Here is a 470,000-nt window from a genome sequence, read left to right as displayed (position 1 = left end):
GCCTTAGTTCATACCATACCCCCATCATGGCACTACAATTCTAGCATTAAGCGTCAATGGTAGTCACTAACACATGCTCACTGGCTCCGTAAGCAAACAGGGTGAGATGACATTTAAGCCGTTTCCTCCCCACCTTTCTTTGGTTGCTCAGGCGGCCTCAGGCCACATTCCCACGAGTTGTTAACTTTAAACCTGAGGGCCCCTTTAAATACTACACCCCGACGTCCTTGAGCAGGGCCCACCCAGCTGGCGCCACGCACCCTCACACCAAACGGCATTCTGGCTAACAACCAGGCAAGAGGTGTACTAGCTTAGATAATATCAATAAAAAAGGGTAGCCTAGCAAATGTGTAATAGATGCCATTAGACTTTCTTGTTAGTCTTATATGTGTTGTACAATGTGAAAACATTACACTTGATGTACAGTTGACTTATACTCTGCATACCCGCAAAAATAAAGAATTTATAAATGCACTATATTATAATAAAAAAAAAAAAAAAAAAAAAAAAAAAAAAAACATAACATACAGGGATATAATTTCTAATTAATGGGGTAATAGCTGCTTGATCCAAGAAGACATCTGACTGCTATTTTGGGGTAAAGACTAGGTTTTCTTTGCCTTCTTTTGGATCAACAGCAAATAAATATGTGAGGAAGGCTGAACTTGATGGACGCAAGTCTCTTTTCAGCTATGTAACCTAGACCAATAAATATGGCTAGGAAACAGATTTATCTAGTAGTGCTGCTTCTAATTATTCTAGCTCCCACTGTGTGTACTTCTACAAGAAGAACCTCAGGATAGGTTGATTAAGATGCGAACATCTCAAAAATATGTGAGATCAAGTAAGTGCTTGTGACAAGAGTTGTGGATTGAATGAGGTTTAGGTAAACCATGACCAGGGCCAGTGCAAGGATTTTTGCTGCCTTAGGCAAAAAAGATTTTTCCGCCCCCTTCGCTCCACCCATGATCAGACATCAAAATACCCAACCCATGTGATCTGTCCATGTCATTACATCACAAATAATTGCCAGGAATTCAAAGTGAATTTCGTATTTAGGTAAAAAAAAAAAAAGCTAAACAGCAAACATGGCTGAATTGGAGATATTTTCTTTCCAATTTGGTTATTTTGGCCTTAAATTAGAAATTCACTCGAAATCCATTTTGAATTCTCAGCAATTCCCACTTGATTCTATGCAGGGGCAGAAACATAGTATTTGGAATACAGGTTTAGATTCCTAACACTATAGTGTTTGTTTAAAAGTATTGTTTTTTTTTTTTTTGGGGGGGGGGGGGGGTTACGTAGAACTGTCCTTTGTGAACAAATGCAATCACTGACACACACATGCATACACACTCACATTCAATGGTCCACACACTCAGAATCAGTGATTCATCCACACATAAATTCACTGACCCATGCGGACTGACACCCACAATGACACATGCGGACTGACACCCACACTGATCCATACATACCCACACATACACTGAACCATGCAGACACATACACACTGATCCATGCATACACACACTGAACCCTACACACACACACACTGACCCATGTAGACACACACATTCTCTAAAATTCTAAAATACACACTTACCTTCATTGCATATATCATTTAGCAGCCTGGCATCCCATTACTCCCTTCATCAGCCTCAATTCCTGCTCCCACACACTTAACCCCACGTACAGGGCAGGGGGCGGGAGCGAGTGAAAAATGGACTCAGTGCCGGACTTACTTCGACACTCTCTGCCACCCTGCCCCACTTCCTTCATTAATCCCTCCCACTAACATGTCATCATGCACATGGGAGCGGGAGCGCCCAGCGAGTTCCCTAATGAAATGGGGATCAAGCCAGGCGACGGTGTAAGGTGGCCGCTGGGTCAGAATGGCATTTTTATTTCTGACCATGTTGCCAGCGGCACGGCACCCCCATGGGTCTGGCGCCCTAGGCAACCGCCTAGGTGGCCTAATGGAAGCGCCGGCCCTGGCCATGGCAGCCTGAAGAGACCTGAGTATGGTTTAATGTGTAATGAGGGGTTCTAGGTTCTCAGGAGTACAGAGTGAGGGTCATACAGGAACGAATTGTATGGGCCTAACAAGGTCGAGAGGAAGAGGTAACCGTAGTATAATTGGTTGTGTTTGTATGTATTTGCCCAAATGAGGACCGAATTGTGTTGTATTGGATTGCCCAAGGAGGGCCTTATGTTATGTATGGAGTGAAGGCCTAGTGAGGGCCGTGTGTAGAGGTATTTGCAGTGGGAGATGGAGAGTGCTAAATGTAAATCATGCGTCGTATGTATTTGCCCGAATGAGGGTCTGACATCGTGTCATAGTGGATTGCCCACGGAGGATCATATTTAATGTATAGAGTGAAGGCCTGGTGAGGGCCATGTGTAGAGGTATTTGCAGTGGAAGGTGGAGAGTGCAAAATGTATATTATATGTCATAAGTAATTGCCCAAACGAGGGACCAAAACTATATTGCTGTGGATTTCCTGTAGAGTGCCTTATGTAACGTATGGAATGAAGGCCTAGTGAGTGACATGTGTAGGATGAGTTGCAGAAGAAGGCCAAGAGTGCCTTATGTGAGCTGCCGGGTGGATAACAGGCTGTAGGAGATTTATAGATGTCATGAAAAATGTAGGTTAATCGAACCAAGGTTGTAGTATGGACTTGGAATAGCGTATGGACAGTAGTGATGCCCCGGTGTTCGATATGGTGCATAGTAATCTTAGAGGCAATTGTTGTGAATAGTTTTTTGGCCACGTCAAGTGTAGTGGAGGGCCGTCTACATTCAGATAATGAGTAGTATGATCGACTTGATAGATTTTTTTTGTCTTGCATGGCCAGAGTGCTTGTGGAGGGTGTAGAGGTGAATATCATTGCCTAGTTCCAAGATGTTCTCACATATCATGATGACTAAATTATGAGTAAATGTGACGTATTTATGCTGCCTCTGATGTTGTGCTATGTAGAGGCAGCATAAATAATATGGGTAAGAGTACACGTACTGGAAGAGGGATTCTGTTTGCTTTGGCAGTTTGGCTGAGTAACGTGACCATGTGTTGTACTTGAACATAGTGTGATAAGCCCCTATATAACCCACCCTACCCATATGGAGTACCTGATGATGGGGCTGAATTAGGTTGTAGCGGTAAGCCCACCGAGGCCCGTATGAAGGATATGTTGTGAAGATCTAGAGAGAAGAAGGCTGAGAAAGCCCAGTGCTAGTGTTTTAAAGGCGGATAACCCCTCTCACAACTACAGGCTCTGCCTTTATATATATATAGGCCGTTTGGCCAGTAATTGTGGGAGGGGCTTAAGTTAACTCAATCCCCTATATAAGGTACACCTCTAACCTGACTCCTTACCGATCATGGTCAGCTTCTGAATGCACTTCCGGTTCATCCAGTCGCCATTTTGCAATACCTGTGCTGCTTCCCACGTGGTCTTCCACACTGAGCTGTGTCCATGAATTATGCCGCAGGTTTTTCCACCTGACTGTAACGGATCACCTGGCACCCCGACTTGGTACCTCCGTTAATGGATGCTCCTAGTGCTTCCTGAGGGCGCCAAGCACTCTGGCAGACACCATAATCACCAAATCCCAGAAACCTTTAAATTCTCCCAAGCGTATGAATGCTGTAGACCATTGAATAGGAACCATACGAATAGGCTTGTACCCCTAGCAGTCAACTGGAACAGCATACAATAAATCCTTCCCCCAATAATGAGACGACACATCACTTTGAGGTTAAAACAGGAACTCTGGACTGGCTCATCCAGCCTGGCTTTTATTTCCAACTCACACATACAGGCCACACCCAGGGGGAGGCATAAAAGAACCAATGACATAGATGTTACCTCCCACACATCCCCTCCCCTTAGTGTGACACATAATCCCATTATGCATACAGTGTAAAATATACTTTTACACAACTTTCATAACTTTAAAACCATACATCACATTCACATAAAAATACATATCCACAATCAATCCATTCAGGGGAACAACATATTAAAAAATGGCATGAATCCGACCAGGGGTTCAAAAGTTACTAAAAGTATCTTTTGTTCCTTTCTGGCTGGCAGAAAAACATCCCCACAATGCACCCTGGTTTCCTCCCTTCTGCCCTGGAGTTAATTGGAGAAGTAATCCAATTACCCAGGACTAAAGGCAGACTCCATTAACCACATGGTTGCAAAACAACATAAAACACTTTAAAATACATAAAGTCACATTTACACATAACACACAGACATTTCACCTATCCCCAGATAGCTGGGATCTGCACGCACAAAACTACCAAATAGCGCGCAGATCCTACTCACACAGTACAATTGCCATGGAGCTAAAGTCTTTCCCATAGTCTTTCATTATATGAATAGGCTCCATGGTATGGCTATCTGGGGTATCACATTCCCATAAAGTCTGGTCCATAGTCCAAAGGCAAGAGGCGGGCAATCAGCCCCCTCCAAGGACACGTGGCGAGGTCGGTTTCGCCACACTTCTCCCCTTTACCCCCCAGACTAACAGGGTACTTGACCTCCTGCCGGTCAGTGCCCTTGTTAGTCCAGCAGCCCACCCACAAGACAGAAACAGCAGAGCAGCCCACCCACAATAAACAGTTACTACACCTGGGTGAGGGAGAATCTTGTCCAGGTTCAGGTGCCTCACCACGGCTGTGTGGGGGACTGGTAGGCTGCCTTGGTAGGTTGCTGAGGGGGCAGAGACCAGCGGTACTCTGTCCTGTTGCCAGCACTACCACGGGAGTAGTCTGGTTGGAGCCTGGTTGCTGGAGACCGACTGTCTCCCCTTTAAATACACCGCTCTGCTGCTGGAGACCGACTGTCTCCCCTTGAGTTACACCGCTCTGCTGCTGGAGACCGACTGTCTCCCCTTGAGTTACACAGCTCTGCTGCTGGAGACCGACTGTCTCCCCTTTAGTTACACAGCTCTGCTGCTGGAGACCGACTGTCTCCCCTTGAGTTAAACAACTCTGCTGCTGGAGACCGACTGTCTCCCCTTGAGTTACACAACTCTGCTGCTGGAGACCGACTGTCTCCCCTTTAGTTACACAGCTCTGCTGCTGGAGACAGACTGTCTCCCCTTTGGCTAAACAGCCCTGTTGTGGGGGGGCGGGACCGACCGTCCCTACCCCCTGTGCTGGAAGTGCAGAGACCACGGTCCCATCTGCACAGGTGTGGGGCTTACAGTCTCCCCCTGGTACATTAAGCTGCCGCTGGGGAGAGGTGGTAACCAGCTCCTCTCCCATTAGAACACTCTGCCGCTGGGGAATGGAGACTGGGCTCTCTATTCCCTGCTGGATACTCTGCCGCTGGGGAATGGAGACCGGGCTCCCAATTCCCAACAAATCACACTGCCGCTGGGGAGGGAGGACGGCTCCTTCAGCTCCCTGTAACTTGGGCGCAGGGACCACGGTCCCATCTGCGCTGGTGTGGGGCTTACGGTCTCCCCTTGGTGGGTTAGGCTGCCGCTGGAGAGAGGGTGTAACAAGCTCCTCTCTCTGAACTGTAACCTGCCGCTGGGGATCTGGGCCGACTGCCCAGCATCCCTGTAGGGCCGGTAGAGAGACCGCAGTCCCATCTCCACCTGCCATCTGTGGGTCTTCCCAGGACCAATCCGTGAGGCCCCTCAAAATTTGTGAGTAAGGGCCACCTGCTTCCCCACCTGACAACTCTGGCTGCTTCTGGGGATCTGGGCCGGCTGCCCAGCATCCCAGTGGGCCCGGTGGAGAGACCTTGGTCCCATCTCTACCTGCCTGTTGTGGTTCCTCACAGGACAAGTCTATGAGGACCCCCACTTCGGGTTCCTCCCGCCGCCTCAGGGAAAGACGGCTAACCTCCTTGGATGCAGCCTCTACTCGGCTGCTGTAACGCTCCTGCTGCTGAGCATACTTCCTCTCTTTCGCCAGCCGGAACTCTCGGTCCAGCCTTGTGTTTCGCTCGGCCATGACCTGGTTCCAGATCACCCGGCGTGTCTCCATGGGTATATCATCCCCATACTCGGCCACTCGCTGCCTCACCTCGGCCAGCCAATCATCTCCAGAGCCAGAACCTTCCATACTTGTCTGCTCCCAGGGGCGCTGCACGACTGCTAGCGTTGCCCTCAATTTGTAATCCAAACGAACTGTGTCTCCGAGCTGCTTTACCTCGCACTAGGACGCCATCCCACCGCTTGCCACCAATGTAACGGATCACCTGGCACCCCGACTTGGTACCTCCGTTAATGGATGCTCCTAGTGCTTCCTGAGGGCGCCAAGCACTCTGGCAGACACCATAATCACCAAATCCCAGAAACCTTTAAATTCTCCCAAGCGTATGAATGCTGTAGACCATTGAATAGGAACCATACGAATAGGCTTGTACCCCTAGCAGTCAACTGGAACAGCATACAATAAATCCTTCCCCCAATAATGAGACGACACATCACTTTGAGGTTAAAACAGGAACTCTGGACTGGCTCATCCAGCCTGGCTTTTATTTCCAACTCACACATACAGGCCACACCCAGGGGGAGGCATAAAAGAACCAATGACATAGATGTTACCTCCCACACATCCCCTCCCCTTAGTGTGACACATAATCCCATTATGCATACAGTGTAAAATATACTTTTACACAACTTTCATAACTTTAAAACCATACATCACATTCACATAAAAATACATATCCACAATCAATCCATTCAGGGGAACAACATATTAAAAAATGGCATGAATCCGACCAGGGGTTCAAAAGTTACTAAAAGTATCTTTTGTTCCTTTCTGGCTGGCAGAAAAACATCCCCACAATGCACCCTGGTTTCCTCCCTTCTGCCCTGGAGTTAATTGGAGAAGTAATCCAATTACCCAGGACTAAAGGCAGACTCCATTAACCACATGGTTGCAAAACAACATAAAACACTTTAAAATACATAAAGTCACATTTACACATAACACACAGACATTTCACCTATCCCCAGATAGCTGGGATCTGCACGCACAAAACTACCAAATAGCGCGCAGATCCTACTCACACAGTACAATTGCCATGGAGCTAAAGTCTTTCCCATAGTCTTTCATTATATGAATAGGCTCCATGGTATGGCTATCTGGGGTATCACATTCCCATAAAGTCTGGTCCATAGTCCAAAGGCAAGAGGCGGGCAATCAGCCCCCTCCAAGGACACGTGGCGAGGTCGGTTTCGCCACACTGACCAACTTCTTGCTTCTTTTCATCGCCGCAGAAAACGTCCTAGTGACTCACAAACCGTAAGTTGACCTACCTGTTACGCCAGGCAACAGTCCCACGGCATCAATCACGGGCCGGGTCCACAATTTATGGTCACTTTGTTTTCTGCTATCAAATCGTCTTTTATGAACAACTGTCCGTACAGCTTGCTGGTTGTATGCTTAATGATCTTAAAAATAAAAATAGCAAGAAGAAAAATTCAAATTGCTGTAACTAGGAGATCGTTACTAACACTTGCAATATTAGAGTGAGTATAATAGAAACCCCAATGCTTAAACAAAAAAGTTTGCAGGAATGGTAAATCTGCTAAACAATGTATCACAGAACCTGAATAACAATTTCCACAATAACAATATCAACTTCAGTATTCCAAAAACGGATATTTAAATTATATATAGATCAGCAAATGGAGAGGAAAAAGATAACATCAGTCCTTAGTCTGAGTATATAAGCAGCATCAAACGGAGCAGTTCCAAAGAGTCTTTTAAACGGTATGCTCCTATCTGTAAACGACTGAAATCCCTACTATAGAAGCAGCAGGAAAAACTAGCCGATGGGAGCAGAGAATGCTCTAGTAACACACTGTAAAAATCTATTACTAGTATGGTACATATAAAATATATATAATCCACTATGTGAAAAGTAGTATTGTAGAAATGTGTAATTTAACCTTTCTACATATAGGTCCAATTTGTAACTGGCAATGCTTTCTGTCCAACATCCACCGTTGGTCTTTATAGTATAAAGTGCAGAGGCATATCGATATTCATAAAAAAAGAGAATTTTATTGTGAAATATGTATAATAAAATCAATCAGTAAAAGAATCAATAAAAAAATCATTCACCAGAGACACAAAAGTGTGGGAACCTTTGTTCGGAGTTTCACCCTCAGCTGCCTGGATACTCTGCTGTTGCTGACTTACAGGAGCCAGCTTGAAATCAGCTGCAGAGTCCTGTGTGTTGAGTGACTGAAGGGGAGATTCGCCGCGTGCATTCTGCTTTGCGTTCCAATGTGTATCGATGTGTCGGTAGGATGCAGCCTTACGCGTTTCGTGACGATCTGTCACTTCATCAGGAGGAGTGCATCATACAGCGAAAGCTAGCTATTTATACCTTATAGGCATACAATTAATATTAACCCTTTAGGTGTTCAATTTGCATTAACCCTATGCTTGTTTAATGTTTATTTATGTGGTATAGTCATAATATAGGTTAACCCCTTAAGGACACATGACATGTGTGACATGTCATGATTCCCTTTTATTCCAGAAGTTTGGTCCTTAAGGGGTTAAATGTCTGCAGATAAATTTAATAAGAATGATCAAATATGTTAGAGTTACATCTAAAACTAACTGTGACAATAATAAAAGATATATATATCAATGAAGAAATGTGCTTATATATCAATAAAAAAAAAATTTCTTTAACCCCTTAAGGACTTAGGACGGTTCAGGACCGTCATCGGCATTTTTGCGTTGCCGACCGATGACGGTCCTGAAACGTCCGAACTTTAAGATGTACTTACCCGATCGCCGTCGTTCCCCCGGCGGCGATCGGCGGTGCTCCCGGTGTGGAGAGACTGCCTGCAGCCCAGACAGTCTCCCCATGGCGGATTAGGACCCCTGGGGCCATGTGATCGCTCAACAGGGCGACCACATGGTCACAATAGGTGTCCATGTGTCTGCCTGCAGGGGGACTGTCTGTGCTGACAGGCAGTCTCCCTGCAACTGTAAAATCATAAAAATAAAATAAAATTTATGTTAATAAAAAATAATAATAATTATATATGTGTATATATATGATATATAGACATATGTTATATGTCTATATATCATATATATAATGTCATGCTAAGTGTATTTTTATATTAATATGTACATATATTAATATAAAAATACACTTATAATTAAATTACACACGTATATATTATATATAATTTATATAATAACTATATATATTGTATATATATATATATATATATTATTATAAAATACAAATAATAAGTAAATTAAATTAAATTAATTTTTTTTTAAAATAATACAACATTTAAAAAAATATATATATCTATATGAAATTTTATTCTAACTGTATTTTGATATTAAAATATATACATTTATATCAAAATACACTTAGAATGAAATTGCATATATATCTATGTATATATAAATAAATAAAAATAATACGAAATATACATAAATAATTATATAAATATACCCGTAGACTTCAAATATATAAATGTGCATATATATTTAAATTCTACGTGCATATTTATGTAATATTTTTACATAATTAAATAATTTTATTAATTGCAATTTGAGGGACCTGCCTGCCAACCCAGGCCGAAATTGCAGAGAATGTAATTTGCTAGCACTGTATTTTACCCTGTAACTTTCTATGACACCCTAAAACCTGTACATGGGGGGTACCGTTTTACTCGGGAGACTTTGCTGAACACAAATATTAGTGATTCCAAACAGTAAAACCTATCACAGCGATGATATTGTCAGTGAAAGTGACTTTTTTCAAATTTTTCACACACAAACAGCACTTTTACTGATGATATAATTGTTGTGATACGTTTTCCTGTTTTGAAACACTAATATTTGTGTTCAGCAAAGTATCCCGAGTTTAACAGTACCCCCCATGTACAGATTTTATAGCGTTTTTGAAAGTTACAGGGTCAAATATATGGGTCAAATATTTTTACATTGAAAATGGCCAGGTTGGTTATGTTGCCTTTGAGAGCGTATGGTAGCCCAGGAATGAGAATTACGCCCATGATGGCATACCATTTGCAAAAGAAGACAACAAAAGGTATTGCAAATGGGGTATGTCCAGTCTTTTTTAGTAGCCACTTAGTCACAAACACTGGCCAAAATTAGCGTTCAATTTAGTTTTTTACTTTTTCACACACAAACAAATATGAATGCTAACTTTGGCCAGTGTTTGCGACTAGGTGGCTACTAAAAAAGACTAGACATACCCCATATTGAATACCCTGGATTGTCTACTTTAAAAAATATATGTACATGTGGGGTGTTATTCAGAGAATTTTGACAGATAATAGTGTTACAATGTCACTATTGATAAATTTGAAAAAATTTATGTTTTGAAACCACAATATCCTACTTGTACCTATAGCCCTATAACTTGCAACAACAAAAAAAGCAAAAAAGCATGTAAACACTGGATATTTTAAAACTCAGGACAAAATTTCGAATCTATTTAGCAGTTTTTTTTTATTTGCTTTTGTAGATGAGTAAAAGATTTTTCAAGTAAAAGTAAAAAAACATGTATTTTTTTCATCATTTTTTTTTATTTTTTTTTTAAATTAAATTACATGAGATTATATAAATAATGATATGTAAAGAAAGCCTTTTTTTGTCCTGAAAAAAACAACATATTATTATTATTATTATTATAGCCATTTATATAGCGCCAACAGATTCCGTAGCGCTTTACAATATTTTGAGAGGGGGGATGTAATAATAAATAAGACAATTACAAGAAAACTTACAGGAACAATAGGTTGAAGAGGACCCTGCTCAAATGAGCTTACAGTCTATAGGAGGTGGGGTATTAGAAACATTATGATAGGAAATATCAAGTAGGAGTGAAGCAGAGCTGGAGGAGAGAGCAAAGCACTATCCCATAGGAGAGAGCAAGAGACAGGTATGTAAGGGAGAGATTACTCTGGGAGGCCATACGCTTTCCTGAAGAGATGGGCTTTAAGGCCCTTCTTAAATGATTGAAGACTAGGGGAGAGTCTGATGGCAGTAGGCAAGTTATTCCATAGGAGAGGAGCCGCCCGTGAGAAGTCCTGCAAGCGCGAGTTGGCCGTACGGGTGCGAGCAGCGGTCAGGAGGTGGTCGCGGGCAGAGCGGAGGGTACGAGGAGGGGCATACTTCTGGATCAGTGAAGAGATATAAGAGGGGCTGGAATTGTTCAGTGCTTTAAATGTATGGGTTAGCACTTTGAATTGACTCCTATAGGATACAGGGAGCCAATGTAAGGACTGGCAGAGGGGCGAGGTGTGAGAGGACCGACTGGATAGGAAAATCATTCTAGCTGCAGCATTCATTACAGACTGTAGCGGGGCAGTATGGCTTTTGGGGAGACCAATCAGGAGAGGGTTACAGTAGTCCATGCGGGAAATTACTAGAGCATGAACAAGCTCCTTGGTAGCATCTTGCGTAAGAAAGGGGCGGATGCGGGCTATGTTTTTGAGTTGGAACCTACAGGACTTGGCAACAAACTGGATGTGAGACTCAAAGGTGAGACCAGAGTCAAGTATGACGCCAAGACAGCGCGCTTATAGGGATGGACTTATGTGGATATCACTGACTTGAAGGGAGAGTGAGAGAGGAGGATCAGTATTAGGAGGAGGAAAGACAAGGAGTTCAGTTTTAGAGAGGTTAAGTTTGAGAAAGCGTGACGACATCCAGTCAGAGATGGAAGAGAGGCAAGCAGTGACACGTTGCAGGACGGCCGGGGAGAGGTCCGGTGAGGAGAGGTATATCTGAGTGTCATCAGCGTACAGGTGGTATTTGAATCCAAAAGAGGCAATAAGTTTTCCAAGAGAGGCAGTATAAAGAGAAAATAGAAGGGGACCCAGGACAGAGCCTTGGGGAACTCCAACCGAGACAGGGCGAGGGGAGGAGGTATCCTTGGAAAAGGAGACACTAAATGAGCGTTGGGAGAGATAGGAGGAAAACCAAGAGAGGACAGAGTCACAGAGACCGAGTTATTGAAGAGTTTCAAGGAGGAGAGCATGATCAACTGTGTCAAAGGCAGCAGAGAGGTCAAGGAGAATTAATATGGAGTAGTGACCTTTGGATTTAGCGGAGATTAGGTCATTAGTCACTTTGATAAGAGCGGTCTCAGTAGAGTGGAGAGGGCGGAAGCCAGACTGAAGAGGGTCAAGGAGAGAGTTGGAATTAAGGAAGTGAGACACACGGGTAAAGACAAGTCTTTCCAAAAGCTTTGATGAGTAAGGGAGCAGGGATATAGGACAATAGAGGGGGAGGACGGGTCAAGAGATGTTTTTTTCAGGATAGGTATTACAGTGGCATGTCTAAGGTCAGCAGGAACAGTGCCAGAAGAGAGAGAGCAGTTAAAGATGTGTGTTAGGATAGGCACAAGACAAGGGGAGAGAGATCTGATGAGGTGAGATGGGACAGGATCAAGTGGGCAAGTGGTGGGGCGAGAGGAATGGAGAAGTGCAGCCACCTCTTGTTCAGTAGCTGGGGAGAAAGTCTGAAGGGTAGGGAAAGCATGATTTATGTGTGGTTGAGAAAGAGAACGGCAAGTAGGGGAGAATTGTTTCCTTAGCTGTTCAATCTGGTCAGTAAAGTAATATGCAAAACATATAATTTGTATAGGAACAGTAAATGAGAGAGCGGAGAATTACAGCTAAACACAAACACCACAAAAGTGTAAAAACAGGCCTGGTCGCAAATGTAGAGAACAGAGAAAGTAATGAGGAGAGCTCCTCGCGCAACCGGGATACTTCTCCTCACCACTGCTACCCCCAGATGAATATCAAGTAATAGTAGCTTAAAAACTGACAACCTTTATTGAAACCAAAAATAATAGTTTAAACCTCCCACACACACACACTTTCACCCTAAATAGTGAAGATTAAAACATAAAGACTAGAGACTACAGATCTAGCTGGTAGAGTATTCAGGCATATTCCTTGTATAGACAAGTATATAACAATAAATATGGCTAGGAAACAGATTTATCTAGTAGTGCTGCTTCTAATTATTCTAGCTCCCACTGTGTGTACTTCTACAAGAAGAACCTCAGGATAGGTTGATTAAGATGCGAACATCTCAAAAATATGTGAGATCAAGTAAGTGCTTGTGACAAGAGTTGTGGATTGAATGAGGTTTAGGTAAACCATGACCAGGGCCAGTGCAAGGATTTTTGCTGCCTTAGGCAAAAAAGATTTTTCCGCCCCCTTCGCTCCACCCATGATCAGACATCAAAATACCCAACCCATGTGATCTGTCCATGTCATTACATCACAAATAATTGCCAGGAATTCAAAGTGAATTTCGTATTTAGGTAAAAAAAAAAAAAGCTAAACAGCAAACATGGCTGAATTGGAGATATTTTCTTTCCAATTTGGTTATTTTGGCCTTAAATTAGAAATTCACTCGAAATCCATTTTGAATTCTCAGCAATTCCCACTTGATTCTATGCAGGGGCAGAAACATAGTATTTGGAATACAGGTTTAGATTCCTAACACTATAGTGTTTGTTTAAAAGTATTGTTTTTTTTTTTTTTGGGGGGGGGGGGGGGGTTACGTAGAACTGTCCTTTGTGAACAAATGCAATCACTGACACACACATGCATACACACTCACATTCAATGGTCCACACACTCAGAATCAGTGATTCATCCACACATAAATTCACTGACCCATGCGGACTGACACCCACAATGACACATGCGGACTGACACCCACACTGATCCATACATACCCACACATACACTGAACCATGCAGACACATACACACTGATCCATGCATACACACACTGAACCCTACACACACACACACTGACCCATGTAGACACACACATTCTCTAAAATTCTAAAATACACACTTACCTTCATTGCATATATCATTTAGCAGCCTGGCATCCCATTACTCCCTTCATCAGCCTCAATTCCTGCTCCCACACACTTAACCCCACGTACAGGGCAGGGGGCGGGAGCGAGTGAAAAATGGACTCAGTGCCGGACTTACTTCGACACTCTCTGCCACCCTGCCCCACTTCCTTCATTAATCCCTCCCACTAACATGTCATCATGCACATGGGAGCGGGAGCGCCCAGCGAGTTCCCTAATGAAATGGGGATCAAGCCAGGCGACGGTGTAAGGTGGCCGCTGGGTCAGAATGGCATTTTTATTTCTGACCATGTTGCCAGCGGCACGGCACCCCCATGGGTCTGGCGCCCTAGGCAACCGCCTAGGTGGCCTAATGGAAGCGCCGGCCCTGGCCATGGCAGCCTGAAGAGACCTGAGTATGGTTTAATGTGTAATGAGGGGTTCTAGGTTCTCAGGAGTACAGAGTGAGGGTCATACAGGAACGAATTGTATGGGCCTAACAAGGTCGAGAGGAAGAGGTAACCGTAGTATAATTGGTTGTGTTTGTATGTATTTGCCCAAATGAGGACCGAATTGTGTTGTATTGGATTGCCCAAGGAGGGCCTTATGTTATGTATGGAGTGAAGGCCTAGTGAGGGCCGTGTGTAGAGGTATTTGCAGTGGGAGATGGAGAGTGCTAAATGTAAATCATGCGTCGTATGTATTTGCCCGAATGAGGGTCTGACATCGTGTCATAGTGGATTGCCCACGGAGGATCATATTTAATGTATAGAGTGAAGGCCTGGTGAGGGCCATGTGTAGAGGTATTTGCAGTGGAAGGTGGAGAGTGCAAAATGTATATTATATGTCATAAGTAATTGCCCAAACGAGGGACCAAAAATATATTGCTGTGGATTTCCTGTAGAGTGCCTTATGTAACGTATGGAATGAAGGCCTAGTGAGTGACATGTGTAGGATGAGTTGCAGAAGAAGGCCAAGAGTGCCTTATGTGAGCTGCCGGGTGGATAACAGGCTGTAGGAGATTTATAGATGTCATGAAAAATGTAGGTTAATCGAACCAAGGTTGTAGTATGGACTTGGAATAGCGTATGGACAGTAGTGATGCCCCGGTGTTCGATATGGTGCATAGTAATCTTAGAGGCAATTGTTGTGAATAGTTTTTTGGCCACGTCAAGTGTAGTGGAGGGCCGTCTACATTCAGATAATGAGTAGTATGATCGACTTGATAGATTTTTTTTGTCTTGCATGGCCAGAGTGCTTGTGGAGGGTGTAGAGGTGAATATCATTGCCTAGTTCCAAGATGTTCTCACATATCATGATGACTAAATTATGAGTAAATGTGACGTATTTATGCTGCCTCTGATGTTGTGCTATGTAGAGGCAGCATAAATAATATGGGTAAGAGTACACGTACTGGAAGAGGGATTCTGTTTGCTTTGGCAGTTTGGCTGAGTAACGTGACCATGTGTTGTACTTGAACATAGTGTGATAAGCCCCTATATAACCCACCCTACCCATATGGAGTACCTGATGATGGGGCTGAATTAGGTTGTAGCGGTAAGCCCACCGAGGCCCGTATGAAGGATATGTTGTGAAGATCTAGAGAGAAGAAGGCTGAGAAAGCCCAGTGCTAGTGTTTTAAAGGCGGATAACCCCTCTCACAACTACAGGCTCTGCCTTTATATATATATAGGCCGTTTGGCCAGTAATTGTGGGAGGGGCTTAAGTTAACTCAATCCCCTATATAAGGTACACCTCTAACCTGACTCCTTACCGATCATGGTCAGCTTCTGAATGCACTTCCGGTTCATCCAGTTGCCATTTTGCAATACCTGTGCTGCTTCCCACGTGGTCTTCCACACTGAGCTGTGTCCATGAATTATGCCGCAGGTTTTTCCACCTGACCAACTTCTTGCTTCTTTTCATCGCCGCAGAAAACGTCCTAGTGACTCACAAACCGTAAGTTGACCTACCTGTTACGCCAGGCAACAGTCCCACGGCATCAATCACGGGCCGGGTCCACAATTTATGGTCACTTTGTTTTCTGCTATCAAATCGTCTTTTATGAACAACCGTCCGTACAGCTTGCTGGTTGTATGCTTAATGATCATGCATTCTATGTATCTTAAAAATAAAAATAGCAAGAAGAAAAATTCAAATTGCTGTAACTAGGAGATCGTTACTAACACTTGCAATATTAGAGTGAGTATAATAGAAACCCCAATGCTTAAACAAAAAAGTTTGCAGGAATGGTAAATCTGCTAAACAATGTATCACAGAACCTGAATAACAATTTCCACAATAACAATATCAACTTCAGTATTCCAAAAACGGATATTTAAATTATATATAGATCAGCAAATGGAGAGGAAAAAGATAACATCAGTCCTTAGTCTGAGTATATAAGCAGCATCAAACGGAGCAGTTCCAAAGAGTCTTTTAAACGGTATGCTCCTATCTGTAAACGACTGAAATCCCTACTATAGAAGCAGCAGGAAAAACTAGCCGATGGGAGCAGAGAATGCTCTAGTAACACACTGTAAAAATCTATTACTAGTATGGTACATATAAAATATATATAATCCACTATGTGAAAAGTAGTATTGTAGAAATGTGTAATTTAACCTTTCTACATATAGGTCCAATTTGTAACTGGCAATGCTTTCTGTCCAACATCCAGCGTTGGTCTTTATAGTATAAAGTGCAGAGGCATATCGATATTCATAAAAAAAGAGAATTTTATTGTGAAATATGTATAATAAAATCAATCAGTAAAAGAATCAATAAAAAAATCATTCACCAGAGACACAAAAGTGTGGGAACCTTTGTTCGGAGTTTCACCCTCAGCTGCCTGGATACTCTGCTGTTGCTGACTTACAGGAGCCAGCTTGAAATCAGCTGCAGAGTCCTGTGTGTTGAGTGACTGAAGGGGAGATTCGCCGCGTGCATTCTGCTTTGCGTTCCAATGTGTATCGATGTGTCGGTAGGATGCAGCCTTACGCGTTTCGTGACGATCTGTCACTTCATCAGGAGGAGTGCATCATACAGCGAAAGCTAGCTATTTATACCTTATAGGCATACAATTAATATTAACCCTTTAGGTGTTCAATTTGCATTAACCCTATGCTTGTTTAATGTTTATTTATGTGGTATAGTCATAATATAGGTTAACCCCTTAAGGACACATGACATGTGTGACATGTCATGATTCCCTTTTATTCCAGAAGTTTGGTCCTTAAGGGGTTAAATGTCTGCAGATAAATTTAATAAGAATGATCAAATATGTTAGAGTTACATCTAAAACTAACTGTGACAATAATAAAAGATATATATATCAATGAAGAAATGTGCTTATATATCAATAAAAAAAAAAATTCTTTAACCCCTTAAGGACTTAGGACGGTTCAGGACCGTCATCGGCATTTTTGCGTTGCCGACCGATGACGGTCCTGAAACGTCCGAACTTTAAGATGTACTTACCCGATCGCCGTCGTTCCCCCGGCGGCGATCGGCGGTGCTCCCGGTGTGGAGAGACTGCCTGCAGCCCAGACAGTCTCCCCATGGCGGATTAGGACCCCTGGGGCCATGTGATCGCTCAACAGGGCGACCACATGGTCACAATAGGTGTCCATGTGTCTGCCTGCAGGGGGACTGTCTGTGCTGACAGGCAGTCTCCCTGCAACTGTAAAATCATAAAAATAAAATAAAATTTATGTTAATAAAAAATAATAATTATATATGTGTATATATATGATATATAGACATATGTTATATGTCTATATATCATATATATAATGTCATGCTAAGTGTATTTTTATATTAATATGTACATATATTAATATAAAATACACTTATAATTAAATTACACACGTATATATTATATATAATTTATATAATAACTATATATATTGTATATATATATATATATATTATTATAAAATACAAATAATAAGTAAATTAAATTAAATTAAATTAATTTTTTTTTAAAATAATACAACATTTAAAAAAATATATATATCTATATGAAATTTTATTCTAACTGTATTTTGATATTAAAATATATACATTTATATCAAAATACACTTAGAATGAAATTGCATATATATCTATGTATATATAAATAAATAAAAATAATACGAAATATACATAAATAATTATATAAATATACCCGTAGACTTCAAATATATAAATGTGCATATATATTTAAATTCTACGTGCATATTTATGTAATATTTTTACATAATTAAATAATTTTATTAATTGCAATTTGAGGGACCTGCCTGCCAACCCAGGCCGAAATTGCAGAGAATGTAATTTGCTAGCACTGTATTTTACCCTGTAACTTTCTATGACACCCTAAAACCTGTACATGGGGGGTACCGTTTTACTCGGGAGACTTTGCTGAACACAAATATTAGTGATTCCAAACAGTAAAACCTATCACAGCGATGATATTGTCAGTGAAAGTGACTTTTTTCAAATTTTTCACACACAAACAGCACTTTTACTGATGATATAATTGTTGTGATACGTTTTCCTGTTTTGAAACACTAATATTTGTGTTCAGCAAAGTATCCCGAGTTTAACAGTACCCCCCATGTACAGATTTTATAGCGTTTTTGAAAGTTACAGGGTCAAATATATGGGTCAAATATTTTTACATTGAAAATGGCCAGGTTGGTTATGTTGCCTTTGAGAGCGTATGGTAGCCCAGGAATGAGAATTACGCCCATGATGGCATACCATTTGCAAAAGAAGACAACAAAAGGTATTGCAAATGGGGTATGTCCAGTCTTTTTTAGTAGCCACTTAGTCACAAACACTGGCCAAAATTAGCGTTCAATTTAGTTTTTTACTTTTTCACACACAAACAAATATGAATGCTAACTTTGGCCAGTGTTTGCGACTAGGTGGCTACTAAAAAAGACTAGACATACCCCATATTGAATACCCTGGATTGTCTACTTTAAAAAATATATGTACATGTGGGGTGTTATTCAGAGAATTTTGACAGATAATAGTGTTACAATGTCACTATTGATAAATTTGAAAAAATTTATGTTTTGAAACCACAATATCCTACTTGTACCTATAGCCCTATAACTTGCAACAACAAAAAAAGCAAAAAAGCATGTAAACACTGGATATTTTAAAACTCAGGACAAAATTTCGAATCTATTTAGCAGTTTTTTTTTATTTGCTTTTGTAGATGAGTAAAAGATTTTTCAAGTAAAAGTAAAAAAACATGTATTTTTTTCATCATTTTTTTTTTAAATTAAATTACATGAGATTATATAAATAATGATATGTAAAGAAAGCCTTTTTTTGTCCTGAAAAAAACAACATATTATTATTATTATTATTATAGCCATTTATATAGCGCCAACAGATTCCGTAGCGCTTTACAATATTTTGAGAGGGGGGATGTAATAATAAATAAGACAATTACAAGAAAACTTACAGGAACAATAGGTTGAAGAGGACCCTGCTCAAATGAGCTTACAGTCTATAGGAGGTGGGGTATTAGAAACATTATGATAGGAAATATCAAGTAGGAGTGAAGCAGAGCTGGAGGAGAGAGCAAAGCACTATCCCATAGGAGAGAGCAAGAGACAGGTATGTAAGGGAGAGATTACTCTGGGAGGCCATACGCTTTCCTGAAGAGATGGGCTTTAAGGCCCTTCTTAAATGATTGAAGACTAGGGGAGAGTCTGATGGCAGTAGGCAAGTTATTCCATAGGAGAGGAGCCGCCCGTGAGAAGTCCTGCAAGCGCGAGTTGGCCGTACGGGTGCGAGCAGCGGTCAGGAGGTGGTCGCGGGCAGAGCGGAGGGTACGAGGAGGGGCATACTTCTGGATCAGTGAAGAGATATAAGAGGGGCTGGAATTGTTCAGTGCTTTAAATGTATGGGTTAGCACTTTGAATTGACTCCTATAGGATACAGGGAGCCAATGTAAGGACTGGCAGAGGGGCGAGGTGTGAGAGGACCGACTGGATAGGAAAATCATTCTAGCTGCAGCATTCATTACAGACTGTAGCGGGGCAGTATGGCTTTTGGGGAGACCAATCAGGAGAGGGTTACAGTAGTCCATGCGGGAAATTACTAGAGCATGAACAAGCTCCTTGGTAGCATCTTGCGTAAGAAAGGGGCGGATGCGGGCTATGTTTTTGAGTTGGAACCTACAGGACTTGGCAACAAACTGGATGTGAGACTCAAAGGTGAGACCAGAGTCAAGTATGACGCCAAGACAGCGCGCTTATAGGGATGGACTTATGTGGATATCACTGACTTGAAGGGAGAGTGAGAGAGGAGGATCAGTATTAGGAGGAGGAAAGACAAGGAGTTCAGTTTTAGAGAGGTTAAGTTTGAGAAAGCGTGACGACATCCAGTCAGAGATGGAAGAGAGGCAAGCAGTGACACGTTGCAGGACGGCCGGGGAGAGGTCCGGTGAGGAGAGGTATATCTGAGTGTCATCAGCGTACAGGTGGTATTTGAATCCAAAAGAGGCAATAAGTTTTCCAAGAGAGGCAGTATAAAGAGAAAATAGAAGGGGACCCAGGACAGAGCCTTGGGGAACTCCAACCGAGACAGGGCGAGGGGAGGAGGTATCCTTGGAAAAGGAGACACTAAATGAGCGTTGGGAGAGATAGGAGGAAAACCAAGAGAGGACAGAGTCACAGAGACCGAGTTATTGAAGAGTTTCAAGGAGGAGAGCATGATCAACTGTGTCAAAGGCAGCAGAGAGGTCAAGGAGAATTAATATGGAGTAGTGACCTTTGGATTTAGCGGAGATTAGGTCATTAGTCACTTTGATAAGAGCGGTCTCAGTAGAGTGGAGAGGGCGGAAGCCAGACTGAAGAGGGTCAAGGAGAGAGTTGGAATTAAGGAAGTGAGACACACGGGTAAAGACAAGTCTTTCCAAAAGCTTTGATGAGTAAGGGAGCAGGGATATAGGACGATAGAGGGGGAGGACGGGTCAAGAGATGTTTTTTTCAGGATAGGTATTACAGTGGCATGTCTAAGGTCAGCAGGAACAGTGCCAGAAGAGAGAGAGCAGTTAAAGATGTGTGTTAGGATAGGCACAAGACAAGGGGAGAGAGATCTGATGAGGTGAGATGGGACAGGATCAAGTGGGCAAGTGGTGGGGCGAGAGGAATGGAGAAGTGCAGCCACCTCTTGTTCAGTAGCTGGGGAGAAAGTCTGAAGGGTAGGGAAAGCATGATTTATGTGTGGTTGAGAAAGAGAACGGCAAGTAGGGGAGAATTGTTTCCTTAGCTGTTCAATCTGGTCAGTAAAGTAATATGCAAAACATATAATTTGTATAGGAACAGTAAATGAGAGAGCGGAGAATTACAGCTAAACACAAACACCACAAAAGTGTAAAAACAGGCCTGGTCGCAAATGTAGAGAACAGAGAAAGTAATGAGGAGAGCTCCTCGCGCAACCGGGATACTTCTCCTCACCACTGCTACCCCCAGATGAATATCAAGTAATAGTAGCTTAAAAACTGACAACCTTTATTGAAACCAAAAATAATAGTTTAAACCTCCCACACACACACACTTTCACCCTAAATAGTGAAGATTAAAACATAAAGACTAGAGACTACAGATCTAGCTGGTAGAGTATTCAGGCATATTCCTTGTATAGACAAGTATATAACAATGTATCAGAGCAGTGCAACTATTATATAATTATATGAGACAGCTGAACACATTTGCAAAAAGTATATACCAAGGAAATCCAGCCTGTTAATAGTTAATTACAGTCAAAAGAACAGCAGGAGGCCTTCCCCTAATGAATCAAAAATAGGGAAAAAATAAACCTAAGTAACCTCTTCCAGAAAATCCCTGATTTAAATATCAGCTCCCAACAGTGAAAAAAAAACAAAAACAACTCCTTGTATTTAGTTAGTCTAGCAGAAGTTAAATCGAAAGGCTAGGGAGATAAGAGATAGAGGAAACCAATTTGTTAGAAAAAGTGCTGTCTAGACAGGGTCCAGTGTAGAGAAACTGACTCTGTCACCACACAGACATATATCATAAATCCCTATAGTATACATAGAGACCACAAAATAGATTATCTCACATTAGGGGATATCCTGCAGGCTGTAATCTCAGTCGATAGAAACCATGACCAAAATCATCAAGTCATAACTAGGTAATAGTTAGTATATGCACAAGTCGCCCAACGCGCGTTTCGGCGGTCTAACCGCCTTTCTCAAGGGCAGGCAAATGGCAATGCAGCTCCCTCCCTTCACTCCTTAAATACCATAGATCCCTCCTACCTGTCCACGGGAGGAGGGATTTGATTGCGTCCGCCAGACGGCTGTTCTCAGCCGGACAAGGAATATGTAATCACCGCCCACAAGTGAAGTGCGCATGACCGCATCAAATTGCGAGCGCATGCGCAAACTCGTAGAGTTTAAACTTGAATACAGATCATCATAAAAACAGGAAAAACTTCACTGTATAGATAAATTATTCAAGTAGGCTAGGTGTAGAATAAACCTTCCTGATCAGGTATCCATAGATAGGTATATATATATATATATATATATATATATATATATCATCCCTATTTAAATAGGATAGCTTATACACCTGATTATAAATTTAAAGAAACATAGCTTCATATATATAAGAGAATAGACTTCACTCTATGATTGTATCAAAAATGAGGCTTACATATAAGATCGATTGGAAATAGAATTATTGTATTATAAACAGGTATATATCCCCTATTACAGTGGAATAGCCCATACACATAAACACCTACATCCATAGATATATTGCTAGAGGGAAATATCCCTCATCCATTTAGATGTTAATGTGAAGGGCCAATCTATATAGTCACGTCTACACTGTCTATAGATATCCCTTAGTGGCGTATCTAAGGAGGGGGAGGAAGGGGGGGGGGGGGGGTCTATCAGAGAAAATTATTATAGCAACCAAATCAATAGATTAAAAACAGAGTGGTTTATACATAAAATAAAGGCATGGCTCAAAAAAGGTGGGTCTTAAAGGCAAGACCCTCATATAAACATAACAGAGCAAAATAAAGCAAAATAACCCAACGTAGGTCACTCAAAAGTAGTACGGTCAAATAAATGGGGCAAAAGAAAAGCCCTCATTCAGACCCCGGGGTTGAAGTGTCTTTAATTTGTATATCCATTTCGACTCTCTCTGTCTCAAGACCCTATCAAAGTCTCCACGTCTTTGGTTCCTTTTTTACTAATTCCAAACCACAAAACCTAAGGTTATTGGAGTCACCGTGATGGTGTTCTTTGAGATGTCTTGAGACAGGTGTTTCAAGGCGGTTCCTTGGAGACCTTATTTGTTCCATAATTCTCTCTTTGAAGGCCCTAAATGTCTTGCCCACGTATTTTAATCCACAGGAGCATGACAGCAGGTACACAAGGCCTTTAGTGTTGCAATTAAAGAAGTTCTTTATCTTAATTGAACCTTGTCCTGCACTGTCACTCACAGTTTTAGATCCTCTAGATATATATCTACAGGCTACACATCTTCCACAGCCATATGAACCACAGGGTGGAGTACCCAACCAAGGGGCTCGTGGATGTGGCATGGTGGAAAAGTGACTTGGTACCAGCATGTCTCGAATATTACGCCCCCGTCTGGACGTAATATCAATATGTGAACCTAAGACATTTTTAAGGTCTACATCATCGCAAATGTACAACATCGCAAAAACAGTCCAGTCCTTAAGGGGTTAAAATGCCTCAATGTCTAAAATAACACAATATACTAGAACCATTATATTATATATATATATATATATAATATATATTTTTTTTATATGTACCATACTAGTAATAGATTTTTACAGTGTGTTACTAGAGGATTATCTGCTCCCATTGGCTAGTTTTTCCTGCTGCTTCTATAGTAGGGATTTCAGTCGTTTACAGATAGGAGCATACAGTTTAAAAGACTCTTTGGGACTGCTCCGTTTGATGCTGCTTATTTACACAGACTAAGGACTGATGTTATATTTTTCCTCTCCATTTGCTTATATATATATATATATATATATATATATATATATATATATATATATATATATATATATATATATATATTTGAAATATCTGTTTTTGGAATACTGAAGTTGATATTGTTATTGTTGAAATTGTTATTCAGGTACTGTGATACATTGTTTAGCAGATTTACCATTCCTGCAAACTTTTTTGTTTAAGCATTGGGGTTTCTATTATACTCACTCTAATATTGCAAGTGTTAGTAACTATCTCCTAGTTACAGCAATTTGAATTTTTCTTCTTGCTATTTTTATTTTTCTGTTATCTATTTCAGCCTAAGGTGTGGGTTGTTTTACTGGGATTTGAGGAGTTACACACTAATTTTGAGACCATTATTTACACCTTCCTATCTAACCGAAAGGAATCATCTCCTTTTTGGTAACTTTAATTTTATTCTATGTATCTTGCCCGCATAGCTGTCACATAGTCCCGAACGGGATTCAGCTTATTTTTGTTATGCTATGATCCTCCGTTCGTGCACTCAACCGCATGAACGGAGTTTATGTATTTCTTTGTACCTCACATCACACACTTTGGTACTCACGAACGGGTACATTCGTCTCATTTCCACGCATTCTGCATGTCAGGCATTAGCATACTCGCTTAAACAATCAATCACCGTTCGTGCGGTATACACTGCACGAACGAGATACAACCTCAGGGTTTAAATGCACCATGTTACGATATTCCCTTCCGGGCACAACGAGTCACTGTCCCATTTAAACACATTATGAGTACCCAGTTAAGACCCTCCACGGGTTCCCTATGCATTCCCTGCCTCTGAAAAAACAGGGGAGACATCTATCATAACATACTTTACCTCCCAGACACCAAGTTAATGGCATTGCTACATACAATCATTACGACCAAAGAGACACTGCCACCTACAGGTCACGTTACATAAAGCATAATGGGATTTTTCTTAAAACACTGACCCCTATAGGTCAATAAATAACGATCAATTTTCATGTATCACCCAACAGTTTAAAAAAAAAAAAAAAAAAAAAACACACGTTGCACATATATTACTTTTACAGTAGACCGGTTATTCTCACATAAATACCTATTATAAAATTAAGTTCCATACATAATATATAATACAATGACCATCTACAAAAATATCCCTACCCCATACATATTCACACTCACCTAAACGAACAAACGGGTGCGCATATATTCTGCCTAAAAATATCAGGTATGGCTAACACATATAAATTCAAATACCCAGGACTCATGTTTCATGCCGGCTTACGCCACGGGGCTAAAAAAATGTTCAGATAAACTACTCAGTACAAGCTCAAGGGCATGTGATATTACAACAACACACTACACCAAGACCAACAGAGATCTTACTAACACGGCCACCTACAGGCACACAGTAAATTAATCACTTCCGTAGATATTACAAACATCATCTCCACTAACCTCTACAGGTCAACAAACAAACAACATTAAGTTAAACTTGGATGTATTTTTCTGTATTTTCATACGGTCTCCATCTATTTAGTTCACAGGTACTACTAAAACCTATACGGATTATCAGGTTTCACAAAACCATACTACCAGGTACGTACACCTGCTTACAGTATACCCATACCAGATCTCCCACAGAAAAGACTTAAGTACTGGCAAATCAGGGTCATAGGAGCCAATAGTTTGTTTTTTTCCCCTCTGCACCATGCTGCGGATTAGTGGTCCTGAGAGGCCAACACCCCGCCTCACACTCGAAGGCATACACCCCTCGGGCCACTCATGAGCTAGCCGCCTCGCATGTATCATAGAGAGTGCCTCATCTGTCACTCCCCTTCCCATTTTTCTGGTTACTGTCACCGAGAGGCCAACATCCCGCCACACGTTCAGTGGCCACAAAAAATCCCATTGCGGCAATGTATAGATAGAGCCTCTCAAAGCCACTTGGCAACTAGCAGGGCCTCACCTGTCACCAAAACATTAAGCATAATGGTTTTGCCACAGCATAGCTAGCAAGCCAGTACTAAACCACTCGGTTCAAATAATACATTTTATCTTGTTTTTATTTAAGTATGTCTCAAGACCCTGCTAGGGTCGAGACACCTTCACTGAGGGGAGATGTTGTCAGTCCAGCATCAATCAGATCCTGGACAATCCCACGCATTACCACTGAGCTAAGGAGGCGACAAATCCCCTACCCTGCCACAGCAAGGAAAGCGGAGCTATTCAAACTCCTATGCACAGCAACCGACAACACGTAAACAAGGGAAGGCTCCAGCAACACCAACTCGGGTGACATCCAGACTATGCTGGCCTCACTCATGACCTCCATGGGCAAGGTCAACAACAGACTGGCTAACCTCGAGGCTTTCACCACAGCTCTCACCAATGCTGGCCTTCCCAACACCATACAACCAGCACCTACCGAACCACGGGCTATTGATACAGTTAACTCAGCAGATACTCAGGATGTTGACCCTGCACACACAATCCCAGCCAACATCAAAAGAGACATCCTGGAGGGCAAATATGTCAACCTAGCATCCCTACTAATTTACTCCCAGGATGTTGTAGAAAATAAAACTTACATGTATGACGATGTATCTGTGGTGGTCAGATCTAAAGACGCCAGGTTAAACCGGAAACTGACCATCCCGGAATTTGTGTTAGCATTTGGTATATTTAGAGATGTCATCTGCGAGGTGCACCATAATAGAAGGGAAGAATTTGATCGGTACATGCACAAGCTGCAAGTCTGCCTTTAACGACTACCATAGGTCATTTTCCACCAAAGTATCTGGCGCTCTCTCCCAGTATGCTGTCCGTATCAACTGTAGCAAGCTGGATACGTACATTTTTCTCAGGCAATTCGCAGGTCTAAAAACACTGGCATCCTGTTCATCTACTACCCACACAACTAACTTTTGTTCCAGCACAGCAGATGATCACAATCAGGCACCTAGCACTACTACGCTGGTAGAACTGAGAAGATCTCCAGAGACAAACTGGGCCGTCCATCATTTTCTTTAGCAAATCCCAGATTTGCAATAACTTCAATGCAGGCACATGTATCTTCAGTACATGCAGATTATTGCATATTTGTTCTAAATGTTTCAGGGCACATTCAAACACCATGTGTCCAAATTAAATTTACCCTAAACCGTACATTAATGCATTTTCAACACTACTGACCAATCACCCCTCCAGACATTTGGTACAATTTCTCATTACTGGTTTATCAGAGGGGTTCCATACAGGCATCATTCATATGCCCACAGGCCATCTAGAATGCCCTAATTTACAATCAGCGCAACAGAACACTACAGCCGTAAATACGCTCATAGCCCAAGAATTGGCCGAGGGGTTTTTGTTTGAGCCTTTTAAAATCCCACCATTTACGGCATGGCGCACAAATCCCATCGGGATTGTCACAGGGAAATCTTCCCTTAACCTCTTAAGGACACATGACGTGTTTTATTCCAGAAGTTTGGTCCTTAATTAAACAGAGACTCATCATTAGTGATGTACCGAACTGTCCGCCGGCGAACAGTTCCCGGCGAAATTAGCGTGTTCGCGTTCGCCACGGCGGGCGGACACATGCGCAGTTCGATCCGCCCCCTATTCGTCATCATTGGGCAAACTTTTACCCTGTGCCTCTCGGTCAGCAGACACATTCCAGCCAATCAGCAGCACTCCCTCCCTTCCACACCCTCCAACCTCCCTCCCAGCATCCATTTTCGATTCATTCGGAAGATGCATGCTTAGTGAGAGGAGGGAAAGTTTAGCTGCTGCTGATTAGATAGGGAAATTGATAGCTAGGCTAGGGTATTCAGTGTCCACTACAATCCTGAAGGACTCATCTGATCTCTGCTGTAAGGACAGCACCCCAAAAAGCCCTTTTTAGGGCTATAACATCAGGCTGCTTTTTTTTTTTTTTCCTGTGTAATGTAATTGCAGGTGCCTGCCTGCCAGCTTCTGTGTGAGATTCACATTGGATACTGTGCCTACTTGCCCAGTGCCACCACTCATATCTGTTTTAACAATAGGTTAAGCTTTACATTTAAAATCAATATTTTTTTTTCACTGTAATAGAAGAGCAGTTGCCTGCCTGCCTGCCTGCCTGCCAGCTTCTGTGTGAGGTTCACATTGGATACTGTGCCCACTTGCCCAGTGCCACCACTCATATCTGTTTTAACAATTGGTTAAGCTTTACATTTAAAATAAATATTTTTTTTTCACTGTAATAGAAGAGCAGTTGCCTGCCTGCCAGCTTCTGTGTGAGGTTCACATTGGATACTGTGCCCACTTGCCCAGTGCCACCACTCATATCTGTTTTAACAATTGGTTAAGCTTTAGATTTAAAATAAATATTTTTTTTCACTGTAATAGAAGAGCAGTTGCCTGCCTGCCAGCTTCTGTGTCAGGTTGGATGCCTTGCCCATTTGCACAGTCAGTGCCACCACTCATATCTGTTTTAACAATTGGTTAAGCTTTAGATTTTAAATAAATCATTTTTTTCACTGTAATAGAAGAGCAGTTGCCTGCCTGCCAGCTTCTGTGTGAGGTTCACATTGGATACTGTGCCCACTTGCCCAGTGCCACCACTCATATCTGTTTTAACAATTGGTTAAGCTTTAGATTTAAAATAAATATTTTTTTTCACTGTAATAGAAGAGCAGTTGCCTGCCTGCCAGCTTCTGTGTCAAGTTGGATGCCTTGCCCATTTGCACAGTCAGTGCCACCACTCATATCTGTTTTAACAATAGCTTAAGCTTTAGATTTTAAAGAAATCATTTTTTTTCACTGTAATAGAAGATCAGTTAGTTGTCTGCAAGCGTCTGGGCGTCAGGCCTACTTGAGTGTGTGCTCTGCAGACCTGTGCCAGCGTGCTTTGACAGTTGCCAATCATATCTGGTGTCTCTTTAGCGTGCTTTTACAAAGAAAAAAGGTTTCCAGTGTAAGCTAATAGCAGACAGTCAGTGTCCTTCAAGCGGCTCTGTCGGGCCTTCCTTCAGCGTGTGCCCTGCACAACCCTGCCAGCGTACTTTGACAGTTGCCACTCATATCTGGTGTCTCTATAGCGTGCTTTTACAACCAAAATTTTGTTTCCACTGTAATAGAAGAGCAGTTGGCTGCCTGCCAGCTTCTGTGTGAGGTTCACATTGGATACTGTGCCTACTTGCCCAGTGCCACCACTCATATCTGTTTTAACAATTGGTTAAGCTTTACATTTAAAATAAATATTTTTTTTTCACTGTAATAGAAGAGCAGTTGCCTGCCTGCCAGCTTCTGTGTGAGGTTCACATTGGATACTGTGCCCACTTGCCCAGTGCCACCACTCATATCTGTTTTAACAATTGGTTAAGCTTTAGATTTAAAATAAATAATTTTTTTCACTGTAATAGAAGAGCAGTTGCCTGCCTGCCAGCTTCTGTGTCAGGTTGGATGCCTTGCCCATTTGCACAGTCAGTGCCACCACTCATATCTGTTTTAACAATTGGTTAAGCTTTAGATTTTAAATAAATCATTTTTTTTCACTGTAATAGAAGAGCAGTTGCCTGCCTGCCAGCTTCTGTGTGAGGTTCACATTGGATACTGTGCCCACTTGCCCAGTGCCACCACTCATATCTGTTTTAACAATTGGTTAAGCTTTAGATTTAAAATAAATATTTTTTTTTCACTGTAATAGAAGAGCAGTTGCCTGCCTGCCAGCTTCTGTGTCAGGTTGGATGCCTTGCCCATTTGCACAGTCAGTGCCACCACTCATATCTGTTTTAACAATAGCTTAAGCTTTAGATTTTCAAGAAATCATTTTTTTTCACTGTAATAGAAGATCAGTTAGTTGTCTGCAAGCGTCTGGGCGTCAGGCCTACTTCAGTGTGTGCTCTGCAGACCTGTGCCAGCGTGCTTTGACAGTTGTCAATCATATTTGGTGTCTCTATAGCGTGCTTTTACAAAGAAAAAAGGTTTCCAGTGTAAGCTAATAGCAGACAGTCAGTGTCCTTCAAGCGGCTCTGTCGGGCCTTCCTTCAGCGTGTGCCCTGCACAACCCTGCCAGCGTACTTTGACAGTTGCCACTCATATCTGGTGTCTCTATAGCGTGCTTTTACAACCAAAATTTTGTTTCCACTGTAATAGAAGAGCAGTTGGCTGCCTGCCAGCTTCTGTGTGAGGTTCACATTGGATACTGTGCCTACTTGCCCAGTGCCACCACTCATATCTGTTTTAACAATTGGTTAAGCTTTACATTTAAAATAAATATTTTTTTTTCACTGTAATAGAAGAGCAGTTGCCTGCCTGCCAGCTTCTGTGTGAGGTTCACATTGGATACTGTGCCCACTTGCCCAGTGCCACCACTCATATCTGTTTTAACAATTGGTTAAGCTTTAGATTTAAAATAAATAATTTTTTTCACTGTAATAGAAGAGCAGTTGCCTGCCTGCCAGCTTCTGTGTCAGGTTGGATGCCTTGCCCATTTGCACAGTCAGTGCCACCACTCATATCTGTTTTAACAATTGGTTAAGCTTTAGATTTTAAATAAATCATTTTTTTTCACTGTAATAGAAGAGCAGTTGCCTGCCTGCCAGCTTCTGTGTGAGGTTCACATTGGATACTGTGCCCACTTGCCCAGTGCCACCACTCATATCTGTTTTAACAATTGGTTAAGCTTTAGATTTAAAATAAATATTTTTTTTTCACTGTAATAGAAGAGCAGTTGCCTGCCTGCCAGCTTCTGTGTCAGGTTGGATGCCTTGCCCATTTGCACAGTCAGTGCCACCACTCATATCTGTTTTAACAATAGCTTAAGCTTTAGATTTTCAAGAAATCATTTTTTTTCACTGTAATAGAAGATCAGTTAGTTGTCTGCAAGCGTCTGGGCGTCAGGCCTACTTCAGTGTGTGCTCTGCAGACCTGTGCCAGCGTGCTTTGACAGTTGTCAATCATATTTGGTGTCTCTATAGCGTGCTTTTAAAACCAAAATTTGTTTTTCACTGTTATAGATTGAATAGCAGTTACTTGTCTTCAAGCGGGTGTCTCAGGCCTACAGTGTGTGCTCTGCAGAACTGTTACAGTTCACATTGCCAATCATATCTGGTCTCACAGTAGCTTGCACGCATAGTACCACTAATCCCCCAAAAAATGACAGGCAGAGGCAGGCCACCCCGCAGGGGCCATCGTGGTCGTGGTGCTGTGATTCCCTTTTGCCCTAGAATAATGCCCAGTTTTCAGAAGCCACGTACCCTGAACTTGAAAAGTTCTGAGGACATAGTTGACTGGCTAACACAGGACACCCAATCTTGTACAGCCTCCGCTCGGAACCTTGACGCACCATCCTCCTCCAGCTTAGCTTCAGGCACCTCTCAAGATAGCACTCACCCGCCTGCCGCCACCACCAAAACTAGCACCACAGCCGCTTTACTTGGTAGCAACCATTATTGCTAGAGGATGTAGATAACAGGGATATGTCTCAGGCAGGCAGCATTAAACACATGGAGGTACGGTGTGATGATGATGATGTTGTACCCGCTGCTGCTTCCCTTTCTGAGTTGTCAGATACAAGCGAAGCGGTTGATGATGACGATGCGTCCATGGATGTCACGTGGGTGCCCGCTCGGCAAGAAGAAGAACAGGGCGAAAATTCAGATGGGGAGACAGAGAGGAGGAGGAGACGAGTTGGAAGCAGGGGGGGGTCGTCGCAAGGAGCTAGTGGCACAGTCAGACAGCATGCATCGGCACCCGGGGTCAGCCCGACAGCACGCCAATCAACGCATGCTGTGTCCACCACCAGAATGCCGTCATTGCAGAGCTCAGCAGTGTGGCATTTTTTTTTGTGTCTGCCTCTGACAACAGCGATGCCATTTGCAACCTGTGCCAAAGGAAACTGAGTCGTGGGAGGTCCAACACCCACCTAGGTACAACTGCTTTGCATAGGCACATGATCTCACATCACAAACGCCTATGGGATCAACACATGAGTACAAGCAGCACGCCTACTCTAAGCCGCCATCCTCCTCCTGGTCCAGCATCTTCAGCCACGTCAACCACTGCTGTCCTTCTTGCCCCCTCTCAACCATCCGCAACTCAGTCTCCCGCCTTGAGCAGTTCCTGCTCATCTGCCCACAGTCATGTGTCTGTCAAGGACATGTTTGAGCGTAAGAAGCCAATGTCACCAAGTCACCCCCTTGCCCAGCGTCTGACAGCTGGCTTGTCCGAACTATTAGCCCGCCAGCTTTTACCATACAATCTGGTTGAGTCTGAGGCGTTCAAAAAATTTGTAGCTATTGGGACACCGCAGTGGAAGGTACCCGGCCGGAATTTCTTTTCACAAAAGGCAATCCCCAACTTGTACTCGATTGTGCAAAAGGAAGTCATGGCATGTCTGGCACACAGTGTTGGGGCAAGGGTCCATCTGACCACTGATACCTGGTCTGCAAAGCATGGTCAGGGCAGGTATATCACTGTTACGATTGCCTCCAGTCTAGCAGGAGGTTTGATCGCTTGGATGTCCTGGTTCCCGGCTTGAAGAGTAGAATGGAGCGATACTCGGTAGAGACCTGTAAGTGTAGAATCTCCCCCTAGCTATGGTGCAGCTAGGATACCCTTTCCCCACACAAAACGAGTCGAGGCTGCGAATTGAGGGTCAAAATAAGAACTGAGGACTGGGGTGCCCAGCCTGCTTTTTATTGTAAATACACACAAAGAGGACACTCCCAAGGGGAGGCATAAAATACCCAATCACATATTGGGTTCAACCCACATGTCCCCTCCCCTCAGATAACCAAGTAACGCAATTATATTACACATACTTTTGTCCATATTCTGGATGTACCCTAAAACCAGGGGGTACACCCATACATCCTACATCGCTAGATAGATCTTGTTCTGGAGGCCAACATATCCAAAAACTGGCCCGTTCGGATGAGCGGTTCGGAAGTTAGGGGCTTCTAAAGTTTAGACCGACCGCACGGACTTTTCAGCCGAAAATAGTTCCATACGTTTAGGCCTTGCGGTCGGTCTTCGTTCGGACGGTAAAACTCCACAACCCTTTGTCTTCCGTAGTCATCCCTGGGGTCGCTGTATTCCCCATGTGCAGGGCAAGTGCTTTACGGAACGGTGAATAGTTCGGTACGTCCAACACTGAGTTATGTGATCCTGGAGGTCTCAGCGGTGTTCGCCTGTGTGGGTCTCCGTTTTTGGTTCCAGATGATTATGGGCGACCACCGCTGATTGTAGGTAAGATGGCCGCGAACACGTGCAAAGTCCCGAAATGGCGGCCACCTCTAGGCTTACATAGCGGGTTCGTGCTGGACCATACGAGGACTGTAAATCAGTCAGAACAGTGTCCAAAGTACCAAAAGTATGCGACAGAATAAAGCTTTCATAACAGGGGACAACAGGGATGTAACAATCACCTACACTGCGCATTGGGTAAACCTGCTGACGGCTGACAAGCGTGGCATTGCAGAGGAGTTGGTGACACCTCCACGAATTGCAGGCAGTCCTGCTGCCACCTCCTCTACTCCTCCTACTCCATCCTTTTGCATAACCTCCTCGGCTGAGTCCTCTTGTGCCGCTGCTTCTTGCTCCACATCAACGGCACCCCCCCAGCTCCCCAGGTACTATTCCACATCCCGGATACGGCAGTGTCACGCCGTCTTGGATTTGACTTGCTTGAAAGCAGAGAGTCACACCGGACAAGCACTCCTGTCCGCCCTGAACGCACAGGTGGAAAAGTGGCTGACTCCGCAGCAACTGGATATCGGCAAAATGGTGTGTGACAACGGAAAAAATTTGATAGCGGCATTGAAGTTGGGCAAGTTGACACATGTGCCGTGCATGGCACATGTGTGTAATCTGATCGTACAACGCTTTGTGCATAAGTACACAGGCTTACAGGACGTCCTGAAGCAGGCCAGGAAGGTGTGTGGCCATTTCAGGCGTTCCTACACGGCCATGGCTCACTTTGCCGATATCCAGCGGCGAAACAACATGCCAGTGAGGCGCTTGATTTGCGACAGCCCTACACGTTGGAATTCAACACTCCTAATGTTCGACCGCCTGCTCCAACAAGAAAAAGCTGTTAATGAATATTTGTATGACCGGGGTGCTAGGACAGCCTCTGGGGAGCTGGGAATTTTTTTGCCACGTTACTGGACGCTCATGCGCAATGCCTGTAGGCTCATGCGTCCTTTTGAGGAGGTGACAAACCTAGTCAGTCGCAACGAAGGCACCATCAGCGACATCATACCATTTGTTTTCTTCATGGAGCGTGCCCTGCGAAGAGTGCTGGATCAGGCTGTAGATGAGCGTGAAGAGGAAGAGGAAGAGTTGTGGTCACCATCACCACCAGAAACAGCCTTATCAGCATCGCTTGCTGGACCTGTGGCAACGCTGGAAGAGGATTGTGAGGAAGAGGAGTCAGAGGAGGATTGTAGCTTTGAGGAGGAGGAGGAGGAGCAAGACCAAACACAACAGGCATCCCAGGGTGCTCGTTGTCACCTATCTGGTACCCGTGGTGTTGTACGTGGCTGGGGGGAAGAACATACCTTCAATGACATCAGTGAGGAGGAGGAACGGGAAATGAGTAGCTCGGCATCCAACCTTGTGCAAATGGGGTCTTTCATGCTGTCCTGCCTGTTGAGGGACCCTCGTATAAAAAGGCTGAAGGAGAACGACCTGTACTGGGTGTCCACGCTACTAGACCCCCGGTATAAGCAGAAAGTGGCGGAAATGTTACCGAATTACAACAAGTCGGAAAGGATGCAGCATTTGCTAAATAAATTAAAAAGAATGCTTTACACAGCGTATAAAGGGTGATGTCACAGCACAACGGGAATCTAACAGGGGGAGAGGTGGAAGTCATCCTCCTCCTCCTCCTCCCACGACCACGCCGGCAAGGACAGGACGCTTTAAAGACGTGTTGTTGATGGAGGACATGCGGACCTTTTTAAGTCCTATGCATCGCCACAGCCCTTCGGGATCCACCCTCAGAGAGCGACTCGACCGACAGGTAGCAGACTACCTCGCCTTAACTGCTGATATCGACACTCTGAGGAGCGATGAACCCCTTGACTACTGGGTGTGCAGGCTTGACCTGAGCTATCCCAATTTGCGATAGAACTTCTGGCCTGCCCCGCTTCAAGTGTCCTGTCAGAAAGGACCTTCAGTGTAGCAGGAGGTATTGTCACTGAGAAGAGAAGTCGCCTAGGTCAAAAAAGTCTAGATTACCTCACCTTTATTAAGATGAATGAGGGATGGATCCCGAAGGGACTGACACTGGGCGATACATTCGCTTAAAAAAGGCCTGATGAGATGAGCTGCCTTGGGCTAAAAATGGTCCACACGCTGCTGTATTTTAGCTCTGAATGACGTTTGACTTGCGTGACTTATCCGCCACCAACTAGGGTTCAAGCCGCCATGTTTTAGGGCACTTTCTGCCTGTGAAACAAACATCAATTTTTCTGGCCGCTGCTACAGCAGCGGCTGCAACAATACCAAATTTTTCAGGCATGTGTACATGCCTAATTTTTAGGCCCACTGGTGCAGCACTGTGGCTTCAAAAACCAAACCAAAAATTAAAATACTCCAAGATGGCACCAATATACCAGTGGTCTAAGCATCTTCCCACCTTGGCCTAAAAAGGGGAGGTGATTCAACAATTAAAAATCTCTGCCATTTACACGTCCACTGATAGGAGACGCGGAAGGTATTAAACTGATATGAACAATACTCCACTCCTATCAGTAGGTCCGTCCCACTGTGATTTATGCCCCCCACCCACCGCGCAGGGATGGGGGCCGGGGGGGGAGGACAGTAGGTCACCCCATTGTGATTTATGGCCCCCATCCACCGCGCAGGGGTTGGGGAGGACAGTAGCTCCCCCCAGTGTGTATCATGGGCTTTGAGGACAGGTGTCAATCCATACCTGCCAAGTGACCCTATGTAGGGGGAACAGTCTCTATTCTGCTCTGTGTCAGTGTGTATCATGGTCTCTGTGGACGGGGAACAGTCTCTATTCTGCTCTGTGTCAGTGTGTATCATGGTCTCTGTGGACAGGGAACAGTCCCTATTCTGCTCTGTGTCAGTGTATATCATGGTCTCTGTGGACGGGGAACAGTCTCTATTCTGCTCTGTGTCAGTGTGTATCATGGACTCTGTGGACAGGGAACAGTCCCTATTCTGCTCTGTGTCAGTGTGTATCAGGGGTTTTGAGGACAGGTGTCAATCCATATCTGCCAAGTGACCCTATGTAGTGGTAACAGTCCCTATTCTGCTCTGTGTCAGTGTGTATCAGGGGTTTTGAGGACAGGTGTCAATCCATATCTGCCAAGTGACCCTATGTAGGGGGAACAGTCCCTATTCTGCTCTGTGTCAGTGTGTATCATGGTCTCTGTGGACAGGGAACAGTCCCTATTCTGCTCTGTGTCAGTGTGTATCAGGGGTTTTGAGGACAGGTGTCAATCCATATCTGCCAAGTGACCCTATGTAGGGGTAACAGTCCCTATTCTGCTCTGTGTCAGTGTGTATCATGGTCTCTGTGGACAGGGAACAGTCCCTATTCTGCTCTGTGTCAGTGTGTATCATGGTCTTTGTGGACGGGGAACAGTCTCTATTCTGCTCTGTGTCAGTGTGTATCATGGACTCTGTGGACAGGGAACAGTCCCTATTCTGCTCTGTGTCAGTGTGTATCAGGGGTTTTGAGGACAGGTGTCAATCCATATCTGCCAAGTGACCCTATGTAGGGGTAACAGTCCCTATTCTGCTCTGTGTCAGTGTGTATCATGGTCTCTGTGGACAGGGAACAGTCTCTATTCTGCTCTGTGTCAGTGTGTATCAGGGGTTTTGAGGACAGGTGTCAATCCATATCTGCCAAGTGACCCTATGTAGGGGTAACAGTCCCTATTCTGCTCTGTGTCAGTGTGTATCATGGTCTCTGTGGACAGGGAACAGTCTCTATTCTGCTCTGTGTCAGTGTGTATCAGGGGTTTTGAGGACAGGTGTCAATCCATATCTGCCAAGTGACCCTATGTAGGGGGAACAGTCCCTATTCTGCTCTGTGTCAGTGTGTATCAGGAGTTTTGAGGACAGGTGTCAATCCATATCTGCCAAGTGACCCTATGTAGGGGGAACAGTCTCTATTCTGCTCTGTGTCAGTGTGTATCATGGCTGGGCTTTGAGGACAGGTGTCAATGTTAGGTGATTTCTGCCCTTTATGGATTAAAAGCAGACTCTGCATCAACTGTGCAATTTTCCATGGGAGTTTTGCCATGGATCCCCCTCTGGCATGCCACAGTCCAGGTGTTAGTCCCCTTGAAACAACTTTTCCATCACTATTGTGGCCAGAAGGAGTCCCTGTTGTTTTTAAAATTCGCCTGCCCATTGAAGTCAATGACGGTTCGCAAACATTTGCGGAAGTTCGCGTTCGCCGTTCGCGAACCGAAAATTTTGGGTTCGCGACAACACTACTCATCATATATCTTTCAGCCCCTGATACCTCTACTACCCCAAGTCTCAACTCCCTTATTCCCTCTGAAGATTTTTCCCTGACATATGCCACTATAGATCATGCCATTACAGCCATTACGCAAGCAGACATTACAAATGCCTTCAAATTACTCCCAATCTACCCTACCCTCTGGCACTTACATGGCATCAAATGTGCAAACAACTATTATTTTTTCTCCCGCTTAACCTTTAGGTCAAAAAGTAGGCCAAAAATCTTCGACACATTTGCAGAATCACTTTGCTGGTTGTTACTAAACATTTCAAGATGCCCCATAGTCATTCATTATCTTGACAACTTTCTGCAGATTGAAGAAAACTCCTCTCCACCCAGAAGTCTCAAAGAAGCCATTAAGCTGTTTGACCACTTAGGTGTCCTAGTATCGCCCACAAGAACAGAAGGTCCCGACACCATCATTACATTTTTGGGCATACGACTGGAACAGCATCCATGCAAGTAAGCTTACCACAAGAGAAAGTTACAAACATTCTCAACAGCATAAATCATTAAATCTTACTGGGGACTTGCAACTGCAAGGAACTTCAATCTCTCATATGTTCCTTAAACTTTGCCATGCGCATCATCCCACAAAGGCCGGCTTTCATATCCAGACTTCTTTGTCTTTTCACACAATTCCGACACAACAACCATAGACTGTCCATGGATATGCATGCCACAGCAGACCTACACATGTGGAAGGAATTCTTGACAACCTGTAATGGTAAGAGCTTATTTCTTCCAGGACTGTCTGATAGGTCACCAACCATATGGTCAGACGCAGCGTGACAACATCCTACCTGGAAGAGAGGTGGTGTGTTACAATATATTGTGACAAACTTATTTTCCTGTGTGTGTTTGTCCAGGATCTTTTGGCAACTGCACAGCCCTCTGGGGTAAGAAAACCAGGTCAAGACAACGTCCAGCTTCAAAAAGGCCTCTGGCCTGTTTATTTTCTGTTGTTAAAAAGTAACAGGATACAACAAGCAGCAAACCTTCTTTCTCCTCCAAACACTTCCCTCACTCCACCCTGCTTTAACTGCAGTTATATAGCTGCTCACAGCCTCTACAGGTGAGGCTAATGACCTCGTTAGGCAGTGAGCCAGAAATCCTTAGAAAACCTGGGCTGGACCCATGCACAGCCACTCTGACAGTGGGTGGAGAATTGGCCCACCCTGCTCTTCCGAATACTCCACCCCAGGGACCCAAATAACAACAGAGGGAAAACAAAACGACATTTAAACTTAAAGGACCACTCTAGTGCCAGGAAAGCATACTCGTTTTCCTGGCACTAGAGTGCCCTGAGGGTGCCCCCACCCTCAGGGACCCCCTCCCGCTCGGCTCTGGAAAGGGGAAAGGGGTAAAAACTTACCTTTTTCCAGCGCTGGGCGGGGAGCTCTCCTCCTCCTCTCCGCCTCCGTTCCTCCCCGTCGGCTGAATGCGCACGCGCGGCAAGAGCTGCGCGCGCATTCAGCCGGTCACATAGGAAAGCATTCATAATGCTTTCCTATGGACGCTTGCGTGCTCTCACTGTGATTTTCCTTGTACTTGCGAGCACCATAAGCACTGTACTGGAACACCATAACCTCCATAAACCCAACAAACCGCCGTAGCTTGGTTGGGGTCTCGCTGTCCTCCACCCACCCTGGACCCAAGACCAGGATCCAGCTTCCGGTGGGTAGACCTCTCCTAGTCCAGAGAGCGTAGCAGGAACAGCTCTTATAAGAGCTAGAGATTATACTCAGGGGAGTATTGTGATATAGCAATCCCCAGAGTGAATATAGATCTCCAATCCCCCAAACATGAGCCAAGACTTCATGAAGGGGTAAACAAATCTCATTTAATGGGAGCCACACCTTATATGACAATTCCCATGCAAGGGGTACGCCCATAGACACCTTGTGGAGGACTGATTTGCAACATCACTGACCAATAACAATAAGGTTGCAAGGCACGACACTCCCACACACAGCACACAATCCCTCCCCTCTGCCTGGTAGATAATTGGATCAGTATCTGTACTAATTCTAATCCAATTATCTTCTTTATTTTTTTTTTTTAAAACACCCCAAAAGTACCCTAAAAATACATAAAACCCCACAATGTTACATCCCCTGATAGCCCCCATCTGGGTGACCAACATATCCAAAAATCACCCAGATCAGTTCAGGGGTTCAGGCATTCCCTGGAAGTCATTTATTTGAGCGGCCACAGGCATGGTCCCATAGCCGAAAATAGTTCCATAGAATCGCAGCTAAGTGCTGCTGGAGGACCGACCGGGAACCGCAAAGTTTTCATGCCGAAAATAGTTCCAGGGCATTCGCGGCTAAGTCCCCCTGAAGTCTATTTGCAGTTTTGGTCTATGTGAACAATATGGCTGCCACCTCGTGGACGTCCATAGGAATTGCGGCCACCCAGATGAACGCTTGGTGGAAATTGCAACAATGTATCAATTAAGCTTAACAAGCTCCAGGGTGGTCTCCGGTTCGTGCGGCCGTTCAGGCCCAGATGGATTTACAGCAAAATATTATAAAACATTTGCCACGATACTCACACCTCATTTCCAGAACACATTTAACTCATTACTCAAATCAGATACCCTACCCCCCCAAGCACTTAACGTTACTGTTACAAATCGCTATTTGTAACTGGCCCTTTAAATGGAAAATTGCCCTGCTTCCCTGGATTGTGGAGAAGCCTATTTGCCAGCCTCCTTCCTCATGACTATGGCCCATGGAAGATTGTGCCCCTGAAAACTTATTAACTTTGATTGGGTGTGTATGGCCCTTTAAGAACCGCCTGGGGACATATTGGGACTTTGCTGAACAATACCCCTTTAAGACTATGTCCCCAGACCTGTAAAATAACTTGCCCCTGGCTCTCTCCCACTTGGTTCAGTAAATAGGGCTTACTGAACCAAGTACCACACAGGCGGACCACCCAGAAGTTAAAGTGTGCAGGCAATTTACCTCCCAGGCTGTGAGGTTACTGCAGGTTAATTGCACGTGGCGGTGGCTATCTTTGTTCAGTCGAATGCGGTCAGCGGTGTATGCTAAAGATTCTGTGGAACTGAAATCGGCTACACATTTTACCGAACACCGCTGACCCTTACCTTCTCCTACACTTCGTTTTTCAGCTCCAGAGACTAAGTCCCGTTCGAAATGGGACTTAGTCGTTTTTCCGCATGAAATTGACCGACCGCACAGCCCAAATCTATGGAACTGTTTTGGGCAGGAAATTGTGCTTGCGGTCGGTCATAAAGGGACCTCCAGCTAACTTTTGATCCACTGGAGGGATTTGGCTGATTTTTGGAAGTGTTTATGTTTGAAGTGTGCTGAGTTCAATTTTTATGGAGATTGAATGTATAGTTTTAAAGCTACAGTGTATGTGTGAAAACTGTATTTTTACTGTATGCTATAATTATGTTATATGTTTATCTGAGGGGAGGAGACATGGGGGTGGTACCATGTATGTGATTGGTTAATTTCATCCTCCCCCTGGGAGTGTCCTGTATGTACCTTTTTGTAATAAAAAGCAGGCTGGGTGTCCCAGTCCTCAGTTCTTCTTGACCCTTCAAAACGTAGCCTTGTCTCGTTATTGGAGGGAATTGCTGTATCACACTGGGGATTGCTATGCTCTGCATATTCCCCTGAGCTTTCAATCACTTAGCTCTTTTAAGAGCTTGTTCCGGATACGCTCTCCTGGAGGAGAGGTCTTCCCCACACGGTCCTGAATGCTGGAGGTTCATTCCAGGGTGGAAGGAAGACGGCGCGGCTCCAGTTAAGCTACGGCGGTTGTGGAGCCTGCGGTGGTTGTGGTGTCGTCTGCAGTGCTTGGAGTCCTCTGAGAGCGCTAGGAGCATCCATCAACGGAGGGTACTCGGTCGGAGTACACGGAGCTCCGTTACAGCTACGATTACCCTCCTCCCCAAACCAGGTAAAGACCCGACCCAATGTGGAAGCTACAGACCAATCTCGCTGATAAACGTAGACCTGAAACTTTTCACGGAAATACTGGCAAACAGGCTACGTCCACTGCTCCAAGGGCTAATACGTGCAGACCAATCGGGTTTCATCCCGGGTAGAGAGGCTAAACATAACACAACAAAACTGCTCAGCCTCATACACCAGGCCATATGAATGGGGTGCTCCAGTCTTCTCCTGTCAATTCTCCTGTCAAAAGGCGTTCGACAGGGTGGACTGGAGCTTACTATCATTCACCCTACAACACATGGGCTTTGGCCCTCATTGGCAGAAATGGTTCAATGCAATTTACTCACATCCTACAGCAAATATCCGAGTAAATGGGCAACTCTGCGAGACAGTAACCATAACGAATGGCACCAGGCAGGCCTTTACTGGCCTTTACTCCAGACATATGGCGCTTTGTATTTAGACAAATCCACAACTCATCACGCAACACACTTACACAAGAAGGGAACTACAAAAGGATAGTGCGGTGGCATTACACTCCATCCAAATTAAAATCACTTTTCCCATCACTTCCAAACCATTGCTGGTGCCACAATACAGAAGGAAACTCGGCACACATATGGTGGTCATGCCCAACAATACAAGAGTACTGGAAACGTATACAGTGTCTGATTCAAACAATACTATCCATACATATCCCGCTCACACCTGACACAGTCATCTTCCTCATACCCCCCCAAACATTAACTAAGCCGAAAGCGACTTTACTACTCCACCTGATTTCGGCCGCAAACCAACTCATCCCCGTGTATTGGAAACAACCAAATCCCCCATCAATACGGGAATGGATACAAAGGGTTGAGAATATCAGGGGCCTGGAAGAGACTTGCCACTCAATAACAGACAAATACCATTTATACACCGCCACCTGGGAACCCTGGAGTGCGTACCTCAAAAATCACCCTACGTAACCCACTGGAATCTGACATACAGGAGCAACACTATCACCCCCCCAACGCTATGGTAAATGTTTACAGTGTTGAGCAAATGTAACAGCAGTTCGAGCAATAAGAGGATTGCAGTGGACAATAGCGCTCCTCTCTTTCACGCCAAGGTCTGCAGCCAGTCCACAGAAATATATTTATTTTAAATACGATGTGATAGCTGTGCCATGATATCGTGCATTCATTGCGTACTGCTTTATCTTGTTCGCTTGTTATAATTTTCTTGTCAAAATTCCTGACTTCAAAAATTGTGATGTAATAATGCAACACCTCAATAAAAAAAATAAAAAAATGTGTCTGTAGAGGGGGTCGGCTTCCTTCTTTCTTAAGATCTTTCTTATAGGGGAGCACCCAACCTCATAGTGACTAGTTAGGATTCCATGTGAAGTTTTAAAATTTTTTGTCCATATTGTCCACTGTACTCATACTGTCCACTAACAGTAATTGACTGGTGGCCCCCAACCTTTAAGACCATGTAGATAGTGCTGTTGAAGCGATGCCTGCTTCACAGAGTTCTCACTCTGATGCGCTTGCACTGTGCTTCCCAAGGACATTTGCCTGGTGTCCCCAGATGTGGGGAACTAAAGCAGGGAAAACCATGGTATCAGGAGGGACTGTTGGGAGGGCCGGTATAAATTACACACTTAGAAGAAGCCCTAAAGAATAAGTTCAGGGAATTACAAAACAAACTTAATTATATGACCTCCAAGGTAGCATTTTATGAGATACTACCTGTCCCACATGCTACAGTGGAAAAGCAGACAGAGATTAGGAAGGTCAATGCATGGTTGAAGATTGTACCCAAGTGCAAAGTTGGCCCAGTGCTCTAGAAAACCATAACCCCTTTCCATACACCAATGTTACTATTAAAACTAAAATCAGTTGGTTTACATAAAAAATCTTGTTCTTGGTTAGAACATTGTCTTAAAGATAGAGAGTAGTAAATGATTAATTTTCAAAATTAATGAAAGTGGTAAGTACCTCAGGGTTCTGTCCTAGGTCGACTTCTTTTTTATAACATAATTGTTACATAAAAATGTGCCTTCTTTTGTATCAACGGTATAAAGGAAGAGGTTTTAAAGATTGAACTTGCTGTACTCAGGGCCAGATTAAGAGCCCAGTGGGCCTGGTGCTGACAATTAAGATGGGCCTAATTACAAAATCTTATCGACCAAAAACACTAACACAGTCCTACCTCCCAAGCGTCATGTATCTAATGGAGATGGTGCTGGAGGGAAACTCATAGGATGCAGCTATGAGAAAACATATACCCACGCTTTTATCTTTCAAGTAAATCCATACCCACTAACAGCAGTGTCCAGTAAAGCAGGAAGTCTATGGACAGGGTAAAAGGGTGGGCCACTGACGCAAATCACATAACCAGAACTGCCAAAAAGGGCGAACACACCCAAAAAGGGGGCATGTCTGTGTCCCCATGTCTCCCAGTGTCCCCATGTCACTAGGACACTAGGGGACTTTGAGAGACATTGGGAGACAGGGGGACACTGAGATACTAGAGAACAGTGGGAGACCTGGGGCACTGAGACACTTGGAGACACTGGGAGACATGGGGACACTGGGTGACTTTGAGACACGAGGGGGCACTGGAAGACATGGGGCACTGAGACACTGTGATACATAGGGGACACTGGAGACTTGATAAAGACCTGGGTACAGGTCAAAACATTGCGGTGTCCAATAAACCTGCTTAAATTTATCACAGTGAGTGCCTGAGATTTTTTTTTCTTTTATACTAGGGGATACTGAGACACTTGGGGGCACTGTGAGACATGGAGACACCGGGATGACTAGGGGACTCTGGGAGACTAGGGGACATTGAGAAACTAAGAACATTGAGACATTACAGACACTGAGAAACACCAGGGACACTGGGAGACATGGGTCACAGAGACGCTGTGATACATCAGGGACACTGTGATACATAGGGGACACTGGAGACTTGATAAAGACCTGGGTACAAGTCAAAACATTGTGGTGTCCAATAAACCTGCTTAAATCTATCACAGTGAGTGCCTGAGATTTTTTCTTTTATACTAGGGGACACAGAGACACTGGGAGACATTGGAACACTGACACACTGGGAGACTAGGGAACACTGAGACACTAGGGACACTGGCACACTACGGGCACAGAGACACCAGGGACACTGGGAGACATGGGGACACTGAGATACTAGGGACACTGGCTGGGAGACATGGGTTCACTGAGATACTAGGGACACTAGTTGGGAGACATGGAGACACTGGGAGGGTCCCATGTCTCTCAGGTCATAAAGTCACCCAGTTTCCCCATGTCTCTCAGGGTCCCCATGTCACCCAGTGTCCCCTAGTGTCCCTTAGAATCTGTGTCCCCATGTCTCCCAGTGTCACTGGGAGATACATGGGGACACTGAGAGACTAGGGGACTCTGGGAGACTAGGACACATACACTAGGGTTACAGACACTAGGGACACAGAGACACCAGGGACACTGGGAGATATGGGGACGCTGAGAGACACAAGGGACACTGGGAGACTTGGGGACACTGGCTGTGAGACATGGGGCCACTGAGAGACATGGGGCTACTGGGAGACATGGGGCCACTGTGTCCCTAGTGGCTCAAGATCCCCAGTGTCTCAATGTCTCAGTGTCCCCAAGTCTCTCACTGTCCCTATGTCTCATAGTTTTCCCTAGTGCCTCAGTGTCCCCAGGTCTCCCTGTGCCCCCTAGTGTCTCAGTGTTCCCAAGTGTCCCTATGTCTCCCAGTCCCCAAGTGTCTCAGTGTCCCCATGTGTCTCAGTGTCCCCTAGTGTCTTCCAGTGTTCCCTAGTGTCTTCCAGTGTTCCCTAGTGTCTTCCAGTGTTCCCTAGTGTCTTCCAGTGTTCCCTAGTGTCTGTGTCCCCATGTCTTCCTGCAGCCTTTCCCCCCATCCCTCACTTCTCGGAACTGCTGTCTGGACTCTCTGTGCAGAGCTGCTACCCCGCGGATCAGTGAGTAGAGAGAGGCAGGGAGAAAGATGCTGTAACTTCTTATCCCTGCCTCTCTCCACACACACAGCGACCCCTACTGGCCGGTGCTGGTATTGCAGAATAATCTCTGTTCATACTGAGACTGACATTTGTATTGCTGGTATTACTGCAATACCGGCACCTGCTAGGCAGCCTCAAATACCTGAGAAATACCTGGAAACCCTAAGAGTAGTGTGTAAAAAAAAAAAAAAATGGGCCTGGAGCTGCATCAGCCCCTATGTTAATCCGGCCCTGGCTGTACTTGAGTTAGACCTAGACTTCTACCTAGGTTACCATCAGGGCAGGCGCTACCTGTTAGGCGGACTAGGCAGTCGCCTAGGGTGTCGGCCTCCCTCATGTTCACCCGAGCGCTCGGTAGAGAGCCACAGGCGGCTGCAGCTTTGCCCGGGCTGGTGCGTCCATGAGGGCAGCATGAGAAGAGGGGCTGACAGGAGGGAAGCGCTCAGTGCTCCCTCCTGTCACTCCCTCACTGTAGCGTGGCCGAGCCCTGTATGGTCCGCGGGTACAGGGAGCATCTGGAAACAAAAGCTCCCTGTACCCGCGGACCATACAGAGCTCGGCCACGCTACAACAGAGGTAGGGGGGGGAGAAATTGAGAGGGGGGGAAATAAATTGAGAGGGGGGAAATAAATTGAGAGGGGGGAAAGAAATTGAGAGGGGGAAAGAAATTGAGAGGGGGGAAGAAATTGAGAGGGGGGCAAGAAATTGAGAGGGAGGGGGGAGGAAGAAATTGACATCCATCACACACACACACACACACACACAATGCAGCCCTTACACACAGAAACACACAATGCATTCCTTACACACACTCAATGCACCCCTTACAGATGCACACACTGCATCCCGTACATACACAGAAACACACCTTGCAGCCCTTACACATACAAACACAGATTCACACAATGTATTCCTTACACACATATCAGGACATCCCCTACACACTCCACCCCTGTGAACAAACCCATTGGTGGAACATGAAGGGGGACCCTGGGACCCAGACCTTGAGCTGTGTAAAGGGCCCCAAAAAAATGGAGCTGCTTCCCGTTCTCCCAGAACATTGATTTTTGTGACCACAGTTACAAACAGCTTCCAGAGAGCCTGTTCTACACCAGACCAGTGGAGCCAGACTGCAGCTAGAGCCCATCATCATCCTCATCTGGTTGTAAGTAGGCAATCTAGTATATTATTCGTGGCACTAATCTCTAATTTACTTCACATTAAATAAACACTATAGTCCCAAGAACCACTGAAGCTTAATGTAGTGGTTCTGGTGTCTATAGCCTGTCCCTGCAGGCTTTTTAATGTAAACACGGTGGCACTGCAGCACTGGTGTTAGTTAACATGGCAGATCATATGGGTGGGGCATTGTGATGTCACATGGGGGGGGGGGGGTGGCAAACTTTACTTTTGCCTAGGGAAGCAAAAATCCTTGCACCGGCCCTGGTTACTATGTAACTATGAAAGTATGCTATTTAGTTAGATCTAGAAGGGTGATACTGTCTTCATTTACATGAAGCCTTCATTTAAATCCACTATCATCTGACTTTATACTTTAGTAGAATCATTCCCTCTCTTTGTCAAACATATAGTAAGTAATGTTTTCAGCATGATCCAAATATCCTTCAAATTAGTGTACAAAGTCTACTTCAACTACTTTCAGATCTTCCAATTACAAAGGCAATACTGTCTATGGATGGTATGGTTGATCATGTCTCTATACATATGTACAGTGTAATAGGTTGACCATTTTACTCTGCATTCTAAGAACTACCCTCAGCAGAAAATATCTGCAGATCAAGCTATTTCTTCTTCAGTGACCTGTCTGACATTATTGCATTGGTCAAAGTTTAAATTTGTTAATTTTTTGGCTTTGTGATATTTTGGCTTGTCATCTGTGGGAACTTTCATTGCCTGTCCTAACTCTGAATATTGAGTCTGAACATATGCTGCCAGCCCTGACCTATGGATACTGATTTTGCATATTTTTAGAATACTCTATATTGTTTACAGAGCCTAAACATGAGAAGCCAGAGGGTCTAATTTACATGTTTTTATCTAAATCTGGGTTCCAGCTACAAAAAGGTGCAATCATGCAACACAACCCAAAGAAAATACAGCCCTCCAAAAATAACCCTTTCAGTCCACATTATTATGCTTCACCAATAAAAGCCATGCTGTAATTAACCTTCTGGCTCTGATGCTACTTTTTATAGCTTGAACTATTTTGACAACGGCTTGCTGCATAGACTGTGCTTGTTTGTTGACTTTCAACTTTAAAAGTGGCTAGAGACGGGGGGCGTGGCCTGACGGCTAATGGAGACAGACGCTTGCTAGATCAGCTCCGTGCGGGAGTCCGAAAAACACAGCGATTAGAGAAGCAATTTTCACTTACCCTTCTATACTGACATAGGGGAAGTCACCCAAGACCATGGCACAACGCAACATAAAAAAATCGAAGCTGAAACCGGCAGCATTGCAGATTACAGCGATGCAATCTCCGCCACGCCGTGTGCAAGATGGCGCCGACAGGCCTTCATCGCCAGCTTCCAGCTCCGACAGGAGCGACGTCACCTCTGTATCGACTAAGGTCGTTCCAGCCACGGATGCATCCATCCAAAGAATGCTCAACGACCTAAAGGCATCACTAACTGCTGATTTTGCCAAAATGGCCAAGGAAATCCGGGCAGACCTACATTCACTCGGTGAGAGGACGGATTATTTGGAGAACAAGACGGAAGAAATCATTTCGGCGCACAACAATGTGACCACAGCCTTTGAGACCATGCAAGCGCAAATGTCATCCATCGTGGCTAAATTGGCCGACCATGAGGATAGGGATAGACGGAATAATATCCGAATCCGGGGCATCCCTGACGGCATTAGCCCTAAAGAACTAGGCCCCTATGCCAAACGTCTATTCCTAATACTGGTGCCAGAACTCACAGAAGATGCAACACTGATAGACAGGATTCATAGACTACCAAGGCCCAAACATCTCCAGACTTCCATACCGCGGGACACTGTTGCCAGACTACATTACTACACCACAAAAGAGCAGATAATGCAGGCGTCCAGGCAACAACCAGCACTCCCAGAGGATTTCTGTAAAGTCCAGCTGTTTACCGATCTCTCAGCAACTACACTAACAGCAAGAAAATCATTTAAACGGATAGCTAAAGCCCTGAGAGAAGCCGACCTGCCTTACAAATGGGGTTTCCCGGCAAAGATCATAGTGCGACGCAACGGCACCGAACACCATATGCTCAACCCAGCAGACGGAGAGAAGCTTCTGAACGCCTGGAATATCCCGATGGAGGACATTGTGCCTGGGGATGATGTCAAGAAGCAGGCTATTACCTCACCGACGACACTGGCCCACGAATGGCAATCTGTAGCAGCAGCTAAGTGACTCTAACATGTTGGCCCAATAGGGCCATTTACTCCTAAATTAACAGGACGTGGGGCCTTCCCTGCGTTAATATAGTTCATCCACTTCTGTATTGTTCAATTGTTTAATGTTTAAAGTTTCAGACACAGGTGGTAGGTTATCTCAGTGCCGCTTCTGGCTAAGGCAAAGCTTACCGCACAGCCTTACCAACTAATATGGAGCCCCTGGATAGATAGATGTAATATACTCTCCCCCCAGCTATGCCGTGTGATCTGGCTTACTTCTTTACACCATGAGAAGTTTATAATTATCATGGGCACCAACCCAGGGCTAAAATGGCAAACTTAGGGAGCACAAATGCCACCTACTATGCGCATCCCACCGCGGATTGCGGGCGCCTTCCTCAAAGATCTTTAATGCTCGCCCATCACATTGAAATATTCTGATTTATGGCGTACAGTCCCAAGGACTATTTAAAACCAATATCACACAGCACCTGCTGTTTAAGAATAGACCCGTGTACCTCTGAAAAAGAGAGCACAGCCTTAATGAACAGCATTAATTCCCCTGTTACGGGAACTACCCAGTAAGAAACGAACTTGTCCTTTATGTTCTAAAAGGGGACAAAGGTTATTCTTTGAGATGTATAGGTTGATGTCTAGATTGTGGTTTAGATTTATATTTCATAATTTAATTCTGGGGATCGTAAAGCTATCATTGTACCGAGTGATTATGAGACAAGGTTACGATCAAAATTCAATATGTATTATATGGGAGAGTTCAAATATTGTCTACCACCTACCCCTATGCAAAACACTCACGAACAACCCCTTAAGGGGTCCACAGAAAGACTCCTCCCCCCATGCGAGCTTAATTGCTCACCTGTCTATATGACATCTAGGTCCCACTATGGAGACCATCTTAATGTATATAGTTCTATCCAAGTTACTTCTTCCCCCCCTCCTCTGACTTGTCCCACTTCCCTGATAATATACCGACAACAAGCCAGATTTGTGCACGCTCTGCCAGGCTTGGATACTGGTCTGACACCGTACCAATTGCCTTACCACATTACCCAGACAATACTGGGGATGACCACCAGGCCTAATGAAGAGACCTATCAACTGCTCAAACCCTTGACATGTAAGGGAATCCCGTATATACATAATAATCATATCCACAATTATACACTCCACGAATATGGCTCTTAATGTCTTCTCCTTGAATGCCAAGGGCCTCAATTCCCCTCATAAACGGCGTCTTGCGCTCAAGGAGGCCAAACAACATAGAGCACACATTGCGTTCTATCAAGAGACTCACTTCCAATCAATGCATACACCTACTTTTAAGTCCAAAAATTTTCCGATAGGATACCATAGCACATATAGGAAAAAGAAACGGGGAGTCACGATCCTAATAAGTAGCGAAGTCTCATTCCAATTGATTAAAAAAATCAGCGATAAGAAAGGGAGGTACCTAATTCTGCAATGCATAATTAATAATACTCAATACACACTGGTCAACCTCTATGGTCCACATAACGACCAGCATATTTTCTTAGATTATGTTTTATCTCTTACACATGCTCACAAATATGGCAACATTATCGCTGGTGGTGACACCAACTTTCTTATAGATCCCCTTTTGGATACCACTTCATCCTCACAGGTAGCGCAGGCAACGTCACGCCGGAGACAACGTACCACCACGTTGATAGCAAATACTCTTCTCACTCACGGATTCATCGATGCATGGAGAGCCCTAAACCCTCTTGGAAATGATTACACACACCATTCATTAGTCCACAATACCTATTCAAGAATTGACCGCTTCCTCATCCCAACAACGCAGTTAGCGCAGATCACAAAGGCCACCATAGGTATTACTACCTGGTCTGACCACGCCCCGATCACGATATCATACATGACTCAATACCCAACCTCTGGCAATAGGTCGTGGCGACTCAATGACACGCTCCTTAGGGACCACACGTTTGTTACACAGATCAAAGGGGATTTGGAGACGTATTTCGCCCCTAATGATACGGTAGATATAGAAATAGACACACTTTGGCAAGCTCACAAAGCGGTCCTTCGTGGTCAATTCATTAGACAAGCCAGCTACAACAAACGTCAACGCATGAAAAATTACACAGAGACGATAACCAAGCTGGCGGAACTCACCCGCATAAACAAAACATCACCAACACACTCCATAACAAAACAAATCCTCCACTTACAAGCAAAACTAGGGGATATGGAACTCGCGAAAATGACTTACTTTCTGACTAAAATGAAGCATAAATTCTTTAAAGAAGGCAATAGAACAGGCAAAATTCTAGCGGCCCAACTAAAGGCGCGAACGACACAGTCTAAAATTGCATTTATACATGACCGTGAGGGCCGAAAAATTACCAATCCGCAGGACGTGGTGGAGGAATTTGGCAAATACTATAGTGATTTATACAACTTAGCACACAATAGCGAAACACATTCCCCTAATCAGGCTGATATCGATAAATTCCTCCAGGATATCCATCTCCCTGCCCTATCAACAGAAGATTGTTGCAGGTTGACACAACCGTTTCAGGCTCAAGAAATCCTAGACATAATCAACCAATTGCCGAAACAAAAATCGCCTGGGCCAGACGGATTCACTAATCTCTATTATCACACCTTCAAAAACATTTTAGCGCCATACATGACAAATCTATTTAATAGATGCTTCCAATTGGGATCTATGCCTATGGAGATGCTAAAGGCACACATTTCTACATTACCGAAACCAGGGAAGCCCCCTACACACTGTGCCAATTTCCGACCCATTTCGCTTTTAAATTGCGATACTAAAATTTATGCCAAACTAATAGCAAATAGGATAGCATCGATACTCCCAAAGTTAATACACAACGATCAATCGGGATTTATAAAAGGTAGACAAGGCTCGGACAACACCAGGAAACTTTTGAATATACTCTCCCACATTGAAGAAGCAGGAATGGAAAGTTTATTGTTAGCCTTAGACGCTGAAAAGGCGTTTGATAGACTCCATTGGGTATATATGTCCTCGGTGTTAGCTAAATATAGGTTCCCACCGGAACTAATCCAGGGGATCATGACTCTATATAACAACCCGTCTGCCCAAGTGTCCCAATCCGGCTTTCTCTCCACATCCTTTAGCCTTACCAACGGAACCCGTCAAGGGTGCCCCCTATCTCCCCTTCTTTACATAATCGCTCTGGAACCTTTAGCTATTAAGATTAGAAAAGACCCGACCATCACCGGCATCAAAATCAAGGGTTCTGAATACCGCATGACTATGTTTGCAGATGACATCCTCTTAACCCTGAGTGACCCGGAGTCATCCCTACCTAGGCTTATGACACTATTACACGAATTTGGACGCATCTCCTATTATAAATTGAACACTACCAAAACGCAAGCTTTACCATTACACATACCCATGTCACGCATACAAAACCTCCGTGCCACATTTCGCTTTGACTGGCGGCAGAAATATATCACATATTTGGGAGTTAAACTAGCTCTGCACACACAGTCAATGATATCATTAAATTATAACCCCCTCCAACACACTTGCGTTTCCAGCTTCCAGAAATGGAGACAAGTCAAGCTATCATGGTTAGGCAGGCTACACACTACTAAAATGATATTGCTACCTAAAATCCTGTACATATTCCGCACGTTGCCTCTACAAGTTCCGCCCAGTTACTTCAAGTCACTACAGACTACCTTGAACAGGTTTATTTGGAACGGCAAAAAACCTAGACTACCTCTCTCCCTACTCCAAACCACTCAATCGGGAGGGGGCTTAGGCCTCCCGAAGCTCAGCACGTTTTACGAAGCAGCCATTCTCGAATCAGCAATACGATTACACGCGACTCCACACATGTTCCAATGAGTAGACATGGAGAGAGATCGAGTCTCCACTTCTTCATTGAAAACTGTCTTGTGGACACCGAAGATATATCGAAAAAGAGGGTCATTGTGGTACCCTACCACCTCATTAACGATGAAGATATGGGATAAGTTCCTAACTACCAAAACTGACAAGGGAAAATACAGTGTACATGCCCCTCTGGAAGCAATAGAGGAACTCTCACCATGGCTCTCACTAAAATCCTGGATGGCGCACGGTATCCGACGAGTTGGAGATGTGTGCTCAGGGTCAGGGATTTTAGCTTTCCCGGATCTACAGGAGAAATATAATTTGCCAAACTCCCTTATCTTTCCATACCTACAACTGAAAAGTATTGTACATGACAAGATAAACCTGCAAAAGCAGACATCAAAACCACAAGAACATATGGTGACGTCCCTTATAGAGAGATGTCACTCAGCCCCTACCAAACCCAAATCACTATCCCTCTGTTATAAAACTCTCTTACACACCCCACCCCCGAGGTCCTTTGCTTATGTGACACAATGGGAAAGAGATGGCTTGTCTGGACTCTCAGATGAAGACTGGCTGCGGGCGCTCAACGCGCTCAAAGGCAATACGTCATGCTTCTCCCATGTGGAAGCGCATAGAAAAATGGTCTACAGATGGTACCTTACTCCCCAAAGGTTGCAACAGATATTTCCTAAAGCAGACCCCTCATGTTGGAGATGTGGAGTACACATAGGAACCATGATGCATTTGTGGTGGGATTGTAAAAGGATCAGACCTCTATGGGAACGAGTCCAAGCGATCATAAAAATCATGATACCCAAAACACAACCTCTCACCCCACAGGAAAGTCTCTTGTTACTACTTCCAGCAATATGGAATAAAGCAGCAAAAACGGTGATAACAATTCTTATACTAGCAACGAGGTATCTTCTAGCCAGACATTGGAAATCTACATATTGTCCATCACATAAAGACCTGTCTGACAAAACCTTCCAATTCTACAGATACGAACTGCTCTCCGCAGATTCACATGAGTCCGCCAAAAAAACAGAACAAATATGGTTGCCTTGGCTTACGCTTCTAAACAAAACACTGCCCGATACAAAGTCAGGGGATCAGCCTAGACACCCATGCACGAACGTTACAACATAAGACGCTCACACTCGAACCAAGTCAGATGCACATGGGACAGCACACTAAACACTGTATGCGAATAGCATACCTTTACCATAGAGATAAACTTGAAAATAACTCAGGTACATTATCCAGAATACACACGGGAGTAATACATCATTCCACTAAGCTAGGACATATGAGCCTCAACACTCTACAAGCTATGAGTCCTATGATTATACTTCCTGGGCTTAGTATGGCAGATCATACCTCTACGGCCAAAACCTATATTGATTGTTATATTACGATTCATGGATATGTCTAAAGTACACACCAAACAATGTGTTAGCAAACATATGTGACTGGAGTATAGATATCTTATCCAAGGTCACATGTCAGACTCGTTTATGCCTCCTGAATGCTGTATGGTGCACATGTATAGTGAAAAGGTCATATGAATACATGCCAATATACTATACCATCATGTAACGTTGTAATCCTGCCCTATTGCAATGTATGTGAATAAAGCAGAGAGTCCTAAGACTTTGTTGTCCCCCACCCCTCTTCCTTTCTGTATCCCCATCCCCCCTACTTTCTTTGTTTTTCTGAAAACAATAAAAATTCATAATTCAAAAAAAAAAAGTGGCTAGAGACAGCTCCCTCTCCCCACAGCTATAAAATCGGCTACCATCCGCGTTCCCCACTGTATCCATACCCCAATACCGACCTCTAGGCATACAATACACCCTGCTTAACCCCTCTGATAATGGGTGGCGGGAAGAAAAAGAAGGATCATACCCCACTGGTCGCCTCCTCCACGCGGAGGCCCTCAAACTCCCAACACACGGAGGAAATAGGCTCTGACTCAGAAGGGTCTGACTCCACACCACACCCCACAGCCAACAATCGGGGTTCTCAGGGGCATGCTGCGAGAAGCAACAGCCGACATTAAGACCCATGTGGCCGCAGAAATGAGCAAACAAATCGCGGGCCTCAAAACGAATTTGGATGCACTGGCCTCCCGCATCAATCAGTCAGAGGTCCAGATATCCCAGCTCACCTCTACTTCCACGGCCCAAGCCCAGGACATTGCTTACCTGCATGGATGCAAATCGGTGCAACATGACCACCATGAGAGATGTTATCACCCACCTCCATCACTTCCTTGTCAGAGAGAAGCTGCTGCTAATCGCCAGAGACCGACAGCCTAAATTCAGGGATTCCAACAACAAGGGCTGAAGTATACATGGGGACTGTGAAGAAATGACTCTATTATTCGGTATTTTTTGCATATTTCTTGTGTATTTTCATTCGGCAGATGGGACTGCCGAACAAAGACCACCCCTGGCTCACTTAACTTCAAAGCCGGCATCACTTTCACCCTCTATGTGTGCGGTCAGCGTTCGTACTGCCGAACGCCACGTGGCAGAGAAAACCGCGGCCATCTTTTTTTCGTCAAACAAAGGCAGCGGGACTTGGTCGTCGAGTGTCTGGAACTAAAATCGGACACTCGACTTCACGAACACCGGTCTCAATCATACGAACGCTGGAACTATTGATACCGATTAGCTAGGAGAGCGCTATTCGGTACAAATATGCACACGAATGAGGGGAACAATCGCTGCTAGGAGCCAGGGGAATTGATTCGGTACTTTTATTCGTTTTCTCCCTTTTTCTAAAGTGACCGGCAAAACCACACAAATCTCTGGAACTATTTTGGGCAGCCCACCCACAGTGAACCGGTCACAAAGGACTTCCATGGTTTTTGAGAACCCCTGAACCGATCTGGGTGAAATTTGGATATGTTGGTCACCCAGATCGGGGCTATCAGGGGACATAGGATTTGTGGGGATACCCCAGGTATAAAGGGGTGTTCCAGAAATTGGGGAAAACAGTGAATTTTCAGCCTGGAGATAATTAGGTTGTTACTATATCAGACCTGATTATCTCCAGGACTAGGGGAGGGAACTGCCTGTTTGTGTTGGGTGTGTTTTATATTTTTACTGTCCAGGATTGGATAAATGTTACTCCTCCCTGTGGGATGTCCCCTTGCATGGGGACCTGCATAAAAAGCCATGTATGTGAATAAAAGTTAGTTCTACTTGTATCCTGATCCTGGACTCGGACTGTTATTTGGAATTCGTATGCTGTACCAAGGGAATTATCTTGTGCAGCTGTTATATTTCGTATGGATTTCGTTTCCTGTAACTACCGAACAGAACTCTCACTACCTTAGATTCTGACCTTTCTGGAGGAAACTACCGAACGCGGTTTGGCTAGACTTGGTTTCCTTACAGGGACACCCATTCAAATTGCTCGTGAAGGACGACCAAACACACATGGGACCCTTCTCAGAATCCCTGGGAATCCAACTGCAGAGCTACACTCCCCTCTCTAGAAACTGGGTGAGCGACCCAAACGCCCTGCACACAGTGACTCCCACCTTGAGCCCACACGGACCCACATACAGCTTTACCTACCTCGAGGTACTCTATGCTCTCCCCCGTGGTCACACTCCCAGAGGTGTATCGGGAGGCGATACAGGGGGAATGGTCCCACACCCACCATCCCGTCCCCGGCCTCAGACTCCGCAAAAACCTACCTCACCAGAACGAATAAGGACGAGAACAGGTGTAACCCCCAACCACACCACCCGACTGATACCTGAGAGGACACTACGAACCCATACACCAGTGACACCGCAAGCTACCTTACCTGATCTCTACAGCACTCCCTGGGACTCCTTCCTGACCCACGAAGCACGGCTACTGGCCACTCTGGCGGTGGAGACAGAGGGATCCCCTCTAACCCGCTTGCAGGGAACCGCTTCACCAACTTCTACGCCTCTGTATCAGATCCCGCTTCTCCCTGAAAGACAGAGGGGCCGTGATGCAGAACTCTGAACTGTTAACCGTAACCAGCATAAATTGTAAAGTATAAAGACTCTAAAGTAGTATACAGGGCCATGACACCTCCCCCCAGACAATCAACCCCCTCACAGTACCCCACAATCCTCCGGAGAATACTCACTCCTGACGACCATATTCACCCATAGAGGTTGCCATAGGGACAAACGACCAACAGAGCGGACAGGCCTCTCTCAACTCACAGCAACCTTGACCATCAAAAGACTAATACCAACTGACACCCAACTCACAGACCTACGGCATCCAATATCCTACCTCAGATCCAACAGACGCTCTCCAACTGACCCCGACAACAGTCCAGCCACCCATATCTACCCCCCATCCAGAGAAGTACCCTGCAGGATAGGAGAAAAACTGATGAACTCTTCTAGGGACTCACTAACAGGGGCCTGCTGGCCCCTGACTGGAGACACTTTGGAACATTTTGGCCATTCCGACCATAGACGGGACTCACAGGCCTTCGGGAAACTACGGAAAAGAATTATAAAGTGTAGAGTTGTATATAATGGTTTACTTATTCATATGTTATTGAATGTACCTTCACGTTGATATGTTATGTTACAGATGGCTCCTTCACATACCACTACACCTCCTCTCCAATAATTGGACAGAGGATCCGGTACTCATAGACCTTCACTAACGGAATATACAGTGGGACTACTCACGGCACACGACACACCCAACATTTATTTTAATGGTCCTACATAAGGCTTATGGATACACTTGTTAGTATTTGTAGTGTATTAATTGTATGTATTTTAATTTTGGTCCCTGAGGAAGTTTCCTAAAGTGAATGAAACGCGTAGGACCATTTTTTATTTATTTATTTATATTATATGCCAATAAATTACCGTATTTATCGGCGTATAACACGCACCTCATTTCCCATCCCATAGTGTCCCCCCCCCCTTCCATAGTATTCTCCACTCCATCCCATAGTATTCTCCACCCCCTCCCATAGTGCCCCCCCCCCCATAGCGTCCCCTAGTGCACTTTCCCTCCCCTTGTCCCATAATTACTTACCTGTCTTGAAGCGTGGGCCGGCTTCACAGTGCGCACCGTGGTACTGGAACTTCAATTTCACACTTACTTTCAGTCCCGCCGGAAACCGGAACCTGAAATTGAAGTTCCAGTACCGCGGTGCGCGCTGTGAAGCCGGCCCACACTTCAAGACAGGTAAGTAAATATGGTATATCGGCGTATAATACGCACACATAATTTTCCCCCTATTTTCAGGGAGAAAAAGTGCATGTTATACGCCGATAAATACGGTAACTGCTTTCTACATCCAACCACTGGGAGAGTGTGAACTGCTTGGTCTCCAGATTGGTGTTATTACAACCAGTAGGATATAACCCCCTATTCACAGGGGTGGCAACCTGAAGGCTCATTATATACAACAAATCTGTGAGTGTAACCTTGAACCATTGGGCAATTAATAAGGCTGCAACAATATTACGCTATGTTGTATTTTTTATTTGTGTTTTAGTGATACAAGCTGGATCCCTATTCTATATGTTCTACATAGTATTCTATATATAGTTACCAATTTGGGAGGTAACTTGAGGGAAGCAAGTATCCGAAGTTAAGTTTATTCAATTTTTATTCCACGGGTGATCTGGTGGAAGCTATATTGCATTGTATTGTATCTTCATTTACCTGTCAGAGCACTCTGATTGGATGGCTTAAACCTAATGATTTGAGTGCTCTGAACCTAATTCATGGCTCGGAGGGGTGGTACTTCGCTGGTGGGCCCTGTACATCTGGCATAAAGAACGGTTAACCCTCAAGGCAGGTGTCCACTGTCCTTGCATATCCTTGGCTGCTCTGGCTTAGACCTAGGCAAACCTCCCCTTTTTTTCTTCCTCTCTCCTTTTTTTCCCCCTTCTTTCTCTTTTTACCTTCTCTTTCCCTTACACCACAGTCCCCATCCCCACACTTCCCTTTAGCTCTTGTTTTCTCTAGACCATGATTATGATATGCACAGTACCCTTGACCCTGACGACATCCCATACTGACAGATTTCCAGAGGGGCGATGGTAGTAAAGGGTATTTGAAAGCGGTTCGAGGTCTGGTGTAGCAGGGGGGTGGATGACAACTGTCCAGAGTGACGTACAGACACTTCGGCTTCCACATGTGAAGTAGCTACAGAGGGAGATTTTCTCAGTCAGACTGTAAGCCCTACTGGTATCCACCAGGGCTCGACAAATCCCAGGTGCCAGGATGCCATGGCGACTAGGAATATTTTCCTGGCGTCTGGAATTTGTCAGCCAGTTCCCTCGGAGGCAGCTAGCCGGCTGAGGGAGAATGGAGTCAGGTGGACGTGTAAGCTGGCCAGAATGAAAACGGGTGGCGAAGGAGCATCTTCCTGCTCTTCTTGCTCTGCTCCCTTGAGTGCCCGGCACTGATGCCAGGAGCTGGAATATGATGTCACTCCAGCCCCACCATTACTAAATAGCACAAGGAAGCAGAGAAAGAAGCGCAGAATGATGACAGCACCCACACTGGACCCCAGGGAAAGGATCCACTCCAACTCTCCCATAGCTCTCCTGTGCACGCTGGACTTAAATTAAAACAAATAATTTGTGAGCGAGAGAGAATGTGTGTTTGTGTGTGTGTTTGTCAGTGAGTGTGTGCCTGTCAGTGAGTGTCTGTCTGTGAGTGTGTGTGTGTGTCAGTGTGACCATGCGAAAGGTGTTTTTACTCCACTTTTTTCTCACGCCGTACTGGTCTCGCAGCAGCGGGACCTGCCTCCATGATTGAGATAACAAAGCTTGATGATCCCAGCCACTCCAATACTTCCCCATAGGAAACATTAAGAGGCAACGACGCATGCTCAAAACGCTGTGTCAATTATTATCTTTTCAACTGAAACAATACATCTCTATGAGGAACGTTCAGAGCCTCCATGCATAGCAACAAGACACTGTGCAGAACTGAGATCTGTAGTGACTGCCACTAGAGGTGTTTTAGTGACTGTCTAAGTGACTGTCACTAGAGGTTTCTGAAAAGCAGTGTTTACATTGAAAAACCTGCAGGGAAATGTAGCTGTAGTGGTTCTGGTGTCTATAGTGTTTCTTTACAAAATTTATTTTTGTTGTTTGCAAATAAAGCTTTGTTTTGAATTAGGAATGACAAAACGCAAGAAGGATTTGGATTTGACAACATACTAGGCAACTATGTGCAATCTCAATTAGCAGTTGCTTAGTCCAGCAAGGTATTTTTATGTATAAATAGGAGATGAATTCTCGGGATAAAAACATAATTTTGTCTCTTTATAAATCACTAGTAAGACAATTGCTGTGCTGTTCTACAGAAGGATATTAAGGCAATAGAATATGTGCAGAGGCAAGCAACAAAATAATAAAAGTAATTGAATATTTTAGTAATTTTTTTTAATTTGGAAAAATGTTGCCTTTAGAGGATAGCATTATACAAATATATTCAGAGCCAATAAAAAATTTGTCTGGAAATCTATTCATAAACAGGACATAGGACAAGCGTTTAGACTGAAAGAAAGGAGATTTAGTCTAAGGCATGGGAAAGGGATTTTTGCAGTAAGAACAATAAGTATGTGGAATTTTCTGCCTGAAGATGTAGCTTTATCAGAGTCTAAATAGCAATTGGATGAATTCTTGCAAAAACACAATATTCAAGGATATCACTTTTCATTTGTGGAAGGAATTTATAGCAAAATTTGAAGCACTTTAAACAGGTTTTTTTTTTTGCCTTTCTGGCCAAAATTCTCCAGTTTTTTCTGATAGCTGAAGAGATCAAACTAATGGATTGATGAAACGTGGTGGGAAAAAAACAATCTTTGAACTGTTTTTTGAACTGTCGCTTCCTCCTTAGATGCTCGAGGTTTTTTTAGCTTCCTCTAGAGCTTTGTCTAGGATGGAGCGCTGGTACCCACGTTCCAAAAATGTCTCTGTCATTTCCGACAGTTGTCTCTTTTTAGTATTATCATCAGAATTATTTCTCATCACTCTTAAGTATTGAGCCGTTGGAAGGGATTTTATTAATGCTTGAGGGTGAGCACTATGCGCATGTAGTAGTGTATTACGGTCAGTCGTCTTTGTATACAAGCTATATTCTATTCTGTTTGTACCAACAGATAGTTCGACATCAAGGTATTGAACCCTTTCAGAGCTAATATTAGCCGTCATTCTAATGGGTACTGGTAGCTTGTTAAGTTCTTCCACCATGGTATACGCTTCTGGTACAGTGCCTTTCCATATGATTAAGAGGTCATCTATATAGCGATAATACCCCTGTATTAAATGGCCATATGGTATCAAGATATTCTGTTGTTCATATATGTACATATATGCATTTGCATACATTGGAGCCATAGCTGCCCCCATCGATGTACCAGATACTTGTAAATACCATTGGTTTTCAAAGCGGAAATAATTCCGTTCCAAAGTTAATGCCAAGATTTCCAAGACAAACTCGATAGGTGGCCCTTTATACGCTGTTGAAGCTGTAAGGACCTGGCGCATGGCTTCTACCCCTCATTCGTGTGGAATCACAGTATATAAACTTTTTACGTCCATAGTAAATAATAGAGGTTTGTAATCCAAAAATCTGATGTTGCTTAGAAGCATAGGTGTATCTTTGATGCAGGTTTCTAGTTGTTCTATTGGCTCCTTGAATAAAAAAATCAAGCCATTTGGCTAGAGGTTCGAGGATTCCTTTAATTGCAGACACTATTGGACGTCCTGGAGGTCTTTGGGCATTTTTGTGTATTTTTGGAATGCTGTAGATGATGGGACTACGTGGATTCTTATGGTTTAGGAATTAGAACAATTCAATGTCAATAAACCCTGCTCTTAAACCCGTAGAAAGTGTATCATAAATGATATGTTGTGGAATAATGGTCTAAAAGATGATAGGTACTTGTATCTTGTAATTGGCTCTTCAATTCATTAGCATAGTCAATATAATCCATTATGACTATGCCCCCTCCCTTATCTGCAGAGCGTATAGTTATGAATTGATCCTCAGCCAAATTTCTTATAAGTTGGCGCTGATATTTTGAGACATTCTGCCTTCTACTCATGGGTTTGGACATTGCTGCATGTGCGTCTTTATTGGTCAACGATAGGAAAGTCTTGATCGAATATTTGTTAGTCCATGGATCAAAAGTTGATTTGAGACAAAATTTATCTTTTGTTTCATTATTGGCTGTAGTTATGATGGCGTCGCTTTTGTTGAAGTATTCTTTCAAACGAAGATTCCTACCAAACTTAAACCATTCTACCTCCCACTTGAATTGATTAGCATTAGCTGTGGGGACAAAAGATAGTCCTCGACTTAGTAAATCAGTTTCTTCTTGGATTAACGGCCTGTGGGACAAATTAAATATAGGGATTTACTAAGTCGAGGACTATCTTTTGTCCCCAAGAGAGTGGGGAGGAGGGAGGGAGGGGGTAGAAAGAGAGAGGGGAAGGGGGGGGAGAAAGAGAGTGAGGGGGGAGGAGAAAGCTGCGGGAAGGGAGGGAGGGGAGAGAAAGAGTGGGGAGGGAGGGGGAAGAAAGAGAGTGGGGAAGGAGGGGGAAGAAAGAGAGTGGGGAGGGAGGGGGAAGAAAGAGAGTGGGGAGGGAGGGGGAAGAAAGAGAGTGGGGAGGGAGGGGGAGAAAGAGAGTGGGGAGGGAGGGAGGGGGAGAAAGAGAGTGGGGAGGGAGGGAGGGGGGAGAAAGAGAGTTGGGTGGGGAGGGAGCGGGAGAAAGAGAGTGGGGAGGGAGGGAGGGGGGAGAAAGAGAGTGGAGAGGGAGGGAGGGAGGGAGGGGGGAGAAAGAGAGTGGGGAGGGAGGGAGGGAGGGGGGAGAAAGAGAGTGGGGAGGGAGGGGGGAGAAAGAGAGTGGGGAGAAATAGAGTGGGGAGAAATAGAGTGGGGAGGGAAGGAGGGAGGGGGAGAAAGAGAGTGGGGAGGGAGGGGGGGCGAAAGAGTGATAAGGGAGGGAGGGGGAGAAAGTGAGTGGGGAGGGAGGTGGGAGAAAGAGAGTGGCAAGGGAGGGAGGGGGAGAAAGAGAGTGGCAAGGGAGGGAGGGGGAGAAAGAGAGTGGCAAGGGAGGGAGGGGGAGGGAGGGAGGGAGGGAGGGGGAGAAAGAGAGTGGGGATGGGGAGAAAGAGAGTGGCAAGGGAGGGAGGGGGAGAAAGAGAGTGGCAAGGGAGGGAGGGGGAGAAAGAGTGGGGAGGGGGAGGGAGGGAGGGGGAGAAAGAGAGTGGGGATGGGGGAGAAAGAGAGTGGGGAGGGAGGGAGGGGGGAGAAAGAGAGTGACAAGGGAGGGATGGGGGAAGGAGAGTGACAAGGGAGGGAGGGGAGAAAGAGAGTGACAAGGGAGGGAGGGGGAGAAAGTGAGTGACAAGGGAGGGAGGGGGAGAAAGAGAGTGACAAGGAATGGAGGGGGAGAAAGAGAGTGGGGAGGGAGGGAGGGGGGAGAAAGAGAGTGACAAGGGAGGGGGGAAGAGAGTGACAAGGGAGGGATGGGGGAAAGAGGGACAAGGGAGGGATGGGGGAAAGAGAGTGACAAGGGAGGGATGGGGGGAAAGAGAGTGACATGGGAGGGAGGGGGAAGAGAGTGACAAGGGAGGGAGGGGGGAAAGAGAGTGACAAGGGAGGGAGGGGGGAAGAGAGTGACAAGGGAGGGAGGGGGGAAAGAGAGTGACAAGGGAGGGAGGGGGAGAAAGAGAGTGACAAGGGAGGGAGGGGGAGAAAGAGAGTGACAAGGGAGGGAGGGGGGAGAAAGAGAGTGACAAGGGATAGAGGGGGGGGAAAGAGAGTGACATGGGAGGGGGGGGAGAAAGAGAGTGACAAGGGAGGGAGGGGGGAGAAAGAGATTGACATCCATCACACACACACACACACAATCATGCAACCCTTACACACACAGAAACACACAATGCATTCCTTACACACACTCAATGCACCCCTTACAGACGCGCACACTGCATTCCGTACATACACAGAAACACACCTTGCAGCCCTTACACATACAAACACAGATTCACACAATGCATTCCTTACACACATATCAGGACATCCCCTACACACTCCACCCCCTGTGAACAAACTCATTGGTGGAACATGAAGGTGGACCCTGAGCTGTGTAAAGGGCCGCCAAAAAAGGGAGCTGCTTCCCGTTCTCCCAGAACATTGATTTTTGTGACCACAGTTACAAACAGCCTCCAGAGATCATGTTCTACACCAGACCAGTGGTGCCAGACTGCAGCTAGAGCCCATCATCATCTGGTTGTAAGTAGGCAATCTAGTATATTATTCGTGGCACTAATCTCTAATTTACCTCACATTAAAGAAACACTATAGTCCCCAGAACCACTGCAGCTTAATGTAGTGGTTCTGGTGTCTATAGCCTGTCCCAGCAGGCCTTTTAATGTAAACACTGCGGCACTGCAGCACTGGCGTTAGTTAACATGGCAGATCATATGGGTGGGGCATTGTGATGTCACATGGGGGGAGCGGCAAACTTTACTTTTGCCTAGGGCGGCAAAAATCCTTGCACCGGCCCTGCACGTTATATACTAGTTAACATGCCCATGTGGCTTAGTTTACATAGGGAAGACTGAAACAGCATTATGCAAGAGGATCAGAGGACATCGCTCTAGTATCAGACTGGCATACAGGGACGGGACATCCGATATACCAGTAGCTAAGCATTGTTTGGAGTTGAAACATCCATTAACTACGTTGAAGTTTATAGCTGTTGACCACGTCCCTGCATCAAGAAAAACAGGAGACAGGGGAAAGTTGCTATTGAACAGAAAAACTTTTTGGATCTATGAATTAGATACGGTATCCCCAAAAGGCTTGAATGAGACGATCTCCTTCCACTCTTTTTTGTAGAAGTCCTTTTCATAAGTGAACTTTTATGTTATAATCTTCCTTTAGTTCTTCCTTTGAATAATGTTGCTCACTGTATTTTAATGTACCCAGAAGAGATATGGGTACAGCACTCCAGCTAGGATTTTTTTTTTTTATATATACATTTTTTAATATATACATTCTGTGATATATGATATATTAGTTGTTTATACATCAAAATCATTATAAAGGTATTTGATTAAGATATATAATCTAGCTTGGACTAACACCATAATATATAGGTGTATATAATATAATATATATCTTTGATTTATAATCATGCCCTATTGTGGTTTATGATCATATATCCCAGAGTGTTTGTCTGTTTGTGTATTGGTGTGTATGTATATTGATATCTAGAATATGAGGTTAGTCTTATATGTTTTAACTGGGCTATATAGTAATGGCCCAGATCACTAGTAATGTATTTGACATGATTTTTCAGTGTTATTGCACTTTTTGCACTCATTGCACTTTATAATCAATGTTTCACTCTTTGGCACCTTATTATAGGCACATGTCACTTTCCATTATCTATATATGGATTAATATCTTTTCACTGATGTGTTTCTCCTTTTAGAACTACCACTTTAATTAAGTACTTCATAGCATTCATACCAAATTAGTAGTTTGCAATATTATATTGCTCACTACTTTAGCTCATCACACAGCTTCACATAGTATATCCTAATTTGTTCATTCATTGTTTATATTTAAATCTTCACCCTTTTTCTACCCTATCTCACTTATACTGAATATGTCCGTTCTCTTCTATCTCCATAGCGACGCATTGTGTGTTCGCGTCGCTATGGTAACAAACGGAACGTCATCACACTATGACGTCACTAAAGGGGGCGGAGTTTGTTCGCGCATGCGCACTGAACACGCCAGGACGCCAGTTAGACGGCGGTCTTCACCTGGGGGTAAGCCAATTAATTTAATTTAATAATGTTATGTATAAATCCAATGTATGTTTGTCATTTGTTTTTACTTGATCCTGATGAAAGTTCTCTATGGAGGACTGAAACATTGATCGCTGTTTTTTTAACTACAGCTGATTTTTGGCTTGCACCCGGTCATAAGCGACACTAAAGCGTGAGTGCAGGATGAATTTCTATTTTTTATATATTTATATATATACACAAACACGCAAACACGTATATATTACCTTTATTGTCTTGATGAATGGTGTCCTGAAGAAGAACTGAAACATCAACCTTTTTCTGATGGATTAAGATCAGGTAAGTGAGGGACGAGGGCACAGCCTACAGATTAGGTAAGTGAGGAAATGGGGGGGTAGTATAAGATCAGGTAAGTGAGGCATGGGGGGCAGCATAAAATCAGATAAGTGAGGCGGCGTAGAGATTAGATAAGTAAGGTGTGGTGATTATAGAAAATAATTCAGGACTTCATGTAGGACTTCATGTATGAATGTAGTCCCTATTTTATTTTTATATTTTTAAAGTTCCATCTCTGCTGTATGTCCCATGTAGAAACATTCACTATTATCACATATGCAGTCTATGATGCATTAGAGAAAATGGAAATGGCTACAGTCATGAAAGGGTTAACTAGGTGCACTACGGCTGCCAGCAGTGTGTTCGGGGCAGCACAAAGCATACAAAATACACTGGGTATGGGTAAGGGCAGTTGTCTTGTTGTCCTGCTCCTAGACTGCAGTTGTGATTCACAAGAAGCCTGTAGTCTTTCTAGCAGGTCATATCAAACTTCTCTCTCTTATCCTAGCCTTTAATATCCTTATAACCATACCCTAGCCTTTGAAAAATTTCATATTGAACCTATTGCAGGGACTGAATCCTTGCTGTTGCCAATGAATGAGGGAGGACTCATCAGTCTCTGTGTGTATTCAGCAGTGTGTGTGTATTCAGAAGTCTGTGTACTCGGCAGTGTGTGTGTATTTAGCAGTCTATGTGTGCGTATTCAGCAGTCTGTGTATCAGCAGTCTATGTGTGCATGTATTCAGCAGCCTGTCTATGGGTGGGAAGTAGAAACACAGAGGGAATGGAGAAGAAGACAATGACAAAGAGAGGGGTTGGGGAAGGGGACAATGACACACTGAGGGGCTGGGAACAGTATAGGAACACACAGAGGAGCTGGAGTAGAGGACAATGACACACAGAGGAGCTGGGGATGGGGGCAGGGACACACATAGGGGCTGAGGAAGAGGTCAATGACACACACTAAGGAGCTGGGAAGGGCACAATGACACACACTGAGGGTCTGGGAAGGGGCAGGGACACACAGAGGGGCTGGTGAAGGGGACATGGAAACACAGAGCAGCTGAGGAAGAGGACAATGACATACACAGAGGAGCTGGAGAAGGGAACAGTGACACAGAGATACTGGGAAGAAGATCAAGAGACGCACAGAGGAACTGGGGAAGGGGACAATGACTCACAAACGGGCTGAGGGAAAGTAAAACACACAAAGGGGAAAGTAAGAGACACACAAGGGGGGGGGTGAGACACAAAGTGGGAAAATGGAGGATAAAGTAAACTAAGGGGGCTAGAGACACTATGAGGGGTAAGACATGCAAAAGATGGAACAAGAAGCACAAAACAGGGGTTAAGAGACACACAGGTAAAAAAAAAAATTATAACAGATCCCGAGACGGCCTTTGTTAGAGGGCCCCCCTTCCAGGGCCCTTTATTATTATTATTATGACATTTATAAGGTGCGTGAAGTGTTGTGGTTACAGTCTGGTACTGTGGGCACATTCTGGTGCTGTAGTTAGTGCTGTGAGTGTCTCCAAGTACTGTGGCAACTGCTGTGCATGCTATCTAGTGCTGCGGCGGTTATGCAGTCATTTTTATTTTTATAATTCAGTTCTAGTGCCTTGATCATGTGTGTATGACCAGGGGTGTATTTACCCAGAGGCAAACAAGGCATTGGGCGGCACTTTCTGGGAGGCGGCAAAAAAAGCCGGCCCCAATCGCCCTGGCAAATGCCTTGCCAGCCTCTTGTCCTGGAGGGCCCCCCAGGCTGGCAGCAGTGGAACTTTACGGGCAGGCGGCGAGGGAGGACTGATCCTCCTGTTCAACTCCCTCGCGCACACTGCAGTGATGCCGGAGCCGGAATATGAGGTCACTCCGGCCCCGGTATCACTACGCGGCGCACAAGGGAGCTGAACAGGAGGATCAGTGCTACCTCGCCGACTGCATGACCGGCTGCCCGCCCGGCCAGCAGCCCCGCTGGACCCCAGGGAAAGTGATAATCCACCTCAGCATTACCAAAGGTAGGGAGGCTGGGGGGATTGAATTTAAAAAAAAATAGGATACTGTCATCAATGTCCTGAGCATGTGCAGGAATGCAGGAACTGAAATTGCACTTATTTCCTTTGTCTTGGATGAGCCATGTGGTTTGACCAGATGTACAAGTCTATATTCTGCTCATTGATTGGTTAAAGGTATATGTGGGTGTAGCTATTAATGGGAGGAGTTATAGTGCTATATAAGGAATGTACACCATGTGTTGGTCTCTCAGATATTTTTGGAACAGGAGTTCATCTGAGGCCCGATCGGTATGTTAATAAAGACTTCTTACTTCCTGAAGACCTGCATCCATCTCTCTGTGTTTGGCTTCTGCTAGTTTACTCGGTAACAGGAGTAACCGATGCTTGTATGATTCCCAGTCAAAAGAAAAAAATGATAAACAAACTAATAAAAAACGTGTTCATGAATCCTACACCGATGCTTTGATTTTCCCTGCTACCCGTTTCAACTGTGACTCACTGCAGAGAAAGGGATGTCCCAGAGGATGGGCTAAGGGGAGGGAAGCACAGAAGGGGAGGCCATAGTGCCTCTGCTTGTCTGTCGCCAGCATGCTAAGCAGGACTGGATTTCAGCCGAAATTAATTCACGTATTGTTGTGGCCAGATATGTTCATGCCTACTCCTCTCGCTCCGCAAGAACGACTCCTTCTCTTTATTTTTAAGTATATATGGAATTCTGCTTGGGGAAAGGAGTCGTGCTTCCCAACGACTGATGGAGGCTGTGAATTTGTGTAGTTTTCCTCTATTCTTTAAGCATATTCAGTATTGTCATAAAATAAACATTTGGAGCATTGCAAAATACTGTGGTACCTAGTTGTGAAGAGCAGCTCCTTCCTGACCCCCCAAAAATGTGTATAGGTCTCTTCAAGTTGCATCTGTTTATGTTGAGATTTGAGTTCCGCAATATGATCTGTTAACTCGAGATTTCTTTCCTGCCACTGTTGTCTTTTACGGGAACCCATAGAGATAAGTTGTCCATGTGCGATACCACACTTATGCTTCCTATAAGCAGAGGGAGAACATGTCCAGAGACTTGTTCTCAGATTAGTACTGCTAAAGGTCCTTTGAGACCTATTTGAGACCTCTGGGTCTGCTTGTAAGGCCTCATTTAACCTCTAGATCCAGCCCTGTCTTTTCGACAAAAGTGACGTTATTTAAATTTGGTGTGGGCTTTCGCCAGACCATGTCATTGGGAGGATGCTGGCAGAAATCAAGTCTGTGAGACATTCATGTTAGATGAAAAGGTAATATATTCTTGAGTATGTTTTATGACGTGGTGAGGAATACGTAAAGTCTTTGCTATATGGGTTTATAGCCCTCTAGCAGTCAACCAAATGCAACTTGAGAAGTGCCCTCCTTATCCCGTCTCATATTTCGCTCAGAGAAGGAGTCAAACTCTAAAGGAACATTAAAATCCCCACTCAAGACAAGTCTTGAATTCCAATAATTTCTTTAGTTCCTTTATCAGCCAAACAATATAAAAAAAAATCATGCACACGACTGGCTTTATTAGACGGTTGGCCAATGTGAGCATTTGTTTGATAAAAGGGTAAATCCTAAGTAGTACGTAGTTAGATTCCTATCTGTAGAGGATAGGAGGACTTATGATATCTCACATAGCATGGGGTACCGGCATTGACTTATCTCCTCATCAATATTATATAGAAGGAACCAGTGTGTCCAAAATTATGCCCTCAGATTATCAAGTGTATATATGTTTCAAACAGTATTACTGAACCCGAGTGGATTTCCTTGGTATACTGAATCTACATAGGACCATTTATACAAAAAAAGAATAAAAGAGAAGGTTAGAACAAGCCTCTCTCCCTTGGAATCTAACTAGATAGATTATGGAGAAACTAAAGAAATGATTAACGAGCCATCATGTTACTGAGATTGTTTGGATATCCCCAAACATGCAGTGCAGGAGTGCGAGGAGAATTGAAATAACGTGCCAATAATAAAAAACTGAAGAAAACAACCCAACGTGCATTTCGGTTCAAAAGTATGTGCACCTTCGTCAGGGGAAAAAAAGAGAGAGTTTCTGTTACAATTACTTTTACTGTAGCCATCCACCATCTATCTATTTAGGATACTGCTTAATTTCCAGGGGGGGGAGGCATTCTCACAATGATAAAAGCCAACATAGCAGCATTATTTAGAACAAAACAACAGCAACATTTTGACCCAGCAGAGTCTTTATCAAGCTTTACAAAGACCGTTCTGGGTCGAAACGTTGCTGTTGTTTTGCTCTAAATAAAGCTGCTGCTATGTTGGCTTTTATCCTTGAGTGTCTTGGATCAATGTTTTAGTTCTAAATCGGGAAAGATCTTGAAACATCTTGCGTACCTTCAAAGTCCAAGTGAGTCCCTGGATCTTTCACCATGATCTTCTCCTTTAATAAGAAGGATCTAACGTAGAAGATGGGTTCTCCCTCAACCCTCCTGGGCTCCCTCATGGGCTCTTTCTATAGTAAGATCCATTCTAGGCAAAATAAGCATTGTAGAAGTTCTTCTACTTTTTCCCCTTATGGGGCCTGAGGAATCCTGATTTAATTCCAGCATCCACGGTAATCAATATTTTCCACCTGCCTCCACAGGGCCAACAACATGTTCCCTTGGGGCTTAGTTGTGAGTTCCAACATGGAACTGCTGTGAGAAGGCATCCACAGCCTCTACCAAATGGTCTAGCGTGGACATCATAACCCTCAACTAGGCCACTCCCGTCTGGATAGTGGGCTTGGGGTATTCTACCAGGGCTGTCAAACCAGCCTTTGTAATACTCATGACCTTGAGTTGTTATAGATTATTTTTCTTCTTCAATGGTTCTACAATCTTTGTTTTAATATGTAGGCATCTTGTTGTCATCCAAACATACTTAAGGCTGTCCGGGTTTTCTAGTATGTATATAATATTTTAGAGTTACCTGTGATGAAATCTATAGTTGCAAACGTTTTATTTGTCAGATTTGATTTAAGGAAGTGCATTAATTATGAGTACAGTCTGTATTCCTACAGACGATGTAAATTTTGCATCTGAAAACCTTTTTGAGTTTTGTTGGGAATGATATGCTTAGTAATTAATCTAGTTTTATAAATGTCAGTGTTTATTAATTAGTATTCTAAAAGCTTATTAGCCTGATATTAATGCGCCAGATATGACACAGTGTTGCTATACCCAACAAGTAAACAAATAATAATAAATCTGAATACTGATACATATTACTAGGAATAAATGTAGAATGTAGAACAACCCAACACTAATTGTAACCCTACTCTACTCTTATCCCTAAATCTAACTTTAACTGTATCACAACCTTACTACTTACCCTAAAGAAACCCCTTTACTAAGATAGGTTTCCTAGTTAAAACAACAGATTATGGTCTGTGACCTCCATCTACTGGCTGTTTGTATAATTATATTCAATGCAATTATGAATGAAGCCTGTGATCAGTGCTGGGCAGCTGGCAAAGTCAGAACCAACCACAATTGCCTGAGGGCAGACAGGGAGAGATTAAACCCTGCTCACATTGCGATCTATTCAACAGCATTGAAATGCCTATTTAAAGAGTGTCTTGCAACGCTGAATTTCAGTAGTGCAAACAGCTCAGCAAAAAGGTTAAATGTCGATTTTGAAATTTGTAATTTTTTATAACTTTTTTAGGAATTTAAAATAAATGTATGTAAATGTGAAAGTTTATGTAATTTATATTTATTATTCTTATTATAATAGTAATTCTGGCTTTCTTTCTGATGTGTTCTCTGATATGAACTATGTATATTTGTTTAGGTGATATTCCCTATTTTTCAATGTTTTTTTTACAGTGTATATAGATAAGAAATGTGTTCCTTTGTAAATTGTCTATATATTTTCTCAGGGAGGAGCAATGAACAGGTGTGGAGTTCGAAGACCTATGGCAGAGAAAGATTTGGATACTGCGAACACACAGCAAGCTGGGTGGAAGCCAGAAACTTTTAAAGCAATGTTTGTGAGTCTCTAAGTGCACAAGTGCTCACATTATTTAAACATAAGATTATTAGAAGGGGTGTGAATACATATGTGTTATACAGTATCACACTAATGGGATTTCCCTGTTCTCTCCTTCTCTTCTGTGTATGGTGGTGTTCCTTCCAGAGAGAAGATATTTCTATTAGTGGTGTCTACTCTCTCTTTTTCAGTCTTTAAATTAGCAGGTTGCCTAGGCTCAGGTGCATGTGAGTTGGATACTATAAGGGTGGTTTTGATTATTTTTTGTTTTTCTGAACCATATGTTTTCTGTTATTTAGGTGTAAGAATACGACTTGTAAAAATATTTGTATGATTTATAAGTAGAGCAGCACGTATTGTGTATGGTGCTTTGTTAGTGTTGCAAGCAGCTCACCAAAAAGTCTGGGGCCACTAAAAATGGTCCCAGCTGACAGACGGGAGTCCTAGGTGTTGATTGATATGTGGGACTCTCTAGTGTGGACAGGGATTTAACCCTGTTCACACCAAAACTTCAAGACATGTCAGTGCCAGGAAAACAAACCCATTTCCCTGGCACCAGAGAATCCTAGAGTGTTTCCCCTCTCCCGCCCCCATCCCATGTTGCTGAAGGGGTTAAGACCCCTTCAGCTACTTACCTGAATCCAGCACCAATGTCTCTCGGCACTGGGTCAGGCTCCACCCACTTCAGACGAAGGGGGTGACCTAATGCGCATGTGCGGCACTGACCGCGCATGCGCATTAGACTTCTCAATAGGAAAGCATTGTTCAATGCTTTCCTATGGGAAAAATCTGACGCTGGAGGTCCGTGAGAACGTCCAGCGTCAGATAACAGACCAAAAGTCTGTTACAAATCCGGAAGCCCTCTAGTGGCTGTCTGTAAGACATTGCAGCACTAAGTGCAAAAGGGACACAGCATCAAGACCACTTCAATTAGCTGAAATGGTCTGGGTGCCTACAGTGTCCCTTTTTAAATCTTATATTAGAGGATGCACTGACACTTGCTAAAGTTGTTAAAGTGTTAAAAACTGATTGCACAAGTCTAGTGTTTATATATAACTTCATATGGATCTGCTTATAAGAAACAATGTTGATCTATTGACCAACATTCAAATAGGGGAGCACTTGGGAAATAGTGATCACAATATAGTGTCTTGTGAAATAAACTGGAAAAAAATAAACAAATGCACATAGGGTATACTAAAACATACAATTTTTTAAAGGACAATTTCAATAAGATAAGGGCAGCTTTACAGTATATTGACTGGCATAAACTCTTTAGTGAAAAAAACACTGAGGATGAATAAGATTAAATATATTCAAACAGGGGGCGGAGCCTAGCATCCGAGCTGAGCGGTTGTGCTGAGCCTCGGCTCCCGCTTAACCTGCTACTAACCGGGGTATTCCTGCGACAAACACGGCACAACCGCGCACCGGAGACACACCATAGTAACGGGGACACCCGGGGGAATCGCCAGATACCTATTCCAAGCCTGAACTCCCCGGGAACCGACAAAACGGCATGAGGCCTACCGGAGATCGAGCGGAGGGGAGGCGGCCGCTCCCCACGCTGTCTGACCTGGACTCGGACCTCTCCTCCTACCCCCCCCCCTTTGGGCCGATGGGGGTCATCTCGGCCCGCCCTAAGCGAGAACGATCACAGGCTGAACACACAGGCAGGCGACCCGCAGCACCGGGACAGCCGAGCGCGTGGCCTGCCTAAGATGGCGGAGGCAAGCGCAGCTGAGGAGACGACGGAAAGCCACACGACAGCACCAGACTACACTGCCAGGCTCAACGCAATCTTTGCAGCATTTTGGTCTAAGCTGGAGCACCGGACATGGCAGCCCACTCTACATACACACACGGGTCCTGAGATGCCCAAGCTACATGCCCGCAAGCGGGCTGCTCTCCAGGTAAACAGCACCCTAAGATGGCGCCGCAGCAGAACAGGCCATCGGCCTGTACACCAAAGCAAGACAGGGAAAAGACCACTGCAGCGAGGCCGCAGAATTCCACGAACCCTCCACACACATGTCACTCTGCCTCACTCTTCTTCCGAGCTGGGAGCTCACCAGGAGGTAGCTCTCCACCACCACCCATATACCCAGGGAACCAACCGGGACCCGGCAAAACCCTGGGCCCACGGCCCTGTTGATGGGGCCAATGGACATGTGGTGCGGGCCCCCGCCAAAGCCTCGGGCCGAAGACCAAAGGCATTTGTACTGCTTAGATTCAAGAGGGTAACTGTAACACTGCGGGCCAAGCGACCAGACAGCCGGAACGGGCGAAGGGGAGAAATTGGACGATGTCCCGACCGAACACGAGCGCAACCAAACGACGAGGGGACACCAAGCTTCCACACGCCAGAGGGACCGGCCCAGGTGTTCCGACCAACGCAGGGGGCACATACTCAGCCTCGAAATGGCATCGGCTGACCCAACTGGGACTTGGACTCAATTTCGGGCACAATACTAGCCGTAACCCAGCCCTAAATGACTCATGCATAGAAATGTTACTTATGATAAAAATAAGCCATACAATTGTGCCCTTGGAAATGTATATGTACATGTACTGCATCATATGGGGGATATACCATGCAGTGTCTACGCAGCATTGAACATTAACAGTATTATAAATTGTGTAAAGTATTAAACGTTAAGTCACAGCATAACTACCTATTACGTGAGCCGTACCCCCAATTGCCATGTTAGTATGGAAGATGCCTTTATGTATGTTTTGCAGCAATAGCAGTGGGTCACCCGACACCAAGCTGCGTCCATGCTGATCCAGTGGTTCTACCCACCATCGTGCGGATCTATGCACCCCTTTCCCTAGCTAGACCAATGAATATACGTACTAGACTAACTAAGTATGCCTCTCTTTAACAATGGGAGCGTATGGACCGCTCTTACACGTAGTTTGACTGTTTAACTTTACCGAAAAAACTAAGCAATGTAATCCCACCGATACCATCACCAAACAAGCCAACCCGATATCTCCTATTATGTAACATATTTAGACCGGGACAGCTATCCCTAGGATGAACCTGGTCATATCCCTGTTATTAAGCATGGCACTAATACCCAGCCTGCATACACCCGTGTTTAACTTACGTAAAATTTGAGACTGTTGAATGACTGTCATATGTTTCTTCTTCTGCCTAGCGTTTGTCTCCTTTACTTTAACTCTGTCGATGCTTACATTTGAAGTATGGGCATAAGCGTTATCACACTTTAGAATAACTTTTCATATCCTGATTAGATATGGACACCAAACCTGTATATGAAACCTATCTTCACTATTTTGATTACTTTTGTATATTATCCAAGCTTGTACCACTCTGTTCATTTGAATGTTTCACAAAAAAAAAAAAAACATGGCAATCTTTCTTTGAGGTGCATTGCACTCCATCTGGATGTTACTATCTCGTGTTACCCCACAATGCCTCCTCTTTCTCTTATGTATCCCATGACGTATATGCCATAATAAAAGAAAGATTTACAAAAAAAAAATATATATTCAAACAAATATTACAAAGGTACATTTCTCAATATAAAAATAAAAGAAACAAATTGAAACCAACGTGGCTTAGTGGGAAAGTAAATAAAGAAATAAAAAATGAGAAAATGGCATTTAAACTTTTCAAATAGGACAAATCAGAGGCATAATACAGGGAGTGCAGAATTATTAGGCAAGTTGTATTTTTGAGGATTAATTTTATTATTGAACAACAACCATGTTCTCAATGAACCCAAAAAACTCATTAATATCAAAGCTGAATATTTTTGGAAGTAGTTTTTAGTTTGTTTTTAGTTATAGCTATGTTAGGGGGATATCTGTGTGTGCAGGTGACTATTACTGTGCATAATTATTAGGCAACTTAACAAAAAACAAATATATACCCATTTCAATTATTTATTTTTACCAGTGAAACCAATATAACATCTCAACATTCACAAATATACATTTCTGACATTCAAAAACATAACAAAAACAAATCAGTGACCAATATAGCCACCTTTCTTTGCAAGGACACTCAAAAGCCTGCCATCCATGGATTCTGTCAGTGTTTTGATCTGTTCACCATCAACATTGCGTGCAGCAGCAACCACAGCCTCCCAGACACTGTTCAGAGAGGTGTACTGTTTTCCCTCCTTGTAAATCTCACATTTGATGATGGACCACAGGTTCTCAATGGGGTTCAGATCAGGTGAACAAGGAGCCCATGTCATTAGATTTTCTTCTTTTATACCCTTTCTTGCCAGCCACGCTGTGGAGTAGTTGGACGCGTGTGATGGAGCATTGTCCTGCATGAAAATCATGTTTTTCTTGAAGGATGCAGACTTCTTCCTGTACCACTGCTTGAAGAAGGTGTCTTCCAGAAACTGGCAGTAGGACTGGGAGTTGAGCTTGACTCCATCCTCAACCCGAAAAGGCCCCACAAGCTCATCTTTGATGATACCAGCCCAAACCAGTACTCCACCTCCACCTTGCTGGCGTCTGAGTCGGACTGGAGCTCTCTGCCCTTTACCAATCCAGCCACGGGCCCATCCATCTGGCCCATCAAGACTCACTCTCATTTCATCAGTCCATAAAACCTTAGAAAAATCAGTCTTGAGATATTTCTTGGCCCAGTCTTGACGTTTCAGCTTGTGTGTCTTGTTCAGTGGTGGTCGTCTTTCAGCCTTTCTTACCTTGGCCATGTCTCTGAGTATTGCACACCTTGTGCTTTTGGGCACTCCAGTGATGTTGCAGCTCTGAAATATGGCCAAACTGGTGGCAAGTGGCATCTTGGCAGCTGCACGCTTGACTTTTCTCAGTTCATGGGTAGTTATTTTGCGCCTTGGTTTCTCCACACGCTTCTTGCGACCCTGTTGACTATTTTGAATGAAACGCTTGATTGTTCGATGATCACGCTTCAGAAGCTTTGCAATTTTAAGAGTGCTGCATCCCTCTGCAAGATATCTCACTATTTTTGACTTTTCTGAGCCTGTCAAGTCCTTCTTTTGACCCATTTTGCCAAAGGAAAGGAAGTTGCCTAATAATTATGCACACTTGATATAGGGTGTTGATGTCATTAGACCACACCCCTTCTCATTACAGAAATGCACATCACCTAATATGCTTAATTGGTAGTAGGCTTTCGAGCCTATACAGCTTGGAGTAAGACAACATGCATAAAGAGGATGATGTGGTCAAAATACTAATTTGCCTAATAATTCTGCACTCCCTGTATAAAAGATACAAAGAAGCCAATAATGCATGCAAAAAGGCAATTAGATTCACTAAACTACAAAATGTGTTAGTAATAGCCAACAAGAGCAAAGGCAGCCATAAGCATTTTTAAGTACAGAAATTGTAAAAAAAAAAAAAAATACAAAATGAACTTCTGAGGTTGGGAAAGTAATTGGGGGTTACTAAGGGATGATATTCAGGAATTCATTGAGAAGAACATTGCTATCAGCAAAAATCAGTATGGTTTAGTGAAACTAAAGTCATGTCAAACTAACTTAAATGCATTCCACAAAGAAGTAAGGAGAAGTAAAGATCGGGGTGTTACAGTGGATGTGATCTACTTGGATTCTGCCAAAGAGTTTGATATGGTTTCACACAATAGGTTAGTGTTCAAACTCAAAGAAATTGGTCTAGATGAAAATTCTTGTACAGAGAATTGTCATTAATGGTAAATTTTAAAGCTGATCAAGGTTCTTGTCTGGGACCGCTCCTATTTAACTAATTTATACATGATCTGGAAATATGGAATTTAGATAGATTAATGTAGAAAAATGCTAAATTATGTACTCCAGGGTAAAGAATCACAGGCGCTGCTCCCTGATCCTACTATTTATATTCAAGATTTGGTCTTACCAGTGATTTATAAAGAGGCATTCTCATCCTGATAATTAATGCCTCTTTTTTTTACATGACAATACCTTACAGGCGCTGCTTCCTGATCCTACTATTTACACCCATCGTACCACCAGAAAAGAAGAGACTCTGGTTTTTGGGAAGTTTCAGCAGCCACATACTATAATTATAAGCACTGATATTCCACCTATCCCTCTATACATCTTGAATATGCTTTGCAATTGTGGACATCTATTCTAAAGAAGGATACTATGGCACTAGAAAATGTGGGCTACAAAATTAATAAAAGGAATGGAACATTTTAGTTTTTAAGAAATGTTAACCTGTTTAGTTTAGTTCACAAACAGGACTATACATAGGACACAAGGTCATGTGTTTAGACTGGAAGAAATAAGATTTAGTCTAAGGTTTAGACTTAGTCTAAGAAAGGTTTTATTTTTATTTTTTACAGCAACAACAAAGATGTGGAATTATCTGCTTGAAGAAGTGATTTTATTAGAGTTTAAACAGCAACTGGATGCATACTTGCAAAAACATAATATTTAGGGATATCATTTTTTAATTGTGGGGTATTATCTTCTTGATCCAAGAATAAATCTGACTGCCATTCTGGGGACCGAGAAGGATTTACCCCTCCCCCCCTCCCCTCCCTATTTTGTTGCAAAATTGGAAGTGCTTCAAACTGGGTTTTTTGACTTCTTTTGGATCAACAGCAAAAAACTGATGTGAGAATGGCTGAATTTAATAGACACATGTCTCTTTTTGTCCTATGTAACTGTAATATATTTGATTGTTTTTATTATTTAATTACCAATAGGTTATGGCTATCATTTTAGGATTGATATTTTTTTATTTTTTAATCAAGTGGATAAATCAAATAAATGATTTTTCTTTTTTTTTTCTAATTTTTTTATTGTCAAATTGCATGTGATTACATGCAACATTTTTGGGTGCAACAGTTGTACAAGCAAAAGCATAAAGTATAAGATGAAGGTGTAAACAGTAATATTCGTCAGGACCTTAACAATATACCACGCCCCATTAAGGTTTTGTCATACACATACATCTTCAAGTTTGTGGTACCAACATCAGTCCATCCTTGCAAGCGCGCTGTCTTGGCGTCATACTTGACTCTGGCCTCACCTTTGAGCCTCACATCCAGCATGTTGCCAAATCCTGTAGATTCCATCTTAAAAACATAGCCCGCATCCGCCCCTTTCTTGCACCAGATACTACCAAGGAGCTTGTCCATGCTCTAGTAATTTCCCGCATGGATTATTGTAACCCTCTCCTGATTGGTCTTCCTAAAAGCCGTACTGCACCCCTACAGTCCGTAATGAACGCTGCTGCTAGACTGATTTTCCTCTCTAGTCGTTTCTCTCACACCTCACCCCTCTGCCAGTCCTTACATTGGCTTCCTGTGTGCTATAGGAGTCAATTCAAGGTAATAACTCACACCTATAAAGCACTGAACAATTCTAGCCCCTCTTATATCTCCTCACAGATCCATAGGTATGTCCCTTCTCGGTCTCTCCACTCTGCCCGTGACCACCTCCTGTCCGTTGTCCGCATTCGTACGGCCAACTCGCGCTTGCAGGACTTCTCGCAGGCGGCTCCCTTCCTATGGAATAGCCTGCCTACCGCCATCAGACTCTCCCCTAGTCTTGCATCTTTTAAGAAGTGCCTTAAAACCCATCTCTTTAGGAAAGTTTATGGCCTCCAAGACTAACCCCTACCTCACATACATGTCTCTTGCCCTCTCCTAAAGGGCAGCCCATTTGATTGAAAATTCCTGTCCTAATGTGTTTTACACCCCACCTCCTATAGAATGTAAGCTCGATTGAGCAGGGTCCTCTTCAACCTATTGTTCCTGTAAGTTTATTTGTAATTGTCCTATTTATAGTTAAATCCCCTCTCATTATATTGTAAAGCGCTACGGAATCTGTTGGCGCTATATAAATGGCAATAATAATAATAATAATCATTTGAAAACCTAGTTTGAATTTTTTTTTTGTTTATCATTTATTAAATATTTTATATAATTGCAGAATTGCAATCCATGTGGTAGACTGTTATAGCAGAGCATCAAAACATAGCATTTCTCTTCACGGGTAGGGTGACAGGGATGTTGGTACATGTTTAGGCCTGTGTTGATTAACTGGTTTCAGCTGAAGTAGGGCTAGATGATAGGGGTTGGAAATCGTCCCCTGTACTCAGTGTCTACTATGTAACCAGTATTTTGTTTTTTATTTATTTTTTAATAGAGATAGAGGTTAGGTGTAGGTACTCCGTGACCTCGGAGCTCTTACCTTGGAACAACCAGGCGACTTGTCTAATATCTAGAAGTGAAGTGGAACCTGGGGGTCTAAATGAAAAAAAGGGGGGAGTGGGGAGAGAAGGGGGGAATCTCATGGGTGACCGAGCCTGGAATGCCATTGACAATGCAGGTGACACTATACTTTCGGTGTACGGGAGCTGTGTTGAAGGGGTGGGGCGAGTTATATTTCCTGGGAACATGTTGCAGGGCATTGTCATTTGCCTCAGCTTGGCTGATTTTCAGGAATTTCCACCAGGGTTCCCAGGTGGTCATTTAGGTCTGGTAGTTTTTGGAGAGTGAATTATCCTCCATTATCTTAATGTTCTCGACCCTCTGGATCCAGTCCCTGATGGGCGGGGAGTTAGTTTTTTTCCCAGGGGATTGGGATTAGTCGGTTCGCTGCTGTCAGCAGATGTCTGATTAGGGAATTTGTGGCTTTTGTTTGTTTGCACTGCTAGAATGGTGTGGATAAGTCTCGAAATTCTAGACCAAATTTTTTTCATTTCCGGGCATATCCACCAGATATGTGCTGAGTCTCCGTTAGGTTGGTGTCATCTCCAACTTTGGCTTTGAGAAGTTGGAAACAGTTTCTTAAATTTGGATGGGGTGTAATGCCATCTCACAATCCTCTTGTAATTGCTCTCGTGTGGCCAAGTTAACTGAGGATTTGTGTACCAGTAGAAAGATCTGTCTCCAATTCTTGTCCGTTAAGGACAAGTTGAGACCCTTTGCCCAATTTCAACTGAACAGTGGGGGGGGGGGGGGTTTGGTCACGTGCTTTGCAGTATTTAGTACAAGTGTGTGGGTGGAGCATGTGTGTTCAAATTGTGAGCGGGTGCGGTAGCCTTTTTGGGGGTACTGTCCCGTTTGGAGGAAGTGAGTGTGTTGGTTGTATTGGAATTTTTGTAATTGCGTGTGGGTCCTGTCTGAAAGGAGTACATCTAGTGGTTTAATCCCTTTATCATCTACAAGATTGTTCAGGGCCAAGTAGGGAGTAGTGTGATATTCCTTACAACTAGCTCTGGATTCACCTGGTTTAAAAAGTGGGATGTGTGAAACCGGGTAGAGTGGAGAAGGGTACGGGGATATATCTGCGTGATGCCTCATGTGCGACCATAATCTCAGGGTAGGAGTTATGGTCGGGTGTTGCGAGAATTTAAGAAGTGCTTGCCCTGATTTATGCTAAGGGACCGTGTAAATGGGGACTTGGAAGAATGTGTTCTCTATTGCAACCCATTGCTTACTCATGATAGCATCAGTCCAGTCGTAAATTCTAGTTAGGAGTACCGCTTTGTGATATGTTTCCATGTTTGGTAAACCTAGGCCACCATCGGTCTTTGCAAATAAATGAAAAGTATACCCTTTGCCTCTAGAAAAAAAACACAAATAAAAAGTCAGTAAAATTACTCATGTAATAAATGCAACAGACTAAATAATAAAGTCCAATAATGGTCTGTGCAAGTCCCTTTGTTCCCGGTGTTTTCTTTTATGGTGTTACTCCATGATCAAATAGATATGAAAATGCAAAGAAAAAAAAGGGGTAAATTAGTGATTTACTATTTCACTACAAAAAGGGATCCTTTGTAAAAATAAATTGACTTTATTAGAATCTTAGCTAAAAGCTAAGTATCAATGTAAAAAGCTTCACATAAAATAAAATTGGAATTAAAACAAACTCCAGATATCTTTAAATGAATAATAATAAGGCTTCGTTATGATATGCCTACTAATTAATTCAGAAAGTACTGGGTGCAGACCTTATGCTGTTCTCGGCGTCCCGAAATCAGCAGTTCAGATGTTAGTTTGGTGGTAACAGTGAAGGTGAATGCTCCCCAGGCACTGGCTTTCTGTGATGTGAGTTGTGTCCCTCCAAACGCGTTTCTCCGTTCCAACGGCTTTATCACCATCGGTCTTTGGTCTGGTCAGTAACGCGTAAGACAATCTCGGATGTTTGTGGGACCATATGAATGTAGTGAATAGTTTACCTAGTGTGTCGAAGAATAATTTTGGGAGCATAATAGGAAGGACCTAGAGTAGATATAAGATTCTAGGTAGGATATTCATCTTCAAGATATTTATCCTACAGAACCATCCAAAAAGGGGGATGTGCCAGGAGGTTAGGTCTTTAGAAATCACTTGAATTAGAGGCGGGAAGTTGCATTTGTATATTTGTGACAAAGAGGAAGGAAGTATTACCCCAAAATATTTAATGGATACTTTGGCCCATGCGAAGGAATGAGATGTTATTAGTTGTGTTTTCACTGGGTCTGGGATGTTTAATGGCAGACTGGAGCCGACAGTTGGCCGTTGTTACAGAGTTTTGCAGTCGGTTTGTAGTATAGTGTGCTCATCCATTGGAGCCAGTTTGGACCAAAGCCCATCTGTTCATTAGGGACCAGTCCACCTTGTCAAAAGCCTTTTTGGCATCTATAGATAGTAGTAGGGCTGGTACACAAGTACATTTGGAGAGGTGTAGTTATTTTTTTAGTATTATTCTTGGCTTCTCTACCAGGTATGAACCCTGCCTGAACAGGGTGGACTAGGGAGGAGGGGACGGTGGCGGTTCGCGAGGATTTTAGTGAAAAGTTTAAGGTCTATATTGATGCTCCCATAAAGAGTGGGATCTTTTCCTGGTTTGGGCAGAAGAGTGATTGTAGCATCTAGAGCTTGGGGTTGAAGGGAGGAGGTAGCGAGTAGCGAATTAACGGAGTTAAGAAAGGGTTGTGTGAGCAGAGAGGAAAAACATTTATAATATCTGGCTGTGTAACCGTCAGGGCCTAGGTTCTTTCCCATGGGAAGCAATTTTATTGCTACCTCTAGTTCGTCTTTGGAAATGGGTAGTTCTAGGGAGTGTTGTGTATTGGATGGGATGGTTGATTTAATCCTTTGTATGAGAAAGTCTCTGACTTCGGTTGCTCAGGGTGGGATCTCCCTAAGATTGTATAGTTTGTGATAAAAATCATGAAAAGCCGCATTAATGTCGGAAAAAAATAGATTTGGTGCCCTTGGAGGTTGCTATGGTAGGCATAAATGTGGCCTGTCTCTGTTTCTTTAACACCTGGGCCAGTAGGCGTCCGCATTTCCCTCCTTATTATTATTATGTTATTATTTATATAGCGCCAACAAATTCCGCAGCGCTTTACAGTGAATGAACGAACAGACATGTAGTGTAATATAGACATGCGCATAATATAGATTTTTGGTTCCTTTTGATTTGGCCTCCCATAAGGATGGCCAATTCTGATCTCTTGTCAGTCAATAGTTTATATGTTGCTAAGTCTGAGTCAGATTTGTGTTCGCTTTCCAGTATTCTAATGTCAGCTAGAAGTTAGGTGGTCTGTTTTTCCCTTTTGTGTTTGTGGGCCAATACCAATTGCATGATTGTGCCTCTGACCACGCTTTTGTGCACCTCCCATATTATTGGATAGGGAGAGTCAGGATTTTTGTTTAGTGAGAAGTAGTGATCAAGGGATGTTTTGATTGTTGACATTTAGTAAGGTATCATTCAATTTCCATTGAGCCCTAGAGGGATGGGATTCGGACGGCAAGAGACAGGGGCACATGGTCTGAGCCATAAGAACAGTGAGTGATCAAATTGATGAAGCGGTGGTGTGACGAAGTGCCCTTCGCCACTTGGTCCTGGAGAGGCCTGCTTGCCAGCCTCCTCCCCTGTGACTATGACTCTTTGATGAATTTGGCTTTAAAGCCCCTATTCTACCTTCAGACAGACTATTTATGTAGGTTGCTTTATTTCTATTATGTTTTAGTCACCCTGTACCCATTATAGGTGCAGGGTGTGTGTAATGTAATTGTTTATAGTGTGTGTGTGTGTACTGTGAAATGTATTGCCTGCTCTCCTGTACTGCTGAGGATTGCTACCAACTAGGTGGATTTGGCTATGGAGCTTGTGTAGTGCCCTCTGTTGGTAGCAACAGTAATATGCACTACCTGAATAGCAACACTGGTAATTTGCATATTCGGGTAGATTTGCATATCGCTAATTCTGCATGCAGGAGAGACATTTTGTGTTAATTATGGTCTTCCCCACCCATTTATAAATATGTAATTATGTTATAATAAGTCACTGTATGTTGCCTGCTATGATTTGACTGTTTGTAATTTTATTGAGTTTTCACAGCAATGTTAATGTTATGACCATGTGGGCTAGTCCCAAGTAAAATATTTTTAGACAGTTTTTCTTGATCCCTCAAAACGTAGCCTTGTCTCGTTATTGGAGGGAGCTGTTATAATCACACTGGGGATTGCTATGCTCTGCGTACTCCCCTGAGCTTGAATCACTTAGCTCTTTTAAGAGCTGTTCCTGTTACGCTCTCCATGGAGGAGAGTTCTTCCCCACACAGTCCTGGATGCTGGAGGATCATACAGGGTGGAAGGAAGAGGTCTTTCCCACATGGTCCTGGAGGACAGAAGCCGATCCAGGGTGGAAGGAAGATCCAGGGTGGAAGGAAGACGGCGAAACTCCAGTCAAGCTACGGCGGTTGCGGAGTCTGCGTTGGTTGTGGTGTCCGGTGCGGTGCTTGTGGCCCTCGGCACAAGCTAGGAAGCGTCCATTAACGGAAGGATCCGTTACAGTGGTGGCAGCGGTTGGATGGCTTTCTAGCACGAGGAGCAGCATCCTGGAGACACCGGAATTATTACGGAGAGATATGGAGCCAGCAAATCCCTGGACAGCGCTCGAAGTGGAGGATGAGTTTGACTGGAGGATACAGAGCCTCTTGGCCCCATTGGGTGAGCCAGTATCAGAGGCAACCATGTTGGACTGCAGAGAGGGCACCAGGAAAGAGATGTGGGACGAAGCCCTGGAGGGTATCCAATGTTGGCGAGGTGAGCGTCTCCCCAGCGAGGAGCAGCGACTACAGGCCAGAGTGGCCCTATGGATGCATATGATGGGAGAACAGCCCAGGTGGGAGTTGGTAATGCAGCTTAATTCTCTGGCACGGAGGGAACTAGGGCTCGACGACGCATACCAGGCGCTACATTGGTATGCAGTTCAGTGTGTTCCTGGGATGGCTAAGTGCGACAGACCAGAGGGTGAGGATTACAATGGCCCTGGCCTATTATGGGACGCCTTTGCCGGACCAAGGTTCGGGGACGCTGCAGAGTCACGGCTATGGGACATATATGAATCCAGAGTAACCATACTAGATCTCCCTATGGATGAAGACCTAGAGCCAGACCTGTTTGAATTGGCCATACAGGAATGGAAACTGGAGCAGGATTACCAATACCTACTCAGTTCCAGTCAGTCCCAATATACCTTGGAGGTACCGCCAGGACAGTGCGAGTTCCAGGGAGCCGAAGGTGTCGTCCTCCCTCCCCAGTGGCAGTGCGAGTTACAGGGGGCCGAAGGTGTCGTCCTTCCCCCCAGCAGCAGTGTGTCCTACAGGGAGCAAGCAGAGAAAGTTGGTCTCTCTCCCCAGCAGCAGGACAATGTTACGGGAGTGGAGGCAGTCTGTCTCCCTCTCCAGCGGCAGCATGTGTTTCCGGGAGAGGAGCACAGCCCCCTCTCTCCCCAGCGGCAGCTTACCCTACCAAGGGGAGACACCAATTTTACAGACGGCGCAGATGGGACCGTGGTCTCTGTGCCTGACCCACAGGGATGCTGGACAGCCTGTCCAGATCCCCAGCTACCATCGCAGGAGTATCAGGAGGAGGAGGTAAGCCAATTCTCCCCTCCCCAGCTAACTCCTAACTTGGTCCCAGGGTTAACAGAGGAGATGTTAACCCCCACTGACCCCCACGTTCCCCTGGCTACTGAGCCGGACTATGTCCCAAGCACCCCAGCAGTTGTGGTGTCCGGTGCGGTGCTTGTGGTCCTCGGCACAAGCTAGGAAGCGTCCATTAACGGAAGGATCCGTTACAGGTGGTGTGTGAAAAACATATCTATTCTAGTGTATGAGCCTGTGGAGTGTGAATAGAAGAAGTAATTTTTGGTCGAGTGTGAAGTATTCGCCAGCCGTTGAACAGTTAGGCTGTATCCAGAAGTTTCTGCATCTGCTTGAGCTCTGAGTGATAACGTTAGGATTAGGGTTTTATCTGACATCAGCGCCAGGACAGCGGGATGGTGGGTACCAGGAGTTAGTAGGTAGTGGAGAGAGAGATGCAAGTACAATTCTGTAGGCGTAAAAACACATATGCAACAATAACCGTAACTATATACAATACAATATCAAGCTTTTCTTAGTTGAGCTATGGGGATAGAATTTGTGAACAAAAAGTGCTGGTGTCGATCCCTGAGATTTACCAGAGTCTACAGGGAACAGATTGGTACTTTTCAACACTGCAAATAGTTAGATAAAGGATCAAGTTAATGAGGGTATGGAAACCACTTATCTACTGTGTAACCAGTAGTGTATTCGGGGTGGGTGGATTTGATAGAGTGTTCAGTTCAGTATTGTGACATGAAGGTAAATGTTTTGGATGTACATTGGGTGGTTATGGTTGGGTGTGGGCGTACAGGTGTAAATCCTTAAATTGTGGTTAAAATGCGATTGAAGTATTAGAGTATGATTCTGATGACTCCCAATCTACGATATATACTCCAGATCAACATTTTTTCAATTAAAAATAACCTTATAGTTCTTGTTTGAGAACTGGTAGATTGTGTATAAACGAGGATTGAACCAGGAAGAGAGTATGAGGGATTGAGTCATAGCTTTCCATGGAGCCCTCGTGTGTACCCCAGGGTAAATGTGATCATGGTCTGGTTTGATTGAGAGAACCCTTAGGCATTAGGGGACTAGTTCAGATGTAAAGGGACCCTCAAGGATTTATAGTGTATATGGTAAACCTCCCCAATAACTGTGGGTGCAGACATTTTATATATAACAGCATTATACAACCTCATATTATCTGATCACATTTTAGACAGAGTACAGGAGGCTTCATCCCTGGTCCTTCGCTTTTGGATTAGTTTGCCAAATGTTCATAGGAAATGTCCAGGAGTATGTATTTTGGTACAGAAGGCTTAGTGAATACTGTGTTATCCATGAGATCTCCATTAGCTGGATCAGTCCATTTGTAGAATGATGGTTAGGGTTTGTCTACGCCGGATGCTTCGGAGTAAAGTCGGGGGGAATCTGTAAAATCAGGTTGGAATCGATCGTCAACGTTAAATCTTCTTAATTTCTTCTTGTCTTTAGTAGATTGATATATATATATATACACGTCTTTTGTATATATAGTCTTGGGCCAAATGCTCGCCACAATAATATAGGTCTATATTATTGAAAAGTACTAAAACACAATCTGACCTACGGTTTCTTCAGGTTTATTCTTAGTTACGAATCCATAGTTACATAGCTGAAAAGAGACTTGCATCCATCAAGTTCAGCCTTCCTCACATTTGTTTTTTTGCTGTTGATCCAAAAGAAGGCAAAAAAAAAAAAAAACAGTTTGAAGCACAATTTTGCAACAAGCTAGGAAACAAATTCCTTCTTGACCCCAGAATGGCAGTCAGATTTATCCTTGGATCAAGCAATTATTACCCTACATTGAAATATTATATCCTTGAATATTCTGTTTTTGCAAGTATGCATCCAGTAGCTGTTTGAACATCTGTATGGACGCTGATAAAACCACCTCTACAGGCAGAGAATTCCACATCCTGATTGTTCTTACAGTAAAAAAACCCTTTCCTTTGCCTTAGACAAAATCTTCTTTCTTCCAGTCTAAACGCATGGCCTCGTGTCCAATGTAAAGTCCGGTTTGTGAATAGATTTCCACATAATAAAACAACAAATTATGTTACAGGATAATGGACATTCAACAGCAGATGGTAATTGCTGGACTTCTTTACATCCAGAGAGAGCCAGAGAGAGCCAAGAGCCAAGAGAGAGCCAAGAGAGAGAGACCTCGTGTCTCTTTGTTCAGTTACTATATAGAAGTGCCCATACTGACGTCAGAACATAACTCTTGCCATATAAGGACAAGACCCCCAAATCCACATTCCAGAGCTCTCGGACAAAGAAAGCCTTGTGACTTATACCATCTGTTACTTATGTCAATCCACACATCCATATATAATCAACAGAAACATAGAATATGCAATATTCTAGAGAATAAAAGGGAATCATGACATGTCACACATGTCATGTGTCCTTAAGGGGTTAAACATATAAAAACCACAACCAGTGTAAAAATGACTTGCCTAAGAACCCATCGAAGATTACAGTAAAAAAAAAAGTTCAGAAAAGGATCTGATTTTGTAGCTGGAGCATATTATAACCCCTTATTGAGGACTCTAAGCTGATCTGGAGTTAGAACAATATCCTTTAGATTAAAAATTCCTAATGGTTCTACTGTTTGGTTCTTTTTTCTCCTCTAGACTCCTTGGGTGCTTTGTCACTGAATGGATATCCTTGGAGTAGATTAACGATTTTGGAGTTGCTCATGACTGCCATAATGTTGAGTGGTGTCGGAGGGATCTGTCCGTCGCTTCTTCATGGGTGTCCTTCCCTTCTGGCGTTGTGGAAGCGGTGGAGCATTACTGTTTGGGTCGTTGGAATACCAGTCTGTAACATGGACTTTGTTAAGCTCCAATGCCCTTATGAAGGGTTGGACATCCTAAGGCATTGCAATAATGTGAGTGGAGCCTTTGTGCACCACTATTAAGGCGAAGGGGAAGCCCCAGCAATATTTGATGTTGCGGGCCCTCAGTTGGTCTGTAACTGGCTTTAGGGACCTCTGTGCATGTAAGGTCAGCCACGATAGGTCTGGGTATATCTGGAGCTCATGGCCGTGGAACAACAGTGGAGTAGTCATGGAGCACAGCGCACGTATAACCTCCTCTTTATCCGCAAAGTATTGCATTCTGCAAATAATGTTCCGATGTGCTTCTGCTGTGTTTCTAGGTTTAAGTGAGCAGTGAGCTCTATCAAACAGTAACAGCGTGTCTACAGCCTTGCCCAAAATCAAATGAAATAGCTCTGATAACATACTGGGTATGTCTTACACTGCGGCTTCGTGTAGGCCCCGGAACCTAAGGTTGTTTCGCAGCCCCTATTATCCACATCATCTATGGAACGTTGTAGGTGTGTAAGATATGCAGCTTAGGATTCTACCCTTGAGGTAAGTGTTAGTACTTGCGTTTGGATCGTGTCTCTGTCCTCCTCCAGGTCTTGGACCCGATGACCCACATGGTGGATTTCAGATTCTAGGCCCTCCGGCCTAGTTTGGAATGTAGCATCTTCCCAGCATGTCTGCCAGGTCTTTTCGGGAGGGGAGAGTTTTCAGTATCTCCCTAATGTTGGGCTCTATACAGCCTGATGAACTCTCGGAGGGCACTGGACTAGGTGGCATGGATTCAGGCAGCAAGACCATTGGAGCTTTCAGGTATGCGCTCCACATACTCTTTAAATAACTTTGTGAGGGAGCCAGATTTCCCCACGGGAGTCTTCCCTGAGGTGGAGAGGTCACTTTGGGAGCATTTAGGGTTACCCATAGTAGTGTGGTACCTCTATATTGTGGATTTACCGCCTGATTTGCCCGGAGCTGTTTTAGCACGCGTCCATGCCGGTCAGCAACTGGCCACGCCCCCTCAAATAAATGCTTTATGATATGTTTCCTTTTTATTACATGTAAATCATACATATACATAATACACTATATGTATACATATATATATATATATATATATATATATATACACACATACACTTATGTTTCTTACAAAGCTCTAAATAAAAAATAAATGTTTTATAAACAGTTGCTCTAACAGTTGTTACTGGGAATCTACTGGCTACAATCTGTATTTATTTCAAGTATTTCTTTACTGGATTGGAGCTCTGAGCCAATTCCAGATTAACAGTTTGAAAGATAACCATACCTTGAAATATTTAAAGGAATACTCTAACGTAAGGATTATAAACACTTGTTTCTAAAATTATAATGCTTTTTGATTTATGGGTTACCCTTCAATAAGTTAGATCCTGCCATGCCAGTTATACTCTTGCAGAGATCATCACCGCTGCTCTTACACCGAGATTGTCATTAAAGAGGACCTCAGCCAATCCAATGCTTCCCTGTAGGGAAACATTGGAAGGCTAGTGCTCACATGCAGAAATTAGTGCGCCGCATCAATCAGCATCTCCTTATGATGTGAAGACGCCAAACATTGGTCCAGAAAATAATGCATTACTGTCTCAGGAAGGGCCTCTATTGCCTGTCTAAGTGGCTACCTTGTCTAAGAAAAGTTTTCATTGCTTAAACTGCAGGGGCAGTCTCTTTGCAGCAGAACCACTACATTAAACTGTACACACATATACACAGACACTGACAGACATACACACATACAGACATATTGACACACACAGACAGCCATATTGAAACACACACACACACAAACAGACATACTGAACCACACAGACACTGACAGATTCATACACACACAGACATACTGACACACTGACAGACATACTGGCACACATACACACAGACAGACGTACTGAAACACATATATACACACACACAGACACTGACAGACATACACATATACAGACATAGTATACAAATAAGATAAATTGGCGCAAGATTCAAACTGATAGACAAAAAAAATTATATAATAATAAAATAACATAAGCAGCACCAGCAATGTACCCTGGTAAAATGGTACTACGTTATACAGAAAAGAGAAAAGTGCTAGTGCGCTAAAAAATATGTATAGAGACACCTCTAAAATATTCCAGTGACTCTCCAAATGTAAATAGTGGTTTTAACAGAGACCCAAAGACAAGTATGTGCACCCAACACACTGACACAAATATACTTATAGCCTTATAGCCTGTCAATGTTGGTAGCTGGGTACTGTAATCAGGGAGACAAAAACAGGGAGGGGGGACAATAGGAGGTACTCCTAGTGCAATAAAGTTAAAAATATACACATATATATTAAAATCCCTATAGGTAAAAAACTCACAATTGTGGAGTGGTATAAGCCCCACTCACGGCTATCATGCCCAGGGAAGATCAGCCCCTTGGGTACGTGGGATCCACAGAACAGCTCTTAGTAACCACTGTATTAGACGCAAAAATGTATTGGTATAAAACGAATTCCAAGCAGTAAAACATAAAAATGGGTCAGTCCAACCGCAAGCTCACCACACCAAATAGATCTGTAACAGGGACAGATGATAGAACGTAAGTCTTTACTCCTGTTCCGAGGTGCCTCTCGCCGGTGGATGTTTCCCAGTCACTTCCGTGTGCGTCGACCACGGCATCAACGCGACGTGACCACGGCATCGACGCACACGGAAGTGACTGGGAAACATCCACCGGCGAGAGGCACCTCGGAACAGGAGTAAAGACTTACGTTCTATCATCTGTCCCTGTTACAGATCTATTTGGTGTGGTGAGCTTGCGGTTGGACTGACCCATTTTTATGTTTTACTGCTTGGAATTCGTTTTATACCAATAAATTTTTGCGTCTAATACAGTGGTTACTAAGAGCTGTTCTGTGGATCCCACGTACCCAAGGGGCTGATCCTCCCTGGGCATGATAGCCGTGAGTGGGGCTTATACCACTCCACAATTGTGAGTTTTTTACCTATAGGGATTTTAATATATATGTGTTTTATGTGTATATTTTTAACTTTATTGCACTAGGAGTACCTCCTATTGTCCCCCCTCCCTGTTTTTGTCTCCCTGATTACAGTACCCAGCTACCAACATTGACAGGCTATAAGTATATTTGTGTCAGTGTGTTGGGTGCACATACTTGTCTTTGGGTCTCTGTTAAAACCACTATTTACATTTGGAGAGTCACTGGAATATTTTAGAGGTGTCTCTATACATATTTTTTAGCGCACTAGCACATATACAGACATATTGACACACAGACAGCCAGACATACTGACACACACACTCAGACACTCATGCAAAATTTGATAACCACCCTCCAGTTTCTTATCTTTTCCTGGAGGGTGGCTCACCTGGGATCAAGTGGCTGGGAGTTCAGCTCTCACTCTCTCCCGGCCTGGTCCCCTCTCTCCTGGAACAGCTGGCCCTTCTTCCTCCCGCGCGGCTCCTGTTTCTGTGGGAGGAAGTGACACACGGCTGTCACTTCCTCCCAGCTGGCTGCCGTAAAGCAAGGGACCCGGTCGCGCTGTTAAAGTGCCACAGAGCCCGACCGGGCCCCTGCTGATACAGGCCCACAGGGTGGCCCTAAGTGCATGGGTCACCTGATGGGCCCCATAGTGTGCAGGCAGAGGGAAAACGGGGCAGCTGCCTTGGGCCCCCCAGTAGTGACAGGGCCTGGGGCAGCTGCCCCGTTTGCCCCACGTTAAAGATGGCCCTGGCCACTTTCAGGCACATCTTCTGCTATTTATGACATCCCTGACTTGGCTTGTTCAATGACATTGTGTATTTCTGGCTTCCTTGACCTAGACTATCCCTTGACCATTAGCCTTCTCTAGCATCAGTTGTTTTAAGTGTTCTCCTCTATCAGATTGATTTATATTGCTTTAGACCTGAGGAAGAGAGGTTTTGCTTGAAAGCTTGTCTTTGAAATATTATGTTCTGGTAGACAGCCACTAGAGGAGGACTTAACCCTGCAAGTTAATTATTGCAGTTTATAAAAACTGCAATAATTACATGCTCAGGGTTAAGGGTGATAGGAGTTGGCACCCAGACCACTTCAATGGACTGAAGTGGTTTGGGTGGCCTCAATGTCCCTTTAAACAGATTGAAGTGGAATGATGTCTGCAGTCTGTTTAGCAGAGATTCTCGGTCCCTGGAAGCCTGTAGTTTGGCCTCCAATGGCAGTATAGCAGAGGTGGAGCTATGTTTCCGCCTCGTACCATATCAATTCATACCAGAGATTGGGGTAATGATTGATTGAGAGAAATCATCTGACACTCTTTACCAATCACTGCATGATACTCTGCATCTACCATCTTATCATTCGAGGCACGTCTTTAGGCGACTGAGAACCTCTACTAAATGGTGAGTAAACATTATAGTAGTGATGCGGGGCCTGCCACAGATGTACTCCAGGCACCATAACCACTTCAATCAATAATTACATATATCTGTTAGAGACTGACTATTTTATGTCAAAGTGGCTTTTACATCTATCCACATTAACTGATGACAATCGGTAATAATGGATGGGTTGACATCGCTACTTAATTTTGCACGGGGCACATAAAATAAAAAATGGCATCATAAAAGAGTATATGGAAGTTCCGGTGTACAATTCAAAAAACAAGGACCTTCAGCATGTAGGTTTGGATATGGCAGAAAGGAGTATCCATAAAACTCTTTCCAGTAGAGCTATAATATCCATAAAGTTTTCATTTGTAGACAGTTAGATATGAACATAAATTACACTGTTGCACAAATCAACAGAATCCCTTTAATTGCTTTGTTAAAGGGCAGTCTAAGCACCATAGCTACTGTAATGATTAGGAGCTATGGGCACAATCATACTGTTTGTCAAACTATTTTGGGGAAGTTTGAAAAAAATAAGATACAGGTCCCATAGCTTATTTGACCAAAACCACTACACTGAACTGTGTTTGTTATGGTGCATAGACCATGCCTTTAATGGAAACAGATGCACCTGTAAGGAAACCAAGAGAAGGTTGTGATATCTATTGGCAGGGGTAATCACAGTTTGCCCCTGTCAAGTATTTAAACAGGGGGTGGGCTTACAGCTGCAGAGATATAGCAAATTGCTGCAGATATAAGGAAAGTCATGCATGGAAGAAATGGGAGCAGCCTGCACAATAAAGAATATAGGTTGCTAAGCTCTTTTGAATGTGCACACATATTTCCATTTCATGCACGTTATGTAAACTAAATATAGGTTTTGCCTATAGTTTTTCAATCTCTCCTGGAACTCACATACATTAAATTTCTAATATATACCCAAAATATAGATGTCTTTATCAGGTCCTTTTCTATATACTCAGTGGTGGGATAGTAAGATTTTTTACTTATTGACATGACATATTACATAGCAACAAATGGAAACATATTTTTTCCCCTGTACTCCAGGCCTATTATTATCGTTTGATCATCAATAGAGAACCACTCAGCATCACCTGTCTGGATATACTGGGATTGCCCTGATTCCATGGGATACTGAAATTGCTATTTCTTTGGAAGAAGCGCTGGTTTGGGAATTACATTATAAAAAAAAGAAAACTAGAAGCTATCAGCCCAGTATTAACAGATACGAGGTGAAACCCAAGTTAATTTACATGTTGCCAGTAACAGGGCGGAACCAGAAAATGGGATTAATTTAATAGTATGTTTTTCGGTGCAATCCTTTGAATTACCTTCCTTATTAAAATGGCTGCACACTTAGAGACAGGAAGAAAATAAAAAAACAATATATTTTCCATCACACGAGTTTGGAATATTAACTAGCAAGCGATCTTACCTTTAATCAGCTCAGCAGAACCAGCATTCGAACGTTCAGCTTCCTCACCAGTTATGTTTCATTTTTGTATTTAAAACCCTGCCAACACGTATTAAATGCTTTACACATGGCCATTTAATATTTCCCAGGACATAAGAATCCAACTGTTCTTTCTATTATTTTCGTTTTAAAAAAAATTACCGATCCCCGGATATCCAAATCACTGTGAATTAAATGATCGGAATACAGATTTGGGAAAAAAAATAAGAAGAAAAAAAAGAGGTTGATGCAGCCCTGCCTCCTCTTCATCGACTCCTATTTGAGTGCATCCACTGTACATATGTCTTCACTCCAATAAATAAACATGACTGTTACTTATTTGATTATAAAGGTCTGTCACGCTTATTTATGTTTCCATTTTCACGTTTAGGCGCTAGGTGACAGATTCTTCGGCAGCACCGACAAGAAAGGCTGCACCGATTAAATGAAGCCAAACCGGTAGCACGCCGCAATCAAGCAGTCATTTGTAGGTTGAATGCCAGTAACAGTGGAGATAGGGCTCGATCTCTCATGCTATGTGTGTTTGTAAGGAAAGCGAAAGGGGGAGGGTAGAATAAGCAGAAGCAAGGAATGGTCACAAATGCTTGGAGCCTAGTTCTCTTCATCTTCAAGATATCTTAAAAGCAATCCATGTTTCTGTATTTCACAACAGGCATTACAGCAAGGATTTTTGCACCTGCACCTGCAGTGCATCATGCTATAGATAATGTTTGGCTAGAAGGCATCAATGTTCAATCATTCCTTGGTTAACCTTATGTGTGTGATGTTTTAAAAAAAAAAAAAAATTGAATAAGGGATTATTTTCAGATATCTTATTAAAGCAAACTTCATAACAGGAAGAAAACAATTTTGTCAAGGGAAATAAAATAAAATAAAAGCAGGATGTTAATATCATATCAAATTTCTTGCACACAAGGGGGGTCAGTGTTTTAACAGTGGTAATAATTAATTTTTGCCTTCGCAGTAAAGTTAATTCAAAATTATATTTACTAGCTGGTGTATCTGAGCTGTCAAAGATAAAGCTTAAGACTTGAGCAAAGCTGCTACATAGGAAACCATAGAAACTGCAACAGCATCACACATTTTTAAATGGTGCAACTATTTCTCAACTGTAAAAAGCACATTTTCTGGCAGCTATAGGGCCAGTGCATGGAATATCACCACCCTATTCAAGAATCCAATTAGGCAACCCAATATTCATACCATGTCTCCCTTCGTCTTTTTTTCTGAAATCTTTTTCCTCTCTAATTTCTGTCGCAAACAGACTCTCTTCCTTCTTTTTCCCCTTCTCATTTTCAGAGTCTTTCTATCCATGTCTTACATTGACACTGCCTCTGTCTCCTAGTTCCCACCAGATCTATTGAATCTCTGTCTCTTCTCAGTCTTTGTTCACTAACATATTGTCTCCCAGGCTCTTTCCTACAATTTCTTTGCCACACTCTATCTTCTATCAGTCGTTTTCATACTGATTTACATTTTCCACTGGGAGTGCAATTTGTGTGAATTGAATGTTGAATGTGGGAAGTTCGTATGTTGCTGTGTGTTATGAAGTCAATGTTTGTGTATAATGGTAGTTGCTGTGTTGCATCTGGGGAGGATGTTTGTGTTGTGTGTGTAGGAGATTGTGTGAAATGTGTGGGTAGGGAGGCTGATATTTGTATTGTATGTGGGTTGGCTGGTGGTCTGTACAGTTGCAAGAAAAAGTATGTGAACCCTTTGGAATGATATGGATTTCTGCACAAATTGGTCATAAAATGTGATCTGATCATCATCTAAGCCACAACAATAGACAATCACAGTCTGCTTAAACTAATAACACACAAAGAATGAAATGTTGCCATGTTTTTATTGAACACACCATGTAAACATGCACAGTGCAGGTGGAAAAAGTATGTGAACCCCTAGACTAATTACATCTCCAAGAGCTAATTGGAGTGAGATGTCAGCCAACTGGAGTCCAATCAATGAGATTAGATTGGAGGTGTTGGTTACAGCTGCCCTGCCCTATAAAAAACACATACCAGTTCTGGGTTTTCTTTTCACAAGAAGCATTGCCTGATGTGAATGATGCCTCGCACAAAAGAGCTCTCAGGAGACCTACGATTAAGAATTGTTGACTTGCATAAAGATGGAAAGGGTTATAAAAGTATCTCCAAAAGCCTTGCTGTTCAAGCAGAGTAAGTGTTTAAACATTATATTTGATAAAGTCATTGTGGTGGTAGGTTTAAGTTTATATAGGCCGGATCAACCCCTCCCACAACTCCAGGCTCTGCCTTCCCAGTTGTGGTCGGGGAAATAAGCCGAGTAAGTGTTTAACCATTATATTTGCTAAAGTCGGTTGTGGCGTGCCGAAACCGACGTTCGGGCAGGCCTGTAAATAGAGAGGGCAAAAATAAATTTTTCGATGCCAACTTTAATATGTTTGTAATCGTTTACAATGATCGTGAAGATATGACAGTGCATCATTGTTCAACTAATTCTTTAAATGTTATTCTAAGTTCTTACCCTGTCGGGGTAAGTAACAGTTGTATGCAGACATACCCGTTGTCCCAGTGATTATATGTCCAGGTACATATTGCATAGAGGCTGTTGTTATTGTTATTATTATTATTATTGCCATTTATATAGTGCCAACAGATTCCGTGGCACTTTACAATGGGGGGGGGGGGGGAAATGTATCTCCATTTCTTTTTGAACCATTGGGCCTAATCTCTCATGTAAAGCAATATAGCTCTCCTTAAACGAGTACTTCTTGTCCATGTAGCCTGCTCGTAGTGCTTTGGCAACACAGCTGTCGGTGATTTTATCCCATGAATTCTTCACCCATGTCACGACCTCTAGCAGTTTAGGCTTCACAAAGTTTCCACGCTGATTTCTGACCAATCTATTTTCAGTGTATTCATTGATTTCCGTGCACAAATGGTCCTTGAATGGTTTGTTTATTGCAATATCAAGAGTTTGGAGATAAGCAGTCATTCCTGCGGGAATCATTACTTGATCTATTCTTCTCTCTGCAAGGAAGTTCATCGCTTTTGCGCGGTGAGTACTGGCTGAATCCCAGACTAGCAGACCTCTTTGGCCACCTCTCAGAACAAGTGGCAGCATTAAATCGATCCACTTTCTTATAACTGCTTGTGTGCACCAGGCTTTTTCTGTTTCAAGAACATAAATGCCTGAAACGCATTCAATCTAATCTTTCTTGCCCTTTGCGATAATTAGAGGTGTGGCTTTTGTTCCATCCAGATGAATTGCCAAAACACAAGTAACACGTGCACTTTCATAACCAGTGGAGGGAACGTAGATTGAGGAGACTCCCCTCTGATCAATTGTCGTTTGAGATCCTTGGCCCATATACACTGCAGTTTCATCCATCACAATCATGTTGGAGAGTTGGTATTTAGAAAAGTCTATGCCATCAATAAAGAACTTGAATGCAAGTGCACGTTTAACAACTTCATTATCTTCCAGCTTCAACAGTGTTGTGGATCTTCTTAGAGACAGTTCATATTGCTTAAGGAAGCCATCCAGCCAGTGGTGTAATGCTTTGAAATCTTCTGTGGATATGTCGAATTGTGGTGCCATTTCAAGGGCAAATGCTTGAATATCAGCCCTGCGCACAACCAAAGCCTTTGCTCTCTTGTCAGCAATCCATTCACAGATTACATCTTCCAGCTCAAGATATAATGGCTGGCGACCTGATTCACACTTGCGCTTCTTAGCATTTCCCTCGTCCACCTTTTGACTGAGGTTACCATACTCTGCTCGCCATTTTCAGACCATTCGGAGATCTAACTTCATCTCTTTGCAGAAAGTGGTCAGATTCTTGCCGTGGGAGTCCTCCACGATTCCTTTCTTGTACTCGACAGAGTAGCTCTTTCTCTTTGCACTCATCTTGTCTGGGGATCAAAATACCGCACTGTATTAATACCGTATACAGTACGCATAAAGTGCGCAAAAAGTCTGAAGTCTGGCTGGTTGTTGCTTTAAGAAAAATCCTGTTCCTTTAAAGCATGATTGTAACGGATCGCCTGGCACCCCGACTGGGTACCTCCGTTAAAGGATGCTCCTAGCATTTCCTGAGGACTCCAAGCACTCTGGCAGACACCACAATCACCAAACCGGAGAAGAATCGAGTACTCTCAAGCATATGAATGCTGTAGACAGTTGAATAGGAAAAACCATACGAATAGGTTTACAATCCTAGCAGTCAAACTGGAACAGCATACAATAAATCCTCCCCCAATAATGAGACGACACTTCACTTTGAGGGTTAAGCAGGAACTCTGGACTGGCACATCCAGCCTGGCTTTTATTTCCATCTCACACATATAAGACCGCCCACAGGGGAGGTGTAAAATATCCAATAGCATCACAGGTGCAACCCACACATCCCCTCCCCTTAGTGTGACACATAATCCCATTATTCATACAGTTTTATGAAACATATCACAGGGACCCAAAACATGCAATAACCCCATATAAAGTATATCCTCAGAACCAGGGGATCTGGGTGAACCACATATCCAAAATTCACCCAGATCCATTCAGTAGTTTGGAAGATACAGTTTAATGCAGATTCCGCAGAACATATACAGATTATATAAAAAATAATTACTGTATAATGTGTCCCCTGTTGTATAGTTTAAAACTACTGCACGATGTCGTTGTGTACCAAATACCGGCAAGATGGCACCGTGTAGAAAAGTCACAACAATGTCTCAGTTAAAATGGCCGCCATCCATTGTTCTTACCATGTGCTTCATCCATTGTTCTCACCATGTGCCTCTGATACATGAAATGGTGGCCAGCCAGTAACTCCACAGTATGTCCCCAGATGGTTTTTAAAGGGCCAGCAGCAGCACCATACAAATCCAATATGCCCAAATATTGTACTTGAAGGGCCAAATAACCCAGGGGCCATAGTCAGCAGGTAGGAGGCGGGCAAACAGGCTTCTCCAATGCCCAGTGGCGAGGTTGGTTTCGCCACATTTCTCCCCTTTTCCAAACAGACTAACAGGGTATCTGACCTCCTGCCGGTCAGTGCCCTTGTTAGTCCAGCAGCCCACCCACAAAACAGAAACAGCAGTACAGCCCACCCACAATAAATGGTTACTACACCTGAGTAAGGGAAAAACTTGTCCAGGTGCCTCACCACGGCTGTGTGGGGGACTGGTAGGCTGTTTTGGTGGGTTGCTGAGTGGGCAGAGACCAGCGGTACTCTCCCCTGGTGCCAGCACTACCACGGGAGTAGTCTGGTTGGAGCCTGGTTGCTGAAGACCGACTGTCTCCCCTTTAGATACACAGCTCTGCTGCCGGAGGAGGAGACTGACTGTCTCCCCTTTGGCTAAGCAGTCTTGTTGCTGGGGGACAGGACTGACTGTCCTTACACCCTGTGCTGTAGGTGCAGAGACCACGGTCCCATCTGCACAGTTGTGGGGCTTACAGTCTCCCCCTGGTACACTAAGCTGTCGCTGGGGAGAGGGGGTAACAGGCTCCTCTCCCGATAGAGCACTCTGCCGCTGGGAAATGGAGACTGAGCTCCCAATTCCCTGCTGTATCTGCCGCTGGGGAATGGAGACTGGGCTCCCAATTCCCTGCACATTAATAATCTGCCGCTGGGGAGAGGGGGTAGCAAGCTCCTCTCCCATACATACTTCACACTGCCTTCCCGGCATAACACTCTGCTGCTGGAGGGCAGGAACAACTACCTCTGCCCCCTGTAACTCAGCCTGCCGCTGGGGAGGAAGGACGACACCTTCGGCTCCCTGGAACTCACACTGCTGCTGGGGAGGAAGGACGGTACCTTCGGCTCCCTGGGACTCACGCTGCCACTGGGGAGGAAGGACGGTACCTTCGGCTCCCTGGGACTCACGCTGCCACTGGGGAGGAAGGACGACACCTTCGGCTCCCTGGGATTCACACTGTCGCTGGAGATCTGGGTTGGTTGCCCAGCATCCCTGTAGGGCCGGTAGAGAGACCTCGGTCCCATCTCTACCTGCCATCTGGAGGTCATCACAGGACCAGTCAGTGAGGTCTGGTTATGCTTGTCGGGTAGGTTGGGGCTGCACAAAGCTGAGCAGGTGTTGGTAGTCCTGCTCCAGCTCCCACTCCCTTGTTACCAGGGGGTCATGTCTTTGCTCACCTCGCGTTCGTCAGCCAAGACATACATGCCCATCCGGTAGTCGTAGATGTCTCAAAACCTAGACCCCTCCGTGCTGCCAAGATCAATGTCGTCCTCCAAGGCATCCAATAATAAACCCGGGCCATCATAATCATCCCCCTCCGGTAAGTCGTGCTCGGCCGTCCAGGGGGTAAGTCGAATGGTATGCCACCAGAGGGCCTGGTATGCATTGTCTAGCCAGATCTCTCGCCATACCAGGGTCTCTAGTCTTGTCAACCACTCATCCAGGGGCTGCTCTCCCAAAAGATACATCCGCATCGCCACACGCTTCTGTAGCCGCTGCTCATCACTGGGGAGACTCTCACCTCGCCGCCACTGGGCGTCTTCCAGGGCATCATACCAGAGTTCCTTTCTGTCTGCATCCCTGTAGTCCACGGCCGCCTCCTCCTCCTCATCATGGAACGCTGTCCGAAAACTAGCTGATTCCATCCTGCTGTAGCCAGGGGCGCTGTACGGATACTAGCGTTGCCCTCAATTTGTAATTCCAAACGTTACTAGTGTCTCTGAGCTGCTTCTCCTCGCACTAGGACGCCATCCCACCGCTTGCCACCAATGTAACGGATCGCCTGGCACACTGACTGGGTACCTCCGTTAAAGGATGCTCCTAGCATTTCCTGAGGACTCCAAGCACTCTGGCAGACACCACAATCGCCAAACCGGAGAAGCATATGAGTACTCTCAAGCATATGAATGCTGTAGACAGTTGAATAGGAAAAACCATACGAATAGGTTTACACTCCTAGCAGTCAAACTGGAACAGCATACAATAAATCCTCCCCCAATAATGAGACGACACTTCACTTTGAGGGTTAAGCAGGAACTCTGGACTGGCACATCCAGCCTGGCTTTTATTTCCATCTCACACATATAAGACCGCCCACAGGGGAGGTGTAAAATATCCAATAGCATCACAGGTGCAACCCACACATCCCCTCCCCTTAGTGTGACACATAATCCCATTATTCATACAGTTTTATGAAACATATCACAGGGACCCAAAACATGCAATAACCCCATATAAAGTATATCCTCAGAACCAGGGGATCTGGGTGAACCACATATCCAAAATTCACCCAGATCCATTCAGTAGTTTGGAAGATACAGTTTAATGCAGATTCCGCAGAACATATACAGATTATATAAAAAATAATTACTGTATAATGTGTCCCCTGTTGTATAGTTTAAAACTACTGCACGATGTCGTTGTGTACCAAATACCGGCAAGATGGCACCGTGTAGAAAGGTCACAACAATGTCTGTGAGTTAAAATGGCCGCCATCCATTGTTCTTACCATGTGCTTCATCCATTGTTCTCACCATGTGCCTCTGATACATGAAATGGTGGCCACCCAGTAACTCCACAGTATGTCCCCAGATGGTTTTTAAAGGGCCAGCAGCAGCACCATACAAATCCAATATGCCCAAATATTGTACTTGAAGGGCCAAATAACCCAGGGGCCATAGTCAGCAGGTAGGAGGCGGGCAAACAGGCTTCTCCAATGCCCAGTGGCGAGGTTGGTTTCGCCACAATGATAAACAACACTGTGTCATTTATCCCTCTCTAAAAAAAAACTGTTAAAATCTAAAAATTCTGTGTCCTGTCTTCCCCTCAGGTCTCCCCCAACCACCACCACCACCCCCCCTTATTATGTCGGGAGTCAGGAGTCCGGTTTTTTTTCCCTTTACATTGTCAGTTTTTTTGATAATCAATTCTGGTACTGTAGTTCAGTGCATACATAACGGTAACGGTGTGAGATATTCTGGTGTACCTAATGTGACACACAGAGGAGAGGGAGATAGACTGGCACTCAGCTGCTCAAAAAACTGGAATCAATAGGGATTCATTAAAAACCTATGTGGAAGAAGGGTAAAAACACTCTAAAATTCAGTATAGATAATGAGATTAGGTGTGTGGGTCCAGGAGCTGGCTGGTGACTACTGGCTATACCGTAGTGTATAAATAAAGAGTATAATAATTTGTATATACCAGATGGAGACAGGTTGGTACCGTATATAAGGTGTCTTGTACCTTTAAGTGCTAATAGGACCCTCTTTTTTTTTACCATTTTGAGAAAACCCCAAAGGTGAAACGCGTAAATGGTTTTAATAAGTGTATTTTAATCAATAAAAGTTATTTTTGGTTACCTTTTATACTAGGACCAATTGTATACTTATTTTTATTGTATTTTATACACTTTTTCTACTCCTGGCATTTTTTATATTTTTTATATATTTTTTATATTATCATACTATAGTTTTATTATTACTTTTTATCCTTCTATTTTTTATTTTTTATTCGGAGTGTATCCCGTCAAAAGAAATCCTTAGGTGGGGATAATTCCACCAGCGCTGTGGCAATAGAGCAGTACCTGTCTGCTCTATTCTTGTAAGTATAACTCTTTTAAATATATTACCTTGTTGTTCACACTGAGAGCACTATTTGCTGTTTTATATATATTCCGTGGACATCTACCATCCAATACGGGAAAGGCGGACCTATCTCCCCAGCATTAAAGAACAACGCATATCTGAGTAGGTCCTAGCCTACACTACAGGAATCCCAAGCCGGATAGACGGACCAACCATCTAAGTATATCCGATAGTGGGGATCAAACCACTAAGTGTCTTTTCTCCTAGAGCTGGCTAAAGCTCCAACAAATGTGAGTGAAATACATTTCCTTGGAATATATACCACATCTGGACATACAATATTTCACCATTGGCAGCTTTTTCTTTTCTCTTTTATTTTCACATATATGGACTACCTACCATACGGACGGAGCAACACTTGAGGATTATTACCGTATCATTACACACCAGTGAGACTGTTTCAATTTCATTTATATTTATTTTTCTATACATCCGGATGAACTTTACTTGATTTTATTATTATTGCTTATTTTATCTATATATATTTTTATACACTTTTTACTTATTTTGTTCAAGCGCAGCCCTTGACCCCCATTCTTGCATCCTCTTTTATAACAGGCCTACCACGTCGTCGGTTCCGGCACACCTCAACTGACTTATTCCCCTTTTTACTTCCTATACGGCCTTATTTGCCCCTCACACAAATATATATATATATTTTTTAAATTTTTATTTATGTGATATATATACGTATATATTTATGTATATAGATATGTATATATTATTTTGTTCTATGTGTATTTTGATATAAATATTATATATATGGGGGGCAGAGCTTAAACCTGAAACGGAGCAGTCGCCATTTCTGCAAGCTCACAAAACTCTTGAAAATAAACCGCAAACATCCTGAGAAGGGACTGACCACCAAACTCACCTCGAAAACAGCATCGGGACGGTGGGGCGCACACTTTGATGCCTTTTTTCCACACTCCGTGATCTGGCAAGGTGAAACGAAGGCTTAAGGCCTATCCCTCCGCCACCATCACCGGACTGGAGTATTTCCTCGACGGGATCTACGCCTGAGGTGAGCCTGACCCAGTAGGTGACCTTCTGCCTACCCACAATACTGCCCCAACGAACATGGGGAGGCGCACTCAAAAAACACAGCAGTGCCAGTTGGCGGAGCAAGCCGACATCGGAACCCTACTGCAGAGGCAGGCGCAATCCAAAATGGCCGCGGAGGCCCCACAGGCCCCGACACCATCCCGCTCTTAACCCCAAACGCCTGTACATACAGAGGTGGAGGGAGAGCACGCCCTGACAACAACTCAGGCGCCACCAGATAAAACACTGGCCACTAAACAGGACCTACACAACTGGGTACAAGATATTAAAAAAAACGCTGGCCACGGATGTGGGCATACTTAAAGGGGACTTACAAATTGTGACAGAACGAGTAAGGGGGACAGAGAAGACCATCACGAACATGCAATCTGACATAACGCAAATGAAAAAAGAGATTCAACAAATGCAGACCAACCAGCAGGGCCTCTCCCTACAAATGTCGACCCATGAGGACCATGCCCGTCACAACCACATCAAAATACGCGGGGTGCCCACCGACGTCACATCTGACGAACTGCCTCACTATGTGAGGAGACTCCTTGCCACCATCCTACCGCCTGTAACAGCCAGAAAAACCACCCTTGATGGGATGTACAGACTCCCGCCTTCACCCAACATACCCAACATAAACTCCAGGGACGTCATCCTACGCTGTGCCACCTCACGGGACAAAACCAACATCATGTCGGCAATATGGGGTAAAACTCCCGTGGACTTTGAAAATGCATAGTTACTATTTTTTCAGGACCTGACTAGAGCCACACTCCAATGGCGCCGAACACTGACCCACCTCACAAGCCAATTGCACACCGCAATTGCATCATTGTTCAACTAATTCTTTAAATGTTAGTCTAAGTTCTTACCCTGTTGGGGTAAGTAACAGTTGTATGCAGACATACCCGTTGTCCCAGTGATTATATGTCCAGGTACATATTGCATAGAGGCTGTTGTTATTGTTATTATTATTATTATTGCCATTTATATAGTGCCAACAGATTCCGTGGCACTTTACAATGGGGGGGGGGGGGAATGTATCTCCATTTCTTTTTGAACCATTGGGCCTAATCTCTCATGTAAAGCAATATAGCTCTCCTTAAACGAGTACTTCTTGTCCATGTAGCCTGCTCGTAGTGCTTTGGCAACACAGCTGTCGGTGATTTTATCCCATGAATTCTTCACCCATGTCACGACCTCTAGCAGTTTAGGCTTCACAAAGTTTCCACGCTGATTTCTGACCAATCTATTTTCAGTGTATTCATTGATTTCCGTGCACAAATGGTCCTTGAATGGTTTGTTTATTGCAATATCAAGAGTTTGGAGATAAGCAGTCATTCCTGCGGGAATCATTACTTGATCTATTCTTCTCTCTGCAAGGAAGTTCATCGCTTTTGCGCGGTGAGTACTGGCTGAATCCCAGACTAGCAGACCTCTTTGGCCACCTCTCAGAACAAGTGGCAGCATTAAATCGATCCACTTTCTTATAACTGCTTGTGTGCACCAGGCTTTTTCTGTTTCAAGAACATAAATGCCTGAAACGCATTCAATCTAATCTTTCTTGCCCTTTGCGATAATTAGAGGTGTGGCTTTTGTTCCATCCAGATGAATTGCCAAAACACAAGTAACACGTGCACTTTCATAACCAGTGGAGGGAACGTAGATTGAGGAGACTCCCCTCTGATCAATTGTCGTTTGAGATCCTTGGCCCATATACACTGCAGTTTCATCCATCACAATCATGTTGGAGAGTTGGTATTTAGAAAAGTCTATGCCATCAATAAAGAACTTGAATGCAAGTGCACGTTTAACAACTTCATTATCTTCCAGCTTCAACAGTGTTGTGGATCTTCTTAGAGACAGTTCATATTGCTTAAGGAAGCCATCCAGCCAGTGGTGTAATGCTTTGAAATCTTCTGTGGATATGTCGAATTGTGGTGCCATTTCAAGGGCAAATGCTTGAATATCAGCCCTGCGCACAACCAAAGCCTTTGCTCTCTTGTCAGCAATCCATTCACAGATTACATCTTCCAGCTCAAGATATAATGGCTGGCGACCTGATTCACACTTGCGCTTCTTAGCATTTCCCTCGTCCACCTTTTGACTGAGGTTACCATACTCTGCTCGCCATTTTCAGACCATTCGGAGATCTAACTTCATCTCTTTGCAGAAAGTGGTCAGATTCTTGCCGTGGGAGTCCTCCACGATTCCTTTCTTGTACTCGACAGAGTAGCTCTTTCTCTTTGCACTCATCTTGTCTGGGGATCAAAATACCGCACTGTATTAATACCGTATACAGTACGCATAAAGTGCGCAAAAAGTCTGAAGTCTGGCTGGTTGTTGCTTTAAGAAAAATCCTGTTCCTTTAAAGCATGATTGTAACGGATCGCCTGGCACCCCGACTGGGTACCTCCGTTAAAGGATGCTCCTAGCATTTCCTGAGGACTCCAAGCACTCTGGCAGACACCACAATCACCAAACCGGAGAAGAATCGAGTACTCTCAAGCATATGAATGCTGTAGACAGTTGAATAGGAAAAACCATACGAATAGGTTTACAATCCTAGCAGTCAAACTGGAACAGCATACAATAAATCCTCCCCCAATAATGAGACGACACTTCACTTTGAGGGTTAAGCAGGAACTCTGGACTGGCACATCCAGCCTGGCTTTTATTTCCATCTCACACATATAAGACCGCCCACAGGGGAGGTGTAAAATATCCAATAGCATCACAGGTGCAACCCACACATCCCCTCCCCTTAGTGTGACACATAATCCCATTATTCATACAGTTTTATGAAACATATCACAGGGACCCAAAACATGCAATAACCCCATATAAAGTATATCCTCAGAACCAGGGGATCTGGGTGAACCACATATCCAAAATTCACCCAGATCCATTCAGTAGTTTGGAAGATACAGTTTAATGCAGATTCCGCAGAACATATACAGATTATATAAAAAATAATTACTGTATAATGTGTCCCCTGTTGTATAGTTTAAAACTACTGCACGATGTCGTTGTGTACCAAATACCGGCAAGATGGCACCGTGTAGAAAGGTCACAACAATGTCTGTGAGTTAAAATGGCCGCCATCCATTGTTCTTACCATGTGCTTCATCCATTGTTCTCACCATGTGCCTCTGATACATGAAATGGTGGCCACCCAGTAACTCCACAGTATGTCCCCAGATGGTTTTTAAAGGGCCAGCAGCAGCACCATACAAATCCAATATGCCCAAATATTGTACTTGAAGGGCCAAATAACCCAGGGGCCATAGTCAGCAGGTAGGAGGCGGGCAAACAGGCTTCTCCAATGCCCAGTGGCGAGGTTGGTTTCGCCACAATGATAAACAACACTGTGTCATTTATCCCTCTCTAAAAAAAAACTGTTAAAATCTAAAAATTCTGTGTCCTGTCTTCCCCTCAGGTCTCCCCCAACCACCACCACCACCCCCCTTATTATGTCGGGAGTCAGGAGTCCGGTTTTTTTTCCCTTTACATTGTCAGTTTTTTTGATAATCAATTCTGGTACTGTGGTTCAGTGCATACATAACGGTAACGGTGTGAGATATTCTGGTGTACCTAATGTGACACACAGAGGAGAGGGAGATAGACTGGCACTCAGCTGCTCAAAAAACTGGAATCAATAGGGATTCATTAAAAACCTATGTGGAAGAAGGGTAAAAACACTCTAAAATTCAGTATAGATAATGAGATTAGGTGTGTGGGTCCAGGAGCTGGCTGGTGACTACTGGCTATACCGTAGTGTATAAATAAAGAGTATAATAATTTGTATATACCAGATGGAGACAGGTTGGTACCGTATATAAGGTGTCTTGTACCTTTAAGTGCTAATAGGACCCTCTTTTTTTTTACCATTTTGAGAAAACCCCAAAGGTGAAACGCGTAAATGGTTTTAATAAGTGTATTTTAATCAATAAAAGTTATTTTTGGTTACCTTTTATACTAGGACCAATTGTATACTTATTTTTATTGTATTTTATACACTTTTTCTACTCCTGGCATTTTTTATATTTTTTATATATTTTTTATATTATCATACTATAGTTTTATTATTACTTTTTATCCTTCTATTTTTTATTTTTTATTCGGAGTGTATCCCGTCAAAAGAAATCCTTAGGTGGGGATAATTCCACCAGCGCTGTGGCAATAGAGCAGTACCTGTCTGCTCTATTCTTGTAAGTATAACTCTTTTAAATATATTACCTTGTTGTTCACACTGAGAGCACTATTTGCTGTTTTATATATATTCCGTGGACATCTACCATCCAATACGGGAAAGGCGGACCTATCTCCCCAGCATTAAAGAACAACGCATATCTGAGTAGGTCCTAGCCTACACTACAGGAATCCCAAGCCGGATAGACGGACCAACCATCTAAGTATATCCGATAGTGGGGATCAAACCACTAAGTGTCTTTTCTCCTAGAGCTGGCTAAAGTTCCAACAAATGTGAGTGAAATACATTTCCTTTGAATATATACCACATCTGGACATACAATATTTCACCATTGGCAGCTTTTTCTTTTCTCTTTTATTTTCACATATATGGACTACCTACCATACGGACGGAGCAACACTTGAGGATTATTACCGTATCATTACACACCAGTGAGACTGTTTCAATTTCATTTATATTTATTTTTCTATACATCCGGATGAACTTTACTTGATTTTATTATTATTGCTTATTTTATCTATATATATTTTTATACACTTTTTACTTATTTTGTTCAAGCGCAGCCCTTGACCCCCATTCTTGCATCCTCTTTTATAACAGGCCTACCACGTCGTCGGTTCCGGCACACCTCAACTGACTTATTCCCCTTTTTACTTCCTATACGGCCTTATTTGCCCCTCACACAAATATATATATATATTTTTTAAATTTTTATTTATGTGATATATATACGTATATATTTATGTATATAGATATGTATATATTATTTTGTTCTATGTGTATTTTGATATAAATATTATATATATGGGGGGCAGAGCTTAAACCTGAAACGGAGCAGTCGCCATTTCTGCAAGCTCACAAAACTCTTGAAAATAAACCGCAAACATCCTGAGAAGGGACTGACCACCAAACTCACCTCGAAAACAGCATCGGGACGGTGGGGCGCACACTTTGATGCCTTTTTTCCACACTCCGTGATCTGGCAAGGTGAAACGAAGGCTTAAGGCCTATCCCTCCGCCACCATCACCGGACTGGAGTATTTCCTCGACGGGATCTACGCCTGAGGTGAGCCTGACCCAGTAGGTGACCTTCTGCCTACCCACAATACTGCCCCAACGAACATGGGGAGGCGCACTCAAAAAACACAGCAGTGCCAGTTGGCGGAGCAAGCCGACATCGGAACCCTACTGCAGAGGCAGGCGCAATCCAAAATGGCCGCAGAGGCCCCACAGGCCCCGACACCATCCCGCTCTTAACCCCAAACGCCTGTACATACAGAGGTGGAGGGAGAGCACGCCCTGACAACAACTCAGGCGCCACCAGATAAAACACTGGCCACTAAACAGGACCTACACAACTGGGTACAAGATATAAAAAAAAAACGCTGGCCACGGATGTGGGCATACTTAAAGGGGACTTACAAATTGTGACAGAACGAGTAAGGGGGACAGAGAAGACCATCACGAACATGCAATCTGACATAACGCAAATGAAAAAAGAGATTCAACAAATGCAGACCAACCAGCAGGGCCTCTCCCTACAAATGTCGACCCATGAGGACCATGCCTGTCACAACCACATCAAAATACGCGGGGTGCCCACCGACGTCACATCTGACGAACTGCCTCACTATGTGAGGAGACTCCTTGCCACCATCCTACCGCCTGTAACAGCCAGAAAAACCACCCTTGATGGGATGTACAGACTCCCGCCTTCACCCAACATACCCAACATAAACTCCAGGGACGTCATCCTACGCTGTGCCACCTCACGGGACAAAACCAACATCATGTCGGCAATATGGGGTAAAACTCCCGTGGACTTTGAAAATGCATAGTTACTATTTTTTCAGGACCTGACTAGAGCCACACTCCAATGGCGCCGAACACTGACCCACCTCACAAGCCAATTGCGCACCGCAATTGCATCATTGTTCAACTAATTCTTTAAATGTTATTCTAAGTTCTTACCCTGTCGGGGTAAGTAACAGTTGTATGCAGACATACCCGTTGTCCCAGTGATTATATGTCCAGGTACATATTGCATAGAGGCTGTTGTTATTGTTATTGTTATTATTATTGCCATTTATATAGTGCCAACAGATTCCGTGGCACTTTACAATGGGGGGGGGGGGAATGTATCTCCATTTCTTTTTGAACCATTGGGCCTAATCTCTCATGTAAAGCAATATAGCTCTCCTTAAACGAGTACTTCTTGTCCATGTAGCCTGCTCGTAGTGCTTTGGCAACACAGCTGTCGGTGATTTTATCCCATGAATTCTTCACCCATGTCACGACCTCTAGCAGTTTAGGCTTCACAAAGTTTCCACGCTGATTTCTGACCAATCTATTTTCAGTGTATTCATTGATTTCCGTGCACAAATGGTCCTTGAATGGTTTGTTTATTGCAATATCAAGAGTTTGGAGATAAGCAGTCATTCCTGCGGGAATCATTACTTGATCTATTCTTCTCTCTGCAAGGAAGTTCATCGCTTTTGCGCGGTGAGTACTGGCTGAATCCCAGACTAGCAGACCTCTTTGGCCACCTCTCAGAACAAGTGGCAGCATTAAATCGATCCACTTTCTTATAACTGCTTGTGTGCACCAGGCTTTTTCTGTTTCAAGAACATAAATGCCTGAAACGCATTCAATCTAATCTTTCTTGCCCTTTGCGATAATTAGAGGTGTGGCTTTTGTTCCATCCAGATGAATTGCCAAAACACAAGTAACACGTGCACTTTCATAACCAGTGGAGGGAACGTAGATTGAGGAGACTCCCCTCTGATCAATTGTCGTTTGAGATCCTTGGCCCATATACACTGCAGTTTCATCCATCACAATCATGTTGGAGAGTTGGTATTTAGAAAAGTCTATGCCATCAATAAAGAACTTGAATGCAAGTGCACGTTTAACAACTTCATTATCTTCCAGCTTCAACAGTGTTGTGGATCTTCTTAGAGACAGTTCATATTGCTTAAGGAAGCCATCCAGCCAGTGGTGTAATGCTTTGAAATCTTCTGTGGATATGTCGAATTGTGGTGCCATTTCAAGGGCAAATGCTTGAATATCAGCCCTGCGCACAACCAAAGCCTTTGCTCTCTTGTCAGCAATCCATTCACAGATTACATCTTCCAGCTCAAGATATAATGGCTGGCGACCTGATTCACACTTGCGCTTCTTAGCATTTCCCTCGTCCACCTTTTGACTGAGGTTACCATACTCTGCTCGCCATTTTCAGACCATTCGGAGATCTAACTTCATCTCTTTGCAGAAAGTGGTCAGATTCTTGCCGTGGGAGTCCTCCACGATTCCTTTCTTGTACTCGACAGAGTAGCTCTTTCTCTTTGCACTCATCTTGTCTGGGGATCAAAATACCGCACTGTATTAATACCGTATACAGTACGCATAAAGTGCGCAAAAAGTCTGAAGTCTGGCTGGTTGTTGCTTTAAGAAAAATCCTGTTCCTTTAAAGCATGATTGTAACGGATCGCCTGGCACCCCGACTGGGTACCTCCGTTAAAGGATGCTCCTAGCATTTCCTGAGGACTCCAAGCACTCTGGCAGACACCACAATCACCAAACCGGAGAAGAATCGAGTACTCTCAAGCATATGAATGCTGTAGACAGTTGAATAGGAAAAACCATACGAATAGGTTTACAATCCTAGCAGTCAAACTGGAACAGCATACAATAAATCCTCCCCCAATAATGAGACGACACTTCACTTTGAGGGTTAAGCAGGAACTCTGGACTGGCACATCCAGCCTGGCTTTTATTTCCATCTCACACATATAAGACCGCCCACAGGGGAGGTGTAAAATATCCAATAGCATCACAGGTGCAACCCACACATCCCCTCCCCTTAGTGTGACACATAATCCCATTATTCATACAGTTTTATGAAACATATCACAGGGACCCAAAACATGCAATAACCCCATATAAAGTATATCCTCAGAACCAGGGGATCTGGGTGAACCACATATCCAAAATTCACCCAGATCCATTCAGTAGTTTGGAAGATACAGTTTAATGCAGATTCCGCAGAACATATACAGATTATATAAAAAATAATTACTGTATAATGTGTCCCCTGTTGTATAGTTTAAAACTACTGCACGATGTCGTTGTGTACCAAATACCGGCAAGATGGCACCGTGTAGAAAAGTCACAACAATGTCTCAGTTAAAATGGCCGCCATCCATTGTTCTTACCATGTGCTTCATCCATTGTTCTCACCATGTGCCTCTGATACATGAAATGGTGGCCAGCCAGTAACTCCACAGTATGTCCCCAGATGGTTTTTAAAGGGCCAGCAGCAGCACCATACAAATCCAATATGCCCAAATATTGTACTTGAAGGGCCAAATAACCCAGGGGCCATAGTCAGCAGGTAGGAGGCGGGCAAACAGGCTTCTCCAATGCCCAGTGGCGAGGTTGGTTTCGCCACATTTCTCCCCTTTTCCAAACAGACTAACAGGGTATCTGACCTCCTGCCGGTCAGTGCCCTTGTTAGTCCAGCAGCCCACCCACAAAACAGAAACAGCAGTACAGCCCACCCACAATAAATGGTTACTACACCTGAGTAAGGGAAAAACTTGTCCAGGTGCCTCACCACGGCTGTGTGGGGGACTGGTAGGCTGTTTTGGTGGGTTGCTGAGTGGGCAGAGACCAGCGGTACTCTCCCCTGGTGCCAGCACTACCACGGGAGTAGTCTGGTTGGAGCCTGGTTGCTGAAGACCGACTGTCTCCCCTTTAGATGCACAGCTCTGCTGCCGGAGGAGGAGACTGACTGTCTCCCCTTTGGCTAAGCAGTCTTGTTGCTGGGGGACAGGACTGACTGTCCTTACACCCTGTGCTGTAGGTGCAGAGACCACGGTCCCATCTGCACAGTTGTGGGGCTTACAGTCTCCCCCTGGTACACTAAGCTGTCGCTGGGGAGAGGGGGTAACAGGCTCCTCTCCCGATAGAGCACTCTGCCGCTGGGAAATGGAGACTGAGCTCCCAATTCCCTGCTGTATCTGCCGCTGGGGAATGGAGACTGGGCTCCCAATTCCCTGCACATTAATAATCTGCCGCTGGGGAGAGGGGGTAGCAAGCTCCTCTCCCATACATACTTCACACTGCCTTCCCGGCATAACACTCTGCTGCTGGAGGGCAGGAACAACTACCTCTGCCCCCTGTAACTCAGCCTGCCGCTGGGGAGGAAGGACGACACCTTCGGCTCCCTGGAACTCACACTGCTGCTGGGGAGGAAGGACGGTACCTTCGGCTCCCTGGGACTCACGCTGCCACTGGGGAGGAAGGACGGTACCTTCGGCTCCCTGGGACTCACGCTGCCACTGGGGAGGAAGGACGACACCTTCGGCTCCCTGGGATTCACACTGTCGCTGGAGATCTGGGTTGGTTGCCCAGCATCCCTGTAGGGCCGGTAGAGAGACCTCGGTCCCATCTCTACCTGCCATCTGGAGGTCATCACAGGACCAGTCAGTGAGGTCTGGTTATGCTTGTCGGGTAGGTTGGGGCTGCACAAAGCTGAGCAGGTGTTGGTAGTCCTGCTCCAGCTCCCACTCCCTTGTTACCAGGGGGTCATGTCTTTGCTCACCTCGCGTTCGTCAGCCCAGACATACATGCCCATCCGGTAGTCGTAGATGTCTCAAAACCTAGACCCCTCCATGCTGCCAAGATCAATGTCGTCCTCCAAGGCATCCAATAATAAACCCGGGCCATCATAATCATCCCCCTCCGGTAAGTCGTGCTCGGCCGTCCAGGGGGTAAGTCGAATGGTATGCCACCAGAGGGCCTGGTATGCATTGTCTAGCCAGATCTCTCGCCATACCAGGGTCTCTAGTCTTGTCACCCACTCATCCAGGGGCTGCTCTCCCAAAAGATACATCCGCATCGCCACACGCTTCTGTAGCCGCTGCTCATCACTGGGGAGACTCTCACCTCGCCGCCACTGGGCGTCTTCCAGGGCATCATACCAGAGTTCCTTTCTGTCTGCATCCCTGTAGTCCACGGCCGCCTCCTCCTCCTCATCATGGAACGCTGTCCGAAAACTAGCTGATTCCATCCTGCTGTAGCCAGGGGCGCTGTACGGATACTAGCGTTGCCCTCAATTTGTAATTCCAAACGTTACTAGTGTCTCTGAGCTGCTTCTCCTCGCACTAGGACGCCATCCCACCGCTTGCCACCAATGTAACGGATCGCCTGGCACACTGACTGGGTACCTCCGTTAAAGGATGCTCCTAGCATTTCCTGAGGACTCCAAGCACTCTGGCAGACACCACAATCGCCAAACCGGAGAAGCATATGAGTACTCTCAAGCATATGAATGCTGTAGACAGTTGAATAGGAAAAACCATACGAATAGGTTTACACTCCTAGCAGTCAAACTGGAACAGCATACAATAAATCCTCCCCCAATAATGAGACGACACTTCACTTTGAGGGTTAAGCAGGAACTCTGGACTGGCACATCCAGCCTGGCTTTTATTTCCATCTCACACATATAAGACCGCCCACAGGGGAGGTGTAAAATATCCAATAGCATCACAGGTGCAACCCACACATCCCCTCCCCTTAGTGTGACACATAATCCCATTATTCATACAGTTTTATGAAACATATCACAGGGACCCAAAACATGCAATAACCCCATATAAAGTATATCCTCAGAACCAGGGGATCTGGGTGAACCACATATCCAAAATTCACCCAGATCCATTCAGTAGTTTGGAAGATACAGTTTAATGCAGATTCCGCAGAACATATACAGATTATATAAAAAATAATTACTGTATAATGTGTCCCCTGTTGTATAGTTTAAAACTACTGCACGATGTCGTTGTGTACCAAATACCGGCAAGATGGCACCGTGTAGAAAGGTCACAACAATGTCTGTGAGTTAAAATGGCCGCCATCCATTGTTCTTACCATGTGCTTCATCCATTGTTCTCACCATGTGCCTCTGATACATGAAATGGTGGCCACCCAGTAACTCCACAGTATGTCCCCAGATGGTTTTTAAAGGGCCAGCAGCAGCACCATACAAATCCAATATGCCCAAATATTGTACTTGAAGGGCCAAATAACCCAGGGGCCATAGTCAGCAGGTAGGAGGCGGGCAAACAGGCTTCTCCAATGCCCAGTGGCGAGCTTGGTTTCGCCACAATGATAAACAACACTGTGTCATTTATCCCTCTCTAAAAAAAAACTGTTAAAATCTAAAAATTCTGTGTCCTGTCTTCCCCTCAGGTCTCCCCCAACCACCACCACCACCCCCCCTTATTATGTCGGGAGTCAGGAGTCCGTTTTTTTTTCCCTTTACATTGTCAGTTTTTTTGATAATCAATTCTGGTACTGTAGTTCAGTGCATACATAACGGTAACGGTGTGAGATATTCTGGTGTACCTAATGTGACACACAGAGGAGAGGGAGATAGACTGGCACTCAGCTGCTCAAAAAACTGGAATCAATAGGGATTCATTAAAAACCTATGTGGAAGAAGGGTAAAAACACTCTAAAATTCAGTATAGATAATGAGATTAGGTGTGTGGGTCCAGGAGCTGGCTGGTGACTACTGGCTATACCGTAGTGTATAAATAAAGAGTATAATAATTTGTATATACCAGATGGAGACAGGTTGGTACCGTATATAAGGTGTCTTGTACCTTTAAGTGCTAATAGGACCCTCTTTTTTTTTACCATTTTGAGAAAACCCCAAAGGTGAAACGCGTAAATGGTTTTAATAAGTGTATTTTAATCAATAAAAGTTATTTTTGGTTACCTTTTATACTAGGACCAATTGTATACTTATTTTTATTGTATTTTATACACTTTTTCTACTCCTGGCATTTTTTATATTTTTTATATATTTTTTATATTATCATACTATAGTTTTATTATTACTTTTTATCCTTCTATTTTTTATTTTTTATTCGGAGTGTATCCCGTCAAAAGAAATCCTTAGGTGGGGATAATTCCACCAGCGCTGTGGCAATAGAGCAGTACCTGTCTGCTCTATTCTTGTAAGTATAACTCTTTTAAATATATTACCTTGTTGTTCACACTGAGAGCACTATTTGCTGTTTTATATATATTCCGTGGACATCTACCATCCAATACGGGAAAGGCGGACCTATCTCCCCAGCATTAAAGAACAACGCATATCTGAGTAGGTCCTAGCCTACACTACAGGAATCCCAAGCCGGATAGACGGACCAACCATCTAAGTATATCCGATAGTGGGGATCAAACCACTAAGTGTCTTTTCTCCTAGAGCTGGCTAAAGCTCCAACAAATGTGAGTGAAATACATTTCCTTTGAATATATACCACATCTGGACATACAATATTTCACCATTGGCAGCTTTTTCTTTTCTCTTTTATTTTCACATATATGGACTACCTACCATACGGACGGAGCAACACTTGAGGATTATTACCGTATCATTACACACCAGTGAGACTGTTTCAATTTCATTTATATTTATTTTTCTATACATCCGGATGAACTTTACTTGATTTTATTATTATTGCTTATTTTATCTATATATATTTTTATACACTTTTTACTTATTTTGTTCAAGCGCAGCCCTTGACCCCCATTCTTGCATCCTCTTTTATAACAGGCCTACCACGTCGTCGGTTCCGGCACACCTCAACTGACTTATTCCCCTTTTTACTTCCTATACGGCCTTATTTGCCCCTCACACAAATATATATATATATTTTTTAAATTTTTATTTATGTGATATATATACGTATATATTTATGTATATAGATATGTATATATTATTTTGTTCTATGTGTATTTTGATATAAATATTATATATATGGGGGGCAGAGCTTAAACCTGAAACGGAGCAGTCGCCATTTCTGCAAGCTCACAAAACTCTTGAAAATAAACCGCAAACATCCTGAGAAGGGACTGACCACCAAACTCACCTCGAAAACAGCATCGGGACGGTGGGGCGCACACTTTGATGCCTTTTTTCCACACTCCGTGATCTGGCAAGGTGAAACGAAGGCTTAAGGCCTATCCCTCCGCCACCATCACCGGACTGGAGTATTTCCTCGACGGGATCTACGCCTGAGGTGAGCCTGACCCAGTAGGTGACCTTCTGCCTACCCACAATACTGCCCCAACGAACATGGGGAGGCGCACTCAAAAAACACAGCAGTGCCAGTTGGCGGAGCAAGCCGACATCGGAACCCTACTGCAGAGGCAGGCGCAATCCAAAATGGCCGCGGAGGCCCCACAGGCCCCGACACCATCCCGCTCTTAACCCCAAACGCCTGTACATACAGAGGTGGAGGGAGAGCACGCCCTGACAACAACTCAGGCGCCACCAGATAAAACACTGGCCACTAAACAGGACCTACACAACTGGGTACAAGATATTAAAAAAAACGCTGGCCACGGATGTGGGCATACTTAAAGGGGACTTACAAATTGTGACAGAACGAGTAAGGGGGACAGAGAAGACCATCACGAACATGCAATCTGACATAACGCAAATGAAAAAAGAGATTCAACAAATGCAGACCAACCAGCAGGGCCTCTCCCTACAAATGTCGACCCATGAGGACCATGCCCGTCACAACCACATCAAAATACGCGGGGTGCCCACCGACGTCACATCTGACGAACTGCCTCACTATGTGAGGAGACTCCTTGCCACCATCCTACCGCCTGTAACAGCCAGAAAAACCACCCTTGATGGGATGTACAGACTCCCGCCTTCACCCAACATACCCAACATAAACTCCAGGGACGTCATCCTACGCTGTGCCACCTCACGGGACAAAACCAACATCATGTCGGCAATATGGGGTAAAACTCCCGTGGACTTTGAAAATGCATAGTTACTATTTTTTCAGGACCTGACTAGAGCCACACTCCAATGGCGCCGAACACTGACCCACCTCACAAGCCAATTGCGCACCGCTGGGGTTCAGTACCGATGGGGCACACCCAGATTCCTCTTGATCACCCACAATGGGACAACTCACAGGATCTCAACGGACAAAGAAGCCCTTGCAGTACTTGCCAAGCTGGGACTACCAGACAGTAACCACACTGCAAGAACCCCTGCACAGACATGGGACCCGGACAACATAATACCATTCACCCCGCGAACAACGGAACCAGTAGACCGGGCCACCTGACTGGCCAAGGCACAATAGAACTTTCCACATGGAACTTGAGGAAGGGCAGCGCTGTTTATGATACTGTTGACTTTCATTTTTTGTTCTTTTTGCTTTTTGTAATTTTTTCTCACGTACATAGTTACGGTTTTGCCATCCTTCTAGTTAAGCACATCTTGATAAAAGGTTCACACACTTGACAGCTTACATGACAGCCTCACCTCCCAGAAGACCGTTAAATATCGGCAGCTCCACTTACCTTTCGGAGAAGCGACAACCCCACCACCCCCCGCCACCCCCTTGGTCAGGGGCAACCAACCCCCTTTGGGAACCATGGCTACTAGATACTCTGGTGTATCTCCCAAAGCTCCACCACCTGAACCCACCACGACCCATTTACCCACCTCGAATCTTGCTACAAGACCTATCCCATGAGTTAGTCTGCGCAACCCTACTTCATCTTAAGATAACAGCACCTTAGCTCATATAATACCTTGAACCATACGAACCGTACAGCTCCCCAGACTAACATAACCACTTGTCTCTCCTGTACAATACCACACATAACTTAATCCAACATGTATACACCTGAAATGCCAAATCTGGCAATCTTGAAATACAGCACTGACACATCCATATGCCTATCTTGTTGACAAACACATTCTCATTGAATGCTTAATCACACAAAAAACAAAAATGTGCGCAAACCTCAAAATGCCATAATGCTGTATTACTTGTACTGCTTGAATATTTTCACGCCTGCTGTTGTGGCAGAACAAATGTGTGTAACTATAAGCACAATGCAAGAATAAAGAATTTATAAAGAAAAAAAAAGAAAAAAAGGTGGGACACCTGGATGAAATCGAAGGTGGGTGTGGTGTTGTTTCTGATGGAGGTCCCAGTGGTGTATTGCTAGTTTTGTAGTGGGGAATAGGCCCGGCAGATTTGGGCGTAATGCTTTGGGGGTCCACAGTAGGTCTGTCAGCCTCTGTCCATGGCTTCCCCCTTTTTCTATGTCCACCCATTTGAGCGTTTTATCTGGGGTATGTAATTTTATTGCTGCGTCTATATGGACGGCTTTGTAGTAGGACAGTACATTAGGTAGACCTATTCCTCCCCTAGAGCTTTGCCTATGTAGTAGGGATGCAGGTACCCTTGGTTTGCCTGGAGCCCACAAGAAGGTCATAAAGACCATTTGCAGCTGTTTGCAGAACGAGACAGGGACGTGTATTGGCAACATGCGAAAGATGTATAGGATTTTTGGGAGCAGGACCATTTTGATTGTGTTATTTCTACCCAACCAAGAAAGGTGGATAGACTTCCACTTGTGGATGTCTGCTTTGCATTGAGAGATTAGTGGTTTGAAATTCTACGCAAATAATTACCCTGTTGTGGGGGTTATCTTGATCCCTAGATATGTGATGTGGTTAGTGAGCCAATCAAAAGCGTGTTGTTGTTGGAGCGCTTGTAATGATAAGGTTGGGATGGCTATAGGTAATGCCTGGGTTTTGGATCTATTCAGCTTATAGTGAGAGATTGCACTATATGAGTCTAAGAGGGATAATAGTGCAGGTAGTGACTTGTCAGGTTGGCTCAAGGTTAGTAGTATGTCATCTGCAAACAGTGACAAGCGGTGTTCGTGTTTTCCCATCTGGATTCCCTTAATGTGTTGGTGTGATCTAATCTTGTGCGCTAGGGGTTCTAGCGACAGGACGAACAGCAAGGGGGACAATGGGCATCCCTGCCTAGTCCCATTTGTGATTCGAAACGGTGTGGATAGGAATCCTGCATTGGATACTCAAGCTTTGGGATTATTGTAGAGGGCCATGATGCCTTTTAGAAACATGGGTGGGAAGCCGATATGTTGTAGAACTTGGGACATAAAGATCCAATTTAGCCTATCAAAGGCCTTCTCCGCGTCTAGGGCGAGGTGGAGGCCCCGACTGTTGTTCGAGTGCATATGGGATAGGATGTTCAGCAGTTTCCTGGTATTGTCTGACCCTTGTCTATGTTTGACGAAGCCTGATTGATCGTTATTTATTAGGGAAGGGAGGATTACAGACAGTCGGTTCGCCAACAGTTTTGCATATAGTTTTACGTCTCCGTTGAGTAGTGAGATGGGCCGAAAGTTCTGGCATTTTGTAGGGTCTTTCCCTGGTTTGGGTAGTGTGGAGATGTGGGCTGTCAGCATTTCACTTGGGATTTGGCCTTTAGAGTAGCAGGCGTTAAACAGTGCAAGTGTGGGGCAAGTGTATCTGCATATGTTTGGTAGTACTTATTGGTGTATGCGTCAGGGCCCGGCGCTTTATGTTTAGGTAAGTGATGTATGGCCTGTTTAATTTCCTGTTCGTTGAATGGAGCGGTTATGGAGTCAATGTCAGCTTGAGTTAGTTGGGGTAGATGTAAGTCTGTGATTAAATTTTGAATAGACTCTATGGTAGGGGGTGTAGTTTGGGGGTCATCTGCGAGATTGTATAGGTTATTGTAGTAGGAGGCAAATTCATTAACTATGTCTTGGGGGTTTAAGATTTTGGAGCCCTGCTTCATGTGTAAATACGCAATCTTCGTGTTGCGTGTTTTCGCTTTTAGTTGTGATGCTAGTAGCGCTCCTGCTCTATTGCCTTGTGCAAAAAAATTATGTTTGTATCTTCGTAAGAGATATGTAGTTTTTTGAAGTTCTATATTTCTGAGCTCGGATTGGATGGCTAAGATCCGTGATTTTAGTGTGTTAGAGGGGTTTGACTTGTTGCTGTGAGTCAGTGCTGTTAGTTCTTCAATTAGTGCAGTGTACTGTTTGGTTTTTCGTTTCTTGATGTAGTTAGCTTGTTTGATAAGGAGGCCGCGAATTACCGCTTTGTGTGCCAGCCATATCGTTTCAATTGAACAATCTTTCGCGTTGTTCACCTCGAAATAATAGACTAGCTCTTTATTTACTGTGTTATCAAAGTCGGGGTCGTTCAGTAGGGAATCGTTAAGTCGCCAGGTGCCTGTTCCTAGGGAAGGGAAGCATTCCTGTATGGTCAGTGTGATTGGTGCGTGGTCTGTCCATGTGATCAGTCCTATGTCTGCTTGTTGAATGGTGTGGATTGTTGTGGCGGGTACGAGGAACCTGTGTATGGTGTTGTGTGCCATAGAGTGTAAGGTGTAATCTTTGTCTGCTGGATGTAGTATCCTCCATGGGTCAAGGTCATTGTGGTGTAAGATTTGTGTGCATCTGGCTGTAGCTTCTGTTGCCAATTTGTGTGCTGTGGAGGGGGCAATGTTAGTACAGGATGTAGTGTCTAGGGTGCTGTCCATCAGAAAGTTTGTATCCCCTCCTATGATAACCGACCCGAATTTGTGAAGCGTTGCTAGGGCAAATATCTTGTTTAGGAATTCCCCTTGGTTGGTATGAGGACCATATATGTTAATCAGGGTGTAGAGCTCATTATTAAGGTACCTCCCTTTCTTGTCTCCCAGTTTTTTAGTCAGTTGAAATGAGACATCACTGCTTATCAGTATAGAAACTCCCCTCTTCTTTTTCTTATAGCATGAATGATAGCCATGTGGGAAGTGAGCTGAGTCGAATTTCGGTTGGCTACCCCATTTGAAATGAGTTTCTTGATAAAAAGCTACCTGCGCTCTATGCTTTTTGGCTTCTGTCAGGGCGTGGCGTCTTTTGTTGGGTGAGTTCAGACCTTTGGTGTTGATGGAAATAAATTTTAGACCCATGTGTGATTGGTTGAGAGGGCTGCTGATAGGGTACTTTTGTCAGATATAATGGTGATTAAGCAGAACTCGGTGTAAAAGGGGTTCGCTCTTATCAGAGACATGTCATTAGCGAGTTGTTGGACCATATGTGGAATTTGGTGGATGGGTTGCGACTTGTTGCCGGTGGGTGATGGGTAGGGGGAGCAGTGGCGTCTCTAGAATTCATTTTTAGGGAGAGCACAGGGTGGGCCAGGGAAAAAAGTAGGCAGGCACATTCAACCCCGCCCTCGCTGCAGTTTGACCCCGCCCCTGCCGCATGTTAAGCCCCGCCCCTGACAAAATGTGTGGTTTTTTTTTATAATCCCTGGTGGAGGATTCATTATTTTCCACCAGGGATTATTAAAAAAACAAACATATTTCCTTTGATACAGTGCCATAGTTGCCAACATTTGAAAAAAAATTCCAAGGACATTTTGCAGCACAGCTATCAATTACTGTCTGTGTATAATATCCCTGGACAGTCAGTGCTCTCTATATAATACAGGGTTGTGTGTATAATAAATTGGGACAGTCAGTGCTCCCTGTATAGTGCTGCTCTCTGTATAATACAGGGTTGTGTGTATAATAAATTGGGACAGTCAGTGCTGCTCTCTGTATAATACATGACTGTGTGTATAATATCCCAGGACAGTCAGTGCTCCCTGTATGGTGCTGCTCTCTGTATAATACAGGTCTGTTTGTGTATAATATCCCAAGACAGAGAGCAGCACTATACAGGAACACTGACTATCCCGGGATATTATACACACACAGATCTGTATTATACAGAGAACATCACTATAGTATTATACAGATAGCTGAGCATATACCTCATGTCCCAATCTCTAGACTACTAGTACCTGTCAACAGCAGCTCCCAGACGCGTGTAACAGGGCGAAAGTGTGTGGCAGCTCACACAGATGATTCAGCTGTAAGGCGCACTCGCTGGCAGAGCCAAACTGAGAATCCAAAGCAGCCCTGGAAAAAATTTATCCCATTTCTACAAGTCAATATGTTTATATTGTACAGTAAGCACACAAGCTCACTGACATGCGCAAATAGGCTTACTGACAGACAAAACTCTCTGACTCACACACAAGCTTACTACAGACCAACTCACTTGTATAAACACAAGGCTCAGTACAAAGAAGTTCAGGGACACACACAAGCTCACTAAAGACAAGCTCACTGACACACACATGCTCACTAAATAGAAACTCAGTGACACACACAAGCAGTACCATCTTAACAGCGTTAAGGGCCCCCGGGCAAAGCAGTGCACTGGGGCCCTTCCTACACAACAACTCGCAGGAATAAAAATGTTAATTATTGATAGACTGCTGAGTACATACACACAGTACACTGAATACATACACACACACACACACAGATTTCTGAATGCACACAGACTACTGAATGCATACAGGTGTTGCTGAATGCACACAGGCTGATTTATACACGTACACACAGACTACTGAGTCCATACATACAGACACACAGACACACACACACACACACAGACTGCTGAGTCCATACACACACGCAGACTGCTGAATCCATACACACACACACACACACACACAGACATACAGACTGCTGAGTCCATACACACACACAGACTGCTGAGTCCATACACACACACAGACACACACACAGGAGCCTGAGAACCTATTTTTTTGCCCACTTAAACTTTTAGAAAAAGACTGGAGGGGAGGTGATTTTAACAAAAAAATCGGAATAGAAGAAATGAAATTTATTTATAATTTTAACACTCTCATACCCCATGGACTAAATTCAGACTTCGAGGTCTGTCATTTCTTTTAATTGTCTATATGTGTAAAACATCTCTATGTTAGAATAAAATTGAATATTTTGAATAATATCCGGAAAAAAATGCTGTCACCACTTGCTACATATAATAGGCTTTTAAATGTATTCTAAAAATTTGCTATCCTTAAAAACGGAAAGCACTTTGTTACCCACCAGAGCACTTTCACTTAGAGACACCAGTGTGACAAATACTAAATATTGCAATGGACAGCTAGCAATACCCTATAACTATAAGCACCTTAAGATACACCAGAGCACCTTAAAGATATCAGTGTGATTAATACTATCAAAATTAAGGGCTATTATCACCCTTTGCACAATATTAGCACTTTAATATAATATGTCAGTATATGATGGTTTTTCTTCCCCTCCTCTTATTACCCTATTAGTATTATTATTACTATAAACCTTAAATAGCTAAATAGCTATAATATATTTTGAGAAGAAAAAAGGGGGGAAAAAAACAATATCTGACATTCCAATAAGACACTGTAAACTTAAGATATGTATTTGTAGTGAATAATATCCTTCTGCCGATTAATTTCCATTAATTCCGAAATGGAACGCACGACACGCTCGACATGCGTTCCAGTGACGTCAGTTGATAGAGACGGCGCCATTCGAAAGTGGAACGCATGCCGTTAGCGTTGGAACGCACGTTGCGTTCCATACGTGTGATAGCCGGAACCCGGAAGTGAAAGGCACAAGGAGATTAAGAAGACGCCAAACAGAGAAGGAAGCCCATACACCGATTGAAAAAGCCCCTGGTACGGGGCGAAACGCGTTTCGGACACTTTGGACATTCATTTGCCAATTGGCAGGACTAAATTTTATTGATATAGTTATATCATTTTTTATTTTATTTTACCTACACTTTACTTTTATCCATTTTTACTCCACATTGGGGAGCAATAAAGTTTTCTCCTGAAAGATTCAATTCAAGTTGTGGAACCTGGATTTATACTTAACCGGAGTGTCCTACAAGTGATCTGGGAATAGGAGAGGGACATCCTAAAAAGTCCCACAGCGCCATCCATGAGAGCCATATGCTGAAATTTGGCTCTAGGCTTGTGAGTACCTGGCGCTCATTTCGATTTATACAATTGTATTAACATATTACACTATATTGCTTTTTATATATTACAGAATCATTCTAGAAGTGTGAACCACCTACTACATTGTATGTATTTTATGTTTGTATTTTATAGAGTGGTGTAAGGGGTTTCCACTCAGGTGATCTGTGGCATTTATTGCCACCACACTTAGTCCCACTTTGTTTGTATATATACTTGTGTTTCACTGGTTAAAAAGTTAAAAGTTAAAAGCATGGCTTTTCTGCCCAAAACCAGTTCCACAGAGTCTTCTATCCTGGAGATAATTGGGAAGTAATCCAATTATCTCCAAGGACAGAGGCAAAACTCCATTAGCCACATGGTAGCAAAATACAATAAAATACATAAAAATCGCCGTACTCATAATGGGTACGTAATTGTCCGCAAGGTGCCACAATATATCAGGGCAAGCGGTTTGAAATATTATGCTGGGAATGTAACCACTAACTGTAAAATGTAGAATGTACAATGTAAAGTGAACGTATGCTTTCCCCCCCCCTCTTCTCTTCTGTATCCCCCCCCGTTACCACAACTCGTGGAAAATTCAATAAACTTCAAGTTTCAAAAAAAAAATACATAAAAATATATAACTGTGCAGCTGTAACGGACCGTTTCGCTCACAAGATGATAAAGACCGTTTAGGCGATAATCCCCTTTCCAGATAAACCAGCAGCTACTGCAATCACCAATCTCCCGAACTGCAAACTGCACCTATTCACCAACTCCCGAACAAGAGACACACAAACCCTGGAAGCAGCTGAACAGGAAAAGCAATACGAACAGCTTACACTCCTGGCAATCGGCATACAGTCAAATTCCCCCCAAGAATGAAAGAACACTTCACTTTGAGGGTTAAGCAGGAACTCTCTGATTTATTCACACAACTGTCTTATAACATCCCAACAATCAAGGGTTTCTCACCATCCTACACCTCCTACCCCATTAAAACCCTCCTTAGGGGTATGCTCAAATCACAGGGACCTACACCGCAACGTAGGTGGCCTATAGACATACATCTGTTTAAATGTTTACTACTGGATATCATACCGTTCGAACTCCTTACTAACACCACTCTTAAAACTGCCATATACTTGGCCTTTTATGGTTTCTTACGACCCAGAGAATTTACCATTACTAGGCAACACGAGTCCAAGCATTGCCTCCAGTATTCTAACCTGTACAAGAAGCAGGACCACTACATATTAAGCTTTCCTTCGACTAAGACCAGCCCGGTGGAGGTTTTTAACACCTATCTACAGTCATCACCTACACAAACCTCACTCCCTCTCCTTTCACTGCACGGTACAGCACTCACTACCGCCAAATTTGTTATTTATATTCACTTACTATTGACCAGACTCGGTTTAAACTCCGCAAACTATTCTGGGCATTCATTCCGGATAGAGGCAGCCTCCACGGCCAAAGGCCTAGACATCCCGGTTCACATCATAAAAACCTTGGGCCGCTGGAAGTCATCTGCCTACGCTGTTTACATACCGCAGCCAACACAGGAATTAAGGCATGCTTTTGTGAAAATGTCATCGTAAATATGCTAACTCCATGTCTTGTGTTTTCGTAAATAAATATCTGTGATAACACTTTATGGGTATTCCTTTTTGCCCTCTTATTTACAGGCCTACCACACATGTTGTTTTCGGCACACCTCTACTGATTTTTAATTATTATGATAAGTATATTCACTAGCTATTTCATACTATACTGTTAACTAAATGTTAATCCGAATGATTGTGTAAATAACATATTTATAGGGTTACCTTTTGTTAACCCCTGATGGTTTTAAGAAATGAAGGAGCATATCGCTCCAAAAATCTATTTGTATGAATATACTTCTATTAACTATCGTTGATTATTCAACAAGTGCTCATGATGATGTCATATCACTGATTGGTGATCCCCATAGAGGGGGAGGAAAAACACCCCCTTTAAATGTGGGCACAATCCAGTAGCAATTCAGCTCTTGAAAAGGTGGATAGTTATGCCGAAACGCGCGTCGATCCTATGTGTCGATGTATCAATACGAGATTTACTTGATTTTATAACTTTTTTGTTTGTGTGTTTAAAGATGAAGTTTATTTACTTATAAGGTTGAGAGATACTACCTGTAATGGCACCCCAAGTATAGAAGGGGTTAAAGCCATTTAGGATATTCCCTTCCCGAACACGAAGGCAGCTACCGAACACTCCAATTAGCCGAACAAGCAAGCATACAAATAATCCACACTCCAAACAGTCGAACAGGAAAACCATATGAATCCCCCCAAGTACAAGACAAGGCTCTGTATTGAGGGTCAAGCAGGAATCTGGTTTAATGTGGGCTACATGCCCGCCTTTTATGCAGGTCTTCCACCATGTGGACACTCCCATAGGGGACCTGGTGGAAAACTGTGACAAGAAGAGTACAGTAACCAATCACAGTGTTACAGACATAAACACTCCCCTCTAACTGTATAGGACCCTCCTCTCTATCCTGGAGATAATTGGGAAGTAACTCAATTATCTCCGAGGATAGAGGACAAACTCCATTTTGGGCTCCATGGGATAGCTATCTGGGGTAGCTCTGTTCTCATGGCCAAAATCCCGAACTGCACGGCGTTCTTATAAATGAATGAGAACAGGACGAAGAAGGTCGGTACTTCACCGATGTTCGCATGGAATAGTGTCTGTTTTTAGATCCAGGGAATCGTCAACGAACACCGCATGGCATTCACATGTCCAAGATGGCCGCCGCCTCGTGTTCGTTCATACGAACGACGACCACCCAGCCGACCATTAAACAAGGGGAAGTGTCTGCGGTTAACCACAATGTTCTAATGAGGCCAAGAGGTTGACAAGCAGCACACTTCCCCGCTGGGTGGCCGGCTGTTCAGCAAGTATTTCGGTAAAAAGGAAAAATAACATAGGAATCGTATGGACAGAGAAATGAACGAACAAACAGACGAATGAGCATAAAATAAAAGTAATTACAAGACAGAGGGATCTGTCACACTACCATTTATTTTCCTGGGGCTATGATTTACGTAGTCTAGATTTAACCTTAATAAAGGGGGGTGGCTGCCTCGAAGCAGCTGTACTCTAGGGTAGGTAGGTCTGGATAACATAGTTTCGCTCCAGCTTCATGTATAATTCATAGGAATACTTACCTACATCCTAGCCATGTTATTACTCCCCCTTCCCCCTTCACTGATACTGCCTTCACGCTCTGTCTCTCTGCTGTTGGTAGTTACCCATTAGGACTATATCACTTTATTTATGTTTAAGCATTTTGTTTTACCCCTGCATCTAACATCGAGTTTAGATAAATGCTCTATATGAAGTAATACGTAAAACCAATAAATTGTTAGCTACTAGTTCCTAGGGTATCCTAAGGGTTAAATGTTACACATTCAGCACCAGTATCAGGTTTGGAGTTAACCTTAGGACTTTTCCTGTATAAACCACAGAAATGTGCAATTAATTTCATGCCAAAGTGCCAAAGTGACGCATTGTGGAAGTGCTTAACCGAATTGCCGAAGTACTTGGGATTTCTGAAAAGTGGCATAACAAGAAAGGGATGGAAAATTACATGAATGATGAATGGGTAAGGTTAGGGTAAAGGGTTAGGGGTAGGGGTAGGGAACCAGTTTTGCAGCTAATTATAGCCACAGGATTTTCCTACATAAACGAGTCTTTAAATTACATCTATTTACTCAATTTAACCCCTGGGAGTTTGAGTACTTCCCAACAGGATTTCTTTGTAGACCTGTGGATATTTGTGGCTACCCTAGAGGTGGATTTTTTTAAGTCTGTAGTGCTTCTCCCTTCTAATACTATATCCCGTTCACTTTAATTTGATACTCTGGGATATGGTTAAGGTATGTCTTTTTGCTGATGATACTAAGATATGTAACAGGGTTGATGTTCCAGGAGGGATAAGCCAAATGGCAAATGATTTAGGTAAACTAGAAAAATGGTCAGAGTTGTGGCAACTGACATTTAATGTGGATAAGTGCAAGATAATGCATCTTGGACGTAAAAACCCAAGGGCAGAGTACAGAATATTTGATAGAGTCCTAACCTCAACATCTGAGTAAAGGGATTTAGGGATAATTATTTCAGATGACTTAAAGGTAGGCAGACAATGTAATAGAGCAGCAGTAAATGCTAGCAGAATGCTTGGTTGTATAGGGAGAGGTAGGGCCGCCATCAGGGGGTGACAACCATGACAGTTGTCACGGGCCCGGTGGTCCTGGGGGGCCCGAACTGCTTTAGCAGTCCATGGCCCCACATTCCCCTCTGCACATATATATAGTGATAATCGCTATATATATGTGCAGCTGCGGGCCCCGGCTCCCTGTACTTGAAAAGGGGGCCCAGCAGACTGCATCTGTATGTTACAGCTCTTTGCTCTCTCTAACTCCCGACACGGGTTACCATGGCAACGCTCCGTGCGGCACTCACGGCCATACTCACAGGGAGTTAGAGAGAGCAAAGCGCTGTAACATTCAGATGCAGTCTGCTGGGCCCCCTCTGCAAGTACACACTCTGCATTCACTACACTAACATGCACTCTGCCTTAACTATACACACAGTATCCACTACACAAACATCCTGCATTCACTGTACACACACTACATCCACCACAAATTCAAACACTCTGCATTCACTATACACAGACACTGTGTCTAATACACTGCATCCACTACAGACACTGCATCCACTAAACACATTGCATCTAGTACACACAAACACTACATCCACTACACAAACACACACTACATCACTGTACACACGCTACATCCACTACACAAACACACTCTGCGTTCACAATACACACTGCATCCGCTACACAAACACACACTCTGCATTCACTGCACAAACAGTATCTAATACACACAAACACTACATCCATTACACACATTCTAATTCACTATCCACTAAACACACCTGCATCATTGTCAGCGGACTAGGTAGGAGTCCTGTGGGTGGACTCGTTAGCAGGCCCGGGGGGCTCAGACCTTGTCCTTTGTCAGGGGCCCCAAAATTTCTGATGGCAGCCCTGGGTATTAGCAGTAGAAAGAGGGAAGTGCTCATGCCATTGTACAGAACACTGGTGAGACCTCACTTGGATGATTGTACGCCGTACTGGAGATCGTATCTCCAGAAGGATATTGATACCAGGGCTGGACTGGCCCACCGGGATACTGGGAAATTTCACTGTGGGCCGCAGCACCTGGGGGGCTGGAGAGAGAGGGAGCCCTGCTCTCTATATTGTAATAATATTGCGGCCGCCGGACGCATGTCGGTGCCGCCGGGTGGCCGGTCCGGCGACACACTGTGAGGTGATTACTCACCTTGCGGCCAGCGGCCCCATCTCCTGTGCTGACAACTATGCTGCTGTCAGTATCAGTGAGTGTAACGGGCGGCTGCCTGAGCAATCCAGCGGCACACTTACTGCTAACTACCATGCTCCCTCGCGGTTCCCATGATGTGTCCCTGCTGGAAATTATGGGAACCGCGAGGGAGCATGGTAGTTAGCTCCGCCCCCTCCCTCAGTCCTCCTGTAACAAGGTCAGAAGGGACACAGAAGGGGAATGGGGACACAAATAGGTTTGGGAGACAAATAGAGGGGAGGGGGGGAGACAAATAGAGGGGAAGGGGGGAGACAAATAGAGGGGAAGGGGGGAGACAAATAGAGGGGAAGGGGGAGACAAATAGAGGGGAAGGGGGGGCAAATAGAGGTGATGGGGAAACAAATAGAGGGGAAGGGGGGAAAATAGAGGGGAAGGAGGGACAAATAGCGGGGTAAACACAGGGGAAGGGGTAATAAAAAGGTAATAAAAAGACACCATGTTGGGGGGTCAAAGAGACAGAGGGATAATAGAGCGACATAGGGCACATAGACAGATGGGGTAATAGAGAGACAGGGGATGGGGGGGCAAAGAGAGGGGTAATAGAGAGACACCAGGGAAGGGGGACAAAGAGGCAGAGGGGTAATAGAGAGACATAGAGGTTGGGGGGACAAAGAGAGGGGTAATAGAGAGACACAGGAGAAGGGGGAACACAGAGACAGATGGGGTAATAGAGAGACACATGGGATGGGGGTACAAAGAGACAGAGGGAGGAGATAGGGAAGAGAGACACATGGAGGAAATGGGGAAGAGAGACACACAGAAGGTTTCTTGGGGGGACATAGAGACATACAGTAGGGAAGGGTAAATTAGTGACACAAGATTTGTGGGAGGCAACGCTGGGCTGGGGAAATAGAGACTGGGAGAAGAGAAAGAGGCACAGAGTCTGGAGTTAGAAAAAGACACACAGATGAGATTTGGAAGGGTAGAAAGAGACAAAGTAGCTGGGGCTAAGAACAACACAAAAGGGTCTGGAGGAAAGAGAAATACAGAGGCTGGAGAAGGGTAAAAAGAAACATACAGGGACTGGGATGAAGTAAAAGATGCACAAGGGTCGCTGTAAGAGAAAACAAGGAGACAATTGGAGACAAGATACACTAAACGAGGTAAAGGTAATAGACGTAAATTGATGTGATCCTGACAGTAATACACACATCTATATATGCATGTATATTGATGTGTGTATTAGTAACATATAATTATGCCTATAATATTTACACATATAGTAATATACATTTATTTATGTATAATACACACATAAATGTCATTAATTAATATATATATATATATATATATATATATATATATATATATATATATATGCATATATACAAGCAAAGAAAAATCAGCACTCCCAGGATTTATCCAAAGTGAAATGTTATTTCTTTATTCCAACAGTCAACGTTTCAGTTCCTCTAGGGAACTTTCATCAGGACAGAATACAAAATGCAAATAAAATCAATCGAGTTAAATAAGGGAAGTAATCAACTTTACTCACAGTTCAGGTTTGCAAGGAATCAATCAACCTATCCTCCGAGCTTCTGGGCGGGTGCAGGGCGGTTCATTAGAGCTAAGCGCGCGTTCAGTTTACTTTCTGATTGCCCGCGTCCTCCATCACTATGGAGACGTCGGGCGCATGCGCGATTGCTTAATAGAGTCTTCCTCTGCTTTCAGATCGCCCGCGTCCTCCGTCACCATGGAGACGTCGGGCGCGTGCGTACTTGCAGATGGGAACGTCCTCTGCACCCTACCACTCGCATGGAGGCAGGAAAACGCCCAAAATCATAAATTCTACATTAATAGGCTCCCTCTTTCCGGGGGAACATAAATAAATCCTCCTCAATAGGTAAATAAAAATCTCTGTAAGCCAGGACCACCAATAGCCTTAAAGTGACCATCTGAAACACAGTGACCATATTTAAAGTGAAATATTAATACATTGGATAATTATCAAAAATACTGCAAACTCCATCTAGATGTACATATAGTCAAAAAATCTAGATCCACATATAGTGAGAAAATCTGTATATACTATTTATAACTACTGAAAAAAGATCACTGGAGAAGTGATCAGTGTAGTGTGTGACACTGCTATATTACTGTGTCTACAAAGATAAGTGTGCAAATATAAAAATAAAAATTGTCAAAAAATGAAAAAGTGGAACAAAAATTGCTATTAATGTCATAATTTAAAATGATACTGCATCATATTTTGAGATGATATACAGTATTCAAAAATGTGTACATACTACAAGCTCCTATACAGGAGCATACAATGTTGTGCATTGTGTCAACCCTGTTCAGTGAGTAAAAAAAAACGAAGGATTATTTTGAGTATGGATCAAGTGCTCTCTCCATATGCTCTTCAAACTATTCATAGTGAGCACAATACAACATGATTTCTATTTCCTTCCCCATCATAACTGGAGCTCTCAAGATTACTATAATGAAGTACATTTGATCTCTCAAAAAAATTAAAAATTGGAATCAATCCAAAAATAATGAAATTTAAAATAAAGGAAAGCCCAATTCTTCTACCATATTCTTCTTATATGCTATCCCTAACCAGCCTATATTAAAGCTTCCTATAGCGCATATAGTATCAGAAAAAAGACATATATGAAAGTTTCTCATTTAAGCCATTGGGAGCCAAAGTCCCCAACTTCTGGATCCACCAAGTCTCTTTTTGTAGTAATTGTTGCTGTCTGTTACCACCTCTTCGGGAAATTGGGAGATGATCAATCGCTATACATTTAAGTGATGATAGCGGATGTTTTTTCTCTAGGAAATGTCGTGCCACTGGTTTATCTGATTTTGTATCCCTATAGGCCAGCCTAATACTGGACCTATGTCCTCTTATTCTTTCACATAAGGCCGTTTCTGTCTTGCCTACGTAGTTCAATCCGCAGGGACACGATAATTTGTAAATCACATATTCTGTGCGGCAACTGATTCTATGTTGTATTTTGAAAGATTGACCCGTATGGGGATGATTGAAGCTCTTACAGGGTATCAGGTGTCCACAAGTCATGCAGCCTAGACATCTTACACACCCATAGTTTGCCACATTTTTAGTTGTAGAAGTGTAACTCTTGATTGGATCAGTGTGGACCAATAGATCTTTTAAGTTCTTGTTGTTTCTATATGAGAACAACGGTTTGTTATGTAAACCCTTAGGGAGACTCTTGTCTTTCTCCATAATGTGCCAGTTTTTGGTTATCAACTGGCAAATTTTAGTTGTTGCTGAATTGTGAGTCATTGGGAATGGAATCCTGTAGCTCTTCTCATGAGATTTATTTTCTGTTTCTCCCCTTCGATCTCTTGCTTTAGTCAGTGCCTTATTCAACACTTTATTAGTGTACCCTCTCTGTATAAACCTGTCATACATTTCCTGTAGCTGTTTCTCACATTGGGATTCCTTGGAGTTGTTTCTCATTACTCTTAAAAATTGCGAGAAAGGTAAGGAGTTTTTCACATGATTGGGATGTGCACTCTCGTAATGGAGTAACGTGTTGCGATCTGTTGGTTTTGTGTAGAGTTGGTATTCTATATTTCCTTGGTCATATAGTATTTCCAAATCCAAGAATTGAATACTGTGACTGCTGATATTTGAAGTTACTTTTATCGGAGTGGGCAACTTATTGAGATCTCCAACAAATTCCGTCGCTTGTTGAGTGCTCCCTTTCCACAAAATTAAGATATCGTCAATATAACGAAAGTATTTAATTATCTTATCTTGATGTCTGCTGAGAATATACTCCTTTTCAAACTGGTACATATAGGCATTCGCATACATGGGGGCCATAGCAGCCCACATGGATGTGCCGGCCCTCTGTAGGTACCACTTCGTTTCAAATCTAAAATAGTTATTCTTCAATGCCAGAGATAGTAGCTCAAGGGTATATTCAATTGGTGGTCCAGAATAGAGTGTTGTCTCGGTTAGTAACTCCCTCATAGCCTATATTCCCCCGACATGGGGTATGACCGTATAGAGGCTGGATACGTCTAAAGTCATTAGTGTGACTGTTCCTTCTAAGTTTTTAACTTTTTTCAGTTCTCCTATTAGAGTAGCCGTATCCTTAATACACGTGGGAATTCCATTGACAGGTGATTTAAACAAAAAATCCAAGTATTTTGCAATCGGTTCCAATAGGCCACCTACTGCCGAGACTATTGGCCGTCCCGGGGGTCTCTCTAGGCTCTTATGAATTTTTGGGAGCGTGTAAATGATAGGAGTTCGAGGACTATCTTTGTGCAGAAATTGAAATAGTTGCAAGTCGATAAAGCCCGCTGTAAGTCCAAATGTCAAAGTTTCATCAATTGTTTGTGCTATCTTTTTGGTAGGGTCCCTAGTTAAAGTTAAGTAAGTGTTCTCATCTTCCAGTTGTTTATAGATTTCTAGTGCATAGTCTGCATAATTCTGTATGACTATGCCTCCACCTTTGTCCGCAGAACGTATCGTAATGGTGGGATCTTCTGAGAGGCCTTGAATGATCTGTTTTTGTTTCTTAGAGATGTTGGGATGCTGTATCTGATGTTTTGATATTAACTCCTCTGTCTCTGTTTTTACAGCCATTAAAAAGGTCTTGATAGTTGGATGACAAATGGGGGGGTCAAGTTTACTGGCAACTTTAAATTTCTGTTTTATGATCTCCTCTTTTTCTGTTTTTCCATCTTGTGATTTGTGGAAAAAGTCCTTTAGTCTAAGACTCCTCCCAAACTTAAAGAGTTCTACATCCCACTCAAACTTATTAGGCAATATCAACGGGATAAAAGAGAGACCTTTGTTCAAAACCTGTATTTCCTCAGCAGATAAGGGCCTCTTTGATAGGTTACACACATAAATGTCATTAATTAATATATAAATATATATATATATATATATATATATATATGTATGTATATGTAATGAGCACGTATTGGCCCTGTCTTGTTGCTAGTTGCATACTCATGCACAATAACATATTCAAAGTGAAGAGCGCACCCATAGAACTTCAAAATAAACAAGATCACTTCATTTTTTTTAGTTGTGCAACTGCAGACATTCAGCATTTCAGTACCATTACTAAAATGTCCTTAAAAGGCCAAAGTAGTTGTACTGAAATATTGATTACATGCAAATGTACGTCTACTTAAAATAAAGGCGCTCTTTTGTTTATTTTGAAGCCATATTTGCGTTCTTTCGTTGGAGTAAGAGTTTTAAATTTCAAGTTATTTTTTTCACCCTCTATATCAGCACACTATGCTGGCGCGACACATTATTGGGCCCGTATAGAATTTTTTTCCAGGGCTGATTTTAGTTCCCAGTCCGGCCCTGATTGATACTTTAGAGAGAGTTCAGAGAAGGGCTACTAAACTGGTTAATGGATTGCAGGATAAAAAAAGGTTAAAGGATCTTAACATGTATAGCTTGGAGGAATGACGAGACAGGGGATATGATAGAAACATTTAAATACATATAGGGAGTCAACACAGTAAAGGAGGAGACTATATTTAAAAGAAGAAAAACTACAACAACAAGAGGACATAGTCTTAAATTAGACGGGCAAAGGTTTAAAAATAATATCAGGAAGTATTACTTTACTGAGAGGGTAGTGGATGCATGAAATAGACTTCCATTCCAGCTAAAGTGGTAGAGGTTAGCACAGTAAAGGAGTCTAAGCATGTGTGGGATAGCTATAAGATAAGGCCAGGGACTAACATTAAGGCCACATTAAATGTCAGTTGCCACAACCATTTTTATAGTTTACCTAAATCATTTGCCATTTGGCTTATCCCTCCTGGAACATCAACTCGGTTACATATCTTAGTATCATCAGCAAAAAGACATACCTTACCACCAAGACCTTCTGAAATATCACTAATAAAAACATTAAAGAGAATGGGTCCAAGTACAGATCCCTGAGGTACTCCACTGGTGACAAGCCCATGCTAAGAATATACTCCATTGACTGCAACACTCTGTTGCCTTTCACTCAGCCACTGCCTTACCCATTCAACAATATTGGAATCCAAACTTAAAGATTGCAGTTTGATAAGCCTTCTATGTGCAACAGTGTCAAAAGGGTCACCATTCTCTCTGGCAAGTTATCAGGTAGAGCCGCTGAAGCCTTCTGGGCTATACCTGACAAGAAGATACAACATTACCACACAGTTAAGGAAGCCTTGCTCACCCGGTATGCAGTTACCCCCAAGACGTACTGCAGATGATTCCGAGAATCTAACAAGCGAGGTGGGGACTCTTACACCAAGTGGGCATGTTGCCTCCACCGTACAGCATCCCAATGGGTTGCCGGATGCCAAGCAGTATCAGGGGAGGATGTGCTACAGTTATTCCTTCTAGAGCATTTTTAAAATTCTCTTCAGCCAGAATTGCGAGAATGGATCCGTGACCGATGACCACTCATTTTGCCTGAAGCTGCCCGCCTGGCCGACGAGTACACAGACATCAGGCGGATGGAAAAGACCACAGTGAGACCCCCTCCTCACCCAGAGTTCTGAGCTCCTGTACCCTCAGGCCCCACTCATTACCAGGGACCACCTAGGTCTCAACCTGCTCTGCCCAGGATTAAGTGTCACCGTTCTGCGAGGACTACCGGCGCCTGAACGACCGGACCGTGACAGATGCCTACCCGATGCCTCGGGTAGATTAACTATTAGATCGCATAGCCAGGGGGCGTTATCTGACCACCATCAATCTCTGCAAGGGTTACTGGCAGATTCCCCTGGCCAAGGAGGCTATGCCCAAGTCGGCCTTCATCACCCCATTTGGCTTAAGGTCATGTCATTCGGGATGAAGAATGCCCCGGCCACATTTCAGCGCTTGGTGGATAGGCTCCTTGATGGCTTCCAGGATTTCTCCTGTGCATACCTGGATGACATTGCAATCTACAGTGAGTCCTGGGAGGAACACTGTTTGGTTCAATTTGACTGAGAAGTATGGCATTCAGTTGGAACAAAATCCTGAACGAGGGGGACTAACTTACACACGAACGATTACCTTCAGTATTTAACTGTGTTTTGTACTCCCGAAAGAGACCGACCGCTCTGCCTGAATTCATGGAACTCTTTTGGGCAGGCTGGAGAAAGAGAAAAAAAATCTCCCCTAAAGGAGATCTAAAGCTGGCAAAGGAAAAGATTGGACAATGGTAAAGTGATACCTACAAATCCTAGGGAGTATGGTGTGTAAGTCAGAGGGAAAAGAAGGAGCAAAATGATGCTTCCTAATACCGTTACTAGTGCCCTTTGTAAAATAATTTAAATATGTCTTTATTAAATCCTTTGAAAAATAACAAAGGGACACTATACTAAATCCCCCATAGTGGCTGATAATGTGATAATGGTAATGCAATCACCTATTATATCATATTGCCAGGGGCAGAAAAATTCCCTCTAAATCTATGGGTGTAGGCAGGGAATACAGAAACCGGAGTGATGCTGTGATAAAATGTGTCAATAAGGTGATATAAAGTTATATGTATCACAGACCGACAGCCACCCCTTTTTTCTATTGCATAGCTTGTATCCAGAAGTACTGGACTAGTAGATGGGCTATAATAGCTCAGAAAGGTCTTTAACCCCTTAAGGACACATGACATGTGTGACATGTCATGATTCCCTTTTATTCCAGAAGTTTGGTCCTTAAGGGGTTAAAGAGAATCCTCTAAGCTAGCCCCTAGTCTCCTGAAACACTTTCAAGGGTGGTATAAGCTAAAGCTAAATCTGAACGATTAGATCAACTGCCTAATCACCCATCACCATTACTAACTAGGAGTAACACAGTGCGAGGTAGAGAGTGGGTCTAAGTACCCATAGTGCAATAAAGTAACCCTGACAAAGGTGTTACTACACACCGAAAGGCGTGTTGGGCGTCAGCTCGTTCTCTCCTCTCACTTCACTGTTTCACTAAGGGTGAAAGGTAATAGTCGTCTACTTATAATCTTTTGGGCAGGCGCCTCGTGTGCAGTCGGTCTGAACTATACCCCAGTGGCATTTCAGCTGCGTTCGTGGGATCTGAGGGCTTTTCTGGAAATGTAGGGCACTCAGATCCAGGCTATCCGGGGAAATAGTAATTGAGGGGGTATCTACTTGTTAAAAGTGTATTTTGGGGTGTTTTTGGTTATGTATGTCCTGGACCTGAGAGTTACTGTAATTATGTGTGTACTTTTACTGTAGTCCCTTATCAGGTCCATTGGGGAATGCCTCTGGAATATGTAATAAGAAACCCCTTGCATGGGGACTTGCATGTAAGGCCAGTTGTGGCTCCCATTAAAACAGTTCAACTTCACCCTCAACACAGAGCCTCGTCTCGTGATTGTAGGGAACAGCTTTATTACCGCTTGGATTACTGCTTGGGAATACTACAGCATTACTCATACTGGTGGCGAAAGGACATATCTGCCGGTGAGAAACCCCTCTTCTCTCAGGGTGGCCGCCACAATTCCAATAAATTACAATTAGAGATCCAGACAATAAAAGAAAAAATGGACATAAATGAAACAATAATAGAATGTGATGTTATTCTAATGATTGCTCTATTGTATACAAATGATAGGGGGTTGGCCCTATATGAGTAAGGAAATGATTGTAATAGGGACAGCAAAAAATGGGGGGTAACCCTCTATTGTATACATGTTAGGCTGGCACGAGTGGCATTAGGCATCTATGTGGAAGTAATTGTTTGTTTAGATTTAGGAGAAGAATGTATCTATGAAACCCTATGGGACCATGGAGGATTGTATGGAAGAATTCAGAGAAACAGAGTTGCAGAATACAGATCACAACCCTGCTGGCCATTTATTGTCTGAGAGTGTCAGCTGAGTACTCTTCGCCAATGAATGATCTTCTGTGTATGAAAATATGGACAGATTTAACATTAGCCAACCCAGGGCTGGCTAATGATGCCCTAATGATGCTAACAAAAGGGTTTAAACGCTGCACATATTATTATTATTATTATTATTATTTTATTTATATAGCGCCAACAAATTCCGTAGCGCTGTACAATGGGTGGACTAACAGACACATAATTGAGATCAGACCACTGGACGTACAGGAACAGAGGGGGTTGAGGGCCCTGCTCAATGAGCTTACATGCTAGAGGTAGTGGGGTATAGTGACACAAACGGGTTAAAGTAGGGGAATTAAATAGTTTGTTAGAGAAGGGTTTATTGAGTGCTTGGTAGGTCATTTTTGACAGTTGCAGGAAAGGAGTCATGGGGTGGGGGATGAGAAGCCTGCTGACAGTTTAATTGATACGCTTTAACGAAGAAGTGAGTTTTCAAAGATTTTTTGAAGGAGTGGAGGCTGGGTGAAAGTCTGATTGAGGAGGGAAGGGAGTTCCACAGAATAGGTGCAGCCCTAGAGAAATCTTGAAGGCGAGCGTCAGAGGTGGGGGATCCGGGCAGAGGATAGGCGTAGGTCTTGGGATGAGCGCAGGGGTCTTGACGGGACATACTTGTGTATGAGGGAGGATAGGTATGTTGGAGCAGCATTATGTAGGGATTTGTAAGCAAGTGCCAGAATTTTGAATTGGGCCCTATATCTAACTGGAAGCCAATGCATGGACTGACAGAGCGTGGAGGCGTGGGAGGTGCGACCGGACAGGAAAATAAGCCTCGCAGCCGCGTTCATTACAGATTGCAGCGGTGCAAGCTGGGAACATGTAAGACCGGTCAGAAGGGGATTGCAGTAGTCGAGGCGAGAGAGAACAACAGCATGAACCAATATCTTAGCCGCGTCCGGCGTTAGATATGGGCGGATGCGCGCTATGTTCTTGAGTTGGAAGCGACAGGATTTGACTATCGATTGGACATGGGGAGTAAAAGAGAGGTCAGAATCGAAAAGAACCCCTAGGCAGCGAGCCTGCGAGGTAGAGGTGATAGTAGCGCCGTTGACTTGGATGGAGACAACAGGAGTAGCAGCACTTGAGGGAGGAAAAACTAGAAGTTCTGTTTTGGACAGGTTGAGTTTAACCCCTTAAGGACCAATCTTCTGGAATAAAAGGGAATCATGACATGTCAGACATGTCATGTGTCCTTAAGGGGTTAAGGAAGTGAGCAGCCATCCAGTTGGAAATAGCAGAGAGGCAGTCAGAAACACGAGTCAAGGTGGGCGGAGAGAGATCAGGGGAGGACAGGTAGATTTGCGTGTCATCTGCATATAAATGATATTGGAAACCAAAGGAGCTGATGAGTTTACCAAGGGAGGCAGTATAGATAGAGAACAATAGGGGGCCGAGGACAGATCCTTGGGGGACGCCGACAGAGAGGGGTTGGTGAGAAGAGGCAGAACCAGAGAAAGAAACACTGAAAGAGCGCTGGGAGAGGTAGGAGGAGCACCAGGAGAGAGCAGTATCCCGTAGACCAAAGTTACGAAGAATGTGAAGAAGCTGTTGATGATCAACAGTGTCAAATGCGGCAGAAAGATCAAGGAGGATTAGGATAGAGTATTGGCCGTGAGATTTAGCAGCAATTAAGTCGTTGGATACTTTGGTCACAGCAGTTTCGACAGAGTGATCCAGACTGAAGGGGGTCAAGCAGAGAGTTGGATTCGAGAAAGTCTGTCAATCTGGCGTACACAACTCTCTCGAGGATCTTGGAGGCAAATGGGAGTAGCGAGATAGGGCGGTAGTTGGATGGGGAGTTGGGATCAAGGTTGGGCTTTTTCAGAATCGGGGTTACGGTTGCATGTTTGAAGGGTGAGGGAAATGTGCCAGAGGAAAGGGAGAGATTGAAAATGCTAGTGAGAGGAAGAGCAAGAGAGGGAGACAAAGTGCGGATGAGATGCGAGGGAATAGGATCGATAGAGCAGGTGGTGGGGCGGGAGGACAGGAGCAGTGCAGAAACCTCTTGTGCTGTAGCAGGTGCAAATGTGCATAGGATGGCAGGGGGAGTGGGGTTGGGTGATATAATGATAGGGGAAGGAGAGAGATTAGAGATCTCTTTCCTGATTGTAGAGATCTTCTCAGTGAAATGAGATGCAAAGTTTGTGGCGGACAAAGTGGTGGAAGGAGGGGTAGTCACAGGGCGAAGAAGAGCATCAAAAGTGTGAAACAGGTGTTTGGGTTGATGGGACAGTGTGCTTATGAGGGTTTTGAAGTAGTTTACTTTTGCAGAGGAAAGAGCCATGCTGTAGGAGCGCAGCATACATTTATAGTGGACAAAGTCAGATGCAGAGTGAGACTTTCTCCAGCAGCGTTCAGCAGTTCTGGAACATTTTTGGAGGTAACGGGTCAGCTTAGTGTGCCAGGGTTGTAGTTGGGGGCGCTTGCTGCGTTTAACTGTAGGAGGTGCCATGATGTCAAGTTGAGAGGAGAGAGTGGAGTTGTAGAGTGAGGTTGCAGAGTTAGGGCAGTTGAGATTTGAGATGGGTAACAGGAGTGTTTGGAGTGTGGTGGAGAAGTGCTGGAGATCGAGGGAGTTGAGGTTTCTGCGAGGTTGGAGAGTTGATGGTGTTGAAATTTTGGTATGAGGTATGCAGATGTTAAATGTTAGCAGATGGTGGTCAGACAAAGGAAATGGATCAGTGGAGAGATCAGAGGTGGTACAGAGATTGGTGAAGATGAGGTCAAGAGTGTTTCCTGCAGTGTGAGTTGCGGAGGAGGAAATCTGTGTGAGTCCAAAGGAGGAGGTTACAGAGAGCAGACGGGAGGCATCAGGGCAGTTGAGCTTGTTGATAGGGATATTGAAGTCCCCAAGTATGAGAGAGGGAGTGCTAGAGGAAAGAAAATGGGGTAACCAGGAGGAAAAGTGTTCAATAAATAGTTTAGGGTGACCGGGGGGGCGATAGATGATGGCAATTCTTAAAGGAGTGGGCTTAAAAAGGCGTACAGTGTGAACTTCAAAGGAAGTAAAGGATAGGGCAGGGGCAGGGAGGATAGGTTGAAAGGTGCATTGAGGGGAGAGAAGGATGCCTACACAACCTCCTTTACAGTCGAGTCTAGGAGTATGGGAGAACTGTAGACCACCGAAACATAATGAAGCAGGAGTAGCGGTACAGCCAGGTCTCAGTGAGTGCCAATATTGTGAGCGAGTTAGAGATGATGAGGTCATGTATAGCTGTAGATTTGATGTTAGTACAAATGGAGCGAGCGTTCCAGGGTGCACACTGAATTTTGGTAGAGTTGGATAAACTGCAGGGTATTTGGAGGAGGTTTGCATGGTTTCTATTTATTTTGGTGTGAGCAGATGAGGTGTGGGGCCCTGGGTTGGGAGAGACGTCACCAGCTGCCAGAAGTAGGAGGAGAGATAGTGACAGGAGGTGTGAATGGGTTTTATATGGGCGGCGACTAGGGTGAGATTGGGTTAGAGCAGGAGAGAGAGAATAGAGAAATGAGTGCAGGGCTTGAGATGAGAGAAGGGGGGAGTGTAGCAAAGAGGGATTGATGTAAATGTGAGTGTGTTAAGGGAGGTGGGTGGAATGAGATATTTTGATTCTGAGGGAGATAAGAGAGAAGGAGAGGAGGAGAGTATAGAGCATTGCTCTAATGGGTAGGTAATTAGAAGAAAGGAGAATGAGCCGAAGTAAGAAGGAGGCCTGAGTGTTAGGGGTTAAGAAGGTGGATTGTGCTCATTACTGGTAGTGTTTGCAGCTGCTATTTGGAGTTATCTAAAGTTGTGTGAGGGATTCTATCTATAAATGTAGTAAGAAACTTGTAGACTTCATGAATTATTGCCACTTCAAATAATTTAAGTAATCATGTTTCTTGGAGCAATCCTTTAACATACCACACTATAAAACCCAACCTTGAGAAAACTACTGATATTATCTATCGGTATGTATAAAATGTTTAAAGGAACACTATAGTCACCTAAATTACTTTAGCGAAATAAAGCAGTTTTAGTGTATAGATCATTCCCCTGCAATTTCACTGCTCATTTCACTGTCATTTAGGAGTTAAATCACTTTGTTTCTGTTTATGCAGCCCTAGCCACACCTCCCCTGGCTATGATTGACAGAGCCTGCATGAAGAAAAAACTGGTTTCACTTTCAAACAGATGTAATTTACCTTAAATAATTGTATCTCAATCTCTAAATTGAACTTTAATCACATACAGGAGGCTCTTGCAGGGTCTAGCAAGCTATTAACATAGCAGGGGATAAGAAAATCTTAATTAAACAGAACTTGCAATAAAGAAAGCCTAAATAGGGCTCTCTTTACAGGAAGAGTTTATGGAAGGCTGTGCAAGTCACATGCAGGGAGGTGTGACTAGGGTTCATAAACAATGGGATTTAACTCCTAAATGGCAGAGGATTGAGCCATGAGGCTGCAGGGGCATGTTCTATACACCCAAACTGCTTCATTAAGCTAAAGTTGTTCAGGTGACTATAGTGTCCCTTTAAAATAAAACTAACACAGGTGAAGCAGTGATTAGTTGGTGAGACTATGTGAGAGAACTCTACCACAGATCATATTATTATTATGTTATTTATATAGCGCCATCAAATTCCGCAGCGCTTCACAATGGGAAGACAAACAGACATGTAGTTGTAACCAGACAAGTTGGACACACAGGAACAGAGGGGTTGAGGGCCCTGCTCAATGAGCTTACATGCTAAAGAGAGTGGGGTAAAATGACACAAAAGGTAAGGATAGTATTAGACTAGTGACAGTTGCAGAAGAGGAATCAGTCGGGAGCTATTAACAGTTTAAGTGATACGCTTTTATGAAGAAGTGGGTTTCTAAAGATTTTTTGAGGAGTGGAGACTGGGTGAGCATCTAACGGAGGAGGGAAGCGAGTACCACAGGAACGGTGCAGCCTTCGAGAAATCTTGAAGGTGAGCATCAGAGGTGGGAGTACGGACAGAAGATAGACGTAAGTCTTCAGCAGATCGTAAGGGCCTAGACGGGACATACTTGTGTATAAGGGAGGATAGATAGGTGGGAGCAGCATTATGTAGAGATTTGAAAGCAAGAGTCAGAATTTTAAATTGAGCTCTATATCTTATAGGAAGCCAATGTAGGGACTGACAGAAGGGTGAGATGTGGGCGGTGCGGGCGGACAGGAATTCAATATGGACTGTAACGGCACAAGTTGGGAGAACGTAAGACCACTGAGAAGCAGATTACAGTAGTCAAGGTGAGAAAGGACAATGGAATGGACCAACACCTTAGTCGCATCTGGCGTTAAGTAGGGGCGGATGCACACAATATTTTTGAGATGGAAATGACAAGATTTGGCGATAGACTGAACATGAGGTTTGAAGGAGAGGTCGGAGTCAAAGAGAACACCTAGGCAGCGATCAGATCTGTTATTTAAGGATCTATCCTCCACAGGTGATATGTCTGCTTAACGTGCATTGATCAGAGAAACTGCTATGTTTACCTATGGGTAAATCCAGCCTCTAGTGGCTGTCTCATTGACAGCCGCTAGAGGCGCTTCTGCGCTTCTCACTGTGATTTTCACAGTGAGAAGACGCCATCGTCTATAGGAAAGCATTGATAATGCTTTCCTATGAGACTGGCTAAATGTGCGCGTGGCTCTTGCCGCGCATGCGCATTCAGCCGATGACATCAGAAGAGGGAGGAGAGTCCCAGTGCCGAGGGAGTCCGGCACTGGAAAAAAGGTAAGGGATTACCTTCCTCCCACTTCAGCGTCACGGGAGTGGGACCCTGAGAGTGGGGGCACCCTCAGGGCACTATAGTGCCAGGAAAACCCTCCTGGCACTATAGTGGTCCTTTAGTCTCTCGCATATGCACAGGCACAAAGGTTTATGAAAGATCCCTCAGTGCTGAGGGTTTCTGCATAGAACCACCTACACAATGTGTGAGACAATACATTTTTCACCAACTGTCTGTGCCTTTTATTTATATCAGCGACAGCCTAGCCAATAAAACTAAGAAGTCCTTACTTTAAAAAAATATCTATTTTGATTGCATTCTAATATGAATGTTATTTCAGTGCAGTCAACATGAGTATTTTATAAATATTGTATCTTTGTAAAATTCTAAGATGTGACAGAAACGTTTTAACGCTTATTTTTCTTTTGTGAAATAACTAAGGCTACGTAAAACTTGTTTGAACAGGTTTAATGTATAGCTAGTTGGACAAATACTTTATCATTATAATCAGTACATAAGTCCAATGACCATTAGAAAGTGTCTAACCATGAGACAGAAATCAGAAATCCTACTTTTATGACCAGAAATTAATGCACATCTTATTTTTCAATCACAGCAGAAAAAAAGAGAAATCTGTTTATATAAAATAATTTTAAACAATGTTTCCTTTTTTTGTTATAGGTATTTTGTGCTGTGTAAAGCATCAAAAGTTGATTCTTAGATATATTAATTTCTAGCTATGTCTGTTGTGCAGCGCTACAGAATTTGCTGGCGCTTTATAAATAATAAAATAATAATAATAATAATAATGTCTGTGTAAATTCAAATGTATTTACATGCACCATATTATGTTTCTGTGTAGATTCTCAGTAGCTGTTCATGTTCCTAAAATTCTCCATGTCCAAGAGCATATTTGAAAAATAATCTAGGTTTTTGTATAAATTCAAGCAGGGAGATGATGGGAATGCCTGAATGCCCCTCTAAGTGTGAGGTGCAATAATAATGTGTCAACTGACCATAAGGTACTTTTTTGCTAAAACATATCTTGTAATGCACCAAGTAATGTTGGTGCATTTTATTTTAAAAAAATGTTTTACTTTCAAATTAATGCTATGATTTTCTCCTTTTTTAAATCTCTTTAGTTTTGTTATAACAACAAAAAAAATTACAACAATTGTAGACAAGTGTTATTTTTCCCCACAAAGCAGCTGTCAGGTTACCTGCACTCTCAATTGATGCTGTGCATCATACTAGTGGCAATTTTGACACAAGACGCTGTTACTTTTTGTCCTATTCTTCTGTGCGTAATTCTCAGATGACACCTTCAGCTATAAAATTTCAGGAATGTCCCTTGTATGCATTCTGATATATCACAGCAGTGACTCTAGCCAATAACATTTTTCTTGTACCCATATATACACTGCATTTTCTTGCCTATGCCCTTTCAATGGTCTTGTTACCACAAGGGCACTCCTGTTACCATATTCACTACAGTGCTCTTTAGTGATTATGATGGTTGAAGTGTTCCTTTAATTTTAATAACTGTTTAGTATGTTTTATACCACTAAAAATAACGTTCATCAACTGGTAACATTCTTCACTATGATGTGCAACATTCAAAATGTTAACATTTGTTTTTCTTTTGTCAAATACATCTGAGTAAATAAAACGTGTTTGAACAGGTTTAATGTATAGCCAGGTCGACAAGGAATTTTGACCACTGCAATCAATACTTTAGTTCAGAGAGCATAAGGCAGGGTCTAGCCATAAGACAAGTCATGCAGCATTCACTAATTCTACTGTTATTGCTGATAATTCCTTTTGGGTCCCTTAGACCAGTTTCAGAAGAAAATGATACAGCAGAAATCAATGCATCTCCTATCATACAGCCACGAGGCAGGAAAATTGAAACACCTCTTCAAATTGATGCAGAACAATTTAAGCTTGCAGGGGTAAGCATTGTCACAGGTATTTAGTGTTAAATTAAGCCTCAGATTGGATGCTTTGTTGTGTATCAAACAAGCTTTTTATTACCTTGGTGTTATGTCTGTGTATATACATATATAACTTATTCTTATATAGCTTATCTTAAACTACATTATTGTTTATGTTTCCATGTTGATGACCAGATTCCCTTCAATTGGAAATCAGAGATCACTAAGACGTCTTTAAAAGGAAACTATCACTTTTCCAATATTTAAATCATTGAATAAAAAGTCACACTTAAATTGTAAATAACCTTTTATCATGCGATGTTCTGTTTTCTTTTAAATTTAGTTCAAACAGCATAAATTAAAGAGGAGAATAGAAAGCTTTTTGGGAGGTTTACCAAAGTGTTTTGTTCTAAAATATGGAGCAAGAATAGAATATGCTTGGCGTCCATGGTGATTACCCCACTTTAAGTAGTTTAGACCACTTTTTAAAACAGTATACTTTTATCCATTGTACAGAGCTACGGAATTTGCTGGCGATATATAAATAATACAATTCTAATAATAAATCCCCCATTGTGTTCTTCTCTGTTTGCTTTCCCTATGCTGACTGGACAGAGCTTATAGCAATGATTAACCAGTAGAAAACGTGGAGGAGACCAGTTCTGGGATTAAAAAAAAAAAGTGTGAATTTTTATATTTATTAAAAAATAAATACATATGTGTTAAATATAGGAATAAGTAAACATAATGTTAAAAATCCTGCAAATTCACAGTTCCCCTTTAAGCTGCCTCTATCCTGTATACTGACATCCATGAAATGTTTCAGTAGACTCAAACTGTGGAGCAAGAAAAAAAAAGTAAATGTGACAAAAGAGGAATTTCCAATATATTTATTATGTTTTAAATTTCACAAAGACACACCTCCCCATCTTAGAAATGCCTAAGCCTCACTCACACTGGATTTATTTTGAAATAAGCCATTTTGCCTGCAGTTGGTATTTGGTAATTGAAACCACCATAAATTCAGAGTAAGAAATTATGTTCTAGCATTGCTAAAAATGCCCCAATGACACTACATGAGGTGGAGTTACATCTCTGGAATTGTGATGGAATTTCAACATGGTTCAAAATTTAGTAGGCCTGAAATCTCCATGTAGCATATGCAAGTACAGGTGTTTGTTGTATCGGTTAGTTACATGTAGCTAAGATCAGTGGTGTATCCTGGTTTTGTGCTGCCCTAGGCTTTTTTTGCCGCCCCCTGGAAAATGCCACCCAAGGCAAATGCGGCTAATACGCCCCTGGCTAAGATACTGTCGTCAATGTACTGAGCATGTGCATCAACTGTAGTCACATTCCTTTGTCCTTAAAAGAAGTCATTCAGTCTGCCCATATGAGGTGATCCTGAATATCCTGTTCACTGATTGGTCTAAGGGTATGTGTGAGTGGAGTTATGAATGAGAGGAGTTATTGTTAATAAAAAGCATTTGCAATCTGTGCTCTGGGCTTAGACTTTTTTAGAACAGGAGTTTATCTGAGACCCGATCCGTAACAATAAATACCTTTTTCTTCCTGAATAAACCTTCTTCCATCTCTCTATGTGTGGCTTCTGCGGCTTATTCCTGCAAAATTTCTGGTGCTATTTGGCCGGGAACTTCATCGCACGGAAGCAGGCATAGAGATTTGAGACGGTAACCTTTTACCAAATCTTCCACGGCAGCACCCCTGGACTTCTGCGTGGACCTCCTTTCATCTCGGCGCCACTGGCCTGTTGTCCAGGAGATCATCGGCTTCTACGCAGTGAGTACCGGGGTGTCCCATCAATGAATGTGAACCCAGGTCCAGGAATTAAAAGATAAACTGTGGACCCACTATGGGCAGGATCCGTATCTGATTGGTTGATTGACCCCGTCCTACGGAGGAAGGAAGCAAAGGAGCACTACTTATTTGTAATTAAACGCTCTGTAGCCAGCCCTTTTAATATAGGAGGATTGTAGTCAGGCTGAATTTTGGTGTATATATGTTCAGCCGGACACCGGTATCCTGGCTTGACTAAGTGTAATTCTGTTGTAAATTCGGTCACTAGATCAGGGGATACCGGTGAGACTAAGTGAGATTCTGTTGTATATTCCGTCTGCTAGCTCTCACACTATCTTGACTAAGTGTGTTTTGTTGTACATTCAGCCACTAGATCATAGATAGAATATATAGACTAAGTGGATTTTGGTGTACCTTCCGTCCACTGGATCAAGGTGCTGGCTAGTAGAGTAGTTGGGTTTTACTGTAAATGTTGTATAGATACGTTGTAATTGGTGAAATGTATTTCCTGCTAGAAAGCTTGAGCTCTTCCATTTAGCGAACTTGTAAAAAAGTGTGTATAGTGTAAAATTGTGCATGACACCATAACCACTTCATAATACCATAACTACTTCAAAATGCCATAACCACTTCATAATACCATAACTACTTCATAATACCATAACCACGTTATAATACCATAACCACTTCATAATACCATAACTACTTCATAATACCATAACCACTTTATATACCATAACTACTTCATAATACCATAACCACTGACATTACATTAACGACACTAAAATTACTGTTTGGCATTGTATGTGTAACACCTTAACTATTACTAATTGATACTGTAACTCTAATGCCATAATTATCTAACTGTACAATAATTACTAACAATACCAAAACCACTGACTGTAGAGACAAAATTGTTGAAATGTTATGTGATCGGTTCGTTTTTGTGGATTAATATTATGGATAATTGTATGGTTTGAATAATAGTTACATTGATAAGTGTATAGCTTTTGGTGGGTTTTTGATTTTATTTTGCGTGTGCGACATCGTGATATTGTTGAGTGTGTGAGGATCCTGTGCGTGTGTACGTGTGTGTTTAGGCCTAGTAACCGTGCCGCGTGCTGCTGTTGCTAAGGTAACTGGTGTGACAGTTGGAAGTGTGTTTGAATATTTGTTGTGGTTTTGAATCAGATACTCCATTTACAGCATGGGTGTGTCTGATTCAAAGGTTGTTGAACCATTGTCTTGTATGTTGAAGAACTTCTCCAAGGGATATGCTGTTTGCGATTATGGTGCAAAGCTATCCCCTAAGCGATTGACTACACTGTGTAGTAGGGAGTGGCCTATCATAGTTGCCGCATGGCCTCCACGTGGTAGTCTTGACTTAAATTTAGTGCAGCGTGTACACGTGGCTGTTCCTAGTAGGCCGGAATTCTATGACCAGTTTCCCTATATTGACCGTTGGAAACAGATCGTAGAAGAGTTGCCTAAGTGGATACAATTATGGCACGAGGAGCAATGTCACCTCATGGTGGCAAGGACTCGTCTGTCCATGAGGGCCGCTACCCCGCCCATCTTGGACAACTCCCTTTGCCAACCCCTTACTCCTCCTCCAGAGTTAGAGGATGTGCAGTAGGTGTAGCCACTCCCCCTTCTCCATTGTCCCTGCCCATCCACTCACCTAACCCAGAGGCCGACCCTAAGCCCTACCCTTCCTGTATCTACCTCCACTAGTTCCTTGTATCCGGAATTGACGTCACTTTTTGTTACTGGTCAGGCTCCTCCCAGCCCTGCCCAGAATATTCTGTTAAAAGAGTTATTGACTAGTACACTTAATTCACTCCCTCCATTTACCTAATAACTCCCCGACCAGAACCTGTTACTAGGCAACCCTATCGAAGTCCCATACTAACTCGACAAATGACTGGTACCCTTTAATCCCGACATTTACAAATGCCTCTCCGGCTTACACCGAGCCCACCACATGTTGACGGTAATGGTCAACTACAGCAAGCAGACCCTGTATTTGTTTACGTCCCCTTTACGATGACCGATCTGTTCAACTGGAAGACCCATCATTCCTCATATACAGATAAACCTCAAGCCATGACGGACTTGGACACCTCCATTATTCAGACTCATAATCCCACCTGGGCTGATTGTCAGCAGCTATTATTAATTTTAATTGCGAGGAAAGGACCCAGATTAATCAAGCGGCCATTAAGGCTCTTGAGGAAACAGCCTGTACTCAAAATCAAGCTAATCCGGCTGCATGGGCCGCAGCTCACTTTCCAAATATCGATCCAAATTGGAATGTGAATGGTGCTGACATGCCCCACTTAAAGGCCTATCAGCAAGCCATTATTGATGGCATGAAGGCGGGTGGTAAAAAGGCAATTAATATGTCAATGATGGTTGAGGTGTTGCAGAAAGCCGATAAGTCACCTAGTGCCTTTTACGAGAGATTGCTGGAGTCCTATAGATTATACATCCTTTTAATCCAGAGGCCCCTGAGAACTCTCGTATGATAAATTCAGCATTTGTCAGCCAGGCCCAGAATGATATCAAGAGAAAATTAGAAAAGTTAGAAGGATTTGCAGGGATGTCCATATCACAGTTAATTGAGGTTGCAAATAAAGTATATATGAATAGGGAAACTGAGACAAAGTGTGAGGAGGAACGTAAAATGAGGAAGAAAGCAGACATGTTAGCGGTAGCTATCACAGGAGTAGCGAGACAGGGAGGGGAGTTGGATAGAGGGGTTTAGAATAGGATGAGCAGGGTACCACTAGGCAGAGATCAATGTGCATATTGTAAAGAGGAAGGACATTGGACTGCCCACAGAATTGGAAGAGGGACTGCCCACAGATGGGATATATTGTGGGTGGTAGACAAGATGAGAGAAGTGGGCGAGGTGGTTATGGTGGTAGCTTTAGAGGACGAGGAAGAGGACATTTTTGGAGGATTTAATGGAAATGGTAGAGGGGGTGTTCAGGAAGGAAGATATTATCCCCCTACTCAGAGACCTAGGGATAGGGAAGATAGAGATTTTGTGGGTCTGGCTGACACTGTCATGGAAGACTATTGATACCGACTGGGCTCCATCCCCCTTGGCCGAGCGGAGCCTATGATTGATGTAACAATAGGGGGAAAGAGAAGTCCTTTCATGATTGATACGGGTGCTGAACATTCTGTGGTGACTAAGTTGGTAGCTCCTCCTTCTGGAAAGACTGTAACTGGGAGAAGCACTGCTAGACCGGTTCTCAGGAGTCGCTCTTGCATTTTAGGAGGCCATTTTGTGAAGCACCAGTTCCTATATATGCCAGAGTGTCCAATTCAACTTCTAGGATGAGATCTATTATCAAAGCTTCAAGCTCAGATAACTTTTCTACCTAATGGATCAACGTCTCTGAAGTTTAATAAATCACCAGGCATTATAGCGGTATTGGTACCCAAAGAAGAAGAATGGCGCTTCTATTCTGTAATAACAAATGCAAACCATAAGAGTGATGGATTTTTATTTGACATTCTAGGAGTATGGGCAGAGAATAATCCTCCAGGGCTTGCTTGTAAAATCCCACCGATACATATTGAACTAAAGCTTGGGGTCTACCCTGTGAGCCTGCACCAGTATCACATACTTCAGAAGGTCAAGAAGAACATACAGATCTACTTGGATAAGTTTGTGAAGTTCGTGAAGTATGGCATCCTAAAATTCTGTACCTCTCCATTATTACCTTTTCAGAAACCAGGATCAGATGGTATCGTCCTGTACAAGATTTAAGAGCAGTTAATGATGCAGTAGTTAATATACACCCAGTGGTACCCAACCCCTATCTGCTTGCCCTAATTCCGGGTGGGGCAACTCACTTTACAGTCCTAGATCTTAAAGATGCTTTTTCTGCCTTCGACTTGCTGTTGAAAGTCAGTGCATCTTTGCTTTTCAATGGGAAGATGCTGTTACGGGATCAAAGCGTCAGATGACTTGGACCAGGTTGCCTCAAGGATTCAATAATTCACCTACCCTATTTGGATCTGCACTGAGTCAAGATTTACAAGACTTCAAATCCATCCCAGGGGAATGTGTATTGCTTCAGTACATGGATGATCTCTTGACAGACGCAGTTACTAAAGAGATGTGCCAACAATCAACCCATGATCTACTCCATATTTTTTGGAGGGCAGGTTACAAGGTATCAAGGAAGAAGGCGCAATTGTGCCAACTGTCAAGTATTTAGGATTATATATCTCTGAAGGTCAAAGAACAATGGGACCTGAAAGAAAAAAAGCAGTGTGTCGAATACCTGTACCCATGAATAGAAGACAAGTGCGAGAATTCTTGGGAGCAGCAGGATTCTGTAGGATATGGATTCCTAATTATGCGATATTGGCGAAACCCTTGTATGAAGCTGTAAAAGGCACGGAACATGATCTCTTCCTATGGACCACAGAACAACAGAAGGCATTTGAAGATATCAAGAAAGCACTTATAAGTGCCCCAGCCCTAGGCCTTCCAGATCACTTGCGTCCTTTCTACCTATATGTGCATGAGCAAAGAAGAATGGCCGTGGGAGTGTTAACTCAGTACTTAGGATCATGGCGAAGACCTGTAGCTTACTTGTCCAAACAACTGGATGCGGTGGCTAGTGATCTTCCACCTTGTCTACGACTACGAGCAGTGGCTGCTGCAGCTTTGTTGGTAGCGGAAGCTGACAAACTTACATTGGGTCAGGAACTCTATGTGCGAGTACCTCATGCAGTACAAACCCTACTGGATTACAAAGCAATAGCAGAATGACCAAATATCAGGCTGTTATGCGAGAATCCAAGAGTACATCTTGAGACTGTCAACAATCTCAATCCAGCTACCCTTCTGCCACAAACAGCTGAGAGCCAACATGATTGTCTGGAAATAATGGATTAAGTATTTTCTAGCAGGCCATATCTTTATGATTTTCCCATCCAGAACCCAGACATACAGTACTATACGGATGGTAGTAGCTTTGTAAAAGAACATATTCGGTATGCAGGGTATTCAGTAACCACCATAGACAAGGTGATAGACGCACGACCATTGTTGAAAGGGACATCAGCACAGAAGGCGGAATTAATCGCACTGACAAGGGCCTTGCAACTAGCTGAGGGGTTGATAGTGAACATCTATACGGATTCAAGATATGCCTTCTTAACAACTCATGCATTGTATAAAGAAAGAGGACTCTTGAATTCGGAGGGAAAAGAAATCAGGTATGCAGCGAGATACCTCAGTTATTGGAGGCAGTATGGGAACCAAAGGAAGTCAGTATCATACATTGCAGAGCACATCTGAAAGGTGATAGTGATGTGGTGAGAGGAAATCGCATGGCAGACAATGCTGCAAAAAGTGCTGCTGAATCAAGACAAGAAGATCACGTGAGCCATGTTACTGCTCTTGTACCTGCACGCTTGTCTCAATGGACTCCAGTGTATACAACCCAAGAGAAGAAGTAGTTGGAAACTGAATATGGAAAATACTTGGAGAATAATTGGTGTCAGCTAGAAGATGGAAGAATAGTGATTCCGGCATCTCTGGCCATAGAGATTGTTCAGAACTTCCATAGTGGTACCCATTCAGGAAGAGATAGTATGGAAGAATCTCTCAGCAAACATTTCTACATTCCAAGACTATCCAACCTTTCCCAAGCTATTGTCCAAAGATGTGTTCAGTGCGCTCGCAAAAAATGCACTCCCTTTGAAATTATGTATGGGCGTCCACCTCCCATACTCAGTAATCTAAGGGGGGGACTTATGTCAGTTAGGTGATGGAATTACTCGGCAGCAGGTTGTGGAGTTGGGTAAAACTATGGAGGATGTACAGAAATGGGTGCAAGATAGGTTACCTGTGAACATATATCCACCTGTTCACTCATACCATCCGGTAAAAGAATGGAATACTGTCCCATTGGGTCTTTATGTTGTTCTTTTATCTACCCCAACAGCTGTAAAGGTTGTGACTCCTTGGATTCATCACTCTAGGGTTAAACCAGCGGCAGATTCCTGGCAAGCTACTCCAGATCCTGAGAATCCTTGCAAGATCCGGTTGAAGCGAATAACCCAGTCAGATTGAACGTGACGTGAGGAAAAATACAAGGGGATATTGGGATATCATGGTTAAAAGCCTTCGGAGATCATCAAGTAGGTGTTTTGACGACCATAATAAAGCCTGGCCACCTACATACTTGTCATAGCCAGAGTGCCTCAGAGGGACCTCTGTGAAAGTAAGTGAGGAACAGAAGGACAACAATCCTTGCAGCCCTCACAAGCGGGAAGCTGAGGTGCCGTCCCACGGTCGAAGAGTAGGATGAGGACCACAAGAATTATCTAGTTACGGTTACCTCCAGGCATGCTGGAAGCTGGACCACTTGGATAGTCTGGTTCCCAGGTGTAGAGAGAGAGAAGAGCCGCTCCAGTCAATATACCATGAGAATCCTGTAACTGCAGAATAATCCCACTAGCTATGGTACAGCTAGGATACCCTTTTCCCCACAAAACTAGTCAAGGTTGCGATTTGAGGTTCAAGAAAGAACTGGCTTTAATGGCACACAGGCATCGCTATTTATGCAAAACCCCAGGGACAGCCCCCTCTGGACCTGATGGGATACAGGGACAATACAAGCAGTTAACCAATAGAAACACAATGTATCTTTTGAAATTGTTACCGCCCAGCTTGGAGATATTGAATACAACGGTTATGATAATGTAATTATCTCCAAGCGCCCAAAATCCCACGTTTTCTTGCAACATATAAAAAAGTTTAAAAATACATAACTTTAACACTTTAATAGACAATTCGTGCATTCTACCGTTCATTATATAGCCCATATCTGAGCGCAGCAGATAGTCGAATAGTGCTCAGAACACACGAACGGTATGGCTAGTCTCATCAATATAAAGTCCGTTTGTGTCTTTTGTCCCGAACACGAGATGGCGGCCATGTTTTCAGGTTGGTCAATAGGCAGCGGGACCTCGACCCAAACTCATGGAGCGAGTGGCGGGCAAGTATTTACACGAATCCCCGCTCTCATGATGGTTGTCCCAGCCGTTCGGGAAACGAACGGAGACCGCCGGGAAGGGGGTACTTAACCTGCGGTTAACCGCAAAACCTACATTCTAATTGAGGCCACACGCCAGGATGTAGGTGGTCCTCGTTCGTGAGTCTTGCGGTAGTTTTAGTTCGGGAAATGGTACACGAACATGAATGCCCTGGGACCGTCAACTGTGGTTAACCGCAGACCACAGCTTCCTTGGCGGTTATTAGAGGCACGCTCCGCTTGTAGGTCGGCTGTTCGGGTATTTGAAAGGTGACAAGGGTTAAGTGGCGGCACACGCCAGGGGCCAGGTGGTCCGTTGTTCGTATACACGAATGAGTCGGGATATCGGTTCTGGGATTAGGCTACAAAGTTAAAATACCGAAACAAGGTTCCTTGTTGAAACAGAAAGGAGCAATATTGTAGCAGTCTGTAGAGCTCTTGTAACAGATGTGTTTAGTTATATGTTTCAGTATTTTTACAATTTTTCAGGAAGGTAAAGATGAGGATATTCCAAGCTGTGTTACTTGTATTAAGACTACAAAAACAGGTAACCAGATATCCCAGACCCTAATATGGCACTCACAACTAGTTGAGCGAACCTGAACTGAAAAGTTCGGGTTCGTACCGAATATTATGTTTTTTGGACCTCAGACCTGAACACAGACATATCACTGTATGTTCGGCGATTTAATGACGCGTTTTGAAAGGCAGCAGGGCAGCCAATTGCTCACTGTTTTAATAGACATGCCCCTACTAGCTGGGTCACATGCTGCACTGGCCAATCACAGCCATGCCATTAGTAGGCATGGCTGTGATGGCTTCTTAGGGCACACGAGTCAAACGCTTGTTGATTGGCTGCCCTGCAGCCTTTCAAAATGCATCATTAAATCGCCGAACTCCAACTCAAACATATGAGATATGTCCGTGTTCGGGTCCAGGGTCCAAAAAACATAATGTTCCTTACGAACCCGAACTTTTCAGTTCGGGTTCACTCAACTTACTGGCGGTGCTTTCACTCTAGTGGTAGCATGAGACGGAGTCTACAACCCACACAAGTGGCTTAGGTGGTGCTGCTCATCCAGGATGGCACATCAATGCGAGTTGTGGCAAGAAGATTTGCTGTGTCTGTCAGTGTAGTGTTCAGAGCATGGAGGCGCTACCAGGAGACAGGCCAGTACATCAGGAGACATGGGGAGGCCGTAGGAGGGCAACAACCCAGCAGCAGGACCGCTACCTCACCTTTGTGATAGGGATAACAGAGCCCTGCAAAATGACCTCCAGCAGGCCAGAAATGTGCATGTGTCTGCTCAAACGGTCAGAAACAGACTCCATGAGGGTGGTATGAGGGCCAGACGTCCACAGGTGGGGGTTGTGCTTACAGCCCAACACTGTGTAGGACGTTTGGCATTTGCCAGAGAACACCAAGATTGGCAAATTCGCCACTGGCACCCTGTGCTCTTCACACTGAGCACATGTAACAGACGTGACAGAGTCTGGAGATGCCGTGGAGAACATCTTCCAGCATGACCGGTTTGGCAGTGGGTCAGGGGTGGAGTGGCATATCTTTGGGGGCCGCACAGCCCTCCATGTGCTTGCCAGAGGTAGCCTGGCTGCCATTAGGTACCGAGATGAGATCCTCAGTCCCCTTGTGAGACCATATGCTGGTGCAGTTGGTCCTGGGTTCCTCCTAATGCAAGACAATGCTAGACCTCATGTGGCTGGAGTGTGTCAGCAGTTCCTGCAAGACGAAGGCATTGATGCTATGGACTGGCCCGCCCGTTCCCCAGACCTGAATCCTGAATTGAGTACATCTGGGACATCATGTCTCGCTCCATCCACCAACGTCACGTTGCACCACAGACTGTCCAGGAGTTGGCAGATGCCTTAGTCCACATCTGGGAGGAGATCCCTCAGGAGACCATCCGCCACCTCATCAGGAGCATGCACAGGCCTTGTAGGGAGGTCATACAGACACGTGGAGGCCACACACACTACTGAGCCTCATTTTTACTTGTATTAAGGACATTGCATCAAAGCTGGATCAGCCTGTAGTGTGTTTTTCCACTTGAATTTTGAGTGTGACTCCAAATCCAGACCTCCATGGGTTGAAAAATGTGATTTCCAATTTTTTACTTTTGTGTGATTTTGTTGTCAGCACATTGAACTATGTAGAGAACAAAGTATTTCAGAAGAATATTTACTTCATTCAGATCTAGGATGTGTTATTTTTATGTTCCCTTTATTTTTTTGAGCAGTGTATATGTGTGTGTACTAGTTCGGTAGAAATTTGACGAAAGGAAACTGCCGAATGCGAATGGAACAAAGAGCAGACAGGAGTAGGTGAACTGACTTAAGTCCCGAACGGGGAAAAGTCCTAAATGGTCGGTATATAAGAATGTAAACGTGCGAACAATTGCGTTTGTTCGTAAATTTATCCCATCTGGGCAGACTCACAGTTCACGGATTTGACTGATACAGGAAGCAAACGACTTGACCCAGAAGCTGTGGTGAGGTGAGAGGTCAGCTATGCGGCTGGGAAGTACCCAGATTCGGCAGACACTGTGGTTTGGTCCGGGAAAAAGGCCCGGGAAGCCAGGAAGGGGTCTCATAGTGCCGGCGGGAATGAATGGACAGTTCTGGAGAGGAGGTGAGTAGTCTCTGACCGCGTGTGGCTGGAGCAGCGTGATGGAGGTTGTTGGAGCAGGGAGAACTTGGTCTGATCGGCGTGGGAGCCACGCGAACGGGCGAACCGCCATAGACTTCAATAGGCAGACGAATTTTAAAACCCACGGGGACTCTTTCTGGCCACAATAGTGATGGAAAAGTTGTTTCAAGGGGACTAACACCTGGACTGTGGCATGCCGGAGGGGGATCCATGGCAAAACTCCCATGGAAAATTACATAGTTGATGCAGAGTCTGGTTTTAATCCATAAAGGGCATAAATCACCTAACATTCTTAAATTGTTTGGAATAACGTGCTTTAAAACATCAGTAGTGTAAGGGTTACGCCGGCTTCACAGTGACAGACCAAACTCCCCTTTTAACGCACCGCAAACAACCGCAAACAGTCCATTTGCACAACCGCAAACTCCCCATTTGCACAAGGTTGGATACCAAGCTAGCCATGTCCGTTCCTTGTCCTCACTGATGTCATTGAAGGTCTCTTCCTCCACCCAGCCACGTACAACACCAAGGGTCCCCGAAAGGTAACAACAAGCCCCCTGTATTTTTTAAATGTACACTACTGTTACACCAGATATGAGTTGCACTGGTGTGACACTGTGCCCTGGCAGGCCCTGAAACGCACACGTGTGAAGGAAACTGACTGCTATTATTTCACAGTCAAATTTCTAGTTTTTTTTTTTTTTATGTACACTACTGTTACACCAGATATGAGTTGCACTGGTGTGACACTGTGCCCTGGCAGGCCCTGAAACGCACACGTGTGAAGGAAACTGACTGCTATTATATTACAGTCAAAAAAGTTTTTTTGTTTTTTTAAATGCAAGCTATTGTGACACCAGACATGAGTGGTGGCACTGGGCAAGTGGGCACAGTATACGCTGTGAGCCTGACACACACGCTGGCAGGCAGGCAACTGCAATTAGATTACACAGAAAAAAAAAGCAGACTGATGTTCTAGCCCTAAAATGGCTTTTTGGGGTGCTGTCCTTACAGCAGAGATCAGATGAGTCCTTCAGGACTGTAGTGGACACTGAATACACTAGCCTAGCTATCGATTTCCCTATTAAATCAGCAGCAGCTACCCTGTCCCTCCTCTCACTAAGAATGCAGCTTCCGGGGACGGGGCCTAGCTGTCATGGAGGAAAGACGCACTTCGTGTGAGATCCCTCAATATCTCACTTTAAGCAGCTATCAACAAGCGAATTTCACCCCAGAAGGGGATGACCCAGCAATGTTGCTCCTACCTGAAAGACCCGACATGCTTAATAGCGGTCAGCAATCGACAGAGTCTCACCTACCCCCGCTGGCAAGTGTGGCCTGGTGCTCACCGGGCGGGAGAGGCGGCCGATCACCCGATCCTGGGATGCCCAGGAGCAGCTACTTCCCGGCAGGAGCTCCGTTACCCCCCCCCCCCTCGGACCAGTGGGGGTTATCCAGGTCCACCCCTGAGCGGCTGTCTGGAGCTAATGGACGCACAGAGCACAGCCGCCCAGGCTGACATACTCATCTGTCTTCCTGGTACCAGCAAAGCATGGCAGGATATTGAGTCTAGGCTGGACAGACTCTTTAATCAATTTTGGAAGCAAATAACAAGCAGGAAGCCCCAACAAGCTCCACCGCAGCCCCAACAAGCTCCACTACAGCTAAGCGAAGCAGTCCCCATTAAAAGGCGTCGAAGACGGGACCGGAGACACAAAGAGAAATGCCCCACGTCAAGCCTTCACCTCCACCTTAAGCCACCACAATCCCGCACTGGACGTGAAGCACCACCAGGACAGATCTGACCACCCGACAAAACAAGCTTCCACCACCTCAAGCCGTGAACCCGGCACTCAGCCAGAGATTTGCCTTTGTTGTTTCTAGGTCAAAAAAGTCTAGATTACCTCACCTTTATTAAGATGAATGAGGGATGGATCCCGAAGGGACAGACACTGGGCGATACATTCGATTAAAAAAGGCCTGATGAGATGAGCTGCCTTGGGCTAAAAATAGTCCACACGCTGCTGTATTTTAGCTCTGAATGCCGGTTGACTTGCGTGACTTATCCGCCACCAACTAGGTTTCAAGCCGCAATGTTTTAGGGCACTTTCTGCCTGGGAAACAAACATCAATTTTTATGGCCGCTGCTACAGCAGCGGCTGCAACAATACCTAATTTTTCAGGCATGTGTACATGCCTAATTTTTCGGCCCTCTGGTGCTGCACTGTGGCTTCAAAAACCAAACCAAAAAAAAGGCACATAGTGACCCTATGTAGGGGGAACAGTCCCTATTCTGCTCTGTGTCAGTGTGTATCAGGGATCATTAGAATAGGTGTCAATCTATATCTGCCAAGTGACCCTATGTAGGGGGAACTGTCTCTATTCTGCTCTGTGTCAGTGTGTATCATGGTCTCTGAGGACAGGTGTTAATCCATATCTGCCAAGTGACCCTATGTAGGGGTAACAGTCTCTATTCTGCTCTGTGTCAGTGTGTATCATGGTCTCTGAGGACAGGTGTCAATCCATACCTGCCAAGTGACCCTATGTAGGGGGAACAGTCTGTATTCTGCTCTGTGTCAGTGTGTATCAGGGATCCTTAGGATAGGTGTCAATCCATATCTGCCAAGTGACCCTATGTAGGGGGAATAGTCCCTATTCTGCTCTGTGTCAGTGTGTATCAGGGTATCTGAGGACAGGTGTCAATCCATATGTCAAGGTGTCAATATGTCATATGTCAGGTGTCAATCCATATCCATTGTGATTTAGTAATGTTAGGTGATTTCTGCCCTTTATGAATTAAACCAGACTCTGCATCAACTGTGTAATTTTCCATGGGAGTTTTGCCATGGATCCCCCTCCGGCATGCCACAGTCCAGGTGTTAGTCCCCTTGAAACAACTTTTTTTATCCCTTTTGTGGCCAGAAAGAGTCCCTGTGGGTTTTAAAATTCGCCTGCCCATTAAAGTCAATGGCGGTTCGCCCGGTTCGCCGGTTCGCAAACGTTTGCGGAAGTTCCCGTTCGCAAACTGTAAAATTTGTGTTCGCAACATCACTAGTAACGTATACCAGACCTTAGAACTGCCGGACTAACGTACCAAAGAATAGTCAGGAATAGCCGAGGTCAAGGGATACAGAAAGAGACAAAACGATAAGGAAAATCCAAGGGTCAGGGATGCCAGAAAACAGGGAAGTCAAAATCAATGCCAAAGTGAAATAACCAGAATTACCAGAATCAATAACACGCTCTCGGATAACCAAAAGGGAAACCACGACAGGGCAGGATGAGAACTGGGCCTAAATACCACTGTACAGTCGCAGTGAGTGAACAGGGTAACCCACCGAAAATGTGATGGTTGAAGGGTATTAGGGCATAACCCAGAAAATTAACAAATAAAGAAGAGACTGGAATGGGTTAACTAAACCAGTGCTCCCAAATCCAGTCTCTATACCCAAGACTTAAAATGCTCCACCAGTGTACAACAAAACTGTGCTAGTTATAGAGCATGATGGAACTACCAAAATAATAAATCTTTATTAGTCCCAAACTAATCATAAGGGTTAAATGACTAATCGAAAAAGGGGGGTGTATATACAATGTAAGTGAAAACTACAAGAAAATAGTTAAAGAGATAAAGACCTATGGCTATCATGCTACCTATATAAATTACACATCATCTCGGCTAAATACTGAGACAGTAACAGTATACTGGTGAACTGTTGCTAATTTTTAGCAACAGTGTATCAATGTATCAGTAGCCAGTATTAGTGAGGTGTAAAGTTAGAAATTAGAGGAAAACCTACTGCAATAAATGATTTCAAAGAATGTATTGGTAACCCACATATGATTGCAACAAGTGTATTTTCATTAAATGTGGAAAAAATAGTGAATTGAAAAATCTTTGAAATAAAGAGGGGGTATAAATTCATCAGGGAGATATGGAGAAATAACAGAGTGTTTGGGAGAGAGAACGGCAGCGTATTTCGAACCATGATGGAGCCAAGCAGTGGAGAGGACAATGAAAGGACAGTGGACGCAATGATACATTCCAGGGGAATGATATGGGACGTTTCTTGCTCTAGTATAGCCTCAGTATCAAACTGCCTGTACAAGGCGTCGGCTTTTAGAACCAGGTCTGTAAGTGATAAGAAAATTAAAGTGAGAAAGAAATAGAGACCAACTAGCTTGTCTAGAAGATAATTGCTTAGCATCTCCTATGTAAGCCAGGTTTTTGTGATCAGTAATAATCAAAAGGGGGTGCTTGGAACCCTCTAAAAGATGTAGCCACTCCTTGAGAGCTAAAATAATGGTCAACAATTCTCTATTGCCAATATCGTAATTGCGCTCAGCAATTTTTTTATTTTATTATTGTTTATTTTTTCAGAGCATAAGAGTGATACAAGCAGGTCTGAGGTGCCCCGAGAGCAGTCCTCAGGCAGTCCCTCGCTTAACATGCGGGGCATAATAATAACAGGCACAATTTTATATTTTATGCTGGGCTTGGTTCAATAGTTAGTTACTTAAGCTATTCATTCAAGTCTGATACCTATCTATCGGAACAGAAGCTGTCAAAAGAGATTTAACTAATGAGGTATACATTCTGGTTTGTGGCTTGCATAGCTAGCTAGACATGAAAAAGGTTATGATAGCATTATGATAACACGTCTAAACATCACATATTGGCAACAGTATGAGTAATTCTTAGGGTGTGCAGACTTAGTTATGTATAAATGTTGGTAGTGTGGAATATCCAGACTCAGCAACCGTATATAGGAGGAAAGACAAAATACAAGATCCAATGGTACAATAAAAAAAGCCAAATTTGGAGTAATAAAATGAAAATATCCTACTTACAGTATCCAGAGCAATGACTTGCTCTGGTATTAGCAGCTTGTGGTGGTATAATCCCCACCAAAGGATATATGGGTGTAACAGGAATCCAGCAGCACCAGCAGAGATATGGAAACCAGAAGAGGATTGGATAAAAAGCTAAACTTTATTGCTAAAAAACAATGTAAAAGAAAATACAGCTTCCAGTCCTTCAAGTCATTACTCTGGATACTGTAAGTAGGATATTTTCATTTTAAAGCCCAAATCTGGGCAAAACGCATTAAGTGAAGGACTGGAAGCTGTATTTAATATCACACTGCAAGCAGGTATTGGGAAATCCTGCTGGTTTACTGCTGCCCTACAACTTTTTGGGTTATATAGAGATCGCCTAATCTATCCTCAATTTTGCTAACCATTTTGTGGCTTATTCGCAGGCTGACTTGGCTGGCAGCAACCTCTAGTCTGCTTTTACACTCCTGGTGTCCACAACACAGCCACTGACATTCTTTCACGCTCAATTTAAGGTCTTCTTTTTTGAGGAGGTAGAGTATTAGACTGAGTCTTGCTGAATACTTCTTTAATGTCTTGGTATTGTATAGGGATCTCGGGATTTTGATGTATACTAGTGGGTAATTCAATAGTGCCCACTCTTTTGGTGACATGCAATATGTACCTTTCATTACAATCCTTACCCCGTTCTAATAATTTCCCATTAGTCCAGTCAATATGAGGGTTATGCTTGCTAAGCCATGGGAATCCTAATATGATAGGACAAGAAGGAGATGCAATCACCTGAAATGTAATCTCTTCCTTATGTAAGGCACCAATGGAAATATTAATGGGTAAGGTTTCATGCGTTATCAATGGTTGTGAGAGTGGTCTCCCATCAACAGCTTCAACAGCTAGGGGTTATAGTCTCTCTTTGATAGGTATAGTATTACCCTTGACAAATTGAACGTCGATTAAGTTTTCAGCAGCACCTGAATCCATCAGGGCTTTGCATGAAAAGTTATTTTTGTCAAAGTCAATAGAAATGTCCAGGAGAAACCTATTTTTATTCTTTTCAGATGACGTTTCCATTACACCTAAGACCTGTCCCCTTAAGGTGCTTAGGTGCGGTAGTTTTCCGGACGTATGGGACAATTGTTTCTCATATGTCCCTTCCTACCGCAATATAGACATTTTCTCCTATATTGTCTTTCTGCTTCCGACAGTCTAGTGACCCCCAACTGCATGGGTTCTGGTTCGGACTGTACAGGAATTTCAGGGACAATAGGTCTGGAGAAACGGGGTGCTAAATGCATACTAATGCGTCTGGTCTTGTTTCTAGTAGCTTCTCTGGTTCTCAGTCTATTATCAATCTGCATGACAAAAGTGATAAATTCATTAAGCTTTTTTTTTTCAGATAGTCCCTTTTTAAATGCAGAGATTAACCCACTATTAGTCCAGTCTACCTCAGAAGCTAGGCTACAAAATTCTGTGGCATATTCCGAGATAGACCGGTTCCCTTGTCTGATATGCATCAGGGCAGTAGAGGCGACATCCTCTCTGCCTAAAGGTTCAAATGTAAGTTTGAATTCCGTAAGGAACTCCTGGTAATTATGTGCCACACTCCTATTACTCTCCCATAAAGCTTTACCTTTCAACTGATTCATTTTGTAACCAATTTTAGCTCTGTCTGTGGAGGCCTCAAAATGATACTTAATTTGGTTAAGAAATCCCTGGCAGGTGCGCTGTTCGGGTATGAAGCGTACTGAAGGCCTGGGCAAATTGATCCATGCGGTGATCATTATTCTCCAGTTTCCTTTTACAAGCAGCTATGTGCTTACACAATTCTACAGGATCTATGGCGATGTCGTAATGTCAGGATTACAGTAGGATCCAGAATTGTGTAACACAGAGGACTGATAGGTAACTTATACCGGACCTTAGAATGGCCGGACTAACATACCAAAGAATAGTCAGGAATAGCCGAGGTAAGGGGATGCCAGAAAACAGGGAAGTCAAAAACAATGCCAAAGTCAAATAACCAGAATTACCAGAATCAATAACACGCTCTCGGACAACCACGGGAACCCACGACAGGGCACTGAGCAGGATGAGAACTGTGCCTAAATACCCTCCTCTGGATCTGATAGGCTGTAATCGGCCTTTGTCCCCAAAGGCAGTTACCAGGCTCCATTTGCATAATTGCTGCTCAGCGCAAACCTTCCTGTGGATATGATTACTGCTCGGCACAACTTTTCCTGTCAGGACAGTAATGTTGTTCAGCACAACTTTTCCTGTCTGAACAGTAAATTCCATTAATCACATTTTTATAAGCAGATGAATACGTAACAGAAACTGGCACTGTGCAGAAGAAGGTACAAGCAATGGAGGAGAGGGTGGTCTCCAGAGACCAGCAAATATGTAAGACCAAAAGCCAATTGGACACAGATAAGGTACAACTATTGACAAAGACTGGAATCTCGCCACTGCCGCCAAAACATTAGATCAGAGGGGTGCCCGAGACTGTGGGTGAAGGGGACATTCTCCCATTTGTGCTGAGGGTATTAGCCTCCATGGGCCTTAGGTAGAGCTCTGAACCGCCATGCATAACCTCTGTGTTCTGCGTGAGGAAATCTGCCACTGTCCCTGGGGCAGCACCAAGAGACGTAATAGCGGTCACAAGGGACATAACGGGAAAAACTGCCATCTTAAATTGTTCCAGAGAGCTGGGCACTGTAACCCTGGAGGGCCATCGGATCACTCTATACAGAGATCTTCCCTTCTCCGTCCTTGCAGAGAAGAGGAGGCTAGCCCCTATCACCAAGAGATTACGAGACAACTCCATAAAATACTGATGGGTGGCAGAGGGATCTTTGCTGGCCTTGAGTGGGGACACATCACATACACTCACCTCTCATGATGACACAGAGACATTCCTCCGCACGCTCAGAATGCCAGAGGGAGCACGACCGGCACCAACAGCGCAAACTGCAGAGTGACCGACAGATGTTGGATCAGGAGGGAGCAGACTGAAACACAGCAGGGGACCGAGTGCAACCTAAATCCACAGGATATCCACCACCCCAGTGTTTGGAATACCTACCAGAGCCTAAATCTGAATTATTTGACCTGTACAGACTTTCTCAGAGGTCTGCCCACACCACCACAGGGGCCAATGAGGACTCACTGGAGCTCTATGGATGATCTTCACTGTACATAATGGCAAACGCCATGTTGGTTTCCCCAAGACAACTCCATAAAATACTGATGGGTAGCAGAGGGATCTTTGCTGGTCTCGAGTGGGGACACATCACATACACTCACCTCTCATGATGACACAGAGACATTCCTCCGCACACTCAGAATGCCAGAGGGAGCACGACCGGCACCAACAGCGCAAACTGCAGAGTGACCGACAGATGTTGGATCAGGAGGGAGCAGACTGAAACACAGCAGGGGACCGAGTGCAACCTAAATCCACAGGATATCCACCACCCCAGCGTTTGGAATACCTACCAGAGCCTAAATCTGAATTATTTGACCTGTACAGACTTTCTCAGAGGTCTGCCCACACCACCACAGGGGCCAATGAGGACTCACTGGAGCTCTATGGATGATCTTCACTGTACATAATGGCAAACGCCATGTTGGTTTCCGCATATGTTTCACACCTTATGTTTTTGGGGGTTTTGCCACGACATGTCACTTGGCGCATGTACCCATACCCATATCCAATGTAATGTCCTGTAGGCTGTAATCCCAGAAAATGTAAAAGTTGTATAATTTTTTATTTTTTTTGTAAATCTTTCTTTTATTAAGGCATATATGAGGGATACAGAATGAAAAGAAGGAAATGCATAAGTAGTACATATCTTTGGTGGAAAACATTGAAAACACAGTTACGTACATTTCCAGGGTGGTAATGCCTTGTTTTTATATTTTATGAGTCGCTTAGTAGAGACGAGTTTTAAGCAAGCTAGATTAAGATGCAGTACAGCGAGTAAAGGCTTTTCATTAGAGAGTATTAACAAGTGGGGCATCTTTAAGTTAAGTGATTTAAGTTAAGGCTTTCAACAGTGTAGATTGTCGCTTATGTACCCACAAATCCTCATTGAAACAATACTGAGGCAATGCTTGTGATAGTACAATAAATGTTATGTCAAAAGGCTAATTTATTAAGCAAGCTAGTGCTGTGAGACATGTCCACTTGCCATTAGGGCAGAGCAGCAGACAACCAAAGGTGCTTTAAACATGTTGGTTAAGCCTATTATAGTCATTAGACAATATTAAGTAAACGTTTGTTGAAGCGTAGGTAGGCAGCTGGGCGATACACATGAATGCTGCCTAATTTTAACAATGCAGGCATGGGAAACTTAATGTCAGTTAGAGTAATGTGAACTTAAAAAAAAAACGAAAACAATATAGCCTGGTACCATTATCCATGCAGGGTGAACATAGTACATAAAGTCCACATTATAGGCAGAAAAAAAAACAAAAAAAAAACCTGTGAGTATACTACATTAAGTTCTCTGCGCTATAGCAAGCAAGTGCACCAGTGCTGCACGGTTAGGATATGAATGAGTCCAGCTATTTGCCATACTGGGACCTGTGAAACATCGCTGGGTTGGGGAAACTTGGCAGAGACGGTGTCGTGGACCTCGTGGATCAGTCCTAATGGGGTTCACAGCTCCTGCTTTGGTCGCTGGTCCCGGCCCGCTTCCTCAGCCGATCCCTTCGCGTGGTGTGACGGTGTGTGGAGCTGGCAGGATCCGCAGGGTGCCAGTGTGTTGCACGGATGTGAGGACCTCCGCCTGTTCCCAGGCCTCATGTGGGGTCTGCATCCCGGTGCCACAAACTCGGGTGTACTTGTAGGCCGAGTTTTTCCCTGTCGGGGCGCTACGGAGATCCCTGGTGGTTCTGCGCCGCCAGCGGCGATCGGACCTCCGGCGGTGTGGACGATGCCGTGGAGGTAATCTCCCTTTGACCCTCAGGCCGGGGTGATAGGCCGGTGGTCTTTGCTGAGACAGGAGGGTGAGCGTAGCCCTGAGTAGGCCCGCTGTTCCTCTGCTTCACTGGTTCTCCAGTCGGGTTCCCAGATAGTAGGAAGGGTCTCGTGAGGAGCTGCTCCCATTTATCCCAAAACCGCTGAAATGCCAGGTCTAAGCTTGTGGGTTGCAGGTTCGTGGGCGCTGGCCTCTTGAGTAAGGTTGCTTCCGCCATGTTGCCGGGTCTGGAGTGTTCAGAACCCAGGCTTAAGTGGGCAGCTGCAGGTCGATGGATCGAGAGTGTCGGCATAGTAAGGACCGGGATAACCCCCGCCGGTCCATAGGGGGGGAACGGGAGTTCAGACTTAGTTTTGCTGTGTCCGTGGACGGCGGGAGAGCGGCCGTCTCCCCCACCGCCGCCATGCTTGTAGGCCGCAACATCAGGGGACTCTGGCCCGCTGTCGAAATCCACGTTCGTGGTGTCTAACTGCAGGTCTCGGGCTCCCCAGTCGAGTGAGTACCAGCTTGAGTGCAATCGCGGCCTCCGCTTGTCGAAAATCGACTTTAAATCGGATCAGCTACGGGAGCAGCAGCGACATGCGTCTGCTCCCTTCTGCGGTCAGGCCCCGCCCCTAAAGTTGTATAATTTCTATACAAAGCTAATAAAATATAAACTGGAAAAAAAAATCAACATATCACCTCCGCAAGTTTTCCACGAAATTAAGTGAATCCCAATCCCCAACAGATGTAATTGATTCCACAGAAATGGATAATAGGCAACAAAGAGAAAAATTGCAGGAAATATGGCGGTGACTATAGTGTCCCTTTAATTATTGGTACCACACAATATATGTCCTCTTAAAGGGGCACTTTTGTTTTTGTCCATGCATCCTAGCCACACCTTCCCTGGCTGTGACTGACAAACCTATATGAGAAACATTTTCATTTTAATTTAGATGTTAATTTACTTTAGACGTTTTTATCTCCTGCTATTAAAATTGAACTGTACTCACAGGAGATTCCTGCAAGGTCTTGCAGGTTACAAACAGTGCACAAGATAAGAAATGTTGAATTAAACACACTGCAATAAAGGATGTGATCTCTGTTTAATTGAAGTGTTTAGGAAAGCAAGTCACATGCAGGGAGGTGTGACTAGAGCTGTATAAACAAAGTGATTTAACTCCTAAATGGCAGATAATTGAGCAATGAGATTGCAGGGGCATGATCTATACAGCAAAACTGCTTCCTTACATCAAAGTTGTTTTGGTGACTATGGTGTCCCTTTTATTTGCCTTCACCATATTGATAATTTATTCTCTGTTAGGGCAACTTATGCCTGACTGTGACACTGATTACTGATTTTTTTGTGTTTTCATTAGTCTGATGTTGGGTGTTGGTACTTTTTATGATTTAAACTATCCTACTTTCCTGTCCTGTTTTGCACTGCTTTTCGTTTCTTTCCTCAACTCAGCTATATGTTAAATTGATCCAGCATTGGACAGAGAATGAGAAAATGTTTTTGGGTGGTTTGGTACTTTATCTGAAAAGTTATTTTATACAATTTTATGACTTATTATGTGCTGTTACTATATAGAAAGAAATTAAATCAGGTGTGACTTTATTGTTAATGAAATTGCAAGTGCATGTTATTGAAAAATGCAACAATAATTAAAAATGGTAATTAAACCATCTGCTTTATATTTTTACCCAGGAATATCTAATAGAATTTGGATACCTCCCTGATGAGAATCTCACTGAATATGTAGTTCCAAACACCCAATTTATATCTGAGGACCAGCTTCCAGAAGAGTTCATCAGTGGCCTGGAATGGTTTCAGAGACAGAATGGACTTATAGTAACCGGTAAAAATAACATATGTTAATACTATATCTAGCACATATTATTTCTGCTATTTACTGATGAGTGCTAAATGTATGCTTTATAGTGCAAATATATTTCTACAGCGCTGGAAAATAAACTTTAAAGGAACATGCAAAGCACCATAACTGTAGTGGGCATGGTGCCTACCGTAGAGGGTAGACATGTGCAATTGGTTTCGGTCTGAATGCAAATTCGGACGAATTTCTGGCAATTCGAGCATTCGAGTGCTTCCAAATGTCCGAATAGCTGAATTGCCGAAGTGCCGAATTGTCGAAGTCCTAAAGTCACGAAATTACCGAATTTCCGAAGTGTCGAAGTGCCGAAGTACAGTATTGCTTAAGTACTAATATACTCACCCAGTGGAAGAAGAAGAATTTTACACTGTATACGATTTTAAATAAAAAGTATACAAACATAGCCAGGATTCAGCTGTAAGCATTTGCAACACTTACAACAATCAAGTAACACACATTCATATAAAATGTAAGTTACTTGGCCAGTCAATGTAATGACAGGAATGAATAGGTAGATAACTTCCTAATTCCCACGGTATTATGGAGCTATCTACTTAAAGGCTGAAAGACCTGAATTGGTCTTTCAGCAAAATTTACTAATACTAAAGATTACTTAGTATTAGTAAATTATGCCCCTACTCGCTATACCGCGAGTAGGGGCATGTATAGTAAACAGTGAGCAGCCTCACATGTCCCCCCCCTCCTAAGCCCCTACCCGCAATGTGCGAGTGGGGGCTTTTACACTAAGGGGGACATATTGCCCCCCCCGGATCCCACCCCTGAGTGGCGGGTGGTGGTCCTAAATACCAATAAGGGGGGGCCTAATGTCCTCCCCCTGGGCCCTCACCCCTGAGCGGCAGGTGGGGGCCCTAAATAGAAGTTAACCCCCCCAGTTGACTAGGGGTCCCCAAACCCCTAGTCACCCCCTTCCCCCCAAAAAATTATCCCCTACCTACCCCCCTCACCCTAAAATAATGAGGGGGGGACCTTTAACTACCTGTTAAAATAAATAAACTTGCCATTTGATGTTTTCTTTCTTCTAAAATCTTATTTTTTCAGTCCCAAAAAAGGCCAAATAAAAATCCATAATAACCGACGCACTTTGCCACTCAAAAGAGCACTTTGCCACTCATATCTGGTGTCACAATAGCGTGCCTTTTAAAAGAAAAAAGTTTTTCACTGTAAGCTAATAGCAGTCAGTGTCCTTAAAGCGGGTGTCAGGCCTTCAGCGTGTACTCTGCCAACCTCTGCAAGTGCTCTTTGCCACTCAAATCTGGTGTGGTTTTTCACTATAAGCTAATAGCAGTCAGTGTCCTTAAAGCGGGTGTCAGGCCTTCAGTGTGTACTCTGCCAACCTCTGCAAGTGCACTTTGCCACTCATATCTGGTGTCACAATAGCGTGCCTTTAAAAAGAATAAAGTTTTTCACTGTAAGCTAATAGCAGTCAGTGTCCTTAAAGCGGGTGTCAGGCCTTCAGCGTGTACTCTGCCAACCTCTGCAAGTGCACTTTGCCACTCATATCTGGTGTCACTATAGCGTGCCTTTAAAAAGAAAAAAAGTTTTTCACTGTAAGCTAATAGCAGTTAGTTGTCTGCAAGCGTCTGGGTGTCAGGCCTTCAGCGTGTACTCTGCCAACCTCTGCCAGTGTACTTTGCCACTCATATCTGGTGTCACAATAGCGTGCCTTTAAAAAGAAAAAAAGTTTTTCACTGTAAGCTAATAGCAGTCAGTGTCCTTAAAGCGGGTGTCAGGCCTTCAGCGTGTACTCTGCCAACCTCTGCAAGTGCACTTTGCCACTCATATCTGGTGTCACTATAGCGTGCCTTTAAAAAGAAAAAAGTTTTTCACTGTAAGCTAGTAGCAGTTAGTTGTCTGCAAGCGTCTGGGTGTCAGGCCTTCAGCGTGTACTCTGCCAACCTCTGCCAGTGTACTTTGCCACTCATATCTGGTGTCACAATAGCGTGCCTTTAAAAAGAAAAAAAGTTTTTTACTGTAAGCTAATAGCAGTCAGTGTCCTTAAAGCGGGTGTCAGGCCTTCAGCGTGTACTCTGCCAACCTCTGCCAGTGTACTTTGCCACTCATATCTGGTGTCACAGTGGGAATTAGGGAGGTATCTACCAAGCGACTGCAAGAGAAGTCCCAAAATTCAGAAATTCCGAAGTTGCCGAAGTTCCAAAGGGTCGAAGTGCCTGAATTTCGTAATGCCGAACCGAACCGAAAATTTTCCTCATGCACATGCCTAGTAGAGGGTGTGGTGCCAGGTGTGCCCTGGCTGTCTCCCAGACAAAATTGTCAAAGTGTTTTAGACATTTTAGCTCGGTCCTGCTGGGTCCTACCAGCACCTGCTGCTCTGCATCCCAATTATCCTTGCAGGAGAATGTAGTTAGTTCCTCTGAGCTAAGCAGGGCCATGTTCATTGGCTTAGCTCTCTGTCAGCCAATGTGCAAGGTTCTGTATCCAACCTGCTTAGGTAAAAAAAAGAAACATTCAACTTCTCCTGCAGGAGAAGGACAGATGCAATACAGGCAGTTGGGAGACAAAGGTAAATGGTCAAATTCGTATAAAACTGTTTCACACATTACTGTGGGACTGTGCCAGGACACTCCCGAGACCCAAATTCCTACATGGGGCTATAATGGCTATAGTTCCTAGAGTGTTTTAACTGTATGACAAACTAACAACATTTTAGGGCTTATAAGTCATAGAGATAAAGTGAAACAGGATAAGGGACTTGGCATCACTTTACTTTCTGTTAATAAATTATTCTTTTGCAATCTTTCCAACTGATGATGGCCTCTGTTGTAGTTATTTGTTTCATAATTCCAGGTAAAAAAAATCACATGTAAATATGTTTCACTAGATAGTACAATAGATAATAGCTAATTTCAAGAGTGACAAGATAAGGTGCCAGGGAGATTAGAAGACTCTTAAGCAGCATGCCAATGCAATGAATGTTATAATCAGGATGAGAACAAATATAGTTAGATTTGTTAGGGAGTGTGACAATCACTAGTACAAAACAAAGTTGTTTATCTGCAAAGTTGTTAAGTTGTTGAATTTAAAATGAGCATGCAAAAATCATGTGAGGCAGTACAAAAAAATCGGAAAAAAAATTAAACAAAAATAGATTGGTTGTCTGCAATTACATTTGTGACGTGCTAGCAACAATATTGACCACAATAAACTTATGTAATATTGTACGATCCTTTCAATGTGAGAAGTGAATAGCAGCTGTCATCAATTACAAGAAGGGAGCCAGCTTAGTGTTCACTATATAAAAAGTATCGAGTAGAAACTTAAAAACATTTACATTTAACTAATACAAATATGCCTAACCAGAGACTAGCTCCTAGTGTCGTCTTCCTCTCTCTCTCCTCTCTGTCTGCAAGTACTCTCGTCTGGCCCAGATGCAGATTGTGATGGAGCTCCTGTAAACCGACTGAGTACCTCCGCCCAATCTGCTTCCTAGCCATTAGACATGAGAGCAATTTAGAAACCTTTGTAAAGTGTCCTTCTGCTACCAGTGATGGTGACTACCATTACACAGATGATGCCAGCTTTTACCTCTTGGGAATTGCTAGCAAGAAAAAAGTCTGTAGTGAGACTCATGGAATGGAATGGAATGGGGCTTGGACACACAGAAAACCCTATGTTTTTTGTGAAAAGCGGTCACTTTGTCAAAACTGTGGGGACTTTGTGTGCAAAGATTAGTGATGTAGCGAACTGTTCGCTGGCGAATAATTCCTGGCGAACATAGCGTGTTCGCGTTCGCCACGGTGGGCGAACACATGTGAGGTTCGATCTGCCCCCTAATCGTCATCATTGACTAAACTTTGACCCTGTGCCTCACAGTCAGCAGACACATTCCAGCCAATCAGCAGCAGACCCTCCATTCCAGACCCTCCCACCTCCTGTACAGCATCCATTCCAGATTCATTCTGAAGCTGCATTCTTAGATAGAGGAGGGAAAGTGTAGCTGCTGCTCATTTGATAGGGAAATGTATAGCTAGGCTAGTGTATGCAGTGGCCACTTCAGTCCTGAAGGACTCATCTGATCTGTGCTGTAAGGACAGCAACCCAAAAAAACCTTTTTAGGACTAGAACATCAGTCTGCTTTTTTTTGTGTAATCTAATTGCAGTTGCCTGCCTGCCTGCTAGCTCCTGTGTCAGGCTCACAGTGGATACTGTGCCCTCTTGCCCAGTGCCACCACTCAAATCTGGTGTCACAATTGCATTTAAAAACAATTTTTTTTTTCACTGTAATAGATTGAATAGCAGTTAGTTGTCTGCAAGCGTCTGTGTGTCAGGCCTACAGCGTGTACTCTGCCAACCTCTGCCAGTGCACAGTGCCACTCATATCTGGTGTCACAATAGCGTGCATTTAAAAACAAAATAATTTTTCACTGATATAGATTGAATAGCAGTTAGTTGTCTGCAAGCGTCTGTGTGTCAGGCCAACAGCGTGTACTCTGCTAACCTCTGCCAGTGCACAGTGCCACTCATATCTGGTGTCACAATAGCATGCATTTAAAACCAAAATAATTTTTTCACTGTTATAGATTGAATAGCAGTTAGTTGTCTTCAAGCGGGTGTGTCAGGCCTACAGCGTGTACTCTGCCAACCTCTGCAAGTGCACTTTGCCACTCATATCTGGTGTCACAATAGCGTGCCTTTAAAAAGAAAAAACATTTTTCACTGTAAGCTAATAGCAGTCAGTGTCCTTACAGCGGGTGTCAGGCCTTCAGCGTGTACTCTGCCAACCCCTGCAAGTGCACTTTGCCACTCATATCTGGGGTCACAATAGTGTGCCTTTAAAAAGAAAAAATATTTTTCACTGTAGGCTAATAGCAGTTAGTTGTCTGCAAGCGTCTGGGTGTCAGGCCTTCAGCGTGTACTCTGCCAGTGTACTTTGCCACTCATATCTGGTGTCACTATAGCGTGCCTTTAAAAAGAAAAAAAGTTTTTCACTGTAAGCTAATAGCAGTTAGTTGTCTGCAAGCGTCTGGGTGTCAGGCCTTCAGCGTGTACTCTGCCAACCTCTGCAAGTGCACTTTGCCACTCATATCTGGTGTCACTATAGCGTGCCTTTAAAAAGAAAAAAGTTTTTCACTGTAAGATAATAGCAGTTAGTTGTCTGCAAGCGTCTGGGTGTCAGGCCTTCAGCGTGTACTCTGCCAACCCCTGCAAGTGCACTTTGCCACTCATATCTGGTGTGGTTTTTCACTATAAGCTAATAGCAGTCAGTGTCCTTAAAGCGGGTGTCAGGCCTTCATCGTGTACTCTGCCAACCTCTGCAAGTGCACTTTGCCACTCAAATCTGGTGTCACAATAGCATGCATTTTAAAAGAAAAAATGTTTTTCACTATAAGCTAACAGCAGTCAGTGTCCTTAAAGCGGGTGTCAGGCCTTCAGCGTGTACTCTGCCAACCTCTGCCAGTGTACTTTGCCACTCATATCTGGTGTCACAATAGCGTGCCTTTAAAAAGAAAAAAAGTTTTTTACTGTAAGCTAATAGCAGTCAGTGTCCTTAAAGCGGGTGTCAGGCCATCATCGTGTACTCTGCCAACCTCTGCAAGTGCACTTTGCCACTCATATCTGGTGTCACTATAGCGTGCCTTTAAAAAGAAAAAAAAAAGTTTTTCACTGTAAGCTAATAGCAGTTAGTTGTCTGCAAGCGTCTGGGTGTCAGGCCTTCAGCGTGTACTCTGCCAACCTCTGCCAGTGTACTTTGCCACTCATATCTGGTGTCACAATAGCATGCCTTTAAAAAGAAAAACGTTTTTCACTGTAAGCTAATAGCAGTCAGTGTCCTTAAAGCGGGTGTCAGGCCTTCAGCGTGTACTCTGCCAACCTCTGCAAGTGCACTTTGCCACTCATATCTGGTGTCACAATAGCGTGCCTTTAAAAAGAAAAAAAGATTTTCACTGTAAGCTAATAGCAGTTAGTTGTCTGCAAGCATCTGGGTGTCAGGCCTTCAGCTTGTACTCTGCCAACCTCTGCAAGTGCACTTTGCCACCCATATCTGGTGTCACTATAGCGTGCCTTTAAAAAGAAAAAAAAGTTTTGCACTGTAAGCTAATAGCAGTTAGTTGTCTACAAGCGTCTGGGTGTCAGGCCTTCAGCGTGTACTCTGCCAACCTCAGCAAGTGCACTTTGCCACTTTATATCTGGTGTCACTATAGCGTGCCTTTAAAAAGAGAGAAATTTTTTCACTGTAAGCTAATAGCAGTCAGTGTCCTTAAAGCGGGTGTCAGGCCTTCAGCGTGTACTCTGCCAACCTCTGCAAGTGCACTTTGCCACTCATATCTGGTGTCACTATAGCGTGCCTTTAAAAAGAAAAAACGTTTTTCACTGTAATCTAATAGCAGTTAGTTGTCTACAAGCGTCTGGGTATCAGGCCTTCAGCGTGTACTCTGCCAACCCCTGCAAGTGCACTTTGCCACTCATATCTGGTGTGGTTTTTCACTGTAAGCTAATAGCAGTCAGTGTCCTTAAAGCGGGTGTCAGGCCATCAGCGTGTACTCTGCCAACCTCTGCAAGTGCACTTTGCCACTCATATCTGGTGTCACTATAGCGTGCCTTTAAAAAGAAAAAAAGTTTTTCACTGTAAGCTAATAGCAGTCAGTGTCCTTAAAGCGGGTGTCAGGCCTTCAGCGTGTACTCTGCCAACCTCTGCCAGTGTACTTTGCCACTCATATCTCGTGTCACTATAGCGTGCCTTTAAAAAGAAAAAAGATTTTCACTGTAAGCTAATAGCAGTCAGTGTCCTTAAAGCGGGTGTCAGGCCTTCAGCATGTACTCTGCCAACCTCTGCAAGTGCACTTTGCCACTCATATCTGGTGTCACTATAGCGTGCCTTTTAAAAGAAAAAATGTGTTTCACTATAAGCTAATAGCAGTCAGTGTCCTTAAAGCGGGTGTCAGGCCTTCAGCGTATACTCTGCCATCCTCTGCAAGTGCACTTTGCCACTCATATCTGGTGTCACAATAGCGTGCCTTTAAAAAGAAAAAAAGTTTTTCACTGTAAGCTAATAGCAGTCAGTGTCCTTAAAGCGGGTGTCAGGCCTTCAGCATGTACTCTGCCAACCTCTGCAAGTGCACTTTGCCACTCATATGTGGTGTCACTATAGCGTGCCTTTTAAAAGAAAAAACGTGTTTCACTATAAGCTAATAGCAGTCAGTTGTCTCCAAGCGTCTGGGTGTCAGGCCTTCAGCGTGTACTCTGCCAACCTCTGCCAGTGTACTTTGCCACTCATATCTGGTGTCACAATAGCGTGCCTTTAAAAAGAAAAAAAGATTTTCACTGTAAGCTAATAGCAGTCAGTGTCCTTAAAGCAGGTGTCAGGCCTTCAGCGTGTACTCTACCAACCTCTGCAAGTGCACTTTGCCACTCATATCTCGTGTCACTATAGCGTGCCTTTAAAAAGGAAAAAAGTTTTTCACTGTAAGCTAATAGCAGTCAGTGTCCTTAAAGCGGGTGTCATGCCTTCAGCGTGTACTCTGCCAACCTCTGCAAGTGCACTTTGCCACTCATATCTCGTGTCACTATAGCGTGCCTTTAAAAAGAAAAAACGTTTTTCACTGTAAGCTAATAGCAGTCAGTGTCCTGAAAGCGGGTGTCAGGCCTTCAGTATGTTCTCTGCCAACCTCTGCAAGTGCACTTTGCCACTCATATCTGGTGTCACAATAGCATGCCTTTAAAGAGAAAAAAAGTTTTTCACTGTAAGCTAATAGCAGTCAGTGTCCTTAAAGCGGGTGTCAGGCCTTCAGCGTGTACTCTGCCAACCTCTGCCAGTGTACTTTGCCACTCATATCTGGTGTCCCTATAGCGTGCCTTTAAAAAGAAAAAAAGTTTTTCACTGTAAGCTAATAGCAGTCAGTGTCCTTAAAGCGAGTGTCAGACCTTCAGCGTGTACTCCGCCAACCACTGCAAGTGCACTTTGCCACTCATATCTGGTGTCCCTATAGCGTGCCTTTTAAAAGAAAAAAGTTTTTCACTGTAAGCTAATAGCAGTCAGTGTCCTTAAAGCGGGTGTCAGGCCTTCAGCGTGTACTCTGCCAACCTCTGCAAGTGCTCTTTTCCACTCATATCTGGTGTGGTTTTTCACTATAAGCTAATAGCAGTCAGTGTCCTTAAATCGGGTGTCAGGCCTTCAGCGTGTGCTCTGCCAACCTCTGCAAGTGCACTTTGCCACTCATATCTGGTGTCACTATAGCGTGCCTTTAAAAAGAAAAAAAGTTTTTCACTGTAAGCTAATAGCAGTTAGTTGTCTGCAAGCGTCTGGGTGTCAGGCCTTCAGCGTGTACTCTGCCAACCCCTGCAAGTGCACTTTGCCACTCATATCTGGTGTGGTTTTTCACTATAAGCTAATAGCAGTCAGTGTCCTTAAAGCGGGTGTCAGGCCTTCAGCGTGTGCTCTGCCAACCTCTGCAAGTGCACTTTGCCACTCATATCTGGTGTCACTATAGCGTGCCTTTAAAAAGAAAAAAAGTTTTTCACTGTAAGCTAATAGCAGTTAGTTGTCTGCAAGCGTCTGGGTGTCAGGCCTTCAGTGTGTACTCTGCCAACCTCTGCCAGTGTACTTTGCCACTCATATCTGGTGTCACAATAGCGTGCCTTTAAAAATAAAAAAAGTTTTTCACTGTAAGCTAATAGCAGTCAGTGTCCTTAAAGCGGGTGTCAGGCCTTCAGTGTGTACTCTGCCAACCTCTGCAAGTGCAGTTTGCCACTGATATCTGGTGTCACAATAGCGTGCCTTTAAAAAGAAAAAAAGTTTTGCACTGTAAGCGAATAGCAGTTAGTTGTCTACAAGCGTCTGGGTGTCAGGCCTTCAGCGTGTACTCTGCCAACCTCAGCAAGTGCACTTTGCCACTCATATCTGGTGTCACTATAGCGTGCCTTTAAAAAGAGAGACATTTTTTCACTGTAAGCTAATAGCAGTCAGTGTCCTTAAAGAGGGTGTCAGGCCTTCAGCGTGTACTCTGCCAACCTCTGCAAGTGCACTTTTCCACTCATATCTGGTGTCACTATAGCGTGCCTTTAAAAAGAAAAAAGTTTTTCACTGTAAGCTAATAGCAGTCAGTGTCCTGAAAGCGGGTGTCAGGCCTTCAGCATGTTCTCTGCCAACCTCTGCAAGTGCACTTTGCCACTCATATCTGGTGTCACAATAGCATGCCTTTAAAGAGAAAAAAAGTTTTTCACTGTAAGCTAATAGCAGTCAGTGTCCTTAAAGCGGGTGTCAGGCCTTCAGCGTGTACTCTGCCAACCTCTGCCAGTGTACTTTGCCACTCATATCTGGTGTCCCTATAGCGTGCCTTTAAAAAGAAAAAAGTTTTTCACTGTAAGCTAATAGCAGTCAGTGTCCTTAAAGCGGGTGTCAGGCCTTCAGCGTGTACTCTGCCAACCTCTGCAAGTGCACTTTGCCACTCATATCTGGTGTCACTATAGCGTGCCTTTAAAAAGAAAAAAAGTTTTTCACTGTAAGCTAATAGCAGTCAGTGTCCTTAAAGCGAGTGTCAGACCTTCAGCGTGTACTCCGCCAACCACTGCAAGTGCACTTTGCCACTCATATCTGGTGTCACTATAGCGTGCCTTTAAAAAGAAAAAAAGTTTTTCACTGTAAGCTAATAGCAGTCAGTGTCCTTAAAGCGGGTGTCAGGCCTTTAGCGTGTACTCTGCCAACCTCTGCAAGTGCTCTTTTCCACTCATATCTGGTGTGGTTTTTCACTATAAGCTAATAGCAGTCAGTGTCCTTAAAGCGGGTGTCAGGCCTTCAGTGTGTACTCTGCCAACCTCTGCAAGTGCACTTTGCCACTCATATCTGGTATCACAATAGCGTGCCTTTAAAAAGAATAAAGTTTTTCACTGTAAGCTAATAGCAGTCAGTGTCCTTAAAGCGGGTGTCAGGCCTTCAGCGTGTGCTCTGCCAACCTCTGCAAGTGCACTTTGCCACTCATATCTGGTGTCACTATAGCGTGCCTTTAAAAAGAATAAAGTTTTTCACTGTAAGCTAATAGCAGTTAGTTGTCTGCAAGCGTCTGGGTGTTAGGCCTTCAGCGTGTACTCTGCCAACCCCTGCAAGTGCACTTTGCCACTCATATCTGGTGTGGTTTTTCACTATAAGCTAATAGCAGTCAGTGTCCTTAAAGCGGGTGTCAGGCCTTCAGTGTGTACTCTGCCAACCTCTGCAAGTGCACTTTGCCACTCATATCTGGTATCACAATAGAGTGCCTTTAAAAAGAATAAAGTTTTTCACTGTAAGCTAATAGCAGTCAGTTGTCTGCAAGCGTCTGGGTGTCAGGCCTTCAGTGTGTACTCTGCCAACCTCTGCCAGTGTACTTTGCCACTCATATCTGGTGTCACAATAGCGTGCCTTTAAAAATAAAAAACGTTTTTCACTGTAAGCTAATAGCAGTCAGTGTCCTTAAAGCGGGTGTCAGGCCTTCAGTGTGTACTCTGCCAACCTCTGCAAGTGCACTTTGCCACTCATATCTGGTGTCACAATAGCGTGCCTTTAAAAAGAAAAAAAGTTTTTCACTGTAGGCTAATAGCAGTCAGTTGTCTGCAAGCGTCTGGGTGTCAGGCCTTCAGTGTGTACTCTGCCAACCTCTGCCAGTGTACTTTGCCACTCATATCTGGTGTCACAATAGCGTGCCTTTAAAAATAAAAAACGTTTTTCACTGTAAGCTAATAGCAGTCAGTGTCCTTAAAGCGGGTGTCAGGCCTTCAGTGTGTACTCTGCCAACCTCTGCAAGTTTAGTTTGCCACTGATATCTGGTGTCACAATAGCGTGCCTTTGAAAAGAAAAAAAGATTTTCACTGTAAGCTAATAGCAGTTAGTTGTCTGCAAGCGTCTGGGTGTCAGGCCTTCAGCGTGTACTCTGCCAACCTCTGCAAGTGCACTTTGCCACCCATATCTGGTGTCACTTTAGCGTGCCTTTAAAAAGAAAAAAGTTTTGCACTGTAAGCTAATAGCAGTTAGTTGTCTACAAGCGTCTGGGTGTCAGGCCTTCAGCGTGTACTCTGCCAACCTCAGCAAGTGCACTTTGCCACTCATATCTGGTGTCACTATAGCGTGCCTTTAAAAAGAGAGACATTTTTTCACTGTAAGCTAATAGCAGTCAGTGTCCTTAAAGAGGGTGTCAGGCCTTCAGCGTGTACTCTGCCAACCTCTGCAAGTGCACTTTGCCACTCATATCTGGTGTCACTATAGCGTGCCTTTAAAAAGAAAAAAGTTTTTCACTGTAATCTAATAGCAGTTAGTTGTCTGCAAGCGTCTGGGTGTCAGGCCTTCAGCGTGTACTCTGCCAACCCCTGCAAGTGCACTTTGCCACTCATATCTGGTGTGGTTTTTCACTGTAAGCTAATAGCAGTCAGTGTCCTTAAAGCGGGTGTCAGGCCTTCAGCGTGTACTCTGCCAACCTCTGCCAGTGTACTTTGCCACTCATATCTGGTGTCACAATAGCGTGCCTTTAAAAAGAAAAAAGTTTTTCACTGTAAGCTAATAGCAGTCAGTGTCCTTAAAGCGGGTGTCAGGCCATCAGCGTGTACTCTGCCAACCTCTGCAAGTGCACTTTGCCACTCATATCTGGTGTCACTATAGCGTGCCTTTAAAAAGAAAAAAAGTTTTTCACTGTAAGCTAATAGCAGTCAGTGTCCTTAAAGCGGGTGTCAGGCCTTCAGCATGTACTCTGCCAACCTCTGCCAGTGTACTTTGCCACTCATATCTCGTGTCACTATAGCGTGCCTTTAAAAAGAAAAAAGTTTTTCACTGTAAGCTAATAGCAGTCAGTGTCCTTAAAGCGGGTGTCAGGCCTTCAGCGTGTACTCTGCCAACCTCTGCAAGTGCACTTTACCACTCATATCTCGTGTCACTATAGCGTGCCTTTAAAAAGAAAAAAAAGTTTTTCACTGTAAGCTAGTAGCAGTTTGTTGTCTGCAAGCGTCTGGGTGTCAGGCCTTCAGCGTGTACTCTGCCAACCTCTGCCAGTGTGCTTTGCCACTCATATCTGGTGTCACTATAGCGTGCCTTTAAAAAGAAAAAAGTTTTTCACTGTAAGCTAATAGCAGTCAGTGTCCTTAAAGCGGGTGTCAGGCCTTCAGCGTGTACTCTGCCAACCTTTGCAAGTGCACTTTGCCACTCATATCTGGTGTCACAATAGCGTGCCTTTAAAAAGAAAAAAAGTTTTTCACTGTAAGCTAATAGCAGTTTGTTGTCTGCAAGCGTCTGGGTGTCAGGCCTTCAGCGTGTACTCTGCCAACCTCTGCAAGTGCACTTTGCCACTCATATCTGGTGTGGTTTTTCACTATAAGCTAATAGCAGTCAGTGTCCTTAAAGCGGGTGTCAGGCCTTCAGTGTGTACTCTGCCAACCTCTGCAAGTGCACTTTGCCACTCATATCTGGTATCACAATAGAGTGCCTTTAAAAAGAATAAAGTTTTTCACTGTAAGCTAATAGCAGTCAGTGTCCTTAAAGCGGGTGTCAGGCCTTCAGCGTGTGCTCTGCCAACCTCTGCAAGTGCACTTTGCCACTCATATCTGGTGTCACTATAGCGTGCCTTTAAAAAGAAAAAAAGTTTTTCACTGTAAGCTAATAGCAGTTAGTTGTCTGCAAGCGTCTGGGTGTCAGGCCTTCAGCGTGTACTCTGCCAACCCCTGCAAGTGCACTTTGCCACTCATATCTGGTGTGGTTTTTCACTATAAGCTAATAGCAGTCAGTGTCCTTAAAGCGGGTGTCAGGCCTTCAGTGTGTACTCTGCCAACCTCTGCAAGTGCACTTTGCCACTCATATCTGGTATCACAATAGAGTGCCTTTAAAAAGAATAAAGTTTTTCACTGTAAGCTAATAGCAGTCAGTTGTCTGCAAGCGTCTGGGTGTCAGGCCTTCAGTGTGTACTCTGCCAACCTCTGCCAGTGTACTTTGCCACTCATATCTGGTGTCACAATAGCGTGCCTTTAAAAATAAAAAACGTTTTTCACTGTAAGCTAATAGCAGTCAGTGTCCTTAAAGCGGGTGTCAGGCCTTCAGTGTGTACTCTGCCAACCTCTGCAAGTGCACTTTGCCACTCATATTTGGTGTCACAATAGCGTGCCTTTAAAAAGAAAAAAAGTTTTTCACTGTAGGCTAATAGCAGTCAGTTGTCTGCAAGCGTCTGGGTGTCAGGCCTTCAGTGTGTACTCTGCCAACCTCTGCCAGTGTACTTTGCCACTCATATCTGGTGTCACAATAGCGTGCCTTTAAAAATAAAAAACTTTTTCACTGTAAGCTAATAGCAGTCAGTGTCCTTAAAGCGGGTGTCAGGCCTTCAGTGTGTACTCTGCCAACCTCTGCAAGTGCAATTTGACACTGATATCTGGTGTCACAATAGCGTGCCTTTGAAAAGAAAAAAAGATTTTCACTGTAAGCTAATAGCAGTTAGTTGTCTGCAAGCGTCTGGGTGTCAGGCCTTCAGCGTGTACTCTGCCAACCTCTGCAAGTGCACTTTGCCACCCATATCTGGTGTCACTATAGCGTGCCTTTAAAAAGAAAAAAGTTTTGCACTGTAAGCTAATAGCAGTTAGTTGTCTACAAGCGTCTGGGTGTCAGGCCTTCAGCGTGTACTCTGCCAACCTCAGCAAGTGCACTTTGCCACTCATATCTGGTGTCACTATAGCATGCCTTTAAAAAGAGAGACATTTTTTCACTCTAAGCTAAAAGCAGTCAGTGTCCTTAAAGAGGGTGTCAGGCCTTCAGCGTGTACTCTGCCAACCTCTGCAAGTGCACTTTGCCACTCATATCTGGTGTCACTATAGCGTGCCTTTAAAAAGAAAAAAGTTTTTCCCTGTATTCTAATAGCAGTTAGTTGTCTGCAAGCGTCTGGGTGTCAGGCCTTCAGCGTGTACTCTGCCAACCCCTGCAAGTGCACTTTGCCACTCATATCTGGTGTCACAATAGCGTGCCTTTAAAAAGAAAAAAGTTTTTCAATGTAAGCTAATAGCAGTCAGTGTCCCTAAAGCGGGTGTCAGGCCTTCAGCGTGTACTCTGCCAACCTCTGCAAGTGCACTTTGCCACTCATATCTGGTGTCACTATAGCGTGCCTTTTAAAAGAAAAAACGTTTTTCACTATAAGCTAATAGCAGTCAGTGTCCTTAAAGCGGGTGTCAGGCCATCAGCGTGTACTCTGCCAACCTCTGCAAGTGCACTTTGCCACTCATATCTGGTGTCACTATAGCGTGCCTTTAAAAAGAAAAAAAGTTTTTCACTGTAAGCTAATAGCAGTCAGTGTCCTTAAAGCGGGTGTCAGGCCTTCAGCGTGTACTCTGCCAACCTCTGCCAGTGTACTTTGCCACTCATATCTCGTGTCACTATAGCGTGCCTTTAAAAAGAAAAAAGTTTTTCACTGTAAGCTAATAGCAGTCAGTGTCCTTAAAGCGGGTGTCAGGCCTTCAGCGTGTACTCTGCCAACCTTTGCAAGTGCACTTTGCCACTCATATCTGGTGTCACAATAGCGTGCCTTTAAAAAGAAAAAAAGTTTTTCACTGTAAGCTAATAGCAGTTTGTTGTCTGCAAGCGTCTGGGTGTCAGGCCTTCAGCGTGTACTCTGCCAACCTCTGCAAGTGCACTTTGCCACTCATATCTGGTGTCACTATAGCGTGTCTTTAAAAAGAAAAAAAGTTTTTCACTGTAAGCTAATAGCAGTCAGTGTCCTTAAAGCGGGTGTCATGCCTTCAGCGTGTACTCTGCCAACCTCTGCCAGTGTACTTTGCCTCTCATATCTCGTGTCACTATAGCGTGCCTTTAAAAAGAAAAAAAGATTTTCACTGTAAGCTAATAGCAGTCAGTGTCCTTAAAGCAGGTGTCAGGTCTTCAGCGTGTACTCTGCCAACCTCTGCAAGTGCACTTTGCCACTCATATCTCGTATCACTATAGCGTGCCTTTAAAAAGAAAAAACTTTTTTCACTGTAAGCTAATAGCAGTTTGTTGTCTGCAAGTGTCTGGGTGTCAGGCCTTCAGCGTGTACTCTGCCAACCTCTGCAAGTGCACTTTGCCACTCATATCTCGTATCACTATAGCGTGCCTTTAAAAAGAAAAAACTTTTTCACTATAAGCTAATAGCAGTCAGTGTCCTTAAAGCGGGAGTCAGGCCTTCAGCGTGTACTCTGCCAACCTCTGCAAGTGCACTTTGCCACTCATATCTCGTATCACTATAGCGTGCCTTTAAAAAGAAAAAAACTTTTTTCACTGTAAGCTAATAGCAGTCAGTGTCCTTAAAGTGGGTGTCAGGCCTTCAGCGTGTACTCTGCCAACCTCTGCAAGTGCACTTTGCCACTCATATCTGGTGTCACTATAGCGTGTCTTTAAAAAGAAAAAAAGTTTTTCACTGTAAGCTAATAGCAGTCAGTGTCCTTAAAGCGTGAGTCAGGCCTTCAGCGTGTACTCTGCCAACCTCTGCCAGTGTACTTTGCCACTCATATCTGGTGTCACAATAGCGTGCCTTTAAAAAGGAAAAAAAGATTTTCACTGTAAGCTAATAGCAGTCAGTGTCCTTAAAGCAGGTGTCAGGCCTTCAGCGTGTACTCTGCCAACCTCTGCAAGTGCACTTTGCCACTCATATCTGGTGTCACTATAGCGTGCCTTTAAAAAGAAAAAAAGATTTTCACTGTAAGCTAATAGCAGTCAGTGTCCTTAAAGCAGGTGTCAGGTCTTCAGCGTGTACTCTGCCAACCTCTGCAAGTGCACTTTGCCACTCATATCTGGTGTCACTATAGCGTGCCTTTAAAAAGAAAAAAAGTTTCACTGTAAGCTAATAGCAGTCAGTGTCCTTAAAGCGGGTGTCAGGCCTTCAGCGTGTACTCTGCCAACCTCTGCAAGTGCACTTTGCCACTCATATCTGGTGTCACAATAGCGTGCCTTTAAAAAGAAAAAAGTTTTTCACTGTAAGCTAATAGCAGTCAGTGTCCTTAAAGCGGGTGTCAGGCCTTCAGCGTGTACTCTGCCAACCTCTGCAAGTGCACTTTGCCACTCATATCTCGTATCACTATAGCGTGCCTTTAAAAAGAAAAAACTTTTTTCACTGTAAGCTAATAGCAGTCAGTGTCCTTAAAGCGGGTGTCAGGCCTTCAGCGTGTACTCTGCCAACCTCTGCAAGTGCACTTTGCCACTCATATCTGGTGTAATTATAGCGTGCCTTTAAAAAGAAAAAAAGTTTTTCACTGTAAGCTAATAGCAGTTTGTTGTCTGCAAGCGTCTGGGTGTCAGGCCTTCAGCGTGTACTCTGCCAACCTCTGCAAGTGCACTTTGCCACTCATATCTCGTATCACTATAGCGTGCCTTTAAAAAGAAAAAACTTTTTCACTATAAGCTAATAGCAGTCAGTGTCCTTAAAGCGGGAGTCAGGCCTTCAGCGTGTACTCTGCCAACCTCTGCAAGTGCACTTTGCCACTCATATCTCGTATCACTATAGCGTGCCTTTAAAAAGAAAAAAACTTTTTTCACTGTAAGCTAATAGCAGTCAGTGTCCTTAAAGTGGGTGTCAGGCCTTCAGCGTGTACTCTGCCAACCTCTGCAAGTGCACTTTGCCACTCATATCTGGTGTCACTATAGCGTGTCTTTAAAAAGAAAAAAAGTTTTTCACTGTAAGCTAATAGCAGTCAGTGTCCTTAAAGCGGGTGTCAGGCCTTCAGCGTGTACTCTGCCAACCTCTGCCAGTGTACTTTGCCACTCATATCTGGTGTCCCTATAGCGTGCCTTTAAAAAGAAAAAAGTTTTTCACTGTAAGCTAATAGCAGTCAGTGTCCTTAAAGCGGGTGTCAGGCCTTCAGCGTGTACTCTGCCAACCTCTGCAAGTGCACTTTGCCACTCATATCTGGTGTCACTATAGCGTGCCTTTAAAAAGAAAAAAAGTTTTTCACTGTAAGCTAATAGCAGTCAGTGTCCTTAAAGCGAGTGTCAGACCTTCAGCGTGTACTCCGCCAACCACTGCAAGTGCACTTTGCCACTCATATCTGGTGTCACTATAGCGTGCCTTTAAAAAGAAAAAAAGTTTTTCACTGTAAGCTAATAGCAGTCAGTGTCCTTAAAGCGGGTGTCAGGCCTTCAGCGTGTACTCTGCCAACCTCTGCAAGTGCTCTTTTCCACTCATATCTGGTGTGGTTTTTCACTATAAGCTAATAGCAGTCAGTGTCCTTAAAGCGGGTGTCAGGCCTTCAGTGTGTACTCTGCCAACCTCTGCAAGTGCACTTTGCCACTCATATCTGGTATCACAATAGCGTGCCTTTAAAAAGAATAAAGTTTTTCACTGTAAGCTAATAGCAGTCAGTGTCCTTAAAGCGGGTGTCAGGCCTTCAGCGTGTGCTCTGCCAACCTCTGCAAGTGCACTTTGCCACTCATATCTGGTGTCACTATAGCGTGCCTTTAAAAAGAATAAAGTTTTTCACTGTAAGCTAATAGCAGTTAGTTGTCTGCAAGCGTCTGGGTGTTAGGCCTTCAGCGTGTACTCTGCCAACCCCTGCAAGTGCACTTTGCCACTCATATCTGGTGTGGTTTTTCACTATAAGCTAATAGCAGTCAGTGTCCTTAAAGCGGGTGTCAGGCCTTCAGTGTGTACTCTGCCAACCTCTGCAAGTGCACTTTGCCACTCATATCTGGTATCACAATAGAGTGCCTTTAAAAAGAATAAAGTTTTTCACTGTAAGCTAATAGCAGTCAGTTGTCTGCAAGCGTCTGGGTGTCAGGCCTTCAGTGTGTACTCTGCCAACCTCTGCCAGTGTACTTTGCCACTCATATCTGGTGTCACAATAGCGTGCCTTTAAAAATAAAAAACGTTTTTCACTGTAAGCTAATAGCAGTCAGTGTCCTTAAAGCGGGTGTCAGGCCTTCAGTGTGTACTCTGCCAACCTCTGCAAGTGCACTTTGCCACTCATATCTGGTGTCACAATAGCGTGCCTTTAAAAAGAAAAAAAGTTTTTCACTGTAGGCTAATAGCAGTCAGTTGTCTGCAAGCGTCTGGGTGTCAGGCCTTCAGTGTGTACTCTGCCAACCTCTGCCAGTGTACTTTGCCACTCATATCTGGTGTCACAATAGCGTGCCTTTAAAAATAAAAAACGTTTTTCACTGTAAGCTAATAGCAGTCAGTGTCCTTAAAGCGGGTGTCAGGCCTTCAGTGTGTACTCTGCCAACCTCTGCAAGTTTAGTTTGCCACTGATATCTGGTGTCACAATAGCGTGCCTTTGAAAAGAAAAAAAGATTTTCACTGTAAGCTAATAGCAGTTAGTTGTCTGCAAGCGTCTGGGTGTCAGGCCTTCAGCGTGTACTCTGCCAACCTCTGCAAGTGCACTTTGCCACCCATATCTGGTGTCACTTTAGCGTGCCTTTAAAAAGAAAAAAGTTTTGCACTGTAAGCTAATAGCAGTTAGTTGTCTACAAGCGTCTGGGTGTCAGGCCTTCAGCGTGTACTCTGCCAACCTCAGCAAGTGCACTTTGCCACTCATATCTGGTGTCACTATAGCGTGCCTTTAAAAAGAGAGACATTTTTTCACTGTAAGCTAATAGCAGTCAGTGTCCTTAAAGAGGGTGTCAGGCCTTCAGCGTGTACTCTGCCAACCTCTGCAAGTGCACTTTGCCACTCATATCTGGTGTCACTATAGCGTGCCTTTAAAAAGAAAAAAGTTTTTCACTGTAATCTAATAGCAGTTAGTTGTCTGCAAGCGTCTGGGTGTCAGGCCTTCAGCGTGTACTCTGCCAACCCCTGCAAGTGCACTTTGCCACTCATATCTGGTGTGGTTTTTCACTGTAAGCTAATAGCAGTCAGTGTCCTTAAAGCGGGTGTCAGGCCTTCAGCGTGTACTCTGCCAACCTCTGCCAGTGTACTTTGCCACTCATATCTGGTGTCACAATAGCGTGCCTTTAAAAAGAAAAAAGTTTTTCACTGTAAGCTAATAGCAGTCAGTGTCCTTAAAGCGGGTGTCAGGCCATCAGCGTGTACTCTGCCAACCTCTGCAAGTGCACTTTGCCACTCATATCTGGTGTCACTATAGCGTGCCTTTAAAAAGAAAAAAAGTTTTTCACTGTAAGCTAATAGCAGTCAGTGTCCTTAAAGCGGGTGTCAGGCCTTCAGCATGTACTCTGCCAACCTCTGCCAGTGTACTTTGCCACTCATATCTCGTGTCACTATAGCGTGCCTTTAAAAAGAAAAAAGTTTTTCACTGTAAGCTAATAGCAGTCAGTGTCCTTAAAGCGGGTGTCAGGCCTTCAGCGTGTACTCTGCCAACCTCTGCAAGTGCACTTTACCACTCATATCTCGTGTCACTATAGCGTGCCTTTAAAAAGAAAAAAAAGTTTTTCACTGTAAGCTAGTAGCAGTTTGTTGTCTGCAAGCGTCTGGGTGTCAGGCCTTCAGCGTGTACTCTGCCAACCTCTGCCAGTGTGCTTTGCCACTCATATCTGGTGTCACTATAGCGTGCCTTTAAAAAGAAAAAAGTTTTTCACTGTAAGCTAATAGCAGTCAGTGTCCTTAAAGCGGGTGTCAGGCCTTCAGCGTGTACTCTGCCAACCTTTGCAAGTGCACTTTGCCACTCATATCTGGTGTCACAATAGCGTGCCTTTAAAAAGAAAAAAAGTTTTTCACTGTAAGCTAATAGCAGTTTGTTGTCTGCAAGCGTCTGGGTGTCAGGCCTTCAGCGTGTACTCTGCCAACCTCTGCAAGTGCACTTTGCCACTCATATCTGGTGTGGTTTTTCACTATAAGCTAATAGCAGTCAGTGTCCTTAAAGCGGGTGTCAGGCCTTCAGTGTGTACTCTGCCAACCTCTGCAAGTGCACTTTGCCACTCATATCTGGTATCACAATAGAGTGCCTTTAAAAAGAATAAAGTTTTTCACTGTAAGCTAATAGCAGTCAGTGTCCTTAAAGCGGGTGTCAGGCCTTCAGCGTGTGCTCTGCCAACCTCTGCAAGTGCACTTTGCCACTCATATCTGGTGTCACTATAGCGTGCCTTTAAAAAGAAAAAAAGTTTTTCACTGTAAGCTAATAGCAGTTAGTTGTCTGCAAGCGTCTGGGTGTCAGGCCTTCAGCGTGTACTCTGCCAACCCCTGCAAGTGCACTTTGCCACTCATATCTGGTGTGGTTTTTCACTATAAGCTAATAGCAGTCAGTGTCCTTAAAGCGGGTGTCAGGCCTTCAGTGTGTACTCTGCCAACCTCTGCAAGTGCACTTTGCCACTCATATCTGGTATCACAATAGAGTGCCTTTAAAAAGAATAAAGTTTTTCACTGTAAGCTAATAGCAGTCAGTTGTCTGCAAGCGTCTGGGTGTCAGGCCTTCAGTGTGTACTCTGCCAACCTCTGCCAGTGTACTTTGCCACTCATATCTGGTGTCACAATAGCGTGCCTTTAAAAATAAAAAACGTTTTTCACTGTAAGCTAATAGCAGTCAGTGTCCTTAAAGCGGGTGTCAGGCCTTCAGTGTGTACTCTGCCAACCTCTGCAAGTGCACTTTGCCACTCATATTTGGTGTCACAATAGCGTGCCTTTAAAAAGAAAAAAAGTTTTTCACTGTAGGCTAATAGCAGTCAGTTGTCTGCAAGCGTCTGGGTGTCAGGCCTTCAGTGTGTACTCTGCCAACCTCTGCCAGTGTACTTTGCCACTCATATCTGGTGTCACAATAGCGTGCCTTTAAAAATAAAAAACTTTTTCACTGTAAGCTAATAGCAGTCAGTGTCCTTAAAGCGGGTGTCAGGCCTTCAGTGTGTACTCTGCCAACCTCTGCAAGTGCAATTTGACACTGATATCTGGTGTCACAATAGCGTGCCTTTGAAAAGAAAAAAAGATTTTCACTGTAAGCTAATAGCAGTTAGTTGTCTGCAAGCGTCTGGGTGTCAGGCCTTCAGCGTGTACTCTGCCAACCTCTGCAAGTGCACTTTGCCACCCATATCTGGTGTCACTATAGCGTGCCTTTAAAAAGAAAAAAGTTTTGCACTGTAAGCTAATAGCAGTTAGTTGTCTACAAGCGTCTGGGTGTCAGGCCTTCAGCGTGTACTCTGCCAACCTCAGCAAGTGCACTTTGCCACTCATATCTGGTGTCACTATAGCATGCCTTTAAAAAGAGAGACATTTTTTCACTCTAAGCTAAAAGCAGTCAGTGTCCTTAAAGAGGGTGTCAGGCCTTCAGCGTGTACTCTGCCAACCTCTGCAAGTGCACTTTGCCACTCATATCTGGTGTCACTATAGCGTGCCTTTAAAAAGAAAAAAGTTTTTCCCTGTATTCTAATAGCAGTTAGTTGTCTGCAAGCGTCTGGGTGTCAGGCCTTCAGCGTGTACTCTGCCAACCCCTGCAAGTGCACTTTGCCACTCATATCTGGTGTGGTTTTTCACTGTAAGCTAATAGCAGTCAGTGTCCTTAAAGCGGGTGTCAGGCCTTCAGCGTGTACTCTGCCGACCTCTGCCAGTGTACTTTGCCACTCATATCTGGTGTCACAATAGCGTGCCTTTAAAAAGAAAAAAGTTTTTCAATGTAAGCTAATAGCAGTCAGTGTCCCTAAAGCGGGTGTCAGGCCTTCAGCGTGTACTCTGCCAACCTCTGCAAGTGCACTTTGCCACTCATATCTGGTGTCACTATAGCGTGCCTTTTAAAAGAAAAAACGTTTTTCACTATAAGCTAATAGCAGTCAGTGTCCTTAAAGCGGGTGTCAGGCCATCAGCGTGTACTCTGCCAACCTCTGCAAGTGCACTTTGCCACTCATATCTGGTGTCACTATAGCGTGCCTTTAAAAAGAAAAAAAGTTTTTCACTGTAAGCTAATAGCAGTCAGTGTCCTTAAAGCGGGTGTCAGGCCTTCAGCGTGTACTCTGCCAACCTCTGCCAGTGTACTTTGCCACTCATATCTCGTGTCACTATAGCGTGCCTTTAAAAAGAAAAAAGTTTTTCACTGTAAGCTAATAGCAGTCAGTGTCCTTAAAGCGGGTGTCAGGCCTTCAGCGTGTACTCTGCCAACCTTTGCAAGTGCACTTTGCCACTCATATCTGGTGTCACAATAGCGTGCCTTTAAAAAGAAAAAAAGTTTTTCACTGTAAGCTAATAGCAGTTTGTTGTCTGCAAGCGTCTGGGTGTCAGGCCTTCAGCGTGTACTCTGCCAACCTCTGCAAGTGCACTTTGCCACTCATATCTGGTGTCACTATAGCGTGTCTTTAAAAAGAAAAAAAGTTTTTCACTGTAAGCTAATAGCAGTCAGTGTCCTTAAAGCGGGTGTCATGCCTTCAGCGTGTACTCTGCCAACCTCTGCCAGTGTACTTTGCCTCTCATATCTCGTGTCACTATAGCGTGCCTTTAAAAAGAAAAAAAGATTTTCACTGTAAGCTAATAGCAGTCAGTGTCCTTAAAGCAGGTGTCAGGTCTTCAGCGTGTACTCTGCCAACCTCTGCAAGTGCACTTTGCCACTCATATCTCGTATCACTATAGCGTGCCTTTAAAAAGAAAAAACTTTTTTCACTGTAAGCTAATAGCAGTTTGTTGTCTGCAAGTGTCTGGGTGTCAGGCCTTCAGCGTGTACTCTGCCAACCTCTGCAAGTGCACTTTGCCACTCATATCTCGTATCACTATAGCGTGCCTTTAAAAAGAAAAAACTTTTTCACTATAAGCTAATAGCAGTCAGTGTCCTTAAAGCGGGAGTCAGGCCTTCAGCGTGTACTCTGCCAACCTCTGCAAGTGCACTTTGCCACTCATATCTCGTATCACTATAGCGTGCCTTTAAAAAGAAAAAAACTTTTTTCACTGTAAGCTAATAGCAGTCAGTGTCCTTAAAGTGGGTGTCAGGCCTTCAGCGTGTACTCTGCCAACCTCTGCAAGTGCACTTTGCCACTCATATCTGGTGTCACTATAGCGTGTCTTTAAAAAGAAAAAAAGTTTTTCACTGTAAGCTAATAGCAGTCAGTGTCCTTAAAGCGTGAGTCAGGCCTTCAGCGTGTACTCTGCCAACCTCTGCCAGTGTACTTTGCCACTCATATCTGGTGTCACAATAGCGTGCCTTTAAAAAGGAAAAAAAGATTTTCACTGTAAGCTAATAGCAGTCAGTGTCCTTAAAGCAGGTGTCAGGCCTTCAGCGTGTACTCTGCCAACCTCTGCAAGTGCACTTTGCCACTCATATCTGGTGTCACTATAGCGTGCCTTTAAAAAGAAAAAAAGATTTTCACTGTAAGCTAATAGCAGTCAGTGTCCTTAAAGCAGGTGTCAGGTCTTCAGCGTGTACTCTGCCAACCTCTGCAAGTGCACTTTGCCACTCATATCTGGTGTCACTATAGCGTGCCTTTAAAAAGAAAAAAAGTTTCACTGTAAGCTAATAGCAGTCAGTGTCCTTAAAGCGGGTGTCAGGCCTTCAGCGTGTACTCTGCCAACCTCTGCAAGTGCACTTTGCCACTCATATCTGGTGTCACAATAGCGTGCCTTTAAAAAGAAAAAAGTTTTTCACTGTAAGCTAATAGCAGTCAGTGTCCTTAAAGCGGGTGTCAGGCCTTCAGCGTGTACTCTGCCAACCTCTGCAAGTGCACTTTGCCACTCATATCTGGTGTAATTATAGCGTGCCTTTAAAAAGAAAAAAAGTTTTTCACTGTAAGCTAATAGCAGTTTGTTGTCTGCAAGCGTCTGGGTGTCAGGCCTTCAGCGTGTACTCTGCCAACCTCTGCAAGTGCACTTTGCCACTCATATCTCGTATCACTATAGCGTGCCTTTAAAAAGAAAAAACTTTTTCACTATAAGCTAATAGCAGTCAGTGTCCTTAAAGCGGGAGTCAGGCCTTCAGCGTGTACTCTGCCAACCTCTGCAAGTGCACTTTGCCACTCATATCTCGTATCACTATAGCGTGCCTTTAAAAAGAAAAAAACTTTTTTCACTGTAAGCTAATAGCAGTCAGTGTCCTTAAAGTGGGTGTCAGGCCTTCAGCGTGTACTCTGCCAACCTCTGCAAGTGCACTTTGCCACTCATATCTGGTGTCACTATAGCGTGTCTTTAAAAAGAAAAAAAGTTTTTCACTGTAAGCTAATAGCAGTCAGTGTCCTTAAAGCGTGAGTCAGGCCTTCAGCGTGTACTCTGCCAACCTCTGCCAGTGTACTTTGCCACTCATATCTGGTTTCACAATAGCGTGCCTTTAAAAAGGAAAAAAAGATTTTCACTGTAAGCTAATAGCAGTCAGTGTCCTTAAAGCAGGTGTCAGGCCTTCAGCGTGTACTCTGCCAACCTCTGCAAGTGCACTTTGCCACTCATATCTGGTGTCACTATAGCGTGCCTTTAAAAAGAAAAAAAGATTTTCACTGTAAGCTAATAGCAGTCAGTGTCCTTAAAGCAGGTGTCAGGTCTTCAGCGTGTACTCTGCCAACCTCTGCAAGTGCACTTTGCCACTCATATCTGGTGTCACTATAGCGTGCCTTTAAAAAGAAAAAAAGTTTCACTGTAAGCTAATAGCAGTCAGTGTCCTTAAAGCGGGTGTCAGGCCTTCAGCGTGTACTCTGCCAACCTCTGCAAGTGCACTTTGCCACTCATATCTGGTGTCACAATAGCGTGCCTTTAAAAAGAAAAAAGTTTTTCACTGTAAGCTAATAGCAGTCAGTGTCCTTAAAGCGGGTGTCAGGCCTTCAGCGTGTACTCTGCCAACTTCTGCAAGTGCACTTTGCCACTCATATCTCGTATCACTATAGCGTGCCTTTAAAAAGAAAAAACTTTTTTCACTGTAAGCTAATAGCAGTCAGTGTCCTTAAAGCGGGTGTCAGGCCTTCAGCGTGTACTCTGCCAACCTCTGCAAGTGCACTTTGCCACTCATATCTGGTGTCACTATAGCGTGCCTTTAAAAAGAAAAAAAAAATTTCACTGTAAGCTAATAGCAGTCAGTGTCCTTAAAGCGGGTGTCAGGCCTTCAGCGTGTACTCTGCCAACCTTTGCAAGTGCACTTTGCCACTCATATCTGGTGTCACAATAGCGTGCCTTTAAAAAGAAAAAAAGTTTTTCACTGTAAGCTAATAGCAGTTTGTTGTCTGCAAGCGTCTGGGTGTCAGGCCTTCAGCGTGTACTCTGCCAACCTCTGCAAGTGCACTTTGCCACTCATATCTCGTATCACTATAGCGTGCCTTTAAAAAGAAAAAACTTTTTCACTATAAGCTAATAGCAGTCAGTGTCCTTAAAGCGGGAGTCAGGCCTTCAGCGTGTACTCTGCCAACCTCTGCAAGTGCACTTTGCCACTCATATCTCGTATCACTATAGCGTGCCTTTAAAAAGAAAAAAACTTTTTTCACTGTAAGCTAATAGCAGTCAGTGTCCTTAAAGTGGGTGTCAGGCCTTCAGCGTGTACTCTGCCAACCTCTGCAAGTGCACTTTGCCACTCATATCTGGTGTCACTATAGCGTGTCTTTAAAAAGAAAAAAAAGATTTTCACTGTAAGCTAATAGCAGTCAGTGTCCTTAAAGCAGGTGTCAGGCCTTCAGCGTGTACTCTGCCAACCTCTGCAAGTGCACTTTGCCACTCATATCTGGTGTCACTATAGCGTGCCTTTAAAAAGAAAAAAAGATTTTCACTGTAAGCTAATAGCAGTCAGTGTCCTTAAAGCAGGTGTCAGGTCTTCAGCGTGTACTCTGCCAACCTCTGCAAGTGCACTTTGCCACTCATATCTGGTGTCACTATAGCGTGCCTTTAAAAAGAAAAAAAGTTTCACTGTAAGCTAATAGCAGTCAGTGTCCTTAAAGCGGGTGTCAGGCCTTCAGCGTGTACTCTGCCAACCTCTGCAAGTGCACTTTGCCACTCATATCTGGTGTCACAATAGCGTGCCTTTAAAAAGAAAAAAGTTTTTCACTGTAAGCTAATAGCAGTCAGTGTCCTTAAAGCGGGTGTCAGGCCTTCAGCGTGTACTCTGCCAACCTCTGCAAGTGCACTTTGCCACTCATATCTCGTATCACTATAGCGTGCCTTTAAAAAGAAAAAACTTTTTTCACTGTAAGCTAATAGCAGTCAGTGTCCTTAAAGCGGGTGTCAGGCCTTCAGCGTGTACTCTGCCAACCTCTGCAAGTGCACTTTGCCACTCATATCTGGTGTCACTATAGCGTGCCTTTAAAAAGAAAAAAAAAATTTCACTGTAAGCTAATAGCAGTCAGTGTCCTTAAAGCGGGTGTCAGGCCTTCAGCGTGTACTCTGCCAACCTTTGCAAGTGCACTTTGCCACTCATATCTGGTGTCACAATAGCGTGCCTTTAAAAAGAAAAAAAGTTTTTCACTGTAAGCTAATAGCAGTTTGTTGTCTGCAAGCGTCTGGGTGTCAGGCCTTCAGCGTGTACTCTGCCAACCTCTGCAAGTGCACTTTGCCACTCATATCTCGTATCACTATAGCGTGCCTTTAAAAAGAAAAAACTTTTTCACTATAAGCTAATAGCAGTCAGTGTCCTTAAAGCGGGAGTCAGGCCTTCAGCGTGTACTCTGCCAACCTCTGCAAGTGCACTTTGCCACTCATATCTCGTATCACTATAGCGTGCCTTTAAAAAGAAAAAAACTTTTTTCACTGTAAGCTAATAGCAGTCAGTGTCCTTAAAGTGGGTGTCAGGCCTTCAGCGTGTACTCTGCCAACCTCTGCAAGTGCACTTTGCCACTCATATCTGGTGTCACTATAGCGTGTCTTTAAAAAGAAAAAAAGTTTTTCACTGTAAGCTAATAGCAGTCAGTGTCCTTAAAGCGTGAGTCAGGCCTTCAGCGTGTACTCTGCCAACCTCTGCCAGTGTACTTTGCCACTCATATCTGGTTTCACAATAGCGTGCCTTTAAAAAGGAAAAAAAGATTTTCACTGTAAGCTAATAGCAGTCAGTGTCCTTAAAGCAGGTGTCAGGCCTTCAGCGTGTACTCTGCCAACCTCTGCAAGTGCACTTTGCCACTCATATCTGGTGTCACTATAGCGTGCCTTTAAAAAGAAAAAAAGATTTTCACTGTAAGCTAATAGCAGTCAGTGTCCTTAAAGCAGGTGTCAGGTCTTCAGCGTGTACTCTGCCAACCTCTGCAAGTGCACTTTGCCACTCATATCTGGTGTCACTATAGCGTGCCTTTAAAAAGAAAAAAAGTTTCACTGTAAGCTAATAGCAGTCAGTGTCCTTAAAGCGGGTGTCAGGCCTTCAGCGTGTACTCTGCCAACCTCTGCAAGTGCACTTTGCCACTCATATCTGGTGTCACAATAGCGTGCCTTTAAAAAGAAAAAAGTTTTTCACTGTAAGCTAATAGCAGTCAGTGTCCTTAAAGCGGGTGTCAGGCCTTCAGCGTGTACTCTGCCAACCTCTGCAAGTGCACTTTGCCACTCATATCTCGTATCACTATAGCGTGCCTTTAAAAAGAAAAAACTTTTTTCACTGTAAGCTAATAGCAGTCAGTGTCCTTAAAGCGGGTGTCAGGCCTTCAGCGTGTACTCTGCCAACCTCTGCAAGTGCACTTTGCCACTCATATCTGGTGTCACTATAGCGTGCCTTTAAAAAGAAAAAAAAAATTTCACTGTAAGCTAATAGCAGTCAGTGTCCTTAAAGCGGGTGTCAGGCCTTCAGCGTGTACTCTGCCAACCTTTGCAAGTGCACTTTGCCACTCATATCTGGTGTCACAATAGCGTGCCTTTAAAAAGAAAAAAAGTTTTTCACTGTAAGCTAATAGCAGTTTGTTGTCTGCAAGCGTCTGGGTGTCAGGCCTTCAGCGTGTACTCTGCCAACCTCTGCAAGTGCACTTTGCCACTCATATCTCGTATCACTATAGCGTGCCTTTAAAAAGAAAAAACTTTTTCACTATAAGCTAATAGCAGTCAGTGTCCTTAAAGCGGGAGTCAGGCCTTCAGCGTGTACTCTGCCAACCTCTGCAAGTGCACTTTGCCACTCATATCTCGTATCACTATAGCGTGCCTTTAAAAAGAAAAAAACTTTTTTCACTGTAAGCTAATAGCAGTCAGTGTCCTTAAAGTGGGTGTCAGGCCTTCAGCGTGTACTCTGCCAACCTCTGCAAGTGCACTTTGCCACTCATATCTGGTGTCACTATAGCGTGTCTTTAAAAAGAAAAAAAGTTTTTCACTGTAAGCTAATAGCAGTCAGTGTCCTTAAAGCGTGAGTCAGGCCTTCAGCGTGTACTCTGCCAACCTCTGCCAGTGTACTTTGCCACTCATATCTGGTGTCACAATAGCGTGCCTTTAAAAAGGAAAAAAAGATTTTCACTGTAAGCTAATAGCAGTCAGTGTCCTTAAAGCAGGTGTCAGGCCTTCAACGTGTACTCTGCCAACCTCTGCAAGTGCACTTTGCCACTCATATCTGGTGTCACTATAGCGTGCCTTTAAAAAGAAAAAAAGATTTTCACTGTAAGCTAATAGCAGTCAGTGTCCTTAAAGCAGGTGTCAGGTCTTCAGCGTGTACTCTGCCAACCTCTGCAAGTGCACTTTGCCACTCATATCTGGTGTCACTATAGCGTGCCTTTAAAAAGAAAAAAAGTTTCACTGTAAGCTAATAGCAGTCAGTGTCCTTAAAGCGGGTGTCAGGCCTTCAGCGTGTACTCTGCCAACCTCTGCAAGTGCACTTTGCCACTCATATCTGGTGTCACAATAGCGTGCCTTTAAAAAGAAAAAAGTTTTTCACTGTAAGCTAATAGCAGTCAGTGTCCTTAAAGCGGGTGTCAGGCCTTCAGCGTGTACTCTGCCAACCTCTGCAAGTGCACTTTGCCACTCATATCTCGTATCACTATAGCGTGCCTTTAAAAAGAAAAAACTTTTTTCACTGTAAGCTAATAGCAGTCAGTGTCCTTAAAGCGGGTGTCAGGCCTTCAGCGTGTACTCTGCCAACCTCTGCAAGTGCACTTTGCCACTCATATCTGGTGTCACTATAGCGTGCCTTTAAAAAGAAAAAAAATTTTTCACTGTAAGCTAATAGCAGTCAGTGTCCTTAAAGCGGGTGTCAGGCCTTCAGCGTGTACTCTGCCAACCTTTGCAAGTGCACTTTGCCACTCATATCTGGTGTCACAATAGCGTGCCTTTAAAAAGAAAAAAAGTTTTTCACTGTAAGCTAATAGCAGTTTGTTGTCTGCAAGCGTCTGGGTGTCAGGCCTTCAGCGTGTACTCTGCCAACCTCTGCAAGTGCACTTTGCCACTCATATCTCGTATCACTATAGCGTGCCTTTAAAAAGAAAAAACTTTTTCACTATAAGCTAATAGCAGTCAATGTCCTTAAAGCGGGAGTCAGGCCTTCAGCGTGTTCTCTGCCAACCTCTGCAAGTGCACTTTGCCACTCATATCTCGTATCACTATAGCGTGCCTTTAAAAAGAAAAAAACTTTTTTCACTGTAAGCTAATAGCAGTCAGTGTCCTTAAAGTGGGTGTCAGGCCTTCAGCGTGTACTCTGCCAACCTCTGCAAGTGCACTTTGCCACTCATATCTGGTGTCACTATAGCGTGTCTTTAAAAAGAAAAAAAGTTTTTCACTGTAAGCTAATAGCAGTCAGTGTCCTTAAAGCGTGAGTCAGGCCTTCAGCGTGTACTCTGCCAACCTCTGCCAGTGTACTTTGCCACTCATATCTGGTGTCACAATAGCGTGCCTTTAAAAAGGAAAAAAAGATTTTCACTGTAAGCTAATAGCAGTCAGTGTCCTTAAAGCAGGTGTCAGGCCTTCAGCGTGTACTCTGCCAACCTCTGCAAGTGCACTTTGCCACTCATATCTGGTGTCACTATAGCGTGCCTTTAAAAAGAAAAAAAGATTTTCACTGTAAGCTAATAGCAGTCAGTGTCCTTAAAGCAGGTGTCAGGTCTTCAGCGTGTACTCTGCCAACCTCTGCAAGTGCACTTTGCCACTCATATCTGGTGTCACTATAGCGTGCCTTTAAAAAGAAAAAAAAAATTCACTGTAAGCTAATAGCAGTTAGTTGTCTGCAAGCGTCTGGGTGTCAGGCCTTCAGCGTGTACTCTGCCAACCTCTGCCAGTGTACTTTGCCACTCATATCTGGTGTCACAATAGCGTGCCTTTATAAAGGAAAAAAAGATTTTCACTGTAAGCTAATAGCAGTCAGTGTCCTTAAAGCAGGTGTCAGGCCTTCAGCGTGTACTCTGCCAACCTCTGCAAGTGCACTTTGCCACTCATATCTGGTGTCACTATAGCGTGCCTTTAAAAAGAAAAAAAGATTTTCACTGTAAGCTAATAGCAGTCAGTGTCCTTAAAGCAGGTGTCAGGTCTTCAGCGTGTACTCTGCCAACCTCTGCAAGTGCACTTTGCCACTCATATCTGGTGTCACTATAGCGTGCCTTTAAAAAGAAAAAAAAATTCACTGTAAGCTAATAGCAGTTAGTTGTCTGCAAGCGTCTGGGTGTCAGGCCTTCAGCGTGTACTCTGCCAACCTCTGCCAGTGTACTTTGCCACTCATATCTGGTGTCACAATAGCGTGCCTTTAAAAAGAAAAAAGTTTTTCACTGTAAGCTAATAGCAGTCGGTGTCCTTAAAGCGGGTGTCAGGCCTTCAGCGTGTACTCTGCCAACCTCTGCCAGTGTACTTTGCCACTCATATCTGGTGTCACAATAGCGTGCCTTTAAAAAGAAAAAATGTTTTTCACTATAAGCTAATAGCAGTCAGTGTCCTTAAAGCGGGTTTCAGGCCTTCAGCGTATACTCTGCCAACCTCTGCCAGTGCACATTGCCACTCATATCTGGTCTCACAGTAGCTTGCACGCATAGTACCACTAATCCAAAAAGAAACGACAGGCAGAGGCAGGCCATCCCGCAGGGACCATCGTGGTCATGGTGCTGTGATTCCCTTTTGCCCTAGAATAATGCCCAATTTTCAGAGGCCACGCACTATTCTGAGGACATAGTTGACTGGCTAACACAGGACACCCAATCTTCTACAGCTTCCGCTCGGAACCTTGACGCACCATCCTCCTCCAGCTTAGCTTCGGGCACCTCTCAAGATACCACTCATCCGCCTGCCGCCACCACCAACACTAGCACCACAGCCACTTGGTATGTCAGAGGAGTTATTTACACATTCGTTTGAAGAAATGAGTGATGCGCAACCATTATTGCAAGAGGATGTAGATAACAGGGATATGTCTCAGGCAGGCAGCATTCAACACATATGGACGTACGGTGTGATGATGATGATGTTGTACTCGCTGCTGCTTCCTTTGCTGAGTTGTCAGACACAAGTGAAGCGGTTGATGATGACGATGTGTCCATGGATGTCACATGGGTGCCCGCTCGGCAAGAAGAAGAACAGGGCGAAAGTTCAGATGGGGAGACAGAGAGGAGGAGGAGACGAGTTGGAAGCAGGGGGAGGTTGTCGCAAGGAGCTAGTGGCCCAGTCGGACAGCATGCATTGGCACCCGGGGTCAGCCCGACAGCACGCCAATCAACGCATGTTGTGTCCACCACCAGAATGCCGTCATTGCAGAGCTCAGCAGTGTGGCATTTTTTGTGTGTCTGCCTCTGACAACAGCGATGCCATTTGCAACCTGTGCCAAAAGAAACTGAGTCGTGGGAAGTCCAACACCCACCTAGGTACAACTGCTTTGCGTAGGCACATGATCTCACATCACAAACGCCTATGGGATCAACACATGAGTACAAGCAGCACACAAACTCAAAGCAGCCATCCTCCTCCTGGTCCAGCATCTTCAGCCACGTCAACCACTGCTGTCCTCCTTGCCCCCTCTCAACCATCCGCCACTCCGTCTCTTGCCTTGAGCAGTTCCCGCTCATCTGCCCACAGTCAGGTGTCTGTCAAGGATATGTTTGAGCGTAAGAAGCCAATGTCAGAAAGTCACCCCCTTGCCCAGCGTCTGACAGCTGGCTTGTCTGAACTATTAGCCCGCCAGCTTTTACCATACAAGCTGGTGGAGTCTGAGGCGTTCACAAAATTTGTGGCTATTAGGATACTGCAGTGGAAGGTACCCGGAAGAAATTTCTTTGCACAAAAGGCAATCCCCAACCTGTACTCGATTGTGCAAAAGGAAGTAATGGCATGTCTGGCACACAGTGTTGGGGCAAGGGTCCATCTGACCACTGATACCTGGTCTGCAAAGCATACTATTCCACATCCCGGATACGGCAGTATCACGCCGTCTTGGGTTTGACTTGCTTGAAAGCAGAGATTCACACCGGACAAGCACTCCTGTCCGCCCTGAACGCACAGGTGGAAAAGTAGATGACTCCACAGCAACTGGATATCGGCAAAGTGGTTTGTGACAACGGAACAAATTTGTTGGCGGCATTGAAGTTGGGCAAGTTGACACATGTGCCGTGCATGGCACATGTGTGTAATCTGATCGTACAACGCTTTGTGCATAAGTACACAGGCTTACAGGACGTCCTGAAGCAGGCCAGGAAGGTGTGTGGCCATTTCAGGCGTTCCTACACGGCCATGGCGCACTTTGCAGATATCCAGCGGCGAAACAACATGCCAGTGAGGCGCTTGATTTGAGACAGCCCGACACGTTGGAATTCGACACTCCTAATGTTCGACCGCCTGCTCCAACAAGAAAAAGCCGTTAATGAATATTTGTATGACCGGGGTGCTAGGACAGCTTCTGAGGAGCTGGGAATTTTTTGCCACGTTACTGGACGCTCAAGCGCAATGCCTGTAGGCTCACGCGTCCTTTTGAGGAGGTGACAAACCTAGTCAGTCGCACTGAAGGCACCATCAGCGACATCATACCATTTGTTTTCTTCCTGGAGCGTGCCCTGCGAAGAGTGCTGGATCAGGCCGTAGATGAGCGTGAAGAGGAAGAGTTGAGGTCACCATCACCACCAGAACCAGCCTTATCAGCATCGCTTGCTGGACCTGTGGCAACGCTGGAAGAGGATTGTGAGGAAGAGAAGTCAGAGGAGGAATGTGGCTTTGAGGAGGAGGAGGAAGACCAACCACAACAGGCATCCCAGGGTGCTCGTTGTCACCCATCTGGTACCCATGGTGTTGTAAGTGGCTGGGGGGAAGAACATACCTTCATTGAGATCACTGAGGAGGAGGAACTGGAAATGAGTAGCTCGGCATCTAACCTTGTACAAATGGGGTCTTTCATGCTGTCGTGCCTGTTGAGGGACCCTTGTATAAAAAGGCTGAAGGAGAATGACCTGTACTGGGTGTCCACGCTACTAGACCCCCGGTATAAGCAGAAAGTGGCTGAAATGTTACCAAATTACAACAAGTCGGAAAGGATGCAGCATTTGCAAAATAAATTAAAAAGTATGCTTTACACAGCTTATAAGGGTGATTTTACAGCACAACGGAAATCTAACAGGGGAAGAGGTGAAAGTAATCCTCCTCCTCCCACGACCACGCCGGCAAGGACAGGACGCTTTATAAACGTGTTGTTGATCTAGGTTCTAGGACATGCAGAGCTTTTTAAGTCCTACGCATCGCCACAGCCCTTCGGGATCCACCCTCAGAGAACGACTCGACCGACAGGTAGCAGACTACCTCGCCTTAACTGCAGATATCGACACTCTGAGGAGCGATGAACCCCTTGACTACTGGGTGTGCAGGCTTGACCTGTGGCCTGAGCTATCCCAATTTGCGATAGAACTTCTGGCCTGCCCCGCTTCAAGTGTCCTGTCAGAAAGGACCTTCAGTGCAGCAGGAGGTATTGTCACTGAGAAGAGAAGTCGCCTCGGTCAAAAAAAGTCTAGATTACCTCACCTTTATTAAGATGAATGAGGGATGGATCCCGAAGGGACTGACAGTGGGCGATACATTCGACTAAAAAAGGCCTGATGAGATGAGCTGCCTTGGGCTAAAAATGGTGACCCTATGTAGGGGGAACAGTCCCTATTCTGCTCTGTGTCAGTGTGTATCAGGGATCATTAGGATAAGTGTCAATCCATATCTGCCAAGTGACCCTATGTAGGGGGAACAGTCCCTATTCTGCTCTGTGTCAGTGTGTATCAGGGATCATTAGGATAGGTGTCAATCCATATCTGCCAAGTGACCCTATGTAGGGGGAACAGTCCCTATTCTGCTCTGTGTCAGTGTGTATCAGGGTCTCTGAGGACAGGTGTCAATCCATATCTGCCAAGTGACCCTATGTAGGGGGAACAGTCCCTATTCTGCTCTGTGTCAGTGTGTATCATGGTCTCTGAGGATAGGTGTCAATCCATATCTGCCAAGTGACCCTATGTAGGGGGAACAGTCCCTATTCTGCTCTGTGTCAGTGTGTATCAGGGTCCCTGAGTACAGGTGTCAATCCATATCTGCCAAGTGACCCTATGTAGGGGGAACATTCCCTATTCTGCTCTGTGTCAGTGTGTATCAGGGATCATTAGGATAGGTGTCAATCCATATCTGCCAAGTGACCCTATGTAGGGGGAACAGTCCCTATTCTGCTCTGTTTCAGTGTGTATCAGGGATCATTAGAATAAGTGTCAATCCATATCTGCCAAGTGACCCTATGCCCGCCGTTCGCAAACCGAAAATTTTGTGTTCGTGACATCACTATTAACAATCTTTTCATATCTGAAAACAGACATTTCCGAGTTGAATCTGTGTTTTGCCTCAACTTCCCTTTCACCAAAAATTGAAACAATCCACTTATCTCGGTGAGGCTAATGGAGATAAAAATGCATTCAGACACTTACACACATGTTGACACAATACACAAATAAACACTAACACACTCTTCACAACCTTGATACAAGCCAAATCTCCAAACAATTACACCCCTACATTCACTCCTCAAAAATACATGCATTCACATACACTTGTGTGACAGAGCCCTAAAATACTAAATAGGGGGGGGGGACCTAATGTCCTCCCCCCTGGCCCCCACCCGTGAGCAGTGGGTGGGGGCCCTAAATAAAAAAAAATAACCCCCCCTCCCCCGGGTGACTAGGGGTCCCTAAACCCCTAGCCACCCCCCTCCCCCAAAAGATTAACCCCTACCTACCCCCCTCACCCTAAAAATAATGAGGGGCGACCATTTAACTAAGTACCTAAAAAAATAAAAATAAAGCTTACCATTGTGGTGAAAGTAACCTCGCCACTGGTTTTTGAGGGGCCTGTTTGCCAGCCTCCTGCCCTGCGACTATGGCCCTGGGATGTATTGCCCTTTAAGGAACTGAGTTGGGGCTTATGGACTTATATTATGCTGTTTCTGGACCTTTAATTACTTTGGAGCAGTGTTGCAACTTTAAATTGGCACTTTGGATACAGCCGAAGTGCCGAAGTAGTCGAAGTGGCGGCCATTCGACAAACGAACATCTTTGTTCATTCGAACAAGGTCAGAGGTATATGTAGCCATATCCATGGAACCGAAATCGGCTACACATTTCAACAAACACCGCTGACCCTTAACTTCTCCTGCACCGAGTTTTCAGCCACAGAGACTAGTTCCCGTTCGTAGATTCGAACGCATGTTCGAATGGGACTTAGTCATTTTTTCAGTGTGAAATTGACCGACCGCACAGCCCAAGTCTATGGAACTGTTTTGGGCAGGAAAATGTGCTTGCGGTCGGTCATAAAGGACTTCCAGCTAACTCTTTAACCCCTGGATGGAATTGGTTGAATTTTGGATATGTTTGTAAGTGAAGTATGCTGAGTTCGAATATGTAATTAGATTGAATGTATAGTTTTAGAGTTATGAAAGTTGGGTAAAAAGTATGTTTTAAACTGTACGGCTAATTGTGTTACCTCTCAGGCTAAGGGGAGGAGATGTGTGGGATGTAACCATTGTGTGATTGGGTAATGTCTAATTGTCTGTGGGCGTCTCCCTTGCATGGGAGAATTGCATAAAAGCAGAGTGTGTGTAATTAAACCAGAGTTGTTCTTCACCCTCAATCACCCTCAATCTTCACCCTCAATCTTCACCCTCAATCCTGTCTCTTATTGGGTGAATCTGCTACAAGGGATTGCTATGCTCTGGATATTCCCTTGCTATAATCACTGAGCTCTTTTAAGAGCTTGTTCCTGCTTCACTCTCTTGGAGAGGTTCACCCACTGGAACCTGGAGCCTTGTCGTAGGTCCAGGGTGGATAGGAGACGGCGAGACCCCAACCAAGTTGTGGCGGTTAGTGGGGTCTGCGGTGGTTGTGGTGTCTGCGGAGCGTTTGGAGCCCTCTGTAAGCGCTGGGAGCATCCTTCAACGGAGGTACCCAGTCGGGGTGCCAGGTGATCCGTTACAACCATTTGATGTTTTCTTTCTTCTAAAATCTTCTTTTTTTAGCCCCAAAAAAGGCCAAATAAAAAAGCTATAATAACCAACGCACTTTAAAAAAAAAGCACAAAAAAAAATTACAGACAAAAAAATAAGGGATGATCTGCTGAACCAATTACAAATAAAGCAACATAGTGTATAACTGTGTATATAGGTTTAAGTAGAAATTGCGTTCACAAATGGCCACTCACACTTTCACAGAAGTTTGCAAGCCTTGAGATTTTTTTATTTTTAGAATAGGAGTTCCAAATCTTCTATCTGGGTTGAAATCTCCATAGATGTATTTATATGTGCTCAAGAAGAAAAGATAATGAAAATAAGATGCACATTCAGAGTAAAGTACAAAATAAGTATTTAATAACTTACATCAAGGTTTAAAATCATCAATGTAGTCCCTCTATGTCACCACCAGGGGTCCTACGCGTTTCATCCAACAAAATAGGACTTCCTCAGGGTCTTGTGTGGTGTTTGACAAGTACAGATAAACAAGCAATGAACAATAATATTCCCCTCCCTCCCCAGTCCTTATATACACCCCTCTGTGTCCACATAATCAATGATATCTTGCAGGTGCTTCATTTTTATTTTTTCGCGGCTTAATTCCGTGATTTCCGCATATGACGTCATCACGTTCGACGTCCAATGACGCGTGCGTTCCAATATGGGTTCCATTGCCGAAACCCGGAAATTGGCTGAGAATTGCTGTATTTCTGATCTTTGCTCAGTTCAGACATGATTTAACATTAGTGGAAACAAGGAGAGAAGGGGAGGGTGGTGAAACTTCACTCTTACTAAGATTCTTCAACATTTTAAAAAAATTCAATGATCTTTCCTCATCCATATTGTTTATATTATATTGGGATGCATAAAGGAAAATAATAATAAAGATAAAAAATAAAAATAAAAATATAAGAATAAGAATAAGAATAAAAATAAAATAAAAATAAATATAAATAATAAAAATAAAGTAATAATAAAAAATACTAAAAATAATAATGAAATTAAGATAAATATAAAAATAAAAATAAATATGAAAATAAAAATAAAAATGAAAATGAAAATAAAAATGAAAATAAAATTAAAAATAAAGGTAAAAAATCACAAAATATATATATACAAAAACTATAAAAAAATATATATATATTTAAAAAATATATATATTTTCTTTCAAGAGCACAAACATTCATATGGTGAACAAAAGGGTGCAATACCCAGATATATATTGCATTTTTCCCGTTGTTTTTTATTTTCTATTTTTTAGTTTTTTAGTGCAAGATAGACACTCTCTCTTTTTGTGTAGCTATAATATTATAAGTCTACATTAACTCCAAATTTTCTATCAATCTCAATAGTTGCCATTTATAAATCCCATAAGGATACAATTTTACCTCTTTTAAATTTCCCCAACAATTTGGGTTCCTCAAATTCAAAAATATATATTGAATTGAATTTTTTATATAATTAAAGAAAAATAATTGAAATCTATATATAAAGAACTCATTGTGATTTTGACTAACCAAGGAAAGGATGCAATATTTACAGACGAAATATAAAGAAGAAGATATATACGATATAAAGAGTATTTCAATCCTCAAAAAAGCTCCACAGGTCTATATCTAGATTCAATCCATGAGGCTGTAACGTTTTTTAGTTTATTTATCCAAAAGGTCTCTCTCTGTGAGAGTATCTTGGTAAGATTACCTCCTCTCCAATATGGTTCTACATGCTCAATGCCCATGAAGAAAAAATCTGACCAGTTGAACCTACTGCAGTTATTACAATGAATTGGAATAAAATATGTTTAGTTGATTTTTTTTGAATATTATTTTGATGTTCCAATATTCTCTCTTAATTTCCTGCAGGTTCTTCCCACATACTGTTTCCCGCAGGGGCATTGTAGCATGTAGACTACATTTTTGGTGTTACAATTTCTATTAGATTTCACTTTAAATTTTTATTTTGTGATTGTACTGCTAAATTCTTTTTTCTGTAAATATCTTTGATTCTTACAAGCCTTACATGAATTACATGGATTAAAGCTTTTTATATTTATTTCATTCTTTTTTCGCTGGACTTTTAACGCATAGCTCGGGGCCAATACATTCTTTAAGTTTTTTGTTTTTCTAAAAATGATTGGTGCCTTTTCTGGCAATGCTTTTCCTAATATTGGATCTTTGCGTAAAATGTCCCAATGTCTGTTTAGAAACTTTTTTATTTTCCAATGATTAATATTGTATTGTGTGACAAAAGAATATTGATAATTGTTTTTAATTGCCCTTTTCGGTTTGGATGTCATTTGGATGAAATTGCTCGAAAGATCTGGATTATCAGGAACAGGCTAAACACTTAAAATACAAATTTACCACAAAAAAATATGAACCAACTTTATTGGAGAGGGAAATTAGAGAAATTGGAAGACAAGATAGGAAGAAATGAATGACATCCAAACCGAAAAGGGCAATTAAAAACAGACATTGGGACATTTTACGCAAAGATCCAATATTAGGAAAAGCATTGCAACTGTGAAGCATTTTGGGCAACAACGTTGCAATTAAATGTGCTATATAAATAAATAATAACAGTTACTCCGCCCACTCCAGTTGTAGACTACTGGTGGAGGCAAGAACACTTCACACAATTTCCTCAGAAATTGTAGCTTTTCTAGTTATTATTATTATTATTATTATTATAGCCAAATCTGCCACCCTAACTCCTCCCACAGTTGTAAAAACTAGTGTAAAACTACATAGACAAAATTTTACCAAAACGTGCAGATTGTTCCAGATCGGATTGCTATTACTTTGTGGAACGTTTCGCCGAATGGTTCTCGGAATGTGACTTCATTGTTAATGTCTCAGAGACATACTATACATCAAAATGTAGGACTGGGTCTTGTGTTTCTCACAATATAAAGCTCTTCACTGTAGGATTTATAGTTTTTAAAATACGACCGTTTGAAGATGGCAACCGCAAAAATACTGTGACCTGTGCCAGGCTGCAGCAGCAAGTGATGTCATAAACAGGGCATTTTGCACCTGCTAATGTTTTTATAACTGTATGTTTTAATGTAACTGTGAAGCACTTTGGGCAACAACGTTGCAATTAAATGTGCTATATAAATAAATAATAACAGTTACTCCGCCCACTCCAGTTGTAGACTACTGGTGGAGGCAAGAACACTTCACACAATTTCCCCAGAAATTGTAGCTTTTCTAGTTCTAATTTAGGGCCCCCACCCACCGCTCAGGGGTGGGGGCCAGGGGGGAGGACAGGGTAGGTAGGGGTTATTTTTTGGGGGGAGGGGGTGACTAGGGGTTTGGGGACCTCTAGTGACCCGGGGGAGGGGGGGTTATTTTTTTTATTTAGGGCCCCCAGCCACCGCTCTGGGACATTAGGTCCTCCCCCCCCCTAATTAGTATTTAGGTCCCCCACCCACCGCTCAGGGTGGGGGCCAGGGCAGAGGACATTAGGTCCCCCACCTAATTAGTATTTAGGGCCCCCCATTCTAATTTAGGGCCCCCACCCACCGCTCCCCCATTCTAATTTAGGGCCCCCCCCCTTTAGTTTAAAAGCCCCCACTCGCGCGTCACGGGTGGGGGCTCAGGAGGGGGGACCCATTTTTTTTTTTTTAATAGTGAGCAGCCACTGGCTGCTCACTGTTTAATAGACATGCCCCTACTCGCTGTATATCTTTTACTTCGTATTAGTAAATTTAGCTGAAAGACCAATTTAGGTCTTTCAGCCTTCTGGTAGATAACTCCATAATACCATGGGAATTAGGGAGTTATCTACCAAGCAGCTGCAAGAGACGTGCCGAAGTTCCGAAATTACCGAATTTTCAAAGTTCTGAAGTGCCGAATTGCCGAAGTCCCGAATTTCGGAATGCTGAACCGAAAATGTTTCCCATGCACATGCCTAAAATGCCTTCTTGCACCTATATAATGTATGTCCTTACTATCCAAAGACAAAATTACTCCTGACTTGCATATGGACATGTTGCTGAACTCTGATCAGTAAATCTACTCGAATCAAGCATCTTTATTTTTTAAATATTATTACGAATTATACTGTTTGCTATAGATGGTTTGCAAAGTTTTTTTTTTATGTTTTTAGTCTGTAAGCAAGTATTTATGTGCATTTTATGCAGTACCAAGGGTGTTTCTTTTTTTTTTATTTGATTTACTATCAATGTAGCATAAGATTAAGAACACAACAAAATTCTGTGTTTTTTGTTGTTGTATATAGGAAGACTAGATGCAGAAACAACAGAGGCAATGAAACTTCCTCGATGTGGAAAGCACGAGCAGCGTATGTCATACAATCTGGGTGCCAAATGGAAGAAAGATACATTGACATATAAAATCATTAACACCACTGCCTTGATTCCAGAAAAAATGGTCAGAGAAGAGTTAGTAAAAGCATTAAAGGTATTGTATTTAATATATAATCCTAAATTATGTTATAAAATATACCGAAGGCATAACATGTTGTACATACTCTGTTCGATTTTTACTAATTATTTGCATCCATAAACACACTAGACATGTGCAATTCGTTTTGGGCTGAATATGAATTTGGACGAATTTCGGGCAATTCGGACATTTGGGTACTTCCGAATAGCCGAAGTGCTGAATTACAGAGGTCCTGAAGTTCAGAAATTACAGAATTTCCGAAGTGTCGAATTACAGTATTGCCTAAGTACTAATATACTTACCCAGTGGAAGAAGAAGAATGTTACACTGTATACAAGTTTAAATAAAAAGTATACAAATGTAGCCAGGATTCAGCTGTAAGCATTTGCAACACTTTCAACAATCAAGTAACATACATTCATATAAAATGTAAGTTACTTAGCCTGTCAATGGAATTACAGGAATGAATAAGTAGATAACTCCCTAATTCCCACGGTATTAGGGAGCTATCTACTAAAAGGCTGAAAGACCTAAATTGGTCTTTCAGACAAATTTACTAATACTAAGTAAAAAAACAACAAAATCTTGTCAAACAGGCGCTAAACAGTTACAATAAAATAGATTAGAGGTAAGAAAGCTGCACCTTGCAGTGTACAGTGTACAAGCTTACATAACACTATTTAGACATAAAACGAAAGTTAAGGTGCGCTGTGTCTTTAAGACAATATTAATGAAAATTGCAACATGCCCTTAAAATACAATCAATTAAGATGCATATATTATAAAGTGCAATAATACTTTGGTGCAAACACAATGCAATATAAGAGCCACAATTCGTAAAAAAAATGTGGATCAGTGTAACATACAAACTTACCTATGTATTATTGTAGAATATTGGTTGATTTCATTGGGAGAGCATACATGTAAAATAAGAATAAAATAACCTCATAGGGCAATATAGCACAATAAATTGTATGCAATATAAAAGTTTAAAAGGGAACACTCAAACATAGAGCAGAGAAGCCTGCTCTAAACTTTAATAGCTCCAATATATATAACTCTGGACTAGTTGATAAATTGAAGATTATGCTAGCGTTAGTGTACTTATAATCTTAATTTTAGTAATGACAGGAGGCGAGTATTTAGCATTAAACTCTCTTTACTAACTTCACATAGCAGTAAAGAAGTGAAAACATTAACCAATCAAAATGCAATAGGAAGTATAGTATTCACAGTGATGAGGCTCCTCCCCCTCTTTCGAAAGCGACATCATAATGGATAAAGTTCCAAAAAGTCCAGTCTTGTAACATGCACCAACGGGTGACTCTCCAATAAACGAAACTTCAAGGGATGAAGGAAGGTCCCAAGGTGTCCATCCTGAGAACGAACTGTAACACCACAAATTTACACTGAAAGAGAACGTGAAATAGGTTAGGTACAGGTCTGGAAACTGTATGAAGTAATGGTAATAACCCAACACAAACTCGCAGGGATGTTATATTATTGACTATAAACGACAGACTACAAATGGCAAGTAAAATGTTATAAACAAACATAATCAGAACAAACCCCATACCTAGGAGGAGCAATAAAAGACCGATGCAGGGAAGAAGTAGACAGAAGACAAATAGGGTGGGAAAGGGTGGGAAAATACTCGCCTCCTGTCATTACTAAAATTAAGATTATAAGTACACTAACGCTAGCATAATCTTCAATTTTACCACTGTTGCGGACCGCTTCGCTCACACTGCCGCTGGGGTGGGAAGGACGGTACCTTCAGCTCCCTGGGGTACACGCTGCCGCTGGGAGGACGGACGAGACCATCAGCTCCCTGGGGTACACACTGCCGCTGGGGAGGAAGGACGACACCTTCAGCTCCCTGGAATACACACTGCCGCTGGGGAGGAAGGATGGCACCCTCCGCTCCCTGGGTTACACACTGCCGCTGGGGAGGACGGACAACACCATCAGCTCCCTGGGGTACACACTGCCGCTGGGGAGGAAGGACGACACCTTCAGCTCCCTGGGATACACACTGCCGCTGGGGAGGAAGGACGGCACCTTCAGCTCCCTGTAATACACTATGCTGCTGGGGAGGAAGGACGGCACCTTCTGCTCCCTGGGACACACACTGCCGCTGGGGAGGACGGACGACACTATCAGCTCCCTGGGGTACACACTGTCACTGGGGAGGAAGGACTGCACCTTCTGCTCCCTGGGACACACACTGCCACTGGGGAGGACGGACGACACCATCAGCTCCCTGGGGTACACACTGCCGCTGGGGAGGAAGGACGGCAAACCCCCTTGCCCGCTCTGATTCCCACGGCAAGTACTCTCGCACTGCTTTCTTCACACGCTGCACTATACTGTCTGAGGGGTTGGGTCCGCATAAAGCCAGCACCGCGGTGACCTCTCTGTCATACGCCTCTTGAGTGTATCTGGGTGCCATGCTAGCTCTGCTGAAGTTGGTTCCTTAGTAGATAGGGTCACTGTACGGGTACTAACGTTGCCCACAGTTTATAAATCCAGGGGATGGTGTTACCTGTAGCTGTCCTTCTTTTTGTAGGAACGATCCCGCCGCTTGCCACCAATTGTTGCGGACCGTTTCGCTCAGAAGGGGATAAAAACCGTTTAGGCGATAATCCCCTTTCACATAGACCAGCAGCTACTGCAATCCCCAATCTCCCAAACTCCAAACTGCACGTATTCACCAACTCTCGAACAGCAGACACACGAACCCTGGAAGCAGCCGAACAGGAAAAGCAATACGAACAGCTTACACTCCTAGCAATCGGCATACAGTCAAATTCCCCCCAAGAATGAGACAACACTTCAGCTTCAGGGTTAAACAGCAACAACACTGATTTATTCACACACAGGCTTATATGGGATTCTCCCATGCAAGGGAGGGATTTACAATACACTAATCCAGTTTAAGGTACAACCCACACATCTCCTCCCTCTAACTTATCTGTTAACACAATTAACATGGACATAGTTTTACCCAAGTCTTGGATGTACCCTAAATAATTGGGGAACATCCACAAATCCAGTATCTTCAGATAGCCCTAGTCTGGAGGAACAACATATGTGAAAATCAGCCAATTCGGATAACGGGTTCGGGAGTTATGGGACTTTCAAGTATTGACCGACCGCACAGGCAAAGTAACCGAAAATAGTTCCATAAGGTTTGGCCTTGCGGTCGGTCTCTGTTAGTGTATTAAAAGTCCCGAACGGCTTGTCATACGCGGGTTTCTTTGGGTTCGTTGGATTCCCCATGTAAGAATTAGTCTTTCTACCGAACGTTCGGTAGTTGAGGCACGATTCCACGGTGTCTGGAGGTCTCAGCGGTGTTTGCTTAGTCGAGGGTCCGATTTTAGTTCCAGACACTCGACGGCAAAACACCGCTGTTCAGGAGATAAGATGGCCGCCACCACGTGTTCGTTTGACGAACAAAGGCCACCCAGCGTTTGTCAATTAAGCTGCGGTTAACCGCAACTTCTGGGCGGTCAATTGACGGCACACTCCATCTCCTAGGTGGTCCCTCATTCGTTAGTTTGTTCAGTAGATAAAATCTACCGAACACCCCGGCAGAAAAGGCACGACTAAGCCTTTCTGCAGGGAAAATAAGTATTTTACAATCCGGTCCATAGTCCAAAGGCAGCAGGCGAGCAACCAGGCTTCTCCAGTTCACAGTGGCGAAGTTGGTTTCGCCACAAGCACATGACAGGAGGCTTCCTATTTTGCATTTTTTAACGCTGATGAAGGAGAAAAGTGGGCGCCCCCAAGCTCGGGCGGAAGTAGAATGTCCGAAAGGTAGATTCTCGCAACCAGTCCGCGGAACGAAGGATATCCGCCAGCGAAGCGCCCACCGTGAAAGCCGAAGAAGCCGCCGCCCCGCAAACTGAGTGGGTTCCGAAGACCTCATCCACCCCCGCCAGTGATAGAATCCATCTTATCCATCTGGCGAGAGTGGTAGTCGAGACGGGTACGTGTGGTCTAACATAGGACACCAAAAAGTTGTCCCGAAGTGGAGACCCGAAGCGGGGATGTGACCTCCACATACCGACGTAGGGTAGACACCACACAAAGTTGTGGATCGGTAGAGAAAAACGGGTAGAAGACCGTCGTAGAGTCCAATATCGTATGCTGCGATACTTGAAAGGTAACACCCTCAGGGGAGACCGAAAAAGTGTTGAAGTCAAACGCCCGCATGTCCAAAACCCGACGGAACGAGACTAGGCAAAGCAGGAGCGTCAGTTTAGCTGAGAGTTGTCGCAGAGAGAGTCTGCCATTATCCGGCCAGTCTCTCAAGAATTGTAAGACAACCTCGATGTCCCATAAGCGAGAGTATTTGGGTCTCGGAGGTCTCTGTAATCGAATGCCCCTCAGGAGTCAGCATATCAGTGGGTCCTTTCCTACGGTACCCCTATGACTGGTACGTGGGCTGCCGAAATCGCGGAGTGCACGACGTTGAGCGATCGAGAGGAGCGACCCGAGGAGAAAAGATAGGAAAGACAATACAGGATGGCCATTATAGGTGCAGTAAAGGGATCGAGGTTCCGTTCACTGCACCAAGAGGACCAGGAGCAACTGCAATTACATTACACAGAGAAAAAAAAGCAGACTGATGTTCTAGCCCTAAAAAGGGCTTTTTGGGGTGCTGTCCTTATAGCAGAGATCAGATGAGTTCTTCAGGACTGTAGTGGACACTGAATACACTAGCCTAGCTATCAATTTCCCTATCAAATCAGCAGCAGCTACACTGTCCCTACTCTCACTAAGAATGCAGCTTCACAATGAATGTAAAATGGATGCTGTCCAGGAGGTGGGAGAGTCTGGGAGGGAGGGTCTGCTGCTGATTGGCTGAAATGTGTCTGCTGACTGTGAGGTACAGGCCAGGGTCAAAGTTTACTCAATGATGACGAATAGGGGGTGGACCGAACAGCGCATGTGTTTGCCGTCCGTGGCGAACGAGAACAAGCTATGTTCGCCAGGAACTATTCGCCAGCAAACAGTTCGGGACATCACTATACGTCATTAATGAGGTCTTGGAAGACAGCCGGGGCATTACATAATCCGAAAGGCATAACCGTGTATTCGTAATGTCCATATCTGGTGTTAAAGGCTGTCTTCAATTCATCATTTTTACGGATTCTAACAAGATTGTAAGCACTTCTCAAGTCTAGCTTGGTAAAAATCTTAGGCATTATGTACAGTAATCCTATTCAATCCTCTGAAATCTATGCAAGGTCTGAGATCCCCTTCCTTTTTTGACACAAAGAAAAATCCTGCACCAGCTGGTGAAGAAGATTTCATTATAAAACCTTTTTTCAAGTTTTCTTCAATATATTCTTCTAAGACCTGATTCTCAGAATCTAGGGGGCGTAGTTACAGGAATCAAGTTAATGGCACAATCATATGGTCTATGAGGTGGTAATAATTCACCTTTGCCTTTGTCAAAAACTTCTTTCACCGTTAAATACTGTTCAGGTATTTTGACGGTCAAAGGGGATATTTTAGGTACATCAGTAAGACGAATGGGAAGTACTTTGGTGATACAATTCTCCAGACAATTCTTACCCCAAAAGACAATTTCTCCCAATTCCCAGTTGATGGATGTGTTGTGTTTCCTTAGCCAGGGATATCCAAATACTACTGGGAAGTTAGGAGAAGTAATGTGTTGGAATACACAGACCTCCTTATGCAACACACCCACTATTAGGATAACTGGAATGGATTCTTGCGTGATCATGGGTACCTGGAGAGGTCAACCGTCTATGGCTTCAACGAGTAATGGCGTATTTCTTAACTTAGAAGGTAGAGAGTTAGCTTTAGCAAAATCCTGGTCAATAACGTTCTCAGCTGTGCCATAATCTATTAATGCCAAGATATTAACCCTCTTATTGTCCCAAGTTAGGACAATGTGAGCTAGAAATCGATGCTCGTTATGAGCATTAGTAGAGGACACAAAAGAATCACCCAAAACCTGTCCCCCTCGTGGACTTAGGTGTGAAAGTTTTCTGACCTATTAGGGCAATTAAGGTGAAGATGAATAAATCCTACCTTGGCTCTATCAGTAGGATAGGATCGTGGTTGGAGGTCAAAGTAAATGCTTATTTGGTTTAAAAAACCCTGGCAAGCTTCCAGTGCTCCACTAAAGTGTATGGGTGTTTTGACATGGGACGAGGCCCCTACAGTAGCTATCTCCAGTCCCCCATATTGAGGAGTCACAGAGGGAGCACTGCTTTCATCTGGTACAGGATTAGACTTGTTTATTAAGGTTCGAAAAGCACTAGCGATTAAAGTTGAGCGAACCCGAACTGTAAAGTTCGGGTTCGTACCGAACATTACGATTTTTTTGACATTTCAGTAACAGTTCAAGTTCGGTGTTCTGCCCTACATAACAATGAGGGGGCAACCTACTGTCCTCCCCCCAGCCCCCACCCCTGAGCGGTGGGTGGGAGCCCTAAATAAGATTGAGGTGGGGACATACTGTCCTCCCCCCGGCCCCCACCCCTATGTGGCGGGTGGGGGCCCTACATAACAATGAATGGGGAACCTACTGTCCACCCCCCACGGCCCCCACCCGTGTGAGGCGGGTGGGGGCACTAAATAAAAATGAGGGGGGACCTACTGTCCTCCCCCCAGCCCCCAGCCTCCACCCCTGCACGGCAGGTTGGGGCCCTACATAACAATGAGGGGGGAAACTACTGTCCCCTCCTCCCCCTGAGCGGTGGGTGGGGGCCCTAAATAAGAATGAGGGGGGACCTACTTTCCTCCCCCCCCAGCCCCCACACCTGAGCGGTAGGTGGGGCCATAAATCACAATGGGGGGAACCTACTGTCCTCCCCCCCCAGCCCCCACCCCTGGGCGGTGGGTGGGGGCCCTAAGACAAATCCCCCCTTCAAAGGTGACTCGGGGTCCCCTAGTCACCCACCCTCCCACCTAAATAAAAACTATCCCCTACCTACTCCCCACTCTAAAAATTGTGAAGGGGGAATAAAATAACTAACCTGTAAAGAAAAATAAACTTACCATTTGATGTCTTCTTTCTTCTAAAATCTTAATTTTTCAGCCCCCAAAAAGGTCAAATAAAAAAACATCATACCTGTCGAACTTAAAATAAAATAAAAAATCCGAGCACAAAAAAAAAAAGCCTGACGAAAAAGGAAAAAACCAGACGCAAAAAAAATATAATTAATCTTCACCCATGGAGGGCTCCGCGCAGACTGAGCTCTGCAGGGCAATGGAAGGCTCATAAAGCCTTGCCCCGCCCTGCAATTAGGCTAAGAACACTCTGATTGGTTGGTTTAAGCCAATCAGAGTGCTCTTTGCCATTTTACACAGGTGGGAAAGTTCTTTGGAATTTTCCCATGCTGTGTAATTTGACTCATAACACTCTGATTGGTGGGCTTGGAATTTAACCAATCAGAGGGCTTTGTGTCAATTTACACAGCGTGTATAGGCTTTATAAGCCTTTTTCTAACCCTACAGAGCTCAGTCTGCGCGGAGCCCTCCATGGGTGAAGATGGATTATTTTTTTTAGCGTCAGGTTTTTTTTTTTTGCGCTTGGATTTTGTATTTTATTTTAAGTTTGACGGGCATGATGGTTTTTTATTTGGCCTTTTTTGGGGTTGCATGCAGGGGTGGGGGCCCCCTTCATTCTTATTTAAGGCCCCCACCCACTACTCAGGGGTGGGGGCCGGGGGGGGAATGACAGTAGGTCCCCCCCTCATGGTTATGTAGGGACCCCACCCGCCGCGCATGGGTGGGGCCTGGGGAGAGGACAGTAGGTCCCCCCCTCAACCTTATTTAGGGCCCCCACCAACTGCTCAGGGGTGGGGGCTGGGGGGAGGACAGTAGGTCCACCCCCCTTAGTGTTATTTAGGGCCCCCACCCACCGCTCACGGGTTTCGCCCGGTTGGGGGCCGTGGGGAGGACAATAGGTCCCCCCTTATTTTACTTTAGGTCCCCCACCCGCTGTTCAGGGGTGGGGGCTCAGGAGGGCGGAACCTTATTTTTTTCTTTTTCTTTTCTTACGGTGAGGACGGTAGGTAGGGGATAGTTTTTATTTGGGTGGGGGGCAGGTGACTAGGGGCTTGGGGACCCCTAGTCACCTTTCAAGGGGGGGAATTAGTCTTAGGGCCCCCACCCATCGCCCAGGGGTGGGGGCTGGGGGAGGACAGTAGGTCCCCCCATTGTGATTTATGGCCCCCACCCACCGCTCAGGGGTGGGGGCAAGGGAGATGAGGACAGTATGTTCCCCCCCTCATTGTTATTTAGGGCCCCACCCACCACGCAAGGGTGGGGGCCGGGCGGGAGGACAGTAGGTCACCCCCTTCGTTCTTATTTAGGGCCCCCACCCACTGCTCAGGGGTGGGGGCTGGGGGGGAAGACAGTAGATCCCCCCTCATTGTTTTGTAGGGCCCCCAGCCACTACGCATGGGTGGGGGCCGGGCAGGAGGACAGTAGGTCCCCTCCTCAATCTTATTTAGGGCCCCCACCCACCACTCAGGGGTGGGGGCCGGGCGGGAGGACAGTAGGTCCCACCCTTCATTCTTATTTAGGGCCCACTGCTCAGGGGTGGGGGCCGGGGGGGGAACGTAGGTCACCCCTCATTGTTTTGTGGGGCCCCCACCTGCCGCGCATGGGTGGGGGCTGGGCGAGAGGACAGTAGGTCTCCCCCTCAATCTTATTTAGGTCCCCCACCCGGCGTTCAGGGGTGGGGGCTCAGGAGGGGTGAACCTTTTTTTCATTCTTTTAACAGTGAGCAGCCATAGGCTGCTCACTGTTTAATAGACATGCCCCTTCTCGCGGTATAGCGAGTAGGGGCATAATTTACTAATACTAAGTAATCTTTAGTAGATAGCTCTCTTATATCGTAGGAATTAGGGAGTTATCTACTTATTCATTCCTGTCATTACATTGACTGGCCATTTTATATGAATGTGTGTTACTTGATTGTTGTAAGTGTTGCAAATGCTTACAGCTGAATCCTAGCTATGTTTGTATACTTTTTATTTAAAATTGTATACAGTGTAACATTCTTCTTCCACCGGGTAAGTATATTAGTACTTAGGCAATACATTTTACTTCCTTTTGCAGCCCTCTAGCCCTTTCCAGGACTTTTTTAGAGCCACTAAAGCCCTAAAGTTCGGGTCCCCGTTGACTTAAATGGGGTTCGGGTTCGGGGTCAAATAGCGAGCCAAGGTCAGGAGTACCAGAAATCAGGATCAATGATAATGCAATAGCCGAGGTCAAAGGAACACAGAAGGAGGAATAGTCAAACAAAGCCAAAGTCAGAATACAAGAATACCAATACGGAATACGCGCTCTTGGATGAACAAGAACCACAACAGGGCAATGAGTCTCTGCCTGGTTTCTCTTTAAATAACGTGTTCACTTAGGTAGGTAACCACGCCCCCAAAATGTTCTCGTTCGGATCTTAGCTCTGTGCGAAGGCGACCAGAATCCGACAATATTGCAACAATCTTAAGCGATGGGCAATAAAAAAAAAGAGATTCTGCGCAGCACAAAGAAGTCAAGAATGCATCGGGGTCAAGATTTCAACCCCTAACTAAGTATTTTCCCGAGAAAATTGACACAGACCCGGGGTCCTCCTGATCCAATATGGCGTCGTGGGCGCCGTCCCCGATGGCCTCGCAGGCAAGCCAGGACATACCAGAAGATTCACCTTCCCCTGAAAGGGACCTCAGGGAGTTACTTACTAATCTTCCAACGAAAGACGACATAGCAAATATGCTGACGGAACTGGACCGCTCAATACAGGCGAAGTTCTCAGAGCTGGGAACGAGCATTACCGTACTGGACTCTAGAATCCAGGCGACGGAGGCCGCGGTGGAGGTGCATGATACGCGTATACACTCTGTCACCAGACAAGTATCACAAATAAACCCGAAAATCACCAACTTGCACCGGTACCTAAAAGACCTCGATAACAGAGGCCGCCGCCATAATATCTGGGTCAGGGGCCTACTGGAATCAACATTGCACCCAGAAAATACGGCGAAAATACTAACAGAACTGTTTTATGTAATTCTGGAGAGACACCCCGATCAAATTTGATAGGGCACCCAGGACCCTCAAACCCAGGGGCAGGCCAGAAGACGCACCACATGATGTTATTTGCTGCTTACAAAACTACCAGCTGAAATAAAAAATTATTAAGCGGGCCAGGCTAACTCCAGCACTGCGGTTCCATGAACACCCAGTTCAAATGTTCCCAGTTCAATTGTTCCATGGATTACCATACAGGGAAGGGGAGCCCTGCCACCAATAACCACCCAAATGAGGGACAGACAATACAAATACAGATGGGGATACCCCTTCAGCCTCACAGCGACAATAAACGGGATCACAGCTTCAATCAACACAGCAGCGGACATTACCACCTTCGTCCAATCCCTAGGACTAGCTGAAACACAAATACCGGATTGGTATGAAGATGTGGGACAGATGTTCAAACCGCCGCTGCCACAATGGCGCAGAGAGATGGCAGGCTCCAAGAAACGGAAGAACCCTCCCGCTCTGCCTTCTAGCCCACAGCCAGAACAAACACCAGATCAAATGGACTGGACCTAAACCAAGTACTCAGGCAAAGGACTATGTCCACACGAGACCTTAACCAGAGCCAAGGATAAGTAATGTATTACACAACATTGTATAAATATTTGAATTCACTAATACAAGTAATCAAACATGCATAGAGCGAGGACCACACTCACCTCTCACAAACACCTACACATTCTGGCAAACGAATGTACTGACTATCACTACACAAGATTAAGTATTATACATGATGTCAACTGAGTACACCCGTGTGGCGAAACCAACCTCGCCACTGTGAACTGGAGGAGCCTGGTTGCCCGCCTGCTGCCTTGGGATTATGGACTGGCAGCTTAAGGGTTAATTTTACTGTGCAGAAGGATTTATTTCTCCCTTTCTGCACAGCCGTTCGGTAGATTCTATCTACCGAACAAACAGCTTCTTTTCAACCTCCCCAGAGCCGTGGGAAGCCGGCCGGCGCTGTTAATGGGTGACCCACCAGCTGGCGTGTGCCTCCTATTGACCTCCCTTAAGCCGCGGTTAACCGCGGTTTAACAAGCGTGTGCCGGCAATTGACCACCCAGTAGCTGCGGTTAACCGCAGCTTAATTGATTGTTACTGGGTGGTCGCAGTTACACTTAGCCGCCACACGATGGCGGTGTTCTGAAGCTCCCCGGGCAGCCAGCGCTTTTCTGCCCGGCTTTCATTCACCAAACCCGGACACTGTTACATGCAGGCACCGCTGAACCTCCAGCCCCTGGTTTTAATTCGTACGGATTTAGCGAATGCATGCAAATCGGTATTTTATGTTAGAGGAATGTTTTAACCCAGATAGCCATGCCATGGAGCCTGTTCAGGTAATTACAGACTTTGGCTCCATGGCAATTAAACTGTATTCGTGTGGTCTGAGTGCCATTCACTTAATAATGTGCACTCAGACCTGAGCTATCTGGGGATATGTTACATGCCTGGGTGTTATATGTAAAATGTAACTTTATGTATTTTATGGTGTTTCACTGTCTTTGTGTCCCCACATGTGTAATGGAGTTTTGCCTTTTTCCTGGGAGATAATTAGATTCCTTCCCCAATTATCTCCAGGGCAGAGGGGAGGAAGCCAGGATGCATTGTGGGGATGTTTTACTGCTGTATGTCTGTAATTGGTACTTGTCTGTCCGTTGTTACAGTCTTCCATCTGGTCCCCTAGGGGAGTGTCCACCAGGTGGGAGAAGTGCATAAATACTGGGCAGGTAGCCCTCAGTAAACAAGATTCTGCTTGACCCTCAAACCGAAGTGTCGTCTCGTTTTTGGGGGAATTGGATTGTATGCTGATTGCCAGGAGTGTAAGCGGATTGTATGCTTTTCCTTTTAAGCTATTCCAGGGTTCGTGTGTTTCCAGTTCGGGAGATTGGGGAATTCAAGTGTGTGCAGTTCGGGAGTTGGAAGATTCGTACAGTTTGCAGTTCGGGAGATTGGTGTTTGCAGTAGCTGCTTGTCTATCTGGAAGGGGATTATCGCCTAAACGGTTTTTATCCCCTTGTGGGCGAAACGGTCCGTTACAACCCATAATGGACTAAGCTCATGCTTGCCGTTAACTAGTGATGTCGCGAACATAAAATTTTCTGTTCGCGAACGGCGAACGCGTATTTCCGCAAATGTTCGCGAACAGGCGAACCCGGCGAGCCGCCATAGACTTCAATAGGCAGGCGAATTTCAAAACCCACAGGGACTCTTTCTGGCCACAATAGTGATGGAAAAGTTGTTTCAAGGGGACTAACACCTGGACTGTGGCATGCCGGAGGGGGATCCATGGCAAATCTCCCATGGAAAATTACATAGTTGATGCAGAGTCTGGTTTTAATCCATAAAGGACATAAATCACCTAACATTCCTAAATTGTTTGGAATAACGTGCTTAAAAACATCAGGTATGATGTTGTATCGATCAGGTAGTGTAAGGGTTACGCCCGCTTCACAGTGACAGACCAAACTCCCCATTTAACGCACCGCAAACAACCGCAAACAGTCCATTTGCACAACCGCAAACTCCCCATTTGCACAAGGTTGGATACCAAGCTAGCCATGTCCCGTTCCTTGTCCTCACTGATGTCATTGAAGATCTCTTCCTCCACCCAGCCACGTACAACACCAAGGGTCCCTGAAAGGTGACAACAAGCCCCCTGTATTTTTTTTATAATGTACACTACTGTTAAACCAGATATTGATGTAGATTAATTTAGAAATAAACAAATATGTTTAAATGTCTATCTGTTCCTGTCCAAATCTGAGATGATTAAATTGCGTATACGCAGAAGTAAATTCACACTGACACACGGAGTTCAGGTTAAAATAACTTCGAGAAAATTTATTAGCATCTGAGGAAAAGCGGGCTCGCAGGCCCTTATAAGGGTGAAATTGCATCATCATTGATTATCAAGATATCAGTGAATAAACACCATTAATTGGATTAATTGTTAAGTGGCTATGTCAATGTCCACCCATCAATATGATTAATTGGCTCAAAAACTAAGTGGTTAGCTAGGTGTCCTCCCACCAAGAGGTGGTATTGTTCTGGACACGGGTGTGGACGGATGGCTCAAGCACCATCTTTCCCAGCACGAGGCTTACTCGGTGGAAAGGGGGGCTTGGGCGTCATTTTGCGTAGTTAGTGAGGTCAGTCTCGTGGTCAGGTTCAGGATTCTTTTATGAATAGAACATTTCATTAGGCCAGCTTCTCATGGCCTTCAGAGAGACTATGTTGCAAATTACAGGAGATTCAGCAATTCCGGGGTTAGTCATGTCTTTATAGAAAATACAGTCTCTATTCATTATACTAAATGCTGTTAGGAAATTCTGTCATGTAATGTAGACAAAATGGAGGGTCTGTCATAATGTGAGGTTATGTGAGATTAAAATGGAGTTAGTACAATAATTCAATACAGGTTTAATAAAGATTTTTAATAATGCTACATCAGTCCCCCCTATGAAATGTTAGATTCTAAAAGATAAACTTTATTTGTTAATACCAGAAGACGTGTTAGCCCAAAGGCACAGAAACCCCGTGGCCGCTAGCTAGGTGTTAATTCAAAGTGCAATTCTGTCCCTTAATCTGACCCTAGTAGGCTAACTCATCCGTCAGCATGGCTCTCGAACACTTCACTCCCATGGGTGGCCTATGGTGGCTTGTCCACCACTTCTCCACACGGGGACTTTACCCATTACTGACGGATGCTGTCCCTAAGCTGGTCCCTTCCTAGAACTCTTGCACTTTATCAACAAAAGGGATAGTTTGCAGCGGTATACAGGGTGAGTTGAGATCTTGAAAATCTTGGTCATCAACTGCCAGATGTGCAAAAGTTGGTGTTGCTTGGTCTACAGTCTTCTGTAGGAATTTTCTCAGACAAGGGAGGACACAACAAACGAGAAGAGCAAAGATAAAAAGAGAAATTAGTATTGCTATACCAATATGCATTAAAGATTTTTGCCATCCTGTCATCCAACCAAACCATCTTTCCCAGGGATCTTTTATCCCAGAATTCCTTTTTAACTCTTCAGAGAGCTCATTTAATTTTTCTATGGCTAAGGTGACTTTACCATTAGGGCCTGTGTTTTCTGGGATGTAAGTACAACATGTCATGGTGTCGGGCAAAATTTTACATACACCCCCTTTTTCGGCTAGAATCATATCTAAGGCCATTCTATTCTGGAAGGACATTTGGGATGTAGCCTGCAGCTGTTCGGCTAATCCCTGGAGGGCATCCCTGGTGTAATTAACAAAGCGCTGTTGGTTGTAATAAATGTAATTTATCCAATTCAAATTCTTGTTTGCAGTAACTATGGTAAAAAGTGATTCAAATCCTGCAGCAACTTCATCTCTTGCTTTAAATTCATTGGGCACCCCCCTAGGCACCCCAATGGCGTCAATATAACTGTGAGGGTCAAAACTGCCTTTTACTGGGGCTTCACGCTTAACCTTGGCTGGTGTGTGTTTGGACTCATGTGTGTCAGGGTGTGTGTCAGAGATAATATGTATAGGCATGATGGCTTTAGCCAGAGTACACTCCCCCCACCATTCCTTGTCCATCCTGGATCTTAGCTGTAAATCCCCACACAACCAGTAAATATCCCCCAATGACCTAGTATGGAATTGCAGCAGGTTCATGGAAACAGTTCTGTAGGTGGCACAATACCCTTTTGAGAAGTTACCCAAGAATTTACCAATTCCATCATAATTAGCATAACAAGTGTAGTTACCTTTATAAACTGTAACACCATCTGGGGGTTTGACATCCTTGGCTAAGAGAGGATATTCCACTGTCCATGCTTTGCAGAGGGACCTATTGAAATTGTAGTGGTAGGCAAAAAGACTCAAAACACATTCTTCTATATCTACTGGCAAGGTTAAAGGTACGGTGCCGAGGTTCTGTTATGTTTGTTGGCATTATATTTCATCCAGTCCAGCCATAGATTAACATCATTAAAACCTGTTTCAGCGGCGATGGTATCTTCAAAGGTGGGGTTTGCAATGGCCATCATGTCTTTAAAGGACTGGATGTGTGGTTTTAATGGATTTGAGACCATATGGGTGGCCCCTTGCCACTCTGGAGAGTGGCACATATCTTTAAGGTAGAAGTGCCCTAGCTTGTTATAGGAACCTTTCTTCCAATACATTCCCATTACATACTGATCTGCATCTGTTGGACTGGGATGCTCAATATTTAGGATTAATTTCATGGGTGTGCCTCCTCCAGGCTTCCTTAGGGTCATTCTTTGGAGGAGGGATCTGCCATGGTCATCTACTTTAGATAAGGCACTTTTTGGTTTGTAACCCCAGGCAGGCCCGGCATTCCATCCCGCCGCCCCCCAATGGTTACAATTGTGCCCCCATTGCTTGTCAACTACACAAACATAGGGGTCCTTTGAATGAGGAATATCTCTATAGATATTTTGAATCTGTGATGTAGGGAATGGGCATTCTACAATGTCACAGTAATCAAAAGTATAAGTAGCCACACGGGTACATGAAGAATTGTACCAGAAGGTATACCCACTGACATCTTTGGTGATGGCTACTTGCTGGGCCTTAATTAAGCTAATTAAGGAGAGGATGCACCAGAAGTACATGGTTGTGCGGTATCTGCTTCCTCTGGGGCAGGAGCCTTTTTGCAATGGGAAGCGTGGATCCAATGTGGCCTGACGGCCAATTTGACTGAGGTTGCAGTGATCAGGAGAACTTGGAATGGCCCGTCAAATCTTGGTTCCAGGGTGTGTTTCCGCACAAATTTCTTGACCAGAACCCAATCTCCGGGAAGCAGGTTGTGGGTACCCGTATCAAATTCGGGATCTGGAATTGAAGAGAAAACTTGGGCATGTATTTTGTTTAAGGCATTTGCAAGTTCAGTTACATAGTCTACTAAAACATCAGTTTGAAGCTGCAACTGTTGCGGGTAGTAACAACCTAGTCTGGGTGCAGTCCCAAATAGAATCTCATATGGGGATAATGAGTGCTTCCCTCTAGGTGTGTGCCTAACGCTGAATAAAGCTATTGACAGGCTTTCTGGCCAGGGCATCTTTGTTTCCTGTGACATTTTTAGCATTCTGGCTTTTAGGGTGCCATTCATGCGTTCCACTTTGCCACTACTTTGTGGGTGGTAAGGGGTGTGAAAGGCTAGGGTCACCCCCAGAGCAACCCAAATTTCTTTAGTCACCGTTGCTGTAAAGGCTGGGCCCTGGTCACTTTCAATGACTTCTGGAAGTCCAAATCTACATACAATATCTGTAAGTAGGCGTCTTGCAGTTGTTTTTGCAGTGATATTGGCCACTGGGTAGGCTTCTGGCCAACCTGAGAACATGTCCACTATTACTAGTGCATATTCATGAGGCCCACTCTTGGGCATTTGTATGTGATCAATCTGAATTCTCTGGAATGGGTACATGGGCTTAGCCAGGTGTTTCAAGGGCACCTTGGTTGGTTTTCCTGGGTTGCATTTTGCACAAATGACACAGGCCCTACAGAAGCTGTTGATCAATGTTGTGATTCCAGGTGCTTCATAATACTTCTGAATGAGGGCAGCCATTAAGTCTTTTGACAGATGTGCAGGTCCATGTGCCCATTGGACAACTGCTGGATATACATTTTTAGGAAGGCAGAACCTAAAGTTGTAGTATATTCTGTCCTTTAGGACAGCTCCTTTCTTCTTCCATTTCTGGATTTCTTCGGGGGTAATTGCAGCTTGTTGTTCCCGCAAAATTCTTAGGTCAGTAGGAAGGGTCTGTAAGGTAAAAATAGGAACTTCTTCTTGTCCGGACACTTCTTCATCCACTTCCTGCAAATTTCTTGCTGCTTGCTTAGCAGCCTGATCAGCCAAATGGTTGCCCCTTGCTTCATCTGTATCCAACTTCCCATGTGCCTTAACTTTCAAGATGGCCACTTCTTCAGGGAGTAGGAGGGCATCCATTAGTTCCTTGATTGCAGAGCTGTGTTTGACTGGTGTACCGGCAGTGGTAAGAAATCCTCTTGTCTTCCAAATGAGGCCGAAGTCGTGTGCCACACCCAGAGCATATCTTGAATCTGTATAGATGTTGGCACGTTTTCCTTCGGAGATTTTGCATGCTGAAGTCAGGGCTTGTAATTCAGCTTCTTGTGCAGACATTGCTGGTGGTAGAGATGATGATTTGATAACTTCATCTGTTGTGGTTACGGCATATCCTGTGTGGTATTTTCCTTCTTCATCAGCATACCTCGAACCGTCCACAAACAGAGTGAAATCAGGATTTATTAATGGATTCTCATGTACAGTTGGCAGATGTATTGTCTCCATTTTCATCTGTTCAAAACAGTCATGAGGTGTCTCTGGGTCATAATCATTCACTATGACCAGATCTTGAAATTCATTTTCCAGGAAGTGGCGTGGCCATGCTTCAAGATGGTCAGTTGTTGGGTATTTGACACTGCCATTTTCCTGTAGCTGTGATTCATCCATGGTGGCCCATAATTTTGCCATGGGCCCAAGATCATTCCATGATTTTGTTTTCAACTTGGTGACAGGGACATGTGGAATGGCAGTATCCCAATGACGGTACAAGTATTTGAGTTCTGAAGGTAATTGAATCATGGCCATGCTGTTGCCTTCAGAGTCACAGTAAAAGTCTTGGGCAGTGAGTTTCACCTCCACTAGGTGATAAAGCTCATCTTCGTAGCAAGGCTCAGGAGTGCTGTTTGTCTTATACCACATGGTACAGAAGGCATATCCTGGTCCCTCGCAGAGAGGAGCCTGTCCATCATGAAAGGATAAATCAGGATGCATTCTCTTGATTGAACCAGCAAGAAGGTAGATGTAGGTTTCATCCATGATAAACCCATAGTGGATACCTCCCTCAGGTAGTGGGAGAAGAGTGGACGGATTGAGAACTTGACATCTTTGTATGGTAATGTTGTCAGGTAACAGGAGGTGACATTGGAGGCGTAGGTGTCTTGCAGGAGACACATGCTTGAGTTGTACTTGGTTGATGATGGCAGAAATGTCATGAGGGGCCAAGACAACTAGAGGGTGGCCAAGGACCAGGTCTGCAGTTCTTTCAATGAGTTCTCTTGCTGCAAAAACTGTCCTAAGGCAAGAAGGGGTCCCTCTGGCCACGATATCCAGCTGGCAGGAGAAAAATCCAATAGGCCTCTGGCGGCCTCTTAAGTCATTTGTTTGGGTAAGGACTCCTGTAGCATGGCCTTGTCTTTCAGAGACAAACAATTTGAAGGGTTTGGCAGGCCCAGAGCAGGAGCAGATGCAATGGCACGTTTTAGTGTATGGAAATTGTCCAGTGCTTCATTGGTCAGGCAGAATGGGTCTGACTTGAGTGCATCATAGAGTGGTTGCATAAGCAGAGAGGCTTCTGGGATCCATGCTCTGCAGTAGGAAATGAGACCTAAGAAGGCATGTAGAGATTTTGAAGTCCTTGGAGGTGGAATATCCAGAACTGCTCTGACTCGGTCCCGAGTGAGATGTCTGGTACCTTGAGATAGGCAATGACCAAGGAATATTACTGTAGGTTGACAGAATTGCAGCTTGAGAAGTGATGCTTTGCATCCTTGTTCTGCTAAATAGAAAAGGAGACTAATTGAACATTCTTCAGTTGTTGGTATGTCATCTCCACAGAGCAGTAAATCATCCACATACTGGAGCAGGACAACTTCTGGGTGGTCTGCTTGCCATGGATCAAGGATAGAGCACATGGCTTTTGCAAACTGACTTGGAGAGTTTTGTGCCCCTTGGGGCATGACAGTCCATGTGTACTGTTCATTTTATGTGTGAAAGCAAACAGGTATTGGCAAATTGGATCCAGTGGTACACCGAAGAAGGCATTGGCCAAATCAATGACTGTGAAGTACTTTGCTGAAGGTGGGACCCCAGAGAGCAGAGTGTGTGGGTTAGGCACAATAGGAGTGTCCAGGACTGTTGCTTCATTGACTGCACGGAGATCCTGAACCATTCTATACTTCTCTGGTTCACCTTTTGGAGTTTTCTTCTTCACAGGAAATAATGGGGTGTTGCATTTTGATTCACATTTCACAAGAGCACCCTTCTCCAAGAGTGCTTTGATTTGAATTGAAATAGCTGCAGCTTGAGCTGGTTTTAAAGGATATTGTGGTTTTCTTGGTAACTTTGCTCCTGGAATGAGCTTTACCACCACAGGTGGAACCTTTAGGTGACCTATGTCCTCTGGGCCTGAGGACCATAATTTTGCAGGTACCTTTGTCTTTAGTTCATCTGGAAAATTGGACCTCTGTTCCTTTGCTTACCCACGGGGTTCTTCTAAATGCAGCATCAGAGGTAGGGAGCACAAGGCTGAGGTATCTGATTCAGATAGAGGAGTAGACAGTTCTACTTGTCCATCTGGAGTGAAGGTGATAGATGCCTGTAGGCGTGAGAGGACATCAGCGCCTAACAGGTTAATTGGGCATGTGGAGGATACCACAAAATGAGCAAGCAAGCTAGGGTAGTTGCCAACTCGTAATGGAGTTGTTAAAGGACTGTGCCTTGGTTGGCCGTCCACTCCAACACAAGAGACATCAATATTTGACAGGAAAGATGAGTCTGGCAGGTCTTGTTCTCGTAGAACACTTCGGGCTGCACCTGTGTCAACAAGAAATGTGGTAGGTTGTCCTTCAATGGGTAGAGTCACAGTGGCAAGTGGCCCCCCCTTATCCCCTGAAGACACTGCCATGACAGGGGTTAATGACACAGGCTTGCCAACTTCCTAATCATCTGGCTCCTCAACAATTGGAACTGTTTTTGGGGCTTTGGGGACAGGTGCAGCCTTTGTCACTTTCTTGGTCTCTTTCTTGGGCTCTGGGCATTCACCTCTGAAATGTCCTTTAGCACCACAATTAAAGCAATGTCCATCCTCGGGTTTGGTGCCTTTTGGGACAGGTCCGGTGCGGGACACCATGAGGGGAGCTGAACTGGGCCTTCTAGGAGTCTGGGCAGATTCCAGACCCCTAGCAACTAAGAGCAAGGTATCCAGAGGGACCACCTTATATTCAGGGCGTGCAGCAATGATTCCCTTGCGTATGGAGTCTTTAACACCTTGGACAAATGCACCAGACAGCATTTGAGAATGGATCTTGTCTGTAAGATCAAATCCTAGATCTGTAAACATGTCTTGCATGAAACCTTTCCACTGATTCTCCTTTGTCTTGTACAATATCAGTAAGGCCAGCAGCCTGATCTGCAAGTTTGTCCTTAGCCCATTCTTTGAGTTGGTTACAAAAAGTTACTCCGGAGGGGTAATCAATGTCACTTATGAGCAGATCTGTACTGAGGTGGCGGGCCATGCTGGGCCAATATGCATCCCCGGCCTTAATAGCACAAATGCTCAGTAAATCATGCCATGCTGCGGAATAAGTCTTTTGAATCTGAACTATCCCTCGGTAAAAAGGCATAGGTTGCTTTTCTGGGTCAGGGAGTGATTTCATCAGGGCACTAGCCTGAGTAGGATTAAAAGCTACATATTTAGGAGGGGCCCGATCCCCCCGGCCCGTATGTCCGAAAGGATCATCAAGGGAACGGCGGGGCGGGGGCCCCGTGGCATCCTGTGAGCCCTGGGATCCCTCTTCAGACTCATCCTCATCTGTGACCTGGACCCCTCTGAGTAATGGGGCTATTTGAGGTGTCAGAACTGGGGGAAATGAGGGAATCCCAGAAGCTGGAGTGGCCAGTGGATTATGAGCTTGGGGTGAGTAATCACCGGGAAGCACCGGCATTAGGGGTGCTGGATGACTGGGGGCCGCCATATTGGAGGCGTGAAAGGAAGCTGCGTTAGGGTTAAGGGAAGAAGTGGCGGCCATGTTGGATGTGGGCACATCCGGGGCAGACTGTGCCGGACTGGGCATGACCGGGGTCTGGGGAGTGGCTTGGGAAAGGAAGTAGGCTTGGTTTGGATAGGGCAGGGCCAAGGGGTAAGGGAAGGGGTAGGGCCAAGACAACTGGGCAGGGTTTTGGGCGGAACCTGGGGAGGGTGGGTTAGTTGGGCAGGGATTAGGGAAGGAGGTGGGACATCCGGGATACGGATATGAAACTGAAGGGGTGGGAACCTGGACTGTGGGAGGAGTGGGAAGGGGAGAGAGCGGAGAGGGATTAGCAGAGGCAGGTGTAGTAGGAGGAGCCAGAGCGGGTGTAGTAGGATTGACAGTAGCAAGAGAGGAGGGGTTAGTGAACTGGGTGGATGCAGACGGGAGGGTAGGATTATAGACGGAGAGAGAGTGTAAAGAAGGAATGGCAGATGAAATGCTTGGATTAGGCAGAGAAGGTAGTGCAGGGATGGATGAGGATGATGGGAATGTTAGGGATGATGATGGGGAGAATAATGATCCATCAGAATTCAGGTCCGGACAAACAGGGGAAATGACGGGATGGGTGGTGGGAGGATTGGGAGTGGGGAACATGGTCAGCTGGCTTTCACTTATTGCTGACTCAACCTTGGGGATGGACATCCCCTGGGCGCCATTTTGGGGCGCTGGCTGAGGGAATGCCCCAGCAACACAATTATTATGATACACAAACAATTTTACACCTTTGTGATTTATTTCTTCCTCAATCCAACCTTCCTGCTGAATAGCCTTCGCTACTCTGTACCATGCTTCAGCAGTACGCAATAAATCATTATCTGTAAGCTTGCCTTTCTTCTCTGTCAGTAATCTACGCCAGCTTTCTGGCTGCAATCTACCACATAAAGGCACAGCAATTCTACACACTTTAGCAATCTTTTCAACTCCTTTAACCATTTCTTCACCCTCTCTATCTTCAACTAAATCACACGCTAGCCAGCCCTTACTGGGCTTACTCAATTCCTGTCCCATATCCCCCTATATAGGCATCCCAGATATAGGGAAAGGAAAATGAAACAGAACATCTACAATGCTCGACTGCCACTCAAGAAGGGTGGGTCCCCCTCAAGTGCGTCTTCCCAAAACGTAGACTAGTCACTGAATCCGCCTACCCGAGGTGGTAGTCACGGATTGGAGCGAGGTGAGAAGTGTGTGACCAATCACTTCTCTCACAAGAGAAATAGGAGTGGATAGTGTAAATAATACAGGAAGTAGAGTAAAAGTAAAAGTGAGGTGAAATTTAGAGACAGACACAGGAGTTTGAATGACTCCCAATTAAACAAAAACAACAATACAATTAAAATACAGTGCATGCATCACAGTTCAAATAAAATCAACAGTAATCCCTTTCCTTTACTCGTGTGACCAAAGTCACCTCCCTCAACCTCGTAGTGTCCCCGCTCGGAGAATGACTTCCTCAAGTCTCACTACCAGCGGCCACAGGAAACAGCAACCATCTCTGACCCGAATCCTGTATAGCCTCCCTCGTTACAGCAGTCCACTAAGTGTGGCCACCTCTATCCTCACTCCCGTAGCGCCCCTACGGACCCACCCGTAAGTCTCACTACTACGTGGTGCTGGAGACAAGCAATACCTGCTTGAATCCGCCCGCCACAAATAAAATTGGAATTCCACCAGCCTCAGCGCTCGAAGCTGGAGGGTACCACCTCTCTGCAAGCAGAGTTATGTGCACAATGAGGCTAGCTAGGCTATCAAAGTGACACCAGAAGGACCCCCAGGAAACTATGAGTCTACACAATCTCCACAGATCCAACACCCTCTTTTTCCTTACAGCCACAGCCACGAGGCTCCTAAAAGAGGTAAACAGGCAAAGAAGACCCCCAGGAAAACTTCCACAGGTCCACCCCCCTTTTTCCCTACAGCCACAGCCACGTGGCTCCTAAAAGGGGTAAACAGGCAACAGAGGACCCCCAGGCAAACACCACAGGTCCACCCCCCTTTATCCCAAAAGGGGCACACAGACAAACAGAGGACCCCCAGGCAAACTACCACAGGTCCACCCCCCTTTATCCCAAAAGGGGCACACAGTCAAACACTCCACCCGGGCACTTAAGCTAAACAAGCCAGTACAAACACTCCCAGGCAACAGATAGACTAAATGCAGGTAAACAGGTGGGTAACAACAAGACACCGGGCAAGATATTACCTGTCTTTGATGTCCTCCCGGTAGCAGTCACAGACACGTGGACGGGTCAATCAAAGGGGCTGGAACATACCGGATAAACTCTGCAGTAGTCTCTACCGTGTACAGGGAGGTGATCAATCTCCTTTCCTTCCCCCCGGATTCCTCCGTCCAACAGCGTCTTCCTTAGGACGGCTTACCGGCCAGAGGCCATAGCCCGGTGCCCCATGTTGGATGCGCCAAATTGATGTAGATTAATTTAGAAATAAACAAATATGTTTAAATGTCTATCTGTTCCTGTCCAAATCTGAGATGATTAAATTGCGTATACACAGAAGTAAATTCACACTGACACACGGAGTTCAGGTTAAAATAACTTCGAGAAAATTTATTAGCATCTGAGGAAAAGCGGGCTCGCAGGCCCTTATAAGGGTGAAATTGCATCATCATTGATTATCAAGATATCAGTGAATAAACACCATTAATTGGATTAATTGTTAAGTGGCTATGTCAATGTCCACCCATCAATATGATTAATTGGCTCAAAAACTAAGTGGTTAGCTAGGTGTCCTCCCACCAAGAGGTGGTATTGTTCTGGACACGGGTGTGGACGGATGGCTCAAGCACCATCTTTCCCAGCACGAGGCTTACTCGGTGGAAAGGGGGGCTTGGGCGTCATTTTGCGTAGTTAGTGAGGTCAGTCTCGTGGTCAGGTTCAGGGTTCTTTTATGAATAGAACATTTCATTAGGCCAGCTTCTCATGGCCTTCAGAGAGACTATGTTGCAAATTACAGGAGATTCAGCAATTCCGGGGTTAGTCATGTCTTTATAGAAAATACAGTCTCTATTCATTATACTAAATGCTGTTAGGAAATTCTGTCATGTAATGTAGACAAAATGGAGGGTCTGTCATAATGTGAGGTTATGTGAGATTAAAATGGAGTTAGTACAATAATTCAATACAGGTTTAATAAAGATTTTTAATAATTCTACATCAATATGAGTTGCACTGGTGTGACACTGTGCCCTGGCAGGCCCTGAAACGCACACGTGTGAAGGAAACTGACTGCTATTATTTCACAGTCAAATTTCTAGTTTTTTTTTAATGTACACTACTGTTACACCAGTGATTGGCCCACGTCATGCCTACGCCCCCAAAACGTTAGTGTGTGGGAGTGCTGTAATGACGTGGGCCAATGGGAGCCTTGTAGCGGAGCGGCAGGGGTTAATCCAAGGGCTCTCCGCTGGTACTCAGGATTCATCATACAGAAGGCAGGACCCCCCCCTCCCCCCCTCCCCCAACCCCCCCCCCCCCCCCCCCAATTTTTTTTAACTGTTTATATTTGGGCTCTTAACTTCCATAGGAATAGGATGGGTTGGTTGCTAAATATTCTGGGTACCTCGCAAGAACTTGTTGTTATATTGTACCTTATTTTAGGTGATATATTTACTTATGTGCCGTTCACAGAAAAAAAAAATATGATACATTAGATTATGAAAAGCAATCAGTTGTTAGGCTAACTGCAGAATTGGATTAGTAATTGTAATCAGTCCAAATTAATATTCCTTCCTAAGCAACTTGTCTCACGTAGATCAAATAAATAAAATATCAGTAAAACTAAAATGTTTGTCTTTAAACTGGATCCTAAGTTTTACTTTTTCTTTTAATTTATCTTGGATTCCTAAAAGTAAATCTCAATTTAACCAAGATATTTTATCTCTGCTAACATACCAAAGTGAGACATGTTAATTAAATCTATCAAAGTGTAGATTATCTTCCCATTAAGTTTCCAACATAAATCAGATACAGCACAAAGATCATAAATTATAATCAGAGATAAGTTCAAAGAAGCATTTGATCATTTGCCAACAAACCCAAAACTGCTATGATTTACCTGCCATCAGTTATTTAGTAACCAAATCAGTCATCATACATGGTGTATTTTAAGCTAGATACTCAGCTAGCCTTCGCTTTTGCAACACTGTAATATATGTAAGTAGCAATGTAACAGTTTAACATTCCACAGTCTCTTTATACTAGCTGATTGATGTCCATTTACTTATCTGCCTCAGTGGATAAGGAGATGGAACGATATTTTGGAGCAGTCCTTAGTGATTCTCTTGAGGATTACGTCCAAGTTTTGTTGCTCTGCTTCATTCAGTGAAAAGATGGAAATTTCATTTGGTCGATCTGCTTGATCATGAGCAGTTTATTCTGTTTGCTTGAGCATGGAATTGACTCAGTAATATACAGCAATATACTATGTTGATAGGTGCAGTTCCTTTTTCTTCTATGTGGTATTAAAGGTAAGGTGTGGAGGCTTGATGATTATATGGTTTTAAGTGTATTTTTCAGCCTTTAAAATATTATGCTGTGCTTTTGCCTTGTTTGCCAGGCTACACTGGACCCAGCAGGGGAGCTCTCGCTGGTACGCTGTGCTTCTGCTCACCTGCCACGTGGGCTTCGGTGTGCTGCAGTTTTCCCAACTATTTATTGTCTCCCCAAGTCTTCTATGTTACGGATCTTCACAGTGTAGCTTAATATGCTAACCAGGACACCAGCTTCGCCTCTCAAGGTCTCAGAAACCTCAGGTTATATTCCGACAAACGGAAGTAATCTGCTCGCATTTTCAAGTTTAGCTCTCTCGATCATACGACCGTACTTCGCTTTGTGGACGCTTCACCTGCCTATTTCACCTGCTAGCTCCATTCTCCTTTATCCCCACACCTGCGCTCACATGGACACGCTCGTACGCGTCCTACGTCATCTCACGGTCCTGTCCTTAGTGGCAGTGTGTCCTACAGGGAGTGGAGACAATCGGTCTCCCTCCCCAGCAGCATTGTGCAGTACAGGGAGCAGAAGGTGTCGTCCTTCCTCCCCAGCGGCAGAGCGAGTTACCGGCGGCAGTATGCATTACAGGGAGAGGAGCATATCGTCCTTTCTCCCCAGCAGCAGCCGGATATACCGGAAGAGGAGACAGCTGATCCCTCTTCCCCATTACAGGGGGACAGCAACCTTGACCCCACTGGTGAAGATTGGACAGCGGTCTCTGCACCACACCTACAGAGATGCTGGACGACAGGTCCAGATCCCCAACCAACACCGCAGGAATGCCAGGAGGAGGAGGTAGGCGATCCCTCATCTCCACAGCCAATTCCCAACAGGGTCCTGGGGTTAGCGGATGGGACTACAATATCCACTGACCCCTTTCCAGCACCTTGTTACAGAAGCACTGGCACCAGGACAGAGCGCAGTTGGCCTCTGCCCTCCTATTTCCTGTTGTCCAGGGTCTGAATACCCGCTGGCCACCCAGCAGAAGTGTTGGCAACAGGGCAGAGCGCAGTTGGCTTCTGCCCTCCATTTGTCCTTAATCCTGGAACTGGCGTCCCTCTCAATTACCCAGCTGTAACGCTGGCTGCAGGGCAGAGCAACGCTGGTCTCGGCCCACCAAGTAACACCAACTACCAGCCGGAGGGCAACCGAGAATCCAGGAGTACCAGTATAGACTTATGGGTGGGCTACTCGACTAACAGGAGGTCAGGTACCTGGTTAGTCTCCCCTTAGGGAGGGACACATGTAGTGAAAGTGACCTCGCCACTGGTTTTTGGAGGGGCCTGTTTGCCAGCCTCCTACCCTCTGACTATGGCCCCTGTGACGAACTGCCCTTCGCCACTGGATTTTGGAGGGGCCTGATTTCCCGTCTCCTGCCCTGTGATTATGGCCCTTATAATTTATTGGGTCTCAAGGCACTTAGGACTGAACCCTCTGTCCCTGGATTACATATTTTGCCTGCATGGCTTGGCTTTTATATTTCCCTTGGTGTATTCGTGGATTGGTTTGGTGAATTAAGTGTCTATTACAGCCAGGATAATGTTGTTCAAACAGATGAACAAACTGCCAAACGGCCGACCACCCTGCATGTTGAGTGTGCGGTTTGTTAACCACCCAGAAGCTGTGGTTAACTGCAGCTTAATCGGCGAATGGCTGGGTGGTCATCATTCATATGAACGAACACGTGGCGGACATTTTGTTTAGCTGAACGCACTCAGCGGTGTTTTGTCGTCGAACGCCTGGAACTATAATTGGACACTCAAAGGCATGAACACCACTGGGACTTCCACCTTTCATGCGTTCGGCTCAATCCATACGAACAGAACACTATTCATGGAGAACAAACTACCGAACGAGACGCTTTCAATTAAGTTATGCATGAACGGATCCGTTTGTGCAATTTGTACATTAGTTGAAGGAGAAGATAGACCGGCCGCACAGCCGAAATCTGTGGAACCATTTTGGGCATGAAAGCCATGCTTGTGGTCGGTCAAATGTGACTTCCATGAAACTTTTGAATCCCTGCTCTGATCTGGGTGATTTTTGGATATGTTGTTCACCCACATCAGGGCTATCCCTGGATGTAGGATTTGTGGGGATATACGTTTTGGGGTGTTTCTGAACTTTGGGTGAAAATTGATATTTTCTGCTTGTGGATAATTAAGTTATTCCATTAGCTAGCTTAATTATATCACAGGCAGAGGGGAGGGATTGCTGACTGTATGTGGGAGTGTTACTGTGTTAATTACTCTTCCTATTGGTTTGTGTCCCTCTTGTTCCTGTGTTCCATCAGGTCCAGGGTGTGTGCCTCTGGCCTGAAAATATGTATAAAAGAAGTGCCTTTGTGCTCATTAAACCAGTTCTACTTGACCCTCAACTCGCAGCCTTGACTTGGAGGGGACAGCTATAATCACTACAGGGATTGCTATGCTATTCATATTCCCTTAGCTTCACTGGGCTTTTGTAAGAGCTTGTTCCTGTTCCTGCTTCACTCTCTGGGGAAAGAGAGGTTCACACACTTCAACCTGGAGCCTTGTCGTAGGTCCAGGGTGGGTAGGAGACGGCGAGACCCCAACCAAGCTGCGGTGCTGATGGTCCTTGGTGAGTGCTAGGAGCATCCTTCTACGGTCCAACCCTCAGCTAGCCTGGGGCAACCGCAACAGCCCCTGTGAGAAAACGTTGTTTAAATCACTGTTCGTGCCTTTTTGGATTTTGATGGCCACAGTTTGAACTTTCAAAGTGGCACTTCAAACTCCTGAACAGTCGAAGGGGCCGCCTTTCGACATTCAAACACGTGGTGGTGGCCATCTTGTTCGCATGGACCAAAACCGCGAATAGACTTCAGGGGGACATAGCCGCGAATGCCCTGGAACTATCTTCGGCCTGAAAACCTTGCGGTTCCCGGTCGGTCCTCCAGCGGCACTTAGTCGTGATTCTATGGAACTGTTTTGGGGATATGTTGTATTTTGGGGTACTTATGGCCTTGAGATAATTAAGTTAATGCATTATCTGCCTTAATTATCTCCCAAGCAGAGGGGAGGGATTTTGTATATTGTATGGTAGTTTCTCACTGTATAACTCTTTATTGGTTCTTTATTGGTTTGTTAACTTTGTGTCCCTATGCCCAACAAGGTCACGTGGGTGTCACCCTTGTTGGGAAACTTGCATAAAAGGCCAGCGTTCCTCCATTAAAATTGAGTTCCTGCTTACCCTCAACTTAGAGTCTCATCTCTGGCTGTATCTACCCTGGGGATTGCTATATCTCTATACCCCCCTGGGATTATAATCACTAGCTCTTTTAAGAGCTGTTCCTGCTACGCTCTCTGGAGTAGGGGAGGTTCACCCACTGGAAGCTGGATCCTAGTCTTGGGTCCAAGGTGGGTGGAGGACAACTAGTTCCCAGCCAATCTGTAACACTGGACAGTGCTGATTGTGGCAGGAAGAGTGCTTGGAGTCCTCGGTGAGCACTAGGAGCATTGACTGATGGAGGCACCCGGTTCGGGTGCCAGGTGGTCCGTCAAAGTGGGCTTTTCTGTGCCTGGGAGACAAAGGAACGATTCCCTTTTCCAGGCACAGAGGCTCCTGGGAAGAAGACCCTCCTGTCGCATAAAAGCCGAGTGGCATAATAGAATCGTGTTGAATCTCCATATCTAGGTTTTGTCCAGTTACTGGGTCTCTTTGCATTCTAAGTGGTTCCAGAACGGGGGAAGGAAAGCCATAGCGGAGGTAACCGGTCGGGTTACCCAGAGTCCGCTACTATAGTGTTTGTATACGAACACACAAATTGTAAACATACGCACACTCTTTCTATTTACATCTTTATCTATCCCTTTCCAGTTCTCTCTATCCATCCATCCATCTCTCTCTATCATCTATCCATCCATCCCTCTCTATCCATCCATCCCTCTCTATTCATCCATCCATCCCTCTCTATTCATCCTTCCATCCCTCTCCATCCATCCATCCATCCCTCTCCATCCATCTCTATCCATCCATCCATCCCTCTCTATCCATCCATCCACCCATCCATCCACCCATCCCTCTATCCATCCATCCCTCCATACATCCCTCTCTATCATCCATCCATCCCTCTATCCCTCTCTATCCATCCATCCATCCCTCTCTATCATCCATCCATCTCTATCCATCCATCCCTATCCACCCATCCATCCCTCTCTATCCATCCCTCTCTAATCATCTGTGGTGGCCACCCCGAGAGAAGAGGGGTTTCCACCACGAGAGAAACATAGAAACATAGAATGTGACGGCAGATAAGAACCATTAGGCCCATCTAGTCTGCCCGATTTTCTTAATACTTTCATTAGTCTCTGGCCTTATCTTATAGTTAGGATAGCCTTATGCCTATCCCGCGCATGCTTAAACTCCTTTACTGTGTTAACCTCTACCACTTCAGCTGGAAGGCTATTCCATGCATCCACTACCCTCTCAGTAAAGTAATACTTCCTGGTATTATTTTTAAACCTTTGTCCCTCTAATTTAAGACTATGTCCTCTTGTTGTGGTAGTTTTGTCCTTTCCCCACCAGAATGAGTAATGCTGTAGTATTCCCAAGCAGTAATCCAAGCGGGTAATAAAGCAAGTATAGCCAGGGCCATCTTTACTGTGGGCAAACGGGGCAGCTGCCCCAGGCCCAGTTACTCCTGGGGGGCCCCAAGCAGCTGTGCCATGGGTCACGCTGGCCTCAAGCATTCCTCCCACCTGCCGGTACAGCCGCGCACTAAGGAGGCCCACCGGTTGGCCCATGCACTAAGGGCCACCCAGTGGGCTTCTGTCAGCAGGGGCCCGGTTTTGCGCTCTGGCGCTTTAAGAGCGCGACCGGACCCTCTTGCTTTTCGGCAGCCGGCAGGGAGGAAGTGACGGCCGCGCATCACTTCCTCCCATAAAGAGAGGAGCCGCACGGGAGGAGGAAGAGTGGAGGGGGTCTGAACCTAGCCGAGCTAGTCAAACCCCAACTGCCAGCAAACTTCAGCCACCAGTGGGAAAACCACCCTCCAAGGTAGGAAGGGTGGGTTTAATAGTGTAAATTTTGTGTGTGTATCTGTGAATGTGTCAGTATGTCTGTAAGTGTGTGTGTGTGTCAGTATGTCTTAGTATATGTGTATAAGAGATCTCTCATCTTTCTTGTTCCCCTCACAATACTTCCCCTAACTTCACTCCCTCTGCTGTTCTATGTTCATTCGCACCCGCTACATTGGAAGAGGTTTCTGCTCTGCTCCAGTCCTCTGTCTTCTTCTCTTTCTCCACCTCTCACTAAAATTCTCAATCTCTCTCTCCTCTGGTATATTTCCATCGCCCTTCAAACATGCAACTGTAACCCCAATTCTAAAGAAGCCCAATCTTGACCCTAACTCCCCATCCAACTATCGTCCTATCTCACTACTGCCTTTTGCATCCAAGATCCTTGAAAGAATTGTGTATGCGAGATTGACAGACTTCCTCGAGTTAAACGCTAAGCACTCTGTGGAAACGGCACTGACCAAAGTATCCAATGATCTACTCGCTGCAAAATCCCGTGGTCACTACTCTATCCTAATTCTCCTTGACCTGTCTGCGGCTTTTGACACTGTTGATCATCAACAGCTTCTTCTCATCCTCGCAATATCGGTCTACAAGATATTGCTCTCTCCTGGTGCTCCTCCTACCTTTCCCAGTGCTCTTTCAGTGTTTCTTTCTCTGTCTCGAATGCGGCAGCGAGGCTCATCTTCCTGTCCGCCTGCACCTCCCATGCCTCACCCTTCTGTCAGTCCCTAAATTGGCTTCCGATAAAATATAGAGCTCAATTTAAAATTCTGGTTCTTGCTTTCAAGTCTCTACATAATGCTGCTCTCTATCCTCCCTTATACGCAAGTATGTCCCGTCTAAGCCCTTACGATCTGCTGAAGACTTACGTCTATCTTCTGTCCGTTCTCCCACCTCTGATGCTTGCCTTCAAGATTTCTCGAAGGCTGCACCGTTCCTGTGGAACTCGCTTCCCTCCTCCGTTAGATGCTCACCCAGTCTCCACTCCTTAAAAAAATCGTTAAAAATCCACTTCTTCATAAAAGCGTATCAATTAAACTGTTAATAGCTCCTGACTGATTCCTCTTCTGCGACTGTCACTAGTCTAATACTGTTACAAGAACCCTACTACTATTACAAGAACCCTACAAACTGTTACAGAAGTACTCCCTTTTGTTCACCCAATACCCTGTTCGGTATTCAGACTATGCGAACCAATTCACGAACAGTTATAACTATTCATTCGTGTATATGAACGACGGACCAACCGGCGTGTGCCGCCACTTAACCCCGGTCACCTTTCAAAGTACCGAACAACCGACCACCCCACGAGCGGAGCGTGCCTCTAATTGACCGCCGGGAAGCTGCGGTCTGCTGTTAACCACAAGCCTAATTGACTGTCTCAGGGTGGCCTCGTTCGTGTAACAATTCATCGAATGAGGCCCACCTGCATCCTGGCGTGTGGTCCCAATTATAATGTTGAAGCTGCGGTTACGAAGAGCTAAGACAACCATCCTATGAGCGGTGTTCGCGTAATTGTTCAGCCGCTACTCGTTCCAGGGGTTTTAGGTCCAGGTCCCGCTCTCCATCTACCAACCTGAAAACATGGCCTCGTGTTCGGGACACAAACGGACTTTATATTGAGGAGACTAGCCATATCGTTCGTGAGTTCTGAGCGCTATTCGTCTATCTGCTGCGCTCAGAACTGGGCTACATAATGAACGGTGGAATGGGAGATATGTCTATTAAAGTATTAAAGTTATGTAATTTTATGCTGTTTTTATATGTTGTAATAAAGCTTGGGATTTTGGGCGCTTGGAGATAATTACATTGTCACAACCGTTGGACTCATTATCTCCAAGCTGGGCGGTAACAATTTCAAAGGATACATTGTTTTAATATTGGTCAACTGCTTATATTGTCCCTGTATCCCATCAGGATCAGTGGGGGCTGTCCCTGGACCTGGGGTTTTGCATAAATAGCGATGCCTGTGTGCCATTAAACTCAGTTCGTTTTACCCTCAACTCGCAGCCTCAACTCGTGTTGTAGGGAACCGTGAATCCTAGCTCTGCTATAGCTAGTGGGATGTTCTACACTTACAGGTTTTTGCCGATTGAAGCAGCGTTCAACTCTCCAAGTTTGGGAACCAGGACATCCAAGCGGTCCAACCTCCCGCAAGACCGGAGGCAACCGTAACAAATACTATCCTTACTTTTTTTTTTTTTTTTTGTCAATCTGTATTTTATTGAGGCATATATGAAGGGTACAGAATAAAGAAAGGGAAATGCAAGGGTATTCCACAAGAGATAAGGGTAATACAGCGGTAACAGTGCCATTTACATTTCCGGAATATACTTGCCTCATTTTTATTTTATAGAACTTTGAACAGAAGCGTATTGTAAACAAACAATCTAAGCATGTTGCAAGGTTAACACATATTAGATAGTAGCATGAGTATTTGCACGTTTTTAGGGTATTAACCAGCTGAGTTAGGCGATTATACTGTCAGCGAATACATGTTTAAAACAACAGGTAAAAAGTAACGCTTAGCAATTAGAGATTAACCATAGTAGTATCATTAAAATGCCTTCATGTTTCAGGGTTTTGGTATGTTGAGGCTACGACACGTAGATATACATAATATGAGACCATATGTTAAGATAGGGTAAGATAGGCAGCTGATCACTAGCTATACATGCTAAGCAGGTCTGTTAACAGGTTGGTACGAGTGAATGAATAGCTTATGTTATGATTACAAGCAGGGCTCGAGTCCTGCAGGAACGCATGGGAACGGCGTTCCTGCACTTTTTCCAAAGCAGGAACGCCGTTCCCAGTCCTGCAGGACCTGCCCGCTGCCCTGCTAACTGAACACAGGGACCATCACACGCGGCGTTCTTCTCCAGCTCTAACTCTCGCGAGACCCGCGGCTGTGAGAGCGTTGCCACGGGTTACCATGGCAACGCTCCGCACAGGCGAGTCTCGCGAGAGTTGAAGCTGAGAGAGCTGGAGAAGAACGCCGCGTGTGATGGCCCCTGTATGCAGCGGCTGCTACCCTCCACCGGACCACCAGGCGATCTCCCCCCTCCCTGACAAGGTAAGAAGCAGGGAGGGGGGAGAGTAAAGTAAAAAAAAACATAAAAACAAAGGTTAAAAAGCAAATGCATCCCCTCCCCATCATCCAGCACACACACACACATAATCCAGCACACACACACATAATCCAGCACACACACACATAATCCAGTACACACACACACACACACATAATCCAGCACACACACACATAATCCAGCACACACACACATAATCCAGTACACACACACACACACACACACATAATCCAGCACACACACACATAATCCAGCACACACACACATAATCCAGCACACACACACATAATCCAGTACACACACACACACACACACACACATAATCCAGCACACACACACATAATCCAGTACACACACACATAATCCAGCACACACACACACATAATCCAGCACACACACATAATCCAGCACACACACACATAATCCAGCACACACACACACAATCCAGCACACACACACACACATAATCCAGCACACACACACACACACACACAATCCAGCACACACACACACAATCCAGCACACACACACACACACACACACACACATAATCCAGCACACACACACACACACACACACAATCCAGCACACACACACACATAATCCAGCACACACACACACACACATAATCCAGCACACACACACACATAATCCAGCACACACACACATAATCCAGCACACACACACATAATCCAGCACACACACACACACATAATCCAGCACACACACACACAATCCAGCACACACACGCATCATCCAGCACACACACGCATCATCCAGCACACACACACATCATCCAGCACACACACACACACATAATCCAGCACACACATAATCCAGCACACACACACACATAATCCAGCACACACATAATCCAGCACACACACACATAATCCAGCACACACATAATCCAGCACACACACACACACACATAATCCAGCACACACACACACATAATCCAGCACACACACACACTGCACTTACTACAAACACACTACATTCATTATACACACTCTACACTCATTACAAACACACTAAATTCACTGTACACACTGCACTCACTACACACACTACATTCACTATACACACTCTGCATTCATTATACACACTCTGAATTCACCACACACACACTACATACACTGCATTCATTATACACACTGCATTCATTATACACACTCTGCACTCACTACAAACACACTACATTCACTATACACACTCTGCATTCATTATATAGACTCTGCATTCATTATACACACTCTGCACTCACTGCACACTACATTCACTATACACACTCTGCATTCGCTACAAACAAACTACATACACTGCATTCACTATACACACTCTGCATTCACTACAAACACACTGCATACACTGCATTCATTATACGCACTCTGCACTCACTACAAACACACTGCATTCATTATACACACTTTGCACTCACTACAAATACACTGCATTCATTATACACACTCTGCACTCACTACAAACACACTGCATTCATTATACACACTCTGCACTCACTACAAACACACTACATTCATTATACACACTCTGCACTCACTACAAACACACTACATTCATTATACACACTCTGCACTCACTACAAACACACTACATTCACTATACACACTTTGCACTCACTACAAACACACTACATTCACTATACACACTTTGCACTCACTACACACTACATTCATTATACACACTGCATTCACTACACACACTACATTCATTATACACACTCTGCACTCACTACAAACACACTAGATTTATTATTCACACTGCAATCACTAAAAAAACACTCTACACTCACTACAAACACACTACATTCATTATACACACTCTACACTTACTACAAACACACTACATTCATTATACACACTCTACACTTACTACAAACACACTACATTCATTATACACACTCTACACTTACTACAAACACACTACATTCATTATACACACACTGCACTCACAAAAAACACATTACATTCATTATACACACTCTGCACTCACTACAAACACACTAAATTTATTATACACACTGCACTCACTACAAACACACTACATTCATTATACACACTGCACTGAATACAAACACACTACATTCATTATCCATACTCTGCATTCACTACAAACACACTACATTCATTATACACACTGCACTGACTACAAACACACTACATTCATTATCCATACTCTGCATTCACTACAAACACACTACATTAATAATACACATCCTGCACTGCACTATATGCATAGGAGTGTAATTTTTTTTTTTTAGGGGGGGGGGAGGCGGAATCTTGGGTGAGTTCCCACACTTTTTTCCCCAGGACTTGACCCCTGATTACAAGTAACATCAGAATATTCATGCGTATATAGCGTATGGTCATGTTGGGGAGGAGCATTCTAAATGATAAATGAGATGGGAAAACATGACTGGTATAACGAGTACTTTAGCAAGATTATATAATAAGTACATGGTAAACTGATTAGTGATGTGGCTACGTATACATCTTGTCTGGCTAGGTATGCCTTTAGCAGTAGCATGCATGCGTTAAGTGTCAGCTTTCTCAGGGAGGCAAGGTTTGAAAAAGCTGCAGGGCATAGTCCTACATGACTGCGTGAGCGTTGTAGCCATCCAGGCCGCAGCGAGAGTCAATAAGAGTCAGCCGACTCCTATAGTCGGCACCGGCCGGGCACGTACCGGAGAATCCCATGGAACCACAAGTGTCTTACAGTGAGGGCGCCTGAGAGCAGTCTCGGTTTCCCTCACCTTCTTCCTCTGTGCGCTTTGCAGTGGCAGGTGTGTCTCTGCTCCCCGGGTTGCCTCACTCCCCCTGTGTTTCCTGGGTGTTCGTCGTCCAGGCGCCATGTTACTTCAGCCCGAGGCCTTAGTAGGGGCCCTTGCCACATGTCCATTGACCCCATCAACAGGGTCGAGGGCCCAAGGGTCCACCGGAGTGTGGCTGTCCCCTCGGGTGTATGGGTGGCGTGGAAGGGTTACCTCCAGGTGAACCCTCAGCTCGGAAGAAGTGTGCGTGGGCCTGGCGATGGTGTGGACTCCCCATGCGGTGCGTCAGGCGGGTAGCTCGGGAATTGCACCGGAGTGCGCCCGGGAGGGCCCCATTCTCTGCTCCCAGTCGGCGTACGGGTTTTGGCGTGGCCCGTGCAGGTAGCGTCAGCCGCCTTCCATTCCTGTCCGTGACAGTGCGCTGTATCCTCAGCGACATCAGTGGGAGCTTTGGGCGTTGAGTTGAGTTCGCCGGGTGAGTTTTATGGCTTGCCACTGTTGTTGGCAGTTGTTGTTGCTTCGGCCCATGGCCTCCACGTGTCTGCTGGCTGTGTCTCACTTTGTGCGTCGCCTGAGCTCGCGGTGGTGTCGGCTCTGTGCGGGTGAGTGTCAGCTGCAGTGCAGGGATGTTTCTGCCTGCCCGTCGCTCCCTGGACGCCAGCTTCGCCCAGAATTTGTCAAATAGCTCGTCCAGTTTGGCTTCAAGCTCCGCATTCCGTGAGAGCCAGGTGCACGCGGCGGCGGCCATGTTGTCCCGCTTCATGTTGCTTCGCTGCTCACCATGCGTCTCAGCAGTTGTGGGTAGGTTGCTGCTTTGCATCGGACCGGGATAACCCCCGCCGGTCCTGGGGGGGGAGCAGGGCATCTGTTGGGCCGTGCCTCCAGTGTCTGGGCGAGGAGAGCGGCCGCCTCTCCCCGGTCCCATCCCCCACAGGCCGCGGCTTTCCATGCTGGGTGTCTGATCCGACGGGCACTTAATGAGGGTATCAGAATTGTTGCCGGGACCCCCCCTGCCATAGGTGACCGATCTCGGGTTCTTTAGACTTCGATTCAGTAGGTTTTTAGCCCGAAATTGGCAAATATAGCAGGAACCCAGCTTAACTGCGACTTCTCAGTTTGCTGGCTTGGCCCCGCCCCCCTATCCTTACCTTTTTGTGTCACTTTACCCCACTCACTCTAGCATGTAAGCTTATTGAGCAGGTCCCTCAACCCCTCTGTTCCTGTGGGTCCAACTTGTCCGGTTACAACTACATGTCTGTTCGTCCACCCATTGTAAAGCGCTGCGGAATTTGATGGCACTATATATAGATCATAATAATAATAATAATGTGTGTGTCAATTAGTGATGTCGCGAACCTAAAATTTTCATATGGATTGACACCTGTCCTCAGAGACCCTGATACACACTGACACAGAGCACAATAGGGACTGTCCCCCCTACATAGGGTCACTTGGCAGATATGGATTGACACCTGTCCTCAGGGACCCTGATACACACTGACACAGAGCAGAATAGGGACTGTTCCCCCTACATAGGGTCACTTGGCAGATATGGATTGACACCTGTCCTCAGAGACCATGATACACACTGACACAGAGCAGAATAGGGACTGTTCCCCCTACATAGGGTCACTTGGCAGATATGGATTGACAACTGCCCTCAGGGACCCTGATACACACTGACACAGAGCAGAATAGGGACTGTTCCCCCTACATAGGGTCACTTGGCAGATATGGATTGACACCTGTCCTCAGGGACCCTGATATACACTGACACAGAGCAGAATAGGGACTGTTCCCCCTACATAGGGTCACTTGGCAGATATGGATTGACACCTGTCCTCAGGGATCCTGATACACACTGACACAGAGCAGAATAGGGACTGTTCCCCCTACATAGGGTCACTTGGCAGATATGGATTGACACCTGTCCTCAGGGACCCTGATACACACTGACACAGAGCAGAATAGGGACTGTTCCCCCTACATAGGGTCACTTGGCAGATATGGATTGACACCTGTCCTCAGGGACCCTGATACACACTGACACAGAGAAGAATAGGGACTGTTCCCCCTAGATAGGGTCACTTGGCAGATATGGATTGACACCTGTCCTCAGGGACCCTGATACACACTGACACAGAGCAGATTAGGGACTGTTCCCCCTACATAGGGTCACTTGGCAGATATGGATTGACACCTGTCCTCAGGGACCCTGATACACACTGACACAGAGAAGAATAGGGACTGTTCCCCCTAGATAGGGTCACTTGGCAGATATGGATTGACACCTGTCCTCAGGGACCCTGATACACACTGACACAGAGCAGAATAGGGACTGTTCCCCCTACATAGGGTCACTTGGCAGATATGGATTGACACCTGTCCTCAGAGACCATGATACACACTGACACAGAGCAGAATAGGGACTGTTCCCCCTACATAGGGTCACTTGGCAGATATGGATTGACACCTGCCCTCAGGGACCCTGATACACACTGACACAGAGCAGAATAGGGACTGTTCCCCCTACATAGGGTCACTTGGCAGATATGGATTGACACCTGTCCTCAGGGACCCTGATATACACTGACACAGAGCAGAATAGGGACTGTTCCCCCTACATAGGGTCACTTGGCAGATATGGATTGACACCTGTCCTCAGGGATCCTGATACACACTGACACAGAGCAGAATAGGGACTGTTCCCCCTACATAGGGTCACTTGGCAGATATGGATTGACACCTGTCCTCAGGGACCCTGATACACACTGACACAGAGCAGAATAGGGACTGTTCCCCCTACATAGGGTCACTTGGCAGATATGGATTGACACCTGTCCTCAGGGACCCTGATACACACTGACACAGAGAAGAATAGGGACTGTTCCCACTACATAGGGTCACTTGGCAGATATGTATTGACACCTGTCCTCAGGGACCCTGATACACACTGACACAGAGAAGAATAGGGACTGTTCCCCCTAGATAGGGTCACTTGGCAGATATGGATTGACACCTGTCCTCAGGGACCCTGATACACACAGACACAGAGCAGAATAGGGACTGTTCCTCCTACATAGGGTCACCATTTTTAGCCCAAGGCAGCTCATCTCATCCTTTTTTAGTCGAATGTATCGCCCACTGTCAGTCCCTTCGGGATCCATCCCTCATTCATCTTAATAAAAGTGAGGTAATCTAGACTTTTTTGACCTAGGCGACTTCTCTTCTCAGTGACAATACCTCCTGCTGCACTGAAGGTCCTTTCTGACAGGACACTTGAAGCGGGGCAGGCCAGAAGTTCTATTGCAAATTGGGATAGCTCAGGCCACAGGTCAAGCATGCACACCCAGTAGTCAAGGGGTTCATCGCTCCTCAGAGTGTCGATATCTGCAGTTAAGGCAAGGTAGTCTGCTACCTGTCGGTCGAGTCGTTCTCTGAGGGTGGATCCCGAAGGGCTGTGGCGATGCGTAGGACTTAAAAAGCTCCGCATGTCCTCCATCAACAACACGTCTTTAAAGCGTCCTGTCCTTGCCGGCATGGTCATGGGAGGAGGAGGATTACTTTCACCTCTTCCCTTGTTAGATTCCCATTGTGCTGTGACATCACCCTTATACGCTGTGTAAAGCATACTTTTTAATTTATTTTGCAAATGCTGCATCCTTTCCGACTTGTTGTAATTTGGTAACATTTCAGCCACTTTCTGCTTATACCGGGGGTCTAGTAGCGTGGACACCCAGTACAGGTCATTCTCCTTCAGCCTTTTTATACGAGGGTCCTTCAACAGACACGACAGCATGAAAGACCCCATTTGCACAAGGTTGGATGCCGAGCTACTCATTTCCCGTTCCTCCTCCTCAGTGATCTCAATGAAGGTATGTTCTTCCACCCAGCCACGTACAACACCACGGGTACCAGATAGGTGACAACTAGCACCCTGGGATGCCTGTTGTGGTTGGTCTTCCTCCTCCTCCTCAAAGCCACATTCCTCCTCTGACTCCTCTTCGTCACAATCCTCTTCCAGCGTTGCCGCAGGTCCAGCAAGCAATGCTGATAAGGCTGTTTCTGGTGGTGATGGTGACCACAACTCTTCCTCTTCCTCTTCACGCTCATCTAAGGCCTGATCCAGCACTCTTCGCAGGGCACACTCCAGGAAGAAAACAAATGGTATGATGTCGCTGATGGTGCCTTCGGTGCGACTGACTAGGTTTGTCACCTCCTCAAAAGGACGCATGAGCCTACAGGTATTGCGCATGAGCGTCCAGTAACGTGGCAAAAAAATTCCCAGCTCCCCAGAGGCTGTCCTAGCACCCCGGTCATACAAATATTCATTATCGACTTTTTCTTGTTGGAGCAGGCGGTCGAACATTAGGAGTGTTGAATTCCAACGTTTCGGGCTGTCGCAAATCAAGCACCTCACTGGCATGTTGTTTCACCGCTGGATATCTGTAAAGTGCGCCATGGCCATGTAGGAACGCCTGAAATGGCCACACACCTTCCTGGCCTGCTTCAGGACGACCTGTAAACCTGTGTACTTATGCACAAAGCGTTGTACGATCAGATTACACACATGTGCCATGCACGGCACATGTGTCAACTTGCCGAACTTCAATGCCGCCAACAAATTTGTTCCGTTGTCACAAACCACTTTGCCGATATCCAGTTGCTGCGGAGTCAGCCACTTTTCCACCTGTGCGTTCAGGGTGGACAGGAGTGCTTGTCCGGTGTGACTCTCTGCTTTCAAGCAAGTCAAACCCAAGACGGCGTGACACTGCCGTATCCGGGATGTGGAATAGTACCTGGGGAGCTGGGGGGATGCCGTTGATGTGGAGCAAGACGCAGCAGCAGAAGAGGACTCAGCCGAGGAGGTTATGGAAGAGGATGGAGTAGGAGGAGTAGAGGAGGTGTCAGCAGGCCTGCCTGCAAGTCGTGGCGGTGTCACCAACTCCTCTGCAGAGCCACGCATTCCATGCTTGGCAGCCGTCAGCAGGTTTACCCAATGCGCAGTGTAGGTGATATACCTGCCCTGACCATGCTTTGCAGACCAGGTATCAGTGGTCAGATGGACCCTTGCCCCAACACTGTGTGCCTGACATGCCATTACTTCCTTTTGCACAATCGAGTACAGGTTGGGGATTGCCTTTTGTGCAAAGAAATTTCGGCCGGGTACCTTCCACTGCGGTGTCCCAATAGCAACAAATTTTTTGAATGCCTCAGACTCCACCAGCTTGTATGGTAAAAACTGGCGGGCTAGGGGGGCGTGTCCTAACTACTGAAGCGAGAAGTCGCCATGCGTCTCACATCAAAGCCTCCAACAAACTCCACGCTCCCTCCATATTGGGGCAACGCCGAGGTTCCAACATTTGTCCCTGGAAACCTAGCCGGGACATCATGCACAACTTGAATGGAAAACGGGACTAACAGGTCAACCCTGCTTACGGAGACTCTCAGGTCATTGATCGTGTCAAGAGGAGGGGAACAACTTCAAAAATATATTCCTGTCAAATTCTTTAAAAAAACGTGCAAACGTGAATCCTGAATGTACAGAAAGTACAGTGCTTAATAGTATTGGTGTACTAATTTCCAGTATATCTATAAATGTATTACATATTTTCTGATTTTAATTGATATGTGTACCTTTCGTATGCCCATGTGAAACGTTTTACCATTTAAGGCCCGAGTAGGGTCATTTAAACAGATCATACCTCGAGTGCAGAGTGCGTTTAATCCGACTCGTTAATGTTAGTTATTCACTAAGCTTAGTGAAAACATAGTTGGCTTAAAGATGTTTTCGATTTAAGTTCTTGTGCCCCACAGTACAAATTAACATTCAAATTACAATTCATGACAGATCACACAAGTGAATAGCCCTGCCAATGTCATCTCAGAATTTTTTTGTTATCTAAGAAGAAATAAAAATGCATATCAACGAAAAATGCTGGCGGGCTAATAGTTCGGACAAGCCAACTGTCAGACGCTGGGCAAGGGGGTGACTTTGTGACATTGGCTTCTTACGCTCAAACATGTCCTTGACAGACACCTGACTGTGGGCAGATGAGCGGGAACTGCTCAAGGCGAGAGACGGAGTGGCGGAGGGTTGAGAGGGGGCAAGGATGACAGCAGTGGTTGACGTGGCTGAAGATGCTGGACCATGAGGAGGATGGCGGCTTTGAGTTTGTGTGCTGCTTGTACTCATGTGTTGATCCCATAGGCGTTTGTGATGTGCGATCATGTGCCTACGCAAAGCAGTTGTACCTAGGTGGGTGTTGGACTTCCCACGACTCAGTTTATTTTGGCACAGGTTGCAAATGGCATCGCTGTTGTCACAGGCAGACACACAAAAAAAATGCCACACTGCTGAGCTCTGCAATGACGGCATTCTGGTGGTAGACACAGTATGTGTTGATTGGCGTGCTGTCGGGCTGACCCCAGGTGCCGATGCATGCTGTCTGACTATGCCAATAGCTCCTTGCGACGACCTCCCCCTGCTTCCAACTCGTCTCCTCCTCCTCTCTGTCTCCCCATCTGAACTTTCCCCCTGTTCTTCTTCTCTTCTAGCAGGCACCCACGTGACATCCATGGACACATCGTCATCATCAACCGCTTCACTTGTATCTGATAACTCAGCAAAGGAAGCAGCAGCGGGTACAACATCATCATCATCACACCGTACGTCCATGTGTGTAATGCTGCCTGCCTGAGACATAGACCAGATATGAGTGGCACTGTGCAGTGGCAGAGGTCTGCAGAGTACATGCTGTAGGCCTGACACACCCGCTTGAAGACAACTAACTGCTATTCCATCTATAACAGTGAAAAAAGTTTTTTCTTTGTAAAGGCACGCTATTGTGACACCAGATATGAGTGGCAATGTGCACTGGCAGAGGTCTGCAGAGTACACGCTGTAGGCCTGACACACCCGCTTGAAGACAACTAACTGCTATTCAATCTATAACAGTGAAAAAAGTTTTTGGGTTTTAAATGCACGCTATTGTGACACCAGATATGAGTGGCAAATTACACTTGCTGAGGTTGGCAGTGCACACGCTGAAGGCCTGACACCCGCTTTAAGGACACTGACTGCTATTAGCTTACACTGAAAAACTTTTTTTCTTTGTAAAAGCACGCTATACAGAAACCAGATATGAGTGGCAATGTGTAATGGCAGAGGTCTGCAGAGTACACGCTGTAGGCCTGACACACCCGCTTGAAGACAAGTAACTGCTATTCAATCTATAACAGTGAAAAAAGGTTTTTTGGTTTTAAATGTCAAGATTAAGCTATTGTGACACCAGATATGAGTGGCAACTGGCAAAGTACACTGGCAGAGGTCTGTAGAGCACACGCTGAAGGCCTGACACACCCGCTTTAAGGACACTGACTGCTATTAGCTTACACTGAAAAACTTTTTTTCTTTGTAAAAGCACGCTATAGAGACACCAGATATGAGTGGCAACTGGCAAAGAACACTGGCAGAGGTCTGCAGAGCACACGCTAAGGCCTGACACACCCGCTTTAAGGACACTGACTGCTATTAGCTTACACTGAAAAACTTTTTCTCTTTGTAAAAGCACGCTATAGAGACACCAGATATGAGTGGCAACTGGAAAAGTACACTGGCAGAGGTCTGCAGAGCACACGCTGAAGGCCTGACACACCCGCTTTAAGGACACTGACTGCTTTTAGCTTACACTGAAAAACTTTTTTTCTTTGTAAAAGCACGCTATACAGAAACCAGATATGAGTGGCAATGTGCAATGGCAGAGGTCTGCAGAGTACACGCTGTAGGCCTGACACACCCGCTTGAAGACAAGTAACTGCTATTCAATCTATAACAGTGAAAAAGGTTTTTTGGTTTTAAATGTCAAGATTAAGCTATTGTGACACCAGATATGAGTGGCAACTGGCAAAGTACACTGGCAGAGGTCTGCAGAGCACACGCTGAAGGCCTGACACACCCGCTATAAGGACACTGACTGCTATTAGCTTACACTGAAAAACTTTTTTTCTTTGTAAAAGCACGCTATAGAGACACCAGATATGAGTGGCAACTGGAAAAGTACACTGGCAGAGGTCTGCAGAGCACACGCTGAAGGCCTGACACACCCGCTCTAAGGTCACTGACTGCTCTTAGCTTACACTGAAAAACTTTTTTTCTTTGTAAAAGCACGCTATAGAGACACCAGATATGAGTGGCAACTGGAAAAGTACACTGGCAGAGGTCTGCAGAGCACACGCTGAAGGCCTGACACACCCGCTTTAAGGACACTGACTGCTATTAGCTTACACTGAAAAACTTTTTTTCTTTGTAAAAGCATGCTATACAGAAACCAGATATGAGTGGCAATGTGCAATGGCAGAGGTCTGCAGAGTACACGCTGTAGGCCTGACACACCCGCTTGAAGACAAGTAACTGCTATTCAATCTATAACAGTGAAAAAGGTTTTTTGGTTTTAAATGTCAAGATTAAGCTATTGTGACACCAGATATGAGTGGCAACTGGAAAAGTACACTGGCAGAGGTCTGTAGAGCACACGCTGAAGGCCTGACACACCCGCTTTAAGGACACTGACTGCTATTAGCTTACACTGAAAAACTTTTTTCTTTGTAAAAGCACGCTATAGAGACACCAGATATGAGTGGCAACTGGAAAAGTACACTGGCAGAGGTCCGCAGAGCACACGCTGAAGGCCTGACACACCCGCTCTAAGGTCACTGACTGCTTTTAGCTTACACTGAAAAACTTTTTTTCTTTGTAAAAGCACGCTATAGAGACACCAAATATGAGTGGCAACTGGAAAAGTACACTGGCAGAGGTCTGCAGAGCACACGCTGAAGGCCTGACACACCCGCTTTAAGGACACTGACTGCTATTAGCTTACACTGAAAAAAATTTTTCTTTGTAAAAGCACGCTATAGAGTCACCAGATATGAGTGGCAACTGGCAAAGAACACTGGCAGAGGTCTGCAGAGCACACGCTAAGGCCTGACACACGCGCTTTAAGGACACTGACTGCTTTTAGCTTACACTGAAAAACTTTTTTTCTTTGTAAAAGCACGCTATACAGAAACCAGATATGAGTGGCAATGTGCAATGGCAGAGGTCTGCAGAGCACACGCTGTAGGCCTGACACACCCGCTTGAAGACAAGTAACTGCTATTCAATCTATAACAGTGAAAAAGGTTTTTTGGTTTTAAATGTCAAGATTAAGCTATTGTGACACCAGATATGAGTGGCAACTGGCAAAGTACACTGGCAGAGGTCTGCAGAGCACACGCTGAAGGCCTGGCACACCCGATTTAAGGACACTGACTGCTATTAGCTTACACTGAAAAACTTTTTTTCTTTGTAAAAGCACGCTATAGAGACACCAGATATGAGTGGCAACTGGCAAAGAACACTGGCAGAGGTCTGCAGAGCACACGCTAAGGCCTGACACACCCGCTTTAAGGACACTGACTGCTATTAGCTTACACTGAAAAACTTTTTTTCTTTGTAAAAGCACGCTATAGAGACACCAGATATGAGTGGCAACTGGAAAAGTACACTGGCAGAGGTCTGCAGAGCACACGCTGAAGGCCTGACACACCCGCTTTAAGGACACTGACTGCTTTTAGCTTACACTGAAAAACTTTTTTTCTTTGTAAAAGCACGCTATAGAGACACCAGATATGAGTGGCAACTGGAAAAGTACACTGGCAGAGGTCTGCAGAGCACACGCTGAAGGCCTGGCACACCCGCTTTAAGGACACTGACTGCTTTTAGCTTACACTGAAAAACTTTTTTTCTTTGTAAAAGCACGCTATACAGAAACCAGATATGAGTGGCAATGTGCAATGGCAGAGGTCTGCAGAGCACACGCTGTAGGCCTGACACACCCGCTTTAAGGACACTGACTGCTTTTAGCTTACGCTGAAAAACTTTTTTTCTTTGTAAAAGCACGCTATACAGAAACCAGATATGAGTGGCAATGTGCAATGGCAGAGGTCTGCAGAGTACACGCTGTAGGCCTGACACACCCGCTTGAAGACAAGTAACTGCTATTCAATCTATAACAGTGAAAAAGGTTTTTTGGTTTTAAATGTCAAGATTAAGCTATTGTGACACCAGATATGAGTGGCAACTGGCAAAGAACACTGGCAGAGGTCTGCAGAGCACACGCTAAGGCCTGACACACCCGCTTTAAGGACACTGACTGCTATTAGCTTACACTGAAAAACTTTTTTTCTTTGTAAAAGCACGCTTAGAGACACCAGATATGAGTGGCAACTGGAAAAGTACACTGGCAGAGGTCTGCAGAGCACATGCTGAAGGCCTGACACACCCGCTTTAAGGACACTGACTGCTTTTAGCTTACACTGAAAAACTTTTTTTTCTTTGTAAAAGCACGCTATAGAGACACCAGATATGAGTGGCAATGTGCAATGGCAGAGGTCTGCAGAGCACACGCTGAAGGCCTGACACCCAGACGCTTGCAGACAACTAACTGCTATTCAATCTATTACAGTGAAAAAATTTTTTTTCTTTTTAAATGTCAAGCTTAAGCTATTGTGACACCAGATATGAGTGGTGGCGCTGGGCAAATGGGCACAGTATCCACTGTGAGCCTGACACAGAAGCTGACATACAACTAACTGCTCTTCAATCTATTAGAGTGAAAAAACATTTTTCTTTTTAAATGTCAAGCTTAAGCTATTGTGACACCAGATATGAGTGGTGGCACTGGGAAAATGGGCACAGTATCCACTGTGAGCCTGACACAGAAGCTGGCAGGCAACTAACTGCTCTTCAATCTATTAAAGTGAAATTTTTTTTATTTTTAAATGTCAAGCTTAAGCTATTGTGACACCAGATATGAGTGGTGGCACTGGGCAAATGGGCACAGTATCCACTGAGCCAGACACAGAAGCTGACAGACAACTAACTGCTCTTCAATCTATTACAGTGAAAACATTTTTTTTCTTTTTAAATGTCAAGCTTAAGCTATTGTGACACCAGATATGAGTGGTGGCACTGGGCAAATGGGCACAGTATCCACTGAGCCAGACACAGAAGCTGGCAGACAGCTAACTGCTATTCAATCTATTACAGTGAAAAAAAAATATTTTTAAATGTCAAGCTTAAGCTATTGTGAAACCAGATATGAGTGGTGGCACTGGGCAAATGGGCACAGTATCCACTGAGCCTGACACAGAAGCTGGCAGACAACTAACTGCTCTTCAATCTATTACAGTGACATTTTTTTTTCTTTTTAATTGTCAAGCTTAAGTTATTGTGACACCAGATATGAGTGGTGGCATTGGGCAAATGGGCACAGTATCCACTGAGCCTGACACAGAAGCTGGCAGGCAGGCAACTGCAATTACATTACACAGAAAAAAAAGAAAGCAGACTGATGTTCTAGCCCTAAAAAGGGCTTTTTGGGGTGCTGTTCTTACAGCAGAGATCAGTTGAGTCCTTCAGCACTGTAGTGGACACTGAATACCCTAGCCTAGCTATCAATTTCCCTATCTAATGAACGCTACACTTTCCCTCCTCTCACTAAGCATGCAGCTTCAGAATAAATCTAAAATGGATGCTGGGAGGGAGGTGGGAGGGTGTGGAAGGGAGGGTCTGCTGCTAATTTGCTGGAATGTGTCTGCTGACCGTGAGGCACAGGGTCAAAGTTTGCTCAATGATGATGAATAGAGGGCGTATCGAACCGCCCATGTGTTTGCCCGCGGCGGCGAACGCCAACACGCTATGTTCGCCAGGAACTATTCGCCGGCAAACAGTTCGGTACATCACTACTGTCTGACTGTGCCACTAGCTCCTTGCGACGACCTCCCCCTGCTTCCAACTCGTCTCCTCCTCCTCCTCTCTGTCTCCCCATCTGAACTTTCGCCCTGTTCTTCTTCTTGCCGAGCGGGCACACACGTGACATCCATGGACGCATCGTCATCATCAACCGCTTCACTTGTATCTGACAACTCAGCAAAGGAAGCAGCAGCGGGTACAACATCATCATCATCACACCGTACGTCCATGTGTGTAATGATGCCTGAGACATATCCCTGTTATCTACATCCTCTGGCAATAATGGTTGCGCATCACTCATTTCTTCAAACAGATGTGTAAATAACTCCTCTGACATACCAAGTGAAGTAGCTGTAGTGCTAGTGTTGGTGGTGGCGGCAGGCGGGTGAATGGTATCTTGAGAGGTGCCCGAAGCTAAGCTGGAGGAGGATGGTGCGTCAAGGTTCTCGAGTGGAAGCTGTAGAAGATTGGGTGTCCTGTGTTAACCAGTCAACTATTTCCTCAGAACTTTATAAGTTCAGGGTACGTGGCCTCTGTAAACTGGGCATAATTCTAGGGCAAAAGGGAATCACAGCACCATGACCACGATGGTCCCTGCGGGATGGCCTGCCTCTGCCTGTCATTTCTTTTTGGATTAGTGGTACTATGCGTGCAAGCTACTGTGAGACCAGATATGAGTGGCACTGTGCAGTGGCGGAGGTTGGCAGAGTACACGCTGTAGGCCTGACACACCCGCTTGAAGACAACTAACGGCTATTCAATCGATAACAGTGAAAAAAGTTTTTTGGTTTTAAATGCACACTATTGTGACACCAGATATTAGTGGCAATGTGCACTGGCAGAGGTTGGCAGAGTACACGCTGTAGGCCTGACACACCCGCTTGAAGACAAGTAACTGCTATTCAATCTATAACAGTGAAAAAGGTTTTTTGGTTTTAAATGCACGCTATTGTGACACCAGATATTAGTGGCAATGTGCACTGGCAGAGGTTGGCAGAGTACACGCTGTTGGCCTGACACACAGACGCTTGCAGACAACTAACTGCTATTCAATCTATAACAGTGAAAAAAGGTTTTTGTTTTTAAATGCACACTATTGTGACACCAGATATGAGTGGTGGCACTGGGCAAGTGGGCACAGTATCCACTGTGAGCCTGACACACAGACGCTTGCAGACAACTAACTGCTATTCAATCTATTACAGTGAAAAAAAGTTTGTGGGTTTTTAAATGCACGCTATTGTGCCACTAGATATGAGTGGCACTGTGCACACTGGCAGAGTACACGCTGTTGGCCTGACACACAGACGCTTGCAGACAACTAAGTGCTAATTAATCTATGACAGTGAAAACATTTTTTTGTTTTTAAATGCAAGCTATTGTGACACCAGATATGAGTGGTGGCACTGGGCAAGTGGGCACAGTATCCACTGTGAGCCTGACACACAGACGCTTGCAGACAATTAACTGCTATTCAATCTATTACAGTGAAATAAAAGTTGGCTGGAACGTGTCTGCTGACTGTGTGGCACAGGGTCAAGGTTTAGTCAATGATGATGAATAGGGGCGGATCGAACCGCGCATGTTTTCGCCCGCCGTGGCGAACGCGAACACGCTATGTTCGCCAGGAACTATTTGCCAGCGAACAGTTCGGTGCACCACTAGTGTCAATATGTCTGTCAGTGTATGAGTCAGCATGTCAGTATGCCTGTGTGTGTGTATATAATGTGTTGTACTATAAAGATAGCAACAAATATCCAGGAGCTAACTAATAAATAAAATAAAAAAAAAAAATAAGATAAGTATGTAGTGGAAATGGGACTTGGTCTCAGATAACACACTTTGGTATTAAGATATAGATGTGCAATGTCAAAAATGACAAAAATGATTCCAGGGATAACTGTGGCATGGATATCCTTAACCCAGGAAACAGGAATATCCCAGGGCTAATATAACCTTTTGCCAAATATTATACTTCCATCAAATATAAAAAGTGAAAGATATAATAGCCAGATGGCATAAAAATACTTAAATTACACTGACTGCTATCCCGCAAGTCAGATATTAATGATAATCAGGCAGAACCAGTACAAAGAGCTGGTTGCTATAAGCAATATGAAAAATATTGTTAAAAACATCTGAGAATGTAAAAGTCAAATTTATTTCAAAATAAGAAAATAAAGTTAAAAATAAGTCCACAGTAAAAGCACCAGTCCATTAACCCCTTAAGGACCAAACTTCTGGAATAAAAGGGAATCGTGACATGTCACACATGTCATGTGTCCTTAAGGGGTTAAAGGTAAAAAATACACAATACCCTTATTTACAGGCACGGATGGATATGGATGTTCTGCACAATTCAATATCCAAATTCTGATCGCCGGTGAGGACGGCTTGCGTACCACAGTGTGTTCCACCTCGAGCCTCACTTCACTTGGATCAGCTTCTGTCCTCCAGGACCGTGTGGGAAAGACCTCTCCTCCAGCACCATTTGGGAAAGACCTCTCCTCCAGGAGAGCGTATCAGGAACAAGCTCTTAAAAGAGCTAAGTGATTAAAGCTCAAGGGAGTATGCAGAGCATAGCAATCCCCAGTGTGATATAGCAGTTCCCTCCAATCACGAGACAACACTACGTGTTGAGGGTCAAGAAGATCTGTCTGTACTGGCACATACAGCCTCTTTTATTCACATTCTACAAACATAGTGCCCACATGGTTTTGAAGAACAACCAATCAACACATTACAACACAGCTAACACTCCCATTCATTACATCAGAAATTCTCCCCTCTGCCTGTGATACAATTATCTCAACACAATAGACTAACTTAATTATCACAGGCATGAAAAAAAAGTATTATAAAACATATCACATGCAATAACCCCATAAAAAAAAAAATATATCCTCAGAACCGGGGGATCTGGGTGAACCACATATCCAAAAGTTTGGAAGATACGGTTTAATGCAGATTCCGCAGAACATATACAGGCTATATGAAAAATAATTACTGTTAAATGTGTCCCCTGTTCTGTAGTTTAAAACTGCTGAACAATGTCTTTGTGCACCAAATACCGGCGAGATGGCACCGTGTAGAAAATTCAAATCAGTGTCTGTGAGTTAAAATGGCCGCCATCCATTGTTCTCACCATGTGCTTCAGCCATTGTTCTCAAAATGTGCCTCTGATACATGAAATGGTGGCCACCTAGTAACTCCAGTTTGTCTGGTAGTTTACCCAGCCGAACCCACAGATGAAACACATGGGGAACAGTGCAACAAATTAAGGGAATCATAAAAAAATATGGACAATAGTGATGCACCGAACTGTTCGCCAGTGAACATAGCGTGTTCGCGTTCGCCACGGCGGGCGAACACATGCGCGGTTCATTCTGCCCCTATTCGTCCCTGTGCCTCACAGTCAGCAGACACATTCCAGCCAATCAGCAGCAGTCCCTCCCTTCCAGACCTTCCCACCTCCTGTACAGCATCCATTTTAGATTAATTCTGAAGCTGCATTCTTAGATAGAGGAGGGAAGGTGTAGCTGCTGCTCATTTGATAGGGAAATGTATAGCTAGGATAGTGTATTCAGTGTCCACTACAGTCCTGAAGGAATCATCTGATCTCTGCTGTAAGGACAGCACCCCAAAAAGCCCTTTTTAGGGCTAGAACATCAGTCTGGTTTTTTTTTGTGTAATCTAATTGCAGTTGCCTGCCTGACAGCTTCTGTGTCAGGCTCACAGTGGATACTGTGCCCACTTGGCCAGTGCCACGTCTGCTGTCACAATAGCGTGCATTTAAAAACCCACAAACTTTGTTTTCACTGTAATAGATTGAATAGCAGTTAGTTGTCTGCAAGCGTCTGTGTGTCAGGCTCACAGTGGATACTGTGCCCACTTGCCCAGTGCCACCACTCATATCTGGTGTCACAATAACTTGCATTTAAATAAAAAAAATGTTTCACTGTAATAGATTAATTAGCAGTTAGTTGTCTGCAAGCATCTGTGTATCAGGCCAACAGCGTGTACTCTGCCAGTGTGCACAGTGCCACTCATATCTGGTGGCACAATAGCGTGCATTTAAAAACCCGCAAACTTTTTTTTCACTTTGTTGACCAAGAAGCCAGGGACGTTAATATTCAAGGTTTTGTTTCTAGCAGTTCCTCTGCAAACTGGCTAGGAGCGAGTTGGGAATATATCTTGAGGGATTCCTCTTCTAGTATAGTCCTCAGTTTATTGTTTTTATTATTTCTTAATGCTTCTGTGTAATTGCCTTAAATTTATAACTACTCAAAATTCAATGAAGCCTTGTCTGGTCTACATTCGCTCACCCGATTGTAGTACTCTTACAGGGTTATTCACTAAAGTGAGAATTAAAGAGAATTCAAAATTAATTTAAAATTTAAACACACACTGAATCCACTATACACACTATACATTCACTACACACAGACACTGCATCTACTACACACACAGCATTCACTACCCAAACACACACTCTGCATCTACTATACACAAACACACAAACAAACTTAATGAATTCACTACAACCACTGCATCCACTACATAGACACTGTATTTGAATTTTCTGGACCTGACGATCTCAATAGACAGCGGTAGGTCCATTCAGACAACTCTCTTTCAGAAACCTACAGCCTCAAATAGTCTCCTAATTTGGGACAGTTTTCATCCAAAACCATTAAAACAAGGGATACCCATCGGCCAATATTTAAGGGTACGCAGAAATTGCAGTACCCTTCAGGAATTTAAAATCCAAGCGAATATCCTTCGACAACAGTTCAAGGATAAAGGCTACCCTAATCAATCGGTGCTTGAAAAAAGCTTATAAGAGAGCTCTTGAGTCCGACAGAGAATCCCTGTTGACTACCAATACCTCCCCTACACCTTTAAATCCCCCTCCACGTATGATTGCAACGTATGATGCAGGGTGGGACAAAATTAAAATGGGAATTCAAAAATTCTGGCCCATTCTTACTAATGATATCCATCTTAAAATGATCCTGGGTCCAAATGTAGAAATAACGGCACGGAGAGGGAAAAATTTGAGAGACCTCTTAGTCCTCAGCCAGGGCTCGAGTCCTGCAGGAACGCGTGGGAACGGCGTTCCTGCACTTTTTTTAGAGCAGGAACGCCGTTCCTGTTTGTGGTCCTGCAGGCACTCAGGGGGCGGCAAAAAATGCCACCCCCAAATGCCCCCGTGTTCCCCCTGTCATGGGGGGCCAAAGAGGTGGCCTAATGGTCACCTGATGGACCCACCCGGCCGGCTCTTGTCTCACTGTCAGACGCGGCGAGGGAGCTGTGTTTTCTCTGCTCCCTCTCACCGCGCGCCGTTTGCTGATGCTGGGAGCCGGAATATGACGTCATTTCCGGCTCCCGGCATCAGTAGACATCCCGCGCGGCAAGAGGGAGCAGAGAGAACACAGCTCCCTTGCCACGTCTGACAGAGAGACAAGAGCCGGCCGCACTGGAGCCCCACTGGACCCCAGGGACAGGTCCACACCAGCTCTCCGGGTAGGGAGGCTGGGTGGACATTTTTAAATTTAAAAAAATATTTACAAATAATTTTTGTGTATATGTGTGTGTGTTGTGTGTCTGTGAGTGAGTGTGTCTGGGAGTGTATGTGTGTGTTGGTGTGTGTATGTGTATGTGTCTGGGGGTGTGTGTGTCTGGGAGTGTGTGTCTGACTTGTGCCCCCGTCTTTTGTTTATGTATATATATCTTTTGTCCTTTTCACTTCCCGTCTGTACATATTCCTCACTTAGTACTATTAAGTTTGAGTCATCTGTTTCTGCCGCAGTTATCCATCACTGGGGCAGCGATGACCATTGATTTTGTCATTATCAGTGTGTGTGTTTAGATTTAAATTAATAAAGGATCAATTTATTTAATTAATTTTTGATATTTTTTCTGACACAACTCAGGGACAGAACTGTTTTCTCGTTTCTCTGTACTTATGATTAAGCTACTGGGTTTTGGTTGGGTGTGAATTTTTCGGTTTAGGTAGATCCTCTTTAGGATTCAAGCTTTAGGGCTGAGTTAGTAATCTGACCCTCGGGTCTCCATATTTAGTTGCAGGCAGTTTGATATCCTGCTTTACTTAGACAAATCACGTTTGCTATTCAGCCTATTTTGTTTGTTCCTACTAACTTTATCTACCATACCACCTACTCTCTATGCAGGTTTTTGAGTTATAGGAGTTATTTTATTATTTTCTTTATTTTCTGTCCGGACGGACTTTTACTCCAATGTGTTTCTGTAGTCTATTTCTAACTAGGGCTATCTCTTATGCACATTGATGAGGTCTCCTGTAAACTAGATATTTGTCTAACTTCTCCAACGTTAAACCCTTCCCTGTTTCATACTGCTGGGAGTCTCCCAACCCTATACAGTATAGGTATATGCTGGAGTTATTCCCTCCAGACATCACTACAGAGCTGTATCTATCTGTTTAACTAATCCATATTAGATACTTTTGTATCTCTTTCTTTACAACTAGTTGTGTTTTTTGGTTTCGTAATGATCTCTCTGTCACTAGTCTACGGATACTTTATAATATGCCACTAATACCTAACTACTCTTTAGTAGCAGTCTGACATCGAGCAATATTATTACTTTTTTGCAAATTAGCCGTTACTTTTAACTACTAGTTCTATTTTCTATACACTATTACACTCACTACATCTCTTTGTTCCCCTAATGGGGGTATTAAAAATTAAAAATGTATTATTTTCTTTAGTTCTCTTTCTATGCTCTGTGATTGCACATCGGTTGCTTCACACTAATAAGGGTATAGAGACTGACTTGGGGATACTCCTCTTTAGTTTCTCTTCACTTTCTATACATACTCTTGGGTTATGCCCTACATACCCTGCAACCAATACACCAATACCAATACTGTGACTGATTTTTATTAATCGGTCACCTTGGCTGTATATTCTATTCTAAAATTAAATACAGCACTTTAAGCAGGTTTCACACAGTACCTTTTTCTCAGAGTCTCAGGCTTAACTGCCTCCTCTCTCCCAGCTGTTAGACTCTCTGATGTCTTCAGAGGCTAACCTTTTAAAACCCTAGTGCTGGTTAATTACATTCACCTGGTTGATAACATTTAAGGGGTGACTCCCACCAATTAACCCCATCATGCTGGGAATAGAGAGCGCTCCAATTTATTACTAACATAGAAAGCCTCTCTGACCTTGCCACAATATATATATATATATATATATATATATATATATTATTATTTATTATTATTTTATTATTTATATAGCGCCAACAAATTCCGTAGCGCTGTACAATATATATATATATATATATATATATATATATATATATATATCTTATCCTTAGAGTTGGATAACTATTTTTGATGCAAGCTTTGTTTCCATTTATTCATACATGATTCTTTTCCTTTCATATGAAAACTCTAAACTGTTGTATTGAAAAACTCAATAAAAACATTACCTGAAAAAAAACCAAAAAACTAATTTTCACAAGCTGTATTTAAAGTCGTTTCTAAACAATTTGAACAATTGTGGAATACATTTTATAACCATTATGTTTTACACCAACCTAATTGACATTTAGATATAAAATATAAAAAAAAATCTAAAAGTGATTAGACATTTTGGAAGTTGTCACTTCAACATTTGTGAATAAACAACTAATGTAGCCCTCTGTTTCTAGGTTTGGGAGAATGTGTCGCATCTAAATTTTATTGAAGTGGGTATTAGCCAAACAGCTGATATGGACATATTCTTTGTCTCTGGTCTGCATAACGATGGCTCTAAGAATGCTTTTGATGGTCCAGGTCGTGTTTTGGGCCATGCATTCATGCCTCCAATGAGTAAAAAGAAGGACATAGATGGGGACCTACATCTGGATAATGATGAGAAATGGACAATTAATGAGAAGAAAGGTAACTCCAACTAATGCTAATGTTTCTTTCAGCTGTTTTACAAAACTGTAGAATGTTTAGTTGGCAGTAATAAATCAACATTTCTACGATATAAAATAAATCAGTCAAAACAAAAACTCTGATACGGTAAAAAGAAACCCAACTAAGAAAACAAACTGGAATGTCCAAAGTAAAATTTAATCAGACTCCTTGGGGAAATGAAACAAGAGATATTTTCAGCATCTCTGAACAAAAGATAAATACATGAGAAAACAAATAAATGAAAATAAGATAAAAAGCAATTGTACAGTAGTGTTACCTAAATATGCAAAAGAGACAAATATTAATTTTAAAGACAAACAGAAAATATGAAAAACAAAAGTGGAAATTTAAATTAGATTTTTCAATACGCATGCTTATATGCAAGGAAGAAAAGTTCAATGTATGTGACAAAGTGTAGACTTACATGTTCATCTCAAATATGTAGATCAAAGATATAGCTGTAAACTATGCACTTTGACCTGAATTTTATATGGGTGCTAAATAGAACTCCCACCTTTTGGCCATATGGTTAGGACTGCTGTGAGATAATCAAATGCTACATTTGAATCTTTCCATTGATTAATTTAATTATATGTACCCCATAGAGAGCAAGTACCATATTTCAGTTTTTGTAATATCTTTAGCAGATATGGGCTACATTAAACAGTTTGCTATACATAAACAAACCATTGTATATGCCCTAACTACTTACTTGACGGGTTCAACAGCTACAAATTCATAGAAGACTAAATAAATAAAGCTGTCTAAGGATACCGCTTGACCATAGACTTCAAGATTGATACTTACAGAAAAACTCCAAGCACCATAACCACTACAGCGGGGGCAGGCAAATAAATTACCCAAGGCAGCTACGGAAGTAATTTTCATTTGTTTTTTTCATTGATGCCCACTCCTATTTCCTTATTAGTGGAGGAGTCTCATTGCTGTTAATGTAGTGCTTAGAATTTGTCTATGTTCTAAGTACTGATGCAGTCAGGAGCTGTACTATTTAGAGTATAAGCACAGCTACCTGCAGCTGTGCTACTTGCTGCTCATCATGCCTACACTACAGTTCCTGCTCTCACTCTATTCACAGAACAAGGGGAAATATATTAAAGTACAGATACTTGACCTGGGTTCCTGGCTGGCACTTTGGGGGGGGGGGGGGGTACCTGTTCTGGTGCTTCCCCCTGGATACAGCTTGTGGGTCCTGAGGGACAGGCTCTTCTGGCAAACTTTGTCATTACGCAGTATCGAAGTGTATTCAAACGTATTGGGCATGTAGGACGCAGGGAGATTTTCTCCCCAAATTGTGTCCATTTTTTTGAAAAATAAGGTATTAAATGATTTGAAAATATGATCCAAATCTACTAAATTAAGGGGGCCCTAAATCAGAATGGGGGGGGGGACCTAATGTCCTCCCCCCTGGCCCCCACCCCTGAGCGGTGGGTGGGGGCCCTACAGTAAAATAAGGGGGGGACCTAATGTCCTCCCCCCTGGCCCCCACCCCTGAGCGGTGGGTGGTGGCCCTAAATACTAATAAGGGGGGGACCTAATGTCCTCCTCCCTGGCCCCCACCCCTGAGCAGCGGGTGGGGGCCCTAAATACTAAAAAGGAGGGGGACCTGAGGTCCTCCCCCATGCCCCCCACCCCTGAGTGGCAGGTAGGGGCCCTAAATAAGGGGGGGGGGGGCTAATGTCCTCCCACCTGGCCCCCACCCCTGAGCGGCAGGTGGGAGCCCTAAATACCAATAGGGGGGACCTATTGTCCTCCCCCCCCCCCCGGCCCCCACTCCTGAGCGGCGGGTGGGGGCCCTAAAAACCTTAAGTAACCAATCAGAGTGTTATGAGTCAAATTACACAGCGTGGGAAAATTCCAAAGAACTTTCCCACGCTGTGTAAAATGACACAGAGCACTCTGATTGGTGGATTTCAAACCAAGTAGTGGCTTTTTTCTAGACAGTAAGCTTAGGGTTAACTAGGTCCTGGCTTTCATTGACGCATTGTAATCCTTTTTCACTCCAATTTTGGTTCTACTTTGTTAATTATAAGGGATAGAGTTCCATTATTTACTATTTCGTATTGGGGTGTCTGTTATATTATAGGATAGCCTTTATCTCGCCTGTTTAGGCTTATTAGGACCTAGTGTTTCTATCTACCCCTAACCTTGTTACCTACTGTCTTATTTATTTATGGTACCATCACTACTGCCATACCTCCATTATTCTTTCCATTCTATTTTTCTTTTGAGTCCTTATTTTAGGTTACCTCTATACTTATACTATATATTACTTTTCTGGGATGCCATTCAGTGACTATCTCTAGTTGTATACTATATACTCCATTATTTCACGTGCTCCCACTAACTATATATATTAAATTTAAGGTAATCTATTAGGCTCTGCCCAAGCTTTTTACTAGGTGTTAGTCGTCACTTGTTCTACACAACATTCCAGTGTTATTTATTATTTTCCAATAGGAAAGGTTTTTTTACCCTACGTGACACTTTACTTAGGAGTAGTGATGTACCGAACTGTTCGCTGGTGAATAGTTCCCGGCGAACATAGCATGTTCGCGTCCGCCACCGCGGGCGAACACATGCGGTGTTCGGTCCGCCCCCTATTCGTCATCATTGAGTAAACTTTGACCCTGTACCTCACAGTCAGCAGACACATTACAGACAATCAGCAGCACACCCTCCCTAGCAGACCACCTACTGGACAGCATCCATTTTAGATTAATTCGGAAGCTGCAACCATTTTTTTTTTTTTTTTTTTTTTTAAGTGCATATAAATGTTACAAGCAGATACTCCCCCCAGACACTCTGTATTACTGCAGATACTCCCTCCAGACACCCTGTGTTACTGCAGGTACTCCCCCCAGACACTGACACAGAGCAGAATAGGGACTGTTCCCCCTACATAGGGTCACTTGGCAGATATGGATTGACACCTATCCTAAGGATCCCTGATAAACACTGACACGGAGCCCTCCATGGGTGAAGATGGATTAATTTTTTTTTGCGCTCTGGTTTTTTATTTTATTTTTAAGTTCGACGGGTATGATGGCTTTTTATTTGGCCTTTTTTGGGGCTGAAAAATGAAGATTTTAGAAAAAAGAAGACCGTTTACAAGAGAAAGGGAAACCTATCAGTGAAATAGTAGGTAACAAGTAAATATATTATCAGACAATAATAAACAGCATAATAAAGGATAATGGAAATCAGGTTGGTTCAAAGTTAAGGTAGACAGTCTATTTAGTTTGGAGGATTTGTAAAGAAGTTACCAGATATGTGGATCAGAGTTTTCCAGCAGAGTTGCAATTAATAGGATGGTTAGTAAAGTCCAGGCAGGTTAGATCCAAATCAAATAAGGAATAATAGAAAACAAATTCCAGTTTGGATGAATCAGGATGTATCAAAGGAAATCAGAGTTGAGCAGGTTATCAGGAATCAGTTTGAGCCAGGAACAGATGTCTTGTCAGTATCAGACCATAAACAAGTATAAAAAAAAAACCCAGGTGCAGAACACAACTTCTTTCAATGTAAAGGCCATGTGATGAAGTGGATGTAGCCTTTTGTAGCAGATTTGGAAGATCATATGAGTGACTGAGGATTGACTAGTGGCTAGGGAGGCCACTAGAGGCAAAAAACAGGTATTGTAGTAATACAATAAAACAATATCATGGTTGTCAGGATAGGATCCTGACACATAGTCATGAACGTGGAAATCCAAGTAACGTACCATATACATCATCCCATAGTAGTAAATTGTAAATTACAATCTGATAACTGAATAACCATGTAAAACTCCAATGACAATTCCAGATCAATGGAAATACAATCATCAACGTAAACACAAAACATTAAGACATATAATGACACATATAATGACATATAAAGAAAATGGGTGGGCTAACGAAGCAGGGAGGGAAAATACTCGCCTCCTGTCATTACTAAAATTAAGATTACACTAAAGCTAGTATAATCTTCAATTTTACAACATGACAGGAGGCTTCATATTTAGCATTTTTAACGATGAGAAAGGAATAGAAAATGAATGAAGAATCCAATAGAGCGACGAGAGACCTAGAACTTAGGGAGAACCATCCACATGGAACGCCCGAACATCCTTTGCCTAACGGAAAGCCACCAGACCAAGCATAAAAGACCGTCAGTAGATTCCCAGTCCTATAGAAAAACAGAGAGCGAACTCCACATCCTATAAGCCAGAGGTAGATGTCACTGGTGGTTGGTACACAAGAGAATCCTTGTCCATCCGGAGTCCCCAGACCGGGACACGGGCCGTTGAACCATCCAAACCACTACATAATGGATCAAGGTTCCATTCCGAACGCCCAGATGGAGAGGTAGCATCGTAACGTCCCTGGGGCCCAAGAGACTCCTAAGAGGTCCCCAGTAGCCTGCGATAGTCTGCCGATCTGCTAAGAACCCCAGGCCTCCAGGCTCAGCCGACCCTCCAAGAATAGAAGATGTGGGTTCCTCTTCGGTCTGTGAGAATAGTAGGATATGAATGTAGGAGGAGGAGATCCTCACCAGTCAGTCCCCGAAGGTCCGGGAAGCAGGGTTCACTCTGTCACAGCTGGACGGTCAAGGTGGTGTTATTCGCTGAACAACAAGATGATGGAGAATTTTTGCAATCATTGCCAAGGAGGGAAAAGCATATGTCCACTGGGGGGCCCAGTAGGCCCACCATTTGTGGCAGTAGGGGCCCAGTAGGCCCACCATTTGTGGCGGAACCAGCCTCACCACTAGGCATTGGAGAAGACTGATTGCCAGCCTCCTGCCATGTGACTATGGCCCCTGGGATGTATTGCCTGCTCTCCTGTACTGCTGAGGTTTGCTACCAACTAGGTGGATTTGGCTATGGAGCTTGTCTAGTGCCCTCTATTGGTAGCAACAGCAATATGCACTACCTGAATAGCAAGACTGGTTCATTTGCATATTCGGGTAGATTTGCATATTGCTAATTCTGCAGGCACATGAGATTTTTTCTGTTAATTATTGTCTCCCCCACCTCTTTAAAAATATGCATTTGTGGGGGGCGGAGCCTAGCATCCAGACGGAGCGGTTGTGCTGTACCTCGGCTCCTGCTACATCTTGCATTTTTCGGGGATAATCCCCCCCCAAAAAACAGCATAACCGCACACAGGACAGCTCCTAGCATGTCGGGGACACCCGGGGGTATCACCCGATACCAAACTCAAGCTTATAACCCCCCGGGAACCAAATCAAGCACCCAGAGGCCTACCGGAGATCGGGCAGCGGGGAGACGGCCGCTCCCCAGGCTGACTGACCTGGAAAAGGACCCCTATAAAGAATCATCTCCTACCCCCCCCCCCCCCCCCCTCTGGACCGATGGGGGATATCTCGGTCCAATTCAAGCGACGGGAATAGTTACCGCGAGCACACCGTGTCACTCCACACGCTGCAAAATCAGGGCAGCCAAACGCATGGCGCACCCAAGATGGCGGCGGGGAGAAAACCACACGGATCTAAACGCCTAGCTGAGATCGAGGATCACAGTGACATCCAACAGCGCATAGACGCAGCTTTCGCCAGATTCTGGTACAAACTGAGGCAAAAGTTACAAGCATCAAAGGCTAACAAGCTACCCCAGCCCAGAACCAACCGAACACATAGTGAGCGGAAACAGGCGAGACCACAAACGCAGCCAGGCCGCAAGACTGGAGCGGCGAACGCGGGGACGAAGCGCTCAACTCCGGGCACAGCAACTAACCCCAAGACGCCTGAACAAACAAGCAGCCCACCCAGGCCGGGTGCCGGGAGGAAAGTTCCCCCACAGCATCGACCACCCTGCAGGAGGAACGCCCGCCGCTGGCGGCGACAGAAAATCGGCTCCACCTGCACCCGTTATGGGAATGCCTCGACCTCGCAGAGCCATCGAGCCAGTGGTCAGACGATGCCACCCTCAAAGTGGGCCTGGGGCTGGAGGGGACCCTCGCCCTGCAGTGGCCGCTCCGACTCTTACACCTACCTTTCCACTCCTGAAACCAACCTGCCACGTACCGGCATGGGCTGAGCGGGACTGATAAATGGACACACAGTACTGGTTAACTCTCTCTTCATTTTTCCCTTTATTTTCTCTCTATGCCTTATCTGTGCCTGATAATGCGATATGCCTTTACTCACTACCTTCTAAACGCTACCCTTCTCGCAGCCAACGCTATACTCACAATGTAAACCATGCATATTGTCTCACATTTTGCCTCAGGTATATAAGCATGCCTTCACTCACTTAACTCACTCGTGTACCCACACTCAGATAGACATGTAATCTTGTATAGGATAAAAGTCAATCTTAGTTATGGTTTAAGTCTAGCACAATATGCAACCACTTATTACCAGCCTAGCCAGACAAGAGATAATATAGAATTAACCTAACGTATACTACATTGTAAAACCGTGTTCAAACAATGCTTGCACATGTCATACTTCGTATCTATGTCACTCCTCTGTTTACCCTTTCCTGACACGTGCACCTCGCTAACCCACTTAAACGAGAACCTAAACCATTGAAATACTATTCTAAAAATGTGCCTGTTTAGCAAATGTCACAACTTGTATTGCGTATGTCCACCAATTCACCCTGATGTCGCTGTTGTGGCACACCAAGGTTATTTGTTAATATTGTGCACAACAAAAATAAAGAATTAAAAAAAAAAAATATGCATTTGTGTTATAATAAGTCACTGTATGATGCCTGCTAAGATTTGACTGTTTTCACAGCAATGTTAATGTAATGACCATATGGGCTAGTCACAAGGAAAATAAAGTTTTTGACAGTTCTTCTTCACCCTCAATCTAGAGTCCTGTCTCTTATTGGGGGAATTGCTATGTGACGAGACCAATCTCGCCACATTGCATTGGAGGAGCCTGGTTGCCCGCCGGTTGCCTTGGGATTATGGACCCTGGGAGATTTGGCCCGTTCAATTCAGTAAGATAGGAGTTATGTATTTTTGTATCCTTTTGTGTTTTACTGGTAACGTGCTCAATGGAGTCTGCCTCTATCCCTGGATATAATTGGATAATTTTCTCCATTGTCTCCAGGATAGAGGGCTCTGTAAAACCAGTTTGGGCCAGATAGCCATGCTGCCAGCCAGGCAAAGATACTTTACTAACTGTTGAACCCCTGGTCTGATTCATGCCATTTTTTGATATGTTGTTCCCCTGAATGGATTGATTGCGAATATATAATATATATTTTTATGTGAATGTGATGTATATTTTAGAAGTTATGAATATGCTGTAAAAACTGTATTTTTCCTGCCTGTGATAAATTACATTAACCCATTGTGTTCAGTAATTATATCACAGGCAGAGTGGAGGATTTTATGTGTTTGTGCTGGGTGTGTTTTATGTTTAACTATACAGGATTGGTTACATGTTGTCCCTCCCTGTGGGATGTCCCGTTGCATGGGGACTTGCATAAAAGTCTGTGAGTGTTAATTAAAACAGACCACTGCTTGACCCTCAACACGGAGCTTTGTCTCGTTCTTGGGGGGATTCACTGTATGCTGTTAGAGACTGATTGCCAGGAGTGTAAGCTGATTGTCTGCTTTTCCTGTTCGTCGGCTAGCAGCTTTTTGTGAGGTTCCAGTTTGGGAGTTGGAGTGCTATTTTGTATCCAGTTCGGGAGTTTGGTGTTCTACAGTAGCTGCCTTTTATATCTGAAAGAGGAATATCGCCTAAACAGATTTTAACCCCTTGTCTGCTGAAACGGTCCGTTACAGGGTGGATCACACACAATGACAATGTCCCCTCCCAGGGTCCTCCCCCTCCCAGGGGTCACATAACGGAACCGTAACCCCAATCCATTTGTCCCTTGTTCCCGCCATTCCATGGGTCCTCCTAGGGTCCTCCCCCTCCCAGGGGCCTGTGTGTGTGACAGGAACTCCAGTTCCTTTGTCCCCAGGTCCCCCCACCCATCCTCAGGGTTTCCCACCTGCGGGGACCAGGGCTCTTTATCCCATGAGCCTCTCTACCTGGGAGTCCCAGCGTGGAAAAGTTTCCAGCCTCTGTGAGAAGGTCCCCACCAATCTCAGGGACCCCCAGAACGGTAACTGCCTCCAGTCATGGAGTCCTTGGGTGAAACAGGGCAAGGGAAGTGTATCCTTCCGGGACACGAATGCTCCCCCTGGCCGCCATTCATCTATACGAACGGCGGCCACCCAGGGAAGCACTCATTAATTACTTCTCTTGCGGTTTCACACTTATGTTGCAAGTTGCCAATGTTCTAATTGATTTGTGTGAACACCCCAAGGAGCACTGGGGAGGTCCTTGTTCGGGAACCAAACGAGGTGGGAAGCAATCCACGAATGCTCCCCCTAGATGGTGTGAACGTTCTAAGGCAACATTCTAAATGTGATTTCATGGTGGTCCCCATTCGGGAAGGAGGTGAGTAAGAAGAAGAGGGGGGAGGGTGAGTAAGAAGAAGAGGGGATGAAGAGGAAAATAGGGGGAGGGGGTGAGTAAGAAGAAGAGGGAGGGAGGGGGGAGTAAGAAGAAGAGGGAGGGAGGGGGGAGTAAGAAGAAGAAGAGGGAGGGAGGGGGAGTAAGAAGAAGAGGGGGAGGGGGAGTAAGAAGAAGAACGGGAAGGGGAAGAAGAAGAGGGAAGGGGAAGAAGAAGGGGGAGTAAGAAGGGGAGGGGGAAGAAGAAGAGGGGTGAGGATGAAGAAGAGGGGTGAGGATGAAGAAGAGGGGAAGGGGGAGTAAGAAAATGGGGGAGGGGGTGTAAGAAGAAGAGGGGGAGTAAGAAGAAGACAGGGAGGGGCAGGAGTAAGAAGAAGAGAGGGAGGGGGTGAGGAGAAGGGGAGATGAGGAGAACACGGGGAGGTGGGAGGTGAGAAGAACAGTGGGGGAGTGAGAATGACACAGGGAGGGGGGAGTGAGAAGAACACAGGGAGAGGGGGTGAGGAGAAGGGGAGGTGAGGAGAACACAGGGAGGGGGAGGTGAGGAAGACAGAGTGAGGGAGGAGGTGAGAAGAACACAGGGAGGAGGGAGAGGGAGAATAACACAGGGAGGAGGGTGTGTGAGAAGAACACCGGGAGGGTGGGGAGTGAGAAGAACACAGGGAGGAGGGGGAGGAAGAAGAAGAGGGGGAGGAAGAAGAGGGAAGGGGAAGGAAGAGGAAAATAGGGGGGGTTAGTAAGAAGAAGAGGGGGTGAGTAAGAAGAAGAGGGGGAAGGGGGGGTAAGAAGAAGAGGGGGAGGGGGGGTAAGAAGAAGAGGGGAGGGAGTAAGAAGAAGACAGGGAGAGGCGGGAGTAAGAAGAAGAGAGGGAGGAGGGTGGGGGAGTAAGAAGAACACAGGGAGGGGGATGAGGAGAAGGGGAGATGAGGAGAACACGGGGAGGTGGGAGGTGAGAAGAACAGTGGGGGAGTGAGAAGAACACAGGGAGGGGGGTTGAGGAGAAGGGGAGGTGAGGAGAACACAGGGAGGGGGAGGTGAGGAAGACACAGGGAGGGAGGAGGTGAGAAGAACACAGGGAGGAGGGGGAGTGAGAAGAACACAGGGAGGAGGGGGAGTGAGAAGAACACAGGGAGGAGAGGGAGTGAGAAGAACACAGGGAGGAGAGGGAGTGAGAAGAACACAGAGAGGAGAGGGAGTGAGAAGAACACAGGGAGGAGGGGGTGTGAGAAGAACACCGGGAGGGTGGGGAATAAGAAGAACACAGGGAGGAGGGGGAGTAAGAAGAAGAGGGGAGGGGGAGGAAGAGGAAAATAGGGGGGTGAGTAAAAAGAAGAGGGGGTGAGTAAGAAGAAGAGGGGGGAGTGGGAGTGAGAAGAAGAAGGGGGAGGGGGAGTAATAAGAAGGGGAGGGGGTGAGGAGAAGGGGAGGTGAGGAGAACACAGGGAGGGGAGGGTGAGGGGAGCACAGGGAGGGTGAGGGTGTGAGAAGAACACAGGGAGGGTGATTGATTGTGAGAAGAGATCGCTAGGAAGGGTGGGGGGAGAGGAGAGAACACTAAGGGGCAGGGGAGAGCTCTAAGGGACAGAAGGGAGAGCTCTACAGGACAGGGGGCAGATAAGGGAGCTCTTTCACACTACGCGCACACACACAATGCATCCCTATACATACACAGAAACACACAATGCATCCCTACACACACAGAAACACAACATGCTTCCATTACACACAGATAAACACACAATTAATCCATTACACACACACACAATGCATCCTTTGCACACATACACAGAAACACACAATGCATCCCTTACACACACATGCAAACACACACACTGCTTCTCTTACATACACACAGAAACACAATTCATTTCTTACACACACTCAATGCACACACTTACAGACACACACCTTGCATCCCTTATGCATACAAACACAGATTCACACAATGCAGCCCTTACACACAACCAGAAACACACAATACATCCCTTACACACAAACACACACTGCTTCCACTACACACAAACACACTGCATCACCTACACAAACTGGTATCCCTATACACTACATTCCATAAGCACACACATTAGATCCTCTACAATAACACATAACACATCCCCTTACACACTCCACTCCCTGTCAGCGAACTCATGGGTGGAACATATAGGTGGACTTATGGGTGGGCCTTATGGGCATACTCACCATCAGGCCCTGGGGACCATACCTTGAGCTATGTAAAGGGCCCCAAAAATGAAGCTGCTTCCTTTTCTGCCAGAACATTGAATTTTGTGACCACAGTTACAAACGGCCTCCAGAAATCCTGTTCTACACCAGACCAATGGAGCCAAACTGCAGCCAGAGCCTATCACCATCCTCATCTGATTGTAAGTAGGCAATCTAGTATATTAATAGTGACACTAATCTCTAATTTACCTCACATTAAAGGGACACTATAGTCCTGTCAGGGTACCTGAAGTCTCTACCTCGGAGGAGGTTAGACTTCCCGACGGCCGTCCTCTCAGGGGGGCTGATTCATCCAATCCTCACAGCTCTCATAGTCATTCTCACGCTGGCCGCGATAGCCCCGCTTTCTTTTATGACACGACGCTCAGGAGCCGACGTCATGACGGCAATCACATCCCGACCTGTCAATCTAGTTCGGAACAACGAATCAGGGCTCGGCAAGGGCGGAGTCATCAATTAGAGAACCAGGGTATAAAAGAGGGATGTGTGTAATGGTTCATTGCCCTGTCGTGGTTCTAGCTTGTCTGGTTCCTCAGTGCTCTTTTGTATATTGTTCTATTTGGTTTTGACTCGTCTTGTACTATCGTTCCTGTTTATCTCTCGTGTCCTTTGACCTCGGCTTGTCTCTCGCTTACCTGTCCTCTCGTTCCCTCGACCTCGGCTTGTCTCTGACCATTCTTTGCTTTCTCCTTACGTTAGTCCGGCCATTCTAAGTTCCGGTATACGTACTTCTCTCCTGTTCGTACTCTGCGTGTTAGATCCCAGTCCCGATCCTGACATTACGACAAGGCCATGGATCCTGCAGGTACAAACGCTCAGCTTGGTTCTCCTGACTCGAGGTTTGAAGCCATGGACCATAGAATGGACCAAATGGCCTTAGCGCTGCAAGCATTACTATCCCATCCGAGTAATCAAGCAGAGGAGATGCGTACTCCATCCATCTCTCTTGCTAACACAGGCTTAGAGGTAACCACACTGGGAACTTCTTCCCGTGTTACTTCCCCTTTACGGTATGGCGGTTCTCCGGATACCTGTCGAGGTTTCCTAAACCAGATAGGAATTCATTTTGAATTACAACCCCGCGCCTACCCTACAGACAGGGCGAAGGTTGGATTCATAATCTCGCTACTCATTGACAAAGCTCTTAGATGGGCTAACCCTCTGTGGGAAAATGATAATCCAGTAGTCTATAACTATAATGCGTTTATTACTACTTTTAGGAGGACTTTTGATCCCCCAGGGAGAAAGGCCAGTGCAGCTAGATTACTATTACGTCTTAGACAGCATAGTCTAACCCTTGTGGATTATGCGCTAGAGTTCAGATCCTTGGCGGCAGAGGTCAAGTGGAATGAACAAGCCTATATGGACGTATTTCTGAATGGACTATCAGATGCGATCTTAGACGAGGTTGCCACAAGGGATCTTCCTGAAAATTTAGAGGATTTAATTTCATTTATATCTCGTATAGATGAACGCATGAGACAGAGGCAGAACACTCGTGATAATGGTTATAGACCTTCCCTAAGACTAACTCCCGCTTTTCAGAATTCTGAATCTACTATACTAGCTCTCCCGGAACCTATGCAAATTGGTAACACTCGCCTTTCAGAGAATGAAAGACAATATAGGAGAAGGGAGGGTCGGTGTATGTATTGTGGAGTAGGTGGTCACCTACGCCTGAATTGCCCTAACCGTCCGGGAAACGCTCGCACCTAAGTTTCTCCAGAGGACAGGCCTTGGGTGTTTCTATTTTGTCCTCTACATATGATTACAGGGATCATAGGCTACTACTACAGGTTTCTTTAACTTGGGAAAAGGGAGTACTTAAAGCTATGGCATTAATAGATTCCGGAGCAGCTGAAAGCTTTATTGATCAAACCTTTGTCAAAAACCACTCTATCCCATCTCAACTAAAAGAGACTCCCTTGGCCGTTGAGGCCATAGATGGTAGACCTTTATCAGATCCTGTGATTTCTCGTGAAACTATACCAGTTATGTTAACCATTGGTATTTTACACGAGGAGGAGATTTCTCTCATGCTTATCTCATCTCCTTCAGTTCCTATAGTTTTGGGGTATCCCTGGCTTAAAAAGCATAACCCTACTATTGATTGGGAGCAAGGTGAAATAGTCTCTTGGGGTCAGGGTTGCCAGAAAGGTTGTGTACAGAAATCACCATTGTGCGTAGTGGACACATCTAGTAACTCTAACAAACCCACAGATTTACAGATACCTTCCCAGTACCAGGATTTAAAGGCAGTCTTTGATAAGAGGAAGGCTGATACTTTACCCCCACACAGGTGCTTTGATTGTAAGATTAATCTCCTACCTGGTACTATGCCTCCCAGGGGCAATGTATATCCTCTATCCACTAAGGAGAACTTAGTCTTAGAGGAGTACATTCAGGAGAATCTAGACAAAGGATTTATTAGGAGATCCTCTTCTCCAGCCGGAGCCGGTTTCTTTTTTGTAGATAAAAAAGACGGCACACTACGGTCTTACGGTATTGATTATCGGGGCTTGAACAAGATAACAATCAGAAATGCTTATCCGATTCCACTAATTACTGAGCTATTTGATCGCCTGAAAGGCTCTAAGATTTTTACCAAGTTAGATCTGAGGGGAGCTTATAACTTGGTGAGACTTCAGCAGGGCGATGAATGGAAAACGGCCTTCAATACCCGGTATGGCCACTATGAGTACACGGTAATGCACTTCGGGCTTTGCAATGCCCCTGCTGTATTCCAGGACTTGATTAATGAGGTTCTTATGGAATTTCAACATGAATGTGTTATAGTTTATTTGGATGATATACTAATACACTCTAAAGAGCCTGAGATTCATCACAAACAAGTCAGAAGGGTATTACACAAACTCCTACAGCATGGGTTGTATTGCAAGTTGGAGAAGTGTAGCTTCGACCAATCTCAGGTAAATTTTCTTGGTTACGTTATTTCTGGAAAGGGGTTTAAGATGGATCCTGTTAAACTCCAATCTATCTTGGATTGGCCATTGCCCAAGGGACTCAAGGCCATTCAGAGGTTTATCGGATTCTCAAATTACTACAGGCGCTTCATTAAGGGGTACTCGTCTATTATTGCTCCTATTACCAACATGACTAAACAGGGTGCTGATACTAAGACATGGTCTCCGGAAGCGCTTGTTGCTTTCAGTACTCTCAAAGAACAGTTTGCCTCAGCACCGATATTGGTTCATCCAGACACATCTTTGCCTTTCTTACTCGAGGTAGACGCCTCAGAGACAGGTGTAGGCGCTATTCTGTCCCAAAGGTTAAGTTTGAATAAACCACTGCATCCATGTGTTTTTTTTTCCCGGAAATTGTCTGGTCCTGAGAGCAGGTATGATATTGGTGACAGGGAACTGTTAGCGGTAATTATGGCTTTAAAGGAGTGGAGACATTTGTTGGAAGGGACGTTACACCCGGTTACTATTTTGACGGATCACAAGAATTTGTCATACATAGGGGAAGCCAAGCGATTGTCCGCCAGGCAGGCTCGTTGGTCTTTGTTCCTTACTCATTTCAATTACGTGCTCACTTAGAGACCTGGTTCTAAGAATTCTAAGGCTGATGCATTGTCCCGCCAACATGAACCTTCTACTATGCCTGATATGTTTTATTCTTCTATAGTTCCCAAGAGTAATATTATTGCCAGCACTAGCATCAAGATTCACTCTCCATTGCTGGATGAGATCATGAAGTTACAACATCTGGCACCCGGTCCTATTCCGGGGGACCGTTACTTCGTTCCTCCTAAACTCCAACTGGAACTTATGCAGTGTTTTCATAACAGTAAATTTGCCGGACACCCTGGCATACGCAAGTCATGTTCTCTGATTTCTAAAGATTTCTGGTGGTCTTCGTTACGTAAGGATCTTAAGGAATTCGTCGGGGCATGTGATGTCTGTATGAGGACTAAACAACCTCATACGCTTCCATGTGGGCTTTTGCACCCCCTAGAAATTCCTGAGAAACCATGGTCTTGTCTGGCTATGGACTTCATCGTTGATTTACCGGTTTCTAAAAAACATACGGTTATCCTCACAGTAATTGACAGGTTTACCAAAATGGCTCATTTTGTACCTCTGCTCAAATTGCCCTCTTCTCCCGAATTGGCTGAAATTGTCGCGAGGGAGATTTTTCGTTTACATGGGATTCCTTCTGAGATCGTTTCTGATAGAGGTTCCCAATTTGTTTCCCGGTTTTGGAGATCCTTCTGTTCTCAGCTTGGTATCAAATTAAATTTTTCCTCTGCCTATCATCCCCAGTCCAATGGGGCTGCCGAACGCACCAACCAAAAGGTTGAACAGTTCTTGCGTTGTTTTGTTTCTGAACACCAGGACGATTGGGTCGGTCTGATTCCTTGGGCGGAGTTTGCGCACAACAACAGTGTTTGCGATTCGACTCGTTCTAGCCCCTTTTTCATGAATTATGGCTTTCATCCTTCCGTTCTTCCGTCGGCCTCCCCCTCCCAGGGGATACCGTCGGTTGATATTCATGTTGCCAATCTGAGAAAGTTGTGGGATCAGACTCGACAGATTCTTATTCATAATTCCATGGTGTCCAAACGACACGCTGACAAACGCAGAAGGGTGGCTCCTGTGTTTTCTCCGGGTGATAGGGTATGGTTGAGTACCAGAAACATCCGCTTGAAAGTTCCTTCCATGAAATTTGCTCCTCGTTACATAGGCCCTTACAGGGTTCTGTCTCGTATAAATCCAGTTGCATATCGTCTGGCTCTCCCGCCTGCCTTACGCATCCCGAACTCTTTTCATGTTTCTTTATTGAAGCCTTTGGTGTGTAACAGATTTTCCTCCACTGTGCCTTCCCCTCGTTCTGTCCAGGTTGAGGGTCAGGAGGAGTATGAGATCAATTCCATCCTCGATTCTCGGATTTCTCGGGGGAAGGTGCAATATCTTGTTGACTGGAAAGGATATGGTCCTGAGGAGAGGTCTTGGGTGGTCCAGGAAGATGTGCATGCTCCTCGCCTCCTCAGGGCTTTTCATGCTCGCTTTCCGTCTCGCCCCGGTTCCTTCCGCCCGGTGGGCGTTTCTGAGGGGGGGGGGGTACTGTCAGGGTACCTGAAGTCTCTACCTCGGAGGAGGTTAGACTTCCCGACGGCCGTCCTCTCAGGGGGGCTGATTCATCCAATCCTCACAGCTCTCATAGTCATTCTCACGCCGGCCGCGATAGCCCCGCTTCCTTTTATGACACGACGCTCAGGAGCCGACGTCATGACGGCAATCACATCCCGACCTGTCAATCTAGTTCGGAACAACGAATCAGGGCTCGGCAAGGGCGGAGTCATCAATTAGAGAACCAGGGTATAAAAGAGGGATGTGTGTAATGGTTCATTGCCCTGTCGTGGTTCTAGCTTGTCTGGTTCCTCAGTGCTCTTTTGTATATTGTTCTATTTGGTTTTGACTCGGCTTGTACTATCGTTCCTGTTTATCTCTCGTGTCCTTTGACCTCGGCTTGTCTCTCGCTTACCTGTCCTCTCGTTCCCTCGACCTCGGCTTGTCTCTGACCATTCTTTGCTTTCTCCTTACGTTAGTCCGGCCATTCTAAGGTCCGGTATACGTACTTCTCTCCTGTTCGTACTCTGCGTGTTGGATCCCTGTCCCGATCCTGACAAGTCCCCAGAACCACTGCAGCATAATGTAGTGGTTCTGGTGTGTATAGCCTATCCCTGCAGGCTTTTTAATGTAAACACACACTGGCGTTAGTTCATATGGCAGATCATATGGGTAGGGCATTGTGATGTCACATTGGGGGAGCGGCACATTTTTCTTTTGCCCAGGGCGGCAAAAATCCTTGCACCGTCCCTGACGCCCAACATATCAGAAAAGCGCTCTGATCCCATGACTACAGCCGAAACGCCACCGTGGTAAAGTTTTAACCGACCGCTCACGAGGCTCCTGCCCAGAATAGTTCCATGAAATTGTTGGTAGCGGTCAGTCTCTTTCAGGGGTACGAAACCTCCAAAATACCGAGCATAAGTCTTGGCCCGTATGCTGACTACGTGCCCCTTATTCAGGAGTATGCTCCCACCCAACAGGGTTCCTTTCGGATGAATAGAAACTAGTGATGTCGCGAACATAAAAATTTTCGTTCGCGAACGGCAAACGCGAACTTCCGCAAATGTTCGCGAACGGGCGAACTGGGCGAACCGCCATAGACTTCAATAGGCAGGCGAATCTTAAAACCCACAGGGACTCTTTCTGGACACAATAGTGATGGAAAAGTTGTTTCAAGGAGACTAACACCTAGCCAGTGGCATGCCGGAGGGGGATCCATGGCAAAACTCCCATGGAAAATTACATAGTTGATGCAGAGTCTGGTTTTAATCCATAAAGGGCATAAATCACCTAACATTCCTAAATTGTTTGGAATAACGTGCTTAAAAACATCAGGTATGATGTTGTATCGATCAGGTAGTGTAAGGGTTATGCCCGCTTCACAGTGACAGACCAAACTCCCCGTTTAACGCACCGCAAACAACCGCAAACAGTCCATTTGCACAACCGCAAACTCCCCATTTGCACAAGGTTGGATACCAAGCTAGCCATGTCCCATTCCTTGTCCTCACTGATGTCATTGAAGGTCTCTTCCTCCACCCAGCCACGTACAACACCAAGGGTCCCCGAAAGGTGACAACAAGCCCCCTGTATTTTCTTTTTAAATGTACACTACTGTTACACCAGATATGAGTTGCACTGGTGTGACACTGTGCCCTGGCAGGCCCTGAAACGCACATGTGTGAAGGAAACTGACTGCTATTATTTCACAGTCAAATTTCTAATTTTATTTTTAATGTACACTACTGTACTAGATTAATTTATGCAAACCAATAAGTTTGACTGACCATCTGTTCCTGTCCAAATTAGAAATAATTAAATTGCGTATACGCAGAAGTAAATTCACACTGAGACACGAGGTTCAGGTTAAATGAAAGAACTTCGAGAAAATTTAATGGCATCTGGTTAAAAAGCGGGTACGCAGACCCTTATAAAGGCAATATTACATCATCATAGAATATCAAGATAACAACAAATAAACATTATTAATTGGGTTAGGTGTTAAGTGGTTAGGTCAATACCCTCCCATCAATATTATTAATTGGTCTAGGTGTTAAGTGGTTAGTTAAATGTCCTCCCATCGAGAGGTGGCGTCATCTTGGACACGGGTGTGGACTTGATGGCTCGGGCGCCATTTTGAGTAGCACGAGGCTTTACTCGATGGGAAGGAACTTTGTCGGCCATTTTGAATGGTTAATACTGTTATATTCAAGGTTATGTTCAAGGCTTTTAGTGAATAGACATTTTATTAGTACAATTCTCATGATCTAACTATGACATACAATGTTTCATACTACAGGAACTTAACTATTCCGGTGCTATTCATTTCCTTCTAGGAAAGCATTCTTTTTCTAATATTCTAAATACTGTTAGGAAAATCAATCATTTAGGAGTTTAATGGGAAGTTTAATAAGGATTTTAATAATTCTATAACAGTCCCCCCTATAAAATGTTAGACACTAAAAGATAAACTTTATTTGTTAGTTCCAGAAGACGTGTTAGCCCAAAGGCACAGAAACCCCATGACCGCTAGCTAGGTGTGAATGCAAAGTGCAAATCTGTCCCTTCCTGTCCCTAATAGGCTGCAGCTCATCCGTCAGTACGGTTCAGGAACTCTCTTCACTCCGCTGGTATCCCGCAGTGGCTTGCCCACTACATCTCCGCACGGCAGTCTACCCATAAAGACGGACGCTGTCCCTAAGCTGGTTCCCTACCTAAAACTCTTGCACTCTATTAGTAAAAGGGATAGTTTGCAGCGGTATACAGGGTGAAGTGAGATCTTGGTCATCAACTGTCAGATGTGCGAAAGTTGGTGCCGCTTGGTCTGCAGTCTTCTGTAGGAATTTTCTCAGGCAGGGGAGGACACAACAAACGAGAAGAGCAAGAATAAAAAGGAGAATTAGTAGAGCCATACCAATGTGAATTAAAGCTTTTTGCCACCCTGTCATCCAACCAAACCACCTTTCCCAGGGATCCTTTACCCCAGAATTCCTTTTCAACTCTTCAGAGAGTTTATTTAATTTTTCTATGGCCATGGTGACTTTACCATTTGGACCTGTGTTCTCTGGGATATAGGTGCAACAGGACATGGTGTCGGGTAGTATTTTACATACACCCCCCTTTTCAGCTAGAATCATATCTAAGGCCATTCTGTTCTGGAAAGTCATCTGGGATGTGGCCTGCAATTGTTCAGCCAAGCCCTGGAGGGCATCTCTGGTGTAGTTGACAAAGCGTTGTTGGTTGTAATAAATGTAATTAATCCAATTTAAATTCTTATTGGCTGTGACTATGGTAAAGAGAGATTCAAACCCCGCAGTAACTTAATCTCTTGCTTTAAATTCATTAGGTACCCCCCTAGGCACCCCAATGGCATCAATATAAATGTGGGGGTCAAAACTGCCTTTTACTGGGGCTTCGCGCGTGACTTTGGCTGGTGTGTGTGTAGGCTCATGTATGTCAGGGTGAGTGTCAGAGATAATATGTATGGGCATGATGGCTTTAGCCAGAGTACACTCCCCCCACCACTCCATGTCCATTCTGGATCTTAACTGTAAATCCCCACACAACCAGTAAATATCCCCTAATGACCTAGTATGGTGTTGCAATAGGTACAAAGGGACAGTTCTGTAGGTGGCACAATAACCTTCGGAAAAGTTACCCATGAACTTACCAATTCCATCATAATTGGCATAGCAGGTGTAATTTCCTTTATAGATCGTAACACCATCTGGGGGTTTGACATTCTCGATTAGGAGGGGGTATTCTACTGTCCATGCTTTGCAGAGGGACCTATTAAAGTTGTAGTGGTAGGCAAAAAGACTTAAGAAGCAATTTTCCATTTCTAATGGCAAAGTCAAGGGCACGGTGCCGAGATGAGGCCGGGCACCACCACACACATAGCATGCGGTTCTGTTATGTTTGTTGGCATTATATTTCATCCATTCCAGCCATAAATTAACATCATTGAAACCTGTTTCAGCGGCCATGGTATCTTCAAAGGTGGGGTTAGCAATGGCCATCATATCTTTAAAGGACTGGATGTGTGGTTTCAATGGGTTCGGGACCATGTGGGTAGCCCCTTGCCACTCTGGAGAGTGGCACATATCTTTTAGGTAGAAGTGCCCCAATTTGTTATAGGAACCTCTTTTCCAATACATTCCCATTACATACTGGTCTGCATCTTTTGGACTGGGATGTTCAATGTTTAAAATCAATTTTATGGGTTTACCTCCTCCAGGCTTCCTTAAAGTCATTCTTTGGAGGAGGGATCTACCATGATCATCTACCTTAGATAAGGCACTTTTGGGTTTGTAACCCCAGGCAGGCCCGGCATTCCACCCTGCAGCCCCCCAATGGTTACAGTTGTGCCCCCATTGTTTGTCAACTACACAAACATAGGGGTCCTTTGCATGTGGTATATCTTTATAAATGGTTTGAATTTGTGACGTAGGGAAGGGGCATTCTACAATGTCACAATAGTCAAAGGTATATGTAGCCACACGGGTACATGACGAATTGTACCAGAAGGTGTACCCGCTGGCATCTTTAGTAATGGCTACTTGTTGGGCCTTAAGAAGGTTAATTAAGGTGGGAAGACTAATTAAGGTGGTGATGTACCAGAGGTACATGGTTGTGCAGGAGTCTTCTTACAATTTGAAGCGTGAATCCAATGTGGCCTCCCAGCCAACTTGACGGAGGTGGAGGTGATCAGAAGAACTTGGAAGGGTCCGTCAAATCTTGGTTTCAGGGTGTGTTTCCGCACAAATTTCTTGACTAGGACCCAATCTCCAGGAAGCAGACTCTGAGTACCCGTGTCAGAATCGGGATCTGGAATTGAAGAGAAAACTTGGGCATGGATTTTGTTCAAAGCACTTGCAAGTTCAGTTACATAATCTACCAAAACATCAGTTTGAAGCTGAAGCTGTTGGGGAAAATAGCAGCCTAGCCTGGGTGCAGTCCCAAATAGAATCTCATATGGGGATAATGAATGCTTCCCTCTGGGTGTGTGTCTGACACTAAATAGAGCTATTGACAAGCTTTCTGGACAGGGCATCTTTGTTTCCTGTGACATCTTTAACATTCTAGCTTTTAGGGTACCATTCATGCGTTCCACTTTACCACTGCTTTGTGGATGATAAGGGGTGTGGAAAGTTAGGGTCACCCCCAGAGCAGTCCAAATTTCTTTAGTCACTGATGCTGTGAAAGCTGGGCCCTGGTCACTTTCAATAACTTCTGGGAGTCCGAATCTACATACAATTTCTGCAAGTAGACGCTTTGCTGTTGTCTTGGCGGTGATATTGGATACTGGATAGGCTTCTGGCCAGCCTGAAAACATATCCACTATTACTAGTGCATATTCATGGGGACCACTCTTTGGCATTTGAATGTGGTCTATCTGAATTCTCTGGAATGGGTACATAGGCTTAGCCAGGTGCTTTTGAGGTACTTTGGTTGGCTTCCCTGGATTACACTTTGCGCAAATGACACAGGCCTTGCAGTAGTTATGGGCCAGTGTAGTAATTCCTGGTGCATCGTAATATTTCTGTACAAGAGCAGTCATTAGGTCTTTCGATAAATGTGCTGGCCCATGAGCCCACTGCACAACTGCCGGATATAGACTTCTGGGGAGGCAGAACTTAAGATTGTTGGAATACACCCCATCCTTCAGAACTGCTCCTTTCTTCTTCCATTCCTCTGTATTTCCTCAGGGGCAACTGTAGCTTGTTGTTCCCGTAGGATTTTTAGGTCAGTTGGAAGAGTCTGTAAAGTAAAAATAGGAACTTCTTCGTTTCCGGACACTCCTTCATCCACTTCCTGCAATTCTCTTGCTGCTTGCTTAGCAGCCTGATCAGCCAAATGGTTGCCCTTTGCTTCATCTGTATCCAATTTCCCATGTGCCTTTACCTTCAAAATGGCCACTTCTTCTGGGAGTAAGAGGGCATCCATTAGCTCTTTGATTGCAGAACCGTGCTTGACTGGCGTACCGGCAGTGGTAAGAAATCCTCTTGTTTTCCAAATTAATCCGAAGTCATGAGCCACGCCCAGTGCATATCTTGAATCCGTGTAGATATTGGCGCGCTTTCCTTCAGAGATCTTGCATGCTGAGGTCAGGGCTTGCAATTCAGCTTCTTGTGCAGACATTGTTGACGGTAAAGATGATGACTTGATAATTTCATCTGTTGTGGTTACGGCATATCCTGTGTGGTATCTTCCTTCTTCATCAGCATACCTTGAGCCGTCCACGAACAGAGTGAGATCAGGATCTACCAATGGGTCCTCATGCACGGTTGGTAAATGTGTTGTCTCCATTTTCATCTGTTCAAAACAGTCATGAGGTGTTTCTGGGTCGTAGTCATTTACTATGACTAAATCTTGAAATTCATTTTCCAGGAAATGACGTGGCCATGCTTCTAGGTGGTCGGTTGCTGGATATTTGACAACGCCTTTTTCCTGTAGCTGTGATTCGTCCATGGTGGCCCATAATTTTGCCATGGGCCCAAGATCATTCCATGATTTTGTTTTTAACTTAGTAACAGGGACATGTGGAATGGCAATGTCCCAATGATGATACAAATGTTTGAGTTCTGGAGGTAGATGTATCAAGACCATACTGTTGCCTTCAGAGTCACAGTAGAAGTCTTGTGAGGTAAGTTTTACCTCAACCAGATGATAGAGCTCATCTTCATAGCAGGGTTCAGGAGTGATGGTTGGCTTGTACCACATGGTACAGAAGGCGTATCCTGCTCCATCACAAAGAGGTACTTGTCCATCATGAAAGGATGAGTTGGGATGCATTTTCTTGATGGTGCCAGCGAGAAGAAAAACATAGGTTTCGTCCATGATAAATCCATAGTATATACCCCCCTCAGGGAGTGGCAGAAGAGTGGACGGATTGAGAACCTGACACCTTTGAAGGGTGATGTTGTCAGGTAGCAGAAGATGTCATTGAAGACGAAGATGTCTGGCAGGAGTGACATGTTTAATTTGGACTTGGTTGACTATGGCAGAAATGTCATGAGGGGCCAAGACAACCAGAGGATGGCCAAGGACTAGGTCTCCAGTTCTTTCAATGAGTTCCCTGGCTGCAAAAACGGCCCGAGGGCAAGAAGGGGTTCCTCTGGCCACTATATCCAGCTGACAGGAGAAAAATCCAATAGGCCTTTGGCGGCCTCCAGGTCCATGGGCTTGAGTAAGTACTCCTGTAGCATGGCCTTGTCTTTCAGAGACAAATAATTTGAAGGGTTTGGTATAGTCTGGTAGGCCAAGGGCAGGAGCAGAAGCAATAGCACGTTTGAGAGTACAGAAGTTGTCATGGGCTTCTATGGTCAAGCAGAATGGGTCTGACTTAAGTGCATCATAGAGGGGTTGCATGAGTAGAGAGGCTTCTGGGATCCATGCTCGGCAGTAAGAAATGAGGCCTAGGAAGGCATGTAGAGACTTTGAGGTCCTTGGAGGTGGAATATCCAGTACTGCTCTAACTCGGTCACGGGTGAGATGTCTAGTACCCTGAGATAGACAATGGCCAAGGAAGATAACAGTAGGTTGACAGAATTGAAGCTTGAGACGTGAAGCTTTACATCCTTGTTCAGCTAAATAGCAAAGAATATTAATTGAGCATTGTTCTGTTATGGGTAGGTCATCTCCACAGAGCAGTAAATCATCCACATATTGAAGCAGGACGACCTCAGGATGGTCAGATTGCCATGGATCAAGAATAGAGCACATGGCCTTTGCAAATTGACTTGGTGAATTTTGTGCCCCTTGGGGCATAACTGTCAGGGTACCTGAAGTCTCTACCTCGGAGGAGGTTAGACTTCCCGACGGCCATCCTCTCAGGGGGGCTGATTCATCCAATCCTCACAGCTCTCATAGTCATTCTCACGCCGGCCGCGATAGCCCCGCTTCCTTTTATGACACGACGCTCAGGAGCCGACGTCATGACGGCAATCACATCCCGACCTGTCAATCTAGTTCGGAACAACGAATCAGGGCTCGGCAAGGGCGGAGTTATCAATTAGAGAACCAGGGTATAAAAGAGGGATGTGTGTAATGGTTCATTGCCCTGTCGTGGTTCTAGCTTGTCTGGTTCCTCAGTGCTCTTTTGTATTTTGTTCTATTTGGTTTTGACTCGGCTTGTACTATCGTTCCTGTTTATCTCTCGTGTCCTTTGACCTCGGCTTGTCTCTTGCTTACCTGTCCTCTCGTTCCCTCGACCTCGGCTTGTCTCTGACCATTCTTTGCTTTCTCCTTACGTTAGTCCGGCCATTCTAAGGTCCGGTATACGTACTTCTCTCCTGTTCGTACTCTGCGTGTTGGATCCCTGTCCCGATCCTGACATTACGACAGGGCCATGGATCCTGCAGGTACAAACGCTCAGCTTGGTTCTCCTGACTCGAGGTTTGAAGCCATGGACCATAGAATGGACCAAATGGCCTTAGCGCTGCAAGCATTACTATCCCATCCGAGTAATCAAGCAGAGGAGATGCGTACTCCATCCATCTCTCTTGCTAACACAGGCCTAGAGGTAACCACACTGGGAACTTCTTCCCGTGTTACTTCCCCTTTACGGTATGGCGGTTCTCTGGATACCTGTCGAGGTTTCCTAAACCAGATAGGAATTCATTTTGAATTACAACCCCGCGCCTACCCTACAGACAGGGCGAAGGTTGGATTCATAATCTCGCTACTCATTGACAAAGCTCTTAGATGGGCTAACCCTCTGTGGGAAAATGATAATCCAGTAGTCTATAACTATAATGCGTTTATTACTACTTTTAGGAGGACTTTTGATCCCCCAGGGAGAAAGGCCAGTGCAGCTAGATTACTATTACGTCTTAGACAGCATAGTCTAACCCTTGTGGATTATGCGCTAGAGTTCAGATCCTTGGCGGCAGAGGTCAAGTGGAATGAACAAGCCTATATGGACGTATTTCTGAATGGACTATCAGATGCGATCTTAGACGAGGTTGCCACAAGGGATCTTCCTGAAAATTTAGAGGATTTAATTTCATTTATATCTCGTATAGATGAACGCATGAGACAGAGGCAGAACACTCGTGATAATGGTTATAGACCTTCCCTAAGACTAACTCCCGCTTTTCAGAATTCTGAATCTACTATACTAGCTCTCCCGGAACCTATGCAAATTGGTAACACTCGCCTTTCAGAGAATGAAAGACAATATAGGAGAAGGGAGGGTCGGTGTATGTATTGTGGAGTAGGCGGTCACCTACGCCTGAATTGCCCTAACCGTCCGGGAAACGCTCGCACCTAAGTTTCTCCAGAGGACAGGCCTTGGGTGTTTCTATTTTGTCCTCTACATATGATTACAGGGATCATAGGCTACTACTACAGGTTTCTTTAACTTGGGAAAAGGGAGTACTTAAAGCTATGGCATTAATAGATTCCGGAGCAGCTGAAAGCTTTATTGATCAAACCTTTGTCAAAAACCACTCTATCCCATCTCAACTAAAAGAGACTCCCTTGGCCGTTGAGGCCATAGATGGTAGACCTTTATCAGATCCTGTGATTTCTCGTGAAACTATACCAGTTATGTTAACCATTGGTATTTTACACGAGGAGGAGATTTCTCTCATGCTTATCTCATCTCCTTCAGTTCCTATAGTTTTGGGGTATCCCTGGCTTAAAAAGCATAACCCTACTATTGATTGGGAGCAAGGTGAAATAGTCTCTTGGGGTCAGGGTTGCCAGAAAGATTGCGTACAGAAAGTATCACCATTGTGCGTAGTGGACACATCTAGTAACTCTAACAAACCCACAGATTTACAGATACCTTCCCAGTACCAGGATTTAAAGGCAGTCTTTGATAAGAGGAAGGCTGATACTTTACCCCCACACAGGTCCTTTGATTGTAAGATTAATCTCCTACCTGGTACTATGCCTCCCAGGGGCAATGTATATCCTCTATCCACTAAGGAGAACTTAGTCTTAGAGGAGTACATTCAGGAGAATCTAGACAAAGGATTTATTAGGAGATCCTCTTCTCCAGCCGGAGCCGGTTTCTTTTTTGTAGATAAAAAAGACGGCACACTACGGCCTTGTATTGATTATCGGGGCTTGAACAAGATAACAATCAGAAATGCTTATCCGATTCCACTAATTACTGAGCTATTTGATCGCCTGAAAGGCTCTAAGATTTTTACCAAGTTAGATCTGAGGGGAGCTTATAACTTGGTGAGAATTCAGCAGGGCGATGAATGGAAAACGGCCTTCAATATCCGGTATGGCCACTATGAGTACACGGTAATGCCCTTCGGGCTTTGCAATGCCCCTGCTGTATTCCAGGACTTGATTAATGAGGTTCTTAAGGAATTTAAACATGAATGTGTTATAGTTTATTTGGATGATATACTAATACACTCTAAAGAGCCTGAGATTCATCACAAACAAGTCAGAAGGGTATTACACAAACTCCTACAGCATGGGTTGTATTGCAAGTTGGAGAAGTGTAGCTTCGACCAATCTCAGGTAAATTTTCTTGGTTACGTTATTTCTGGAGAGGGGTTTAAGATGGATCCTGTTAAACTCCAATCTATCTTGGATTGGCCATTGCCCAAGGGACTCAAGGCCATTCAGAGGTTTATCGGATTCTCGAATTACTACAGGCGCTTCATTAAGGGGTACTCGTCTATTATTGCTCCTATTACCAACATGACTAAACAGGGTGCTGATACTAAGACATGGTCTCCGGAGGCGCTTGTTGCTTTCAGTACTCTCAAAGAACAGTTTGCCTCAGCACCGATATTGGTTCATCCAGACACATCTTTGCCTTTCTTACTCGAGGTAGACGCCTCAGAGACAGGTGTAGGCGCTATTCTGTCCCAAAGGTTAAGTTTGAATAAACCACTGCATCCATGTGTTTTTTTTCCCCGGAAATTGTCTGGGCCTGAGAGCACGTATGATATTGGTGACAGGGAACTGTTAGCGGTAATTATGGCTTTAAAGGAGTGGAGACATTTGTTGGAAGGGACTTTACACCCGGTTACTATTTTGACGGATCACAAGAATTTGTCATACATAGGGGAAGCCAAGCGATTGTCCGCCAGGCAGGCTCGTTGGTCTTTGTTCCTTACTCATTTCAATTACGTGCTCACTTATAGACCTGGTTCTAAGAATTCTAAGGCTGATGCAATGTCCCGACAACATGAACCTTCTACTATGCCTGATATGGTTTTTTCTTCTATAGTTCCCAAGAGTAATATTATTGCCAGCACTAGCATCAAGATTCACTCTCCATTGCTGGATGAGATCATGAAGTTACAACATCTGGCACCCGGTCCTATTCCGGGGGACCGTTACTTCGTTCCTCCTAAACTCCAACTGGAACTTATGCAGTGTTTTCAGTAAATTTGCCGGACACCCTGGCATACGCAAGTCATGTTCTCTGATTTCTAAAGATTTCTGGTGGCCTTCGTTACGTAAGGATCTTAAGGAATTCGTCGGGGCATGTGATGTCTGTATGAGGACTAAACAACCTCATACGCTTCCATATTTTCCCCTAGAAATTCCTGAGAAACCATGGTCTTGTCTGGCTATGGACTTCATCGTTGATTTACCGGTTTCTAAAAAACATACGGTTATCCTCACAGTAATTGACAGGTTTACCAAAATGGCTCATTTTGTACCTCTGCTCAAATTGCCCTCTTCTCCCGAATTGGCTGAAATTTTCGCGAGGGAGATTTTTCGTTTACATGGGATTCCTTCTGAGATCGTTTCTGATAGAGGTTCCCAATTTGTTTCCCGGTTTTGGAGATCCTTCTGTTCTCAGCTTGGTATCAAATTAAATTTTTCCTCTGCCTATCATCCCCAGTCCAATGGGGCTGCCGAACGCACCAACCAAAAGGTTGAACAGTTCTTGCGTTGTTTTGTTTCTGAACACCAGGACGATTGGGTCGGTCTGATTCCTTGGGCGGAGTTTGCGCACAACAACAGTGTTTGCGATTCTACTCGTTCTAGCCCCTTTTTCATGAATTATGGCTTTCATCCTTCCGTTCTTCCGTCGGCCTCCCCCTCCCAGGGGATACCGTCGGTTGATATTCATGTTGCCAATCTGAGAAAGTTGTGGGATCAGACTCGACAGATTCTTATTCATAATGCCATGGTGTCCAAACGACACGCTGACAAACGCAGAAGGGTGGCTCCTGTGTTTTCTCCGGGTGATAGGGTATGGTTGAGTACCAGAAACATCCGCTTGAAAGTTCCTTCCATGAAATTTGCTCCTCGTTACATAGGCCCTTACAGGGTTCTGTCTCGTATAAATCCAGTTGCATATCGTCTGGCTCTCCCGCCTGCCTTACGCATCCCGAACTCTTTTCATGTTTCTTTATTGAAGCCTTTGGTGTGTAACAGATTTTCCTCCACTGTGCCTTCCCCTCGTTCTGTCCAGGTTGAGGGTCAGGAGGAGTATGAGATCAATTCCATCCTCGATTCTCGGATTTCTCGGGGGAAGGTGCAATATCTTGTTGACTGGAAAGGATATGGTCCTGAGGAGAGGTCTTGGGTGGTCCAGGAAGATGTGCATGCTCCTCGCCTCCTCAGGGCTTTTCATGCTCGCTTTCCGTCTCGCCCCGGTTCCTTCCGCCCGGTGGGCGTTTCTGAGGGGGGGGGGGTACTGTCAGGGTACCTGAAGTCTCTACCTCGGAGGAGGTTAGACTTCCCGACGGCCGTCCTCTCAGGGGGGCTGATTCATCCAATCCTCACAGCTCTCATAGTCATTCTCACGCCGGCCGCGATAGCCCCGCTTCCTTTTATGACACGACGCTCAGGAGCCGACGTCATGACGGCAATCACATCCCGACCTGTCAATCTAGTTCAGAACAACGAATCAGGGCTCGGCAAGGGCGGAGTCATCAATTAGAGAACCAGGGTATAAAAGAGGGATGTGTGTAATGGTTCATTGCCCTGTCGTGGTTCTAGCTTGTCTGGTTCCTCAGTGCTCTTTTGTATTTTGTTCTATTTGGTTTTGACTCGGCTTGTACTATCGTTCCTGTTTATCTCTCGTGTCCTTTGACCTCGGCTTGTCTCTCGCTTACCTGTCCTCTCGTTCCCTCGACCTCGGCTTGTCTCTGACCATTCTTTGCTTTCTCCTTACGTTAGTCCGGCCATTCTAAGGTCCGGTATACGTACTTCTCTCCTGTTCGTACTCTGCGTGTTGGATCCCTGTCCCGATCCTGACAATAACAGTCCATGTGTACTGTTGTTTTTCATGTGTGAAAGCAAACAGATATTGACAAGTTTGATCCAGAGGAACACTGAAGAAGGCATTAGCCAGATCAATGACTGTGAAGTACTTTGCAGAGCGTGGAACGCCTGAGAGAAGAGTGTGTGGGTTGGGCACAACTGGAGTGTCCAAAACTGTGGCTTCATTTACCGCCCTGAGGTCCTGGACCATTCTGTACTTCTCTGGTTCACCTTTAGGTGTCTTTTTCTTGACAGGAAACAATGGAGTGTTGCATGGTGATTCACATTTGACAAGAGCACCCCTCTCCAGGAGTGCTTGAATTTGAATCGTGATAGCTGCAGCTTGCGCTGGTTTCAAAGGATACTGTGATTTTCTTGGTAATTTTGCTCCTGGAATAAGTTTTACCATCACAGGTGGGACTTTTAGATGACCTATGTCCTCTGTGCCTGCGGACCACAGTTTCGTAGGAACATCTGTCTTTAGTGAATCAGGAAAATTATTCCTCAGTTCTTTTGCATCCCCATGGGGTTCTTCAAGATGTAGCATCAGGGGTAGGGAGCACAAAGCTGAGGTGTCTGAATCAGATAGAGGGGTGGATAATTCCACTTGTCCATCTGGAGTGAAGGTGATAGATGCCTGCAGGCGTGAAAGAACATCAGCACCTAACAGGTTCATGGGGCATGTGGAAGACACCACAAAGCGAGCAAGCAGGCTAGGGTAGTTGCCAACCCGTAAAGGAGTTGTTAAAGGACTTTGTATTGGTAGGCCATCCACTAATACACAAGAGACATCAATTTTTGACAGAAATGATGGGTCTGGCAGGTCTTGTTCTCGCAGAACACTTCGGGCTGCACCTGTGTCAACAAGAAATGTAGTAGGTTGTCCTTCAATGGGTAGAGTCACAGTGGCAAGTGCCCCCCCCCCCCCCTTGATCCCCTGTAGACACTGCCATCACAGGGGTTAATGACACAGGCTTGCCAATTTCCTAATCTTCAGGCTCCTGAACAGGTGGAGGGGCTTTCGGGGTCTTCGGGGCATGTGCAGACTTGGTCACTTTCTTGGGTTCAGGACATTCATTCCTGAAGTGGCCCCTAGCACCACAATTAAAGCAATTTCCATCCTCGGGCTTGGTGCCTTTTGGAACAGGTCCAGGGCGAGACACCATGAGAGGAGCTGAATTGGGTTTTCTAGGATTCTGTGCAGATTCCAGACCTCTTGCCACTAGGAGTAATTTATCCAAAGGAACAACTCTATATTCAGGGCGTGCTGCAATGATACCCTTGCGTATAGAGTCTTTGATGTCTAGGACAAAGGCACCAGAAAGCATTTGAGAATGAATCTTATTAGTAAGATCAAATCCCAAATCTGAGAACACTTGAAACAGTCTAGCATGAAACCTTTCCACTGATTCTCCTTTTTCCTGTACAATATCAGTAAGGCCAGCAGCTTGATCTGCAAGTTTGTCCTTAGCCCAGGCCTTCAGCTGGTTACAGAATGATATCCCCATCAGTATCAGTTTCAAGCAAATCTGTGCTGAGGTGGCGGGCTATGCTAGGCCAATAAGCATCTCCGGCTTTGATGGCACAAATGCTTAGTAAATCTCGCCATGCGGCGGAATAAGTCTTCTGAATTTGAACTTATCCTCGGTAAAAAGGCATTGGTTGCTTTTCTGGGTCAGGGAGTGATTTCATTAAAGCACTAGCCTGAGTGGGATTAAAAGAAACATATTTTATGGGAGACTTTTCTCCCCGACCCATATGTCCAAAAGGATCATTGAGGGAACTTCAAGGCTGGGGCTCTGCGGCATCTTGTGGAAATTGAACACTAGGAGTGCTATCCACGTCATACTCATCCTCATATGTGACTTGGGGCCCTGTGGGAGGGGGAGCCGTTTGAGGCGTCAGGACCGGGGGATACGAGGGGATCCCGGACGCTGGGGAGGCCATTGGGTTATGAGCATGTGATGAAAAATCATTAGGGAGTACGGGCATTAAGGGCGTTGGAATACTGGGGGCCGCCATATTGGAGGCCTAGAAGGAAGCTGCGTTAGGGTTAAGGGAAGTAGTGGTGGCCATGTTGGATGTGGGCACATCCGGGACAGACTGTGGGCGTGATTGGGGCCTGGGGTGTGGCTAAGGAAGGGAAGTAGGGATTGATTGGATAGGGCAGGGCCGTGGGATAGGGGTAAGGGTATGGCCAGACCATATGGGTAGTATTTGGGGCGGAACCTGGGAAGGGCGGGATAGTTGGGTAGGGATTGGGAAAGGAGGCAGGATATCCGGGATATGGATATGGAGGTGGAGAGGCGGAAGTCTGGGCAGCGGGAGGAGTAGGCGGAGGAGAAGGTGGAGTAGGAGGAGAGATGGGTGGAGTGAGAGGAGTGGAAACAGGTGTAGTAGGAGGGACTGAAGCGGGTGTAGTAGGATGGGTGATAGCAAGTGAGGAGGGGTTAGTGGACGGGGCAGGAGCAAGTGGGAGGGTAGGGGTACAGGCGGAGAGAAGGCGTAGAGAGGGAATGGCAGAAGACTGAGATGGATTAGAAAGGGAAGATAGAGTAGGAATGGATGAGGGTGATGATAGTTGTAGAGATGATGGGGGGGAGAATAAGGATCCATCAGAATTCAGGACTGGGTAGACAGGGGCGATGACAGGGTGGGGGTCGGGAGGGTTAGGGGTGGGGATCATGGTCAGCTGAACGTCACTCATTGCTGACTGAACCTTGGGAGTGGACATCCCCTGGACGCCATGACAGGGCGCTGGCTGAGGGAACCCCCCAGCAACATAATTATTATGGTATACATACAGTTTTAAACCTTTGTGATCAATTTCTTCCTCAACCCATCCCTCTTGCTGAATTGCTCTTGCTACTCTGTACCAGGCTTCTGCTGTACGAAGCAAATCATGGTCTAACAGCTTGCCCTTCTTTTCTGTCAACAACCTACGCCAGCTCTCTGGCTGCAATCTGCCACATGAGGGCACGGCAATTCCACATACCTTAGCAATCTTTTCAACTTTCTTAATCATTTCTTCACCCTCTCTATCTTCTACCAAATCACATGCCAACCAACCCTTACTGGGTTTATCTCATTTCTGTCCCATATCCCCTATATAAGGCGTTCCACATATAGAGTAAGAGGGAAGAGAAGGTCTACAGTGCTCGACTGCCACGTAAGAGTGGGTTCCTACGTACGTCTTCCCAAAACGTAGACTAGTCACTTATTCCGCCTACCCGAGGTAGCCACGGATTGGAGCAAGGTGAGAAGTGTTCATAAAGAGAAATAGGAGGGGAAGGTGTAAATAACACAGGAAGTAAAGTAAAAGTGAAAGTAAAAGTAGACACAGAGATTTGTGTGACAGTCAATAAAGACAATTAACAATTTAAAACACAGTGCATGCATCACAGTTCAAAATTCAACAGTAATCCTTTTCCTTTACTCATGTGGCCAAAGCCACCTCCCTCAACCTCGTAGTGTCCCCGCTCGAAGAACGATTTTCGTAAATCTCACTACCAGCGGCCACAGGAAACAGCAACCAACCCCGACCCGAATCCTGTGTAGCCTCCTTAGTCTTGGTGGTCCGCAACCACCTCTTCCCTCACTCCCGTAGTACCCCTACGGACCCACCCGTAAGTCCCACTACCACGTGGTGCTGGAGACAGCAATACCTGCTTGAATCCACCCGCCACAAAAATAAAAACTGGAACACTACCAGCATCAGCGCTCGAGGCTGAAGTGTCCCGCCCTCTGCAAGCAGAGTAATGTGCACAATGAGGCTAGCTAGGCTGTCAAAGTGACACCATGGGAACCCCCAGGAAGCAGGGAGTCTACACTGACTTCCACAGGTTCCCCCTCCTATTTTTCCTATCTGCTATACAGCACCTAAAAGAGGCAAACAGGCAATAGAGGACCCCCAGGAAAACTTCCACAGGTCCACCCCCCTTTTTCCTTACTACCACAGCCACGTGGCACCTAAAAGGGGTAAACAGGCATTCACTCTCCCCAGGGGTTAAGCTAAAAACAAAACAATGCAAACACACGCAGGCAACAGATAGTCAACATGCAGGTAAAATAGGTATTAACAAATAAGGTATAGGTTCTCTGGGCAAGATATTACCTGTCTTTGATGTCCTCTCGGCAGCCAATCTCAGACGCTGGAGCAGGTTAATCACAGGGGCTGGAACATACCGACCAGGTGCTGCAGCAGACTCTACCGTGTATTCAGAGGTGATCAATCTCCTTCCTTCCCCCAGGATTCATCCACCCCACATCTTCTTGGACGGCTGCCCTAGCAGGGCATAACCCAGAGCCCCACGTTGATGCGCCAAAATTGTACTAGATTAATTTATGCAAACCAATAAGTTTGAATGACTATCTGTTCCTGTCCAAATTAGAAATAATTAAATTGCGTATACGCAGAAGTAAATTCACACTGAGACACGAGGTTCAGGTTAAATGAAAGAACTTCGAGAAAATTTAATGGCATCTAGTTAAAAAGCGGGTACGCAGACCCTTATAAAGGCAATATTACATCATCATAGAATATCAAGATAACAACAAATAAACATTATTAATTGGGTTAGGTGTTAAGTGGTTAGGTCAATACCCTCCCATCAATATTATTAATTGGTCTAGGTGTTAAGTGGTTAGTTAAATGTCCTCCCATCGAGAGGTGGCGTCATCTTGGACACGGGTGTGGACTTGATGGCTCGGGCGCCATTTTGAGTAGCACGAGGCTTTACTCGATGGGAAGGAACTTTGTCGGCCATTTTGAATGGTTAATACTGTTATATTCAAGGTTATGTTCAAGGCTTTTAGTGAATAGACATTTTATTAGTACAATTCTCATGATAACTATGACATACAATGTTTCATACTACAGGAACTTAACTATTCCGGTGCTATTCATTTCCTTCTAGGAAAGAATTATTTTTCTAATATTCTAAATACTTGTCACGGCTAGTAATGTGGTCCAGCACGCAGAAACTATGTAAACATATACATAAGTAAGAAAAGGAAAATAACAGGACAGAGCGTAAACCGGACCTTAGAATGCCGGACTAATACGCTAGAGACAGAGAATGGTCAAAGGGAAAGCTGAGGTCAAGGAAGCCAGAAAATACTCAATACCGATTAAACAAGCCAAGTCAGGGAAACCAGAGATCGGAATAACCAGGGAAAAGCCAAGGATCAGGATACCAGGAAACCAGAAACACGAAAATAGCACTCTCAGGAAACCAGGAAACAGAAACCACGACAGGGCAAAGTACTGGGAAAAGCTAGGGGTTTAAATACCCCTCTCTAGGCTATGATTGATCAGAGGTCGACCTCTGACCCCAAAACGTGCGTGTGCGTTGACGTTGTGACATCACGCACACGTTGGTATAATTCTCGGGGGCGGAGCTACTCTTAGGCGCGAACACGTGGTCGACGCCATGTTTGATTCGGGCGTGATGCCCGGAAGAACGGAAGGAGCGGTTCCCGGCTCGCCGACGAGCAGGTAAGCTCGTGTTGTCGGCGCGGCCGTGCACGGCCGTGAGGCTCGGCGGGCCGGTGACCGCAACAGTACCCCCCACTCGAAGACCGCCCTCCGGGCGGGAAGGACCCAGCTTAAGAGGAAAGCGGTTGTGAAATGACCGGATAAGACGGGGCGCATGGACCCGGTCAGCAGGAACCCAACAACGTTCCTTGGGACCATAACCCTTCCAGTCAATGAGATAGGACAAGACACCTCTGGATAATTTGGAGTCCATGATAGAACAGACTTCGTATTCTTCTTGATCACCCACTACCAAGGGCGGAGGAGGAGTGGATAGCCTGGTGTAGCGATTGCAAGTAAGGGGCTTGAGCAGAGACACATGGAAAGTATTCGCAATTCTCATATGAGCCGGAAGTGCCAAAGAATAGGTCACTGGATTAATACGTTGGGTAACTCGAAAGGGACCTATGTACCGAGGGGCAAATTTCATGGACGGGACCTTAAGCTTGATATGTTTTGTGGAGAGCCACACCCTGTCACCTGGAAGATAGACAGGATTAGCGCCCCGTTTTTTGTCAGCTTGAACCTTTGCTCGTAATGAAGCTTTTTGCAGGGCTGAATGGATGGAATCCCAGGTATCATGAATTGATTCTAAACGGGTGTTCAAAGCAGGAATTTCCGTGTCTGAGAATTCAGAAGGAAAAACAGCGGGGTGATAACCCTGATTTACAAAGAATGGACTATGATTAGAAGATTCATGAGTGGCGTTGTTCCTGGCGAACTCAGCCATGGGTAAGAGCTCATACCAGTTAGACTGATTGGCATTTATAAAGCAACGTAAATAGGCTTCTAAAGACTGATTCGCCCTCTCTGCTGCTCCATTTGTTTGAGGGTGATACGCTGACGAAAAGGAGAGTTCGATGCCCAATTGTTTACAAAAGGAACGCCAAAACCTAGAAACAAACTGGGTACCTCTGTCAGATACTATGCTTTTGGGTACACCGTGCAACCGAAAGATCTCTCTCAAGAATATTTTAACTAGATCTTGAGCAGATGGTAATTTTTTAAGTGGGACAAAATGTGCCATCTTTGAGAATCTATCGATAACCATAAGGACTGTATTAAACCCGTTTGAACTGGGTAGATCCACAATGAAATCCATGGCTAAGTGGGTCCATGGAGCACTAGGTATGGGCAGTGGTTGTAACAGTCCAGGAGGCGATCTAGGAGGAACTTTAGAAACGGCACATATTTGACATGCCCCAACATAATCTTTGATATCGTTTCTAAGAGCAGGCCACCAAAACTTCCTGGAGATGGCAGAGAGGGTTTTATGGATTCCAGGCTGGCCCGCTGTGAGGTTGTCATGGAACATATCTAGTACCTTTTTTCGGAACTGAGGTGACACATACAGTTTGTCCGGAGGTTTTCCCACAGGTGCCTGAGTTTGGTCTGCTATTATGGCACAGAAGAGTGGAGAAGACACTTCGGAAACTGTAGTGGCAATGAGGCATTCAGGAGGTATAATAGGATATATCTCCTGTTCCGGAACTTCCTCTGTCTCAAACTGCCTAGAAAGTGCATCTGCCTTGGTGTTTTTAGTACCAGGCCTATACGTAATTACGAAATTGAATCGGGAGAGGAACAATGACCATCTAGCCTGACGAGAGGACAGTCTCTTAGCGTCCCCAATATAAGCCAAATTCTTATGATCAGTAAAGATCAAAAGTGGCTCTTTGGAACCTTCCAAGAGATGCCTCCATTCCTTAAGGGCAAGTACAATGGCCAAAAGTTCCCTATTCCATATGTCATAATTCTTCTCTGCAGGTGTGAGTTTGTGAGAGTAAAATCCACAGGGATGTAAAGGCGTATCAGGACTTTCTCTCTGAGACAGAATGGCTCCAACTCCTGTCTCTGACGTATCCACCTCTAGGATAAATGGTTTGGTTGGATCAGGATGGGTCAGGACAGGTGCTGAGGAAAATAAAGATTTTAACCGTTCAAATGCCTCTCTTTGTTCTTTGGGCCAAGATATACAATTTGCTCCTTTTTTGGTTAAATTGGTTATAAGGGAAATCACGGAGGAAAATCCCTTTATGAATTTGCGGTAGTAATTCGCAAAACCTATAAAGCGTTGAGTAGCTTTAAGGCCCTTGGGCAATGGCCACTGTAAGACTGCCTCCAGTTTGCGGGGATCCATCTGGAAACCAGACGGAGATATAACGTATCCAAGGAATTGTATCTCCGTTTGGTCAAACTGGCATTTCTCCAGTTTACAGTAAAGACCGTTCTGTAACAGGGTTTTCAGTATAATTCTCACATGTTCGTGATGTGTCTCTAGGTCTGGGGAATAGATGAGAATGTCGTCCAGGTACACTAGAACGAACATGTGAAGGTACTCTCTTAGGACATCGTTAATAAAATCCTGGAATACCGCTGGAGCGTTACATAATCCAAACGGCATAACCAGATACTCGTAATGTCCCATTCTTGTGTTAAATGCGGTCATCCATTCGTGACCGTCCTTAATCCTGACTAGATTGTATGCACTTCGGAGATCGAGCTTAGTAAAGACTCGAGCTCCCTTCAATCTGTCAAACAGCTCTGATATAAGGGGAATAGAGTAGGCATTTTTTATGGTAATCCTATTCAAACCCCTATAATCGATACAGGGGCGTAGGTCTCCTTCTTTTTTAGAGACAAAGAAGATCCCAGCCCCGGCTGGTGAGGAGGATCTACGGATATGACCCTTTCTGAGAGCATCCTTTATATATTCTTCCAAACAAAGATTTTCCTGGGGGGACAAGGCATAAACTCCTCCCTTGGGAGGCATGGTCCCTGGTAATACATTTATAGTACAGTCATAAGGTCTATGAGGAGGTAACCCTTCTGACTGGACCTTGTTAAATACCTCTTTTAAACCCATATACTGCGGCGGTATTTGTGTGGTCAAGGGAGGTGTAATAGGAACATTAATGGTACCAATAGGTTGTGGGATTTGCTTAAAGCAAACACCTTTGCATCTCTCACCCCAACTCACAATCTCTCCTTCAATCCAATCCAAACGTGGATTGTGTTTCAGGAGCCAAGGGAAACCGAGTATTATCGGACATGTAGGTGAAGATATGATTTGAAAGGTCATTTCTTCAGAGTGGAGAATACCCACTGAGACAGTGATTGGCAGAGTTTCGTGTGTGATGAAAGGCTGGGTAAGAGGCCTTCCATCAATTGCCTCGACTGCTATAGGTTTCTCTTTTTGTCTTAAGGGCAGGAGATGTTTTGCAGAGAACTCTTTGTCTAGGAAATTCTCCGCTGCCCCAGAGTCAATCATAGCCTCACACTGAACAGTGGTCTTCTTAAAAGACAAGGTAACTTTGACAAGGAAACGGTTCTTAGTCAATTTAGGGGACATATACATCACACCTAAGGTCGGTCCCCGTACGTGCCTTAGGTGTGCAAGTTTTCCGGCCGAACCGGGCATGACAATCTTTGATGTCCCTTCTTGCCACAATACATACATAGCCCTTCGTTACGTCTGTGTTGTCTCTCTGCCTCAGTGAGTTTAGCGCTACCCAATTGCATGGGTTCAGGTTCTGGAAGACGCGCTTGGCTACTCACCACTGGGTTAGAGAAACGAGGAGCTATGGACAAATTAGAACGTCTGTTACGTTGTTTGTTTTTCTCTCTCTCTCTGAGCCGGTTATCAATGTCTATCATGTAGGCAATAAACTCATTAAGATTAACCGGAAGGTCTCTAGCTGCGGTCTCATCTTGTATACTCTCAGCTAGACCTTCAGAGAAAGCAGCCACCAGACCACTATTGGTCCAATCAACCTCAGACGCCAATGTCCTAAACTCTATGGCATAATCGGCTACAGAACGACTGCCTTGCTTTATTCTCATAAGGGCTTTGGCAGCATTCTTCTCCCTGCCTTTAGGTTCAAACGTAGCCTTAAAAGCTGTGAGAAAGGCACTGTAATCACGGGCTACTGCGTCACCACTTTCCCATAAGGGGTTAGCCCAGGTTAAGGCTTTTCCAGTTAATTGGTTCATCAGATAGCCTATTTTTGATCTATCTGTTGGGAATGAACCTGGGGAGGCCTCAAAGTGGTATTCAATTTGGTTTAAAAAACCTCTGAATTCTTTAGAATCACCTCCATAACGAGGGGGAGGTGACAGGGTTATGGACGGTGGTTTATGTGGGACGGGAACCACTACAGGTGGCGGAACCACAGGTGGTACAGGAGGGACCTCTAAATAGGCAGTCCTCTGGAGCAAGGTCTGAAATGCCTGGGCAAATTGGTCTAACCTGTGGTCCATATCCTCCACCCTATTTTCACAGGCGATCATATGTTTGCATAGTTCTGCAGGATCCATGGCCCTGTCGTAATGTCACGGCTAGTAATGTGGTCCAGCACGCAGAAACTATGTAAACATATACATAAGTAAGAAAAGGAAAATAACAGGACAGAGCGTAAACCGGACCTTAGAATGGCCGGACTAATACGCTAGAGACAGAGAATGGTCAAAGGGAAAGCCGAAGTCAAGGAAGCCAGAAAATACTCAATACCGATTAAACAAGCCAAGTCAGGGAAACCAGAGATCGGAATAACCAGGGAAAAGCCAAGGATCAGGATACCAGGAAACCAGAAACACGAAAATAGCACTCTCAGGAAACCAGGAAACAGAAACCACGACAGGGCAAAGTACTGGGAAAAGCTAGGGGTTTAAATACCCCTCTCTAGGTTATGATTGGTCAGAGGTCGACCTCTGACCCCAAAACGTGCGTGTGCGTTGACGTCGTGACGTCACGCACACGTTGGTATAATTCTCGGGGGCGGAGCTACTCTTAGGCGCGACCACGTGGTCGGCGCCATGTTTGATTCGGGCGTGATGCCCGGAAGAATGGAAGGAGCGGTTCCGGGCTCGCCGACGAGCAGGTAAGCTCGTGTTGTCGGCGCGGCCGTGCCGGTCGGGCACGGCCGTGAGGCTCGGCGGGCCGGTGACCGCAACAATACTGTTAGGAAAATCAATCATTTAGGAGTTTAATGGGAAGTTTAATAAGGATTTTAATAATTCTATAACACTACTGTTACACCAGATCTGAGTTGCACTGGTGTGACACTGTGCCCTGGCAGGCCCTGAAAGTGTGAAGGAAACTGACTGCTATTATATTACAGTCAAAAAAGTTTTTTTCTTTTTTTTTTTAAATGCAAGCTATTGTGACACCAGATATGAGTGATGGCACTGGGCAAGTGGGCACAGTCTATGCTGTGAGCCTAACACACACGCTGGCAGGCAGGCAGGCAACTGCAATTAGATTACACAGAAAAAAAAAAAGCAGACTGATGTTCTAGCCCTAAAAAGGGCTTTTTGGGGTGCTTTCCTTACAGCAGAGATCAGATGAGTCCTTCAGGACTGTAGTGGACAATGAATACACTAGCCTAGCTATCGATTTCCCTATTAAATCAGCAGCAGCTACACTGTCCCTCCTCTCACTAAGAATGCAGCTTCCGGGGGGCGGGGCCTAGCTGTCATGGAGGAAAGACGCACTTCGTGTGAGCTCCCTCAATATCTCACTTTAAGCAGCTATCAACAAGCGAATTTCACCCCAGAAGGGGATGACCCAGCAATGTTGCTCCTACCTGACTGACCCGACATGCTTAATAGCGGTCAGCAACTCGACAGAGTCTTACTTACCTCCGCGTGGCAAGTGTGGCCTGGTGCTCACCGGGCGGGAGAGGCGACCGATCTCCCGATGCCCAGGAGCAGCTACTTCCTGGCAGGAGCTCCGTTACCCCTCCCCCTCGGACCGGTGGGGGTTATCCCGGTCCACCCCTGAGAGGCTGTCTGGAGCTAATGGACGCACAGAGCACAGCCGCCCAGGCTGACATGCTCATCTGCGACTCTCCCAATATGGCGGCAGCTGCGTGTCCTCCTGGTACCAGCAAAGCATGGCAGGATATTGAGTCTAAGCAGGACAGACTCTTTAATCAATTTTGGAAGCAAATAACAAGCAGGAAGCCCCAACAAACTCCACCACAGCCCCAACAAGCTCCACCACAGCTAAGCGAAGCAGTCCCCATTAAAATCCACCAACGCAAAGGCGCCAAAGACGGGACTGGAGGCACAAACAGAAATGCAGAGCCTGCCCCACATCAAGCACTCGCCTCCACCTTAAGCCACCACAATCCCGCACCAGAGGTGAAGCACCACCGGGACAGATCCGACCACCCGACAAAACAAGCTTCCACCACCTCAAGCCGCGAACACGGCACTCAGCCAGAGACTTGCCTTTGTTGTTCCAGGTAGCAGGGACTCCCAGGGTCTGCACCTGGCGCCCAGAAGGGATCGGATGAGCACAAGCAGTAAACAGCAGCCTGCCAAGCATGTCCCACTATAGCCGATCCTCCACACCATGCTTTTGATCACATGAACTGCTCTCTGCACATTAACTAATCGTAAAGTAGCAAGCGTTTAAACATTTCATTATTTCACCTCCTAAAGAGTTTATTGTCGTAGTTCCTTACATGCCTTCTTTACCTTAACCGTTCATGTATTATGTTATTCACTAGTCTCATCTCATGGGGCGACTCACACTTGATTTATAACTAGTGGTGGAGCTGCTGATATAAATACACAGTTGATAACGTGCAAGCTACACCCTAAACATAACAGCCATCTTTTACAACAATTTACTGCTATATACTCATACCCTCAGTGCAACTAGCCATGATATACGCACGTTCAACCTAGCATGCTCAAATATAACACACTTCTGTCTAAAAAAATAAAAAATTAAATAATAATAAAAAAAAAGAATGCAGCTTCAGAATTAATCTAAATTGTATGCTGTCTAGGAGGTGGGAGGGTCTGCTGCTGATTGGCTGGAATGTGTCTGCTGACTGTGAGGTACAGGGTCAAAGTTTACTCAATGATGACGAATAGGGGGCGAACCGAACATCGCATATGTTCGCCGTCCGTGGCGAACGCGAGCAAGCGATGTTCGCCAGGAACTATTTGCCAGCGAACCGTTCAGAACATCACTAATAGAAACTCAAGATGGCCACAACCACATGTTCGTGCATATGAACAGTGTCCATCTAGCCGACCGTTTAGGAAACTGTGGTTACCAGTGATAATGAGGTGTTGACAGGGGTGATGAAGGTTAACAAGCAGCATATGGGTGGCATGGTAGTTCGTTTTTCGGTTCGGTATACGAATAAAGCAAGAGTAAAAGTTTATGAGAACATAGTCTACCTAATCAACCGGAGAATAAAAATAGTTTTAATAATCCAGTGACAGGGTGGTCTACCACAATACACATTTATCAATAATACATGCACATGTGTGTTTATTATACTATGTGCCTTATGGGGCACCCTAAGGTGACCAGCTGGCGAGCTCTTGGGCCCCCCATTACCGGTAAAACACAGAGAGCTCAGTTGCACTCGGGACCTTTGCTATTCTTTATGTTCAGCCACTGCCCAGGAAGGCGACAGACCAGTTTTCAACCCCAATCAGTGCAGACCATGCAGAGAATATTGCTATAATGCTCTTTGCATGGTCCTCATGCCCCCAGCACGATGTGAATGGGTCTAATAATGTGTTCACACTGTGCTGGCTAGGGACAGTGCCCTGGTGTTCCCAGATGTGTAACACCAGGGAAATAACCCAAGATGGAGTGAAAGGACCACACATTTGGGAATGTCCCACCAAAGTAGGGACATTTGGGAGGCCTGAAATAAACTTTGTCCAGTTGTCATTTCAGTTAACTATATCTTGGCTGGTTAGAGCAGTGGTAACCAAGAAACACCAACTGACAACCAGTAAGTATCCCTGGGCACCTAATGATATATATCCACCTACTTCAAATCCTCATACATCAGAAGCGTGTGTGAACAGGGTCTTCTTTACCACTAAAATATCACCTTTCTATAATTATGTGCTGTGGAATATGTTAACATTATAGAAATGCTAACCAGTGACATATTCATTATTTTGTTTATTTTACCTTTTAGGTGTGAACCTTCTCCAGGCTGCTGCACATGAAATTGGACATGCTCTGGGTCTAGATCATTCCACAGTCCCAGGGTCTCTCATGGCCCCAACATATAAAGGTTATAACCCAAATTTCCAGCTTCACAAAGATGACATTGAAGCTATTCAGGCTTTGTATGGAAAACCTCTTGCAAACGTCAATGTTAGCCAATCTTCACTTGGCAAAGAGAATAGTTCCAAAGTTGCAGTCACCAAAGATGTGAAAATCAGTTCTAATTACACTATAAATGAGAAAGACAACAGCCAAGCACCAAAGAAACAACCATTGATTAAAGTATGTGGTGAAGAATCAATCGACACATTTGTATCCACTAAAGAGGGTTTGGTATTTTTGTTCAAAGGTAACTATACTAATAGTGTGATATTTTTAAGTAATGGTATTGAGATATATATATATATATATATATATATATATATATAGACTGGATGTGAGGCTCAAAGGTGAGGCCAGAATCAAGTATAAGACAGAGTGCTTGCAAGGATGGAATGATGTGGGTACCACTAACTTGAAGGGAGAGCGAAAGAGGAGGATCAGTATTAGGAGAAGGCATAATATAAATACACAAAAAAGGGGATTGAGAAAAAACAAGATATCAAAGTGATATATTGACTGAAAAGTCCACAGTAAATATGCATAAAGAAAATAATATATGTGTGTGTGCCTGTGTTTGTGCTCGTAATTTGTAATACGTAATGGAATGTAGAAGGAGATGTAAAGTTGGTTGAGGTGTGCCGAAACCAATGTACGAGTAGGCCTGTAATAAAAAGAGGGCCCACAAAGGTGAAATGTATATGTAGATGGGTGTAGGTGGGTGGGGACAAACAGCTTGAAAGGCAAAGGTGAGTAGGAGTTTAAATAGGGGTAATAACTCCTCCCAACAAATTCAGGCCAAATGGCCTTTTAACTTGTGCTCGGAATTTCTAATACGTAATGGAATGTAGAAGTGTAACTGATCACCTGGCTCCCCGACTGGCTACCTCCGTTGAAGGATGCTCCTAGCGCTTACAGAGGGCTCCATGCGCTCCGCCAGACACCACAACCACCCTAGACCCCACAAACCGCCGCAGCTTGGTTGGGGTCTCGCCGTCTCCTATCCATCCTGGACCTACGACAAGGCTCCAGGTTCCAGTGGGTGAACCTCTCCTCCAAGAGAGTGAAGCAGGAACAAGCTCTTAAAAGAGCTTAGTAGTGATTAGCTAACGGAGAATGCAAGGCATAGCATTCCCTTGTAGTGACATAGCAATTCCCCCAATAAGAAACAAGACTCTAGATTGAGGGTGAAGTAGAACTGTCTAAAACGTTATTTTACTTAGGACTAGCCCATATGATCATTACATTAACATTGCTGTGAAAACTCAATAAAATTACAAACAGTCAAATCATAGCAGGCAACATACAGTGATTTATTATAACATAATTACATTTTTAAAAATGGGTGGGGAAGACCATAATTAACACAAAATGTCTCTCCTGCATGCAGAATTAGTGATATGCAAATCTACCCAAATATGCAAATTACCAGTCTTGCTATTCAGGTAGTGCATATTACTGTTGCTACCAACAGAGGGCACTACACAAGCTCCATAGCCAAATCCACCTAGTTGGTAGCAATCCTCAGCAGTAAAGGAGAGCAGGCAATACATCCCAGGGGCCATAGTCACATGGCACGAGGCTGGCAATCAGTCTTCTCCAATGCCCAGTGGCGAGGCTGGTTCCGCCACAAGAAGGAGATGAAAAGTTGGTTGAGATGTGCCAAAACCAACGTACGAGTAGGCCTGTAATAAAAAGAGGGCAAAAGGAGGATTCAGAGTAAACACACTTTATTGCAATTAGCAAAGCAAGATTTCTGAAGGCTTGTCGGAGCTTCCTCTCTGTTCGAGGTATATAAGTATTATAAATTGAGGATTTCCAGCGGCCCAGTTTACTGGTATGTTAGAGCTTGAAGATGAAGATGCTGCGCCTATACTGAAGGAGTGACCAGAGAAGGAAGCTGGTTGTAGCCCAACCTTGATACTAGGGTTCTGACGTGAGAAATTAATTTAGCCGTGGTGCCCTTGGAGTAGTAATAGTGGAGTGTCATGTGAGTGTGTGTGGTGAGACAACAAGAGTATATCGAGTATTTTTGACTGGACACCAAGCATTCTTGGTAGGGAATAGGGGAATGCTAGTTGGATAAGTGGTGTGATTGGTTTGTAGAAGGTAATGAACGTAGTGATCTTCTACTTTCTTTAGGTAATAAAGTTTAAGGCATAATGCAGTATCTACTTGACGTATGACTGTGAACTCCCTAGGTCTGAGGAAACCGTAAAAATCCATAAAGATGGCGGTTTTAATGACGAGGTTTGTCTTACAGTCAAACGGGGATTTGTCCAGTAGGTCGCTAAGTAGCCTAAATATAGGACCATCTTTCGGTAATCTAGTAGTGCCAGGGGGAACTGTAACCTTATAAATACCCTTGAGGATTTCCTTAATAGGGTAGTAAGTTAAGAAAGGTGCATGATTAGGAAGGTTGTGAGGGCATGGTGTTGTACCCTGGTAAGGTAAAATGTTATGGTATTGTGTGATAATTTAAGGTGTAGGTGACTGAAGGAGGCAAAAGTCACCATGGTTTTAATGAAAAAGTCTCCTTGTAAGTAAAACTCTGCAGTGAATTTGTTAAAAAACAAACAAAAAAACAGTGCCCTAGCGTTAGTGATAGTGGTGTTTGGGTGAAAGTGCGAGGTGCTTGAGTGCCTGTGCGTGGCGTAATAGCCCGCTTAATCCAGGATTAGCTCATGGAAAGGTGGTATCCTGGATGGTAGGTGATGGGCCATAGGGAGTGCCTGGAAGAAGACCTGAAATTGAAAGCGTGAAAAAGCATCAGCAGCTGTGTTATGGACACCAGGAATGTGTATGCAGACTAGATGGAACTGAGAGGTTGCCGCCAGCCAAGTCAGCTTGCGAATCAGCCTCATAATAGTTAATGAGGATGACCGCCCCTTGTTAATGATTTCACAAGCTGTGGAATTGTCTGAGTAGCATTTTACTGCCTTGCCAGTCCAGAGATGATCCCACGTATGGGCGGCCACCACGATGGGGTAGATCTCAAAAAATGTGGATGTTTCTCTAAAGGCCGGCAAGGTATCCGTCTCAGTGGGCCAGTTATCCCTAAACCAGTGGTTGCCGAAAATAGCTGTGAACCCTGTGTGTGCTGCTGCGTCTGTGTAGATTGTGGGTGAGAGCTCTGAAAGTGGAGGAATGAACAAAGAGACCTCGTTCCATTCGGCCAAGAATCTACTCCACATGTGTAAATCTGCCCTGGCATGACCGTCCAGTATGATTGGGCAGGAGTCAGGCACCCCATGGAGCAAATAAAGTAGCCAAGAGACAAAAGATCTACCCTGCGGAATGATATGCATGGCGAAGTTAAGGGACCCCAATAAGGACTGGAGACCCTTTCTTGTGCATGTAACACTCGGCAGGAACAGGCTGATTTCGTCCCTAATGTGAGTCAATTTCACAGGCGGTAGGCTGGCATGGAAAGTTGTGGTGTCTAAGACTATGCCCAAGAAAACAAGCGTTTTGCTTGGTGACATAGGAACCCCTAGTGTAGTAAAAAGGGCTGTGGTGCTGTGAATACTGCTTGGCATTTGTGAGCCTGGTTCAATCAACAAAAAATCGTCCAGGTAGTTTAGGAGCAGCCAGCAGAGGGTCTCTGCGAAAATGTCAAGGAGCTTGGGGCTGCTCCGAGACCCGAAAGTGAGCCAGGTAGAGAAAAAATACTGTCCCTCCATTTAACACCGTGCAAGTGCCATAGTGAGGGGTGAATGGGTAGCAGTTTAATCCCTTAAGGACCAAACTTCTGGAATAAAAGGGAATCATGACATGTCAAACATGTCATGTGTCCTTAAGGGGTTAAAGGCATTCGTAATATGGGTCTTGCTTAACCATGCCTTACTACCTGCTGTGATAATAGCTTGCATGGCATCGTCAATTTTGGCATACTGCAGTGAAAATTCCTCAGCGGGTATGAGGGAGTTAATGCTGGGAATGGAGGAAGAATGAGATGCAGAGAGGTCAATTATCAAAGTTTTTTGTTAGAGTATTTGTGAATGGCTACCCCGATGGGGTTGGTACGCCATGATGAGAATGGTGAAGACAAGAAAGGGCCAATCATGAAACCAGTCTTGATTTCAGTGGACAGAAGGTGGTTCTCCGTAAGCGGGTCATTGGATGCTGATAATAGGTTAGGGCATTCAAGTGGCATTCCTCCCTCTCCCCCCCACCCCCACTCACTCAAATTTCCTCCCTTTCCCCCCCCACTCACTCAAATTTCCTCCCTCCCCCCACTCACTCAAATTTCCTCCTTCTCCCCCCACTCACTCAAATTTCCTCCCTCTCCCCCCCACTCACTCAAATTTCCTCCCTCTCCCCCCACTCACTCAAATGTCCTCCCTCTCCCCCCCCACCCCCACCCACTCAAATTTCCTCCCTCCCCCCCCACCCCCACCCACTCAAATTTCCTCCCTCTCTCCCCCCACTCACTCAAATTTCCTCCCTCTCCCCCCACTCACTCAAATGTCCTCCCTCTCCCCCCCCACCCCCACCCACTCAAATTTCCTCCCTCCCCCCCCACCCCCACCCACTCAAATTTCCTCCCTCTCTCCCCCCACTCACTAAAATTTCTCCCTCCCTCTCCCCCACCCCACTCACTCAAATTTCTCCCTCCCTCTCCCCCACCCCACTCACTCAAATTTCTTCCTCCCTCTCCCCCCCCCACTCACTAAAATTTCTCCCTCCCTCTCCCCCACCCCCACTCACTCAAATTTCTCCCTGACACCCGGCTGGCGCGCGAGGGAGCACTCTCCCTGGCTGAGTGCTTCCTCTTCAGCTCCCTCGCGCGCCGCGTACTGATGCCGGAGCCGGAAGATGACGTCATCTTCCGGGTCCGGCATCAGTACGGTGCGCGAGGGAGCTGAAGAGGAAGCACTCAGAGGAGAGTGCTCCCTCGCGCGCCCGCTGGGGGCCCTGAGGTGACCGGCTACTGGGCCCCCCAGGAGAAGAGGCTGGCCCAGTGGGTACATACCGGGGTCGCAGGGCCCCCTGCGACCCGGTATGTACCCACTGAATGTGGGGCCCGTTGCGGTTGTCATGCCCTGATGGCGGCCCTGCTGAGTCCATACACAGACACTGCTGAGTCCATACACATACACACACAGACTGCTTAGTCCATACACACACACACACACAGACTGCTGAATCCATACACACACACAGACTGCAGAGTCAATACACACATACACACTGCTGATTCCATAAACACACATACAGACTGCTGAATCCATACATACACACTGCTGAGTCCATATACACATACACACTGCTGAGTCCATGCACATTGTGGCAAATCCAGCCACTGTACATTGTATTTCATGTATATATAATGTTATGCATACGTGTATACACCTTTAAGAACCAAGCGTATGTATTCTGTGTAACATGGTTCAAGGAAATCCTAGCGTTCATATGCTGCCGGCATACGAAAACCGCCAGCATTCATGTAATCGTTTCACGAACGGTGAATTTCAACACCATTCGTGAAACGACCAAACTACCGAATGGAGACCACACACAGGAGGTCGTGTGGCACCCATTAAGGATTGCAACATTGTTGCAATCAGGCAATTAAGAGGATTCAGGATGGCCGTCGTTCGGCTACCGACCAGGCGGCGGTCGGCCATCTTGGATCCTTTGTTAAGCCCAGCGGTATTTGGTCGTCGAGCGCCTGGAACTAAAATTGGCTACTCGACGGCACGAATACCGCTGGACTTCCAAGCCGTTCGGGAGCCCCGGTCCTTCAGTAATGTGGTTCTATAGAGTCATTCGGTAGTTTGGAGGTAACTTAGAAATAATGTGTATTTCGTACGGCGTTCGGTTATTTAAGCTGGGCTCAGACCCCAGTTATCTACCGAACGTCCATTCGTTTTAATCAGACGAATATTGTATGAGTTATGGATTTTTGTGTGAAATATTGGTTCTGCTGCACGAGGGGATAATCCACTTAACTGTATATTCTGGTGGGAGTGTCCCTCTCGTGCAGCAGTGTATTATGGGAGAAATGTCCAGGTTGCTAAGTTCCCCATGTAGTCCCCTACTGTACAACCCCTGCAATGTCAGTAGGGAAACCCCTTGCATGGGGAATTGCATAAATACTGTGACCTGTGAATAAAGCACTCAGTTGACTCCCAGCCTATGTTTCGTCTAGTTCTTGGGAGGGAAACATAGAAACATAGAATGTGACGGCAGATAAGAACCATTCGGCCCATCTAGTCTGCCCAATTTTCTAAATACTTTCATTAGTCTCTGGCCTTATCTTATAGTTAGGATAGCCTTATGCCTATCCCACGCATGTGTAAACTCCTTTACTGTGTTAACCTCTACCACTTCAGCTGGAAGGCTATTCCATCCATCCACTACCCTCTCAGTAAAGTAATACTTCCTGATATTATTTTTAAACCTTTGTACCTCTAATTTAAGATTATGTCCTCTTGTTGTGGTAGTTTTTCTTCTTTTAAATATATATTCTTATTACGCTACCTGGGATATTGTATGCTGTACCTGCCTATGCTGATTATTACCTGTGTTCCTGTCTACCAGCGGAGATCTGTGGATTATACTGCCTCTCCGCTACACACTGCTGAGTCCATACACACTGCTGAGTCCATACACACATACACACTGCTGAATCCATACACACACACACTGCTGAGTCCATACACACATACACACTGCTGAATCCATACACACACACACTGCTGAGTCCATACACACACACTTCTGAGTCCATACACACACATACAGACTGCTAAGTCCATACACACACACTGCTGAGTCCATACACACACACACACACTGCTGAGTCCATAGATACACACACACTGCTGAGTCCATACAACCACACACTGCTGAGTCCATACACACACACACATACAGACTGCTGAGTCCATACACAGACACTGCTGAGCCATACACACACACACACACACATACAGACTGCTGAGTCCATACACAGACACAAACTGCTGAGTCCATACACAGACACTGCTGAGTCCACACACACACAGACTGCTGAGTCCATACACAGACACTGCTGACTCCATACACACACACACGGACTGCTGAGTCCATACACACAGACTGCTGAATGCATACACACACAGACTGTTGAGTCCTTACACACACACATACAGACTGCTGAGTCCATACACACACTGATGAGTCCATACACACCCACACACACACACACTGCTGAATCCATACACACACGCACTGCTGAGTCCATACACACATACACACTGCTGAATCAATACATACACACTGCTGAGTCCATACACACATACACTGCTGAGTCATACACACTGCTGAGTCCATACACACTGCTGAGTCCATACACACATACACACTGCTGAGTCCATACACATACACACTGCTGAGTCCATACAGATACACTGCTGAGTCCATAGACACTGCTGAGTCCATACACACATACACACTGCTGAATCCATACACACAAACACACTGCTGAGTCCACACACACACACGCCCACACACTGCTGAGTCCATACACACACATACAGACTGCTAAGTCCATACACACACACTGCTTAGTCCATACACACACACACACTGCTGAGTCCATACACACACACACACACACACACTGCTGAGTCCATACACACACACATACAGACTGCTGAGTTAATACACAGACACGGCTGAGTCCATACACACACACACACATACAGACTGCTGAGTCCATACACAGACACAGACTGCTGAGTCCATACACACACAGACTGCTGAGTCCATACACAGACACTGCTGAGTCCATACACAGACACTGCTGACTCCATACACACACACACACACACAGACTGTGAGTCCATACACATACACATTACTGAGTCCATACACACAGACTGCTAAATGCATACACACACACACACACACATACAGACTGCTGAGTCCATACACAGACAGACTGCTGAGTCCACACACACAGACTGCTGAGTCCATACACACACATACAGACTGCTGAGTCCATACACACACACACACACACACACACACACACACACACAGACTGGAGTCTGTTGGCATTTGGGGATAGATTTCCTATGTTTCACATTGAGCTCTAGTTCAGCTCATTGAGAAAGGAGAAGTGTCCCATGCTCACTCTGCCCTTTGTTGGCTGCCGGGTATGGCGTCACATCGAGTCTCGGCTGCCATGAATCTAGAGCAGTGGTTCCCAACCACCCCCTAACAGTCCAGGATTTAGGGACTACACAGATGTGTTTAGGTGGTTTTTAGAAAAAAAATGAAAAAAATAAACACTTTAGACACAACAGGGTAATCCCTAAATCCTGGACTGGTAGGGGGTACTTGTGGAATGGGTTGGGAACCACTGTGAGGAGCGGATGGATGTTGCCGCTCTTCACACCTCCCTGTGAGCTGCAGCAAGGCCCAGTTACAGCATCCCGTTATGCCTGTCAGCGATACATCCCTGCTTGGCACCAGCTTCCCCGATTCAGCCCTAAAAGAAAAAAAAAATCTTTCTATCCGACGCCTGGAACTGCATGTCCCAGAAGTTGGGCAATATACATTGTAGATTATACTAGCTTTAGTGTAACTATAATCTTAATTTTATTAATGACAGGAGGCAAATATTTGCTTAAGTCTCTCTTTACTAGAACTCCACAGCAGCACATTAACATAGAGAGATAAACACCAAAGACAAAAACATAAGGTATCTATATAAGGCTCCTCCTAAGCCACCATTTCCTCTTTCACGCTGCGACAAAGTAACGTACACAACAATAACAATAACTAAATAAAGAAAATATTCAACATAACAATGAATGCCATCTGGAAAAAACTTCGGATAATGGATGAACTTGATCTTCATCCTGCCAAACAGCCGATTCTATGAACTGAAGTCGAACCATTAAACTGAAACGAAATAAACAGAGTCGAAAACACTGATTAGTGAACGAAATGTACTGATAAAACATAAATCCCACGATCCAGTACTGATAGAATAAAGGCATGAAATCCATCACCAATGACCGTCAATACAATATAACATGCACTTCCCACAACATCACCCCAGACTACCAAACCTAGCCCAGATAATCAGACAAATCAACAGAAATACAATCAATGCAATCCATGCAAAACAAGGGAGGGGAGAAACCAAACTGGGTGGGAAATATTTGCCTCCTGTCATTAATAAAATTAAGATTATAGTTACACTAAAGCTAGTATAATCTACAATTTTATAGCATGACAGGAAGCTTCATATTTGCTTTTTTAACGCTCCGACAGCAAAGCAAAAGAAACATAGTCCGACGGTCCAAAACAAACTGGCGCAAAAAACTCCTCACGGGACCGGACCGCCACATACAAGAAACGCCCCGAGGAGAAACGCCCATCAAGGAAAAACTCGGAAGCAGTAGCGCTGCTAACCGAATGCACTCCAAGAGTCGCATTCACCCCTGCCAGTGTCAATAACCAAACATCAGAAACATGTCTGAACGAAAGCACAAAAACACAACAAGAGGGCAAACACAGTAGAAAGCTGGCCAAGGGAAAAATCAAGGAACTCCGGCCGGATCCCGAAGAAAAACGCTAAAACCATACTTACCTCCCAGAGGGAAGAGTATCTAGGCGCCGGAGGATGTGCCAGCCTCATCCCACATAGAAATCTGCAGATCAGCGGGTCCTGACCCATGGGAAAAAAACTCCAAACGGAACACGCGCCACCTAAATAAATGACTAACACAAGAACCAGATGGCACAACCGTCCCAAATCATCGAGGAGGGACAAGACACTCAGCAAGTTGGTCACGGGCCCGAAAAAAGGGTCCAGCATCCTGTCCTAAGCACCAACGAAACTATGAAATCCATGCTGAGAGGTAAACCTCTCCTCGTCCCGGGAGCTCAGGGATCCCAGAGAGGGTCCCTGGCCGATAGTGACGACGCCTCGACCTACCAGGCACTCCCAAAAGAGTCCAAGAGGAGTATTCGAGAGGACGGTAAGAGAAGAGGATCCCGACAGAAAAAATCCAGAAACTCCGTGAACCCGACCGATCTCGCCATAGCGGAATCAGCAACACTAAGGACACACGTCGACCACAAGCTAGAAGTAACACCCGGGGGATAGAGGCGAATGGAGGGAAAACCTATGCTACCTGAGAAAAAACAACCGTATCTGTCAAAGCGCGACCACCACCGCGCACGCTGGATCTGGGAGCCAGCCAAAGCACGTCCGAACCCGATGGTCGTCCTGGAGGCGAATAGACCCGCCATGAACAAACCCGAGCGACGCACGAGAACGATGAAGATGGGTCGAAAGAGTTCCCAGTCGTTGGCATCCTTCCAAAGTCTGGAGAGTGAATCCACCGTCAGGTTCGACTCACACGGTAGATACTCTGCCTGTAATGCGGTGTTGCGTTGGAAGCATAAGCCGGAAAACTCCTTCATCACCTCCAGTGTGCGAGACCGAGCGCCTCCCAAGCGGTCGGTATATTGTACCGCTGAGACCTCGTCCCTCCGAAGGAGGGCGCAACAGTCCGACAGGTGACTTGCCAGGCTCCGAACTGCCAACGAACCCGCAATCAATCCAGGCAATTGACGTGGAACTCCGATTCCTTGTCCGACTACGGGCCACCCGCGGACCCGGACATGCACGTGGCACCCCAACCCCAAGTCTTGCAGTCGATTCCAGAATGAAATCCGGGGTCGGTCCGAATATTGCCTTGCCGTTCCATGCGGCCATGTGCAGAAGCCATCAGCTCAGTCCAGCCTTCACGTCCGGGAACAGGGAAACCATCCGGTCTGAAGAGGGTCACATGCGTAGAACAGGGGTCTTCAGCCGTTGCATGGTCCCGTGGTGTAGCGGGCCCGGGTATATCGCCTGTATCGAGGCTGAGAAGAAGGCCCACCATACGAGCAAACATATGACGGGGAATCCGGACTTGCTGTAATAACCTTCTCATCACCTCCTGGACGGATGCCATCAGTGTCAAAGGCAGACGGAGAACGCAATCCGTCGCATAGACCACGACACCCAAGAACTCCACCATTTGGGAAGGTTCCAAAGCCGATTTCCTCAGATGAACTACGAATGCCAGGATCTCCAACAAGGATGTCGCCGAATGCGTGTAAGATCTGAGCCTGGAGGGATCTTCGCAGAGGATCGGCAAATCATCCAGAAATAACAGAAAACGGACGCCCTCTGGCCAGCATCGGGCGACCACAGGCGTCAGCATGTCGGTGAAGCACTAAGGGGTCGAGCTGAGGCCGAACAGGAGGCATGTGAATTGGTGAGGGACGCCCTTCCAGGCGAAGCGAAGCAAACCACAACCCCTCTTGTCCACCCGGACGGAGAGGTAAGCATCCCACTGGTCCATTCACATGAACAAGACTCCCGGCCGGGGAAGGTCCCGAAGGAGATGAATGCCCTCCAATTTGAAGTGGGTGCAGACAACGAAGGTGTTCCAGTCCCGAAAACTGTCCACCGGGCGGAACTCCCCCGACTTCATCTTTACTATAAAAACGAGCTGGGAAAAAAAAACCCAAATCCGGGGCTCGCTGGATAACGCCAGTGGGGAGCAGAGTCCGAACCTCCGAAGCTATCAAAGAACGTTGAACTCTCGCGATGCAGGAGACACTCGGAGGTCCAACCTGCGTCGGTGGGGAGGGGAAGTCCATGATCTAACCCCGTACCGTCAGACGGATCCATGCATTTGAAGACACTTCCTGCCACCTGTCTCAGCAGGAAAACAATCCGTCTGTATGTAACAGGGGTGAACTGAAAGTGGCAGGAGATGTACTCACCTGTAGGAAATCTCGTCCGTCCTCTTGCACAGTCTCCACGACCTCCACCCGTTCCTTGAGTGTAGGGAGGTCTGGGCTGGTATGGTGGGAGAAAAGGATGGGCCACGGGATCCGTGGGGTCCGAAGATCAGCCGGGATAACAGTGATCGAAACACCTTCATTATAGAGGACTGTGCCTTATCCAGAGAAGCAAATAAATTGATGCGTTCCTGTAGCTCCCTAATGACAGGTGCCCCGAACAGTAGGTCTTATGCCAAGGGGGCCCAATTCTTTAGATCCTAGCTCCGATAGTTTGGCGTCCATACGGAACAGAGCCGTTTACCTGCGTACGGTGCAGAACCGCATTGGCATCGCCTAGAAGGCACATGGGGCGTAGTGCCCAATCCCGCATGATGGCCGGGTCCAGGTTCGTACCCACCATGTAGACCTCGTCCGCCAGGACCAACATCCTGCGCAGGGGACCCAGCATATCCCGTCGTTTATCCTGCGCTTAGCGGAGGCTTACCCGGGGTCCCGACCCATAGGATTCAAGTACGAGGCCACCAGGGGACAAAAATCCGGGGCCGCTGCCACCTCATCCGGCAAGACGGGCCTGGGGTAGTCCGCCCGCAGCTTCTCGCGGGCCTCCCCTTAAGGGATCTACGGATCCAGTAGTGCACGAAATGTGCCGAGTGTCCGGGCAGTGACCATTCCGAGGGTCTGTGGCGTCTGATAGACCGAGGGTTAAACAGAGGCTCTCCTGTAGCGTCCAATAGACATCGTCCCCCAGCATCGCCGTGGGGGCCTCTGTCGCCGGCGCATCTTCATCCTCCCAGCGCCAACCCTCCCCACGGTCCTCATCCCAATCATCTCCCTCATCCGAGGGAGGCTGGACTATCCGCCACTCCTCCAGCAGGCCAATGTAGGGGGGGGTAAGAGGCCACCTTCCCTGCACCCGAAAGGCGGCGGCGCCTGGCCGGTGAGGTTCGATAACCTCGAACCATGCCGCTTCGCCGGAGCCTTGTCCTTCCGGGAGCGTGGTTCAGGGCCTTCACCCTTCCAATAGCGCATGTGCGCACTTGCCTTCTCTCTTTCATAAGAGTCTGACTCAGCCGAGTTGTCTGCCAAGCAGGGGGATCCTCTCGCACCCCTGTCCGGTCGTGATTGCGGGAGGGCCCTAGCCTGGGCTTTCTCCACAGTGGCGGACACCGCCGCACTAATCTATGCCTGCAACATCTGCTCCTGTGCAAAGGCCTCCATAATGTCCGAGGTGATTGTAGGTGATACCTGAGGAGATAGATAACAGGTATCCCTAGCAGGCAGTAGGGGCCGCACCCCTATAATTGGCAGAGGCAAGTCTTAACGCATGCAGGCTCAATAACAGGGGTCCAGGAATGGAGCCGCCAGGCCAGAAGCATGCGTAATATGGCACAGACAACGCAGGCCAAATCATGGGGCACAGACAAAGCTGGCCAATCAAGGGGCACTGACAGAGCAGGCCAATCATAGGGGCACGGACAAAGCCGGCCAATATATGGGCACGGGTGGCACCGGCCCAGTGGTTCATGGAGGCATGAAATCCTTCAAGGAGGCATACAGAAATAACTTGGTCACTAGGTCGTGTAGGGTACAGTTGAAAACAGGATCCCCAGAAAAGTACCAGGTTGGTGGGTGTAGGGTAATCACAACGGGCCCCATGTAGGGTGCATGTGAATTCACTGTAGCAAACAATCCTAGAGCAATCCAGGCAGCAGGTAGTAGGGTAAGTAGAGAGTGGCACAGAAAATTACATGCTGCCGAAAACTGCAGTGAGCCGTGATGTGGGCAATATGTAGTACAGCGCAACATGCGCTGGTATAGGAGAAACATGCACAAAAAAAACCAGGAATGGTACGTGTAAGGAGGCACCCAGGTCTGAACCAGGGACCCCATGGGAAACCACCATGTGGGATAATGATATTGTCCCTACTGAGCTAACCCCCTACTGAGCGAAGGAAAACGGAAAATATACCCCCACCAGGGGATGGGGCAAAGGGTTGGGCAGCCCAAACATAGGAACAAAGAAGGGGTTATGCGCCTTTAAGCGCTGGGGAGAAAAACCCCGCAGTATGCCCAGCCCAGAGCCGCGCACCCCGGGTCTGACCACGTGGTCGCGGGGAAATGCGCTCGAGAGCAGAAGCTCTCTGGTAGGTATGAGGCTCCCTGTACCCGCTCCACGCCGACCGCTGGAGAGCAAAACGCGAGCGGCGACGCGAGCAGGACAGGGAGGTAAGAGATGAGTCCCGCTCGGCGGCAAAAGCCGGCGGGCGGGAATCCACACATGGGGCCGCCGGAGTCTTTCTCCGCGGCCCCGGCGGTCGGAGCCACAAAGCAAACCAGAGAAGGGAAAGAAACATACAGGACATAAAGGAATCATAAAAAGACAGACCCGAAGTAAAGGGGGGAGAAAAAAACGGCAGAAAGAAAGAAAACTGCCAAATAGGAAAAACTGCACAAGCAATAGAAAAAATAAAAGAACTGTAAGAAAAAACAGCAATAAGTAACCCAAATAAATAGGCAATAAACACACAGCCCCCATATAATACAGGAGGTAGTGGTACTCTGACCTGTACTGTTCTGCGGAGCAGCAAAGAAAGAGGGAATGGTGGCTTAGTAGGAGCCTTATATAGATACCTTATGTTTTTGTCTTTGGTGTTTATCTCTCTATGTTAATGTGCTGCTGTGGAGTTCTAGTAAAGAGATACTTAAGCAAATATGAAGCCTCCTGTCATGCTATAAAATTCAACATCCCTGATACAAACATACACACACAGAGACACTGCCTAATATACACAGACACTTCATATTACACACACACAGTCTGATATATACACACACACAGAGACACTGCCTAATACACACAGACACTGACTAATACACACAGACACTGCATATTACACACAGTCTGATACATACACACACAGACACTGCCTAATACACACAGACACTGCATATTACACACACACACACACACACACAGTCTGATACATATACACAGACACTGCCTATTACACACACACACACACACACACACACACAGTCTGATACATACACACACATACACTGCCTAATACACACAGACACTTCATATTACATACACTGCCTATTACACATACACACACACACACACATACCAGATGGAGGCCGGGGGCACTGGAAGCAGCCCAGTCAGGCACTGTGGTACCTCCTCTGTTGTCATTCTTCCAGTTTCTCCTCAGGCACAGGCAGGGGCGGGCTGGGAAGGGGGGCAGAGAGGCAATTGCCCCCCAGGCCGCCCTAAACCCAGGGGCCAGGGCTGCCCACATCCAGCAAAAAAAGGAAAATCTGAATCCCCTGCCTCTGGCTCCGGCCCTGCCTCTGGTTGAGGACTCAGATTTTTCAACTTACCTCACTCTCCCTGCAGCCTGCAGTCAGTGAACTCGGCCGGCCTCTCCTGATGATGTCAGGAGGAGGGGGCGTGACTTTCACTGCTCTTCTCCCTGGACCGCTGGGGAGTCTGGGAGAAGAGCAGAGGAAGCCACGCCCCCTCCTCCTGACATCATCAGGAGAGGCCGGCCGACTCCACTGACTGCAGGCTCCAGACTTCACTGACTGTTGCTGTATGCTGGCTGCTGCCCACCCCTCCCTGGCCTAAGGTAAGACTCAGGGAGGGGGGGAAATACACTTTAGGTTTTTTTTTCCCTCCTCAGCCCTGCCCGCCCTTCCCCCCTCCTCAGCCCCTGTCCCCTCCTCAGCCCTACCTCCCCCTCCTCAGCGCCTGTCCCCTCCTCAGCCCTGCCCCCTCTCTTCCCCCCTCCTCAGCCCTGCCCCCCCTCCTCAGCCCCTATCCCCTCCTCAGCCCCTGCCCCCCCATCAGCCCCTGTCCCCTCTCCTCAGCCCCTGTCCCCTCCTTGCCCCCCGTCCCCTCCTCAGGCCTGCCCCCCCTCCTCAGCCCCTCCTCAGCCCCTTTCCCCCTCCTCAATCCCTGTCCCCCTCCTCAGCCATCCCCTGTTTCTTAGTCAGGCTCTGGTCCCTTAGTAAGGCTCTGTCCCACCCTTTCCCTGCTCCTTCCCCCCCCCCTATCAGCTCCTGCCCCCTTTCTCAGCCCCATGCCTCCCACTACAGCCCCATAACAACCCCACTACAGCTCCTCTTCCCCCAATTGCAACCCATATCACCCACACCACAACCCCTTTCCCAAATTGTAGCCATCAACCTACTTAAGCCCCTATCCCCCCTACATTGCCTAAACCCTCCAATTACAGTTTATACCCTCCACTACAGCCCCTGTCCCCCCACTATAGCCCTGTCCCTTTACTCAGTCACTGTCTACTGGTTTTAAAAGTGTAAAGTTTGGGTGTATGTGTGTGTCAGTATGTCTGGTTTTTGTGTGTGTGCGCCAGTATGAATGTGTGTGCGTGTGCGCCAGTATGTCTGTGTGTGCGTGCAAGTATGTCTCTGTGTGTGCCAGTTTGTGTGTGTGTATGTCAGCCAGTATGCCTGTGTGTGTGTGTCAGTATGCCTGTAACAGTGTGTCTTTCTGTGTGTGTCTGTGTGCCTGTCAGTGAGTGTGTGCGTGTGCCTGTCAGTGAGTTTGTGTTTTTTAGTGTGCGCCAAATCAGCAAGTGTGTGTGTGTGCTCCCCCCGCACCCCTTTTCAATCACATGGGAAAGGTGTTTTTACTCTCCTCTTGGTGCAATGGGCCACTTGACTGGATTTGCCCCCCAGGCCAAAGGCTGCCAGCCCTCCCCGGGGCACAGGACAGGGGGAGCAGCACACTGCCCTCCTCTTCTAACCTCCTGGTCTTGGGAGGAGGGAGAAGAGGCAGACTGGGGGCAGAGTTAGAATGTTTGGGGCGGGGAAAGGCGGAGTTCGTTGTGGGATGGGCGGGGTTAAGTGTTTGTGGGCGGGAAGAGGTGGAGTTACAATTGTAACTCCTATTATCAGCTGAAAGCATCTGAAATACAAGCAGGAGGGCTGATGCAGTGAGGGTATCACAGGCGGAGGCGGGTCTCTGTGCTCTCAGTGAGTGAACACGGCCAGCATATTCTGACAGGTGATTCAGACAGTATTACAGCCCCTGCGGGCGCCCCCTCTCACACAGCGCCCTAGGCCACCGCCTAGTCTGCCTATAGGGTAGCTCTGGCCCTGGCACTTCGTCACACATCTTCCCATTGGGGGGAGAATAACCAGGTACCTGACCTTTTGTCGGTCAGTACCTGAGTTAGTTGAGTAGCCCACCCACAACAAACAGTTAACAGAGTAGCACACCCACAATACACCATTACTGCACCTGGTGATTCCTGGTGTCTGGCTCTGGCCTGTATGTCCCTGGTTGCTGAGGGGAACTAGTGGACAGAGGCCAGCGGCGCTCTGCCCGGATGCCAGCTCTTCTGCTGGAAGGGGGTCAGTGGGTATCGCAGACCCATCCACAGCCCCCAGGACTGGGTTGAGAATTAGCTGGGGAGAGGAGGGCTCGCTTACCTCCTCCCAATATCCCTGTGGGGATGGTTGGGGATCTGGACCGGCCGTCCAGCATCCCTGTAGGACTGGCACAGAGAACGCGGTCCCATCTGCGTCAGTGGGGTTAGGGTTGCTTTCCCCCTGTGGTTGAGTTGAGGCACCAGGTGTCCACTCTCCCAGTATCTCTGGCTGCTGCTGGAGGGTGAGGCCGGTTGCCTCGAATCCCCAGGGCGCTGGTTGCTGTGAGGTAGAGGGATTGAACATCTCCTCCTCCTGGAACTCAGTCCGCCGCTGGGGAGGGAAACCGGTTGTCTCCTCTCCCTGTGAAATGCACTGCCGCTGGGGATATGGGCCGGCTGCCCAGCATCCCTGTAGGGCCAGTAGAGAGATCTCGGTCCCATCTCCACCTGCCATTTGATGTTCCTCCCAGTGCCAGTCTATGAAGTCCGCTACCTCGGATACCTCTGTATGTTGTTGTGGAGGGAGACTAGTTGTCTCTTCTCCCACTAACACATTAAGCCGCTGGGGAGGGAGGCTGACTGTCTCCTCTTCCGATAAGACATACTGCCGCTGGGGAGGAAGGACGAAACCTTCTGCTCCCTGAGCATATTTTCAAACTCTGTCTGACCTTAACTGTCATTTTGTTTTCCTCTGAGGAAGAGTTGTTTTGCTGCACGAGTGCTGTTGCTTTTGTGTGCTCATTAAACAGACCTGCTTGACCCTTTCTTAAAGCCTCGGCTCATGCTTGGGGGATGGGATAAGCCTGCAGTGCTGATGATGTCGGTTGAAGTGCTTGGAGTCCTCAGCAAGCACTAGGAACATCGATTGGCAGAGGTACTCGGTCGGAGTGCCAGCGGGTCCGTCACAGTACTGTTCCACCATGTTGCTGAAATGCTGCCTCCTGCTAAGACGTTCCATATCAGATGGTGGTGCTGGTTGTTGTGGCGTGCTGACAAAGCTTTTTCACATTTCGGACATGCTAATCCTGCCTTCTGAGGTGCTGGCGGTGCCCCAGCTGCGTTGGTGACTTCTTCCTCCTCCTCTGCCTTTGCCTTCTGCTTCCACTGAGCCCCCGGTGTCAGTTGGGAATATCCTCAGCAGCACGTCTACCAGCGTGCTCTTGTAGTCGGGCATCTTCCGATCACGCTCCAGTGAGGGAATTAGGACGGCATGTTGTCCTTGTAACGGGGATCAAGCAGGGTGGCCAGCAGGGTGGATCAGAACAAGTTAGAATGCGTGCAACTCGGCAGTCGTTGCGCAGGCACTGCAGCATGTAGTCGCTCATGTGTGCCAGGCTGCCCAGAGGCAAGGACAAGCTGTCCTCTGTGGAAGGTGTATTGTCTGTGTCCTCCGTATCCCTCCAGCCATGCTCCAGTGATGCCCACGAGCTGGGTGCCACCCTGCTGTGAACACGGTTCCTCCTCCTCATCATCATCATCCTCCTCCTCATCCTCCAGAACTGTGCCCTGGCTGGACAATTGTGTACCTGGCCTATGCTGGTGCAGGAACCCACCCTCCAAGCCACTTGTGAATGACTGGCCTGATAACCTTCTCTTCCTCCTGTGCCACATCCCCTTCCATCATCGCCCGCAGCCTTTTTTCAAGGAGACATAGAAGACATAGAGAAGGCTGAGAACGGCATCATCGGCACTGGCCATGTTGGTGGAGTACTCGAAACAGTGCAAAATGGCACACAGGTCTCGAATGGAGGCCCACTCATTGGTGGTGAAGTGGTGCTGTTCCGCAGAGCGACTGACCCGTGCGTGCTGCATCTGAAACTCCAATAGAGCTTGGTTGCTTCATCTAAGTGTTGCTTCTAAGTGTGTGTGTGGTTGGAGATATTCTGGAGAGTTTTACAGAAGCTTCAACTGTCTAAGAGTTGTGCTAAGAGTTCTTTTTTACTGTTACAGGTAAGATTCATCTGTAGGAAAAGGTTACTGACTGCACAAGGTTTGATTTCCTGTTGGTAATTATAAGGCATTTGATTGGATTAGGTAGCTACTTGCTATTGATTGCTATTTAAATTAGCTATTGTTTGCTAATAAGCAGAGGCCTACCCAGGTGTTAAACATTCCTAGTGGGAGGTGATTTTAGGAGTATATAAGGGTAGTTGTCATTAGCTTGGCTAATAGAGCTTGGTTGCTTCATCTAAGTGTTGCTTCTAAGTGTGTGTGTGGTTGGAGATATTCTGGAGAGAAATTGGAGGTAATCCGAGGTATTCAGGAGGATAAATAAAAAGTTAAGGTTTGTTTGATTTAAATTATTCACCTCATTGGAATGGCAGACTTAGTTCAGTGTAATAGTTGCTTTGCATTTGTTTCACGTTCCACTTTTTGGAGGTTTGGTTGTTGTCTAATCTGTAGACAGTTCTCTATTTTGCGGCAGGAGATTGTATTTTTGAAGTCTGAGATTTGTAAATTATCTGGTAAACAAACTCAGGCTGGAACTGCTGCAAAGCCACTGCCGCAGAGACATACTAGGAATGGCAGATGGATTACTGTAGGATCTGGTAGACTTGGAGTTGTGGATAAAAGGCATATTGCACAGTCTGTCGCTCTACATAATTCATTTTCTGCACTTTCAGAGTGTAGTGGTGTCGTGGAGAGAGGCACTGAGGCTAGTGGTGTTGTGCAGAGAGGCACTGAGGCTAGTGGTGTTGTGCAGAGAGGCACTGAGGCTAGTGGTGTTGTGCAGAGAGGCACTGAGGCTAGTGGTGTTGTGCAGAGAGGCACTGAGGCTAGTGGTGTTGTGCAGAGAGGCACTGAGGTTAGTGGTTTTGTGCAGAGAGGCACTGAGGCTAGTGGTGTTGTGCAGAGAGGCACTGAGGCTAGTGGTGTTGTGCAGAGAGGCACTGAGGCTAGTGGTGTTGTGCAGAGAGGCACTGAGGCTAGTGGTGTTGTGCAGAGAGGCACTGAGGCTAGTGGTGTTGTGCAGAGAGGCACTGAGGCTAGTGGTGTTGTGCAGAGAGGCACTGAGGCTAGTGGTGTTGTGCAGAGAGGCACTGAGGCTAGTGGTGTTGTGCAGAGAGGCACTGAGGCTAGTGGTGTTGTGCAGAGAGGCACTGAGGCTAGTGGTGTTGTGCAGAGAGGCACTGAGGCTAGTGGTGTTGTGCAGAGAGGCACTGAGGCTAGTGGTGTTGTGAAGAGAGGCACTGAGGCTAGTGGTGTTGTGAAGAGAGGCATTGAGGCTAGTGGTGTTGTGAAGAGAGGCATTGAGGCTAGTGGTGTTGTGAAGAGAGGCATTGAGGCTAGTGGTGTTGTGCAGAGAGGCACTGAGGCTAGTGGTGTTGTGCAGAGAGGCTTGAAGACTATGGTGAGGCCTAATAGAAAGCAGTTGTTGGTGGGGGATTCCATCATAAGAGGTGTGGAGATGGACAATGGTGGTCTTGTGAGGTGTCTTCCCGGAGCTACTGCTCACAGAGACAGGAGACGTATCAGTAATATTGTTAAGCAAGCAAAGCAGGAAGGGGAATTGGATGTACTTGTCCATTTAGGGACAAATGACTTGGCTTGCAATGAGGTTTCAGAGGTTAAGGAAGTTTTTAGTGTTTTTGCCAATGATATACGGCAGGTTGCTTCCACATTGTCATTCTCTGAAGTTCTGCCTGTGCATAACACTCAGAATGACAGGCGGATGCGTATTAGGGACTTTAACTTGTGGCTTGGTGAATGGTGTCGGGAGCAAGGATTTGGCTTTATTGCTCATGGTAGCTCTGTTTGGAATGGAAATAAACTGTACAAAAAAGATGGTTTGCATCTTTCTCAAAAGGGAACAAATGTTCTCAGTGAGCAGTTCAGAGGTTTTGCTAGGATGTATTTAAACTAGGAGGGGGGGGCAAAAGGGTGATAAAACATCAATCCAATTGTCCCCCAAAACAAGGACAGAAGGTGCCTGTAGCAAGTGTGTTAAAAAATGATAAGCTTAGAGTCATGTCTACAAATGCTCGCAGTTTAGGGAATAAGATCCATGAACTTGTGGCAATAATGGCAACTGATAGTGTAGATTTAGTCGCTGTTACTGAGACATGGTATAATGAGAAAAATGACTGGGACATAGCAATACCAGGGTACTCTTTATATAGAAAAGACAGGGAAGGCAAGAAAGGGGGAGGGGTGGCCCTGTATGTAAAGAATAGCATAAAATCTAGCCTAATAAAGGTTAGTGAGGCGAACATAGAGTCAGTTTGGGTTACATTAGAATTTGGTAATCACACAGTAACTCGTGTAGGTGTGATTTATAGGCCCCCAGGACAAATTGAAGAGTTAGATAATCTACTAGTTGAAGAAATAGCTAAAATGACAATGAAGGGGGAAGTTATCATCATGGGTGACTTTAATCTTCCTGATATAAATTGGAAAACAAAAATAGCTACTTGTGGCAGGAGCACACATATTCTAAACTCCCTACTGGGATTGTCTCTAAAACAAGTCGTTGAGGAGCCAACTCGTAAAGAGGCCATACTAGATTTAGTGTTAACAAATGGAGATTTGGTATCAGATATTACTGTAGGTGAAAGTTTAGGATCCAGTGATCATCAGTCAGTGTGGTTTAATATAAGAACAGTGACTGAGTCACACCACACAAAAACAAAAGTTTTAGACTTTAGAAAAACAGACTTTTCCAAAATTAGAATATGTGTAAAGGAGTCATTATCAGACTGGAGCAATTTAAATGGAGTCCAAAAGAAATGGGATTATTTAAAAGTTGCACTACTGAAGGCAACAGAAAATTGCATTAGGCTTGTCAGTAAAAGCAAAAAATTCAAGAAACCACTGTGGTACTCCACAGATGTAGCCAAAATAGTAAAAAACAAAAAGTTAGCATTTAGTAATTATAAAAAAAACCAGAGTGAGGAAGACAGAATGACCTATAAGATTAGGCAGAAAGAGGCTAAGCAAGTTATAAGAGCTTCCAAATCACACACAGAAGAGAAAATAGCACAGTCAGTAAAAAAGGGGGATAAAACCTTTTTTAGATACATAAATGAGAAAAGAAAAGTAAAACAAGGATTAGTTAGATTAAAAACAAAAGAAGGAAGGTATGTAGACGAGGATAAAGGTCTAGCTGACTGCCTCAATGAATATTTTTGTTCGGTATTTACAGATGAAAATGAAGGAAAGGGACCTCAGTTAAGAAAAAGGATAAATGAGTCATTTATTACACGTGAGTTTACAGAGGAAGAGGTTCTATTTCAACTGTCAAAAGTAAAGACAAATAAGTCAATGGGACCTGATGGAATACACCCAAAGCTATTAAAAGAGCTTAGTGGTGTACTAGCAAAACCATTAACAGATTTATTTAACCAATCATTGATTACAGGAGTAGTCCCAGAAGATTGGAAGTTAGCGAATGTTGTGCCCATTCACAAGAAAGGTAATAGGGAGGAGTCGGGCAACTATAGGCCAGTAAGCCTAACTTCAGTAGTGGGGAAAGTGATGGAAACCATGTTAAAGGATAGGATTGTTGAACATCTAAAAACACATGGATTTCAAGATCAGAGACAACATGGGTTTACTTCAGGGAGATCATGCCAAACTAATCTTATTGATTTTTTTGATTGGGTAACTAAAATTATAGATCAGGGTGGTGCAGTAGACATTGCTTACCTCGATTTCAGTAAGGCTTTTGACACTGTTGCACATAGAAGGCTTATCAACAAACTACAATCTTTGAGTTTGGATTCCAATATTGTTGAATGGGTAAGGCAGTGGCTGAGTGACAGGCAACAGAGGGTTGTAGTCAATGGAGTATATTCGAAGCTTGGGCTTGTCACCAGTGGGGTACCTCAGGGATCTGTACTTGGACCCATTCTCTTTAATATTTTTATTAGTGATATTGCAGAAGGTCTTGATGGTAAGGTGTGTCTTTTTGCGGATGATACTAAGATATGTAACAGGGTTGATGTTCCAGGAGGGATAAGCCAAATGGAAAATGATTTAGGTAAACTAGAAAAATGGTCAGAGTTGTGGCAACTGACATTTAATGTGGATAAGTGCAAGATAATGCATCTTGGACGTAAAAACCCAAGGGCAGAGTACAGAATATTTGATAGAGTCCTAACCTCAACATCTGAGAAAAAGGGATTTAGGGGTGATTATTTCTGATGACTTAAAGGTAGGCAGACAATGTAATAGAGCAGCAGGAAATGCTAGCAGAATGCTTGGTTGTATAGGGAGAGGTATTAGCAGTAGAAAGAGGGAAGTGCTCATGCCATTGTACAGAACACTGGTGAGACCTCACTTGGAGTACTGTACACAGTACTGGAGACCCTATCTTCAGAAGGATATTGATACCTTAGAGAGAGTTCAAAGAAGGGCTACTAAACTGGTTCATGGATTGCAGGATAAAACTTACCAGGAAAGGTTAAAGGATCTTAACATGTATAGCATGGAGGAAAGACGAGACAGGGGGGATATGATAGAAACATTTAAATACATAAAGGGAATCAACACAGTAAAGGAGGAGACTATATTTAAAAGAAGAAAAACTACCACAACAAGAGGACATAGTCTTAAATTAGAGGGACAAAGGTTTAAAAATAATATCAGGAAGTATTACTTTACTGAGAGGGTAGTGGATGCATGGAATAGCCTTCCAGCTGAAGTGGTAGAGGTTAACACAGTAAAGGAGTTTAAGCATGCGTGGGATAGGCATAAGGCTATCCTAACTATAAGATAAGGCCAGGGACTAATGAAAGTATTTAGAAAACTGGGCAGACTAGATGGGCCGAATGGTTCTTATCTGCCGTCACATTCTATGTTTCTATGTTTCTATGTTTACTATCGCCTGCTGCTGCTTGCACAGTCTCTCTAGCATGTACAAGGTGGAGTTCCACCTTGTGGGCACGTCGCATATGAGGCGGTGAGGGGAAGGCAGAAGTTACGCTGCAGCACAGACAGGCGAGCAGCAGCAGGGTCAGAACGCCGAAAGCGCGCACAGACGGCCCGCACTTTCTGCAGCAGCTCTGATATATCTGAGTAGTTTTTCAGGAATTTCTGCACCACCAAATTCAGCACATGTGCCAGACAAAGGATGTGCAGCAAAACAGCTAGGCCCAGAGCTGCAACGAGATTTCGCCCATTATCGCACGCCACCAGGCCAGGCTTGAGGCTCAGGGGCAACAACCACTCACCGGTCAGTTGTTCTATGCCCGTCCACAGCTCCTGCGTGGTGTGGGGTTTTCCCCCCAAACATATCAGTTTTAAAACAGCCTGCCATCATTTCCACCGGGCTGTGCTGAAGTTGGTGGTGAAGGTGTTACTCTGCCTGGATGAGGTGGTGGTAGAGGAGGAGGAAGCGGAGTAGGAGGAGGAGGCAACAGGAGGCAAATAGAAATGCCCTGCAATCCTTGGTGGCGGAAGGACATGCGCCAAACTGTTATCCGCATCAGGCCCAGCTGCCACTACAGTTGCCCAGTGTGCAGTTAGGGAGATATAGCGTCCCTGCCCGTGCTTACTGGTCAACGTATCTGTGGTTATGTGGACCTTGCCACTGATGGAGTTGCGCAGTGCACACCTGATGCACACGCAGTTGCGCAGTGCACACCAGGACAGCCACCGCCATCAGATTTTTAAAACTGTCCGTCTCCACCAGACGGAATGACAGCATTTCAAAGGTCACAAATTTTGAAATGCTGGCATTCAGGGCCAGGGATTGCAGGTGGGTAGAGGCGTACTTCCTCTTTCTCTCCAGTGTTTGGGAGATGGACAGCTGAATGCTTCCATGGGACAGTGTGGAGATGCTTGGGGACGGTTTGTGGGGTGGCAGGTGCCACTGTCACTCCAGAGGTGGAGGAAGAGGCAGAGACAGCAGCAGAAGAGGAAGCAGGAGGAGCCTGAGACCTTTCTTGGTTTTTGATGTGCTTACTCCACTGCAGCCCGTGCTTTGCATGTGGATGCCTGGTCATGCAGGTTGCGCGCAGGTTTAGCACGTTTATGCCTCGCTTCAGGCTCTGATTGCACAGCGTGCAAACCACTCGTGTCTTGTCGTCAGCACATTGTCTGAAGAACTTCCACGCCAGGGAACTCCCTGGAGCTGGCTTTGGTGTGCTCGGTCCCTGGGTACGGTGGGCAGTAACAGTTGGAACCTGTGTTTCGTCATCATCAGAGACGTGCTGCGGTGGTCCTTGCATGTTCACATCCTCACACATAAGTGGTTGTGCATCAGTGCACTCAATCCCTTCCACTACTGGGGCAAGGCTAGATGGATGGCCCATGGAAACCCCACCAGCAGAGTCATCAAAAAGCATAAGAGACTGCTGCATGACTTGTGGCTCACACTGCTTGGGTGATTTGCAAGGGGGTGAGGTGATAGACGGATGGCCATGGGCTGCAGGTGCCAACTCTGAGCTTTCAACAGGGCACCAGGTGGGAGACAATGTGCAGGAACTGGAGGCACGGTCAGCCATCCAATCTACTATCGCCTGTACTTGTTCTGGCCTCACCATTCATAGAGCGGTATTCGGGCCTCCCAAATAACGCTGAAGGTTCTGTCGCGTACTGGCACATGATGAAGGTGTTTCGCTTGTGCGTATAGCTGGCACAGATCGACCATGTCCTCTCCTTGCAACAGGGATTCCACCAACACCAGAAGCACCACGACCAGGGCCACATCCCTTATTTGACGCTCTCATCATTATTTGCGTTCACCCACTAAACTAAAAGATGTTTTATGTCAGGCGACAATGTAACCGCCAACAGTCAACAAATGCATTTATTTTTAGTTTATTGGACTGCAAGAAATGCACCGCAGGCCGAAAATGTACTATTTAGCACAGATATAAATTGAATTTTTACAAGTGCGCTGTAACCGCACTATTAGACGCTTCTATTTGACTCTCAGATATGAGGTGCACGCCCCAAAATGTACTATTTAGCAGATTAGCACCCAGAAAATAAGAATGCTCACCACTGCGCTGTAAACGCAGTATTTGACGCTTCTATTTGACTCTCAGATATGAAGTCCAGGCCACAGAATGTACTATTTAGCAGTTTAGCACCAAAACAATTAGAATGTTTACAATTGCGCTGTAACCACACTATTAGATGCTTATATTTGACTCTCAGATATGAAGTGCCTGCCCCAAAATGTACTATTTAGCAGATTAGCACCCAGAAAACTCTCGGATATGAAGTGCAGTCCGCAAATGTACTATTTAGCAGATTTGCACCCAGAAAATTAGAATGTTTACCGCTGCGCTGTAAACGCAGTATTTGACGCTTCTATTTGACTCTCAGATATGAAGAGCAGGCCACAAAATGTACTATTTAGCAGTTTAGCACCAAAACAATTAGAATGTTTACAATTGCGCTGTAACCACACTATTAGATGCTTCTATTTGACTCTCAGATATGAAGTGCAGTCCGCAAATGTACTATTTAGCAGATTAGCACCCAGAAAATTAGAATTTTTACAAGTGCGCTGTAAGTACACTATTAGACACTTCTATTTGACTCTCAGATATGAAGTGCACGCCCCAAAATGTACTATTTAGCAGTTTAGCACCAAAACAATTAGAATGTTTACAATTGCGCTGTAACCACACTATTAGATGCTTCTATTTGACTCTCGGATATGAAGTGCAGTCCGCAAATGTACTATTTAGCAGTTTAGCACCAAAACAATTAGAATGTTTACAATTGCGCTGTAACCACACTATTAGACGCTTATATTTGACTCTCAGATATGAAGTGCTCGCCCCAAAATGTACTATTTAGCAGATTAGCACCCAGAAAACTAGAATTTTTACAAGTGCGCTGTAAGTACACTATTAGACGCTTCTATTTGACTCTCGGATATGAAGTGCAGTCCGCAAAATGTACTATTTAGCAGATTAGCACCCAGAAAATAAAAATGTTTACCACTAAGCTGTAAACGCAGTATTTGACGCTTCTATTTGACTCTCAGATATGAAGAGCAGGCCACAAAATGTACTATTTAGCAGTTTAGCGCCAAAACAATTAGAATGTTTACAATTGCGCTGTAACTGCACTATTAGACACTTCTATTTGACTCTCAGATATGAAGTGCACCCCACTAAAATACTATTTAGCAGTTTAGGACACAAATAATTTTAAGTTTTAAAACTGCCATGTGACAGCAGTATTTGACAATTCTATTTGACTCTCAGATATGAAGTGCACCCCACTAATGTTCTACCCCCCTAATGTACTTTTTAGCATTAAAAAAAGCTTCTATTTGGCTCTCAGATATGAAGTGCACCCCACTAAAATACTATTTAGCAGTCTAGGACCCAAATAATTTTAAGTTTTAAAACTGCCATGTGACAGCAGTATTTGACGATTCTATTTGACTCTCAGATATGAAGTTCACCCCACCCCACTAATGTACTAGTTTGCATAATTCTTTCCTAAGCTGTCCCTATCAGCGGCAGCATCCTCTCCCTACACTAATAAGACCACATGTGCGTGCGGCGCTACGCGACTCCAGCTTATATATAGAGGCTGGGTTACATGCTGCACTGGCCAATCACAGCCATGCCATTAGTAGGCATGGCTGTGATGGCTTTTAAGGGAACACGAGTCAAACGCTTGTTGAGTGGCTGCCCTGCAGCCTTTGAAAACACGCCATTAAATTGACCGAACACCGAACTCCAACCCGAACATACAGTGATATGTCTGTGTTCGGGTCCAGGGTCCAAAAAACCTAATGTTCGGTACGAACCCGAACTTTTCAGTTCGGGTTCACTCAACTCTACTTAGGATACTTATTAACATCACAATATGTTTAAAAACCTTGTTTTATAAACATAATCATAAAAATTATAATCTATAAACCATATATGTACAAGCTTAAAGTGTCAGAACTTTCTTCACAGATGTTATTCATGTCTGTCTGGGAGAGACCCCAGACCACCATATCTCACCAAAAACACATATATGAAAAATATATATATACACACAAATATGTATAAGAAATAATAAGTAATAAAATATATAATAAAATAGAAAAAAATAAAAAGTTTAATAAAAAATAAAGAATAAAATATAAAATATAATAGAATATAAGAAATAAATATAAAAAAATAAAAGGTTAGTGATCTCACTTCCCAGATTTTCAGTCTGCTAGAGCGCAGTGCTATGTTAGTATCTATTAACACCTCCAGTGAAGTACAGGTGAAATAGGGACACACGTCCCCCTATATGGTATGTTCTTAGGGAGTTTACATATAAAGAAATATACACAGAAATAAATACATAGTATAATTCTGTGAGGTACAGGGAAATGGCTGTTAGTCAGGTAAGTGGAGATACACTCACGTTTTTTAGAGCCTTTTATGTTATAGGCTCTAAACTTTATCGCGTTCGTGTCTTTAACCCCTTAAGGACCAAACTTCTGTAATAAAAGGGAATCATGACATGTCACACATGTCACGTGTCCTTAAGGGGTTAAGGTAGACAACGTGGACCCCTCTTATGGTTTCCTTTCAATTATTCTCCACATTGTACATGGTAAATAGAAAAGTAAACAGAAGGATCTGGGTGTGTTACCTTAACATATATATCATATAATGTAGATATAAAAAGAGTGAGTGCTCACCTTAATTAGAGCCTTTTATAAACTGGCTCTAAGTCTCCTCGCCTGGTGTCAGATTTCAGGGTGACACCTCCCTTATTGGAACCAGGTGTAGATGGTACCAGATGTAGGTGGTAAGCATCAGCAAGAATTTATTATATATCATTTAAAAAATAATAAAAAAACACACTATCAATATGAAAAATAAAAAAATGTATATAAACAAATGTAAAATACACAGCTTGCTCCTCTCGCCAAGACGCGTTCTGCCCGTAAATAACCGGCATCCTCAGTTGGCATATCCGTCCATTACATCTTCTCCTTGGTTTATGGCGTCTTAAATTACCGCCATTTTGCTTCATTCAATCGTCATGTCCTTTGCCGTCGCATCACTTCCGGTGTTCGTCGAAACTCCAAGACTCAGCATGCAATGTGTTTTTGTAGTTCTGTTTGTTGTCGAGTCAATTCCGGTATTCGTCAGACCTCCAGATTCCGTCGTGTATTATTGTCGCATTCTTCAATAAACGTCCATATAGCAAACTCAGTCTATATATTAAGAACTCAACGCAAAAATGTGCAAAAGGGGAGAATAAAGAGAGCTCCAATCAATAGTAATATTATCCAAAACACCTTAAGATGCTTTGGATATTATTACTACTGATTGGAGCTCTCTTGTGACGGACCGCCTGGAACCCAGACTGGGTGCCTCCGTCAATCCATGCTTTCTAGCTGATGCTGAGGACCATAAGCACCGCACCGGACACCGTAAGCACTGTAGACCCCACGAACCTCCAAAGCTTGGTTGGGGTCTCGTCGTCCTTCACCCACCCTGGACCTAAGACCAGGATCCAGCTTCCAGCTGATAATCCCCTTTTGTAGAAGTGCAGGCTCTGCACAGCCAACCGCCAAACTCCCGAACCGAGTGTAAAAGAATGCGGTAACTTATGAACATAAAATCAGCCGAAATCCTTTCATGGCTAAAATAAACGAAATTCGCTTTCCAAGTAATAATTCCCTCCACAAACAAGACCAAGCTCCGTCTTGAGGGTAAAACAGGATTCTGTTTAATGGGGGCTACCTCGCCGGTATTTATGCAGGTCTCCCACCTGGTGGACACTGCCCTAGGGGACCAGATGGAAGACTGTAACACATATTGGATAGTGATGTCGCGAACATAAAATTTTCGGTTTGTGAACGGCGAACGCGAACTTCCGCAAACGTTCGCGAACCGGCGAACCGGGCGAACCACCACAGACTTCAATGGGCAGGCAAATTTTAAAACCCACAGGGACTCTTTCTGGCCACAATAGTGATGGAAAAGTTGTTTCAAGGAGACTAACACCTGGACTGTGGCATGCCGGAGGGGGATCCATGGCAAAACTCCCATGGGAAATTGCACAGTTGATGCAGAGTCTGGTTTTAATCCATAAAGGGCATAAATCACCTAACATTCCTAAATCACAATGGATATGGATTGACACCTGACATATGACATATTGACACCTTGACATATGGATTGACACCTGTCCTCAGAGACCCTGATACACACTGACACAGAGCAGAATAGGGACTGTTCCCCCTACATAGGGTCACTTGGCAGATATGGATTGACACCTTTCCTCACGGACCCTGATACACACTGACACAGAGCAGAATAGGGACTGTTCCCCCTACATAGGGTCACTTGGCAGATATGGATTGACACCTATCCTAAGGATCCCTGATACACACTGACACAGAGCAGAATAGGGACTGTTCCCCGTACATAGGGTCACTTGGCAGATATGGATTGACACCTGTCCTCAGGGACCCTGATACACACTGACACAGAGCAGAATAGGGACTGTTCCCCCTACATAAGGTCACTTGGCAGATATGGATTGACACCTGTCCTCAGGGACGCTGATACACACTGACACAGAGCAGAATAGGGACTGTTTCTCCTACATAGGGTCACTTGGCAGATATGGATTGACACCTGTCCTCAGAGACCCTGATACACACTGACACAGAGCAGAATAGGGACTGTTCCCCGTACATAGGGATCACTTGGCAGATATGGATTGACACCTGTCCTCAGGGACCCTGATACACACTGACACAGAGCAGAATATGGACTGTTCCCCCTACATAAGGTCACTTGGCAGATATGGATTGACACCTGTCCTCAGGGACGCTGATACACACTGACACAGAGCAGAATAGGGACTGTTTCTCCTACATAGGGTCACTTGGCAGATATGGATTGACACCTGTCCTCAGAGACCCTGATACACACTGACACAGAGCAGAATAGGGAATATTCACTAAATGGCAAACATTGTTATACATGGGAATATTCAGCAAATAATGATAAGGTGGGGGACCTACTGTCCTCCCCCCAGCCCCCAGCAATGCGCGGTGGGTGGGGGACATAAATCACAATGGGGGGACCACCAGCGGTGGTTGGGGGCCATAAAAATAATGAGGGGGGGACCTACTGTATGATGTTGTATCGATCAGGTAGCGTAAGGGTTACGCCCGCTTCACAGTGACAGACCAAACTCCCCGTTTAACGCACCGCAAACAACCGCAAACAGTCCATTTGCACAAGGTTGGATACCAAGCTAGCCATGTCCCGTTCCTTGTCCTCACTGATGTCATTGAAGGTCTCTTCCTCCACCCCGCCACGTACAACACCAAGGGTCCCCGAAAGGTGACAACAAGCCCCCTGGGATGCCTGCTGTGTTTGGTCTTCCACCTCCTCAAAGCCACCTTCCTCCTCTGACTCCTCTTCTTAGGACTCCTCTCTCTGCGTTGCCTCTCTCTGCGTTATTATAAGGTGTGTTAAGTAGTACTATTCTTATCAGTTTAATCCCTGTTACGAGTAGAGGACTATTTACTTGTTTCGCCAAACCCCTTCAAAGATGGAAAAAGCGGTATGAGTGGAAGAAACGAGGAAATGTGGTCAGGTGGTGGTGCCAGCCCCACCGAGGGCTTGTACCCAGGTATGCTAATAAACTGAAAAAAGAAAAAATCTCCCAAAAAGGAGATCTAAAACTGGCATAGGAAAAGGTTAGACAACTATAATAAAGTGATACCTACAAATCCTAGTGAGCATAGGTGTATAATAGAGGGAGAAAGGGAAAGCAGAGTAATGCTTCCTAATACCGTGGTTAGTACCCTTTGTTAAAGTAAATTGAATAATGGACAAAAGTCTTTATTGTATCATTTATAAATAAGAAAGGGATACTATACTCATCCCCCTATAGTGGCTAATTGTGTAATAATGGTAATACTATTACCTATTTTTATAATATTGCCAGGGGCAAGGAAATCCCTCTAAAAAGATGGGTATAGGCAGAGAGTATGGAGACTGGAGTGATGCTGTCATAAAAAGTGTCAATAAGGTGATATAACGTCAAATGTATCACAGACACACAAACACCCTTTCTCTTAGATAGTTTCCAGAAATGCTGGATAGGTAGAAGGGCTATAAAGACTCAGAGAGGTCTTAGAAAAATCCTCTAAACTAGCCCTAATCTCCTTAAACACCTTCAAGGGTGTTCTAAGCTAAAGCTCAATCTAAACGTTTAGATGACTGCCTGATTTCCCATCACAGATGCTGGCTAGGAATAACACTGTGCAAGACAAAGAGTGGGTCTAAGTGCCCATAGTGCAGTAAAGTGTCCCTAGTGAAGTGAAAAAGAGAATAATGAGCTGGCGCCCAAGAGAATAACGAGCTGGCGTCCTATCAGGGGACGTGTATATGGCATCGATTTAAGGAACCGGGAGATGGAAAAAGATGCTTGGTCGGTCCTCCTACTTCAAATTTGGGGCACTGCGCGTGCAATCTAATGTGCCACCAGATAGGAGTGGTGTGTTAAGTAGTACTATTCCTATCAGTTTAATCCCTGTTATGTGCCTTTTTTTTGGTTTGGTTTTTGAAGCCACAGTGCAGCACCAGAGGCCCGAAAATTTAGGCATGTACACATGCCTGAAAAATTAGGTATTGCTGCAGCCACTGCTGTAGCAGCGGCCAGAAAAATGTATGTTTGTTTCCCAGGCATAAAGTGCCCTAAAACATTGCGGCTTGAACCCTAGTTGGTGGCGGATAAGTCACGAAAGTCAACCGGCATTCAGAGCTAAAATACAGCAGCGTGTGGACCATTTTTAGCCCAAGGCAGCTCATCTCATCAGGCCTTTTTTAATCGAATGTATCGCCCACTGTCAGTCCCTTCAGGATCCATCCCTCATTCATCTTAATAAAGGTGAGGTAATCTAGACTTTTTTGACCTAGGCGACTTCTCTTCTCAGTGACAATACTTCCTGCTGCACTGAAGGTCCTTTCTGACAGGACACTTGAAGCGGGGCAGGCCAGAAGTTCTATCGCAAATTGGGATAGCTCAGGCCAAAGGTCAAGCCTGCACACCCAGTAGTCAAGGGGTTCATCGCTCCTCAGAGTGTCGATATCTGCAGTTAAGGCGAGGTAGTCTGCTACCTGTCGGTCGAGTCGTTCTCTGAGGGTGGATCCCGAAGGGCTGTGGTGATGCATAGGACTTAAAAAGCTCTGCATGTCCTCCATCAACAACACGTTTTTAAAGCATCCTGTCCTTGCCGGCGTGGTCGTGGGAGGAGGAGGTTTACTTTCACCTCTTCCCCTGTTAGATTCCCATTGTGCTGTGACATCACCCTTATACGCTGTGTAAAGCATACTTTTTAATTTATTTTGCAAATGCTGCATCCTTTCCGACTTGTTGTAATTTGGTAACATTTCAGCCACTTTCTGCTTATACCGGGGGTCTAGTAGCGTGGACACCCAGTACAGGTCATTCTCCTTCAGCCTTTTTATACGAGGGTCCCTCAACAGGCACGACAGCATGAAAGACCCCATTTGCACAAGGTTGGATGCCGAGCTACTCATTTCCCGTTCCTCCTCCTCAGTGATCTCAATGAAGGTATGTTCTTCCCCCCAGCCACGTACAACACCACGGGTACCAGATAGGTGACAACGAGCACCCTGGGATGCCTGTTGTGCTTGGTCTTCCTCCTCCTCCTCAAAGCCACATTCCTCCTCTGACTCCTCTTCCTCACAATCCTCTTCCAGCATTGCCGCAGGTCCAGCAAGCGATGCTGATAAGGCTGTTTCTGGTGGTGATGGTGACCACAACTCTTCCTCTTCCTCTTCACGCTCATCTACGGCCTGATCCAGCACTCTTCGCAGGGCACGCTCCAGGAAGAAAACAAATGGTATGATGTCACTGATGGTGCCTTCGGTGCGACTGACTAGGTTTGTCACGTCCTCAAAAGGACGCATGAGCCTACAGGCATTGCGCATAAGCGTCCAGTAACGTGGCAAAAAAATTCCCAGCTCCCCAGAGGCTGTCCTAGCACCCCAGTCATACAAATATTCATTAACGGATTTTTCTTGTTGGAGCAGGCGGTCGAACATTAGGAGTGTTGAATTCCAACGTGTCGGGCTGTCGCAAATCAAGCGCCTCACTGGCATGTTGTTTCACCGCTGGATATCTGCAAAGTGCGCCATGGCCGTGTAGGAACGCCTGAAATGGCCACACACCTTCCTGGCCTGCTTCAAGCATGTGTACTTATGCACAAAGCGTTGTACGATCAGATTACACACATGTGCCATGCACGGCACATGTGTCAACTTGCCCAACTTAAATGCTGCCAACAAATTTGTTCCGTTGTCACAAACCACTTTTCCGATATCCAGTTGCTGCGGAGTCAGCCACTTTTCCACCTGTGCGTTCAGGGCGGACAGGAGTGTTTGTCCGGTGTGACTCTCTGCTTTCAAGCAAGTCAAACCCAAGATGGCGTGACACTGCCGAATCCGGAATGTGGAATAGTACCTGGGGAGCTGGGGGGGTGCCGTTGATGTGGAGCAAGACGCAGCAGCAGAAGAGGACTCAGCAGAGGAGGTTATGGAAGAGGATGGAGTAGGAGGAGTAGAGGAGGTGGCAGCAGGCCTGCCTGCAAGTCGTGGCGGTGTCACCAATTCCTCTGCAGAGCCACGCATTCCATGCTTGGCAGCCGTCAGCAGGTTTACCCAATGCGCAGTGTAGGTGATATACCAGTCCTGACCATGCTTTGCAGACCAGGTATCAGTGGTCAGATGGACCCTTGCCCCAACACTGTGTGCCAGACATGCCATTACTTCCTTTTGCACAATCGAGTACAGGTTGGGGATTGCCTTTTGTGAAAATCAATTTCGTCCGGGTACCTTCCACTGCAGTGTCCCAATAGCTACAAATGTTTTGAACGCCTCAGACTCCACCAGTTTGTATGGTAAAAGCTGGCGGGCTAATAGTTCAGACAAGCCAGCTGTCAGACGCTGGGCAAGGGGGTGACTTTCTGACATTGGCTTCTTACGCTCAAACATGTCCTTGACAGACACCTGACTGTGGGCAGATGAGCGGGAACTGCTCAAGGCGAGAGACGGAGTGGCGGATGGTTGAGAGGGGGCAAGGAGGACAGCAGTGGTTGACGTGGCTGAAGATGCTGGACCAGGAGGAGGATGGCGGCTTTGAGTTTGTTTGCTGCTTGTACTCATGTGTTGATCCCATAGGCGTTTGTGATGTGCGATCATGTGCCTACGCAAAGCAGTTGTACCTAGGTGGGTGTTGGACTTCCCACGACTCAGTTTCTTTTGGCACAGGTTGCAATTGGCATTGCTGTTGTCAGAGGCAGACACACAAAAAAAATTCCACACTGCTGAGCTCTGCAATGACGCCATTCTGGTGGTTGACACAGCATGCGTTGACTGGCGTGCTGTGTCAACCACCAGAATGGCGTCATGCTGTCTGACCCATGCATGCTGTCTGACTGTGCCACTAGCTCCTTGCGACGACCTCCCCCTGCTTCCAACTCGTCTCCTCCTCCTCTCTGTCTCCCCATCTGAACTTTCGCCCTGTTCTTCTTCTTGCCGAGCGGGCACCCACGTGACATCCATGGACGCATCGTCATCATCAACCGCTTCACTTGTATCTGACAACTCAGCAAAGGAAGCAGCAGCGGGTACAACATCATCATCATCATCACACCGTACGACCATGTGTGTAATGCTGCCTGACTGAGACATATCCCTGTTATCTACATCCTCTGGCAATAATGGTTGCGCATCACTCATTTCTTCAAACGGATGTGTAAATAACTCCTCTGACATACCAAGTGAAGCGGCTGTGGTGCTAGTGTTGGTGGTGGCGTCAGGCGGTGAGTGGTATCTTGAGAGGTGCCCGAAGCTAAGCTGGAGGAGGATGGTGCGTTCTGAGCGGAAGCTGTAGAAGATTGGGTGTCCTGTGTTAGCCAGTCAACTATGTCCTCGGAACTTTTCAAGTTCAGGGTACGTGGCCTCTGAAAATTGGGCATTATTCTAGGGCAAAAGGGAATCACAGAACCACGACCACGATGGCCCCTTCGGGGTGGCCTGCCTCTGGCTGTCATTTTTTTTGGGATTAGTGGTACTATGCGTGCAAGCTACTGTGAGACCAGATATGAGTGGCACTGTGCAGTGGCAGAGGTTGGCAGAGTACACGCTGTAGGCCTGTCAAACCCGCTTGAAGACAACTAACTGCTATTCAATCTATAAAAGTGAGAAAGAAAATTTTGTTTTTCAATGCACGCTATTGTGACACCAGATATCAGTGGCAATGTGCACTGGCAGAGGTTGGCAGAGTACACGCTGTAGGCCTGACACCCGCTTGAAGACAACTAACTGCTATTCAATCTATAACAGTGAAAAAAGTTTTTGGGTTTTAAATGCACGCTATTGTGACACCAGATATGAGTAGCAATGTACACTGGCAGAGGTTGGCAGAGTACACGCTGTTGGCCTGACACACAGACGCTTGCAGACAACTAACTGCTATTCAATCTATGACAGTGAAAATTATTTTTTTGTTTTTAAATACACCCTATTGTGACACCAGATATGAGTGGCAATGTGCACTGGCAGAGGTTGGCAGAGTAAACGCTGTAGGCCTGTCAAACCCGCTTGAAGACAACTAACTGCTATTCAATCTATAAAAGTGTAAAAAATTTTTGGGGGTTTTAAATGCACGCTATTGTGACACCAGATATGAGTGGCAATGTGCACTGGCAGAGGTTGGCAGAGTACACGCTGTAGGCCTGACACCCGATTGAAGACAACTAACTGCTATTCAATCTATAACAGTGAAAAAAAATTGGGGGTTTTAAATGCACGCTATTGTGACACCAGATATGAGTGGCAATGTGCACTGGCAGAGGTTGGCAGAGTACACGCTGTAGGCCTGACACCCACTTGAAGACAACTAACTGCTATTCAATCTATAACAGTAAAAAAGTTTTTGGGTTTTAAATGCACGCTATTGTGACACCAGATATGAGTGGCAATGTGCACTGGCAGAGGTTGGCAGAATACACGCTGTAGGCCTGACACCCGCTTGAAGACAACTAACTGCTATTCAATCTATAACAGTGAAAAAAGTTTTTTGGCTTTAAATGCACGGTATTGTGACACCAGATAAGAGTGCCAATGTGCACTGGCAGAGGTTGGCAGAGTACATGCTGTAGGCCTGACACCGGTTTGAAGACAACTAACTGCTATTCAATCTGTAACAGTGAAAACAATTTTTGGGTTTTAAATGCACAATATTGTGACACCAGATATGGGTGGCACTGTGCAGTGGCAGAGGTTGGCAGAGTACACGCTGTTGGCCTGACACACAGACGCTTGCAGACAACTAACTGCTATTCAATCTATTACAGTGAAAAAATAATTATTGTTTCTAAATGCACGCTATTGTGACACCATATATGAGTTTCACTGTTCACTGGCAGAGGTTGGCAGAGTGCACACTGTAGGCCTGACACACACGCTTGAAGACAACTAACTGCTATTCAATCGATAACAGTGTAAAAAAAATTTGGGTTTTATATGCACGCTATTGTGACACCAGATATGAGTGGCAATGTGCACTGGCAGAGGTTGACAGAGTACACGCTGTTGGCCTGACACACAGACGCTTGCAGACAACTAACTGCTATTCAATCTATTTCAGTGACAAAAAAGTTTTGGGGTTTTTAAATGCACGCTATTGTGACACCAGATATGAGTGGCACTGTGCACAGGCATAGGTTGGCAGAGTTCACACTGTTGGCCTGACACACAGACGCTTGCAGACAACTAGATGCTATTCAATTTATAACAGTGAAAAAACATTTTTGTATTTAAATGCACGCTATTGTGACACCAGATATGAGTGGCACTGTGCACTGGCAGAGGTTGGCAGAGTAGACGCTGTAGGCCTGACACACACGCTTGAAGACAACTAACTGCTATTCAATCTATAACAGTGAAACATTTTTTTTGTTTTTAAATGCATGCTATTGTGACACCAGATATGAGTGGCACTGTGCACTGGCAGAGGTTGGCAGAGTACACGCTGTAGGCCTGACACACAGACGCTTGCAGACAACTAACTGCTATTTAATCTATTACAGTGAAAACTATTTTTTTGTTTTTAAATGCAAGCTATTGTGACACCAGATATGAGTGGTGGCACTGGGCAAGTGGGCACAGTATCCACTGTGAGCCTGAAACAGAAGCTGGCAGGCAGGCAACTGCAATTAGATTACACAGGAAAAAAAAGCAGACTGATGTTCTAGCCCTTAAAAGGGCTTTTTGGGGTGCTGTCCTTACAGCAGAGATCAGATGAGTCCTTCAGGACTGTAGTGGACACTGAATACACTAGCCTAGCTATCCATTTCCCTATCAAATGAGCAGCAGCTACACTTTCCCTCCTCTATCTAAGAATGCAGCTTCAGAATGAATCTAAAATGGATGCTGTACAGGAGGTGGGAGGGTCTGGAAGGGAGGGTCTTAGGTATAGTTTATAGGCTTAGGTATAATCACACATAAATCCCTCCTCTCTATCCTGGAGATAATTGGGAAGAAACCTAATTATCTCCAGGGATAGAGGCAAATCGCCATTTTAAGTATAACAATAAAAATACAATAAAATACATAATTCTGAAAATACCGAATGTATGTGCTTCATGTAACATATCCCCAGATAGCCTGGATCTGAGTGCATGTTTCTACCGAATAGCGCTCAGATCTAATGTACACAGTTTAATCGCCATGGAGTCAAAGTCTTTCACAAGCCTTTCGGTATACGATTGACTCCATGGGATAGCTATCTGGGTTAAGTCCATGCATACGTTACAAACTCCCGAACGGATCGGTGTTCATATGCCTCGACGAAATAGAAGGGCGGTTGGTAGTCTTCAGCGGTGTTCGGTAGATAAAGTGTCCGTTATTAGTTCCATAGAATCCTCGCCGAACACCGCTGATCCGTTTCGTGTCCCAAAATGGCCGCCGCCTCGTGGTCGGCATACGAACGAGGACCCCCCATACGGATGGAATGGAGAGGTGTCTGCGGTTAACCACAACGTTCTAATTGGGGCCAAGAGGTTAACCAGCAGCACACTCCTCTCCTGGGTGGCCGTCCGTTCAGTAGTTTCAATCGGTACTTAGGAAACACACGAACAGGGGCATACGGACAGGCAATTAGATGAAAGGGAGGCAAACAGACAAACCAGCAATCTTAGTCTGTACAGATGGATCTGTCACAGGTAGCCACACTGGCCTTTTATTCAAGTTCCCATGCAAGGGGTATGCTCACATGGACCTTGTTGGGGACAGGGACACAAACTGACAAACCAATAATAACACATTTACAATGTAAGGCACTCCCACACATAGCATACAATCCATCCCCTCTGCCTAGTAGATAATTGGATCAGTAACTGTACTAATTCTAATCCAATTATCTCCAAGCACAGAAAAAACATACTTTTTTAAAACACCCCAAAAGTACCCTAAAAATACATAAAACCCCACAAATGCTACATCCCCTGATAGCCCTGACCTTGGTGACAACATATCTAAAAATCACCCAGATCAGGGGTTCGGGAATTTCCTAGAAGTCTTATTTTTGACCGACCATGCACATGGTCCTATGCCCAAAGCAGTTCCAGGGAATCAGGGCTAATGGTCGGTCTCTCTGTCTGGAGTACAAAAGTACATAAATCACATGAACAGAGGCCATAGTCACAAAGTAAGAGGCTGGCCAGCAGGCTCCCCCAAGAACCAGTGGCGAGGTCACTTTCGCCACATATCTTCCCACCCAAGGGAAGACTAACCAGGTACCTGACTGCTGCAGGTCGGTATCTGAGTTAGGCTGGCAGCCAGAGGCGTAACACAATCCATGGGACCCAGGTGCGAAACTGATCTGTGGGCCCCCCCGACACACACACACACAAACACATACACACAGACACCCCCCCCCCGACAGACAGATACATACACATGCATACAGAGACACACACAGAGACACCGACACACACACAGAGGCACATACATACACACATACAGACACACACACACACACAGGGCCGCCATCAGGGGGTGACAACCATGACGGTTGTCACGGGCCCGGTGGCCCTGGGGGGCCCGGACTGCTCTGGCAGTCCTGGGCCCCACTTTCCCTCTCTGCACACATAGATAGCGAATATCGCTATCTATGTGTGCAGCCGCGGGCCCCCGGCTCCCTGTTACCGCAGAGGGGGCCCAGGCAGCACACAGCCTCTTCTCTTCTCGTCTCTGCTAATAACTCTCGCGATACCTGGTTGCCATGGCAACGCTCCGCGGTTCTCGCGAGAGTTATTCGAGGAGAGAAGAGGAGAAGCTGTGTGCTGCCTGGGCTCCCTCTGCGGTAACAGGGAGCCGGGGGGCCCCACCATGCCATCGGACCACCAGGGATGGAATCACAGGTAAGCAGGGAGGGGGGAGAAACAATTTAATTAAATTATTATTATTATTATTTTTTATTATGTTAAAATGCCCCCCTCCCCCTCCTCATTGGACATTTACACACACACACTACATACACTGACACAACACACACACACACACACACTACATACACTGACACAACACACACACTATATACACTAACACAACACACACACACACACACACTACATACACTGACACAACACACACTATATACACTAACACAACACACACACACACACACTACATATACTGACAAAACACACACACTACATACACTGACACAACACACACACTATATACACTAACACAACACACACACACACTACATACACTGACACAACACACACACACACACTACATACACTAACACAACACACACACACACACTACATACACTAACACAACACACACACACACACTACATACACTGACAAAACACACACACACTGCATACACTGACACAACACACACACACACACACACACACTACATACACTGACACAACACACACACACTGCATACACTGACACAACACACACACTACATACACTGACACAACACACACTGCATACACTGACACAACACACACATTACATACACTGACACAACACACACACACTACATACACTAACACAACACACACACTACATACACTGACACAACACACACACTGCATATACCAACACAACACACACTGCATACACTAACACAACACACACTCTGCATACACTGACACAACACACTCTGCATGCACTGACACAACACACACTGCATACACTAACACAACACACACTGCATACACTGACACAACACACACACTGCATACACTGACACAACACACACTCTGCATACACTGACACAACACACACACTGCATACACTAACACAACACACACACTGCATACACTAACACAGCACACACACTGCATACACTGACACAACACACACACTCTGCATACACTGACACAACACACACACTGCATACACTAACACAGCACACACTGCATACACTAACACAACACACACTGCATACACTAACACAACACACTATGCATACACTGACACAGCACACACTGCATACACTAATACAACACACACTGCATACACAAACACACACACTGCATACACTAATACAACACACACACTGCATACACTAACACAGCACACACTGCATACACTAACACAACACACACTGCATACACTAACACAACACACTCTGCATACACTGACACAACACACACTGCATACACTAATACAACACACACACTGCATACACTAACACACACAGTGCATACACTAATACAATACACACACTGCATTCACTAATACAACATGCACTCTGCATACACTACACACTAACACACTCACTGCATCCACTATACTGACACACACTCTGCATTCGCTATACATTGCCACACTCTGCATTCACTACACTAACACACACTCTGCATCCGCTACACACTAACACACTCTGCATTCACTACACTAACACACACTCTGCATCCGCTACACACTAACACACTCTGCATTCACTACACTAACACACACTCTGCATCCGCTACACACTAACACACTCTGCATTCACTACACTAACACACACTCTGCATCCGCTACACACTAACACACTCTCTGCATTCACTACACATTAACACTCTGCATTCACTACACTAACACAGACTCTGCATCCGCTACACACTAACACACTCTCTGCATTCACTACACATTAACACACTCTCTGCATTCACTACACTAACACACTCTCTGCATTCACTACACTAAGACACTCTCTGCATTCACTACACATTAACACACACTCTGCATTCACTACAAATTTACACACACACTACATTCATTACACTGACACACTCTGCATTCACTACACCCTAACACACACTCTGCATTTATTACACACTAACACACACTCTGCATTCACTAAACTATGCACACACTCTGGATTCACTACACTAACATACACTCTGCATCAACTGTACACACAGCATCCACTACACAAACATTCTGTATTCACAGTACACACACTACATCCACCAAAAATTTGAAACATTCTGCATTCACTATACACAGACACTGTGTCTAATACACACACTACATCCACTACAGACACTGCATCCACTAAACACATTTCATCTAGTACATACAAACACTGCATCCACTACACAAACACACACTACATCACTGTACACACACTACATCCACTACTCAAACACTCTCTGCATTCACTACACATTAACACTCTGCATTCACTACACTAACACACACTCTGCATCCGCTACACACTAACACACCCTCTGCATTCATTACACACTAACACACACTCTGCATTCACTAAACTATGCACACACTCTGGATTCACTATACTGACACACACTGTGCATTAACTGTACACACAGCATCCACTAGACAAACATCCTGTATTCACAGTACACACACTACATCCACCACAAATTGAAACACTCTGCATTCACTATACACAGACACTGCGTCTAATACACACACTACATCAACTACAGACACTGCATCCACTAAACACATTTCATCTAGTACATACAAACACTACATCCACTACACAAACACACACTACATCACTGTACACACACTACATCCACTACTCAAACACACTCTGCGTTCACTATACACACTGCATCCGCTACACTAACACACTCTGCATTCACTGCACAAACAGTATCTAATACACACAAACACTACATCCATTACACACATTCTAATTCACTTCCACTATACACACCACATTCAGTCCCGCATCATTGTCAGCGGACTAGGTAGGGCGTGGGCGGGCCCGGGAGGGAGGGGTCGGTTGGGGGGCCCAGACCTTGTGCTTTGTCAGGGGCCCCAAAATTTCTGATGGCAGCCCTGCACACACACACATACAGAGGCACAGACACACACACACACACACATACATACACAAAATGTTTCCTACCTTGTGTGACTTTCCCTGGGGAGTGGCTCAGCCTGATGGGAGTCAGAGTTCCCACTCTGACTCCCTCCTCCTTCCTGTTTCCTCCTGCGCTGGCTCTCTGTATGCTGGGATGTAATCCATCTCCATCGGGTGGCCCTGACAGCATGGGCCACCAGATGGACACCGTAACATGTGGCCTTGTCGGTTTGCCGCACGGGCCGGGGCCGCAAAACATGGAAGGTGGTACCCGGTCGCGGGGGTCCACAGGGCGGCCGGGCCCCCTGGAGTGCTGGGCCCAGTTGCAGCTGCGACCCCTGTACGTACGCCACTGCTGGCAGCCCATCTATAACCAAGTACTTGACCTGTAGATGTCTGATGTCCAGCTGTGTCCTGCCTGTTCCAGGCTGCTGAGTGAGCATTCAGCAACCCCGATCTCTCTTGTGCTCCCAGGCTACTTGTGGAGCAGAAGCCAGCAGTGCTCTGCCCTGTTACCAGCGGTTCTGTTGGGGTGGCCAGCAGATATTCAGGCACTGGTGCATATTCCTGCTTTGTAGCAAGGGGGCAGGTAGGGCAGAGGCCAGCGGTGCTCTTCCCTGATGTCAGCTCTTCTGCTGACATCTGCCGACATAGTGGATGAGACTGGATGCAGTCTCATCCACTAACCCCAGTACCCGGTTGGGAATGGGCTGTGGAGAGGAGGGATCACCTACCTCCTCCTCCTGGTATTCCTGCGGGGTTGGTTGGGGATCTGGGCCGGCTGCCCAGCATCCCTGTAGGGCTAGTGGTGCCCATCTCCACCTGGTCTCCACCTGGTCTCCACCTGGTCCTCCACCAGTCTATTAGGTCCCCTACTTCGGGTACCTCCGGCTGCCGCTAGGGAGAGAGACCGCTCGTCTCTGCAAGGTAAACTGCCGCTGGGGAGGAAGGATGACACCTTCGGCTCCCTGTACTGCACACTGCTGCTGGGGAGTGAGACCGATTGTCTCCACTCCCTGTAGAATACACTGCCACTGGGGAGAGGAACCGCTTGTCTCCTCTCCCTGTGAGGTAAGCTGCCGCTGGGGAGGAAGGACGACACTTTCTGCTCCCTGTAATGCATACTGCTGCTGGGGAGAGGGACCGACTGTCCCCACTCCTAACACGTATAACCTGAGCGCGCAGTGCCGCGCTGCTTGGTTCTCATTGTGCAACTCTCAAATGGTTGCTGTTATAGTCTCTTCTGAAGGATCTGGGCCATACCTGGTTAGCCGCCTCTTTACCTCATCAATGTAGGCGTCGCCCTCATAGCAATACGTCATGTATGCTTGGCACCCACTCTGGGCCTCTAGCTTTCCGATCCTCGCCTTTGGGATTCCTCTTTAGACAGGGACGCTGCACGGTGGCTAGCTCTATCCTTCCATTATAAATCCATAATGACTCCGGTGTCTCCAGGGTGCTTCGCCTTGCACTAGGAAGACATCCCACCGATGCCAACAAATGTGACGGACCACCTGTCACTCTGACTGGGTGCCTCCGTCAATCAATGCTTCCTAGCTGATGCTGAGGATCATAAGTACCGCACCGGACACCATAAGCACTGTAGACCCCATGAACTGCCGCAGTTTAGTTGGGGTCTCGCTGTCCTCCACCCACCCTGGACCTAAGACAAGGATCCAGCTTCCAGTGGGTGGACCTCTCCTCCTCCAGAGAGTATAGCAGAGTGTAGCTCTTAAAAGAGCTAGTGATTATAGCCAGTATAGTAATGTAGCGGTACTTACCTTATCCGGGGGCCTGCAGAGGTCCTCTATTCCCGCGCGCGGTCCTGCACCTTGAGATGCAGTCACGTTTCCCGCCTAGCTCTAAGAGCGCACCGCCCGTCTCGGGCGCGCTCTTAAAGGAACAGTGGGAGCCGAAATTTAAAATGGTCTCCCATTGGCCCCTGTCATCCCACATTCCCCATAATTTGATTGGCCCCTGGATATGACAGGGGCCAATCAAATTAAATACTAGGGTATTTATACTTACCTCTCCCTTAACCCTGCCCTATCGTGGTTTCTGATTCAGTTCCCTTTAATGCTTGTATCGTTCAGTTGTGTTTTTTTGTGCTTGACCTTGGCTTTGTATTTGACTCCGTTTTTCTCTTTATCCCTGTTTTGTCTTGTTTGCCGGCTTACTGATTCCTGTGTACCAGACCTTGGCTGGTTCTTGTTTTCGCTGTCTCTTTGTTCCCTTGACCTCGGCTCGTTCCTGACTCTGTAATTTCTGTTATACGTCGAGTCCGGCCATTCTAAGGTCCGGTAAGACGTATCTGCTTTATATTGTCAATTGTTGGACTAAATCTTGCGTGTTGGGGTAAACTACCGTGACAAGTAATCCAAAGAGCAATCCCAGGAGCAGGGATTATAGCTGGTATAGCTGGTATAGCAGTTCCCTACAATAACAGACAGAACTCTGTATTGTGGGTGAAATAAGACTGGTTTAATGGTAGCCACACTGGCCTTTATTCAAGTCCCCATGCAAGGGGTACGCCCACATGGACCTTGTTGGGGACAGGGACACAAACTGACAAACCAATAATAACACATTTACAATGTAAGGCACTCCCACACATAGCACACAATCCCTCCCCTCTGCCTGGAAGATAATTGGATCAGTAACTGTACTAATTCTAATCCAATTATTTCCAAGCACAGAAAAAAACATTTTTCTTAAACACCCAAAAGTACCCTAAAAATACATAAAACCTCACAAATGTTACATCACCTGATAGCCCTGATCTGGGTGACCAACATGTCTAAAAATCACCCAGATCAGTTCAGTGGCTCAAGAATTTCCTGGAAGTCTTATGCACATGGTCCTATGCCCAAAACAGTTCCAGGGAATCACGGCTAACGGTCGGTCTATCTGTCTGGAGTACAAAAGTACATAACTCACATGAACAGAACCTTTTCAAAGTATTTTAGCCAGGTCTATTGCAGGGGCCATGGTCACAGGATAATAGGCTGGCCAACAGGCTCCTCCAAGAACCAGTGGCGAGGTCACTTTCGCCACATATCAGTACACTAATATTTACCTTACATTTTGGTATGTCTTATATACCTGAAGGTGGTGATGATGTATCACTTCCCACCACCCCTACAAGGTCCGGCACTCCTACCCGTAGGGTGGACACAGCAAGTCCCACATCTTTTAGATCTTGGACTATCCCACAGATAGAATTGGTCTTTCAGCCAAATTTACTAATACTAAGTAAATATTACTTAGTATTAGTAAATTATGCCCCTACTCGCTATACCGCGAGTAGGGGAATGTCTATTAAACAGTGAGCAACACGTTCCCCCTTCCCCCTCCTAACCTGAAGGAGGGACCTATTGTCCTCCCCCGGCCCCCACCCCTGAGTGGCGGGTGGGGGCCCTAAATCAGAATGGGGGGACCTAATGTCCCCCCCAGCCCCCACCCCTAAGCGGTGGGTGGGTGCCCTAAATACTAATTAGGGGACACACACCTAATGTCCTCCCCCCTTGCCCTCACCCCTGAGCGGTGGGTGGTGGCCCTAAATACTAATGGTGGGGACCTAATGTCCTCCCCCCTGGCCCCTACCCCTGAGCGGTGGGTGGGGGCCCTAAGTCAGAATTGGGGGGACCTAATGTCCCCCTTGGCCCCCACCCCTGAGCGGTGGGTGGGGGCCCTAAATACTAATTAGGGGGGGACTCCTAATGTCCTCCACCCTTGCCCCCATCCCTGAGCGGTGGGTGGGGGCCCTAAATACTAATTGGGGGGACCTAATGTCCTCCCCCCTGTTCCCCACCCCTGAGTGGCAGGTGAGGGCCCTAAATACTAATTGGGGGGGGACCTAATGTCCTCCCCCCTGGCCCCCACCCCTGAGCGTCGGGTGGGGGCACAAAATAAAAAAAAATAACCACCCCTCCCGCAGGTGACTAAGGGTCCCCAAACCCCTAGTCATCCCCTCGCCCAAAAAATTAACCCCTACCTACCCCCCCTCACCCTAAAAATAACGAGGGGGGACCATTTAACTAAGTACCTGTAAAAAAATAAAAATAAACTTACCATTTGATGTTTTCTTTCTTCTAAAATCTTATTTTTTCAGCCCCAAAAAAGGCCAAATAAAAATCCATAATAACCGACGCAATTTAAAAAAAAAAAATAATAATCCATCTTCACCTGGCGAGGGCTCCGCGCAGACTGAGCTCTGCATGGCGGGGGAAGGCTTATAAAGCCTTGCCCCGCCCTGCAATTAGGCTCAGAGCACTCTGATTGGTGGGCTGAAACCATCCAATCAGAGTGCTCTGACAGGTAAATGAAGAGACTGACAGGTAAGTTTCTACATTTACCTGTCACAGCACTCTGATTGGTTGGTTTGAAATCCACCAATCAGAGTGCTCTGTGTCATTTTACACAGCGTGGGAAAGTTCTTTGGAATTTTCCTACGCTGTGTAATTTGACTCATACCTCTCTGATTGGTGCATTAAAAAATGAGAAAGAAAGTGAAAGTGAAAACGAGAAAGACAGCAGAGAAAGAGAGAAAGAGGGGTTAATTTTTTGTAGTACCTGCAACAATCTGGTTCAATTAACAGTTTACTACTGTATGCCCTCAGGAAAATGCTTACTTACTGTGTTTATTATAACATAATCCATGTTTCCGGTGTCCAGGAAGGGCTTAGAGAGCTTTAGTCTGTGTTTAGTAGAGCTGGAGATGGGTTTCGATCAGGTTTCCCATGCATAGGAGGGTGGATCCTGCTGGGTACTATTAACTGGATACTTTGGTGGCTGGGGGGGCCATCATTACATGCAGTCAGTGCACAGAAGGACAACGATATCTGACACTAACCCCTGGTGCTCTCAGCCAATGATTTCCAAAGAAGTCCGGTCAGCATACAGGCTTGTCTTTTAGGTGATGCACCAGCTGATGCCCAAAATGTATCCATTTTGTACAGTAAGGGCATACTATAACACATGTAAATTGGGTATTTATATGAAAGTGAGTTGCTCTCTCCAATTTCCCCAGATGGCCATCATTAAGGTATTGGTGTACCCGCACAGCTTATTATTAAAGAGGCAGGTACGAAAACATTTTTTGTCATAGACATATCTAAAAATATTTTTTTTCTGTTCCTGTTCTAGATTATGCACAGCCGTATCTCATTTTCCTCTGTGTCTATGTATATCTAAAAATATATTTTAGCATGAATCCCCCTTTAGCAAAATAACTTTTTCCTTTCTGCAGTTAATAGATTTTATTTTGTTTTACTTTTTAATTTGTTTTAAAGGGACACTATAGTCACCTGAACAACTTCAGCTTAATGAGGTTGTTCAGATGAGAACTATAGCTCCCTGCAGCCTCTCTCATGTAAACACTGTATTTTCTGAGAAAACACAGTGTTTACATTGAAAGCTAGGAACACCCCCAGTTGCAGAGTGAACCAGAGGGACTTCGGAGTTGATGGAGGCATAATATGCCTCCATCCACTCAGATCTGCTGTCAGCAGAGCACAGGGCAGCACTGTGCACAGCATCCTGTTATTCAGTATCTCCTCCCTCTGCATGCAGACACTGAACTTTCCTCATAGATATTCATTGATTCAATTCATCTCTATGAGGAGATGCTGATTGGCCAGAGATGTGTTTGAATCATGCTGGCTCTGCCCCTGATCTGCTTCTTTGTCAGTCTCAGCCAATCCTATGGGGAAGCACTGTGATTGGATCAGGCTACCACATGTCAGCAGACTGCTTGTTTTTCTGAGTCTAACAGCATGCAGATTTACAGCTTCAGGCTTGAATACAGTAAGATGTGTACTATATTTATGGAGGCATGAGGGGCCCAGAGGGGCTAGATGGTGGTGTTAACACTATAAGGTCAGGAATACATGTTTGTGTTCCTGACCCTATAGTGATCCTTTAATGCAAGAATGCAAGGGGCAGTTGGGGAGATGCCCAAACTGCCCCTATGGACAAGTTGGATCAAAGAAAGCATGACCAAATAGAATATATGTTTACAAAACCACTATGTGTATTTACAATGTCATACAATTAAAATACAGTGAAAAAAGAAATTAAGTTTAAGCAACACAATGGACCACTAAAGGCACACAGACACCTGCATCTTAGTGGTTCTGTAGTTTTAACCCTACAATGTAAACATTGAAGAAACAGAATGGTTACATTATAGGGGTAAATACATCTCTAGTGGCTGTCTTCCTGACAGCCACTAGAAGAGCTTCTGCCCCCATAATTGAGTCAAACTTGGTCCTTCAATCAAATGCTGATCATAGCAGCATTTGATCGGAGAAACACAACGTTGTGCCAAATGTGCATCTCATCATCAATGCTTTTCTATAGTAAGCATTGGATGAGAACACAGAAGAGTCAGCTGGCATGCTGATGAAGACAGAGGCAGTAAACGTCAATGTTACCAGCAAAAAGGGGTGGAGAGTGATATTTTTGCAACAGTAGGTTCACTTTAATTAGCCAGTTTTATATTTGGAAAGCACACTGGTATGCGCCTGGAATCGTAAGTGTCATAATGTTCTACCACAGGTCTTACCAGCCTACAAGCAACTTCATCTTGTGTAGATAAAAAGAAAAAATACTAAATAATGGAATAATGGAATGGTTATTCCAGAAATTCTTAAATTGCAGCTAACTGAAAACCACATTTAGGCTATGTTACAGACAAGCATTATGATGTCTTTACTATATGTGGCTTCGATACTTGCATTCTATACTTTGCTCACGAAAGGATTACGTGCACCGATTCGTGAAACGAACAATGGACCACCCGGTCCCTGGCGTGTGCCGCCACTTAACCCCAGTCACCTTTTAAACTACCGAATGGCCGACCACCCTACGGGAGGAGCGTGTTATCACTTGATCGCCCAGAGAGTTGCGGTCTGCGGATAACCGCAGGTTAATTGACGGCCTCCGGGCATTCCCGTTCGTGCCTTATCTCCCGATAATCTAACTACCGAAAGGGTCATGAACGGGGACCACCTACAGCCTGGCGTGTGGCCTCAATTACAATGTGGAATGTTGCGGTTAACCGCAGGTTAAGTACCCCCTTCACGGCGGTCTACGTTCGTCTCCCGAACAGCTGAAACATCCAGCCAGAGGGCGGGGATTCGTGCACAACTCTGGCCGGTACTCGTTCCACGAGTTTGATGCCGAGGTCCCGCTGCCTATTGAAGCACTCAAAAACATGGCCGCCATCTCAGGCTCAGGGACCAAATATGCGAACGGACTTTGTAACGAATAAACTAAGCATATGGTTCGTGGGTTTGGGGCGCTCTTCAGTGAACTATTACACCCAGACCAGGGCTATAGAATGAATGGTGGAAGTCCGGAATTATAACTAAAAATGTTGAAGTTATATATTTTTAACCTGTTTTTTGTGTATAATAAAAACTTGGTATTTAGGCGCTTGGAGATAATTGTATTGTCAAAGCCATTGGATTCATTATCTCCAAGCTGGGCGGTAACAAATTCAAACGATGCATTGTATTCTGATTGGTTGATCCCTTGTAAAATTCCTGTATCCCATCAGGTCCAGAGGGGGCTGTCCCTGGACCTGAGATTTTGCATAAATACCGATCCTTGTGTGCCATTAAACCCAGTTCTTGTTTGACCTTCAAATCGCAGCCTTGACTCGTTTTGTGGGAGAAAGAGTATCCTAGCTGTATAATAGCTATTGGATTGTTCTACATTTAAAGGATTCGTATGGACTACTAACTGAAGCGGCTCTTCTCACTCTCTACAGTGGGATCCAGATCATTCAAGCGGTCAAGCTTTCAGCTAGCCTGGGAGTAACCGTAACAGGCTAAAATAGCTCATCTGTGACTATCCTTGAGTTTTGTCAATTCTTTAGTTATAGATGCTCTATGTGACTAATTTTTGCTATTCAGATTTAAATTTGCAACAATTTGGAGTTTAGTAAATTAGTATACTGTTATTATGAAACAAACAAACAAAAAAAAACTATATATATATATATATATATATATATATATATATATATTATCCATGGACCAATAATCCTGATTCTAATCATAAATTTACACACAAAGAAAAAGAGAGAATCTAAATCCTAGTTCTTTTTTACAGTGTCAAATTTACTATGTGATCTCTTCTAGTCGCTTGTAGGCTAGTGAGACCTCCAGTGGACATTTAAGAGACTTTCTTTCCCAGGGTCACACATGTTTTAATTCTCACATGGCTGCATAATTAAAGGGCCCCATTAAATTGCTTAAAGGAACACTCCTTGGTCCAAATAAAATACCAAATAAAATTCACTGTTTAGTAAGTATACACCCAATGAAAACAACCAATGAATACATGCATTAAATTATGATTTTTTCATTGGGGATATATTTAAAAACAGCTTGCAAAAAGCTGCAGATCTTTTGTCTCAAGCCTTTGTAAGCCCTCCCCTTCGAACCTTGCCCAGAATTTTCTGACTTCCCAATGCAGCAATGTGAAGTTTTTGCAAGGCAGGTGCTCTAGACAATTGTCTGCCTCTTAAGTTAAGTCCCACTGAGCTAAAACTATCAGTATGTAACAGGACCAGTTGTGTCATTGGCAGCCAAGGGGTGTAACAATGTTAATTTATAAAAGTGCCAATTTCTATTGAAATATACACTCTTCACATATAGAGTACAGTTTGTTCAACTATAATTAAAGGGGTTCTCTTTAAATGCCCTCACCCATCTTATATTTTGTGGGGGGGAGGGGGAGATAGGACAGAGATGCCTGTCTTTTAATACTCTATATCAGTGATGGCGAACCTTTTTGAGCCCGAGTGCCCAAACCGCAATACATGCCAACATTTTTTTCCTTAAAGTGCCAACACGGCAATTAAACCTCAATACTGAGGTTTAAGTTTAGAAAAAACAACTCGTACTGTTGTCCGAACTAATTAACAACTTTTGTTTTGAAAGAACACAACAGCAGATAGTTCAATAATACAAATTTTAAATAATGATATAAATAGATAAAATTAAGCTTATATTTATTAGTATCTCCAACAAATGCAATACATACACACAGTCTGCTGAATATACATACAGACAGACTGCTGAGTACACACACAAGACTGCTGAATACACACACACACAGTCTGCTGAATACACACACAGACTGCCGAGTACACACACACACACAGATTGCTGAATACACACACACAGACTGCTGAATACACACACATACAGTCCGCTGAGTACACACACACACACACACAGCTGAATACACACAAACACTGCTGAATACACGCACACACACAGACTGCTGAATGCACACACATACTGCATTGAGGGGTGTAGTTTAAGGGGCATTGAGGGGTGCTGTGTGTGTCTGAGGGTTTCTGTGTGTGCTGTGTGTGTGTGTATGAGGGGTGGTGTGTGTGTGTGTGTGTGTGTGTGAGGGGTGCTGTGTGTATGAGTGGTGGTTTGTGTGTGTGTGTGTGTGTGTGTGTGTGAGGGGTGCTGTGTGGGGGGGTACGGCTGCTGTGCAGGGGTAAGAGTGCTGTGCTGTGTGTGTTGTGGGGGGTGCTATGTGGGGGGTAGGGCTGCTGTGTGTGGGGGTAGGGGTGCTGTGTGTGAAGGTAGGGGTGGGGAGCGAAGCTGGGTGTGGGGGAGGGGTGGGATGCTGGGTGTGGGGGAGGGGAGGGATGCTGGGGGATAGGGGTGCTGTGTGTGGGTATGGGAGCTGTGTGTGGGTAGGGGTGCTGTGTGTGGGGTAGGGGAGCTGTGTGTGGGGGGTAGGGGTGCTGTGTGTGTGGGGGGGTAGGGGTGCTGTGTGTGGGGGGGTAGGGGTACTGTGTGTGTGGGGGGGTAGGGGTACTGTGTGTGTGGGGGGGTAGGGGTACTGTGTGTGGGGGGGAAGGGGGTAGGGGTGCTGTGTGTGGGGGGGTAGGGCTAAAGTAATAAAATAAAAAAATAAAAAATGATGGTAAGATCCAACTCTCACTTATTCAATCTCAGCCTTATTTCGGACTCTGTTCTCAATACTCTGTTCCCCATTTCTGGAATGCATATCTGTGTGTATCTCTGTAACTATGAGCATGTGTGATAGTGTCTGAGAGTGTTTCTTGGGAGAGCAACCAGTGGGTTGTCTATAAGTGCATGTACCTGTGTGTATATCTTTGTATCTGGTAACATATGCATGAGTGTGTCTGGATGGGATTGTGTGTCAGGGAAGCCTCGCAAGCAGGTTTGTAAGGGATCCAAAGGCAGTCATGGCAGCCATGTCTGCACTAACCCCCAAAGCACTCATTCATAACCACTGTGAGTTGTAGACATAATTGGGACCTGACAGGGTTATTCTTATTTAAGGGGGGGATTATTAATTAAACTCATGGCTTCCCTCATTCTGTGAGCGACTCTTGAAAGCCTTAAATAGAGCAACACGGTAGTGGGATTTATACGATGACCAAAAACTGACCCGTTTTTCATGGAAAAGGGTCACTTAGTGAAAGGCAGGGTAATAAGGTGGAGTAGAGCAGACCATAACCTACATTTTAAGCCTCCCTGCTCACTCACAATCACTGTGAGTGAGCAGTACAGATGGAGCAGACACACACAGTATTAATAGTGCAGTGTGTGCCTGTCAGCATAAAAAAAGTATATTAAATCAGTCCCCCCCCTTCCTCCTTCTTACCTCTAATGAAGGAAGGGGGCGACACATCCATCCCTGGTGGTCCGGTGGGGGCAAGCAGTCTTCCGGGTCGGGAGGCAGGAGAGGAATCTTTGCAGCAGCTCCCCTGTCCTCCCGCGCGATGCTGTGTGGAGCGTTGCCATGGTAACAGGCGGCAACGCTCCACACAGCTTGCTCGCGGGAGGACAGGGGAGCTGCATCACAGATCCCTCCCCTGCCTCCCGACCCGGAAGCAGAGTAGGCGCCTGCCGTTTTGGGAAGGCAGGTGCCTACTCTGCATTATTGGCGAACCTATGGCCGCGTGCCCACAGAAAGGGCCCGGCGTGCCACCTGTGGCACGCGTGCCATAGGTTCGCCATCACTGCTCTATATGGATACCAAACTCATCAACTGTAAATAAAATGTGCAATTAAATAATGAGAGCTGAAAATAGACATATTAATTCTGTTTGTTAAATGCCTCGCATGTAATTTTTTCATAGTTAATGCTAACTTTATACTTAATTCTGGCCATGATAGCCAAAACACACAGCACATCACAGTTTAATAAAAAGAACAGAAAAATTACCCTTAGTCCTAGATTAACAAAAGCATTAAATCTATGGCTAGGGGAATGGGTCAGAATGGGTGGTACCAGCTCCACCAGGTATGGGCATGAACCATTTATTGTAAAAATAATGAAAAACACACACAATGCTAGGGTTGTTCCCCTTTAAAAGAGAAACTACCAAGCAAGCCGGTAAAGTTATAAATAGACATTAATATTGAGCCTAATAAATCTTAGAATGTGGAGTCCAACAGAAAGGAAAAAATAGGGGAGAAAAAGATATACAGAGCAATGCTAAATATTATTGATACAGTGCATGAAAAGTATCTCTATATCAACAGTGATACGCTGAAACTTTATTTACCTACTATAAGAAAAAAGGATACAATAGCACCTGTGTATCAACAGAATAACTCTGATTCTTATAATTGCCTGTAATATCTGTCCTTGGTGCATGAATGAACCCTTCGTTCTAAATGCTGTTACCAAGGAAGCTTTTAGGTGATAATCCCCTAGACAGCACAATCCCTTCAAGTCTCTCTGTGAGATCAATCAATAGAGCAATGTGAAACACAGTATAGAGTCTTGAGAGATGTTTAGCCAGTGCTGATATAGAGAAATAGTATAGAGGGAAAAATGTCTAATGACAAGAGGAGCAGCAAGATCAGGATGTGTAATTATAAGATAACATCTAATGTAACAAAATCTATCGCTGTTCTATTGCTATTCCCTTACTTCTGTTAATAAACACCTTCGTGGGTGTTCTAAGCTGGATAGCTAAACTAGATACTGTCTTTCTATCAAATGAAGTTAGACTCCAAGAAAAGTAACAAAAGAAATAATAGTTAACGAAAAGTGATCATAACCAAAATGGTGAGAAGAGGGGTTCCATAGTGAATAGTGCACTGTGATGTGCCGAGGTGCAGTGACTGGGAATCCCCCCGTGTAACCCGACGCGCGTTTCGGAGTGTAAAACTCCTTCGTCAGGGGTTGAAAATTGCCGCCCAAACCCTCCCGGTATTTGAATGACAGGTGGCCAATCATGGAGGAGATTGTTTCGTCATCATCGATGACGTGGCATATTGAATCCACGTGAACTCACTGTGGGTGGAGTTGGATATCTCTTACGTCAGATGATTGACTGAACATCCCTTCCAATGTATTCAAGATGGATAAGCAGGAATAGTTTATTGTTTTGTCAATTGTGGTTTGGCTTTTTCTAATAAGCCATTGAGTACACATAGCCCGATCTGCCTTGAGCTTGAAACAATGTACTTGCTATGTCCAACGTATAATAGGAATAAATATGCAACTAAAGTGGTAAACTATTTATATGAATATAAAGCTGCCACTAATGTGCAGAAGGTTGAGGGATAACATTTAAGTTTATTTGAAATTGTATATCTTTCAAATTAAAATCGATCTCTCCTGATTTCTTTCTTTTTTTTATTATAATCATCTTTATTACAATTTTTTTTAATTATTATAAACATGCATTATCTTGAAAGGCTTTTTATAAACACAGAAATAAAAAATATATAAAGATGACTTATGATTGACATTCTAAACAGTCCACATGTATATTCATATAAAATAATAAATATATCAAATTTAGTCACAAAATATCTTCGAATAAGCGACCTTCCAAGAGATATTACATCATTCATACAAGCATTCATACATTCAGATTGAGCAATAGATAGATCAGTACATCGTTGTAAATCAAATAATATTATAGAAACATACATATAGTCCTAAATTGGCATAAACAATAAACAATCGGGAAAATAACCATCATGTTGTTTTTTATACACTTTAGAACTTAAGTCGTTTTGTTAACAATGATAGTCGTCTAAAATTGTCATATTACTAAATATAGGGCGTTATGTAGCATTCCAGAATGGCATCGATAATAAATACATCTCGTATATTGAATATGTACTGCTAAATTTCCGTCCAGGGAATCTACCCGAAAAAAAAATTGTTAGTGATCTTTCACCCAGATCTTGATCATATGAAATTGGTATATAGGAATATAGTAGAAGTTCCCGTATTACACTAACTCTAACAGAGATTACCATATAATACAATTATCTTAAATCACAAAAAAAAAAATTTAGTCGATTTTCATCCATATATTGATGTCAATTTGTCTAGCCATATTTTATAGATGCCTTTCTTATGCATTAAGCTTGAGGTGTTATTTATAAGATTATTTTCCATCAAAAGTTGGAATTTGATTTGGTTAATAAGATGCCTTTTTTGAAATGAAATGGATGATTTCCAATTTCTGGCAATTGTAATTTTCGCAGCCACAAAACAATGTGATGCTATACATCTAAACTGTAGTGATTGACGGTTCCAGTTGTAGTGTAGTAAAGCTAAAGCCGGATTTAGATCTAATTTATTGTCCGACAATTTACACAGAATATCAAAGGTCCAAGACCACAATAATTTCACGATCGGACACTTCCACCATATATGTATATATGACCCTACAGAGGAGCCACATCTCCAACATGTATTCTGCAGATGTGGAAACAGCTTAGATAATCTTGTGGGAGTATAATACCATTTATATACCAATTTAAAATGGCATTCGACCAAGTTAAGGCCATGAACGCATTTTGTCAAATATGAAATTGAAGAGCACCATTCCTTTTCTGATATTACTATATCTAATTCTTTTTCCCAGAACACTATTATTTTAATGGGTGTATTAAGTAATTCCTTTATCATAGAGTTCGATAATGATGTAACTTTTTTCATAGATCTATAACAAAACATTGTTTCTAAATGTTTAGAAATTGGAGATAAATTATCTATAATAGAAGAATGTATATAATGTTTAATTCGTAAATACGTGAAGATTTCTCTAGACGGTAATTTGTAGGTGTCTACAATCTGTTGGAAGGACATCAATCTATTATCAAGTATAATATCAGATATAATATTTATACCATGATTGGTCCAACTATTTAATGATAGGTCAGTTACATTTTGTTCAATTACAGCCAAAGAACAAGTCTTTGGAATCTTGTTTGCATAGCCCAAGATTTTTTTAATTTCTTGCCAAGTTGTTAATAATTGACTTAGTACATTTGATTCAATCTGGGTAAAAAATTTAGATTTGACCTGTTGTTCTTTCCACATCAAAAATTGCAATTTGTTAGGCATGGCGGCCTGAGATTGTAGTATATACCAAGGTTCATCAGTAAATTGTGGGTCTTGAAGATGATAAATGTGTCTTATAATATTTGCATAATAAATATTGATTATATTAGGGACGTTTAAGCCCCCATTCGTCAATCTTTTCGACAATATTTTAGTACTAATTCTCGATTTTTTATTTTTCCATATAAACTTAGAAAAAGACGATTGAATCATATTTAACCAGATCTTTGATGCTTTCAGAGGTACCATGGAAAAAAAATAGGACCACTGCGGTAATATATATGAGTTAATGATATTAATTCCCCCTATCCAAGTGGTCTCCAGATTTTTCAATTTTTGTAATTTATAATTCGTATCTTTAATCAATCTAAGAATATTTATCTCCATTATATCATCTATACATACAGGTATAGTAATCCCAATATATTCTATTTCCTTATTAGTTTAAAACTCCTTCGTCAGGGGTTGAAAATTGCCGCCCAAACCCTCCCGGTATTTGAATGACAGGTGGCCAATCATGGAGGAGATCGTTTCGTTGTCATCGATGACATGGCATATTGAATCCACGTGAACTCAATGTGGGTGGAGTTGGATATCTCTTACGTCAGATGATTGACTGAACATCCCTTGCATGGATGTAAACCTTCCGAAGTATTAAAGATGGATAAGCAGGAATAGTTTATTGTTTTGTCAATTGTAGTTTGGCTTTTTCTAATAAGCCATTGAGTATATATAGCGCGATCTGCAAAGCCTTGAGCTTGAAACAATGTACTTGCTATGTCCAACGTATAATAGGAATAAATATGCAACTAAAGTGGTAAACTATTTATATGAATATAAAGCTGCCACTAATGTGCAGAAGGTTGAGGGATAACATTTAAGTTTATTTGAAATTGTATATCTTTCAAATTAAAATCGATCTCTCCTGATTTCTTATGTAGTGTAAGTGGAATATCCTCAAGACCTCTTATAGAGGAAAATTACACTTATCCATACATAATGGGCCCCCAGTAAAGAATAGAAAATGAGGGGGAATGGACAGTAATTATTGGGACAATTAATGTCCTTCTATTAAAAGCATAATGATAGGGTGAAATAATTATTGGAAGAAATTCCCTTGAACTAATCAAAAAATTACTAAGATAAATTGAATAGGCTATTTACAAATGTACAAAAGAATATATTTTATTTAGAGAGACTTCTAAATAAATGGAGAGTATGAAAAACCCTCGTTGAGACCCTTAGGGGACAGGGTTTTGAGGCGGTAAATCCAATAGCATTCACGTCTCCTTAGGCGTTGATCCCAATTGCCCTTCCTCTGGTCTGGTTTGATTAGTTCAATGCCTTGGAATTTGAGGACATTGGAGTCTCCATTATGAGCTGTTTTCACGTGTCTGGAGACCGATGTTTCTATGTTCCTAGCTGTTTTGACTGAATTTATATGTTCAAGAATTTGTTTCTTAAACGGTCTGAAGATTTTACCTACATACATGACATGACATTGACAAGTGATTAAGTAGATCACTCCCTTCGAGTTGCAATTAAAGAATGAAAGTGATTTAAAATTTTCTGTATTGGAGCTATTGTTAAAGTTTTTGGAGTTGGTGTTAATGTACCTACAGGCTTTGCACCTACCACATTTGTAGGTGCCTTTAATTTTGTCTGACAGCCAATGTGTGGGTGGTTTGTTCGTTTGAAAGTGGCTATGCACCAATATGTCTTTCAGATTATTGCCCCTTCTAGCTGTCAGGGATACATAGGAAGGAAGGACATCCCTAAGGTATGTATCTTGTTTTAATAAAGGCCAAAAGCGATTCATGATTGTTTTAACTTGGTCCCAGCCAGCGTCGAAGGTGGCAATACATCTAAGTTGTTTCTGGTCAGCTTCTTTTGATGTTAAGGAGGGAACTCCTTTTTCTCTTAGTAAATTTTCCTGTTCAGTTAAGAGAGCCCTATGGTATGCCCTCTTCAGGCACTTATTGGGGTATTTATCATTGATTATTTATTATTTTTATTTCATTATTTTTTTCATATATTTATTTAATTGTTTATTTATTTTTATTTTTATTTTATTTTATTTATTTTTATTTTTATTTTTATCTTTATTCTTATTTTTATTTAATTTTATTTATTTATTTTTGGTTCATTTTTAGTTTATTTTATTTATATTTATTTATTTTTTAGTGTACACATATATATTTTTTTCTCATTATATTTTTTGGAGTCTATGTATATATTTATACTATAGCAATTGGCAGAAGATGAAAGTCCTACAGCTCTATTGAATGATGATGTATTTTTTTGTTATTTATAAATTTTCATTTTGAACTTGAAAGTCTGATCACTGATTGCGATTACTTTGAGATTTTTTTCAGTTATTTAACTGTTTAAGTGGCTGTTCCATGCTTGGAACGCATATGCCGCATTTGGAACGCAACGCTGACGTCATGACGTACGTCGCCGTCCGCAACCGGAAGTATGCGCTTGGAACGCAACCGGAAACGGACATTTGGAACGCATATCTTGATAAGCTAGACGGATGAAAAACGGCTATGTCTTTTTGCCGCGGAATTACAAAACAAGAGCCACCTGGAGGCAATATACCCTTATGGGAGAAGTGGTTCCAGGAGAGAATTCTCCAATCAACACACGGACTGGTTGTATTTAAGGGACTCTGTTGGGGGTGGGATTATGCATGCTTTGTATTTTATGTGATTGTCAAAACTGCAGAATTTTCTCTGATGAAGTCCAAGTTGTTTGGACGAAACGCGTTAGATTGCAGTTATTTTTAAATAATTTTATTGATTGAATCCTTCAAGGCTATTTTGCCTTTTGAATAAAGAAAAATATTTTTTACATTTCAACTGGCATTCTTCCATTTCCTGTGAAAGACAGAGCAACCGATCCGTGGAAGGCATATACCATTTTAGCCCAGTGTGGGCTTAAAGGCGCATTACCCTACACTATCTCGTGAGTGCAATCTTTGTGGGTTAAATCCAATTATTGTTAATGTACTTCACTATGTGTTTTATATTCTTTTTTTTCTAGCTATTCAGCTGTATCCCATTTTTTGTCTATATCCATACTTATTGGGGTACCCTTTGGACCTAAACATTTGACGCAATTCTCTTGCTTGTGTTTTATAATCTTCCAAGTTGGAGCAATTGCGTCTTAAACGTAAATATTGGCCCGTCGGTATTCCCCGTTTCTGCTGAGTTGGATGATGGCTTTTCCAATTCAGAAGATTATTTGTGGCTGTGCTTTTTCTGAACAGGTTTGTTTTGATGATGCCTTTTTGTTGCGGAGACTCCATGAGATCAAGAAAGCTTAAAGATGGGGTACCAATTTCAGCGGTGAATTTGAGGTTCAATTCATTAATGTTCAGGCTGTGTGTAAATTGCCTGAACTGATCCCCTGACCCAGTCCAGATGATTATAATATCATCTATATATCTTTTCCAAAGATATATGTACTGGGTCAGGGGATTTTGTGGGGGAGATACTACTTACTTGTGAATACTACTTGCTCCTCCCACCATCCCAGGTGCAGGTTTGCATATGAGGGTGCGCAAGATGTCCCCATAGCAGTCCCCTGCACCTGGTGGTAGTACATCAAACAGAAAAAAAATATGTGTTAATACAAATCTTAGGAGGCCCAATACCAAGTCGCTGTGTTTATTTAGAGATGTCCCTCTCCTCCTCAAAAAATGCTCCGTGTGTTTTATTCCCAAGGGATGTGGTATTGAGCTGTATAATGATTCTACGTCCAGACTACAAATAATGGAATTATGTGGTAGTTTGGTTTGAGTCAAAACTGCTAAAGTTTGTTTGGTGTCTCTCAAATATGAGCTGTGTAACTAGCGGTTTCAGAATGTGGTCCAGATAGACACTGACATTCTGAGTCATATTGTTGTTGCCAGAGACAATGGGTCTGCCTGTTAAGATCTTCTGTTGTTTATGGATCTTGGGCAGGCTATAGAAAGTCGAGATACGGGGACTATTGATGGCCATATAGTTATATTCATCCTTAGAGATTCATTTATCATCCAAGCCTTGTTGTAGAATACTTCTTAGCTTGTCAGCAAATATTTTAGAAGGATCTTGTTTCAAGATTTTATAAGTCATTTGATCCATGAGTATTCTTTTATTCATCTCCACGTATTTTTGAGTGTCCATTATAACTATATTGTCACCTTTGTCCGAGGGCTTTATGGTTATTGTCTGATTCTCTTTTAATGTCTTTAATGCTTTATATTCCAATGCTGTTAAATTTGAGTTTGGTTTGTGGCTTATTTCATTAAATGAGATTTTTTCAATCTCCTCACATACTAGCTCTACAAAGGTTTCCACGTATTTGGAATCTCCTAATTTTGGGCAATAATTACTTTTATTCTTAAGGTTAGTCACGGGGTATTTGGGTCCTTCCATGTTATCATTCTCTTCCAACAATTCTGCTAAGATCATAGTCATGCAATAGTCTTTGAGTTCTAAGCCTACATTTTTGGCTTTCTTCTCTTCACTTAGGAGAAAGTTTTTATGTAGAATGAGCTTTCTTGCGAAAAGATGAATATCCTTAACCCAGGTGAATTTGTCAGAGCGTGAAGTGGGAATGAAAGACAGACCTTTTACCAACAGATCTAGTTCCGATTGTGTGGGGATATAATCAGATAAGTTGACAATCTGTCTGTTCTTCAGAACCGGTTATTTCTGTTGTATTGTCTTTTGGGTCTTGGTCTCAGAAAGGGGCGATTTTCCCCCTGCGTATGGTCTAAAAAAGTGACACCTCTCTTTAAAATCCCTCTGTTGTTCTCACTAGAGGTGGAGGGGGTCACTATTGCGTCAGTATCTGATCCGCTAGACTCATATTCTGAGGTTGAGGCCTGATCACTATCAACCCTTCTCTTTTTATTAAACCTTTTGTAGACGTTACCGGTTTTGAAGTCTTTATGATCCCTTAAGAATTTTTGGTGTTTCCTTTGTTTTATAATGCTTTGATATTTCTCAAGATTAGTTTGTAATTTATTTTCATTAGGGCTAAATGCTGGATCTGTTTTTTGTTGCTTGATTTTCTCTACTTCGCTCTCAATCTTTTTTTCAATCTCTGTTAGTTTCTTGTTCTCAAATTTACATATGATCTGCATAAAGCGTATAGAACACTGGCCTGCAGCTTCCTCCCATTATTTGATGAATTCTTCTTCATCAATATTTGAGCTGGGAGTGGTTGGTATTCTCAGTCCCCTTGGTATCAAACTCTTTTTTAGGTAGTTTTCTAAGGATGCTATCTCCCAACTTGACCTTATTTGTTGCTTATATAATTGTGTGAGGGAGTTAAAGCCTGATGTCATGGAGTAATTTAAATCATCCGGTTGTAAGTTAGATATACAGAGCAATGCTAACTATTATTGATACAGTGCGTAAAAAGTATCTCTATATCAACAGTGATACACTGAAACTTTATTTACCTACTATAAGAAAAAAGGATACAATAGCACCTGTGTATCAACAGAATACAGATTTTGTTACATTAGATTTTATCTCATAATTACACATCCTGATCTTGCTGCTCCTCTTGTCATTAGACATTTTTCTCTCTATACTATTTCTCTATATCAGCACTGGCTAAACATCTCTCAAAACTCTATACTGTGTTCATACTGTTCATACTGTTCATACTTCATACTGGGTTTTTACATTACCTAATCGATTGTGGGATTGTGCTGTCTAGGGGATTATCACCTAAAAGCTTCCTTGGTAACAGCATTTAGAACGAAGGGTTCATTCATGCACCAAGGACAGATATTACAGGCAATTATAAGAATCAGAGTTATTCTGTTGATACACATGTGCTATTGTATCCTTTTTTCTTATAGTAGGTAAATAAAGTTTCAGCGTATCACTGTTGATATAGAGATACTTTTTATGCACTGTATCAATAATAGTTAGCATTGCTCTGTATATCTTTTTCTCCCCTATTTTTTCCTATCTGCTGGACTCCACATTCTAAGATTTATTAGGCTCAATATTAATGTCTATTCATAACTTTACCGGCTTGCTTGGTCTCTTTTAAAGGGGAACAACCCTAGCATTGTGTGTGTTTTTCACATCACAGTTTAAGGCTGCTTATCCACAGACTTTTCAGAGTGCCCATGATGACCCCTGCCCACCGCCAAATGTACCTTCAATGTGGACATGAACAGCAGAGTTGGACCATGGAGCAATGCTGGTCTGATGAATAACATTCTTTTAGATAAGATGGATGGCCGGGTGGGTGTGCATTGTTTACCTTGGGAAGAGTTTGCATACTGTTGGAGGCAAAAAACAAATGAACCCATAACACACCAAAGAATATTGCACAAAAAGTTTTTATTCACATAATGCATTAATAAACACATAGAAGTAAGAAAGGTGGGGTTGCAGGATAATTGGTGCCTGAGAAGACAGACACCTGGAAGTAAATCGTGGCTTTATTAAAAGAACAGAATTATTCCCTTTAGCACCATAACCCTTATATTTCACTGCATGGCTGTATTGCAAGATGGCACAGGGTGTAGTACCTCCTGATTCATCAGACGCTTTTTTTTTTGCAATTGACAATTCAATGAGGATTTTTCATTCAACATCCTTTTTTACATAGCAATGCTGATAATATAGACAGGATCCTATTTCACTGGAAGCAAAGACAAATTCAGTCAATAACACCAGAACCCTATAATGGTTTTATACAACATTTGACTTTAATTGCATTTTACGCGGATTTGTAATCAATGCATTTTCACAGGTGAATATTTTTGGGAGCTGAGTCATGGGAAGCTTCCAATGACTCCCAAGAAGAATTACCCACAACTAATTTCTACTAAGTGGAAAGAGCTCCCCCCTTCAATTGATGCTGCTATTAGAATGCAAAACCCGACTGTGGACCAAGATGGGAAGATTTTCTTCTTTAAGGTACAACATTTATATATAATTTATTGCCATAAAGCTGCCAATTTGCCATAAAGCTGCCAAGCTGCAGATTTTTGCAACAGTGCAAAATAAATATTCAGAACATCTCCATCTGCATCAATAACTATGTTGTTGTGAGTAAAAAGTGGTCACTGGTGGATTTGGGTTAAGTGCACCAGGGTAAATAATGTCCCAGAGAAGCCAGGGCAATTGTATTGACTGGCAGCAAGGGCTAGCTGACGGCTTATTTCCACTCTATCCCAAAACACCTGCTTCCAAGTTACTAAAAAAAAAAAAAAAAAAAAAAAAAAGAATTGCCAGAGCCACCACTTGATAAAAAAAAAAAACTATATTCCCAGCCACTAAAAAGCATAAAAATGTCCACACTTTGTATGGAAGAGAGGGGCGCCAAGAATCAGTAGACACCTACTGGAACTACCTAAACTGCGGGGGGGGGGGGGGACGGGTCTCCCCTCGATCATCGGCTACTACCGGGCAACCCATTTGCTGAGGATCACCGACTGGCACTCCCACCCGACGGAGAAGCTGTGGGTGCAAGCAGAAATAGCGCAGACCGTGGGGAAAATACCATCGGAACTATGGAGGACGGGAATTACACCTATCGCCCTCAGCACTGGCAACCCCCTGATAGAAGCAACCCTAAGGGTTTGGTGTGCACTCCGTTACCCTCAACAGCTGACAACCCACAACAGCCCGCTCACACCTCTCACCCATAACCCAGATATTGGAGGAGGACTGACACCGGCAGAGCTAAAAAATTTCGGACAGACAGACTGGGCCTACATACGCCAATGGTGCAATAACGGCACCCTAAAAACCTTAACTGAACTAATACCAGATAATGTCCCAACAATGCTCGACCGGTTCCGATACCACCAGGTCAAATCCTTCTACAACTCCACACCGGCCAAACAACGATTCCACCGAGACCCCACACACTTTGAAACAATATGCATCAAAAGGCGTCATATGTAAAAGGGAATCTCGGTGCTATACGCACTGCTGCTGGAGGGAGAGAACAGGCCACCACCGAAATACATCGCCAGATGGGAGAGGGAGACGGGGGAGGTGCTCGATGCCCAAGAATGGGATAAGATATTCCTACTCACACACAAAAGTTCTATCAGCTGAAAATTTCAAGAGATGAGCTACAAGCTGTTAACCGCCTGGTACAGAACCCCTGATGTACTACATCGCATGAACCCAGACAATGATGAGAAATGCTGGCGATGTGGCACAGAGAGAGGCACCATGATCCACATATGGTGGACTTGCCCAGCCATCACCCCCTTCTGGGAGATGGTACACACCAAAATACGGGAAATATCGGACCCGGAGCTCACACTCCAGCCCCTCCCCATGCTACTACACTACACCACCATGTCAATGAAAATCTATAAAAATCCCTCACAAGACATTTACTAACAGCAGCTAAGTCATTGATACCCACCCTGTGGAAAAGGTCGACCGCCCCCACATTCCAACAATGGGTGGATAGAGTGGGAGAAATACATACCATGGAGACTATGACAGCAGCCCTCCAGGGCCACTTGGAGAAATGTCATCTAACCTGGACCCCTTGGATTCTGTACATCGCGGCAGGAGGCTCAGCCCCATGAAAAACTATACTCAGATCAGGTTGAGGACCCCCCCCCCCCCCCCTTGCTCCCGACCCTCCCCATGCCTTTTCCATACTAGACTATACCCCCCCTTCTACCCTCTCTACTCCCCCCTCATCCCCCTGACCACATCCTGACTGGACCGCCCCTCACCGTGTACTAGACTAAGACACTCAACCCGAGAGTACATGTATGCAAAGTGATAGGTAAACACAGGACGCCCCAAAAACCTGAAAAATACATGACCCAATGGCAAAAATAACCGCATGATAGGCCACACCACCTCAAGCACCAGGATCAGCCCAACAACACACAGGCCACACTCCTACCCTGCACACATACAGAAGGGACATTTTGAATACCCAAGCCCTGCCAAACGCAGAAATGGACTCACTTTACAAAGTACGCACACCTGAGCACGGGTGAGGTGGGTCTGACTGCTCCATCTATGGCATCGACAAACCCAAAACGGAGGGAGGTGCCGCTACCAACGGACCCACACACAAACATGGCCCGTTGATAACCCGGCTAAGGTACGGTCCCACACCCGCCCTACCTACACCACGCTCTGGGACTTCATGAAGGCCCAAACAGGTAGGGGTTCGATATTGTGAGAGCCATAAGACGCACACCAATACGGTCTGGTGTAAATAACAACCAACACTATACATACCCTACAGTCCTCAACTAACTCAGGATATGTAAACATGAAAATATGCAATGCTGTGTAATTGTAAAGTTTACTGCTGCTTCTGTACACCCTAAATGACTGTTTGACTTCCCTCCCTCTATTCCCTTCTGTAAACCCTTCTCTTACTTGACAAATTGGATAAAAATGGAACAAAGATTGAAAGATTGTCAAAAAAAAAAAAAACATTTCCAAGACGTTATAACATATGTGCAGTCAACTTGATAATTGCTTGATGGGTGAGCAGGGGCGTATTAGCCGCGAGGCAAACAAGGCATTTGCCTTGGGTGGCATTTTCCAGGGGGCGGCAAAAAAAGCCGCCCCCAAATGCCCAAGGCAAATGTCTTGTTAGCCTTGCGGCTAACAGACATGCTGGGCTGCTGGGCGGGCGGGCGGCGCTGGTGGGTGGGTGGGCGGCCGGCGAGGGAGCACTTCCTCTGAGCTGTCTGCTCAGCTCCCTCGCGCGCCGCAGAGTGAGGCTGGGAGCCGGAATATGACGTCATATTCCGGCTCCCAGCCTCACTCTGCGACGCGCGAGGGAGCTGAGCAGAGTGCTCAGAGGAAGTGCTCCCTCGCAAGCCGCCCGCCAATGCCGCCCGCCCAGCAGCCACTGGACCACCAGGGAGGAAGAGACACGCCCCCCCAGCATTCCCAAAGGTAAGGAGGCTGGGGGGGGGGGTGTTTAAATAAATTTTTAAAAACGTGTTAATGTGGGTGAGTGTGTGTGTGTGTGTTAGTGTGTGTGTTAGTGTGTGTGTCTGTTAGTGTGTGCCTGTTAGTGTGTGTCTGTTAGTGTGTCTTTTAGTGTGTGTCTGTCTGTTAGTGTGTGTGTCTGTTAGTGTGTGTCTGTGTCTGTTAGTGTGTGTCTGTTAGTGTGTGTGTGTGTTAGTGTGTTAGTGTGTGTGTCTGTTACTGTGTGTCTGTGTCTGTTAGTGTGTGTTTGTTAGTGTGTGTCTGTGTCTGTTAGTGTGTGTCTGTTAGTGTGTGTCTGTTAGTGTGTGTCTGTTAGTGTGTGTGTCTGTTAGTGTGTGTCTGTGTCTGTTAGTGTGTGTCTGTTAGTGTGTGTCTGTTAGTTTGTGTGTCTGTTAGTGTGTGTCTGTTAGTGTGTGTCTGTTAGTCTGTTTCTGTTAGTGTGTTTGCCTGTGAGTGTGTGTGTCTGTTAGTGTGTGTGTGTGTGTGTGTCTGACTGTGTGTGTCTGTTAATGTGTGTGTTTGCCTGTGAGTGTGTGTGTCTGCTAGTTTGTGTCTGCTAGTGAGTGAGTGTGTCTGTTAGTGTGTGTCTGTTAGTGAGTGTGGTTGTCTGTTACTGAGTGTGAGTGTCTGTTAGTGTGTGTGTGTTTCTGTTAGCGAGTGTGTGTTTCTGTTAGCTAGTGTATGCGTATTTGTCAGTGAATGTGTGTGTGTATTTAGAATGCAGGGCGGGGGGAAAGGTTGGGTGGGGGTGGTGCGGAGGGGGGGGGGGGCGCCTGAGTTTTGTCCTGCCTAGGGCAGCACAAAACCAGGATACACCACTGTGGGTGAGACAAATAGTTGTTGTAGCTTCCCCCAGAGACCTTCCCAGTTGGTCTCTCAATAGCAGAAATAACGAACGAAACAACTGGGGATACATCTACAAATAAGATATGGTACTCACTAGATATTAGGGTGTAAAAAGACAATATAGGCATAATAAAGCACCATAATAACTTAATCTAAATTAAGTTGTTATGGTGCTACAAGGCTCTCGGACACAAATGGTTTAATCTGAAGTTGCCTCCAGGGCCAATCTCAGCTCCTCCCTTCGCGGCATCCAGCTTCTGAAGTTTTAGATTTATGAAGCGTGGAGTGCCGCCTGGCAGGTGTACTGCTGATTGGCTGAGAGCAGTCAGGTGGTGCTCTCAGACAATCAGTAACTCCCCCTGCACAAAACCGGCTTAAAAAAGGTATGGTTCTTTCCAAACCAGTTTTGTGAATGGGAAGTCACTGACTGTCTGGCAGCGTCAACTGACTATTCTCAGCCAATCATTGGTGCCCCTGCACTCTGCTCTTCATGAATCTAAAATTTCAAAAGCCGGATGCCGCCGGGGGAGGTGGGGGGGGTTAAACCACTCAAGAATGGATTGACAACTTAAGGTAAAAATGGGCCCGGGGGCATCCTGGCACCATAACAACTTTATTTAGATCAAGTTGTTTTGGTGTCTGGAATGTTCATTTAAAGGAACTCCAGGGTTGAGGGCATTGCGGGCGGCCTCAATTGGGGGCAGTGACAGAACTAATGTTGAGAGGGTTATGGTGCAAGATTTTTTTTTGGGGGGGGGGGGGGGCTCCTCGTGTGCAATGGTGGCCAGAAGATAAATCTCCATCTGTCGTGGAACTTCCACAATGCTATGCCAGCTGGGGATGTACAGGGTCGTATTTGTGAGCAGTGCCTGCCTATTTTGTATTCTGTATGTGCATTTATTTCTATGTACCATTGCCATTGGAATGCAGTGGTGTACTTCTATGTAATAGAATATTACTATGTGATGTAGGGGTGTGTTTGTATGTAGTGTTGGCTCATAAATGCAGGTGTACTTTTGTGAGTAGTCAGGGCTCTATTTAGTATAGATTGGACCCTGGACAAGCATTTGCTTGGGCCACCTGCCCCTTTTTATAATAATTTTGGCATTTTAATGCTGGGGTGTGTTTGTATATAATGTTTGTTTTTTATTTCAAGGTTGTGTTTGCATATAGTGTTGGCTTGTGATTACTAGAACCTTACACACAGGTGCAGATAACTCTGTATGTGCAGTGTTTCCCACCATGACCACTTCAAATCACTGATGTGATCATGGAGGTTGGAGTAACCCTTTAAGCCAGAATCCAGGCATCCATGTTATAGCAGAAGCTGCATGTCTAATGTGTTTAGGTTTTTGTCACTGTATGCATATTTGTGAATTTTTGCATCTCTAATTATGTAGATGTAAGTGTCCATCTTTCAGAATTTATCATAAAAGTATGCAGTGCTCCATTTTCTGACTTTGGATCTGCCTCTATATCTATGAAAGACAGGATCAGGGTCCGCCCACACTCCTTCCCCGCCGACGTCATCTGGCGGTGGAGACCTATTGCGCATGCGCGGTCGGCATCGGGGGAGACATAATGTGCATGCGCATTAGACCTCCCCATAGGAAAGCATTGAAAAATGCTTTCAATGCTTTCCTATGGGGATTTCAGCGACGCTGGAGGTCCTCACATAGCGTGAGGTCCCAGCGTCTGTGTTATAAATCTGTGCTATAAACCCGGAAGTGCCCTCTAGTGGCTGTCTAGTAGACAGAAACTAGAGGAGGAGTTATCCCTGCCATGTAAATATTGCAGTTCATGAAAACTGCAATATTTACAGTTGCAGGGTTAAGGGTAGTGGGAGTTGGCACCCAGACCACTCCAATGGGCAGAAGTGGTCTGGGTGCCTTGAGTGTCCCCTTAAAACTTCCAGAAGTCATATTTAAAAACCTTACACTACAAAATTGTCAGTTTTTATTTCTCACACAATGCATTTAGTACATAACCATCAAGCTGATATGAAGCTATCATTTATCATTTGGTACTGTTATAAGCTTCCACTAGAAATCTCCAAGGTTACAGCAGTTCTCAGCAGAACATTAAATTCCATTTCCACAAGTTTGTCACGTTCTCATTTTGAGTCTGTTGTGTTTACTGATCAGATCTCTGACCATATCAATGAATTTCACCTGACTGCCTGGCTTTGAGACAAGTACAAAATTAATCTTGGCCACTTACTCAAAGCTTATTGTTCCAGTATGTTAAATGAAAAGTCCCATTTGAGTTTATACATAGTGTTTAAAAAGACAAAAGCCTAATTAACAGTGTATATAAAGCAAATATATCAATAACTGGAAATACATGAAACTGACATATTGATCAAAAATACTAATAAAAGTTAAACAGGATATAGAAGTTAATATTTATTCAAACAAGTTGCAATGTAACCTTTTAAAAATGCAGATATTGATTTTATTAACATTATTAAGAAAAACTGTCAGTTAGTGTGTGTGTCAGTGAGTGTACTACTTCCTCCCATGTCCAACAAGGAAGTTTTTTTTTGTAATACAAAAATCAGTAATGTTGCTATAAATTTCTTTATTTCTAATATGTAAATTAGTCAAATGTAAATTTACTGTCTATCAATCCTATCAGTCCTATCAATGAAATAATTTGACACCCAATCCTCCACGGGTTCAGTCACCCCTGGAGGATTGGGTGACTTAACTGGAGACACTGGTCTGGCAGGAACTGTGGGTGGATGATGTAACGGACCGTTTCAGCAGACAAGGGGTTAAAATCCGTTTAGGCGATAATCCCCTTTCTGAGAGACAGGCACAGCTACTGTAGAATCACCAAAACTCACGAATTGGATATAAGTGAATGCACCAAACTCCCGAACTGCATACAAGGGGATAAGGTAGCACTCCAAACTCCCGAACTGGAACCTCACGAATAGCTGCTAGCAGACGAACAGGAAAAGCTCCCAAGCGGCTTACACTCCTGGCAGTCAGTCCCTATCAGCATACAGTAAATCCCCCCAAGAACGAGACAAGGCTCCGTGTTGAGGGTCAAGCAGTGGTCTGTTTATTGAGGGCTACCTGCCCCTGTATTTAAGCAGGTCTCCCACCTGGTGGACACTCCCCTAGGGGACCAGATGGAAGACTGTAACAACGGACAGACAAGTACCAATTACAGACATACAGAAGTAAAACATCCCCACAATGCATCCTGGCTTCCTCCCCTCTGCCCTGGAGAAGTAATTCAATTATCTCCCAGGATAAAGGCAAAACTCCATTACACACGTGGGGACACAAAGACAGACTATCACTTTAAAATACATAAAGACACATTTTATACATAAAACACAGACATGTAACATATCCCCAGATAGCTCAGGTCTGAGTGCACATTATTAGGTGAATGGCACTCAGACCACATGAAAACAGTTTAATTGCCATGGAGCCAAAGTCTTTAATTACACTAATATGCTCCATGGCATGGCTATCTGGGTTAAAACATTCCTCCAACATAAAATACCGAATTTACATGCATTCGTTTAATCCATACGAATTAGAACCAGGGGCTGGAGGTTTAGCGGTGCCTGCACGTAAACGTGTCCGGGTTTGGTGCATGAAAGCCGGGCAGAAAAGTGCTGGCTGCCCGGGGAGCTCCAGAACACCGCCACCTAGCGGCCGCTAAGTGTAACAGCGGCCACCCAGTAACAATCAATTAAGCTGCGGTTAACCGCAGCTTCAGGGAGGTAAATTGGCAGCACACTCCAGCTCCTGGGTGGCCAATTAACTGCTCTGTCCTTCCTCCCCAGCAGCAGTGTGAGGTCCAGGGAGGGAAGGGCCCTGTCCTTCCTCCCCAGCGGCAGTATGAGGTCCAGGGAGGGAAGCGCTCCATCCTTCCTCCCAGCGGCAGTGTGAAGTCCAGAGAATGGAGACAACCGATCTCGTTCCCCAGCGGCAGTGTGAATTATCAGGAGATATAACCAAAGGTACAAAGGGTATCGTGGCTGGGACTGCGGTTGCCACGGGCACCGAGCAGGTAGAAGAATCGGCTCCTCCGACTCCTTCTGGTGCTGAGCCCAGAGACCTGGTATGGTCGGGTCAGCAGGTAGCAGTGGAAGCTATGGTGGCCTCTATCCCTTTCCCTAAGGATGCTCTGGCATCCGAGCAGAGGGCACCCAGCCTCTGCTCACCCTTGTTGCCTGAGCTGGGTCCCAGCAGCCGTACAGGACCCCCGGAGCCGATAAACGCAGAGACGCAGGCCTCCAACCAAGGGGCAGCCGGTACAGCCCCCCAGCAGCTGAGTGAGATCCTTGGGGAGATGGAAGGCTCTCCCCCTCCCCGGTATCCTGAACAGCGACAGGGGGAGAACACGGTCGGCTCCCCTCCCCAGAAGCCAAGTCAAGATGAGCCCAGCAGGGTGCAACGCCAGCTGGGCCCAGGACTCAAAGGCGGCTGGTTGGGACAAGGACTATTGGGGAGGGGACATGGCACTAAAAGACTGTGTCCACTCCGTGCAGCAGCCAGCTGACCCGTGTGAGTCATGCTGTGGCTGCCAGGAGTGGACAAGGGAGAGATATGTAGCGGGACATCGCCACGAAGTGCCATGTCCACTGAGTATTCAGAGGTTTGGTTTTATATTTTGTGTCCCAAAAATGTTTTGTGATGATTTCCCCTTGTTAAATGTGTGTTTCCCTTTGTATTTGGCAATGCATGGTGTATTTCACTTTTCAGCCACACGGTACACCGTGCACCGGATCACCCTGCTATTCCAATTAGAATGTGTGGTTAGAATGTTCACACCTCGCTAACAAGGTGTGAAACCGCAGACCGCAAGGTAACAAGCAGCATGTGCTGCCCCTGGGTGGTCGCTGGTTCGTATAGCCGAATGCCACCGGGGGCAGCATTCGTATGCCGAAACAGCCTGCTCACCCTGTCTTCGGTCCCCTTGTTGGGGATTGCTCTACCTGCTCCCAAAGGAGCTGTAATCACTTGCCCTGTCCCCTATCTGGGAGCTATGAGGCTAGGCTCATGGCTACCCAGGAGAACGCTCTCTCTGGCGGATGCCCAAGTGTGGGTATCCACCGGAGAAAGGGGAGCGCGGCAGCAGGGAGTCCCTGGAGCTGTGAGTCTGTCTCATGGCCGCAGGGTTCCCGCTGGCCGCATGCAAGTCTGCCGACCAATGGGAGAAGGAGGGCCCATTTAAACTGGGTTCGCGCCATTCTCCTAGTTGGTCGGCACAAGTAAAGCGCCGATTGGTCACCACCTGGAGCGCCCTTTTGTCTGATTGGGTGGTGAAACCCCCCTTGTCCGTGGGCGTTGATTGTCGCAAATTAGTTTTGCGCTTTTCAGCGGATTGGTGCAATCGGGATTCGCGCCCTTTCCCCTGATTGGGCGGCGAAACCCCCCTCCACCCAGAGCGCTTTACTTGTGCCGACCAAGCATTCTCCTGGGTAGTCACGAGCCTAGCCTCATAGCTCTCAGATAGGGGACAGGGCAAGTGATGACAGCTTTGCATACCATTTGCAAAAGAAGACAACTCAGGGTATGTTCAGTCTGTTTTAGTAGCCACTTAGTCACAAACACTGGCCAAAGTTAGCATTCATTATTGTTTTTGCATTTTTAACACACAAACAAATATAAATGCCAACTTTGGCCAGTGTTTGTGAATAAGTGGCTACTAAAACGACTGAACATACCCTGAGTTGTCTTCTTTTGCAAATGGTATGTCATCATGGGGGTAATTCTCAATCCTGGGCTACCATACGCTTTCAAAGGCAACATAACCAATCTGGCAAATTTCAATTTCACTATTGATAAACTTTAAATATATAAAAATAAATATTTTGAAACAGCAATGTCCTACTTGTACTTATAGCCCTATAAATTGCAAAAAAAAAAAGCTTAGAACGTTGTGAAGAATTTCCCTGTATTCTCTGTCTTCATTCGACTATTTCCTCTCCCTGCTACCTAAATGACTTGGCATTTTTTCTGTGTGTGTTCGGTAGATTATTTGTTTTACCGAACAGAGACCACCCTGGGTAGCAATTAGAACGTAGAACACCATGTTGCAACACGAAACCACAAGGTGCTCCTAGGTGGCCGCATTCAGCATACAAACATATGGCGAGAACAAAGGATGGCGGCCGTCTTAAACTCCCGAACGAGTTCCGCCAGCGGAACCTGGTCGTCAAGTGCCTAGAACTGTTTTCGGCATGGCACTCGCACGAACACCCGGTCTTTATGGAAGTCCCGTCTGACCTATTTCTCCTTACAGTACAAGACCAACATTCGGGGGTTTCAATCAACCGAACGAGGGGAGCATTCTCATATAACCAGCAGCATTCTACCTATAGTGGTTTTCGTATATAATTCTGCACGAACGGAGACCGGCTCTTACTACCAATTTCATGGAACTCTAAATCAGATACAACCGCATGGCGAGCCGGTCAAACTTCCACATGATGCGACACGGAAACTACCAAACGGATTTTCGTGCAATTTGGATATGTTACTCCCAGTATCCTCGGCTATCCAGGGATGTTTTTGTATCGTTATATCATGTAAAAAGTATATTTCTAAAAATTTTGAAAATTGTTAATATTTCTGGCCAGCAGATAATTGAGTTTAGTATGTTGCTGAAACTCAATTATCTAGCCTGGCCCAGAGTAGGAGCTTGTACTGTATAAATTAAATGCCTGTTTATTCCAGTAAATCAGTCTTGTTCCAGGATTAAGCTTTGGCTCTTGTGTGGATTATTTGGCGATACCAGCAATATTTATTCCTGTGGATTCCAGGCAATACTCTGCTATTGGGTAAAGGAATACTAGACGGTGATACCAGTTACTACCATCACAAACATGTTAACATTGAGTATTTCTAAACTCAGGACAAAATTTAGAAACTATTTAGCACAGGTGTTTTTTGGTGGTTGTAGATGCGTAACACTTCTAACATTCTAAAATACTTCATTCTTGCTGGTTACTGTACTGCAATTTGAGCACAAACAGAACTGACAGTAACCAGACCTGAAAAACAAAAATACTGCATTAGAGGTAGACACCAAGCCAAAAAGATAGTAAATATATCACTATATGTCTGTCTTTTGTCTCCATTTGTCTATTTGTCATGCAGTAATTTAACTTGTTACATAACTTATATTGCCAATCTTTTGGATTTTTTTTTCCTATCAAGCTTGGAAAGAAAAAGCCAATTTTCTATGAGGTTATTGCATGTATATAGAAGCATATTAATCCCTCTGTCCTGTTCAGTTAATTATGTATCATTCAGTTTTAAATAAATTAGTGTGTTTAAATAACCTCCACCTTGTAATTTTTTTTTTTAGTAATGCTCCACTCCCATTTGTGTGTATGTGAACTTCCCTTGTATGTCTCCTATCCCCTTACATTTTGTGTACCTTTTAAGTACTACCTATTATGTGTCTCTTAATCTCTCCTTACTACATTGTGTGACTCTTAACTCCCCTTATTGTCATGTGTGTGTGTCTTTCCCCCCTTACCCTTGGTTTGTTTCTTAGCCTCTCCTACCATTTGTGTGTCTATTAACCCTCCACCCAACTACTTGAGTGGCTCATAACATTCTCTCTTATCCCCTGGAGAGCTCTTTATTCCTTTACGGGGGAGCTCTTTATCCCTTATGTGTCAAATCGCCCTCTTGTAGATCTTTTAACCCCCTTACCTCTCGCATGTCTGTTATACTCTGTCTAAAAGGGACAGTCATTGGCAATGAATCCAGAGCAAGGCTATAATTACTGAGTGAAATGAATTGGCCTGTTGTTGTTTTTTTTTTTTTTTGGAGCATTGCATATCTGATAAAACTAGAACTAAAGTTTTGTCACATGCAAAATAGAGGGGGGCAAGTTCCTATGCATGCATTTTAAAAGTGTCTTCACTGGGTAAGCAGAATCACCAATCACTCCAAATACACAGCATATGAATGAAAAATTATTAGTAAATATAATTTACTTACACCTACATGATGAACAAAATAGAAGTCGCCAGAGGTAGATCTCCATATGTCGTTAAAAAGCATCATAGGATTTTTAATTCAGCAACACATGTAACTACTTTCAGGCCACTGCTTCAATGTATCATATGAGCCAAACAAAGAAATGTTCAGCCCAAAAACACACTATATCTATTTGCTATTACTATTTATCATCTTTACCGAATCGTAAGTTGAAGTTCGTGACTCATTGGGAAAATGATTTGCAATTACAAATAGAAATATCAGAAGGGTACAAAAAAAGAGATGCTCTCAAAAGTATGATGTTCCACTTATTTAGAAAATCATCTTAAAGTTGTATATAGATGGTACTTAGTACCTACCAGGCTTAAAAAAAATATTCCCATCTACATCAGACTTATGCTGGAAACAATGTGGGGAAATTAGTAATATGTATCATATTTGGTGGACTTATTTTATCCTCTCGTTTATACGAGATTGTCCCCACAATCACAAAATTGTCACCAAAATTATGCTTATTCAAAATGCTTCCAAATTTCTTAAACAAGGTCAAAAAATTAGTTATATCTCATATTTTAATAGCTGCTAAATCCTTGATACCCAGATATTGGAAAAAGGTTGCATTACCATCTAGAGGAGAAGTTATACATTTTATCAGAGAAAAAAAAGATTATGAATTTCCTTTAAGACCTCCTTCCATATTTTTTTGCGAATGTGAGCTATATATGGAACATGTGATATTCAAAAATAAACAAATAATAGAGAGAGGTGGATTTATTTTCTCAGCATGGATACTTTAAAACATTTTTATTTATTATTTAATTATTTTCTTCTTGATGAACATATTTTTGTTGTCATGTCCCTGAGCAGGTCAGAGAGGAGACGATTGCCAGGATTATTGGTTGAAACTTTGTCTTTTTAGACATAACAATTTACATGAAATAAAGAATTAAGGCAATATGCCACACACAGGATACTTTGAGAGTAAAACAGAATAAAGGCAATATGCCACAAACATGATATCTTGAGAGTAAATGAATAAAGTATTTTATATACAAGTAGGTTTGACGTTATTCCCAAGTAGATTAATAGTTTGTGGAATGTCACACTGCAGCCAGGTTCAGGATGATACAGGGTTGAAATAGTTAGTATTAGGTACTTTCAGTATAATATAGTACAGGTTGCTTACAGGATTATGCAGAGTAGCAGTAGTTGAGACAGGTAAGTACTTCCAGAATACTGTAATACAGGTTGCTTACAGGATCATGCAGTGTTGCAGCAGTTGAAGCAGTTAAGGATCTTCAATATGGTAGATCAAGTAGGTAAGTCTCTTCAGATCGAAATAATGCAGATAAATACAGGATGTTTTCAGGAGCCAGGATCAGAAGTTCTATGTCAGAACACTGACTTCAATGTCAAGGCACTGTTGTGTGCAGGGTGTAGACTTATGAAGCCTCCTCATTATTCAATACAGATGAGGATGTTAAAGTGAGTGAAGAGTAGTGATGTCCCGAACGGTTCGCAGGCGAATAGTTCCTGGCGAACATAGCTTGTTCGCGTTCACCACGGATGGCGAACATATGCAATGTTCGGTCCACCCCCTATTGGTCATCATTGAGCAAACTTTGACCCTGCACCTCACAGTCAGCAGACACATTCCAGCCAATCAGCAGCAGACCTCCCTCCCAGACCCTCCCACCTCCTAGACAGCAAACAATTTAGATTAATTCTGAAGCTGCATTCAATTTTTTTTTGTATTTCTTTTGTTTGTGTTTATTATACATTATCCTCCATAGCCAGTAACCTGTGTTTATTATACATTATCCCCATAGCCAGTAACCTGTGTTTATTATACATTATCCCCCCATAGCCAGTAACCTGTGTTTATTATACATTATCCCCCCCATAGCCAGTAACCTGTGTTTATTATACATTATCCTCCCATAGCCAGTAACCTGAGTGTAATATAGAGATACTGTGTGTAATACAGAGATACTGAGTGTAATACAGGGATACTGTGTGTAATATAGAGATACTGTGTGTAATACAGAGTGTGATAAAGTGAAGGCAGAGAGGCCTTCTAACCCCAGGGGGTACGTGTAGTTTTTGTGTTGCACAACACAAAGCTTTGTTTAGTTATGGGCCCCTGGGGTGGAGTATTTGGAGAGAAGGGTGGGCCAATGCTCCACTCCACAGTTTAGTGGTTTTCTTGGGAGGCAAAGATCCAGGCCAGGGTTTTTTGGACTGTCTCCAACCCACTGCTCAGCTGCAGATGATCAGCTGTAGCAGTGGGAATAAACCACTCCCTGCTAGGCAGGTACAGGGGGATTGCTGGCTTCCTCTCAGGAAGCAGGTAGGAGAGAGGGTGTTCTCTCCAGTAAGAGAGTCAAGGAGACTAGGCGCTGGGAGTGCTGGCTTGGAGCACTAGGAGTGCGGAAGGAAGCAGTCAAGGCTGGCTTGAAGCACTGGAGTGCTGAGAGCGGACAAATACACTAGGTTGGTGAAACCCACAAATTTTGTTATAGTTTAACCCCTGATAGATAGGGAATCTGATGTGAGTTAGTGCTCAGATGAGCTAGGCTTTCTGTTGTAGGGATTTGTGTTACATCATTGCATTTATGTTTCGTTTGCTGCTGCCTGATGTGTAAGTTTACAAATAAAGTTGCCGGGATTATAAGAAAATAAAAGGACTGTGCATGTTTTTGCCCTAGAGGACCGTGCTATCTACTAACAAGGATCACAATATGGTGGAGGATGCGGGCACAGTAGCACATTGAGGGTCTGTGGGTGTGCCAGTCATCCGTGGGTCTGCTTATTGAGGACTTTTATTTTGGCAGTCCTGCTAATCGAATAAAAAGCACTGTACCTTTAAGACTGTTACCTGCGTGGTGCTATAATGGAGGACCTGCTGAAGGCTCTGGTACAGGCAAATGCTGTACAACAGGAGGCTAACAGGAGAGCTGCAGAAAACAGTGCAGCCCTACAGCAACTGGTGCTGGCCCAGGCAGAGGGTGCTAAAGTCCTGGCCAAAACACAAATGGAGTGCACTGAGTCCTTGGTGAAACAGCTTGTTGTGACACAAGCGGAGATGTTTAAAGTAGCCCGTGAGGAGCAGAAGAATCAGAAGGGAGAACAAGACAAACTGATAACTGAAGTTGACAAGTGTTTATATGAGAATCAAAACATTGCAGCTTCACGTGAAAGCCTCAAACTTGCTCTGAGTGACATCACAACAGATGAAGTCTTAGAAAAAGAGTTGGAAACAAAAACATTTTCAAGCTCAGAAACTGAATGTTGCATGTTTCAAGAGAAAGCTGGAAAGACATTTGGAAACAGAAAGGTACTGATAAATCTTCCCAAGGCAACAAATGGAGAAAGAAAGACTGTGACTGAGGCCAGTAGTGTAAAGTCGGTTTGTGCTATAAAGAAAGAGATAAGTAAAAATACACCATGTAAAGGTGAAAAGACTAAAGCATGCAGAAACATCCTAAAGAAAACTGCAAAGATGAGAAAAAGATTTATGCAAGGTCGAATGTTGGTGGTAAGAAAAAAACACCCAGAAGGCGTAAGTAAAGCTAGTGTATACAGCCATGGAAAGAAACATGAAGCAGAAGCCGCTGATGTACACCCAAGTGAACAAGTTAAAGCCATGAAAAGCAGACTGACTTGGGGAGTCAGAGAAGACAACAGCAAAGGAGCTGAGCTTAATAGAGAGAAGCAAGGCACCCCAGTTGAGTATAACAATGCGGTGCACTGTTTAGTAGCCGAGGCTACCCAAGAATGTCGACCAGCTGTTGAACAGTTGGGCAGAGAAGTAGTGGCAAAACAAAGTCACAATAAGAAAGGCAATGTAGCCGCTTCTGATCTAAGCCAAGAGAAAGCGACTGTTACAGAACCATGCTGTGATGAAAAAATGGGCACTTCCGCAGCTAAGCCAAACCAAGGCGAAAATGATATAGTAGATGACATTGGCGTAGCAGGACAAAATAATTCAGAGACACCTGGTAGTGCTACAAAGACTTTAAATGATTGTCCGGGAGCCGTAGAACTGGATCTGCTGGCAAAGGCTACTGCTACAAGGCCTGGGCGCACTGACTACCTGGAACAGCTGCCAGATTCTGGGAGCACAGCCATGGAATTAAAGGCGGAGCTCGGAATGCCTGACTGCCTGTTTGATACCGGGGCTGTCATGACCCAGCAAGAGGCCATGACTGCATCTCTGCACACCCCCGAGGGAGCAGGGAGACCGCCAGACAGCCCAGAGGAAAGCATTGCTGACATTGGGAGGTGGTGTCAGGGTACCTGAGGTCTCTACCTCCGAGAGAGGCAGAGACTTAGACGTCTATCCGTCCGGACGGGCTGTTTCCTCTGTTCCTCGCGGTCCTCCCGGTCACGTAAACGCCGGCCGCGAGGGAGTCACTTCCTTTTGTAGCAGGACGTCCGGAAACCGACGTCATGACGCCAGCCCGGAACGACCTGTCACTCAATCCTTTAGAGACTAATCAGATCTCGTCGGAGGCGTGTCTCTCCCTCCGAGCCAGGGTATTTAAACTTGCTTCTTCCATTTGCTCATTGCCCTGTCGTGGTTCTAGCCTGTCTAGTCACACAGTGCTCTGGTATTTTCTGTTATCCCTTTGGTTCCGACCCGGCTTGTTTGACTTACTCTGTTTACCTCTGTTATCCTTGACCCGGCTTGTTCCTCGCTTTCCTGTCCTCTCGTTCCCTCGACCTCGGCTTGTCTCTGACCATTCTCTATACTCTCCGTACGTTAGTCCGGCCATTCTAAGGTCCGGTATACGTATCCTGTACCTGTTTGTACTCTGCGTGTTGGATCCCTGTCCCGATCCTGACATTACGACAGGGCCAATGGATCCTGCAAGTACAAACAGTCAGCTTGGTCCTTCTGATCCTAGGTTCGAAGCCATGGAGCACAGAATGGATCAGATGGCGCTAGCACTACAGGCATTATTGTCTCGTGCTAATAACCCGCCAGAGGAGACGCGTACTACTTCTATTTCTCCTGTGAGCTCAGGCTTAGAGGTAGCCACTGTAGTTGCCTCTTCCCGTATTACACCACCAGTACGTTATGGTGGTTCACCTGAGAAGTGTTGTGGTTTCCTTAACCAGATCAGTATCCACTTTGAATTACAACCTCGCTCCTATCCTACAGATAGGGCAAAGGTTGGATTTATTATCACCTTACTCATTGAGAAAGCTCTGAGATGGGCCAACCCACTATGGGAGAACGATAACCCGTTAGTATATAACTATAATGCCTTTGTAGCTGCCTTTAGAAGAACTTTTGACCCCTCTGGTAGAAAGGTCAATGCAGCCAGATTACTGTTGCGCCTGAGACAGGAGAACCGAACTCTCGTGGATTATGCACTAGAGTTCAGGTCTCTGGCGTCAGAAGTTAAGTGGAATGAGCAGGCTTATATAGATGTATTTTTGAACGGGCTATCAGACGTAATCCTTGATGAGGTTGCCACTAGAGAACTCCCTGAAAATTTGGAGGATTTAATTTCGTTCATTTCTCGTATTGATGAGCGTTTAAGAGAGAGACAAAACACTCGAGAGAGGAACCTTAGACCTTCCTTTAAATTAGCTCCCGCATTTCAAAGTCCTGATTCCACTACCATGTATTGTGGAGTCAGAGGTCACTTACGCCTGAATTGTCCTAATCGTTCGGGAAACGCTCGCACCTAAGTTTCTCTAGAGGACAGGCCTTGGGTGTTTCTATTTTGTCCTCTACTCATAATTATAAAGATCACAGGCTTCTGCTACCAGTTTCTTTAACTTGGGAGAAGGGAGTACTAAAGACTATGGCTTTGATAGATTCCGGAGCTGCTGAGAATTTTATCGACCAAGCCTTTGCTACTAAACACACTGTCCCATCCCAGTTAAGGGATACACCCTTGGCCGTTGAGGCCATAGATGGTAGACCTTTACTTGAGCCTGTTATCTCCCGTGAGACTATACCCGTTAACTTAACTGTTGGTATCTTACACGAGGAGAACTTATCACTTATGCTCATTTCGTCCCCTTCGGTCCCCATAGTCCTGGGGTACCCATGGTTAAAAAGACATAACCCTATTATCGATTGGGAGTTAGGGGAGATACTCTCATGGGGTCAGGGCTGCCAGGAGAAGTGTTTACGCAGGGTTTCCCCATTGGCTGTAATAAACACACCGGGTAGTTCCACTCAGTCTACAGAGGGACAGATACCGTTCATCTACCAGGACTTAAAAGCAGTATTCGACAAGAAGAATGCCGATACCTTACCTCCACACAGGTCATTTGATTGTAAAATTAAGCTTTTACCTGGTACTATGCCTTCGAGGGGCAATGTATATCCTCTATCCACTCAAGAGAACTCAGTTCTAGAGGAATATATTCGTGAGAATCTAGAAAAAGGATTCATTAGGAGATCCTCTTCTCCCGCCGGTGCTGGTTTTTTTTTCGTTAAAAAGTAGGATGGCACTTTGAGACCTTGTATTGATTACCGAGGGTTGAATAAGATAACCATCAGAAATGCCTATCCCATTCCTTTGATTACCGAGCTGTTTGATCGTTTAAAGGGCTCTAAAATTTTCACCAAGTTAGATCTCAGAGGGGCGTATAACTTGGTGAGAATCCAGGATGGACACGAGTGGATGACAGCTTTCAATACCCGTTATGGTCACTATGAATACACGGTTATGCCATTTGGTCTTTGTAATGCTCCGGCAGTCTTTCAGGATTTGATTAATGAAGTTCTTAGGGAGTTTCAACATGATTGTGTCATTGTATACCTGGATGACATACTTATACACTCTAGGGAGATTGAGACCCACCACAGACAAGTCAGAAAGGTATTGCTCAAACTTCTGCAACATGGCCTATACTGTAAATTGGAGAAATGCAGTTTTGACCAGTCTCAGATAGACTTTCTTGGGTACGTGATTTCTGGGGAAGGCTTTAAGATGGATCCTGACAAACTCCAATCTATTTTAGATTGGCCATTGCCTAAGGGACTCAAGGCTATTCAGAGGTTTATTGGTTTCTCTAATTATTATAGGCGCTTTATTAAGGGATACTCTTCTATTATTGCGCCTATTACCAATATGACCAAACAAGGGGCTAATACTAAGACCTGGTCTACTGAGGCTCTTGTTGCTTTCAAGACGCTCAAGGAACTTTTTGCCTCTGCCCCAATTTTGGTTCATCCTGATACGACTCTGCCGTTCCTACTCGAGGTTGATGCCTCTGAGACGGGAGTAGGAGCTGTCCTGTCACAAAGGTTAGGGGTGGACAAACCGTTACACCCTTGTGGGTTTTTCTCTAAGAAACTATCTGGTCCTGAAAGCAGATATGACATCGGTGACAGGGAACTGTTAGCGGTCATTATGGCTCTTAAGGAGTGGAGGCATTTATTAGAGGGGACCTTACATCCTGTTACTATTTTAATGGATCACAAGAACTTGTCCTATATTGGGGAGGCTAAACGCCTATCCGCCAGGCAGGCTCGTTGGTCCCTATTCCTGACTCACTTCAATTATGTGCTTACTTATAGACCTGGTTCTAAGAACTCCAAAGCCGATGCTTTATCTCGCCAATATGAACCGTCCACTATAGTTGAGCCAGTTCTTTCCTCGATAGTTCCTAAATGTAATATCATCGCTAACACGAATCTCAGGATTCATTCTCCGTTGCTTACTGAGATCATAAAGTTACAACATCTAGCTCCTAAACAGACTCCTGGGGATAGACACTTCGTTCCTCCTGCTCTCCAACTGGAAGTGTTGCGGTGTTTCCACAACAGCAAGGTAGCTGGGCATCCTGGCATTCGCAAGACGTATGCTTTAATCTCCAAAGATTTCTGGTGGCCTGCTTTGCGTAAGGATATTAAAGATTTCATCGACACTTGTGAGGTCTGTACTAAGACTAAGCAACCTCATACGCTTCCATGTGGATTTCTGCATCCCTTAGAGGTTCCAGAGAAACCATGGTCCTGTTTAGCTATGGACTTCATTGTCGATTTGCCTATCTCTAGGAAGACAGACTGTCATCCTCACCGTGGTTGACAGATTCACCAAGATGGCTCACTTCGTTCCTCTGCCTAAACTCCCGTCTTCACCCGAATTGGCAGAGATATTCGCTAGGGAGATTTTTCGTTTACATGGGATACCCTCCCAAATTGTATCTGACAGAGGTTCCCAATTTGTTTCCCGTTTTTGGAGGTCCTTCTGCTCTCAACTGGGTATCAAATTGAATTTCTCTTCTGCCTATCATCCTCAGTCTAACGGAGCTGCTGAACGCACCAACCAAAAAATTGAACAATATTTACGTTGTTTTGTTTCTGAACACCAGGACGATTGGGTTGGTTTGATTCCTTGGGCGGAGTTTGCACACAACAATCTCGTTTGTGATTCTACTCATTCAAGCCCCTTCTTCATGAATTATGGCTTTCATCCATCTATTCTTCCCTCGGCATCCCCTTCCCAAGGGATACCGTCGGTTGATGTTCATGTTGCCAATTTGAGGAAGTTGTGGGATCAGACTCGACAAATTCTTCTGCACAATTCTATGCTGGTTAAGAAACACGCCGATAAACGTAGAAGGGCGGCTCCGGTGTTTGTTCCAGGTGATAGAGTATGGTTGAGTACAAGAAACATCCGTTTAAAAGTACCTTCCATGAAATTCGCTCCTCGTTATATTGGACCTTACAGGGTGCTGACTCGGATTAACCCTGTTGCGTATCGTCTAGCTCTTCCAACTGCCTTACGCATCCCTAACTCATTTCATGTTTCATTGCTGAAACCACTAGTCTGCAACAGATTTTCCTCCACAACGTCCTCTCCTCGCTCTGTTCAGGTGGAGGGTCAGGAGGAGTATGAGGTTAACTCTATTATCGATTCTCGAATCTCCCGGGGGAGAGTACAATATCTGGTCGATTGGAAGGGATATGGTCCTGAGGAGAGGAGTTGGGTACCTCAAGAGGATGTTCATGCTCCTCGTCTCCGCAGGGCGTTTCACTCCCGCTTCCCATCTCGTCCCGGTTCCTTCCGCCCGGTGGGCGTATCTGAGAGGGGGGGTACTGTCAGGGTACCTGAGGTCTCTACCTCCGAGAGAGGCAGAGACTTAGACGTCTATCCGTCCGGACGGGCTGTTTCCTCTGTTCCTCGCGGTCCTCCCGGTCACGTAAACGCCGGCCGCGAGGGAGTCACTTCCTTTTGTAGCAGGACGTCCGGAAACCGACGTCATGACGCCAGCCCGGAACGACCTGTCACTCAATCCTTTAGAGACTAATCAGATCTCGTCGGAGGCGTGTCTCTCCCTCCGAGCCAGGGTATTTAAACTTGCTTCTTCCATTTGCTCATTGCCCTGTCGTGGTTCTAGCCTGTCTAGTCACACAGTGCTCTGGTATTTTCTGTTATCCCTTTGGTTCCGACCCGGCTTGTTTGACTTACTCTGTTTACCTCTGTTATCCTTGACCCGGCTTGTTCCTCGCTTTCCTGTCCTCTCGTTCCCTCGACCTCGGCTTGTCTCTGACCATTCTCTATACTCTCCGTACGTTAGTCCGGCCATTCTAAGGTCCGGTATACGTATCCTGTACCTGTTTGTACTCTGCGTGTTGGATCCCTGTCCCGATCCTGACATTACGACAGGGCCAATGGATCCTGCAAGTACAAACAGTCAGCTTGGTCCTTCTGATCCTAGGTTCGAAGCCATGGAGCACAGAATGGATCAGATGGCGCTAGCACTACAGGCATTATTGTCTCGTGCTAATAACCCGCCAGAGGAGACGCGTACTACTTCTATTTCTCCTGTGAGCTCAGGCTTAGAGGTAGCCACTGTAGTTGCCTCTTCCCGTATTACACCACCAGTACGTTATGGTGGTTCACCTGAGAAGTGTTGTGGTTTCCTTAACCAGATCAGTATCCACTTTGAATTACAACCTCGCTCCTATCCTACAGATAGGGCAAAGGTTGGATTTATTATCACCTTACTCATTGAGAAAGCTCTGAGATGGGCCAACCCACTATGGGAGAACGATAACCCGTTAGTATATAACTATAATGCCTTTGTAGCTGCCTTTAGAAGAACTTTTGACCCCTCTGGTAGAAAGGTCAATGCAGCCAGATTACTGTTGCGCCTGAGACAGGAGAACCGAACTCTCGTGGATTATGCACTAGAGTTCAGGTCTCTGGCGTCAGAAGTTAAGTGGAATGAGCAGGCTTATATAGATGTATTTTTGAACGGGCTATCAGACGTAATCCTTGATGAGGTTGCCACTAGAGAACTCCCTGAAAATTTGGAGGATTTAATTTCGTTCATTTCTCGTATTGATGAGCGTTTAAGAGAGAGACAAAACACTCGAGAGAGGAACCTTAGACCTTCCTTTAAATTAGCTCCCGCATTTCAAAGTCCTGATTCCACTACCATGTATTGTGGAGTCAGAGGTCACTTACGCCTGAATTGTCCTAATCGTTCGGGAAACGCTCGCACCTAAGTTTCTCTAGAGGACAGGCCTTGGGTGTTTCTATTTTGTCCTCTACTCATAATTATAAAGATCACAGGCTTCTGCTACCAGTTTCTTTAACTTGGGAGAAGGGAGTACTAAAGACTATGGCTTTGATAGATTCCGGAGCTGCTGAGAATTTTATCGACCAAGCCTTTGCTACTAAACACACTGTCCCATCCCAGTTAAGGGATACACCCTTGGCCGTTGAGGCCATAGATGGTAGACCTTTACTTGAGCCTGTTATCTCCCGTGAGACTATACCCGTTAACTTAACTGTTGGTATCTTACACGAGGAGAACTTATCACTTATGCTCATTTCGTCCCCTTCGGTCCCCATAGTCCTGGGGTACCCATGGTTAAAAAGACATAACCCTATTATCGATTGGGAGTTAGGGGAGATACTCTCATGGGGTCAGGGCTGCCAGGAGAAGTGTTTACGCAGGGTTTCCCCATTGGCTGTAATAAACACACCGGGTAGTTCCACTCAGTCTACAGAGGGACAGATACCGTTCATCTACCAGGACTTAAAAGCAGTATTCGACAAGAAGAATGCCGATACCTTACCTCCACACAGGTCATTTGATTGTAAAATTAAGCTTTTACCTGGTACTATGCCTTCGAGGGGCAATGTATATCCTCTATCCACTCAAGAGAACTCAGTTCTAGAGGAATATATTCGTGAGAATCTAGAAAAAGGATTCATTAGGAGATCCTCTTCTCCCGCCGGTGCTGGTTTTTTTTTCGTTAAAAAGTAGGATGGCACTTTGAGACCTTGTATTGATTACCGAGGGTTGAATAAGATAACCATCAGAAATGCCTATCCCATTCCTTTGATTACCGAGCTGTTTGATCGTTTAAAGGGCTCTAAAATTTTCACCAAGTTAGATCTCAGAGGGGCGTATAACTTGGTGAGAATCCAGGATGGACACGAGTGGATGACAGCTTTCAATACCCGTTATGGTCACTATGAATACACGGTTATGCCATTTGGTCTTTGTAATGCTCCGGCAGTCTTTCAGGATTTGATTAATGAAGTTCTTAGGGAGTTTCAACATGATTGTGTCATTGTATACCTGGATGACATACTTATACACTCTAGGGAGATTGAGACCCACCACAGACAAGTCAGAAAGGTATTGCTCAAACTTCTGCAACATGGCCTATACTGTAAATTGGAGAAATGCAGTTTTGACCAGTCTCAGATAGACTTTCTTGGGTACGTGATTTCTGGGGAAGGCTTTAAGATGGATCCTGACAAACTCCAATCTATTTTAGATTGGCCATTGCCTAAGGGACTCAAGGCTATTCAGAGGTTTATTGGTTTCTCTAATTATTATAGGCGCTTTATTAAGGGATACTCTTCTATTATTGCGCCTATTACCAATATGACCAAACAAGGGGCTAATACTAAGACCTGGTCTACTGAGGCTCTTGTTGCTTTCAAGACGCTCAAGGAACTTTTTGCCTCTGCCCCAATTTTGGTTCATCCTGATACGACTCTGCCGTTCCTACTCGAGGTTGATGCCTCTGAGACGGGAGTAGGAGCTGTCCTGTCACAAAGGTTAGGGGTGGACAAACCGTTACACCCTTGTGGGTTTTTCTCTAAGAAACTATCTGGTCCTGAAAGCAGATATGACATCGGTGACAGGGAACTGTTAGCGGTCATTATGGCTCTTAAGGAGTGGAGGCATTTATTAGAGGGGACCTTACATCCTGTTACTATTTTAATGGATCACAAGAACTTGTCCTATATTGGGGAGGCTAAACGCCTATCCGCCAGGCAGGCTCGTTGGTCCCTATTCCTGACTCACTTCAATTATGTGCTTACTTATAGACCTGGTTCTAAGAACTCCAAAGCCGATGCTTTATCTCTTCCATTTGCTCATTGCCCTGTCGTGGTTCTAGCCTGTCTAGTCACACAGTGCTCTGGTATTTTCTGTTATCCCTTTGGTTCCGACCCGGCTTGTTTGACTTACTCTGTTTACCTCTGTTATCCTTGACCCGGCTTGTTCCTCGCTTACCTGTCCTCTCGTTCCCTCGACCTCGGCTTGTCTCTGACCATTCTCTATACTCTCCGTACGTTAGTCCGGCCATTCTAAGGTCCGGTATATGTATCCTGTACCTGTTTGTACTCTGCGTGTTGGATCCCTGTCCCGATCCTGACAGGTGGCCACTCAAGGCCGAGCAAGCAGAGGGAAAACCTAAAGGAAGAAAACTGTACTATAGTTTTACGCATCGCTCCTACATTCCTTAGATTTGGCTCTTTTGAAATATTCAAGAAAACTGATGAATTAACAGGCAGAAGGGGTCCTAGTGTCAACAGAAATGATGTTCGCATCCAAATGATTGATTATGTTATCAGTACGTTCTATCCAGACATTCAGAATACACATGCAGAGCACAAGATTGAACAAAATGCTGCTTTCTTCAAAGAGATAACCAGGAGGACTGCCAGGCTTGTTGCAGAGTGGCCGTGTGTTGTGGCAGTGCGTCTTAAATACTGATAACATGAGCATTGTTGGGATTACTATTGATTATGGCCCATATGGATTCATGGACAGGTATGATCCAGATCACATACCTTTTGGGTATGATCCAGATCACATTTGCAATGGGTCAGATAACATGGGTCGTTATGCCTACAACAAGCAACCAGAATTCTGTAAGTGGAACTTGGGAAAGCTCGCTGAGTCGCTGGTACCAGAGCTCCCGGTAGAAATCAGTCAAAGTATAATTGATGAGGAGTATGATTCAGAGTTTCAGAGGTGGTATATGCAGAAGATGCGAAAGAAGCTTGGCCTGATTCAAGCAGAGCTCGAGGAGGACAGCCGTCTTATCTCAGACCTGTTGGAAACCATGAACAAAACGGGAGCAGATTTTACAAATACTTTCCGAGTGCTCAGCAAGTATGCTGTGAATTTCGTCAGCGCAGAGGATTTTCTAGATATTCTAACTGAGCAGTACGCTTCCTTGGCCGAGTTAAAGGTGGTGTACAAACCCAAAATGGATCCAAGACAACTGTCGTGATGCTGATGTTAGCGCAGAGTAACCCTCAGTTATTTGCTTTGAATGGAACAAAAGCCAACATATATAAGGAGCTTGATCGTATCGAACGCTACAATAAACTGCAAGAGTCCCGTGAAGACCAGCTACTGAGTAATAACTGTGCACTCTGGGAAGAATGGCTTCACAAGTACAGCACTCGGTTGTCAAAAGACCAAGCAACTACTGGGGATAATGATACATTTGTGGCTGAACGTGTGAAAATAATGGACTCTAACAATCCGGTATTTGTGCTCAGAAATTATATTGCTCAAAACGCAATTGATGCAGCTGAGAAGGGAGATTTCAGCGAGGTACAGCGGGTATTGAGAATGTTGGAAAATCCATACGATGTAGAAGTCTCTTTCCAACAATCACCTGATGAGGCAGGCGATGAAGATGATGAGCTTGAAGAAGAAGCTGACTGGATATATAGAAATGCTTTTGCAACACCAACAATATCTCTACAGGAAAGCACGGACTACCTGGAACGTGGACAAGTTGGAGCCACCTTCAGCAGGAAGGGTCCAAGCACTATACAGAAGATCAGAGAGGCCCTAAATTTCATGAGGAATCAGCATTTTGGGGTCCCCTTTATTGCATTCTACAGAAAAGAATATGTGGAACCAGAACTTAACATTAATGACTTGTGGCTTGTGTGGCAGTGGGATGAAAAGTGGACCCAGCTGAAGATTCGAAAGCAGAGTCTTATCCGCCTTTTCCAGAATATGCAGGCTTACCAATATGACCAAATATCTGCAGACCCTGACAAGCCTTTAGCTGATAGAAAAAGGCTAATTACACACCAAGCCTTTGTAAAGTTTGCGCTTGAAAGTTACTCCGACGTTGAGAGATTATCAAATCAGAAGCTGCGGATGTGGAAGCAGATGATGATGATTGAGAGGAACTTGGCTGCTAAGGAGCCACACCGTATTGATCTTCAGCCTAGATCCGCTAACAACCATATTAGCGGGGAAACTGGAAAGAAAGGACAAAACCTGATACTGAGCCTGGGACAATATAAATATGATGGTAGAGTGTACCCAAAAGTCCCATTATGGCTACGAGACCAGACTGAGAAAAAGCTCAGATGCTTCAACTGCCACCTGCAAGGACATATTACATATAACAGTCCTGAGAGTGAAGAGACAATACAATGTGACATAGTATTAAGGGCTCTGCATAGGATTGTATTGACCTGCTTAAAGATGTGTATGGTGACTGGTGGTAGTGTTACAGCACAGTTAAAAGTGGTGATGTTGGAAGGGAATTGTGCACAAGCACTAATTGATTCAGGGAGCGAGGCTACTTTGAAAAGTGTTCTGCTTCAGCCAGAGAAATGTGATATAAGACAAATGTTTAATATTGTATGTACACATGGTGACACCCGCACATACCCCAAGGCAGAGGTAGAGTTTGTCACTGAGGTTGTAAATGTTAAATGCCCTGTAGTACATGCAGCTCAAACGCAAGAGCGTATAAGTAAGGCCAGGTATCTGAGTACCTGGGACCTGGTCATAAGGTATTGGCAGGTTCCCCTGACAGAGAAAGCAAAGGGAAGGACAGCGTTTTCTACTCCCAAGGGGTTATGGCAACATAAAGTACGGCCATTCAGGTTGCATAGTGCACCAGCCCCCTTTCCGCATATAAATAGGATACTTTGGCCCCACAGAGAGAATGCAGCTGCCTACCTTGGTGGTGTGGCGATTCACAGGGTGGACTTGGAAGCACACCTGATGAAGGTCCAGTTAGTTGTGCATAATGTAAGGGCTACCGGTTTGACCGCTAACAAGTGTTATCTAGGATTTGAGGAAGCTAACTATTTGGGTTATCCACTTGGGTGGAGGTTCCTTAAACTACAAGGGAGCAAGGTAGCAGCCATCTACAATAGGCCACTTCCTGTAACTGAGGAGCAAGTCAGGGCTGGTACAGCCCTAGGTGACGTGAATGTTCACGGTTTGTGTTCTAAGGCCGCTCGACCCGGTGGGTCTGAGCTGGGGGGGAGGATATGTGATAAAGTGAAGGCAGAGAGGCCTTCTAACCCCAGGGGGAAGTACGTGTAGTTTTTGTGTTGCACAACACAAAGCTTTGTTTAGTTATGGGCCCCTGGGGTGGAGTATTTGGAGAGAATACTCCACAGTTTAGTGGTTTTCTTGGGAGACAAAGATCCAGGCCAGGGTTTTTGGACTGTCTCCAACCCACTGCTCAGCTGCAGATGATCAGCTGTAGCAGTGGGAATAAACCACTCCCTGCTAGGCAGGTACAGGGGGATTGCTGGCTTCCGCTCAGGAAGCAGGTAGGAGAGAGGGTGTTCTCTCCAGTAAGAGAGTCAAGGAGACTAGGCACTGGGAGTGCTGGCTTGGAGCACTAGGAGTGCGGAAGGAAGCAGTCAAGGCTGGCTTGAAGCACTGGAGTGCTGAGAGCGGACAAATACACTAGGTTGGTGAAACCCACAAATTTTGTTATAGTTTAACCCCTGATAGATAGGGAATCTGATGTGAGTTAGTGCTCAGATGAGCTAGGCTTTTTGTTGTAGGGATTTGTGTTACATCATTGCATTTATGTTTCGTTTGCTGCTGCCTGATGTGTAAATTTACAAATAAAGTTGCCGGGATTATAAGAAAATAAAAGGACTGTGCATGTTTTTGCCCTAGAGGACCGTGCTATCTACTAACAAGGATCACAAGAGATACTGAGCGTAATACAGGGATACAGTGTGTAATACAGGGATACAGTGTGTAATACAGAGATACTGAGTGTAATACAGGGATACTGAGTGTAATACAGGGATACTGTGTGTAATACAGAGATACTGAGTGTAATACAGGGATACTGTGTGTATAGAGATACTGAGTGTAATACAGGGATACTGTGTGTAATATAGAGATAATGAGTGTAATACAGGGATATTGTGTGTAATATAGGAATACTGAGTGTAATACAGGGATACTGTGTGTAATATAGAGATACTGAGTGTAATACAGGGATACTGTGCGTAATATAGAGATACTGAGTGTAATATAGAGATAATGTGTGTAATATAGAGATACTGAGTGTAATACAGGGATACTGAGTGTAATACAGGAATACTGAGTGTAATACAGGGATACTGTGTGTAATACAGGGATACTGAGTGTAATATGGAGATGCTGTGTGTAATACAGGGATACTGTGTGTAATACAGGGATACTGAGTGTAATATAGAGATGCTGTGTGTAATACAGGGATACTGTATGTAATATAGAGATACTGTGTGTAATACAGAGATACTGAGTGTAATACAGGGATACTGTGTGTAATATAGATATACTGAGTGTAATACAGATATACTGAGTGTAATACAGATATACTGAGTGTAATACAGGGATACTGAGTGTAATACAGGGATACTGAGTGTAATACAGGGATACAGTGTGTAATACAGGGATACTGTGTGTAATACAGGGATAATGTGTGTAATACAGGGATACTGTGTGTAATACAGGGATACAGTGTGTAATACAGAGATACTGTGTGTAACACAGAGATACTGAGTGTAATACAGAGATACTGAGTGTAATACAGGGATACTGAGTAATACAGGGATACTGTGTGTAATATAGAGATACTGAGTGTAATACAGGGATACAGTGTGTAATACAGGGATACAGTGTGTAATACAGATATACAGTGTGTAATACAGATATACAGTGTGTAATACAGAGATACTGTGTGTAATACAAGGACTATTAGAGAGGGGCAGTAAATGTAATATAATAGAATTAATGGAGGAAGACATGGAGAGGGGGGCAGTAAATGTAATATAATAGAATTAATGGAGGAAGACAAGGACTAATGGAGAGGGACATGGCACTAAAAGACTGTGTCCACTCTGGGCAGCAGCCAGCTGACCTGTGTGAGTCAGGCTGGGGCTGCCGGGATTGGACAAGGGGGAGATATGTGGCGGGACATCGCCACTAAGTGCCATGTCCCCTGAGTATTCAGAGGTTTGGTTTTATATTTTGTGTCTCCAATATGTACTGTGATGGTTTTCCCTTGTGTATGTCTTGCTATTACTGCATTGCAGAACATTTAAAAGTTGACAGTTGACAGTTAACTCCTGGAGCCATGAATAACAATTGTCAGTTGACTCCCAGGCTATGTGTCGTGTGGTCCTTGGGAATGGGAATTATGCTGTCTGTCCTCCCTTCTGTATGATGAATCCTGAGTACCAGCGCAGAGCCCTTGGATCAAGCAATGCCGCTCCTCTACAAGGCTCCCATTGGCCCACGTCATTCCAGCACCCCCACACACGAACGTTTTGGGGGCGTAGGCATGACGTGGGCCAATCACTGGTGTAACAGTAGTGTACATTAAAAAAAAAAACTAGAAATTTGACTGTGAAATAATAGCAGTCAGTTTCCTTCACACGTGTGCGTTTCAGGGCCTGCCAGGGCACAGTGTCACACCAGCAACTCATATCTGGTAGTGTACAGTTAAAAAAAAAATACAGGGGGCTTGTTGTCACCTTTCGGGGACCCTTGGTGTTGTACGTGGCTGGGTGGAGGAAGAGACCTTCAATGACATCAGTGAGGACAAGGAACGGGACATGGCTAGCTTGGTATCCAACCTTGTGCAAATGGGGAGTTTGCGGTTGTGCAAATGGACTGTTTGCGGTTGTTTGCAGTGCGTTAAATGGGGAGTTTGGTCTGTCACTGTGAAGCGGGTGTAACCCTTACACTACCTGATCGATACAACATCATACCTGATGTTTTAAAGCACGTTATTCCAAACAATTTAGGAATGTTAGGTGATTTATGCCCTTTATGGATTAAAACCAGACTCTGCATCAACTATGTAATTTTCCATGGGAGTTTTGCCATGGATCCCCCTCTGGCATGCCACAGTCCTGGTGTTAGTCCCCTTGAAACAACTTTTCCATCACTAGTGTGGCCAGAAAGAGTCCCTGTGGGTTTTAAAATTCGCTTGCCTTTTGAAGTCTATAGCGGTTCGTCGGGTTCGCTCGTTCGCGAACATTTGCGGAAATGTTATGTTCGCGACATCACTGGTGAAGAGATTAGTGGCTAGGGAGGCCACTAGAGGTGAAGATCATGAAGTTCACTTAAAGGGCCAGTAATAAATGAGAAAAGCCTTGCTTGTCAGATTTAGAAACTGACATTCTTTTCTGTTTTTTGTTTTTTTGTTTTTTAAGAATAAGATATTATGTGTGATTATCTCAATTGTTAATATTAAGGTAAATTGCTTTATATACCCTACCTTCCCTTCTTCCCCTCTATTTTCTTTTTTTGTTATTTTTGCTGTTTTATATTGTCAATATTGCTTAATTGATACTTTCCTTTTATCATATTAACATTTTATTTGGTATTACGGTAATTCTTTATTGATATATTGAATTCTACTAATTGTTTACAATAGTGTTATGTAATTATAAAAAAATTCAATAAAAAATATAAAACAAAAAAAAATGTTCTACATCGTCTTCGTCAAGTCTACCTTCTTCCATCACGTCAAATCAGGAATTACATATAGAAAATGCATTTTATGATTCTGTACGTGTCACATTTATAGATAAATCAATATATACTTAAACTGTGATTAAACTGCATTCAATTATTTTTCATATATACTGAATATATTTTCTCTAACCTTTCACTAAAGAGTATAGCTATGAGGTATTTGGTTGGCACCATATAAATGCTAAAAATATTTTTTGCCACAGGGGAGAAATTACTGGAAGTACGAAAATGATCAAATGGAGCCAGGCTACCCAAAGTTAATAAAGGATGGATTCCCAGGTGTTCCAAACAATCTGGATGCTGCATTCACTCAACCTGCTATTGTAGTCAAAGGAGGCAAAGTTATTAGAGAGGAAAGACTCTTCTTTATTAAAGGTATCAAAAACTATACTATAGATGGGACTTTAGCTTAGGTATTTACCAATTGCATTCTGATGTGTTTTATAGTCCAAAATTGTGATGATGATTCTCCCCCTAGGTTATCAGCAAAGTTTCAGTCTTAGTCTGATAAGACTTGGATATAAGTCAAATAAGCAATTGGTTTCTAGATGGTGATATCTTCTAATGATTTACGTTGAAGAGATATGTTTTGTAATAAATCATTTTCTACTCAAATGTTACCTGTCTTTCCCTAATTCTAGATAATGCAGTGTTATCAGCTTCAGAATATAGGGATAATGTGTGTTGCAACATGGAGACCAAGGGATTGTAAGGCAAATAATTACTAATAGACACACCTTCAAAAATATATTTTCTTTTCTTCCTTTTTTATTTATTATTTATTTTTTTAATTTTATTTTGTGCAATTGCTTCAATTAATTCTGGGCGCACAGTCAGTCTATGTTGGAGCACATTTGGTTTATTATTGTCATCTATATAGCGCCAACACATTCCGTAACGCTTTACCATATTATAAGAGGGAGGATTTAACAATAAACAGGACAATTACAAGAAAACTTACAGGAACGATAGGTTGAAGAGGACCCTGCTCAAGCGAGCTTACAGTCTATAGGAAGTGGGGTAAAAAACACATAAGGACAGGAAATGGCAATCAAATAAAGTGGGAGTGAAGCAGAGCTGGAGGAGAGAGTAGAGTGCTGCCCTTTAGGAGAGAGCAAGAGACAGGTATGTAAGGTAGAGGTTACATGGATCTGTGAAGAGATATAACAGGTGCTAGAATTGTTCAGTGCTTTATAGGTATGGATTAGCACTTTGAATTGACTCCTATAGGATACAGGAAGCCAATGTAAGGACTGACATTGGGTGAGGTGTAAAAGAACAGACTAAAGAGGAAAATCAGACTGTAGCGGGGCAATACGGCTTTTGGGAAGACTAATTAGGAGAGGGTTACAATATTCCATGCGGGAAATTACTGGAGCGTGGACAAGCTACTTGGTAGCATCTTGTGTAAGAAAGGGGTGGATGTGGCTTATGTTTTTAAGATAGAATCTACATAATTTGGCAACATACTGGATGTGAGGCCAGAATCAAGTATGACGCCAAGACAGCGCGCCTGCAAGAATGGACTTATGTGGATACTACTAACTTGAAGGGAGAGTGAAAGAGTAGGATCAGTATTAGGAGGAGGAAAAACAAGGTGCTCAGTTTTAGAGAGATTTCATTTCAGAAAGCTGGAGGAGGATGATAGTCAGTGATGGAAGAAAGGCAAGCAGTGACACGTTGCAGGACATCAGGGGAGAGGTCTGGGGAGGAGAGATATATCTGGGTGTCATCAGCATACAGGTGGTAGTGGAATCCAAAAGAGGTCATAAGTTTGCCAAGAGAGTATAAAGAGAAAATAGAAGGGGACCAAGGACAGAGCCTAGGGGGACTCCAACCAAGACAGGAAGAGGGGAGAATGGGTTAAGAGATGTTTTGTTTTTAGGATAGGTACTACAGAGGCATGTTTAAGGTCAGCAGGGACAACGCCAGAAGAGAGAGAGCAGTTGAAGATGTGTGTTAAGGAAGGCACAAGACAAGGGGAGAGCTGATTAGGTGAGATGTGACAGGATCGAGCGGGCAAGTGGTGGGGCGAGAGGAGAGTAGAAGCGCAGCCACCTTTTGTTCAGTAGCCGGGGAGAAAGTCTGACGGGTAGGAAAGGCATGATCTAGCTGCATGTAGTGGACCCCTGGTAACCTAACCAGTTACCCTTGCTAATTCCCTTACTTCAGCAGTTCAGGAACCCTTACGACAAGCAGGCATCCATTTTCTCCCCAGTAACTGGACACAACACAACAGGAATGACTCAGTTTATTTTGTTACACATGGTTTTACAGACACAGACCCCTACATGGGTTCTCCAACACAAAACAACAGGGATTTTGTGACAGATCCCTCTGTCTTGGAACTATAGTGCTATCCCGTTGTGGATTTGTGTAATTGCCTGTCCGTACTTCCCCGTTCATTTATTTTTTAATCTACCGAACAAACTGCCAAACAGCGGGTCACCCAGAAGAGTAGTGTGCTGCTGGTTAACCTATTGTCAGGATCGGGACAGGGATCCAACACGCAGAGTACGAACAGTAGAGATGTACGTATACCGGACCTTAGAATGGCCGGACTAACATAAGGAGAAAGCAGAGAATAGTCAGAGACAAGCCGGGGTCGAGGGAACGAGAGGACAGGTAAGCGAGAGACAAGCCGAGGTCAAAGGACACGAGAGGTAAACAGGAACGATAGTACAAGCCGAGTCAAAACCAGATAGAACGATAAACATAAGAGCACTGAGGGACCAGACAAGCTAGAACCACGACAGGGCAATGAACCATTAGCCACATCCCTCTTTTATACCCTGGTTCTCTAAATCATGGCTCCGCCCTTGCCGAGCCCTGATTCGTTGTTCCGAACCAGATTGACAGGTCGGGATGTGATTGCCGTCATGATGTCGGCTCCTGAGCGTCGTGTCATAAAAGGAAGTGGGGTTCTCGCGGCCGGCGTGGGAATGACTATGAGAGCTGTGAGGATTAGATGAATCAGCCCCGCTGAGAGAACGGACGTCGGGAAGTCTAACCTCCTCCGAGGTAGAGACTTCAGGTACCCTGACAGTACCCCCCCCTTCAGAAACGCCCACCGGGCGGAAGGAACCGGGGCGAGACGGAAAGCGAGCATGAAAAGCCCTGAGAAGGCGAGGAGCATGCACATCCTCCTGGGCCACCCAAGACCTCTCTTCAGGACCATATCCTTTCCAGTCCACAAGATATTGCACCTTCCCCCGAGAAATCCGAGAATTGAGGATGGAATTGATCTCATACTCCTCCTGACCCTCAACCTGGACAGGACGAGGGGACGGCACAGTGGAGGAAAATCTGTTACATACCAAAGGCTTCAATAAAGAAACATGAAAGGAGTTCGGGATGCGTAAAGCAGGCGGAAGAGCCAGACGATATGCAACAGGATTTATCCGAGACAGAACCCTGTAAGGGCCTATGAAACGAGGAGCAAATTTCATGGAAGGAACTTTCAAGCGGATGTTTCTGGTACTCAACCATACCCTATCGCCCGGAGAGAATACAGGAGCCACCCTTCTGCGTTTGTCAGCGTGTTGTTTGGACAACATGGAATTATGAACAAGGATTTGTCGAGTCTGATCCCACAACTTTCTCAGATTGGCAACATGAATATCAACCGACGGTATCCCCTGGGAGGGGGAGGCCGACGGAAGAACGGAAGGATGGAAGCCATAATTCATGAAAAAGGGGCTAGAACGAGTAGAATCGCAAACACTGTTGTTGTGCGCAAACTCCGCCCAAGGAATCAAACCGACCCAATCGTCCTGGTGTTCAGAAACAAAACAACGCAAGAACTGTTCAACCTTTTGGTTGGTGCGCTCGGCAGCCCCATTGGACTGGGGATGATAGGCAGAGGAAAAATTTAATTTGATACCAAGCTGGGAACAGAAGGATCTCCAAAACCGGGAAACAAATTGGGAACCTCTATCAGAAACGATTTCAGAAGGAATCCCATGTAAACGAAAAATCTCCCTCGCGAAAATTTCAGCCAATTCGGGAGAAGAGGGCAATTTGAGCAGAGGTACAAAATGAGCCATTTTGGTAAACCTGTCAATTACTGTGAGGATAACCGTATGTCTTTTAGAAACCGGTAAATCAACAATGAAGTCCATAGCCAGACAGGACCATGGTTTCACAGGAATTTCTAGGGGTTGCAAAAGTCCACATGGAAGCGTATGAGGTTGTTTGGTCCTCATACAGACATCACATGCCCCGACGAATTCCTTAAGATCCTTACGTAATGAAGGCCACCAGAAATCTTTAGAAATCAGAGAACATGACTTGCGTATGCCAGGATGTCCGGCAAATTTACTGTTATGAAAACACTGCATAAGTTCCAGTTGGAGTTCAGGAGGCACGAAGTAACGGTCCCCCGGAATAGGTCCGGGTGCCAGATGTTGTAACTTCTTGATCTCCTCCAGCAACGGAGAGTGAATCTTAATGCTAGTGCTGGCAATAATATTACGCTTAGGAACTATAGAAGAAAAAACCATCTCAGGCATAGTAGAAGGTTCATGTTGGCGGGACAATGCATCGGCCTTAGAATTCTTAGAACCAGGTCTATAAGTAAGAACATAGTTGAAATGAGTAAGGAACAAAGACCAACGAGCCTGCCTGGCAGATAATCGCTTGGCTTCCCCTTTATATGACAAATTCTTGTGATCCGTCAAAATAGTAACCAGGTGTAAAGTCCCTTCCAACAAGTGTCTCCACTCCTTTAAAGCCAAAATTACCGCTAACAGTTCCCTGTCACCAATATCATACCTGCTCTCAGGCCCAGACAATTTCCTAGAAAAAAAACCACATGGATGCAGTGGTTTATTCAAACTTAACCTTTGGGACAGAATAGCGCCTACACCTGTCTCTGAGGCGTCTACCTCGAGTAAGAAAGGCAAAGATGTGTCTGGATGAACTAATATCGGTGCTGAGGCAAACTGTTCCTTGAGAGTGCTGAAAGCAACAAGCGCTTCTGGAGACCATGTCTTAGTATCAGCACCCTGTTTAGTCATGTTAGTAATAGGAGAGATAATAGACGAGTATCCCTTAATGAAGCGCCTATAGTAATTCGAGAAACCGATGAATCTCTGAATGGCTTTGAGTCCCTTGGGCAATGGCCAATCCAAGATAGATTGGAGTTTAACAGGGTCCATCTTAAAGCCCTCTCCAGAAATAACGTAACCAAGAAAATTTACCTGAGATTGGTCAAAGCTACACTTCTCCAATTTGCAGTACAACCCATGCTGTAGAAGTTTATGTAATACCCTTCTGACTTGTTTGTGATGAGTTTCAGGCTCTTTAGAATGTATTAGTATATCATCCAAATAAACTATAACACATTCCTGTTGAAATTCCTTAAGAACCTCATTAATCAAGTCCTGAAATACAGCAGGAGCATTGCAAAGCCCAAAGGGCATTACCGTGTATTCATAGTGGCCATACCGGGTATTGAAAGCCGTTTTCCATTCATCACCCTGCTGAATTCTCACCAAGTTATAAGCTCCCCTCAGGTCTAACTTGGTAAAAATCTTAGAACCTTTCAGGCGATCAAATAGCTCAGTAATCAGGGGAATCGGATAAGCATTTCTGATTGTTATCTTGTTCAAGCCCCGATAATCGATGCAAGGCCGTAGTGTGCCGTCTTTTTTATCTACGAAAAAGAAACCGGCTCCGGCTGGAGAAGAGGACCTCCTAATAAAGCCTTTGTCTAGATTCTCCTGAATGTACTCCTCTAAGACTAAGTTCTCCTTAGCGGATAGAGGATATACATTACCCCTCGGGGGAATAGTACCAGGCAGGAGATTAATCTTACAATCAAAGGACCTGTGTGGAGGTAAAGTATCAGCCTTCCTCTTATCAAAGACTGCCTTTAAATCCTGATACTGGGAAGGTATCTGTAAATCTGTGGGCTTGTTAGAGTTGCTACGAGTGTCCACTAGGCACAACGGTGAGACTTTCTGTACACAACCTTTCTGGCAACCCTGACCCCAAGAGACTATCTCACCTTGTTCCCAATCAATAGTAGGGTTATGCTTTTTAAGCCAGGGATACCCCAAAACTATAGGAACTGAAGGGGATGAGATAAGCATGAAAGAAATCTCCTCCTCGTGTAAAATACCAATGGTTAGTTTAACTGGTAAAGTTTCACGAGAAATAACTGGATCTAACAATGGTCTACCATCTATGGCCTCAACGGCCAGGGGAGTCTCCTTTAACTGAGATGGGATAGCATGTTTCTTGACAAAAGTTTGATCAATAAAGCTTTCAGCTGCTCCGGAATCTATTAATGCCATAGCTTTAAGTGCTCCCTTTTCCCAAGTTAAAGAAACCTGTACTAGTAGCCTATGATCCCTGTAATCATATGTAGAGGACAAAATAGAAACACCCAAGGCCTGTCCTCTGGAGAAACTTAGGTGCGAGCGTTTCCCGGACGGTTAGGGCAATTAAGGCGTAGGTGACCTCCTACTCCACAATACATACACCGACCCTCCCTTTTCCTATTTTGTCTTTCATTCTCTGAAAGGTGAGTGTTACCAATCTGCATAGGTTCTGGGAGAGCTAGAATAGTAGATTCAGAATTCTGAAATGCGGGAGTTAGACTTAAGGAAGATCTATAACCAAAATCACGAGTGTTCTGCCTCTGTCTCATGCGTTCATCTATACGAGAAATAAATGAAATTAATTCCTCTAAATTTTCAGGAAGATCCCTAGTGGCAACCTCGTCTAGGATCGCATCTGACAATCCGTTCAGAAATACGTCCATATAGGCTTGTTCATTCCACTTGACCTCTGCCGCCAAGGATCTGAACTCTAGCGCATAATCCACAAGGGTTAGCCTATGCTGTCTAAGACGTAATAGTGATCTAGCAGCACTGGCCTTTCTCCCTGGAGGATCAAAAGTCCTCCTAAACGTAGTAAGGAACGCATTATAGTTATAGACTACTGGATTATCATTTTCCCACAGAGGGTTAGCCCATCTAAGAGCTTTGTCAATGAGTAGCGATATTATGAATCCAACCTTCGCCCTGTCAGTAGGATAGGCGCGGGGTTGTAATTCAAAATGAATTCCTATCTGGTTTAGGAAACCACGACAAGTATCTGGAGCACCGCCATACCGTAAAGGGGAAGTAACACGGGAAGAAATTCCCCCTGTGGCTACCTCTAGGCCTGTGTTAGCAAGAGAGATAGATGGAGTACGAATCTCCTCTGCTTGATTACTCGGATGGGATAGTAATGCCTGCAGCGCCAGAGCCATTTGGTCCATTCTATGGTCCATAGCTTCAAACCTTGAGTCAGGTGAACCAAACTGAGCGTTAGTACCTGCAGGATCCATGGCCCTGTCGTAATGTCAGGATCGGGACAGGGATCCAACACGCAGAGTACGAACAGTAGAGATGTACGTATACCGGACCTTAGAATGGCCGGACTAACGTAAGGAGAAAGCAGAGAATAGTCAGAGACAAGCCGGGGTCGAGGGAACGAGAGGACAGGTAAGCGAGAGACAAGCCGAGGTCAAAGGACACGAGAGGTAAACAGGAACGATAGTACAAGCCGAGTCAAAACCAGATAGAACGATAAACATAAGAGCACTGAGGGACCAGACAAGCTAGAACCACGACAGGGCAATGAACCATTAGCCACATCCCTCTTTTATACCCTGGTTCTCTAAATCATGGCTCCGCCCTTGCCGAGCCCTGATTCATTGTTCCGAACCAGATTGACAGGTCGGGATGTGATTGCCGTCATGACGTCGGCTCCTGAGCGTCGTGTCATAAAAGGAAGTGGGGTTCTCGCGGCCGGCGTGGGAATGACTATGAGAGCTGTGAGGATTAGATGAATCAGCCCCGCTGAGAGAACGGACGTCGGGAAGTCTAACCTCCTCCGAGGTAGAGACTTCAGGTACCCTGACACCTATTGGCCTTTGTAGCAGAACCCCTTTTTGGCTGTTCCATCTGTAACAGATGCCCCTGTTTGGCATTTGATCTGCATCAGCCACTTACCATGGTACCTGAGAACCTCTACCCTTTGTTTTATTGCCATCATCCACCTTGCCTTGCACTTAAAGACAAAAACTGTTTCTGGCCCTTTAATTGTGTAGTGCAAAGAATGGGTACGTTTGATATGGCACTTCGGATACAGCCGAAGTAGTCGAAGTGGCCGCCATTAGACAATCGAACACGACGTGGCGGCATGCAGTCGAACGCGGTCGACCTGTACCTTCCCCTACCCTTCGACACCGCGACTGGAGACTAAGTCCCGTTTGAAGATTCGAACACCCGTTCGAATGGGACTTTGTCATCTTTTCCATGGGAAATAGATTGCGACTCGACTAACGAACACCGCAGCAGTTAAACCCCGTTCTATTTCGACACTTGGACAAAAGTCGAAGTGCGTTCGACTATTCGAACGCCGCCTTCGGATGGGACTTTGTAAATTTTCAAGGCAGAAATAGACCGACCACACAGCCTGAATCTGTGGAACTGTTTTGGGCATGCAAACAGGCGTGCGGTCGGTCCAAAGAGACTTTTTCAATATCTCGGGAACCACTGAACCGATTTGTACACATTTCTAATATGTTTTTCCCCAAGTTGTGTGGTTCATAAAAATATAAGTTTTATTCATGTGTGATACAAATTCATGAAGTTATAATAATGTATAAAAATCTATAAGTTTTAGCTTGGAGATAATTGAGGAGATACAGTAAGAAACTCAATTATCTCCCAAGCAGAGGGGAGGCAATCTGTGGGATGTAACCATTGTCTCATTGGTTAATGCCTAATTGTCTGTGGGCGTCTCCCTTGCAGGGGAGCACTGCATAAAAGCAGAGTCCCTGTCATTAAACTTCAGTTCTGCTCCTGATGCTGTGTGTCGTCCAGTCATTGGGAGTGTTGTTGGGATATTGTTGGATTATTTTGCCTGCCAGAATTACTACTCTATGGATTTATAATACTTGTTCCTGAGCCTCACTGGGATCTCAAGTGGAGAATAGCTGTGGAATATCAGCTCTCCGCTACAGCCTTAATTAGAACGTTGTGGTTAACCACAAAAACCTCTTAATTGAAACCGTATGCTGGGTGGTCGTCATTCGTATGCCGACCACGAGGCGGCGGCCATCTTAGATGCACGAATACACAGCAGTGTTCGTCGACAAACTTATGGAACCCAAAACGGACACCTTTTCTCCCAAACAGTGTGAAAGACTTTGGCTCCATGGCGATTGAACTGTGTGTATTGAATCTGAGCGCCATTCGGTAATAATGTGCGTTCAGATCTAGGCTATCTGGGGATACGTTATATGTACTGAATACATTCGGTAGTTTTACCGTTATGGAATTTTATGTATTTTTACAGTATCATTTAAAATGGCGTTTTGCCTCTATCCATGGAGATAATTGGATTTCTACGCAATTATCTCCAGGATAGAGAGGAGGGGTTTGCTTGTACCAAGGGGAGGGTTTATGCCTGAGCCACTGTGATTGGCTAATGTACCATACTTGTCCCAGTCTTCCATCTAGTCCCCTAGGGGAGTGTCCATCAGGTGGGAGACCTGCATAAATACCGGGCATGTAGCCCTCAATAAATCAGATTCCTGTATTACCCTCAAGACGGAGCTTGGTCTCGTGTTTGGGGGGATTGCTACTTGGGAGTATTCTTTTGCCTGTTCTAGGAGAGAAGGAGTTCCTATGATTCTCCGTTCGGGAGTTTGGAGCATTCCCTTGTATTCAGTTCAGGAGTTTGGCGGTCTACAGTAACTGTGCCTGTGTCTCTAAAAGGGGAAGATCTACTAAACGGCGGTTTCACTCCTTTATGCCGGGAGTGTCTTAACAGATTTCAATACCAAGAAGCTGAAGGGGGAGGGAGGAAGGACAAAGAATCTAGGTTAAACTGGGCTGGCAGGCAGACACTACATTCACAAAGGAAGGGGGAGGGGGAGAGGCACAGAGCAATACATTTCACCCCCTTTTGTTTATCCACAGCTGCATGTAAAGGCACAATACAAGAAAGACATAGAAATAAAAGTAGGAACACATAATATCCTTGCATTATGTGTTCCTACTTGTATTTCTATGTCTTTCTTGTATTGTGCCTGTACATGCAGCTGTGGATCAACAAAAGGGGGTGAAATGTATTTGTGTGTTTCCCCCTTGGGAAACACATGAATAAGCAGTGTGCATGGTCAGTGGTGTATTTTGGATATGTGCTGCCCTAGGCATGTCAAAGCTCGGGCACCCCCCACCCTATCTAAATTTACCCCGCCCCTACCTGTTTAAGACGAACATGCAGTTTGACTAATAGACACACTCTGACACACCCATTCACTGACAAGCACACACTCTCAGATTCACATAAAGTGACATACGGTCACTGACCGACACACACTGGCAGACACACACATTTACTGGCAGACACACACACTCACTAACAGATACAGACTCACTTACAGACATACGCTGACAGACACACTCACTCACTCGGACACACAGTGACAGACGCACACACATTCACTGGCAGACACACACACCCTGATACTGACACATTCACACACTTACAAAGTATTATAGATATTTTAAAAATGTTACTTTTAATCCACCCAGCTTCCCTACCTGTGGCTGACTGGCTGCTGCTCTGGCTGGGCGGCAGGGCGTGCAGGCGGGGGCGGGGCTTATGTGCGGGAGGTGGGGCTTATTTTGGGTGCGGGGCTGTGACAAACTGCCATTTGCCACTGGGCATTGAAGAGGACTGATTGCTAGCATCCTGCCCTGCGACTATGGTCCTGGGATGTATTGCCCTTTAAGAACTGCATTTGGGCATAATGGATTTGTATAATACTGTTTCTGGATCTTTAACTGTGTTGTACAAAGAAAGGGTTTGTACTTTTAAACTGGCACTTCGGATGCAGTCGAAGTGCCGAAGCAGTCGAAGTGGCCGCCATTAGACAGTGGAACACGTGGCGGCGGGCATTTTAATCCAGTCGAACGCGGTGACCTGTACCTTCCCCTACCCTTCGACATTGCGGCTGGAGGCTAAGTCCCGTTCGAAGATTCGAACACACGTTCGAACGGGACTTTGTCATTTTGGTGTAAAATAGACCTCCATTATACTATTGAACACTGCTAAAACGCAACCCCGGTTCCACTTCGACACTTCGACAAAAGTCGAAGTGAGTTTGACGATTCGAACCCCGCCTTCGGATGGGACTTTGTTACATTTCAGGGCAGAAATAGACTGAAAATGTGCCTGAGGTCGGTCACAAAGGACTTCCAGCTAACTTTTGAACTAATGGGAGGATTTCATGATTTTTGAGTATTTTCATATTTCAAGTATTCTGATTAATAATATGTGTTTTTTTATGAAGATTGAATGTATAGTTTTAAAGTTATAAAAATTTATAAAAAATTATTTATTTATTTATATATTTTTTTTTAGCTTGGAGATAATTGAGTAGATATAGTAAGTAACTCAATTATCTCCCAAGCAGAGGGGAGGGAATATGTAACCGATATGTGATTTTTTAATGCCTAATTGCCTGTGGGCATCTCCCTTGCAGGGGAGCACTGCATAAAAGCAGAGTACCTGCCATTAAACATCAGAGTTCTTCTTCACCCTCAATCTAGAGTCCTGTCTCTTATTGGGGGAATTGCTATATCACTACAAGGGATTTTTATGCTCTGCATGCTCCCTTGGATAATCACTTCTAGGCTATTTTAAGAGCCTGTTCCTGCTTCACTCTCTTGGAGGAGAGGTTCACCCACTGGAACCTGGAGCCTTGTCGTAGGTCCAGGGTGGGTAGGAGACGGCGAGATCCCAGCCAAGCTGCGGCGGTTCGTGGGGTCTGCGGTGGTTGTGGTGTCTTGGAGCCGTCTGTAAGCGCTAGGAGCATCCTTCAACGGAGGTACCCAGTCGGGGTGCCCGTCGATCCGTTACAGGGGCCTGTTCCGGGGAAGCTGCTGAAATCACCCAGCACAGTTCCAGCTGAGCTCCTCTGTCCTGCATTCCCTCGGGCTGTCACACACTGTAATATAATTTAATAACATGGCCAGCAAGTGGCTGGCATTTGGGGAGGACAGGGGGGGGGGGGCATAGCATGATGTAGGGGGGGCCATGGCCCCCTCTGACCCCCCCAGCAACGCCACTGCTTCCAGCATCACTGCGGGGCGTGAGGGAGCTGAGCAGGAAGAGCTCAGAGGGCTCCCTCGCGCGGCACCCCCCACCCTCCCTGGCCACACTCAGAGCATTTTAAAGCCTCGGGGGCCCCTGAGGTGGCCAGCTGGCCAGCTCTCGGGCACCTCATGAAAGAGGCTAACAGGGCATCTACCAGGGCCCTTTGGGGCTACTTTTTTTGCCACCCCCCTAAAAGTGCCGCCAAAGGCAAGTGCCTTGTTAGGCTTGTGGGAAATACACCCCTGGGCATGGTACTTAGTGGCGGCAGTCCGCCACACTGCACATTAATCCCTTATGTACCATGGTCCTTTACTTAAAAACTAAATATAGCAATAACATTTATTTTGAGAATCAGAGGAACATGTAAACAAGACTGTTTTTCTGTATTCTCTAACCGGTCTGACAGGAAACTGTTTGTTGCTCTTAGTAAACGCTTCCTGTCACACCAGGGAGAGGATACATAAGATCCTCTACTTCAGGTGATTTCATCCACACTACATCAAATGACTGGCAGGAAGGGAATGCTGTGCTGTGTGCTCCCCTACTGTTGATCACCCAGCGATTGCGCCACCATGACCCATTGCGCACAAGGCAACCAGTTTATGCTTGCATCTGACCTGAAGGTATGCCGTCCCACCAGGAACTTTCCTGTTATCCTGGTGGGCCAGTCTGGCCCTGGCTATTTCTTTTAAATAATCTGAGATTTCGCAGTATCTGAAAAGAGCAATAATGTACAGCTGCAGCATTATACTTTTCCAGAGCCTTTACAGTAGTGATGATATTAGATACACTATGTTACGATTGCCTCCGGTCTAGCAGGAGGTTGGATCGCTTGGATGTCCTGGTTCCCGAAGTCAGAGAGTCGAACGATGTTCCAGTCGGTAGAAACCTGTAGATGTAGAATCTCCCACTAGCTATGGTAAAGCTAGGATTCCCGGATCCCTACAACACGAGTCGAGACTGCGAGTTGAAGGTAAAACGAACTGGCTTTAATGGCACACAAGCATGGCAATTTATGCAAGTCCCCAGGTCCAGGGACAGCCCCCTATGGACCTGATGGGATACAGGTACAATGCAACTAGTCAGCCAATCACAATACACTGTATCTTTCAAATTGGTACCCGCCCAGCTTCGAGATAATAAGGCCAATGGTTATATAATCCAATTATCTCCATGCGCCCAAAAGACCATGCTTTATTGTGTCCCAGAAAACAACATAAAAATTTATAACTTAGGCATTCTAACAAGAATATAGTCCATTCCAATCGTTCGGTAGTTCAGATCTGGATGCAGCAATTGTACGAATTGCGCCCAGATCCCACGAACAGAACGCGAGATTTCTGCGATACAAAGTCTTGTTCGGTAGGTGGATTGTAAGCCCTCAATAGCGGCCATGTTTTTAGGTCTGTCAATGGACAGCGGGACCTCGACTCCGTACTTATGGAGCGGAGGTCGGGTAGATAGTCACACGAATCCCCGCTATCAGTCTGGTTGTCTCGGCCGATCGGGACACGAACGGAGATCACCCGGAAGGGGTACTTAACCTGCGGTTAACCGCAAAATGAATGTTCTAATCGATGCCACATGCCAGAACGTAGGTGGTCCCCCATTCGTGAGTCTTTCGGTAGTGTCCCTTCGGGGGAATTGTGCACGAATGGAGGGTCCCTTGGGACCGTCGATTAGCTTGTGGTTAACCGCAGACCGCAACGCCTTGTGCGGTTAATAAGCGGCACACTCTGCTCGCCGGGTGGTCGGTCATTCGGTACTTCGAGGGGTGACGAGGTTAAGTGGCGGTACACGCTAAGGGCCGGGTGGTCCATCGTTCGTACAGACGAATGAGACTTTATAATTGTTTGTGTAATCCGTTCGTATGGACGGAATGCCGGAAAAATAGGGTTTAAATAAGAAGAGGCAAAATATAACAATATGATGGGTCTTTGTAACACACTATATGAGCCCTATGTTAATCAAAGAGCTTTCAACAATTCTCCCCCCCCCCCAAACAACAACTTGCTTTATGAATTAGTCTATTAAAGGACCAAAATAACTTTAACTTAAAGGAACAGTATAGGTTAAAAAAAAGCATATTCCCACCCACCCCCAACAGTAAACCTAGTGTCACTAAATGCTTTCTTCCCTAAATAGTGTAAAAATAAGCTTTAGAAGCACCTGTTTTAATATTTACTTGGATCAGATTTTCTGCTCCTCATGTGATTGCATGTCATCTCTGCCTTTGCATTCTTCTTACTTCCTGTAATTCAGCCAGACTGTCCACCAATGGCCATGCTCCAGTGATTCTCTATGGATCACTCACTTCAACACATTCCCACAATGTCTGCCCAAGCTCGCATCCTTGGAGTCCTCAGCATTCAGACACTGGAACTTACAAACCACATCACACACATACAAACATTTCCCAGGACATACTTAAAAACGAGAGAAATCTGGTAAAATATTTTATAAATAAATAATAACCACATTAGGTATCCTATAGTGCCATGTATTTATTATAAATTAATATAAAGAGACAAACAAGCTCATAAATACCTTAGTGTTATCTCTCTCTCTCTCTCTCTCTCTCTCTCTCTCTCTCTCTCTATATATATATATATATATATATATATATATCTTGCTCTCCATATAAATATATATATATAATCATCATATATATATTCTATTATATATTATCATATATATATATGTAGCGGACTGGACCCTGCACCAGAGTCTGCCCCAGTTTCATGGAGGGGACTGTTTGCTCGCCTCCTGCCCAGTGATTATGGTCCCGGGAAGATGGGACCCTTTAAAGAACTGCATTTGGACATATTGTACTTTATTGTACTGTGCTGGCCTTTAAACAACAGTGAAGGGAAATACTGAAACTTTTTGGACACTTCCTCTTCCCCTCCCCCAGATCCATTGTTCTCCAGCAGGGTGTTGTCCCAGGGACACTGCCAGACTCTTGTGAAACTGGTTTGGGCCGGAAAGCCATGCTGGCAGTGGGTTTTAAAAATACTTTTGCTGACCTTTGAACCCCTGGTCTGATTCATGCCATTTTTTAATATGTTGTTCCCCTGAATGGATTGATTATGAAAATGTATGTTTTATGTTCGTGACATGTATATTTTAGAAGTTATAAATATTGTTTAAAAACTGTATTCCTCTGCCTGTGATAATTAGATTAACCATTGTGTTCAGTAATCATATCACAGGCAGAGGGGAGGATTTTGTGTGGGAGTGCCTGTGTGTATTGTACGGATTGATTGGTTGTTCTGTAAAACCCTGTGGGCTGTACTATGTTTGGGGATTGGGAATAAAAGAGGCTGTATGGGCCAGGACAGGGAGTTCCTGTTTTAACCCTTAAAGGGAAGTGTCGTCTCATTCTTGGGGGAGGATTTATTGTATGCTGTTCCAGTTTGACTGCTAGGAGTGTAAACCTATCGTATGGTTTCCTATTCAACTGTCTACAGCATTCATATGCTTGAGAGGATTTATATGCTTCTTCGGTTCGGTGATTGTGGTGTCTGCCAGAGTGCTTGGAGTCCTCAGGAAACGCTAGGAGCATTCTTTAACGGAGGTACCCAGTCGGGGTGCCAGGTGATCCGTTACAATATATATATATATATTATATATATATATATAATCTATGGAGGTTGAATAACAGGTGCTTCATAGGAAGGGGTTAACAGTGGGTAGTTAGGTTGGCTGACAGGGACTGGCGGGGGAGGGGTTCACAATAGGTAGTGAGCTTGGATGGGGTTTACAGTGTAGAGTGGTTGGCTGACTGGGACTGGCAAGGAAGGAATTAACAGTAAGTAGTGAGGATGGCTGACAGGAAAGGAGTTAACAGTGAGTATGGACTAACTGAGACTGGCAGGGATGGGTTAACAGTGGGTAAGAAGGTTGGCTGATAGAGGCTGCAGGAGAATGAATTACTTGCATTACAGGGAGGGACAGAGAGGAGCACATACAGGCTCTAGCTGATGTTCAGTCGGTACTGTGAGAATTCCATACATTACAGAATACATAGTAAAAACCAAAGAAAAGAAAAGCGTTACCTGCGCTTTCTCCTTAATCCCTATGTATATTTAGACAAATGGAGGTCATCTAGTTGCTCCAATGGCCATTGGAGGGAATGCCCGCCTGCCAACGTCAAGGCAGACCCCCCTAAGCGGGTCCTAACACTGACCCTTCAGCCTGCTTCCTTGAGCTTCTGGCAAAGATATCTCTAATGAGACAGAAAGGGGTATTTTTTCTATACACCCCTATCCTTATTAACCCTTAATAGGGAACACATGGGATGGGTAGCAGCATTGTAACCAGGCTGTGTGATACAAAGTAAATACAAATACAAAAAGAGAAGTCCTGCGCTTAAGCAGCAAGGACTACAACACACATCAGCCCCAATATATAGTAAAAACCAAAGAAAAGAAAAACGTTACCTGCGCTTTCTCCTCAATCCCTATGTATATTTAGACAAATGGAGGTCATCTAGTTGCTCCAATGGCCATTGGAGGGAATGCCCGCCTGCCAACGTCAAGGCAGACCCCCCTAAGCGGGTCCTAACACTGACCCTTCAGCCTGACCCATTACAGAATACATGCCTCTATTTTTATTGGCTGCAAAAGATACAGATCTTTCAGAGACCGGGAATTCGAAACATGTTGAAATGTTAGAGGGGGTGGCTAATGAGGCTGGGTTACACTGCTGAAAACAGAAAAACATGTTACAGCACTGCAGAAAAACTACACAGAATTTAAAGAAAGGAAACTAACCAGAGGTATTTTGAGCTTATTAGCTTTAATTTAAGCGTAACTTGTTTAGTTGCCAGGAGTATACCTTTAATAAAGCAGTTTTTGTGTATAGATCATACTCCTGCAGTCTCACTGCTTCATTAAGCAAAAGTTGTTTTGGTGACTTATTGTGTTCTCTAACAGCCGCCAGTTACTCCTTGTCAGTAGGTGGATGGTTTTAAACAGCGACTACTTGCTAAAAGTAGTGACAGGTACTTAGAAAGAAGTGGCTGGCCTGAATAGAATTGTGACTTTATGGAGACCACGAGCCGGAAGGGTTCCTCCGCTATAGTCGCGTGTGGCATCCACGCGCACTGCATGCAGCTCGATAACTTTACATTCTGAGCTGGCTGCATGCCCACATCGTGTAATTAAAAGTGCTGCTCGCAGTGCAAGCACACTCTTAATGGGCAGGTAGTTTCAGGTTCCCATTGGTCCACGTCATTCCGGTGCACCCTATTGTGGTTTTTGTCCCAGTACCCTTTAATGCGTTCCTTGAGCTATTGTATTGTATTCCGGCATTGACCTTGACTTTGTTCCTGACTCCATGTTTATCTTTAACTCTTTCCTGTGTTGTTCATCTGTCTGACTGATTACCGTCTACCTGACTATGGCTTGTTCTCATTTTCGCATTCTTTTGTTTTTTTTCTTTCTGTTACCTTGACCTTTTCCTCTGTCTACGTTAAGGCCGGCCATTCTAGGGCCCAGTTATACATTTTGTTATTTGCTGTCCTGAAATCTGCGTATAAGGGTTTCACACCGTGACATCAACAGACCTACCTTGATGTATGAAATCAGGGCCGGTGCAAGACACATTTTGCTGCCCCCAAAATGTATCTTCACCTGTCTAATATTCCCACTTTTGCCCCTCTTACCCATGCTTTTGTCCCTTTTGTGCATCTTACCACCTTTTTCTCTTGTTTTCCCTTTTTGTATATTGCATCCCCTGTTTGGCATTCTTTTTTATGTGTTTTGTGTCTTCATCCCACTTTTCTTTAATCCCTTGCGTCACACACTCACTCGCTCATACACACACACACACACTGACCGTTACACACACACTGACCATTACACACATACTGCTTACACACACACACACACACACACACAGTCTCTTACACACTTGCACTGCTTATACACACTCACTGTCTCTAACAGACACACACAAACAGTCTTTTACACACACTGCTAATACACACTCACTGGCTGTAACACAAACACAGTCTCTTACACACACACAGCTTATAGACACACACACTAACTCTTACACACACAGACACATACTAACTCTTACACAGACACACACACACTGGCTCTAACACACACACTAACTCTTACACACACACACACACACACACACTGGCTCTAACACACACACACACTGGCTCTAACACACACACTAACTCTTACACACACACACTAACTCTTACACACACACACACTGGCTCTAAAACACACACACACACACTAACTCTTACACACACACTGGCTCTAACACACACACACACACTAACTCTTACACACACACTAACTCTTACACACACACTGGCTCTAACACACACACACACACACACTAACTCTTACACACACACACTGACTCTAACACACACACACACACTAACTATTACACACACATACACACTTACTGTTTCTTATAGTTGCTAAACAGAGGTCCCGCTGCACTGTAGTAGCTTTCCTCCTCACTCCACAGCAATTGGCCGCCGGCATATGATGTCACATATCCCAGCAGCCTGTAGCTCAGGAAGAGATTTTCCGCGGTCGCTCCTCGCTGCTCCGCCCCCCTCCCTCAGTGGCTGCACATTTCCCAGCCAACTGAGCAGATTGCTGTAGAAATTGACCGGCGGGAGCGGAGTTCTCTGTGCTCCTGCTGGTCACTTGGACATTTTTGCGCCCTTCGGGTCCGTGCGCCCTAAGGCGGCCACTTGTGCCGCCTTATGGTAGCGCCGGCCCTGTATGAAATTTAATCTCCATATGAGTGGTTGTTTGATCCCTTTACGTTCTTGAACAATCTTATTTTACATTAAGCATGAACAAAACAAATCTATTGATTATTCTGACAATGCAGCTAAAATGACAACTGCAGTTAAATTTCAAACAAAATAATGTACAAATAATTTATTAGGAGTAAGTTTTTTGATTGATAAAACAGACTATGTTAATCCATAAGGTTATTGCTAGCAAAATAAAGGTTGTTAATATTACTGTTTGTATGAAAAGAAAAGGAATTGATCCCTGCATTGGGCAAATTTTGTAAAACAAAAAAATCTGTTAAATTTGATGTAGAAAATAGACAAGATCAGAAATTGAGCTGAAGTGTTTATACTGTCATGTATGATATTGGGGGGGGGGGGGGGGAGGGGGGGGGGGTTGTGCATTAATAAAGTTTTGTTCTGTTTTTTTTAGGAAAAAAGTTCTTCTTATATGACCCAGTAGCTGGAAATAGCTCCAGTCCTCAGTCACTTCAAGAAAACTGGGTGGGGATAAAGTTGCCAATCACTGCAGCCCTAAGCTTAAAGAATGAGATGTTCCTCGTTGGCAAGAAGACATTTCAGAAGATCCTTTTGCTGACATATACCCAGGATAGAGTGTTTGGCAACATACACCAGCAAAAAAAAATAGATACACTTCTTGCTTGCGAGTCTACAAAAGCTTAGAGATAATAGAATCTCCTACATTTGTATTATATTAATTATAAGTGCACATGTCATAACATACAGAACTGACAAATATTGATAAACACTGGAACTAGAATATATTTTGAAAGTAAAAATTTAGAAATCATACTGTCTTTATCCTTTGTTAAATATGCCAACATCCACATGTATGTTTGATGCTATTATTTGAATATAAAAATGCAAATCCCCATGCATGTGAATAAAGACACATTTTCTGAATAAAGATGAAAATTGATAATTGGGAGTTAATGTGCATAACAACATACATTAGAAGTGACAGACACATCTATCAAATAGTTTAATGTAACATAACTGAAATAAATTGGCTAGTTGTGAAGTTAGTTATATGAAGCAACTTCTTTGAAGAAAACATTTCCTTAAAGCAGGCTTCCCCAAACTCTGGCCCTCCAGATGTTGCTGAACTAGAACTCCCATGATTCTCAGCCTATCTATTTCATTCATAGACTCATGGGAGTTGTAGTTCAGCAACATCTGGAGTGCCGGAGTTTGGGGAAGCCTGCCTTTAAGGAACACTATAGTCAACCTGACCACTTTACCTTAATGAAGTGGTCTGGGTACTGTGTCCCTGTCCTCTTAAAGGGATGCTATAAGGACCCCAGACCACGTCACCTTTCTGAAGTGGTCTGGGTACAGTGTCCCTATTGTACTTAGTGTTGCAATGTTAAACATTGCAGTTCCAGATAAACTGCAATGTTTACATTGCACCACTTAGTCTGCCTCCAGTGACTGTCTCCCAGACTGCCACTGGAGGCGCTTCCTAGATTCTAACGGACCTAGAGGACATCCAGTGTCAGCTATTTCCCCATAGGAACGCATTGATTCAATGCTTTCCTATGGGGAGGTCTAATGTGCACATGACATTCGCCGTACATACACATTATCGCCCGCTCATCGTAGGACATCAGAGGAGGCAGAGCTGCAACCCAGCACTGGGATCAGGTAATTAAATAAAGGGTTTTTAACAGTACCTAAATTACACAAATTACACATTTCCCACCTATCCATCAAAACAAATTAAAATGGCACACTGACTGCAGTCCACTCTTTCAAATACTTGGGTATGATGTTAGACCCCAATCTATCTTTTGGCCTGCACATAGAAAAGCTTGCATCTAAACTTTATCCAAAACTAGGTGCCCTGTACAGAAACAAATCCTGCCTAAGCCCTACAGTAAAGGAAAAGATTGTACAGCAAATGTTGATGCCAATCATTGATTATGGGGATGTAGTATATGCATCTGCATCGCAATCCCACATTAATAAACTCAACACATTGTATAACTCGTTCTGCCGATTTGTGCTACAATGTAATTACAGGACTCACCATTGTGACATACTAAAATAACTAAACTGGTTGTCGCTGGAATCCAGACACACCCTTCATCTTTTCAGCCTTGTGTTTAAGAGCTTTTCTGGGAAACTCCCACCCTACCTGAACAAACTGCTTTCCCCAGCTGTTCCCACTTCCTATAACCTCCGATCCAGTACCAACACTTTACTAAGTCTTCCTCAATACAAATAGAAAGCAGCCCGATCCTCCTCCTCCTACAGAGCACCGCAATTGTGGAACGACCTCACGCACAATTTAAAATCTTCCCTAAGCCTAAAGTCCTTTAAGAGATCCCTCTCTACATACCTCAAAACAGAATGCACCTGTCATGGTTGATTATATATTTCCTACCTGTTCTAGGTACAATTTTGCATTTATTGTGTATTAATATTGTTTTTGTATTTTATTGTACCCTAATGTGACAATGCAATGATTTGTGGACCCAGGACATACTTGAAAACGAGAGAAATCTCAATGTATCTTTCCTGGTAAAATATTTTATAAATAAATAAATAAATAATCTACTAAACAGCAACTTCAATGTTGACAGATTTTATTAGTTTTTTTCAAAGTCACTTGAATCGGTTAAGTGGTTCAGAAGATAGGTGGAAGTCCTATTTTGACCAACCGCACGCACATTTTCATGCCCAAAACAGTTCCATAGATTTGGGCTGTGCGGTCGGTCTATTTCAGGCAGAAAAAATGAATGCACGAACGGGGCACCATTCATGCAATTGGCTCAGTATAGCAGTACATTCAAACTGCCGAACGGGACTTAGTTTCCAGCCGCAGAGTCTAAGTGTAGGAGAAGGTAGGGATCAGCGGTGTTCGTCTAAATGTGTAGCCAATTTCAGTTCCATGAATATGGCTACACATACCGCTGACCTCGTTCGAATGAACAAAGATGGCCACGAACTGGTTTGCATGAACTGCGGCCACCCAGCGGCCGGCAATTTACCTACAGCAGGCTCCCAGCCTGGGAGGTAAATTGCCTGCACACTTCCACTTCTGGGTGGTCCGCCTGTGTGGTACTTGGGTCAGTAAGCCCCATTTACTGAACCAAGTGGAAAATAGCAATGAACAAAGGATTTTAACCAAGTCTGGGGACACTGGGGACACCGTCTTAAAGGGGCAGTGTCCCAAACAAGTCTGGGGACACCGTCTTAAAGGGGCATTGTCCCAATTTTCCCTATGTCCCAAAAATGTGCTTAAAGGGCCAGCACCAGTCCCAGAAAAGTCCATAAGCCCCAATATGCTCACATACTGTTCTTAAAGGGCCATACACACCAGGGCCATAGTCATGAGGAAAGAGGCTGGCGATAAGGCTTCTCCATGATACAGGGAAGCAGGGCAATTTGTCACTTAAAGAGACAGTTACAAAAGGCATTTTGTAACAACTACTAAAGGAGGGTGTTCCACATTATTAAGCAGAGCACCATTTTCATGCAATATGGGGAAGAAAAAGGATCTCTATGCTGCCGAAAAGAGTAAACTAGTTCAATGCCTTGGACGAGGTATGAAAACATTAGATATTTCACAAAAACGTTAGCGTGATCATTGCACTATTAAGAGATTTGTGGCTGATTCAGAGCACAGATGGGTTTCTGCAGATAAAGGCACATTGAGGAAGATTTCTGTCAGATCCATGCATCGGATCAAGAGAACAGCTGCTAAAATACCATTACATAGCAGCAAACAGATATTTGAAGCTGCTGGTGCCTCTGGAGTCCCACGGACATCAAGGTGTAGAGTCCTCCAGAGTCTTGCAACTGTGCATAAACCTTCTATTCGGACACCACTAACCAATGCTCACAAGCGGAAACGGCTGCATTGGGCATGAAGACTAATTTTCAAACAGTCCTGTTCACTGATGAGTGCAATGCAATCCTGGATGGTCCAGATGGATGGAGTAGTGGATGGTTGGTGGACGGCCACCCTGTTCCAACAAGGCTGCGACGTCAACAAGGCGGTGGTGGAGTCATGTTTTGGGCTGGAATCATGGGAAGAGAGCTGGTCGGCCCCTTTATTGTCCCCGAAGGTGTAAAGATGACCTCTGCAAAGTATGTGGAATTTTTGACTGACCACTTTCTTCCCTTGTACAGAAGGAAGAACTATGCTTTCCGTTATAAAATCATCTTCATGCACGACAATGCACAATCTCATGCTGCAAAGAATACCTCTGCATCAATGGCTGCTATAAGGATAAAAGGAGAGAAAGTCATGGTGTGGCCTCCATCCTCCCCTGACCTCAATCCTATTGAGAACCTTTGGAGCATCCTCAAGCAAGGGGATGGGAGGCAGTTTACATCCAAACAGCAGCTCTGGGAGGCTATTCTGACATCTTGCAAACAAATTCAAGCAGAAACTGTCCAAAAACTCACAAGTTCAATGGATGGATGCAAGACTTGTGAAGCTGCTATCAAATAAGGGGTCCTATGTTAAAATGTAACGTGACCTGTTAAAATGTTTAAAAAGTTAAAATGTTGTTATTAGTTTGATTGAAATAGCTTTTGATTTCAGTAAATATGCTGCAAACACAACAAATGACAATGTTCAGTTCTTTACAACCTATAAAGTGTTTTGAAACGTACTGTGCATAATTATTTGGAACACTGCATTGTAAATTTCATATGTTTAAAAAAATACTGTTATCATTAGGAGCTTTGTTCAATAAAATTTGAATTGTACTCTTAATAGTGATAACGTGAATTATGCTGACTGTTATTTACATCAATTATTTAGGTAAATGAGAAAAATATAATTTGCATAATAATTTGGAACATATTCACACACACACAAGTGCTTAAAATATTGCATACTCTGGCAGAAATTGTGACATTTTGGCATTGATTTTGAAAATATGGCTGATCATGCAAAAAACTGTATTTTATTGACGGATAGTGGTCATAAGAAGCCATTGATTAAAATAGCTGTTTGGCTCCTTTTTAAATCATAATGAGAACTGAAATCACCCAAATGGCCCTGATCAAAAGTTTACATGCCTTTGAATGTTTGGCCTTTTTACAGACACACAAGTTGACACACACAGGTAAAAATAGCAATTAAGGCGGTCTGATGCTGGACTGAGATGGCTGCCTAACTCTGTGGCTCCGTCCCTAGATTCCCTAAATAAGCTACAATATGCATTACATGGCTTCCATGGGTCGCACAAAACACACCCAAATTACACCCTCAACCCCTAGAACCCAGGGGGAACCCCCTTCCGCATCTATCTGGGGATACCTCCAAATGCCAGTGGTTGGTTGGGCCTGGTGATTTGAGGGCCAAATGGTGGAGCTATATAATGACCTGTCACACCTCACTCTGCAAACAAGAAGAGCATTGCGACCTGTCATGATGGCGTTGTAACAGGAGCAGATACTTTATAGGTGGATGTTCCCTTTCGCCCTATCAGCCCGCAGAGGGAACACGGAGGCCACCATCCGCATACCAGAGGATGTTCCAGTCTTTACGGAAGCACTAGGGCTCCAGCGCATACAGGTGCTGGACTGGCTAACCTAGCCGCTAAATGAGCGGAACACGGGACAACCGGTGAGCCGCAGGTATCAGACGGAGGGGGACATCGGGATGGACATCTCCTTGCTCCCCCAAGCTGGACCGAAGGAATAGTCAGTATGGCGGCAGGGGGCCTAAAAGAGAACGGACAAAAGTCTGTCAGCGAAACCCCTCAACGCACAAGTAATGGGACTTGGCATTAGAACCTGCTAACTATCATACTTAAAGACACAGGTTGTTGAATGTTTGCTGCTCATGATTTCAACTGATATATCTTGTGCGTTGAGCGAAACCCCTCAACGCACAAGTAATGGGACTTGGAATTAGAACCTGCTAACTATCATATTTACAGAAACAGGTTGTTGAATGTTTACTGCTCATGATATCAACTGATATATCTTTAGGTTTGAACCTAAAGATATATTCTCTCTCTTTTTTCCTTTTTCCCTCAGTCCCCATTTTCTGCCTCTCCCCTTCCTCCTTTTATACCCTCATTACTCTTTACCTCTCTCTCCTTTAATCCGAGGCATAGGCCATACATTGCACCATATGGAGTAGCCACATATCCCATACACTTCTCAGAACATCAGAGGATAGGTACGCCACTGGTCTCAGGACATGAGGGATGCTCGTGGCATGGGGAGCATAAGCCTGAAAGCCGGGACCCCTTCCTGCCCCCCCGCTTCCCCCAATGCAGCTCTCTCCATGCCCGATGGCGCCTTATCTCCCAACACATTCCCTCGATACGTATCCCATAGAACGCAGACACCACAGCACCCTACGAGGGGGAACTATGGCTGCTAAAGGGGCACAAACATTCATACTTTCGGGAGCCCAAGGGGTAAGACAACCGCAAGCTGAGCAAAGGGGTGAGACAAATGCTGGGATACATCTTGAAGGGGCTGAACGCTCTGGACATGGGCGGGAGGGGGGGACCGGGAAGGCTCAAGTGGGTCTCCTGCTGTTGAGGGGGCCTCCAACTCGGAGTCCGGGGGGGGAGGGGGGGGAGCTCATGTACTCATAGTTATTTAATATAATTGTTTTTTTATTATGCTATTATGTTTACATATTTATTCCAGCGCTCTTTCTCTCCCTCCTCTTCCCATCTCTCCTGACTACTACAAGCCTCCGACACAATCTTACACAATCACAGGTAACTGATGTCAAAATGCCCACTGCCAACGCCACAGGCACACACTACTACAAACGCTTATTACTGCACAGAAATGCCATTGGGGGACAAGCTACAGGCTTAATATCTCTTAGCAGGCTCCCCTGCAGGTTCAGATAATGATAACACAGGCTACTGGCACTGCCAAACCCCTCCCCTACCATGGTGAGCTCAGACACAAATATGCTACGGGCAGGGGCGTATTAGCCACGAGGCAAACAAGGCATTTGCCTTGGGCGGCATTTTCCAGGGGGCGGCAAAAAAAGCCGCCCCCAAATGCCTTGCGTCTAACAGACATGCTGGGCTGCTGGGCGGGCGGGCGGCACTGGCGGGCGGCATTGGCGGACGGCCGGCGAGGGAGCACTTCCTCTGAGCTGTCTGCTCAGCTCCCTCGCGCGCCGCAGAGTGAGGCTGGGAGCCGGAATATGACGTCATATTCCGGCTTCCAGCCTCACTCTGCGACGCGCGAGGGATCTGAGCAGAGTGCTCAGAGGAAGTGCTCCCTCGCCAGCCGTCCGCCAATGCCGCCCGCCAATGCCGCCCGCCCAGCAGCCACTGGACCACCAGGGAGGAAGAGACACCCCCCCCAGCATTCCCAAAGGTAAGGAGGCTGGGGGGTGGGGGGAGGTGTTTAAATACATTTTAAAAAACGTGTTAATGTGGGTGAGTGTGTGTGTCTGTTAGTGTGTGCCTGTTAGTTTGTGTCTGTTAGTGTGTCTGTTAGTGTGTGTGTCTGTTAGTGTGTGTGTCTGTTAGTGTGTGTCTGTGTCTGTTAGTGTGTGTGTCTGTTAATGTGTGTGTGTGTGTGTGTGTTAGTGTGTAAGTGTGTGTGTCTGTTACTGTGTGTCTGTGTCTGTTAGTGTGTGTTTGTTAGTGTGTGTCTGTGCCTGTTAGTGTGTGTCTGTTAGTGTGTGTCTGTGTCTGTTAGTGTGTGTCTGTTAGCGTGTGTCTGTTAGCGTGTGTCTGTTAGTGTGTGTGTCTGTTAGTGTGTGTCAGTGTGTTTCTGTTAGTGTGTTTGCCTGTGAGTGTGTGTGTCTGTTAGTGTGTGTGTCTGACTGTGTGTGTCTGTTAGTGTGTGTGTTTGCCTGTGAGTGTGTGTGTCTGCTAGTTTGTGTCTGCTAGTGAGTGAGTGTGTCTGTTAGTGTGTGTCTGTTAGTGAGTGTGTTTGTCTGTTACTGAGTGTGAGTGTCTGTTAGTGTGTGTATGTTTCTGTTAGCGAGTGTGTGTTTCTATTAGCTAGTGTATGCGGATTTGTCAGTGAATGTGTGTGTGTGTACTTAGAATGCGGGGCGGGGGGAAAGGTTGGGTGGGGGAGGCGCGGAGGGGGGGGCGCCTGAGTTTTGTCCTGCCTAGGGCAGCACAAAACCAGGATACACCACTGGCTATGGGCCATGTACTGTACTGATAAGTTGTAAGGCTATAGGCCACACAAAGGATCCACAAGACGAGCGATCTCACACGGGGACTGACAGGGGTTAAGGGGGGGACAGATGACCATATTGAATATAGCTACTTTTAACCAGACAAGATAGCCCAGGCAAGTCTAACCTCACTATTAAACCCATGGGATGACTGTGACACCATTATTCTGTTTTACCGAAATATTTTTTTCTTTTTATTATCTCTTGACTTTTCTCTACCGAAACCCAGGGCATCGGGGACGGTCATATATCTTGTACTCCTTAGAGACCTAGAAACCACCCCATGGGTGTACTGCCACGAACCTGAGGCCTTGAGGGTGGAGGGAGAAAACATTGATTCCACCTTCGGACCCAGACGCACATTAGACCGCCTTAAGCTCTACTTTACATCCAGCCGGCAAACCCGGCTCGCCTGCTTCCCTTCCCCCTACCGACTCTCCTCCCTTGTCTCCCCCCCCCTTTTTTTTCTTTCTCCTTCCTTCCCCTCTTTGTCTGGTGCCTCTCTGCCAGTCTCTCCACTCCGTTTCAGTGCCCCTCCCCCCCCAGCTGCCCAATGCCCCGCATCGTTCCCCCTGTCCCCCTGGGGGAGGGATCCCAGTGAGGTGATGGTGTTCTACACCATCAATGCAAGGGGACTTAACTCTCCACAGAAACGAGCATGTACGCTCCAAGAACTAAGAGTGTTGAAAGTGTCCATCGCATTTTTTCAGGAAACCCACTTCCTTTCAACTCAAGCCCCAAGGTTCTCTAACAAATATTACCAGACGGGATTCTTTGCAAACAACCCCGCATTCAAGTCTAAGGGGGTGGCTATTCTCTTCTCGGCGGACGTTCCCTTTCAGAAAGAGGCGCAGCAAGCGGTCTCGCAAGGAAGATACCTTTTCCAGAAGGGCACAATTCACCAAGCGAAGTTTACCTTCGCAAGCTTATACCTCCCTAACAAAGGACAGAAATCCTTCCAAAAGGCTAACACTACGAGCCCTGCAATCATTCAGAGAGGGCACGATTGTGCTGGGGGGAGATTTCAGCGTCCCTATGGACCCACAAATGGACACATCCTCCGGAACAACGACACTCCCGGATCATGTCATACGGGGCACCAAAGTCCTGCTACATGAGCATCTGCTAATGGACTGCTGGCGCATGCTACACTACGCTGCTAAAGACTACACCTTCTACGTGACTGCACATAAATCCTATTCTAAGCTAGATTATTTATTTATGCAACATCGAAACCTGGATAACCTCCTATCAGCGCACATTGCTCCAATGACATGGTTGGACCATGCACCGGTAATCATGTCCATCATATCCCCTGGCCCCACCTAAAAGCAATGGATATGGAGATTGAACGAGGCTCTCCTTGAAAACCCAACAATTAACGCAGACATCCTCACGAATCTGGAATAATTATTCTTGACAAATGCTACTCCAGAAGCAAACCCATCTATGGGAATCTCACAAATGTGCAATCAGGGGTCTCTTGATCAAGCACGGATTGCACCAAAAGAAGGTCCGCACTCAAGAGATCTCAGACCTGATTACCTAAATATTGAAAATGGAATCTTTACATAAAGCCACTCTGGATGACGACACATACAAACGCCTGACAGCAGTCAGAGCAAAACTACAATCATGCCTCACATCCAAGATCTAATGCCAATTTCGGCTTGCCCGGAAATCGTTCTATGAGTATGGAAATAAATGTGGCAAAATGCTCGCTAGAGCTCTACGCGCCAAACGACAGAAATACTTTGTACATAAACTAAACCACGGGGGGAGTGCCATCTGACCCCAAAGGCAATAGCAGAGGCCTTCAAGACAGATTACATTTGCTTATACAATATGACACCCACGACAGAAGGAACGGAGAGGGACACTATGGCCCTACAAGACAACCAACTGGAATACGTGACTAGCCACACCACCTCTAAGCTGAGCACGGAGGCGAAAGAAGCTCTAGATGAGCCCATCTCCATAGAGGAGCTACTCATGGCAGTGAAGCTAGCGAAGACGGGGAAAAGCGCAGGACCAGACGGGTTCACTACACAATACTACAGAATATAGGCCAAAGTCCAGGCACCACACCTGGTAGAAGTCTTCAACTCAATCAGAAAGGGGAGCACACTGGAGCCCAACATGCTCATGGCTCAGGTGGAGGTGCTGCCGAAGGAGGGAAAGGACCCAACGGAGTGCACCAGCTATAGACCAATCTCCCTGTTAAACGCCGACCTGAAACTTTTCACGAAGATACTAGCCCTCCGTATCCAACCTTCCTACCGGGGCTTATACACCCAGATCAAGTGGGATTTGTTAAAGGAAGGGAGGCCCGCGACAACACGGTAAAGGTGATCAACTTGATACACGAAGCCCAGAAGCATTCGTCCCCGGTACTGCTGATATCGACGGATGCGGAGAAGGCGTTTGACAGGGTGGATTGGTCCTTCCTCATGACAACGCTTCGACAGGTGGGCTTCGGACCCCACATGCTATCATGGATATAAGCCCTCTACTGTAATCCAGCAGCGCGAGTATGTGTGAACGGAATTCTCTCCAAACCATTCGACATACGAAGCGGGACCAGACAGGGATGCCCCTTATCGCCTCTACTCTTAGTCATCAGCCCCATAGCATATTTGTGTCTGAGCCTGGAACCGTTCCTCAATGCAATAAGGGAGAATACCGGAGTGATGGGGGTCAGAGGGCCGTGTATGCCGATGAACTTTTTTCAGTAACGAACCCGCACACATCTCTACAGGCGATCATGCAAGAATTTTAAACGTATCACCTTCTCTCTAACTTACAGATAAATTAAAGAAAATCAGGAATACTCAATATAGGATGCAACTCGAATGTAGTAAGGACGATTTGCACTGCATTACCCCCTTCCACTGGTGTAGAGAGGCCTTGGGATACCTGGGCATATGAATGTCAGCAAAGTTACCCGACTTGTTCCGGCTCAACTTCACTCCACTTTTGGGATGACTACAGAAGGACCTACAACAATGGACACTACCACACATCACTTGGCTAGGGAGAATAAATGTCCTAAAAATGAATGCCCTGCCCAGACTTCTGTACCTCCTCCAAACCCTACGAATAGACATACCCGGGGAGTTCTTTGCCCTGGTACACAAATCGTTCACCCAATACGTGTGGAATGGAAGGCAAGTAAGACTGAGATATGGGATCCTCACACAGCCCAAACAGAGGGGGGGACTGGGACTACCAGATTTGATCAAATACCGCCACACAGTACATTTGCAAAGGATCACAGAGTGGACCCATGCCCCCCCTGAGAAACTCTGGATAGAGATTGCTCTGACGGCGCTGCCGTGGATGCCGAGGGGATGCTCCCGACCATTAACGCTATAGTGAAAATATGGCAGAAACTAGCCCCACGAGGGAACCTGTCGCCGCCAGTGTCTCCTATGTACTCTATCGCAGGAAACCAGCTATTCGAGCCAGCGGACTCTCCGCAGTTTCTGACCTCCTTGGGCCTGCCACGGCGGTGCAGACTAAAAAACATAGGCACAGGAGGAGGAGTGGCGCCACTCGCGGACTGCTGGCTCCGAACCCCTCAAGTCTCCTGACTCAGTTCTTGAAACCACCAATTGGCGAGACACATTATACCCTTAATGGAAGCGAATTAGGGATAACAACACACGAAAAGGACTTGGGAATTGTTATAGACAACAAACTATGCAACAATGTGCAATGTCAATCAGCAGTGGCCAAGGCCAGTAAGGTATTGTCATGCATGAAAAAGGGCATTCATTCTCGGGACGAGAATATCATTTTGCCTCTCTATAAATCACTGGTAAGACCACATATTGAATATGCTGTGCAATTTTGGGCACCTGTTCTAAAGAAGGATATCATGGCACTAGAAAAAGTGCAGAGGCGGGCTACAAAATTAATAAAAGGAATGGAACATATCAGCTATGAAGAAAGGTTAACAAATTTAAACCTATTTAGCTTAGAAAAACGTCGCCTGAGAGGGGATATGATAACATTATACAAATATATTCGGGGCCATTACAAACCATTGTGTGGAAATCTATTCACAAACCGGACTTTACATAGGACACGAGGCCATGCGTTTAGACTGGAAGAAAGAAGATTTCGTCTAAGGCAAAGGAAAGGTTTTTTTTACTGTAAGAACAATCAGGATGTGGAATTCTCTGCCTGAAGAAGTGGTTTTATCAGAGTCCATACAGATGTTCAAACAGCTACTAGATGCATACTTGCAAAGACAGAATATTCAAGGATATAATCTTTCAATGTAGGGTAATAACTGCTTGATTCAAGGATAAATCTGACTGCCATTCTGGGGTCAAGAAGGAATTTTTTGTCCTAGCTTGTTGCAAAATTGTGCTTCAAACTGGGTTTTTTTCTTTTCTTTTGGATCAACAGCAAAAAACAGGTGTGAGGAAGGCTGAACTTGATGGACGCAAGTCTCTTTTCAGCTATCTAACTATGTAACTATGTAACTATGTAACATCAAATCCATCCCAGGCCTGGAATCAGCGAACAGACAACTGACCGCCTATGAAACACTATGCATCTCTGCATCTCAATCCTCTATCAAATGTGGAAATCAACCTCCATACTTTACTAAATATTGGGAGAGGGACCTGGGGCATCCACTGACGGAGGATCAATGGTTGGGACGTCTTTGTGAACACGCATAAATCCTCAATCAGTACCAAATACCAGGAATCCTGGTTGTTACGGTTACTCCAAGGCTAGCTGGAAGCTGGACCGCTTGGAAAGTCTGGATCCCAGTTTAGAGTGAGAGAGAAGCCCCTTTGTCTTGATATTCAGAAGGATCCTGTAAGTGTAGAACAATCAAACTAGCTATTTTACAGCTAGGAAACTCTTTCCCCACAAAACGAGTCGAGGCTGCGATTTGAAGGTCAAACAAGAACTGATTTTAATGGCACACAGGGATCGGTATTTATGTAAAATCTCAGGTCCAGGGACAGCCCCCTCTGGACCTGATGGGATACAGGGATAACACAAGGCATCAACCAATGAGAATACAATGTATCATTTGAATTTGATACCGCCCAGCTTGGAGATAATTAATCCAACGGTTACAGTAATACAATTATCTCCAAGCGCCCAAAACCCACGTTTATTTTACACACCGAAAACACCTTAAAAATATATAACTCTAACAGTTTCATAGATACTTCGGTACTTTCAACACTCAGTTTATAGCTCCAGTCCGTGTGCACTAATCCACCGAATAGCGACTCAAACCCACAAACTCGTAGCTGTATTCCGTCGAAAGAAAGTCTGTTCGTGTATTTGGGTCGCAGGCTGAAAATGGCGGCCATGTTTTTAGGTGCAACAATAGGCAGCGGGACCTCAGCGTCAACTCGAAGCCCGAATCCCCGCTCTCTGCCTGGATGTGATCGCTGTTCGGTATACGAAGCTAGCCCTCCGTGAAGGGGCACTTAGCCTGCGGTTAACCGCAACGTTCTACATTCTAATTGATGCCACACGCCAGATTGAAGGTGGTCCCCGTTCGTGCCTCTTTCGGTAGTTTAACCATCGGTATATAAGGCACGAACGGATATATACTGGGGCCGTCAATTAGCCTGCGGTTAACCGCAAACTGCAACTCCCTGGGTGATCAATTGATGGCACATGCACTCAGCCGGGTGGTCGACCGTTCGGTAGTTGGAGAGGTGACCGGGGTTGAGTGGCGGCACATGCCAGGAGCCGGGTGGTCGGTTGTTCGTTTGACGAACCGGGGTATATATAATCCATTTGAGAAAAGGATGCAGCATTCAAGTACCGAAGCCATATTATCATAAAATAGTCAATATAATCCAGGTTAATAACAGTTTTGTAACACTGCTATATGAGACTGCGCGCAGCATTGAGCAAGTGCGGTATCACCGTCTCCTTGTATTTTGTGGTTGGCATTGTGGTGACATGCAGGAGATAGGCTTCGGGAGTAAAGTCAATACTTGCATCCGTTATTGTGGTGAAAGTTTCGTGCACCCTCTCCCAAAAGGGTTTGATGTTTTGGCAGCTCCACCATATGTGGAACTGCGTGCCTAATTCCCTGTCACATCTCCAGCATTCTGGATCACAGTGGAGGTCCGCGGTGGAGAGCTTCTCAGGGGTCTTGTACCAGTGAGTTATCATCTTGCATGGGGGGATGGGGCAGGGTGGTGGCCATGGGGGGGCTTTGGGGGCACTCTCTGTGCCCCCTCCTGGTGTCCCCTCCCCCATCCCCTCCTCCCCCTATTTTCCGCGTGCTCTTGTCTCCCCCCGGTCGCCGCCCCCGGTGGGGCGGGGTCTGTAACAGACACTCCAGGGAAGCCCACCCTTTAGGTATACAAGTCGGGCAATATAACATCCCAGTCTCCACACCGACCGAGACACAAAAGACCACAGAAGGGCATATTGCCGGAACCGAAAGGGGTAGACATTAAAAATTTTGAAACATAAAAGCTCAGGAAAGGGAAAATGTTGAAGGGGAACGAAACCAAAGGAAGGGGAGAACCCAAGCTGAGGAAAGAAGGCCTAAAACGGTGACTGCACACACGCTTACAGGCAAACATGTCACAGCCTAGAGCCACACTTTGACAAGACTACAATTCTCATCCTATACTCGAATGTCGTAGTGACAATACTCAATTCACTTCGCGGGGTGTGTGGGGGGGAGGAACAATCTAACATGACAGATGACATAGGCCCTAGGTAGAACATCTGAGAATAAGAGATGCACACACAGAGGGGGGATTACACACCTGCTCCTGCAATACACGTAACTAGACATAGACAGCCTGTACATCACGGCCTACAAGCAATTACATTACACTGCCCCCAGCTACACGAAAACGGGAGGTCCTATATAACTCCTATGAATAGATGAGGTATCAAGATGGATGCCGGCACTCACACAGTTAAATTCATAACAGCCAATAGTTCAGATACGATATATGTTACTGTTTATGTTCATATTGATCTGCGCAAATGTTTGACGAATGTCGTTACAAATACTAGTTGTGCCCTCGCAAGGATATACTTACCAGAAACTGATGGGTCCGCAGGAATCTTATGGAGAACATTGTCGGAGAGGGCCCGGCCAGGCAACCACCTTGGATTGGATGATGCATTGCAACTGTTGCTGCTAGAACAGTTCTTTGATCATACACCCACAGAGATCTGGGACTGGGTGAGGGATTGTAAGCCCGGAACCATAGAGGAAGCAGCAAAGTTGGCACACGAGTACCAAGATGGAAGGAAGGTAGAACCCAGCAGAGGATAACCCCCCTTCAGCCTGTCCTATCTGGCGCAAAGCACCCCATCACCATCCAGACCTGCTCCCTTCACCATGTGCAATGGGTGCAGCCAACCCATTAAGAACAATTGCCCAAACCGTAACAAAGGGAGCTGGGAATGCACACCACCTCAGCCAGTTTGGGCTGCAGCCCACTATTCCCAGGATGATTTTTTTTTTAACACCAAGTTGCCCAGAGGAACAGTAGACAGTCCTACATGAGGTGAACCCGTTCCAAGCTGCATGCGACAGCCGGGAGCACCATCAGCAGTAGGTAACCGTACACTGGCAGGAGGCAAGAGGACTAAGAGACACTGGCGCGACCTTAACACTTGTGCAACCGTACAAGGTCAGTCCACAAGCTCGGACCGGCCAGGAGGCGCCATCCACAAACTCCCAATCGCCCGAGCTCATCTCAACTGGATTCGGGGCCAAACAACTGGAGGTCGGAATCTTGCGAGACCTCCCAGCCAAAGTACTGTTGGGGAACGACTTGGGCTGCCTGACCAGTTTACCACCTCACGCCTTGAGAAGACCATACCTGTGACCACGAGACTGCAAGCCTGCAGGGGAGAATCGATGCACTCAGAGGACCCTCAGGTAGGGCCCTATGTCCCAACCCTAGCAGAGAATGCCACTCCTTACTGGGGCCAAGGTTTTGAAGGAGAACAGAGGGCAGACCCAATGTTAGAGCAGTAAAGGAAATAGGCAGAGTCCCCCAATGGAGATATAGAGCAGGAATGATTTGAATAGGGAAAAGGGTCTGTTATACAGGGTTACAAGGGAACAGGGAGCGGAGCAGCACAAGTAACTAAAAGACAGCTGATAGTTCCCCGCAAATACCAGGGCGGAGCTGCTTAAGTTTAGCCATGACATTCCCCTAGCAGGATATCTTGGTATCCGGAAAACAAAAGACCGGTTAACCCACACATTCTTTTGGCCAGGAATCACACGAGATCTGCAGAACTACCAAAGGATAGGGAAGACCATCCCAAGGCCAAGTTACACCAATTGCCCATAATTGAGGAACCCTTCCACCGAGTGGACTTGATAGGCCCTCTTACCTTGGGCAAGAAGTACATCCTCACCGTGGTAGACTACGCTACCTGGTACCCTGAGGCAGTAGCACTCCCCAACATAAATGCTGAAATAGTAGCAGAAGCATTAGTTAAAATGTTTACTCAAGTGGGCTTTCCTCTGGAAATTTTGTTGGACCAGGGAACCCAATTTACCGCAACTGTTACGTAGCAATTTTGGCAGAGTTGCAGAGTAAAACCCCTTTTTGTTTTCCGTATCACCCCCAGATGAATGGACTCTGTGAACGTTTTAATGGCACGCTGAAACATAAATGCTTAAAAGGTTCACAGCCTCCTGTCGGCACTGAGAAAGGTTCCTTCGACACCTCCTGTTCTCCCTGTAGCAGATTGCATTAAGGCTGTCCTTAGTGTAGCTGATTGCATTAAGGCTGTCCTCAAAATTTCATGTTAATATGTGTTTTGTGTAATTATTCCTATGTATATCAACATTGTATGCAACATTTGGCTGATTGTTTGGTAAAATCACTCTGTTCTTCATATGAATGAAACTACCAAACAATCAGACCACCCCAGTTATAAGTGTGCCTCTCATTTACCCACGAAATGCCTTGTAACCGCAAACTAATTGGTAATTGCCTGTGTCTCTGTGTGAACTTGCTGGGTTGGCCGCCGTTCGGCATATGAACACGTGGCGGCGGCCATCTTGTATACGAACGCTCAGCGGTGTTTGGTCGTCAAGTGTCTGCAACCTAAATCGGACACTCGATTACCCGAACACCGCTGAGACCTCCAGGGCTCCATAACTAACAAACAGAACCACGAACAAGCCCCTCATTCGCTTAAAATAAACTCCCGAATGAGGGGATTCTACTGAACCACCTCTTAGCCCTTGATGGCAGGGATTTTCGTGTCTTTTTTTATCCCGAACATAAACTGACCGCAAGGTCAAAACTCATGGAAGCGATTTCGGCTTCTGCTGGGTGTGCGGTCTGTCAAAACTTCCCTTACACATAACTCCCAAACTCCTGGTCCGATCTGGGTGAGTTTTGAATATGTTACTCACCCAGATCAGGGCTATGGGGGATATAAGAAGGGGTACATCCAGAAAGTGGGGAAAACTGTGTCCTGCATAATTTGATTATGTGTCATGCTGAGGGGAGGAGAAGTGTGGGTGGTAACTTTGATATTATTGACTACCGTACTAATTATTGTGGGTGTCTCCCTTGCATGGGAGAATTGCTTAAAAGCTGACTGTATGGAATAAAAGTTTAGTTCTGCTCCTGATGCTGTGTGTTGTCTAGTCATTGGGAAACGTGTGGGATACTTTTGGATTGCTTTACTAATAGTGGATATCATTCTCTTGGTTTTATTACTTGTTCCTGAGCCTTAGTTGGATTACCAACGGAGATTGTCTGTGAAAGACCAGCACTCTGCTACACTCATATATGTTGCTCCATAATTATGCAACAAATGTCCCCCACAATTAGTGGTGAGACAATATTCATCTTAACTACTGTAATTAATAATTAATTAATTTAAAAATAATTTAATAAAACATTACACATGTCTATATTAATAAGTGCTTAGTAAAAACTTCTATATAAGCGAGTGCTTACGTCAAACAAAAAACGTTTTATACTTAAAAAGGTTACTGGCAAATAATTCAGTTACAACAGAAACTAAATTTCCTGCCCAAAACAAAAATGGCCGCTATGTGTCAAACCTACCCTATCGCGTTCTTTACTTTGGTCGCGTCTATGGCAACGTCTTGACGTTATTTTGTAACCAGCTTTTCAAACTGTTTAACTTTGCTCTTATGACGACCGTAGGAAATACACTCTTAAAACGAGCCTTGTGTGCTCTATGTCGGACACTGCCCGGCTCCGGATGGAGTCCCGAAACCTTCAGAAAAGCTAAATATAACCGTCCCGAAGTAGTGAGTATTGGATTTGGGAGTTCCATTAAGAATGCTTTCGTTCCTTGGCTCATCTATCTGGACAAATCGTGCATTCGTGCATGTTTTGCTTAGGGCAGTAAGCCTTGTGGAAACGTAGCTCAAAGCACATTTCATATCACTAGTTAGCAGTTCTTGAGATACATTGCCGTTTCGAAGCAGCATTGACTGGGTTATTTATTTAGCAGGGTATAGAGGAGAGCTGACCAGTAGGGGATCTAACCTGTTTTTATAAGCTATGCTATATGTATTTGTCTTTTCTTCATTCTTCATTCTTTTGGATCAACAGCCTATATTACTATGTAACTATGGTTTGCACACTTAATGTATACAATTTTTTTTATTTAATGACCTTTAATATGTTGGTCCCTCCTCACCTGTCAATCAAAATCTCAGTAGTAGATGTGTGCATGCAGTTTCATTAGCATAACATTAACGTTATTCTAATAAACTCCCCCCCCCCCCCACCACACACACAGAGCACTCCTCACACACTGCACTCTTGACACAAAACACCTCTCTCACACACACACACACACACACACACAGCGGCGTACCGCCAATCGATTCTTCCTAGTGCTCACCACGTACTCTATGCACTACACCAGGGGTAGGCAACCTTTTAGCAGCACTGTGCCGATATAGGATTGTGATGTCCCGTAGCGTGCGATCCTATTTTTTTTTTAAATTGAGGTGTGTATGCTGCCGTATTCTGCTTGTGTTATTTTTACTGTAATTGCTTTGTATCGTTGTATATGTGCGTATATGCAGGGCCGTCTTTAATATTGACTGGACCCTGGGAAAAGCATTTGCTTGGGGCCCCCTGGACCCTGTCCCCCCCTCCCCAAGTGTGCAATCACGTCCTCCACCCCAACGCTGACACACGCTGACACACACAGACACGCTGACACACACAGACACGCTGACACACACAGACACGCTGACACACACAGACACGCTGACACACACACACAGACACGCTGACACACACACACAGACACGCTGACACACACACACAGACACGCTGACACACACACACAGACACGCTGACACAGACAGACACGCTGACACACACAGACACGCTGACACACAAGCATACTAACACACACAAAATTTACACTTTTAAACCCACCCTCCAGTTTCCTACCTTTCCTGCTGGTGGCTGAAGGTGTTGGGAGTTGGGGTCTGGCTCTCTCGGCCAGCCCCCCTCCACTCTGCCTACTTTTCTTTCCCGCGCGCTCCTCTCTTTGTGGGAGGAAGTGATGCACGGCCGTCCCTTCCTCCCAGCCTGCTGCCGAAAAGCACAACCAGACCTCTGCTGACAGAAGCCCACCGGGTGACCCTTTGTGCATGGGCCAGCCGGTCGGCCTTCTTAGTGTGCGGATTACCGGCTGGGGGGTGAGAAATAGTTGAGGCCAGCGGGGCTCACGGTGCAGCTGCCCCGTTTGCCCCGTGTTAAAGACGGCCCTTCATATATGAGCTATTATATTGTATATGTTCATGAGTAGTTTATGGTATTGTGTATGATACATATGAATGTAAGCTGTGTATGGGGGCTGCTTGTGGAATTGTGTGTGTGGATGGATATGTCACATCCACTTTGGTGGAGTCGTGGGGTTGTGTGCATGTATGTGGATTGTTAGTGGTGTTGCGTTTGTTCGGATTGTGTGTATGTTTGTGTGTGGGCTGTCTATTATTTGTATGGTGGGAAGGGTTATTCTGCATTTCTGTGTATATCTAGCAGTGTGGGTGACTTCCTTGGGTTCCAGTGGGGACCAGGCCGGCCAGGTACATGTCAAAGACAGGAGCTGCAACTGCGTGCTGCTCTACTACTGTGTGGTTTCCCATTCACTAGTGCTGGGAGGAAGTGATCTGAGATCACTTCTTCTACGTGCTGCAATGCATAATTTGAGGATTGTCCTTCACCACCTTTTTGGATTAGCAAATATCTGAAGTTTTACTGGGACTCCTGATAGGCCAGAGCCTGTTTGGCTCTAGCAGCCTCGAGTGCCGTGCAAAGACACCTCGAGTGCCGTGCATGGCACTAGTGCCGTAGGTTGCCTACCCCTGCACTACACCATCCGCACTGTAGTCCCCACTTCCAGTGTTACAGCGTGGCTGGGGTCTCGCCATCCTTCACCCACCCTGGACCCAGCTTCCAGTGGGTAGACCTCTCCTCCATGAGAGTGTAGCAATATGCTCTTAAAAGAGCAAGTGAATATATTCCCAGGGGAGTATAGTGATATAGCAATTCAAAAGAACTTTCCCACGCTGTGTAAAATGACACAGAGCACTCTGATTGGGTGGCTTGAAAGCATGCTACATCCCCAGCACGTACGCAGACGCATGCTACATCCCCAGCACGTACGCAGACGCATGCTACATCCCCAGCACGTACGCAGACGCATGCTACATCCCCAGCACGTACGCAGACGCATGCTACATCCCCAGCACGTACGCAGACGCATGCTACATCCCCAGCACGTACGCAGACGCATGCTACATCCCCAGCACGTACGCAGACGCATGCTACATCCCCAGCACGTACGCAGACGCATGCTACATCCCCAGCACGTACGCAGACGCATGCTACATCCCCAGCACGTACGCAGACGCATGCTACATCCCCAGCACGTACGCAGACGCATGCTACATCCCCAGCACGTACGCAGGCGCATGCTACATCCCCAGCACGTACGCAGGCGCATGCTACATCCCCAGCACGTACGCAGGCGCATGCTACATCCCCAGCACGTACGCAGGCGCATGCTACATCCCCAGCACGTACGCAGGCGCATGCTACATCCCCAGCACGTACGCAGGCGCATGCTACATCCCCAGCACGTACGCAGGCGCATGCTACATCCCCAGCACGTACGCAGGCGCATGCTACATCCCCAGCACGTACGCAGGCGCATGCTACATCCCCAGCACGTACGCAGGCGCATGCTACATCCCCAGCACGTACGCAGGCGCATGCTACATCCCCAGCACGTACGCAGGCGCATGCTACATCCCCAGCACGTACGCAGGCACACATTTCATAGAGGGGGCAGCATGTCATCCTTGGACCCAGGCAGCACAATGTCCTGAGCAAGTCAGAGTTGCACAGAATGTGCATTTGGTGTTATATAAGTGTTTGAAATCTATGTGTAATAGTCGAGCGCTCTAAGACATAAACATGCAATGTTGCTTGTTTAGTGGCATATACTAAATTTGGATACATGAAAAACATAAATATACAGAGAATATAATGCAGATGGTACTTGGTATTGAAATTAGTGGTGGATAATGGTTTTGAACCACTCACATGGACAAGAGCCTGTCAGTACTGGCTCTGTAGAATGCACCTTTCGGCAACATCACACCTGCCTTGTGATGGAAGTACAGGACTCAAAATACATAAGAGGGGTGGGGTTGTGTAGTATGTATGGGGCTTATTCACTTATTCACAAGTTATTTCAATGTAAAGCTCACCTTAACATTCTCAGGGCCTGCGGAAGTTATGTTGTGGCACTTGCAGCATGTCCGTACTGCCCCTCGTTTTGACCCCCCCGATCTCCTCCATCACTCTATCATCCATAAAGTTTGTAACTAGTCAATTAATATGGGCCGTACGTACGTACGTACGTACGTACATAAACGGTTTTTAAAGCTTGCAGTGCAACAGATGCCTTTATGTTTCCCTTTACACTCCTTAGTGCTCCTTTGCTATTTTTGTACCTTTTTACATAATAAAAGGGTAAAAAAAAAAAACTCCTGTCCATCAAGTTCAACCGTCCATGCTTCTGTTTCTGTAGGCAAAAAAAAAAAAAAAACAGTTTGAAACCATTTCCAATTGTGTCACAAACAGGGAAAAAATTATTCTTGATTCCAAGGGGCACATGGCTATCTCCTTGGTTCAACACACTGTTGCCACCTGCATTAAAGGGACACTATAGTCACCAGAACCACAACAGCTTAAAGCAGTATTTCTGGTGTCTAGAGCATGTTCCTCCAGTGTTAGCACTGTAAACACTGCCGTTTCAGAAAAAAAGGCAGTTTATATATTGGTGTCCAGAACACATCTAGTGGCAGTCACTGGGGTTCAGCGTCTCCACGCTCTTCATGGGGCGCTTAATGTTTCCTATAGAGATGCATTGATTGAGTGATGCACTGCTGCATGTTCTCAGCTATATTCTGTTTTCCAAAACATCACCTAGACCTTTTTTAAAAGTCTCTACAGTATTTGATAAAACAACCCTTTTTAGGTAAAGAATTCAACATTCTTCTTGTTCTTACTTTGAAGAACTCTTTCCTCTGCAGTAAGTCATCCAACTTGTAAAGTTTCCATTAACCACTCATATCTGTGATATATATTTAATTAACGATTGTTTTCATCTAAACCACTTCCTTTAAATTTGTACAATAACGTGCTGAACCTTATAAAATGCCTTTGTAAAATCCAAATAGATCACATTGACTAAGATACACAGTTCTATAGTTCTACTCACTGTTTTTCTGTTTTATAATCTTGAGTATTTATTTTATAAGTATATAATTACTGTTAATAATACAATGATTGTTTGATATCTTAGGCTTCAGAGTTTTGGAAGCTGCTGTATTGCTTATTGCAGCAAACATACCAAAGGAATAATTGTTCTTCATTAGCAAATGAAAAGAAGGGTTTGGGTAAGTAAAAAAAAAGTCACCTTAAAAGTTATGTGTCATTGTACCTAGTCCTTAAAAATACATTTTGTGTGTGTGTGTGTGTATATATATATATATCTCTTTTTAATTATTCAGTTTCAGTTATCACTTTTGAATCAACGTATTGGAGAGCTAACAGAGTGAGAGCAATTATAGAAAGCGAGTATTTGCAAAATTATAGATATAAAATGCGATGAGGTGCAATGCGTGTTGTAATATGGCTGGTGAAGCAGCATTGAAACGTCTCGTCTGGCTAGTCATGCTAATATGACTTTGCTGGTGACATGAGATACTATGTGGTAGCAACCTATCTGTTCTGGAAACAACTGCGTTTAAGGGAGCGTGAAACACAATTTAAACTATTTTCGACTTCCTTAAAGCTGTATAGTGTAAGTGTCTGTCCGTCCATGAGTCGTTTGGACTGGGCTGTATTCCCTCGTTAAGTGTTAACTGTTAGCGTAACCCATGGCCTGCCTGGCCTGCTCTCGGCTATGTGACATGTTAATTCAATAACTGACCCTGTAGGGTGCATAATCGCCTACGCCTAAGCATACATGCCAACTAATCTAGGCATGAGGGTTGGTTTACGGCTACATAACATGCTAACTTAGTTGGATGCTGACGAGCAGATCCTGCAGTGATTATAGAAACATAGTTGAGAGTCGTTGCTTGCTGCAATGTCCAATGCCCATCAATCAGTGATATCTTGTAAGTAAACTGTATGTTATTATGCAATACATGCAGAGGAATATGTAACCCGTCTAATGCATTTTTAGAAGAAGTGATCATCCTACAATGCGCAGTCTGATGTGGACTGTAGCTAACGATGCAATACTGGTAAAGGGATATATAAACAAACAAATTATATAGAATGCATTAGTAGCGCCTAGTAAGTTATGTCTCAAGCATGCGATATTAATGAATGCATAAAGTATTTATAATAAGAGCTTTAACAGTATAGGAGCAGGGCTGCTGTTAATATGAGTCCGATGAGGGCCTCCCATGGCTCGGCCGCGGTGAGTCTCCGTCTGCCCCCCTCCCCTCCCCCCCCCCCCCCCCCCCGGCACTCACTTTTCCTGCAGGCCAGCATTCATCGTGGGGTGCCATCAGACGCCCAGCAGTACCAGGTTCCGCTCGGGCCGTCCAGGTCGGCTCCTCATGGTGGGTAGTGTCCGTAGGTACCCCTACTCTTACCTTTCAAAGGTGTCTTTGAGTAGAGGCCATGTTGGCAGTGGGGCGCAGCCACGTCAGATCTCCAACCTCCTTAGCCTCTGTATTGGCTTGAATCACCTCGGTCCCTGCCAGGGTGCTTTCTCATGAAAATGTATCTTCTCCTCAGTATTAGTATCCATTTCAGCTGGTTGGCCGTCCATTACACAGCTATCGGCAGTTTAGGCAGTCGGCATAGAGATCACGCCCCTAAAATTGCATTTTGTTACAAAATTAAGCTCAAATCACCTTCCCTGACTGGCTCTATTAGCTGCGTGGGGAATGGAATTTTTCTGTCGAGTGCAGCAACACCTCATTGCTCTTTTTACACTTGCAGTATATCAGCAAATTTATCTAGCTTTTTATAACTAGGTTAGTTAAAGGACCACCTTAGGCACCCAGACCACTTCAGCTTAATGCTTTCCTATGAGACCAGCTTAATGCTTTCCTATGAGACCGGCTGAATGCGCGCGCAGCTCTTGCCCCGCATGCGCATTCAGCCGAAAGGGAGGATCGGAGGCGGAGAGGAGGAGGAGAGCTCCCCGCCCGGCGCTGGAGAAAGGTAAGTTTTAACCCTTTATTCTCCCCAGAGCCTGGCGGGAGGGGGTCCCTGAGGGTGGGGTCACCCTCAGGGCACTATAGTGCCAGGAAAACGAGTATGTTTTCCTGGCACTATAGTGGTCTTTTAAATTTTTAGACTTTGTCAAAGAATGGTTTAGGATTGTTTTAAATATTTTAAATAAAGTGCTATATATATTTGTTTATTTTATATAAAAAAATATTTTGGATATGATCTACGTATTCCATATGAATATTATGGACAGTGTTTTATGAGATAGTCAGACCCTATACACAGAATGAGATGCAGAGGCGGCTCTAGACTTTATGAGGCCTTAGGCGAAACGCAAACATGAGGCCCTACTAACAAAAGAGTGTCACATATACACATTGATGCACTGTCTACCTGAGAGTGTGTCTGACAGAGAGTATCCTTGTGTGTGTGAATGTATGTCTCTGAGCATGTTTGTGTTTTTGTCTGAGACCCTATGTGTATGGGGTAGCTGCTTGAAGTGTGTTGTGTGTAGGGGGGGTGATGGTGAGAGGGAGAGGGGGGGTGATGGTGTGGTGGTGAGAGGGAGAGGGGGTGATGGTGAGAGGGGGGTGATGGTGATTGGGTGAGAGGGGGGTGATGGTGATTGGGTGAGAGGGGGGTGATGGTGATTGGGAGAGGGGGGGTGATGGTGATTGGGAGAGGGGGGGTGATGGTGATTGGGAGAGGGGGGGTGATGGTGATTGGGAGAGGGGGGGTGATGGTGATTGGGAGAGGGGGGGTGATGGTGATTGGGAGAGGGGGGGTGATGGTGATTGGGAGAGGGGGGGTGATGGTGATTGGGAGAGGGGGGGTGATGGTGATTGGGAGAGGGGGGGTGATGGTGATGGGGAGAGGGGGGGTGAAGGGGAGAGGGAGCGGGGGGTTGATGGTGATGGTGAGAGGGAGCGGAGGGGTGATGGTGAGAGGGAGCGGAGGGGTGATGGTGAGAGGGAGCGGGGGGTGATGGTAAGGTGAGAGGGAGCGGGGGGTGATGGTAAGGTGAGAGGGAGCGGGGGGGTGATGGTAATGTGAGAGTGAGTGGGGTGAGGCTGAGGGTGGTGACGGAGGGTTATGCTGAGGGTGGTGGGAGGGTTATGCTGAGGGTGGGGGGGAGGTGAGGCTGAGGGAGAAGGGGGAGTGAGGCTGAGGGTGGTGATGGTGATTGCGAGGGTGAAGGGGGGTGAGGCTGAGTGTGGTGGGGGTGATGCTGAGGGGGGTGGGGGTGAGGCTGAGTGGGGTGATGCTGAGGGTGGTTGGGGGTGGTGAGGCTGAGGGTGGTTGGGGGTGGTGAGGCTGAGGGTGGTGGGGGGTGATATGGGGGATGGGGGGGATGTTGAGGCTGTGGGTGATGGGGGGATGTTGAGGCTGTGGGTGATGGGGGGATGTTGAGGCTGTGGGTGATGGGGGGATGTTGAGGCTGTGGGTGATGGGGGGATGTTGAGGCTGTGGGTGATGGGGGGATGGTGAGGCTGTGGGTGATGGGGGGATGGTGAGGCTGAGGGTGATGGGGTGGGGAGGCTGAGGGTGGTGGGGGGATGGTGAGGCTGAGGGTGGTGATGGTGACTGGGAGGGTGAAGGGGGGTGAGGCTGAGTGTGGAGGGGGGTGATGGTGAGCCTACCTTAATTTCTCTGGTGGTCCAGTGGGCTCCCTGGTGGTCCGGTGGCCACCGTGTAATCTTGCGAGATTTCAGAGCGTTGCCAATTCTCGCAAATCACATGGTCTGCAGCTCTGCACACTGCGGAGCTGCAGACCAGTGTCTGCGGTGGCTGGCCGGGCAGCCAGGAGGGGCCTCGCACCTGGCGGCATACCGGACAAGCCGCCGGGCCCCCTCCTGGTGTCAGGTCCTCGGTCACTCTGCCCACAGGCGGTTTAGGCGGCCGCGAGGCCCCAGTCAGCGCGAGGCCTTAGGCGGCCGCCTAAACCGCCTAATTAGAGAGCCGCCTCTGATGAGATGCTCCTGTCGAAGGTGGTTGCCTGATATACTGACTCTTGCTGCTCAGAATTATTAATTTTAAAGTTAAATGAATTAAAACTGAAGACTCTTTCCTACCCCATTGCTTCCCTTTTTTTTTTCTTTTTCATTTTATTGTTCTAGTTTTTACAAATGAAAACCTCTTCTTCTTTTTTTTTTTTTCATCTTTCTTTGCAGAAAATCAAGCAAAATATGTGAAATGTGTACTTCGACATCAGGGATATGGAAGATCAGCTTTCTACGACCTTCCCTGTGATGGGTCTGAAGGTAGTAGAGAATTGCTTCTTGCTTTTTCTTGGCTCTTGAAAAAATTCAAACTTCTTGAGAAATTCCTGGAATTGATTAGAGTCAGACTGGATGATGAGCTGGACAGTTGTGTGGTTTGTATTTTTAACTTCTGTTGAATAATGATCCTGAGGTGCTTTTGGTATTTTTATGTTCTAGTGTGTCTTTGATTCTGTTTCCCAAGCTAATTCAACACTTTTCTATTTAGACAATCCTAGTTTAACAGAAATATGTTGGCGCTCTATTCAGTTCTAAAATAGTAAATAACGGTTGGCCAATGTGTAACTCCTGAATGAGGGATAACCCCTAAAATATTAAATACACAAAACAATCAAACTAAATAAGGAGTGATTATTATGAGTATTCAGTGTAACCCTTGTGAACTAATAACTATCAAGATATAAATAAAACATAACTTTTACTAAGACATAGGATACAAATCTGGTGGTCATGATGATTTAAAAAAAAAAAGAAACCACAAAAAAAACTAAAAACACCTTGGACTCTAGACCCGGGTAATCCCTAAATATTGGTCTGTTAGGTTTGCCTTGAGAAGAGGGATGATGAGCACTGGAGTAAGGTCATATTCTCTGAATCCAATTTTCAGCTGTGCCCAACACGTCTAATGGTTAGACAGAGACCTGCATGCCACAGTGTCTGGTATCCACAGTAAAATTTTGGTGGAGGAGTAGTGTTGATTTTGAGGGTGCCTCATCAAGGCTGAAATCGTGAAGATTCATCTTTGTGAAGGACACATGAATCAACCCACATAAGGAAGGAAACATGCTTCCTTTTGCTCTGACAATGAACCCCCAACTCAAAGAGTTGATTTTTTTCAGCACTACAATGCTCCATGCCACACAGCCAGGACAACCAAGGTGAGGATGGAGGACCACTAAATCCAGGCTTGATCTCCAGACATGAACCCTGTTAAAAACCTCTGGAATATGATCAAGAGGAAGATCGTTGGCCACAATTATAGGTTTTTAAAAGTGAATATGTACTCGTTGTGGGTTTTTTCTTTTTTTTTTTTTGTTGCATTATTCAAGGACTGAAAATCCTTATTTTTGTTGTAATTTTAGGCAAATACATGCTCATTGAAATGTGAGTGTATAATTCATCACGATATTATAATTATTGCATTGCCACTTTAACCCCTTAAGGACCAAACTTCTGGAATAAAAGGGAATCATGACATGTCACACATGTCATGTGTCCTTAAGGGGTTAAATACCATCTGCACTGGTACTGTTACTCTCAATGGACGGCCAGTGACAGCCTGAGAGCGTTGGCTTTTCAACCAATCACAAATGCCGAAGGCAACAATTCCTTATAAGTATGGCGGTTAAGCAGAGGACATGGTAAGCAGTGTGCACACTACCCTGGGACCTGAATTTTGGCGTTAAATCGTTAGAAAACGGCTTAACACCTTAAGGTAAGATGGCACCCAAGTTCCCCAAACAACTTAAATGAGACAATAAGCATTTGACGACTAGCCCATTAAAAAAAGGGTGGACAGGGGGCGGGGCCTGACTACCAAGCAAGCAGGACGCATGCTGAAGGAGCTCCTGGGCAAATACAGAGAAATTGGCCCAAAACTTGAAACCTGCTCTAAAGTACCGGCTGAACCTAATCTCTGAAGGCACGGGAGAGGCCGGGTACCAATTTCTACTACCCTGCTGAGAGCTTTATGGGCTTTAACAGTCTTTGCGGCCTACAAACGACACTGAGGCGGCGGACGCGGCCGATCCACTGCCTCGCCTACAAATCAACGACGAGCCGGGCCACGCTTCCCCCCCCCCTATGGGCCGGGGGGGGGTTATCCCGGTCCCCACGAAGCAACAGGCACAAGGAACTGCTTAAAAGCACAGAGCAACTGACACCGCAATCTGACATGCTGGCTGCAAAGATGGCCACCACACAAAATCCAGATCCCTGGGCTCCCCACGAGGACAGCATAACAAGGGCGTTTGATCGCTTTTGGGCGCAACTCTGGGAGAAACTCGCTGAACAGGCACAAGGACCTGCACCCACAGAACCAAAACAAAAGCTAGCGGCAACAGAAGCACCACAGCCTGTACCACTTAGGGGCACCGAGCGGCTGACTATAATGAAAAGGCGGAGGAAGGCACGGAGGACACCTCGACTCTATACGAGCCGTCCTGCTACCAGAGCTCACTTGCCTGAAACCCAGGCTGCGCACAGCGCACAGCCTCGGACGACGAGCACCCAGAGGAGACACCGGCTGCCGGCTCACACACTCAGCGAGCCGGCCCAGTCCACCCACTGCACTCATGCACGAAACACACAGCCGGCTCCTATGTATCAACAGAGGGGGAGAAACAAACCTCGATGGCACCTGCCACTGGACCCACATGTTAATCACCACCTTCCAGGGTCACTGCGCTTCCCGCTATCGGGAGTCGGCTGACCGGGGACTTACCTTCCATGGCGGAGGTCACACCAGGGCTGTCTGACCTTCCGACGCCACAGGGTCTAAGGACAAGCTTCCTGGACGAAAATCAATACTGCTGCCAAAAGCCTTGATACCCTGCAGACCCTTGGACTGTAGCCGCAACACCATTTCAACCGACACCCTCGACATCCACTCACTAGGATCCCGCGAGAATTTGCCTGTTCATACCTGCGGCTCACCGAGGAGATCCATCGCAAATCCTGGGGTCATGAACTGTCCGCAACTACCCGCAATACTAGCTGAAAACTAGTGCAGTTTAAGTACTTTTTCCTTCTTATTTCGAATTTTCTTTAACTGTTTTACACATGTTTGCATAATATTACCTAAATCCCTGAGCGGTGCTCCTTTGATCACAGTTTGTAGCTCATACTATCGCTATATTCCACAATTAGAAGTAGCATACTACCGATGCTATCTCCAGCTCATGTTGTGTACCAAATTTTTTCTCCCTAGCACAGACATACTCAACTAGCTTGTAAATTTGTTACCTAACCGAAATGTGTGCATTGACCGCATATGTCTCGAATCTGTTAGAATGTGTATCTTACAAATCGTGTTACTGCTGTTAGGGCATTACAGGAACAGGTGTTAAACTTTGCACCACAACTGTACAAACCACTGAGCACCAATTACTATCAATCTTGTGGAAGGTTTACTGTATGCCTGTGTGCCACTTAATACCTGACTACTCTTGTCATCAAGCATGCATACAGGCATGCACTTAAGCTAGCAGTAAGTTAAATTAGTTAAGCCTGTTCATCTCTCCACCTGCCACATACTCTGAATACTAACAAACAATGTGCACTGAATATCTATGCCATACGACTGTTCACATATGTCAGTGTGTCTGCCTGCACCAGCTGCTGTGGCGGTACCAGCTTGTCCGTTCTACTATTGTGTCCTTGGGCCCAGTGGTCTAAATAATCTGAAGTTTATCTATAGTTCTAAACCTAAACTTGTCTTTTTCTGTCACTCTACACATAGAACTATGACCCTGAAACGTTTCTACTTAATTACAAAAAGTGCAGCAACTCTGACGTCTTCTGATACTTATTACTGTTGTATTTTGCAATTTGAGAAATGTCTATGATACCATGCTTTGTTACTCAATGCACTACAAAAATAAAGAATTAAAAAAAAAAAAAATACCATCTGCACTATATTGTATCTTTTTGTATTTTCTCTGACATGTACCCCATACTGTACCATTGAATGAAATAACGCTTGGTAAGCTATATATGTGTTTGAGCGCTCCACTTATAGGTGTAGGTCTCTGTCACTTACACCGCACTAAAATCTACAAATTTGTTTAGTGGAATAGAGGATATTTCCACACAAGTGTATAGAGCTGCCTGTAAATCACTTTCATTTTTTAAGCACTTTTGTTATACACATTCCTCCGTAAAAAGAGGAATGTGATGCTCAAAATAATGTTTCTATCTGGAATTTGTTCTAATTGTCAGCATTAAAAAAAAAAAAATAATAATAAAGATTTTACTTAAAGGAACACTATAGTCAACAAAACAACTTTATCTTGCTGAAGCAGTTTTGGTGTATAGATCATGTCTCTAAAGTCTCACTGTTCAATCACTTTTGTTAAATCAATTTTATTTATGTTTGTGCAGCCTCCTGTACCTGTGACTCACATAGCCTTTATGGGGAAAAATAGGTTTAATTTTCAATCACATGTTAACTTACTTGAGACGTTTTTATCTCTCGCTCTGTAAGTTGAACTTTAATTACATACAGGAGACTCCTGCAGGGTCTTGCTAGCTATTAACAGAGCAGGAGATTAGAAATTCTTAATTAAATCGCAGTAAAGTCACATTAGATTAATCTTTTACAGGGTGTGTTTAGGAAGGCTGTGTAAGTCACATGCAGGGAGGTATCCCCTCCCCATCCACCATGAACCTACTGTCTGTAAATGCTTTTATCCCCTAAATATTGTACAAATGAGCTTTAGAAGTACCTTTTATTGATCTTTATTTTAATAATATTTTCACCTACTCTTCTGATTGCATGTCATATACCCCTTTGCTTTTTTGCCTTCACATTAGAGGCAGTGCATTACAACAGGGATTTCTAAGCTGAAGGGAAAATAAGGCAGGCAAAACCCCCCAAATTTTTTAGAACCTCCACCAAATCTCCTTTGGCACTATAAAGTGCCTTCAACCCCAAAGCTCCCCAGTTCTTTGCCTGCCTCCGGCAGGTGAGGTTGTCAGGCTTACCCCTGTCTTAGCAGAAGCAAGGTGAGGGAGCGGCTCTGGAGGCTCTGCTTCAGATTCTTCTCCTCAGGATGGCCGATGGGTGTACTCTCTTCAGGCCCCCGGACTGGTGGAACGCACACCAGGCGCCTGCGTTCCACCAATACTTATAACTTCTGCCAATACCGCACCGGGTAAGGTGAAGGTGCGCATGTGTGCATGGGCTGGGAGGTCTTGGCGGTGGAACGCAAGTACAGGTTCTGATGTGCTCCACCGTGCTTGATTTCAGAATTCGGACGCCAAAATTATTTTTTTTTATTTTTTTTTTCACATTTTGGTTTTACAGGACCTAGGAGGCTATATAACCCAGCAGCAACTAACTGTTTGCCAGGTGCACTCATAATATGTTGCAAGTGTTTTCTCACTTGCTCTTCAACACACTTTGAGGCTATTAAGGGAAGACTTTTTGCTCTTATCTTATATGCTTCCAGCCTGCTATATATATTTTTTTCATATTTTTATTTTTTATAATTGTTTTCTCTAGTTAAAGATACATTTACTTTTTCTCTTTAGTATGTCTAATCCTGAGGCTGCGGAGAGATCTTCAGAGAAAGGAAAATGCTCTACAAAATCAAAGCATTTAATCTGTTCTTCATGTTCCCAACCCATACCAGATGTCTACAAATGAAAAATTGCGCTAATTGTTGTAAGGAAGCTTCAGACGAATTTAACAAGTCAGAGATGTCCGCTTTACTAAGCTGGTTCCAACTAAAGCAGACATTTTACATGCAGTCCACCGCTTTTTCAGTCTGCACAGGCCTCTGCTTCCTTTTATACAGCAGTAAAAGCTCATGCTACGTAAACACATAGTATAGGATCATTTTTTTGATGAAGAAATTTGTTTTCATGAGGAATGTTTTGGTAAACTCGTTAAAGAGTCCGGTTACTTTTGTGTGATCAGGAACAAATCAGGAGTAAAGGGAAAAAATAGAAAGCATTTCCATTTCATCCACAGTTAAAGGATCACTATAGTGTCAAGAAAGCAAAGCGGTTTTCCTATAGTCCCCTGAGGGTGCCCCCACACTCAGGGTCCCCCTCCCGTGGCGCTGATTAAAACCCCTTCAGCAGCTTACCTTATTCCAGCGCTGGGCTCCTTCGGCGCTAGTGACCTCTCCTCCCCCGCTGACGTCAGCGGAGCCAAATGCGCATGTGCGGCAGTGCCGTGCACGCATTCAAAGTGTCCATAGGAAAGTGTTTCTCAATGCTTTCCTATGGACGCTCTGCGTGATGGAGGCATCCTATGCCTCCAGCATTGCAGATGCCCCTCTAGTGGCTGTCCAGAAGACGGCCACTACAGGCTGGCTTAACCCCAAATATAAACATAGCAGTTTCCCTGAAACTGCTATGTTTGCATCTGAAGGGTTAAAACCTGAGGGACCTGGCACCCAGACCACTTCATTGAGCTGAAGTGGTCTGGGTGACTATAGTGTCCCTTTAAAATCTGATTTTATGGGAATAGAAATTTCCTGGAAAGAAACCTTTCAGAAACCTTTCCTGGAAAGAGACTTTAAATCTTTTTGCCATCAAAAAGAGAAGAGTGTTTATTAGAGCCTATCCCTGTAGTAGATGTACCCATAGTGCAACTGGGTAAAAAATAACTACCACTACCCTCTCAGTAAAGTAATACTTCCTGATATTATTTTTAAACCTTTACCCCTCTAATTTAAAACTATGTCCTCTTGTTGTGGTAGTTTTTCTTCTTCTAAATATGGTCTCCTCCTTTATTGTGTTGATTCCCTTTATGTATTTAAATGTTTCTATCATATCCCCCCGAGCATTGGAACTACCTGGGTAAGATTAACCCTGCTATGCCTCCGCTTGAAGGTCAGTTTAGTGGACCTTAGCCCTTAACTTTATGCGAATTTTTTTTTTTTTTTTTGTGTTAAGGTTTAGGAAGAGCAATGCAGATCCAGAGTAAAATCCCTAAAGCTCCTAAATTAAACACCTTCAAGGGTGTTCTATACTGTCCCTTAAGGAAAGATGAAAAAAGAGAGAATCCCTCTGCCAGTCTCCCCTAGACCAAATAACTAGACCAATTAATAATAAAAGTGAATCAAACACCTAGTGCCACCATGTGTAAAAAGTAAGAGCTAACAGAGATCCCAACGCGTGTTTCAGTGCGTGGGCTGGATAAGGACAGGTGAAAATGCCACATCCGGCGGCTGGTGACTCCTCCCTTTAAAGAGACAAAATATGTAGTATATCAAGTCTGTTGTAATGCTGAATATGGAAAAAAAAGAGACAGGAGAGGGTGGGATCACACAGTAATAAATAAACTCAAACACCACATAGGACACTTGATAAATCCTCTCGTGTCAGATATATATTAAGACAAAACAGACTTTGATAAGTGTAATAATTTATACCCTGAGAATTTAATTATAAATGAGTTTTTTTAGAGATCACTTAATCAAATTATTTCCTAACATGGCTGGGTTTCTCTCAAATAAAAAAGATTCCTCTACTTGGTGCCTAGATGCAGACCTGGTGTTCTCTGAATCTGATTTGAATATTGAAGAACCTAATTATACCTTAACTGCTGGGTTTAATACACTCTCTATTCTTTACAAACAGCAGATAAGAACAAGCTGGGAAATTGCCTCGCTTGAGAATTACCTTAAAAAGGGCCTCATACCCAGAGGTTTGAGAGTCCCTACAACTCCTTCTAATCATATTGATGAGGATGATTTCATTAAAGAATGGGAGGAAGCGGCAGGGCAATGTTCGGCCCACTTTATGGAAATCATCTGCAAATATGAGAAGAAAAAACTGCAAGACATAGAGACAAAGGTGGATAAAGAAATCGATAAAATTGATCAATTCAAATCGGACCCCAGGCCGTCATTAAACAAAGGAAACATCAAAAATTCTTGATAGACCATAGGGATTTTAAAACTGGTAACATCTATAAAAAATTCCAAAGAAGGAGAAAGGTGGACAGAGACCAAATATCTAACTCTGAATATGAGACAAGTGGCTCTGATATGGACTCTGTCTGTCCCATCTACTTCAAATGAACAGAATAGAGGTAGCCTCAAAAAAGGGGTCACTTTTTTTAGAAATGACACAGGGCGAAGAACGCCCCTTCCTAAGACCGAGACTAAAGAGGCAATCCCACCGGAGTAATCGATTTTAGAGAGAGATCAAGTTGTGAATTTATCACAGTATACTTTTAACCAAGGTGGAGTCCGAGTTTCTGGAAAGAGGTCCATCTTTCGTCTCAGTTCCACGAGTTTACCTGGGTTAAAGATATCCACTTATTTGCTCGAAAACTTTTACTCCATAAAACACATGTCCAAAATAATGAAAAAAAGGCCAAAGCATTGGGCCTTGAACCCAAGGATTATCAGCTTACTTTACTGCTAGCAGAGCTGCTAGAAGAAAGTGACCCCCTTGAAAGAGAACAATGTCCCTTCACAGACTTTAGCCGTAGGAGCGAATATTGCCCAAGAATGGGAGATTCAAAGTATGTAGACACCTTTTTGGAAATGGTCTGCAAAGAAATTGATTGTTTATCTCCCCTGAAGTTCACTCTCAAACCTAATTCTAACTTATCATGAGTCAAATTAAAAGCTTTAAAAAAACAAGCAAAATAGGAGATAACTATTAAACCCTCGGATAAAGAGGGAAACATTATCTTAGACACTACTACTATGTTACAATCACTAAGAAAATTCTTTCCGATACTACAACATATAAAGTATTGAAAACAGACCCAACAAAAGCATTTTTTTAGGAAAATTGAAACAAATCTTACAAAGGGGATTCGATAATTTGATATCTAAAAAAGAATATGACTTTGTGCTCAACACAAATCCACGTATATCTACATTCTACATTCTACAGTCTACCTAAAAGCCATAAAAAATACCCAACTGGTAGACCCATAGTGTCAGGAATTAACAACTTGACACAGAATGTTAGTATATATTTGGATCATATCTTGCGACCCCTAGTGACCAATCTTCCCTCTTAATTAAGGGACACCAAACAAACGTTGACACATCTCAATACCCTAAATATGCCTACTAATTCTATACTCTGTAGCCTAGATGTGGAGGTGCTCTATAGCTCGATCACCCACTGTATAGGGCTCAAACATGTACAGTATTTCCTACTACAGAGGGGTCTACATCTATATCAACATAGTGAATTTGTCATCGAACTATTTCACTTTGTATTAACTCACAATTTGTTTGTTCAATGGCATATACTACCGCCCTCATATGCCAACCTGCACCTGGGATGGTGGGAAGAAAAAAATAGTGTTTACAGCTCTCTCCAATCAATTCATTCGATATATCCTCTCTTGGAAGAGGTATATCGACGATGATATGATCGTTTGGAGAGGCACTATGGAAGATTTCACCCTCTTTGTACAGCTACTTAAAACAATCTTAATTTAAGATTTACATCGGAAATGGGCAAACCCAGTCTCAATTTTTTGGATCTTACCCTAATCCCTAAGACAAATGGTATCATCAAAACTGACCTCTTTAGAAAAAGTACGGCCACTAATAGCCTGCTCAACTGGGGAAGCTTCCACCCAACCCCCCTAAAAAGAGGTATACCAACCGGACAGTACTTGCACCTGAGGCGCAATTGTTCCGACGTTCAAGATTTCAAAATGAGAGCAAGAGAATTACGTGCAATGTTTAGAGCTAAAGGATATCCACACAAATGCTTAAAACGGGCTTATCATCGAGCCCTTTTGACCGATCGAGAAGGCCTTAGAAAGGATGTATCGCCATTCTCAAGTCATAATACTTCTGACTCTAAACATTTGAGTCATCGCTACGTATGACGCTGGTTGGGAGCAAGTTAATTCTTGGCACCTGCTCAAACAAGACGAACATCTCAAAGAGGTCCTTCCCCCAAACGCGGATCTTATAGCACGAAGGGGCAAGAACATTAAGGATGCCCTTGTACATAGCTACTTCAAACCGTCCAAAACGATCTATCTCTACCCATTGGTTATCCAACAAGCTTCTGGGGATTTACAAATGCGGTCGATGCAAAGCGGGTAACTTCATTTGTAAGGACTCCAAAAGTTTTCAAAATAGTGCTCAGTCTGATACATTCCACCCGAACTCCTTCTTCAATTGTAACACCAAGGGCCTCGTTTATCTGATAAGATGCCAATGTAATAAATTATATGTAGGTAAGACTTTCAGGCCATTTAAAAGACGGATCCTGGAGCATATTAACTCTATCAAAACTAGTAGACACATTGAAACTACAGTATCCAGACATGTTAAGAATTTCCATCAAGGTGACCATACTGTACTCCAATTTTTGGGTATAGAATTGGTCAAACTTGATCAAAGGAAGGGGAACCTGGATAAACTCCTTAGGAGAAGTGTTTTTGGATCTACCGCTTAAATACTCTGTCTCCTATAGGGTTAAATGAAGGCTTCTCCTATTCTCCCTTTATTAGTGATCTCTAATAGTATAACACCATCTACATAGTTTTAGGAACCTTACAACATTTTACGACTTTTACGACTTGGAAATAGATTTATTTCACTTGCACCTATCTTTTTGTTTATTTGATTATTAAGTGTTCTTGCATAGCAAGACCACTTAATGTTATCTCACATATATATTATTAAGTGTTCTTGCATAGCAAGACCACTTAATGTTATCTCACATATATATTATTAAGTGTTCTTGCATAGCAAGACCACTTACTGTTATCTCACATATATATTATTATTAAGTGTTCTTGCATAGCAAGACCACTTAATGTTATCTCACATATATATTTAAGTGTTCTTGCATAGCAAGACCACTTAATGTTATCTCACATATATATTATTAAGTGTTCTTGCATAGCAAGACCACTTAATGTTATCTCACATATATATTATTATTATTATTAAGTGTTCTTGCATAGCAAGACCACTTAATGTTATCTCACATATATATTATTATTATTATTCTTATTCTTATTATAGCCAAATTTGCCACCCTAACTCCTCCCACAGTTTTTACACTACATAGACAAAAATTTACCAAAACGTGCAGATTGTTCCCGATCGCGTTGCTATTACTTTGTGGAACGTTTCGCTGAATGGTTCTCGGAATATCGTAGTTCTTGTGGCGAAATTTGTCCCATAGGAATGAATGGCAAAGCTAGAGTGGGAGCTGGCAAAAGCTGAAAAATCAGCACATGATTTCTAAACTGCCACTACTCCCTCATTTTCAAGCCCACCTACACAAATCTTATATCAAAACGTTCAGCTATCCCTGCTGCCACTAAAAATGTCCACAGCTAAGCCATAGTCCTGATTGTTTTCGCAATATGACCATTTGTTTGCAACTCACGCAGTCCATTGACATTCATTGAAACGCCACTCTGCAAAGCTCACATTTGAAGGGCAATTTCTAAACTGCGACTGTGCCTTCCTTGTTAATATCTCAGAGACATACTATACATCAAAATGTAGGTCTGGGTCTTGTGATTCTCACAATATAAAGCTCTTCACTGAAGGATTTATAGTTTTTAAAATACGACCGTTTGAAGATGGCAACCGCAAAAATACTCTGACCTGTGCAAGGCTGCAGCAGCAAGTGATGTCATAGACAGGGCCATTTGCACCTGCTAATGTTTTTTAACTGTATGTTTTAATGTAACTGTGCAACAACGTTGCAATTAAATGTGCTATATAAATAAATAATAACAGTTACTCCGCCCACTCCAGTTGTATACTACTGGTGGAGGCAAGAACACTTCACAATTTCCCCAGAAATTGTAGCTTTTCTAGTTATTATTATTCTTATTATAGCCAAATTTGCCACCCTAACTCCTCCCACAGTTTTTACACTACATAGACAAAAATTCACCAAAACGTGCAGATTGTTCCCGATCGCGTTGCTATTACTTTGTGGAACGTTTCGCTGAATGGTTCTCGGAATATCGTCGTTCTTGTGGTGAAATTTGTCCCATAGGAATGAATGGCAAAGCTAGAGTGGGAGCTGGCAAAAGCTGAAAAATCAGGACATGATTTCTAAACTGCCACCACTCCCTCATTTTCAGGCCCACCTACACAAATCTTATATCAAAACGTTCAGCTATCCCTGCTGCCACTAAAAATGTCCACAGCTAAGTCGTATTCCTTATAGTTTTCACAATATGACCATTTGTTTGCAACTCACGCAGTCCATTGACATTCATTGAAACTCCACTCTGCAAAGCTCACATTTGAAGGGCAATCTCTAAACTGCGACTGTGCCTTCATTGTTAATATCTCAGAGACATACTATACATCAAAATGTAGGTCTGGGTCTTGTGATTCTCACAATATAAAGCTCTTCACTGTAGGATTTATAGTTTTTAAAATACGACCGTTTGAAGATGGCAACCGCAAAAATACTCTGACCTGTGCAAGGCTGCAGCAGCAAGTGATGTCATAGACAGGGCCTTTTGCACCTGCTAATGGTTTCTATAACTGTATGTTTTAATGTAACTGTGAAGCACTTTGGGCAACAACGTTGCAATTAAATGTGCTATGTAAATAAATAATAACAGTTACTCCGCCCACTCCAGTTGTAGACTACTGGTGGAGGCAAGAACACTTCACAATTTCCCCAGAAATTGTAGCTTTTCTAGTTAAGTGTTCTTGCATAGCAAGACCACTTAATGTTATCTCACATATATATTATTATTATTATTCTTATTATTCTTATTATAGCCAAATTTGCCACCCTAACTCCTCCCACAGTTTTTACACTACATAGACAAAAATATACCAAAACGTGCAGATTGTTCCCGATCGGATTGCTATTACTTTGTGGAACGTTTCGCCGAATGGTTCACGGAATATCGTCGTTCTTGTGGCGAAATTTGTCCTATAGGAATGAATGGCAAAGCTAGAGTGGGAGCTGGCAAAAGCTGAAAAATCAGGACATGATTTCTAAACTGCCACCACTCCCTCATTTTCAGGCCCACCTACACAAATCTAATATCAAAACGTTCAGCTATCCCTGCTGCCACTAGAAATGTCCACGGCTAAGCCATAGTCCTGATAGTTTTCACAATATGACCATTTGTTTGCAACTCACGCCTTCCATTGACATTCATTTAAACTCCACTCTGCAAAGCTCACATTTGAAGGGCAATTTCTAAACTGCGACTGTGCCTTCATTGTTAATATCTCAGAGACATACTATACATCAAAATGTAGGTCTGGGTCTTGTGATTCTCACAATATAAAGCTCTTCACTGTAGGATTTATAGTTTTTAAAATACGACCGTTTGAAGATGGCAACCGCCAAAATACTCTGACCTGTGCAAGGCTGCAGCAGCAAGTGATGTCATAGACAAAGCCTTTTACACCTGCTAATTTTTTATAACTGTATGTTTTAATGTAACTGTGAAGCACTTTGGGCAACAACATTGCAATTAAATGTGCTATATAAATAAATACTAACAGTTACTCCGCCCACTCTAGTTGTAGACTACTGATGGAGGCAAGAACACTTCACACAATTTCCCCAGAAATTGTAGCTTTTCTAGTTCTTATTATTCTTATTATAGCCAAATTTGCCACCCTAACTCCTCCCACAGTTTTTACACTACATAGACAAAAATATACCAAAACGTGCAGATTGTTCCCGATCGGATTGCTATTACTTTGTGGAACGTTTCGCCGAATGGTTCACGGAATATCGTCGTTCTTGTGGCGAAATTTGTCCCATAGGAATGAATGGCAAAGCTAGAGTGGGAGCTGGCAAAAGCTGAAAAATCAGGACATGATTTCTAAACTGCCACCACTCCCTCATTTTCAGGCCCACCTACACAAATCTTATATCAAAACGTTCAGCTATCCCTGCTGCCACTAGAAATGTCCACGGCTAAGCCATAGTCCTTATAGTTTTCACAATATGACCATTTGTTTGCAACTCACGCCTTCCATTGACATTCATTGAAACTCCACTCTGCAAAGCTCACATTTGAAGGGCAATTTCTAAACTGCGACTGTGCCTTCATTGTTAATATCTCAGAGACATACTATACATCAAAATGTAGGTCTGGGTCTTGTGATTCTCACAATATAAAGCTCTTCACTGTAGGAATTATAGTTTTTAAAATACGACCGTTTGAAGATGGCAACCGCCAAAATACTCTGACCTGTGCAAGGCTGCAGCAGCAAGTGATGTCATAGACAAAGCCTTTTACACCTGCTAATTTTTTTATAACTGTATGTTTTAATGTAACTGTGAAGCACTTTGGGCAACAACATTGCAATTAAATGTGCTATAAAAATAAATACTAACAGTTACTCCGCCCACTCTAGTTGTAGACTACTGATGGAGGCAAGAACACTTCACACAATTTCCCCAGAAATTGTAGCTTTTCTAGTTATTATTATTATTCTTATTATAGCCAAATTTGCCACCCTAACTCCTCCCACAGTTTTTACACTACATAGACAAAAATATACCAAAACGTGCAGATTGTTCCCGATCGGATTGCTATTACTTTGTGGAACGTTTCGCCGAATGGTTCTCGGAATATCGTCGTTCTTGTGGCGAAATTTGTCCCATAGGAATGAATGGCAAAGCTAGAGTGGGAGCTGGCAAAAGCTGAAAAATCAGGACATGATTTCTAAACTGCCACCACTCCCTCATTTTCAGGCCCACCTACACAAATCTTATATCAAAACGTTCAGCTATCCCTGCTGCCACTAGAAATGTCCACGGCTAAGCCATAGTCCTGATAGTTTTCACAATATGACCATTTGTTTGCAACTCACGCCTTCCATTGACATTCATTGAAACTCCGCTCTGCAAAGCTCACATTTGAAGGGCAATTTCTAAACTGCGACTGTGCCTTCATTGTTAATATCTCAGAGACATACTATACATCAAAATGTAGGTCTGGGTCTTGTGATTCTCACAATATAAAGCTCTTCACTGTAGGATTTATAGTTTTTAAAATACGACCGTTTGAAGATGGCAACCGCAAAAATACTCTGACCTGTGCAAGGCTGCAGCAGCAAGTGATGTCATAGACAGGGCCATTTGCACCTGCTAATGTTTTTTATAACTGTATGTTTTAATGTAACTGTGCAACAACGTTGCAATTAAATGTGCTATATAAATAAATAATAACAGTTACTCCGCCCACTCCAGTTGTATACTACTGGTGGAGGCAAGAACACTTCACAATTTCCCCAGAAATTGTAGCTTTTCTAGTATTAAGTGTTCTTGCATAGCAAGACCACTTAATGTTATCTCACATATATATTATTATTATTATTATTATTCTTATTATAGCCAAATTTGCCACCCTAACTCCTCCCACAGTTTTTACACTACATAGACAAAAATATACCAAAACGTGCAGATTGTTCCCGATTGGATTGCTATTACTTTGTGGAACGTTTCGGCGAATGGTTCACGGAATATCGTCGTTCTTGTGGCGAAATTTGTCCCATAGGAATGAATGGCAAAGCTAGAGTGGGAGCTGGCAAAAGCTGAAAAATCAGGACATGATTTCTAAACTGCCACCACTCCCTCATTTTCAGGCCCACCTACACAAATCTTATATCAACACGTTCAGCTATCCCTGCTGCCACTAAAAATGTCCACAGCTAAGCCATAGTCCTTATAGTTTTCACAATGTGACCATTTGTTTGCAACTCGCGCAGTCCATTGACATTCACTGAAACTCCATTCTGCAAAGCTCACATTTGAAGGGCAATTTCTAAACTGCGACTGCAATCTGTAAAGCCAAAACATGTGACAGCGTGATTATATGAAAGAGGAATAGTACAGATGTGGATGTAACGGGTATTGTAGAAATTGTGTTTAATGACTTGATATCTGTATGTCGGGTTTAGAATATGTTTGGTGTATATTAGAACAAGGATTATTTGTATAGGTGACGTGTGAATTATATATAATATTGGAAGGAATAAGTTATTAGTTCATTTAGGTGTATGAAAAACGTATGTTATAATAGTAATAGAGATTAAAACGTAATAAAAATGTTTTAAACCTGCAAAAATAGGTAGAAAGAAAAAGCTGGTAGTTAGACCTAATTTGCATAACCATAAACTGACATGTAGCTATCAGCAAATAACTGACCGAACAGAAATATATGTTTATATAGTAGAATTTGTGTAAATGAAATTAGTGCATATCTTTAGCATGTTTTAATAGGATGTAACCGAATGTGGCTTAGTACACGGTGTTCGTTTTATAACCGTACGAATAGGTCAGTGCTAAATGACCGAACGGCAATATGGGAATACAAGGAATAATATGAGCGTTATACTTTATTTGCGTACGGGATTATGAAAGGGGCGTACATTTAAAGTAGGTTTAGTTTTGATAAATAATAGTCGGTTGAGGTGTGCCGAAACCGACGAGAGGCTAGGCCTGCAAAAAAGAGGGCCAAAAAGTATGTAATGTTTATATTATTTATTAATATCACAATAGTAACATTATGTAGACATACTGTAGAAAGCGAGTCTGATCTCTTTCTCTGGGTTTGGAATGTACCGGTTGTACACTGCAGATTTCCAGCGTCCCATTCTCTTTATGATATGTGATGGAACTTGATTACTTGAGGCCGTGGTGGCTGGTCCCATCCGAAATTAATGTCCCGAGAAGGAATTTGCATTGAGGCCAAGTCTAAGTAATAATGAACGTATGTATAGCATGAAGTGTTTTGTAGTGAGTGGTTTTCCTTGTAGGGACAAAAGAGGCAGTTCTGGATTCCTAATCTGCTGACTTAACAAATTATCCAGCACTTGAACTGGGCACCATTTAGAACCAGTAGGGAAATACTTAACCTCCACTGGGGGGCCTGCTTGATTTGTTTTTGTACGGGGGATTGTTAATACATAATGATAATTTAATTTAGTCAAGTTTCCCTGTTTAAGGCAAGTGTCTGTGTCAGTTTTCTTCTCTACTGAAAACTCTTTGGGCCGTAGGAACCCGAAAAAGGCCAAATAAGCTGCGGATTTAATTACCAGGTTAGTAGAATATTCAAAAGGATTTTTATCTAATAGCTTGGAGATTTCTTTAAAGATGTTACTATCTATTGGGAGTCTCTTAAGGGATTTATGGTCATTTAGTCTCTGGATACCTTTTAGAATGTTTTTTTTATTGGGTATGTGGATAAGAAAGGGGTCTTATTCGGGTAGAGAGTAAGCATGAAGTGTTGTATACCTGTTAAGTAAAGTTTGATGGTATTGTATGCAAGTTTTAACGAGATGTGGCCAAAAGTTGAAAATGCAACCATGGTTTCTACAGAAAAATGATTTATTATGTTAAAGTCGCGTACAAATTTTGTAAACATTCCAAAAGCTCTACTATATGCTTTTTTTGTGTTCACTGATAACCCTGCCTTAGCTAGAATTCTACTGTGGGCCAATAATTGGTCTAAAGCATGATTAGATCTCTGAACTGCGGGGCAGTTTTGGGTTGCTTGTTCGCTGTAGGGTGCAGTCTGAAAAATTCCTGCAAATTAAAACGTGACAAAGCGTCAGCTGCGTTATTGAATATTCCTGGAACATGCATACAATAAACGTAAAACTGTAATTTTGCTGCCAACCATGTGAGCTTTCTCACTAGATTCATAATAGGCAGGGACTGAGAGCGGCCTTTGTTAATTATACTACAGGCTGCTATGTTATCAGAATAACACCTAACTGCTTTACCCCTCCAATTCTCTCCCCCAAATGTGTGCTGCTGCCACTATGGGAAAGATTTTGAATAACGCTGAGGTTTTGTCGAAGTTATCTAGTGTATCAGTTTCAGGTGGCCAGCTGTCATATACCCATTCGTCCCCAAATATTGCTGCGTACCCGGCTGCAGCGTCTGTCCAGATAACTGGGGAATCGTCGGAGATGGGAGGAATGAATAATGACCTACCATTCCACGAGGATAAAAACAGATTCCACATTTCTAGGTCAGCCCTTGCCGAATTGTCTAAATTGATCTTCGTGTCGTCGCCTGGTAAATCCTCCGCATTTTGGGTGTTAAGTAAACGGAAGAGTTCTGCTTTCCTGGCTGTAGCCGGGAAGGGAATGTTCCTTCTATTCAGCTCGGCTGTGATCTTTGGAACAGTCCAGGATCTGTAGCTGGATGAGGTACTAGGCTGTCTTGGCTGGGTGCTAGATCTGGACGGAGTGCTTGCAACCGACAGTTCATCGTCTAGTACTGAAGCGTTTGACATGCTACGGGCATGAGAGGAAACGTAGTGTTAGAATTTTTTTTTTTTTTTGTGTGCTGGCTGACTAGCTAGTGCCACCGTGGCAAAGCAATTGTGGTGGGGTGTTGGCCTCTCGGTGACTTGAAGTCATAAGATAGACTGGGGGTGACAAGTGAGGCCCTCTCTATACCAAATGCGAGGCGGCTAACTATGATTTGGCCCGGGGGGCGTAGTACCTCCGAATTGAGGATGGGTGTTGGCCTCGCGGGACCACTAACTTAAGGCGAAGAAGCCGGGAGAAGACTACCGCTATTGGACTCATAAGACCCTGACAACCAGCCACGACCAAACTGGATGGGGGAATAAATGCGAGACTGAACGTATTTGTATTGTAATATTGTTATCCTTACCTGAACGTGAATTAGTGACGAGTATTTTTTTTAAGATGACCTAAGGAGTTATTTACTCTGTCGGCTTTGCACTGCTGATGCCCCGATTTGCAGAGAATGGACACAGGAGAAGTTAGATAGAAATAGAAAAAGA

General features: G+C 44.6%; 2 protein-coding genes across 3 annotated transcripts in view; both read left to right on the top strand.

The window, feature by feature from the left end:
* Positions 1-146,914: 146,914 nt before the first annotated feature.
* LOC134583288 (matrix metalloproteinase-18-like) lies at positions 146,915-425,283 on the top strand. Its single transcript, XM_063440166.1, has 8 exons — positions 146,915-147,136; positions 170,180-170,330; positions 210,741-210,922; positions 266,749-266,980; positions 309,487-309,867; positions 374,314-374,480; positions 405,592-405,763; positions 424,774-425,283. Exons 1-8 carry the CDS (start codon positions 146,963-146,965, stop codon positions 425,022-425,024), a joined length of 1,710 nt encoding a protein of 569 aa, XP_063296236.1. The 5' UTR covers positions 146,915-146,962; the 3' UTR covers positions 425,025-425,283.
* A 17,356-nt stretch (positions 425,284-442,639) lies between these two features.
* The window catches only part of TEDC1 (tubulin epsilon and delta complex 1), a 51,586-nt gene continuing 24,225 nt past the window's right edge, over positions 442,640-470,000 (top strand). For both annotated transcript variants that reach the window (XM_063438952.1, XM_063438951.1), the window contains exons 1-3: positions 442,640-442,783; positions 447,379-447,472; positions 451,442-451,644. In XM_063438952.1, the coding sequence (XP_063295022.1) occupies positions 442,664-442,783; positions 447,379-447,472; positions 451,442-451,644 (417 nt within the window). In that variant the 5' untranslated portion in view covers positions 442,640-442,663. The remainder of the gene's footprint in view (positions 442,784-447,378; positions 447,473-451,441; positions 451,645-470,000) is intronic.

Source organism: Pelobates fuscus, chromosome 13 (assembly GCF_036172605.1).
Source record: "Pelobates fuscus isolate aPelFus1 chromosome 13, aPelFus1.pri, whole genome shotgun sequence".
Lineage (NCBI taxonomy): Eukaryota > Metazoa > Chordata > Amphibia > Anura > Pelobatidae > Pelobates > Pelobates fuscus.
The sequence above is the reverse complement of the archived record's forward strand: the minus strand, read 5'-3'. Positions and strand labels throughout refer to the sequence as shown.

Bases quoted from the DNA above. Each gene is read 5' to 3' on its own strand.
- LOC134583288 (XM_063440166.1), top strand. From the start codon at position 146,963: ATGCAGCATTCACTAATTCTACTGTTATTGCTGATAATTCCTTTTGGG. The intron at 170,331-210,740 runs GTAAAAATAACA...TGTTGTATATAG, and splicing joins GAATGGACTTATAGTAACCG to GAAGACTAGATGCAGAAACA. The intron at 309,868-374,313 runs GTAACTATACTA...GCATTTTCACAG, and splicing joins TTTGGTATTTTTGTTCAAAG to GTGAATATTTTTGGGAGCTG.